The sequence below is a fragment of the Mirounga angustirostris genome, unplaced genomic scaffold (assembly GCF_029215605.1).
Source record: "Mirounga angustirostris isolate CCGP_5_RB_7025 unplaced genomic scaffold, mMirAng1.0.hap1 SCAF_12, whole genome shotgun sequence".
Classification (NCBI taxonomy): Eukaryota; Metazoa; Chordata; class Mammalia; order Carnivora; family Phocidae; genus Mirounga; species Mirounga angustirostris.
In genome coordinates, this window is record NW_026991720.1 from 46,800,140 (window position 1) to 47,376,855 (window position 576,716).

The 576,716-nt window shown below is 41.5% G+C and overlaps 1 protein-coding gene across 10 annotated transcripts; it reads right to left on the reverse strand.

The window, feature by feature from the left end:
• Nucleotides 1–56,702: 56,702 nt before the first annotated feature.
• CREB5 (cAMP responsive element binding protein 5) lies at nucleotides 56,703–463,279 on the reverse strand. 10 transcript variants are annotated; one of them, XR_010406449.1, is made up of 13 exons: nucleotides 463,151–463,279; nucleotides 459,628–462,673; nucleotides 391,257–391,328; nucleotides 386,540–386,633; nucleotides 374,429–374,550; nucleotides 312,012–312,184; nucleotides 166,437–166,563; nucleotides 161,154–161,264; nucleotides 85,225–85,548; nucleotides 80,864–81,091; nucleotides 72,564–72,672; nucleotides 70,636–71,645; nucleotides 56,703–57,945 (listed from the first exon to the last, which is right to left on the reverse strand). XR_010406449.1 is itself a non-coding variant. In XM_064575115.1 (13 exons), exons 2-12 carry the CDS (start codon nucleotides 459,628–459,630, stop codon nucleotides 71,984–71,986), a joined length of 1,368 nt encoding a protein of 455 aa, XP_064431185.1. In that variant the 5' UTR covers nucleotides 459,631–462,673; nucleotides 463,151–463,279; the 3' UTR covers nucleotides 64,907–71,645; nucleotides 71,960–71,983. The 10 variants fall into 10 exon arrangements, 9 of the variants coding, with proteins under 9 accessions (XP_064431184.1, XP_064431185.1, XP_064431182.1 ...); XM_064575115.1 differs by lacking the exon at nucleotides 56,703–57,945 and adding an exon at nucleotides 71,960–71,988 and having other exon boundaries at nucleotides 64,907–71,645; XM_064575112.1 differs by lacking the exon at nucleotides 56,703–57,945 and adding an exon at nucleotides 428,102–428,263 and having other exon boundaries at nucleotides 64,907–71,645.
• Nucleotides 463,280–576,716: the final 113,437 nt, after the last annotated feature.

Here is a 576,716-nt window from a genome sequence, read left to right on the forward strand (position 1 = left end):
ATCTTCCGCTAGATACAAGTTCTTGCATCAGTCACTCAACTGTTGATCGTCTTGGCTTCTGTAACCCAAACAATGAGGTGCCTGAATTACACTCTCTGATTTCTTACAGTTTGAAACCCCATGCTTCTGTGAAATGCCATACAGGGTCATTCCTTTTCTTTTCTTTTTTTTAAAATTACACTAACAATGATCACCAAACAAATCAGCTCACAGAAATCATAGTTCTTGGTGTTAATCACTTGTCCGTCCTAACAGCTTCTCTTAGTTGACTTTTGCCCAGAAACCACCGGCATTGTGACAGTTAAGTGCTTGTTCATGACCAAAATATCCCCAATATCCTACCTCTTTCCATTGGGTAGGATAGTAGTGTTAATGCGTCCACACTGGGTATGCTTACTTCTAAGAGTGTCAAAGTTGCCCCCTCACAAGGCTTCTGTGGAAACAGTGCGTGGCTGACATATTAACCCACGCTTTGAGGACAAGAAAGATCCCGCAGTGGAGGTAAGAGAAATCCTTTAAACTCTCTGAAAAGATAAAAGATAATAAGGAGATATCAATGACTCTAGAAAACATGAAGTTAGGACTTATCTTCTGTCACGTGAATAAATTTCAGTTTCCCCGACTATTCTATCCAAGGAGGGAGAGATCTCTAAGTCATGTCTTTCTTTGCTTATTTAAACCAAAATCAGTGCCTTTTGTAGAATGCCACTATAAAAATAATCTGATGGGTCAGGGGCTCATCACATAAAGCCAGAATATCCAAGATACAAACAAAAGAAAATAAACCCCACGTCTGAATCTTTGATCTCCCCTCTGCTGAACCGGGGCCCTTGGTGAGGCTTAAGAGAGTTTCTCCTATGAAAGACTTTGCAGGAGTACAGTATGACGGCTGCAGGCTGGGTGTTTCTCTCTCTGACTCTTCCGAGCTGTGCGCATGGAATGTGCACATGGATACATTCATGAGATGGCACTGGGTCGGCAGCCTATTTCTCTCACCATTTAAGTGACTACCTATAAAATGAAATGATTGTTTTAAATGTCAAAAGAAGTTTTGGTAAAGATTTTGAGAGGTTGCCTCCAAAACGTTTTTCAGAGTCCCCCATGGGAACGGTTTTAGCATCAAAGACATTGTTTCCAGCCTGTAAAACACCATTTTTATCCACAATGAAGCAAAGTTTAATCCTCAGGAAAGCAGGGTTAGCACAGACCGGTGGTAGTTTAGTACCAGAGAGTCTTGGTAATGACCTGTAAGATTTAAAAAAAAAAAAAAGTTCCACCGGTGAATTCAAGAGGGAGGTGAAATGAAATGTGTCCAACCCTCTGGCCAGGCTACAGTCGCCTTGAATCTTAAATGAGAGGCAGGTGTTACTCTGGAGCCAGGTGAGACAGCGATCATAAAATCCACACGGATCTACTTGAAAGTTGCAGGGCACATAAGCATTTACATCAAAGGCAGCACTGGGGTATGCAGTGAGCCTCAGCCAGCCTGCACAGACACCCATGGGTCAGAATATTTTTAAAACAAGAAAAGTTGGTGAGGAGAGTTTTCAAACAAGAGGCCTCTGTTTTGAGGCTCTTTTAAAAGCAAATTAAATTTTAAGGCAATTTAAAAATAACCAAAAAAAATGTAGCATCAAAGGAAAAGTAGCACAGGCAGCATTTAAAATCTGTCAGTAAGAGTTGTTGCTTTCTCAGCAAAATCTGATGGATTGTTTGCAGTCAGAGGAATCTTAGGGATTATCTAGTCCAACCTCAGTGTCCCATTCATTCAGGCCACAGGCATTTAGTCAGCCCTCCTATGCACCAGGCAGAGAAGAAAACTGAGGTGTAGAGGAGGTCAGGGGTTTTTCCCAGCGTCACACTGAATCTAATAGTGATCTACGTAGGTCACAATTTGCCCCCCAAATTTGGCAGCCTACATAACTTAATATCTCACAGTTTCTGTGCATCAGGATTCATCACAGCTTAGCTGGGTCCTCTGCTTCAGGGCCTCCTCACAAGGCTGTAGCCAAGGTGTCAGCCAGGGCTGGAGCCTCATCTGAAAGCTCACCTGGGGAAGAGTCCCCTTTCCAGGCTCATTTATGTAGTTGTTGGTAGAATTCAGATCTTAAGGTTGTTGGACTTTGGACTGTGGTTTCTTGTTAGTTGTGGCTGGAGGATCTCCTAGTTCCTTGCCCTTGCACCCCCCCCTTTTATTTTATTTATTTTATTTATTTTTATTTTTTATTTTTTTTAAAGATTTTATTTATTTATTTGAGACAGAGAGAATGAGAAACAGAGAGCATGAGAGGGAGGAGGGTCAGAGGGAGAAGCAGACTCCCTGCCGAGCAGGGAGCCTGATGCGGGACTCGATCCCGGGACTCCAGGATCATGACCTGAGCCGAAGGCAGTCGCTCAACCGACTGAGCCACCCAGGCGCCCGCACCCCCCCCTTTTAAAGATTTTATTTATTTGAGAGAGAGAGAGAGAGAAGAAGAAGCAAGGAGAGGGGCAGAGGGAGAGGGAGAAGCAGACTTCCCGCTTAGCAGGGAGTCCGACGTGGGACGCAGGGCTCGATCCCAGTACTCCAGCATCTTGACCTGAGCTGAAGGCAGATGTTTAACGAAGTGAGCCACCAGGTGCCCCTACTTGGGCCTCTTTGATGTGCAATTTGCTTCACCAAAACCAGGAAGATAGTAAGTCTGCTAGCAGAATGGAAGTCACGCTCTTCTGTAACCTAGTCACAAAGTGACCACGATCACCTTTCCCACATTCTATTGGTTAAAAGCAAGTCACTTGGTCCAGCCAAGGAGAGGCGGTTTTATGAGGGCAGTCAAGGGGAGGGGATTATCTAAGAGCATACATACCAAGAGGCGGGGTTTATTTAGAAGTTCACCTACTACACAGAGTAAATGGTAAGATATAAATACCTACAATGTGTTTTCCATGCTGCAGACAAAATATTTTGGGTAAATAACAAAGAAGAATGCATCGCCCTTTTCTGAGCTATATAGAGTGGTATCTGCAGAGAAATCCAGTTGATTTTTGTCAATAATTTTTTTTAATATCCCACCAATGACTTATTATTTAAAGGAGGTGATTTAAAAATGTTTTCAGCATAGCAGTCATAATCCAAGGGGCCCTGTCTCCTCACTCTCCACTTTAATCCACTTATATTAGGGAAACCATATACTTTATCATCCACATGAGGACACTTTGGGGCATGAAAGGGGATAGTATGACATTAAAAATTACAGGAGCAAACCAGGGCCTGCTCTGGCAAACCTGATCAGAGGGCCACCCTACTTATATCCAAATGGAAGAAACATCCTCATCCATCCTAAAGGAAGCTCGGGCTTGAGTAATGAAAAAGGAGAGAGACATAGACTCAACCCTGACCTTCAGTGGAGCCGCAGACCTGCAGCCAGATGAACTTCCTGTCCTGCATCTCAGTTGCCCCCTGGGAAACCTTTTCATGAAATCAAGGATCCAAAGAGCCTCTTAATGGTCCCATATTGCATCTCTTCGTGGTCACTTCTCATTCCTTTCTCTGTCAATTTAATGAACAAATATGAAATGTACCTTTCCTCTTTCATGGGTTTGTGATTATTCTGTTCTTCAGCTCTTTTATTTCATTTTTAATATTTCAAAATGCAGAATATGCAAGATAGATGGCCAAGTTGGCCAGTGATTGACATTTGGATGAATGGGTTATTTCTTGATATAACACTGACAACAGATTTTCAATGGAAAATGATAGTCCAGTATTTCATCCAATGCTTGCTTAAAAATGAAAACCTGTAACACCACTGTCTATTGGTTGTCTGTTCCCCTCCATTAAATATTCATGCCAAATACTTCCAAGTTAAACACATAGTAGGCATTCTTAGAACTTGATTAAGTTAATTATTTAAAGGCAGCAAACATTTGAAATGTTTATTGATGCTCATGGAAATACTGTCTGAAAAACAAGAATTTCTTTGGTAAAAAAAAAAATCTGTTGAATACTTTCACTGAGAAACAAAATCTGGTAAAACATTTACTTTGAATCAATATACCCACTACTTTAAACACAGTCTTAAACATGGAAATCATTTCTGTAGGCCCAGGACATCAATTAAAAGTGAGGTCAGACAAAGAAAGACAAATACTGTATGATTTCACTTGTATGGGGAATCTTAAAAAAAAAAACCTGGACTCAGAGAGACAGAACAGATTGGTGTCTGCCAGCGATGGGGGTTGGGCAGAGGGCAGAATGGGTGAAGGTGGCCAAATGTGCAAACTTACAGTTATAAGATAAATAAGTTCTGGGGGTGTGACATACAGCATGGTGACTATAGTTTAAAAGAAAAAAAAAATGAGGCTTAAGACAGTTTCTCCCATGAAAGACTTTGCAGGAGTACAGTGTATGTATGATTGAGCTTGTCCTCTGGTGGCCGCTTGAGGACCCCTCCATGTCTGAGCTGTCCATCAGGGGTCTCTTATTGTTTCTAGCCTCTCAAGCAAGAGCACCATGCTAATGATCACAATCCCACCTTCACACCCACCTGACCATCTCTGCACTTTTCCTTGCAGAGGAATATCTATATTCCTTGCATATCTATATTTCCTTGCATATATATAGATAGATAAGATATGATTTGATAAAACATTTCAAACTTTACAAAAAGGCATACAATCAAGCACACATTACAATCTCATTCCTTGGGGCAACCATTATTAATGATTTCTTATATATCCTCCCAGGATTTTCTATGACATTCAAGTGTATAAACATGGGCACATATGTTCATCTTTCTTTCTTTTTACACATAAATACACAAGTACTTTCACATTTGAAAACAAAAAACAATGCTATACGTTGAAGATCTTTCCAAGTCAGTACTTGTTTCGTTGATCTGCTTCATTATATCTAGCAAATGGATGCACCGTATTTAATGTAGCCAGTCCTAAGCATGTAGGTTGTTTTCTGTAGGTTGTTTTCTGTTATTAAAAACTTGCTGCTGTGAACATCCTTGTCTTTGTACGTGAGTGCAAGCAGATCTGTTTGTAAGCCCCTAGAGGTAGAATTGCTGGAGCAGAGGGTATATGCATCTTAAAATTCTGATAAATATTGCCAAACTAATTGGGTCTATTTATACTCACAATATCTCCAAATACAGCCATGTCAACTTCCATCCACAGAAAAGAAGTATGCCATTTCCCTACTTCGTTAACTTTGATGTCACCAAACTCATTCGTTATCACAAATCTCATAGATGAAAACATTCATTTTTTCTAAATTGCTTTTCTTTAGTTATGAGTGTGCTCAAGCATCTTTTCAAATATTTGCATCCCACTTATATTTCATTTCCAGCGAACCGAGTGCTTTCGGATTACTCGCCTATTTTTCTATCAGATTGTTGGTTCTCCTCACTCTGAAACTGGAAAAGTTCTACTAGCTTTGGGTGGAATTTTTACGTAGATATATTCCAAATCTATGTAGATATATACCAAATCTTGAATTAAGGGTTCTTGGGAACAATCTAACCACCATAATGTTCTTATATGTGATTTTTATTACCCTTCAGCTGCTATGGCTTTGGGCTTTAAAAAATACACAAGGCCTGTCTTTTACAGAATGGATTTCAATTTTTAATGTCAGCTCTTAAGAAGGCCTTATTCCTATCTTTCCCTTAATCATGTGCTGGCACTCAGAACCCACAGACAACATTTTGTTTCTATGAAAGCATTAACTCTCTCTGGTCCTGGTTTTCATTGACTTTCTCTGGATTGTGGTCAAATACTGTGGTAATAATAAAAGTAACTCTGTGCTTCACTTTGAAGTGTTAAAGTTGAGGGTCACTTGGAGAGGCTGATTTCATTTGGCCAACTCGAGAAGGCTTTATGAAATTGGGGCACGCGAGTTTGTCTTGATCTAGCGAATGCTCGTCTTCTGAGAGGCTATGCAAATAGAATATATTTATCCATTCTTTGGATTTACATGTTTTCTTAAAGGTCGTGATTTACATTCTGGTTCTCCATCTCTCCTCGTGCTGCTTTCTGAGAAACGCAAAACCTGTGAGGAGAAAACTGTATTCCAGGATCGGGCTTTTGAGAGATTTTCAAATGTAACTCCCATTATTATCACCAGAGGTGGGGCTCCCCAGTTTCTCCTACCCCAGCCAGATGCCTGGAGGGGAATAGATTATCTTCCTCTCAGGGACTTCATGGGAGATATTCTCAATGGTTTATGCATTCTGGCCGGCAAATGCTCCCGGCAGACGTGCAGGGAGATTTCTTCCTGTGTTCTCCAGCAGAGGTCCACTGGGATTGAATCTGGCTCACAAAATGTAAACCCCATGTACTGTAAAGAGGAGATCAAGGGCAGCATTGGCACTAAGTGCTTGTTCAAAAGTTTCCAACTGCTCTAACTTTTCAAAAACAGAGAGTGAGTTCTTGCTGCTTTAGCCTTAGGGAATACTTTTAGAAGGTGTCTTTAAACACCCACTTGGAGTGCCCAGATTTTCAGAGGAGGGAAAGAAAACCATCATAGGAACGAAGCTATTGGTTCCATGTTTAGAGAAGAACCCAGAAAGGCAATAAATAAATAAATAAAATGCAAAATCTTCCAGAGCAGACCTTTTTGTTTGTGCAGAAGGCATTTCAGATCGAAAGCCAAACAACGGGTAACCACAAAATTATTTGGTAGCTCACAACTATTCCCTTCCCGTATAATGGCATTGCGTTACGGTTTAGGTATCTATAACATGATAAAGCGAGAGGTAAGCTTGGTAAACGACCCATGTGCTTTTGGGAAATTAGCAAGAAAATCCTTGAGTGTGATCCAAAGAAACAAAAGAGCTTCCTTAAAAAAAAAAAAAAAAAAAATCTTCGGGGTGGAGTTGTTTCTGTGTCTCAAATCCTGAATCAGGAATATCTGAAGATTGATGCCATTACCCAGTGCACATTCAACCAGAGCAACTTCATCACGTAATGTTTTTCTGGTTGTCCCACAGAGCTTGAAGGACGAAAGGTTAGCAAACACTTAAATTACTGGTCACATTAAGCTTTTGTTTTGTGATTCTTAGGCTCCAGGGAGGCCTACAATTTTGGACTTGAGCTGATAAAAGGCAGATTCAGGGAATTATTTATTTTGCTCTTTTTCCATCTGGACTTCCCCATTAATTGAATGGATTCATTTGGTGCCATTTTTGTTCCCTTTAGAATTTTGGTCATGAAAATTAAGAATCATAACTCTAATATCTCACACAGTGTATGAGTAATGGCAGAATGCTTTATTGCTCTGACCTTTCCAGTTTTCTACATTTTGATTTGCTGAGTTCTTTCCTCTTCTCTCTTGCAGTTTACTTATTATAATTATTAATGAGGAAGCAGAAAAATGACCATTCAGTCAAACTTTAGGGAATGGAACATAATAAATGGTCTATGTCTAGGATCTAACATTTGCCCCTAAATACAGTAATTATTAGGTTGCTTGATGATATGCTGAATTTTATAAAGCTCTTATTAGGGGAAGAAAAAGAACATAATAAATCCACTAGTGTGGGTAATGACTGGTATGGAAATTGAAAATGGTTCAAAATTAACCCACTCCTTTTTTCCATCTTCTCAATGCCCTCTGGGTCCCAATATTATTCATCATGTAGTATACTTGCTTTTCTCTCATTTCAAGTAGTTCTGCACTGCCAAGAAGCTCTAGAATTATTTGCAATTAAGTGCTATCTGGGCTTACCCAAGCACTGCCAACAAATTGAGCAGAATCTGTGGGAAAATATAACCAACTTGCATTAGTAGATTGATTCAAACATTGGACTGTGAGCCCTTTGCGTCTTACCCATCTTTAGCTTGCTGGCGCTCTGAACAGCACAGGACCGAGAGGTTCCCAGTGAGTGGGAACTTTGAGCATTCTCACTAGGTACTCAGTCATGACCATTGGAGGGCTGAAGAGCATAGGTTTTTCTTTGGGCTTTTCCAATTTTGTGTGACAAGGTAGTCATATATCTTAAATGTAGGATTTTCAATGGGCCTTTTAGAGAAGCCAAAAGACAAAGGGTAAACAGGGGACATGGTGAAGATCGAGGCAGGGAGAATATAAAGAAATGTTTTCTACTTCATCATTTGAAGAATATTTGAGGTCTGGCTTTCACTATTTGCAGTGCTATTGTCTACCTTCCAGGTTGTAAAAAAAATTATAGAATAGTTCTATAATATGTAATAGATAAAGGATCAATATTAAAAATTTATAAAGCATGCCCACTAATCAATAAGAAATGGTCAAGAAGCTATCAGAATAAGGACATAGGAAACAAATGTTAATTCACACCAGATGTACTATAAGTGGCCAATAAACTTAAGAATTCACAGCCTCATTAATAATCGACTAAATGGAATATCGAAATTTATTCGTCATTGGTAAAAATTGGAGTTATAGGTCAAGGATTGGCAAATATGGAGAAAACAATACTGATGAAGACTTCTGGAAAGGCATTTTGACAGTGTTTGTCAAAATTAAAAATTCATCATATGCTTTACCTGGAGATTCTTCTAGTAATCCAGCCTAAAGAAACACTCACACATGTGCACAAATGTGCATGTACAAGGCTTTTCCCCAGAGTGGTCTGTGTAGCTACAAAAAGTTGGTGTACTATTTAAAGAGCTTGTTAGTTCTGCCATAACGAAGTACATAGACTTGGTGATTTATTTCTTCACAGGTCTGGAAGCTAGAAGTTTAAGATCAAGGTGTTAGCAGGGTTTGCTTTTCCTGGGGCCTCTCTTCTCATAGATGGCGATCTTCTCTGTGCATCATTACATGGTCTTTCTTCTGTGTCCTCATCTCTTCTTTTAAGGACATTGGTCATACCAGTTTAGGACTCTCTCCAATGACCTTATTTACCCTAATGACCTCTTTAAAATCTCTCTCTCCAAATAGAGTCACATTCTGAGGTATTGAGGGTTAGAACTTCAACATGTGAATTTTGAGGGGACACCATTCAGCTATAACAGTTGAGAACACTCTTAAATGCAAAATCGGAAAGTGGTCATGGTACATTCAGTCTGCAGAATAGTACACAGTCACTCATAAGAATGACGAATGGAGTAGACTTTGGGGGTAGAGAAGTGGGTCTGAGCCCTGGGGACTTCCCTAAAGTGCTCAGTATTCTTTAGAAAAAAAGAAAAGAAAAAAATTAAGCAGAACTATGAAAGATTTTCAAAATATTAAGTGAAAAAAGAGTCACAGTGTGTTAGTGTATAGTATGATTCCACTAATGTAAAATGAAGAAGAAAGAGAAATTGATCAAAATGTATTTTGAGAGAGAGAATTGCAAGGGTATACACCAAAATGTTGGGAATAGTTGCTTTGCTTGGGGGAGGAAGTGAAAATGTGGCCAGGATGGAGGGAAGCATAGCAGAAAAATGATGAATTTTGTTTTCCTCCATATATATATATATTTCTATTTGCTTGAATATTTTACAGTGGGAATGAATTCTTAAATCTCTTAAATAACTTAATTACTTTCTAAATCACTTAATAACTTAATAAAATGGCACATGCACACCAAAAAGGAAATTTGGGGTTTGGGGTTGAACAAAACAGAATTTATAACTATTTAACACCGTTGACACCCAAAACTCCACTCTCTGACAGAGTCCAGAGCTGCCCTAACTCAATGTCTTCCTTCTTTGCTGTTTTCTTCCATGAGGAGTGTGAATCAATGCTCTGGTCAATGAGCAAAGTGATGTCAAAATGTAAGATTCAAAGGAGGAGCTAGAGACAGCACCTCTCAGCTTTTTTTTTTAAGGAGGCATCCCTGAGGAAGCTGGTAAGGCGAGGCTCTGAGGAGAGAAAGGGAACTCTTTACCTCCCTCTGTCTTGGGATCCTAGGAGCGGTCAATGAAGAGCTTGTGGCAGGAGCTGACCCTGGAGCTAAATCCTCAGAACTGGCCTGGGATTAAACCCCACATGTCCAGAAGCTCTGCACTGGAGCTCAGCAGGAAATTAACTTAGTGGGCTGGAAAGCCTACCCTGGCAAAACTATAATCCCTATCCCCCACAGCCTGAAGGCAAGCTGCTGTCCTCAAAAAACTTAGATCCCAGTGTAACACTCAGCCATGATCAGACACGCCATAGTTTAAGAGCAGAAATAAATGACTGGTTGTTCGATCAAGTGTGGCTTTTAAGGCCACCACCTACTCAGCTAAGATTTATGTTTTTCTAGTTCCAGTTTTCTTCTCCTAGAAACTGCCACAGGGAGGAAGGAGTATAGTTGGGAAGAAATGCTATGAGTGTCGACATACATGAAAATTCTCACAAGATAAATAAATCCATTTGCAACCAACCTTTTAAGGAACATGCCATGGTGGATAAACAGGTTGTGATTGTGGAGTTGTCTAGAGAGGGTGGGATTTGAACTGTGATTTCTGGGGCATGGTGGGAGTGGCTAGGAGTTGTGAAAGAAGAGGGAGGTTGCTCCTGTTGTAAGGAAGATGAAACAAAGATACGGGGTTTGAGCGCGTGGCCAGTGAGGAGGATGTGCACATGGAGAGGCGTCATTGGGAAGGATGGAGGCTGCTGATAGAAAGTACTTTAGTCAGGACGCCTGGTGGCTCCGATGGTTAAACGTCTGCCTTCAGTTCAGGTCATGATCCCAGGGTCCTGGGATTGAGCCCCACATTGGGCTCCTGGCTCAGCGGGGAGCTTGCTTCTTCCCTCTCCCTCTGTCTCTCCTCCTGCTCATGCTCTCTCTCTCTCTCTCTCTCTCTGTATCTCTGGGTCTCAAATGAATAAATAAAATCTTTTAAAAAAAAGGTATTTTAGTCTCCTGTGTGGCTTAGGCTGGTCTTCTAGTATTGATGCCTCTTTTTTCCCATATGAAAGTATCATGTATAATATGGCCACCCACCTTAAAAGTATTAAGAAAATTAATGAATTCCATCTGTAATGCACTGTGAGATATCAATACCTTTATTTACAAATTTACACATTACTTCATATATTAGGGATATTAGCCCTTTGTCTGTGGTATATGTTGCAAACATTTTCTCCCAGTTTGTCAGGTGGCTTTTGGCTTTTTTTAAAAATTTATTTATTTTTTTTTAAGATTTTATTTATTTATTTGACAGAGAGAGACACAAGCAGGTGGAGTGGGAGAGGGAGAAGCAGGCTTCTGCTGAGCAAGGAGCCTGATGCGGGGCTCGATCCCAGGATGCTGGGATCATGACCTGAGCCGAAGGAAGATGCTTAATGACTGAGCCACCCAGGCGCCCCAGGCTTTTGGTTTTTTTAAAGTGGTATTTTGTTTGTTTTTGTCATACAAAACCTTTTGGTTTTTATTAGTCAAATTTATTTTCCATCTCTTCTCAGATTAGCTCTGGGGTTTGAGCCATTGTCAGGGAGACTTTCCTGTGTTAAGGCTACAGAAAAATTCATGCATATAAACTAGTACTTTATGGCTTTATTATTTTTTTAATTTTATGTCCCCAGATTATATGAAGTTTATTCTTCTGTGTAGTGTGAGATATTGGATTTATTTTATCTTTTTCTAAATAGATATTCAGTTGTCCAATATCATTTATTTTATTTTATTTTATTTATTTTTTATTTTTTTAAAAGATTTTATTTATTTATTTGACAGAGAGAGACACAGCGGGAGAGGGAACACAAGCAGGGGGAGTGGGAGAGGGAGAAGCAGGTTTCCCGTGAAGCAGGGAGCCCGATGTGGGGCTCGATCTCAGGACCCTGGGATCATGACCTGAGCCAAAGGCAGACGCTTAACAACTGAGCCACCCAGCGCCCAATATCATTTACTTTAAAGCTCTTTACTCTGGTAGTTTCAGATGACACCCTTATCATATACTAAATTTGTATATGTATTTGAGTTTATTTCTGGATTTTCTACTCTATCCTACTGGCCCTGTGCCAGTACCATACTGTTTTAATTATAGAGACTTTATAGTATGTTTTAGTATCTGCTAGTCCCCCTTCATAAATATTCTTTTTCAGTATTTCCTGGCTATTTCTTCATGTTTGTTCTTCCATATAAACATTGGTATCAACTTAACTCCATAAAAGAGCTTGTTGGTATTTTCTGGGGATTGCATTTACATGTATAAATTAACTTAGGGATAATTCACATCTTTATACTTTTTTTTTTTTAAAGATTTTATTTATTTGACAGAGAGAGACACAGCAAGAGAGGGAATACAAGCAGGGGGAGTGGGAGAGGGAGAAGCAGGCCTCCCGTGGAGCAGGGAGCCTGATGCGGGGCTCGATCCCAGGATCCTGAGATCATGACCTGAGCCAATGGCAGACGCTTAATGACTGAGCCACCCAGGGGCCCCACATCTTTATAATGTTGAGCTATCTTGTCCAAGAACAGAAGATGTCTCTCCATTTGTTCAAATCTACTTTTTAGTCTTTCAGTTTATTAGAATTTTCCCTGTATAGGTTTTACACCTTGACTATTAAATTTATTTTTTATTTAATTTTTGATGCTAGTGTAAATGAAGTTTTTTCTACTATTATATCTTCTAACTTTTCATTGTTTGTGTATATGAAAACTATTGATACTTAATGCTAATTTTATAACCTGCTACCTTCCTGAATTGTTTTATTGTTTGAGTTTGTTTCACCACTGATTCTCTGGGGATTTACTAGTATTATCATATTATTATTATTATCATATTATGTCCAAACAGAGATCATTATACTTCATTTTACTTCTTTTTTACCCATTCTTATACCTCAAATTGATTTCTCTTGTCTGATTGCATTGGCTAATGACTCTAGGACAATGTTGAATAGAAGACAGTGGTCATCCTTGCTTTGTCCCTTATCTTAGTAAGAATGCCTTAAAGACCTATTGATTTTACCTCTGTCAGTGACTCTTTTCTATTTTTCACTTTCCACTCTCAATGATAATGCCCAGATTCAAACCTTATCCTTCTTTTCCTGGACTGTTGCAAGTCACGTATCTAGATTCCCAGGTTCTCATTTCACCCATCTATCTCCCTTCTAATCTACAATGTATGCTGCTACCAGAGGTGGTCATTCTAATAGACAGCTCAGAGTATGAAAATCTTCTCCTCAGAAACCTCCCCACTGCTTCATGTATGAAGTTCTAATTTGAAAGTGTGGCATTCATGATCTGATCTCACATTACACTCTCTTCCACAACTTCTCCCCATTCTCATTTCATGAATCTCTGATCTAGACATTCTGTCTTTGTACACACCACACAATAGCTAGCTTCATACTTTAACTTACATTGTTTTCTGTGATAAAAACAAGCTTTTAAAATCTTTTCAAATTTTTGAAATCCAGGGCACCTGGGTGGCTCCGTCGGTTAAGCATCTACCTTCAGTTCAGGTCATGATCCCAGCGTCCTGGGATGAAGCCCCACATCGGATTCCTTGATCAGTAGAGAGTCTGCTTCTCCCTCTGTCCTTCCCCCTGCCGTGTTCTGTCTCCCTCTGTTTCTCAGAAAAATAAATAAAAATTTTTTTTTGAAATCCTACTCATTTTTAAGAACCCGGCTGAAGTATTATCACCTCCTCAAAACCTTGTCATTCCTCCAGGTCAGAATTGTTTTTTCTTTGCATTCCCATAGCATACTTGTAACAACATTTAGCATTTACCTTAAATATGTATGTTATATATAGAACATTTATATAATATATAATAAAGTGTTGAGTGCTTACTATATGCTAGAAAGGGAGTTAAGCTCTTAGAAAACACATCTCATTTATCCCTCCAAATTCAGTGAGAAAAGACATCACTACATCCATGTCATTCGAGGTGCAAAACTATCTGATAAATTAATAGCAACTGTCTCAGTGCCTTCTATGAAGTAGACTCTTACTAAATCATTTTTGCTGAAACAAAGGAGTTCTTTTTTGGATGACATCTCATTGGCCTGGAAGAAGTCTTATTATTAATAAGAGGTCAATTCCTCCTTTCAAGAAACTAAGTCAAGGAAACATGTATTGAACACTTACCATGTGAGCACCTGTAGATTTCATATGATCTTTAACACAAGCTTTCCTTAATTCTTTTCAAATTTTTACTTGATAACACAAGTTTTATTATGTTTTCCCACTTTACAGTTGAGGAAACTGAGGTTTTAAGGAAGTTAAGTAACCTGCTTATGGCCACACAACTAGTAAGTGGTAGAGCCCAAATTAGAATTCATGGCTTTCTGTTTCCAGAGCTAGAGCCTTTAACCATTATACTATCATGCCTTAAAGAGCTAATGATAATGGGAATTGATTTCAAATTTGGTATTTAGAGAACCTGACACGGACCACTCTTTGTCTCTTTAAGTTCATCCTCTTTTTCTTCTTGGAAACATGACTTCCCAGATGGAAACGAAATTTTCCAGCATCCTTTGCAGTTAGGAATAACTCTCTGGGTTGTTGCTGTTTTTTGTTTTTTTTTTGCCAGTGGAATGTAAGCTGCAGTGAGGTGAGCAATTTCCATCTCACTTTTGTGAAACAAAATCATTTGCTTTCTATTTTCTCTCTTTCCTTTTCCCAAGGCAGTGGTGGGGGGTTTTTTTGTTGTTGTTATGGCAGCTTAGCCTTTATTACCCTAACTAATACACCATCCATTTCAAATTGATGTTATCCATGCTTTTCTGAAGACAATTTGAAGTTTTTCACATCAGATTCTCAGAGTGGAGGACAGATATGGACCTATGAATGCATCAGTAACAAACCAGGCATCAATGAATAAATTACAATACTAATGACACAGCTAAAGTGTTTCTCATCATGCTTTATGACTCCCAATTAGAATCTCTTTCCATTGAACACTTCATTTCTGCAACCAATATGCTGTAATCTATACTAGCTTGCATTCCAGCCACAGAAGGTTAATATTTTTCTTCAGCTAATATGAAGCAAGCCCTGAGAATTTAATGAAATAACCAGCTGGGTGACACTGAACATATCCTTCTCCATTCTCTGGATACACAAAGTGGGAAGAAAACTGCCCCATCAGGGGAATAAAAATAGGAAGACACCTGGCCAGAAGATAATGAGAACCACATTAGCATAGAGAATGGAGAATAGGCTCCAGAGGGCTGTTCAAATACTGAAGTGTCAGAACAGGAAAACTGTCCAAAGGAAAAATCATGTTTATTCTATATGTGCCATGAGCCAAGGTGAGGCCTGGTTTGAAAGGCTAAAAGGATTTAGGTCAGCCAAGCACACACACATACTCCTACCACGTTAAGGATGAGAGAATGAAAGGGTAAGAACAAGGAAGAAAAGGTAGGAAAGGAGAAAAGAAGGAAGGAAGAAAGGAAGGAGGAAGGAAGGAAAGGGGATATATGGGGGAAAACAAAAAACAAGTTACACAAACTGTATAGATGGGTTAGTTCATATTCCTCCCTCAGAGGTCATAAAACTTTCCTGTGGGCCTCTCTCTGCAGATGTGTGACACACCCAAAGGAAGTCCGTGAGGGGGCCCAATGACACAAGAATCACACCTCATCTCAAGGCCCTTCCAGCTTCTGGCAAGGCTGTTGGTGAACTTGTATTACACTCAGGCAGAGTTTTGTTTCTTAGGCAGGCACTTCCCTCATACAAGTAGGGAAAAGAGCCAGAGGCAACAGAGAAGCATCTTTGCTCCAAACTCTGACTTCTTTGGGGGTTTTATATTTTCCAATGGTACACTTGCCATGTGACCATTGATACTCACAGGGAGCTAAGGATTCCCATGGAAAATTTGCTTCTTAGTCCATCAGGAACAACAGGAGATGCATGGGATCTGCACCGACCTCCCCAGGGGAAGAGCAGGCTGCAGTGGTCTCCAGAAGCACCTCAGTTTCCTAGTAAATTCCAACTTTACAATCTTCTCTCTTTCCTGGAAAACTCAGTCCTTTCACTTTTTATACATTGTGTTGTTGTTGTTCTCTAGAGGACTTCAGCTAGTGGTCCCTCATACTGGAATTTTTAGCTATAATAGATCTTTTTTTTTTTTTTTAAGATTTTATTTATTTATTTGAGACAGAGAGAATGAGAGAGAGAGAGCACATGAGGGGGGGGAGGGTCAGAGGGAGAAGCAGACTCCCTGCAGAGTAGGGAGCCCGATGCGGGACTCGATCCAGGGACTCCAGGATCATGACCTGAGCCGAAAGCAGTCGCTTAACCAACTGAGCCACCCAGGCGCCCTATAATAGATCTTTTTTTAAAAAACATTCTATTTATTCATTTGAAAGAGAGAGAGAGACAGAAGAGCACAAGCAGGGGGAGAGGTTGAGGGAGAGGGAGAAGCAGGCTCCCCTTTGAGCAGGGAGCCTGATGTGGGGCTGGATCCCAGGACCCGGGGATCATCATGACCTGAGCCGAAGGCAGATGCTTAACCAACTGAGCCACCCAGGCGTCCAGACACACTGTTTTCTTGCTCAAGCCTAAATTACTGAAAAATCATTTCCCTATCATTTAGAGCGCTTACATTTGTTAAAATAGAGGATTTTGATTATTGGTTACAACTTTATTCTTTTTATTTACATAATTTCTCTCCCTGAATATATATGCTGCCTGTATTTCCTTTTTCTTATTTCTATCCGTTTTCCAACTGATTCCTGCTCATGAACCATGAGTGTGTTCTCTCTGGCAGGTGATGTTTAAGGGTATATTGCCAATTTTTTGCACATTTAGTATTTCTTTGTAAACCAATTTTCAGATTTCTTTAAAATATACCTTTAAGTAAGCACACATTTAATAAGGTCAAGGCTACCTTTTCTGCGCTCTATCACGTACTAGACTGACCTGCGAGTCCTGTGTGTACTACCTTCTCTCTCTTTCTGCACCTTCATAGAGAATATAAAACTCCATTCATAAACATGACTTACAATACATCCTGGATACAACATTTAAAAGATTGTTCAATTTGTATAACTGTATCTCCAGCAAAGAAGCCCAAATAAACAGTCTAAGGAGTCAATGTCACCATTGAAAAGAATTTATTCAACATTCACTGGATGGAAACTGCTCAAAAGATTTGTGCTGTTTTTACAGAGTGAGTTATAAAATGTGTGGTCCATAGAGAGCAGAGAGTTTATATTTATAGCAGAGTGCCTAAGACCCCTGCCCCCACCCAGAAAACTTCAAGTTCATCCAGTCACCTTGTCTTAGCTTTATAAACATGAAACCCTGTATAAAAAAACACTGAAGAAATGCAAAGACATGTTGACATTAGAGCTACTTCAGAATAAACACAAAAGTAACATTTTAATGTGACTTTATTTTCTAAAGGGGCAGAAAGGGTCGATTGTTTTTGCAACATATCTCAGCTGATGCCTTGAAGCAAAAACAGAAAAGTAGAGTTAAATTTCACCAACTTTATTGGAATCACTTGGGAATCTGAATTATTTGTGTTTAAAACAATAGTTCACTTACCTGAAAAAGGAATGTATATGCCATCTAGAATAACTACCAGGCATTTCCAATAATAGTAATCCTAGCCTTAAGGAGCTGAAGCTAGATAACAGATAGTATTTTTAAATAAATAATGGCCTAAATCCTTAACATCTTTTCTCCTATTTTCTTACTTAGAATGTTTGAAACTCATTCTCTCTCTAAAATTCTAGTTGTAACCTACTTACTAGAAAGCCCTACCAGAGAGACCCTACCAGTTATCAAGACTTCTAAAGTCAGAGTAATAGAAATGATGCAATTTTGGTGCAGGGAAAGACATATTGATCAAGGGAACAGAGCAGAGGGCCCATCAGTGTCCCACATCCACGAGGCAACCTTGCCTCTTGGAAGAGGTCGTCTTGCAGATGACTAAGGAGGTGGATGGGGGGATCCTAACCTCATACTATAGGCCAAAAAAATATCCCTTGTAGGTTAAAAATTTAAGTGTTCAAAGCAAAACTTGAAGCCTCTTAGGAGACAAATGAAGAAAATATCTTTACAAAATTGGGCAGGGATGGATCCTTTAAAGAAGATGCAATGAAAAGTTCAATACATTTGACTACTCCAAAGCTGAGAATTTTTGTTTATTGAAAAAAACCATAGACGAAGTAAAAAGACAAGCCACACAGTTGGACAAGGTATTTGCACTTCAAGTGATTGGCAAGAGATGAGCATTCAGTATTTTTAATGAACTGTAATAAATCAATAAGAAACTAACAGAAATAAGAAAATAAGCAAATAAATAAAGAAGCATTTTGCTGAAGGGGACACATGCATGGTAAATTGAATTGTGAAGAAGTGTTCAACTTCAACATTAATCGGGGAAACACAAATTAAAACAAAATGTGATTTGTTTTCTATCTGCTAAATTGACAAAACTGTAGAAGTCTGACAGTGAGTGTTGGTGACAATGTGGTTCAGCAAGAATTCCCATACCCTGCTAGTGGCTTATAAATGGATACGAGCTTTTTGGAATTAAATTGAAAAAAAATTGAAAAACTTATAAACCAGAAATTCCACTCTGAATTACATATCCCAGAGAAACTTTTGGACACGTGTACCTGGGAGACAAATACGAATTCACTGGGAATGGAATGTGTACCTGGAGACACATATGAATTCACTGGGAATGGAATCGTTGATAATAGCAAAAATAGAACAGCCTAACATGTTTATGAACAAGAGAATGAATAAACAGGCTGTGATATATTTCTGATAAAGTTGATCATGGAGCAGTGAAAATGAATGAACCATAGTGACTCCAAAGCACAAAAGAATTTCAGGAACATGGTAGTGACAAGATGCCAGGAGATTACATGCAACGTGACACTGTTTTTATAAAACTCAAAAAGGAGAAAACCTCAGTAACGTATCCTGTTTGTTGGAGAACGCACACACAGCACGTAACAATCTCCTTTAAAAGCAAGAGAATGACGAACACAACTTTCTGATAGTGGAACAAACAGTAGTTGCTGGTTTTTCAGTTGCATGGTGAGGTCAGGGGTGGGGTTTTATGACTGGTTTCCAAGTTTATATATGTCATGTAGATTCTCGTTCATGTGTCACATATTTCAATATCAGCAGAAGCATCATCATCTTCAACAAAGAAGCTTACAGCTTTCAGAGACATGGTCTTCAGCTTCCCTCCCTTTTTTTTCTTTTTTAAGATTTTGTTTATTTATTTGGGGTAGGTGGGGGAGGTGCAGAGGGAGAGGGACAAGCAGACTCCCTGCTGAACATGGAGCCAGATGCGGGGCTCGATCCCAGCACCCCGAGATCATGACCTGAGCCAAAATCAAGAGCCGGGTGCTCAACTGACGGAGCCACCCAGGCGCCCGTTCCCTCCCTTTTTGAGAATTAGGCCACAGACCCTCACAAAAAGCTCACTCTCCTTCCCTGCATTTTCTCCGAAGCTCCACCTTTGGACCACCCTCTTTCTTCCCTTCCTTTTGCCAGTTTTCTCCTGTCCACTCTTCTCTCCAACCACCCTTTGGACTCTTGGCCTAGCTAGTCCTCATAGGCTCAGGGACACTCATAAATACGCAAGCCAGCCAGATGCAGTTCTCCCAAGACCCTAGCCTCGGATTGAGGCTCAAGCCCACTGGCCTGGGAGAGGATGTTGGACGGCAGGCCCCGAGAAGCATTAGCAGAGGGGCCAGGTGAACAGTTCTGATGCCTGGCAAAGGGAATACGAAAGGACTTCTAGACCATTTTGTAGTGTATTTAGTAAACCCTTAGCGCGATTCCAAGAGTGTATACCTTACTTAGCCCAGGCTTAGGCAGATTCTGAATAAGTAAGGATAAGATTAATAACAGTTTATGCTCACATAGTGCATTGCCTGAACTTGAATTCATGGTGCCAGGGTTCTGTGAATTATTTAAACAGACTAAATTTTTTATTATATGTTCCCAAGCTGAATTTTATACCTGGGTCATGGGAGATTGAATAATTGGTTCCATTTCTTCACTCTTCTCCATAGCCACAGCTTTTGCCATGTGACTTTGCAGTTCTTCCCACTAGAGATGGAGGGGAAATCTCTGTGCCTTGATTCGTGTGCAGGCAGGCATGTGACTTTGCAGTTCTTCCCACTAGAGATGGAGGGGAAATCTCCGTGCCTTGATTCGGGTGCAGGCAGGCATGTGATCTGGAGATGCAAACGGAGCTATTCTGTCTCTACCACCAGAGGCCTATGTCCATGGCAGCCTGCTCATCCCAGACAGATGAGAGCAGACCCGGTTGGAACCCGCAGGCTGGAGCCAAACCCAGATGAGATCAGCAGAGTTGCCCCAGCCAACCTACAGATGCGCGTGATAGAACAAATGTTTATGGTTGTATGCCACTGAGATTTGAGGGGTTGATGCAGTGTTGTATTGTCACCATCTGGCTGATACACTGGTCTAAGGATTACATAGCTTTCCAAGGGTTATCAAGTACCAAAGGGACCACTTGGCGGTAATGATGCTTCTCACCACCACCATCACCACCATCATCCCTTATCACCATCATCATTAGGAAGGTATGATTGCCACCAGCTCTGAAGCAGTTTCTGACTCTGATTCCTGGCTCTGCTTCTTAATAGCTCTGTACTCCTGGGCAAGTTTCTACTTTAAGTACAAATTTTCTTAGTTACTTACTGTGCTTCCCTCTCGGGGATTCCTGGTGCTTATTAACATATGAAAGACCCCGAGAAGTTTTAGAATAAAGAAAGCTTTAAATTCCTTTAATCTGGTTTTCTCCAAAGTTGTTTAACCGTGAAATCCTTTTATTTGCAGAAAAGCATTTACTATCTCACAGGACACACATCGCTTGGGACAGAAAACTGGTTTTCAAGTGTCGTTGAGTGGCCAGGAACGTGGTCGACTGTCTGCCATGCAGGGGAGTCTTTGCCTGCTTCTGAAATATTTCTTTTCTAGCAACAGTAAAAATTTACTGCCCTTTTCTCATTTTTCTGCTTAATAGAATAATGGTCAGCAAAGCCTTACTTTAACTCTCCAGTTCTAAGCATTAGGTCTTCTGGGTAACTCCTCAAATACAAGACGGCGCTTAACCCATTTAAAAGTAGAAGCTTAAAGTCAAAATTATACTGCCTACAGAATGACCAATTTTCCCTCATTTTTTCACGTCCATGCATGCTGTTCCAAAAGCCAAAATTTCATCTCTAAGCCCTTGCCAAATACCAGATTCATATTTTCTGTTCTCTGGCCGCACATTTTTGCCAGCACCTGAAACTCAGCATGCCCAGCGGTCAGCCAGCCATCAGGTGTAACAGTTCTTCCTGGGGTCCTCAGTGTAATAATAGTGCTGTTCTCACTAGGTCCTGGGCTAGAAACCCCCAGGTTCTGGGTCCTTCCTTTTGCTTGCTTTTCCTAAGACCAAGCAGTTACTGGGTCTTATAGATTTGACCCCGTCCTGTCCTTCACATCAGTCACTTCTTTTTTACTTCTGACACTCAGGGTGAGGGGTGGCAAACTTTGTATATAAAGGGCCAGATAGTAGATATTTTAGGTTTTGCAGGGTCAGACGGTCTCTGTTGCAACCACGCATCTCTGCCGTTGTAGCTTGAAAACAGCCATAGACAATAGCTAAATGACTGGACCCGGCTGTGTGCCGGTAACAGTTTATTTACAAAACCGTTCCGCCTGAGTAAAGTGGAGAGCTGTAGTTTCCTAGGTTCTGCTCTAGGCCAGCCTTCTGTATCTTCACAGTTAAAGCTTGGATTTGTTTAGGGATTTTTTTTTTTTTTTAAGATTTTGTATATTTATTTGACAGAGAAAGACACAGCAAGAGAGGGAACGCAAGCAAGGGGAGTGGGAGAGGGAGAAGCAGGCTTCCCGCGGAGCAGGGAGCCCGATGCGGGGCTCGATCCCAGGACCCTGGAATCATGACCTGAGCTGAAAACAGACGCTTAACGACTGAGCCACTCAGGCGCCCCTGTTTAGGGATTTAGAGGCTGGTTTTTGCATGCGTACGAGTGTGCTTCGCAAACTCCCAGCCATTCCCCACTCCAAATATTATCTTAGTTGGCCGAGGAAGAAATTGTGTTTGGAGGGATTAAGAAACTTCTACAAGTCTATCAGGTAATAAGTGACAGAGCCAGGATTCAAACCCAAGTTTTCTGCCAGAAATCTAACGTTCTGCTCATGGAAATGATCTACACCATTTTCTGCCTCCATCTGCAACATTTGTCCTTGTAAATGACCACGCCATTTTTCTAAGTTACAGCCTGCCTCTGCTCAAAGCCTTCCTGGCTCTCTCTTTCTCAGCTGGGTGCAGGCTCCTTATCTAGTCCTCGGGACCTTCCACAGCAGACTCACAATTGCCTTTTCAATAATCTCTACATGGTAGTCCTGTGGAAATCATACTTGTCACTGAAGACCTATTTCCTACACCAAGTTTCCTGCAAAGAACTGTCTGGTCTACCCAACTGTTAGGGATTGGATTCTCTGGGAAGCAATCTCTGAGCCGAGCTAAGCAGGCAGGATGTTTGTTAAGGAGTGTCTTTGGGGTTAACACCTTTGGAAGGGAAGGGATGCAGCAGGAGTCACCGTGAAGGCTCAGCGACAGGTCAAGCAACACATGGGGAGCTCTGGAGCCAGAATTGTCCTTAAGAGCTATCCCAAGTTGAACCAAGATGGCCAAGTTTTTACTTCCGTATTAATCAGTGAGAGGATGTGGGCTTCTCGGGGAGGGGCATGACTTTGGACAGGGTGACTGTCTGTAGATGGGATAATCTCTGAGAGCTGAAGGTTGTATTGTCATCAGTACTCCCAACAGCTGAGACAATGAGCACTTCATTGAAAGCCAATCATCAGTGTTGACCATATCACACATATATTGAATTTCTTTGGAACTCTTTGATTCAACATTTCTTACACAATTTAGTATAATTTACTCTGTACTACAGTTTCATGTACACTTGCGTTTCCATATTTCCATACTTCTATGATTCCCTTCTTTGGGACTTAAAGGAGACCGTGTGGAAAGAGCATGGACTTCAGAGTCAGGTATCCCTGGTTTGAATCTCAGCTTTGCTTCTTTTTTTTTTTTTTTTTTAAGATTTTATTTATTTATTTGAGAGAGAGAGTGAGAGAGAGAGAGCACAAGAGGGGGGAGCGGGAAAGGGAGAAGCAGACTCCCTGCTGAGCAGGTAGCCTGATGCGGGACTCGATCCTGGGACTCCAGGATCATGACCTGAGCCGAAGGCAGTCGCTTAACCAACTGAGCCACCCAGGCGCCCCTCAGCTTTGCTTCTTAATAGCTGTGCGACCGTGGGCAAACTCCTGAACCTGACAGGGCTCCTATTTCCTGATGCAGAAAATCATAGCACCATAGTATCACAGAGTCTCCATGAGAACAGCATGAAATGGCAAATGCAAAATGCTTGGCTCGGGGGGAATGCTGGATAAATATTAGTTTCCTCCCTTTTGAGGGAAGAGACTGATTCTGGTGCTTACCAAAGCAATTATCAATTATCATAGTGCCATAAACATGTAAATCACTGGATACATCTTTGTTAAATTAAGCTTCTTTAAATTCATTCCCACTACTGATATGAATTCCACATATGTAGATGGCCTGCCCATGTTGGGTCTAACCTAGAGACTTTGGGAAAAAAATTAAGTGAAACAGAGTGAGAGGTGGGGGGTAGGGAGAGGGAAGATAGAGGATCTTTTATTATTTCTTTGTATGGGTTTGAGTGTCTGTGTAAGCACGAGGCCATTGGGACCACTGGGTAAACACCTCATGAGTGTCTCTTGTTGGAAATCCATCATTTAAAAACCAGCCGTCTTAAGAACCAGAGGGCAGCAACAAAATCACAAAAAATTAACCAGGGCCTTTGTTCTCATAGTTGGCAGTGCTTAATGACACTTCTGGACCTCTCTTCGAGGCTACAATCTCTTTTGCAGCAAACAGCAGTAAATGTCAACTCTGAAAACCACCCAGTTTGACAACAAATGATTTAAGCACTAGGGGTGACAAGAAGACCATATTTTATGGAGCCATTGAGCTGGATTTGAGGACTTACTTTCTGGCATTTTATATCAGATTGGCAAAAATGCCTATAGTAGCAGATGGGAAATGTCAGCCTGGGAGTGTGTGTGTGTGTGTGTGTGTGTGTGTGTAAAATCAGCTTGTAGCAAAGGATAGAAACTAAAGCTGACTTTCCATATTTTTTTTAAAAAGAATTTTGGACATTCTTATGGTCCATATTCATCTAAATATAAAATTCCAGAGAGTGATACTATCCTAGTCCCAATTAGAAGCTGATCATGCACATTGGATGCTCTCACTCTTAACTTTCCAAGAAACCCTTGAGATTGGGAGATTGGAAGCGACTTCTTGATTTATCTGAAAATTCAGCATTTCAATGGAATATTAGAAATGGAATTTTGCAAAAAAAAAAAAATGAAGCTTACTAACACAGAATGCCTCTTTTAGCTGTTGTTGCCTTGAACACAGAGCCACAGCGTATATTTGTGAGAGGTGCCCCCGCACAAAGGTGCCTATCCAGGTAGGTGAGTGAGGAGCGAAACCCATGTTTAGAAATCAAGCTCTGGCTGCACCCATCACAAGGGGACACCTTTTTCTGAAGGCTCAGATGCTTTCACTGAAGGCAAATGATCTTCACTAACTTGGTTTCTCTTTATTGTGCATAAAAGTTCAAAAAGGCTCTGAGAAAAGTAAGACACCCTATTGGGAAGGGGAAAGGCAGGTGGGTGGGTGTGAGTATGAAAGAGTGACATGAAGGGTGCTTGCAGTGTTGGAACTGTTCTGTTCTAGACTGTGGTGGTGCATACACAAGTATGCACATATGGTAACATTGCATGCAACTCACACACACACATACGCACACAAATGAGTGCAAGTAAAACAGGAAATCTGAATAATATCCATGTCAATAATCTGGTTGAGATATTGTCCTATAGCTTTTGCAGGATGTTATCCTTGGGGACAACTGGGTACAGGGCATATGGGATCTCTAATAGTTCTTAAAACCGATGTCAATCTACAATTCTCTCTGAATAAAAAAAGTTTAATTAAAGAAGTAGATGCTCCAGGGACCCCTTAAAAAAAAAAAAAAGAAAAAAGAAAAAAACGTCTGCCTTCAGCTCAGGTCGTGATCTCGGGCTCCTAGGAATGAGCCCCACGGCGGGCCGGCTCCCTGTTCCCTGCTCAGTGAGAAGTCTGCTTCTTCCTCTCCCTCTGCCCCTCCCCCACCCCTGCTTGTGCACACACCCTCTCTCTGTCTCTGTCTCTCAAATAAATAAATAAGATCTTTAAAAAAATAAAATTTTTTTTTTAAAAAAGTAGTTGCTCCAGACTTCACAACACCCTTTTACAGGGTGGTCCTCTTCCTATTTATGATAGAGCTTTAACTTTCTCAGCTAGTGGGAAAAGATGAATGGCTTACCCTGTTTTATTAATAATAACATGACTTGGCCAGGACAGAAGGGAAATTATTCTTGATCACTGTCTGTGTGCATTACAATGACCTTATCTTGAAGATTTTTTCCATTGACATTTAAGAGAGAATATAAATATGGGTGTGCGTGTTTTAAGCAAGCCCCAAGAGACAGGAGCTTGAGATTACAAATCTTCAGAAGTGTTTTAATAGTCTGTCAAACTCAGTTGACAATGTTTTATCAATTATGGAAGCTATTTCCATAATGATAAAATTAATGGTTTAGAAGGAGATGGAGAATTTCTTTGACATCTAAGCACAAAAGTCATCCCAAGGGTTTTGCATATAAATCAAACCCAGCGCTCCCTCTCTTAATGAAGAGAACCCATTTCAAGAGCAGACTTCAGTTCCAGAAACATCATTAGTGGGGAAGGAAATAATAAAGAAGGTACAGGGAAATGTTCCAGGATGTCAGATAAAAGGCGGTCCAGATTAAGAAAATATTAAATTCTAACCAAAATGAAGTCCCAAGTTACAGAAAACCCACACCACTCTGGTGGTGGTTGGGGCTATGGTTTTCATGCTCTTTATATCTTCAATTTGCATAAAGGACTCCAGGGGGCAGAGAGCGACTCCCCCCAAAAGGAGAGTATGTATTATCTTATCTCCTTTTCGCCATGCTTCCATAAATCCACATTCAGCTTTTTTTTGTTTTATTTTGTTTGAGAAAAAAATTATGACCCCATCAACCATCAGCACATCTAAGATAGTACTAAGGAACCAATTTTTAAATGTTTTTAGTGTACCACGATACTTCCCTCTTTTCACTTTTCGTTCTGCCTCCTTGTCTTCCATCCTTATTGTCTGTTTCAGATTTATTTAATAATGCCCCATCATGCTGGAGGAAAATTAAGGATGAGCCCCTTTATCTCTTAAATAATTTTGAAGTCAAATAAACGAGTACACATTAAATGAGTATGACATAAAATAACATTTTTTATTTTCCCAAGCTATTTCACAGAGGGATAATATTCCTCACATAGCAGGCACTGAGTGCCCTTGTGCTTCTGTAGCAAAATTGATGGTTTCATTTATTATTGTTAATGCTAGCAATGAACTTGACCGGTGGGCTTGTCCAGATCAACCAAACCCAGAGCCTTTCATTACAAAACCTCAAGAGGCAGAAGCTGATGCCAAGAAGAGGCAGATGGCAGATGAGGTTTTTTTTCCTTCATCTGCCATGTTAAAATCACAGAAAACTTAAATTTTAATTTTTTAAAAAAGATTTTATTTATTTATTTATTTGAGAGAGGGAGAAAGAAAAAAAAGAGAGAGCACGCACAAGCAGGGGGAGAGGCAGAGGCAGAAGGAGAGGGAGAGGCAGACTCCCTGCTGAGTAGGGAGCTCGATGTGGATCTCTATCCCAGGATCCTGAGATCATGACCTGAGCCAGACGCTTAACCGACTGAGCCACCCAGGCGCCCCTTAAATTTAAATCTTTGAACATATTGGTGTTTTTTTAAAAGACTATTTATTTATTTTGACAGAGAGAGACAGCGAGAGAGGGAATACAAGCAGGGGGAGTGGGAGAGGGAGAAGCAGGCTTCCCGCCGAGCGGGGAGCCCGATGTGGGGCTCAATCCCAGGACCACGGGATCATGACCCGAGCCGAAGGCAGACGCTTAACCGGCTGAGCTACCCAGGCGCCCTCAAATGTATGTATGTTTTTTAAATCTTACTGCTTTCTCATGGGTGCTCTCCTTCTGCCTTCCCTGGGTAAGTTCTCTTGGGCCTGGAGGGGGAAGGCTCTACTCCTGTAAGCCCTGAGGAATCTCAGTTAGCCTATGTAAAAAGTACCCAGCAACCAGGAGTTTTGAGCAGTGTTACACCTGATTCTGTCTTAACCCTGACTTTCTTGGCCACCTACTTTTCTCTTTTGACTGTTCTCACCTCACCCTTTATGCCTGACTGCCAACAGTGTCTCTGTTATCTCTTGACTGTGACACTCAACCTAGGGCTGCCAGGTTCACTTGACCTGGGATCAGGTTCTCCATGGCGGTCACCCCTTCTCAGAGCTGCTCTCTCAGACTTCACCAGGTTCCTGGAGCGGAGCCCACATGGGTGAGCCATCAGCAATCCTTGCCAAGGTGTTATCTGATAGATTTTCAGTGTTAGCCCTCCAGAGGAAACTTCGATGTCAAAAATGCCAAGTAATTTCCCAAAGCACGCTTCTTAAAAGGACGTAGAAGATGCTGGAATGCAGGAGAGGTGGCTGTTTCGGCTTAGTATGTCCCTGATACAGTCTCTACGTTATCAGAACATGGAACTCGACTAGCAATGTCACGGGTGGTTTTGTTTCTCCTGGGGGAGGGAGTTCATACCATCGATGGCTCCCTGGGTCTGTTCTGGATGATACACCTGTAGAAAAGGATGTGGAAGACAAACTGCGCAACCCTTCCCTCAGAAACACATCTTAATGCTCAGTGACGATTCTGGAGTCTCATTGGCTGCTTTCTGTCATTCCTCTGAAATGTGACAAATGTTTGCATTTCTCTTAGGAAGACACTGTTAATCTAAAGATAGATAAAATAACATGCAGTTTCATGACAGTTTGGTTTTTAACAAATGCAACTAAAAATTTCTAAGGGGTGACGGAGACGATTGTTTAACAATGGTGTATATGGAGTAAGTAACGATATTGCCCTAACATGCTGTTAAAGTAAACTCAAATACTGTAACAAGGAGAAATAATATCACCCTCTTCAAAGCTAGGATAAGGACAGAAGGAATTCTTTTAAACTTTTAAAGTTTAAGATCCAGCTTATAAGCATCAGCTATGAAATTACAGGTGAGAAGTTGGATTCCAGAGACATAGAGGGTGCAAGAGTGCGTTCAAGAAGAACAGCAGAGTTCTCATGATCTTCCTGCTAGCAATAACATATATTCCATGGTTAGTGATCGTTAGTTATCAAGTTATTGATAGAAAGTGCCTCTTTAACATTTCTTCAACCTAATAGTTTGTGGTTTGAACAATAGTTTCTGTTACGGGACGTACTAACACATCAAACCCGTACTTATTAAGCAAATGATACATCATACTGATCTCTATTCCTTTGTTTGTATTTCTGTTTTGTCCCATTGAAAGTAAAGTGTTTGGAGATTAAGGGCCTTTACTTGAATCTTTATTTGCTGCTTCACTCAAGATAATGATGAATATCAATGACCGCACGTACCTTTTCTGATGAACACACACAAACACAGGTGGAGTGTGTATGCTGGTAATTTAAATAATCAAAGTTCCACACTTATGCATTCAGATTATACTTACCTTAGCTTATAAAAGTAACGAAATGTGCATAAAACATATAGATGGGTTGAACTTTGTGGTGGGCATTCCTTCCTTTCTGGCTGCTCTTTTCTATAGGCGTTCCAATTGCCTTTGGGGAAATTAAGGAATCCCAAGGCCAGTCTCCCAGGAGATGTGTGGTGTAAGAATCCCTTTGGCTTAAATTTGCCAGAAAATAAAAATCTTTTTTGCTTTTAGCCAAGAATCCTAACTGATGTACCCTTTATGAAGAACAAGGAAAATAAGTAAATAAATAGTGGTCAGAATTTAATCTGTTAATCTGACAAAAAACTGAAAATTAATTTTGGTCAGTATTCCTAGATGATCCAATATGAAAGGAACTTTGAATGCATGTACATTCTACTTAGGCACCAAATTATCTTCCTCTCAACCATGACATCTTTATAAATAGCAGATAGGAAAATACCATATCTTACTATCAAAGAACATGGTGAAGTAAATGGGTTAATAGTCATGCTTCATCTTAAATGTCTTTGGATGAAAAGTGCTTCGTTAGAACAGCAGATTATTATTACTGACCGCTCACTGGGGTATGAAGAGGAGAGAAATCAATAGTCACTAACTTCCCTGGTCAGTAGTGTTTTCTAAATCCCTATGCAGTCGGACCTGAGTTATTTCATTTTTTAAAACAGAGAGTGATGAGGAAAAAAAAAAATAAAGTAGGATGTTTCTAACATCAAAAAAGAATTACCTCCTATTTATTCTCCTCCATTGTCCCCTCATTAAAACGAGGCACCCGGGCAGATCCAGGGTGGCAGGGAAATTCTGCTCCCTTCCATCCCACATACTTCAATTTTGCCACAAGAGCACCTTCTCCATGGGCTACTGAGATAATGAGCCATTTCCTCCTCGTATTCTTTGTCTAGGATCCATAGAATGTTCGATGTAAAAGGCACTTTAGAGATCATTTGGTTGAACCCTGTCATCTCTTGGAGGAGAGAAAGAAGCTAGTCTAAAAAACACAGGTAATTTGAGTGTGGGAGAGCAGACAGGTCTTTCATTTCTAGATATGCCTTCAATCCTTTCACCAAATCCTTGAATTTCTCCCACAGAAATCATCTGAAGGCATGGTGCTGTGGTTAGTGCCTTGCCCAGTAAAATCATGTATTTGTTTAATGCTGTTGGCAAGACTGAGCAATACAACTTTCTGCCATGATGGAAATAATCCCTATTGGCACTGCTGATGGGACTAATGGGCGCTTGACTAGTGTGGCCTGTGTGACTGAGAAACTGAATTATCTTTCACTTTTTATGGTGCAAGCACAGAGAGTTCTCCTATATCTTCCTCCCAGCTTCCCTGGGAAGTTGACAGCTTACATAACCCCATTGCATTTGTCACAGTGAAGAAATCAACCTTGGTACAATACTGTGAACTAACCTACAGGCTTTATTCAGATTTCACCAGCCTTTCTACTACTGCTTTTTTTTCTGTTCTGGGATCCAATCCTGGATCCCACATGGTATTTACTCCTTATGTCTTCAAAGACCTGCATATTTAGTTTGATTTAATTTAGATTTAAACGGCCACGTGTGGCTAGTGGCCCCTGTAAGGGACAGGACAGCCATGGAGTGTGTAAAACACGTTCACCTCCATTACCTTCTTTAATTCTGACGCTACCCAACGAGGAGCCATTATTACTCTCGAGTTATGGCAGAGGAAATTGGGGCCCAGAGAACGTGTGACTTACTCTCATCACATCACTAGTGAGTAGCAAAGTGGTTGAAAGCTCCCAGGGTTTTCTGACCCCCGGCAGCACGCATTCTCCACTCCACCACAGCTGCCTCCCCGCAGCGACATGGGTGACTTAACACTCACAGGAGACTCTGATGTAACATTTACGACTAAGATATGTGGGAAAATCTATATGTCTTAGGACATCTTTTAAAAAGCAAACAGCCCTTTAGAGTGAAAAAGGTCTCCGTATTCTGGAAGAACGGCTCCTCCTCCCCTTGACCTCTAGATAGATGTTGGATCCCAGACCCCAGTCTTGGGACCTCTTCTGTATTTACACTCTCTCCCTAAGTGATCTCATCCTGTTCCATGGCTTTAAATAACATTTATAAACTGATGGGCCCCAAATTTATATCTCCAGGCCAAACCTTGCCCTGAAACTCCACCTGCTTCCCTCCTGTAGTCATGTGAATGGCTAATGGCATCTCTAACGGATAATTCTTAACATTACACCCTCCCTGAGGCCCCCAGTCCAGGCTTCTCCAAGCCTTCCCATCTCTGGAAATGGCACCACTACTATTCATTTTCAGTAACTCAAGCTGAAAACTTAGACATTGTTCTTTGTTCCTTTCTCTCTTATTCTCATTTGTACCATGCCAACCATCTGCAAGGGTTGTTTCTTTAATATGTACCCATTATCGACCACCTCCTTCGAGGCCACATCCTCTCTCGCTGAGGCTGCTGCTATAGGTCCCTGCAGTCAGTCTCCATCAAATCTTCTACCTTTTCTCTTTCAAATCATCGCATAGGTTCCTATTGCCCTTCAAATAAAATCCAGCCACCTTGTGGTGGCCTAAAAGGCCCTGGATGATCCCCTATCTATCTCTTGACTTCATTCTCTCTGTTCTCCATTCATGACATTCCAGCCAAACCAGACTCCTGTCGAACTGAAAACTCAAGTCCACCCAATAAGAACTCATCCACCTCAGAGTTTTGCAGCTACTGTTCACTCTGTCTGGAAGCCCCACCTCCAGATCTCTGCATGGTTGCTTCCTGTTATTGGCTTCACCACCACCTCCTGCTAGAGATCTTTCCTGACCGCCCACTCACTCTCTACCACCAGGCTCCGAGTATTTTCTCAGTAGCGGTTATCCATTCTGAAATGATCTTCTTGTCCTTCTTGTTCCCTTGGTTATCTTCAACTAGAATGTCACCTCCATAGGATGAGAGACCTTATGTCTCTCGGGCACCATCTCTCGAGTGCCTGTAAATGTTTGGTACATGGCAGAAGCTCAATAAATACTGTTGCTGTTGAGGGAAGGAGTGAGAAAATAACTGGAGCATGATGGCAGAGAGTGAGTGGGTGGTCAGGAAAGGTCTTTGCCTTGCCTTGCCTATCTAAAAAATAGCCAGAACTGTCCACAAGACTGAGTAATCGCAAGAGGGCTTGCCATTTGGAGGCATAAATGCCTACTTGGTGAGTGGAAAATGTCTCTGCAACAGTCCACCCTTGAACACGCATAAAACTACAAACCTGACTCCGAGGGGGCTTGTCTAAAGACCCATGTATGGTGCGTGGGTGGCTCAGTCGGTTAAGTGTCTGCCTTCGGCTCAGGTTATGATCTCAAGGTCCTGGGATGGAGCCCTGCTCAGTGGGGAGTCTGCTTTTCCTTCTCCCTCTGCCCCCTGCTTGTGCTCTCTCTCTCACACTCCCTCTCTCAAATAAATAAACAAAAATCTTTATATAAAAAAATAAAGTCCCATGTAGTCATTGCATCCAGCTCTTCATCCAGGATCTCAGGGGAAGTGCTAGATGTGGCATCTCCATCAGAGCAGGATGAAGCTCATCGTGGTCCAGAGACCCCTGAACTAAAGTGACGTTATCTGCCTTCTCCCACACCCAACACACAAGAGTGCCACAGGGACGGACGACCACAAAACATACTCCCTTTTGGAGAAGAGAAGACTGTGAGATACATAGCAGTCTCTGGTCAGTAACAGGGTCCAGAGTTCAACATGACCTTTGGTTCTATCTCTGGAAATTTCTTCCTTTTTCATTGTTTTCCTTGGTCAAATACGAAATGAGTGTTGGGGAACATGCTCTCCAGAGAGGTGTGTGCTTTTCTCAGCCCATTTCTTGCTTGCAAAATATTAAGTCTCAAATAGTCTCTTTCAAACCAACAGCAATTTTCTTTTCTTTCTGCTTCCAGTCAATTCCATGAGCCAGCAATGATACCCATCATTTCGTTGTTGCTGTTGTTGTTAAGTTGTTTCAGAGAAACAATTTAATCTTAATTTCCTTGCTTTCTTGCCTCCACTGCTCTCCGTGTCTCAGCCTCACGATGCTGTCCACTTTGGTGGTACAGTCATTCCTTTTGTAGGACTTTACCCTGAGTCTTTTTGTCCAACAGAAAGATTTTCTTGAGCACCACACCATTAGTCTGGTTCTTTTCCCTGTATTGCTTTAGGTCGAATGCTTTCTTAGTATCATTAGGAATCATAAAGTGGTCCCTTGACTAAATTTATCAGGTCTCAAATTTCTGCAATGTATCTCTTTTCTTTTCTTCTTGTAAAACAGTCAGTTCTTTCTTGAGCTCATCTCTTTCTTTTCTTTTTTTTTTAAGATTTTATTTATTTATTTTTCAGAGAGAGAGAGAGCACAAGCAGGGGGAGTGGCAGGCAGAGGGAGAAAGGAGACCAGTTCGGGACTCGATCCCAGGACTCTGGTCATGACCTGAGCCCAAGGCAGATGCTTAACCCCGACTGAGCCACCCAGGCATCATTGAGCTCATCTCTTTCTTCTGACACTTTGCCACACTGAGTCTATAGCAGCCTCTTCCATGGAGCTTTAGATTTCCAGTCTTGTGATCTCCTACATTATTGCAGGCAATAGACTTGCACAACATGAAGTACTATTTTCCCCAAATTGGACACTAGTTTCCTCACTATCCACTGCCTAACCACTGAGGCAGGGCTGTAGATTTCAATTCGTAGTACTTCTGTTATTGCAGTACCTCTGGACTAGGTGATCGCCCAGATCCCTTTAAACTGTAACGTTCTATGATTCTAAGATGATGCAATTTGTTTTCTCCCACAATAAAATCCCGTTGCCGGAACACTATTGTTAAGCATGTGCATTATGCTCATAAAGAAATCAGTATACGCGGTAAATGTTGATGTATATCTTCCTCCTGCACTTGCTTAAAAAAAGCAGAGGGAGAATAAAGAGGCAGTAGTGTGATCTGAGTTGTAAGTCTTCCATATTTTTGGTGGGATGGTACCATGTCGATCCAGGAAAAGGAGAGCAAGGGACAGGGAACAATGGAAAAGGCAGTCGAGTATGATAAGGAAGAGAGGAACAGAGTGCTAAAGAATGTAATTGAGAGGACTAATTCCTGTAGTCAAAGAGGGTGTGGCGGGCGAACGCAGGAAGGACTCCACCTTTTTGAGTCTCCAGCGGCTGCTCAGGCAAGGAGTTTATGGCAAGCTTCAGCAAGTGACTCAAGAAAGAAACAGGGTTCGCAGTTAAAGCTCAGGGTCTTAGAGAGCACTGGTAGTGTCAGGCTTCAGTGACTTTCTTTAGGGGTATTTGAAATTCTATTAATACTGGGCTTTGTAAGAGCCATAGCCAAATTAAGGGGTGGGACGATGGTTGTAGCAGAAATTGGTGGTTTGGTGAGAACAGCAGGGCCCCAGGGCTATCTGACTTTGGGCAAGTGACTTGACCCCTCCAAGTGTCACTTTCTTCATCTGTAAAATGGGGATAATGTAAATATTTAGATTGTGGTAAGGAATAAATAAGATAATGCACGTAAACATCATACAGTTAGTGTGAGCAATTGCTGAGGCTGGTGGTAATGATGAGGCTGGTGATAATGATGCCAGGAAGGAGGTGGGATCGGTTCTCAGCCTCATCTGTGCATTACAAGCACCTGGAAGCTTTTAACAATCCATGCCTAGGAGGCACCTCACCCATTAATCAGGATTGCTGGGGGCGGGATGTGGATATGAGTACTCTGATATCTCCCCTGTGGATTTCAGTGTGCAATGTCGAGAAGCCCTGGTTAAGAGTAACACTTCTGGAGAACAGGGATAACTTTTTAAAATCATTGCACGTTAATTGGGCAAATTTTCAGAGATTTGACAAAGAATGGTCCCCAGGAGTTGTAGATGTGGATCCATCCATTCATAGAGTTGTTCAATAAATCTTTCACTCAGTCCTTTTATTTACTTCCCTCTGGTTGAACAAGACAGAGAAGCTGTTCTTGGGGAGATAATAGTCAAGTGCAGAGCTAAGCAATAAAACCAATCCAAACTTGATGGGCAGTGGCTTCCACAAAGGGTGGGTCACAAAGGGATCTCAGCTATTTTTGTCGTGGCTAATTTCTTTTAAAAGGAAGCACTGAAATCAATACATCCAAGATTTGTTCAACTTGGATGGCGGGGATGTGGGGTTTTTTACATTCTTTTTTGCACATGTCTCTCTGTTTGGAATATTTCATCAAAGAAGAAAACGCTACGTGTGCTAAGTGCCATGACAGGGGTTAAGAAGAGGATGCAGTGGGAACAAAGAAGAGGAGAACCCCCCAGAGTGGGTGTGGGAGGGAAGGGGACAGTCAAGGAAAGCTTTCAAGAAACCACTGACACATAAAATAGGAAGGTGTCACAAGAGGATTTGCATTTTAGAAAGAACAATGGTAGAAAGCAGAGATATGGAGACAGAGGTACCATCAGAAGACCATTTGCCCCTGTGTGTAAGGCCTAGACTAAGGAAGGGGAGGAGGAGCAGAGACTGGAGACATTCTTCAGTGAGCTGGTAAATTCAGATACAGATACAATTGGATGTGCAAGGTAAACAAGAGGGAATCTGGAATGCCTCTTGAGTTCCTGCCGTGGGCTTTTGGGCAGACACAGTTCATGGCATCAAGTAGGGCTTTCATGGTCAGCAACAGATTAGAAGCAAGGGCAAGTTTGGAGAATGGTGCTGTGGTACACCGAGGCATCCACATCAACAGAATACACGGGCTCAGGAGAGAGGTCCAAGCCTGAGATGTCATTGTAGAATCTCAGTGTATGGCTCATCTCTTGAGACAGAATAGCTTCAGAAAATAGGGTGAGTCATACAGAGCCCTTGAACACACCTGCTTTACAATCATGAGGACTGGGATGAGAAGAAAATTCTTCCAAAGAGGGCTAAGAAGAAGCAGAGGTAAAACCAGGAAAGAGTTCTCACCAAGCCCAGAGGAAGGTATGAATATCAAGTAGAAAATAATCCAAAAGATAAAAAACCGTGTCAACAGGATACCCATGAAAGGTACCACTAAATATAGCAATTTATTTGCAGGCCAATGGTGATTAGAAAAACCATTTCAGGACACCAGGCTGTAGAAGGTGAACTTGTAGCATGGAAAGTACTCATTAAACGTTTGTTGGATTGCACTGCACTGGGTTATTGCCATCATGGAATAAGCCTTAAGCCTTGAGGCAGGGGTAGGAGATGTTGGAGAAGGAATGAGGTCTTTTATTGGGCTTCTCAGTCTGGCCCAGGAACAGTGGTTCTGCTGATGAATCTAGAGAGAAGACTCCCTTCTCCTAGCCTGGTTGAATTTGCTTTTGCCAACATTCTGCAGCTCTGACCCATTATCAGGAAGTGTCACCCCTTTGCCATATATAGAAACAGCAAGCACAGGGAAAATGCACTGTGCGGGTGGATGACTCAGGGTGTTTGGCAATGCAATAAATGAGCATTTTACCTTTCGTGGTGATAGACTGAGGGCCCTCAAGGCAAAGACTGTTGTCTGGTTCTCCTCATTGTTCCTCCTCCTCCTATACTTTTGTATAGCTCCAAGCATGCCACCCTAGTACCCACAACAAACCATTATTTAAGCTAGCTTCTGGTCCAGATTTGAGTAGTCCAAAGTTGCCACACGGAGCTGGGTGTATGTGAGAAAGCCTCACAAACTATTACAGCCATGGCCTCTCTCATTCACCCACCTCACTGAGGAGCAGACCCTGAAGCCCAGATTAGAGAAGAAGTCCTATCAGTTCTGTTCTTGGTTGCATCTCCAGAGCATACTGCCTTATGCCTACCACCAGTAGACATTCAGAAAGTATCTGTTGACTGACTGTTGGGAGGAATTTGGATGGAATCTTCCAGCACTCTGAATTTCCTTAATACATTCTTCAATTTAAGCCATGTGAGTTGTGTCAGCTATGGTTCTACCAGAGACACAGAACCAATTTATATATTAAAAGATTCATTACAAGGAATTGGCTTATACTATTGTGGGAGCTGGCTAAGCAAGTCCGACATTTGTAGGGCAGGCAATCAGGAAGAGAGGATCACAGGCAGAGGAGAGCTCGCTGGGCACAGCCGAAGCTGTTGTCCACAGGTGGACTTTCTTCTCTGTCTCTGTCTCTGTCTCTGTCTCTCTGGGAAGTCTCAGCCAGGCTCTTATGAGCTTCCAGCTGATTGAGTCAGGCCCACCCAGACTATCCAGTATAATCTCCCTTATTTATAGTCAACTCATTAATGACTTTAATGACATCTGCAACCTGCCCTCCCTCACCCCCACAGTAGCACATCTTGATTAGGGTCTAATCTAATACCTGCGGGCTTTAGCTTAGCCAAATTGACATCAAAAGTACCAACACGTGGTTTAAGAATAATGTGTTGGAGACCTTGTGGTATTTATTTATTTATTTATTTATTTATTTATTTATTTATTCAAGAAAATAGGTACGCATGCGTGTGAGTAGAGAGAGAGACACGAAGTTGGTTCTGAAAGTTGTGGGACCTCCTTGCTCTCCCTCTGGAATCTGGAGACTCAGAAAAGTGTGTTTGGGAAGGTCATTGGTGTCTAACATATTGCCCAGGGAAACCATGAGGTTCTATAGCTTTGACACACTGAGGAAGAGCCCAGTCCAATGTTCTAGGTAAATGATGGGCCACCAGAGTGGGCAGCCCACCTGGCTTCATTCACGGCCAAAGGCGCCCCGCTGAACAGTGCTGCAGTCTTTTCCTGCAGGGCTGCCCGCGCCGGGTGAATTTCTCCATAGCGGCGCCAGAGGGCGCCCGAGCTGAGGGAAACGCCGCGGGACTCCAGGAGGAGCCGAGCAGGTGCTAGGACCGGGCGAGCCCTTCCCAGGGACGCTTGCCACCCTTGTGTGCACGGTTCGGGGATAAGGAGACGGGAGCAAAGAGCAAGCAGATTCGCTTTCCTTCGTAAGGAGTGGGACGGAGCATTTGCTGGAGAAGGAGGGGGCGGCCCCAGGACAAGCGAGGAGAGACGGGGCTATCTCTTGCCTCACTTGTCAAACAGTGGGCCCCTACCTCCTACTTCTGAAACCCATAGGCAACTTGTCTCAGTGCTGGGAGTGTAGGAAGGTCCGCTGTCCTGGGAGGAAGGCACCTGGCGTCCGCTCCCACTCCCGAGATCGTCCGTGGGTGCGCACAGACCCGGCCAGGACGCCCTGCATCCCAGCTGCTGCAGTTTGCAGGCAGAGACCTGCATCCATCTCCCACTCAGGCGCCCCTCTCATCAGCAGCCCCACGCCCTAAAAATCAGGGGTTCAAGGCAAAGAGGCAGGTTAATATTATTTTTAATCTTGGGATTAAAAAACTGTTGTTGCCCCTGACTAATATCATCCATCTCTCCTTTTCTCTTCCCTCCTTAAAAATGCAGTCTTAATGAAATGCTTTTAAAGGCAATATAGATTTTGAGGGAAAGAAAAATCACTAGAGGACTTCCACCAAGGTTTAATGCAATGGCCTTATTAAAAATAATAATGGGCATGGTTTTTTGCAATTCTCAAAGGTGGGTGGTTACCAAGGACAAATAGAGTAGATCAGACAGAAATTATAAAGAATGGGAGCTGCACTCATAATTTGCACTCAAAGCACTCATAATTTGCACAATAGGGACATTTAAACACTCAGTGAGACTGAGCAATAAACACATTTCTCGCTCAAATATAACGGAGGTCATTGGAGGGAGAGATGAACCATGAGAGACTATGGACCTGAGAAACAAACAGGGTTTTAGAGGGGAGGGTGGAGGGGGGATTGGTTAGTGATGGGTATTAAGGAGGGCACGTACTGCATGGAGCACTGGGTGTTATACGAAAACAATGGATCGTGGATCACTACATCAAAAACTAATGATGTATTGTATGGTGACTAACATAACATAATAAAATTTAAAAATATATATATATAACGGAGGTCAGGGACGGAAGCCGTGTTCTTCTTTTCTTGTCTGATGTAGGCACCTCGTGGCCTCAGCTTATGTGTGGTTTTGGAAAACTCTGGCAGGAATGAGTGTCTGAGAGACTTCTCAGTTGTCAAGAAGTTCTTACATTTCCTAGAGAAACTCAACCTAGGTTCATTAAGCCATGTCACAGAGCAAAGAGAATTAAATATTTTTTTTAAGACTGCAACTAATCCTGAAACTTAAATGTGGGGGAAAGAATCTCACATACGAAAGGCCTGTGAAATTTTTAAAGGAAATGTGCAAAAATGTTGTGTTTAAATATCCTCAGATGAGGACAAATTGAGATTCACCCACCCCTCCCCTCCCCGCCCCAAATTCATGATTTTTAGCCATCTATTCCCAGACCTGTCCTCATGGACTTCAATTGAATGAAGTAACATCTTTTTAGGAAAGTATTTCTGTATCGGTGAAAGCAAGAAGATTCTTTGAAAGATGTTGCTAATGTATATTTGAGTAAGGCAAACCCTTTTATTTATGCTTTTTTCATTAAAATCTAGGCTCACATTAAGGATTTTCTCTCCCTTTATAAGCATCAGCAGAGTGCCATAACTTCCTTTATTTGCAATCAGAATATCCCATGGTTAACAAAGAACTTTTTAAAGAAAAAGTGTGCCCTAATGAATTCAGTGCTTCTTTATATGCATTTTTATATGCACTAAATATATAAGCATAGTGTGTACCTGGTAAAGCTGGCTTCTGCTGACGGGGTAACCCAGGTAAATCAACATAGAGTCCATAGCACATTATAGGGTACATTTTATTGGGCTTTACCTTCAGGTAAAGACTTCTATTAAGAATGTACAAGTGCTTGCATACCTAACCTGCCTTGTTTTACACAGTGCTGTATACATAATCTCTTTTAAAAAATTTTTAATCAAAGCACACTATATTGAATACATTTAATTGGAATCCAGTGGTTAAAAAATATAAAAATTTACAGCTGTAGCAAAGTTTTGATTAGTACTTTTCATTAGCAAGTGTTGTTGAGTAAACCCTCTAACAGTCTATTTGCATTCAGACAAGAACTGACTTAGCAAGACAGGTGATGCTTTCAACTGTACAAATATATTATTTCCCATAAATATTCCTAATGAAAGAGGTGGTCTGTTTCAGAGGAAGTTACTGCAATGAAGACTTTTAAATGACCAAAAAAAAAAAAATTGTTCCCAACCTTGATAAGTACAGGCAGGGAGGCTCGAAGGTTGAGTTATTAGGTGTGGAAAGGCAGAGTCTCGAAAATTTCTCCCACATACATTTTAAAGTAAACTGCCCTACAGCGTGGCAGAAAGCATCTTTCATTGCCATTCTCTTGCGTCAGAATCTACCCCTCTCTTCCTCCATCCAAAAAAGTGAACTCAGATACAAAGAAAGGGTGTTTTACTTTAATGAAACGTTTCAGAAGATGAGAATTTACGCTGGAATTTCTTCACTTGACTATGCTAAAAAAGTTTTAAAATAAATACAAGAAAGAAAGAAAAGAGAAAAATATTAAGACTTAGATAAAATTAAAAAATAAAAACTTTTCAATTCTCAGAATTTTGATTAATTTTCATCCAATGCTTAGCTATCAATTTGGCCTTTATTAGTTAATGAGAAAAGTAAAAATGAGATTCAGGTTTGAAAGGGAATTTTTGTTCCCCTTTTCCCATTTATGATTCTCCAAGTCGAGAAGGGCTCTGTTTCTCTTCAATTCTGTGTTTAAATCTGGAATCAAGATGGGAGCACATTAAACCACTGGCTATTTCTTAAGTAACAAGTCAGTGTTCTGTGTTTCATAGACGACAGACCTCTGACTTCACACAATGAAGCATGGAAAAGCCCCATGTACCAGAGCCAGAGGTCTGAATCCAGACTTTTCTAGCACATAGTTTCAGCCTATTCTTAGAGTTAAGTGCAGGAAATACCTTCATTTGTATTACTATTGTTATATTTGGGCAAATTCCTAGCTACTGTAATGCTTTGTGTCTGGGGTATGTGTGTGTGCGAGTGCGTGTGCGTGTGTGTGTGTGTGATGGGAATGGGGGGGCACAAGAAGACAGAGCAGCAGGGAGGAAAGGGAGAGGAAGAATCAGGGATGCAGAAAGCCTTTGCTTTGGGACGTTACATGTCTTCCTTTTCCACTGTCGTATTCATGCTGAATTCAAAGAAGAATAATATTATTTAGAGAAATAAGTTTCCCCTTCTTTCTTTCTCAAAATTGGTCAGTTATAGGAGATTACCTATTCTGTTTCACTACTGTTCAGATGTGATGTTTCTATCCGCTGTTATTCTTTGTGCATGATACACACACAACTCTTGCCCTTTGAACGGTCATCACTGTTGGCTGACAATGAAATCGGGAATAACATCTCATTCTTTGTTGCATCTCAATGTTCTTTCTTTGCAAAGTTGATACCTCTCTATAATGAATGTAATTTAATGATAGCAGCAAACAATACTAATCACAATGCTATGCATGGAAAGGATGTTATGCCATAAGAATACTTTGCGGGAAAATGGTATTTCGTGTTGGAGTTGTTTGATTTGATTATGGTGAAGAGAAAATGTTAATGTATTCAAATCAAATAGTAAGCAGGCAAAAGCAAATATGTAAAAGGATCTCAATTTTCAGATGAAATGTCCTGTATTTGATCACTACTCATTTAACATTCGGGCAGTTTACATTTTATTAATTAAATCCCAAATTATGTAACTTGTTAATCTTGTAGGTTAGTCAAGGAAAAAATTGAGCACAAAGCCTGAATAGAATGCGGTCGTATTACTTTTCAGTATAAAGAACACTTCTCAGTGTTAGTTCCAAGTGGGTTTAACTGAATGACTCTGGATAGCTTCCATTTGTAAGAAATAGTCCTGTTTGCATATAAGGAATGCACTATTACGTGCATTATTATAATATAATATAATGTAATATAATGTAATATAATATAATATAATATAATATAATATAATATAATATAATATAATATAATATAATATAATATAATATAATATAAAAAAACCTTTAGTTAAGCACTCTGCTGTGTCTGGCCCTGCACAGCGTGGGCTGACACAAGGAATAAGAAGGATGCAGTTGGTCCCCTAGAAGGCACAGTCCAGTGGCTTGTTTAGAAAAATCAACCAAGTCTTCATGTGATCCAGTTTACTTGTTTTAATAAGTCTTTCTTAATAAGTAACTCTCAAAAGATAACTTCCCCTCAGCGACAGAAGACTTTTTACAAGTTCTGAACTTGTGGGGTTTAAATTAATAAAATCTTTCTAAAACATTTCCAAAAACCGTTTAGGTTGAGAATTTTAAAACAGCCTGCATATGTGGGCTATTCACTCTTTCATGCCAGCTTTATATCTTGAACGTATCTTTACCACTTTTACCAATTGTTTTACACTGTCTTCCCCTTTGCAAGTATCTCTGAGGACAGACAGTTTTATAGCTGGCCCAGGATCTTCAGCATTGAATGATGGCATGAGCTAACACAGTTTAAAATTGTGCTAAAAATTCATGTTTTAGGGAAAAATATTTTAATTGAAAATACCATTTTAAAACAGAGTAATAGATATTCTGTATTAAAATAAAGTCATACCAGAAAGAAAAGTCTAAAGAAGAACATAAAAATCCATTCTAATTCTGCCCAACACTCAGGAATAAGAAGTTACCATTTTGGCATATATGCTATTTTAACATGTTTGTTCAGATATTTTTTATGATTATATATGCATATTTTATTTTATTTTTAAAGATTTTATTTATTTATTTGAGAGAGAGAGAGAGAGGAAGCATGAGTTGGGGGAGAGGGGCAGAAGGAGAGGGAGAGAGAGAAGCAGACTCCCTGCTGAGCAAGGAGCCCAATGTGGGGCTCCATCCCAGGACCTTGGGATCATGACCTGAGCTGAAGGCAGATGCTTAACTGAATGAGCCACCCAGGTGCCCTTATATGCACCTTTTAAAAACCAAAATATGCATTTATACTATATAATCTAACCTACTTTTTCACTTAACAATATATCATGAAGCATCTTTTGATATGGATAAATACAGAAGCCATCACTATTCTAAATGCCCTTTAGAGCATTACACCGTATTAACAAAACTAATTCAATTCACTTTCTGTCATTAACCATTTATGTTATTTTCAGGGTTTCATAGATTGTTGGTTGGTTGGTGTGAAACACAATTTAAAAACAGCGACTTTATGTTTTGTCTCTCCTCAGAAAGAACCAGTTTTTAAAACTCCATGCAGACAATCAAGAGGCCATTTGTGGTCACATCATTATTCTGCTTTTCTAGATTGTTCCAAGGATCTTCTCCCTAGGATGTATACTTGTAAGGTGAATTTGGTTTCTTTAACTAATGTTTGGAGTGTCAGGAAGAGAAATTATGGAACACATAGGTTCTGCTTGCGTTCCCTATAAGTCTGGGAATGAGACGTTTTGCTTGTATGGAAAGCAATAGCATTCAGCATGCTTCTGCCGAATCAGGAAATACTGTCAATTTAAGATTTCGTCAAAACCTCATATTTGTTATGAAAAAAAAATCTATTTCTAAAATCAATTACCTGTTACATAGGCAGCAAGGACCAAGTTTAAGAAAAGTTAAGGGAAAACCTACTCTCTATTGAGAAATAGTACCTAATTAATACAATGGATTTTGTTAAAGGATGAATGTTTTTTAGATGTCCAAATCACAAAATTATTGCTTAAGAAATCAGGAAAGCAAAAAGAAGAGTAAATGACTGACGTTTCACTAACTGCCTTTATTCTTTATTTCATCCCACAGGACCTTGAAGGAATAACAGAACTGCTTTTCTCAACTCTACCCTTTCTGCTCCTTCCTTGTCATCCAAGATGTGATTTTTCCGTGGTGGCCTCCAGTTTTATTCACATATGGCTTCTAGATCAAGAGCTTGACATTATCTAGAAATCTATAAAGTAAAAAGCATCCAAGACCCACTCGCTGGGGATTGTGTGCTAAGGAGCATTCAAAACAAGGTGGGGGCTGAGTGAGAATCTCTAATCAGAGCTCTCTATTCATTGTATATGGAAGGTTCTAGAATGAACAGGAGTGCTTCTGAGTGTTCCTGAGTGAACATAGTTCAAATGCTGCTATAGAATTTTCTTATTTCTTTGTCATCTCCATTTATAGACTGAATTAAAACCCTCAGTGACACCAAATCTGGCCTTTTGGGCAGGGCGGGGGGAGTGGGGGAGGAGGCAGGATTCTCTGCCTTGCTGCTTTCTATCTCCATCATCTCCTGCCAGAAGACCGCCTGGTATGTAAAGCCACATTTGGCTTACTATCATGAACACTATGACGACCACCCAGGTTTGCCTGAGTAACATCTTCCTCCATCATATTTTGATAGATACCTACTGTTTTTCTAACACCAATGAGGAAGGGTGAGCCTCTTAGGGGAAGTTACTGTTTCTTTCCTGAGATGCTCAGTAAGGACAATTAATGAGGGCCAGGGTGGGGCTAGGACCCGGCTGAAATCTTGGCGAGAGCCAGTGGGTGGACCCCACCTAAAAGCTGACAGAACATGAGGTCCTGGTCCAAGCTGTTCCACAGATGTAAGCCATTGCCTTCCAGTTCCAGCTGATCTGGCTTAGGGGATGAAATGGCATCTTTCCCTTAGGAACTTCCATTCCTGAAATTTCACTCAAGAGGTATGCTGCTTGTGATAACAGCGTGTCAAAGAAGACAGCCTTTTACACCCAGTCTTTGGGTGACCTCAGCTTCAGGAGACATACCCACCCAGCCATCTTTGTAGAGAAGAGGCTCCCGGAAGGGCAAGATCCTTTTCTTGTCTGTGGTGACCACTTCATGGTCGCCACAGAGCTCGATGACTGGGGTGGGGAGCCTGGCCACATGGCCTCAGGGGTGGGGGGGTCGTGGGGAAGAGCTAATACTGGGGGCCAAGGCTGTTGTTGCACTTATTTATTATTTCACTGAACTACTGCTGAGCGACATGGGCTCTTTGGGTTCTAGCAGGCTGGCATCCATGGAACATATTTTTAACATGAATCGCTGAAGAAATAACAAAAATATGAAATGGCTAATTAAAGAGCCATTTCACAAAGGTCCTGCCTGATGACAAGTTTTTTTGATCAGTTTAACCATTCGCTAATTTCCAAATGGAATGAAATCAGAGTCCATGAATCCAGGACTCAAAGCTGAAGCTGGGAATGAATGGGAGCAGGGAGAGAAGCAATAAGGCAGAACTCTTGATTATACCTTACTGCATTCATGTTTGAGTGAGTTCATTGTATTTTGGAAAGTTCTGGGTGGCACCTCAGTTTTTGGTGGGAGGTGTGGACCCATAGTCACATAGCGAGTGAGTCTAGCCTATTCTGGTATTTCTAAGAGTAAAATATTCCCTGCTTCATGTAAAACTCAACGCCCTTAGAAGATTTGTTTCTCCTCTTTCATATTAACCACACAGAAAAACTCTAGTGACTCTTTCCTGCAGTGCAGTGAAATGGTACATTGTTCTCTAGATTTTAAAAGCCTTCAAAGCAGGTAATCATATTCTGAGGTCCCATGAGTGATGGCCACCTAAATCTCTATTAATCTTTGTGTGAGTATACCCTTTGAAGTTTATAGCAAAGACGAAAAATGGGCAAATAGTGTTTTCTCCATTGTTTGGCAGGCCAATACTTAAACAGCTCCTTACTTAGAGTTGGTTTCCTTACGTAGGGAAGGCAACACCCTGGGAGCTTCCATAGCTTCCACAAAAGATCTTTTAAGCATTAGGAAGGAATATTATGAATTGTTGTATTGTCTGCCCTTGACCTACATAAAGGACCTACATAAAGGGAGAAGATCAGTCCCAGCACTGGAATGGAAGTATGGAAGCACGACACAGAAGGACTTAGGTTTCTCTTTTATCTCCATACTTACAGACCAACACAATGACATCCTAAGTCATATTAGGATTCTATTTCCCTTGGCATCATGTACCACTGTAGGACCTCTGTGTTTTGGTAAGTGCACTGCATAAAAAGATTATCCCCAAATTTAGCAGCTTAAACCAACCATTTTATTTTATTCACAATTTTGTGGGTCAGGCACGCAGGAAGGGATCGACTGGGCAGTTTGTCTCTGATCCACATGAAGTCAGCTGGGGCTGCTGGGGCTGGAGATGCTTTCCAAGGTGACTTCATATATGTATCTGGTAGCTTCCTGCTTCTTAGCATCTCCCCTCCTCTTCTCCCTCCTCCTCTTCCTCCTCTCCCTCTCCTTCCTCCTCCTCCTCCTTCTCTCTCTGTCTCTCTCAGTCTCTCTCTCTCTCTCCCTACCAGTGTGACATCTCTTCCCCTAAGACCTCTCCATGTGGCTTGGCCCTTCCCCAGCATGGTGGCCTCAGGGTAGGCACACTTCGTACACGGGGCCTGGCTCCCAACAGGCAAGAAGTGAAAGCAGCCAGGCCAGGGAAGGCCTGTGCCTCCAATGATCTCACTGCTACCTCCACAGAATTTGACTGGTGGCCCACCCACATTTAAGGGCTGAAGACAAAGAGTCCTCCTCTTCATGGGAGATGGCCAAGGTCACACTGCAGAAGGGTATGTGGGATACCGTTTTCGTTTCTAGAAACTATCATCTGTCACGGTAAGAAACAAAAGCCGACAGCTCTGCTTAAGAAGTTTTGTTGTGGGTGCCTGGGTGCCTCAGTTGGTTAAGCGACTGCCTTCGGCTCAGGTCATGATCCTGGAGTCCCGGGATCGAGTCCCGCATCGGGCTTCCTGCTCAGCGGGGAGTCTGCTTCTCCCTCTGACCCTCCTCCCTCTCATGCTCTCTGTCTCTCAAATAAAATCTTAAAAAAAAAAGAGAAAGTTTTGTTGTAAAGACATCACCTATGAAGTTTTCATTTTCTACTCTGATATCCAGGGCTACATTTCTGTGTTAAATTTTACTTCCTTGGAATCTGTGTCCGTTGGGAATCTCCATTCAGGTCACCTCCTCTGTGAAGCCCACCGGGCAATCTTCCATGCCCCGTTTAGGGCTCTAGTACTGGGCTCACCTCTGTTATATCAGCTGCCAGCCTGCCTGTCCATTCTCACTGATGGGCTGTGAATTGAGGCACAAGTTGTGTCCTATTTCTCACCATAATTTCTAACTGAATCTTAGCTCGCTTGAGTTTGTTGATTGACTTAATAAGTGAATCCATGTCATGCTGATTCCAGTAGCTTGGCCCATTAGGTTCATTCATGTTGGTTCAAGTGAGAGAGTATAGATTGGAAATGAAATGATGGCCTGCCTAATGGGAGTGTTTTATTCTGTTGGAACGGCACGGGGGACCTGTGTTTTCAGATGCAGAGGTGGGGATGCTGAAGCTAGAAGAGTAGGGACCACCAGCTCTAGCCTCTTTCTCCATCATTCTAATACTACAGTGGTGCCTGGTGACAGCTCATTCAGGAATATGGCTGCAGTCAGGATGGACCCAAACGGGTTCCTTCTATTATTCAGACCACTGGCATGTTTGGCTCCCCAAACCTCTTTTGAGTTGATTGAGACTAAAGATTCTCTGCTTCTGAAACCTCTAGGGGACTTAAATGTAATGATATATAAGTATGTGTGTGTATCTATATCCATCTATCTATTGAGAGAGAGCATGAGAAACAGAGACAGAGAGAGACAAACGAGAAGCTGCTTAAAATATGACTTTGATAATAATAATAAATATTACAGCACTGTTGCAGGAAAATTAATAGAACTACTCCAACACTTCTTAAGTCTAGCTCATATTATGGAGCATTTTATTTATAAAAATTTTTCCAAATACATTTTGCCAATGAGAGAAAAACCTAAGGATAATGCCAGGAAGACTTTCCTACTTGGAATGGGGGTGAACCAAATCCACATCTTTTCAAGTGATAATACCACTGATAAGAGAGAAGTGGATGAGAGGTGAATTGCAGCTAACTGGCCTATTTATTTCCAGAAAATAGAATTTATTTATTTATTTATTTATTTATTTATTTATTTATTTATTTATTTATTTATTTTAAGATTTTATTTATTTATTTGACAGAGAGAGACACAGCGAGAGAGGGAACACAAGCAGGGGGAGTGGGAGAGGGAGAAGCAGGCTTCCCGCAGAGCAGGGAGCCCGATGCGGGGCTCGATCCCAGGACCCTGGGATCATGACCTGAGCCGAAGGCAGACACTTAACGACTGAGCCACCCAGGTGCCCCCCAGAAAATAGGATTTAATTAAACATTCTCTTCAACAGTTCTTACCAATCAAAGGATTAGAACCACTCTGGCTGCCAAGTACAACCTCTCAGGAGGAAATGACCTGGAAGAGAAATAATTTTCTCCACCTCAAAATAGGAATAGGGAAAATGTGGAAACAAATATTTTTGGTCTTATATTTAGTAATTTTAAAATTCCATCCTCAGCTTTCCAGGGCCTTTTTCCCCCACTTTAGACTGAATGATATTTTTTTAAAAATTTTTATTTATTTGAGAGAGAGAGAGAGAGGGAGAGAGAGAGAGAGCTTGAGCAGGGGGAGGGGCAGAGGGAGAAGAGGACTCCCTGCTGAGCAGGACTCAATCCCAGCACTCTGAGATCATGACCCCAGCCGAAGGCAGATGCTTAACTGACTGAGCCAGGTGCCCCTAGACTGAATGATATTTTTTGCTCTGAGAATTTTAATGTAATTTTTTTGGTGTCTTAATCACATTTCTTTACCACCTTTGAGACTTGCCCACTATTTAGAATGAATCGTTTATTTGCTAAATTAAGAAAAATGTAGACAAAGTTTGTGCTGGCTGGTTGGGAAACAAATTGGAATGCCCAGATGCCAAGGGCGCATTGGCAATCCGCCCTGAGCAGGACGCCCAGCAGCCGGCACCTGTGGTCACTAGTGGGTCTAATCCAATAGGAGACTCAGGAAGCTCCTTTCAACGTCAGCTTATCTGAAGGCTTATCTGGCAAAGACTGTTAACTCCAGGGCCACCCACTGGGTGTGAGTCAGTAAATGTCAGATTTGGGAGAAAGCAGCCCCACCTGATCAAAGGGATGGTGGCACGGTTAGGGTTGAATGCAAACCAGGGAGCCCAGTTTGACTGCCTAAAGGAGCCCATCTATGTGGTTTGGCATAGAGAGCTCTGCTGGGCTGCTGGAGGGCTGGCTCTCCCAAGGCGATGTAGGTACAGTCATCAAGGAAAGGGCCCGGGCTGTGCTGTGTGCCCTCAACCACGTGTGCTTTACAGGGAGCTTGCATGTTACATGTTCACCACCTGACACTTTGACAAATTGTCTGAAGAAGTTATATGCCAAAAGTGAAGGCCATAGGCTGTGCATAGTCAGACAAAATATTCTTGCACATGGGCCTCAGAATCCTTAGGTAGGATTTTCATTTTGAGCTGGGGCCAATTTTGTGTGTGTGTGTGTGTGTGTGTGAGAGAGAGAGAGAGAGAGAGAGAGAGAGAGAGAGAGAGAAATATGTACACCTCCAACATTATAGAAATTAATGGCATATATCGAAAAGCATTTCTGAGCTCTGTCTCAGTGCCATGCTGATGCTAAGCTGTAAGGGATGACAGAGATGAGTGAGGTACAACGCCAATCCCACAGATGCCACGATCTGGTGGGAGAGCGACCAACACGTGGGAACAGTGATACGAAGCACACTGTGAAACATGCTACAATAGGGTATGATAAAGCACTGTGAAAGTAGAGTAGATGGGTAGATGCATTTTAGTTGGCAATATCTTGGAAAGGCTTTCGGGAAGAATGGGCAATGGGCCCAGGCTCAGAGGATGAGTGAGTTTAGCAGGCTCCCTTGGGGCAGAGGGGTCAGTGGAAGGATTCCTGGCAGAGGGAACTGTATGAACAGCCTTCCAGGGAGAAGGTGCAGGCCTTGTGTGGGGAGCAGCCTCACTGGGATGGTGTGGGGGCCGAGGGTGAGGGTGGGGAAGAGGAGATGGAGGATGTAGAGAGATGGAAGGAAAGGTAGTTCAGAGTGACACTGTGCAATCATCTCTGCAGGCACCAGGTTATGAACTCTGGCCTCTGCCGGGCACATGATGAAGAGTCACTGAAGGTATAGGAGTTGGGGCAGGCGTGCGTGTGTGTATGCACATGCGTGTGCATGACGGGAGGCTGGGCAAGGAGGGAAGACACGGAGGAGTTCCGTGCTTTGAAAAGGAGCTGGGTTGGCAGTGTGGAAGGTACAAGGACATGAATGGAAACAGGGGAGACCGGTGAGCAGGATATTGTAGTAACTCAGCTCAGAGATAATGAGTTTCTTTCTTTTTTTTTTTTTAATATTTTATTTATTTATTTGACAGAGAGAGAGACAGCGAGAGGGAACACATGCAGGGGGAGTGGGAGAGGGAGAAGCAGGCTTCCCGCTGAGCAGGCAGCTCGATGTGGGCCTCGATCCCAGGACCCTGGGATCATGACCTGAGCCGAAGGCAGACGCTTAACGACTGAGCCACCCAGGCGCCCCGAGATAATGAGTTTCTATGAAAAAGAAGTGGGCATGGTAAAGAGGAGGCAGATTCAAGTTTTATTATGAAGGCAGAATTGCCAGGGCATGCTAATTAGAGCTGGAGGCGAAGGCACAGAAAAAAAGGTACAGGGGCTCCACGGCCCCAAGCTGGCCTGAGATGGAGAATGAGAAGGAACGAGTGTGCATATCCATGCATCCCTTTATTAATGCACGCGGCAAATTGTTATTGAGGGGCGCAGGCACTGAGCTGGGGACTGGGATACAATCAAGGATGAAGACAGATACATGCAGCTCAAATGGCACTGGGAATTGGGGTCAGAAAATCATGAGACTGATTGGGTTCTACATTATGTAGACTTGGGAGTTGTCCTTCTAGAAGGGATTGGTGAATCTAGGTGGCTGAATGCCTCACCTGGAGGAAGTTCATTTGTGGGAAGAAGGTCTCATAAAATTATCGGATCCCCCAATCCTCAAAGCTTCCTTTAGCCTGACTTAGAGTTCTTTTGCTGAGAAAAAGAACTCTAAGAAAGAAAGAGTAATTGTTTCAGGGCTTCTCCCCAGTCAGGAGAAACACAAGACTAAGCACCTGCATTATATAAATTGCTATATATATGCACACACATATATATATTGTATTTTACAAAAAATATATAAATAAATAATATATTTATTTTTATTTATTTACATATATATGTGTATATATATATATATAATTGCCTTGGATTCAAGATCACCTGTTCTTTGCCTTTTCCTATGATTTTGATGCTATAGGATATTTAATCTTTCTTAAGTGAAGTCCCCTAGATTCAGTGACTCTTGAACCTAGTTAAAGTAATCAGAGACAATTAAGAATCACTTTTCAAGGAGTGTGGAGGATGCTTGGGCTCTGAGCTTTCCAGGGTCCACACCTTGGGAGGCTCTCCTTACCTATCAGCCGCTGTAGCCATGGCTGGATTGTTTGCCCAGTTCTTGGAGATTGGCCTGATCAGGTTCACTAATGACTGGATTTTTCTTGGTATTTGCTTACATAACACTATCAGGACACATGTCTTAAATATTTTATCAGGTTTAAAGGGTAGTTTCCATAACATGGCATTGTAGGGCCTGCAGAACAGACTTAGGAGGGAGGCAGAGGGTCTTGGCCTGCACTAAGTGACATAACTGTAATACACATTCTGATATTAAAAATTCGATTAAGTTGATAACAAGACTGTAGGTATTAAGACATTGGCTTTCCCTGTATCGTAAAGACAGCTATTAAAGCCTAGTGCACTTTCCTTAAGTGCATCTCCCTTAGCTGGTATAATCGACTCCTGAACATAAAAATCACACGGTCCTGACCTGTGTCTATGCAGCTCCCCGGTTCTGGAGAACCAGCCATGGGCTAATTGCATGATTTGGCTGTTTGTATACCAAAATGGAGTTCAAATGCTTCTTAGGATAAGTGAACACTTGGAAGCCGAGTGGAGATTTATCCATTAACTGAAAAGCTGAATGCACTATAGGATGAAGAAGAGCCGCTCTATTTGATTATTAAGTGTTTTGTAATCTGAAACTCTTAGGTTAACAAGAGTAAAATGAAATGACCCAGGAGGAGAATGTTTTTTTAAATCTTGAAAGGAGAGAAGCAACACCACCAGAGAAATTGCCAGGACCCTTTTAGGTCTTCTCTAGACTGCTAGCTGATTTAAAAACAGTGTCTGCTTTGAAAACATTTTCATATAAATGAAAATTTCAATGTTTCCAACCAACTATAATTATCCGAGGACCCGGTATTTCTACCTGACTCTTTAAACAGTGGGATCCTCAAGTTTTGCCTTCGACTAACTAGCTCTGAGTCTCGTGATCCTAGTTGGAAATACTTGCCATGAGTATGTTTTAGATTTTTCTATGGAAACTCCTTGGCTCTCTTGACCTAAACTGTCTTCTTGATGGGTCAGTCTGTTCTTAAATTAAATCAGTAATTTTTAAATTTGAGTGGGTGTCAGAGTCACTGGAGGGCTTAGACACACAGATCGCTTGGCCTTCCCCCCAGAGTGTCTAGTTTAAAAAGTCTAAGATGGGGCCTGAGATGTTTGCATTTCTTACAGGTTTCTAGGTGCTGCTGGTCCCAAGATCACACTTTTGAGAAGCACTGAATTTGGCAATTGCTAAGCTCCCTTAACAGTGGTAGAAAATCCAATAAGCTTTAATGGAAGCTCTTCTCTCATGATAGTGGATCAACTCAAAATAATAAAACCTCTTCTAATTTTCTATTCTTTAGAAAACTGATTTCTACTAGAAAGGAGACTTTTCACAAGTGCATTTATGTAGCGTAGTGGTAGAGTATTTGCAACAACATAGGGAAACCTTGAGGACATTATGGGAAGTGAGATAAGTTAGAGGGAAGAAGACAAATACTGTGTGATATGACTTATATGTGGAATCTAAACAAGCCAAGCTCCTAAAAACAGAGTAGAATGGTGGTTCCCAGGGGCTGGGTGGTGGGGGCATAGGAAAGATGCTGTTTAAAGGTACAAGCATGCAATTAGTGGATCTCTAAGTCCTGGAGATCTAATGCACAGTATAGTAAATATAGACAATGATCTTGACTATAATCCTCAAACTTGCTAAGAGACCAGATCTTAAAAGAAATGATAATTATGTGACCTGACAGAGGTGCTACCATGGAAATCATAATATGTAAATGTGTCAAATCCACATTAAATTTAGATGATGTTATGTCAAATATATCTCAATTAAAAATAAACAAATAGAAAAAAATGGTATAGTGATATAACCTTAAATGTTGGCTTCTGTTTCCAAGAAAAGGGCTAATTGACTGTTGAAATTTCTTTTTTTTTTCCCCAAAGATTTATTTATTTATTTTAGAGAGAGATGGGGAGGGGCAGAGGGAGAGAGTGAGTCTTACACAGACTCTGCACTGGGTGCAGAACCCAACGCGGGGCTCGATCCTATGACCCTGAGACCAGGATCTGAGCTGAAACCAGGAGTTAGACGCTTAGCCGACTGAGCCACTCAGGCACCTCTGACTGTTGAAATTTCTATTGGTGAGTTTTATTTATCAGCAGAATGAATTTGCTGCTTTACAAATTTAAAATAGGCATTCAGGTTGGGTAATACTTGCCGTTGATGTAGAGGGAAGGCCAAAGTTAGAACCAAGCATTGTTATTAGGATGAAAGGAAGGTCTGAGGCAAGTGTCGGGGTCGGGAGGAGAGAAGGAGCAGAGCAAAGCTGAATTAGAAATCAGCAGTGGAGGCTGTGTGCCTGTGAGTGGATGAAACCTGCGCCTGCACATGTGAATATATGGGCTCCTCTTAGCCCCTCTGGTTCCTTTCCTGTTACTTTCTTTTACGACCAAGGCCTCCACACAGAGGCCACCTGATGGACAAAATCTACCTCCAAGAGCACTTTTCAAACTTTAACCGCTCATCCATGACCTGGGTTTCTTACTAAAATGCAGATTCTAGTTCATTAGGTCTGGGGTGGGGCCTCAGATTCTGCATTTCTAGTCAGGTCCCAGGTGATGCTAGCGTGGCAAGTCCGTGTTCACCAGGGCCGGCCTCACGGGCACGCACCAGTGCCGTCCCGCAGGGCAAAGCCTTAAAGCATCACCTGGCTGTCTTCTGATTTTACAGCCGTGCCAGCAATGCTGGGTTGGCTTGCCTATCCACTGCCACATTCTAAGCCGGCGGAGTTCTGGTTCTCTCCCTTTGAGTGATCCTGGTAGGCCAAGGTCAGAGCTGGAGACTAGCAAACGCTCTCTCTCCTCTGTTATTTTTCAAATCTCTAAGACAGGCATCATTTTCCTTGCACTAAATCGTTAGTTTGACTTCACTTTTCAGATGAATCTTATTAGCTGGTTTCTGGACTGTGGAGTCACCTGTGGGTTTTTGGACATTCCCCTTGATTCTGGGTTACAAAGATGAAAGAGGACAAAGCAGGTGTTGGTCCCCATGACTGTCCTGGAATCACCAGTGGCTTCTAGCCTGGGGAAGGGCAGGCCAGCTCTCTTCATTTGCCTAAGTGCAGTGCCTTAATCCAACCCCAGTGAGCTGCTGGTCTGGATAGTTTAATACATTTTTATTGAGCGCCTTATGTATCTAGGCACCGATGAGGATGCCAGTCTAGGTTCTCAGGTTGGTGATAACCCAGGAGAAAAACTTGGATGGAAGGGGAATTTGTTTGGGTGAAACCTGAAAGAGAGTGTTCTATTGATTGGTGAAGGAGCAAGTAAAGATACATTGCTGGTGTAATGGCAATGGGGTGGCAGGAATTGGGGTTATCGGGTAAACTGTCTTCCTTCTGATCCCTTCAGAAGCCCCCCGTCCCTCAGGGCTTCAGCATCCATGTCAGGCAAAAATAGATCTGGCTGCTTTCATGGGATTTGCAACTTGCACCAACTTTTTCTCCAGTCACAACATTCAGTGATGATGTTTTGCAGTAGCATGGGCCAAGTTCAAGTCTCTTAGTCTGAAGGCTTTTCCTCACTTTGGGGGAAAACAAGTATTTCCTAAGCACTGTGCTGGCCTTCATGGAGTGTCTCATAAACACCTCCAGAGATATAAATCATTGTCCTGATTTTACAGATGCAGGAACTGAGGCCTTGTGAGGTTAATTTGTCAGGTTAAACAGCCAGTGAGAGAACCAGCATCCAGGCCTAGAAATGCTGACTTCAAGTCCATTGTACTGGCTCCTGGGATTTGTGCACTTAAAAAAAATGTTCCTTGAAGCTTTGTTCATTTGCAATTTTTATTTTTATTGTCCCTGATGAATGTGCTCTGTACTTTACTATTCGGAAGAGCTTTAAAATTGTTATAAAAATAAATAAAACTAAGTGACTTTGGGGGATTGGCTTTGGAACTCTCTAGCTTGAATCTAAATATTTTAATCTCTTATTAGTTAATGCTGTGATGATTTAGTCAAGAAGTGGCTCAGGCACAGTTAAGGATTGTCATGCCATCATTGATGTTTAATGAGCAGTGTTTGGATCTAGAGAGTATTATTATAGTAACTGGACCTCCTGGTCCAAAGTGCCTGGGATTTGAGAGGCAGGCGGCTTAGCCAGGCCCACAAATTAGGCCACTTAACTGGGACAATGTTGGAAGGTTTTCATTTGAATGAACCAAAAAAATCAATGTATAATCAGTTTTAATTTACCTTTGACTTCCAGTTAAATGTCACCTTCTCTCCCTTTCCTGTTTCATTTTAAAAGAGAATTTCCTTATTTTGTTATTCTTATGGGCTCAGTTTGGAGGACAAAAATATATTCAGTTCCTAGGAAAACTGACATAAGAAACCAATAGGGCCAACAGGACAAACAAAACACTGGCCTGGAAATCAGGAGTTCTGGTGTGCAGTTTCAGCTGTGTGACCTTGAATGAGTGGTCTAATTACCTCTGGCCACTGATTCTTTACTGCGGAGTGAGAAAGTTAACCTAGCTGCTCTGTGAAGGTTTCTTCTAGTTCTAAGTCCTACTTTGCTAGTATTGCTTATTCCATTAGACAAAAGCCTGAAAGTGACTGGGCCTCCCTCCCTTCCTTCCTTCCTTCCTTCCTTCCTTCCTTCCTTCCTTCCTTCCTTCCTTCCTTCCTCCTCCCTCCCTCCCTCCGTTCCTTCCTTCCTTCCTTCCTTTTGCATTAGTCAAACTAAGTTAACTGCTATTAGGAAAAAAACCTTAGTGGATTAACAAAATGGAAGTTTACTTCTTGCTTCTGCAAACTCCAACATGGCTATTTCTGCTGTGTCAGCTCCCCTGGGTACCTCTCCTACAGGCAGAGACTCAGGAATCCAAGTGAATTTCAGAGTGCCCCTGCATCCTCCAGGGGTTCAGAATCCTCAGCAAGAGTGTCTGCAGTGGGCCGGAGAGACAGTCTGGAGGATCTCGCAGAGGTTTTAGGGGCCAGAGTACCTTCCCTTGGTCATCACACGTCACATGGTTCCACCTAGATAAAGTAAGCCTGGGAAACATGATCCTCTGTAATTGCCCAGGACGGAGGAATATAAAGGTTTGATGAGTGCATAGCATTGTCTCACCCAAGTTCATTCATTTAACGAACATTAATTAAGAGGCTACTTACTCTAGGTCAAGTGCTATAATTGACACTGGAACATGACAGACCACTCCCTTCTTATGAATCTTAATTCTAGTGGGGCAGATTATATGTGTGTGTGCAAAATATGTATGTATGCAACATATGTGTAGAAAATTATTAATTCTGAGATTGAAAATAATATCACAAGGTAACAATAGATTTTTTAGAGCTTATACACAAAGCACCATTCTCAAGACTTTATGTGTGTAGTTATATATTTTGCCATTTAACCCTTACAGTAACTCAATGAAGTAGATGCTATTATTAGCCCCATTTTGCATTCTAGGACACTGAGGCATGGAGAGGTTAAAGACCTTGCCCAGGTTCAGACAGCTGGAAAGCAGCCGAGCCAAGCTGCAACCAGAGCCCAAACTCTTGCTACTCTGAAAGCATGTACCTGGCTGGTGGAAACGTTCCTCCAGCTGTGACTTCCTTCATACCCATTCATAATTAATTTGCTGAAAATTAAGGAACCCATCAAAGGGAATATGTGTGAAAGCACTTTGTAAACCAGGAAACATACCATAGCATGTTGCTTTCTCAAACCACACTTGGCCTTAAAATCTTTGAAGGCTTCCTGTTGTCTATTGCTTAAAGTTTAAATTCTTTAGACCTGCACCATCTTGCTTCGGTTTCCTTCTTCATTCCTCTTCTCGCCCTGCCACACTAGACAAATCACCTTCCCAGAATATGATCCAAATATTCTCGGCCTTTGGTCTATCCAGTTTCAGTACACCATCATCCGGCATCCTGGGCCAGCTCTAGGGTAAATCACCTTTGTGCCCTCCATACTAGTGGTGTAGTTTGGAGTGTTGGGGTCCAGAGCCAACAGCCAAGAAAGAATTCTTGAGCCGTCTTTGGTGCAAAAAGGTGATTTTATTAAAGCCGGGAGACAGGACCTGTGGGCAGAAAGGGCTGCATTATAAGTGGGAGGGGTGACTGATTAGAAACTTGGGAGTTGGGGGAGGTAAGGAAAAAGGGAGGTTTTCAAAAGGACTTTCATATGCTAAAGAGGACTTACAAGATACTGGAGGCCTTGCTACTGTCAAGCTAAGGTAGTTTTTCCTTCTAGCAAAGCCTTAACATTAAGACAGTTGGGAGTTTCCTGGAGGAATGTTATAGTCGGCTTGCCTCCAGATTTGTCAATGGGCTGCAGGTTAATAAGGAAATTTAATTTTATCTACACTTCCTTCTGCCTTTGTTTCCTACATCACTGTGGAGGGGAGGGTGATGTTAGGGCTCCGTGAAATTGAGTCTACGGTCTCTGGAAGTTAGGCTATTGATAAGAATGCTTTTTCCTTGTAAATCACTAAGACATTTGTAAACTGAGGGAGACTCCTATCCTGCAGGACTGTGATCTCCGTTAGCTAACCATTTGTTTTTCCCTTCCCTTAATTTTAGGGCAGCTGGGAGTGCCTGAGGAAGGTCACGCATCCCAGCTGGGAGTCCGGGGTGGGGCGGCTCGAGGTGTCAGCCTGTGCTTTGTCCTGAGCTGGCCTTCTGCTCCCTCATCACTAGCACAGGGTAAATGCTAAATAAATGCATGGCAAATTGAATCAAAGGTAGAAAAGTGAGGGGGAGGAGGAGCCACGGCTAATACAAAATTTAAGGAGATCAAGGCAGACACCGTTCCCCTGCATGAGATGCAGATAGAATGGTTTTGCACCAGGCATTTTCCTCTTGAAACTCTTTATTCTCAGAGGCTGGGAGATGGAAAGGAACAACAGCAAACAGTGTGGTCATCCCAATTCAGCTAGAACGCTCGGCTGGGCTTATGCCTGGCAAAAAAAAAAAAAAAATCTGTTCAAAATGGAGTTATTCCATAATGTTGTTATTAAGGTAATTGAACCATACTGCAAGACATCTGGAGAAAGGAGCTATGCATGGAGATGCCTCACTTAATTACTTTGTACTGGGGGCCAAGTCTTAGCATACCTTTAAATGAGAGCTAAGGAAATAAGCACACAATTACTCAATGTCCTGAAATGAATACAGTGGAAACAAACTTAGAACTCACTGTGGCAGATAGCTAATGCCTGCCCAGCTACCATTCATTCTCCGTGTCTTCTTTGTAAAAAAGGACCTCGATGCGTCAGGATGGTGGCATGTCCACCCCTGGGGATGGATGATAGGTCTCAGCCAGTGCTTCCAAACAGTTTTCATGACTTGACACATGGAAAATGATTAAATTTGTACAGTTCTCTGAGCTAACCTGGGGGGGGGGTTTGGAAGCATCAGTATGGGGCTTGGAGAAAACACATCTATTACATTCTCTTTGTATTAGATAATTATGATAAGAAAAATAAAAAAAATATTTAGAAAGATATGAATTATTAAATTTGGATAAAACTTCCAAATAAAATATTTTCTATTCTTTTTTAAACGAGAAACTTGAGCTTGCTTCCACAAACCTAAATTTTAATAATCAGATTTCAGGGTTGAAATGATTAAATATAATTTCTCTTCCAGTGGGTTTTTTTTTTTTTTTTTGGACAATCTCTTCAAATTCATGAAAGTCATCACAATTTTGCTCATACAAATTGGTGACTAAAAAAAACTAGAACCGTATTTATAACAATTCAAAATTTTTAATAGTTGAAATGACTTTTTTAACATTCTTTTGACAAATACAGTGTTAAAGTTTTATGTAATAATGTGAATGTATTATAAATCCAAACTTTTCATATTGAGGATCTAAAAATCATGATGAAGCTGTAATTTGCAGAACACATGAATGGGAATGTGTGAGAGCACTTTGTGAACTGGAAAACATTGTAATAGAACATGTTGCTTTCTCAAACCACACTGGGCCTCGGGTAGGTTGGTAAAATGGTACATCAACTGCACTTGGACAGAGGTTTCTGATATAGGGGAAGGCTGAAATTGGGGGTAGTCAATCAGAGTTGGTCCTACCAGGAGCAGCCCCTGTTTGACTTCCCTGATTCCCAACCCCTAATGGACACAGCTGAGACTGTGCAATCTCCTTGAACACCTGTTCTAGAAACCTCTCCAGCAGCCTCCAGACCACTTGTCCCTGTGCATCACTGCAGACTCTGCCCCAGTGCATGCTTCCATGGCCGGGCTCAGCATGCTGTCAGCAAGAGCTAGATGTTGCTCCCTATGCTCACCACCTGAAGGGACTACAGGGCACGTCATTGGACACCACTCTTCTCAGGCCACCCTGCAAGGTGTTCTGGAAGACCATGCTTGGTCCCAGAGACAACCAGCCAGAAGGGCTCTGCTACACCAGGATATGAGGAGATCCGTTTGATGTGGCTGAACTGTAACCCAAAGGCCTTATGCAACACAGCACACCAGTTGGGAAGCTTGGGTCTAAGCAAGCACGGGGATCCTGTTTCCCACTACTGCAGCCTCTTTTAAAGCTAAGCGTGGCCAGATGCCCTCATATTGGCCAGTGCAAACACAACTGGGTTGACCAGGGGAGGAGTAGCTCTGGGATAGTTTTCGTTTTCCAAATAAAAAAGGACAACAGGGAGTGTGCCTAGTATTGATCCTTCTGCCTTCTTTTTTCCTTGACTGGGGATGTGCTCTAGAGCATCAGCAGCCATCTTGTGACCAGGAGGTGAGAGGCATGAAGGAGAAGTCAAGGCTACTGTAGAGCTGCTGGAGCTGAGATCATTTCATTTCCAGATCAGTGCCAAGAGTCCTATCTCTAAATTTCCTATTACATAAGAAAAATAAACCCCTATTTGTTTCAGCCACTAGAAGTCAAGTTGTCCATTATTTTCAGTCAAAAGTATTACTTACACAAATATTTTATCCTGTACCTTAGGACATATAGGGAATGAAAGAAATTAGAGTTCTTTGTCCATTCATCAAAGTATTTAAAACAGTTCCATTTCTAGGCAAATATAATGCTAGTTTTACAAACGTTCCTTAAGCAGAAAAATAGTATGGCTATCCTTCATGCATGTAGCTTGTAGGTGTGGAGAGCCACCCCCGATGCATATTCAAATGTCAGAATGCCCTGGTGTGTGGAATGAGAATGAGCTGCATCTGCTTGCATTGGCTGGGGATGTGACATCTCCTTTCCTCCATCAGTATGACAGACACTCAAAAGGCTGAAGAAGTCCTTCTAGTGGTTTCTCATGGTAGCTTTAGGAATAGAGCATGAATTAGACCTTTATTGCTTCCAAGCAACCCTCCCGAACTAGCTCAAGCAAAATAAGAGATTTATCAGATGGACCTTGGGCTATCTCATGGTAAGACAATGCTGGGAGGAGGGTTGTGGTTGCAATGAACCATTAAGAACCATTTCAACAGGAAATGACCATTTCCAGAGCTCTCTTTCTGCCTCTTGCTTCTGCTTCTGCTGTTTGGGCTTTATCTCTCTCCCTCTCTCTCTCTATAGACAGAGTTCCCTTACCTGGCAGAAACCTGGATCCTGGTAGCTCCTAAGTTTTGCATCTTTTTGATTCCAAGCTACCAGACAGAGAGAGAGAGGAGAGACTGACTCTCTAGGTCCCCTACCTAAGTATCCAGTTGCTGTTCCATTGGGAGTTAGGGGCAGAGTATTGGACTAAGAAGCTATGGCCAGAGGGCTGGACCATGGAATCTCCTGGAGAAGTCAGATGATAGAGTGGGGGGAGAGCAATTTCCAGAGAAAGGTGTGGTGGCGGTACTAGGCTGAGTTCTGTAGATAGGCACCACAGAAATAATTCCCACTTCACTCCATGTGTGTTTATCCTGACAAAGGAGACAAGTAAGGTACAGAAATCTGTGTTTGTTTAAGGTCATATAAGAAATCAATGGGCAATTTGGTATTAAAATGAAGAACTATTAATTCTGACTCCAGATTGTTACATTCTTTTAAGCTCTTGTTCTAGTCTTCTTTCTCTTGCTTTCTTGGAGGCTTATTGATAAAAACTGACATGTTTCCTTGTCACAAAGGCTTCATTAGTTATTATAGTACCTGGAGGGAGTTTTAAGACAAGAGTGTTTCTTTTTTTTATTTTAAGATTTTATTTATTTATTTTGACAGAGAGAGACACAGCGAGAGAGGGAACACAAGCAGGGGGAGTGGGAGAGGGAGAAGCAGGCCTCCCATGGAGCAGGGAGCCCAATGCGGGGCTCGATCCCAGGGTCCTGGGTCCTCATGACCTGAGCCGAAGGCAGATGCTTAAGGACTGAGCCACCCAGGCACCCCAAAGACAAGAGTGTTTCTTAACCTCACCTTGGAGACATTATGCTGACATTCTTACAAACACAAACACACTGGAATCAGCTACGGAGATTATATATAAAAAAAAAAATATATATATATATATATAGCAAAGGTCTTTCTTGAAAAGTGTAAGTGTAATCATTCAATTCAAAGACAGAGAATGGGAAATCCTGGTAAACATGACAAACTAAAATCATTCTCACTCTTTTTGATGGTTAGTTTTTATATTTTGGATATTATGGCCTACCAACTGAGCCATAATATACAGAAAAATTCTTAGCTTGGTAAAAAAATTACTTTTAACTAATCTCTAATGAATATTCTATTTGTTTCAATTCCAAGCTTTCAATAAAAAGATAACTCATTAACCATTCATTCATTCGTTAATCTCCTCACTGTCCTTTTTTTTCTTGGTATGTTTTAAGGGTAAACGACTAAATTTCTGTAAGTTGTTTTAGACAGAACAATTTCTCTTTAGCAATCATTTTCTCCTCACTCCCTTTTTGGAAATCCAGTTCTGCCCCTCAAAGTAGGAGCTTTCAATGTATGTAGCCGCACTTCCCTAGACACAGTTGATTGTACTAGGGTTAAATGCCTGACCCAATCCCGTCAATGAGATTCTCTCTCCTGGGAAATCGGAGTAGAAAGACAGAGACTGAGCTGATGTTGGGTGTTTGAACTAGAAGATCAACGATATGCTGGAGGCTGAGGCTATCATTTTGGAGCAGAAATGATGGGCCCACACAGAAACAAGTAAGTGAGTATACACACCAGTTTGTAGAGACAGAGAGAAAGGGAGGGAGAGAAAGAGAGATAGGAGCAGACACAGAACAGAAAGAGGAATGATACAGCGGGAAGAGAGACAGACAAGCCAGAGAGATGAGCTATTTAATGACTTTCCAGAGTTGTTGGGATAGTTGCTGCAGTACCTGGTTGGGCTCCATGAGTGACCTCTTACATCCTTAGAAGAAATCCACCTTCACTCCAGCCGCAGGCAGGGTTTCTCTTTCTTGAAGCAAATTCACTCTATGATTGACCAATGTCAGCAAGCCAACTTAAATAGAAGAGTGCTCATTTAAGATAATGCAAATGTAGTAATAGTAGATCACAGACTTATCCTGTGTAAATACAATCATGCTTAGATACTCAGAACAATTTTCTTCCTGTAATATTAAGGAATTAGGAATGCGTTGTGAATGTAGGATCTTCCTTTTTCATTTTAAAAAACGTGTAGGCAGCTCTCTTTCTGGGAAAGTGCAAGCGATTTATAGGGGACCTTTTTTATAGCCTACTGGGTCTATGTTGATTTATGGAAGATTGCTGACAATGCTGTGATTCAGCCTCCAGTTGGTACAAGGAAATATGATAGAAGCAAAGACACAGTACCTGACAACATATAAGATGAAACTTAGTGGTTACTAAAAAATTCATGAATTTTCAGGTTTAAATACAACCATTTTCATTATTATTATTATTATTATTATTATTATTATTATTATTATTAGTTTTTCTAGGTCTACTAGCTACTACTTTTTTAGATGTGATAATTTATCCACCCTTTCAGCCATTTTGAAAAACCATCTATAGTTCCTAAAGAAGTAGCTTCTAAAGTGTGCAAGTCTAAACCCAGACTCTATATTTTAAAAATCAATATATTGTTTTTTTCTCTTTTAAGGCCTAATTTTCATGGCTGTTTTGATAAAATCAGCATTACTGCCATGAGAACAGATCTCACGAACTGTCTTGTTTTTAGTTACTTTGAAAAGGGGACTCATCGTGCTCTGGAGTCTTATGATCTCATAGTGAGGATACTTAAGGTTTCAAACCACAAGGCAGGTTGTGTTGATAAAACACTGTTTTTGTTGGATAAGAAAATATGTAATGCAAAATTAAAATGTGATCCAGCAACCAACCAATAACCGACCACAATAGAGAGTAAGATAAAAGGACGTTATGAAGCTCCAGGGACAAAGGGATGAAACATAGAATGGAGATTAGAGCTGCCTATCTTCCAAGTATAATTGTGGGATCATAACAATTTTTTTTTAACCAATAGTAATGGCTTTGAAATTGCAAATGACTGCGGGATGGGCATTAGAAAGACTCTCTTGGGAACCATGAGTGGAGTGAGTGGTCTACATGTAAAAGTAACAGATGGGATTTGCCATTAGAACAGCAGTCATCTTCTGCCCAAATTGTTGTTTCTGTCCCAATTTCAAATATCCTGTCAGGCTATGTGTCAGATGACACCTCCTGGTACTTGATTTTAAAATATGACTGTTGTGGCCACAGGACCAGGTGGTTGGGTTGGAGAGTTCTGAGATCAAGAAAGAAGACAGAAAGGAAACGGAAGCTTATCCGTTCCCCAAACGTTTATTGTGCTTATTGCATAGGACTATTCTAGATCTTGGGTCACAAGTGTGGACGAAATAGAAAATGCCTTTGCTCTTGTGGGGCTTACATTCCACTTAGAGGAGACAGAGAATAAAAATGACCATTAAATGAAAATTATGTTAGATGTTGGTAAATGCTATAGAAAATAAAGTCTGTGCCAGGCAGGTGAGAATGAAGAGTGATGGTGGCGTAATTTTATATAGGATGGTCAGGAAAGGCTTAACTAGTTGGGAGGCGGGTGAGGAAGTGATGCTGACATTTGGGAGAAGAATATTCTGGGTAGAGGGAATGTTTGAGGAATCTCAAGGATATCAGGGGAGCTGGAGAGGTGAGGGGGGAAGGAAAATGGTAAGGAGATGAGCTCAGGGAATTAATGAGGGTGCAGGTCATGGAGGGCCTTCACAGAATTCGGCAGTAAGGACTTTGGCTTTTGCTTTGAACGAGGGGAGAAGTCCTTTAGGGTTTTGAGCAGTGGAGGGACACGGTCTGATATCCCTTTCCAAAGGTTCCCTCTGGCCACCAGTAAGGAGAGTGTTGCAATAATCCAGGTGAGAGGTGCTGGTAATTTGGACAGAGCTGTAATAGTAAAGTCAGTGATCAATGGTGGTTGGATTCTGGCCACGCTGATGGATCAGACATTGAACGTAAGGGAAAGAGGAGAGTGACTAACACATTTAATGAAAGAAGTGGAGGGAAAGAAGGTAGCAGGGGAAGGAAGGAAGGGAGATATCTTGAAGAGTTCACACCTAAAGGGGCTAAGACTGACCTTAGGACTTTTCTGGAAGCCAAGCAGAGAATTCCAAGATTTGATTGCCTGAGTGGCCAGCATGTGCTTCTTGGCTCCTAGACATCTTGAACATGAACTTATGCTGGCTGTTCTTCTTGACTGCTAGAATCTGTGGACCCCAAAGCGAAGTTTTGCTGTGTAGCCAAGCCACTGTGAGTGTGTTAGATTGGTGGCCTCAGTTGGGAAGTTGGATGGAGGAGGCAGTGGGAGCACAGTGGTGGTCTAGGAAGGAGAAAATCTCACCTCCTTCCATCCCTAGAGAATCATAACCCTGAAAGACCAAGCCTTGATTTACAAGGCAGGAATGAGACCATATGCAGAATAGAAACCATTATCCCCAAACCCGAATTTCATCATACAAAAGTTACATGTATTATTTGCATTTGAGTGCTTTATTATATTGGAATTGCAGTGATATTATTAACATTTGTACAAATGCACAAAATCTTGTCTCCTCTTGCTCGAAAGAGATGGAAAAATCTGACCTAGTTGAACAGTCTTAATGAACTCATTGTCCATTGGTAACAATAAATGTGTTCACGATGCAACAAAAAGCTTAACATAAAATTGAACATATTAAATGCTGCAGCAAGTATTTACATGTATGTACCCCCAATTTTTTTTCTCCTTCCAGGAAGGAAGGTGGTTGCTTTACAAATAGACAGACAAACATAAATGCTTTGCTGTTTACAATTACAAACAACCCCCCAGTCCAGAACTTAAAGTGACAGCACCTTTTTTGGGGGGGGTGGGGGACTTCCTTAGTTAGCACTTACTTTGCACAAGGCTAAACTTTTTTTTTTTTAAGTTCTAGTTTTGGACAATATCTATATTCCAATTGTCCTAGAATGTTGTGTTTGAACGGAGCCATTTTTCTGGGCCTTTTCAGAAGATCCCAAACCGCATGTCCTCTCCAGGGAGAACATTTCAAGCTTATCATTTCTCTAAGACAAACCTCAAAGGCAAAACTCCTCTCTCTGAGGCAGGTGTGATTTAGCAGAACATAGAAGGAAAGAGGGTGAGTAGGTCTTCTCTTCCACTGGCTGGCTGGTTGGGAAGGGTCCCTTCTCTGAAACCCCCTCCACTGGCCCACTGCTGATACCTTTCATTATCTCCTGCCAATGCCATTGGCATTCTAAAGGAGCCAACTAGACTCTAATGAGCTTCTTGTGCATAAGATTTTAATGATATACTTAAAGCTAATTTATTCAGGTTCCACATTCTCAGTCCTGAGGCTAAAATGATTCTCTTTTTTTAAAAAATCCTAGAAAGTTCTATAATATGAAACTCAAGGTAGGAAATCCTAAATGGCTTATTGAAAAGCTTTCTAAATCCTGGTTTCTAATGAGCTACATATTAATAAGTTGGTCGAAATACAAGAGCTGATCGTTACTGATTCCCCTCTGATGATAAGCTTGGAAACGTATCAGAGCGCCACTTAAGAATATTAATCTTTTAACAAATGCTGGCAATTTGGCCTTACCCCCCTCTTCAACTTGTGGTAAATAGTTTCTTTTTTTTTTTTTTAAAAATAGACAATTTATAAGGAAAAAAATATATAAACACTCTTTAAGCAATTTGGCTATAAGCATTAACATCACTGAAAAACTCCACAAGAAATAGTAAAATATTTTGAGCGGATGTACACTTATTCATTTTCACAACATGATGAGTTAGGGTTTTTGTCTTTGTTTTCATTTCTTTGTTTTGGTATTGAATTTTATTGATAAGTTTATTGCTTCCGTGTCTTCTTGTCTTTCTCAGATTATCATTGTAAAATAGAGGTGCTGTCCCTAATTACGTCGCAAGGCAACACTGTATTTTTGAGACCTAGGAATGAAATAGACAGGGCCACTGTTAATTCAACAGCCTCAGAGAGACAACGGCTGGGGCCACAGTCCATATGCACCATGGTGCACAAAAGAGTTAAGTCTCCTGGCTCATTCAGGACACTTCGGTTTGGAGGATGAGATAGAAAATTCTTAAGTGTAGCTTAGCTGCTGCCTCATATCTGTTGCATAATATAACTTTAAAAAAAAAAAACATGCTATGAATAAAGGGTTAAAGAGTATAAACTGGCTCTTCTCCTTGGTTTTCTTGTAGCAGGCTTCATCCAGGCTGATGTGAGGAACCTGTCTTTGCTAGGATACTAAGGAACGCACGCACGTGTACCTGGTGCAAATATTCTGTAAAGTATTTTAAATGATGCAGCTCAGAGCCTGAGGGGAAGGGTGGGGAGTTGGAAAGGGGAGAGCAGAAGGCAAGTCTGAGGACAGGGAGGGGCTTTGAGAGAGAACAAGAGAAACAGAAAGGGATCGAAAAAGCTAAAGTGCAATTTTAAAATATAAATTATTTTAAAAGCAGGAGACTCTAAATAGCTACTGTTCGCATAGGCACAGTTTTATTCAAATTTAAATGGGCTGTTTCCTTTTCCTTCTCAGATATACTGCATAATGGAACTTGAATGGCTTAAAGCTACAGCACATTGTTTGGGAAGGGGAAAAAAGAGCACTAAGGAAGCTGAATAGTGCAAGGCATTCTAGGAAATTGGAGTGGGGTGGAGAGAAGCAGAGATGAAGTTGTTTCTACACTTTTAAAGAAAGCTGTTCCAGTTATAGTTACTGATTCCCTTTAGCTGAACTCTGCTTCCTAAAGGAAAGAGCTTACTTTAAAAATTAAAAAAAAAAGAAGAAATAAATGTTTAAAAAAACTGTTCAGAACATAGATTAAAAAATAACTCACAGAGCAATAAAAATCCTTGAAATTTCTATGCACAGAGATCTAAGCAAAACATTTCCACCAAATAATGGAGAATAGCCATTTGAAACCCTGAAAAATGAAGATATACACAACTAGAGTAGTTTATTATGAACTAATACTTTAAAAACAAGTAGATCCTACAGAAGAATACTGTTCAAATGGAATGTTTTAAAATAACATTTATTAATAAATATCTTATAAAATTCTAAATTAATAGATTCCTGTTCAAATTTTGCTTTGGTCCTTGAATTCCACTGTATACACACATACATACATATATATTTTCTTAGATGGTTTTTATTAACCAGAAAGAAGCACATTCTATCCTAACTGGATGGCTAGTTTGATAGCAGTTACTGATGCTTAAAACTCCCCAGCCAAGGGCTGGTCTTTCACCGCAGCTGGTTTCAGGTTTTAATGGCAAACTCAACTGACACACCAAAATGTACGTAACAGGCAACAAACCCACCTGAACATTCACCACTGATGCCCCTCTGTTCAGAACATGCACTGCATTTGAGTTCTTTGACCAGACAGGCTCCAAAGAGCATTTGCTCCAAGTAAGTCATCCTAATTATCACAGTTCAATCAGTGACACCGCACAAACTGCTGTCCCCCACAGGCCGCGTGAACACTGTGACTCGCACACACCGACGTGGACGTGGGGAGGGATGAGTGGGGGTGTGAAGGAAAAACATCAGCTTAACACAGGCTTTAAAATGAGTACGTTCATCCGTGGCTAGGATTTACTCTACCTGTCCTGGCATCATATGTTGGGAAATGTCTTTTAAGAAGAAATACGATTTGGGGCACCTGGGTGGCTCAGTTGGTTAAGCGACTGCCTTCGGCTCAGGTCATGATCCTGGAGTCCCGGGATCGAGTCCCGCATTGGGCTCCCTGCTCGGCGGGGGGTCTGCTTCTCCCTCTGACCCTCCCCCCTCTCATGTACTCTCTCTCATTCTCGCTCTCTCAAATGAATAAATGAATCTTTAAAAAAAAAAAAAGAAGAAATACTATTTGGATGCCTCAATTTAGGATCAGCTGGTAGAAATGCCATCAGGGGTACCTATCTAAGTCAAGTCCCATCACATAAGGCAGGGGAAGCACTGTAGAAACTTCCAGGTAGGCTGACAGTGACTTCAAAGGCAGATGCTGCCAATAAAAAAACCCACATATGAATGAGAGGCAGTGTTGCAGGGCCCGTCCCTCCTCAGGATGGGTGCTCTGAAGGTCATTACAATGGATCCGTGAAGATATAGGTGGATGACCCAGGAACTGAGTGGGAGAGGAGAATGGGGCAGAAAAAAGATGTTTTCCCAGATTGGCAAAAAATGGAGGGCACGGAGGGGTTTTCAGGGAGACTGATTGTTCCACGGTCTGGTGAAGGCTGAACCTTCCAGTGAAGTACTTAATATTGATAAGCCGAGTATTGGATTTGACCAACGAGCCTTTCTGTTCAGGGTTTCAAGACGCTCTGACAACGAGCTGGCGCCTTCCATTTTACTGTATTGCCACACTGAACATACCTAAAGGCTCTAAGTATAACAAGAAGACAGTTTATTCTAATTATATGTTGAGAGCCGTTTGCTAACGTGTGTGTGTGTGTGTGTGGTTGGTTTGCCTACTTAGCATAAAAAACAGACATAATTGACCACTATATAATGCACATCAGTCAAACTGTCAAGTTGCTGAATTAGGAAAACTCAGGCAAGTTCTTCACCACAGAGGCTTTCAGTTAAACAACTAAATATTCAATCAAGAGGTGGAACAGAAGTAAACCATAATTTTAGTGACAGCCCACTCCCTGGATATTCTGATATTACTAGTGGATTTTTTAAAAATCCATTTCATTAAGTGCTATGCATGCAGTAAAGAAAGAAAAGTTTTTGTTTACTTAAAGCAAAAAATAAGAAAAACATAAAAAAATTTAAAACCCAAGCAAACATTGCAACGAGCTCTTTCTCTTTTTTAGAGAGACACATACGTGGTCCTAGAAAGGAGTTTTGAAAAAATTAAATTTAATATCAGAATACAGATATATCTTAAATATTTCTTAGGAAGCCAGTTAGGTTCAACCATTCAGCTGTTACTGCTGGGATGCAAAACAAAACAACTATGAATTCAGTATTTAAAATACTTAAAAAAAGATATGTTTGTTTAAAATATAATAGAAAATGCTTTGCATTTTTCTTTTTTCTCTAAATTTTTTTGGTTTTTTTGTTTGTGTGTGTGTTTGTTTTTTTGTTTTGTTTTTGTTTTTGTTTTGATTTCTAGACCACAAAGCCAGTCATGAATTTCCCTGGAAACTCAAAACTTCCTTTTGAAAGCACTGCATAAATTTAAAAAAAAATTGTTGATAAATACTGATTTAAAAAGTAAATTTTTAGATAAAACTGAAACTAGTTATAAAAATCATGCTTCATGACCCTCATATTTTCTTTTTTCTCCAAAATAGATTCTTATGCTATAGTGAGAGATAAACACATAGACACACACCCATACATGTCTTTCCCTTTCTTGAACTCTTATAAAAGCTACACCTTTTGTAAAATACTATTATTTTAAATCCCATGAATGTGCGTGCATGCGCGTTCGCGCGCACACACACACACACACACTCATGTTAGGAGGTCAAGCATTCAAATGGAGATGAAACACCAGCACCTGTCTAGACTGCTAGAGGGAAACATTAGCCCCTGTTACTTGCGAGATGTGATATTAAAACATTAGCACAGTAGAATGGCTTGTTTCAAGGAGGCACAACTGTGGTTCGGGACTATATGCTTTCCATAATGGGCGAATCGATGAAAGTTGTTGGAAATATAAATCAGAATTATTCAGAAGAGTGGAGTAGCCATATCCATGGGATTCTTTCAGCAGCCAAAGAAGGCTTTGGCTGTTCTGGGAGGGCTGAAAGCACCCCTATGGAAACATTAGGTTTTCTTTCTCTCTTTGTTCCTCCAGTGGTGCGTCTACTTTTATCCACCAGAACAGCAAAGCCAGTTCCATAGGCTTAAGAAAAAAAAAATAATGAATCTTAGTCTATTAGCAGCTGATGATTGAACAATGTAATCTGTAGTGAATAGAGCCCTTCTGAATCATTATATAGCATATGGATTTTCAACCTTATAGACAGGCCATATAAAACCAGTTGTAATTCGAGGGTGTGATGTTATAGCCCGCATCATAATCTGGACCTTCACAATCGAGGCTTACAAGGCTCCCTTCCCTGGTATCTCCACAGCTGGCTTTCAACAGTGCCTTACCTACGGCTAAGCCACCTTTTATTTGCTCTGATTATTAAAAACCTTACATCAGGCACATTAAACATCTCCTGCTTACCATTTTGTAAAAAGCAAGAGGTGAATGAACTCCAGCTGTGGGTTACAGGCAAGAAAAGCAATGGCTAGATCCTTATTTTTGAGATTTGCTTTTTTTTTTTTTTCCTTTAAGCATTATTTTCTTCTTTACCTGCAATGCTAAAGGGGGAAAAATAAAACAGAAGAAAGTAAAAATGAAGAATACACAGGGAGCCCAGGGAAAAGTGGCAATGGAAAGGAAGACTGGAGGAAATTAGAGGACAAATCGAGGAAGTGGACCAAGAAGAGGAGGAGAGGGGGCAAAATGCTCGGTGGTTTTATTTGGACATCAGCAGATCTTATAATTTTTTTAGGAAGAGAAAAAAATATGGAAAAGGCTCTGTGTTTATCTGGAACTCTGGCGACATCACAGCGCAAACTCAACGTGTGTTACGATGTCATCAGACTCACCACCCAGTTACCTTGCATCTGTTTACGTGACATCTAGGTATGCCTCATTTTGGCTAAAAGCTGCGGTTTAACAAGATTCAATGTTTCAGGCAAAGGGCTGGACTGGTAAGAATGAAACCGTGTCTATATACAGAAAGAGTTCAGTTTATAAACAAGTTAACTGGTACCAGAAAATTGGAGAAAAGCACCAAAGCATTTCCCAAGCTGATAGATTAATTAATTGCATAACTCCCTTTTTTTCTTATATAACTAAGTATAAAAGACGACATTTCCATAATAACTATAAAAATGAAAGCCAGTCTCTGAAGGGCTGAGGAGTCTTCCAGGTCTGAGTTAATTCTAAAAATGCCCTTAAAAGAAAGGACGCATGATATGCGACAGCTCTTCTTGGAGGCAAGGTCTGACCCACTGGCAGATTTTAAAGGATGGGATTCAGGTCTGTTCTGTGAGTGGTAAGCTGACTGAGGGTGGAACTTCCCACCACCTCGCTCACTGCAGAGGAAGTGGTGATGGTATTATGTTGGATGACCTGCTGCTGAGAGCAAGCTGGGACGGGACTGGCAGGAGGGCTGCTCTCCGGACCTAGGAGAAAGCACACACACACACACACCAATATAGCTCTTCTCGGGTGGACCTGAGGGGCTACTCAGGGAAACATTACTACGTGTTTACTAGAAATAGAAGAGTTTCACACATTTGCTCCTGGACGTTAATTTCAAAACTTTATTTTAAACTGTAGTCAAAAGCTATGCCTTCCCACTTTATAGCTACAAGCAAAGCCATGCTTTCTATACCAGCAACATGATTGCATGTGTTCTCGAGTCTCGGTATGTGAACTTCCCCATGTTTGTATCTTCAAATAGCCATCCATATATCAAATGTGGAAAAATACTCACATGTGGTGGGAGAATCTGTGTTGCTCAATCTAAAAAATTATTTGAAAATAAATTGACCTTCAGCCATGAATCCCTGCTCCTCCCACCATCCCCCACTCAGCTAGCATTTAACTTATGGACATTCTAGATGCAGAAACTGGGGTCTAGAGAAAGGGATTCACTTTACTTATTGGAAAACTAAGCTGAGGTCACGAGCTTTTCAGCCCAGTGAATAATAGGCAGCATCCCTGAAGGCATTGGATGTGATTCACCCAATGCCTCTACCCCAGCCCACTAATTTCTCTGGAAGGCAGCTAGCCCACTGGTTGGGCTCCCACAAGCTATTTTCCTACTGGCTGTGGAATTGGAATTCGGTAGGATTTTACAATGTGAAATGCCAGGGTAAGTCTAGCCAGAAATTATCGGGAGGTGGTGGGCATGGGGATGGGGTCAGAAAAGAGGGATCCCTCTGATGCAATAGTCTGGCAGCCACTGAAGAATTCTACTATGATATCTGCTGGGGTGTGCAATCTATGCTTTACTTTTGCTCTTCCAGTAAAATCCAATGCAAAATTAGTGGCAAAAAAAACTGGACACTAAGAAAAGAAAAAAGTCAACGACTTACTTAGATATCCTTGTGATTCTTTCTGCATGGCTGTTATTGGACAGTCTTTATGCGTTAACAACAACTGTTTCAGCTGTGCCACCTCATTTTTCAACATGGACACTTCATTCTGGAAGGAGACATATCAAAGCCGTGTTGAAAAGACCAGAGAGTACAAGTCCCCATGCACTTTCAAAGGTGATATTGGCAAACTTTTCCGCTGTGTCTGAATGACAGTAAGGATAATATTTAATGGGATTCACCTGAAAATGTGTAGCTTGCCTTTAACTTGGTCCTCACATTTACCAGGGACTTTTTGAAAAGACCAAGTTTTTTTTTTTTTTTTTTAAAGATTTTATTTATTTATTTGACAGAGAGAGACACGCGAGAGAGGGAACACAAGTAGGGGGAGTGGGAGAGGGAGAAGCAGGCTTCCCGCGGAGCAGGGAACCCGATGCGGGGCTCGATCCCAGGACTCTGGGATCATGACCTGAGCCGAAGGCAGACGCTTAACCGACCGAGCCACCCAGGCGCCCCGAAAAGACCAAGTTTTTAACTCAAGAGCTGAATCCTATTAAAAGTCCAGAGCACACCCTTTAGGTAGTGGACTCTGGAGCCAGGTGACTTGGGTGGGAATCTCCACTTTACACTTACTGGGTTACTCTAGGCAGGAAACATAAGCCAGCTAAACTTCAGCGACCTTGTTTATAATTGGGGATCAAATCGGAATAAAGTTCTTTGAGTTGTTGCGAGGACTGAATGAGGCAGTGGATGTAAAACTCTGAGAATATTGCCTAACACACTGAGCAACTACTGAATTTAGCTATTCATAATAATCATCTTCACACTGACAAGCTCAGGTTCGTGTTCAATCTGTGAAGAGAGTGAATGTTGCACATGCATTGAGAAGAACTGAATGGCAGAATTAGTGCTTCAAACTGAAATGTCCTCAGAATAAGCCAACTGATCTACCATCAGATTTCCCGAAAGAATTTCCAAATGGGGGCGCCTGGGTGGCTCAGTCGGTTAGGCGACTGCCTTCGGCTCAGGTCATGATCCTGGAGTCCCTGGATCGAGTCCCGCATCGGGCTCCCTGCTCGGCAGGGAGTCTGCTTCTCCCTCTCCCACTCCCCCTGTTTGTGTTCCCTCTCTTGCTGTGTCTTTCTCTGTCAAATAAATAAATAAAATCTTAAAAAAAAAAAAAAAAAAAGAATTTCCAAATGGGCTATAGTTCAACAGAGTGCATCCCTGCCTGATGTCTGCTTAGCAGAAGGCATGGAAGCACATGGGACAAATGTTGATTCTCTAATGGAAGGATGAGGTCCGCCCAGGAACAGAGGGAGGGGCTATGAAGTTTTGGCAACGATTAAATTAATTTGATTGGTTCACTAACTAGCTTGGCTAATTTCAGTCTATAAACTCTTCCTGCCATCAACAATCAGGGTGTTGTGGATTGCATGTGTGTGTGTTTCTTATTTACTTAGATAAGTGCCTCGAATCTCCACTTTATGTAGTGATTCACAAAGACCAATTCATAGCTTTGTAGAATAATGTACTTGGCACCACGGTCTACAAATATAAATGTAGGATAGATTGGTTGGTTCTAAGGTGCTTCCACTTGATAAAAGTAAACTGTAAACATAGCACTATCTCAAACAAGCCATTTTATAGTTGTGATAACTAATACCCTCTCTCTGGCCAATGTTCATTCGTGGCTGCCAGGCATTGTACTCCACATGTGGGAGCCTTTAAAAAAAACATGCACACAGAAAAGGGTGTTTTAACATTGCTGTCATTAAGTTGTATCTACACTTTCATTATGAACTTGGCTTTTCAGGCATGTATTTATCACCTAAAAAACCAAGTTTGGGATTCTAAAAGTTAATTTAAAAACATTTTTTTTGAAGCTTGTTTTAAAGACTACCTCGCATTTCCAAATTCATTTGCAATCAAATGGTGAGTAACATAAATAACAAAATAGTGAGAATCTCACCTACAAAAGCCTTTCTCTTCTCCAAATTTTACAAAATAAAAATGCCCATCTGAGAAATTAGCATTAATAGGACAAATAAATCACTTAATTGCTCTTAATCTGAAAACATTCAGGAGGGTGAATTGCATCTCCCACCTCCAAAGGAATGTAATTGGTAAGGGGCCCTATCACAACCAAAATTGACCCCTGTCAATTCTGGGGTCAGTGGGACAACTGTATTTTTAGAACAACTTATTGTAGCCTTAAATACTAATTCTTTCCTCTTTGATTTTATGCCCATTTAAATTCAGACAGCCTTCCTTGCTTTTCCCAGATGCCCTTTGCTTAAAATGGCATGTGTAAAAGAAAGTTACTTTTAGTCTGTTAAATAGAAGGCAACTCCTGGTTAAAAAACAAAACAGGGATGTCTGGGTGGCTCAGTCGGTTAAGCGTCTGCCTTTGGCTCAGGTCACGATCCCGGGGTCCTGGGATTGAGTCCTGCATCAGGCTCTCTGCTCGGCAGGGAGCCTGCTTCTCCCGCTGCCTGCCGCTCCCCCCTGCTTGTTCTCTCTCTCTCTTTCTTTTTCTCTCTGGCAAATAAATAAATCTTTAAAACAAAACAAACAAAAACAAAATGAAAATGGAGAAAAAGAAAACTAATATATAAAACTAATGATATATATAATATAGAAACTAGTATATAAAACTAGTATATAAAACTAATATATATATATATATATATATATATATATATATATTTGGCCTCAAAATGAAATGTCATATTATTTGCATTTGGATTATAGATACAGCACTTTTCTAAAATCACAACCGCCAAGACACCTGCACCCTAAGTTTAGCTGCAGATAATGCAGACACTCTTTCTTAGAAAATGGAGTCAAGCTCCTATTTTTACTAAATCCTCCCACACTTTTCTTCTGTGACCTAGGAAACAACAAATAAGGAAAATAAAACAAAACAAGACATAAAACAAGATTCTCTTGCTTTCTTACACTTCTAGAAGAAAAAAGAAAAAAAATCCCACCTGGTGGCCATCTTGGAGAGATTGATTTTAGTCTCCGTTTTTTCCCCAAGTATGTCCTGCTCCATCCCACCTTTTCTAGGCAGTGTTCAATCTCCCAGGCACAAAGTGTTCATGGCCCCTTCCTTAAAAAAACACTTTGAATTCCGTTCTTTGGGCTTCTACAATCACAAGGAACTAACTGCCTACAATCCTTGGCACACCCCAAATTGTTTCACAATAAACCTTTTGCTTCCATGAGAGGTCACAATAAAACAGCGCCAATCACCGCTATGAACAGCATATGTGTCAAAGCCCTGTATAAAATAGATGACTTGAGTGGCACTTTTTGTCTATGGATAGCAAAGCACTTTATACGTTGTAAGTATAGGAACTGAGGACCTAGGATTTCGAGGGTCTGTAAAAGTGTAGGAACCTGAAAGATATATGTGAATAAGGATATATTTCTTAAAGTAATGTGTTAGTAATTATGTTAGTTATCTTACAGTTGGAAAATGAATGCTGATAAATATTCTCCGTAAAGAAGAACAGCCTCTTGTTTAGATCGTACACACGTAATCACGATGCTGATAAGGATGAAATCAAAGTCTAATGGCCACAGAAGCAACAGAAATTCATGGAGCAGCTTCCAGCAGGAAAAAGAGCTCTCAACAGGGGTTTCAGAATAATATGGTTGCGCCTCCCCACTTGCCACATCAAACTAACGTAAAACAAGATCGTGGGACTAGTTGTCTAGTTCCCGCCGGCAACATAGTTGTTTATTCTTTGAGTGTTTCTGTTTTGCCTTCTATGGAGAAAGCTAACTACCTAATAATCGAACGAAGGACTCGATCTTTACTTTCTATTCATTAGTTAACTGCTTTTGGTATTCTCAGATAGGCTTATATTTAGAGTCTCGCATTTCCTGAGGGAGCACAGTTTGTGTACTTCCAAATCTTATCAGGGCAGATTGCAAAGCTCTATCTACAGTTTTGGTTTAGCACACAACCTCGCATCCTCGTATAGGTCCACACTGTTGACAGAGCCTGTCAAGCCTTCATCAGATTCCACAGGGGAGGCTTTGGATTAAGAAAGGTTGAGAATCACTGCCCTAGAGAAGGCAGGGTGGACCGTGGGCCGTGCGCACGCATAATCATCTTCCAGTCTCCACGCTGACTGCCAAAGGAGATGCCAGACTAGATTTTAAATAAAAACCCTTCTGAAGGGAACACAAGTAGAACCACCTTGAATTCATTTTGGAAGAGAATCACCAGACAGCAAATGTTTCAAAATGCATGAAAGAAATAAAATGCTGCCTGCAGCTCTAGTAGGGAAATAAAAACCAGGCCTTCCGGAGGCACCTTCTTACTCTGAATTACCTTGCTTTAAGAATTGAGGCAAATCACCAATATTTTTTTCACCCCCCTGCGTGGGTTATAGTAATTGTTCTAGGTCTTTGTGTAAAAGTACTTTACAAAAGCCAAGTATTAATAATCAGGTGTGACTTATCCTGTTGAAACAGCCCTTCATTTTTTCATTTTTTGAACCTCGTTTGGGTTTGCTACCCTAAAGCAGTTAGCCATTGCGATAGGGACTGTCGGAGGCTAGATGCCTTCGGATTAATCTGTTCTTTCACCCATAAGGTTGTCTGGGGGATGAAGCAGTGCCCCTCTAGAGACATTCAGCCCCATAATAACATACTTTAAACAAGTACTCCAAGAAGTCCCTAATAGCTACATTTGCAGTTTTTCGCTTTGGGGATGTCATTTTGTTAATATGATAAACCCAGGATGCTTTTTGATGCAAGCAGTCGTCTGTGCCAAAAAAATAATTATCAAAATGGGCCCTACAAGATAGCCCCTCCCCGCTTATTTTTTTCTTTTTTGTAGATTAGTTGAGGCCAGGTTTGGTTCACGCTAAAACAAAGGACTTTCAATTTGTAAGGCAACAGTTCCCATCTGGCCTATTCCCTTGCCAAGTCCCAAACCTGGGCTCATGTGTCTAAAATTTCAGCAGCGACTTAGGCCATGTGTCTTTGCACTAAAAAAAAAAAGCAATTATTTCCATGGGCGACCAGATGATTTCCATATCGTCTGCTGCACACAAACAATCCACTGAGCACCCCATCAGTTGCTGATGAATTCAGAACTGATCTTAGCTACTCTGTCAGAGAAAAGCACATGGGTTCCTTTAGTTTAAGAATTCTCTACAATGAAAGATCCTAGAGCAATGGGTTGGGTCAAGAGAAGACTTGCCTGGGTCCTCCTCCTACTACGTGCTGTTAGTGTGACTTTCAGGAAGACCCTCATGTCCCCCTGGCCTCAGTTTCTCCCTATACAAAAACGTCAGATCGTGTGATTTCTAGTATTTCCCTCAATTCCTATACCTGTGTTGACCTCTTGGGTACAGATTTGTTGTGAGACAAGGAAATGAAGTCTGGGAGTTTGATTTTGTTTTCTTAGGTCTGATTTTTTCCAATCTGAAACTCTGCAGCCCAGCTAAAAGGTTCTAAGCTGAAAAACAACTCAAAAGTGGCAGCTGGCCATCCAGACCTTGGATATTCCATTTGGCTAGAGTTTGTTTGCTTAGCACCTTCCATTTCTGTTTACTTAAAATTTGGCTCACTGGACCAGCCTCAAGAGAGACACCTTTTTCTTTTGACAAAGGTCCAGTAGGAGGGAAAGGGTCATTCAAAGGTAGCAGAATCTGCATATCCGCTCCAGCATCACAAGGCATGATGCAGAGCACTCAGCATCACTGAAAACACGGAACGGCTGTGGTTTCTGTCCCTCTGAAGCAAAGCAGTGGTTGGAAAACACAAAGAATTTAGTCTTTTCAGAGACTGTCCCTTCCTTCCCTGGGCACTCCTTTAGCAACCAAAAATACTGGTGCCTGTTGATAGACCAAATAGAACTTTTTTCCCCCTCGTTTTCGGGGGCTAGAATTCTAATATCTTTTTTCCTTAGCCATGTATGGTTCTAAAGAGTGGTGGAAATTAATGGATTAGGGTCTCGTAAAGGGTAAATTTACCTTACGTGTTTTGTAAGAGCAATAACATGGAGGCATATGCCAAGTCATGAACATATCTGACCACAAGGTAGACCAGCATCTCCACTTTTCCTGGATCTCTGCTATGATCTCTTTCTGTTTTCAAGCTCCAGCACCATAGTCAATACGCTGAAATATTTCTGCAAGGACTCATTTTAGTTAAAACTGATTTAAACATTTGTTGGCATCTGATATGTGCCAGCTGGCTATTCATGGCTCCTTCATCTAAGGCAGTGGTTTTCAATCACTAGGGCTGATTTTGCCACCACAGGGGATATCTGACAATGTGTGGAGACTTTTTGGTTGTCACAACTTGGGAGTGGGGTAGAGGGTGCTACTCATATTTAGTGGGTAGAGGTCAAGGATACTACTAAATATCTACTATGAACAGGATACAATGGAGAATTATCAAGCCCCAAATTTAATAGTGCCAAGATTGAGAAATCCTGCCCATTTTCACGGTCCTCTTGCAAACCTCAGAACTGGTAGCAAATTCCAGGGATTTCCGCACTTCGGTCACTGCAGAGCCAGTGTCTGTAATATTTGCTAGATCCACATGCACCAGAGTTTTTATTGACTTAACATGTTTGTACAAATTAACTCATTATTTAATATTTTAGCCTCATCCTTACCAAGAGTATCTATGAAACTGAAGTCCTGATGTTCTAATTACATTTTTCAATACACATAAACATAAAAACATGATTACTCTGAATGTTAAAAGTGCTTACCATCTTCTACCTAAAAGCTTCTCACATACCACTGTGGCTGTGGGGATTCTAGAACTACAGATTTTCAAGTTGCAACGACTTTCATGGTGTTAGAGTCCAGCCATCCCACTGTGGCTTGACTCCCTGCCAAGTGGTCAGGCAGTCAGTGCTTGGACACTCCAGAGATAGGGAACTCATTCATTTATTCAACAAGCAGATATTGAGTGTAGACACTCAGGGACTCAGCAGGTTAGCTCGACACTATACTAGAAACAGGGGGTAGAGAGTAGGGGGAGAAGGCAATAAGATAAAACACAGCTCCCACCTTCATGCACGTAGAAGCCACTGGGAGGACTGCTTACTGTATTTCCCCCATATCTGCTATATATGTTTCCCATTTTCTTTCTCATGTCTATCACAAAAAGGATGATAAATTTAGGGGAAAATGAGACCATCCACATGCAGTTCATGCATAACCCAAAATTTCTTTATATATTTGCAATTTATACATTGGCTGCCCCAAGGCCATTTCCATTGAATGCATTGAATATGCAAAAGTTTTGGGGGTTTGGCACCCCTACTGTTCCTTTCTAAGGATGCACAGAGAACCAGGTGGGGGAAGGGAGCCTACAAACTACTAAGGTACAGATCCTCCCTATTTGGGGCAATCTTTTCCCCCTTCCCTCCACTCTTCAGCCTTTCTCTGTGCTCTTAGAAGTGCTGGGCTACAATCCCTAACTCTTACTGCTCTCTCTGCATACTTGTCATGTAATCTATTTAGTTGCTCTTTCTTTGCTGGTGGACAGGGCATTCCTTTTCATGGGAGAACAGATTCCCTGAACGCATCATTTGTATAGCATGAAGTCTGCTGGAGAGGCCCTGGTACTAGACTCTTCTCCCCTTCTCTCAAATGCACCCAGAAGGGGCCTTGTTAGAAAAATGTCCCCTGTTGAGCCACCCACGAAAGGGAAAAATCCCACAAGATTCAAATCTTGTTGAGTTTGCAAATGAGATGGGAATAATGTCTTTTCTTCTAGAGCAAAATAATAACCATAAACGTTCCTTTCCTCCATTAAACCAAACCAGAGGTAATCTGGTGGAAGGCAAAGCAACCCCCTCCCTGGTGAATATAAAGAACTACCGTTGGGCTGAAGATTTATTATGTGCTAGGTACCGGGGAACTGCTTTGTAGACATTAGTTCACTTATGACTCCCAGCGACTCTATGAGGTTATTATTCCCATTTTATAGATGAGGAAACTGAGGGCCAGGTTAAACACAACTAATTGCTGAACAAGAGTGTGAACCTCCATCTGACCAAAGCCTGTGCTCACGGCCCTATAACTCAGTTGGGCAGGTTCTCCCTGATCAGAGCTTTGTAGGCAGGCTGATTTAAAACTGAATGCTTATTTTGTTTTGTGCAGTGTCCCGGCGCGAATAAAGCTTGGGGAGTAAGCCTGCATGCAGTTGCTCTGTGGTATTACTGTTTAGGTGAACAAGCGCCTGCCGGGGGCAGGAAATGCCAACCGTACACAGGGCCTTTGAGTCCCAAGGAAAGAGACAGCGGCCTGCACCTGAAGCTGCATGTTTGTCTGGGTGAGTTCTTCTGCTTTCTTTTCCAGTGACATCACCCAGACCTTCCTCTTCTGTCTGCAGCGGGTGGCAGCCGCCCTGTTCCGTTCCAGAAATTTCCGCCGCCTCTCGTCGGGATCCTCGTCCACCACCCTTCGCCGGCGCCCCCCTGTGGGCTGGGGCGGTTGTACTGTCTGGGTTGGCTGCATCTGTTGTGTCGCTGGTGAGACCTGTGGGCACGAGACGGAGTGGGGGGATGGGGACAGAGAAGGAACGTGCTGGGTGAGAAAGGAAACCCAAGCTGGTGTTGGAACACAAAGCACAGAGAGCTGATTGCTTTAGTAAGCAGATCGAACTTGTTTTCTAAGAACGAAGTCAACAGTGAAATCATGCTCATGAAAAGAAAAAGCACTGCCAAACTATCTTCTGTGATATTTTGGCAAGACACAGAAATGACTTGTGAAACAGAGTCAAACAGATTTTTCCCTGACAGGCATTTGGCTGAATCATGGCAGAGGAAATATATTTTTTTTTCTCCTTCAGATGTTAAACATGTTTTATTTCAGGTGCGTTTTATAAAGGTTTAACGTGCCAATGCAGGGCTACAGGTGACAACAGAGAGATCAGGGCTCTTGTCACAATATTGACGAGTCTTCTGTCATCTGTAGAAAACTCCTTCTGGGCAGGTTTTGAACTTTCGTTTTACTGGTGTTAAAACCGTGTTGCTAGAACACACCTCCGGGACATCATTAACCACTGTGACTCCTACCAAAAGAACCCTTTGAAGCCCAGAAAGCAGCTTGAAATCCTATTTTTGCCATTTCAGAGTTCTTAATGCAAAGGGCCTAGCGGGACCGGCAAATTCCAGATGGGTGCATCTGCTCCTTGGAGATCTGCCCGAGACAGGCCTTTTATGCAATGGATGCCCGGCGCAACCCTGAGCCCCGTAATACACCTGTCTGTGCTACAGGGAGGGGTGGCTGGGAATCACCAGATACTTACATTGTAAGGAAACCCTAGGAGTGGCAAAGCACTTCATCAAAAAGTGTTACTATACTTACAGATTCCTTCTAAGAGCTGCAAGGGGCTCGGCAGTGCCTAAAGTTTTGGAGAGTCCTGCCCATATAGCTTTATTTCCCTCCACAGCAGACACACAGCACTGAGTGAAATTTCCAAGACTGACTCTTTATGTGTCTGGACACCTAATGCTTTCCCTAATGCACCGCACTCCTTCCCCCTTTCTTCACTCTCCATAAAGGGTGTTTTTTTTTTCCCCTTCTCATTTCTCAGTCACTCAGGCTTATGGCTATAATATCTATAAAGCTGTTTTACAAGAGACATTTAACCCACAGAAATAACAGGCAGAAAAAGTGTTTAAAAGAAAGTGCAGCTACCTTTCCTACCACATTCCAGTTCTATGATTGAAATCAATCAGAATGACTGTAATTGCACTAATAATGGCTACTGGTTGATGTTGGCTGACTGAAAGTGATATATTTTAATCCTAAACTCTATCAAAGCTAATATGACTCACTGTAGAAGAATCAGGCTCAGGACTGAAGTTGGACTGCATCTTGGTAATTTTATTTAAACCAGAGACATTTTCTAAAACTGCTTATTGGTGATTCCTTTCCTCCCAATCACAGAGAAATAACAAAATGAATTAATTACTGGCAAAGGTTTAGTACTTGTCATCTCAGATGCTAGCTGCTGAGCTAACTGCCTCAAAGCAAAGCATTAGGAAGGAACCTGCGAACCTGGCCACTTTTGCCTGTGCCATTTCTTTTTGAGAATTTGTGATGTCTGGACAAGATTCTCAAGTAGGCAAAACGGTTTGAATCTCCATTGCCAAGACCTTGCATTTGATACTGTATTCTCCCACCCCAACTTCAACCAACCTTTATCTCTGACACTTCTGTGCCTTTTCCCAAGGGGGTACGTTATGTGGTAGTTTGAGGCTCAGTCCAGGTTCAGGGTTCAAAGTGTAGTTTGGATAAGAGAAATTCCTAGTGACTGAGGAGTGACACCAGGACTCCGAAATCACATCCTTATGTGCAAGAGAACCCTAAGACCAGAATTTATGTCCCTGGTAATTATTGTTACTTATTTTATTTTATTTTTTTTTTTAAAGATTTTATTTATTTATTTGACAGAGAGAGCACAAGTAGGCAGAGAGGCAGGCAGAGGGAGAGGGAGAAGCAGGCTCTCCGCTGAGCAGGGAGCCAGACGTGGGGCTCGATCCCAGGACCCCGGGATCATGACCTGAGCCGAAGGCAGCCGCTTAACCGACTGAGCCACCCAGGCACCCTGCTACTTATTTTATTTTTAAAATAGAATTCTGTTGGCATAGATGCTCTGAAGCTTTTGATAAAAAAATAATGAATTGTTATTTCATAAAGACAAATTTATTCCAAGTCATATTAGAATCTCCCAGTTGGGAGGGTCTTAATAAACTTCTGTTCCTAATGCTCTAATCATCGTATGCTTAAGCAATATGACAAGATCTCAGTAATCAGCCAGGTTCACATAATTTAAGAGTGGCATTTTGAGCATTGTCTGAATGATCTTGTTCAAACTTTAACAAGACCAACCTATACTCTTGCCCTATGGGATTAAAAAGCAACTGTTTGTGTAGCTAATTATAATGCAATTAGCTAATTGCATATACAATTGGCCACTTACTGACTTGAAATGGAGGGCAACTGGCTAATTGGTAATTAGCTAATGAATGGCTTTTATATTCAACTAACGGTTAAACTTGTCTGTGAAGTAACTAAGCCGACAAGGCAACCAAAACTTGATGCTATCCTTTTCCTTAAAAAAGTAAGTACACATGTGAATTTATTTGCCTATCTTTGCACTTCTAGTTTTCTTTGTCCCTTCTAACTGTCTCCATGTCCTACTATGGCGTTTGACTAAAAAGATGCTTTGGACGGCATTTTATTGCTGAACTATTTGCTAAACGTCTATCATATTACTTCAGTTTGGAATTAATCATGGCTAACATGTACTGATTCCTGTGCCAAGGGCTTTACAGACATTCTCTTAATACTCCTAAAAGTCGATGAGTTTTGTCTATTATTACCCCATTTTGCAGATGGGACGACTGAGGCTTAGGGAGTTTAGCTAACTGACCACAGTCACACAGCAAGTAAGGTGGGAAAATAATTTACAGATTTCTCACTCCAAAGCCTGCACTCTTACTTGCTATATAGAATTCCTCTAACTACCTTTGCAAAAGTAAGCTGACCTAATGAATAAGCTTATCTATTGAACAGATCAGAGAGTTGCTTGTGAATGACCCATTTTGTCGATGGCCGTCCAAGTTTGGTGTGTTTTAGAGGAGAGGGTTCTAAAGCTCCCAAACTGCCTTGGGTGAGGTCTGGAGGCAGATGATGGAGGAGATGGTGAATAAGTGTTATTTGGCAATTCCAAGCTCCCAATACCATTCTGACCCAACTGGTTGGAACCTGGCAGTGTGGAATGGGTGGAGGGGACTGACAAAGGTCATCCTGCTTGAAGATCCAAAGTGTCTAGGGCTAGCCATGCTCCTAGACATGCCCTTCATCCACTTACTAAAACTTACTCAGGTACACGGACCCGCCTCTCTTCTTGGGCTGGGTGACATAACGTCTGCCTGGTCCCCCAACCCTCCTTCAGTTGTGTCTAAATGCTGGCTTTCTTTCTAGCCACTTCTGGTGACTCTCCACCCCTGGGATTTGGCCTTTCTCTAGAACCAACCATCTACAGAGCTTGGCTCTCTGCTCCCTCCAACACATTTCACACTAGGTGGCATGAGTCACCTCTCTTCCTCATTTACACAGCACCTTATGGCCTATCATCCATTACCGAGCTCCTTTGTCTGCCTGGAACTGTTATTCTTTAGCTTTTTAGCATTTAGTGTTATTCAGAAGACTGCCCATCGTATTTAACTTTCATTTTACAGGTGCCAAAATTGAGTCTCTATGTTGTAAAGCACTGCAGTTAAAACCATGGCTAGAATTAACTTATTTTTCTCATTCTTTATTCACATCTTTCTTCAGATGCTTCAATTCTTCCTAATCTTCCCATCAGTATTACTTTTTTAGAGTTACCTTTGTAACACACTGCAAAAAAACAGATTTTGGAGAACTGAAGTTTACATTTGCCCCCGGAGACTAGACCTGATATCGATCATATTATTTCTAGAAACTAGGATCTGGGAGGGTCTTATAGGATGCCATTATTTCCTAAGAAAGAACAGAGCTCCCCCAAGAGTGAGACAGAACACCCAAGCTCATCAAACCAGTTTGCTGCCAATGAACCCTGCATTAGAGCTCGCCCTGATAACAACAAGGGGGAAAGAGATCATAAAAGGGTCTACCTGTGCTTGGTTGCCGGAGTGCAGGGGTGGGTGTGGCGAGGTCTGGTGATGTGCAGGGTGTGCGTGAAGGTGGGAGTGGGAGTGATGATGTGGGTGGTTCTGCTGGTGATGGGGTTGAGGGTGAGGATGGTGTGCTGGGTGCTGGTGCTGGTGTGGGTATGGGTGATGGGCTGGCAGTGTCTGGTGCTGATGCGGGTGTGAGTGCATGTGGTGGTGTGGCGTCTGGTCCTGCCGGGAGCCCATCATTTCCATCATGTGTCCCATGGTGTTCATATTCCCATTTGACATGGCAGCTGGGTGGTGAGTCAACGCGGCCTTCAACCTCTGAAACAGAACAAAACAAGAGGGGACAACTGAGGTCAGTCGTGTACAGAAGAGGGATTTTGAATCAAAAGGACTCATATTTCAAATCTATGTTATGGTAGTACTGCTAGTAATTGTTTATTGGTTGGTGGTATGACTTTTATATTAATTTCAAATTTCCATATATATCTTAGTAGGCAGGAGGGTCAATGTCAGTTGGAAATGTTAATTCAACTGTCACAGCAGATGAGCAGGATACCCTGTCAAGATTTAGACAGTCTCCTAAAAGGTATTTCCTACTAGCTTCCTACTATCGATTATTCATCGTATCCTATTGGCAGCTGAATGTAAATATAAACCAAATAAAACCAATATGATAATGTCACTGAACAAAGGGCTCATCTGATACAGCACTGTGTTTTGTAAGGCTCACAAGAATAAAAGATTTCTTCCTCTCAAAAGACTTCTCGAACACAAAGAGGAAATAACTTCAAATTTCAGGGTACAGGAATAGTATTGATGTTATTTTAGGACTTCAAATTGGATTTATGATCTATAACTTTCAGAGGCAGTAGGTAGGTCTTCTCGATTTGTTACCATGATATTTCTCATAGTCCCTCCTGATAACCTAATTTTTCTCACACAATAACTTTCTTCTGATTTTGGGAAGGAAGTGAGGGACGTGGAAAGATTTGGATTGCATTCTACAGCTTTTTTGACGGCCGTATCACCGGGCACATTTCTAACACAAAAGCATTATCCATTAACAAGCATACAGATGTGCACACAAATAACTTCTACCTGAATCTAAAGCAGGGATCAGCAAACTTGTCTATAAAAAGTCAGATAGTAAATATTTTTACTACTGCACGCCTTATGCTCTCTGTCACAACTACTGAATTCTGCTCTTTTGGGGCAAATCAGCTGTAGACAGTGTGTAAATTAATGAGCATGCTATGTTCTAACACAACTTTATTCAGGAACAGGAAGTTTGAATTCCATATAATTTTCACATGACATGAAATGCTATTCTACTTTAGATTTTTCATCATTTAAAAATGTAAAAACCATTTTTAGCTCGTGCGCTGTGCAAAATTAGGCAGGGGGCCAAATTTGGCCCATGGGCCATGGTTTGCTGGCCCCGATTTAAAGAATCAGTTGGTAATCAACTTAGTCACAATTTCTTGAAAATTGCCTTTTCTTGTACACAGGCAATTATCATCATATCCTGAGGGGCACAATGTGCTAAGTACTATATAATACAGTTATTCCTTGGAAACGTATCTTCTGCAGTGATGATAGTCTGGTTGGCAAGCTCACACAGGCTCCATGAAGTATTTGCTAGGGGACTCAAAGCTCTCTCCTGATTTGTATTCTTATCTGATTATTATCTAATTCTTATCTGTATTCTTATCTAATTAATTAGTGATTGATGTGCAATCACTGCAAAAAGGAAGAGTTGTATTTAAATGAGGGTCAAAGCAACCATGCTCCAGCCCTGTACAATATTAATGACTCTCGACTGGGTGGAGTAAGCTATTGATAAATACCAACTGAATTCATCAAAATCTTTAGTTAAATACAAAGAACCTCCACTTGTTTTTTTTTTTTTTTTAAGATTTTATTTATTTACTTGAGAGAGAGAGGTAGAGATAGCAACAGAGAAAGCACAAGCGGGGAGTAGAGGGAGAAGCAGGCTCCCCGCTGAGCAGGGAGCCCAAAGCGGGACTCGATCCCAGGACCCTGGGATCACGACCTGAGCCGAAGGCAGATGCGTAATGGACTGAGCCACACAGGCGCCCAAGAACCTCCACTTGTAAAAGAAAAATAAAATAAGAGGGAGGGGGATATGTGACAGACTCTATCCTAAGATTAGATAATCATTGAAAACCTTTCCTACATCCAGATTCAGTGACCATTAAGCCTACTTGCTTCCTCTTTCATGAGTATCAGCTACTGACCTTCATCATAGTAATCCCGAAGAAGTTAAGCTTCCTGAATCCCTGGGAAAGAGGTGGAGGAACAAGTAGAATAATTTCATCACAGTGGGATAATAATAGCATGGAACTTAAAGATTCTTATTTGAATATAACCTAAGCAAAAGAAGTAAAAAATAAAATAAAATGAACTGCTGGACTTCAGATACATGTTTCTTTATCCCAAGAAAAGTTTCCAAATGACATCTCCAAACTTAAGGGTGAAGAAAATTATGAAAAAGATTATATTGAAATCACTGTTTCTTGGCTGTTTTTTGAAATCGGGTAGTGTTGATAAACTTCCTCAACTATTCTTTGTAGTTTCATTATTATGAAAACATACAGCTATGTAGTAAAAAAAACCAACTCCTACAAGAATATGGGGTGAAAGACTAAAAGCCACCTGCCTACCCTTTTCCCGCGAAGCTCCACTTCCCCAAGTAACTTGCCTTTGTCCTCCTTAACAGTATATCTTCGACACCTTTCTCTATGAGTGAATCTAGCTAATAACAATGGCTGGCATTACTTGAGCACTCACTGCACACCACTCCTCAGTCTCACTTAATCCTTAGAACAATCCTGCGAGGCTAAAAGAGAGGCTAAGCCCCCTGCTCAAGCTCACATACCACTGGAGAGGTGTAGAGGCATGCTACCTCCACAGCCTGTTCTCTAAACCAAGAAAGAAGGTGCCGGAAGGCATACCATACACATTTGCCAAAAACAGTTATAAACTATGTTATGCCACCTCCTTATCATCAAAAGAAAGGCAGAAAGAAGAGACAGGTCTACGATAAAATGACAAGATGCCATTGGTGCATGGTCCAGCGCATGGTTACTTAGCACACAGTGAAGATCCAGATAAACTCTTTCTGAAACTTGGCAGACAGAAGCGTGAATGTAAGAATTTCCAGGAAGCTCCAGTGCAGCAAAGGATCCTGGGCTTACAATGATCACCTCCTTTGTTACATTTGTAAAGAATGGATACTTGTATTGCCCCCTCCCGCCTTCCCCCACCAATCTGATAAAGTACATGTGTCCCTTCTTCCTGTTCCCACTTCCTCCTTATCCTTGGGTTTATGACCCTTCGGTCTTTCTAATGTTCAGAGGACGTTATGGCTTATGCATAGACACTGAGGGGTGTGGCCCTACCTTCCCATCAGCCCTTGCTCTTCCCACGCAGGCTCCACAGGCCTTTGCATTTGATAGTCTTCTTGCCTGGAACGCTCTTTCCCTTTCTTCATTTTATTTTTATTTTTAAAAAGATTTATTTATTTATTTTAGAGAGGGAGAAAGTGAGAGAGTGCCCATGAGTGGGGGGAGGGGCAGAGGGAGAGAATCTTCAAGAAGACTCCCCACCTGCCCAGCCCAGAGCCTCATGCGGGGCTCCGTCCCCCAACCCATGAGAACATGACCTGAGCCAGAACCAAGAGTGGGACGCTCAACCGACTGTGTCACTCAGACGCCCCTCTTCAGACGTTTTATAGCTCTTAGCTCTTGGCTCCTCCTTAGTAAAATTCTCCCTGGTCTCCTGGTCAAAATCAATTCCTGCTATTGCCTGGTCCCAGTAGGGCCATATTCCTCTTTTTAATTCAGTTTGTAGTTAAGATTTTTAATATGATTATTCAATTCATATCCATCAACGATTCCAGACCGTAAGCTTCCAGAGAGCAGGAACCACGTTGGATTTTGCTCAGTTGTTAAAGTCACAGCTTTAGCACAGAGCCTGGTACATGGTAGGCACTAAATTCATATTTTTGGAATGACTGTACAGATGAATGAATGAATGAATGAGTGAATGAATGAAAGAAACTTCTGAGGCTCATGAGGATGCAGCGTTTTCATCTTGGATCGCTGCAGGTGCTATCTGTCTGGGAGGATGATTTCATCGGTCAACCAAAGTCAGCAGAAAAGAGTAGAGAAGTCATGGAAGCAGACAGGCAGTAGAAGTACTATCAAAAGAGCTTCAGGCTCCATACCCGGCCTGCCCTCCCAAAAGTGATAACAGAAAAAATAAAACGTAAAGAAACAAAAGGAATGTTCCTTCACTTTCTCTTGATACCTTTTCCCTGGAAAAGCGGTACGGAAAATTGAAAAGCGGCTTAGTAGTGGGTCACTATGTCACCCCTCCAATGCTACAAACAAGTTTTCCATCTTTAATTAGGAGCAAATGGAGCCTGACAAATAAATACCATGCACCAGATCTTCATCTTAAATAATTAGCTTGTCCTGTTAAGGGAAATTACTTGATTGCCTCAAGTCTATTCTTGCATATTTCACGCCAAGACAATAACACTAGCAAGGCTCATAACATTCCATTTACCTATTTATTCCTTCAACAAATATTGATGGAGCTTCTACTATGTGCCAGGCACTGCGTTAGGCACATCATTATTTGCCACTACCTGAAGGAAATGCATAAAACCAAAGCTTTTTCAGCACGGGGGAGAAAACACACACTTCAGCGAGGAAATGAAGACTTTCAAGCATCCCTTAGAGAACCTCAGGCCTTGGGGTTGAGTCCACCGTCCAAGCACCAGCCTGTGTCCTCTTTGAAGGAAAGCAGTGCCAATAAATGATTGGGGCACTTCTGAGAGTCCTAAAGAGCCTACTGCTTCCCTGTATCCTCGTGCCAACACGGATCATTGCAGTCTGAATCATTAAAGTACACCAAATATAGATATTTGTGCCCCACTCTTTCAGGGATGATGAATAACCATTAAATGAGTCCAAGCTGTATTTTGCAGAATGATTTTTCTTCTTGAAGCTGAACTGTGTCTTGTTTTAAATAACATTCTACTCAATGCCAAGAAAAGGCAAGGGAGAGAGGGGAAAATTAATGAGCAAATAAACATATATTTTTCGGCTATAAAAACCAGGGCTCTTACTGAGGTGTGGCTACAAGAGAGAAAAAATGACTCTGTTTACTTTCTCTCATCCTCTACCACATCCATTTATGTAGAGAGCAAATCAGGAGAGACAGCGAGAAGCTTGACACAGCTGGTTTCAGTCACTAAGGGTCATTTTCCTTCGGTCTGTGTATTTTACAAGATCCTTGTTCACTGTTCCTGATGGGAGAGTGGTGGGCCCGCTGCCCAGGATCTGAGTCCCGGTCGGAAACCAGCTATCGACCTCGTCCCATCCTCTGCTCTGCAACCGGGGCTCCCCCCCCACCCCCCTCTTGAATCTTCAGCTCTGGACAGTTCGCAGCGCGGGGCACTTGGTGAAGCCCAGGTACAGGCGCCCGTCATTACCGCCACCTGGGTGCCTGCATGTGGGCCTGCGTGAGCACACACGCACGTGACACACCCACCCACACCCACCGCAGGCAATTTATCTCCCATTAACAACACGCTCTTGCCAATTAGAAACATTTGTGGGACTGTAAAAACATTTCTTCTCCATCTTCAGCACAGCCGATTGCTTATGTTCTACAGACTCTGAAAGCCAAGCCGAATTAAACATTATTTGAAATTCAGCTGGGTGGGAGTGGGGAAGGTTGGAGCATTCTTTGGAGAAAGGTTTTCATTAAAAACGGCTGTTGGGTTTTGTTCCAGAAAAGAATGTGATAACATCAAAATGTAGTGTTGCGGAGTTGACCACAAGTAAGAGGCTGTCTATATAAAAGCAGGGCAAAATCCGTATTCATATTTCGTTTCGAATACAGGATAATTGCCATCGGCGGCCTCCCCAAGGTATTGCTCGAAATGTAATTTCTTCTTTCTTTCTCTTCCCCAAACATAATTGATCAGGTGAGATGGTCAACACAGGCTTCTGAATGGTCCCTCTGGTCCCTGGTGCCTTCACCAGAGGCGTGCTTGCAGGGTCAATGCCTACTGACTTGCTCTGGGTGTCAAGGATTTCCGATTTTAAGTCTCTGAATTAGGAAAAAACTAAAACAAACAAACAGAAAATCAAAAAACAAAACCTGATATTTATCAACTGAATTTTATGACTATTAAATGGCCGGTTGGGATCCCCAATACTTCCCAAACTTGAGGAGAGATAGGGACGGGCAGAAAGAGACCTGTCACATAGTGCCACGAGTCAGTAACATAAACTTAGAGCTTTATTTTGCCAAGATAGAAATAATTTTTTTATAAAGATTTGTTTATTTCACAGAGAGAGAGAGAACAATAGCAGGGGGAGGGGCAATGGAAGACAGGGAGAGAGAGAGAATCCCCAAGCAGAGTGTCCCAGCTGAGCACAGAGCCCGATGCAAGGCTCAATCCCAGGACCCTGTGATCACCATCCGAGCTGAAATCAAGAGTTGGCCACTCAACTGAATGAGCCACCCAGGTGGCCCTAGAAATAGTTTTAATGCCCAGACTCACATCTGAGCTTCAGGATATCCATTGAAAATGATCCTATATCTGATAGTGTCGTGGATCTTAAAATCCACCTTTAGTTCAGGATCATTGTTGAGATAATTAACTAAAATTATACCTAGCTTAATCGCTTAGAATAAAATATGCTTCTTTCAAAACTTTCATAATATAACTCAGTGGTTTATTTAGCTCTGATGGTTTCATAATTTAAGTATTCATCTGCTTTAGGTTTGGTTTGGTGAATAAATTTCAAATAAGGTTACCAAGTTGGAAGGAGAGATTATCCAGGAAGGGTAAGATGCTATAAAGTCGAGAAGGAAAAAATAGTCATACTCTTTGTCATGTTGTCACTAAAAAGTATTAACTCTGAAGATGTTAGAGATAATGTAATTAGTAAAAAAAAAACAACACAAAGAAATTGTATTATAAATCAATAGTACACTGGAAAACGATGCAAGGACATCTCACAAATAAGAATGATACCTCAGAAAAGTAGAACTTCATCAGTTTTAATAAAAGCAAGGAAAAGATTTGGTGTTCGATTTCACTCTCCCATTTTCCACTTGTGGATATAACTTCTAAAATGAGGAAAAGCAGATCTAACTGTTAGGTGATACGTTAAACTGTGGTGGTTAAAAAGCCAAACAAGCCCCAGAGAGAAATCTTAGAAACTTCCCTGCCAGCCTTTTTCCTATTAGTATCTAAATCATATATTAATTACAGTTCTGCAAGAGCAAGTCTTTGAAAATTCTTACTGAATGAAGAAGTTAATGAATGCACATTTATAGAATTATTTTATTTCAGATACCACTTCCCTGCATCTCTTTGACTCAGTGGCTGCCTTTTATAAATCAGCAGGATGGTGAGCATTTTAAGAGGCTATACGTTTTAGTGAATTTCAGAACAAACTGATGTTCTGAGAGCAGGAGCTAATTGTAATTCTGCTATAAGACAGCTTTCAGTCCTTTAGGTAAGTAAACCGCTTTGCCTCTGCGTGCCTTAATCTACCTAACAAATGAGGGCAGAATCCGGAGCTCCCTATTCCATCAGAGAAAGTCTCTAAGAGGTAGGAATCTACAGGAGAAGTGAGTTGTATGATTGTATAGAATAAAGTCATTGTTTCAGAGGATTTCAAAAGAAGAACAGAAGCCTTGGAGTGAGAAGTCTTGGTTTAGAAGCATGGCTCCATCACCTTGGGCAGTCACTTTGAGTTTCAAATGCCTCCTCCAGGGAATGGGGATACATAATGGGATAAGAAAACGTATAAACCGGGCGCCTGGATGGCTCAGTCGGTTAAGTGTCTGCCTTTGGCTCAGGTCATGATCCCAGGGCCCTGGGATTGAGCACCGTGTGGGGCTCCCTGCTCAGCGGGGAGTCTGCTTCTCCCTCTCCTTCTGCCCCTCCTCTCTGTTCATGCTCTCTCGCGTGGGTGTGCACACACTCCCTCTCTCAAATAAATAGGGGTGCCTGGGTGGCTCAGTTGTTAAGCATCTGCCTTCGGCTCAGGTCATGATCCCAGGGTCCTGGGATCGAGCCCTGCTCGTCGAGCTCCCTGCTCCTAGGGATGCCTGCTTCTCCCTCTCCCACTCCCCTTGCATTCCCTCTTTGTGTTCCCTCTTTCGCTCTCTCTCTGTCAAATAAATAAATAAAATCTTAAAAAAAAAAAGAAAATGTATAAACCATAAGGACATAGGGAATAATTAGTGGAGCAGAGTGGAGTAGTTTTCTGGGTGGTAAAACCAGCTTCTGATGAAAAATAACAAAATGAGATATTAAAAAATATTTTTTCTTAGCGTTAAAATGTTTTACTTTCAACTTTTAAAATTCATAGTAAAGCACAATAGAATATTAATCACTGATGAAAAGGAATGAAATACTGATACATGCTACATCATGGATGAATCTCAGAAACGTTATGTTTAATAAAAGAAGCCAGACATAAAGGGTCATACTCATATGATTCGATTTAAACAAAATACCTAGAATAGGTAAATCCACAGAGACAGAAAACAGATTAGTGGTCCCAGGGCCTGGGAGGAGGGGAGAATGAGGAGTGACTGCATAATGGGTACAGGGTTTTCTTTTGGGGCCAAGAAAATATTCTGGAACTAGGTAAAGGTGGTGATTGCACAACATTTTGAATGTACTAGATGCCCCTGAAATGTACACTTTACAATTACATAGTTATATGATCTTATATGACCTGGATGTCAATTAAAACTATTTTAAAAATAAAGCAGAATAAGAATCTCCTCTTTTAACAGGGTGCCAATAGAATCTCTTGACTTCGTCTGAGAATTACTAATACCCACTTTGATGTCACCTTAAGTAAAACACTGTATTGTAAATAATAAAAGCCAAAAAGATATTTTGCCCTAGAATGGCTACAGTCAATGCCAGATTTTTAGTCTATGTCTCAGGGAATTTGACTCCTCTGCAAGACATTGGCACCCTCTTTTCACTACAACTCTGTCATCTTCTAGCTGGCTTAAAACTAAAGAGAAAATGCAGAAGCCTTAGCCACCAACTGTGTGAGATTCAAAGCTGGTAGAGAGTATTAAATACAGAAAGAAAGATTTTGGCAGAATGGCATCAAGGAGTCTAAAAAGAGAAATTTAACAGGGATCAGGGTAACATCTTATGCTTGGTTAACAAAAACAAAACAAAACACACAAAACCCCAGTACTGTCCAAAGGAAACTTAGTGGAATAACAGAGGATGCAGGAATTTCATGTGAATTTGTAAAGCACCATTATGTAATGCACATGTCAAAACAGCTGATGTGACTTTCAGTTGCATCAATGGAACTAGATTGCAGAACATAATGCAAGAGAGTGAGAGTCTTGTCTGTTCACCTCTGCACGGGCCATGATGTGCACCATACAAGTCCATGTCCCCGTATCCCTGCCCCCTCTTCCAAAGACCTCAACATCATGTCTAATAGGTGTTGGATTTTCTCTATATCCCAATTCTCAACCGGTGGACATACATGTGGTTACCTTCCTCCCCTCTGTAGTAACACTGTGATGAACATCCTTGTATCCACACATCTTGGCATGTTTAGCTATTTTGAAAAAGTGTTCATTAAAAAAATAATCCAATGAATTGATCAATCCAGTTGGGTTTAGCTTCCGGGCAGAGGTGATGGTGATGATGGTGGTAGTAGTGAGTGTGTGCGCGTGCATGCACTGAGGCAAGGAATGGGGGCTGGATGTCTGTTAAGGGGGAGCTAAGAGAAAACCGGGCGGGGACACCTGTCAAGTATCAGCTTTAGTTAAAGAGCCTTTTCATGGGTCTCATTTTCTTATTCTGTCAATATCCCCATACCTAGGTGAGATATTGCCTTATTATAGTTTTAGGGTTCCTTGCTCCTATCAGGTCACTGAGCTCCTTAAGCTTACCATGGGATGACCTTGGGTACTAACTTGGCTCTAGCAGATATTACAGCCTCCTGGCTGGTTTCCCTGGCAATTTTAAAGGTGCTGAATACACAGTGGGCTTAGAATAAATATTTGTTGATTGCCTGCCTGCCTGCTGCCGGCAAGTCTCCAGGAGTGGTGCCTAACCATGGAATGTCTTTGAAGCGCTGGCCTATAATTTTCTCCACAGAAAGAACACCTTCTGGTGGTGGTTGTGGGGAGAATAATGCCCTTTGTCTTGCTAGCAAACACTGCTCACCCCCAAAAACCCAGCACCTGCAAGCCTGGGTAATTTTAGGTGAGGGCTTATTTCTAGCTTTTATGGAAGAAGAAAGTTCTATTGGAAAAAAGTAATCCTTTGTTATTTTATTTCGGACGAGCTTTTAATCAGAAACATAGGCAGTAACATATGTTAGAAAAATATATATGAAACATAGAACTTTGCATCTGTAACTTGCTATGGAAAATCCACGCTAATGCAACATTAAGTTCGGGGTTTTAATTGCACAGAAGTCAGAGAATTCAGAGTTCAAGTTCCCAAGCTTCGCTCCACATGTGCATCCCAGGACCCTTCCTGAGCGGAGTGACCTAATTATTTGGCAAAACATGGTGCAATGAAGAGTGATAGAAAGGATTTCTCCTCTCTGTGATACTTCCTATCATCCCAAGCAAGATGGACAGTGGCCAACTTTAGCTACGTAAACTATACCCTTTTTAATGTACAGCAGTCCTTGGTGACCCTCATGATGAACGATGTCCCTGTAATGCCCGAGGTGGGAGGTCCAGGTCTTGCTGAAGTGCTACACAGATGAAGCAGCCACTCACCACCACATCCCTGGGTCCTCCGCTGGATCCTGCCCCGCGCCCTGCTGAGGATAGCTGTGTTGAGTGGGCACCGTCCCTACCAGCAGAGGACATCTCTCAGTAATTCAGATACTCAAGCTTCTGAGTCTGAAAGTCTGACTAAAAGGCCTCCAGGGGATTCATAGGGCTTCGTGGACACACCTCTGCCTGGTCCTGAGGAGACTTGTCCAAGAGAGGTGTTCCGCATTGTTGTCCTCCAGTTTCATTCTAGTTGTGGGAAGATGGCAAGATGTGTATTGCTGTCTCTGTTAGAGACATAAGATGTCTGGCCAAGGGGACCACAAACTTATTATAGTAAGAAGTCTCCAGGGGTTTCTCTCTAATTATGGGTAGTAGATTGTGTGAAGTAAAAGGTGTCCTGCCCCTTGGTATCTATATTCAAGTCCATCTAGCATGTTCTATGTGTGTCCAATGCTGTCTTTCTCCTTGGTAAAATGGTAATGGTACCTTCTGGTTCTCCACGTCTCCTTTGCCCCTAGATCTGACCCCTGCCTGAGTTCCCTAAAGTGTGTTAACACTGGTATGGGACGAGGGGAGGAGGGAGAGGAATTGCGGACAGTGGAGGGGGGAAAGAGGGAGACTGTAATAAACTCTGATTCTTAAAGTGTCGCTTAACATCCTTTTCTGGACTTTGCAGGTGTTAGTGGTCCAGAGTCACGGGACCAACAGCCAAATCAACTTGTGGTGGTTCTACTACACTGTTCAAGGAGAGTTCCGATCTGCCTGTGAATGATCTGGATCATACAGCGCTCAACTCAGCAGCCCTTGGACAATACAACAGCACATCTATAAATAGCCCCCAGGCTCTGAGCACATCAAGAATCCCTGATGCCACCTAAGAGCTGCCTGGTCCTGCTGAGCAGAGAGGATCAGGAGATACCTGTCAGACTCAAAATGAAGACACATCATTGCTAACAAAAGCTCTCACAGCACAATCTTTGGTGTTTTAGGCAAATCACACCAGGGAGAATAAAGCTGGGCTTGGGGAAGCCACAACAAAACATCAACACCCATCCCACGCCACCCTGTGTGTCTACGTTTAAGGCATTTCCAAGAGGAGCCATTTATAATTCATGGAGAACCTGGCCGCTGGTGTGTGTACAGAAAGTTAAGCTTAAGGAGAGTGGGTGAATTTTGCCCGAGAAGATGACGGTGCACAGCATTGCCAACCAAAAAGTGAGTAACAACTTCTTTCTGAGCTGATGTGCATCCAAATCATGTTCGTTCCCACATGTATTTTTAAAATTCCATTACTAATAGGTATTGAAAAATTTCCAATATTCCATGCTCTTCTCTAGTTTTAGAGTTTTCTCTGAAGTTTTTCTTTTTTGTTTCAGGAGGCCTGACCAACAGAATACATGAACTGTTTGGCACATTTTTGAGAGTGGAATCCCAGGCCCTTGCGAAGCTGCCTTTTTATCTCTTTGTTTCTATTGTCTCCCTGGTGTACAATTCAATGAGCCAGAGATTTAAATCTACCATTTTACTGCCTAAACACAAATAATGGGGGTGCTGGGCTTGGGAATGTGGAACCATCTCTTTAAATCACATTGTCACAACTGAACACCAGTCTAAAAATGCCAGATAGAAAGCTTTCTGGTGGATTTATTAATTGAAAATGGCCTAAGAATTTATCTTCTAACAAGTTTAAAATATCATTTTCATGATCTGTCTTCTTTTCTGCTCAAGCAATTTCATTTCTGTCTCTAAATTTCTCTTAAGCACCTGCTCACCAGGGGCTGACAATACTATATAGCTCACCCTAAGTCAGTACCTTCCTTCTCGGGAGAGCAAAGCGCTTTGAAGATAGTAAGTAAGCCTCTGCGGTAGGTAACAAACATCACTCCCCAAGTTCTGGAGATACAGGAAATTCCTGTGACAAAACATTAAGTCATCTGCTTGGAAGCCACTGCAGAAAAAAGGATTTTTGTTTTAAGATTATGTTTTTGTTTTTGTTTTGTTTTTTTTTGTAGATGTTAGAAGCTCTTTTTAAAAAAATTTTAATTCCTTTTTAAAAAAATTTAATTCCTAGTATAGTTAACATACAGTGTTGTATTAGTTTCAAGTGTACAATATAGTGATTCAACAATTCCATACATCACCCAGTGCTCATCATGACAAGTGCATTCCTTAATCCCCATCACCTATTAACCCATCCCCCCACCCACCTCCCCTCTGGTAATCAGTTTGTTCTCTATAGTTAAGAGTCTGTTTCTGTGGTGCCTGAGTGGCTTAGTTGGTTAAACGTCTGCCTTCAGCTCAGGTCATGATCCCAGGGTCCTGGGATCAAGCCCCACATTGGGCTCCCTGCTCAGCGGGGAGCCTGCTTCTCCCTCCCTTGCTCCCCCTACTTGTGCTCTCTCTCTCTGTCAAATAAATAAATAAAATCTTTAAAAAAAGAGTCTGTTTCTTGGCTTATCTCTCTCTCTTTTTTCCCCTTTGCTCATTTGTTTTGTTTCTTAAATTCCACATACGAGTGAAATCATATGGTATTTGTCTTTCTCTGACTGACTTATTTCACTTAGCACTATATTCTCTAATTCCATCCATGTCATTGCAAATGGCAAGATTTCATTCTTTTTTATGGCTGAATAATATTCCATTATATATATATACACACACACACCCACAACTTCTTTATCCATTCATCTATTGATGGACATTTGGGCTGCTTCCATAATTTGGCTATTGTAAATAATGCTGCTATAAACACCAGGGTGCATGTATCCCTTTGAATTAGTGTTTTTGTATTTTTTTGGTAAATAGAGAAGCGATTTGAGCCTGATGTTCTTTGTGGTGCAACCTGACAGCTTGTCTGGTTAGAAGAAAGCTCATGGACAATAAGGAGCATGGTGGAGAAGTCAAGAAGGAAGGAAAGAAGCAGAAGGACAGATGGAAGGGAAGAAGACAGACAGAAGAGCAGAAAGAGGGGAAGGAAGTCAGCTCTAGCTGGAGCTGGAAAATATGCGCTACCCAAAGGCTCCAAAATTGGTACTTGTTAATTTATAATGATAAGGCAGAAAAATTGTAAAAGAGAAGTGAATATGAGACTGAGTCAAAGTGTTTCAAACCCAAAACAAGCTCAATTCCCCTTTTTTAGAGAATTGTCCATTCCACCCTCATTTCCAGATAAATTCTTCACCAAAGGGTATTATCAAGTGGTTTCTTCTTTTCACCATATGCTAGCAAGAGAGAGTCTGGATTTGATGTGGCAGATAAGGAAGAAACTGCCATCTTGTAGGGTTGTTTTTTATATGGGTAACATCGTATATAGACACTTTCCCACTTCTGTAAGATTTTCAAACCATGCGTGGTTAACCAGAGGCTAACAAAATGGTTAACCAAATGTGTCAACTGCTAAGCCAAGTGGAAATAGTGATGGCAGTTCAAGCACTGGGGAGTTGTTCTCCCATTTTTGGGACACATCCCACCCAGCATTCAGCCTGACTTTCAGAATGGTGTCATGTTTGAGGAGCATGTTTGGGGCTGCTCCCTTCACACGATTGTGAAGCCCAGCTGACCAGGAGAGGGGCCGTCTGCATTTATAGACTGCTTCTCCTTCAAAGCAGATGTTGCAGCTCTGGGTATGAATTGAGACATTTTCTCCAACGTGTCCACAGTAAGTGAGCTCACCGCTCAGTTCTGGTCTGACTAACTGATGGGACCAAGCCCATCAAGTGGGAATCTTTTTAAAGTAGGAGGTAGATTGTTTTTCTTGGTACCATTTCAGTGCCTGCTACTTTTTCCTCTTTCTCTCTTTCCTTCTGCTCCAAAGTATTCTTTGATTTCCTTCCAAAACCCATTCCCTACAGGAAGTATATCATTATTAAGCTTCCTTGGTGGGACACCAAATATTGTATGCTTTGCCAAAGAGGACAACTGTCAATAGTCAAGCACTAAACTTCTTACAGTTGGGTAACATGTGCTATTTAGAGGAGGGCTATTTTTTTAAATGCACTGCATTAATTTGTATTGTTTAGCATTTCAAAATTCTGTCTGGAAATAGGAGGAATATGTACTAAAATCCAATGTAAACAAAGAAATAAATACTATACTCTTCTGCGACCGACCCCAACTATTTTTCCTAAGGACAAAACAAAGCTTTAAATCAGAATCCAATAAGAGTAAATATATCTAATTGGTTTTGTTCATTCTTTCAAAATCTGAAATTCGATCTGGGCACACAACATTGCTCCGCATGGTGTTTTTGGATGGAAGAGTGGGGAGACACAGACAGAGGGAAACTGGTTGGAAAAGGAGCACGTCTTCATTCTTTTCAATCTTTCTTTTTTCATCCCAGATTAAAAATTTTTCACTAGTCTTAGTTTTTCATTTAAAGACAGGGTGTGGGGTGCCTGGGTGGCTCAGTTGTTAAGCAGCTGCCTTCGGCTCAGGTCATGATCCCAGGGTCCTGGGATCGAGCCCTGCATTGGGCTCCCTGCTCTGCGGGGAGCCTGCTTCTTCTCCCCCTCCCACTCCCCCTGCTTGTGTTCCCTCTCTTGCTATGTATCTCTCTGTCAAATAAATAAATAAATAAATAAAATTAAAAAAAAATAAAAAATAAAAAATAAAGACAGGGTGTGTATCACAGGACAAAAATCAGGAACCCTAGGAGTACGTATGCATGATCCATGCTGATGACACCAGTATTTATTATTATTTTAATCTATCTTTTGAAGTAACAGTTAGACTTCTCTCTGAATCCTAATTTTGGGCCTTGTTTCAGGTGCAGAGATAGAAGTACTCTCTTTCCATTCTACTGTTCTTGCCTTGGTTTTGATCTCAGAATTCAGATCTTTGTAACATCAGTTGGCAATTAATTAAGAACATTATCAAAAGGATATAACAACAGAGAACCTTTCACCTGGTCCTAATAAGGTGTGGTGCTTCCAAAGCACTCACCATTCAAACTCAATAAATGGATTTCTTGGTAAGATTGACCTATTTTAGAATGGAGACACACCCAGTGAAGTGTTGGCAATGGGACTAGATGACAGGGTTGTAGCATCAGCCTTCTTGATTTCCTTCTAAGTGACAATAACTACCCAGGTAAGAGGCAAACATCTCACGTTAAGCAAACTGTGATCATTTCAGAACTTAATGGTTACAGATATCATGAATCAGACATAATTTAGATTTAGATTTAACACTGTCCTGAGTTTCAAGGCTAGTTCAAAGAATACCTATAAAACATCAAGCATGCATGCAAACAAACTCAGTGTAGTACTCATGTCTCCAGCAACAGATATAGGTGGATTCTGTTTATTTTGAGAAAATACAGTTGTCAGGACAACTGAATGAGACATTTCAAATGCAATTTAAAGTCATACTCTTTAAGTACACTAGAAAAACAGTGAGGCTACCATTTTAGGGAGATTAACAAGTCAGATGCACATCTGAGGTTTCCACATCCCGTGCTGCCAAAATAGATGCCAATTTAGGAATATGGAAGACTTTAAGTAATTGAATCTCTCACTCTTATATGCTCTTGGGGGGCATGGGTGATGTACACAGCCTGGGCTCTGATGCGCTATGGCTGGTCATTAAATGTTCCATGACATTTTTTTTTTTAAACCAGAAGAGGTTTAACCTGGCTCCACTTCAGCCAGGGTAATGGCAGCCTCCCTCCCAAAGATTCCTTCTACCCTTCCAACTGGCAAACACTTGCTTCATTTCCTCCTGTAGAATAAGGATCATGCAGAATGGCTGGCTGAGCATGGCAGCTCCTCATTCTACACTCTGCTGGCATTTGGGGGGAACCACTCATTCTTTCAACAAACATTTACTGTGCATTTCTTATGTGCACAGTAAGAAATACAAAGACAAAGATGAAACTGTTCATCCCCCCCCCCAAAGCTTGAAATCTAGTAGTTTCCATTGCCTGTGAAGTGTTATGACATTAGAGATTAAATGGGCCATTTCTAGTGAGATTTTTAGATCAGGGTTGGCGTGTTCTCACCTGAATTAAATAGATATTACTGGTGCTCTGGGGCTAACTAACATTCTTAAATTGCAGCATATCAAATATATATAGTTTAGCCTGGCCTAAACTGGGACTTTTAGTTATGGTTTAGGCCAGTGGTTCTCAACCAAGGGCGATTTTGCCCCCGCCCCTGGTAATATATGGCAATATCTGGAGACATTTTTGATTGTCGCAACTTAGCGGGGAGGTGCTATGATGTCTAGTGGGTAGAGCCTAGAGAGGCTGCTAAACATTCTATAATTCATAGGACACTCCTTCACAACAAGGAACTATCTAGCCCGAAATGTCACTAATGCCAAGTCTTAACCTGACTGCCAGGTTAACCAAACCATGACTAAATGACATTTATCAATCAGTTATTTGTTTTATTACTTTGAAGGGGACACCACAAGACCACTGTGATATGTGTATTAAAATAGGCTTGCATCAGAATCCAAGTGAATAACAAAATATCTTCTGTGGGACATTTCCTCTCTGTCCTTAATGAAATTCGTCACCTCACTTTGGCTCATGAATAGCAGGGATAATCACAACATTGAGAATTTAGTTTTCTCAACCATAGGCTCTAATGACTGGAAGAGTTTTGGAGACCACCTGGACCAAAACATTAAAATTTATTTAACTATGAAGATAGATTTCACAGATTAAAAAGCTGAGGATCCGAGAGATTAAAGGCCATTGTGATCAGGTGACAGGTTCAAGGTTGAGGGCGAGCAAATTAGAGCCCATGCCTCCTGACCTGCAGTCCAGGTCTCCTCTGCTACCCTGGAGACTAATGTGGGGCTCAGCTGCATCCTGAACATTAATAAGAAACAGAAATGACATCTGAAAATGTGAACTAGCCCATGTGCTGTGTATTTTCCATGGCATTCAGTCAATGTGTTCTGAGGCTGGGCTACTTCTTGTCGGGAGCCACAGCGACAGAGTCAGCCACTGTACCATGAAGGAACCTGGGGGGTCAGACTCTGTGAAACCCACAGGCAACTGCATCTCCTCAGCTGGAAACGAGTGCTATCCTGGTAGGATCTGCCAACCTAGAAGGCAAGGGCAGATCCTAAGACCTTTTGGGGAGTGTTATCAAGGGCATAACCAAATTCTCCTTTACCAGTGGTGGCTGGGGTACGTCTCTCAATCTTCTTCCCCTGGCTTCCTAAAATGATTATTGGATTGTATTTTTACCTCTCAAATAATTCCAGCCCTGTGAAGGTCCTTAAAGGGAATTACATAAAGCTTCAAGCCTGATAGTCTCTTCTTACATAATGTATTAGTTTTGCATATGGATAGGGCCTATACAGTGGGAAAAGAGGTATCTACGCCATTTGTCTGCCAAAAAGCAGTAAGAGTGGGATCTGTACTGGGTAGTGAATTTAACAATTCTACTTTCAAATAATCAACCCCAATCCAGAGACTCCAATGCACACTCTCATAAACCTTTTTAGTAGATAAACTCAACATTTATTTAGTCAACAAAGGTGGGGAGGGAGACTTCCCTCTGACCCCCATCCTACCTACTATCTATAAAGAATTTCAAGAGGGGCCTAGAAATATGGAAATCAAAGTATCTACAGTGCTTTTCCTTACTTCCTTTCTGCTCTCAGATCTTCTGTAAAATAAATACAGAAGCAACATTTAAGTTTGAATTTTCTGTTTTGTGTTGCTCATTCTGGGGGGGAAAGGCATGTAAAATGGGTGGTCATGGAGTGTCAGACAAGTTGGCTGTCTCCTCTGCCAGCCTCTTGCCACTATCACTAATATTCTCCTTGAAACGACCACCATCTATCTCCTTACACTATTGGATCTGCCTCATGACCAAGGGAATGAACAAAGCATGGGGCCAGAGTGTGAGTGTGTACATGTGTATGAGGGTATGTGTGTGTGTGTGTGTGTGTGTGTGTAGGATGGAGAAGGAGGGCAGGGGAGGGGGAAAGTACAATGGCACATAACCAGGCCCCAGAAATAATGCAGAAGTCTGCTCTGAGAATTTCCTATGGGTCTTTAAACAGGATCCTTGTTGGAATTTTTGGATTCTGTCCCATGGAGTTTCAAGTGCATTCTTCAGGGCAGCCAGTTACTGTTCCACAGAGGTGTGAATGTCCTGGAGTTCTACAAGCACAATACTTCACATTGTTGGTTCAGAATTACTTTAATTCCTCTTTCCACCACTCCACCCCCCTCCCCATTAAGAAACTGCTAGATCCACAGAGAGGCTGAGCTTAGCCGGTACTGAAAAGGACTATGAAAGCAGCAAAAGGACCTGAACTAAGCATTCCAGTATAAGAATATAACCAAATACTAACAAGAAGTATGGTCCTGATTTCTGCTTGGTAATGGTCAAAGTCTGACTTAAGCAATTACATGAAGTTTACTCAGAGAGCTCTATTTTCCTAAAAGATTTCAAAAAAATAGCCATCCCTTTTATCTCATCTCCAAGCCCCAGCTAAGTGTAGTGGATAAAGGTTCTGCTCTATCTGGACAATAAAGCACATATGCCCTGGAAAAAGCTCCTCGGAAGTGGAAGTGTTTGCAAGTCCATGAACCAAAGAGATCAAGAACCCCTGCATTCAGCCAGCCCACATCTGCTGTCAGTTCCAGATCGTCCTCCACAGATGATTTGTATATGATTATACAAGGCAACGTCCTAAAATGAAAGCCCCTCGAAGAATTATGGTGTTAAACTGGGACATACAATCCAGATGCTTCCCATTGCACGAGGGTAAACCCCAGGAGGTCCCCGCACAGAATGAGATGACACAGAAAAGCCTAATGATGTCTACACGCGCATCTAGCCTGACGGTGACTGTTTATTTTTCTGACTTTGAGACACGGTACTGGGACTGGCAGAAAAACGAAGGAGGAAAAGTCTCCTTAAATTATACGGAACCTTTGACAGGTTTCGTGATTCTGGTGGACAGTCGTGAAGAACAGCTTGTAAACATCACTACCTTTAACAACAGTGACGTGAGATAAGGAGAAAAGAGTGGAAGGAGACACCAAAGAAAGAGGGTAAGGTGCAGATATGGGCAGAGAGGGGGTAGAGTGAAGCAGGCTACCGCTTATATTCCCGAAGACACTGGTGAGCCTTCACTCCAGAAAGGCCCCAAAGCTGTTTGGCATTAGAGGTGGGGTGTAGGAAAAGCAGACATCACAACATTTTGCTCCTGAACCACATCACACTCCCCTCCCTTACCGAAAATCTTGTGGGCTTAAACCACAGACTCCTAGCCCAACATTCCCTGCCAGGGCAGCAGACCACGCGCGCTTTCCCACAGGCTGGCGCGGACTTCTCCGCATCCCACCGCAGAGCCAGGCTTACGGATCCATCATTGGGGCCCCGCCGCCTTAAGTTTCTCCACCCACAGCGACTCGGTCCTGGACCTTGGCCAATGTGACAAGACCGGGGAGGGAGAAAATCCTATAACCAAGCAAACTGAGCAGGAGGGCTCAGTGAGAAAGGCTTCGAGTGGCTAACTTTTCCACTTCCCCCCGCTGCGGTTAAAGCAGTGACAGATAATTTATCACACGTTTTGGTTGCATGCCAGCTGGCCGTTAAAAAAAAAAATAAGAAAGAGTTGTTTATTAATTCAATTAGCTGGCTTATTTATCAGGGCTGGGTTAGCAGGGGCGGTGAGAAGGCCAAAGGATGCCCGTGTCAAGCTGTCGCTGGCGGCCCCACAGGCAAGTGGAGACACGCATTCTTACCCCCCAAGATTTGGAGAACCGCGCTAGCTGTGTTTACCCTGAACGCTTGGTGCCCGACAAGAAAGCCCATCAATTGTAATGAAATACCAGGGTGGGAAGATGCTCAGAACAGGACAGAGTCATCCAAGTGATGACAGTCATTAGTGTTTGCCACCCACTTTCAGAGAAAAGGCAGCGTCCTTTCCGGACTCACTTTGGTTCTTGCTCTTGTTTTCCCCCTCATTCAATGGTGGTTATTTATACACAAGACTTGCAGTGTAGCAGCAGTTTGCCCAGACCAGCGTGGCTCGGGATCAGAGAAATCATTCATTCAGTAAGTGGCTTGTCACATACAGAAAATCCACAAAGGTTTACTAACTGCTGCTTTGTGCTGAGCTCTGCTTACAGTGCTTTTACTGATGGTACTGGTTCTACTGGGTCCTCGTGTAGTGGGTAAGATGTGCCTGTCTTCCCAGGACTCAGCTAAGGCAGCAATTTCCATAGATTCAACCAAGGTTTCCCCGAGGGTCTGAAACGAGATGTCCCTGATGGCCCCCACTTATTTCACTACAGCTGTCCCTCTGACCCGGCTCTTGGCTGGTCTAAGCCAACTGCCTCCTTGGTGACCCAGACTAGATACTTTCTGCTGATCTTCTGATGGCGAGTAGGAAAGAAGGGAGAAAAAGGAGGACGTGTCTAGAATTTTATTGTTTCGTTTCAAAATAACCTCATCATGAGAAATGGTTCTAATGTGTACCTTTGATTTTTTTTAATTCATAATATAGCAATGTCTCTCATTAGCCTTACGGCCAAAATATTCTATAAACTTGAAGGAGGACAACTTTTGGACTAATACAGAAGTATACTAATTTTCACATGGAATTTGGAACAAGTGATATTTTGTCTAAAAAATAGGGGAGAGGAATCATAATACAAGAAATATAAATATTCTGGTGAATCCGCTCGTTAATCAAGCAGCAAATGTGACATGAAGATGGTGCCAATGATAAGACCAAAATGGCCACTCTAGTGGGGACATTGCATATTAAGGGGAAATCTGTGAGGCTACACCAGGGCTAGATCTAGGGAGAGATGAGCAAGACACCCACCTGAGTGTTCTACTGAATGTTAGGATTCTGGGAGTATATTATGCTAGCTTCTCTACATCATGCTAAGAGTTAAACCTCTTCATTGTTCCATATCCACCACTAACTATAGGGGGGCAAGGGTCTTTCCATAACTTCTGGAAATGTCACCACATCTTTCTCTCTGTTCCCTTCCTTCCCCTTCTTTCCTTCTTCCATTCATGCAATACCAAGTTTGAGAGTGAAAAAAACATCAGGTGCACAGGCGAATGTGTGTGGAAGAGCTCATGATGGTGCCACCTCACTGCAACTCCTTTGGCCTGTCTGCTCCCTACAACCTGTGAACAAGCCTGTATCGTCCCTCTTTCCTCCACCATTGGCTAATTCAGTCTTTGGCTCCTTGAACTCAGCTCCTTGACAGTTTGCTGATTTCTACAATGCCCCAAGAAATATGAGCTTTTCTTGATAATATTTTCAACACTTGCCTTAGAGTATCTAAAAAAAAAAAAAAAAAAAAAAAAGCCTATTGAGTTGAACACAATCCAGGGGGGGAATTAAATCCCCTCTTCCTATTAACATCTTTTGCCTCATCAGCTGTGACTGGTTGGGAGTTTCTGCTTTCAAAAATGGGAAGGAAGTTTTAGGTGGCGGTGTACTAGTATTTCTTTCATTTCTTCTTTTTATTTTCAGATCAACTTAAGTTAAAAAAATTAATTTTAAACTGATACATCTTACCTAACTTGGGGTATTCTCCTATTTTCCATATGTGTTCAAATTTCCCAGTTGAGCTTGCTGTCTCAATTTCAGTTGCTGATGATGTATCAACATGGGACTTCACAAAATTTGTGTGACAATTATAACTGGAGATGGCAGAGCCAACAGAATGATCATCCTTGCCTTTCTTTAACTTCTTATATCTTAAAGGATTCTGGATAAACCTTTAAAAAATTTACTCAGCAGTCTTGGGTAAAAAGCATTCTTACTGTTTTCCCCCCAAAATGACAGGCAGATACATGGGTATGCATATACACCTATTTTTGGTTGAGAAGTTAATTCCTACGTCGGAAAAACTGCTCAGTTTAAAACTTCACATTGTTGAAACCTAATGTATTTTTAGATTCAGCAATATCTCTACTAAATTTCAGTTTCTAAAGTTTATTTTCAAGTTTTAAGAGGTATCATAGCCCAAACCCTGTGCTTCAGCACAGTCTAAACTCTAGATATAATATTTCCAGGAAAAAAAATAAGTAGACTATTGTACACAACAATATACTACTTGGTTGACAGGAAATTTCACAAAAGAATTCATAGCTTTTCTTTGTAACTCTCTTGTCTGGCCTCTCACTTTATTTCAAATGGTAAGGTGCACATTTACAAGCGAGAGAAATATATAAAACTGAGGGAAATACCTTTGTATTGTATGGAAACCTCCTAGACACTGAAGGTCTGGCTTCTCAGTTTGGTAGGAAAGGCTGTGGATGATTTCCCCAGAGCTTTGTTTAACCCAAAGGTATTTCTCAGATTGACTTCTGGTGTTTGCTTCCAGAAGGTTCTTATCCCTGAACACAAATTTTACACTTCGAATCCAATTCCTTTGGAAATGGAAACACTGCCAGATAATTTCACTCATGTAGATTCGTTAAGACCACATATCAACATGTTAGCAATTCTTAACTTTCCCATTATAGCCGATTGAACAGATCTGTGCAAATAAGACTTATAATTTCCATATAAATCAGGCAAATTAAGGATTTTTCAGGATTTCTCTTCGTGTTTCCCCCAGAGAATGGGTATCCCATCTGCTTTGCTGAATGCAGCATAATCGAAGGGCACTGATCTCTCCAAATGGCTTCATTCATTACTGTCTCTGGATCCTCCAGGGCATCTGCCCCTAGGAAGGTCACCTCAGCTACACTCTGGCCTCCCATACGTTATAACACAGCCGATCCGCACCTCCTTTAGGATGTACAATGTTTGGAGAAGCATTGATAGGAATGAATATTTCTCCCCTCAACGTTCAATATTACAGAAATAACATAATTCTGTTTCTCAAGTTTCAATTTAAAATGCATTCAGAATCTGGCACTATTTTGGCTAAGACAGTTTGAACATGTTTTACTACTCTGCCATCATAAATATAAACTACAGTGCAAAAGGGGGGGAAATGGGTTGTAGCTACTGAATGCTGAAAGAAGAAAAGCATTGTGCTGTACGCTGGGTATATACTTCAGCATATTTCAAGGAACAACAGTTGAAAGGACCACTAGAATCAAAGTACAGGTGATCTAAACAGGTTTGATTTTGAATCATTTTAATACAGCATTAATTATGCTTCGAATTGTGAAATGTCTTTTTCTGTTACTTGGGTAAAGGCCATTTCCTCCATTTAGAATGGGAGAGTGGGGTTTTCTGTGGTGCAGAGCACACCGATTTCATCAGGGGATTGTCCATTCGGACACTGCAGTTGACATCCAGCTTCTTTACCTCCTAAGTATAAAGGCATAAGCGTTTCAGCTCAGACTGCAACTTCCTTGCCCAAGACACAGAGGCCAATCAAATAGGCTTGTGGGAGATGGCAGAAGACTTGGCCCCTACCCTCAAGACACTTACTGTCTAGTTGGAGGAATAAAAAATGTACACACCACAGCCAAACAGGCAAATCAGTAGAAGGGACAGAAAATGAGCATCAGAAGAATAGAGCCTGACAGCACCTGGGGTGGCCAGGAAGGTGAGTCACAGCCAGGCGTCTTACAGGACGATTCCAGGGGGACAAATTTCAGGTTTCTTTTTTTTTTTTAATTTTTTAAATTTAATTTTATTATGTTATATTGTATGGTAACTAAAATTCCAGGTTTCTAACAAAGCTTAGGGACCTCCAAGCTTTAACCTCTAACAAGCTTGGAGATCTAGATAACAGTATGCACTTCTTGAAAGAAGTCCCCTCCTTCTCTTCCTCTCTTCCCTGCCAAGACTCACTATTTACTTAAAGTGACCTCAGATGTTTATTACGTACCTTCTCTTTCACTATGCCTTTGTTCCACCAATGTCACCTATAAACAGAAAAACATGCTCAATTGCCACCAATTGAGGGGAGTTGGGGTGAGCAGGCCTGGATGAGGGAGAGAGCGTAATTTAGAAAAATGCATTATTTGTGCTGTAAGAATACTCCTTTCCCTCCCTTCTCCTTTACCTACTGTGGGCTATGCAGAAACAGATCATTCCAGTTAATAAATATCCCAGGTAATAAGTCCAGTGAGCCCATTTCTTTAATTTTTAAATGGTGGACTTTCTTTGTGTCTACCCCCCCCCTTTCTTTTCCTCTGAAGCAGCGCTGGATATGCCAGGCTATGTTCCAAAACAGTACCCTTTACTCTTCTTCCAGGAAAGAACTTTTCAAATAAGGTCCTAAATGCTCATACAGTATTAGTGAGTACACAGACACCTACACATAGTTGACCCTTGCCAACTCCTGACATGGGAATTCTCAGAAGCACACCAAAGGCTCTGTTTGATTTAAATTTATTTTTAATCACATAAAATCCAATTTGGAAAATTGATGCATGGGATTTTCTGAGTCACCAGAAGCTCTTTATAAGATTGCAAATGCACTGAGAAGGAAGAAATCTGTCTTGGCACGGCTGGTATTTCACAACAGTAAAAATGATTGGTTTCCTTGGTTTAGAATGAATGAGATGAGTTTTAAAATCTATAAAAATATGCTATTAAATCCTAACATAAAGTCAAAATACATTTGATATGTCTGAGTCATGAGGAAGAATTGGCGGAAAAAAGTAGTCAGTATTTTGACATAAGTTTATTTTGTTAACTTTCTTTTTCGGTCTTACTTAATTACCCAAGTAATATTTATTATTCTGGATCATATTAATTAATTTTAATAGTGATCTTTACTCTCTACTCCCAGTCACATTTTGTTGTTTTTGGCAATATACTAGGATATTTTCCATTTCCTCAAGGAGTTTCCAAAAATGATAATGATAAATGTAATTTGAATTCATTTTATACTCATACTCCTTACTATTTATATGCCCATGGAAACAGTCCATGTATCTGTAAGTGGATCTCATAAGGGAAGGCATGAAGATATTTATTAAATCTAACTAGTTTTGCATCTCCAACATGATCGGGAAGCACAGATTTATAATAATAATCAGTCATAATGGGCAACTGATAGTCAAATCTTCAAGGAGGGGTAAGGGTAATTTCCTATCCCTACATATTTAATGTGCCAAAAGTCCTTAAAGTTTATTTGACCTCCTTCTATGCAGAGTTACTATAATCCTCTACTTTTAAGTCAAAACTTATTGCCTTGTCACTACTAGAATTAAATATTGCACAACTTTTTATTAATTGCACATTAAGTTATAAAGTGCAACTAGAAAACCATTTACCTGAGGATGTTTTTCTGGTTCCTACAAGTTCCCAGTACTTTCTTATGAAATTTTCTTGTTTGCTATTCTTTCCATGGGAAGAGTAGGTAGGTTCTTTATGTCTGGGCCATCTTTCCCACCATAATGTGAAAACAAGTAAAAGGTATTCACAATTCCATATGGAAACATCAACAAACAATACAGAAAAGACCAATAAACTGTTCTCCATCAGGGGGATGGCCCCATAAATCACAGTACATTCATATGAAGACATGTCGTTCAACCAGAGAAACCATGTTTTCAAAGAATTATTTATGCATAGACAAAAGAACAAAAGAAAATATTCTGTCGACAGTAGTCATCTCTGAGTAACTGGGTTACAGGTTATTTTCCTTTATTTATTTTTATTTTCCTCTATCTTTTTCTGGCATTTCCCCAAAATGGTTTTTGCAATTAACACAGAGCTTTCGGTCAGAAAAAAATAAGTATACATTTTACAATTCACCAAGCATCAAAAAATTTAAAAGAAACAGTGTGAAGACTTATATTTGTGCAATAAAGAAAGCCTCCAAAACAGAGATGATTCACAAGTCCCAGAACTTTCAGCGGGCAAACATCTGGACAGCAGATTACTTTGTTCTTGTTTGGATTGTTTTGCAGTGGGGCTCGCAGGACTTCACACTTCCCACTGTCTTATTTTTTTTTTTTTCTTTTCATTCACATATGAATCACCTACATTGTTACTTCAAGGAGTTACATGAAAAGTTCTAGATTTTTAAAGTCTGTGTGTGGGGGGGTATTTTTCTGCTAATCTTTTTATACCAGAGCCATTTCAGTTTGGAAGATAAAAGGAATTAAGGGGGAAATGATTCTAATGGATTTTTCATTACAATGAAACTGTATCCAATTGAGGTTAAGTATAAATGCAACCTGGAATAAGACTATTTCATTCACAAATGGAAGGGCAAATATGAAATTGTTAGAGAAACAACATAGTGATGTGTAATGACACAGAATAATACAGTGAGTTCAGACATTGTTTTAAATTCAGACCGCTAAACTGGGGACCAATGATAACAATTAAGCTAGGAATGTCTTTGGAGGAGTGTTGAGCTCCTTATAAGAATCTACTGGGTAAAATGGTGCAGCAACTTTGGAAAACTGTCAGCTCTTCAAAAAATTACACATAGAATTACCATATGACCTGGCAATCCTACTCATAGGTATATATGCAAGAGAACTGAAAACCTACATCTACACAGAAACTCGTACACTAGTTGTTCAATGCCACATTATTCATAATGGCCAAAAAGTGGAAACAAGCTAAATGTCCACCAGTTGATAAGTGGATGGATGAAAAAAACGTGGTAGAGCCATACAATGGAATATTATTTGACAATAAAAAGGAATGAAGTGCTGACCCATGCTATAACTTGGATGACCCTTGGAAACATTATGTAAGTGAAAGAAGCCAGGCACAAAAGGCCACATACTGTATAATTCCACTGACAGGAGAAATCCAAAAGAGGCAAGGCTATAGAGACCGAAAGTAAATTAGTGATTGTCAGGGGCTGGAGAGGGGGAAGGAGTGACTGCAATGGGTAAGGGATTTCTTTTGGGGTTAATGAAAATGTTTGAGATTAGCATTGATACATATACAACTCTGTAAATATACTAAAAACCACTGAATTGTGCATTTTTAAAAGGTACATTTTATGGTATATTTTAAAAATTGTTTTTAACTCTATCATTGGCCTTCTTATCATGAGCTGTAGTTCCTCCAAACAAAAAGCAGAGATAGAATGGTTTTTAAATTTTTTCACAGAATTTTCAAGTTCTGGACTAAAAAAAATCAGACTTTTGTGACTATATTGAGATAGAAACACAGAGATGAAAAAATTTCCTGGTCTTCTCTAGTAAACTCTGATGGCTTTTAAGCGAGCCCCGCTTAACTTTCCAGCCCAGGGAATCACAAGATCTAGCTTCTAAACTGTGCTCACGGGCCACTAACATAGTGCCAGTTTTCTCATTTGTGAAAAGGTGGTAATACTGCTGGCTCTTTGTAGGGATTTAATCCAAAAGAGCAAATATGTATGAATCACTTATTGGGTTCACAGGACTGTAATGGGCATTGTGGCAAATACGAAAATGAGCAAAATGTGATCTCTGACCTCAGGAAACATTTAATCTCATAGAGGGTAAGATTTAGATCTTAGGATACAATAATAACATCATAATAGTAATTCAAAAAATTTTATGTGCTCAGATGAAAACACCTTGTGTATCAACAGAATGATAAATAGGTTTGGATGATAGAATACCATATAACAGTGGAAATGAATGAGCTATGAGAATCCACATGATAAATCTGATAAGCATAAATGTGAGCCCCCCCAAATAATCAAGTTTTAGAAAAATACATACAGCATAAAAACATTTATATAAAGCTTAAAATATACTAAAATACTATATATTATTGATACTATAAAATCCCTTAATATTTTATATATACATGAAATTATATTTATATATAATATGTAAATGTATTTATGCATGGGAATGATAAATGCCAAAGTCAGTGGTTTTTCCAGCACTCAGCGGCTTCTGCACCATAAATGGTGGGCAAATCGGTGATTGTTAGATTATTTCTTATACAGTTTTGTATATCTTAAACATTGCATGATAATTTTAAAATACTGGATTAGAGAAAAAGTCAGAGGTCAGTTTCTACTGGGTTTCTAGGGGGATAAGGGAAGACTTCTAGAAGGAGGTGCCTGAGCTGGACCTAAAAGGATGCATGATTTCCACGGGCAGAGAAAAAGGGAAGGCATTGTGGGTGAAGGGAATAGTACAAGCAAATTAAAATCACAAGGTTTTAGCATTAGCAACCATGAGGTTTCTTAAAGCCACATGAAGCATTTTAGATCTCAGGTTCTTACAGATTTTTGAACTGCAGAAGACAAAGGACAAGGAGATTTTTATGAATCATGGTGCCGAAAAGCCTGATACATTAAAAACCAAACATAACCAGAATTTCAAACTGTGTTTGGAGACTTGCAAACTTGTTCTTTCTTTTTAACAGTGAGAACAAATTGGGATCCCTGGAATATACCACTTGGGAGATGGTGGGAGAATAATTTTATCCACAAGTATTAAGTTGTTGCCTGAGGACAGCTGAGTAAACAGTTTGCTGAAGTCTGTTTGAGGACTGCCAGCTAGTTACACCCATAATTTCATCTCTATTAACAAAAACAACTCATACTGTCGCGCTGCCCTGCTTTGGCTACCCCGGGGTTCTCAGTATTTGAATTATGGAGTGTCACTTGAGTAACATTCTATAGCAGTGGGGGCTGTGTTTTGATGTCCTTTCGTTACCCACCCCCACTCTGCTGATTTATGGCATACCGCGCAGAGACTTAAATCACAACTAGAAAATACGTGTGAAATAACGCAAAACAGAGTCGCAGGGTTGGCAATTCCGTAATTATACCTAAAGGGAAAATAATTATGTAATACCGTATGGCAGGAGTAAGTCTCAGAATAACAAATATCCATACTGTAAATGTAGAATTCTGGGAAGAACATGCAGGGGCTTTGAAGAGAAGCTGAGGGAAAGGTTGCCTTTTAAAAGGGCCCAGACACACCTTTGTGAATGATGTTTGGTCTCTGATAATACTGTTTGTCATCCAGGAACTGAAGACCTGGATGAATGAGGTGACATGGTCGTAACAAAAGGAATGCCAAAAAATGGGAACAAACTCAAGTTATTTATTGTCTGAACTCACTCTCAACTACTACCTGCAGTAGCCACGGGTTATATCTGTTGGTTACAATTCTGAAAGTGTGAAAGCTACTTATAGATAGTAATCAGACAACTCCCCAAATCCTGACAGCAACTATGAAATGGAAACTAAGTCAAGGTTTAGAAACCACCACCATCAAAAACCCCGTCTTACTGGAGACCTTTCAGTTAAAAAAAGGAACGATGAAAGAATTCCTCAGGAGTCAAGAATATGAAACTCTCCCCTCGAAGTCTATCAGTTAATGAACAACCTCTGAGTAGAGGGAAATATGAGAGAAATGACCTGGGCAATACTCCAGCCTAAAGCTTCATGTTGGAAAACAACTCCTCATCCACCTCTGTATTGTAAAGCGCTGGCATGGGAACAGAAATAAAAGATGCTAGGAAAAGATTAGGAGACTAAGGCTCTTACAGGCTGACTTCCTCATTAAAAATTAGCTCTGAATTTAAATGTTCCCTAAGTTCCTCAAACCACTCACCTGGTCGGAGACATACTAGGTGAAATTGTGTGAACTCGGGACAGGGGTGTCAATTAAAACCATTCCAAACAGGAAAATCAGGGAAACGTATGGCTTTGAGACAGGGCTTGGCCCTTGGGCCAAATCCGGCCAGCTGTGTGATTTTGTAAATAAAGTTTTATTGGAACACAGCCATGCCCATTCATTCATGTATTGTCTATAGCTGCTTTTGAGGTATAATGGTAGTCTTGGGTGGGTGCAAGCATCATACAGCCCACAAAGCAAAAATATCATCTGGCCCTGTTCAGAAACAACTTGCCCACCTTTGCTTTAGTTTACCAGTTATCTGGAATAGCTTTTGTGGTTAAAAACTTTTTAGAGTAATAATTTATAAGAATAGCTATCCAATTGGGCACAACTGTTAGGAGTTCATGCCTAAGCTTTAGCGTAAAAAGCTACTTCTCTGTGTCCCTTTTGTTTGCTTGTTTGTTTCCCTAATTAAGATTAAATATATATTATGTATTCAATTAAGCTATAACATTTGAAATGAGGTCGTAAGTTGTTTTTTTTTTTTTAATTTTTGCTCTGCACAAAAGAATGACAGTAGAGGTAGGTCGAATTCAGCATAGTCTTAAAATGATTCCTTTTTGAAAACCAAGCTATTTAAGAGAGTATTAATGAAAAAATTAGAAAGGAAATGCTGGAATAAGGGCTTAAAGGAGGAATTTACATGCTTGGAAATAATAGTAACAATTTCTAAAGCTCCTTAATACCTTGCCTTGTAATAACTCATTTAATCCTTACAATAACCCAGACATTAGGTATTATTCAGTTGATTTTATAATGGTGACATTGAGATCAATGAGGTTAAGAGAGCTGCCTATAATCACTTCGCTAGCAAAGTGGTAGACCAGAGCCAGACCACAAGGGTCGCCTTCAAAGCTAAATGCTCCCATTCTCCACTGTGCCCTGCAATGTAGGGAACCACAGAAAGAGGACTTTGCTTAGGAAAGCCGAGTTCTCTTATCTTAAACCTGAGTGAGCTTAGACAAGTCTTTTAGTTTCTTTAGTGATTAGTTCATTTATCAAACAATGAGTGATATGTTCTACAAAAGCAGTATTACTGTGAAATCGATACTTGGAAATTTTACTATATTTAGTATGAAAAGATCTTTAAAAAAGAATTTACTTTCCTGTGTTTCCTTTGTTCATAACAATTCTTACTTCTTTCTTTTCAAGCATTTGGCAAGGAGAATTGGTAGTTTTAGGTATGGGTTAAGTTCTGCCTCTACCCCCCCCTCCTCACCTTCTGCTGCCCCCAGGAGTCAGTGTTCAGGTGATCCTGAACTCACAGCCTCTTTTGGTAGGTTTGGCTTCACACCTCCCTGGGCCCTCTTAGGTGCCCTGCCCCCCATTTTGATTTTGCCCCAAGCAGTCGCCCCCTTCAGCCTGCCCAGGTCACCCTGCTGCCCCATTGCTCTTTTGCCCCAGCATCCAACACTTTCTCTGTGTTAACCTGAGCATTTTCTTTCTTTCTTTTTAAAGATTTATTTATTTAACTGAGAGAGAAAGAGAGAGCGCATGCGCACACACACAGGGGGAGAGGGGCAGAGGGAAAGGGAGAGAATCTCAAGCAGACTCCCTGTTCAGCCCAGCATGGAGCTTGACCTAAGGCTCAATCCCATGACCATGAGATCATGACCTGAGCCGAAATCAAGAGTAGAATGTTTAACTGACTAAGCCACCCAGGCACCCCAACTCGAGCATTTTCTAAATCTGAGCCCACAGGTTCCAATGTCTGGCAGTCTGAAGTGGAATCTCTCTAAAGAGAGATTCTGCCAAATTCAGGGAACATCTACCAGTGTCTTCTGTCTGAGGAAGCAGATTTTATAAGTGAAACTACCCCGTGTTCCTTAAAGTCTAGGCTGAGCCACCAAGGTAGGTGGCTGCCCAAGAAAGTGGGTGAGTTTCAGATTGAAAACTGCCCTTTGCTGTCTAGTTTTTAACCAGGCCAGAAAGTGGTGGCTTGCCCCTCGTGAAAAATTTACTGCCAGGGGAAATAGAGACTCACACATGAGCCATGCAAAGGAGGGTTGGGATGTTCTCTGACTCTGTGGAGTATGGTCATCCAACCTTCTTTTAAATTACCAAAGAAAAAAGTTACAAGCAAGGAGAATGTCTTCTCCTGAGAGACTGGACCCCACCCATCCACCCACCCACCCACAGGGAACTGTAAATCAGATATTACCGGCACAGCAAATTGGCAGCCAATGTTTTAAACATTATGAAGTGCCAGGTCTGGGCCTCAATACAGATACGTTTTTGTTTTAGGCCCTTGCCATTTAAAAATACACTTGGAAGTTTCTGGAAAGGGTATGGCTATATATGAAATGCCCACATAGAGAGAGCACGATATGAGAAGGGATGTCCTGTTTCTAACACGTGCTAGGAGCCTGGTAAGAATCATTTCATGTATTCACACAACAACTCTCTGAGGTGGGTGTTGTTATCTTCCTATTAAAGATTAAGAGGGGCCCTAACGTGCCCAGGCTCACTTGTGAGTAAAATCCCCCTATTCTAAGATGGCTTCCTTGAAAAAGCAACATTAACTGACTGAATGTTTCCCTTGAAAAAATCCTGGGAATGCTGACCATGGAATTTCAAGCCTTGTCTTTCTCCCCTAAAGGAAAACCCATGTTTTTGTTTTCTGTTTACAGAACCACTGGGGCCTTAGAGATCAGTTCATTCAAACCCTGTCACAGAGCAAAGAAGGAAATGGAGGTGTGAAAATGTAGGATGATTTACTCCAAGACAAAAACTCATTAGTAACAAAGCCCTTCTTTTTGGCCCTGCTACTATTTCATATATTTTTTTTAACATAAGAGAGAATGCCCCAGTTAGTGGGAGAAAGAAAAAAGTACTGCTGGTGTTGTGACTCAAAATTTAAGTCTCCCCACATTCTATTTGTAAGACCATCAGTAGATCATCAGCTCATCGTATCATCATTGGTGTGACTGTCTTTACCATAACTAGGTTTTTTCCCCTCATTCTTCTGAGTTATTTTTCTGGTTATGAAAACCAAAATAGTAAGTGGACTAATGAATGAAAAAAAAAAAAGGATCATGACAAAAGGTCTGAAGCATACCCTCTCACATCCAACCAAAAGCGTTCCATTCTTTCTTCTTCTTGTCTTTTATTCAGGAAGGTTGGCTAATGAAAAAAGGTATCTCGGCAGGACTGCAAGAGAATGTGTGAATGCCCTGGGTTTTGTTGTGTTTCTCTTTCCCTACTCCCAACTTTGGTGCTGGGACTAAGCTTACTAGCAACTAAAAGCAGACAAAGGGCTTCCACAGAAGCCTAAGAAAGCTTGGAACCAGCTTGTGGTAGCCACAATTCTGCTCTCAGAGGCAGGACAACAGACCCAGGTGGCTAAAGCCCTATCGTGCGCAATCCTTCTTCCTCATAGCTCAGTTTTCACAACTCACCTCCTAGAGAGAACTTTCTATCAGAGGTAAGAATGCGGCTGTGGGGAGAAGTTGCTGTGGAGGCCCTGCCCCAGTCTGAGATTGGGTTCCACATCTGTCACTGGCCAGTAGTAGCTCACTCTGGGCGTGCTTATATAGAACTTCGGCGCCTACTGCCAATAACTGGCCTCATTTCTTCATTGGCATAGCCTCCCCCACTTTTGTTGTAATGGAAATGCCTGACTTCAAAGCTGGAAGAATGCTCCTAAAATCCTATTCATCTCCAACTCTGATCCCAATTTTCAACTTCCTGGATCATCCTATTGAACCCAATAATGAATCTCTTAATTTTGGCCATGGTGATATTCCAATTGACCCTATGGGGTCCAAGGAATTACATTTCAGTCAGGTACCCAAGGGGCTTTCCCCAGTTCTCCTTAATAAGGAGTTAACTTTGAAACCTAACTGCACCCACTTGAGTGTACAGTTAATTACTCCATAGCTGCAACAGGACATATACTTTGAGGCTCTAGGACATGTCCTTTACATGTATGGGAGGTTCATAAGCGAACCAGGCCCCCCCTGAGTGCGGTTATAGCTATAGGCCTGGTCAAAACAGAAGTGATTTACCTGTTTGAGTTTCAGTAAAGAAAAAAAAAAAAAGATAAATGTCATTTTTTAGCTACATCCCTAACTCTGCCTGTTAATGCTTCATCAGTGAGACCAAAGATAGATCAGTTTTCTTTAGAGTATCAGAGGACTGATAGCTCATGGCTAGAGGTCAACACTTGGTCATTTATAGGACAGAGCTTGAATGGTCTAGAAGAATGAGAAAGCTCTTGCTTTGCCCATGAGGCAGCCTGAGAAGGAGATGGGGTGAGACAGAGCTACCCACAGTGAATGCTTCTTAACTCAGATCCTATCGGCTGGCTGAAACTGTCTCCTTGTGGGAAGATGGCCAACATGGTCAATTCATTTGGGTGGGAAGGTTTCTCTACATGGTGTCAAAAATGGAGGGATTAGATTGGAGCTCATGATCACATTTCAGTGGCTGTAGGACTCTCTTGATACTTGTCCAGAAATGAATACTTGAAACCTTAACTCATTCATAGAAGAATTAGAGCTAGAAGAGACTTTATGCAGGCATCCCTTTTCCCCAAACACATACACGGTATCCTCAGAAGGCTGCCATTTTATTCTCTGATCCAGAAAGGAAAAGCTCACTGATTATAGAGCAACTTATTCCACCCTGTCTTTTTGGACCTCTAACTCCTTTACCACACTGCAGATTTTCAAATATAAGAGGATAATTATTACATTTTAGATTGGATATTGGGATTCCTTCACTCTTTCTTCATGCAACAAGGTTTTCAGATTCTTTACCAATTTTGGTTAGGTAAAAGTTCCCCCAAGGACTTTACCTCATCTCTACATTCATGAAAAGACTAAAACATGGGATGTGAGTGCTTTTACTTGCCACCAGTCAGCTCCTTGAATCTTCTCCATTTCCACACACTCTTAACTTCCCTCAAGAGTCTTTCTCTTCATTAACCTTTCCTCTTCTATTTCTGAGGAAAGGGAGGGTGTGTCTTCATGCCCTCAACACACTGCAGAACCTGACCCCTCAGACTCTTCCTCCCCCAACCCCCTCCTCCATTTCATGATACATGCAACTCAGACTCAGTTCTGCATTTTTACCAAGTAAGTCCCATATGTGCAAAATCCTATGATTTTATAAATGACAGTATTGTTTTCTATCCTTATGGGGATCTTTTTCAATTGCCAAACCTTCAAATATTTTAAGGACATTTGGATGGTTTTTCTAAGGGGGCTTTCATCAAATTTTAATTTTTTTCACAATAAAACTGAACTTTAATGTATTGTAGGCCACCTTAAAGGACACAAAATCCCTTACACAGGAATTACATTTTAGATGGGTCATGAAAGGACTAATCTTTAAGGAAGTGCTTTAAGTAGAGGAGGCTTTAGGCAAAATGGGCTGCTTCTGTCCCCTAGTTGGGAGCTTTGGAGCAGCGGCTGGATGGATACAGACGCTTTGCAACTTCATAATTTTGAAAGTTACTTTCTTTTACATGGAAAAAGCCACAGAAATAAAATTGAGGGCAGTAGAAAGGGTGTTTGCCAATTCACAGTATGCCTCTCGCCCCCACCCCCTCAGGTTAAAGGTTAAAAATGCTCATCAGTCTATGCCATGTCTGTCCTGATTCATTTTGGAAACTCTGAGTCTTTAGGGCCATGTTGGGCTGAATGGTTATTTTGCAACATCTCTAATCGGAACCACTGCCAAGCAAAATGAACCCAGGTTTGTTAAGATATTTACTAATAGGAAGATTCCTGAAAGGACAGAGAAAACAATGTTGTGAATATAGCAACTAGAGAGCCTCCCTGAGCCATCTTAGACTTTCCATTCATCTTCTCTCTTTCTTTCTCTCTACCCCCACTTCCTCTTTCCCTCCCTCCCTCCCTCCCTCCCTCCTTCCCTCTCATGCTTTCTGACTTGACAGTGACATACTGCCTATAGCCAAGACTGGTACACATAATCACAATTTTAAAATATATATTCATACATGGGGGTGGGTTGGGGTGGGCAGTGAGAATTTTAAAATGGGCTAAGTTATTTGGGTACGTAAATCCTGAATGAAGTCATTTTGAGTTTTCAAAATTAAGTCATGATGTGAAGACAAAACATAGGGTCCTGAGCAATTCTCCTTCCAAAACTTTTCTCCTAGCATGCAGTTTAAAACCAAATGTGTATTACTCTTGGTTAAAACAAACACAAACAAAAGAAGCAGAACTAGATCTTAGTATAGAAATACTATTCAGGCTCTGGGTTTGAACTGGTGCACAAATAACTTGTACTTCATACTTTATTGAGGTTCAAAGCATGATATCACCCTGACCCCAAGAGTTATCTTATAAATGAAACCTTGCTGAGGAGGCAAGGTGGCTCCTATATTTTACAGTGAAGATTAACAGGCAAGGGGACCCAAAAATCTAGATTTACCAAGTCTTGCTGATCTAGAGCCTGAGGGAAGATCTTCCTCATCATTCTGCATAAGGCTTAGTTACCAATAAAATCTTTCCTAAGGTCTCCATCTCAACCAATAGCCACAGTCTGATGGACATTCTCCATTCTAATGGCTGAAACTTGATATTCCCACTCCTGGATTCTTAAATGTTTGCTGTACACTAACTGATTCAGCTTCTCCTGCACTTTCTAGAAGAAGCTAGACAGCAATGAGACAGAGTTCAAGAGATCTGTTTAAATCCTTTACAGAGAACCAAACAGGGAATTAAACAAAAATCTTGGAGCATAAAGCATCACATTTTCTTCTTTTCATAGACTGTGTTTTATTTCTCATTTATTTAGCCAAATGATTTTTAAGTAACTTTAAAGAGATGGTGTACAACATAAAGAAAATAAGTCTAGTGGCTAAACCAATAAATAATATTTAATGAGCTCTTACTATGCACTAGGCATAGGCTAAGGAACATAACAAATATTATCTCATGTATTTTCTTATTTCGTGTGTATTAAGAGTTACCGTTTACACTCTGGAAAACTTAGCTCCAAGTCTAAGTAACTTGTCCAAGGTGTCAAACTCACATTAGTCTGACTTCAAAGAACCTTGCTTTTTCCCGCTATACCACCCAAAGAAAACTTCTGAGATTAGAGTCAGTGATGATTGGTGGTTAATTCCCAAACTGACCTGCACATAAACTTCAGCAATCCGCCACCACTGGGTAGACAGAGGGGGCCTGAAGCAGGGTGGTGGCCATATTTGGAAACATGCTCTATGCGTTACTCCATTTACTCTCTGAGGACATATTACTGTGCGCCCATCATAAATACTGCTGGGTTTGAGATCTGGTGCAATGTATGAGAAACAGATTTTCTGCTGTAAATATCAACAGGCAAAGAAGAGATTCCTTCTTTTCAGCCATTCATGTCTTAACCAATATTTTCCTCTCTTTTTATTGCTAATGCTGACCCTCGTTTTCAGTTGTTTTTGTTTTGCTCTTTCTTTCTTTTTTCTTTTTCTTTCTTTCTTCTTTCTTTTCTTTTCTTTTCTTTTTTCTCCTTTCCTGTCTACTTATGTCATGGCTCTATGAGAAAGATAAAAATAGATGTATATGCAAAGATACAGGTAAGGCAAATGCGATTTTGTGGCATTTGCTTTCCTTGAGAGAGGAATGCCAAAAGAACAACAGCTAAGTATCAAATTGCACACCTAAGATGCATCTGTGTTTCCTTGAATGAAATGTTGACAAAGAATCTTGGATAAATATTTTCACATTTTAAAGTGCTGGATTTGTACAATAGTAAAACAGCTGGAGACGTAGTGTCCTATGTCACTTTAAGACTTTAAGTGTCGCTTTAAGAAAAAAAACAGGTTGTGTTGAAGAAAATCAGACCAGACTGTGGGCAATGTAAATATGCCCACTATTGTCTATGCTCTTTATGGTTCCCATCACGACACAAATGACAACCAAAGGTAAAATATCCAAAGGCTAATTTGTAATAAAGTCCACTTTGGGACCCTATCTAATACTCTATGATTCAAAATAACAAAAGCGTCATTCAAGTAAATACCAGGGAGATAGTCAGCTCATCCTTGTCACCATTTTGATGACCAACATTTTAGATTATATTTCATGCCTGTATGAGCAGAGAATCTGACTATAAATGCAAAATTGTGTTTGGTCAGATAAGACACTGAAGTGACTAAAGATGATTTACGTGACATCAACATAATGTAAGTGGCCCTCCTAAATCTCATTATCCTCAGAAATAGATTCTTCACAACCAGAGAAAGAGAAATTACCATCAACATTTATATTTAGGCACTAAGGAAGAGAAGGAGAGAAATTCTCACTTCTTAAAATATGTAAAACTTAAAAAAAATCTAATAGTTAATCTACGAAGAAGGATTGTATTTCTCACAGGAAGATAGCAGCTTTATAAATCAGTAATATTTGCAAAGAGTTTTAAAAAGTGGAAAAGCATACTATAAAAATAGAAATCAAATAAATTATAGCTCGGACTTTCTTTTAACCTACCGGAATCAAATGGTCTAAGACCATCCAACAGGAATATTTGTGCTAAGCAAATATTTGTACATATAAAACCTCTCGTTTTAGTTTTGATCTTTCTCTTAAACATCATGAATTTTACAGCTTGGCAAAGTGTTGTGTTTGCCATCCAAAACCCAGATGGCTAATGGTAGATTGAAAGGGTAAACTTCTAGGTCAGTCTTCTTAAAAGAAAATCAGGGCCTTCCCTGAATTTCAGCTCTGGCTTGTGTGTTACATGTGTAAGTTTTATAATGTTAACATTGTATCGTTTATTGTTCCTGGAAATTTTTAAAAATAGTAAGTGACATAAGAAAATGATAGAGAACTTAGGGACTAATTCAGGTTAATAGAAAAATGATTTTTATATCCGACTGAGTGGTCACTGAAGGACACCTCTCCAGCGCCACGAAATGTATTTCTATACTACCCTCACCAAGTAAAATAATCCCACACTCCTGATTATATCATGTTTTCAAATCTCATGAATAGTAATAATAAAAAAAAATGTCAAGAAACCTTTCTAATGGAAATATGTCTGTGATCAATCACCAAACCCCAGAATAAGAGCAGGATGGTTTATAGGAATATGGAGAATCTACTGAAAATATCAAAGGCCCTTCTTTTGGTCAGGTCTATGCTACTACAAAGGGTCTAGGCACAGGAAAATTGCCTTGCAGCAGGACCAGCTTTTAAAGGCTAAAGTGTGGTAGGATAATGGGGGTTTTGGGGTAGAGGGTATTTAATTGCATGGGGGAATTTCACAATTTCTTGGCAATATTAAAGCAACAAGCCCAGGATTTTCATATTCCTGGAAACTAAAATTTTCTCCTCATCCCCAAACTCCTAAGAAATAGTGTCCTGTCCTGAAAAGCAAATTATAGAAAGAAAAGAGGACTCCCTTTGAAATAGCACTTTTAGCACCACTGAAGAGATTGATACGTTTATACAATGCATACACACCGCAGAACTTGAGTACCTGTTAATAAGTACTAAGAATGCAGAAGTCTACGTAAGGAATTTTCATGGTTGTGATAGCAAGCATGTTTTTATACTAAAGAGCAAAACAGATCATTGGGAAAGGCTCACAGAACAAACAAGAGAATTTCTGATCTGATCGGCCTTGAGAAGCTCCGAGGGGGATGAACACAGAAGAGTCCTCCTCTTTCTGTTATGATTTCTCCCTTCCTCTTTAAGCTCCTGACAATCTCTATTGTCCCTGGATAAAGTCAGGGAATGTAAGAAACAAATCCCACATTTAAGTTGAATGTTTTCATAAATAAAATCCTCTGGGACTCTGTATTTATACTAATTCATGATTAAAATCAAGAATCTCTAACAGATTTACTGTGCCTCTCAGCTCTCAAGCAAAATGAAACACTAAAGATGTATAAGAAAATAATGGATGAAAAGAAATGTACTGTCTCTCCATCTCATACTGTCTAGAGTGACCTCTACTTGTACTGAGGGTCTCACAAAGAAAAAAAAAAAAAACAATGCCAAGAGTGTAGGGCAGATAACTATTTTGCTGAGGGAAAGAAAAATATACTTAGATTTACCAGGTTTTGTTGTATTTGTTTTTGTGTTGTGTAGGAGGGAGGGTTCCAGGCACAAGAGGTTCTCAGTTCTGGGGGCATAGTGATATGGAAATACAAACAATTATAAGACGGTCATTAAAATTATATCAAAGCATTATTTTGCTTTAAGTTCCACAGCATGACTTGTGTTTTAGCAGGAGACCTGCATTTTAACTGTGAGTGTATACTTTCAAATCTTTGTCAACATCAGTAAGAACAACAAAAAAAGTTGCTTAATAAATATCTGCCCAAAAATTCAAACCACCAAACACAATGTATTAAAAATTCTTTTAAGATCAAAGCTAACTTAATCTACGGGACTTGAACATTTGAGCACATCATTTTGACACCTAAACCTGTAAAGTTCTATTCATACAAAATTTGTTTTTGTAAACTAATTTTTATCTTGGGGTTTTCTGTGAAATGTGGGGTATTTCAGTTAACTGACCCAAATTGACAATCAAAATAATAGTTTATGCCAAATGTGGTCACCATGTTTAAAACACAAATACGGTTGCATCATTACAAAGCTGCACGGATTTTTGGGGAAACCTATAAAGGGTTAATTAAATGACTTGGCTGGCAAGTTTACCTTTCTCCTCACTGCAAACTCTCTTCTTCAAGAAGTTTGAGAATGAAGTCAGTTTCATCCTCAACTAGTTACATGACAGTTTAGATTCACACTATTTTATCTTTATGTCACAAATTCATTTCTAAAAATTATTCTGCTTCCAAAAACAACCAGAATCATTTTATTACAAAAAAATTATTTAAATATTTAAAGAATCATCAAAACCTTCTGAAGTCTTGGCATATATAAGTGGTTTATTTTCTTGAATTATCACTTTTACCCCCCATGCAAATATTTCCATAAGACAGATGATAAACACCCATCCACCCATCCCCCACACATTTAAAGTGACTATACAGATAGAAAAAAAAAATTGAAGTCTCTTCCAGTCATACAAAATATTAACTATTTGACTTTCCCCAGCTGAAGAAGACCCTACCCTATTTGCATTTGTGATATTGGTCTAGCACCATGAGAGAGAAATCTTTAATTAAGGCTTGAGTCTAAATTTAATTAAATAAATGTACTGTGTGGAGATTTATACCATGTCTCTGCTCAACAACTAAAGAGGTACCCACTCAGAAAACATTCTGTTGAGACCTCTTTGAGGAATGGAGACATGCCTGTTGACTCACCATTTGCCTTGAGCAGACACCAGTGAATCTGAGAACAAAAGGGACCTTAAAAATCTTGTCTGACACCCACAATTTTATAGAAGAGGAAACTGAATTTCAGAGCAGTTACTAACCTGCCCCAGGGCCCACCACTGGTTAGCAGTGAATGTGATCTTCCCAGCTCAAAGGAACATATTTCACACCTAAGTGAACAGTTATATATAAAAATATATTTCTTTCTCTCTTAATTTGTCTTTTGTCTTGAATTTGAAATCAGTCAAATTATGCTTACGCTAACTTAATAATAAATCATTTGAATTATGCTAATTTATTTAGAATTTCTGGATATTAGAATCCACTTCCTTTGGCTCTCTTTCTAACCCAGTCAATCTTGCCATGCACCACAGTTCCCCCTAACAATATTCACTTTGGTTTAATGTGTGGGAAGCAGGAGGAAGTATATGTAGACAGAGTCCTCGAGGGTCTTCCTGTGAGGTGAGCACCCTCTACATGCTACTCTCGGTACAAGAAGAAGAATATACATCCGTACCACTTGGGAATATTACGGGCGATTAATTAGTTAGCATTTGTAAAGTGCTTTGAAAATGAAAAGTGCTATTATTATGCCTAATTAATGTTCTCTCATATATTCAGCAACAATTTCATTTGTATTTGTTTCTCTGCCAAAAACATAGCTGTGTAGGTTCTAGAGGCATTAATATGAAAGCTAGCTGCAGGTAGGTTTTGCTTCTTCTTCTTCTTTTAAAAAAATTATTTATCACTTCTTCTTGACACTAGACACAGATCTGCCCTAAATGGGCACATATTCATAAGTCAATGCTGTATTTTAGAGTGAAATGCTTTTTAATAAATAGTTTTGTCGTGTATGGCAAAACAGTATACCAGCAAAGTAACCGCTGATTCACAAAGAGACAGCCGCAAATGGTAATATATGCCTTACCTAAGTTATGGCAAGACTGCCCATCAGATGAATGCAAACATGCAGAGGCAGCATTGGTTGAAGCAAAAACTTTGGCAGGTCTGAATCATTCCCTCGGATCTTCAAGGTGCTATCATCAGTAGGACCTTGTAAACATCTTTCTCCACTGGTTAGGCTACTGTCTTAACCTGCCGTGATGCATCAGGAGTGTGGAATAATTTGGTTGGTCTGGTTTTGCTGCCACATGTAGATACCCAATGGAGTCTCCAGGGAGAGGAGAGAGAGGTGTGTGTGGAAACTCAGTCTGATTTAGAAATCAACTCTCCTGTAGGTAATGTTGTGTTCTAATAAAGACCTGGAAATACAGACTCAGGGTGTAATTAACAGAGTTGGGAAATCAACAAGCCAGAAAACTGTTGATAGAGAAGTATTTCTATTGTTCAAAACATGTTTGGTGCATTAGGAAAACAAAACCAAATTCTTTCTCTTGGCATCTACCTGGAAAAGCACATCAGCTAATGAAGGGGCATCAGGGTTGACATCATAGCATCATCAGCAGCCTGAGACCTATTTGTATGTGGTTAGAAGCTAAGTTCTAGTTTACTGCTGATGTCATTAGTCAAACTTGCATTAGTGAGTGGGCTGGCAAGCTTTCCATTTCCTCCACATAATAAACAACCGTGGTATACCATAGACAAACATAAACCTGAGCGTGTCATGCGTTCTGAAAAGATGCATGGTATATACGTGCCAAATAGGTCTCATTGCCAGAGCTGCAGAAGCTGGAGTGATAACACATGACCCTCCTGTTCTGCATCCTCTCTACAAAGGCAAGTGACCCTCCATCCTGGCCTGAGCACAAATGAATGGAAATGGTTTTACAGCAAACTTCTTAGCTAGAAATGCTGGCAGCCAATTCTCCACTTGGTAAAATCAGCAGGAAATAAAGAAAACTAAGCCCTCATTTAAGGAACACGGCTTGAACTGCATGAATGTGTACATTGTAAAAATCTAATTGTGCATCTATAATTTCCGGTAGATTGCACATACCTACTGTAAAAACCACAGAAGTCCACTGCACATCTGCTCTAGCTATTGAAATTCTGAGACAGCATTCTTCAAATACATTATTCTAAGAAATCCCACGTAAGTATAAATAACCAAAGTCAGACTTCACATATCTGGCAAAAGTAAATGTCAGAATTGGGTAAATTTATATTTTATTGCTCCTTCTCTTTATTTTGGAGCTATTTCCTTTCTACTTGGCAAGCTATACAGCACCTTAGCCCAAACTCAGTTGCATTTCCAATATAATCTCTGTGGCATATATGTTAGCAGAAGTACACTGCATAGGTATTCCAAAAGCTCAATTAATCCTTATTTACTGGTTTTAAGAAAAAGAATGTCCACATGGGCATGAGCGTGCCTGCGCGCGCGCGCACACACACCCCCCCCCCCCACATCCATTGCCTGAACAATCTCTAGAGGTTTCTACTGAAGTGTTTTCTAACAAGGGCAACAGTTGAGTTAATCGCCCCAGTACAAATTAGGGGTGCTCAGGACCAAACCATTTGCTCTTCCATTGGCCTCCTGACAGTGTGTGCTTTTCATTAATGCTACTCTCTCAGTGGAATTACTGACGTCTCACTTTAAATACACTTTTCTGCAAGTCAACTAACAAAACTAATTAGGAACTGTGAAAGGCTATATTGATAGAGTAAAAATATATAAAACAGCTCTGACAATTCTCCTAGAGGACTCCATACATCATGGGACTTTGGGCTTTTATTTTTATTTTTTTTGGCTAGAATGTAAATAAACTAAAGTAAAATCTCAGGTTTTAAAATGACTTTAAAGAACCACACATTTCCTGAAAGAACCATTTTCAAATTACATATAAACATGTTTAATCAGTCTTTACTGCTCTAGGTGGCAGGGGGATTTCACAGGGGCCCGAGTCAGTGACCTACAGACTGGTGGCTCAGACCCCAGGAGTGTCTACATGAGGCTACTGGGTTGATCCGTCTCACTGCACTGACAAGTTAGTTCAGTCACAACTAATCTGCCTAGCTTTTTCCAGTGGATTTCCTTTCCTTCACATACCAGCCCTCACACTTCCCTGCTGCATCCCCAACAAACTGGTCCCTGAATATGACACTTATGCAACCAAGGACAATCAGCACAACAAAACCATCCAACCACCACTTAGGATACGGCACCATCGTGAAACCAACAGTCATGCTGTCATTGGCATTCACGCATCTGAGCAGTGATTTCTACAGGCTGCTGCTTCTTCTGTATTCATCTCGAGAGATAACAGAGGACACAGAGACACGTGGGCACAAACCCTCTTCCAACCCTTGCCAGTTATTAGTCCTTTCGAAGACTCAGTAGCCTCGTCTCTGAAAGGAAATACTATGACAAGGACAAGAGACACAATGATGGCTGCTACCATGCTACTACCACCACTAATACACAGTACCACCCTGCTGCTGCTTCACCTACTGGCAGTACCGCTACTACTATACCACCACCACCATCCCCGCTACTACTGTACCGCCACCGCTACTACTACAACTACGAGTACGACGATTATGACTACCACCACCACCACTACTACTACATTATTACTACCACTAATACTGCAGTACTACAGTGTTGTTGCTTCTACTCCTGCTACCTCAATACTACCACCGCCATCGCCACCACTACAAGCAACGCTGCTACTACCACACTATTACTACCACTAATACTCCAGTACTACAGTGCTGTTGCGTCTACTCCTGCTACCTCAATACTACCACCGCCATCGCCACCACTACAAGCAATGCTACTACTACCACACTATTACTACCGCTAATACTCCAGTACTACAGTGCTGTTGCGTCTACTCCTGCTACCTCAATACTACCACCGCCATCGCCACCACTACAAGCAACGCTGCTACTACCACACTATTACTACCGCTAATACTCCAGTACTACAGTGCTGTTGCGTCTACTCCTGCTACCTCAATACTACCACCGCCATCGCCACCACTACAAGCAATGCTACTACTACTACACTATTACTACCACTAATGCTCCAGTACTACAGTGCTGCTGCTTCTACTCCTGCTACCTCAATACTACCACCGCCATCGCCACCACTACAAGCAATGCTACTACTACTACACTATTACTACCACTAATGCTCCAGTACTACAGTGCTGCTGCTTCTACTCCTGCTACCTCAATACTACCACCGCCATCGCCACCACTACAAGCAATGCTACTACTACTACACTATTACTACCACTAATACTCCAGTACTACAGTGCTGCTGCTTCTACTCCTGCTACCTCAATACTACCACCGCCATCACCACCACTACAAGCAACACTGCTACTACCACACTATTACTACCCCTAATGCTCCAGTACTACAGTGCTGTTGCGTCTACTCCTGCTACCTCAATACTACCACCGCCATCGCCACCACTACAAGCAATGCTACTACTACTACACTATTACTACCACTAATGCTCCAGTACTACAGTGCTGTTGCTTCTACTCCTGCTACCTCAATACTACCACCGCCATCGCCACCACTACAAGCAACACTGCTACTACCACACTATTACTACCACTAATGCTCCAGTACTACAGTGCTGCTGCTTCTACTCCTGCTACCTCAATACTACCACCGCCATCGCCACCACTACAAGCAATGCTACTACTACTACACTATTACTACCACTAATACTCCAGTACTACAGTGCTGCTGCTTCTACTCCTGCTACCTCAATACTACCACCGCCATCACCACCACTACAAGCAACACTGCTACTACCACACTATTACTACCACTAATGCTCCAGTACTACAGTGCTGTTGCGTCTACTCCTGCTACTACAATACTACCACCGCCATCGCCACCACTACAAGCAATGCTACTACTACCACACTATTACTACCGCTAATACTCCAGTACTACAGTGCTGTTGCGTCTACTCCTGCTACCTCAATACTACCACCGCCATCGCCACCACTACAAGCAATGCTACTACTACACTACTACTACGACAGTACGGTACCACCACTTGCAATGCTGCTACAGTACTAGCACTACTAGTGTTGCTGCTGCCATAGCACCACTATAATTCCACTACAATACCTCTGCCACTGCTACAACATTACTCCCACTAGTACCATCACCACCACTTACTGCCACTATTAATACTATTACTCTCTATATTCCTATCCTCAGTTTGCTGCCTAGTGTTATGCTGGCATCATAGTTCGAGGCAAGAACTAGAGCAGCGAGACTCCTGGATTTGAATGTCTCATTCTGCTTCCTTACTACCTGTGTAACTTTGAATAGGTAAATCTCTCTGTGCCTCAGTTTCCTCCTCTATAAAATAAGGGTGGTATTAGTAAAGATCTCACAAGACTGTTATTAAGGACTCAGTGTGCTAATATCTAGTCTTCAGAGCAGTGCCTGGCTCAGAGAAAACACTACACAATAGTATGCTAGAAGAAAAAGCCAGCATGGGTGGTTGATAACTGGCAAAAACACGACGTGATGGACATTAACCGTGTTTGACTTGGTGCCTGTGAACAACACATTGCAGACTGCCAAAATGCGCTTACTAATGGTTGGTCATACCATCTTAAAAAGGTGAGTGCCTGAACCGATGATCCATAAAACCACTGGAATTGTCATAACCTGCAATTTAAACAGGATGCAAGAACAGTCAATTGACCTCTCTCTCTCTGAAAACTACTGTCAACTCCCAAGAAACGTCTCGGGGCCTTAGTTACAGAGTTCGAAGTCTGTGGTTGTGGCTGATACGAATAATCAATGTGGTGGGTGAGGAAGGACCTTTTTGGGGAACACCGGTGGTAGTCACGTCGGTCAGGTAAGTTTGGGGGTCTCAGTTAAAGTTTCTGGAAAAGTTCCTTTCTAAGTACAAAATAAACAGGTCTCCAACCCACTGAAGTGCAAGGGCTCCTTAGATACAATTTACGTTTTACAGAGAAAGGGAGCCGGCCAGCCCTTCCCGTGACTGTGGCTGGCCTTCCACTATGTTGCTCTCGTATATGCCAGGCCACCGGGTCGCCGGCCCTCAGCAAGGCTGCTGTGTGCTTGCCAACAAGGCAGGTAAACTGCTTAAGGTATACTTAAGGTTCTTCCACACCTGGCTGTACCAGAAGCAATGAAATTCTGAAGGAGACACAGTTAAAGATGTCACAGGTGTCCCAGCCTGTCAGTACACCATTTTATCGTTTTCATTAACAAAGTGTGTTACAATGGAGTCCTACCTTGTATACAGTGGTATCCTCTATGCTGTAAATTCTGGGCTTCTGCACCTTCCTATGATCTGTGGGGAAAAATCTATCGCGATTAAATATACGCTTTTTGAGAAGATAGAATGTGTTCTGATTTGCCTCATACCTCCAGAGGCTGTCATGGTGCCCAGCACACAGCAGGTCTGAACAAATGCTTGCTACAGGAATGAATGGATGGAAGGACTCGAAGATCTTTGAGATCCTCTGACATCACACGTCAGCCTCCGAGACACAGAGGTTGGAGAGGCTCCCCGCCTCACGGTAGGGTCTTTGGTGGCAGCATTCACTGCATCCTTGCCACTGTGCACTGCTGTCAGGGTCACTGTTCCGCAGCTTTCCGCAGAAAACAGCTGAGCTCACGGGTTACTCACTGTGTAACGCTGCCCAAAGGGGAACTTGTGATATTCCTGACTTGGTGAGGCTTTCCCCTTCTTGTTATTGGCTGCTATGTGCTTCTTGCCCATCACTGCCAGATTCACCTCCCAGAAAACCTGATTTCACTGTGTCCCTCCTTTACTCATGATCCTCAGTGACTCATTATTGCCTAAAAGATAATGACCTTTTCCTTAACCAGTGTGGTACCCAGTGTGCCTTGCCAACTGGACCTCCCATCTCTCTCTCATGGAGGGGGTCTCTCAGGTCAACACGTCTGTCACTGAGAGCCAGACCCAGGGTGGGTCAGCTGTCAGGAGATTCGTCTACTTGATAATCTGTATCTTGAAGGGCTGTTGTGAATAAGGCATCACCACCTCTCTCTTCATACTGTTTTTCTCAACTGAAGAAGCCAAGCTTGTTCTTCCTTCAGTGACCTGTTCGTGTCCTGCCTCCTTTACTGGGTCTTCTCTCCAAGTCCACCAAGTCCAGAAGCACATTTTCCTCCCCTGAATTTCTAGAGCTCTTCCTCTTTATAGCATGCCCATGGCACATTGCTCAGAAACTGCTTTGCCTTAATTAATGTCCTGCTCCCCCCTTATAGCAGAGCTATAAGCTTCTTCAGGGCACGGATCAGGAGCCCCATAATGCCTAACCTTAACCTAATCAAACTTAAGCTCTCATTTATCCCCAGTACTGATTCCTGAAATGCAGTATATAAGATATGATACTTCTAAAGAACCGGGCTTACCTATCCTTACAGTTTAGGTTCAGGGAGGACTTTTTCTGTAATGGGGGTTTATAAGCTAAGCCCTCAGGTGAGACAGCTTTCATGGAGAGCTTTTAAAAGCTATTGTTATTCTTATGGCATCTATACCGAGGCAGATAGAAGCAAAGGCATGGTGTCCGCTATCCTTAAAGTATCTTATTATTTAGATTGGATGCTGCTCGATGCCAAGTGGAGAGTGAAGAATCCCTCTCCACTATAAAGCAGGTGGTTAAAAGCTTGGAGAACTTGTTGGGGCGGGGGGGTGGGGGGGAGGAGAGTTTTTTCCAGTTCTCAGAGCTCAGTAAAGATGGTGTTGTTAGTGCTAGTTGCCAGCATGCTCTTGGTAACTGACTTATTCCTCTAAGTTAGTAGGAACTGTAGCTAAAATATGAACTGACAGGCCTCTTAACCCATCTTCTGGTGACTTAGCTCTGAGATGTCGGCCTGCCACTGCGTGGGAGGGAGATGCCCTGCAGCGGGATCCCATACCTACAGCAGAGAGCCCTCCCGTCTTTCCCTTTGAGAGCAGGTGACCAAGGTGTATGTGCTAAGAAGACGCTGTAGGCTGCTGTGGTTCTGGCTACATGTTACTCCTTGCACCTCTGGCTCTGTCTTGGAACACTTGAATTATTCATGACACACAGTGCATCACTACACACAGGCAAGGGGTGCTGCGGCCCCGGCGTAAACACACTGAGGGCCTTTGGTGTGAGAATGGCCGTTCTGTGGCTTTAAGAAAGAGCTGGTGCACCCTGTAGCAGAAAAGCCTGTAGATTCAGCTGTGTTCTTACCTCACTTTCCCTTCTGCAGTGACCTCACCCTGCCACAATGCTACTATTCATGCAGATGGAATGGACCACGGCATACAAAAGTTTCATTTAGTCACATAAACACGAATATTTAGCCTGTTTGATTAAAAATGAAAGCTAGATATTTGGCTTTCTGCAATTTGATGGGGTTGAGTAAGTTTTCTTTAAAAAATAAGTTTAATTTTAAAGACTAACCTTGAAAAGAATAGTAGAAAAAAAAAATCCCTCCCACTTTTTTTTTTCTGGAAAACTATTCCCTGGTAGGGTTACCCTCCTTTTATCCTTTCTTGTATCACAGTCCTTAGATCCCATAGAATTTTCTATTTACTGATAGAAAGTCAACCATAGAAAATATAGACACTGAATCTTTTTCTCGAAATACAGATCTAATTTTTAAAATTCCATTTATTTTCTTTAACCAAGCAATCCATTATGACTCTCTGAATGTGTATGCATGCATATGTATACACATAAATATTTCTGAGAACAAACTCAGGAAGTGCATGCCATTTGGTTGCTTTCAAGGCTATAATCTACTCGGGGTTGAAAAGAGGACTTGGAAAGAGGTTCCAAAGAATCCACCCCCCCCAAAAAACCCGTGAAATTATTGCTAATTTTAATTTCTCAAAAATATCTTCTTGTTGTTAATAAAAGAAGCCTAGAATGGAAGAATTAGGAAACAAATAAGTATAAAGAAGAAAATGAGTATTGCTCATGATTCTAACACCTAAAGATAACTTTCTGATATATTCCCTCCAATTGCGGTCTGTGTATGTGTGTGTGTGAGAGAGAGAGAGAGAGAGAGAGAGAAAGAAGGGACACATTGTGTCGACAGTATTATTCCTATTTTTTCCACATAGTATATCATTGTGATCTCCCGAGCATTTTCTTCTGACATTATTTGTGTTTTGAAAAGACGATTTTAATTGCTGTACACCCCTTGCACTCTTCCCTTATTATTGGGTATTTACATTATTTTCAATTTTCCAAACCACTTCCCCAGTACTTGAGAATAGCATTGCAGTGAATATCCTTGATCATAAATCTCTGAGTAGGCCTGAAATTATTTTCTTAGGACTAAGTCTTTTAGGTAGAACAAATATCCTCAAGGTTAACACCTTCAAAGGGCTTGGTACATCCTGCCAGATTGTTTTCCAGAAAGTGAAATCATATGTATGGCATATAATTGACATCCTCTTAGCCTATCTACTTTGGTATTAAGCATGTTCTAGAACAGCATCTCTTAAAATATTTTCTATATATATATATATATATATATATATATATATATATATATATTTCCTAACCTCTAATCATTTCTGACAACAAAAAAGCATTTTCCTTTAAAAAAAAGAGAACAGCATCTTAGTTAATAAATATACATGGACAAGAAGTGTTTGTCCTTTCCACTCCATCCCCACTGGCCCATGCTCAGTCCGCTTGTGCTATCTGATACTCCCCAGGCTTGTGGGCAACCAAATTGCTTCCCGTGTTAGCTAATGAGGAAGGCACCAAATCGCCTTGATATTTGGAAGAAACCTAGAGAACTGAATCCAAAATCTTTCATCCAAGAATATGCCATTTAATTCTCGATGAGACTATCAAATATTCCATTTCTACCCTTAAAAATTTCAGAATCTGCACTCAAACAGATGGATAATTGAAAAACTCTATAGGGATAATTGGGCCTATGCTTAGCACAGTCCTGAAAGCTGATGGAAACCTGAAATTTCATTACCTAATAAATTCGTTCCATAAAAATTAGATTTCAACTCATGACCATCAATTACATATTTAAAATGAGTATTTAATTTGATAATTATTATATGCTAATTAAGTGTAAGTGTAGCATGGAAAATATATCTTCTCTGTGTTTAATTGCCACATTGTAGAAACATTGAAATAAGATTTAATTCATATGTTTTAATCATTTACTAATTAAAATATAAATATGGGAACTACAAGCATCCCTAAACCCAATAAGAAAGAATTATATATCTTACATTAAGGCTCAAAATATATTTTTTATATTTCTTATGTATCAGACACCTATGGTATAGACTTAAAATGATCAACTTATAGCCATCCTCTTCTTTAAATGAAATTCATGAGTTTCCTTGTCAAAAATTCGCAGAGTGAAAAAGCAAGTCCAGACCATTCCATTCAAGATACCATTTCATAGAAAGCTTTAAAAAAAGCGAATTTAAACTATATTATTTTAAGAAACTCATTTATGCATGTTAAACAATTTTTTAGATATTAAGGAATGACGAGCTCAGATTTCATGACAGTGGTGACCTCCAAGGTGAGGTAGGAGGATGGAGTGTGGTCTAGAGCACATACATAGTTAGAAATGGCAGGTGATCTAGTTCTGGGTCTTTGTGGTGGGTTCATAGATATTTGTTATATCATTGTGCTTTACAACATACATGTGCATGACATATATTCTCATTTTAAAAATAAAAAGTTTATTTTCATTTGAAATGCTGTCTATTGCTATGACCAACAGTTAGGAAATATACTTGATCATCTGCATACATTGATTTATTATTATGTTTTGGGTCTAATATATCTAGAAAAGATACAGGATACTTTTTTATATCATGCACTTAAAAAAAAAGTGATTTGTTGCCAAGAATGACGTCAAATTTCAGCTTTTAGCCAACTTGTTGGCCCATTGGATTCTACTTCTGAGACATATAAAACTATTTATCTTGCACAAAAATCTGGCAACTGCATTAAACACTTCTTCTACTCATACTGATGTATTAGGTACCCTTAGCAACTTAATAAACACAAAATAACCTTAAAGATTGCCTTGAAAAACCAACTGATTCCATCATCACAGACACTTGTAATGAGATCTATAAAATGCAGATGACATTTGATAGAAATCAAAATGATAATTTAAAGTCTATTTAATACTGGCATCTATGGTCTTCTGTTTTAACAAAGGCAGCATGCAATAAACATATGAAAACTGATCAGATTTGACCAATGTACAAACTGCCTCCCAATTTGCAGTATCTAATGATTTCTTGTCCAAGAATAATTTCCTCCAAGTTAGTTCTGTTTAACCCACTTCTTCCTACTGTCCCTTTAAGCAGGTAGACCCTCTAAAGACTGGGTACCACCCAGTAGGGCTTGAAGCAGAGGAGGCAAGAGTGAGTCAGGTCAGAGGAGCGCCTTGTAAATCAGCCACATGCAGCACTGAGACATCCATCAGGGCGGTGTGCCCTTTCTCCACTGCTACAGTCATGAAGTCATGGGCCTGCCATGGGGCTAACATATTATTAAAATAAATCACTGGCCTGGAGACTTGAGTTTAAATGCCAATTAACTCATAAGTAAATGGGAAGAGCTGACTTGTCTCATCCAGATCACTGTTTGGGGAAGTTGCTGAAATTACCACTCTGTTGAGGCCTTGGTTTTCATAGAGGCTGAAATACCCAGAGAATAAGGGGCTAGCACATGCACCTTATAAAGCCAGATTTAGATTCTGTTTACAAATTCCCCCTCCCAATTTTCCTCCTCAAGGATGGTTGCAACTGGCTCAAGATAGCTTCAGTAGAAGCATGAAATTTCAAGAGCATTAAATCCTCATTGACTTTCAGAAAATATCATAGCCACCTGCTCTTTGATTGCTTTCTTTGTCCCTGCAGAGAAGCAGCTGTGACACTGGAAGGAAAACGGCACTGCGATTTTCTTCCCCTCTTTCATTGTGTTGCTTTTCAGGCAGCATCTCTCAGAGACACACAAGCTCATGATGTCTGGAGGGCCGAGAACTACAAAGCACTCTGAAATCCTAATTGCATGCTGGGGCATGGGCAGGCTTCTTTTCCTCACTGGCACGCTGTAGTAAGTCAAGTCTGTTTGAGTAGAGACTTCCTTGCTCAGCAGTATGTTCCAATGCCAAGTTCACTTGTTCCATGGATAATGAAGTCTCACCTCTCAAAAGCGAAGTTGACTCCAAAGCCTGCTCCAGGCATTTAGAAGAGTCTTCTCCAGAACTCTGAGATCCTTCTTGTTTCACAACAGTTAGCTTTAGCACCTTGTCTTCCTTGGCTAGGACACATTTTCTCCAGTTTCAAAGGGTCATGCTCAGAAGGCAGGCTCTGCCCTCAAAATCACCAGCTCTGGCTTTGAGGAAAGAAATTTCCCCTATCCACACATGTTCTGTCTCCTGATGACAAGAAGAGTTATAACTCGGATTTCAAAGGAGTCTTACACATCTATTTGCTTGTCTCATTCATAAAAATCCAAGATGCCCACAGATCTAGGGATTTACCACTACTTTTGGCTTATATAGATCTGGACTTGCAGAGACTACCATGAAAGCACCACAGGCCTTGCCTGTAGAAAAACAAAACAAAACACTACACTTCATCTCTTCACTGTCCCTGTTCCAAGTGACCTACAGACATGTTATTAAAACACGACCTATTAAGTCATTATTTTGTATTCTGCTTATCCAATGCAATCAGGTAACAAAGGATAATCTGAAGCCAGGCACATGGCCATAGGCCTAACTGGAATACATTCACTGACGCTGTCATATTTTTCTGGCTTTTCTCCTACAGGGACAGACATCATACACCTCTGTGAGCAGTGATTCTAAAGGGGTTTTCCTGATACCTTCCAGGATCTTCTCCATCTCCTCCATCCAGCTGAGATAGCTTATTCCTTCAGGGAGGGATGCTATTAACAAATTAAAGGGCAAAACTGGTAAACGAAGGCTGTTTTTCATGATCCATTACATGCTGGGAGGCTTTGATCTTCGTGTCATGCAAAGCAGGATCAAGCCATGCCTCACCATCATTTATAGCACAGGCCACAGGCAAAGTGTTAGCTGCCTGGCCCAGTGTCTTGCTCCTTGCCCAGAGGGAGAAACTGGGGGAAAAAATGCCTGGTCCTCCTTGCCTGGGTGTCTGGCTTCAAGTTAGGGTTTAAGAATGTGTGTGTGTCTTCTCTCTGCTCAGCCGTGGAAGCAGAAAGGTGAGTCCCTCCACCATGACATGTTCTAGACAGCTGCCTCCCAGCCCATAGGACATTGTTTCCTCCCTCACTTAAAGGGAATTGGCTCTAACTCCCTTGGGACAGAATTCTGCCATGCTGCAGATAATCGTCAAGTTGCTCAATTACTTTGCAGTTCTAAATGCTTCTTTCTTATTATGGGATTCTTTTTGACTTTACTCTTAATGAGGAGTGATTAATGCATTCATCATCTATTATAGAAATGATACTGCTGAAAATAAAATACAGACAATGAAAGACCACTGAACCTGCAGGCGCTGCTGTGTGCGCACTTGCGTGTGTGTGTGTGTGTGTGTGTGTGTCCCTTTTCCTCTTCCTCTCCATCTGACCTTCTTGTTCATATAAGATCATACACATTGGCAGTTCTCAGATTATTTACTTACAGCAGAAGTAAGAAGTTCCAGAACTGCCTCGGGAAAGAAAGTCTTATTTCTAACATGAAAAATGATAGAGAAGATAGAAGTTTAGAAAATAAGGTATTTAAAACAAACAAACAAACAAACAAACCCCTTATTTGATTTTTTTTTGAGAAAAAAAAAATCGGACTCCTTTTGAACTAGAACTGTTTTCTACACTGGAGCCTAAGGCTTCCAGCCCTATCAGCCCCACTGCGGCAGAATCCTAAGGAAGGTCTGTGGACCAGTAATGTGTTTTCTCGGGAGATTTCATTACTGAAAGAGCTCATTAGTAAAGACATTAAAATACGAATTACCTCATAAACTATTTAGTTGTGTACCCAGTGGGAGTGTATACTTACTAGGGCCTGAGCTTTTCACAAACAGAGCTCATCAATTAAGCTTCATTAGAAACTGAAGGGGTCTTAAAAAGATTGGAAAAGTCAGCGACCAATCGCAAAAGGAGTGGACAGGAAAAAACGTCTTCTGTAACATAACTGCTAACGGTCATTAGCAGTTTTTGGGGAGAGTGGGTGATTCAAATATTCCTGCCTTGGGCCGGAATCTCCTCAGGTTCAATGGTTTCTACACCAGCGTTCCTCACAACTTAATGTGCCTCTGAACCACCTGAGGATTTTAGGAACATGGCGGTTTGCATTTAGTAAGTCTGAGGTGGGGCCTAAGCTCCTGCATCTCCAGCAAGCTCTCAGGTGATACCAATGCTGCAGGTTGAGGGATCCCACTTTGAACAGCAAGGTCTCAGATTGTGTATATATAAGACAATTCAAGTAGCCTTCATGGTGTTAAAATGGGCTGCTCCAGATGGATGCCATGTTGAACATAATTTTCCTTGTTGCTCTATGTGGCGTGATAGAAGGAGAAAGTTACAGGCCGACTTTCCCTATAAGTGAAATTTCTTTTTCCTCATGTCACTAGTGAACTTATTTTTGCCAATATTCATGGTGAAACTTTCCCGTAACACTAAAAAAAGGTGGGCCCATTGTGAAAGCAGCTTTGACTCTCCTTAGAGACCAACTTCTAAAGGGAATTTTACAATGACATTTTTTTTTTTTTTTAAGATTTTATTTTTTTTTATTTTTTATTTTATTCATGAGAGACAGAGAGAGACAGAGACAGAGACAGAGAGGCAGAGAGAGAAGCAGGCTCCCTGCAGGGAGCCTGATGTGGGACTCGATCCCAAGACCCTGGGATCATGACCTGAGCCGAAGGCAGAAGCTTAACCATCTGAACCACCCAGGCGCCCTACAATGACATTTTTAATAGTCAGATGGAAGGGTAGAGATAGCTTTATATTCCCACTGAGCTAGCAAGGAGCCGAACTTCCTAAAGGAGCGCTCGTGCAGGCTCTCAGAAGATGTACGTGTTCTTAGGCAAAAGGGGAGAGCCGCAGTGTCCTGTGAGCATGAAAGTGGGAATCCTGAAAGCGTTGGACTGAGCTGTCCTCTCCGGCCTCTTAGAAAACAGCAGCATTTGCTGCCCCATTAAATTATGCCACTTCTGAAGAAAACCATCATCATTGTTTCAGTGGTCAGATCAAAGGCTGCAGGGGTAAGAGGGAAGTCTTTCTCTTGTCTAGACAGCTCCGAGCCAATGCTAGAGCAGTGATGTGCTCTGGCAGTGGGCACACATCTGCTCTGGGCCATGGGCTCTGCTTTGCCACAGTAGAAACGGGATTCTCAACAGCAGAGGCAACAGCCAGAGGCAGCGGTAAGGGGACGCCTGTTCCTTCTCAGCTCTCAGAATACAGCTGGGCACTTTGGGGAGGATCATGGCACTGCTAAAATAGGGACGACCGAAGCAGATTCTGAGCCTGAGCAGAGACTCACGCGGAGGGGCGCTGACCCGCTTCCCAAATTCCATGCTTTTCTCTAGACCACTGAGCACCTGGCTGAGAATACGGCCAAAGAAGAGCAAGTATCCCATCGGGTTATGGATGTAGACATAAGGCACATGAACCCCCTGGTTCCGTGGCTGTTGCTAACAACAAGGGAGGGACTCAGGACCCAGACTGCTTCCCTCCACCCCTGTTAACTGTCACACTTTCATTCCACCTCTGAAATACTAGTTAATGCGACTTAAATACTAGGTGTCTGCCAGAACTTGGTTGAAAGAGCTGTGTGGATGACACAATGACAGCTTTCGCCTTCCTCTGAAGAAGTGTGGGGACTAGGGTGAGGCAGGAGAGATGCAGAGGTTTAAGGGGATACTCATTCTCTGAGTCACACAAATGTGTTGGTGCAAGGTCACGGCACAGCCCTGACGGGGAGTGCTTTCTTTTTTTTTTTTTTTAAGATTTTATTTATTTATTTGACAGAGAGATAGAGAGAGAGCTCAAGTAGGCAGAGAGGCAGGCAGAGGGAGAGAGAGAAGCAGACTCCCCACTGAGCAGGGAGCCCGACGCGGGGCTCAATCCCAGGACCCTGGGATCACGACCTGAGCTGAAGGCAGCTGTTTAACCGACTGAGCCACCCAGGCGCCCCGGGGAGTGCTTTCTTATATTGCACCCTGGGTCTCTGGTCTCTTGTCCTAGCCCTGCTTTTAAGCTTCAGAAATGGGCCAATCTGCAAGCTGTGTTTATTAAGGGAGAGCTCTTTATCAAAAAGGCCAATACAGCGCTGTTAAGCTTTACTATTCCCACAGAGCTTCCACTGGAATTCGAGATCTGATTTTGCAAAGGGGCGAATCATGGGGTCTTGGTCAAGGTTTTGTTTAAGATTTCAAGATTTAAGTAAGCTTAAGATTACTTCTGGAAACTGTTATGGGCTGAATTTGTGTGTCCCTCCTCTGCCCCTCAATTCATATACTTAAGTCCTAACCTACAGTACTTCTGAATGTAACCATATTTGGAGATAGGACCTTTAAAGAGGTAATTAAGGTAATATGAAATCATATGGGTGGGCTCTAATCCAATATGACTGGTGTCCTTATAAGAAGAGGAGATTAGGACACAGACATACAGAGGAAGATCACATGAAGAGACAAGGAGAAGGTGGCGACCTACAAGCCAAGGTGAGTGACCAGGTACAGAGCCTTCCCCCAATCAGAGGAGCCAACCCAGCTGACACCTTGATCTTGAACTTTTAGTCCCCAGAGTTGCGAGACAGTAAATTTCTGTTGTTTAAGCCACCCAGTCTGCGGTGCTCTGTTATGGCGGCTCTAACAAACCAATACAGAAACAAATTAGTTTCCTAAGTGTTCTAATGTCCACTTCTCTGTTCTTTCTTTTTTCAAAAATATCCTTGATTACTATGGACAACTAGCCGTAGTACCTTAGGGTCTATTTTGTCATCCCAAACTCAACTCTCATATAGTGAAAGCCAAGCAAGAAAAAGCAATAGTCTGTGAGACTGGCTGAAAATTTCCCAAGTATATCATGATAGGTGAATGAAGGTTGCAGGAGTAGTACCTCATGTTTTAGGAATCAGATATACTTCCTAGGTGGGCAAAAATGTTAGAGAATGTTAGTGCCATTGATAATGAGGAGGAGTGAAGGGCTCGTTCTCTAAGAAGAAGTAAACACATAGGATTGCTTCAATTAGTCTAGTCCTCATAGGGGAGAGATTTAACCTTTCTCTAGGTCATCTCCATCACTCTGGTCTTTGGTTCCGATGTTAAAAAGAATCAATCAATCAAATGCTCAGACATAAAAAGGCACAATATATCAATCGAATGTGAGAATGGCACACTTCGGCGATTTTTAAGAGTTATGAAAATGTCAATATCTAAGTCGGTGGGAGATGCGTGCCTTTGCTAACGATGAATCCTGGGGACATTGATTTCCATGGTCACATGATCATCATTCCCCTGGTTTCTAAAACTAGTAATGGTGTGGAATGGTGGCTACCATCGAGCTCACAGTAATAAAAGAGAAAGTTCAAAACATACTTAATTCCAGAGGCATCGTGCTGTCATTTTAAAAAATTAATACAAATTGACGGATAAAGGTTCACTCTACAAAAGGCTGTACCAGGAATAAATCAGGGATAGGCTCCCCTCAGAGAGAAACATGTTTCCTTTCCTTCTCACTGAAGCCCGGTGGCTGCCTTCACAGCAAATAACAAACCCTATCCTTGGTAGGGGGTGGGAAGGGAGGCCTGTCCCATACCACTCCATTCTTTTCTCACCACACAGAGATAGACTCTTTCAGATACATTATAGAATAAAAGGCTTTTGTGGGCAGCCCTGGGAAAGTAACCATCTCTGACATTTCTCGTGAAGAAAACTGTGTTTTGAGTTCTGAATGACTGACTTTTAAACACACTTTGGGAACACCACTCCTGTGTGAGAGTGAGGCCTGCCTTTAATAGAATTATTTGCAGAAGATCCACCTTGGAGTTCCAAAGGCAGCACTGTAAACCTTTTGAAATCTGCTCAACCCTGTAGCGCTTTCGGTAACTCAACAACCTTTAGTCAAACAGAAATCAGTTAATTTAACAAGTGTGGAGCCAAGTAATGCGTTCATAATGTCTTCTCGGTCTTGAGAAGCTCAAAGCATAAAATCCACTTAGAATATTGTCCTTTTGAATTATTTTTCCGGCATAAATACCAAACTACATTTAAATAAATTTCAGAAATTACATACCAAATGATAATGGAAAAAAAAAATTTCTCCTTTTCTCCCAAACCATTCATGCCAACTTTCCAATTGTCTTTCTGTTTTCTAAAGCATTAGACCTTCTGGAAGGGTTTTCTACTGGTGAAGGATGAAGAAGAGAGTTTGGATTAACCCATTTTAAAGGAGATTCTGAATAGTCATCTGCAAAACTAGTTTTCCCTTTATTTCACCCACCATTTTACACAATTTCTAAAGACCTGATCTCAACCTGAGTCTCAGCACACATCAGAATAGTTTTTATTAAGAAGACCTTTCTCTGTCAGCCTGTCGAATCCTTCTCTTCCTGGATGGCTGGAAGATTTCCCTCACACAGAGTCCTATGACTGGCGTTTCCCAAACAACAAAGTACATCATAATCCTAGAAATGGAAGGACAAGTGGCTTTTGTGATAAGCAAAACCTCAATTGCACTTTTTGTAGATGCTTCCAGCAGAGGAAAAATAATAAACACAAAAGGGAAGTGGTCATTGTTTATAACTTCAGGGAATAAATGGCCAGGGATGAGTTTCATGAGATTTGATTGTACAATTCAGAGACTTGAATTTATATATGTACATAAGCATTTGCTGATATTTTCATTGGATCTGCCTAAGTCATCTGCCCCATAATACGCCTACAACTGCTTCCAAATTCTCTCACCTATTGGCACATAAAAGCCGCTTTTATAGAAGTCTCCAGTTTCCAGCCTACATATTGGCCGGTGATTTGCATAATCCTTAATACCCACGCCCCCACACACACCCCCCAATCCTTTTTTCAACCACCTAATGCAAACAAGATCTGGCTCAAGCTTTCCTAAACTAATCCATGCTAACACCATTTAGAAGGGAGACTATTCCGTGTAAGTTGGCACAGCCAAATAAGCTCCTCATTGTATAAACGGCAGTCTTAGTAGAAAGACATTAATGAATATGCCAGTGGGGAGAGCCCTCAGCTTCTCAGTTGCTTGCTGGACCCTAACGCTGGAATAACTGTGCGAAACTTGAATGTTTTTTTAACCAAGGTAGGAATTTAACTCCACCTCCCTGTCTGAATCCTAACAGCTCTTCAAGACCCAGATCAAAAGCAACAACTTCATGAAGGTTTGAAGATGGGCCTGACCTTCAAATTCTCCTTCCTAGCACCCAGTAATCAATGAGTCTCTCCTCTAAACTCAAGATACAGTTTTTTTGGTAATTTTTTATGTTTCCTACCTTGCCCATATATATGTTATTTAGAAGCTGACACTTTGTCATACCTCTTTGCAAAGTCCACAGCTGTAGCATAGTAAATGCTCCTTGAATCAATACATACGTCCATATATAAATTTTTTAAAAATGTTTTTTAACAGCTCATTTTTTAATGCCATTGCTTCCCCAACATCTCCAGGTTTTGGCTCACTCTGTTTAGTCTCCCTGGAAAACCCTCCCACTCCCATCAGTCCAATCTGCTTAGACCAGTGCCCTAAGTAGAAATTTCTGTGATGATGGAAATGTTCCTTATCTGTGTAGTACACCATGGTAGACACCGGCTAAATGTGGCTATTGAACACTCAAAATGTGGCTATTGCAACTCAAAACTGTATTTTAAATTTTATTTTATTTTGATAAAGTTAAAATATAAATGGCCACATGTGGGTAGTGGCTACTTTACTGGAGAGTGCAGGAGCTTCATCCATCTAAGAAGTCTTCCCTGTGGGCCTCTTTGGAAGCCTTGCCACCATCACCCTGCAGGCAAATTAGGCACATGCTTTGTACGTGTCTTTATCCTAACGTTTATCACAATACACTCAGTTGCCTATTTATTTACCTGAGTCTTGCATTGGACTGTAAGTTCCTAAGGGCTTGAGTTATGTCTTATTCACAGTTTGATCCCCCAAAACCAAGTACAATATTGGCATTTTGGAGGTGCTCCATAAAGATTTTTGAATGAAAGGATGAACAGATGAATGGAACGCTCAGTGGACTGGTAAAGACATTGCTTTATATGTAATAAATCTACAAAACAGATCTCTTATAACCAAGTGAGCTGAGAACGAAGAGATTAATGGTGGTGATGTGACAAATTATCTTTGTCTGAGGAACATGCACAGCTTTTTAGCTTATCTTTCCTTAAAAACACAGGCGCTGTCTTTGCATAACTGGAACTTAGGAACAACCGTCTTGTAGAGCCCCTGGTCATTAAGCCATGACTCTGCCCAGACTTGCTCTTTAAGAAAATTCCCAGGAGATAAAGTTCACTGCAATGATGGAGTGAGATAAACATGCTTTTGCTGTGATCCCATGTTCTCACATACCCCATACTGGCCTGCAGAACAGCTGGACTCATTCATCAGATTTGAAAATAATCAGGTCTTCACACTCTGTTATCACGGGTATGGTTGTTCCAAAGGGTATGCTGGCAAAGAGCCTTCTTAACCATGTCCTGGAGACTCAACTACCTTCACCCAAGGGACTGAGGGACTCTTTCTCTCCTTCACTAGCGCTTCTTCCAAATGCACTCGCAGAGCATAAGGGATGCTCTCATTCAAACCAATAATGATTCTAGGTGTTTTGGAAAAAATTAAATGCCAGAAGTTGGCATGGCACAGCTCGTGTCATTTTAGGGTACACAGCTGAGTCTCATGGCTAGACAAATTCCAAATATTTGTATAATTTAAAGTAATTTGTACAGACATAGTAAAAGTCTATTTTAGGCAATGGAATTTAATATATATTTCTTGGTGAGCCTTTGGTCTTTTGTGTAATTTTAGCTCTGATATTTTCATGTTATAAAATGTTTTCATATTCATATGTTTGTGAACTAACAAACCATAAAACAATAACATGTGTTTGAAATATGAAAATATGCCACGCTGAACTGTTTTCTAAAATAATTTTTTAACTATTTTAAAACAGTTTTTAAAGTCATCTTCATTTTTACATCTTTCAATTAATTGGTGAATTCGAAGCAACAGCTGTATAATTCCCATGGGTTTCTATATCCAAGTATCTATTAAGAGCACAGTAACTTAGTGCATTATTCAAAACTAGGAGTTAAATTCTAGAACTGAGTTTACCACAACTTTGCTGAATGATCAAAGGTAAGGTACTTAATCTCTCTTAGTTTCAGTTTTCTATGAGACTATGGACTTTGTACAAGTATGTTTTAAACATCATGAATTAAACCAATAAAAGAAAAAGAAGTACCCTTTGAAGCAGGAAAAAAAAAGGGGGGGGGAATAGTGAGAGCGAGAATACTATGTGCCAGGTACTGTGCCAAATGATTGCCCTGTATTACCTCATTTAATCCTCAAAATAACTCTCTAAGAGAGGCCCTACCATTGTCCCCATTTTAAAGGTAAATAAATGAAGAACAGAAAGGTCAGGCAACCAGGTCATGCGTCTAGGATTTGAAGTCAGACAGTCTGATTCTCGGGTCTTTGCTCTTAACCAGTGCTCCATTCTGCTACTCAAAGAGAAAAAAAAAAAAAAAATTAAAAACCACCTTAGTCTTAATTCCAGTTGGGAGCTATGGCTCCCAGGAGGGACTAGCTTGATAGTCTGTGTGAAAGGTGTGAAAATGTTCTGCAGATCTTAAAATATGGGCTAGAAGTCATTATTCACATTATTGCTAACGACAGAGATCTGATTTTTTCCAGTTTAACATTCAAGGTTTCAAATATCAAAAAATAACCCTCAAATTCCATAACTGATAGCAATTTGAACTTCTGCCCAGGCACAGATTGGACCTGCATTTGCTACAGCTCTGGGTGGGGCTACAGCAGTCAGTCTGGCCCTCCATTCAGGGTCAGGATTACAATTTGGTTCTGTTCTCAGCTTTTTGCCCTGGGTGCAGGAAACGATGTCGCACAAGCAGGGGTTTGGAGATTCACAACAACAACAAAGCTAGGCAAAACCCCTCAGGAACGTCAAAGGCCTACCGTTAAAAAAAAAAAAAAAAAAAGAGGCCTAGTGCATACATTGACGCTGATAATAAATATTTGCCAATTGATTCTCTGGGCTTCCATGTTTCCACCCCTACTAGAATCCAGTCACCACCTTGTTTTTAGGTTGCCAAAGCATGGAAGGGTCAGACCCCAAAGCTAGGTTTAAATCCTTGGTCTGTCATTTGCTGGTTGAATGATCTTGGGTACTATCCATCAGTTCATTTGCCTGTAAAAACAGGGATATGATTTTTATAGGATAGGTGTGAGAATTAAGTCAGATAATACATGGAAATGCCAAGTGTAAGTGCTTTATGTACAGTGCCTTGTTAAGTCCTCACTACATGGAAATCACACAGTTAATATGGCCCATTATCAGCACTCAATGCATGTTTGATATTATATAATTAATTACTCATATTCATTCATCTGACACAGGGATATTTTGTGCCAACTATGTGCTAGGTGTTCAGAGCCCTCCCTTTGGGGAGACTAGGCACTAGCGAGGAGGTCACAGTCTGGTTACCAGAAGACTCACTCAACCTTAAAATAATACTCCATTAATGTCACCCCATGGGACTTAAGCTCTTTTATATTCTCTGTTTAACTTTCTTGCTTGAGAATGGAACCAGCGACATTTAACCATCCAGTCATGATGATAAAGTTTAATCAATATAAATCCATCTACTTACATAGTGACTGGTGAAATAAAATGGTCAGAGGCTGATTTCTCATAAATGGGATAAGAGCAGGAGGCATAATATAATCCTACCTCAGGTAATTGTGAAAGACACAAACATATCTTCAGTTTATTTAAGATACTCAGGTATATATTTAAATAGACAAAGGCTTGGCTAGATAAACACAGAAAATGTGGAAGAGCCACAGTTATACTCCTAGGGAAGCCAATATTTTTATAATAAATAAGCTGAATAACTATAAAAACCAGAAAACTTAAGAAAAAATTTTAAAAACCCTCAAAACACTGTGCTTCCAAGCAAAAGAGTCGTGTAAACAAAACGAAACAAACCCCAAAAAACTACTGAATATATTTTAAAGTATGCATTTTAAGGTCTTAGAAACAAATGTATAATGAGTAAAGTAAGGTAGGAAAGCCAGCGAATTAATAAGAATTTGAAAAATGCAGTAGAGGGAGGACAACCTGCTCTATCATTTTCCCCCTGGATTCCAATACTAACCGTAATTAAGAAAAATTGCTGTAAAGTACAGAAATGTATCAAAGACAAAATTCAACTAGCCAACAAATATAGAAAAAGACTTGCAACATGACCCATAATGTAAAAAATGCAAACAAAAACTGGCAAAGATTTTGTTAAAAGGTGATAATGCTCGGGGTGCCTGGGTGGCTCAGTCGGTTAAGTGTCTGACTCTTGATTTCGGCTCAGATCATGAGATTGAGCCCCATGTTGCGCTCCATGCTCAGTGGGGAGTCTACTTGAGATTCTCTCTTTCCCTCTCCCTCTGCCTCTCCCAACCCCCCCAGCACGTTCTCTGTGTCTGTCTCTCTCTAAAATAAATAAATAAATCTTTTTAAAAAATTAATAATGCTGAACACTTCTGAAAATGCTGTTAGATATCCTCTTGTATTAAAGATAGAAATGAAAATTAGTATAAATTTTAAGAAATTTGGCAGTATATATATAAAGACGTTAAAATGTTTAATTCTCTTTGACCTGATAATCCTAATTCTGGGAATCTATCCTAAAGAAATAATCAAAGATATAATTAAATAATTTCAGATCAGGTTTTTAAAATTTATTTTTATAATCAAAGGGTTTTTTTCTAGTAGAGAAAATCTAAATATCTAGAAATAGAAATAAGGGAACAGTTAAAATTTTTATGTGACACCCATAGGATAAATCATACAATTATTAAAATGTTTTCAAAAGACACTTGATATGGGAAAATGCTTATAATATGTGAAACTTTTTAAAAATGGGATATAAGGTGTATATTCAGTATGAACCTAATTTTTGATATATTACATATATGAACAGGGAAACAAGCAAAGAATATTTTCATTTTAACATATCTCTAAAAGTTTGCCACTACATATTAATTTTTGACCAAAAGTACATTGGAATTCGTGAATTTATTTATTTATTAAAAGATTTTATTTATTTGTTTGACAGAGAAAGAGAGAGCACAAGCAGGAGGAGAGGCAGAGGGAGAATCAGACTCCCTGCTGAGCAAAGAGCCCCACGTGGGGCTCGATCATGACCTGAGCCGAAGGCAGACGCTTAACCATCTGAGCCACCCAGGCGCCCCTGGAATTTGTGAATTTATGTATTAAATAAAGTACGATAGTCTTGGGCCTACACCAAGGGGATTTCAATACTGAAGTATCAAAACACCTTAATATAATGAGGCTCTCAGAGAGTGGCCCTGGTGTGCAGAGCCGAGTGGGGCAGAAGAGCCTAGAAGCCACAGGACCAGACTGAGACCTCAAGTACCATGGAAACACGGGTGCGTTCCTGTGCCAAGTGCCACCTCACCTTGTGGAGGTGCCACACTGGGCCTAGAGGGCTTGTGCTGGGCTCTCTGCAGAGCTGCACTTCGCTGTGGCTGGCAGATTCCCAGGTACCAACCAATGCAGGGATTTGGGGAGTTGTGGGAAAGATTCTAACCTGCTCAAATCTCTCTCCCACCCATTTGTCATGGGTCCTGAAATTCTATCACTGTGAACCAATCATCTAAGTTAAGTCCTACCTTATCCCTGGAACTTAAAAAAAAACAACAACACAAAAGCCCACAGTGTGGGGTAATATATTAATTCACAGTAACATTCCCACCTAAATTAGTTGATCAGACTTCCCCCTGTTCATTCTATCAACAAACATTTCCTGGGCACCTAGAACATTTGGGAGAGATGCCAACCTGGGGACAAGGAGCTGAATCCATTTGGCCTCTGTTCTCTAAGGAATCACAGGCTGTTTGTGAGGCCAGAACGCAGACAACGACACATAATGAAGCTCCACAAGGCAGAGATAAACAAGGTACAAATGGAGTCTACCCTTGCAACAGGCGTGCTGAAGAACTGTGCCTTACCTGAGGAAGTTGAGAAGACTTCATAGGAAAGGTGCATTTGAGCTGAGTCTTGAAAAAAAGAAGAAAAAAAAGGAGCAGTGGAGTTTGTAGAGGCGAAGGAACTAGAACAGGAGAAGCAAGGCAGCCAGAGAGAACAAGAAGCCTCCAGGAAGGTGCCAGCCTCCTGGGAGGGGCTCTCAGAGAGTGGCCCTGGTGTGCAGAGCCGAGCGGGGCAGAAGAGCCTAGAAGTCACAGGACCAGACTGAGACCTCAAGTACCATGGAAACACGGGTGCGTTCCTGTGCCAAGTGCCAACAGGGAGAAGGATGTTCCAGGAAAGGGTGCAAGTGAAACACCTGCCAGGTCTGAAATTCTAGCCCAGGGAGCTGCTCCTGCTTCCTCTTACACTTCAGCTCCTGGCCGTCTACTGGAATCAGGTTACGGCCTTGCTTCTCTGGTTGCGCTTTCAAGCTCCACAATCCAAGGCCACAGTTGGGTGAAAATCTCGTCCTCCTTAAACACCTCTTCTGTTCTGGTGACTGCGAATACCATTTCAAAATACAAATACTTGATGTTTAGTTTTATTGTGTGGGACTTAACTACTCTGAGAACCTGGCAATTCATCTTATTCCTACCAAGGCAAACACAACAGTCATATAGTACTACAGTTATCGTAGTACAGCTGGCTTTTCAAACGAACAGGGGACAAAAAAGACAATTTTAAAAGGATACAAGTAGGGAAAATAGACTCTTCATTAGTTTTTCACTCGAAGATTAAATTCTCCCTTTTATTTTTTAAGAAAAGAAAAATCCCCAAACTTTAGGAAAACATTACTTCTTCCATCCACCCCCATGTCCCACCTTCCATCACCCTCAAGGCACAAATTTTCTGACAGATTTTCTGTACTTGCCACATAAAATGCCAAATCGAGGCAGAGCCATCAGCCTAAAGTGCAAAGCAAACTTTCGTTATTAGTCGTGCTGGCAAAAATCTTGGAAAGATACACAAATTCCAAGAAAAAGACCATTGCCAAAAGCAGAACTTCCCTGTACCAAGATTTGTAAAATTTCCTTTTTTTCCCCCCTTGGCTATTCTGACACAAGCTGAACTTATTTGCACAATGTTCCAAAGCAGACAGGGACACACGCACACGCACACGTACACAGATACACAAAGAAGACATGCCTGAAAACTGTCTGAGGGGGGGTATTCCGAACCGGACCATGTGCGGTGTCCTTGCCCAGATGCATCTGACTTCAGGCTTGGGAACATTAAACAAACACAAAAACAAGACCCGGCAATGCGCGTGCTGGGCTGGATGACAGAGGCGGCGAGCAAATATTGGGATTGTGTTTCACCTATTGCCATGGTTACCAAAACAGGGTGGATACTGACAGAAAGAGAAAGAAATCAAACTGGGAAGACAATGCGTCCCAGGAGAATGTCTGAATGTGTGTATGAAGAGCTTGCTGGGGAGTGTGGGGGGGGAGCCAAGAGAAGAGATCGGATGGAAAGGGGTGTTTCAATACCCCTTTGTGTTGTGTAAGCAGCAATCTCAGCCAACGCTCTGCACTGGCACAATACAGACCTCCGAAGGCCCGTGGAAGATCCACACGGCCCAAGGAACACACAGAGGAGACATGGGAAGTTTAGTTTTGCTTGGTGGCAGACAAGATCGAGGCAGTTTGTCCTCAGCACCAAGAGATGAAATACTCGGTGTGCATCCACACTCTGGATGATGATTAAGAATAGCTTAGTGGTATCAGAGAGGGAGACCACCAGAAGAGACTCTTAAGGACAGGAAACAAACTGAGGGCTGCCAGAGGGGGGCTGGGTGGGGGTTGGGGGGTTGGGGTACTGGGTGATGGGCCTTAAGGAGGGCACGGGATGGAATGAGCACTGGGTGTTATATGCAACTGATGAATGACTAAATTCTCCCCCTGAAACTAATAATACACTATATGTTAACTAACTTGAATTAAAAAAAAAAAAAGAATTGCTTAGTGGTATCATGTCAAGACCCCCCCACCCTGCCCCAGTCTCAAAAAGAATTATAGAGAATTGGGCCCATTCCTTTGGGCAGTCTGATGGTTAGCTTCAATTCCCAGTTGACATGATATAAAAGGGAAAAGCTGAATGAACCTCTTCTCCCAGGTACTTTGCCTCGCTAACCAAACTCAGAAAACACTTCAGGACATACTCCTCTTAGAAAGTTCGCTATCACAGCAGCTAGCAGATGGCTTTCCCTTTCAGCTCCTGAATGACACGTGGGGAGTGCAATTCCATAAACTTGAAAATCCCGAAACTGAGTTTTCATTCCTCTTCTTTCTGCTAATTAGCTATGTGACCTGGGACAAGCTATTAACTTGAACTTCAGGCCTTTTTTCTCAAAGGGAATGAATTTTGCTAAAATAATTCCCAAGCACCTTTCCTTCTTTGGAATCTAGTGATTCATAGGCAAATGATAATCTCTCAAATTCTTATTTTCAAAACAAATATAATCAAATGTATAATCCCATGTATTTGAGGTTCCGATCAGCACATGGAATGTAATTCTGTAGGAATTTATTCTGTTCTATAGAAATAAAAACAAATGGTTGCTAGCTCTTATCAAGGATCTCATAACTGAATTATTTACATTGCCAAAAAAGTGGCATGATATATCCCTAAATTTTAAACTTTCTATAGTTTAAATGGGCAAAGTGGCAATGGCATATGGGAGGGTATACTTTCAGTCAACAGAAAGGAGTTGAGACTTCTATTTGCTGTTAGAGAAACGCTGCTACTTTTAATTCTTTAATAACCATAACTAAGCTCAAATTCACCATTTGTCCTGGCCAGACAGAAATATGAATCAGGCTTCTCTCCTGTGTTTAGCCGATGAGAACTACAGAATCTAATAGGCATAAGTGAATAGGTAGCTGGGCCTGAGCTATTAATTTGAGCCTCATCTTACTTTTACTGCTGAGTTTTGTTTATGTAAGAACTTGCTTCTACTCAGGGCAAGTTACCATAGGGATACCAGGGATGGCATGATAAAGAGGAAACGGGACAAAACCCACAGAAGACTTGGGTGCAGGGCCTGGTTATGCCACTGGACGACGCCAGAAAAGCCACTTAACTTTTCTGTGTCTATGAAATGCAGATAGTAATATTTCCCTGTTGACCTTACAGGGTTGCTACGAGGCTCCAATGATACCTGAATACAGAAGGCTTTGTAATTTGGGAAGGGCTCTATTAATAGAAACCCATAGGGTGATCATCCCCCTCCCTGCCCCCCACTGGCAAATCATCATGGTTTAGAGCCAAGACCAAGAGCCCAATGCCTGCGTTCCCATCCCAACACATTTTACCAGCTTGTATGTTCTTCACTGGTTACCTAACTTCTCAGGTTATTCATTTGCAAAATGAGATTAAGAGTATCTCCCTCATGAGATTGATGCGAGGATTAAATGAGAAAACATAAGATGCTTAACATAGCTTCTGTCACATATACAAGTGCTTAATTAATGTTAACAGTTATTATTTTCTACCAGGGTGTTTTAAGAAAGCAAAGTGCCTTTAGAACGAGACCCATCACTCATGTTAGTGAGGGCGTAGATTTTTGTTGCTGTTTTTGTTGTCATGGAATCTTACATCAGTCCTACTCATCTGCCTATGGGACAGTGGTTTTTCGTAGCAACAAGGGAGGAGGATTCTGAGAACAGTGGCCACCTTGGCTAAGGCCATCCTCCTGTTGTGATCACTGGTTACAGGGACACATGGCTGCTGGCACGGTTCAAAAATTAATGAGAGTTTCTTTAAAGTCAACAGTATTTCCTGCCTCACCACAAAGCTTCTGAGAAGCAGACAGCTTATTCATTCACTGTTTTTTTTTTTTTTTTTTTTAATTCCTGGACTTTTAGGAAGTGAAACCGGGGGTGATTAAAGCAAATAGGCAAATCGCAGAGCAGCATTTCTCAAGAGTGCCCGGGAGATGTTACCTGGAGACTGTCTTTTCATGTGTATAAACTTTCCAGGCAGCTCCATATGGAGCCAGGCTTCTCTGTGATTTATCTGTTGGACAGTGGGTGGCCAAGGGGCACCGTAGGCAAACAGTTATCCAGCTCGATAATTAGGGAGGGGAAAGGCAAACACAAACACACCCAGGTTGACATTCAAAACAAAGTGGAGATTTAACCACGGATTGTGCACTATACCACCCTAGTTCTTGTCTGCCCATCTGCCAGCAGAAAACCAGGGGCCAAGAAAAGAAGCACTGTTAGTAATTTATCAGTACAGCTGATGAAAAAAGCATCATGCTGGGTAGAAACGTGACGGTCTGAACTGGGGGCCCAGCTTTGGGTTGAAATGATGGCTTGATTTCCCTAAGTGTTTATTTGCCTCTGGTGTCCTTACTTGTGAAATGAGGAATTTGGGCAAGGTCTTCACTAAGTACCTTCTACCTCTAAAAGCCTTTGACTTTCCAATTTTTTTTGTTTCACTCATTAATGCACATATTTATGTATCTATTCAATAAATTGTAAACCTAACTATAAATGAGATATTGACAAGTCAACAAGTGAAATACAGCACAGTTAGCCTATCACAGTGGAAGAAATAGCATTTAGTATTGACCCTTCTCAGTTCCTAGGAGGTCAATGTTATTCCAACTTCTATTTTCTAAGTAAGAGATATATTGCTTTTCTCTCAAGGAAGAAAACAAAACAAAACATGCCAGATGTTTTTTCCAGATATGCTTCGAAGAAATCAAATGTAGTCAAATACTCTTTCTTAGTTGATTACTTAGCTTAGCATTTATCTCGTTTAATCCTCTCCTTCTGAGCCCCACCCTTGCCCCTTACTCACTCCATCCCACCCCCACTTCCACTGCTACTGTTTGGTTCCTTCTCCTTATTTTAATTCAACTCAACTCAACTAATTAAATTCAGCTCTCATTCATGGGGCCTTTCTTAGTACAAGGAACTTCCATGATGCAAGGATTATCTTCAAGGAGCTCCCAATCAATCGAGTAAGGGGGGAGACACACATGTAAAATAAGAAACATCGAGATAAAAATGTGTTTGGAGAGAGAGGCAGTGAAGCTCAATCAGTCAGGGAGGCCACAGAGCTCTGGTTAAACCAAGGGGGGCATTTGGTACTAGCAACCACCCCTCGTCTTTTCCAGGTTATCTGGAGGTCTAAACCCCTAAACGGAAGGTCCTTGCCATCCTTAGCTCCCATTTCTTTGTAAATATAAACGAACCCTGAAGAATTTGATATATTGCTGTTACTTGGAAGCTGTGTGATATTTTTATCTAAAGGATCAATATTGTGATGAAAAAGATTTGTCGGTGGAGTCTGAGATGTTAGCCTTCACTATGTGATGTATCGTCGGGCCAGTTTTTTAACCTCTAGGAGCTTCAGTTGTCTCAACTATAAAATGGGGACAACAGCCCTGTCATGGCGCTGTCCTGAGGGCAAAATCAGGTCTCGGGTGTATGTACCTTCTTCTTAGTATTAATCAACACTCTCTTCGCTTCCCTAACTCTGTCTAAACTGAAGGTGAATCCTGGGCAGAGCCGCCTCAGCCCTCTCTGGAAAGTTGTTCATATGCCATCCTTCATTTTAGTTGGTTTCAGTATGATAATCATCTCAACATTACTGAGACACAAGACAGGCGTATGGACAATTCCCCCTCCCCGCCCCCCCCCCCGCCCCCCCATTTAGCTTCCAACCCTATTACTGGCCTGAAAAAAAAAAAAAAAGAAAGAAAAAGGAAAACCTCTTTTAAAGCTAGATAGAAATGAACACAAATCTATGTAACTCTGAAGATACCATATCCACACCAATACAGAATCGCTCATGCCCACGAGAGGCTAGAAATGTGTCGCAGTCTGATTTAAATTCCCTTACCCTCTCTGTCTCCTTCTTCCTCCCCTTTTCCATTTTTGTCTGCTTATCCCCCTCATTTTCTCCCTTTCCCCTTCGCATGTCAAAAATGTCCATCAGTATCCAGGGAACTTCCTTTCTAGCAGACCCCATTTTCATGGAAGATGCCCACCAATCCCAGGAATCTGGGAGGAAGAACCCATTGTTTTGGGTGGTTAGAAGGATGGAAAGCTCTCACAGCTCTGAGTCTGCTTTGACCTCCAAAACGAAATCCAGTATGCATATATTCACTCGTATAATCATGAAGCCATATGTTTGTCGGCTAAATTCTTCAGAAAAAGAATCCATAAAACTCAATTATAATCTGCCAGAATTATGACAGAACCGGCTCAGACAGACGTGACTTGAGTACACTGAAGTCCAGTGCTTGATGTCCATATACATTAAATCATAAGAAGAGCACTGTGCTACTTGATTTGGATATCCCGGATTAATACACTGTACAGCTTATTGGGGACAGCTATTTTGCTCTCTTCCACAATAGAAATGACCAATTTGTGGCAAGAAAGATGGATGCATCCTACTGAGCAATCACTAGTCGAACGGCTTCTAACAAAGCTGTACAGTTAAAGCAATACTGGCTTAAGATTTGTCCACCTCCAGGACCTCCAAGTTTCACCAGAGATGCAGGATGATGGCGTTTGTCAGTGGTCAATAGAGAGTGTGAAACAGACACTCTGACACCAATGTCCCCAGGAGAATAGGTCTGCAGTGTTGTGGTGTGGGCGACACCCTCCCTGGCAGCTCTCTGGTTTCTCCTGTGCTCTGAGAACACACCCCGCAGAGTGCATTCATCACAATAGCCCATGTGTGACCTTTGGAAAAGTCCTTGAAAACAGTGAAACAGGAGTCTTAGTTGAAATCTGGAATCCATTCCAGTCTTACACAGGAAGAAAATTAGGCATAGAACAACAAAGCCCACAGTTCAGAGAAACCTGGGGAGGCTCTGGCTGACATTAAAATCACGGAAGATTTTTTTTTTCTCCATCACTTTGTATTTCCTAAAAGCTTTTCATCTGAGCAGTCCAAAGCTGCTAGAAAATACTGTACAGTTAGTAGATGGCAATAACTGGTTTCTCCAGTGAATAAAGCAAGTGGAATGAGAATAGAAATGCTGAGTAATGTATTAAAAGCCGATTACTAAACACTTTTCCAGGCTATTAAGTAAATGCTATTTCTCCAAAATGTAAGTGGCCAATACCCCCATTTTCCCCCTTGGAATAACGGATTGACAATAATGGTGTCAGGGGTGGGAGCCTGGGACAGAGAGAATAACTATGCTCCCTAAGCCCTAATTCCAAGATAGAGTTCATTAGCCCAGACATCATGGATCTGGAAATATTCATCCATCGACCCAGAGCATGAATCAGCAGAGTCGTGTGCTTGCTCAGTAAATTTAACTCGACAAACGTTTGTGGGGTCACATGATTTTATAGGTACAGACCAATTTCCTTTTGCCTCTAGCTGATATTATTCACAACAGTTGGCCATATCATATGTTTTTCTTTCATATATATAAATAATTATAAACCTGTACTCCCTTTGGAAACGTTCTCCTTCTTTGCCAGTAAGAAGAGGAGAGGTAGGACATTTCTGAATCAAGTGGTGGCATATAATCCCGTGAAAATCAATTGGCAGGGAAATTTGGTTTGGAACTGTGTGTAAGAATCCACCTAAAGTTTGTCTGGGAGGTCCCTCAAAAGGGATACAGACCCCAAACCAAACAAGATGATTCAGAAATAATCCAGCTGAGCATCTGATGCTCAGACCCAGAACACTTATTCATAAACATGAATAACTTAATTTTGTTTTTTTCTTAAGTACCTTAACAGTTAATTTTTTATTTTCCTTAAAAAAAAAAAAAAGTAAATGGCATTACTCTGGTCTCCAAAACAGATGCCAATTTGAACTTCACTCTGCCAGCAAGTATTTGGTTTGGCTCTGCAGGGCTTGAGTTGAAAAAATATTTGCCAATTCCAAAAAGATTTAACGAGCTTTGCTGAAGATGCCAGTGCCATCTGGCATGTCACAGGGACTGTGGCACGGCAAAGAGAACTCTCTTAACCACAGATTTTATTTGCCCAAGGTAGCCAACACTGGGAATTCAGGCGCTTCCTTGAATCAAGGAGCTGAAAGACAAATGAGTAAAATTTCCAAGAGAAAGTGACCAAAGCAGGCGTCAAAAAAACTTGCTGCCATTGAAAATGAAGTCAACTGGTTTTGGTGGCTGATTTTCAGAAGCGTCAATAACATCCTCATACCAGCCACCAGACACAGTCCCCAACGCTGTCAGTCAGGAAACCAAATAAATCCCCGAACTGTGGCAAAGCCACCCTCATCCAATATCAGATACTAACAACTTTGCTACAGTGTATTTTGTTGCCATCTGATACCTTACTAATTGTGGTGCCAGAATTTAAATACATGAAAACCCAACGACCTACTTCAAGTAACTCTACTAAATACAACCAGCAAATTTATTTTATATTGCAAAGATGGACATGCATTGCTTTTATTAATATTTAATAGGATATAATGCATAAATCTTTCACTGTGATGGGAAAGACTGAACTGACTGCACATAAATCTCAAATGTTAAAAGTCACTGAAGGTTGTCACCTGAAATCACGTATTTCAGTAAGAGGTGCAATTACCCTGCATGAAAACAAGGCTGTGATCCTTTGAATTAGTGTCACATCTGACAACTATAACAAAAAATGAAAAATATTTCCATGCTAGTGTGTGCTTAAAAATCACATGTCTGTTTTCACGGATATGGGGACAGGAAGAGTGACACTGACACTGTGACCACCTTGAAGAAGAGAAACTCTGGATTGTTTTTGTTAATTTCACATTATGAGAAAATGTACACCTACTTGGGTGTATCCCACCTGAACGCCTATGGATCTCCCCAAACTCCTAAATGTCCCTTTCACCGAAGCTGATCCAATGCTTATTACATGGTCATCTGATGCCAAGATTCAATAACAAATATCCTCAAAGATAGAGCCAAGTTCTGTACTGCCTTTCCACAGAAAAGACCTATTCACCGAAACGACGATGGAGCCGTCTACCTGACTCAACTGAAATTTGGAAGTCAGAGTAGAAATCAAAAGAAAAAGTCACAAAATAACAAAAGGATGATTATAATTGCTATTTACCATTTTGGCTTCTGAATGCATTGGCTGGACCTGGGGAGAAGCACAGGGGTTGCTGAGATTTGGACCTTGCATTCCCAGGAGGCTGGAGTTCACGGACATCTGTCTCTCCATCTAAGAGAAAGGAAAGCAACAGAATCAGAAGTCTACGAAAAGCAGTCTAGGTCACAGACAAAGCTGCATTTCTCTTTCAAGTGGGTCATTTAGAATTTCTTTGAATAACTCTGGAGAAAGACTGTGGTTTGGGGAAGGGTAAGTAACACACTTCTGAGCCTTGAACTCCAGGACATCAAAGAATTAATCCAAAGCCATGCATTCTATGGGAGATGCCCTGTGCCAACGAGAACCATGTTGTCATGGTACATTTGCAAACAAAAGTATGGAATATTTCCACTTTTGCAAACGCTCCAAACTGCCACGAGTCATGCTTCTTTTTATAACTGTAAAGAATAATGTATGCTTAAAAAATGCTGGAAGGATATATACCAAATGGTTCTCTCAGGTTATCCATGGCTTTTTTTCCCCCCTAAGTTTTATACAAAAACATGAATCATTTTAGCAATAAGGAAAACATTAAATTAACTTAAAAAAGTAATGCTCTCAAATATGCTGGGTCTTCTTGCCACTGTAACTTATAAACACAATCAAGATGACCAAGAGCGGGGCGCTGGGTGGCTCAGTCGGTTTCACGTCTGCCTTCGGCTCAGGTCATGATCCCAGGGTCCTGGGATCGAGCCCCGCATCGGGCTCCCTACTCGCCTGGAAGCCTGCTTCTCCCTCTCCCACTCCCCCTGCTTGTGTCTCCTGCTATCTCTCTCTGTCAAATAAATAAAATCTTAAAAAAAAAAAAAAGATGACCAAGAGGTATTTGAGCTGCCGCCCCTGGTAGAGCTCCCCTTCCCAGTTAACCTAGTCAGGATACTACACAGCAGCAGGTTTTGGCCTCACGGCAGGGCTAGACCTTTGGCGGGGTGAAGAAAGCAGGTGGGGGTACCGTACCACACCTGATGGACACTGTCCTGCTGGCCTGCCACTGTGTCTAGAATTAACATCATTTCAAATAGCTGCATGAGTTCTGGCATTTTTGTCTCTAGGGTGTCCCTGTTAAAAAGGAAATACAGAAAAACCTCTCTTTCAATCAAGGAAGGGTATGTGTGATTGATATTTTCTGTTGAGTAGAAATTTAGCACGTTCCAAAGAACTAGAATAAAGCAAGTACACTTAATAGTAAATCACACAGAAGACTTTCGTCAAGAGGAAAAAATAAATTCTTCAATGCAAAAGTTGATCCCCTTGATGAAGGATGGAAATGAAAACGGGTCAGAAACTTGAGGGAATCTGCTTTCCGCTCAAAGTTAGCCTGGGGAGTCTGAGGAGAAAAATACAGAGTTCTTTATCACTGGAGCTCTTCCCAGAGCGGAGGACAGAAACCTCACTGGCAAAAATGGAGAGGGAAAGCCGAGGTAAATGTCCCTTTAGGGTCCCTGCCATGGTCGGGTTCCATCCCTGCACCCCTGCTGGGTCCACCCCAGGTGCGGGGCTGCAATTATGACATTAATGTGTGGGTTAGCAGCGGTGCTCATGAAATGACACGAATGACGGGTGGACGGTCCCTGTCATAGCAAAGCACCCTCGGCCGTCCCTTAGCCTAAAAGAGTATGTTTGTGTGAAACTGCTTCAAAAGGAGCCGTTTGATGAAGAATCTTCTATACAGTCTAGAGCCTGCTGGCAACGACTTTTGGGGCCTTATCAATTCAGGAAAATAAAATGCTCACTCCCATATACCCCCTGAGTCTCCAGGTAGCCTAGGTATTTTATTTTTTATTATTGTTTTGTAATTCTGGTAAAATACGCATGTCATAAAATTTACCACTGTAACTAGGTTTCCGTGTACAGTTCAGCATTATTAAGTACGTCCATGTACTCTAATTGTTAAGTCATGAAGCCTGCGCCACAAAATGCTTATTGCTTGTAATTCCCCCTTCCAGAGGCTGGGAGATGGAAGAGTTGGAAAGGCATTTGGCCCTTTATTCCAACTGGTAGGTAACCTTCTCCTAGAGGGAAATCAAGTCCAAATGAGCTTTTGCTTTCAGTTTCCTGAAGGAAGGTCATTGAGAAGTACAAATGATTATCTGAAAGTTTCCACGCTGTTATCCATCATGAGCTACAAAGAAGGGCGAGCGGCTTACTTGCAGCCTCGGGATCCAAAATCAGCCATGCTGCCCACTCTGTGGAAAAGTTACAGTCTGTGACTACTCCTACTCCATGACTCACAAATTCAACAGAATGTTGAAAACAGGCTGATTTCTCTACTTTAAAAAAATTACATTTTTTCCATCTTAGTGATTGTAAGGGGTCAGCAAGCGCCTCAGCAAGGCAACGATTTGGTGCTTATACTAATAAGGTTCTGCCCGAGTGTGCTTTGGTGAGGTGCCTAGAATTAAGAAGTCAGATGATTGAAGTGGTTTTGCTGAATACTAAGCAACATTTAGCACGGCAGGTGAAACATCCAGGTAAAGGATTTCACCTTTTTTTGAGCTTCTCCTTTCCTTCTGAAACAAATCAGGAAACGGGAGTTAAAATCTCTACAGCTCACTGGGTTTTTGAATTATAAATGAGTGTTCATATTCCCAAATTTTGTGAACATTTGACTTTCAAGATAGGAAATCACACCACCATGAAATCCTTCCTTGTTGTTCACCACATCCCCAACATCCAGCGCAGTGCTTGGCTCATAGCAGGTGCTCAACAAAAGCTTGTGGAATGAACAAATACATCATTTTGCTTCAGACCTAGGACCTTGTGAAATGTGTGGCCAGGCAGCATGCACTGCAAATCAGTTAAGGATATTACCTACACCTACAGACAGACTGATCTTTTATACCAAGGGAATCATGGTTCCCTAGGGCGGGAACTCTATGGGACAACTATGCTTAAAATGCCAGAATCTGAGCATAGGAGCAGGAGACTTGATAACAAGGATGAAAAGGCCTAGATTTCTGGGACCAGGAACTCTTAGGGTATCTTTTTTTTTTTTTTTTTTTTGGAGATTTTACGATAGTTTTCATGAGTTACATTCGTGGCACTTTAAACCAAGGTTTCTCAACCTCAGCACTGCTGACATCTAGGGCCCAAATGATTCGTTTCTGGTGGGGGCTATCCTGCACATTATAGAATGCTGAACAGCTTCCTTGGCCTCTACCCACCGAGGCCAGCAGCAGCCTTCCCTCAGCTTTGACAACCAACAGCAGTATCTCCAGATAGTGCCAAACAATCGCCCCGAGTTGGAATCAGTGCTCTTAGACTGACACTTGTCACGGCAGCTGTGCATATCAGTGACATGGGTTGGGGAACTCCTGTGGGGGTGGCATCCCTGACTTTCTGTCTACACTGGCTCTTGATCATGTACCTGATCCTTTACTTCTATTCTGAAGCATCAACAGGAGGCCAAGTTGTACAATGAGATGAGATGGTGGAAACCAGCACCAGATACTTTTTTGCCAGGCCGTCTCAGCCCGTGTCCCAACTTTGTCCCTGGAAATGGTACAATTAGATGGGAAAAAAAAAAAGGCACTGAAATGGTATTTTTCTGGCTAGTGGATAGAATTTATGAAAGGACACTCATTTTGGACCAGAGGGATGTAGCGTCTAAAGGAAGACAGCTTATGGTGGGAGTCTTCGTGCGCCTGGCTGGGTTGAATAAAACCTGGGCAAGGGGCGTTGGTGACAGCACTGTCATAGCTCGTCTGAAGATGTTTAAGGTGAGCAAGGCAGGGAAAGTGTGTCAACTCATCTGTTCCTTCTGGCCCGATTTTGCAAACACTGTTTCCAGCCAGGACTGTTTCTGCCACTATTTATAGCAGGTGGGTCCATTTCTCTGAACTTGGGCCTCCCAGCCCTCATCCACCCCTGCCTCCACTCAGAAAAATCGGCAAACTGCTCAAACTTCGAGAATCTGAGCTGCTCAGTGTGAGTTGAGGTGGGGTTTGTCACAGCTGTGGGCCATTAGACAGCTGCCTTCAACTTCTTACTCTTCAGCTTTTCATCTGTAAAATGAGCGTGTCAATAATTACCGGGATTCCATTCGCACAGGATCCCGATGAGAGCGACACGAAGTGACAAATGTAGACAATCCCTTAAAAAGCGAAAATGCTCCGCCAGGCATTGTTGATACTGTTGTGGGAGGGTTTTCATTGAATTGTCATATCATCTCTTAGGACTTCTGAGAACAACTGTGGCCCCAAGAATAAGGTCACCAGCCAGGCTCCCGAAAGCACAGGCCAGGGAGGATGAAGAAGCACAGGGAGGGGATCCTGTGGAAGAAGAGCAAAGTTTGCTCTGGAATACTCTGTATGTCCCTTCTAGGCTAATGTGTTGTTTTCAGAGAGGGGGGCTGTATTACATAATGATTAGAATGTAGACTCTTGAGTCCTGCCACCTGGATATAAATCCTTACGCTCCATCACCTACTAACTGTGACCTTAGCTAAGTTACTCGGCCTCCTGTGCCTCAGCTTCCTCGTCTGTAAAATGGGGGTAAAAACAGTGTATCCCTCACAGGTTTGTTGTGGCAGTGAAAGCAGAGAATACAGTGGTATCACACAGTGGCTGACCAAGTGGGCTCTGGAGCCAGAATTCCTGGGTTCAGAACTCAGCTATGCTGCTTCTCAGCCAAGCAAGCTACCTGCCGTACTTCTCCCATTCAAACCAGGGGGAAGAAATAGCACGTGCCTGACAGGATTGTTTCACATGTTGAGGAAGTGCTTACAGAGGGACTAGCACATGGTAAGCACTCAATAAACGTTGTGAGCCTAGCACATGGTAAGCACTCAATAAACGTTGTGAGCATGATTAACAGACTCTGATACGCAGGGACACATATTAGCAGATATTCTGTACCATTGTTATTATTTTTGTTGTTATATTTGTCACCCTGAGTCCTGGCAAGACCACTCCCTGGTGAGTTAAGGACACTCGGTATATAGCCCACGCTATACAGACTTTGGGCTAGTCGAAAAACACTGTGTCCTTGAACAAATTCCATTCCCTGGGTGTGGCAAGCTCACTTGTCACCGGCAGGAAGATGGGGTCAGGCCTCACTAAGGGAGCACTGAAGGCCGGGAAAGCCAGCCAGACGCCTAGGGACAGACAACCGAGTGCTCTCTGCAAAGTAGCACACAGCTCAGCTTTTCATCCAGAAGAAGGTGCTTTCTTTCCAGCTTAGATCTCAGCTTTTCTTTTACTGTTTTCAAAAGAGCAAGGCTCAGTGGAAGGGAGAAGCACTTACTGGCATCAAGACGGCAGAAGATCCCGGCATCGTCGGGTTGGGCAGGGTCCCAGGCATGGAGGCTGGCATGGGCTGTCTCTGTCTGTTGTGGAGATGTAGCAGAGAAGATAGAGAGCCTGGGACAGGCCTGGCAACACACAGAGAAAGCAAACATTATTCCTGATGCCCGGGGGCAGGGGGTTCACTGCCTGCTTCCCCACGTCCGGAACCAGCGGGGACAACACCGTTACAGAGCACAGATCAGATCCTCTGATGGGAATCACATAATTGAGGATATTAGGGAAATAATAACAAATCAAACACAAGCCTGGCTTCCTCTGCTGCTTCCTAGTTAATATATCAAATTCCACTTCATTTCCTGACCTCTGTTATCTAACTCATGTTCAATAGTCAACAAGCCGGTAAATCTCCTATGACCCCTACATCTTAGGGAAGGGACTTGGGGGTGAAATCCTGTGTTTACTCAGAATTCTCTGCCCTGTGGAGGATCTTAGACCCAGAGATCTGTGTACGTTTGTTTCATCCGCACTCTCCTATGCCTCTGCCTGGAAGCCCTCCTGGCTTTATTCTGGATACACGTTCACCGTCTGGATTCGTAAAGCCAACTTTATTCATGAATTCCCAATAGAAATCTGTTTTGACTTTTTCATAGTTCTCCACTATGGGTGGAAACAAACAAACAAACAAACAAACAAACAACAAAACACAAAGCCAGGACACAGACCACAGCAGCAGGAATGAGGCTCATGCCACGGCAGCCAGCCTTTCTCAAGCAAGTCCAGAGCCCAGCCCCCAATTACCAGTCCCTCATTTTATAATAACTAGAGGTGTTAGGCTGTTTGACAGAAACTGATTTTGGCCTGACCTGCAGAACTTGGGTAAGCATTCCTCCGGGGAGTGCATAGTTTGAGCTTTTGCTTAAATTTGCCAGAGGAAAAAAAAATTTTTTAGGACTTTAAATTGATTTAATGAGCCAGGGAATGTGTGGCTGAGGGAAAAAGGAAATTATTTGTGTTTATGAAAAATGGCAAATAAGCGACCTCCTCAGCTAAATTCTCAATCTCCTGATGCTTTTGCTCTGGGGAGCTGTATAAATGTCAAACCATTAAATTAAAGATTTAACAAATAAAACAAAACAAATAAATAAACACATCCCCTCCCCCCCAGCAGGGACCTCTGAGTCTTCCATGTTAAACTACCTTATCCTGAATGCCATAAATGAAGTTACTGCTTCCAGAATTAATGCATTTTCTTTAAAAAAAAAAAAAAAGAGAGAGAGAGATTCCTTCATGCTAAGTGCTGGGTAATGATTGCAGACAGAAATGTCCTGTGTGGTCCAATGCTTTTCTATGCTTCGGGGAAGGATAGTCCCATCCAGAGTAGCATGAGAAGCCTCTTCTTTGGAGCTGTGTGCCTCCCGTGACTGACTTGAGGAGAAAGTGGGGATTGAAACAGGGAGAACAATGCCAACATGCTCTCTTGCATTGTTGTTGAAATCTCAAAGATTAGGTTTTCTACCCTTTTTGCCTAACAGCTCCTTTGGGCAGAGCTAGCTATCGCAGGCATATGAATATTAGGAGGATTAATCATAAATTAGTCAATATTTATATGTTCAGGAAGTTATATAAATGAAAATATAAAAGAATATAAAACTTTTACCCAGACTCCATGTAGATGCCCACAAATGACATCCAGCTTTATGAATAGAATGTGTGTATGAATAGTTACATGGAGAGGCCAACAGAAGTAGCCTGTAACAATAAAAAGTGTTTTCAGAAAAGCAAATGCGTGTTATGGGTATTTCTTGACATGTGCCCTGGGGCCCTCTGGAGTATAGATTAACAATAGGATTAGTAGGGTCTTTGAAGGTCCTTCACCTTTTACAGTTCTAGGAAACTGCTAGTTTCCGTTTGCTCCAAAATTCTAGAGTAGGTTGTACTTCACTGGGTCTTAAAGCCTACCTCATTCAGAGGTGGATGGCTCCAGTCAGATAGGTATAAATGTGGTTCTGTCAACAGACAAGGTTTGCTTTATATTCTCCAGTCTTAATGTTTTGTTTGTGACCTTTGCTGGGAAGAAAATAGCTGTATGTCATCTTTAATAATGGTCAGTTCCTCCAAGTGCAAGGTTAGTAATCTGAACTGCCCTGTTTTATAAGGAGAAAGATTCACTGAGACCATCACCACAGAAAGCTGTTAGTCATCTATCCATCCACTCATCTACAGATATCCAGACAGAGACATGTACACACATACATCCATACATCCATGCATTCATATAGATACATCTAAACATACATACATACAACCTTCTACCATATGCCTTTTCCCCTAGTCACCAGGAGGAATGCTTTGGGTATAGATAGGGACAAGTGAAAAAAGACAACTGAAAACATTTTATAACGATGACTGGCCATATCATCCTCCTAAAGAAAGGGCAGCATGTTATCATCATTTACATTTTGTTTCCAACATGACATATTAATGATAATCTTGGTGATCAGTTTCTATTGATGAGTCATTTTTAGAAAGGAAATCAATTAAACAATGCTTATGTGAATGGAGATGCAAAAGTAATCAAATTTAAAATGAGTTTTCATTCTTCATACAACTAGGGAAAATTCCCAGCTGGATAGAGTAGCTAGGGAATGGTATGCTTCATTTAATCAATGTTCTTATTAGGTCAGTTACTTCCACACCATGCATAGATGTACCGGATTTTTAAATATAAAGCATTCCTTCATTAATTAAGAAAGCTTTTCAGGGTACTGAGTTCCCTTGGAATTATAATAATTGCCTAATGATAGCAATCAAACCAATTAACAATATATACTTGAAAGAGAGATGGCTATTTGAGAACTATGCATGTTTGGATTCTGAATAACTTTGAATTATTGTTTTACACAGAATCTACATTTATTTCTTTGAGAGAGAGAGAGTGCACGCACACACATGCACACATGTGCACATGCAGGAGGGAGGGGCAGAGGGAGAGGGAGAGAGAATCTTAAGCAGGCCCCACACCCAGTGTGGAGCCTGACACAGGGCTTAATCTAAGAACCCTGAGATCATGACCTGAGCCAAAATCAAGAGTTGGACACTTAACTGACAGAGCCACCCAGGCACCCCTATACAGATTCTATAAATAATTTTCCCGACCCATGCTGGGAACAAAACTGCGGCATTTTCTATGCTTCTTGTTTGGGCTTTTAAAACTACAAAAACTGAAAGAAAAAAAAATCTACTCCTACTCATCGCAGGGTATACAAAGGGTTAGATTGAGGTAATTATGTAGCTTGGCCCAATAAATAATCATTTGTCCAGAATATTCTGATCATTGAAGCAAGAGTGGTATCGGAATAATTACATTAATTATCTAATTCCCTTTGTGTATATAGAAATAATTATTAACACATTGCACTTGCTTGAAACTTTTTATATTACAATTATACAGTTTCATATTTTTCAAAATATTTCACCTTCATGTGACTTGAAGCAATGCCATGTGTTGGGTAGGTCAGATTACCCCCATTTTACTCAGAGTAAGCTGAATTCAGAAACATTTAAATGTGCCCAAGATCATATGGGTCATGAAAAGAAGCACGGCTCATATTCAACTTGCAACACAGGGCTTCCCCCATCATTCCTTGATGGCTCCCATAACTAAGTTATTATTGATTTTTTATACCAAAATAAATTCACGGTCTATTTCCTTTGATATCCACACTGCTCCCTGGACTTGGCAATGAAGCAGTAAAATTCTGCAGTACTGCTAACACGAGAAGTCTCTCATCCATGTGAAATTATGTTTTCTTCCTTTAAAAAAAAAAAACACCAAAAACTTCCCAAACAACACATCAGTTAGACTCTGAAAATAAGATGGCAAATCACAGCAAAGTTGTGAAAACAAAGACCCAACAGTCTTTCTCCAGTGCAGGCTTGTTGCCATGAGCTAATAATTCCAGACTTTGAGCAAGCCGAGCCTCCTTTTTAATAACCATATGCCTCTAGGTAAAGTATTTCTACTAAAAATTATTGAGGCATGGAACAAGGTAAGATGTGTGAGCTCATGTTGGATTGTTCAATTACTAAACTGAGTCCCGTAGCATTAAGAGTTTCCCAACTTGACAGATTATTCCTCTTTATACACTTGTATAAACATACTGCTTACGGCTGAAATCTATGTAAGCTTTTCTTTCAATTAAAATGTCAAGGATGACAGACTGTGTTTTCAGTGTCCTTAACAGAATGAAAGGTACCACAGCGAGCGATTTTATGTCCTCATTTTTACCCCCAAAGGATGTTTTCCAGTCTAGGGGTGTCTGAAAAGCAAGCTCTGTGTCTGCCACTCTTTGCCCTTGGACAAGCCCAACTATCTTTTAAGGAGTGAGGGGCCAGTGATTTTGTTTGGAAGTCTCAGGAGGGTCACTGCAGACTGCTCTCCTTTCCCAGGTCTTCAAAAGATCCATGGCACCCCGGATTGCCTATTTAACTCAAGACAGATACATCTGCCAGGTACGTGGTCAGGTAAAGAGAAGAAGCAAGCAGTGAAAAAAAATTAGGTTAAAGAATTGGAAGATCAATGTTAGCATCAAAATCCAACCACAGACATCTAAGAAATCGTGAGCAGGTAATAAATAACAAAAAGGACTCGGAAGGACTTGGTGTGTGCAGAATAATATGAAAAGCTTCAAAGCAATAAAATGGAAAGAAGAGTGGGCAGGGAGCAGAGGATCCAGATACCACTGCGATTAGAGTTTCTGACTCTGGGGGAGAGACTTTCTTCACTTTGGGGCTCTCCATTTCATCATCTGTTTAATGAATGGATCAGACTATAGGCCATCTGGAAATGCCCTGAAGCTCTAAAATTCAGATTCTAGAACTTGAAAATGAGATGTTTGTAACCTCATGAGACTGTATGTTCTATTATGATTGGGGTATTCTTCATGGCTCATTGATGAATCCACAGTGCTTCACCCAGCACCTGCAACATGGTAGGAGGTCAGTGTCTGTACTGAATGGAACGGAGTCAGTACAGTACTTAGTTCTTAATGTCAAAAATACACTTGAAATATGAATAAACCACAAATAGAAAGTGTCTCTAAAAAGCAAGAGAAGTTGCTAAAAAGGACTTGATACATCCCAGTGGGTCCACACCTTTTCCTCATTTACATGTAACATAATTTCACACACAGACTAGAGAAAGAGTATTGCCCACTATCATTGTATTTGCTTATAAAGAGAAGTGTGCTTTCTTTTCACCTTCTTAAATGAACTATTGTGGCCTAACCTGGCACACTAGTTTCTGTCTAGGATGGGGAGACTGAAGAACTAAAGAGGGGAATACAGACTCTTAAATGTTAAGAGAAGACTGTTTGTAATGAGAAATGCTTATTCTATCATTCTTCTCCAAAGTGGAATTCAAAAATTCCTATTTTTGTAAAGAAAGAAAACTGCAGGGGCGCCTGGGTGGCTCAGTCATTAAGCGTCTGCCTTCGGCTCAGGTCATGATCTCAGGGTCCTGGGATCGAGCCCTGCATCAGGCTCCCTGCTCGGCGGGAAGCCTGCTTCTCCCTCTCCCACTCCCCCTGCTTGTGTTCCTTCTCTCGCTTTGTCTCTCTCTCTCAAATAAATAAATAAAATCTTTAAAAAAAAAAAAAAGAAAGAAAGAAAGCAAACTGCAGGATAATCAAGTAGAATGTGAAATGGAAAGATAGTATAGTTAATTTCTTCCATGGGTGATAATTACATTGTAAAATGGGGTAGTAAAGGACATGGGCTCAGAAGATGGTCTGCCTAGGTTGGAATCCCAACTCTGCCACTTAATAGCTGTGTGACCCTGGGCAGATTACTTGGCCTCTCTGTGCCTCAGTTTTCTATAAAATGGGATGATAGAGATATTTATCTCATGGCCTTAAATGAGTTACTACGTATTAAATACAGTTGACCCTTGAACAACGCGGGCATTAGGAACCCAGACTCCCTGTGTAGTCAAAAATCTATGTGTAACTTGAGTCTCCCCAAAATTAACTACTAGTAGCCTACTATTGACCGGCAGCCTTGCTGATAATATGAACAATCTATTTACACATATTTTGTATGTTATATATATTATAGACTATGTTCTTTCAGTAAAGTAAGCTAGAGAAAAGAAAATGTTAGGAAAATCATAAGGAAGAGATATACATTTACAGCACTATACTGTATTTATTGAAAAACATCTGCATATAAATGGACTTGTGTAGTTCAAACCCATGCTGTTCAAGGGTCAACTACATACTGAATATGTTCAATAAAATTAGTTGTTTTTGTTATTATTCTTCTGAAACCCAGACCAAACAAGAGATTAATCACTACAATCAAGGAACTGGGGCTTAAGGCTGGGATCTTAAAGTTAACACCAATCCTTCGCTTTAACTAAAGAACCACAGCCTAACGGAATGCCTATAAAAATGTCCCAAACTTCCTGCATCTATGAGATATTTCTTTAAAAACCCATCAACTTTAGGGGCGCCTGGGTGGCTCAGCCGTTAAGCGTCTGCCTTCGGCTCTGGTCATGATCCCAGGGTCCTGGGATCGAGCCCCACATCAGGGTCCCTGCTCGGCGGAAAGCCTGCTTCTCCCTCTCCCACTCCCCCCTGCTTGTGTTCCTTCTCTGGTTGTGTCTCTCTCTGTCAAATAAATAAATAAAATATTAAAAAAACAAAAACAAAAACCCATCAACTTTAGATTCCCAAACCCTTCTGCAGAGGCAAATGGACTCCTCTCACCCACAATTTTACAGAATTTCAAAATGATTCACACTATTTCTCAGAAAGGATCTTTGAAAATATTTCCTCAAAATGGAACCAAACTAGTTCCCCAGAGATCGGTTCTCAGTATCTTGTTTTCCCTGAAAACAATGACAAAAATCCAACAGAAGCAATAATTGGGAAAACAAGACAGCTATCTGGCCCATATTTTAAAAGACATCATATTACCCGTATCTTTTTTTGAATGAGCTCATGCTCTGCACCAAGTCTCACTGCCAAGCTCCTAAATTTGGATGGCAAATACAATATTTCCCCTTTTAACAAAAGAGGAATTTGAGACAAAGGAGTAGAAATATTTAGCCTGAGAAAAGGCACCAAAATATCAGCAGAATTCAATTAAAATATGTATTTTTCATTTCAGAGCTTTCTTAGGCTCAAGGGAGGACCTCTGGTAAAGATCTGGGACCTTCCTGCATGATTTGTATCCCTCCCCCTTCCCTCCCCTCTGCCACCACCTTTCCTTTGATGACACAGACAATTGGGTGTCTGGGGAGAGAATTTTGCCTTTGTATCTGTATCCTCGCCCCATCCTTCCTAAAAAGCTAGTAAAACAGCCTAATGAAAAAGAGCAAATTCTCTAGCTCATCAGAGATACCAGAAAGCTTGGCTCCTTGTGACAGAACTTGACATGACTCCAAGGCCATCACACCATGTGGCCCCTCACTGCTGCCTTGCTCATGGCCCTGGGCCCCACACCAGTGCCATCGCGGACTTCCTTCAAGCTTCATAGCATCGCCACCTTCCTTTCTGCCACAGCCTTGAATGGAAGTAATCCTTACCACCTTCTCTGGGCAGCCACACCAGGTCAGGGCCTTTTCTGGAGCAGCTCTCACCCTGCATTCTTCCTAGTAACACTTTCTCACCATTTATTCAATCAATGAATAAATCAAAAATCAAATTAAGCATCTAATACAAGTCAGGCTCTGTACACACTCATTTCAGAGGGGAAAAGCAGTTTGGCAAGTCAGGTCATTTGCCTAACAATTCATTTACAAATTCACAATTTGTGACAATATGATGAAAAACAAAATAGATGTGTTTCATGATCTCTTGGAGGTTACTACCTCAGCTCCCCAGTTATAATTCTTCAACGATTTTGAGTGATTTTTTAAAATGCCTCTGCTCCCAACTAGACAATAAACTGTGTAAGTGAGAGATTGTGTCTGCTCTGTTTTTAGTAATGCAGATACTTTAGAAATGTAAGGAAGTGCATGGTACCTAGCAGGTGTCAATAAATACTCTTGAATTCATAAGAACAGAGATATCGAGGATCTCTTCAATTGGCAAAAGACATTGCAAGAACAGGGTTCAATAAATTATCTTTGCTAACTAATGAGAAGAACTTAATTGATCTACAAGTCATAAGTGAAACTCCAATTTACCTTAACAGCCTAATATAACCATTTCTGTTCTTGAAAAGCATAAATGCTTACCCCCAAGATAATCTGTATTTTTAGCAGTGCCCCTTAGATTAAACACAAGCTTTCTGATGAGTTCTAGACCCACTTGTTTTTGCATCGATTAAATTAATTTCCATTTGAAATTATATTCTAGGCATTTCATAAGAAAAGGCCAAGAACAATTCAGGAACACTCATCTGTCTCCAATCTATATAATGTTTTAAAAATTGGATGCCTGCCCTGCAATAAGGCTGTACTTTATAACGTTCAGAGCTCTGGGCTCGGAGGTACCAGTTACACCCACAGCACGGCCAACTAAACATCTCGTTTCTGCTTTGCACTGACTTATCGATATTGACAAGAACACTTTTGTAATCATTATCACCAGGGGTGCTGGAAATTAAATTTAGCACGCAAGATAAATTTAGGCCTCCTTTTTTATCAATTCTATACTACTGCTGCTTTTATTTTACAGATGTAGTATCTGATATCTTGGAAATGTAACTTCTTTTTCTTTAAATAAAAGCCTGGCTGCGAGAGAGCCAATGGTAGTCATAAAATGTAGCACAGCTAACAGAGCTGCATCCTGCTGGAGCCTGTGCTGGGTTTTATAGCATATACACTGTATCTACTCAGGCACAGGAGATGTTTACTAGCGCTTTCAAGTGTTTTAAACAGAGAGAGCAGGAATAGAAAGGGAGATGTAAATTTATGGCCATTCTGTTAAGACTATTAAATCAATCTCTTTTTCTCCCCCTCTTTAATGACTGATTTCTGCACCATTAATCTGAATTAGTCATGCAGTCAGCCTGATTCATTTAAGTTAACCAAAAACACGGTTGGATTGGTTTCTGATGTACTGTTGTCACCAAAAAAAAAAAAAAAAAAAAAAAATCCGTTTTCAAAATCTGATATTTTTCCCTTGTAAAGAGCTAACGGCTCTTTTAAAAGACCCTTTATAAAAGACCCTAAATGCCTGAACAGTTTGGCTTTCGCCATGGGTCAGGCTCAAAGACATGACGAGATGGCTTTTCAATTAGCCAATAACTTCTCAGTTGCGTCAATTATTCATAAACTGACACTTAGAAAAGGCAAGTAAATGCAGATCAAAAGACATGAAATAAGTGACGATTTTGAATGCAGTCTCAAATAAAGGATATACATCCGATTGGCTGGGGAAAATTTTTTCTTTATAGAGACGTATCTCTAAGTAAAATTTCTTCCTGTTTCTAAGTCGTTAATAAGCTTCCTCCTTGCTTCATAAGGACAAATAAGGAGCCCTCTGATTATGAGCCTTGTCATTTGCATGTGATTGCTGCTTGCATTCATTCACCATCAATGAATAATTCATGGAAACATTCACTAACACACTTGTCTGGATGTTCTGTAGGGGCAGAGCTCCCTGAGCTTACAAACACCCGCCCCCACCCCAACTCTTAAGTCAGCAATTCTGTTTTGCTTTCTTCTGGACTCGCGGCTTGTCAGTTATCATCTTTTAATGAGTAAGTCATGGTGGACTCCACACCCTGTACAGTCGCCCCATACCTATGATCCAAATATATGGCATCATTTTGCAGCTGAAGGACAAAAGCTCCAATTGCAAAAGACTTCAGCAAAAACAGAAGGGCTCTAGAAAAGATCATCTGGACAACCTCTATTCATCCTTGCACTTTGCAAGTTCTCCCTCCTGGGTCACCCCCACTAATGCCTTTACCTAACCTCTTCCTGAAGCTCAAGGCAGGGTCTCTTAGACAGTCTTCAAGTACCTGTCCCGGGAGACCCAATTTATAACACTCTCCACCCAGCCACTTGCCAGGATTATTTCAGCTCCTTAGGAGGAGGCGCTAGAAACTATTAGCTCCACTGGCAGGAGAGGGGATGTGTTGGTGATGCAGGAGGAGGGGCTTAGGCCCGCTGTGACCACAGGCAGGGACACAGGCTGCTAAAAGCCCGATTCCTCGGGTTCTGTTCTTAATGATAAAGTGACGCCCAGTGCTGAGACGGTAACTTGTCCTCCAAGGAAACACAACAAGGAAAGAGGCATTGCTTCAAGGCTCAGCAAACTCCTCACGGGGTTACATCCTGACAGACAGCCGCCAACTCTAAACCGTGGCTGTAATCAAATAACCAGAAACTGTAGGAGAGGGTGTGAGAGCCTAAAGAAAGCCTTGTCAGGCAGGGCTGAACACGATGTGGGCAGGGGGGAGGGAAGGGGCCGGGGGAGGGGTAGAGAACTTGGAGAAGGCTCCGAAGACGCACGGAGAAATACTGAAAGGCCAGAAGGGAAAACCTAAATGGAAAAGCAAAAGCAACAAGACCGGGAGATGACGAGGGCAGGCTTCAAGTTTCCAAATTACTATATTCAGAGAATGGTGACCAGTTACTCTCAAAGCCAACCAAAGCAGAATAATAACTGTAGTAAAACAGCAACACGTGGGATTTACGTTAGAAGAAAGAGTATCTCCCAAGAACGAATAGTGTAAAACAATTAAATGGCTTACTGAAGTTTTGGAATTTCCTCTTATTGGGCTCTTAAAAAATAGATTCGTCCCCGTCTGGCAGGGTTTCTAGGGAGGAGGACGAGGAACTGGCAGACTTCTCCTCGTCCTAAATTAGGTCTATTATTTTCACTTATTCCAGTCAGAGTGGCTGACAGAAATGATAGAGATAAGGCTGGCTGCCATCATTAACCAGTAAATCGAATAAAGCAGCCTTGTGTGGCTGACAAGGCGCAGGCTTTGGGCCGCCTGCTGGCCCCATCACGGCCCCTGAGTGTGTGATCTGTACAAGTCCTTTAACTTCTCTGTTTTCTCATCAGCAAAGACAGGGTTATACTGCCCACTTCCTAAGTATGGTGTGAGGGTGCTCTGATAATCATATAGGAGATAATATCTTGTATGTGTTTGGCCCCTGGAAGATGATCGATGTATATTCTATTCGAGAGAGGATTAATCTATTTTAGAAGATAAAATTATTGCTAGTGTCATTTTACAGTACAAAGTGAAATGATATGGTTCTCAATTTTAGGGTGAAGTAGTTTGGAAAAAAGACCCAGAAATGTCCAGCCTCTCTGAGGGATCTGAGTGTCTTTACTATCACTGTGAGACCTGGTATCTTGTGGTGCATCATCTTCTCAGGAAAACCTGCTCTGATTTCTCCAGGCCAAGCTGATCCCTGCTCTGTGTTCTCACAGCCATGTACTAATATCTCCACCAGACTGGAGAGAGAGTATCACAAAACACAAAGCTTAGCACATAATAGGAGCCTTGTAGAGGTTTGTTGAATGACTTAATGAGGTTACCTCACTGTACATGGTCTCTCATTTCCCAGCAGTAGTACCCCAATGACACATCCCTGACAGGCTTCTTATTAAGGGTCATGATAACTTGAAACACTATCCTGAAGGGACAGTTGACTTGAGCAAGGGGGTGGGGGGAGGGGCAGAGTTTCTAGGAAACTTGTATCCTCCTTGAGCAACATTTCCTGAGCTACCTTTCAAGTTCTCCTACTTTGCAGCAGCACTTATCATGAGCTAAATTGATATTAATCTCAAACACTTAATAAAATAATAGCAATAAAGTTCATAATAATGATACTTGGCATTTACTTTGCACTTTGCATCCAAGGATCTCTCAAAGGGCTTTGCAATTTTCAAAGCTACTCGTGGGCTGGACACACAAGCAAAGAAGCCATTGCATATAGCTTCCCTGTGGACAGAGTCGGTTCTATTATTACGTTCTGAGGTTGAGACAGTGGCCGTGCTATGTGTATAAACATACCCACTATCCACAAACACCCCCAGATATCTACATGCTAAGAGGCAAAAGTGATAAACAGACGTTAGGTTCCAAACACATTTTTATCTGTACCAGCCTGGTCAAACCTTGGAGTGCAGATTTGTGTTTTGATAGACTTGTTTTATTATGGTAATTCTTTCAACCCCCTCTTGGTGTATTTATAGGTATAATTGGAAATTCCATGTCTGTTCTTTAAATGCATAAAGTTTTAAAGGGCTTATTTTCCTTTTTAGTTCATTTAGTTCAAAAAAGGAAATTTTGCTTAGGCTTAAACATACAGGAGTTTATACATAAAGCATCTCTTCTAAGGCACTTTTCCCTTCCTTGGTGGCCTTGCATTTGCCAAAAAGAGTGACTTGCTCAGTTTCCCGTATTATTCCCCAGACAGCCCTATTCCTACTTCCAAACAAATGTGGTATTTGGGGTTTCAAGTTTAAAATGTAACTTGGTATCATTTCAGATGTCTTCCTACAGCTTAATAAACATCTTCCCCAGAGGGACTTGGGATCTGATTTTAATTTGTGGTAGGGTTATGGTCACAGTAAATGTCAATTTTAGCTATCGACAATAAGCCTGACTAGAAATAGAAATTGTATGTGAATGACAGTACATTTATAGGATATGTGGCATATTATGTTTGCTCATAGTTGAGTGTTCCCCAAGAAATCCCTTCACTGGTCTGTGACGAAAGTCTGGTTTCTCTTCAGGCCTCTGAATATCAGCCACTCATCAGAAGAGAATGTGTCGATCTGAAGATCATAAAAAGATTCAGTGAAGTAACCGAGCCCTTCATGGTATGGCTTTGAATCCTAATACCCCAGCAAACATGGCCCTGCCTCAGCCACTGGTGTGCATGATGATCCTGGGCTGTGTTCTCAAGACCTCCTCAGAGTTTCTGTTCCTTCATGTATAAAATAAGGTGGCTCAGCCAATGATCTTCAAGGACCTTTCCCACTCTAAAGTTTATATAATTGGGTATGATCAAGAGTGGGTAAGCTGACTTATGGAGAGGCCCAAACTTCAGTAGGGGGTAAGTTTTCCTCAAAGGTGGGGACAAATGGGTAATTTGTCACTGGCCTCTCTTGGACATTCCCTTTCCTTGAACAAAAGGCAGGTTCCAAAGATCACTGAGTACCTGTAACATTTAGCCAAGTAGGGCATGAACCAGGCGTGCTGAAGGGTAAGAGAGGGGGGTAGTTTATTCTCACACATGAACAATGATCCTTTTAATAGCATAAAATAAAGGTTTCACTCCTTTGTGCACCAGAGTTAGTCACTTATTATTAAACAGAATCACATTCTTTAGGAGAGGTAGGTCAGGTCCTCAAATAAGCAGTTCTGTCTGTTCAGTGGGGTGCCATCAGGCCCATTGGGATCGGGAAAAAATTGGGCATTCTGAGAATGACAAAAGTCCTCCAAGTCTGAGAGCTGCCAGGAAAAACATTTTCACTATTGAGTAGTAAATGCTACCTTGCCCTACCTACTAAAGAGCTACGATAACATTCCCTATAAGCCCTATGGCTGATCGTGTCCATGGTGCCTGGGATGGTTAATTTTATGGGTCTGCTTGACTGGGCCATGGCATACACAGATAGCTGGTTAAACATCATTTCTAGGTGAAGGTATTTCTGGAAGAGATCAGCATTTGAATGGGTGAACTGAGTAAAGCAGATTACCACCGCCCCTGCCAGAGGGGTGAGTGGGCATCATCCAAAGTGATGTAGGCATCACCCAACCTATTGAGGTTCTAAATAGAATTTTTTTAAAAAGGAGAAAGGTTGAATTCTCCCTCTTTCTCATTCTCTCTGTCTGATTGAGCTGGAACATCAGCCTTCTCCTGCCCCTGGACTGGAATTTATACCATCAGTACTCTTGGTTCTCAGGCTTTTGGACTTGGCCTGAAATTTGTTTCACTCACTGGCTTTCCTAGGACTCCAGCTATCAGACAGCAGATAGTAGGACATTTCAGCCTCCATAATTGGCATGAGCCAATTCCTTATAATAGATCATATATGATTATATATTATAATATAATAAATTTTATATATTTTTAACATTATATATATATTTTCCATATCCTATTGGTTCTTTTTCTCTGGAGAACCCTGAGTAATACAGTGCCTCCTTTTATTTTGCCTCCTTTTCTTTAGAAAGTGTCCTATATTTCTTTAAATACATTTGATAGCAGTGAATTAGTGGAATCTAGGCATTAACTTTGACATCCCTCATCTACTTCCAATCATTCACTAAGTTCTATCTACTCCACCCCCAAAATAGACCTGGAATCCATCCACTTGGCTCCATCCCCACTACCAAGATCCTAGTCCAAAACATTATGTTCTCTCACTTGGTTTTTCCAGCAATTTCTACCTTCAGTTTCACTCCTCTCCAATCCAGCCTCTGCATTATAGCCAGAACGATCTCCATAAACCAATGATCTAATCATGACGTTTCCCTACTCAACATTTTTCCATGGCTTTCCTCAGCATTTGGAATTTAATAAAATCATCTCTTAAATGTTCTACCTCTTGATATCTACAGTACTACTTTCTAAGCTGACTTGATGTGCTTCACCCACCCTGGCATTCATTCACTCCCTAGGATGTGCAAAGCTCTTTCCTACCCCAGGGCCTTAATACCTCCTATTGCCTTTGCCTGGAAAGGTTAGCCATCTGCCCTTCTGTTGACCAGCTCTTATTCATCCTTAGGTTTCAGTTTAAACATCACTCTCTTAAAATGTTCTCTGACCCCAAATCAGAGGTGCCTCTAATTTAGAGGGTCTTGTAGCTCTGTGTGCTTTTCCTTCATGCAATGTCTAAAAATATGTTTATAGATATGATTATTATTTAGTGTCAATCTTTTTTTAAAAAAAATATTTATTTATTTATTTGAGAGAGAGAAAGAGAACGGGGAGAGGGGCAGAGGGAGAGGGAGGGAAGCCGACTCCCCACTGAGCACAGAACCCAATGCAGGGCTCTCAATCTCAGGACCCTGAGATCATGATCTCAGCCAAAATCAAGAGTTGGACACTTAACCACCCAGGCACCCCTATTTAGAGTTAATCATTATCATTATGCTCCTACCTCCCTGATGGCAGGGACTATATATCTTTTAATTGCCAGAGGTAAAGTCGTTCTGATTTCTTTTCCCATTGGGAAAATCTGGAGAAGAAAGGAGAATACCATAATATAGCTGAAAAGAGTTCTAAAAGTTAAGAGGATTGATCTAACATAAGTTAGTACCATGGTATTTGCCTACATGCTATTAGTAAATAGATCTTTCTGCCTTTCTGAAGCTGGGGGCTATTTCTTTTGAAAAGCACAAAAACAAAAATGCCAAATGGAAATGTCCATTCCAGGGCTTATAATTTTTGCTTTAGGTCAATGTTGAAGCATTCAACTGTTCTTATGACAGTTAAGTGTTTTCCATTTTTGCCAATGGTTTCAATTGTTGAGGCTCTCCAGAAGGGTCAAAACCCATAACTTTTATGTAAGGTTCCCAAGCATCGAATACATATGCCAAGAAAACCTCTTTAGTTAAAACAGGGCATGAAGAACTATAGTTATAAGTGCCTTGGACTGCTTTCCTTATAAGGCAGAACACTGAAAAAAGATCTTCTGTTTTTTTACTCAAAAACAAAGTAAACAAAATCAATGATTTCAAAGTCCAGTGTGGCTGAAGAGAATTCATTTTCTTAATATGGTGTGGGCTCAGGAGTGATGGGGAGAGAGCGGACATACAGGAATGACTGTCTACTGCAGGCTTCTGGCAAACTTTTTGGCCTATTGGTTCACAGCCAGTGTTTTTCTTCATAAATGAATTCCACATCTTTATTAAGTTAAGTATTTCTTTTTTTATTATTATTTGAAACATACTTTAAATATTTTGTTTTATGACGTCCTGGAAATTGATACAATTCCTTCCAGATCAAGGAAGATGGAAAAATCAATTACTTTTTTTTTACACTGACAGTGATTACACAAAAATTATGCCCCAATTTATCCATTACTATGAATATCATTTGACATCATGTGTGAATGACACAAGACCGCCAGAATGAAAGGTGTCTTTCCGATTAGATGAATCAGTTATTTTCACAGAAAAGCCCTAATGATTACTAAATAGAAATACACCCCTAGTGTGACTTGATTTGTAGAATATTGTCTAGTAAGAATTATAGCTTTTAAATTACAATTGATCTTTTATAAGAAAAATCCTTGCAAGAACAAATCAAAAGACATCAAAAGCCTGAAGTGAGCATCTGATGTCAGATCCTTTACACAAAAAAGTTACAGTTTGCAATCCAGAAACTGAATTTTATTAAAATGAATTTTATCTGACATGGATGGAATTTCAAAGTTGGCCCATTTACAGATGAGTTAATTGGCTTTATCCAAAAATGGAGGAATTTTTAGGATCCTTTAAATCATGAGAATTGTTGGTTCAGAATGGAGAGGAGGACTGGAGAAAAAAATGAAGCCCAGCCCTTAGCAGAAACTAGAGTTGCTTTCCCCACTCTTCAAAACCAAGTTCTCAAAACCTCCTAATGGGTTTCACTGTTTTCTTTCCCGTGCTTATCATAATCAGGGAACCACACATTTGCATCCCTAATGGACCCTTTTCAAAAGTGTGTTGACATTTCAGTAGGTTTTGAATAGCTCTTAATGCTTCTCTCAATTTGGTCAGGTGCCCACAGATCTCCTTATATGGGTCTCAACATATAGACTGTCTGCTTTACTCATGGGTTGTTGTTTTTTTTTTTTTTTCTAATCCCTGGGAACCTATCTTAATTATACTCTTAAAAAAGTGAAAACTCAGAAGTCAGATGACTCAGAAAATGAGCATCTAGCTGGATATCCACACGCAGGGCAGCATCTTAACTACATCTGTGAACTCACACACAAGTCAGAGGTATCATCCCTTGTGCGGTAAATTCACTTTTTTGAGCTTCTATTTTTGTCGGAAGGAAATAGATATAAATAAGACCATCAAAATAAACATAGGTTAGGGGAGAAATTTAAAATCAGGCAGGGAGCTCTTCTGGGCAAGAACTACACTGCACTTTACTCCTTGCATTTTCTACAAGAACTAAGAACCCAGAGGGCTTGCAGAAAGGCAATTTCAGTCCCACCTACTTTCTCTGGCTTCAATAAAACATAGGATCCAACAGAAACACAACTAAAATTATTTTTTTAAGTTTTTTTTTTAAACATTTACTCAGCTCCTGCTATGTTTCGGGAATGGGGGCTGCGAGTGAACAAAAGATCATCCCTGCCCTTAAGAAATTCATCATCTATTAAGAGAGACAAGGCATGGAAGTCAGGGCAGGGGTGTAATGGGAGAACCCCTCCCCCAATGATATCTAATACCATGGGGGCTTGGTGGGGGGAGAGGTCCTGGAAGAGGAAACGCAAGAACTGCTTCAGGAAAGATGAGATGTTAGCTCTGCACTGCATGTACCCACACGTGTGTGTGTTGCGGTGGCGGGGGGGGGGGGTGGGGAATTGGTGGTAGGGGCCCCGGCCTGAGTTAACCATCTGTGCAACGCAGGTTGTTAAAGTACATCAACACAGGCCGAAAAGATAGTAAATAATTACTGTGGCTCATAGCTTAACATGAGATGAAAATAATCTCTTTGGAAGGTAACAATCCCTACGTAGAAATACATGCTATCTGATGTGTGTTCACTCAGCCTGATCGCCCTGTAAAGGCCAGATTGGGAACTACATATATTTAGAATTTTTTACACTGACTTTCCAGTATTTTCTGTAGGTGGCTGAGTTACAAACTATGAGAACCATTTGATAGGCTATACTGCACAATTTGATCCTTTTTGAATTAAGGAGCAGGGGAATAAGGGGAGAAAGAGGTTTGGGTAAGTGGGAGGGAGGTACTGGGAGCTCTGGGCAGGGGCTCAGCATTTTTCAGAATCAAAGGAGTCCTTCTTGGCCCTATTATCTTACATTAAATTGCGTTGGAAAAGGTAAAAATGCGGCTAGAATTTGGCCCTAGTTTTTCTGATTCTGAAGCCTTTTCCAAGACAGAAATTTGGTATCATGTGAGCTTTCTCTCCCAGATTTCTAGTTTTCATTTCTTACCTTGAGCTCAATAAACATAGATGGGCACGAAATGGATGTATATTTTAACCATCACTTTTACGTAGCATTTTCATCAGAGGTGCTGAAAGTAGTTTTCTGTGTTTTTTGTGACTTTCACTCTCCCGTTTGGGTACTCTTCTTTCAACAAATTAATTTTGGCTCCTAGGGAGGAAGGTCCTACCTCAAAGCACTGTGTCAGATGCTGCACTAACAAAATAATAGATCTGCCCATTACTTCCAGCATAGAGTTAAAACATATAGATTTAAAGATAGGGTTTGTTTGGTTTTGGTTTTGGTTTTTGGTTTTGGTTTTTTTGGTGGGTTTTTTTGGTCTACATAACTTGAAACCTTTTGAAAAGTACATTGTTGTCCCTTCGTTTCTAAATCGATATTGGCAGTCACTGAATGCACCCTTTCTTTCAAAGGAAAGAAAGGAAGGAAGGAAGCAGGCAAGCAAACCTTGGTGATCCTGCCTAACTATGAAGAGGAAATAAGGGCATGAGACAAGGTAGCTTCAGAGAGTGGGTGGCCCGGCCCACGCCTTCCCATCCAGATTCTTGCTCTCACTTTCTTGCAGCTCCTTCAAAACCCACTCCTTCTGAGCTTTTGCATATGAAAAATGAGGCTGTAAAAGTGTCAGCGGGCTTTTGACTAGCTAGTAGTAAGAGCTAGTAAAAGATAATTGGAGGCCATTGCATCTGTAAGATGCACAACTCTCCCCAGATCAATCCCTGGGTCCTTAATCTGTTGCTCCTGAGTTTCCTCATGCCAGCAAGGATTCTGAAGTTGTGGAGAAGCTCTAAAACAGCTTATCAAATAAAGAAGCTGTAACAGAATTCAAGTTTCCAAGACAATTCCCTGCAACTTGAAAACCTCAACCAATGCCCTGCCTCTATAATATACAGCATTTCCACACTGCGGCTCTTTTAATAAACCAATGGCTATTTCCCTTCAATCTGTTTGCTTTTAGTGGGCTTTCTCCCCTCTCCAAAGAAGCTGGAATTATACTGTCAGACAAATGACTAGAATAACTGTGCACTGCTCTAGACACCAATGAATAAAATATATCAAATACTGCATATCCCTAGAGTGTATTATTCCATTTAGAAAATGGTATAATTGACTTTCGGTAGTATAGGGGGAAAAAATCCAAGTATTTTTTAGTTGTAGGGCTATTTTCTGGTAATTGCCTGACTTGAAACTTTAGTTTGTCAATCAGACAGTTCTCTGAGCCCCATAAATGCCTTTTTTTTTCTTTTGGTGGGGGTGGGGTGGGAGGTTATTGAAGGAGAACTAAGAAAATGGCTAAGCCCCACGGGCCCTTTTTCTTGTCATAAAGTTGTTGTCAAAAAGATTCGCTATTATGTCTGGGATGGGTGAACTCTGTGGCATTTTGCGTTCAGTAAAAATGTCTCAAACCATTTTTCAAACATTTTGAGGTTTGGCAAAAACCTGAAATCCATCTTGCCAAGCACTTTCCCCCCTTAATTCTTAAACCCATGTGTCTTTCAAGGGAAATTTAATCCGTATGTTTCTGATTCATTTACACTTAACTCATCAAAATGGTGTTTTGTAAGAGCTATTTGATGTTCAAGAAGTCTTATGAGCTTCTCTTTTTATAAGTCTGAAAAGCCTTTCTTTCTGAGAACCAGAAAATTGCATTTTACCAGCTGTAAACCAAATGATTTGAGCTGTGTTAAAAATCAGGAACCTGCTGAATTTAGGAGGCAAGGAAAAAGCAGACACAATGACATAAATAAATGCCTCACATGTCTGCCTGCTCACACATCTCCTGAAGACCTTTCAAAAACTCCCTCTTTCCCCGAAGAAGCCCAGCCCATGGGGCCCAAGAACAAGCTATAAAGCTGAAACAGGAAAGAACAATGGTCCGAGAGCAAAACTTCCCATTGATTCTGAAGATTTCCAATAGAGAATCCTAGCTCAGAATCAACAGAAGTGAAACCTGGTGTGTTCCATTAGATAAATCTATTACCTAGGAGATAAAATGATCATTGAATTCCAGGACTAGAGGGACTTACGAAATTTCTAGCCTAGTATTGTTCAGATTGTGTCCCAAGGGCTCCTGGGAGGAGGTGCGAGGGTGACTTAAGGGAGCAGCTGTGGGCCAGTCGGGGCTCTGTTTTCTATACTTAGCTTCCACATTAAGACATTTTTACAGAAAGTACTCTGAGAGTAAATTCAATTTAAAAACAAATACCTTAATTTTATATGGGGAAGGAATCTCGGAGTTGGGACAGGCCTGGCCATATGACCCAGGTCTCCTGACCTTTGTCCTGCATTCTTGCTATGTATCTGCTATACCAGTGCTTTTCTAACTCTGGAGGTAGTTCCTTGGTGGGTCAATTGGTGAGAAATTGGTGAAATCAGTTTAATCTGACATGACTAGTATCTTTGAAAAATGAATAGAATATAAGATACCTAAGAATGTATACCCAGTAAAAATTAAGTATGATTTCATCAAACTAGATACACACCCCCCCACATGTATGTAAGCACACACATGCGAGTATACAGGGCTACAAGATAAAATAATATTTCTTACTGTTGTTCATATCAAAAAAGTTTCAAAACTGCTTTACCGTACAGAAAAACAGGTTTCTTTCAGCCAGTAGTAGTTTTCAGTTTGCCTCATTAAAGACCACATGGCTAAACAGACCCCAAACGATACTTCTCACTCCAAGAAGGAAATCCTATGAATCACTGGCCTATTGCACCACAGATGGCTTAATCCACAGATTGGGAGAAATGGACAAGGAACAAATGTGTGGTGGAGGAGGGCCAGATACCTAGGTGAGAAAAGAAAGGGTCATCTCCATCCTCATATGATTTACGAACGGCAGGAATGATTTCCAGCTTGCATCCAATGCACAGTGGACGATTCAGACATATTAGCACCAGCATATTTCCAAAGTGCGTTTTCCAAGCACTTAACAATCATTAATTAGATAGAAACATCCTTTCAAGGTCGGGAGGCACAATAGTTCATCTACACACAGCAGAGCTTTGGAGACTTCAGGGAAGCCGAATCGTACAGCACCTGGATAATTACTGTGGGAAGATTAATGGGGCTAACTGGCTGTGAAGAATCTTGTGATAAAGCATTAGGAAAAGCGCTGCCCCTGCACTGTGAGATGTCAGAGTTGGCATCCTTTGTGCCTGACAGCTGAACGCTGCCTCCATGGCAAAGGATGCAAAGTCATTAAAACAACTATGAATTACCCTTTGCTCTCTTTTTTCAGAATCTAATGAAGTGACAAGTTTTCTGTGGTCACAAAGTGCCTGAGTCTCTTTGGGATTAAAGTGTGAAGTGGATTGTGTTGGGAACTGTGGTCTAAAACCGGTCCCTAGGTGGGGAGGAAGAGGGAGGAAGCAGCGAGTTTCAGAGCCCAGAGGTCACATCCTGCAGGTGGGTGGGTGCTGGTTCTGGGGTGGATTCCAAACTCTGTCTCACCCGACACGCACTCAGCACTCAGCACAGTGAGGGCTGGTGCAGGGAGAGGGAGGAAGGCGAGAGTGGTGGGAAGCAGAGAGTGCCAGACTCCTGGACGTTGACCCCACCTCATTTATGGCCCAGGGACAGCACGCCCCACCCACTAAGTAGACACCAGGGAGCTTTTGGCTGGCGGTGGAAAGCAAGCTATCTTGTCCATCTCCCCATCCCTCCCTCCAGACCAGAGGGTGGAGTCTTTCAACTGTGAGGTGCCTGAAAGACTCCCAGCTTCTCCAAGCCAGCAGGTCGGGCCCCCCTGTCCCCCTGCTCATCTAAGTCTTTCTTTGCACTCTCCTCACCATGCCATCCCCAGGAGCCAGAACTCAAAAGAGGACAGGAAAGCATACACTTGAGCGAGAAGATGGAGTTCCTGGCACCTGGAAGCCCAAGAGCCTGGCAGGGCAGAAATGTGCTCCTCACTGCATCAGAGCCTGGTCCTGTCCCCGCCACCAAATAGCTTTACGCTAATTAACCTCTCTGCTGTGTGGATACTGGATAATTCATCACATCTCTGGGTGGCCTCAATTTCTGAGTCTGTAAGATGCGTGGTTGGGCTGAAGGATCTCTAAGGTTCCTGCCTTATCGATGCATTTAGAATTATGGGATTATTATTCTATGGCTACAGAAGCTCTGGAAGGTGAGAGGGAAGCCTAATGAAATGGCATCCCTTGTGACCTGCACACTGAAGCTTCCTCTTTGCCTTGGATGGAAGGAAAAGGCCAAAGAGCAGCCATGTTCTAAGCTAGGTCAAGATCCGAATTAAAAATAGTGTGAGGCCAGTGTGCAATCATCTGAGGGTGGATACTGCCTGAGAGCAGACTGAAGGCGAACACGCAACGCAAGAGTAATTTACATCTACATTTACACTAAATGGGTTTATCATAATTGCTGTTATTATGATTAATTCCCGAGGAATTAAAGGAGATCAGCCCTTTACTGCATGGCTGCTGAGCTGACTGAAGTATTAAAACAAATAAGAAGGTCAAGAAGACACAGATGCAAAAGAAAAACTGCTTTATGCCATCTAAAAAAGAAACCTACTACTTAACTAAAAGCGGTGGAAAAAAAAAAAAAAAAAGACCTGCCTCTTCTTGGCGCTGAAATAAATTGCTTTATGGTGAGATCCTAGACCTCGTTTTCTGGCTAGTGCAGAGATCTGGTCACACAGAATAGGGTGCATGACAGGATTCACTCCTCACCTCACCTACCGGTCACAGTCTCACCTGCATTATGTGACTCAGTTTACCTGTCCAGGAAGGAACTACTGAATGACAGCATTTCTCGCTCTCTTATGGATGCCCAAAATATATCATTATCCAGACTTCCAAAAAAGTCAACTGGTCCCATCTGGTCCCATTATTAAATAACTAACATTTACTGAACATTTACTATGCTGAGGGCTTTATAGTTATCATTTCATGGATTCCGTCTCAGAGATGAAATAAATGCAGCTCAGAAACTTTCAGCAGACTGTCAAAAATCACACAGCTAGCAAGTGGCAAAGCCAGAGTTGGAACACAGATCTAACCCCCACATGATTCACGGGGCACAATCACATGAGCTATATTGGACTTTGAATAAACAGGTTCCACCTTTGCAAAGGAGCTTGCTTTTTTCAGACCTTCCTTTCCCAGTGACGTGAACCCCACTGAGGGCAGAAGGGCAGAGACAAGGGGGGAGCCAGGTCCACAGGCTAGAAGAGGCCCACCTGGTGTCTCTGCCATATCAGCATGTGCACAGCTCAACATGACCTCAATTCTTTAAAGATCTTTGATTTACAGGGGTAAAAAAAGAGTTCATGGGCTCCTAAAACACAGCAACTCATGACAGGTATTCCAGCTTATATAACACAGCCTCTTGGCCCCATTTCCACCTCCCATTAAGATGAGTGATTGAGTCTGTGCATTAATAGATACCTTGGCATTCATTTGGAGCCTTATTATTATTTTTTCCAGGCTTGGCATTTTTGGACACATCCAGTTCTATTTCAGTCATTCAGACGGCAAAGAAAGAAATTATAAGGTAGAATTCAACTTTTGGTAATCTGTGGAGAAAAGGAAGACTCTGCTGATAGCTAGATGGGCTTCGGCTATTGTACAACTACTCTCGCGCTCTCCATAATGATTGCGGACTATTGATTAATTCTTCTTGGGTACAGTGTTGCTTCATCAATCATTAAGTAAGCTCTCCTGCCAGGGTAGGTGCAGGAAGAAAAGATGTATGGACTTGTTATAAAGTGTATATGTACTATGTTGTGGACTTGGGAGTTCTAAGGCAAGTCAATTTCAGTTTTCAAGGATGTAAGTAGCCAAGGACCTGCGCTTGTCGCAACAGAGACTCATCAGATACACACCTCTGAAAGCATTAGCGAACTATTTAATAAGCCTAGGGAAGTTGGCTTAAAAATCACAAATGTGGGCCACGGAATTTTGATTGGCCTTGCCCACCCTTACCAGTGCCACTCATTTTCTTTCCTCCTCTTGGCTATTCCCCACATCCCTGAGCTATGACCACTCACTCAGCTACTTGCACACACATCTTTCTGCAAACCAATGCAAAAGGAGTCCCCTTCAAGGTCAAAGGCCCATGTAAGCCAAACAAGAAGGGAGCAGAAAGAAGAAGCCAGTGTTCAAACCACTCCTTCTTTTTTTTTTTTTAAGTGCAGTTCCAGATTTGCCCATCCCACTTTTTTTTTCATTTAACGTATAATATATTATTGGTTTCAGAAGTACAGGTCTGTGATTCATCAGTCTTATATAAGACTCAGTGCTCATTACATCACATGCCCTCCTTAATGCCCATCACCCACCCATCCCACTTCCTATCAGGCACATGTTAGTGCTCATTCTCGCTCTCATCAGTCCACACTAATTTCTGCCTCTTAATGTTGACCTGGCCTTCCTGGCCTTCCTGGCCATCGCTTACTAAGTAAAATCTGAGACAACTTTTGTATTACTGGACTTGAGACAGCCTGGGGCCCATTTCCAGCATAGACTCGGGGATCCTAGAATGGAGCCCTTGATGTACGTTTTGGGCCCCACTGCTGTTACATGATTCCACAAAACTCTCCATCATCACACTTTTCCACTTGCCACACCTTGGAAATCCCTTTCTCTTCAGTCTCTAAAACACCAGTTTTCCCACCAGAGAAGATAGAGGGGAGGTAGCAAGCTTAAAAGGCAGCCTCACCCAACTCAAGATACACGTTATCCACATATGCTATTGCAAATATAACCTTCTCTTGTTCAAGCCAGGAATGGAATCCGGTTCTCAGGAGCAAATTCACTCATCTCCATTTCACTTCATTTCCCATTCACAAAGCCACAGCTGAGCATGAATGCGGATGCAAGAGTCTTCTTCCCAACCGGCCCTGTTTTCATCTCTCCCTCCACTCAGGGCACTGGAAATGTGGCAAGTCCTCACTTACTTTAATCAGAACGGTACTTTCACAGCTCTCATACCTGACGTGATGTCAGACCTTGATTTTCTGGATAAAAAGCAGCATAAGAGAAGACAGACTGGGGAGGGTAGAAGCCTGAGTGATGTGTAAACCAGCTGCTCAGGGACAGTCTGAGGCGGGCTACCTGCAGAGGCTTCTCCTGGCGGATCCTTGACTGCCTCAACTGTAGCAGCAACTACGACTCACTTCCTGTGATCTCACTGCAGGCCGGGGGTGGGCTGGGGGCGGGGGGGGGGCACTTAAAACAGACCCCCACACCTCATAACCCACGTGGTAGGTATGGTTATCCTCATGTTACATAGAAGATAGAAATGACGGCACGGTGAGGTGCAGTGGCTTGCCCAAGACACACAACTAGCAAGTGGAAGAGTGATGGGAACATGGGCCTTTGGACCCCAAAGGCCATGCTCTTTTCAGGAAACCCTACAATACTTCTCCGATCAAGAGATGCTTGACCACTGGTGCCACAGGTGTATCCACCAGGGCAAAACTGAGGGGACAAGAGGAAGAATGCTGAGCTCAGCACTGGCTATGGTTAAGCTTAGGCATGGACAGTTGGCATGCCTCAGCCCTGGGCCTGGCATACAGAGGCAATATGTGTGTGCCTCTTCTTTCATGCCATCAAAGCCTTGCCTCCCCCTTCACCTGCTAACATGGGAGGCATGGCCCCGGGGGCCCCTATGGAGGGCAAAGCTGCCATTCAGGCCACACCCCCAAAGAATGCAAAAAATGGACAACGCCACCAAGATTGCCCATTGACAAGCACAGCCTTTAGGCCCCTGACCACCAGCATGGTGGTGGAAAGTCTGTCAGTGACGGCGAGGTAGACCTAGCGTGGAGTGAACTCAAGGGGTTAGAGCTTGTGTGACCCTCAGTTTTCACATGGATGAAAACAACACACACACACACACACAAATAAACAAATGAGTACAAATAAAACCAGAAAACGCTGAATAAGGGCAGTGGTCTCAGCAATGTCAATATTCGGGTTGTGATATTTACTACAGTTTTGTAAGCTGTTACCATTAGGGGAAACTGGGTGAACGGCACACAGGAACACGATTACTTCTTACAAATGCACGTTAAGTCTACAATCATCTCAGTAAAAATGTCAGTTACAAAACAAGAATCAAAACAAAAACTTCAAACACAACAAAACAATCTCCAAACAGTGGAGCTGATGATTCTTACCCTTCCAGGCTACCACGGGAATGAAGTGAGATAATATTAGTCTGACCTAAGAGCTCGGCTGAGCTCATGCTCCTTGCCCTGCCTCCCCGTTAGTTGTAAGCAGGACATTTCTGATTATGGGTGAACAACTCAGAGCCAAGTCAACATAAATTGTAATGCTCTAAAAAAAGAAATCATGCCCTCTTTATTCCTGAAGAGTCTCAAGCACACATTTGGCACTCATCAGACTGTGCACAATGACTAATAACCTTCACCAGTGGTTTCGTTTCAGCTCTGGGTAATTTTTCCCCCCAGATAGGCATAGTTGTGGTCCTTCTCCCTATGCACAATTAAGCTGGGTCCATAAATACACACTTTACAGTAAGGCCACTCCCCTGGAATTTGGCTGAAGAATAGGGATATTGTTTGGGAAAATTATCTTTCTAAGAAGCACATATAGTTCTGGCTTTCAAGTTCTTTGAAGTTTTAAAATGTAGCCTTCAACCTCAACTAAAAACTTGAGTTTGTGTTAAAATTCCTGAAACATATCAAGGAGTCATGTGATCTTTTGGGGGAACAAATTCATTACAAATACTGTTCTATATCATTATGAGTGAATGAAAACTCATGTCTCCTGCATTTTTTAGCACCATTTTAGGCATCTGGGAAACTTGCAGGGTCTTTTAGAAAAATGTGCTGGATCAGTAAATTCTCCCTTGCTCTTCTGCCACTCTTTCTGACAGACTCGCCCACGTAATTATCTCTCTTCGAGGACTCCTTGCAGGTAGCATTTGAAAACTAAAAATTTCACTCGGGGACTCTTCTGTGCCAAAAAAGCAAAAACAGAAAACAGCCTTCAAAGTGGAGAAAGACCTGTTTCTCCTCACCCTCCTCCCTTTATTTAAGGCACTAATGCATCTTGAATTCAAATGTACTTTTCTCTGAAAAGTATGCCAAATACCTTTTAGCAAAACTTTTACAGACCATGGACACAGACACAGACACGGAACTTTCCAGCTGGAAGGGACTTCAGAGACCATCTCAGATTGGTTCCACACATGGGGGAAGGGCCTACAGCCCACCTTGTCTGCTCCCTCATTTTAAAATGAAGTCCAGATGCTTTAAGTGATTTGCTCAAGGTCATCAGGATTTGCACTCAGGCCTCTTGACCTCCACCACACCACACTGTTTCTTCCAGAAATTACCTCTGCCTTCCCTGCCCCTTCCATCTCTGCCCCAAAAAGGAGAGCAGGGGGTGGAGGGAGGGGGGGAAAGACCCATAAAAAGTCATAATTAATCATAACCAAGGCATGCATTAAGTAAATAAACATAAACACCTTCCTGGTATGTGCCCCATGCCTCATGATGCTTCTCACTGTATGGTAATCATGACTAGAAGAGCAAGAGAAGTTTTGGAGTAGCCAGGAATCAGGATTGCTCTCATGGGGCCAGGTCTCTAGCTGCAGAGAGCTGCAGTCTGTAACTATCTAATGATGCTGGATGGTTTCAGCAAGTTCACAGCCTGAGCAGTGCATCAGAGCACTAAATATCTTTTATGAAACACACAGAAATGTGGTGTAATTTTCAAAATATCAGTCTCTCTCTCTCTCTCTCTCTCTGGGGACACTAGATCCTTAAAGCATAAAGAACATCATCCTTTGCTCCCCCTCTCCATTTATTTAGTGTTGATTCCTGACTTGCCAACATTAACTAGCTGTTTCTAGACAAATCAATCAGGACGTTTTCATCATCTCCCCCACCACCCCAGCATATCATCTTAAAATTAATTCAAGAACACAGAAGTCCCAAAGATGGCACTGGATTAAGTTGTCACACGAAACAACAGAAAGTTAAAATTCTCAAGCAAATGCACAGTCGCCATTAACATTGGCCGAAATAAGAGGCAAAGGACTGTGGCTACTTTGGAGGCTCATCATATACGGACTGTAAAAGCCCACAGTCTAGTCTCAATAATAAACGCAATCGCACACCTCTTCATACTCAGCACACCACACCAAATCATTCTTCAGGCATTCACAATTCACCAGTTACACTCAGAAAGCCACTCCCCACTCCCACCTTCACTTCACTTCAATCTTTTATGAAAAGACAACCGTTTTGAGCCATTTAAGAAAGAAAGAGAGAGAGAGAGAGAATCCTGGTGGAAAATAATACACAGCTGTGATAATATCATGTTTTTTTAAAATACCATAATATAGTTTTACTTTTAATAATAAAAGATAAAAAAAGGGGCGTCTGTGAATAATTAGAGATTGCAGTCTGAAGCCAGTTACAGTCACTGCAATTGATAATAAACTGAAAACCCCTTGAGAGCAGGTAAATGCTTTGCAACCCTGACCCCCTTGCTCTCACATTACTTAACTACCCTGCGGTTCTTGCATTACATCACCATTCAAGCGATTGGTTCCTGCATTTTAACTCTCTCCCTGTCTCCTCCGATTAGGAGCGACACCGCAGCAAAGAAACTTCGCCCGAGTTTGCTCTTTCTCACTTCGCTTTTTATTTGTGGCCTCTTTGCTCCTGTCGCGCTCTCGCTTGCTCTGTGGTTTTTTTTTGTTTTTTTTTTTTTTGCCCAACCCCGGCCTCGGTTCAACTCATTCAGGTCACTGTGCTAGCACAAAAACTCTTATCAAAGTGAAAAGAAATGCCTCCTCGGGACCAGAAGAGGAGCGGAGGGGCTGGGGAAAGAGGAGAAGGAAGAAGAGGAGAAACAAAGACGGGCAGAAAGGGGAGAAGGGGAAGAAAAAGAAGAGGAGGAGGAGGACGAAGACTGGAGAGAAGGCGGTAGGGGCAAAAAAAAAAATTCTATAAAATCGGGAAAAAAGAAAATAAAATTAAAAACAAACCTCATGGACATCACTGAGGCTGAATTCCCTCCTGAGGTGCAGAACATGAGAGCTCTGGAATGAGTGTGTGTAGAATTTGAGCCAAAGCTTAACTAGCCTGAGTGAGTCATATCCTTCCCACTTGATTCCAGGCCAAGCGATGATGTAATGCGCTGGCCCTTCTCTTGCGCCTAGCTCTGGCTCTCTCCCTCCGGCTCGCTCACTTGCTCGCTCTTTCTCCTGGGCTCGCCCTCCTCCCCCTTCTCCTTTTTAGCTCAGTGCTGGTGAAGTCACCATTTAAATCTGGCAGAACTGAAGCAAAAACTTCAATGTAACCAAAACAGCCCCAGGCTGAGTTCCAGACTCGGGGAGCCATAGTGGTGCAATTGCCCTTAGAAACGAGTAAACAGAGGGGAAACAGTGCCGCCTGGGGATGGCCCATCAGCTGCCTTGGACCCAGAGAGGGACCAGGGGTTCTGTGGGCTGGGATCCACTGGTTCCGATTTTTTTTTTTTAATATGCTGGTTAAAAAAAAAAAAAAAAAGAGCCCCTGCATTCGGAAATAGGAGGGGAGACACAAGTGGAGGTGAAGTCCCGGTGGGGTGACCGGTCAGGTTGGGACGATGGGGCTTGAACAACCAAGACAGGTCCCCAGTCCAGGCTTTCCTTTAGAACCTGGTGACACAGTTTCCATCGCTCAAGGCTCTTTTTTTTTCCTGGAGCTGGATGGGATTTTTGTTGCTGGATGCCAACCACCGGCCCTCCAGAGATTTCTCACATCTGACCTCCCTGTCAGCAAGGGCAAATCCACTTTGGGGCCAAACACACGCCTGCGTCTGAAGCCATCAAGAACTGGGCAATCACAGTGGCTTCTGCCCTCCTCCGCCCCCCCCCCGACCCCCTGTTGGTCACTCCTTTATGGACGGAAGGGAAAAAGCCCCTAGTCTCAAAACACGAAGCTTGACTTTCTGAGATTAGCACTCCACTCTCAGGTGAGCTGTCCAAAGAAGAGGGAATTAAAATATGTCCGTCCTCAAAACGAATGACAAGCTATCCGTTCCTCTACCTGCTGGGGGTGGGGTTGGGGGTACCAGTGCAGGTGGGGCTGTCTGTGAGTTTAAAAGGATACAGGGAGAACAAACAGTATGTGTGTCTCTCCTTTAATTACAGAGTGAGGAAAACCAGCCTGGGGTGGTGGTGGTGGGGAGTCAAACATCATCCTTCACCAACAGCAGTGAAACCCTTTTAACTGCAGATTCCACCCCTCACTTCACACTTCTGCTCAGGACTTCACCTAGAACAGTCCAGACACTTACTGCGCTCTTAGCCCGGCTTTTTAACCCTACCTTCTCTCCCTTTAATCTTCCCCTCATTGTTAAATGCCTCCTTAAAAAAGGAAAAAAAAAAGTAATTTTCAAAAAATGGGAAGTTCACTAAAATTTTTTTTTTAATACCACAAAAGCAGAAGAAAGGCGTGGAGTTGCAAGGTTTTGTTTCGTTTTCAAAAATAATCATAGCTTTTGCCAAAATCTATTGCCCCTCGCTGCTTTTGTGCCCCGTGAATTGAATAGGTGCTACACACGTCTGTCTCCTCACCTCCTGGGGCCGAGCAGAGAGGATCCCCAGTCCTCCACTCTGCTTTCAGAGAAATCTCTTAGCTTATTAAAGATCTCTGCTGCTGGGGACAGGGCTGTTAATCTGAGTCCCTTGGAATTTGAGTCAGAGCTTCAGGGAATACCGAGCTAAAAAGCAAGGTCTGCCCCAGCGCCTGCCTGACCCTGGGGGCTGGGGTGGGGAAGAGCTTTCTCCAGCAGTCGGCCTGGAGCATGACATCCCCAATTGATGCTGATGCCACAGTTTCTGCAGTCACACCTTTATCAAGGCAGGCAGCTCCGAATTAAAGGTGATCAGCCGTAATTACAGCTGGCGCCACTGAAGCCCGTGGCCTGACAGCGGCAAATGTGGTTGTTATAAAGTTTGGTCCACCATGTCAGTGGCCTGTATAACTCATTTACGTCGGACTCGCCAAGCAGCTATTGATTTTTCTTCTGATGCAGGGAATAAATAAAACAAACTCTTCAATCACTCCTACAAGCCTTTCCACTTCGAGGTAGGTTGACAAGATTTTATGTAAACTGCTTTCTCCCTTTTCTAAGAGCCACTGACCGTGTTGGTTAATATAAAGCTAAGGACTTTCCCTTTGCCTTCTCTGCTCCCTACAACACCCCATCCCCGCCCCCCTCCTTGCCTTAGCTTTCAGAGTTAACTGTTTTCTTTACATTATTATTTTAGGCATCTCAAAATGGATATGTGGTAGAAGGTTTCCAAATTGACATCGTCCTGTAACCTCAACAGGAAAATGACCTATGATTTTTCTTATACTAAGTCACAGGGGCAGGGTTCAGCTGCTAGAAAGTGGGTCCTTGCCTTTTTTTTTTCCCCCAGTAAATTAGTTAAAAGGGACCCTGTGCTAGAGGTAAAGATGATGTAAAAGGAGCTGTCCTGTCTATGTAACAAAGGGGATGGCAGCTTTGGCCAAAGCCAGGCACAGACTTCTCATGAGGCACAACAGCATCTTTGCTCCTGCCAAGAAGAGGAAGGGGCCAAGAGGTTCCAAGATGGTGAGTGTGGCTCTGATCGGTGAGTGGTGTGGCCACTGGGTTCAGAGCTTCTAGAACCCAGCCCGGCTCCGAGAGTCCTGTACCCGATGAGGATGCAACTACAGCAACAATGCACAGGACACACTGACATTCCAATAAAACTTCTTTGGAGTACTGGCCTGAGTTGGAAACAATTTCAGAGTTCAAAGGGGTCTGAGTATTTACATTTGCACTTGCCGGTCTAAACATAAGTACCCTTCCCTGCCATTCCAAATCAGGCGTTTTCACTGGCTGCTGGGTTTCTCCCCACTTGAAAAGAAACCCTGCTTTCCCATTTTCCTTCCTGTGAGCAGCTAATGATAGAGAATATCCTGTTCCCAAAAGGAAACTCCCCCCGCCCCCCACCCCCCAGACTCCAGAGCTTCCTTTTTCACCCATCTGGCCCTCTCGTGGACTCCCCACACACCAGCCCCCACCCCCACCCCCGGAGCCCCCTCCATGTCCTAGCTGCTCTTCTGAAGAATGGGGGCTTTACAGATAGGACTTGTGAGATGCTGTAATTCCAGCGGGAGCCTTCTTAAAAGTAGCTGCCGGCCAGCAGGCTAGGCCTCCAGATTAGCTGGCTTGCTCAGGAATGCTTGCAACACCCTCCTTTCAGAACGTGTCATCCTTAGGGAGAGGGTGGTGGGTACCGCGCAGCTGTTGCGTGTAACTCACTCTCATACTCCCAGCTCCTGATGAAATGTTCGGCTCCGGAGAAGTGGAAGCCTCCGAGATTTGAGCTCAGAGTTCAGAATGCCTTTGGACCATCTCCAAAACAACCCACTAGAAAAGGCACAACTTGGATGGAGGACTGAAGGGCGCAAGGGCCAACTGAAGTAAACTCTGTGTGCCTGGGTGCATTTCTGAGCTTAGACACATGAAAACCCACACAGCAAAGAGAAGAAATGATAGTAATCCTTCCTAGAGAGAGCGGACTTTTTTTTTTTTTTCCCTCTTACAAGGGTTTGAATTTATTCTCCTGAAGGAAAGGCATATCATCTTCTTTCAGACGTTGTTTTTAAAATTTGACCCATGATTCCTTCAGTCCCAGTGGAGTTTGAAGGGCCAGATAATTTCAGCGTTAAATAAGCTGTAATCACTATCATATGTACCCAGCCATAAACCTAGTATTAAAAATTATTCAGAAAAGAAGTGGCATCTCTTCCTTTTTTAATTTACAATAACCATCCAGGTGGTTTTCTAAGGCCTCCTTTGCAAATTGCTTCCAGCGAACCTTCCGGTCACAGACCACCGCACAACCACGTGGTGTCATTCAGCATTCCCTTCAACTTGGGTGTCCTGTGTTTTCACAGTGGACAGAGGTTGAGGGGCTGTCTGGGTGAACCTGTGCAGCATGCATCCTAACTGTGTACTAGTGGGATTAGCTGGTTTCGATGGCTGAGCCTGCTAGAGCCAGATCCCAGCACTCCCAGGGAGAAAATGAGACTGGTCAGCCCTTGGTTACTTCCGTCTTGTACCTGCTGCAACTCTTACATCCCAGCCCTAGCACCAAGTGCCCTCAGGCAACTTGCTGACTTTCCTGTGGCCAAACCCACTTGTAAAGTTCTGAAGTGGCAACATTAAAAGGGTCTCAAACAAAGGAATGACTTTCTAATGGTGGAGGCCCCAGGGCCTCCTTACTTACTTACTGACATATGTACGTATACATGGATACGAGCCTTAGGGTAGGTATTGGGAGGTTATGAGAGCCCTTTGATCAGCCCTAAAATATTATCATTGATTCTACCTCCTCATAGCAGTTTTGCCCCAACTTCTCCATCTTTAAAAAAATATATGTCATTAAAAAAAAAAAAACCCAAAGTACATGTCATTGTATCGTTCGAACTTATCACAGTATCTGAAAGGCAGCTGACACCCAAAAAATATTTGTTGAATAAATGAATGAGTGAATGAATGAATATACTCCTCAGCTCAGACATTACTTTTTCCATGAACACTTTGCAAGACTACTATGCTGGGATACGACTGTCCATTCCTCTAGCTTCCCATGGCCTCCTGGACCAGATCTGATTCCAGCAACAAGCCAGTTCTGGAAGGTACCTATTTCCATGCCTATCTTCCTCATGAGCCACTAGCTTCTTCAGGGCAGAAATGGGGTTTACCCATCCATCCATCAGCACCCTGGCACCTAGCAAGCACCTGACACACACACACAGTAGGTCCTCAAGTGAAGTGGAGTGTCGGCAGCAAAGGCTGCTGCATCTTCCTTGAATATTTTCCCTCCTAAAAGCCTTCTTTCCCTTTTGTATCCTTAGACTTTTTCTGTGGCTTCCCTGAGATCTGGAAACCAGAAAACCTGGAATAATGAGAAAAACCTAGGAGATCTTCTGGTTGGCCTTCTCCATCCCTGCACTACGCCATTTCTCCTTGAAGGGCCTGAGATTCTTTTTGCTTCCCGTTTCCTGGATCCAGGTGACGGCAATGCCTGAATGAGCACACTGAAGTTTTTATCAGGGCAGCTGACACGAGACTGTTTTCTCCAGTGTCCTATATGAAGCATCCAGGGGAGCTGAGACTTGAGGTAAGGGGAATGCATATTTTCCTATTGGTCAGAGTGTTGAGGTACCCTAAGGAAAGGGACACTGCCACCAGGACTCATTCCTCCCCAAAGCAATGGTGGTGTCGGGGCTCACCGGCAGTCCCTACAACTCAGGGTTGGAACTCTGCGAAGAACGCTCCAACAAATGGTGGAGGAGGCTCAAACATTTGTAGGCAAAAGTACAGAGAGGATCAGAGCCTACTGGTGTTGCCAGACTATAGTGAATTCATGTTCTGGTGTTGAGTGGAGCCAGGACATGGCACAGTAGACCAGTAGGACTGGTTGAGGTGCAATCCTGCTCAGGAGATGGGGACCACGAAATGAAGTGAGAGAAATGGGCCTCTACCACAGGCTCTGTGGATAACCCTGGTAATCTACCAAATTCCCCTGGTCCCTTTGACAAAGTGTGGTGACTAGGCCAGTCTAGGGTGAAGCAGGTCGGGTGCACAGGGTTCAGAATTTAAGGAGGTGCTCGTTCCTGGGGCTGTGCAAATGCAGGTCAGCAATTTTGCAATCCTGAGAGTGAGCCCCTCCTTAGATGGGGAAGTTGCAGGGGCCCCACTTGTCTCTCCCAGCCCGGGCCCCAGTTGGTGAGATTTACTCCTCTCTGTGTCCTTCATGAGCACCAGGAGGACTAGTGCAATGATATGGGAGAAGCTCTAGGTCTACTTGGCTGGCTGTGGGGAAGAGAGGCGGTGCCTACAATGGATTGAGCTTTTTCTTGGAAGTGTCACCTGTCTTCAGTCTGTCCTCCTTCTCAATTTCATGTCCCTTAGCTTGCTGTTCTATTTTTCCCCCACTCTAATTGCTGTCTGTGTGAAACATTAAGATTATGGCTTTCTCTATCCTCTCTGTTAGAAGTTATAGAAATTGATAATTTTTCCTAGTTCTGTAGCTTCATACATGTCTTACTGACATATGTACGTATACATAGATACGAGTTTACACAAGTCTGTATATGCTGACTTTGCATACATAGAAACTTACATATATATGAATACATGCATACATATATAGTCATCATTAGCCAACATTTATTGAGCACAGATTCTGTGCCATGCATTGTGTTAGATGTCCCCTAGACATTAATTTTTTTTAAGCCTCCCAGGACCCAACAACACTATGAAGTAGGCACTCCCGTCATCCCCATATTATGAAGAGACTGACTCAGGATTGAATAACCTGCCTAAATGTCACAGTGGGGCTGAGAATTGAACTAAAAGTTGTCTAATACCCAGGTCAGAGATGTGACTATGCCACCTCCTTGTTTTGTATCAGTGCCTTAACACCTTCCAGAACCCAGCTGCTCCTGGTGAACTGGCTAATCTGTGCGAGCAGAAGGAAGCAGTGTTCTGGGGCCCGGCGATCAGGAGGGGAAATGTGGGTCTTTTTAGCGTCAGGCTTCTGATCAGAGAGATTCACCAAAGGAGGAGGCCTGGAGTAGAAGCAGAGAAGAAGGAAGCCATATAGCACAACATGGAGAAGTTAGAAATGCAGGAGGTCACCCGTTCAGGTGATGAGATGCCGCTGCCCGCCTCTCGCCACTCACCTGGCCTCGGCCACCTCCCTGAAATCTCAGCAGGGGCCACAATCTGGACCCGCACTGCGAAGTTAATACCCATGGGTCCCCAAGTGACCCTACGCCGCTGGTTTCCAAGCTCCTTGCTTCTTAGTGGGGCTCTGCATTTCACGTGGAGGAAAATGTATGCCTGCCAGAACCTGAGCATCATGTTGCTGAGTATTCACATCTGGAAAAGCAGTCCGTGGGGACGTTCGCACTCAGGGAACAAGTTATTCCTTTGCATATTATAAATTCAAAGTATTGGAGTATCTTCGTTCTGAATGTTTCCTCTCCCCCCCCCCCCCCCAATCTTTGCAGTTGCACAAAAGGGCTTTCTTGAAACAACCTACTTACTTGTTTGGATGATGGCCCTGAAAATACACTCTACTGGTTGTTTTCACGATTAAGCATCTTTAAATAATTTTTTTAAAAACTACAAAAGTAAGAATGAATTTGAAGAGGTTTTAAGGGTATTAAAAATAAAAAAGGAAGGCTTAAAGTCAGGAATTGTATTTGTGGTTTCGTTTTGTTTCCCAGAGAGTCCCGCTGCATGGTTCTGTGTGTATTTAGTAACTGACCTCCCCATCCTCTGAGCAGAGAGGTTCACCAGCACTGATTTATTCAGAGGGTCTGCAAGGAGAGCAAGCCCTCCAACACTTGTGCCTGGAGGGGACAAGAGGAATTTTTTTTAACCCCAAACACGAAGCTCTTGGGCCTTCCAAATGAAATTATCTATGTTTTTATTAACAGAGCCCCTGAGTTAAAAAGTTGGTTTTGATAAGAGAGAATAAATGAAAGAGAAAACTGCTGACATAATATTTTGGTTTCCAAGCCCACTTCCACATTCTACTGTCCCTCTCAGGCCCGGACACGACTGTGGTGTCTGTACCGACACCAGAATCCCAAATAGAAAAGGTGCAGTTAATCCTGCCTTACGTTGAAATTTAGCTTTAAACTTTCAGAAAAGGATCACAGGCTATGCACTGGCAGATGTTTCTGTCTTTCTAGAAGTATAGTACTGTAGGACTGATAAATAACGTGGTCTTGTCCTCCCCATTCCCATGAGAGGAAAACTGAGTATTAGGATGTCCAAAGGGTCTTTAAGTTTGGGGGTGAGAGATCTGAACCTTCTTATGCTTCATAAACTTCAGAATTCCTCTGACATTAACAGAAATGGGAAGGAAAGTGAGATCCAGGCACCATCTGGGAGAGTCTGAGTGCCCGATTCCTTTTCCTTAGCCCTCATCCAGACTGGAAAGCACACTTTTCAGCTGGTGTTGGAACATACCTTTCTCGAGCAACAAGCCTCCTTGACATTCTTTTTTTTTTTTATTTCTTTTTTTTATTTTATTTATTTATTTATTTTTATTTTTTTTATTTGAGAGAGAGAGAATGTATTTATTTGTATTTTATATAATTATATAATATAATGTATTTTATTTGAGAGAGAGAGAATGTATTATTTATTTATTTATTTTTTTATTTTTATTTTTATTTTTATTTGAGAGAGAGAGAATGAGAGAGAGGGAGTACATGAGAGGGGGGAGGGTCAGAGGGAGAAGCAGACTCCCCGCCGAGCAGGGAGCCCGATGCGGGACTCGATCCAGGGACTCCAGGATCATGACCTGAGCCGAAGGCAGTCGCTTAACCAACTGAGCCACCCAGGCGCCCAGCCTCCTTGAGATTCTAATGAAAACCGTGCACCCTCCTTTTAGCCATGGACCCCAGGTTTAAAATCACCAGGAAAACAAAGCATGCTGTCTTTGTATGAACATCAAGCCATGCCCTTTTACAGGTAAAGCAAAACAGCCACATCAGCCCAATCTTGGTGCTTTGAAGGCTGACCCAGATCCTGGCACGATAACCTGCAAACCGAGGTCTTTTTCTAGCTCAGTGGTTCTCAGATTTGCTGTACCTGAGAATCTCTGGAGAACAGATTAAAATGCAGATTTCCAGGGGCTATCTCAAAGACTGTAACAGCAAGGAGGAGCCAAAGCATAATATTTTTAAGCAAAACTCCCTAGAAATTTTGATGCTAGTGATTCACAGACCACTCTCCAGGGCTGAATTCTACCTGGTCATCCTGTGGTCACAGAAATTTTAGAAAACAAATATATTAATAAGTAAAAGAAAACCCATATAAATATGTGTATGTTTCGCCAGCAATTCAGGGTCTAGAGGAGCTGTGATCTTGTTTACGTCTTATTTTTTAAGGTAAAAAGGATAGTAATCTGCCCTAAAATTATCAAACCTATAAAAAATTGGCTATAGTGGCTTTTCCAAAACAGGATGCCAACGATGGATGGAAATAAAACACATATTCACAGTAACATGACACCATTTAAATGGTCTATGGAATTATGGTCCCAGGACCCCTGATAAGATTAGAGTTTCCTGACCTGTGGCTGGTTTAGCAAGGCATTTCTCTCCTATGTTTACTATCAATGCTTCCAGATGTTTACTTTGCAATATTCCCAGTCTCCTCATGTGACAATCACAGGGAGGGTGCTTTGGGGAAGGGAAAGAAATAATAGTGGTAGCTGAAGAGTGCAATTGCATGGGGTAAGCCCACCACACCTTTGGCATAACTTGCTTATCTTCTAGAACTTCAGTTGAACAACAAACAGTGGTGTTGGTTCCGTGTACTACAGAATGCTACAGAATTCTGCACGGGGTCGCCTTCTCCAGAGTTATTAAAAAAAAAATTTTTATTTATTTATTTGAGAGAAGGGGGGGGTATTGCAGGGAGGGGCAGGGCCGAGGGAGAGGGAGAAGCAGGCTCCCTGCTGAGAGAAAATCCCAGGGCCTGATCCCAGGACTCTGGGATCATGACCTGTCTACTTAACCAACTGAGCCACCCAGGCGCCCCTTTTCCAGAGTTCTTTACCCATCCATTTCTCCAAAGGATGTTTTGAAGTTTTTCAGAAATCTTCTATTTTTATACTCATAAAGTGCCATGAGCACTTGAGAAGAGAAAATGCCAGTCCCTCCACAGACCCAAAAATGTGAGTGACAGATGAAGGGGAATGAGGATCACGACCTGTGAGTCATCCAGGGCTGCATCCACTGCTGAGGAGGAATTAAGTGTCTGAATTACAATGATAGTCCTTGTATAATTCCTGTTTGACCAATTCTCTGTCATATTAATACTGTCACAAGAGCCCTGGAACAATGATTAAAACAGACACCACACACAAGTCCAGGGGACAGACAGAAGGGAAAACCTTGGTAGGCACTAAATGTCTGGGAAAATAACGCTTCGACAGGAGGTACCAAGGTTGTCGGACAAAAAGGGCAGCGAACATGGAAAATAATGATGGAGGTGACAGAAGGAAAGAGGACTCTTCAGCATTTCTTTGGTCACGTACTACCCTTTAAGCCAGGGGCCAGCATGCCCCTTTCATTCTCATACTCACTGAAATTTTATATCCATTTTACTCAGAGAAGCTTTGTGCCGACAGAAGAGGCAAGCCTCCAAGATTTGGAGCATAAAGAGACACTGATCAGTACTAATGAGTCTCGTCTTTGAATGAAAGAGTTTGGGGATACTAATCCTCTTTAAAGCTCTGGATACTTGCAGAAATAAGTAATCTGTAATTGCCCGCAAACTGCCTTTTCCATTTGGTTAAAAAACAAAAAAAGTGCTTCTTGTTGACTTCTCGTAGTCAAAGCCAGAGTCTCCCCTGTCTCAGCCCTGAGATGCCGCTGCATGTGGGAGCGCGTGCCCATACCCTATCCCAAACGATGCACGGGGCAGGGGAGCACAATTTAGCAAGGTGAGATGGTCTTGAGCCTAGAAGGCCCCGTGACTTAGTCTGCGGCAGCTCCGTTTTGTCAACGTTTCTGTTATTTTAACAGAGGCTATTTGGCGTCACCTGATATCTCTTGACCCGACCAAACCGCAGCAAAATGGAGATCCTTTTGTTTCCATCTTGTCTCCCCTTTCAGTATCTCTCTCTGCGTTTCCTGACACCCTTTTGTTTTTAACTAGTTTCAAGTCATCTTACAAAAGATTTTAGCTGATAAAGGCAAATTTGCTCCACTGTATATGCTGGTAACTCTAGGAAACACAACGTCATAAGGTGTTATGGGGGCACAGGAGACACCGGGACAGAAGGGGGGAGGGGAGCGTCTTGGTAAAAGGATGCTGCTCAATCTCTGGATCTAGATGTCAGAGAAAGAGCAGAAAACAAAACAGCCCGCTACTGACCTATAAAAGGCAATGGAGGGAAAGCATGGGGTGGGTGCTGGGATACAGGCGACCAAGGTAGTCCGGGAGGCCAAGTGCTACAATAGTTATTTTAAATGTGGAGGGATGAGCAGAAGAATATTCTATCATTCTCAAGGTATGTTGTTAACATAACCTCATAGAGTTCTAGACCATGAAGATTTTAAAGTCCAACTTTCTTCCTTTTGCAGAAAAGAAAACTGACGTACTGGTAAGTGTCACTAACTCAAAATCACCCCGGGACCCTTGTGCCCATTTCAGAGCTCTTTCTTTTGCAGTCCTGGGAGGCCTGGTATCTCCAGCTTGTGGGGAGGGTCTCGCGCTAGACCATGAAGGAATGGTGGGTATGGTGAAGCCTTTCAGATAAGGTATTCAGGGAAGTCCTCTCCAAAGAGATGACATTTTACCTGAGAACTGAATAATGAAATATGGAGGTGTGGGTGTAGACACATTGGGAGACTTGTGCAGACAGAACCATCTAGACCAATGCCCTGAGGCCGGAAAGGACTTGGTGTGCTTCCTGTATGGAAAGAAGGCCAGGAAGGGAAGAGAAGGAGAGGGGAAGAGATAACTAGGAAGAAGTAGGGAGAGGTCTGGCTGGCCACAACAGCATTTCTATTTTATTTTAAGGCAGAGGGAAGCCATGGGAAAGTCTAAAGAAAGGACTGACATAATCTGATTTTTATTTTGAAGAAATTGCATTAACTCCTGTATGGAAAATGGATTGTCCGAGAGTAAGGATTCAAGTTTGGGGAACAGTGAAGAGATTTTGCAATAGCCTGGGTGAGTAGTGATGACAGCAAGCACAGGGCTGGCAGCAGAAGACATGGCAGAGGAGGGGAGAGCTGGGATCCACCGAGGGAGACCCAGCCGCACTCCCGGAGTCGGCCACGGGAGCACGGAAGATGAGGAAGCCAGGACCACTGGATTTTTGATCCGATCAAATGAGTAAATGCTGTTGCTGTTCACTGTGATGAAGAAGACTGGTATTGCAGATGACTCAAGAAGGGTCAAGAGTTCTGCTTTGGACGAGTTACAAGTGAGATGCCTAGTGACACAGACAGAGAAATCAGGAAGGCCAAGGGGTAGGAACGGCTGAGCTCAGTGGGCAGTCAGGGCCGAAGACATCCCTTTGGAATCAATTCTGACTGACTGTCTTTAAAGCCACAGACTGGGTGAGTCTCAGAACTGAGTCATGTGGTACACTCTTACAGTAAGTGCGGGGCAGGGGAGGGGTAGCTGGTGAGGTGGGAGAAAAACCAGGAAGGAGGCAGGGGAGATTCCTGGAAGTCAATGTAAGGACAAGAGTCGCTTCAGATGATCAAGAAGTACACATTTAAAAAAAATCACCTATGTGGTCGCTCTTCTGGCTGTGTTCTGCCTAGAAAAAGATGAAAAGACAACACGGAGAGTCAGCTGAATGAGAGAATAGTTTCTCTTTCACCCTACCACCTTCCTGCAAACACTCCATCTCTTTGGGACCTTTCCCTTTTACAATCGCTATTCGTGGGGGACTGAAAACATGGCTCTAACACCCAGATAAATCTTTGTAGTTTTTGTTAGCAAGAGATAAACTTCTGATCAATAAGGGCTGCTGCTTTATTCATTATCATTTTTGAGATTTAGAAGAAAGGATAAAATTGAAATTATCCATGGGCATATTTTAAAATGGAGACCTTTTGTCTCAAAGGCTAGGGAGAAGACAAAAAAGAAAATTCTAAAACATGTTTTTAAACAATAAACTTGACTAATGTATGTGATTTTAATAGCTCTAGGACTTTTCTCACTTTCAGATGGTCCCAGGGTGGTTTGGGAATGTGGGCTGCTCCAGAGGTTGTAAGAGCTGCTTTCCAATAGACACTTTCGAGAGAATACAGATATCCTGGGACAGGTTTTAAAATGGGAGGTCCTTTTGGAATGTGTGATACCCATTATATTAAGCCCAGGAGGCTCTGGATTTAGAGAGAGAGAGAGAGAGAGAGAGAGAGAGAAACTTTAGAAATTCACCACCCAAATTTCCAAAAACTAAATAATGTATTTTAAGATGTAAAAGCCAAATTGTGGATGTTTTTATGAGGACCCTTATATTCCAGGTAAATCCAAATTTCCTAAACAGCAATTGATGGAGTCTCCATGAATCTGTCCCTCCCCTGAAGATGACCTCTACTGATCCATAAAGGGCAATGGAGGGAAAAGCATGGGGGTGGGTGCTGGGATACAGGCGACCAAGGTAGTCCGTGAAGCCAAGTCCTATAATAGTTATTTTTTAAATGTGGAGGGATGAGCAGAAAAATATTCTACAATTTTCAAGGTACTTTGTTAACCTCATAGAGCGCTAGACCATGAAGATTTTAAAGTCTAACTTTCTTCCTTTTGCAGAAAAGAAAACTGACGTACTGGTAAGTGTCACTAACTCAAAATCACCCCGGGACCCTTGTGCCCATTTCAGAGCTCTTTCTTTTGCAGCCCTGGGAGGCCTGGTATTCCAGATTGTGCGGAGGGTCTCATTCATTTAATTCCCTGAATTTGTTCTTGGTTTTGGGCTCTTGGGAATGGAAGTTGTGCCCTGCACAAGGTCAGTCGAGGGGCACTGGAAATGGCCCATGGAAACAACAGCTGGGGCCCAGGGCATTTCCCCCTAACTGAGTCAAGACGGCCAGACTCTGTCAATCAGAATTTGTCAGAGCCTATTTCATAGTACATTATTAAATGCCCTGATGTTTTTGTAACCAAATAAATGCATTATGAACAAGACACTTTTCCTGCAGTTCTCTACAATATCCTGGATCTGTTCTTAGGAGTGGATAAAAAGCAGTAGGGACTCTGGCCACAATCATGCCAATTTATACATGTTGCAAAGCAATCTGTTACCTCATTTAATCCTCCTAGAACTTTTCCCAGGGAGGAAGCTGAGGTCAGAAAGGTGTAATGACTTGGTCAAGAACACAGAGTTGTTAACTAGATCCCAGGTCTTTTGATATCTCAGTCCAGTGTTTTTGCCATAATATAGCTTTTCTCCTTGTTGTGTCTCCTGGATGTGTATTGTTTTATTTTGGAAAGTGATTTTTGTATTTGGTTGGCTGGGGTGGTTGGAATTCTTTTTTTTTTTTTTTTTAACTGTGGTAAATTATACATAACATAAAATTTACAATTTTAACCTTTTTTAAATGTACAGTTCAGTGGCATGGTTGAACTTTTGAGGTAGGAAAGAACAAAGAAAGTGTAATAATAAGTATCATAAAAATAAAAGTTAATAAGTCCTTATTATATGCCAAGCAATGTGCTAAGAGCTAATCTTCAATATCCCATTAAATTCTAAAAGCAAATCTGGCTGCAATTCTAATTCTTTTTTCTACAAATGAAGAAACACAAGTTCAGAGAGGTTAAGTAACTTGCCCAAGGTCACACAGCTGGCAGTAAGTCACAAACCCAGGCAGCTGATTGATGCATTCACCGCTCTAATCCACCACACCTTGCTGCTTTTCCTTCAGGGCTGCTGTTAAAACAAAGAACTGAAAGGCCCAATTCTTCTTTCTTGGCTTTTCTGCCTGGTTTGAACCCTCACATGTTGACTGGCAACTGAGTAACCCAAGTGCTACCAGAATTTGAGAAGTACTTGAGACAGGGAAAAAGGCTTGCTCCTCCCCTGACAATCTGAACAATTAGGATCACTCTCTTTCAGCTGAAGCTAGCTAGCAACATCTAAGACTGGCCCAGGGTATCCAAATTATGCTTATGCTAAAGCAAATTGTAAGAAGACCTCATGTTTTTGAGAAGAGATGATGGAAAGCAGGAAACACGTTTCTAAATAGGAAGCGTCTGAATTCGTTTCGCAATAAATGTCACTAAATAACTCAAGCGATCTAGTACACACTTCTGGATAACAGGTCGTTAAAGGAAATGTAATTATAACTTCATCAAAAAAAAAAAGCAGGCCCCCTAGAGACTGATGGAAAAATACACACACACACACCCCATATAAATATGTACACACTATATATTTCTATACCAGTGAACTTCTGCTGTTTGACTCCTACTGGTGTGTACCCTCAGGTTTTTAGATGGCACATGGGAGATACGGAGATTTAAAAACAAACTTTGAACAGTTACCTCACATAAGCTTCATACTTCCTCATGCCCTACTCTTTGTATACAAGTAAGCATTCATGGGTGAAACACATTGATATTATTTTTGGATAAACTGTCAGCTTCTCTTGGTCTGCACTAATGACTACAGAAAACACTTCCAATGACAGACACACAGTAGCCCCTAGAATCCCAAACTCAGGCAGATAGTCTTAATGGAGAGATACACTTAAAAATCACCCATTAAAAGGCAATGAACTCAAACAAGCACTTCAGATTCTATGACGACTGGTTTTAAAAACATTTTACTTTCTATCACGTGTGGCAGGGAACACTCAGAATGACATCAAGGGGACAGGGGATGGGGGGAGAACTGGAAGAGAAAGCAAGAAAAGAAGAACCAGGGAGCTGGGACTCTACAATGTGCCCAGTGCATGGGGCCCTGGGCGCAGCCCTTGGCTTTCAGCAGAGAGGTGCACCCTTACAGTAGGGCACAGGAAGAAGCAGACCCAAGGAGCAGGTGAAACCACAGAAAAAAAGATTCCCGACACAGGAAACAGACTTCCAGAGCTTACAGCAAAACAACGAATGCTTTTATTCGGTTCCAGGAGTTTGGCTTGTGGCCACAGCCAAGCCGTCGTCCCCTGATGCCCCTAATGTGAGGATCCTGTGTTGGCGATAAAGTCCCATAGTGGTGTTTCGTTGTTGCTGCTTTTTATTTTGAAAATATTTCTGATGTTCAGAAGAGTTGCAAGATAGTACAGGGACTTCCTATATGCCCCTCACTGAACTTTCCCTAATGTTCGCTTCTTAACTAACCCTGGCACATTTATAAAAACTGAGAAACCAACACTGGTGTGATACTATTAACTAAGCTACAGGATTTACTAGTTTTTTTCACTAATTTCTCTCTCTCGCTCTCTTTTTTTTCCAGGATACCACTGTAACAGGGCTTTCATAATCTTATTCCCTTGTTCAAAAACAAGCTCTCCGTGGCGAATCCAAGTAAATGATCTTTATTTGGTTGCATCCTATATTTTTAGACTCCTCTGCACTATTCACCGAAATATATCCTAGAAGATTTGGCTTGAGCCAAACTGAACATGTATGCTTCTTCTCAGTATATCCTGATCTTTCCTACATCCACCACTTGGCTCATGCTGGTCCCTCTACTGGAAACATTTTCCAGGGCTCATGGTTCTATACTTTCTTTAAGGCTTAATCAAGTGCTTTCTACCTCAAGAAGATGTTACTAGTGCCTCAAGTCAGGTGTGTTTGTTATTGCCCAAAACTCTCTGAGGTGCGGTATTGGTGCATTTCTTGGGTTGCGTATTGGTGACGGACTACCAAATGAGACATCAGAGCAGGGCCGGGTGGAGGGGTGAGGCCTGAGCAGCTGAGGGTCAGCAAGAAAGAAGGCCCTGACACCTGAAACAAGGAGGGAACAGCAGTCCCTGGGCGTAGGCATTGCAGTGAATTTGAGAAGAAACTTCACACTCTCACCCACCGGTAGAATCCAACTTCTTAGAACGCTTAAGGCATAACAGTATAATTTGATTCTGCTATAGAGTGAAATCATATCATAAAACAAAAGGAGCAGGATATTTCCTGCTTATAACATTCCCTTACTTCAACTAGAATAAAGCCTGTCTTCACCCAAACTCTGTGTAGAGGAAAACCTAATGCTTTATAAACTTTTTTGTTTAGATTTTTGTATTTTGTCCTCCTTTCTTTACCATGTTAAAGATGACTTAACAAGTGCATTCTTTTCTTTCATAGCCCACGTCAGGGGAAAACATGAATGTATCACTGACTATTGCAATTGTTTTGTATTTTTATGGTTCTACCTTCTATTTGCATAATTACAATAGAATTTTGTATAGTTACAGATATATAATAAAAATGATTACTAAAAAAGAAATAAAGTTTGACAGATCCAGAGATGTTTTCAAAATGCAGAACGTGGAAAGGAATGTATGATGTGACCTCTCCTATCAGAATGCAGAACACTGATTTATTTTCTACAAATGAAAAGATGTGTTATGCTTTTTATTAGTTTTCTTATATATCTCTTAGCATTAAGTTAGCAAATAAATTTAACCAAAGCCTAACAGTGTAAAGTGAGATCATGCATTAGACCTAGGAAGGGAAATCTCATGAATGTGATAAAATGTGATATAACCTGAGTGTAGGGCATTTTATGGAAAAGTTTGATTTTTGTATATGACTAAGCAGTACATAAGGCTGGGGAGATCATGCAAGAAGACATATGATTAGCTTAATGTGACTACAAGACAGACATGCAGTTTTTAAACCTTTAATTATCTTACACACTGTAACTGTTTTTCTTTCTAAAAGCAAAGCAAATGCTTAGAAAATTCTATTAATAAGAACTGAATATTTGCCACTTGCAGTTTTTTAAAAGTCTAACACATCCCTCAAATAAAAACATAAATGTGGACTAATTTCAAGTCTATTGAAGAGATATTTGTTTTTCTTTCCTGGGCTTTGTCATTTTAGGCAGACAGGCTGGATGTGACTTCAGAAACAATTGTATGGAAAAATGTTTATTTTATTTGCAAACTTAGAAAAATCTTGCAAGTTTACAAATAAACAGAACAAATTTTTCTCTTTTGTAATACTGGAAAGGTTTTTTTTTTTTTTTAACTGTTTCATCTTTTTTCTTTTCTTTCTTTCTTGTTTTTTTTACATCATCTAATGGGATTTACTTAGAAAATGATCCCGATCCCAAAGAAAATATTTAGGCAGATTTATTCATATCCTTGGGTTTAATACGGATAGAAGCAGCCTAACCATATTTAATTGAAGAAAGGAAATATATTCACAGTCCCTCTTGCATATTAACAAGCGCTTTTTACTCCAGAAACCTCAAAACATTTGATAAGAGTTTAAACACCCTCAAAACAGCTCCTAGAGAGAGTACGGTAGCATTTTAATTGCCAACAACAAAACTTGGTGGCAGTTTCAGGCAATGAGGAGGGCAGGGTAGTGCGTACAAGAAGACACACTGAGGACTGCGTATCTTTGATGGCTCTGGATGACATTTCGATGCTTGCCCTGGGACTGAGTGTGTCCACCCAGCGACAGCATGCATCTGAGAACTCTTAATGAGGCTGTGCAAATCTGCTGAATTTGAGCTGAGTGGGTTCATTCACGGGCAAGTCTGAACTTTCTACAGGATCCCAAGAGCATCCATTCTTGTTTCACTCCCCATGTCAAAGCAGATCCCCAAATCTTGTCATGGATGACCTGCTCTGTTGAAGCAAAAATCTGTGGCAACCTATGCCCCAATATAGTCCAATAACTTAGGGGCGTCGTGAGTTTCTTGAAATGCAATGTGGCCTGCAATGTATCACTTCTCTCTAGTTTCTGCTTTTCCCTTCCTTTTTCTTCTCCCTTTCTTTGGGCCACTTCCCACCCCTCCACCCTGACTTTTATTTTATATTTTTAAATCTTTTTTTTTTTTTTAAACCAAATAGGTTTTGGACTGATTCTCAAAAAATGTTGCACCTGCGTATATAAAGGACCCGTTAACACCAGGAAAGAAAAGTGATTTGGGACTGACTCAAGACAGGGAACTACCCACTGAATCATCGCTGACACCTCCAGGGTTTCTTTGGAGGTCTCCCATAAGAACACCGACCCAGCCCAGCCTGGTTCAGCTTATGAGAGCTTAGCTGAAGGTGGTATGGCCTCCAGCCATATTACTCATTGGGGATATTGAATCATATACATTTATAAGGAGTGGGCACAGAACATTAAATATCCCTAAGGTGTTTTGTAGCTTGAATGATGCTGCTGTGAGCCCCAGAGTGATGGAACGCAATTTCTAATTCTGAGGGAACATGCAAGTTTCATCTCCACAACATGCGTTTCTTGTTTATTTCCTAAACTTTTGGCAATCGCTCCTTGTAACAATGCTCATGCATTTCCAAATAAGAATGTTTATTATTTTTTGAGAGACAGAAACGAAAAAGACAGCAAAAAATACGTTTCCTTAGACAGTTTAGGCCATTCAATCTATCATGGGTGGAATGGCCTTTTTATATGGGATTTTGTATTTGCTTAAGGTGTAAGAAACACTCTGTTCTTCTTTGTGCTTTAGACTTGCCCCTTAATTCCACTTGGGTAAGTTAACCTCAGAAGTTAGATCACACTCACAGTAACATGTGTGAGATTCTATCAGACACCATTCAGGCTGAACGCAATTTGAATAATGGCTTTGCAACGAGAAGAATAAATCTTCTATCTTTTATCTCGACCACTAGTTGCTGAGACTTATCAGTTCAAGCCATTCCCCCACCCCATATCCTTCCCAATTCCTCTTTCTTACCAAAAGGAAAAAAAATTGATAGAGCTAGCTTGCCTGTCTGTTTTTCCTTCTACCTTCTTTATAAAGTTCCTAAATACATTCTTTTTAAGTTTCGTTTAAACTGGGGCATTTGGTAAGTTGATAGTTATAGCATGCTCACAGCTGTGGGAAAACTGACATGAAAAATAACCAGCTCAGAAAAATGGCCCATGCACAACATCTTTGAGTTTTTATGTTTTATTAGCAATTTGGACTCATTACTGTTTGGGGGAGGAAAGAAGGGAGGTAGATGTTTCTGCAAGTTGTTTCTTTAATGTATTAAGCAGAGTTTCCCAGTCAGGTTTAATGCAACTCTGCCCAGTCCTTTTAGCTGGGCTGCAGGAGATCCAGGAAATGTTGATCACTGGCCCCCACTTTCCTCCACCCCCCCCATACCTCTGCACTCCCCCATTTTCCTTCACTGAAATTCATTATCCCAACCGCAGAGGTCAAGCTGAGTATTTCATGAGGCTTCATAGAAAAATGAGATAACCTCTTTAGCTCAACCCAATATGCTCTCTGATCTTTCCCAGCTTTTGTCTTCCTCTTAGACTTTTCCCCAAAGGCAGGATTACCACTTGCAGCTACCACGGTGTCACTGTAGTTCTGAATTATGACAGTCAGAAAGAGCTGGGTAATATTTAATAGCCTGAGATCACAGACTTTCCTTGACACAATCCTTAGCCAGGTCTGTCCCTCTCTCAGAACTCTCATTATTTGTACACGTCCTAGGACTTCTGGAGAGAATATACTATCTCTAAAACTCTTTTCCTTTCCTTTTTGCTCTCCATGGTATTAATCGTCCCCACACCTCACCCACCCAGCTGAAAAAGCTGTCCATTTTGTCATGGAAGAGCATTAATGCAGACTATAAGAGTTCTGTTCCTAATCTTCGTGCCTCTTGGTGAATCTTTGGAATATAAAAACAAACTGCATGCTGAAATAACTTTCTGTGGCTAGACTCAGAAAAATCACCAATTATCACATTGGAGAAGAATTAATATACAGGCATCAAGTCTTCCAATTGACAGTCTCACTTGTCACTCTTTCCCTAAGAACACAGGAATGAGAATAATGGAAAAATGACAGGCACAACAGTGATGCATGAAGAATGAAATAGGAAAATTCACTTACTTAAAACCCTTACCCTAAGAGGGAGGAAGAAAGGAAGGAAGGAAGGAAGGAAGGAAGGAAGGAAGGAAGGAAGGAAGGAAGGAAGGGGGGATGGAAGGAAAGAAGAAAGTAAAAGAAAAAGAGGGAAGGAAGGAGGGAGGGAGGAAGGAAGGGAGAGAGAAAGGAAAAAAACAACTGGTAATATTTTTCATCTTTCCATAGACAAAAACTTATATTAAAAGTCCTATCAGGAATTGAAACTAGAAAAGATTTGGCATTTGAAATATCAAATCATACTTGAAGGGTTGAATTAGCTCGATACTCCTTGATTTGATACATCGCTGAGAGACAAGAATGTTAATTCCCCCTCTATCAACAAGATGACTGGTTCAGCTTGTTTTTCATGACTAGTTTGGGAGCTCTCGGGAGGAAAAAGAGTAGAAGCTAAGTAAGCAGAAAAGTCCTGTATGATGGGTTTCTAGAGCAGTACAGCTCTTAATTGAGATCCTGGGACCAGCAGCATCAGCATCACCTGGGAACTTGTTAGAAATGCAAATTCTTGGGCCCCACTCCAGACCCACAAATCAGAATCTCTGAGGGTGGGGACCAGGAATCTGTGTAATTGCCTTCCAGGTAATTCTTCTGCAAGCTAAATTGGAGAAGCACTGTGAACATTCTTCCCCCAAAAGATCTGAGCCTGCCCTTGGAACAGTAATTACCAAGCCCTCATTCAATGAAATAGCAGTACTATTAAAGTACATGAAAGAATATAAGACAAGGTGTAGAAGAACACATTTATTATGAGCAAATGAGAGAAGAGAATAGAATAAATGAATGCACATACAAACACATACATCTGCACACATCAACAGAGAAGATTCAAATCATTAAGTTCCTAGAAGACAAATAAATACTAGAACTATGTGGGGAGAGAAATCAAATCAGCATATGAGAACAGGCTTTCAGTCTCTGATACCTCAGCCTAGAAACTAGAGATAGTTTCAATTGGAAAATACAAAAATGGAATTTTAAACCACAGATTTATGGTCCCATCTTGCCTTAGAGACTCCTTTGGGCTTCACACACAAGGGGAGAGACAGTCCTCCAGGTAGTGTCATATCCCCCATATACTGACACACATAAGAAGTGGATTTTAGTAATAGAGGAAACCATGATCTTTCAAGTATACCGATGCCCTCACCTCCACGTTCCTCCGCATCCGTCAATGAGGATTAAATAGTAAACCTGATAGTTACACAAAAGAGGCAAACAGTGGCTGCATCATAAACCAAAGGCTCTCTTGTCCCTTCATTATCCTCCATGAGAGAAACAGAGACGGAGCTGGCCCTGGGCAGAAGGTTCCAGAGAAGCTTCTTCACACACCTCACAGCATCTTCACTGGTCAGTTCCTCGGGGCCGCTGTGCCGTGTGTGTGTGTGCTTGTGTGTGAGCGTGTGTTGTGCACGTGTGTGAGGGCGGAGGGTCATCGTTTGCAGGTAAGTGCTTAAATCAAACTCCAGAGCGAGATGACAAGTCAGCTCTATGGTTTGGCCCCCAAAGACTGACTGTGGGGAGCAAAAATCAACAACCCTGCGCAGGACAGGTTTCGGCGGGCCAAGTTTAACCACCGCCATTTCCTGCTGAGGCAAGCACGAGAGCGCACTAACCCACATTGTGTATGGAACTCCTCTCGGTGGCATAAAAAACTGAGCTGCGGGAAGCCACCTGGTGAAGTCACTCACCATTAGAGCTTTTTAGGCACTCGGGAGGTCTCTGCTTCATAAAAGGCCAGGCTCCTCCAATATCTTGTCCAAACCACCTTAGGTTTCTTTTCTCCCCTTTTCAGTCAAGGTTGGCAGCTGACCCACAGCAGTACGGCACTCACTAGCCCACCATCAGAGGATGGACCCGGCTTTTCTTCTGCTCGCACCCTTTTCTTTCCTCGCAGTGATCTGAATATGTGCTCTTGATGATCAGGAGATGTGGGCAGCTGGAAGAGCGGCATATTTTCCTGCTGTTCACTAAGGGGCAAGCACATCGTCTCCGGGGGCTGACATGCACAGACCTAATATGAAATGCACTCATAGGAAATGGATCCAAACAAAGAACTGTGTTTCCCTATTACACAATGTTTCTGCCCAAGTACAGCATGTCAGTTTCCTTCACAGCCGGTGTGTGTGCCTATTGTTACAGGAGAAGCAGTGGCCATTTATAACGTTTACAATTTGTCTGCAACTCTCATATTAAATCCACATTATCTTCCCCTTAAAAGTAATGTATTGGATTTCCAACACTGTGTAAATGCAAGGGAATGGTAGTGACCCAAACAGGATCCTCTCTACAAGGACAGGTGAATGAGTATGCTTTGAAGCTAGGAAGAATCAGGATGAACTTGAAAAACCCATCAACTGTTGCTTACTTAAGAGAAAAACAAAATTCAGAAGAAACCAAAGCTTTAATGAATTCTGTGTCTCTGTTTCAATAAAGACGAGGAGTTTTATTTATGAAGCTAAAGTCTCTCTAAACCTAGCAAGTAATTTATGCTGGCAGATATGCAAACAGCCAAGAGAAAATAGATAACGACTTGAGAAAATTTTGCTTCCATGCAGAAAGAGGGAGAAGCAATTCCAATGATATGGAGACCGGGTTCCATGGAAGCTGGAGGGCTGGGTGGAAAAGAAAAAGAGAATAGGTATGGGAAAATCTTTATCCCCAGTCAGTATATTAATTAAAAAAAAAAAACTGAGCATCCAGCAAAAATGATACAAATAAGTCATAAACAATCACGGTCTAATATAATGCTCTGGGCACACAGTAGGATGTGTCAGGACACTGGCCACTGGGAATGGAGGATGAGGAGGAATGAAGCAATTCAAGAAGGCTTTACTGACCAGCCAACATTTGAATTGGGGTTTGGAAGCCACAGAGAGACATAGCAAAAGCAGGAGATATCAGACCCTTGAAGGAAGGGCCATATTTTCATCTTTCCCACCCCAGCGGCACCCTCTCCCACACACATGGTTCAGCCTATAGCAAAAACTCAATTGGTGCTCAATGAATGAGTGTTGAAAAACATTCAGACAGAGAAAACAGCACTGAAGAAGGCAAGGAGCTGCCAGAGTCATTGGCATGTTCAAGGCCTGGCAAGTAATGGAGAATGGCTAAGGGCAAGGTTTGTGGAGAGAGAGAAAAGGGGGAAAGTAAGCTGAGGTCAGGTTGTGAAAAAGCTTTGTAGGCAGTTCCAAGAAAAATGGCTTTTTCCTCTGGAATCCAGCATTTCCCAGGATGTGTGTAGGGAACATGAGTTCCATAGAATATTAATTTAACAATACAAATGGGAAGAAAGAGGAGTCGGGAGGAGAAAAGGAGCAGGAGACATAATTCCACATGTAAAAAAGTTTAGGAAACATTTAGTTAAAGTTATCCAGGCATTTTATGGGAAGATTTCTCAGTTTTTAATAAAATAATATTTTATCTCCAAGTCAGTGTGGGCAGTACTAGATGGTGGAACTTATGCCTGTTTATTATTATGCATCTGTTTGAGTAATTATTTATCTCTACTTCCCCAATTAGATGATCAATTCCGACAGGACAAAGACTAAGTCTGTTTTTGCTCACCATTATATCTCTTGTGAATAACAGAACGTCTAACACATAGTAGATGCTCAAGAAAACTGTTGGATGAATAAAGGATAGTTTGGCTGGGTATAGAATTCTAGGTTCAAAGTAAATTTCTCTGTTTCTTTTCTTTTCTTTTTCTTTTTCTTTTTTTTTTTTTGGACAATTATACTTTGCTGCTGCTGAGAGGTTTGGGGCCATTCACTCTGGATCCTATTCTTTTATTGGTAATCAGGGACTTTTTCCTTCCTTTAAAAATTTACAAAATTTTCTCTATTTTTATAGGTAAGCTATAAGCCCTAATGGCTATGTTACTCTACATAGCATCATTTTGACATTATCAATAAGGTTAAGAAATACTATTGACAGGGGAGAAGGAAGAGCTCCAATAATCTCAATTCATGTGAATGCAGTTCTTTTGTCCTAATGCCATTCCTGTTCTTTGGAATTACTGACTTTAAGTTTTTTTTTTTTTTTTTAAGATTTTTATTTATTTATTCATGAGAGACAGAGAGAGAGAGAGAGGCAGAGGGAGAAGCACGCTCCCAAGGAGCAGAGAGCCCGATGTGGGACTCGATCCCAGGACTCTGGGATCATGACCTGAGCCGAAGGCAGACGCTCAACCATCTGAGCCACCCAGGTGCCCTGACTTTAAGTTTTGAGCATGGCTGAGGGACCTGGGGAAAAACCCATTTGCTCCTGGTGTCTTGGACAGCAGTTTTCTCTACTTTTTCTCTTCTGTTCTGATCATATCTTCTAGAAAATCCTCAAAATTTTGGATCCAATAATGGTACCATTTGTCATTTCCCAGTGCTGTTATAATTTTATTCATTTATGTGTATATACATACATATATATATATGAGTTTTATTTTATTCATATATATGGATTATTTCAAGGGGAGGCAGGTATATGCACTTGGTTTGCCATCTTGAACCACTGCATTTGTATTTCATTTTTTTTCATTTTAAACTCATTTATTAGAGACACCAAAATTGTAATGAAATTTAATTCAATTTGATCTAATCCATATTGAAATAGATTTCTTATGTGTATAAATTAGGAGGCAGCCTAAACACTAAAAAAAAAAAAAATGCAGAATTTGCTGTCACAAAATGATGTGTATTTATAACTCAGTAGCTCTTACTGCCAAAGGATACCATGAGGATCAACAATAGAATGTTGGTCCAAGGCTTTAGGCTCTTTGCATGCAAGTCATATCTGGCGACAGGACAGTGTCACAGCATACTGAAAGAAGAATAAAACAGCTTCGGAAATGGGTTTAGGAAAAGCATTCTGCAGCTGACACCTTAAACTTCCTCCTTAGTGGAAAAAGTGCCTTGTTGCCTCATTTGGAGCCCGGTTTACCCTCTTTGGCTTAAAATATCCAACATCCTATCAAGCATTTAACTGTGAACACCATTTCCATCTTCTGAAGCGCCACAGGAACCGACTCCAGCTGCTAAGGGGACTTTCCAGATACTAAATAATTGCCTGCAAAGGCTTTCCTCATGCGTGTCTAATAAACAGGAAAAATCCCGTCCGCCCAGTACACTTATTGAGGAGATTGTTTAAAACATTGACTCTCTTGCACATTTGTGAAAGGAATGAGTCAGTAGGTCAGTGTTCTGAGGCAGATGACCAAATAAAATGTTCATTCTCATTTTGGAGGTCCCTCGACCTGAAGATTCATTATAAATTATGACATATATATTATATTTAGTGCAATAATTTAAGCTGTGAGAGTTAGCCAATAGAGGGTCTATTGAGAAAGTATTCATTTACTGCAAATAGTCTATAGCATATCTTGGTGCTATGGGTTTTTTTTTTTTTTTTTTTCCCTACAACAGGAGGCTGTTATCTCTACCCATGTTTGTTTCCAGTTGTGCAGCAGCTGTCGGCCCTTTTCTTATCCCCCTCCCCAAACTAGAGACTCAACATAGCCTTCCCATCACCCCTTACTTTAATCAGCTCGGAGTCTGAGAAAGCCAGGCTGCATCCTCCTGGGAACTCTATGAACTGCTGGTGGGCTACTTGGCCAGACCTCAGCGAGCTGTCTATTTGATAGTGTCTCTCACGTTTCTGTGTGCATGAGTGCAGACGTGCTTTGTTCAAGGATGCCTGAGCTCCCCAGTGCAGCTGCAAGGGCTAACTTCTCTTGCAATGAAGATAATTGCTGTATGCCCAGAACAGAAATTCTTGCCTCCTCCGCCAACGTTAAGCATCTCTAACCTGTACAAAATTGCAAACAGAAGTCAATCTAACAAAAGAAGTCTTCAAAACAAAGCAAACACCCAAATCAGTTCATGGGCAGAGGTAGATAGGAGCCATTGTTTTGACCAATAATTCTGTTTCTTTCTGGATTCACACAACCAGAGAGTTGGTCATGAAATTTTATTCCTTGACTTTGGATATTTTACTCTTATTCTTCAGAAAACAAAAGTCTGGGGCATGCACGGGAAAAATGACTCCAAAAGGCAATTAAAAATTCATCCTATCATTTGTCTGGACCCATAATTATCCCTGGTGTGCAAGCCATGCTCCACCCTCATCAGTGCATTTATTTATATTGCGTGCCTTGCATTAAGGAGGACAAAGGTGTGGAGTAAATGATGCTCACAGTCACTAATATACTGTTTATGCAAGAGTAACATAAGATAGACCATAATGTGCCTGCTCAGTGAGCAGACAAGAAATGGAACCAGCAGTTCATCATTTTGTTCAATCAGCATTCTCTGTGTGCAAACAAGGAGATTTATACACACAATACAGCAATAAAAACATCCTTCAGAATATTTCTGTGAATGAGTTTATGACCGCACTCTAATGAGCCATGCCGGCATATATCTAAGCAGCTGGCTTAGGATAGCTGATTGGTTCCACTACTTTATAAAGGAGACACAATGACTAGAATAGAGCTTTGGAACAATTTTTTTTTTTTTAAATTGTAGGCCAAGGGGTGGGGAGGGGGTTGGTGAGGAGTAAAATTGCAGAGACAAAGGGGATTGAACTCAGCACTAGTGCCAATAGACAGAGTTGTCAAAGCAGGCTCTGGCTTGGTCCCTGAATTCCTCCTGACCTGACAGGTTATATTTAGAAACCAATTGTCCAGAGATATCCCCTTGGAACTTTGAATTGGTTACCTACTTCTCTAATGCATGGCATGAAAAACTTTTTTTACAAAACATCCACCATATGCTTAAGACTCATTTTATGAGTATGGCAGGTGTGGGTAATGGGGTTGGTGCCTTACAGATGGGACAGGTGTGTTTTCAGAAGGGGTTACGTGTGCTTGGGATCGTATCTGCATAGAAACAAATTCCATGCATCCCATCATTTGAAATTCTTCTGAAAAACTCCTTTTTCCCTATTCTCTTCCCTCCACAATAAATAGTCTCATGTGTTGTCCTATGATTTGGCTGTCTTGCAATACTTTTCAAAAAAAGAAGATACTGAAAGAGGAGTTAAAATCTTCTTGGATGCAAATATAAAGGTGAGAAAACTGGCTTCTTATAATTAAGAAGGAACACATTACAAACAAACCGCACTGGAATAAAATGACATTTTCCTCTCTAAGCCTCCAGCATGAGTGGAAGTGTGACTGAGCAGAGATGTACTTTCTTAGGAAAGGACATCTTACACGATTTGGACTGTTCATATACCATGCTGCTGTGAAAATCATCTGAACTCAGAATATTGCCTTTTTCATAGCAAAGGAAATAATTATTAGGTGCAAATAAATGAGAGTGATTTCTTTTTGGTTGTTCACAAGAAGGTTGCCTGCAGTGGTAACACTCAAGAGCCTAAACCATATCACCATATTGACTCTGGGACTGAGGGGTTCTGTGTCAATGTGGGTACATGTAATTGTTTTAAGCACAGTATCTCAGTAGGAGTCTCTCCAACCTTTACCTCCGTATTTTTTTTTTTTTTATTTCAGTTGAACTATTTTAAAAAGATAAACTTAGGTCCAATTAGAGTCTAGTTTTTGTCCATAATGCCTTACTGGTTATTGTTATAATTGTCATGATATTTTTATATGACCAACCTGCAGAGGGGCACAGCTGGGCTGAAATTTAGACAAGTAGCTAAACATACCCTCATTTCTTTTTTTTTTTTTTAAGATTTTTTTATTTTATTTATTTGACAGCAGGAGACCCAGTGAGAGAGGGAACACAAGCAGGGGGAGGGGGAGAATGAGAAGCAGGGAGCCCGATGCAGGGCTCGATCCCAGGACGCTGGGATCACGACCTGAGCTGAAGGCAGACGCTTAACGACGGAGCCACCCAGGCGCCCCCATACCCTCATTTCTTTTCTCTTTTAATCAGTAGAAATATTATTCAATTGGCTCAATTTCCTAGATTTAAAAAATGTTTTAGAATATGTTAACTGTTGGCCTTGATGAGGATTAATTAAACCCTGGCTGTTATTCCTGTTACAGTCTTTACACACAGCTCAGTTGACTGAGGACACTGAGAGCTCCCCAAACTGCACTGTTGGGTAAAACAAGGACACAAGCAACAAGTCCCATTCATTCATTTGTAAATATGACACCATTATGAAAGCTAAACTCACATATATCATGACTAACAGAAACATTAAATTTCATTTTATTTAAAGACTTTTTGGTGTAACTTTATAGACAGGTAAAAATTTAAGGAGTAATACAATAAAAAGCTAAGTATCCACCACTCAAACTAAGAAATAAAATATTACAAATAGAATTGGATGAGTTAGATGTTCACCTGTAATCCCCCCCACCCTCCCCGGGTCCCTAGTCACTCCCCTCCACCAGCTAGAGAGGTCATGGTGTCTTGAATTTGGTGATTATCATTCCTATGTCTGTCTTTATACTTTCACTACATATATATACTTTTGAACCTCTCACTTTTTAGCCAGGATGCCTAGTTGGTATCCACTGTGATGTGTGGTTATGTGAGAGATAGAAAAATAAAGTAACACTTTAAAAAAAGATTTATTTATTTTAGAGAGAGAGGGGGAGAGAGAGAGAGAGAGAGAACATGAGCAGGGGGAAAGGCAGAGGGAGAGAGAGAATCCCAAGCAGACTCCCTGCTGAGTGTGGAGCCCTATGGGAGGCTTGATCCCAGGACCCTGAGATCATGACCTGAGCTGAAACCAAGAGTCGGATGCTCAATAGACTGAGCCACCCAAGTGCCCCAGTAATTCCTTAGTTTGTAAAAATATTGCCCATTGGGCATCCCATGTCTCTAAACCATTTGCAATCTCATCCCTGGGTGACCCCATTCTCCAAACATACAAAATGGAGTACAGCAAAGGCGAATGAATTATCCAGGGTCACACATCATCTCAGTAGCAGAAAACACCACATGGAGGGCGCCCACCTCTGCCTCCCACTAGCCCATCATGCTGTTGTGCTCTAGGGCTTCATAATATATTTATAAGTGTTCCACAATATGTAATAAATCATTATGTATTGATTTAAACAGTGCCATTTGCAAGCCTCAAAGCGCTTTACTGTATTACATACATAAAGGAATCAAATCACTCCACCAGCCATTGACAGGCAGCAGTTAGAAGCCCTGGCTGTTACAGTGGTGTCAGCAAAACTGCACAGCAAGCTGAGAACCAGAAGTGAATGAGTCACATTGACTCCTGGAAGCAGCAAGCCTTGGCTAATGGCTGAGGGAATATGCACAATAGTATATCTTAGAATTTTAACTGTTTGCATAGAGAGAGAATCTTTTATTTGTATACATCGATGTGTTCACTAGAGGTCCACTGTGTTGGAAACTTCACAGGTATGATGTGTATCAGCTACTGGAAATGAAAGCTTTAAATGATGCAGTAAAGACAAGTAAATGGGAAAAATCCACATGCTCCTATATGACAGGCACCTGTCAGTCTCACAAAGATGCCTTCAGAGCCAAAAGAAATCAAATGGTCAGGGCTTGAGATTTAAAAATTCACTCTAAAGGCTGAGGTGTGTTAAAGCCAGTTGCACCAGCTTTGTGAGAGCCAATTGTTAAATATTCAGGAATCCTGTAAGCCATTCTTCAACTGTTGGGAGGTTGAAATGGACTGTGGTAGGAGCACGGAAATTGGTACACCCTACAAATCAAGACTTCGCCCGGCAGAAAGCAGTTTGCCAACACACCACAGCTTCTACACACCTTCTGGATGGTGGGGTTTGCCTCTCCACCTAATTTTTACTGGATTCTGAAAAGAGTCTTTTGAATAGCTTACAGATTCATTCACAGATAGTTGTTATGGAAAAACATCTTCCTATCTAGCTGGCAAATAATGTAAGGTGATGCCTATTGTGTTCTCCTGGATGAATGGAAAACTCGTATTTCCCCAAAGTGTAAATTAGGAAATGGCTATCATGGAAATAGCTACTTCTAAAGAAATAAACATATAATGAATGTTTTCACCCACATTCAGTCAGCCTCAATAAAACACTACACTTGCCTTCATGCTGGAAATCTGAAAGGGCATGCCATGTCAACACATTGACAAGTTACAGAATTACTTCTGTTCCCGAGAAAATCACCCGCACCTCAAAAATCCCATCAACCCAAAGTGCCTCCAAGGGGAAAACAGCACATGTTCATAGAAGTTTAGTGAAAATGCCCACTTGTACTTTTCATATGGTAACTCTAATTTAATTATTTATGGGTGGCTCTTCCAGAATAAAATTTGCTGTTAAAGTGGTAACTTCACATCTTTTGATTACAAGAAACATTTTCTAGTCCATGTTAACATTTTGCATGGAAATTATCCAAGGTAATTACTCCAGCTCCCTGCCAAATGAAACACATTGGATTACTTACTTTCCTGATCTTAGTTTCTTCCTAATTTTAGTTGTTTCCTAATTTTTGTTTCACTCCTATCTGGGGGTACAGGGCTCAATGCCATGCCAAGTCTCATTGAAAAGGATTTTCATAGATAGAAGAAGCAAGATTGAATTTGGAATATCCATCACCATGTTTTTCACTTCTTGGGCATGTGTGCAAAGGCAGCTGGACACCAATCATCTTTCATTAAATCAGATTTTCCCTGTATTTACATGACAGCCTGCAATGAAACTACATATTAGCAAGGGGCACCTAAGCGTAAGAGAGTTCATTGCCAGGTGGATGTGTGTGGGGAGATGTTTATGTAATAATAGTTTACTGAGCATCTAAACTGTGTACAAAGTTCCTTGCATGTATTCTCTCTAACCCTTACAACATTACTACAAGATATTATTATTCCCATTTTATACATGGGGACATTCAGGCTCAAAGAAAGTAGAGGGACCACACAAAAAGTATAGGAGACAGAATTCAGGCTAGCCTCTTTTCACTATGCCACCTGTCTCAATACAGTGCTATCTTAACAAGACCACAGACTGATGCTCTCCCTTCCCTATCTGCTTTCCATAAGTAGTCATGTTTCTGACATTTATAAAATTAGAACCATAAAGAGTTTTGGTTACTAGAATAAATTTCTTTAAAACCATAATGTGAAAACATTTCCATTATAGCTTTAAAGCAATTTGAAAATGGGAGCTTTCAAGGAGCAAAATTATGAATTATGAAATGCTATCCAGTTGTTTTAACTGTAATAATACATGTGATATTAGCAAAGTTATTTAATATATTAGATATGAGAAATTAATATAAAACTTGTTATATGTTTACCTTTAAGATAAAATTGTTTATTAATGATTTTGGGAGTGAGAGATTACTTCACAGCCAAAAACACACTTTGGTTATTTTACCAATTTGCCTAATAATAATGTCAATATCTTTCACTTCAACCACAAAAAGCAAGTAGGTCAAATATTATTTATTTTATTTTACAAATGAGGCGTTGAAACTCAGATGAATATAGGCATACCTCATTTTATCACCTTTCTTTTTATTGCTCTCCACAGACACAGCCTTTTTTTTTTTTTTTTTTAGAAATTAAAGGTTTGTGGCAACCTTGTATCAAGCAAATCATTGGGCGCTATTTTCCAAAAGCATTTGTCCACTTCATGTCTCTGTGTCACATTTTGGTAATTCTTGCAATATTTCAAACTTTTTCATTATTATTATATTTGTTATGGAGATCTGTGATCAGTGATCTTTGATAATGTTACTACTGTAATTGTTTTGGGGTACCATGAACTGCTCCCATATAAGAAAGGGGAGCTTAATTGACAAGTACGTGTGTTCTGACCACTCCACTGACTGGCTGTCCCATGTCTCTCTCCCTCTACTTGGGCCTCCCTATTCCCTGAGACACAACAATATTGAAATTAGGCCAATTAATAACCTTACAATGGCCTCTAAGTGTTCAAATGAAAGGCAGAATCTCAGGTCTCTCACTTTAAATCAAAAGCTAGATAGAAGTGATTAAGCTTAGTGAGGAAGGCATGTCGAAAGCCAAGATAGGTTAGAAGCTAGATCTCTTACACTAAACAAATCAGCCAAATTGTGAATGAAAATGAAAAGTTCTTGAAGGAAATTAAAAGTGCTACTCCAGTGAACGCACAAATGGTAAGAAAGTGAAACAGTCTTACTGGTGGTCTGGATAGAAGATCAAATCAGCCACAATATTCCCTTATGCCAAAGCCTAACCCAGAGCAAGGCCCTACTCTCTTCAATTCTACAAAGGCTGAAAGAGGTGAGGGAGCTGCACAAGAAAAGTCTGAAGCTAGCAGAGGTTGGTTCATAAGGCTTAAGGAGAGAAGTCATCTCCATAACATAAAAGTGCAAGGTGAAGCAGAGGTGCTGATAAGAAGCAGCAAAGTTACCCAGAAGATCTGGCTGAGATCATTAATGAAGGTGGCTGCACTAAACAAAAGATTTTCAAAGTAGATGAGGGACGCTTGGGTGGCTTAGTTGGTTAAACGGCTGCCTTTGGCTCAGGTCATGGTCTTGGGGTCCTGGAATCGAGCCCTGTGTCAGGCTCCCTGCTCAGCAGGGCGTCTGCTTCTCCCTCTCCCTCTGTGCTCTCTCTCTCTTGTTCTCACTCTCGCTCTCTCACTCTCTCTTTTGCTCTCACTATCACTCTCACTTTCTCTCTCTCACTCTCTCAAGTAAATAAATAAAATCTGAAAAAAAAAAAAAAGTAGATGAAACAGCCTTATATTGGAAGAAGATGCCACCAGGACTTTCATAGCTAGAGAGAAGTCAGTGCTTGGCTCCAAAGCTCTGATTCTCTGGTTAGGGGCTAATGCAGTTGGTGACTTTAAGTTGAAGCCAATGCTCAGTTCCCATTCCAAACATCCTAGGGCCCTTAAGAATTATGTTAAATCTACTCTGCTGTGCTCTATAAATGGAACAGCAAAGACTGGCTAACAGCACATCTATTTACAACATGGTTAACTGAGTATTTTAAGCTCACTGTTGAGAACTACTGCTCAGAAAAAAAGCTTCCTTTCAAAATATGACTGCTCATTAATGGTGCACCTGGTCACCCAAGAGCTCGGATGGAGATGGACAACAAGATTAATATTGTTTTCATTCCTGATAACACAACATCCATTCTGTAGCCCATGGATCAAGGAGTCATTTCAACTTTTAAGTCTCATTACTTAAGAAATTCATTTTGTAAGGCTACAGCTGCCATAGAGAGTGATTCCTCTGATGGATCTAGGCAAAGTAAATGGAAAACCTCTAGAAAGGATTCATCCTTCTAGATGCCATTAAGAACATTCATGATTCATGGGAAGAGGTCAAAATTTCAACATCAACAGGAGTTTGGAAGGAGTTGATTCTAGCCCTCATGGATGCTTGGGAGTTCAAGACTTCAGTGGAGGAAGTAGCTGCAGATGTGGTGGAAACAGCAAGAGAACTAGAACTAGAAGTGGAGCCTGAAGATGGGACTGAATGGTTGCCATCTCATGATCAAACCTGAACAGATGAGGAGTGGTTTCCTATGGATAAGCAAAGAAAGTGGTTTCTTGAGATGGAATCTACTCCTGGTGAAGATGCTGTGAAGCTGTTGAAATGACAACAAAAGATTTAGAATATGACATAAGCTTTGTTGATAAAGCAGTGGGAGGGTTTGAGAGGATCGACTCCAATTCTGAAAGAAGTTCTTCTGTGGGTAAAACACTATCAAACAGCACCACATGCTACAGAGAAATTGCTCGTGAAAGGAAGAGTCAATTGATGTGTCAAACTCCATTGTTGTCTTATTTTAAGAAGTTGCCACGGCCACCCCAACTTCCAGCAACCACCTCCCATCAGTCAGCAGCCATCAACACTGAGGCGAGAAACTCCTCCAGCAAAATGACGACAATTTGCTAAAAGCTCAGACGATTGTTAGCATTTTTTATTATAAAGTATTTTTTAATTAAGGCATGTACGCTGGGGTTTTTTTTAAACATAATGCTATTATTGCACACTTAACAGACCACAGTATAGTGTAGACATAACTTTTATATGCACTGGGCAGCCAAAAAATTCATTTGATTCACTTCATTTCAATATTCACTTCATTGTGGTGGTCTGGACCCAAACCCGCAGTATCTCTGACGTATGCCTCTCTAAAGTAGCGGAGTGAGAACTGCAGTTCAGCTCTTACGACTCCCATCTAGTGCATTCTCTGCCATAGGACACAGAACAGCAAGCTTATAAGGTAATAGTGAAAGCCCAAGAGACAGGTGGAGCACTTCTGACAAAGGAATAACAGAATTCTGGCTCAAAATGTGACTGGCACAGTTCACAATGCAAACAGCACCTTCCAACAGCTTGGATGGCAGGAAAAAAGTTAAGCAAAATGTTAGGTCTGGCACAGGTTGGTCCCCAGTACCTAGTGGATGAAACAGGACCAGAAAAAGTTGAAACAGAAACAGAAAGGGCCAGAAGACTTCCTAGGCCTGTGTTACAAGTTCATTTAGGGCTTGTTCTCTATGTTGTTACATGTATACTACTACGACCTTAATAAAGCATCTCGTGAGGCTACTTTTTGAATGTATGCACTGAGAAACATTCTTTTGCTCCATTTGCCCCTCCCCCCAAGAATGCAGTTAGAGCCCTTTGTGTTATTTTTAGCATAGCCTCCACCACATTCAAAAAAGACAGCAACAGTAGTATTCTTCCAAATCAGCCTCTCGTCACTACTGTGATTTTCAATAAAATTTACCTGGCCCATGCTAAAGTATATTTGTTAAAATATAAATTTGCTTTACAGGTTAATTTGCCAGGAGGTGCAAACCTGCTTTTCCTACTAATTAAAATTAAAAAAAAAAAAAACAACAAAAAACAGTAAAAGCTAAATCATGTCCTCCAGGAATGAGCTGTCTTTATATTCCCATTCTCCCTTTTACCACCACTGCCAGCTCTGGATTACTGCCACTACTGAAAATAACCTGCAAAAGGGGTTTTGTTCCCATTCAGCATGGTACTTTGTTTTCCAGGCCCCAGACCCTTGCCATCTTTATGTGAGTCCAGTAAACACATCAGAAAACTTCAGTCCAATATGCCAACATCCAATAATCAAAGGTGATTTAAATCACCATTTGTTTTATCTGTTTCAAAAAAGATAATTGAATTTGAGATCTAAAGAGCCATCTGCTACCAAAGGTGTTTTCCAATCTAGGTGAATGCAAACTTAGCTTGGATATTCTTTTTCTTCGTTACTAAGGAATATGTGCTCCAGAAATTTCTGATTTACTTTGGATTATTGAACAATATAACCTTCTGATGATTTGTTTCCTCCGAATCTTAACATTAATTTCCTATGGAAAAATATGCTCGGCTAATTCTCCAGAGCCTGGTGTTTTGATGTTTCAGCGTTCCACTTGGAGGATTTGAGACAACCTGGATCTACATGATTGAAACAACATAACTGTGGCCTGGCAGAAGCAATCAGTTCAGGCAGCTAAATGATGTGTATATGGAAATGGCCACACAATTGATTTGACCAAGTCAATCAATACTCCTTATGAAGACAGCAAAAACCGAGCAGATCAGCTAGGCTATGGTCCCACTCAATGGCTGCAAGTAGATATAATTTACAAAGAATGTGTACAACAGAAAATCTTGCTCCAGAGAATCTGGGTTTCTAGGTATATGTGAAGTGCCCGTCAGCACTTGGCCAAAAGAAGGTATTTAACAAATGTTACTTTTCTTCCACTTTATTTTGGTCATGGAAGGTTCCTAGTATTTCATTGGATTATGCATTTTTAGTAAAAAGTACAACCACCATAAACAAATATTGGGGACAATTAGTATGTACACAGCTCAAGTGGTGGTGTAGGTATAAATGGGAGCAAGAGAAAGTTACATACTGGCTTTGCACGTTTTGTGGGACATAGCCATTAATCAGCATGTTTTAAAAGGGAATGGTTTTCAATTAATAGAACTTCTGTCACACTTTACTGCTCTTGATATTGTCCTGTTTTCTAGTAATTAGCTGGCTAATTAGCTCATTACATAGAGACTATAATAATTTTGAAATTCATAGACAGCAATAATTCAAAGGTAAGTAATTTGTTTCAAAACTCTATCTATCTATCTATCTATCTATCTATCTATCTATCTATCTACCTATCTATCTATCTATTCATTCAACAAATAACTGTTAATTACCTTCTATTTGTAAGGCACTATAAGAAGACATAAGAGAAAATAACCCATGGTCCATGGGTTATAGTTTATTGGGAGGATGGTGGGAAAAGGTCTCAAATGAAAAGGCAAAACTATCCTTCTCAGTCTAGAGTCAAATACATTCTAAGTGGGCTGAATACTCTCTGCTGGCTTAAAGGATGATCCACACATTGAGCCATGTGTCAGAGGATGGCAAACTTTTTCTGTAAAGTGCAACCTTTGCCATCGATATGGCCATATGGTCTCTACTGCAATTCCTCTATGTTGTAGCAATAGACAATATGTCGATGACTGGGCATGGGGGTATTCCAAAAAAACCTTACTTGTCGACACTGAAGTTTGAATTTCCTATAAGTTTTACATGTTATGAAATGTCATTCTTCTTTTAATTTTTCCAATCACTTAAAAGTGTAAAAACTATTTTTAGCTCATGAGCCATATAAACACAGGTGGCAGGCTGAATTTGGCCTAAGGGCTGTAGTTTACCAACCCCTGTCTTAGCTTGAAGGAAGGCGCTTTAGGGACTTCCTTTTTCTGGTAAATCTTGCTGGTAGCCAAGAATCACAGGAATTTCAATCACCTGCTTTGTGTATAGTTCACCTTTGGCCACATATGTGAAGTCACCCTTATAATCCATGCCTTCCAGGGAAAGCACTGTGGGCTCTCTGCACACCTACGGAAAACCAGTCCCTCTTCCTCTGGTGGTTGGAACTGCCAGTAGTGTTCTGTTTAGATTCCCAAAGCACAAATACTTTACTGGTACATCAAAAGTACTCAAGGCATAGCTTTAATTAGAAAGAGCAAAAGAAGAGAAACTTCAGAAAAGCACAGGCTTCCTGTTTTGTTTCTTTTTCAATAAAAGGATTCTCAAGTATATTATGGAAATTCACAAAACTATTTTAGTAACTCTTGATAGCCAAATATTTGATAACACTTTTTCAAAGCTATCATCTGATTATTCCTCTTATACTTCACGAGGTCCAGCTTTCAGAGCAATGTGGCTTGTTCTTTGTCCCCATACTAGTGTTCTTGCTTGTGAATGGAATTGGACACTCCTTTTCTAAGGTCATAGCCCATTGTCCTTCTAGCTCCTCTTCAAATGAAATACGACCAAGAGAAACCACACATTCTGGTGCTAATGTGTGGTCCCTTCCCAACATAAATTCTTTATGATCCTGATTATCTTTTATCTAACCACTGAGAATGACAGTCTCTATCTTCTCCCATCCCCTCTCACCAGGTGTAAACCCAACCATCTTTTTCATACTTTACATTAAAAATTCCACATACTTTACATTAAAAGTAACAAACATCCAACGTGCTATAGGAATCTCAAATAGCCCTTCCAGTTCTATACTATGAAACTGTGATTTTCATAAGACACAGTATCTGCCAGCGTTAGGTGGCTATTTGTTTTTAATTTAAACTAAATAAAATTAAGCAACATTAAAAATTCAGTTTCTCAGTTGCAGTAGCCAGATGTCAAGTGCTCAACAGCCACGCTTCCATCATTCCAAAAGTGCTACTGGACCATGCTGATCTAGATGAAAAAGTAGGAAGACAGCAGTTATGGCAGTCAATCTTCTTTTTTTTTTTTTCCTAAAGATTTTATTTATTTATTTGAGACAGAGAGAATGAGAGAGAGAGAGCACATGAGAGGGGGGAGGGTCAGAGGCAGAAGCAGGCTCCCTGCCAAGCAGGGAGCCCGATGCGGGACTCGATCCCGGGAATCCAGGATCATGACCTGAGCTGAAGGCAGTCGCTTAACCAACTGAGCCACCCAGGCGCCCGGCAGTCAATCTTCTTGATTTATTTATATCAGCTAAGATTCCTGACTGACCTAGTTCTTTATTTCTTCAGAATAAAATTAGTCTTTTAAATTACAAGCATGAACAATGTGTTAGTATTAGCAAGTCCTGCCCTCTAATAATAGGCTAGGAAGCTTTTCTTTTTAAGCCTTCTACCTCCCATGTTCAGTGACAGGAATTAGCAAAGTACTTTTTATCATACATCTATGGTCAACAAATGCCATTTCAGAGAGTTGTCCAGCATCCAATCTACCGTCTTCTTTTTTGGGGAATTCCTGTTGAATAAGGTCTTGGTGGAGCACAGGATATAAAGGCTTGGTCAATCAAATGAACCACCTTAGCCTACAAATCTGGGGTAAATGAGGTCAAGAAAGAGCAGATGGATCATTTGTGCCATGTTTGTGATGGTGTCCAGTAGTGGTGGTGGGGAGTGCCCAGTGGCCGCCGCAGTGATATCCTGGCCAGGCTGTTTGTGTTGCAAGTTTTCAAGGCCATCTGGAGCTCCTCTGATCTCTGCTTCCCTTATAATGTTGATCCCCTCCAGCCTCTGGTTAATTCTGGGAAAACAAATATCCTTTGAATATGTTCCCTTTTTCTGCTTCAGGTAACAAATGAATTTTTTCTTTTTACCACCAAGAACCTCTACCGATACACCACCCGTGTTACCTCCCATGTTATTTCCAATTCTGTTAGCAACCATGTCATGTTAATCTAGTTTTCATCCAAAGAAACTCAAATGCAAAGGACTCTGATGTTGTACCAGGGGCTACTTTTTAGAAAATTTGCAATCACAATTAATTGCAAAATAAATAATATGGAAGCCCAATTGAAAAAAAAAAATCTCACTTTCAACAGGGTTATTTCAGCCTACAAACAAAGATGAGGGAACATAAAGAAGACACATTTCACATTCTTCGTGGTACTTCCAACATGCCCTTTGGGTTTCTGTGTCAAAAACATTCTTCCCTCTCTGAAAGATTTCTTTCTTCTAAGTTTAAAAGCTTTGTTCTCTGTTATCCTTGGTTAATGCTATCATGGTAACTGGCACTATCTCTCTTCAAAACATATGAAATAATCCTGGTCTGAAGGCACTCAGAGGATAGCCTTTTGCACTGTTAATGCAGTCATACCCAAGCCCGTGCAAGTGGGGATGGCTTTGAAAGATAAAGTATGTATCATCTCAAAGGGTTACTTCAAAAAACTTCAGGAGATGACAGCACTGGGCCTCCATTGAAAGGTGTGACTGATATTTCTCTTTTCCACTTCCTCTCCATTTTCTTGGGATCTCTGGACTGAAATATTGCTCATGGAAAACAAGGTTGGGAAGGTTTCTCCTTGAAGAGGGAGTTTGGAGTTTTTCTAACTCCCTGGCAGCAGAAGCAGCCTCATCTGCACATCTTATTTCCTGGTTCATATCACCAACTGATCGTGGGCCACTTCAGTTCTCCCTCTGACCATTAAAAAAACAAAAATCTCAAAACAACCATAAGAGTAAATATTCTCCCCTCTTCCTCCTCTTCTCTCAGGAAGAAGGTAAAATCACCATCAACAGAACAATCGTAGTTTTATGTAGCATCCAGAGAGATCACATTTTCAGCCATTTGTTCTCCCTTATGAAGATTCAAAAGTAATTATCAAGGTAGCAATTATAATATCAACAGATCCACAGTTTTCAAGATAAGATGAAATTATTCTTAAAGCCACCCACCTCTCCATGGCTTCAACTCCTTCTAGGCTTACTCTTTATTACCCATCTAAAGGCTGAACCAATATCTAGTTAGAGGACTTAAAAGGGTACTGACTGGCATAGAAGCAGAATTTGACCTGGATATTCCCATCATGAAAATGGCACCAGAGATCTTCCATCTGAAAACAAAGAGTTGACTATGCACTTCTGGGAGAGTTTCTCCCATGTCTCTTCATGTGTCTGTGTTCTAATAAGCATAAACATTCCCTGGATTTTGCATGCTACACACAATGGTCATCATTCACTGGAAGAGGAATCTAGAAAAACTGGTACAAAGTGGTACTGGTGGGACCGCAAAACTAACCAGGTTTTTGAAAAAAAATCTAATATTAAGGGTCAGTAGGCACTTTTAATCAGAGGTAAACAATTTAAATGCAGATAGATGCACTAGAATCCTTCTGGCTTTTCTTTTTCTTTTCTTTTTAACCGTCAGTGATATCTGCCAATAGAATCTGAAATTGGATCCTAATTTTGAATCTCTTGGCACACCCCCGTCCCTCTTTTCAGGTTCATTTGCATATAATATCTTGTGTTCCTTAGTTTGCAGCAGGGTGGAATGTTGCAGGCGAGAAGAAAGGCTCACGTTTCTAGATAGAGTTGGATTTTTGCCATAATGGAAATCAATTTCATTGATAGTCTAGCCACCCCCGCCCCACCCGCAAAATGGGTTTACATCTGAATAATCTGGAATTCCCACTGGTAAACTGTCAATACTTTTTCTGATGCTATTCTGGAAAGCCTGAGGGAAAGGCATTCATGAAGAAAGACGATCAGCCATCCGTCAGCCCAAGGCCAGTGTATGCAGCGTATCTCCCACCAATACACTCATCCCAAGATGATGCGTTGTATTATATGGGCTTTTCTCTTATAGGCATTTGCCTCTAGCTCAACATAGTGATGATTATGATGATGATGGTAAAAGCTGATCCCTCTTGAATCTTACCGTGTGCTAGGCCCTTTTCAGCCTCCTTACTTGTATTATTTCATATAGTGTCCCAACACCTATGGAAACAGATACTTTTTTAAAATCCTCATTATCAATCAACAAACACAGAAAGGACTGAACTTTTCTAAGGTCATTATAGTTTCATTCAAGTTAGAGAGGATGTGTGTCTGAAAGTGTGTAAGTGTGTGTGTGTGTGTGTGTAGGGGTGGCTGAAGGTCACTATGGGGACAGGGTGGGCACTCAGAGAATGAAAGGTTCCACTCCAGTCACTTCAGAATGGAACAGGAGATGTGGTATATATATATATATGTATGTATACACACACACACACAAACACACACACACAGAGGAATATTATGCAGCCATCAAAAGGAATGGAATCTTGCCATTTGCAACAACGTGGATGGAACTGGAGGGTATTATGCTGAGCGAAATAAGTCAATCAGAGAAAGACATGTATCATATGATCTCATTGATATGAGGAATTCTTAATCTCGGGAAACAAACTGAGGATTGCTGGAATGGTGGGGGGTGAGAGGGATGGGTGGCTGGGTGATAGACATTGGGGAGGGTATGTGCTATGGTGAGTGCTGTGAATTGTGTAAGACTGATGAATCACAGACCTGTACCTCTGAAACAAATAATACATTATATGTCAAAAAAGAAGAAGAAGAAGAAGATAGTAGGAAGGGAAAAATGAAGGGGGGGAAATCGGAGGGGGAGATGAACCATGAGAGACTGTGGACTCTGAGAAACAAACTGAGGGTTCTAGAGGGGAGGGGGGTGGGGGGATGGGTTAGCCTGCTGATGGGTATTAAAGACGGCACGTACTGAATGGAGCACTGGGTGTTATACCCAAACAATGAATCATGAATCACTACATCAAAAAAAAAAAAAAAAAGAATGGAACAGGAGCACCAAATACACAAAACACCTAGAAGCTCAACCCAAGCACTCCAGTCCTTTTAGTGACCTTGGACAAATATGCCCTAAAATTAGCTGGAAGATTCCTTTGGGGATTAGCAAGTGTTTTTAGAAATTCCTAGGAAAGCTGGTTCCAAGGGCAGATCTGTAACTATCTGATTCATAGATATACTTGCTTTATTACATAAATTGAGACAAAAAGTTCAGAAAGTCTAAAAGTTCAAAGCAGTTGCTACTGCAGACCTCCAGAACCTGACCATTCAGAGTTGAATCTTGAGAAAACAGGCTTCCTCATAAGGTGTCTAGAACTTTGGGGGCCAGTCAGGCCAGGATGTGTGTGTGTGTGTGTGTGTGTGTGTGTGTGTAAGAAGGAGAAAACCAATCCCTCAAAAGTAGTGCACCAACATGAAAAATAAGGGTTAAAATCTATTCTATTTTCTTTCTGGCAAATGTTGAATAAGATCTGTGTATACTCTGGGCCAAGGTTAAGGCATGACTGTTTTCATCCACTTCAACAAAAATGCTAGTTATTATATACACACACTTCCATCTGCTCCTACCTCTACTCTGGTTACACACAAAAACTCACAAAGGACAGTTTAGTCGGCTAGAGCTACAAATCCCTTTCTTAACAGAATTGGGATGAGGCTAATATATGAGCCACCACTGAGAACATTTTCAGCGGAAGGAGTGAAGTTCACCTCTGAAGTGTACATAGTGGCCCTAATAAGTATTGTCCCCTCGTTGACCAACATGTCTACCCTTTGACAAATATTAACAAGCTGATTGGCAGATCATATTAAAGCACTCACACGGAGAAAAGGCCTTTGTATGTGAAATAGCAAAATAAAATTCAGCTTGAACTATTTAAAAAAATGAAGTTAGTAAATGCATGATTCTGTTGCACTAAATAGTTATGTTAGTATTAGTAACAGCTTCTCACTTTCTGCGGTTTTAATTATGTCTCTTGGGACTGGGAGAAGGGTGAGGGCGGGGGATACAGATTTTAACAGCTTATTTGGTTGCTGTCCCTACCTTTACTGCTGCTGAACTGAAAAATCTCCACAGGCTAAAATTCTTTACATTGCAAATAAAATAGTTTTTCCCTGGTTTTTATCAGCCTAGGTCCCACAAGGAACCGACAGCCGGTTTATGTCAATGAACGAGACTTATTGTTTTCAGATTTATTTTTTTATAGCCAAAAAAAAAAAAAAAAGTTGGTGTTAAGCTTAAAACAAAGGCAACAAAGAACAATGAAGACTCTAATTTGGGGTTCCAACACAATTGCTGGGTTGAATAAAGGCCATCTTGCACCCAGCTATTTGTGGGAGAACTCATTAATTTTGGTTCTGCTCTTGAACTTGCTCCCCATTATGGCATGCACACGCACGAATACATACACACACATGTACACACATGCCTTTCTTTTTACCCAATGGGCAGATGTGTTTGCTGTGTGTGCATTTCTGGTTTCCATGATCCATCCATAAAAACTAATGAGATAGGGAGTGGAGATCAGAGAAGAGAAAACTAAGAAAAAAAAAGAGAAATCCTGATGGACTTAGGATATTTTATCTGGGACAAGAACAAGGACATGACAATACTCCTCGCTAAGCTGGATTTATAAAATCTTTTCTTATTTTAGTATAACTCACCATTTCCTTTCTTCTAGAGGAAACGATGTAACTAGAAATGTGGGAGACCCAAAGTACATTTTTTTTTTTCCAGAAGAAGATGCTGCTACTCCTCTACCCTTGCCATGTGTGAGGATAAAATTCCCTCTGGCAGAATGGAAAGAGATGGGTTGGAAGTCAAGAGACCCATGGGCTAGTCTGGGCCACCACAAACTTACTAGGTGGATTTTGTCAAATCACTAAACTCCTTCAGTCCCAGTTTCTTTATCTGAACAAAGGGACTTTCCAAGAGGACTGTCTGGGTCCAATATTCTTGATTCCATGCTTTTGTCTTTGAAATTTTAGACCCATCTTCCATAACCCAAAGATGGTCCCTCTAGCCATCACCCCATGGACGATTTGTCATGGTCCTTCACACCCAACTTCTGGATTGTTCCCCTAGAACTTATTAACTGTCCGGTGCTGGGTTCTATGGAAATCACCTGGGACAGACAATCTCCTCCAAGGTATTAACTAACATTAACCGGAGGTTGTCAGCTCCCAGGGAACACTGCATTTCCACTAGGATTCTTACAGGCCAAAATGAGCCTTCTCTAATGATGAAATTTCAGCCCCAGACTTGAGGTGGAAGTGAAAGAGATCCCTTTCAGGATGACACTCATCAACCATTTGGAGAAAGCCAACATTCTGAAAGGAACCCCAACTATGCCAAAGATTTAGAACTGGGACAAACAGCAAAATGTGTTTGAGAATAAGACTTGATTTTAAAGCATTGTCAATGAGGCTCCGAGGGAAAACAGAACAAGATATTAAAACTACTTCTCAGGGCTACACTGCTACAGTAACCAATGAACTAAAGATGAGGAAATAATTTTCTCTCAGTACCGTGTGAAAGGGGGTCTTGCTCTGGGGAGGAGGCAAAAATTATCAGCTTGATGAAGGGGAGACATGAATTTCATGCATTTATAGGAGGTATATCATTCTGAAATGTTGTCCTGTCACTTTCCCAATTTCAAGGCTCATTTTCTTCCAGAATGTGGCCAGCTCATATTTATTTTGTAATCTCTTTTAATTATGGAGCTTACCATATGAAAGTTATTTCCATGGTTCTTCCTTACAATCACCATAAAATTAAAGAATGCTCCTAATCTAATTTTTCTTAATCCAATTTTGTTACAAATAGTCATTTGATAGAAATAACATAAAAGGAGCATTTCTCTTTTTCCCAAATGGTGAAATGAAGAGCCACGTATCTGTAGTTTTAAGTAGTTGTTGAAATTGCTATTTCTGCCTTGTTGCTGTTGTTTTGAAAGATGTCTGGTAAGCTTCTCACCAACATCACAGTGTTTTTGGCATTCTTTCAGTCCAGGTGTGACCAAAGCCAAAATGCCCCGCAGGTGTTGTCACTGAATTCATGTGGCAAAAATGGAAATTTCTGAGTAGTGTTGGCTAAGTGAAAGTTGCCCATCGCATTTGTTTGGTGTGAGCAGCCTGGGTGGAGAGTTAGGCTCTGTGGCTCAGGCTGTTGGTTTACTGCCTGAAACCTCACCACGTGGGGCTGCGGTGACACAACAGAGCCTCGCGCTCACTTGCCTACGAGGTTCTAGTGCAGGGAATCGCTGAGGTTAAATTAACATTTTCAAACAAGCTCTTCCCAGACCTGAGACTGTGGGGGCCCAAGTTTTATACAGAGTGGAAAGGAGTGTGAAATAACAGGGGATTATATTTCTCTTTTATATCCACCTGATTCATGCGTGTGTGCGCGCACGCCCGCTCTCAAGTTTCTGCAGCAGTGAGTGCATGGAAGACCACAAACATGACTAGTTGTGAGTCCCTGTGGTCTCTGTCAGGATTGAGAGGCGCCTATTTTGACACCAGAGCACTGCTGCTGGCCTCAGGGTTGAAATGCTTTCAAATGTCAAAGGAACCTCATCCATAACAACTCTTGCCTGTTGCAGTTCAAACACAGGGGAGGACTGGGTTCTCCTACACAGCAGATTAAGACAAGACATCGAGAGTCCTTGTTTGCTTTTGAAGAGCCTCAAATAAGGCTTTGTGCAGACTTCGGTCCATGTTTAATGACCAGCTTGCATTATTCAACTTCCAGGGAGAACCAGCAGCAAGGAATGATGGATGCTTTGTTTTCAATTCACTCGCACACTATGAAAAATTGAAATATGGATCCCTTTTATTGAATTTGGATATATGTTCATTTCTCACTTTTAGAAATAAAAAATGTATAGTTGAGGTAGAACATAATAAATGCCAGAAAAATCCATATTTCTGTTTCCTAGTTCACATCTCTTGAGACACAAAAGTGAAACCTACCGAAATGCTTACTCTCCTCTGGAGCTAAGTGTCTGTTGACATTTTAATACAGCACATTTCTTTTTAGGAATTTTGTTTGGTTGTATTCTGATTTATTTTAAGAAGAGACCCATGCTTGCATCAGAATATTGGACATATTCTAGAAAATGCTAAAGGCCAAACAGAAACAAGACTAAGGCAACGAAACTTACTAGATCCCTCATTGAGTATCAGGGGAAATTGGAATCGTTATACTGAGTCATTATTATTCAGTTGGTCTGGAGGAACAAATGCTATGTAGCGTTCATGAAGCATAGCAGGAAGGCTACTGGGTTGGGTGTGGGCATTACACGTTCCCAACTCAATATATTCCATTCAAGAATTTTCACAAAATGTATTTCAAATAAGTAGATGTGCAAATTTCCCTCTGATACAATACATAATCAGAGGAAAAAATCGATATAGATATTTCACTTCTTTGGAATTTAGGAAGGAGTATGCAAAATATTTTCTACTTAATGATCTAACCTCCTTTTCAGAGGAGACAAAATGTCCGGGGTTTGTTCTCTGATGTGCTATGTGAGTTGAAAATTATTGGTAGATTATCAGTCTTAGGTTATTCATATATAAAATGAACTAATATATAACGTGAGTGGAATATACTGTTAATACAAGCTGTAATAATATCAAATGCATTGGTGTATTGTCTCTTATTTAAGATTGAGAAAGAATAGGTACACTCTAGTAGCAACCAGCTCCGTATGACACATGCAGGCAGACCTCATTTTATCACATTTCACTTTACTGCATTTCGCACATGGTGTGTTTTTACAAATCAAAGGTTTGTCGCAACCCTGCGTCAGGCAAGTCTATGGGCGTCATTTTTCTAAAAGCATTTGCTCACTTCAAGTCTGTGTCACATTTTGGTAATTCTTGCAGTATATCTAGCTTTTTCATCATTATTATATTTGTGATGGTGACCTGCAATCACTGAAAGCTCAGGTAATGGTTAGCTTCTTTTAGCAGTATATTTATTTATTTTTGTTATTTATTTATTTTGATGTAGTGCTCCATGATTCATTGTTTGCATATAACATCCAGTGCTCCATGCAATATGTGCCCTCCTTAATACCCAACACCAGGCTAACCCATCCCCCACCCCCCTCCCCTTTAAAACCCTCAGTTTGTTTCTCAGAGTCCACAGTCTCTCATGGTTCGTCTCCCCCTCCGATTCCCTCCCTTCATTTTTCCCTTCCTACTATCTTCTATTTTTTTAACATATAATGTATTATTTGTTTCAGAGGTACAGGTCTGTGATTCGTCTTACACAATTCACAGCACTCACCATAGCACATACCCTCCCCAATGTCTATCACCCAGCCGTCCCATCCCTCCTACCCTGCTCCACTCCAGCAACCCTCAAGTTTATTTCCTGAGATTAAGAATTCCTCATATCAGTGAGATCATATGACACTTGTCTTTCTCTGAATGACTTATTTCGCTTAGCATAATACCCTCTAGTTCTATCCACGTCGTTGCAAATGGCAAGATTTTGTGGGGGTTTTTTGATGGCTGCATAATATTCCATTGTATATATATACCACATCTTCTTTGTCCATTCATCTGTTGATGGACTTCTTGGCTCTTTCCATAGTTTGTCTATTGTGGACATTGCTTTTTAGCAGTATTTTTAAATCAAGGTATGCACATTGGTTTCTTTAGACATAATAACATTGCATACTAATACCTAAATATAACTTTTATATGCACTGGGAAACCAAAACATTCATTTGACTCACTTCATTGCAGTGGTCTGGAACTGAGCCTGCAGTATATCTGAGGTGAGCCTGTATATGGCTGATCTCTTTCTTTTAGACAGTAAGTTGAATGAAGACTGGACCAAGATTTTCTTGACCAACACTATATTGATTGCTACAATATTATAGGTTCTTAGTCCATGTCTTAGCTGACAGACCTCACAAGAACCCCTGCATCCAGCATTCACAAGCCCAGAAATTTGATAAACATTGGGAAAATCTGGGAAAGACTATTCATTAAATGTTGTAAATCAATGTTTACAATGTTCTTCCAGGGAAAGAGATCCTGTGGCTAATGAGGCTAATAATGAAGATTCCAAGAGACACATATTAAGTAGTAAAAAAGATGTACCAATCTATAATTTGATAAAACCATGCAGTTTCAAACACTGAACTGCCTGAAATCCTTTTCATTTCCAAAACTGGTATCTGTTAATCTTATCAGGTCAAACTATTCACCAAGCGTTATTGGAAAACTACAGTGACACAGTAAAAATAAAAATTAAAATTGTAAATCACCCAATGCTTTATGTTTAAATGTTAAGTTCTTAATTGATTGACTTGTGTAACCAGGAGGACTCAGATATCATCTTTAGCAACACCTTTAATTCAGACTGAACAACGCAAATTCTTCCCCAACAAAGGGCCTTCATCCCATTGTTATTTCTGTGCAAATGCTTTCCCTCTGCATCTTCACATGGACAGCTCTTTCTGATCCCTGGGGTCTCATGTGTAATGTCATGTTTCAGATGCACACACGTTTCCTATGAACCCATCAAAAACATCTCTTTCTCCCTCCTCCCTTCCCTTGTTCCATTAGTCTCTATTATAGCATTCTACCTGTTTCCTTCACACTGACAATCAACACATTTTAATTTTGTGTGTGTGTGTGTGTGTGTGTGTATGCACTTTATACTTGTTTATTATCAACCTTCCTCACTTGTCTGTAAGTTCCTTGAGAGCAAACTAACCTCTACATAGGAAGTCCCTCATACAGTACCTAGCAAATGCAAGCCTCTCAAGAACTATTTCTGGAGTGGAAGCATGAATGAATGAAAGTTATAGGGCACCACTGAAGCTCGAGATACTCTAAGCTAGGAAGCATCGTTTGATCCAATGTGCATTTGAGAAAAGTAACTCTAGCTGCAGGATTGTGGAGGCTAGGTAAGAGAGACAAAGTAGGAGACTAGAGAACTAGAGAAGGAGGAATAAGGGGCTGAACTCAAGCAGTTATGATAGCAATCAAGACAAAAGGACGAATACGAGACTTTCACAGTAGAGAAATGATACATAGAACACAAACTTTCTGGGTGTATGTTACAGTTGAAAGGGAAGAGTTTAGGATGATTATGGTGACTTATTCATTCAACAAATAACTGGAGATATAAAAGGCATCGTGGAGTTTATAGTATAAGAGAGACAACAATAAACAAATAATTATATATAAGCTAATTAGTTTCTCATAGCAGAAGTAAATGCTATCCAGAAAAAAAGGTGACCAGGTGTATGTGAATACAGAAGGAAGGAGCAAATCTGGAGGAAGAGGAAAATAATAAAGTCATCGGTAATGTGGCATTAATAATCCTTGTCAATCCTTCCATACGTGACAATGATCATATCTGAAAATTAAAGTAATTACTATTACTCCTTTGTGTCCCTCATCCTTCCCAGCCGAGAACCTCAGACATGGTTCCTCAAAGGAACCTAGGGCATGAGCTAGAAACACAAACATGGCTTCTGGCCACTAGCTGTATAATCCTGCCCTTCATTTGTTCCCTTTTGTCAAATGAAGGGTATTGTGAGAATTTATTTGCTTATTAGAAAAGAAGATTAAAATATGAAAATAAAGGGATGCCTGGGTGGCTCAGTTGGTTAAGCATCTGCCTTTGGCTCAGGTCATGATCCCAGGGCTCTGGGATCAAGTCCCGCATTGGGTTCCCTGCTCAGCGGGGAGGCTGCTTCTCCCTCTGCCTGCCACTTCCCCTGCTTGTGCTCTCTCTCTCTCTCTGACAAATAAATAAAATCTTTAAAAAAATATGAAAATAAAAACTCAGTCCATTAAACTTAAAAAAAAAGGAGGAAATTGGAACAGATGATCTCTAAGGTTTCATCCGGTTCTGTAAGCCTATGTTTTTGTTGCTCAGTAATTATTTGTTGATTTTATTTGATTCCTTGGGCATGTTCAGTTTACAAGTTGCTGGACATGCTTTGTCCATCTCTTCAGAAAGCTTGGCTAACAGGTCCAAGCTACATGCATCAATAGCATGGTTTGAGCACAATTCAGAATCCTCAGGTACACTGCAAAGAGTTTGGGAGGCACCATGTCTACTGACACAGACCATTCTGGAGTGTGAGTGGTCCCAGAGAAGAATATGAATGAATGAATTTTAAAAAATCAAGAGGTTGGGGCACCTGGATGACACCCTAAACCAAAATAAATATAGATTGATGCTAGCTAGCTAGCTAGCTAGCTAAAGAAGCACTGAAGAAGTACAAAGATAAAATATTGTTGATTAATTTGGGCAGTTTATGGTTTCAAAATGTCTAACATTTTTTGTTTCTGCAGCTTGAGAGCTGAGCCAAACCTTCTAGTAATCTTTCCATGATGATAAGAAAAGACCAAAAGATCCGTCAAGATTGGTCTATGGATTTGAGTACTTTTTAAGTGTTTCTTGTTCCATGAGACCAACAACCTGTTTTTGTGTTTTCTTACTTGCAGGCAAATGCATTCCCAACTGACATAGTACTCTACCCTTAAGCTACTTATATCTCTTTGAAAAGGCAGTAGTAATATGCATAAAACATGAGAAAATAAATGAAAATATATAAAATTAAAGGAGGATATTAGAGATACAGACTAAATACCTCTGAGAGTTCAGAGAAGTAGGTGGACCAGAGCTAAAAAGTCAGAGAAGAAGGCAGAGCTTGAAGATGAGTAGTAGGATTTTGGTTTACAGAAAAATGAGAGAAGAACCCAATAACTGAAGTGCTAGGCATTAGTCGCTGAGGAGAACCAGTCTGAGGCAACAAGGCAAGACACATACGGGAGGGCTTGCAAGGTCCCTAGAAGTCAGGCCATTTAAGATTTTCGAGCAGTGGATGAAAATGGACTTTCCCAATGCTTAGCTCATAATAATTTTTAAAGAAAAATTGTCAAAGCAATGTAACAATATAAACTTTAAAATATTTTTCCTTAAGGAAAGAGGGAAGCATGAGGAGATTTGAGCATCCGTTTGCCCTTCCCATTATAAAATATCAGTTTACTTTAATTCATGAGTATGTGTTTATCTGTCCCACTGGTCTGAAAGGGAAATGACATGATTAAAGCTTTGGGTGAAAACAGTTTTTTTAAAAGAAACTCCTTCTGGAGCCAAGAGCTGCCAGTCACTGTTCAGAGACAGCCGGGATGGGTAGATTAAAGCTCAAATGAAATTCGTGTGAAAATGCATCTGCCATGTTTTATTGCTATAATGGGAAACACCAAGATCACACATAGAACTCTGAGAAAAAGATGAGGCTCAAAATTGTTATCAATTACCTCCATTTTACTTTTTATTCTGGGAATCTTGACTGATCAGATAGCCAAGAAGGCAGGTAAGATTTCAGACTCATCGATTTTTTTTTTTCACTCTTTTGTTTAAGAGCCAGACTCCTGGCTTCAGATAACAGTGATTTAGAGATTTGGTCTCATTTTATAGGCAGCACAGAATTTGTGCTGTCCAATAACTGGAGACAGGCTAGATTATTATCTTTTAGATTTGAAGTTGCAGGACCAAGGGGACCCAAAGTGGGACCCAGGGCCACTGCCTCTGTATTTATTTCTTTGGACAAGCTCATAAAGCCCATACATTCATAATCCTCCTTCCCCACTCCCTCTACCACAAATCCCCACCATCACTGTCCTCGCTGTTAAATCCATATCAAAAAGTGGCCAGCAAATCAAAAGCATGCCAGTAAGTTTCCGACTCATCATTCTCAGCCTGGCCTGACCACCGTGTGAGCACCTCACATAGGGTAGAAATAGTATTTGTTGATAGAAGGGACGTGTTCCTTACCCTCTCTCCAAGTGTTCTCAAAAGTATTTTCTAGATGTGAGACGTGAGATGTAGACAGAAGCAAAAGTAACTTCTGATAACCTAAGAGTTCAGGCTAAAAGAATATTTACAGTGCCAAATTTTCTACATTTCTTTTCTTTCCACATGCACACATGCACACACACAACTGAATCCTCCTCTTAGACCAAGATTCTCATTTGTGGGAAATAATTTTGTTTGTAAATGCGTTTTGTTTGTTTTGATATCAAAACATGTTGGATGTTTTGGAGTAGCAACATGTTCAATAGAATATCAGTGTGATGGGGCACCTGGGTAGCTCAGTTAAGTGTCTGATTCTTGATCTCAGCTCAGGACTTGATTTCAGGGTGGTGAGTTTGAGCCCTATGTTGGGCTCTACGCTGGGCATGGAGCCTAATAAAAAAAAAGACGAGGAAGAAGAAGAGACAAAGCTGAAGGAGGAGGAGGAGGAGGAGGAGGAAGGAGGAGGAGGAGAAGATCAGTGTGGTGGGTAAAAGTGCAGATTCTAGAGACAGACAGTGGGAGTCTGAATCCTAGTTGTACCACTTAGTTGTGTGACCTTGAACGAATTACTTCATTTCTCTGTGCCTCAGTTTACTCATCTGCAAACAGGAATAATACTAATGCCTACCTCATGTGTTTATCATAAAGATTAAATGAATTAATATCTTTAAAGTGCTTGGAGAAGTGTCTAGAATTTGATGAGAGCCACAGAAGTATTAGCTCTCATTATTAAAATTTGATCTATTGCCACATTCATCATTCAGTCCTAGGGCACCCATGATAGATACTAGTCTGAAAACTGGGAACATGGGGTGAACCGGACAGATGAGCACCTTGTGCTTACACTGTAGTGGGGGAGGTAGATAATAAACAAAATAAATAAATACACATTATTTCAGAGAATGATGAACACTATGAAGAAAATGCCAGTGGGTGATGTCATAGAGAGTGGCTGGGGTCAGGAGCTGGCTAAGCTTCAAGTGGGTGGGCAGAATATCCGCTCTTTGTGACACTATTGCTGAGACCTCAGTTACATCTCCTGTGCAAGAAACACTAACCAGAAGCAAGTCGTGGTATTCTCCATTCCCCAAGGATCCGTTACAGTAGGTCCTTCTGCTACAGTGGGTCCTTCCTTTAAATATATATATTTAAAGATATACTTATTTATTTGAAAGAGAGAGAGACAGAATGGGGAGGGGGAGAGGGAGAGAGAGAATCTCAAGCAGACTCCCCGCTGAGCATGGAGCCTGACATGGGGTTCTATCCCACGACCCTGAGATCATGACCTGAGCCAAAACCAAGAGTCGGGCGCTCAACCCACTGAGCCACCCAGGTACCCCTACCACAGATATATTTAAGGGCAATGAACAGAACATTTAAAGACCAACAAATCTGAAAAGAAAAGTAGGGGTTCAGTCCTTCTGACAGTCACCCTAAATCAAGGCACCAACAGGAAACAGAGAGCAAAGAATAGCGAGGGACCCTCACTGCTCCTTTTCCTCCATCTCATCCTGCTCTACTTGGGCAGTTCAGACTCCAGACACCCATGTCCTGTCATCAGTCAACTGCAGGAAATTTTTAGAAATCGTTGCCCAATCTGCAAGGACAGGAGGTGGAGGAAATGGAAAAGTGAGAGAGGGAGGAAGTTCTGCTCCTTGGTAGATGATGGAAATCAAGGAAAACATTACTGCTTGTGTTTGTTCAGTCCAGGCACCTAAAATTTTGGTGTGGGGGAATAAAGGCTGTTATCTTGTGGAAATGGAACAAACTTCACTAGTTTGGAATGTTAATCTTGACTCTTATGGGAAGAACATGGTTGGAGCTGTACTTTGCAAGTGGCCATTGCTATTTTTCATTTGCAATAGAAGTTACTTTCATGTGTTTAGTCTATTTTCATTTACCAAGTGCCCTTATACACATATAGGATAAATTTTATTTTCATCCTATTTTCCAGCTCAGAGCCCTTAAAAATGCCAGTCCTAGACCTGCAATTCACCCTGCTCTTCCCTTGGCAGATGCCTCCTCATATTTTGGACACATCCTCCTCAGAGAGACCATCCCCAGCCACCTCATCTCAAAGGTGCTCCCACCCACTCAATTTCCCAATGCTGGAATTTTAATTTTCTTTGGAACTCTTACCCAAAGGTGTAATTATGCATGTGTGTGCTTACTTCTTTTTGGCTAGCTTCCTCACTTGACTGCAGGCTCTACAAAAGGCAGCACTTATGTCTACTTTATCTACCAACACATACCCAAAGCTTTACCAAATGCTCGGCACATACAAGATGCTCAATATTTGTTGAATAAAAGAATCTATACCACAAACTTGAGAAGTGGATGTTTTAACAAATGAAGAAACTGAATCCCCAAGGATTGATTCCTTTCCCCAGGGACACACGACTCATATCTGGTAAAGCTGCGACTCTAACTCAGGGCCTCTGAATTTTGTTTTTGGGGCTCTTTCTGCCACATACCATAGAGAAAGCAACTCACAAATGACTATCAAGGGCACTAAAAAAAGAAAAAAACGTGGAGTTTCCAGGTATCCCAGTAGGAGGCTGTGATATTGAGACTTATAATGAACAATATATATTTGGTCTTCCTCCTTGTTTCTGGCACAGAACTCCTAAAACCCTTGGAATTTCCTAAAATGGCTTTCGTTATGTCAATTAGATGGCCTTTGGACCCCACCTATAGATGGGCCTGGCTGCCCAGAGAACCAACATTGTCATTAGAATGGAACTTTCAGTCCCAGCCCCTGACCTCCAGGGAGGGGAAGAGCAGCTGGAGGCTAAATCAATCACTAAGTGGCTAATGACTTAATCAATCGTGCTTATGTAATGAAGCCTCCATAAAAATCCAAAGGGATGAGTTTCAGAGAGCTTCCAAGTTGAAGACGAAGATCTGGGAATAGAGGCATAGCTGGAGAGGGCATGGAAGCTCCATGATCTTTCCCTACACTTCGCCCTAGGCCTCTTCCATCTGGTGGTTCCTGAGTTACATCCTTTTATAATAAACTGGTGATCTAGAAAGTAAAATGTATCTCTGAGTTCTGTGAGCTGCTCTAGCAAATTAATCAAATCCAAGGAGGGGGTCATTAGAACCTCCAATTCATAGATGGTCTGTCAGAACTGAGTTGAATTGTAGGACACCCCACTGGTGTTGGAGAACAGCTTTGGATGTGCAGGGAAAAGCCCAACACATTGCAACTGGGGTGCAGAATGTTTTAATTGGGGTGCAGATGCAGATTAAAGCAGATAATACCTTGGAATCAGAATGCAAATATCCTTACCGCAGAGAGGAGCAAGAGTCTTGCCCAAGATACACTCAGCAGCTCAGGGTAAAAAGGTTTCCATATGTCTTCAAGTCCCACTGCTGGTTTCAGGTGGCATTTGAGACCATGCACTTTGGGGTCAGATCTCTGGTTCTAACCCCAGGGAGACCACTTACTAGCTATGTAAATTTGGATAAGTTATTCATGTTTGTGCCTAGTTTCTTCTTCTGTAAAACGGAAAAGATAGTCATACACACCCCACAGTGTTGACACCACATAGACTCTGCTTAGGATACAAGGGAAGCACTTAATAAATGTTGAATCAATACTGAAGGAACCTACAGACATATTTCTTGCGTGTGTAAAAAGTCACTCTCTTAAGTAGCAGGGTGGTGATCAAGGTGAAAATAGTTGAAAATGTATGGGTAATTTTTTAAGATTCCTAACCATGCTCTTGTCTTTTTATATGGTAATCCATTTAATCAGAATGATTACAGTCCCCAAGCTATAAAGCAAATTGCTTTATGCATTGACCATTGTGCTTTACCATGTGTCCCTGTATCACTATAGTTTCAAGCAGCTACATTTTTAAAAACTTTTTCAGCTGCTGCACACCCAGCATGATGCCTTAAGATGCAATATGTCAGGTGAAAATGAAAAACACATGTTTTTTCAGCACTTGGTTTCAAGTATTCTTGGTTTTCCAAAAAACACAGATTTGAGAATAAGATTTTCAAACAGAATAGACCAAAATGTAGACTTCCCATTGTTCCTGAAGTTGCTGTTAGGAATGAGTAATTAATCAGCTGGTATTAGAAGTGAACAATATTTGAGACTTTCACAGATCAGGTGATATTAGAGAAGCCTGATGAATTCTAAAAACTATCAAACTGGGTTGTTTAGTCTGAAAAAAAAAGTTCAAGGGAAATAAGACAGCTATCATTTGGGAGAAGGGATAAATGGGCTTAGTGTTAGGTCAGATGGGTAGAACTCAGTTCTATGGGTAGAAATCCCAGAAAGAAAAAAAAAAAACATACAGCATACCTCATTTTATTGTGTTTCATATTGCACTTCACAGATACTGTGTTTTTTACAAATTGAAGGTTTGTAGTAGCCTTGTATCAAACAAGTCTATTATTGCCATTTTTCCAACAGCATTTGCTCACTTCATGTCTCTGTGTCACATTTTGGTAATTCTCACAATATTTCAAACTTTTTCATTATTATTATACTTGTTATGGTGATCTGTGATCAGTGATGATGACTTGCTGAAGGCTTAGATGATGGTTAGCATTTTTTAACAATAAAGTATTTTTTAATTAAGATATATACTTTTTTAAACATAATGCTATTGCACACTTAAAAGACTACAGTATACTGTAAACATAACTTTTATATGTACTGGGAAACCAAAAAATTCACTTGACTCACTTTAGTGTGATACTCGTTTTATTGGGGTGGTCTGGAACCAAACCTACAATATCTCTGAAGTATGCCTATAACTGGCTCCACAGAAGCTATCCAAGTGGCCATCACAGACCCAAGGTGCTGTAGGGGCCAATGACCACAGAGTGTCACAGAATGGCTTGGCCAGAAACTGGACAGCCACATGTCAGGACTGTTTGGAAGTTATCTATTGGATAAGAAGGTTGGCCTGGGAGACCTCTGAGGGTTCTTCCAACCTTGGGAGTCCATGTTTTCTAAACGTGTCATAGAAGTCCATCCTTCCAAATCTATGCTCCTTTGTCCATCACTGGTCAAAAGTTCTATGTCTACAGACGCATAATCAATACTGAAGCCTCTCTGACTAATGGTGGAAACTCAACATAGCAAAGAGCCTTTACATGTTAATGATATCTCTGGTAAACAACAACTAACTTTTGCAGTTAATAGACACCATCCCTTATATAAAGCTGAGACAACTCTTCAGAACATCTGAATCAAGGAGGGTCAAAGCTTTGAGAAGACCTGTGATTCTTTTTTTTTTTTTTTTAAATTTTATTTATTTATTTGACAGAGAGAGAGATAGCAAGAGCAGGAACACAAGCAGGGGGAGTGGGAGAGGGAGAAGCAGGCTTCCTGCCGAGCAGGGAGCCCGATGTGGGACTCGATCCCGGGACCCTGGGATCATGACCTGAGCCGAAGGCAAACGCTTAACGACTAAGCCACCCAGGCGCCCCGAGAAGACCTGTGATTCTTAAGCAAACATTATCTGAGAAGGAGGATGTTGTGGCTCTACATTTAAGGGGACCTTTCTAACTCTAGAAGGCCAACGAGTTTTCTGAAAGCAGCACAGACCCTTCAGCCACTGGCTGTCCTGTTATCCTTTGGAGCAAAGAAACTCCCTGCTTGCTAGCTGCCTGTTCACTGTAATATAGAGCTGTTTGTGGGCCGCCCCAGAGCCTCTCTGGCTGGGCCTACAGAAGTCAGAAAAAAGAGTGTAGGAACCAGCAGCTGCTGAAGAGGTTGGCTGACCTGTACACTGAGTCCACGATTCCAGAACAACTCTCCAAGGAAAGGGCGGAGGTGAAAGGAAGATGGGGCAATAAATTAGTCATTTGGACTTCCCTACACGGACTTCCTCTGCGTGTCCATCCTCACCTCTTTCTTAACATACTTCAGTGGATTTATACCAGTAATCTAACTCTTGTTGAGTGCTTACCATGTGCTAAACACTTCTCTAAGGATTTTTCACGTATTATCTCATTTAACCCCCTTTATCAATTCACTAATCTCTATTTAATTCAACAACTTGTGAATGAGTATTTTTATTATGTCAATTTTCAGAGAAGTAAACTGAGGTATCATTTAGCCCAAGATCATGCAGTTGTAACTGGTGAACCCACTGTTTAAACAGATAGCCTGATGTAGAAGTCTGGGCTCTTAACCACTATCCACTTGCTGGGTAGGAAAAGAGGGACATGAGGGAGAAGAAGTATTAGAAGTCTGGCTTCTGGTTGTTGTTGTTGTTGTTGTTTTAAATTTATTGTTTGTTTTTAATGTAGTTGAATCTGTCAATGTTCGATGCCTGTTTAATGGTCTGGTGTTTCCCACCAGACTGTACTTCATGAGTCAGGGCTGTCCTTCCTGCTTCTCAACTATTAGTAGAGCATCTGGCCAATAATAGGTACTCGGTCAATGTTTGCTGAATGGATGAACACAGCAGAGGAAATGTCTAAAAGGATTTTACTAGAAAAGTCAGAGAAATAGTATATTGAAAGCACTAGCATGCAGCAGATCATCTCCAATTTCTCAGGTGCTACTTTCTGACTCATCAGTCTATCACTTGACCGCCAAGTTGCCTGATTTCCATGCTACCCGGCCATCTTCCTGCAGGACACAATGTTCTCTGAATTCGCATTTCCCTCTGTCCAGTTCTGACTCTACCGTCATCTCCTCCTTCTCTTACCCCTTGATTTCCTGGCCATGTCCCCTGGGTACCGGAGGAGCCTGTTTATTTCCCATAGTTGCTGAAACATCTTCTGGAAGGTTTTGAGGGCAAAGTAGATTGACAGATGCTAAGCCTGCTGGAGCAAATCAGAACTATGAGAGGTGATCAGACAGGAGATGGATGATAAGCAGGCATGGTGGGTTGCTGTGGCAGCCCTGGCAGTAACAGGTTTCAGTAAATAAATAGAAGTAAGTTCAGGAAACCTACATGGTCTTTTCATATGTGCTGTAAGTACAGACCACAAAAGTCCCTGGTGGCTCTCTGTCTTTGAGGTCTTAGAGATGAGAGATATCAGAATCACTCCTCACTGGCATGCCTGAAAGATGAGTTGATAAAGTTGGCCAAGATCATAGTAGTGATAGTTAGAATGAGAGAAATTCCCTCCTCTGAACTGGGAACTTTCTTGAACATTGCAGAAGAGAAGAAAGAAAGGAATTAGTGCTGCAGGGTAGCAGGTAGATCAGGTTTCTTTTATGTCATTTAATTGGTAAAACAATCCTGGAAGGTAAGCATTAGTATATCTATTTTACAGATAAGAAACTAGACTCATCTCCAAACTCAACACAGTAATAGTAGCCCCTGCATTTTATACTAAGCCACATACAAATTTTGATTTCTTAAACAGCCAGTATGCACCAGGCACTGTTGTGAAAATGATTTCTAGTGATTGCCCTAGTTTGTCTCGGGCTGAAGATAAGCCAGAATGCCTTAGCCACAAAGCATGGACCTCTTGCAAAGGTTGTGGTCAGAGGAGGTCTGGGGAGAACTTCAAAGGTGCCATGAACTTCATCCTTTCCCTTTAATCTGGGGATGACCATAACTGTATAGAAAAAAAACCCTTTTCACATTTCAAGAGACAGGTCATGGGAATTACAATTGGCCATTTACATGAATTTTATATATTTCTGAGCCAAGACCTTTCAGGGTCTTGGTATTCAGATTTAAGCCAAAAGATTAATTTAGCCCAGTGTTTCTTAACCATGACCTCACATTAAAAAAAAAGAAAGAAAGAAAGAAAGAAAGAAAGAAAAAAGAAAAAAAAACAAGCAGATGCCTGGGCTCCACCCCAGAAGAAATGATTGAAATTTTCTAGGGGTGGGGCCCAAGCACTTGTATTCTTTTCAAGCCCCTCAGGTAGCCAGGGCTGAGCCACTCTTTAAACTAATGGCCTGCGTGCCATCTTATCTGATACAAAGATTGAAGCTCAAGTTGACTTGAAAATTCCGGATGATCTTCCATTTTGAAGGCTGGCTATCAGGAACTCCGAGCTGACAATAACAAGGTAACTACAATGGAGATTTTGGAAAGAGTGGCCAGCAGCCGGGGCAAAAGACAGGGAAAGAAAGATTATATGAACCACCATGCTAATTATGGAAAACCAGACACTCTGGCAGAAGGCCAAGGGCGTGGCTGAATGGAGAGGGATGGGGAACAGGAAAAATTTTAAGAAATTAGAAATCTTAATAACTTTGACCATCAAGGGTTGCAACTGGATGCTGAATTGTTTCTAACTTATTGCAAGCCTTGAGAGAAAAAACAGATGAGGAAAGAAACTCTTGTATCACATTCTGGCTGCTTTTCATTTCTCAAGCTTAGGAACAGAAAGGAAATGAAGCCTTCCTGGGGCTCCTTTCCCCAAATCTAATTAAGGGCCCCCACAGGCTCCCATTCTGAACACCAGGGGGAGTAAGACACATTCAGCCTCCTTCACCAGGCCTTATAACAGAACGTAAGAACCTAATTCTTGCTTATTGTTTAGATCCCTTCTTGAATAAGCTCTTCCTTCTCTCTCAGGCTAAAGATGACAGTCTACTTGTACTCATTTAAAAGAGCAAGTAAACGTCCTTTAAAAGTAATAAAATCAATTCTATTCTATCACCCCACAGTTTAAAGTGGTACAGAAGGAGAGGGGTTGTGAGAGCAGATGCTGAGCCCCATTCCTCAGGTTTAAATCCCAGAAACAGCACTTAGGAGCCATGTCACCATGGGCAGGTTACTTAACCTCTCATAACTCAGTGTTCCTGTTTGTAAAATGGGCATAATTATCATAATGCAGCTCATAGGATGGTTGAACAGATTGATGGATTGACACACATAATGCTTAGAACAAGCCTGGCATATAGTAAGCAGTAAATGAGGGTTAGCTAATGCAATTATCAAAGAGAATACCAGGAAATTTCTATTGGAATTCAAACCCTTCCACACTTCAATCTTTCCAAGGATTTTATATTAAAAACCATACAACTCAAATAATAAAGCCAGTGGAGTCTTTGACAAGAAATGATATTTTAAGGCAGAAACAAGTGTCATTTTTTATACACAACAAATGTTACTTATCCTAGTGATCTATAATAAGAATATACAGGAAATAATGAACTACATTATCATACAACAGCTACTATATATTTTAAATATAAGACAGCAAGCACACCCCCAAAGAATGAACTACTAAAACGAGCACACCATAAGGAAGAAAGACAATAATCTGTTAGGATCTCATTATCATAAACTTTCCCCAGAGGATGTAAGAAATTAGGTGAAGAAAAGGAACATATGGTAATGACAACTTATATACATTTTTACTCTGGCAACAGCCAAGAAGACTCTAACAGTAGTTATTTCGCTAAAAAGCATGTACTTTTATGATTCCACAAAATTGTTTTGATTGGAATAGATTATCCTCCATGATGCTACAACATTTTAACAAAATGAGAGGCCAATAAGGAAGCCCAGGGTCGATTTTCCCCACATGAAGACTGATGGCACATTTTCCATGGACGGAGGCCACGGAATAAACATTGCTGTATCAAGCATTCCTGACGATGAGCGAGAACTCCACTTGCGTGTTTTTTTGTACTAGAGCACATAACTTTTTTCCCCTGTGGATCTTCAGCGAGGCAAGGCAGTTGCCTTGGCTGTATGGAATTCAGCAAACAGAAATGCATGACCAGTGACCACACACTTGCATCTGGATGAGGTTTTGGCTGATTGCGCTTTGGGATTTTAACTCCAGCCACTAACAAGGATCCCCTTCTTTTTGACTATATAAGTCAACTCTGAGAACCACAGGGTAGCGTGAATGTTTTTGTAGTCTTTCCATGTCTACCAAGCACTGAGAGTGTAGGTAGCAGAGATTGACTCTCTGGTCCTCTGTACCTCTTGTAGTTGGAGATACCAATTTTTCTGGCAAGAAATCAGAACGATGGGGGAGGGGGCATCTTAAAAAGTAGAGTGAAGCTCATCCTTTTCGCTGCTCCATCCACATATGTGGGGAAAATGAATAAAGATACACAGTGGTCGAAGCATGGTCTGAGTCTGGGCTTGGATCCAGGTCCACACCTACTAACCCTGGAACTTGGGATCAGTTGTTGAATCTCCCCAAGCCTCATTTCCTCATCTGTAAAATGGGGGTAACAGCAGTCTCTCCTTTACAAGGTAGTCATGGGAATTAAACAAGATGGTTTATAAAATGCTCTATCCTATACTACACTGTATCTTTAAATCTTCCCTAAACACCTATGATGTAGACACTGTTATACTCATTTTGCTGATGGGAAACCAAGGCTCAGAAACATTATGGACTGGCCCACAGTCACCCAGCAGGTAAGTGGAGGAAGCTAGGGATGGGCCCAGGATTGCTCCGAAGTTAGCGCTCATCACCACTACCCTACGCACTCACTGGACCACATATCACAAAATCCCAGAAAGGACTAATGGGCTTCCCATCTGAATCAGCCCTTCCTTTAACAGGAGAGGAATAAAATTAAGAGCTATTCAGTCATCAGGCCAAACTAATCTAAACTAAATTTGAGGGTAGAAGGTGTATAAGAAACCAATTCTTCAGACTCTTTGCCCACCGATTTTTCCTCTGTTGGCTCATATCCACACAAAGGAAGAGCAAAGAATAAATTGATTAAAATGTTCAACTTACACACTAAACTTACAAGAGTACTAACTGGGATAAGGCAGAGGTAGAGGGGTAGAGAAGGAGCCAGACAGAGCCTCTTTTTGTACAAAGCCTGTTAGTTCAGTATTTTAAAATGTTGGTAAAATGCAGTATAAAATCCAACCGTTTTGACCTGCAAAAAAGTTGAGATTTCCAAACCTGTTATTATTAATTAACTGTTCATTTAAATATGTCAGCAAAAAAACAATAGGGCTTAGTCAAACCAAACAACAATTAGCTTTTTCAAGTGTAAACAAAAAACTAGCTCACGAATTCCCACTTGTTCTTCCCTAATTCTGACATCAAATACACATACTCAAAAAGTCAAAAGAGTAAATTAAAATAAGTGAGTTACTAAATGCCTGCTTCTTTTCTGGCTTCAGAATTTGCACAAATTGGACCTGTAGAGCAGAAAGGATCTGCTTATTTAACTGGCCTCAATATCCAATTTGCATTTCTGCATTGGTCTGTGTATTTGAGAATGCTTTCTCTGTTTGTATGAATTTAATACTATCCATTTAGATTGAATACCTGTAGAGGGCAGTATGCCATATTTATTTAATAGATGGATCCATGGAATTCCTTACTAACAGTGGTGGTAGTCACCACCACCATCATCATCATCATCACCATCATCACCATTGTTCTTATCTGATTCCTGGGTTTCAATCTTAGAGAAAATTTCTATTGCAAAGTTGCAAAGTAGGAAATAGGCATATAACTTTTTTCTGAATATTAATTGTGTTCAATTTTTTCTGACATTATTTTCCTTAAAACTCAAAAGGCTTTCCCACTTACACACCACAAAACTCCTTTACTATATGTAAAATGTTGGCACCAAATTTTGCCATTCTGCTATTTAAATAATTCAAAACATTTTAACACAAAATGCAAAGGCCTATCACTAACAGGGAGCCATGGGTGGAGGAATTGAACGGAAAGAAAGTTCCTCACTGAGATATGTTTTCATTCACACTAGCCTGTGGTCAGAAACAAACACTCCCTGTAGAATCTGTTTCTTTAAGATTCTAAAAATAAATTGATCTGTAAGTGACTTTGCTGTAATACATACAGTGAGTCAGATCAAGGAATAAGAGCCATTTATAGAATGTGAACTAAGCACTGGCCTGAGACACCCATTTAACCCTCACCAAACAGAGAAGAGGCATTTCAGATCGGGCAGAGTTTAATCTGTAAAGCTATTCTGAAATATAAAGATTCTTTGATTATATTAGAATATGACCAGAGACTACCTTAAGGTCAAAACATTTGGTAGCAGGACGAGCCATATGCGTGGGTGCCAGTGGCCATCTATGGGCGTACACTTGGATCCACACTTCCTATAGATCTGTCCATCTTCATAGGCATGTAGGGAGACACTGTATTAGGTGCAGAGTAATAAGATGTCATCCCATACGTGCTCCTATAAAGAAGTAGGTGGGAGTGTTTTGACTTGCATTGTACAACGGTTTAGAGTCAATCTGTATAACCATAAATAAGTCATTTAATATCTCTGAGCCTCATTTTCATTTGTAAGATGTAAATATAGTCCTGACCTCAAGAGGTTGATGTGAGGCTTAAATAAGGTAATGCATATAAAGCACTCAGTACACATAACAAAATTTTAAGAAATGTCAGCTACAGTTCTGCTCCCTTCAGCCCTGGCAGTGATAGGATGGTATGGTTTCCCACTTCTTTGGGTGTTCCTTGATTGCTAGAGCATGTCTTCGAAATCCCGAGCTGCCTCAGGAGGCATGTCTGATGGCTACAAGTTAGTAAGCATTTTCTTACCCCTCCTGCACGGCCGACGTAATGAACATCACTAAGGGATGTACGATGGGAGGGAAGAAGGGGGTGTGTGTGTGTGTGTGTGTGAGAGAGAGAGAGAGAGAGCGTGCATGAGAGGGAGGGGAAATGGGAGGAGAGGAGAGAGGAAGGAAGAGAGAATATCTATGTGTGTAAGAATTCATGTCGGGACAAGAGGAATTTGCCACCCTCTTCACCTGACTTTCACTCACAGGCAAACATGTCAACGTTGCCTGCACACAGATCTCAAACCTGGCACAGTGTAAAGAGCTGCACTGCAAGGACTATGACTTCACATCACAATGTTAATCACTGACCTCTGCCTTAGCAATAAGATCTGTTTTGGCCCTTGTACAATTAGAATCCACCTGAGGCTTCCTAACCATCTACTTGATAGCAAATTGGCAGTGAGTATTAGGAAATTGCACGCTGGTGTTTGGATGAGTCATCTCTATTGATATAGTTTATTTGGATTATAGGGTCTTCCTCAATTAAGACAATAAATCAGACATTTTCATTTTCTTTTCACCTCTGGATACATGTTGCCCTTAATACATTAAGTTGCAGTCAGAATTCACACTGGTATGACGACACCATCCTGTCTTTCAGGTGTGGTTTCAGGGTCACAAGGACACTTGTGTCTGGAAGGTTGACTTCACAGCACACCACAGACACACTCTGCCACTCGGGGGTGAGATCATGGTGCTGGCATGAATTTATCGCTCTTTTAAACGAATGGGGTTGAATTCAATCTACTGACCTTGATTGGGAGGCTAGTGATACAGGCTGTGTTAAACAAAACAAGACAAAATAAACAAGGGAAAACCACAGTGCATGCAGCTACTTTGTTCAGAAGGTGACACTACTGAATTTGGTGTGTGAAGGTCTTGTCACATGGAAGTCTAGAAATAACTATGACCTAAGCATGGGAGTAGGAGACAACCCATTTAGAAATGAATGGACACATTCCATTGTAGCTTTATAGTGGTTAAAATCTATTTTGGGGCAAAAGGGATATTGTAAATACTTTCCTTTGTTTGTATCTATCATAACACAAACTTTCTGGCTCTCAGCATTTTTCAGTAACCCTGCCTTCTAATAATAGTTTATACACCACCTGACCAGGCAAACATTCTACCAAAAAGGCAGGATTCCCTGTGACTCCTCTGAATTCCCGGGGCTAGCCAAGCCTAGATTGCACCTCATGAATGGTCTTAGTTGGGACATCCCTACGGGCTTCCCCAGTCTCACTACACAATTCCAAGGCCACTCAGTTCTGGGGGCCCTCGGAAGATGCTGCCATATCAGCCAGGGGGAAATGTTCATGTCATTCTGAAATTATTTTGGAAGTAAAGATTTAACATAATTTTTTCAATTAGCATTCAATTCCAAATTTGGGACTAAGTTTTGGTGGAATTCATTTTAGGGGTTTCTTGTAATGCCAGCAAGCACTTCTTCATGTCCAATATCACCTGGATCACAGACTGTGTTCCTTTTTTCATTTGGTTCTCCCTTGGTAACAGCATTTCTGTGGCAGAGGGCACGGCAATCTATACAGACACTTCCAAACTCTAAAGTGGTCAATCTGGCCTCCTTTCCCTTGATCACGATGGCTCTGGATGCCAATAAGAGGGTCAAAATGGGAGGAGCCTAGGGCCAGATATGGAAAAGTGAAGAGAATAGGGATTCTCCGAATATTTGATTCCTAGTGTCTCTCTAAGGCCAAATAGAAATTTTATCTAGAAATGTTACATACTATGAACAACTTTATCACTTAAGAAGATTCTTTCCAGAGACAATGATGATCTTTCATTAGTCACCAAGCCTGTGTGAAGACCTGGAGATACCAAGACATGGCCCTGGAAGGGTATGGTTTCACAGAAAAAGTGGACTCTGTAACATTCCCTTTAAAAACAGAGTTCTCTTGTAGCACTGCTTGCTGAGATATTCGTTATAAATGGGACCACCTCTTCCAAGTGGATTCAGTTATTGAAGAAATGAAAGGAATTCCTTACAATGCAGCTTCTCTCATCAGATGGCTCCCAAACAAAGACTTCAACAATATCAACATAGAGTGCTCTGGAATAGTTATTTTTGGCATTTCCAAACAGCAGTTTCCTTCTATTTCTGCTACCTCAATAACAGAGAATAAATCAGAGACTTGGCTTGACTACTCCACCGAGCTATTAATTTTTAAGGCTTTCGCTGATTGGGTTCCAACTGTATGTTTGATGGAGACAACTCTTATTTATTGTTTAAATCAAACAATAATTTAAGCCAACTCATCAGTTTATTATATCAAAATCTATTTGCTATTGAGTAGAATTTAGTTTAAGATGGAGGCTTCCTGGAGATCCAAGTCTGAGGTTTAATGAGAACATCCTATCCTACAAATGATATCAGAGTACCCAACTATTTGGGTACTCACCTGGTAAAGTACCAGGGTCCAGTTATTGTCTTCCTATCTAATTATTTCTTGTGTTTAACATCTTATTTAAATATTATCAAAATGTCACTAGTCAATTCTGTATCTAATGTAAAAATGTACTACTAGGTTTGCATCCTGTCAGACTTAAGAACTGGCCAGTTCTGTGAGGATGATATGAATAGCCATACTGGAACATATTTTTTCCCTATATTTAGAATCAGGGTCAGACCTTCCCAATTTTCAGAACCATTTAAAATTTTTTTATTTTATTGTTGTAAGAACACTTCACATGAAATCTACCCTCTTAATACACTTTTAAGTGTACTATTATACTTTATTACACATTATTATATATTATTATTGCTCCTTATTACACATTATTGTTGATTATAGGTACAATGTATAGCAGTTCTCTAGAGCTTATTCATCTTGCTTAACTGACAGTTTACACTCTTTGATTAATAACTCCCCATTTCCCCTTTCCCCGAGCCCCTAGAAACCACCATTCCACTCTTTAATTTTATGAATTTGACCATTTTAAATACCTTGTATAAGCAGAATCAGCAGTATTTGTCCTCCTGTGACTGGCTTGTTTCACTTAGCATAATGTTTTCATGGCCAACAAGTATATGAAAAAGAATGCTCAATGTCATTACCCATCAGGGAAATGCAAATCAGAACCACAATGAGATGTCACCTCACACCTGTCATGATGGTTATTGTCAAAACAAAACAAAACAAAACAAAACAAAACCAGACAACAAGTGTTGGCAAAGCTAGGGAGAAATAGGAAAGCTTGCACCTTGTTAGTGGGAATGCAAAATGGTGCAGCTACTATAGGAAATAGTATGAAGGGGGTGCCTGGGTGGCTCAGTCGGTTAAGCATCTGACTCTTGATTTAGGCTCAGGTCATCATGATCTCAGGGTCATGAGGTGGAGCACCAGCGTCGGGGTCAGGCTCCATGCTCTCAGCGTGGAGTCTGTTTGAGTTTCTTTCTCCATCTCCCTCTGCCCCTCCCTGCCCCTCCCCCCAACCTCTCTCTCTCTCTCTCTGTCTCTCTCTCACCTCTCTCAAAACAACAAATAAGTAAATAAATCTTTTTTTAAAAAATAAAATAGTATGAAGTTTCCTCAAAAAAAAATAGAAATGCCATATGATTCAGGAATCCCACTTCTGGGTATTTATTCAAAAGAATGGAAATCAGTATCTCAAAGAGATATTAGGACTCCTATGTTCATTGTAGCACTATTCACAGTGCAAGAATGTGGAAACAACCTAAATGCCCATCGACAGATGAATGGATAAAGAAAATGTGGTTTACAGTGGAATACTATTCAACCTTTAAAAAGAAGTTAATTCTGCAATATGCAACAGAGCCATGTTCTTTTCAGAAAAAAAATAATATTTGAGCATTGACCACGCTAAGTGCTTCAAATGCCTATTTCATGTAAGCCTTGTAAACACCTATAAAGTTTATTATAATTATGTACCCATTTTCCAGGTGAGAAAACAAGGCTAAGAGCAACTCAATCACTTGCTTAAGGTCTAGAGCAGTTAAGTGGTAGAGAAGCACTCAAGCCTACCTCTATTGACTGTAGGGAAGTTCTGTTTGTCTCTGAAGATGTAATCTCCTCAAACGCAAATCTTTTCAAATCTAAAAACATCGAAAACGTAACTTATTCTGAATTTTCTAGAAAAATCTATGAGAAGATTGCAAAAATTATTTCTCTTAGCTATACAGATTAAATATATCCCTACATCAAACTTTAATGGATGAATTATCATGTCATCTTAAAAGTTATTGTTTTGAGTATTTTCATTAAATCAAGTCCATTTTATTATAATGAGGGCTAACTTAAGTAGAAATTTAGAAATTTAATGTTTTCATGGCCAACAAGTATATGAAAAAGAATGCTCAATGTCATTACCCATCAGGGAAATGCAAATCAGAACCACAATGAGATATCACCTCACACCTGTCATGATGGTTATTGTCAAAACAAAACAAAACAAAACAAAACAAAACAAAACCAGACAACAAGTGTTGGCAAAGCTAGGGAGAAATAGGAAAGCTTGCACCTTGTTAGTGGGAATGCAAAATACAAGTTGTTGTCAAATCTCATTTTTTAAAAAAGTCTCTTGCATTGAGGCATGAGGATGAGCTCTGAGAAAAGTAACTACTTGCTAGAAACTGTAAAGGACAAGAATAACTCATTACATTTGTACAATGTTCTAGAGATAACACTAATTTTTATAGTTTTTTTTACACGAGATAGGCAGAAGAGTCGCTATTTAATATAGTGGAGGCTCAGAGGGGTAACAACTAGCCCAATATCACACTTTTAGCACATGACCACTGTGCTCAGTGCTGTCTTCCCATGAGTCTCTGCTCCCCACAAAACTTGGAAAAGCCCTCTGCCCCCAAGGTTTTCTCCACTGCCGTTCTGGAGGAACAGAGGCAGATTTAGATGTGTGGTTTTCTCACTGAAGAGGATGGTATCTGTCTCATTGTAGAATGACAAGGGAAAATAAACAGGCACCAAACAATTTTCTCCTTAAGAGCTTTTTTGAAATCTACCCTGTTATAGTAGGCCAATGAGTGAGAAGGTATTCGTACAGCAGAAACATTTGCCATTGGGGAACATTCCCTGTGATATCCAGGCATCCTGTTGGCTGGGTGAATGGTAGATTTTTTTTTTTTTTAAAGATTTTATTTATTTATTTGAGACAGAGAGAATGAGAAAGAGAGAGAGCACATGAGAGGGGGGAGGGTCAGATGCAGAAGCAGGCTCCCTGCCAAGCAGGGAGCCCGATGCGGGACTCGATCCCAGGACTCCAGGATCATGACCTGAGCCGAAGGCAGTCGCTCAACCAACTGAGCCACCCAGGCGCCCTGAATGGTAGATTTGAATAACCTTTCTCTTCCAGACCTAAATTATGGGTCATCCAGTGCAATCTTGGAGCCATGCTGGCTGAATTCAAATCCTACCTCTACAATTTACTAGCTGTGGGCCTTTAAACAAGTTCTGTAACTTCGCTGTGCCTGTTTTCTAAGGGGATCAACAATGATCTACCCCACAGGACAATTTAGGGGCTTCAATGAGATAAATGTAAAGTGCTTAGGACAGGACTTGGCAACGGGCTCAATGAGAGCAGTTATTTTTATTATCTTAACAAAAAAGCCCCTCAATGTCTTTATCTATAAAGTGAGAATGAAAAGCCATGTAACAAGAATCAAAATAGATCCTGTCTTTGTAAATCATAAAATGCTCTGTGCATCTAGAGAATGAATGCCATCATTTTGAAGAGGAAGTTGCAATGTTTCAGCTGTACCTGCCTTCCGACTCCATCAAATCGAGAAAATCATTATTTTCTATTTTGAGAAAATAGATTATATTCTAATCTCTAGACTGACCCCACTGGGAGCTTGTGAGGCAGGAATCAAGGAGTTGGAGGTGTTGTCTAGCCCATCAAATCAAGAAAATCATTATATTTCTATTTCGAGAAAATAGATTATATTCTAATCTCTAGACTGGCCCCACTGGGAGCTTGTGAGGCAGGAAAAAAGGAGTTGGAGGTGTTGTCTAGCCCATCAAATCAAGAAAATCATTATATTTCTATTTCGAGAAAATAGATTATATTCTAATCTCTAGACTGACCCCACTGGGAGCTTGTGAGGCAGGAATCAAGGAGTTGGAGGTGTTGTCTAGCCAGGGGTGGGTGCTCATCCAAGACTTGATGGGCCTTCACCTCCCAAGGGAAGGCTCACGATGACAGTAGTTTAAGATGATGATATGCTAATTTGGGGCAAGTTCAGTAGGAGTGCAGCTGATACAAATGAGGGGATACTTTTAAAATAGCTCCTCCTTTTTCTTCAGCATCATGGTCTCACCCAGTGACACACACATGGACTCCAAGCTCTAATGTCTTCAAGGATGACCAGAGGCCAAGTGAGGAGAGCTGTTCTCCGCATCTTTCCCGGTTTATTGCATGTGCCCTGACTGCCCCCCCTCTGGTCTTCCAAGTTCAGCTTCAGTGCCCATCTCCTTTACTAAGTTGCCTCTCAATCCTCCCTCTAGAACTAATCTCTTCCTACTGTGTCCTCATAAAACTTTCATTTGTGCACCTTTAATGCAGGGCTGTCAAAGTTCGCCTTGTTTCATCATGAGTTGTGCAAACCTTCTCTGCCCTACTGGTTTGTAAGGAACTGCTTCTTGTCATCTCGGTGTCATGGTGACACCTACACCACTCGCTGCTCAAACGAGCCATTCAATAAATATTCATCAAGTGAAGAAATAAATATTTGTTGGTGATAATTAAACTGAATGAGAACTTCATGGCCTCTAAGAAAGGCTCTGAATTTTTTATATGGAGCATTGCTCTTTTCTCCTATCACTGTTAAGGTTGTTTCATAACATTTTCTGCCAGGAACAGCTCCTATTAGGAAATTATTAAGTGCCAGGGGAGCAGCAGCACCTTCTATGATTAAGTACTGGGTGAAACTGTGGTGAAGGGAGGCCCCCATTCGCTCCTAGTTTCAGAGGCAAGGACTGTTGACTTTTATTTCGTGCTGCTCCTGCCACAAGCCAAGTGTGATTCAAGTGGTGGGATTTTGGAATTGTGTTTTCTGCTTTCCTTTCCCTGAGCATCCCCTCCACATGGGCCACTTCTACTGCCCATGTCCCGGATGGACTATAAGGCGCATCAATGAGAAAGCAGAGTCCACATTTCTTATTTGGAACCTGGGACTGTGTGGTCACTAGACGTCATGCATGCTTCTAATCTGTATGCAATCAGTAACTGGGTGAAAGCAAAAGATGGAGGAAAAGTTTAGAAGGGGGAGCACTGATTGGATTTTTCCTTTACAATCTGAGATTAACTTTATCATGTAAACAACTAATGAGAGTTCTCCAGATGTTCTTCTAAATTGCTTTTCCCTCTCAGGGATGTTATTAAATATCCCTTATGTTGGCTCTGCATAGCAAAGACACTTTCCATGGGGAAAATTCCAAATTTAGCTCTCAAGTACATGGAATCATTCTTTCCATGGGGGGAAAATTCCAAATTTGGCTCTCAAGTACATGGAATCATTCTTATGGATGGTTTTAGTAGATTTTCAAGAATTCCAGCATCATTTCCTCAACTTCCTGAAATTCAGGCTAAAGCCTGAGGAATGGTACCTCAGGAGATCCCAAAAAGGTAAATGTCCACAATGCTCACTCCCAAGCTTTAGACTTTATAGAGACTTGGATAGTATATACACTTGTTTAAAGAATAAATAAATAAGTAAATAAATAAATAAACTAGCGAATTAATGAATGGATACATCAGATAGTGCATTGTTAGAGATAACATTTTAGCCCTTCTTCGTCATTTGATTCCTAAATATCCTGACATGGATTTAAATTTTGTTTATCCTAAATGAAAATCACAGAATGTTTCAGCTGAAAGGGACCTTAGTGGTAGGCTCTTAATACATAATTTTTATTTATTTTTTATTTTTTTAAAGATTTATTTATGAGAGAGAGCGAGCATATGAAAGGCAGGAGGAGGGGCAGAGGGAGAGGGGCTCGATTCCTAGGACCCTGAGATCATGACCTGAGCCAAAATCAAGAGTTGGAGACTTAACTAACTGAGCCACCCAGGTGCCCCTACACAATTTTTAAAAGTCATGGCCTGATTTGTTCAAATGCCACTAGAAAAAAACTGTTTCTCTGATCGACACGTAGGTAAGGGCCTGGAGACCACCAGCTCTGAGGAATCAATTACAAAGACTGCCAAGACACTGGCCTGGTGTTTCCTCCTACACGATACTTCCCTTTATGAGTGAAGAGTTGTTTCTGGGTACTTATTAGGTAAAAGCACATCTCTCTGACATGAAAGTTAATGGGACACAGGCTTTAAGAAGTTTTGAACCAGACTTCAGGGTAGCCACAGAGTTGTGGGTAGGCTCTCTTTATAGAAATATTCCAGCCAATAAATGAAGAAGGAATGATAGAATGAGACTTCACCAGTTTGCAATCCCTAAAGAAATAATGGGTCCAGGCAAGGGCTATTAATTACTGCCAACACCCCAAAGAGAGACAGAATTGGTACCTCCTGACAGAAGTACCACTTCACATCACCCATGAATTACTCTTGCCAAAAAAACCCTGAACTGGACTCTAAAGCAAGTCTAGATAGCCAGTAATTACAAACTTACGGGAAATACAAGAAACAGAGGACCTTGTCAAATTGATACCATGAAAATGGAATCAACAATATTCAGATTATACAAGGTCTGTCTATAGGCTCTTCAACAAATCAATTGCAAGGAAAATCAAGACGAGGGGGACGTGGATCTGGGATTTAAAAGTGACATGTCAACTAGTTCCAATGTATGGACCGAATAGTTCTGATTAAAATAAAAGTCACTTTTCCTCTGAGAAGACACAGAATGATGGAGGTACACCAGTGCTCCTGGGGCCTTGGAGTAGGAGGAAGTGGCAGTCTGGCCTAGATCATGGAGCTGGAAGAAGCAAGACCAAGCTGGGTCACCTAGACAAGGGTATGAACACATGGGTATTTATCCCAGAGGATATCTCTCTTTTCTTCTTGCCCATCAAAGAGTCCTAAATCACTGACTTTTTCCTGGAGATCTGCCTCAAGGATAAGGCTTTGAAGATTATGCCCATGTCAGAGCAGAGGTGTGCTGCCCAGTGGACCAAACTCAAGGCATTTGTTACCATCTGGGACTACTACATAGCCATGTTGGTCTGGGTGTTAAGTGCGCCAAGGGGGTAGCCACTGCTCTGCTTGGGGCCATCACCCTGGCCACACTCTCAATTTCCCCCATGTGATGAGACTACTGGGGAAACGAGACAGGCAAGTCCCACACTGTCCCTGCAAGGTGCCCACCTCCACACTGAGCACCTCATCCCACCCCCAGAGGCACCAGCATCATCTCTGCTTCTGTGCCCAGGAAGCTGCTACTATGGCCAGCATGGATGACTGTCACACCTCAACCAGGGGCTGCACTGTCACCCCAGACAACTATGCCAAGGCCACCTTTGATGCCATATCCAAGACCTGCAGCTACTTCACCCCTGACTTCGGGAAAGACTGTATTCACCAAATCTCCCTATCAGGAATTCAATTGACCTCCTCCTACAGAATCACACTAGAGTCTCCCTGCAGAGGCCCCAGACCGCAGCTGTGGCTACCACTGTAGTGTTTTTATACAAAAGACATAAAGTGAATTAATTAAAAAAAAAAAAGTAAAGGGCAAAAGTCCTATGAAACAATCAAGGAAATCTGAAAGGTATTTTAAAATATTAAGAAACCATGGGTAACTTTTAAGGTGGAAAATGGTATTGTGTTTACTTTTCTTTAAAGAATACTCACTTTTTATACTTACATGCTGAAATACTTAGGGAAGAAATGCTACGATATCTGAGATGCTTCCAGCAACCTTGGGGCAGGCTGGAAGTGGGCAGAGACACCAACGAAACATGACTGGTGATGAGTCGAGAACTCCTTTAGTCGGGTGACAGGTCTATGAAGTCATTATCCTCATTTCTGTACTTAGGACATGTTTGACATTTTCCATCATAAAACGATTTTAAAGGTGTTTTGTTCAGAATTATTAAAAAAAAAAAAGGTTTTGCTCAATTGTTAAAAGATAAACAAGCCTGAAAGGCAGGAAGGGATTTCACAGGAAGTTCAGAAGCTTTTGGAAATGCAGGGGACCCTCATTAGGAGTGGGGCATGAGGAATCTCTCAGAAGTGATAACAAGAATATCCAATCTGTTTTGACTGAAGCTAGACTAGGCCAGGACACGGGACCTGCTGGTGGTGAGGGTGATATCTCAAGGGAAAAGTGTGGTTTCACAGTCTTAGTCTCGGTTTCACTACATTATGGGTAATAACAGCAGCCTAGCCTCTCTATGTTTTAACTAACTCAAAACAGGACATTGTGAAACTATGTCTTTGGCAATGTAATGAAAAGATCATTCCATAACCACAAGATCAAAACCTAAATGGAGGGCACCAGTGCTTGCCATCTGAATGAGCTTTAAAATACTATTGTCCTTACCCCCAAGATAGAGCATTCCTAAAGCAGATCTGAATGCTTCAGACTGGCAAGAAGCCTCTCCAGATTGCAAGTTGCCCCTGAAAGGATGTACTGGCTTGTGCTTTAAAATGGTTATCTATGACACTAAGCTGCCCCCAAGACCATTTGTCAATTACTTCTGGGGTCACTTACTAAAATGGATATTTAACAACCTAAAGAAATAAATATTCCCACAAATGCCCAAGGCACTTAAGCAGACACCCTCTGGCAAGATTTTGTCCGAATGTCATGAAATCATATATGTCATCAAATATGACAATTTCCTAAAGGGACCCTAGGGCAGGTAACAACCAGTAATCAACGGGTCAAATGAAAGCACATGGAGGGATCCCAAAGCTTACCTCTGACTTTGTCCTTCAAAAACCCAATCCAATGCAGCCATCATTTTTCATTCAGTTCACATAAAGTCAAAACGATCTTTTATTCTGGGAGTAGGGATGATGATTTGACACCTATGAGTCATAAGTGGCCCTTTGTGAAGGGCCCTGTGACAATGCATTAGCTCACTTTGAAGCCTCAGTGCGTCTGACACTGTTCCCAGTAGTCCCTCATCCTCGTTGCATCTAGGGCGGGGTTCTAGGCCCTGGCTTAGTGAGTGTCCTCATTTTCAGACCCAATATCTTGCAACAAACCTTAAAAATTCTTAGGCACTTGCACATTTGCAATGAGATTTTTTTTTTCAAGGGGAAACATGTATTTTTAGTTACTTGGCCAAAACGAGCAAAATGCTCAAACTGTTGAAATAGTGGGGCTCCCACTATTTCATGACTACTTTGCTAAGGCATAGGAGTGAAGAGAGTTTCCTTGGTCACTCCAGGGAGCAGGCACACATTTACCAATCAGGACACTCTGCAACGGATGTCTTATAAGATCCACTGGTCGTCAGGGGTAATCCCAAATTCCTGCAGAGCAAAAGTGGCTTCTTTTCCTATAATGATTGCATTTGGGGAATGAACGAAAATGGCCAAAATTTTCAATACATCTTTAAGAAGGGTTAAGCACAAAAATCCCGTCAAACAATAATGGGATTTGTGTATGAAACATTACACTCTTTGAACATTTTTGAGAAGGCGACTCTCCTCTTTCCCCTCCGACTAATAAGAATTCAACATTATTTAACACAATCCTACTGACAGGTAATTTCTGACACGAAATTTATTACTGGCTTGCCCTTTGAGGGCATGTTTCACTATTAATGTTTCCTTTTAAAAGCTATAGCATACATTAGATTCACATACAGAGTTTCCCCATGTTTTCCTTGGAAACCCCTACTTTCTGTGGCATTTTACATTGCCCAAGTCTGCTTTAACTCTGTATCCTTACGCGCGCACACACACACACACACACTCCCCCAATGTCCAGGTATACACTTAACATTGGAGCACTTTGTTCTACCATTATTAGGTTTACCTATAACTGAATAAGCAACATTAGTAGAGCATAAATTTAAACAAGTTTTTCCTGTACCTGAGTATGCAATTGAGTGAGTTAGAGTTTAATGTGATCACACCTGGAAGTAAGAGCTGCCGGTTGTGGATATTATCCATATACGGCCAGAAAGACCCTGCAAGCAGGTACCCTGATTGGTGCTTTGAGCCCTAGACGTTGCAGGACATATGAGACTTTTTGGAACACGCTGTGATTCTGACTCATTCAGAGAAATGATTTTTTATCTGGTGAGTCAGCATGAAGCAGGTATTTCCCTACCTGTGCTAACCATACAAGGGCATTGCTACCTGGAGGGTTAGGTCATCTGCCCCAGGAGGAAACACACACCATCTCTGCTTCTTCTGGAACTGCTTTACTGGCATCATGAGCTCACAGTCTGGAGTTGACTATGTGGTGTCCTTCCTTTGAAAGGGAGGCATTATCTAAATGGCTCACCGGCTGGCAAAGCAGCCAGGGACAAGTGAAAGGAATATTCATTTCTTCATTCACAAATTATTTACTTATTCATTTGTTATTTCAGGGAGGTCAGGTTTAATTTCCAGATAGTAAAGCTATAATTTCCAGATAGTAAAATTCGCTCTTTTTAATATGCAATTCTATGAGCTTTGACAAATGCAGACAATCATGTAATACCACCACAATCAATATAGAACAGTGCCATCACCTGAAAAAGTTCTCTTGCCCCCTTTGTAGTTAACCCCTCTCCCACCCACCATATTTATTTTTAAATGATACTCAGATACAACAGAGACATGAATTCACCTGCAGGTCGATTCATGGACATCCTTGTAACTTATTCTTAACCTAGTGTCAGGATTTATGGGTGACAATCTTCAGAGACCCTCAATAGCACCAGAAGATCGAGAACCTTTCAGGGAGAACTGTTGACTCATATGCACCCTAGTGGATAGCCTATTTCTGTAGAGAAACACACACAGGATCATGCCACTAGGTAAATTCTTAGCCCTCTAGCTCTTTCCCTAAGTTTAAGAGGAAAGACCAAGTTCCCCTTGGCTTCTCCCCTCCACCAAATGCTAACTGGGAAAAGCTGGGGCACATGTACTCTTTCCTGACCTTGGCCCCCACCACTCTCCCCTCCCCCCCACACACATTTGATTCTCTCTCTCTTTACACACACGCGCACACACACACGAGAAACAGAGGCAACACAAAACTGCCAAGATAGTCTGTCCTCCAAGGTTGTCATTAAATCTCAGAGGCTAAGACTGGACCTTCCAGACTCAGGAGCCTGGGATGAAAATCCCCCAGCCCAAGAAGCTGGAACTGATCCGAGGTCCTTGCACATTAGGGAAGAGTTAATTCCCTAGGTCGCTGGGCCATTAGCAGCTCAGCCATCCATTTTTCATTTGAAGGAACCTTTTTAAAGGTTGAATTCTTATCTTCGGGAGGCCCGTAAATGCAGTTCTTGTGTTTTCATTGGGTTTATTTAGCCTGGGGGATTTAGGTCCCTCTGTTGAGGCAGTAAATTTTCCCCTTTGTGTGAATGTATGTGGTTAATATACTTAAAAATCCATCAGGCAAGGCTAACAAAAATGCAGCCGCCTTTACACAGCAGTTTTTGGCAAGGATATAGTCACTCAGGATGGCTGTGCGGTGCTTATAATTGAATTGTGGTCACTAAGCCGAATGCTATCAACTTCTGTAAAAACCCAAAGCCAGATACCTCTGAGTACGCCTTTCAGCACCTTCCCTCTGGCCTGGCCCTTTGCTGCCGGCTCCCCACCTCTACCCAGCTGGCAGAGTGGGACACAGAAAGAAACCCAAGACGAACCACCAGCAGACATGGCTATAGCCTTTAAACACACGTGCCATGAGAGACTGAATGCGGGACCTGAAGGCAACTGAAGACCAAGAACGCAAGTTCCATGCTCTCGAGGCCAGTTAGCATTTGGTGGAGGGGAGAAGCCAAGGGGAACTTGATCTTATTTCTGTCAATACTGTCTGACACTAGGGGCACAGATCCCAGGCCTCCCAAAGTCCCCCTCACCATAGTAACCTCAATCTATAGGCAGTTAGCTGACCTTTCCCCCTTCCTCTTCTGACCTCACATACGTGCCTCTCTGTCATCTGCCTTCCTGGCACAGTCGACCACAGGCTGGTGTGCATGACAGCTGTGGGCTTCAGCCAACACGCACGCAGACTTCACAACTCAGCCACCGTGGCTGCCGGCAAGAGACCAAATGACCTCCACACACCCCAGCGGACCAAACTCAACAAGCTGGCCTTGGTTCCTGACACACTGGAACCAAAAGAAGAAAGCCAACTCATTGAAAGAAGTCATGGCAGGAGGAAAGGAAAAAAATCTGCCATACGACTCTCCCTAACCTAAAGACAAAAGCAAACAAAGTAAAAATACCTGTAAGAGGATTGTTCTAAAAACTACCTTTGGGTGCCTGGGTGGCTCAGTAGGTTAAGCGACTGCCTTCGGCTCAGGTCATGATCCTGGAGTCCCGGGATCAAGTCCCACATCAGGTTCCCCATTCAGCGGGAAGTCTGCTTCTCCCTCTGCCATTCACCCTACTTGTGCTCTCTCTCACTCGCTCTCTCTCTCAAATAAAATCTTAAAAAAAAACCACATGAAAATCCAGGCTTCTTTTTTAAAAAAAAAAAAAAAACTACTTTTTCACTAGGCTAAGGAATAGTGAAATGTTCTAATCCCTCCTAGGCATTGCATTAATTTAACAAATATTATTCTAAATGGGCACGTGCTAAATGTAACAATAGTCCCTGGGCCTGTTGCGTGCATACGCCATCCCATATGCCCTGAAAAGGACAGAGAAAGCACTTCAGGCTCAACCACCATCCAAAGCAAATTCTGCTGAAAATGAGCTCCTGGAGCTAAGGAGCCTTTAGCAGGTGAGGTCAGGGCTTAAAAATTCAACAAGACAGAAACTGTAAGCAGCCCAGCACAACAGCTTCAAAGCAAAAGACAGACTGTCCCACAGACCTAGAACCTAAAAAGAAGAAAACTAAGCCATGTCTAAAATGCATGAGTCAAAAGAGCACGCATTTCTCAAAAATTAAACATACGACTTACTACTCAAGAACTACCGTGTTAATTTACATTATTGCTGCTTACCACTGATAGTGGGTGCATAATTACCTCAGGTCTATGTTTTTTGAAAAATGTATCTGCAAGGCTATTTAAAGTCATACCTCTGACATCCCGCTTTAGATGGTAAGCTCCAAGAGGAGTTATTTGACTCTCTTATTATAACCACAGATACAGCATGACATACAAGTAGGTCACAGATTAGGAATGAACAGTGATGACTATTGCTATCGATTAATATTTATGCCAAAAATTACAAAATCTCCCCTTTTTAAATTAAACTAATTTAAGAGGAAACGTAGAGATCCCATTCATCTCATATATGAGCCAGGCCATACTGAAGCTTACCTATAACGAACAGTCCCTATCATTAACCTTTACTGACTGACCTATGGATTACTCATATATCAACATATGTCAAATCATCAGGTTGGCCCATGTCCTGAGAGATTTCAGAGCCCTCGTTTTAGGAAAAGTCGTAATGGCTTCTGAAGGAGTGATTTCTCACTCCTTCAGAAATGAAATATGATTTCCTAAAATCGTTTTAGGGTCATCTATATAAGTCCTGACACCCAGGATTGTAGCATGTTCAATGTACCGTGCTGTAGGGAGGAAGAAAGGACAGGGACCAAGAAGGCCGTGAGACTGGGGTTGCCGTATGAAGTTTTAGAGCAGCACCCTTACATTCTAACCTGGCTCTGACCACAGGCTAGTTAGCAGTTTCAATTATATCCTATTTCCCCTTTAACATTCTCCCCCCACCTCTGTTTTAAAAAATAATATAAAACATAATATTTATGTTATTGCCATTCTGGCATTTTACTGATGAAGTCCTATCTTCCCATCTATGCTCTTCTACCCCCACCACTATCAAAAAATCACAACCAAAAGAAAAGAGAAAAAAAAAGCCAGGAGAGTATGAAACAGGTAAACATACCTAAGGGGAAAAAACATTCCTTGCCTGCCTTCTCTTAAAGAGTGAGGAAAGACACAAAGCAAAATGAAGGCCAAAGGAGTTTGAGCGTCTGCGTGTGTGTGTGTGCGCGTGTGTGTGCATTTGTGTGAAGTCTGTATGGTACAAGAGGAAGCCATATAAGATCTCTCAATGCCCTAATGTCATGATTAATAAACAAAGCTCACAGCCAATGACATTACCCAGGAAATACCATGTCCTGTGCTGTTCAGTGTTTGTTTCAAAGGGCAAAGTCTGGAGAAAAACAAAGGAAGCCGGAGGGAGGAAGAGAAATTCAGTTTAACTGTATTGCTGTGAGCTCTAAAAGCAAGCCAAATCCCAAGTCTGGCTTTTTTATTTTGTGAACAAGGAGATTATCTTTTCAAGTATGCATATCATAAAGAAAAACCTATGGGCACTGGTCTTCCTTTGGGTAAGTCAGGGGTTTTTATCATTTCATGACTTTGCAAATAAAAAGGCATTAAGCCACTTCCCTTCCGATGCATCAGACTTCCAGAGTTTCATCCTGCAAGTAATTCCGAGTTGTGTGCTTCATTAAAACTCTGAGATCCACCTGGTTTAAGGTTTCCAGATCCATAAGGCAACAGTTGAAATGGGTATAATCTTCTCAAAAAGTAAATCCAGTCTATTATGGACTGGATCTTCCTGGCATTTATACTATCTCTGGAAGTCTCTAGAAGGCCTCGTATGCCCCCAGTACGTGTAGGTACACACTACTTTGCTCCCACTCGAAGGACACACTGTACAACTTCTTCCTATTTCCCCTTATATTCAGTCTTGTGTCCCCACATTTTACATGTCTAGATTAGTTTTATCCTCAAACTACAATTTTTTTGGTGTCTTTTGACCACTTTTCATCTATTTTGGCCCTCTTACTCCCCAACCCCGGCCCCTGCCTCTGGCCATTACCAATTTGTTCTCTGTATCTCTAGGTTTGGTTTTTCTTTTTAGTTTCCACATTGAAGTGAGAGCACACAGTATTTGTCCTTCTCTGTCCGGCTTACTTCACTTACTTAACTTGCCCTCAAGATCCATTCATGTTGTCACAAATGGCAAGATTTCCTTCTTTGTTATGGCTGAAAAATATTCCAGTGTGTGTGTCTCTTTATCCATTCATCCATCGATGGGCACTCATGTTGTTTCCATGTCTTGGCTATTATAAATAATGCCGCAGTGAACATGAGGGTGCATATACCTTTTTGAAGCTCAGGTATTTTTAAATACTAGTCAAAGGGTTGTCATTTAGCTAGAATGTCCCTGAAATGGGTCCAGCAAGATAATCAGAAAATCACTTTTATATTTTCCTCTAAAGTCTAACTAGAGAAATCATAATCTAGTTTTTCAAAAGGATATTAAGTGTGTTTCACAATAAATCGCTATTTCTGACTACCGGGTATGAGTAATGTAAGATGGTATTCTTAAGACAAAAGAAAAGAGTAAAACGGGCATACAGACCATGAAAAGCCACACTCCATCTAACAACTGTTTGCAAAGGCTTACAAAGAACCAGTTCTGATTAGGAACATTTTGTAATGGAGAGGCCGGGGGCAAATGAATACGAGCCAAGTCTGCTTGTTGAGAATCCTTTTCCAGGGATGAGTAGTTCTTCTCACACCAAAGCTGAGCAGGTACACCAAATGTGTCTTCCAGGAAGGTCATAAAAAGGTGTGCAATTTGAATGAGAAGACATGGGCATAACTTGTTAGGTAACTGTTCACCCTTAGCAAGACAACAATGAAATTAAGATGTTAACATTTTTAAGTCAAAATAATATTTCTACCCACAGGCAAGGGATATCTTGAAAAATAAAATGTAAACATCTCTAAGTAGAACAATACTGTTTTGTGAGATAAATTATCTTTTGGTGGTATTGCATGGACATCTTAACCTTATAAAACCTGGAAAGTGGTTGTTACTATCAAAATACTGTCCCCAAATGTTGTCATGTCCTCTGTACTGAAGACAAAATTAAAGGACAAGCAGGGAATCGGTAGTAATGCTTTTCAAATTGCATTCTAATTGCAATTTTTTTTCAAAATCAACTTTATTGAGATATAAATTACATATAATCAAGTTTATTTCATTTTGAAAATTTATTTCAAATTTATTTAATTTTTATTAAATTGATTTACTTTTATTAAATTTAAATTTATTTGACGTTTACTTCAAGTGTACAACTATTGAATTTCAGCAGGTGTCTACACTTATGTTACGACCAACACAATCAAGATATGACATTTTTGTCACCCCAAACATTCTCTCCTGCACCTTTCCTGCCAGCTTCCTCCCAGGCCACCTGTCTCTACAGCGTATCTTGCCTGTTCTAGAATTTCATGGAAGTAGAATCATACCGAATGCATTCTTCTGTGTCTGGCATTTCTAATCTCCATTTGCCAAACCCACCATTTGGCTCAAAGCCCTGTGCCCCTCACTCCTGCATTTCATGGTCAGGAAATCAGCTTTGACTCTGATAACAAGACCAGAGATGGATGGATGCCACTTTTGAGAAAGTCGCCAAAATAGCAGGAAATGAGGAGCAGGAAGCAGCAAAGGTCAATTCCAGTTCATTTCTTTTTGGGGTATTAATTTTAGCACATTGTTTGGGTTTCCCCAAAAAGATATTTTTGGAGTAAGGGAATTCCAAACATGAAGGCCAAAAATAGAAAAGAAGAAGACCCGGGGCGCCTGGGTGGCTCAGTCATTAAGCGTCTGCCTTCGGCTCAGGTCATGATCCCACAGTCCTGGGATTGAGCCCTGCATTGGGCTCCCTGCTCGGCGGGAAGCCTGCTTCTCTCTCTCCCACTCCCTCTGCTTGTGTTCCCTCGTTCGCTGTGTCTCTCTCTGTCAAATAAATAAAATCTTTAAAAAAAAAAAAAAAAAGAAAAGAAAAGAAGAAGACCCTTTGGATATTCTTTCCCACACATGCCTTGAAGTATTGTATCTTTGACCAAACAGATGCAAGATTAATGCTTGATGATAAAATCAGGGGGAGAGACGGGTTTTCTCACAATATCTAGAAGAATTTGGCCAAAATACAGAAGTACAAAGCAATTATGGATTACTTATCTACCAATAGTCTTCTCACTTAAAGTAGAATTTTCCTGGGTTTACAAATCCGAAATTTTCACTTGCCAACATTTAACATCAAACATGAATAATTCCTTTTTCTTATTAGGACCATGCAAGGATATTTTTGGTTGTGTGTGATATCCAGTTCTCTCTGGACCTGATACTCTTCTATATAAACCATCCCAGCATTAGAAGGATCCAAATTATCAAAATCATTAGGCTAGTCTTTTTCCTGATGTCCTTCAAGACGTTCCTGTATGACTTTTTTTTTTTTTAAATGAGAAAAGGCATAAATTCTTCTGTGTCCTAAGTCTGTCTATAAACATCAGCTCCTGGGTTCTATGTTCCCTTGAGCTGCTGTCACATAATGATTGGAAGAGAATATATCAATTCTACCAGGGTCCTGGGATATAATGCAAGTAATACAAGAATTTGCATCGTTCTTTTAAAATAAAGCAAGGGGATAGTTTAAGTTTATTGAAGAGTAATGTTTGTCATTAAGAAGCCCTCCACTTCAAATAAAATAATTTTGATCCCAATGATAGGATTATTTTAATCTATGGTGGGGTAATAGATGAAAAAAACTAAGACACAAAACTTAAAACAAGCAACATGATATATCTTGAGAAGAACTGCAGAGAAGGCTATATTCATGACTTTTATTATCTTCCTATTTATTTTATTATTTATTTACTCATTTAAGACTTATTATGTATCATTTAGTGCCAAATTACCTGTTGAATTCATGACCTAGACAAAGCAATATTTTCTTAATTGGACAGATTATCTGACCAATGAAAGAGCCAAGGAGTAGGTTAATCAAACCACTGAAATAGAATGAATATTCAAAAGAAGAAAGTTTTGATTTCTCTGAACGGTAAAGTTGGCACCAAGCACTACTTAGTAGGCAGTCTTGTTTTCTATTATCTAGTTCTATAGGGAACCATATATTCAAAAGATCAATGGCCATAAAAATGATCTCTTCACTGATACTTCTCAAGTCCAATTTCTCACCCACATAAGCATCTGATGGCAGAAAATAAACCCAGACCTCACCATAAACAGATTCTTTCAAATATCTAAAGCCAAAAAATAGAAGAAACAGAATTTATCATTTTTCTTTGGTATCAGGATGTGTGCAGAGGCAGAAGGTTCTGGTGAAAAGAGCGCCAAAATAAAAAATTTGTAACTAGTCCTTGATTCCTCACTTCCCGAGCTGGGGACCTTGAATAAGTCATGATCCTTCCAGTCTTTTGTTCTGTGTCAATTTAAGAAAAATGTAGGTGGAGGGTGTCATACCTGCCCTACCTGGATTTAGATAACAAAAAGATTCACATGAAATGGTTTCAAAACTTTCGAAGCGTCACACAAATGCAGAGGATTAGCACCCTTTTATGCACACCTCTCTATAAATGCTGTACACTACACAAATTCTGACATAAGCACTGCCCTTAAACTTGTGAAACAATCCAGCTCTCAGCCACAGATCTCCTGAGGACACATTCCTCTTTACATCAACAATGGTTAGACCTCTGTGAATACATTTACAAATTACCTAAAGACCCCTAAATCGACAGCAAAACCTTCCACACTCTATTTTCTAAACTAAAAGCACATCTGGCTGTAATTTACCAGCTAACTAACAGACTAACCAACTAACTAAAACGTAGGGGCATAAATCAGCATGTTCAGTAAGCTTCCCAGGTCTTGAACCAGAATGGAAAAAAAAAATCCAAAATCTAAATCCAAACTATGGGCAGAAAAGGGCCCCAGACAAATCAGTTATTATTCCTCAAAAACATCACACTCCTTGGAAGATCTACAAGCTAAATACAAACTCCCACACCAGGATGTCACACACATTCAGACTGCAGTCACTGCTCATTAGTGGCACTGCCAACAAAGACCTTCTTTGAGACAACTTCCACCTGGTTGGGGAGCCCAAATTCTGAAGAGTCCACTGCATGCCAAATGCATCTCCTCCCTGTTTTGCCATCTGGTTGAGATAGGAAGCTTACAGGAATAGTGATAAGGAAACTCGTACTACATGGAGCAATGACTCTGTTGAGTGACTGCCTGATTCCTCTTTAAATGTGATCAAAAAGCCTCCATGGATAGGATGTGATCAAAACAAAACATACTGGGTCATATTGGCTAAGTTCTCAAAGGCTGTGGAAAAATTATTCTGCATGTTTTTTAGACTCTGCCTAATTACACATAAAGGTTTCTGTCACTGAATCTTCATCTGCTAGCAATGGAAAACAGTGAATTTATGAATTTTGGAGTAGTATGCAGTTCCTGAGCCCAAAGATGCTCACATTCAAAGAGCTGTTTGTCAGTTGGGTCTTTTAAGTGATTATCATCGGTGCCTGCAAGGGAATTATCTTGTCATGGTAGTGTTGTGGAAATCAACAAAGTTAAAATCAAATTAGAAAGAAATATACCTTTGATTTCTGAACTTTTTATTTTGAAATGATTATAGATTCACAGAAAGTTGCATGAAATGTACAGGGAGGTCCTGTGTATCCCTATCTTTACCCAGTGTCTTCCAACTGTGACATCTTGCACAATTATAGAACAATATCAAAACCAGGAAATTGATATTAGTATAATCCACAGAATTAACTTCATCAGTTTTATCTGCACTCATTGTGTGTGTGAATGTATATGAGTGCGTGTGTGTGTGTTTAGTTCTGTGAAATTTAACACATGTATAGTTGCCACTATCAAGATACAGAGCTGATCTATTACCCTAAGGATTATTCATAATACCTCTTGATAGCCACTCCAGCCCTTCCACCAACCCTAACTCCTGGCGACCACTAATTGGCTCTCCATCTTTATAACTGTGTCATTTCAACAATGTTATATTAATGGAATCAAACAGTATGCAATCTTTTGAGGTTAGCTTTTTTCATTAATTATACTTCTGAGATCCATCCAAATTATCGTATGTGTTAATAGCTTTATTACCTTTTTTTTTGCTGAATAATATTCCATGGTATGGATGTACCACAGTTTGGTTAACCCTTCACCCATTGAAGGACATTTAGAAACACACCCTTATTTTAAAATAGTCCAAATTTGTAAATTCTGACACAAACCAGATTAGTAGTATAAAGAAAAGATTTTTCTTTAATGGAGGAAAATACATCATACCATAATCTATTCACAAATCTATCCCAGATTATACAAGAATACTATGCATTCATCTTATGTTTTTTACCTTTTGGTGACCATATGAAGTTCTCAATAACATGTCCTAATTCTATTGTACTTAAAACAAAATAAAACAAAACAAAACAAAAACACCTCTATTAAAAACTTTCTGCCCAAACAAACCTTTTTATCCCAGACTTTTATTTGTTCATTTAACTACAGTAATGTTTCCATGACCTCCACAGAGTCCAGAATTTGAAGAGATATCTGTTTTTTTCCAGACAGAAGAACTGAATTAACAATCTCCAAGAGTACTGAGTAGTTTTGATCTGCCTTGCTTAACTTGTTAGCCATTTTATACACTGAAGTATTCCCACTGTAACTAGTAGTTCCAAGTGTAGAGCTATCTTCCTTTTTCTGTCATTTTAAGCCCTTAAGAAACCATGCATATGAGCACCTGCTGCATGCCCAGTGTTTGTGGACTAACTCCTCTATTCATTACAAATAATCCTTTCAAACTGCTTCTATCATCATTTCCATTTCACAGATGAAGAAACCGAGCCCTAGGGGGGTTGAGGCACCTTTCTCCTGGTCACATATTTAGCAAATGTTGGACTCAGGATTCAAACCCAAGGGGACTGGTTCTAGTACCTGCACCTTTGACACAGTGCTCCCATTATTTGCCACTTTTGAAGAGTGCATCCCTGTTTGTCCAGTTTGCCAAATGCCCTTTTTTGTTTCCAACCATTCCTCCCATTTTGTTTCATATTGCTCCTACTCTCATGGTTTTTCTTTTCTTATTGTTATCTTATATGTCTCTAGAAAAATTCCTATATTACACTCCCCCATACACTAAAATAGAAAAGTCTATTAAAGTTTACCATGTAGATCCAGGCATCACCTCCTCTCCCCCCGAATAAAGAGAGATGAATGAAGAAGGTCTTAAGGATCCTCCAAAATGAAGACCAACATGGTGATTATTTGAAGGGAGATAACCCAGTCTTGGAGATTTAATATGTTCCCTTCCTTTGGCTGTTAAAACTCTTAGCTAAAATGTGTTAATTTGAGTTGAGCTATTTATTTATGTGTTATTGAGTCCCACAACTGCTCTAGAGGGGACACATACTTAAAGACCCTAAGATATATATTGAAAGTATTTTTTCGATAGCTCCCATGCCTGTCCCTCACACCTTTAGCTTTCATACAATTGTATGAAATTGTACTGTCAGCAAAGCTATGAGTCTCATTTGCCTTTTCTAAGTCACTTAAGATACACATAGTAATGATAATGATAATGTGACATATCCCTCACTTATAAAAAAAAAATGAAGACACTTCTTTCCATTAAAATATACCATACAACATAAAAATAATCCTGCCCTACTTTACATCAAGACCCTCTTTATTGATTGATTGATTATCTGGGGGGGAGATGCAGAGGGAGAGAGAGAATCTTAAGCAGGCTCCATGCCCAGTACAGAGCCCAACATGGGGCTCGACTCACAACCCTAAGATCATGACCTGAGTCAAAATCAAGAGTCAGACCCTCAACCTACTGAGCCACTTAGGTGCCCCAAGACCTCCTTTAAACTCTGTAGGGAAAACTCACCAGTTGTACCTATGTTGCCCTTCTTAACACTCTCAAGTCACTGCACGGAATGCAAACTAGGCAAGGTCAACTCAACAGAGGGAGCAGTATTCAGATAAGGTCATGATGGACAGTGAGATGGAGAAGGAGTTTGGCTCACAAGGTGTTCAACTGCTAGTTCTGTGTTAGGGCTGAGTGATATTACACTAGCTTAATGGACTCACCAGTGCTAATTAACCTGGGACAAGGAGGGGCCAAATGCATCATGATAAGTTGTGATAATTCTTAATTGAATGACCACAGAAATAATTCACAGGCCAAGTGCCCCATGATGCCCCAAGGGTAGCTTTAAAAACATTTTGCCACACACAAAAGGTTCTGCTAAACCCCAGAATGATTACCCATCCTTTTTACACATTTTCTCTTAAATGACATGACTCATAAAGTGGAAGTTCATAAATAAATAAATCTTAGTTCTATCTCTCTGTCCTGCCTTTTCCTTCAGAGGGAAGTCAACATCAGTTTGCCCAAGAAGTATAATTCTAGGTTCATTTTCCTACCTTCTTAGAATTCAAATGTAGTGACCAAGTATTGTCTACTTTCCCACCAGTGGAAGGCAGTCCCATGAGGCATGTTGTTTCTCTCCTTGCTGTTTTGCTCTCCCATGCCTTGGAGTCCACCCTTACTCCCACACAGGCTGGGAATCCTCCCTAAGCAGAGCCAAAAAGGCTCAGCTAAGCTGTGGCTCATCAGGATCCCAAAGTCAGGGGACTGAGGAGGCTCCAGAGTTGAGGTAGGGGTTGATGTGGTCCTCAGATGGGACTAAGGACAGGCCATTCACTCCCCACCAATCTGGTCAGACACCAAATTAAAAGAAACATCCAAATCTAAGTTAGATTCTTCCAAAAATTATTTGCATGGAATATGACTTGCATATAGGCCAGATCCTCCAGGTACTCTTTATCTTTCTGGATCTGGCATCAAGTCTCTCTAAACACTCCCAAGGGTATTGTTATCACATTTTATTAGTAGAGAATGCACTGGAAATGACATATCATTCAGAGTCCCCAGAGGACATCTAAAAACTATTGTGATAGAATAAGCAGGACCAAGAGATCAGCTTTCCATCTGCAAAGAGGTGTGCTCCTCCCTTGTATTGCTCCTGAGAGAACGCCTGTTCCTGGTGGCCTAATGTCTACACTTCATCAGAATGCAGTAACAGAGGGTCAAAAGGAAGGCTTCATGCAACTCATACTCATCCAACCCTTGGGTTCCAGGATTGTCCCTTCAACATGCATTTTTGTAACTGGGAAAGGAAAAGGGTTGCACTGCTTACCCTGCCAAGGAGATAATGGATCCAGTAATTTCTGAGTTTGACTCAGGAAGGTTCAGCTATCCATTAACCACATTCTTGAATTCAGGCTAGAACATCATGCATTTCAGGTTTCATACTAAATCATGGGCTTGGTCCCAGTGCAAATTTCACCAGTGAGCATGCAGGGATCAGCATCATAGAGTGATATCTTGGCTCCAAGACTTACAGGTCATTAGGCAAACTGGGATCCTTTTCACTATTGAAAGTCACCATTATGTGCTAATAACAGTAGCAATAATAATAATAATAGTAGTGAATACTGTTGAGACCTTATAATGGACATAATGCTATATACTTTACATATGCATTATCTCATTTATTTCTGATGACAGCTATGTGAGCTGATTGCTATTATCCACACGTTAGGGATGATGTAACTGAGGCATGGAGAAGGTAAGCATGTTCAAGGTCACATAGTAGTTATTTGGCCAGGCCAGGGCTTAGACCCAGGTCCGCACTGCTACAAGTTCATGCTCTTAACCCATTCAAAAGACTACATGTGTGGCAAAAGGAACTTATTTTAGCTGGAGAGGGAGATAAGAAGAAATAATTCTAGTGCATCCTCCTTTCAATAATTTAATATGAACTGTTCAAAGTGAGCAATTGAGATGCTTCTAAGCATCTGTGACTCACTTCTTTTGGATCTGAGAGTGCTGTTATGGAAATAAGTTGCAGGGTAGATCATATTTTCTTGTAATATATGCAATGCAAGAAATTCAGTGCTGAAATATTCAGGGTGGTTGGCTCCTCTCTTTGCCCTTTGGAAAGAGTAAAATTTCCGTTTGTTTTATTTAGAACATCTCTGACTTTGAAGTGATCACCTTTAACCTGCTCCCACTGGCCTGGCTGTCCGAATATGTAGCATAAGCGATTTTGGGGGAGTACGCACTCATCGTTTGATTTGTGGGAATATTCACTCATCATATTCCATGGAGCTGCTGCACACCCCAAAATCTCATAAAAATTGCACCATATCATCTCTGAGAAGAATCCTCCAGTTAGAAAGCTGGCCCCTTTGGGAGGGGTCATTGAAATCCCAACGCTTAGGTCCACTGGGTAGAGGGAGCTGCATGACGTTGTGATTTAGGAGGTCTTGGCCTAAACGCTGTGGTAGGCATGATGAAAGTGAGGCCAAGGATCATATTTCCCAAGGAACCCAGAACACCATACCAGAGGTAAGCGTATGATATCCGTCTGCTGAACTTGTGACGCCAGAGAACTTCAACGGAGTAACATGAAAACTGGCCTGCCCCTCCAATTTCAAAAGCATCAGTTCCTATCCCCTTTGCTTTGATGGTGTGCAAAATAGGTCTGAAATGCGATATCTAAATTATTCCCAAGGTTGCTGCTGCCAAAAGAAAGAGCCATAAGCCAGACCTTTTTCCATGTTCAATCTTCATCACCAGCTTTGAAATTAAGACCACGCTGGTGGGAAGGGTTGAGAAGTAGAAAGAGGAGGCCTCTTTTTGTTCAGAGTTTGGCTAAATTTAACAATGATTTATCATTTTTGCACAGCTGGGTGCTTGCTATCTAAAGTGGTTCTGCTATCATAAGCAGAACCCACCAAGGAAAGGAGGCATATATACCATGGGACTTGAGGTAGAAGCAGAAAGAACTGTGGAACTATTTAAAACCTTATTTCAAATTAGACCACTGATTGGCCACTCATCCATTTAGATAGAAAGATAGTCTCCAACACCACCCTTAAAGTTTGAGTGAGCTTATTACTATGGGATGGTGATAGCCCCAACTTTCAAAAATTTTCAGAAAAATTTTCCTGATCTTCCTAGCAAAGTCAAGCTCCCCTACTAGATGGTTCCATAACAACAGGCCTTTGTACTTTAGAGGCTTACAATTTTAAGGTATTTGTATAAATATTCAATTAATGCCCATCACCCCCTCACAGGACTGTGTATTCTGTGATCATGTCGATTTATTTTTCTCTCCATTATTTTTCACAGAGCCCGGCACAGTGCCTGGCACATAATATGAAATAAATATATAGATAATATACTTTTATTATTTATTTACATCTATAAAACTATATAAAATAGATATGTATAATATATAAAATATTTTTTCATAGAAAGCATAGACATTGGATGGAGGTTTGGAGGGTGGGGTGCTCAGGAAATATTTATTGAATGATAGTTAAAAAAAAAAAGAAGGATGTTCAAGGACTGGAGCAGGGTGTAAGGAGATCTTTGGCAACTCATGTTCCTGAACCGTAAGAAGTTCAGAGAATGTTGTGTCCTTATGTAACTAGAGTGGCTTAGAGACGCTGAGCAGAAACTTTAAATTCTAGCAGAGAAAACAGAATAAGGAGGAAGACGTAATTTAAAACTCTTTGTACGTCAAGGATTTGGTTAGCTGGGCCTCATATGTATGAAGGATCCTGTCACAGGTTGGGTTGACTGACAGCAGATGCTGAGATAGAGTCTGAGATGAAAAATTTTTATTAGACAGAAAATTTATTTTTATCCTTAATGTTAATCAGGGTTCTATTCTGCCTTGCTCTATTCACCAGGTACTCTTCAATAATTATTTACTTATTATCTATGGAGCTCCAGGTACACGATGTGCCCCATCTAGCTGGGTAAGTGACATGTTAAACGCCACACAGGCATGCTACAGAAAGAGGGCAGAGGGGGCCTGGGGAAATCAGGAGAACTTGAAAACTTTTCTAGAAAGTTCATTGTAACTGGACCAATAACCTGAGGAATGTTTCAGAGACTAGGCAGTGTATGTTTATCCAGGCCTTAAAGAGAGTTAAGTGGGCTGTAATCCTTGTAACCAGAGTTGTAGAGGGAGGTAACTAGATTTTCCCTTACCTTCAAGTCAAACAGGCATCACATTCACTGAGTGTCTGAATCCACTTCTCCCCTCTAATAACAGAAGAGGGCTATGAAAATAATTACCTAGTCTAAGATACTTTAACCATTTGATCTTATCTATGAGGTTAAGAAAAAGAAACCACTGATAAGCTTTACCTTTTTATTTATACTTTATAATTTTAGGTATTGTTCAGGGTTTCAAGCAGGCAACACTGATACCAGTTTTCACTGTATAAGGGGAAAGGCGGCAGACTTCTCATCCTCCAGAGAGGAGTGTCTGTGAGAGTCAGACAGATGAACTTGGCATTGCCTGCAGAAGAGACTGACTGGCTTCCCACTGCTCGGGAGGGAACCTGCATTCAGGGGCTCAGTGGAGCCCCTTCACCCACCGGTGGTTACTCAGCTCCCTGCTGTTGGTGATAACCTCTCAGGAGTCTGCAAATAAAGTTTCTTCCTGTAGCTTTACTCCTTTCCACTTGGCAGGCTTTCTGTCGCTAACGGATCCAAAATTAATGGGTCCTTCCTCCCTTATTTCTTTGGATCTCTGACAAAGCACATTCTGGGAAATAGGGCAGGTGGTTAGTTGTCACCTGTGGCACATCTCACAGGGTTGGGACCAAGCTACATCTGTCATACTCCAGGGCTCTCCCATCAAGTGCCTGGAATTACATGGAAGTAAATCCCAGGCACATTCATCATCACTTTTAGATTTTATTCACAGAAATGTCTCCATCCAAAGATGGACCACACAATCACTCTTCTGGAGGGATCTTCCATGTGTGTACAAATTGCAATTCAACCAACAGGAATGGAGCAACAACTGTAAGCATAGGCTGCACATGGTGGTAAGTCTGGGTGTGTTACCATCGAGGTCAACCTCTCCTGGTGAGAGGCTAAGAGCTCAGGTTGAGGCTCATGCCATTTGTTCTCATTGTCAGCAACTGGATTTGTCTCGGAAGTGTGTAACTTGCTAGAGTGGTATATGCAGTTGTGCTGATGTTCTTCATACTGGACTACTCAGGTCTGAAAACTGGCCCTACCATTTTATTATCTATGGTGACCTTGAGGCAGGAATTTAATTTCCCTGTGCCTCAGTCTCCTCAACTATAAAGGAGGGATTGTAACTGTATTCCCATGTTAAGGTTAAGAAAACTGAGGCACAGAGGGACTCAGCAGCTAGGTTAGGTATGTGGCACTGAGTACACCTGGAACAGTGCCTGGGGCGTAGGACACAGTACTGTTGTCTCAGTTTCTCATTCCTGGGTCACCCTTTGTAGACATGTGGGAGGTACGGGCTGTAGTACCCAAACAGGTTTGCTGCTCCATCTCCTCCAGTAGGAGGCTAAGTGACCTGTGCAGGGTTGAACTCTTGACCTCTGTAGGTTTAGCACTGTGCCCTTGCCCACCGAGCTAACTGTTTAGACAGGGCTACTAACTACCAAGCTATCAGTTCTAAAGGATGTCAACCCTCTTTGCTCCTTCATCCAAAATCCCTTCAAGATTTAAGTACACCTTCTAAGTTAATCTGTTTCAAACATTTGCTAAGAAATAAAAGAAGTCAAAGTGCCCACTGCTTTACTCAAAGTTGAAAGTGGGGGTACTGGTCTCTTCCCCCACTGGTCTCACATTCTATTCCACCCCCCAAGTTCTTTGCAAGAAAAAAAATTATGTTGGCCACAGTTGCAATCAGCTTTAATTCATTCTTTATTGCTGCTCTGGTTTTGTGTTATTTGAGCTGGTTTAACTGTTGAAAGCGTTTCAAATGTTCACATGGTCTGCATTAGGTTACCGAATTAAAACAGGAACAGCCCACCAAATGTAGCTTTCTGAAATGCAAACCACATGAGTTTGATTTCTTTGTGGTATAACTTTAATTGGGTTCAGAGGTCCCCAAGACTTACCTGTCTATCTGCTCCGTGAAGGCCTGATCTGATAAGACTAAGCTGAAGGGGCTGAGGGACACGAATGGCTCCAACTCTAGTTTCAGAACCAGTGCTGCCCACACTATTCCATACTCCATCCCATGTGTGACCATCTGAACTCAACTCAGTGGAAACTGAAGCATACTGTCTCAGGGCTTCTTCCACATGCTGACCTAGCTAGTGTCTGTCGCGCACAGAACACGCAGGTCCCATGCACAGAGTGCTGGGAAATGGCTAATATAGTATCAGTGACATGTCAGAGTTGCCACTTTCCTCCCTTCCCTACACCCCACAATCCATTATGCCTAATATCTGTCCTTTTCAACAGAAGAGGGCTTGAGGCTCAGATTTTCCCTCTTTGGGTCCCTCTTGATCGTACTTCGTGGCCAGTCTTCCTTGGACCCTGTCCACCTTCTGGAAGAGCTTCCATGGCTTCTAACTTGTCCCCTTATCATTTCTGAAGGCAAAGTAGAAGCAAGAATGGCTGTCGTTTAGTTCCTAGGAAGAGCTGAACTTCCCCCACATAGGTTTCTAAGAAATTATCACATGACTTACGCAAATCTACAAATGTTATCTGAGTATTACAAGCAAGGTACCACACAAGCCACTATGAAAGGGGAGGCTTGGGAGGGAAGGAGAGAGAAAAATCCGTCGAACATGTGGCTGGTCTAAGGTGGAAGCAATGGAGAGGAGAAGCCAAGAAGACTCCTGAGTTTTAAGCCTGGCTGCTTGAAGGGATGGTATTAAGCTGGAGCAAAAAAGAAACCGCCTTGTGACTTCAAGCTTCAAAGGAAGCCCTGGGAACATGTAGAGGAAACATGACGTCCTCTGGCCATTGTTTTTCCCTTGACTAAAGCATGACTGTGGGGACACAGGTCAGAGACATTGTGAGGAAAATCCAGTGGTTATCCCGTCTGAAGTAAAAGTAGACTTCTCAGTGGAAGCTACACAGTGCTCATTTCCATTAAAACAGTGGGGGGAAAAATACACTGTTCAGTATTTCCTCAGAAATTCATTGATCATACAAAAGATTCTCTTTGGTAATCTGAAAAGTATCAAAGCCTTTCTAAATTAACTACACACAAATACACACTTACCTCTAACTCCTCACTGAGCTGGTATTTGGGGGGTAGCAGTAACAGTTAATGTCACTGAGGCCATACTACGTGCCAGGTAATTTTCATCCATTATCTTACTGAATCATCACAACCTTGGATGACAATATCATTGCCATTTTAACAGATGAGGGAACAGAAGCACTGAGGGATTAAGTGTAACTTGCCCAAGGTCAAGGTAACTTGAGTTTGAATTTAGGTTCTATGGTGCCAAAACTCATATCCTTTACCACCACATACACTGCCTCTCCTCTTGTTGCAGGAACAAGGGACTTAAGACAAGACAAAGGAGGTGACTACAGAGATGGCAGAAGGAGCTGAGGTAGTCTGTCTGCAAAGTGAGGCCTTTAACATGCAAGCCTCACACTCCTGTTCTCTTTCTGCTCCTCCCTGACTCAAATAAACATGGCCAGGCAGAGGAAACAAGTTACGTGAATACTCACTACCTAAATGTGCTAACTTTAGATATCACAGAATATTTTTCATCTTTACGATTAGTTATTGATAATGAGAAAAGCCAAGAAAGAAAATGACATCATACATTAAAAGTGGCCATAAGTATACTTGGGATTTGTGCATTCACTCTTTGTAAATTTCAATAACAACAAAAAGAACCATAAACATATAATGAGCCTTTTAGTGATACAGACACTGAAGTGGTTAAGGGTGAAGTGTCTGCAAGCTACTTTGAAATGCTTCAAAAGATAAGATGGATTGATGTATGAATGGAGGACAGGTAAATGTATAAACATATGACAAAGCACGTATAGGGAAGTAGAATAGCAGAATCTAGGTGGTGATTCTTTAAGCTTCTTATATTTGAAAACGTTCACAACAGAATGTCAGGGGGTAAGGTACCATAGAGTGAGGCTCATATTTCTGGGCTGCTGGTTTCCCGACACCACACTTAGGTTTTAGAAAGTGGGCAGGCAGGGGAGAAGTGAGAAACTCCATTCGGGGTCAGAAAGCCAGCACAAGCCAATAATGACATGCCCCTTCCAGGGAAAACAGCAGCTTGGAGAACAACTCCTAGACTACCTTGAGCCCAGATCCACAATCTTGAGAAAGACTCTCAGGCCAAGAGGAAACAAACTACATAGCAGAGGCAAGGAGAGGATGCAGGATTTCAACATCACTGCACATTGTGGCATAGGCAGAACTGGAAATGAGAGCTAGAACTGTCAATGGGCCTTTTTGGTTGTGCAACCTAGACTTGGAAGGCTCGTGTGTCCTCAGAAAAAATAGGTCCTTGATCAACGTTTGCCAAATGAAAAAAATGACTGACTGAATGAAAATACTTTGTTGAATGGTAGTAAAGAAAATGAAAACACTTATTTATTTATTTTAGAGAGAGAAAGCACGCATGTGCAAGAGGGGACAGGGTCAGGGGGAGGGCAGGGAGCAGAGGGAGAATCTTAATCTTAAGCAATATCAGCATGCTCAGTGCAGAGCCTGATGTGGGGCTTGATCCCACAACACTGAGATCATGACCTGAGCCAAAACCAAGAGTCCGGCGCTTAACCGAATGAACCACCCAGGCACCCCAAAGATAAAAACACTTATGGAGCTCATTATCTTTCCTATTGCTGCTCTCTTACTGTTTATTTATTTTTTTTTAAGATTTTTTAAAATTTATTTATTTGACACAGAGAGAGACACAGAGAGAGCACAAGCAGAGGGAGCAGCAGAGGGAGAGAGAGAAGCAGGCTCCCCTCTGAGCAGAGAGCCTGATGCGGGGCTTGATCCCAGGACCCTGAGATCATGACCTGAGCTGAAGGCAGACACTTAACCAACTGAGCCACCCAGGTGCCCTTTTCTTTTTTCTTTTTTTTTTTTTTTTAAGATTTTATTTATTTATTCATGAGAGACAGAGAGAGAGAGAGAAGCAGAGGGAGAAGCAGGCTCCCAAGGAGCAGGGAGCCCGATGCGGGACTCGATCCCAGGACCCCGGGATCATGACCTGAGCCGAAGGCAGACGCTTAACCGTCTGAGCCACCCAGGTGCCCCCCAGGTGCCCTTTTCTTACTGTTTAAATGAGGGAACTCTGCATATACATGATGTCTCTTTTCAACCCTTCTATACCCACATGTATAAGCACACTTTCACTCATACAGTCCTGCGTATTATGTAAAGTGCTAGATGTTGTGTGAGATATAAAAATGAATACAACATGATCTTTGTTTTAAGGACTTAAAGCCTAGAGAAACAGACGAACACCAGGTAGCTATAATTCAAGGTCTGATACAGTTAAGTGCCATGGACAACAGAGATCCCATCTAGTTTTGTTAAGGTCCAACTTTACAATATGGGTCCTACGTACTATATTCAAGTCCCCAGAAACAATACTGCTCTAGAGGTAATGGCCCCATCCTAGAGGAGGTATGATCTAGGACATCAGAGGCCAAAACTTGAACTCTGTACTGCAAATCAGAGCCCTCGGGAGAGCCTAAGGCAGTTTCTCTATTTTTATCAGAAGGGTGGAATTATCCTTTTGTGTCAAGAATTTGGGATTTCACAGAGGGGTGAGGAGGTCTGCCCTAAATAGCCCTGGAGTTCTGATCTGGATTGAAGGGGCCCTGCAGCATCCTTAGGTGCACTAACTAACGAAACCAGATATGTGCTGGTGAAACCAGGTGACAGAAAACCAGTCGGGGAGCTGGATGGGGAAAAGACGAACTCAGTGCCTGTGAAGAAATTTTAGGTATTGAAAAGGAGGTAATGTTTTCCACCAAAGGGTATCCAGTTGGAGACTGGTCTGAGCTGGCTCTTGTTTTATAACCTCTCAACACATGTGTGTAGTCAAGGCTGAATTTAAAACCTATACCGTGAACCTTAGGAAAATAAACCACATTAAACAAGCACAAATTGAAAATATTACACAAGAGATTTCACAGGAAATTGGTCCAAATTTAGCCTCGCTCTTTATGTATTTAAGCCTCTTATTCGTCACTTAGAACTTTATATCAGGATTTTAATATGAGTCTGCCCTCCTCTCCCACCCCCCCCCCGATCCACCTCCACAATGGCCTGCTTAGTTTTACAAAACTGATTTTTTTTAACTCCCCAAGAATCCTGCTACCTTTGGCCTGCTCTTTCAGTGCTCATTAACACATGGTCCAAAACAGTATGCTGATGACACACAGCACCCACGGTTAGGCGAGGCTGAGCATATACCTAAACAATCCACTACGGGACCAAGGCAAGCTTCATCGCTTCCCTCAAAACTTGTGACTCGTGCAAGAAGCGCTCTGTGCAGACAGACTCAGACACGAATTTTACTTAAAAGATGGCCGCAATCATGACAAAGGTCATGAGCAGCAAACCGTCTCGTTCAGTCTAAGAATTCTCTCACACCGCTTTTCTTTCTTCCATAGATTTTCGTGTTTTGAAATTTGTTGTATTTTCTTCAAGTCTCCTCAAATACCTTTTTTGGGAATAAAGCCCAATATAGATAAATAGCTGAATATTTAGAAACCTATGAATTTAACAATCCACCTCTTACAATAACATTTGAGGTGATCCTGTAATGGGGTTGATGACGCGCCAAGAGGCTCACTGCCGGAAGCAATGGCTGGACCACTCTGTCCACGCCAGCTCTGGTCTTTTACTATCAGGAATGCCCTGTGGGGATGCCGCCAGGCACTCTAAATGGAAGCCCTTGTGAGCCAGGCAGTTGCCCGGTGGGAAAAGTGATGCCAAACCAGAAGGCAGTTTTGTGGGCTGGACAAACACGCCCAGAGGCCATGCTGGGGTGTCCCATGCTTTCCCACTCGTTGCTACCAGCCAGAACGTGATTCTCACTGAAGTTTGCTTACAAGCCACTTTTTAGAAGCCTTAGGAAATTAAAACGTATTTTGTATTTAGGTTGGATTTTTTAAAGCATTTCCAAGTCTGAGATTCATGATGACTCCCTACTTCTCTTTATCATGCCAAAGGAAAACACTCGCTGGTGAGTGTGATTCAATTATCCTGACCCTCTTTCTTCACCCTTACTCTTCTCTACTTATGAAACTGAGAAAGCTACGAAAGGACAGAATAAGCCCCGGGAAGGGTTCAATGTTAGATCTCAGCTGGGGAGAAGTGGGGGTTGTCAGAGGGCTGGCAGGGACAATTACCCTGTTGCTTTTACTGGGCTGAACTGCAGCAAGTTCCTTTGCGGTTATTATTCTTCTACAAAAATTGTAAGAACATCCTGGATCCCTCCCAGAGTTCTGAGCTGCTCTGGGGAACTCTGCGTCTTCCCCTTCTCTGCCTGCCCTAGCCGCCACCATCCTCACCTACGGGGCTTTCATCGGGACTCGGCACTCCGGGACACATGTGTGTGGAAAATGCCCAACCGGAGTTCTAACCAATAAGGATGGAGACCGCAAACAGCATGAGTTTTGGGAGGTGTCACTTCACATCAACTCAGTGGTTTGGCCGGGGGCATTGCCTTCGGTTTTCTGGTTTATTAAAAACACTGAAGAATCAAGGTGGCATCGTGATTTGGGATGAGACCATTAGGAAAATAAAACCCAGAATCACTCTGGATCCAAAAACACAAAGTTCCTAGGAGGTGAGAATTCCAACAAAAAGCTACTAAGGGCGGGGTGGGGGGTGGGCAAGAAGAGCGTTTTGTATCTATTATACTGAGGGGTGAACAGACTTCCCTGACAGAAAACATGGAATTTTCTAACATTCAAAGTTAGTGTTAGTCTAGTCCCACTTTTACAGGTGTCTGCAGCCCGCAGACCCCTACTCCATGGCAGCCTCACACAGGTATGTGTCTACTTGCTTTTAACACCCTCCCACTCGGGCTCTCGCTCTGGGTGGTCATCTCATACCCCCGCACCCCCCAACACAGTTCTGGCGGTGGGCTTTATTGGATTTCTCGGAGCATTAGGTTTCTCGAAGCATATAAACTCCAGGATTTTTCCTTTAAATCACTCAGAGCCAGAGAAGGAAGCAGAAGGATGCTTCAAAAAGAATTAAGAAAAGTGAACAGATCAAAAGAGCAGTGCTGCCACATAAGCTACTTCCTTTTTCAAAAACATGTATTAGGAGAACAGCAGCTAAAACCCTGATCAGTCATGAAAATGAGCATCAGCCTGCTGGCTGAGGGGCTAAAAGGAATTAGTCTGAAGACACACACACACACACACACACACACAACCCATCACCCTGGGCTGTCCTTCCTCTGACCAGTCGCTGGTACCCTGGCCATCAATGTGCAGAGAATGTCATCAGCTGCTAAAAACTCCTGGAAGGCTGAGTTTAGAAGCCCTCAAACCCATGTGCAATGCTGATCTCTCATTCATTGCAAATGATGGGGGCAGACAGCTTAATCGACAAAAAGCACATCCTTCAGAATCCAGCAGAGACCACTGAGCAGAGTAAGCAAGGCTAAAGAAAACCCCCACTCTCCTCCATTTACCTCAAAGTGGATTTTTATGGCTGTGTAGGTTTGCAGCCCAGGTAACATGTATCTCTAATGACATCTTTCATCAAAAGATATTAATGGTGGATCTGTCTGATTTAGAGCAGGCTTCTTCATTCCCTTTCCACATAAACAGAGAATTGGGGGGTATCCCACCAAACAGGTCCCAACTCCAAGACACCAGTTCTCCAGAGTAGTAGTATTTTTATTCTTAGTTAGCATTTTTTTCTTTTAATGTTTGTATCTGCACATCTGGTACAGCTGAATAAAAGGAAAATAAAGTGATAGATTTTTTTTTTTTTTAACCACAATTCTGCTGGCAAAGCAAATAGATCCATAATTCCATGAAGACACATGTATGGGTTTCCCAGGACTGTTGTAACAAACTGTCACAGACTGGGTGGTTTAAAAACAACAGAAATTTGTTCCCTCAGAGTTCTGGAGGGTATTCGTCTGAAACTGAGGTGTCAGCAGGGTTGGTTCCTTCTAGAGGCTCGGAGGGAGAATCTATTCCATGGCTCTCACCTAGCTTCCGGCTATTGTTGGCAAACCTTGTCTCTCCCTGGCTTGCAACTGCATCACTCCAATCTTTGCCTCTGCTGTCATACGGCCCTTTCCCTGTGTCTTCACATGACCTTCTCCTAAGGACACGAATCACTGGGTCTAAGGCCTACCCTAATCCAGTATAACCTCATCTTAACTTGATGACATCTGCAAAGATCCTATTTTCCAAATAAGGTCACATTCAGAGGTACCAGGGGGTTAAGACTTCAAAAGATCTTTTGGGGGACACGTATGGATAGAAATCACTGAATCTTGCCCAGGACACAGGACCTGCCAAGCCTGTGAAGGGGGAAGAAATCATGGACTGTCCTTCTAGGGATGCCAAGAGGCAGAGTTCAGGCCAGACTGTGGGAAAGGTGAGGTTGTGAAGAGAGAAAAAAAATAATGGTGAAATCCTGGAGAGCTCAACTGCAGTGGGGCAAGAGTGAAGGTCTACAGATGGAAGACGGAGGGTGAGGCCCAGGCGTCTGAGGCCCTCCATCCATGATGCTGCCTCTCGGGGCCGCTGGGCCTTGGCGCCTCAGACCTTGGGATCCCACGTGTTAATGTATCCTGCTGGAACAGTGAATTGAAACAATACGACTTCCTTTGTTGTTGTTGTTCTACCTTTTCCTGAGAGATTAAAATGTACAAATTCCCATGAAGGCTTTATGTTTTCCTTTTGACAATTTTCTTCCTTCCCGTTAACTGGTTGCTGAAAGTTCTTTCATGTTTTACTTTTCCCCCGTCACTCTGGAAACCATGGCTGGTTTTCCCAATCCCCTTTCTTTTCCACAGTGGTGATGGTATCACTTCTTCTCTAGGAAGCTGGTCTTCAATGTGGTACCTATGTAAGCATGCCCCCAAATCCACTTTTTTTCTTATGGTACATAAAGAGAAAAGGATCTCCTAATTCTGTACTGTTCAAACATTTTTCTTTCTGCAGGAGTCTTTATTCAAAGAAATGATTAGGTAGAAATTTGACTAGGTGAAAAAATGTGGAGCTGCTCTGGGTAAAGGGGTACCTGGGAGATGGGGTGACTGCTTACCTGGCCTCAATCTCCACCTCCCTAAACTTGGGCAGTCCAGAGCAGGTTCTGCAGGGCCCAGTATAGTGGATTCTAGCTGCTTCTATTCTAATAACTCATCTTCGTAACATGCATGTAGACATCACATTATAATGTACTGGGGTCTACTGCTCATCTTTTAGAGTAGGCAGTTTATTTTTTTTTTAAGGAAAAAATCTCTTTGCAGCTGAGAAAACAACTATTTCCCTGGTGTCATCTTATGCCAGACTGTGATGTCACCTCTTCTCCCTTGGGGTCAGCCATTTAATATGACGACTGTCATTTCTGACAGTGCCTAGTTCTGTTTGGAAGCTTCCTGACAACTTACCACACGCCCCATTCTGGAACAATTAACAAAACTTGCAAACTCTTTTCATTGCTTGACTGTAGAAAAGGACCTAAAATTAAGTCAATGAATGGAGAGACAGCATTCAATAGAAGAAACATCGGACCCATCACTATAAAAACCAATTAAAAAAACGAGAATTTAGAAAACTCCCACCTTTCCAGAGAAACCCATTATTAAAACACAAGGGATCAAATGCTTTCCACAGAAATACCCTTAAAATAAGCACTTCCTATGGTAAGACTTGGTACAACAGGATCTTTGAATAAAAAAGATAACAATGGGACTTTATTAAGGACTGATAGAAACAATACACTCCACACAGCTTTGTAAAGACATGGTTCCTTCAGTGGTTCCACTGAAAATGAACAAATTAAGGTTCCCCCTTCATTAAACTCCATGCCAATGAAGACCATTTCTCTGGTCTTTCTCCCCCCTAAATCCCTAAAACAAATGACAAATGAAAAAGCAGCAACTCTACCCTAGCAGGACACCTTACCTGAAGACAAGCTTTACTACTATGAAGAAAGTGCTGGATTTCTTTTTCTTTACAGTACTATTTTGCCATCTCTTATGAAAACCCAGACAGGAATGCTCCCTTGTAAAATTTTCCCTCTAAATAGTTTTCCTACATACAATGTCCAGGATCACAAATCCCTGGAAACCACCGCAGTGAAACTTACTTGCTTCTCATTCACACAGGGGTGTTCACCCAAGGAACCCATTTAATGATGTGTTATAATCGAAGTCACTTTTCAGTGCCAAGGACAGGGGAGAGGATTCCTGTTCCTCACCCCATTGGGCCACAACATCTGGGAGAAGGTGTGTACCCAGGTGCTTCCATTCCTGACCTACCGAGGGGTACTTATTACACAGACACGGCATCTCCCGCATGCCCAGCAAGCTCGCCCTGGTCTTCCCTGACACTGCCTGGGAATCTTGGTTGGCTTTGGGATAGAGGGCAGACTGTTTGGGTGTCTGGAGAAACAAAGCTGACATTCACTCAGTTGTGCTGGGTCTGACGTGTCAGATGGAACTGCTGGGGATTTTTTTTCTTCTTCTGAGTCAGCAGTTTTTAGGAGGCTCTTGAGGGGTCTGAGTCAGCAGGTTTTGCTATAAACAGCCACTATACGAAGAAGAGGTTAGGGGAGGGGACAGACACCCCACACTTGAGGCTGTGTGCTGTTCTCTTTAAGTGCCCACAGGCCTGTGACTGGTAAGGACGTTGGCAAGGAACCAATGGAGTCTTATGGGAAAAATAATGTCTGGAAGAACATCTTGTCGTGCTCTTCTTACTTTAATGACTTGGTGGGCCTTTTGCTTGGCACAGATTCTGTTGGGAGCACTCCACTCGTTCAAAATACCCGGCCACATTCTACCTGCGATCCCTCAGGAGGGTGTGCAGGATGCCCACGGCACAGGTGATTCGGAAGGATACGGCAAAGGGAAAAGGAAACCATACAGAATCTGGAATCTGGAGGGTTTGTGCGCAAAGAGTGGAAACAAATCAGGAAAAAACGATGTTACGGTTGTGAAGATTCTGCCTCTGAAATAAGCTTGCTGCTTTTCCATTGGGTGTTCCTCCTGTTCTTCCTCATTTTCCTCTCATACCACTTCCAACCCAGCCTCTAACTGAAGACTCAACTTATTATTTATTTTTCTATTTTTAATTAAAGGAACACAGCAGCGTGAAGGGAACTCTCATCTGCAGACTTGAGAAAAACCAAGAATTCCTCATCCAAAAAAAAAAAAAAAAAAGCTTTCTGAGTGCTGGCGCTCATTCCTGCTGAAGGAATCTGATGAACTTTTCATTCAATCGGAAGCTCAATGTGTGCGAAACCCAATGAAGTGAACCAAGAGAAGGACGTCGTCCAAACATGTTGAAGCACTTGTGGGTGATTGCTTGGTCCTTTGTGTGCCACAGCTCCTGTGAAAAGCCTCTGTCTCAGGCAGGCTCCAAACTGCCAACTCAATGAAGCAAATAATAATTATTCCTAATGGCAGGAATAATTATGGAACAGGGTGGACCCAATATAAGGTTGGTTGTCTGTGGCTTCAGTGGGGCAGCCAAAGTTTCACACACTCTTTTTATAAAAATCTCTCTCTCTCTGTCACTCTTCTCTCTCTCTCTCTCTCCTTCTCTGTCTTTCTCTCTCCCCCTCCCTCCCTCTGTCTCTCTGTCTCTCTTTCTCTTTCTTTCCCACACACAAACACAGACACACACATATTTGCCAAAAGAGATCTGGACAAACTCACTCCTCTAGTTTCCTGCAAAGTGCTTGACTACAGAATTAAATTAAATAAATAGCAGCTATCCACACAATGAGGGTGGATTGGGACACGTCTAGTAATTGACACCTCTCTTTCTCTTTCTCTCATTTTTCTTTTTGTTAAAAGTTTTAAACTTTCTCCAATTCCAGACTTTTAGCCAGAGCCATGGTCAAATGGCAGACATGAATAATTTGATGTATCCTCCTTTCTTTCTAGGGGAGATGGGGAGAAAAGAGGAAGGGAAGGAGGGGCAGAGAAAGGAGAAAAAGTCGGGGTTCTAGATGAGTGCCCTCCCACCCCCACTCTACTGTGACTATAAATTGGAATCTCCAGGTAAATCAAAGCCTTCTTGGTGAAACCCCAAACCCATGGTTAGTATCACAGCCAATTTTCTATGAAATATTCACCCTCCTCCTCACAAGGAGGGAATCACCACCTGAGTTGATTCTCCCTCCCCTGCTCTCAGATTCGGCTGTCACCACCCTCCAGGGATGTCAGCATTAGCACCTAAGTATCTCATCCCACATGCCAATGATGTCAAGGTGTCAGAGAAACAAAAAGTGGCTCCTCCTGAAAACATAATCCATCAACCAAATGGTCATTTTCTAGATAATGAGGAAATTGTTTCAATTTTCTGAAAATCAGGTAAAGGGGCTAATATGAATCTATGTGAGTTTGTTGTTGTTTTTTTTAATCTTATACTTATCAGTCACTGGGGCTATTCTTTAAAAGTGGTTCCAAGGTGCTGGTATAGTTTATTGTCATGTAAGGGGGAGATGATAGGGACATTCAGGGCATCATGAAAAACCATGCTATGTAGAATATACAGAATACACCCAGAAAAATTCTTCAAGGGTTTTGAATAAGATAATATATATGTCAACTGGCCTAAATTATGTTCCAGTAAAGCAAAATATTATGAAGTAGATGTACACACACACACACATACACACACACTTTTCATTTGGATATAACTGGATGTTAAAACTCCCCCCTCTCCTTTAACAGTGTACAGTTTAGTTGGGATTATTTTTATTTTTTTAAAGATTGTATCTTTAAGTAATCTCTACACCCAACATGGGGCTCGAACTCATAACCCCGAGATCAAGAGTCGCATGCTCCCCGCAACTGAGTCAGCCACATGCCCCTATTCTTTAATTCATTCTTCCAATGTTTTTGAGAGGCTATAATTTGGAATATGCATTTATAAAGCTGCATTTTTGTTTAGTTTTGCCATTAAAAATATACCTTGGCTCAGCATAGGGTTATAGAAAGACGTTAGAGGTAGACTTTGACACTGAATTTACAGGTTCATCAAAATGGCTCCATTCAAACTATCCAAACAATACTGAAGTAGAAGCAGCCTCTACTTCTCTTTAATCTAACAACTTACACTTTATCTCTTCAGATATTCAGTTTAAGCAAGACGTTGGGAAAAGTGAGAGGAAACGTCATGCTACGCAGTGATCCCTGAGAGTCTGCCAAATACTTGGGCCCCCCACCCCTACAGATTCTGAGAACAACAAATTGTTTAACAAATGTTCAGTGGCTTGATGACTTGGTGATGGGTGTCTCTTGTTGCACTTGTCATTATGATTATTTTGTCAAAAATGTTCCTGGGTTTTCTGGACTGAAAATAATAGATTTGAGGTCAGCTGTGAAGTGCTGTGCATTTGGTTTGTGAATTACCATATCTGAACCAATATACGATGGGTCTATGATTATTGGGGAAGTAATTTCGGGCATTTCAAAGATGTTTGGGGGCCATCTGTTCTCTGCAAAGTTCTGCAACCCTGCAAAGGCAACCCAAGCACATGCCAGCGTGTCTCTACCCCACACTCACAAGGGTCCTATCATTTTACAGACTTTACCGGCTTATTCACCAGCCCAAATGCACTTTGCCAAAGGGGGTGAAACTATAAAACTCCAAACTCTTTTAAATGTGTCTGGTACCATTAAGAATGTTTATTACTCTACAGGAATTTCACATTAATATTTACCAAAAGCAAAACATACAAGGCAAATAGATTACTAGATTGCCTACTAAATTTGAACATATCTGTTTTATGGAATTTCTTCTTCCACAATCCGCATCAGCCAAGCAGTGTCGTAGTAGAGTGTTAGTCATGATAAAGAAACAAACTTGTTCCTAAGAGCTAGAAGAGGGCACTTACTATACAATCTAGTTTCATTCTTTCTTTATATAAAATGGAAAAGTAGGGCCCAGAGAGGTCATGGGGTCTTTTCAAAGAACTTGTGAGTGGTAGAGTCAGAACCACCAGCCATGGCTTTCAGCCTCTAGCAATGGCTTTGCCCTGTGCCTCATTGAAATAGAATTCCATCTGGATGTAACTGAAACCTAATATCAAGGATTCCCTTTATACCCAAAATCCAAGACCAAATTAGATGTTTGTTTATGTGTTATTCTCATCCCACCAAAGGCAAAATATCCACAGAATTTATGTAATCTTTAACTCAATCCTCATTAGAAAGGATATAAAAAATGATGATAGAGAAAATCCATTTGATCTAATATTATTGAAAAATATATGTGAGAGAACCTATTGAATCATTTATCTTTTGAATCCCAAGATGTCCAATTACATAAATACATGGTATACGAAATGGGCACCATGGGCTATCTGCAAGTTCCTAGAACAGTCCTCTCTTAACTCGGAAAATACTTGTCAATCAGTTCAGATGAGAGTTATTCACACTTTAGGAGACATACAATGCTTGAGAATATGAAAACTACAAATGATCAGAAATGTCCACTGAGACACTGCCATATTACTTGGACATGCTCAGTCTTCAAAAGAGCAAAGGGTCCTCCCCAGTTACAGAGGATAAGACCTGCTTTATCAGATTCATTTCTCCTAGCATGCTTACCTTGCAGAGCACTGCAAAGACTAATCATTTCTCCATGTTAATACCCCTTTTGGCATTCACCAAGGAATGAAGTCCCTACACTTAGTAGGGACTCTCTTTGAACACCACCCCAGGAGCCATGTAAACTGACAGTGGTGAGCCAGGTAGGCATCCATGTTTCTGGTCCTGAAAACAGTAAACACTGAGCCAATCCCCATTAGAAACTATGACAAGTACAGAGAGATACAGTTAATTACTGCCTTTTGTATTATGGGAAACATATATCCTCAACCCCCACTGTCTAGTTATTTGGTGCCTTATCCAAGGTTTACCTCTAGGAAGACACTAAATATCGATATGAGCTAAAGCCTTATGTTTCAAGTCTTCCACAAAGTAACCCCCCAAATGATAATAATGTTGGAAAAGAAGATAGTGAATTGCATTTTCCCACAGAGCTGCTTCTGGCAAGATCATTGTCAAGGTTTCTTGCATTGGACTTGTTTTATATCTTTCACTATCATGCTGTTGTTTAGATGTTTTTCTTGTTAGATCTCCAACACTAAGATACTTTTAGCAAAGTGACAATAAAAGAACAATTTATTGATAAGATTAGTGCAAAGGAGGAAACTACACATAGCCATGCGTGTAGCACTATGCCCCCAAAGAACTTGCCTTAACAAGTAATTTTCAAAATTAAATGTGTTATGAAAATTCCGGGTTTTTTAGTGCTGAATAGGACTTCGAGGATTTTCTAGTGATACCTCCCCATTTTACAGGTGAAGAAACCAAACCTTGGGGAAGCCAAGTTCATTTAGACCCGTGGAACAGTACAGTGTAGGTGGCCTGGCTTCTAGTTCTGGTTCTTGCTATTCATTATTAGTATGACTTGGGGCAAGTCACGTAATTTCTGAACCTCACTTTACTCAAATGTAAAATGGGTATGTTCACGCCCATGGAACAGAATTATAAAATTATTGTTATTCACCCAGGAGTTGAGCCTAGAAATCAGATCTCTCTGGTTACATATGCTGGGACCCCTCTGTTTGACTGCACTGGCCTCCTCTTCCCAAGTATTCCCAAGCCCGATTCTGTTCTCATCCACAGCGGGACGTGAACACATCCGTGAACACATAACCTAGAGCTCTTACCAAACTCAGCTCCTGGAAGAAAACAAACCAAAAGAGAAAATACATTTGAGACAGAAAAGTAGCACTGCATGAGAAGTTTGCCACTGGGAATGACTTGCAATCAGCTGGTTAACCTTTTCATATATAGATGAAGGAACTGAGTGAGGCCCAGGGAAGTGGAGCACTTGGCCAAGGCTAAAAACCTTTTAAATGGCAGAGCCTGGACTATCCCAAACCTGTGACCTCTGACCTCATGGCCAATACTTTTCCAAGACTCTCCTCTGATCTAACATAGTTTAGCTCTGAGCAAGCTCTTGCTCTCCAGGCATATCTTTCCAATATGCTGCAAAAAAGAACAATTGTCTAGATTTGCGATGGACACAAACCGAATGATCCTGGGCTATTTGCTCTAGAAGCAGATCCTCATCAGTGCCTGTTTCTAAAAATGGGATAGGGGGAGATACACATAGAGAGACTTAGATGGAAGCTTCTGGAACTTTGTGAGCAGGGCTTCTGTTTGTAAGATCCAGAAATGAAATCCTCCTCCAAGAGGAGGTCACAGGCAAAGTCACCTATCCGCAGTAGGAATCAGAATAAGTCTGGAAGTCAGACTTCATCTAGGCAAGGACTAGGGGTCTTCCTTCAGACCAAGAAGCCAAATGTGGAGCAACCAAATGGTTGAAAAAAGAGCGGTCACTCTCTGTGGTGACTTTGGTTTTCTTATAAATGAGGGTATTTGGCCTCCTAGGAGAAACCAACTCTCTGCCTCCATGTGCTCAAGACAGTCTCTGATCTCCCTTCTTTGGGGGCCAGGGACCTCCTATATCTTTCTCCTAGAGGACTGAAGCAGCTGCTGGCAACTCAAGGTGTCTCCCTCTGCCCTTGACCACCCTGCAGGTGTGTGTAAGCACAGAGGCACTTCACACTGGAACCAGACAGACTGAGCATTAGCCAACTCCTGTGCGTAGATGATTCTCCCAAATGGTCAGATAAGCTCATGTGTCTTCCACAGCACTGGGATAGCTATGCATAGGAGTAGAGGGAAAGCATGTGCTTTGGAGTCCAACAGACCTACACTCAAAACTCTGCTCATCTCACTGGCTGAATGATGCTGGACAAGTTACTTCTCTTCTTTGAGCAATAAAACTGGAGTAAATAATACCTGCCTCTCTGGGCTCTTGGACAACGATAGGAAACAAAATGCAATGCTAGATCAGTGCCTGGCACATAGTAGATGTTGGATAAATGTCAGCTTCCTTGTCTTCATTATCAGCCTGATAACCAAGGGCTTTTCTAACAAAAAGTTTGAGCCATTGAGAAGTGACCTCCAAGTTTCTCTTCCAACTACACTAGCTGTTTATGGACTGAATGCTTGTGTACTCCCCAAATTCATATGTTGAAAACCTAACCCCCCATGTGATGTTATTAGGAGGTGGGGACTTGGGAAGTAATTGGGTTTAGATGAGGTCATGAGGGTAGAGTCCCCATAATGGGATTAGTGTCCTTATAAGAGTAAGAAATACCAGAATTTGCTAACTCTCTCACCTCATCCACACTCCCACCAAGCACAAAGAAGAGGTCAGGCAAGCACACAGCAAGATGGCAGTTGTCTGCAAGACAGGGAAAGGGTCCTCACCAAGAACCACATCTGCTGACCAAGGTCCTTGACCTTGTACTTTCAAGCCTCCAGAACTGCAAGAAATAAATGTCTGTTGTTTAAGCCACCGGGTGTGTGATATTTTGCTTTATCCCTCTAAAGTGACTGAGGTACCAGCCTAGCTGTGTTCCAGGTGACTAGCTGTAGCACCAAGACACACAAAGCTTGCCTGAGGAATCCGAGGCAAGAGCCAGATTCAGAGACAAGAGCAAGGGTATTTTTCTGCTTCTCAGAATATGCAGCCATGTGCTCTGGTGTTCTGGCTCTGCCCCCTTCATCTGGCCACAATACCATGTGGTATTACAACTTCTGAATGTTGAGAAACCTTATATTTCCTCAAGTATCAGTACTTAATTTTTCGTTCCACACATAAAGCTCTGTGAGTGGAAGGCTGCTGGCCCCCTTGTCAGAGGTAATTTCTCAAGGCTCTGCATGGGATTTAACGGGAGCCATATGGTTAAATCCATCAACCGTCCCAGAAAGCATCCCCCTGAAGGGCCCTCGTAAATGTTCTCAGGGCTGTGAAAGATCCAGCAACTTTCTAACAATAAAGCAATGTTCATAGCCATGATACTCAGCAAAACACAAAGCAGGAAGTAATGGCTTCTCTTCTGAATTCCTCAAGGGGGTCTTCAAGCTATCCTGGCAAAGGGCTGTGAGTCAGTGACAACCTGGGACCTGCTGGTCTGCTGCCTCCAGCAGAAAGAAGGCTGGCCTGGATGTCACTGGCATCAGCCTGTGGTGGGCAGTGACAGTCTTAATCATGCTCAGCTCAAGAAAACTCTTAATAGTGATTTTACACACCTACGCATTTACAGAGCAAGCACATTCCTAAGCTGTCCTACTGAAGTCTTCTTTAAATGTTGCTTTTCTGTGACAGCATCATTTATGGACCTCCCATCCCCCCCACCCCCACCGAGCAACAGTGACACAAAAATCCTCAAATCAATTACCATTCCCATCTCAATGGACACCTCAAACAGCAACACCAACTCCTACAACAAAGCCATATGACTCTGGTAGAAAAGGTAGCGCTGCTTTTGACAACAACACGTCTGAGATGTAACAAGCTTTTATTATTATTACTATTATTATTATTTTCCTTGGTCATGTCCACTGAGCTACACCTGATATTCTGTGTGATACATAGTGTCAGGAATTGCAAAGAGAAAAGAGAGAAAGAAGTGCAGAAAGGGTGAGAGAAGGCACAATTTATGATGAGTATTGGCTTCTCTTTATTTTACATAAAACAAGATTTGCTTCTATGGCATTTTATATAAATTTCTGGCTAAGTATTAGGTGTATACTGCCTGGCTACAACCCCATGCAAATAGGGTTTATGACATCACATGGACATGGACATGGACATGTATGTGCCGGGAATATAAGCGATGTAAAATCAGGGAGGAATTTCATACATACATGGCTTCACAGATACATGCTGGTGACCATATTTTCAAGTTTCCTGATATTTTAATTAGAATATTCCACAATGAGCCAGATATCTTCTGTCCAAATATGAGCCTTGGTAGGAACACTTGTATATTTTGATGTTAGGCATAGAACATTTCTGTATTGTAAACTATTATGATCAAATAATTTTCACCAATCACCTCGCAAGCTTGCTTATTTGCCCAAATCCCTACAGAGAATTGAATTTGTAGAACATTTTGAATACAAAAAGAATACAGGAAGAAAACGTGTGGAATACAGTGGCAGTGCCTCCCACAACCTATCAGAATTCTGTACTCATGTCCATTCTTGCCGATCTCCACATTCCATACTATCTTCATTGCTCTCCTGAAGAATTACTGAGCATGAATTACCTGCTCACACTTACTCCATAAAGAGAAATAGGCTTCTTTAGGTAAGCCGGAATCTATTAAGATTATAGCCACCTCCTCAACTGCTCATTGGCTCCTACAAAAACATCTCATGTGAAGAGAGACAGAGAGAGACAAAGAGAGAGTAAGAGACAGAGAAAGGGATGTACGTGACCACTTACATGCTCATCTACCATTTTTCCCAGGTTCTGCTGACTTAATCCTGAATTAATGAGCCTGTTACATGATATCTAATAAAAATGACTGCAATAGAGATACTGCTTGGAATCTGCCACATATTTGGTCCAAGGCTGAATCAATTTCATCTATATTTAACACATGCTTGTTTTCTGTCTCACTTGTCTCCCCCACAGCCCATGGCTCAACCCTTTTTTTTTTTCCATCTGGAAAACTTATCTCCTAAAATGCTACCATCAATCAGCCAAAGACACTCTTCCCGACAGAGCGTCTGCCAGTCTGACTAAGCACAAGTAGTCTCTAGTTTGGGGATGCCTCCCACACTCTCTAGCACTGTGTGTTTTTCTAGCCTGCCTAACCACATGAGTGCAATTTGGGATATTTATACTTACCTCCAGTTTCTATTGGGATAACAGCATTACTTTGACAGAACTGGGCATAGGGCATGGTGGGGGGTGATATGGGATGGCACGGACGTTGCCTATGTTGCTTATCTACCTACTTTCACATTTATTTCTTTGGATTTTTGCATTTCCACCTATTTTGGTCTACATTGGCTCAGCGCCTGCTCAAAAAACATGAAAATCAAATGCTTACAGAAATGCATACATTTAGTCCCCCAAAATCTTCCCCAGACACCAGTGCTATTCCCATTTCCAAGCCCTTCCTTGTCCACACCATTCCCAATACATTCAAGCCTCTAAGCTTAAATACAGCATGAAAGAAGGGGCAGAAAAGAAAGCAAAAGTAAGGTTGGCAGCAGAAGCCAAGCACTGGGAGAAGAGAAGGAAAAAAGAGGGAGCAGGAGACAGGCGGCCCCCTCCCTCTCCCACAAAGTTCCAGCCGTGAACACACCCACTGGCCACAGCAAAAAGCACTGTGCGTGGGCACAGGTGGGTCCCAGTCTCCCTGCTTGGATGCAGCTTAAGCGCTGAGCCTGAATGAAGACTTTCATTGCTGTTTGCTGTTTTTGTTGGCCAGTAGCCATGGCAAACATTTGCAGGTGGCTTGGCCAGATTTTGACACTTAAATATTTGAGGTTGTGATAAAAATCAGAATATTACTACAATATGGTTCTGTGCAGTCTCAAAAAAAAAAAAAAAAAAACTATCTGCAATTTCAAATGCTCATTTAAAGACACAGTCTCCAGAGGGAACTCATGTTTTAAAATAAGTACTCATTTCCTCTTTGCTGGGAGAAATAAAAGAGTCAACCATCCCCAAATGTTACCACCTAGAGTTTCATTCTGAATCCACTGGTGAGATGGGTTGGGTTGTTCCTTGCTGAGCCCTCATGGCCATCCGGGCAAGGTTTTGGATGGGTCACATGGAGAAAATGGAAATGACAGGATGTGTGGGTTGGAATCAACATGGTAAGCACGACAGGGAAGGATCTGAAGAAAAGAAGCAGCCTCCCTCAAGCTTGGCAATGAGACAGAGTCCCAAAAGTGACAATTATCTCCTAGAACACACCAGGAGAGACACACAACACCCCAGGATTGGGAGTAAATGAGAAGATGGAGTGGGTTGGGAGGTCACATGTACCAGAGAAACACTCCCACTCATCCAGGCACAGTGACACAGCCTAGAAATGTCACCCAACTGTACAGCCCTGGGCCAGCTGGGTAAATTATTGACAGAGTCAACACCCATCTTAGAATTGAGTGCTAACCCTTAAAAGATTGTTTCACAAAAACCAGCATTGTACTAACAATACTAAGGATGTCCAAGAGGGTAGCTGGGGTGGGGAGAGGGGGAGGCAGGAGAACTCCAGGGGGGGAGGAATGTTATAAAACTGCTAGTAAACTCCAACACATTTTATGTTTTTTCCCCTTGAAAGAAAAATAAAATAATTATAATTAGCTGGCCTAACTGTGGATTGTCTGCCCAAAGCCAAACCACTAGAGTGAAAGAGTCCCTTGAAATTTAGATGCTGTCTTTAAAGAACCCACCCCACTCTCTTAGTGTATTATAGGTTCTTGCTTTGGATGGTGGCAATATCTGCCCCCATAGTCATTTGAAAAGGAAAGAAATATTTAACAGGGATACTATCTAATTTAGTATTGGCTTCTTCTAACAAAGTAAAGCATTCAAATGGCCAGAGTAATATTCTGTTTCTTAAATGGGAAACCAAATGTACCCATGACAGACTCACAAAACAGTCACTGCCCACAGCTCTCTTTTGTTAAGATGGGTCTTCGCAAATCACAACCCATCTGGTAAGTTGAGAAATGTGAGAGACAAGGTACCCCCCCCCCCCTTCTAGGGCATTCTAAGGAGGAATAAGCCAACATTGTTCCTGGTGCTCACTCTTATCTGAAATCCTTACAAGCATTAAAAAAAGGGGGGGGGGCGGGGATAGCACGTGCCTGGCTTAATTGGTAAAGCATGCAACTCTTAATCTTGGGGTTGTCAGTTCAAGCCCCACGTTGGGTGTAGAGGTTACTTAAAAATAAAATCTTAAAAAAAAAAAAAAAAAAAAAAACAAAGGGGGAAAGACACAGTGGCAAATTGTCAGGCAGCTTCTAATGGGTTTTTTTTAAATCACCATATCCAATATTCAACTGAATATTCACACTAAATTCTGCTGCACATACTAAACACCGCAAGCTCCCTTTCCTATTTTAAAGAGAGAATTCTGGGAACATACAGCAAGCAGTTCTCAGCTTCCAGCAATATAAATTTATCAGAGCACTTTGGCTTAAGTTACTACCTTTTCTTCCTAAGAACCTGACTGCTCTTAAATCTTTTATTTCGTCTTCACTCTGCTCTTGTAAGGGTGGAAAGAAGACACACCACCATCATCCTGAAGGTAAGGAAGCAGGCCAGAGATTCTGCATTTCTGAGAAGCTAGCGGGTCATGCCCAGGCTTCGGGTCCTCAGACCACACTCGAGTAGCCAAGGGCTAGAGTTGTCACCTGAGACTCAGAAGTGAAAATTCAGAGTGTCTGGGATTCTGACAGGAGCTTTCTACCAATTTTGCTCAATACCACACTATTGTCTTTTTTACATAAATGAGGGGGAAACGGCTTACTTTTTTTTTGTTTTGTCTACACCAGGAATGAGCCTGGACCAATACAGAGGAAGGGGAGAGCTAATAAAGAGGTATTAACAAGGAAAAGAAGCAAGGAAGAATCATCGGAGGAAGGAAGACTGGAAATACATGAAAGACCCAGGGGATGTGCTTAGCAGATCTTAGGAAAAAAGGGACACACTCTGTTGGGGAGGAAAGTGGGCTGGTGAAACTTCCCTCTACCATCCTTAAGCATTTGTCCTGGAAACTATGCTCTGCTCTCCATAACACCCAAGGCGTTTTCCACAGTCACAAATCTTGTCTGAAGAAATGATGACACAGAATGACTTGCTTTGTCTCCCAAAGTCCAGGATCAAATAGTCTCCACCAAATGGGGGCTCCCCTCCCTTCTCCCATTAAAAGCATCACTCTAAGTGCCAGGTGATTTCATGCCAACCAGGAACACCAACTTCTGTCTCATCCAGTCTGAGCACCAGAAACAAGGAGAAAGTCCAGAACATTCTCCGAGCTCCAGCCAGGCCCCAGAGACAGCCGAGGAAGTCTCCTTACCCGATCTGGCGGTTGGTAGAAGGTGCCTGGGTGATGACAGAGCTGGACTGGGGTGACGGCATGGCTTGCTGAATCACAACGCTGGTGTCATGGTTGGGCATCCGGGTGCTGCCAAGCTGGTGAGCTCCGGGCCCTGCCATGGCCCCACCAACTGTGTTATGCATCGAGATATTCTGCCCAGAGAAGACAGAGGGGAAGGTCAGAAGAAGTCAATGTTTTATTGTACTCTCAAGCTCTCAGAGGACGAAATTAGGAATCTGGTCATGTCAACTAAATAAAGAGTTATGGCTTCTGGCAAGCCATGGATCCATCCATCTTGTGATAACTTACAACTATGAGCAGATGAAAAATAACTATTTACCCTAACAGTAAAGCACATAAGAAAATACCATGAAGTTCACTAATCACTCTGTCGCCATCCTGATGTGAGGTTTATATCAGAGACATTTGGTGCATATCTTCTCTGAATTGGTGTGATATATACTGCATTTGAAAATGATTTCCATGGTAAGTGCACAATACTATGATTTAGTGAAGAACTGCTCAACATCCTGCTTTGAATGACACGCACACTGGGTCATTGTTTCTTTTTCAGTCCTATGAGAGTGGCCAACGACCTACTTTTTTTTCCCCAGGAAACTACCACTTTTCCAAATCATAATCTGGGTACTCATGACCCAAGTTCAACTACCTGGAGAGTGAGGATGGATAACTGGAACAGACGACCAGGTGTCTGGAATCCAATGCCAAGAGCAAAAGTTGCAACTTTCTGCTGCATGTCCATAAAATCAATCTCTAACAATTTTTATGGAATAACAGAATACAGAACAATGACTGCTTGTTCATTTACTTGTTCACTGTCTTACTCTAGAACGTAGAATGTTTATGTTCGTAACTCTCTCTCGTGGTGCTTGGAACACAGTAGGCACTCAGTAAACATACATTGTATGAATAAACTAGTGAAGGTCTAAATGAGACATCCCAGTCACTGAAGGGAACTAATATCATGTGCTTATTTCTGATAACTTGAATCAAGGTTTCTTTGTTTAAAATGCAAAAGTAAGGTAAAACATGCAAGGTAAAGCTGTCTTAAAAGACAGCTCTTTCTAGAAAAAAAAGTTACTGGGACAAAAGAAGAGGATTCACACAGGGGCAGAGGAGGTCTCATCAACATGGCAGAGCTAAAAGGTGAGAAATTCAGAGCCTAGAAAAGAAAGGGAAAGTACAGGGTAAAGCCAAGTAAGTAAGTGGGCCTCTGTAAATAGCTAAGCACAGCTCCTCAGCCTAGAAGGGTAGTGAAATTCGAGAGGTCAGTTGGACAATGGGGTTGAGGATGGCAGGAAAGAAATGGAGTGTCACTAGCAATTTACTAGAGGGAAAATATATATCTGTCTGCGCTTTGGGGTTAGCAAAGAAAAAAATAAATGTTACCCAGGAGAACCAGAAGTGGTTCTTTGAAGTTCTTCTGCAAAGAACAGGATTTCCTGCACTATGTGTTAAATGATGGTGATAACATATATGGTATTTGGGGTGGTTGTGTCCATCATATTGCACCTTTCCCAGATTTCTGATTTCTAAATCCTGACCACACAGTTTGTCAGGAGTCCAGATGGAAACTGGGCACCTGGTTTAGACTGCGAGCTGACTGTGTTATCGTGGGATCCCAGAGGCATGAACAGGCTTTTATACACACACGCAGTCCAAAGGCTCCTCTTATACACTGGAAGGTCTTTCTGACGTGGGAAAATATTGTGGTTGGTTAAAGCGAGATGAAAGGAAATGGTGATTTGTGTTGGAGTGACAGTGTAGGGATATGCTTAAGTTCTTTTTATAGGGCCTGGAGACATAGAGAATTGAACTAAAATAATAATGAAAATAAAGATAATTGTGTTACTTCTTTTGAAAGTGAGCCTCAACAAACATATTTCCCTGGGCCTTAATGAGGCCTTGATGAAGTCAACAATTACAAATATTTTTTTTTTCCTCCGTTGTTTGGATCCTCGGAGATACTCAACCATTTTTCATCTTTCATCTTTCATCAAGTCATTTTTCATCACTTTTCATCAAAGTCACCTACTTTGCCAATAATAGATCTGAGGCACAGAAGGATTTCAGACTTTCTTTCTAGAATTATTTCTGTTGTGCTGTGCTATCAAGGATTATGAGTAGAGCTACATAATCTAAAATTTAAAATAATAATCTTTAAATTGCCAAAGAAGGATATAAAATGTATGAACCCTCCTTGAGTTACCCTTGATACCTCTTCCATCACCCCCATATGCAGTCCCCTAGTATTGCAAATTCAACCTACACATCCTTCATCTCTTTCTATCTTTCCATTTCACCTTCTGCCAACCTACACCCAACCAGCATCATCTCCTTTCCTGGACTTGATAGTGGTATCCTAACGGACCTGTCACTCACTATGGCTTCCCTTTCTCCTTTTGCCTATATACAGCCACAGTGATCTTTTCGAAAGACAAAACTAATCATATCATACAATTCTCCTTACCCAACCACACTCTCCTACCCCCACCCGACAAGCTTCTTAGATGGCTTTCATGGTTCAGAAGACATTGAGAGGACTCTTTGTGTGACCTACAAGGCCTATAGGGGACCCTTCCTACCTCCCAGCTCATCTCACGCTATTCTCACTCTTGCTCTCTGCTCTTCACTCCACCTTTCTAGCATGTTCTTGCCCTCATACTGCCCGTGCTCCATTTCAGCACAGGGGCTTGGGATATGCTGTTTTCTGCTACCTGGGCCCTCCCCTGACTCAACCTTCAAATCTCAGATTAAGCATCATGTGAGGAAGACTTCCCTGACCTCTGTAGTGATGGGGACCCTCCCCTTCGCAACACTTTTTACAAGTTCACAATAGTTTTGGTTTGATTAACATGTTTCTTCCTAGAGAACGTAAGCACAATATGAGAAGAGACTAAATCTGACTTTACTTCCCATTGCCTCTGTTGCCTAGATCAGTGCCTGGAATATAATAAGTGCTCAATAAATACTGAGTGAGTGAGTAAACTATAAAATGGACATTCCTAAAATATTCAGTATGAGGGGGTCTTTTATTCCCTGGTCAATTTTTGAGAGTGCTAACTTTTTGTTTATTTACCTTGAGATCTCAAAGTATGCTCACAGTAATAGAGTTTTAGATATTAAGGTGCTTGTTTGATTATGGGCTAGAGAAATAGAAAGGACCAGAGTTAAGAAGAAATCCACAAACATGGGATGTAAACTGGAAGTAAAGCCTTTGAGAAAATATTAAATGAGCCCTTGGAGGAAGATGCCAAGAAGTGAGCTCTGAATCTTTGAGCACTTTGGCTCAAAGGTTGGCAACAACAATTCCTTATCTCCACCATGAAAACTAGGAAAAACCGATCTGTGCTATGGCACAAAGAAGTTGGTTTGATTTCTTCAGAGGGAAGTGTGTTAAATCAAAGAAAGAACGGCCTCTTTAATGAGAATCATTAAAAAGAATTTGAAAAACTATGCAGGACTATACCTCACATCCTCTCCCACCAACATTTAAGACATCTCTTTGACTCTGTGATTTCCACCTGAGATGGAAAAGGCTCCTAAAAGTTGTATTCTAATTCTTCAATAATCTCTTTTTTCTACCACACATGAAATCCACAAATTCTCCACACTCCCTCCCCCAGACCCAGAGAGTAATTTCAAAATGTTTTGGAAAAATAAACAATTAGGCAAGCATTATCATTTCACATTAAGAGGAGATGATTTTTTTTTCCCTTTAAGCATTACATAGTAACTCAAACATGAAATTATTTTCTGAGTTCACATTTTCCCAATTATGGGTTCAAAACCTGTCTTCATTGATAAAAGAATGGCACTTTACCTCCAGATAAATTAAATATCCAGTTTCAAAAACACAACGAGTGACCACATCTTGCGGAGTTATTTTTGCTAGTATAGGTGCAGAGATTTGGAGCTGATGAAACAGTGTCACCAAACCAGCGGATGGGGGTCAATATACAGGGAAGGATCGGAGGTGTTCCTCGAGGCTCAGACTCTGGCCTTCTCTTGTTCAACATTTTTATCAACAGCTTGGATGAAGATGTAAAAATCATGCTTATCAAATCTGCAGTTGACACAATGTTGGGAGGCATAGCTTATGTTCTGGGTAGTAGAGTCAGGTTTTACTTGAGCCAAATTTATGATCTGGCCTCCAAAAATGCTAACATAAATCTAGGTTGCTGTAGGAGAAGTGCAATGTCCAGATCAAGGGAAGTAATTATTCCCCTGTAGAGCACGTTGAACTGACCAGATTTGGCCACCACATTTTAAGGGGGAAATTGACAAACAGGAGGGAATGAAAGCAATGAAGGCATCCAAAATGCTTTACAGGAAGAACCGTAAAAGAATCAGGGAATATTTAGTCTGAAGAAGAAAAGACTTAGAGGGTCATGCTAACTGCTTTTAAATATTTGTGGGATTAGATGTAGTCTATGCTACTCCAGAGGGCATAATTTCAAAAAAATGGGATCATGATGATAAAAGCCAATGATGACTATAATTTGAGTTCTTATTTTGAAGCAACCACTATGGTAGATGCTTTATAAACTGCACCTCTAATCCTCACAATGACACTACACGGTCAGCATTATTATCCTCATTTTAAGATGATAAAGAGAGTAAAGTTCCTCACCATCACTAAAAATATGTCATTCACCTCTGGCCACCCTCACTCCTTCTGGACTGATCTTTTAAAAATACAAGTTTGACCTTTTGTCCAAAGACAAAACAAGCTGCCTTGTAAAGCACTGAGCTTTCTGGCATCAGAGTTAAGCCAGTAGAGAATAGTGGCCATCTTTCAAGGATGTCACCAAGAGGATTTCTGCATCAGGAGGGAGATGGCGCTACCTGACCTCCAAGGTCTCTTCTATTGCTAAGATTCTCTCACTTATGATCCATGGTTCATACTTTGGCTCAGTGCTTTAGATGATTAGCAATATGTGATAATGTTGGAAATATACTGGCTTAGGTCTGTTCTAGTCCTGGCTCTCTACCCCTCCTTGCAGCCATGTAACCTGGATAAATCACTCGACCTTCCTCAGCTCTGTAGCCTCATCGCTAAAAGCAGGGGGCTGGACTACCTGGTTTTCATGATTGTTTCCGGCTCTGATACTCCACAAGTCTCTCTCGATGTTACATTTTATGAGACCTTAAATATCCAAACAGACTTTTTTAGACTCTGATTCATGGGCCTACAAACATTGATTTTTCTCCATAACCATAAGCTTTTGCAGAAATGAGCCTTCTGAAAATTATAGCTTTATGCCAGACCCAAGGGATCATGATTCAAGAAATGGATCCAACATAAAGTAAAATTTCTCAGACTTCAAAGATGAAAATTCCACAAACTATTTTCACCTAAATTGTTCACTCTTTGGTTCCAATTTCTCTGCATGTTCCTTTGACTTCCTCCCTTCATATCCTGCAATATACCTTGCTCCCCATTCACTGTTGTTCTGAGACATAAAGGGTGTAAATGGGATGAGAACCGGGGGCATAATGAACCTTGATTGCATACTCAGTGAGCTTGGGGTAGAGTGGTAATTGTCTTTCTGCATGCATGGGCTTGGAATACAATATGCAAAAAAACAACCCAATGTATATGAATATACGTTCTTACAAATACCTCTAATTTCAGGGTGTGGTAATGAGGGATGAAGGGCAGTGGACCACAAATGAAAGTAAAAGTTGGAGCATACAAGGAAAAGGTTGTTGATTCCCATAAGGTCCCAAAATGTTATCTTCAAATCTATATTCTGTCCAACTGCCAAGGTGTGGACACTTTATGGGTTTCTCTATAAAGAGCCAGGGTCATCCCGACACGCGTTTACAAGTCGAGTTGTGCAATCTTGGAATTGTCTGCATCTTAATGATGCCCGGGCAGTTATGAAGACTTTCAGAACTTCCCAGATGTAAACATCCATGAATTGCATCCAAAAGATGTCTGAGACACTCACAGGATAACAAAAGTTCTAACCTTCCAGAAGAGACGAAGTTTTCTGGAGGTCTAGGAAGGATTCTAGAAGGATTCTGACTTCTCCTCTCTGGTGCTCTCAGGAGCTGGAGTACCAGTGTGAATATTTTGAATCCTATTAAGAGGATAAGCTGCTCCATGACAGAGGAGACAGAGAAGTATTAGAGGGGACATGGTGGGGTTGGGAAGGAGACCAAGGGCCATGCCAGTTGCCTCTCTCTCCATAATATTCTCCTTAGTGTAGCCGCACAGTGAAAGAGGAACAACATAAGACAAGAAACCATCTCAGGCAACCTTTGCAAGTGGGGAAAGAGCACTGTGAAAACCCCAGCTGTGACATGCACATTTAAATTCTGCTTTTTTAGAGTTTGCTACTTATCCCAGAAGAATTCTAAGGGGAACCATGGTACAGAATGAAAACATGAGCACCAGAATAGGGCTCAAGTTCAGATTAGCTCCATATCATCTGGAGCATGTTAAGTTCTCTGAGCCATAGCTTCCTCATCTTTAAAACAGAGATAATCCTCTAATGGACAGAGTTGTAATGAGTATTGTATGAGATGACAGTTGCCCCAGCACAGTGCCAACTACATACATGTACTTTTTCTCCTCTTACTATAGTGTATAGTTCCAAATGTGAAGCTCAGAGAGTCGTGTTCATTTTGGGTGGCTACTCCCCATGATTGATTTTAATAGAAATATTACTAATAATGGCTGGCACTTATACAGCATTGCCATATGTCAGAAAACTCATTTAATCCTTATCAGTCTAGGAGGTAGATACGATTATTAATCCTCATTTTATAGATGAGGAAACCGAAGCACAGAGAGGTTAAGTAACTTGCTCAAGGCGCTACTGAGGCCATCTGGCTTCTGAGTCCAGGCTCTTACCTACTAAGCCAAACCTGCCTCTACAGTCTTGCTGTAAAAATATTTTCTAGTGGAAAATGACATGGCAAAAAATAAAATGTACCTAATATCCTTTCTAGGGCCATTAAAAGAAGTTATTAATTCTGGTATGTGATCCTGAGAATTACAGTCATACCACTAACTTGGGTCTATGTCATCACCACCATCTTCATACCTACAAAAGCCTGGGAATACACCATTAATTCATTTCAAAGTTATCGATTAGCAATCCTTGTCTTAATGTCATGTTGTCTGCCTAGGTCTTTTTAGACTGGTTTACACTGAACAGGGCAGATTAAGATTAGGAAAGAAAGCTGTAGTTCAAAAACTTCTGAACGATACTTTTATCAAACTATCAAAACAACCAACTCTCACTCACTCATTCTTTGATGTTAGTTCACCTTCTTCAACAGTTCCCAGAGTTAAGAAAAAGGTTGAGAAAGAGATAATTTCTCTGATGTTTGGATCAAGTTCAACTTCCGAGGCAACTTCCCTTACAGTGAGTAGAAAGGCAGCTTGCACACTGATGTGACCCTCAGTGGCCTTTTGCAACTCACCCGTTTCCAGGCAGTAGGCAGCCCCACCTCCCAGTGGGGTTCTAGACTCGAGTCTGCAGGATACAGAGCAGCAAGATCCGTCTGACCAGCCTGTGCTCTCCTCCAACTCCAGACCTCTGTCATCCTTTCTAATACTGGGTTTAGACAACAGAGCCCTGAACCATCCCTGTAAGAATTTTATAGCTATTCATTTAATATTGTAGTAAAATGCTCAAGACAATAAATGTCTTCTCAGGTGCCACCCTTGACTGTGAGAAACAGTTTTTGGGTGTCTCTCAAAGATCCTGCTCCTTCCTGTTCAGATTCTCGGTGCCGTGGACTGTCGGTGTCTCTCCTCTCACCTACCACTTTATTGTCTTGGTTAATTCTGCTAAGTATAATCATATGGGTTAAAAGGAAGGAAATGATGCCACTTCATTCAGGTTATTAGAATTACAGTTGAGCACATATCTGTGGTTGATGCATCTACAGATATCTTGGAAGTTAGAAATTAGTCTAATGCCACTGAAAATATTGTACTCACTGCTCACTGGTAAAGTTCCTCCTTTCTCAAGAGTCTTCCTCAAGAAAGCTGTGGCATCAGCCTACTTAGACAATTCCGCTGGCCCTACCTCTGATGTATGACTCGAACCTTTTACAATCTTTCCCATATCACCTCCTGGTGACCCATCCTCTCTGTCCTCTCCCCTCTCACTCACACACACAGACCTCAATGCTTCTTGACTATTCCACACCACTTCATGTTTCTTTTTTACTTTTGCACATAATATTTCCTCTTTGCAGTCATCCAAGATCCAGTGCCAATGTCCCCTCCTCTGTGGAGCCTTCTCCCACTCCTGGCCCTATCGGCTGTTCCCTGTTTGTGCTCCCACGGTACCTTTCCCACACCACCATTAAAGAGCCTGACTTATTTCCACAAGTGTTTCCTCTGTCAAACTTGGACTAGGGAATACACCACGTTCATCTGAGGACAGCCAGTGTCTGCTCCTTGGCGTGCACCTTGTAGATGTGCAATAAATTCAATTATTCAGTGAATAAATGAATGACATGTGCTTTTGAGCAAGTTTATTGCTTCTCTTTGCTTCAGTTTTCTCATTTGTTAAAGAGGAACAACTGTACCTTGTAAGATTTTTATAAATATTAAGTTAGGTAATACAAATGCAGAACTTAGTACAATGCTGGATACATTAAATGTCCAATAAATGTTAGTAGCCATTACTATAATTATCATTACCATTATCATGATCGCAACCAATGCTAACACTACCTCTACACTAGGTAGAATCAAGTAACCATTCCTTTGTCCTCCATTGTACCCCATAAATGCTTCTTTCAAAGTTCTGATTACACATTGATATATTTACTTATTTTTAAGGTCAGTCCTCCCCTTTTAGCTGTGAAGACTTTGACAACAGGAACCATGTCCAATTTCACATAGCTCTTCTCAGGGCCTAAAAAAATACCTGTCGCATAGAAGCTTATCACCAAATGAATGTGTAGGGAATGTAACTAGGGCTGTGGAAAGAGAAAAAAGAAAAAGTATGAATTCTCCCAGAAGGCCTACAGTTTAGAGGGAATATGGAAATTTAGGGACAGAGGGGAATGAAAAACAAATGAATCTCAAAACTACCTTTATTTACACAGGCAATAGAGACAAAGAGAGACACATCATCTACAGCTGATGAAGCCATGGCCTAAATGGTGCAGGGCCTGTCAATGGGTCTGTGTTTTCCTGTGAGCTCCACCATTAAGCACATGATCTTGCTCAATTTCTTAGTCTCTTGATTTGGCCTTCATAATGATTCCCACATCTGTCTTTTCATTGCTATCCCATGAGCTCCAGAGTTTCACTACCCCCTATCTTGATCACGCTATAGCTTCCTACTGTCCTCCTGGCTTCCAAACCTTCTGGTCCCTCCCAGACCACTCCAGACCTCATGGTCCAATTAATTGGTATGAATCAGCACTTTCCCAATGCCACACCTTAACTCTAAAACCTCCCAGAGCTCCCCATTGCTTACAACGCTAAAGCCCACTCTTAGCCTTGCCTTCAAAGGCGCTATATATCCAGCCTCATCTCTCACCCGTCCCCTATGCCAACCCTCCACTCCAGCCACACTTCTCTACTCACTACACAACTCAGGAGTTCAAATTACCCGCTTCACACCTTTACAAGTACTTTCTCCAGGCCCAGAGTTTGCTCTCTGCGTACCTAAGTCCCATCCTCCAAGCAAAATAAAATTGGTTGATAGTGTTTTTCTCAAGTACAAATGAGGATAGTATGCCCCTGCTTCCTTTTAACTATAAAGCGAAGATACAATAATGGTTTGAAAAGAGCTTTAATAACATATGGATTATCCTACCTCCCCTGCTCTTCTCTCCTCTGACATCCCCTCATTCTTGGAAAAACTGCTTTCCTCTCTTCATTTCAGGTTCACCTTAAATATTGCCTTCTCAGTGTTACCTCCCTAACTAAAGAAACCCCCTGTTATTTTCTACCTCAGCACCCCAAACCTTTCCTTTATAGCATGTGTCATAAGGCACAATGTTTATCATGATTATTTCCAGTGAGATTATATATATATAATCATTATAATTCCAGATAAATTCCTGGAAGGAAGGGAAAGTGTCTGTCTCATTTTCTATCACTAGTGCCCAGCTCAGGGCCAACAATGAACTAGGCAACCAATGACCGAATGGAGAAATGAATCATGATTTCTGAGGTGATGATACAGGAATAAAGAGCAATCAAATTACAATTTCCTCTCGTCTAAGTTGGGCACACGGTCATCTTAAGCCTGAGATACAAAGAGATAACATTCGCTGATCTGAATACTCGTAAGTCCTACCAATAGAGAGAGGCCAGAAACAGCACAACAGTCTCCTCAAATTGCCCTGTGTTTGGTCAATTCAAATCACTGGTTGAAGTGAGGCAAGACAGGCCTCCCTAAGTAACTGGAAAATAGACAGGGAAACGCCAGAGTGAAATGGTGACAAACAAGGAAGGAACTGGTGTCCTGAGGCAGGGATGGGGGAGGCACGTGAATGGCACCAATGGCATTATCAGGCTCACATCTCTGCATGGCACAGGGAAGGAAAGTTTCTTGAATATTGTGAAAGGGGCACTGAGCATACAGGGAAATGCTGAGGAGGCACACTAAGAACGTGGCATAGCCACGCAAGAGGCAAATGGCCCGTTCTAGAATTGCTAAACACACCTTTCTTCCTTTCTCCCCAGAAAATGTAAAATTACTAAAATTAAGAGTGCATCTAAAACTACCACAAGGATGCTGAGGGTCTGTTTCCTCGGCATTTCAAAGAGAACCAAATACTTACTTAATGACCAGAAATATAAATGTAGCTGCTAATGGTATACTGCAGATCTAAGAGATTTTGCCTTTCCCTCCCCTAAGCCCCCCCTCCTCAGCTCTTCTCTCCAGGCCAAAAGAGCTGGAGGGTAGGGCTGTCCGCTAAGATGAATTTGCGTGAAAACTCCCCTGCCTGGAGCATTGGTTGGGTACCTGCGTTCCTGAATATTTGGCAACAGCACGTTCTTAACATAAAATAGAAATGTGATCTTCAGTGGGAAGGAAAATGTGCTACAAGATAGACTTCCTCCTCTGAAACAATAGAGAATAAGAGTACTTGCCCTTCATTTCACTTCTGTGGAACCCGTCAGGTGGCTTGCCGTGAATGGCCTTGCTTTGTAAATTGTTCGATACTTTACAAACAAAAGTTACTGCTATGCTGTGCTAATGATCGATATTAATTAAGCAGCATATTTCTATCCTGGGAAGTGGATGTTTTATTGGAAGACAAGTTCACTTCAATTGCCACTGCGTCCAAGCAAACTGAATCATAGCTACTGGTGTTTGTTAAGTCTGAGACCAAAAACCAAATTACATAATGCAACACAGGAAATCAATGATTTAGTCTGTCTTATTTGATGAAATCCTAATAGAAAAGAGATTTTTATCCTGACCATACCAAGCTAAACAGCCTTACTGTGTAGCATAGGGGCACTGGACACCACTGGATGCAATGGTCATCCAGTGATGTCCACTGTCACAGCTCTATGGTCTCCATACCATAGAGCTGTGACAGTCCTCAAAGAAACTTCTGGAAAGAGTGATTTTTAAAATAAGAATTCCTACCAGTAATTTGGGTTCTCTGGATCCTTAGGAATCCAGAAAAGTGCAGTGGGGGTCAATGAGATGGTTTCCATGTTTACAAGGCATACAAGGTACATCGCCAAACCTACATGACACCACTCCGATTTCATTTCCTACTAATCCTTCCTTACCTTATTCATTCTGTTCTAGACATGTGCTGACCTCCCTAATGTTGTGCTAACATACAGTAGCCTCTGGCACTGGCTGCACCCCTGCAATGGGAAGGTTTCTTCTCATTATCCTCACAGCTCCTTCTGTCACCTCTTCCAAATGTTTGCTCAAATGTTCCCTCCCAATGAGCCCTGCGTCTAAGGCTGGGCCCTCCAAAATTACAACTCTGCTTCCCTGAATCCACATTTCCCTTACTTCATCCTTTACCATTTATGACATCCATTCCTTCCTCACCTACTCCAAAAGCACCAAACCACTTCTGATCCCTATGCTTAAAACAATATATAAGAACAGAAAAAACACAGAAAATCCAATGACTCCATTTTTTTTTTTTAACCACCAGAAATCTCTTTTATCTCTTTCTCCCTGGGATGGCATGTTTTGCAAATACTTCTTTAAAAGTCATGAATTCCTTTTCCCATACCAGTGTTTTGAAGCTTTCACATTCCTTAATTTCTAAAATCTCATTTCACTCAATTGTACCATCAGACACTACTATCTCACAGTGTTGATAAAATTCTAGTCAAACAGAAAGAAACTGATGCTTTAGTTAGTCTGGGCAGACTTGCTGCAGATACATGCACAATTTCAATGGGAGAGTTTGACTACTGTATCACTCCGGTTGCCAGGAGGAAACAGACAGCACACTCAAATTGCATAATTAGAAGCGTGATTAATAAAGGAACTATTTGCAAAGGTGTGGGCAGAATGTAGGGAAGCCACAAGCCATAGTGCGGTACGCTGGGGCCAATTTCAGTGGGGAGCTGTTAGCGTCCCTAGGCCTACAGAAGTGAGAGAAGGGAAAGGCTACCAGACCTCAGGGGAGAGAAAGAGAGAGAGAGAAGTTAGCAGGAGACCAGGGAGGACAGAGCTGTGTGGACAGGGCACCTGACAGGACCTGTGACCCTTGGTCAAAGAAGACAACTAACTGAAGCAGCTGGGAGAACAGACACCCAGGCTCCCTTTTCTCCCTCTGGAACCTGCGATGGTTCTGTGGCCAATGGCCCAAATCCAACAGGAAAACACAGGTTAAAAGTCAGCCTTTCAGAGCAGAGAGCAAAGCAGAAAAGGGGAAGAATGGCCCTAGATGGAAAATATCTAGTACAAGTATGTTATGATTAAACTTGCATTATTTTATTTCATAAGCAATATACTTGCTCATTAGAGAAAATTTAGGAGGAAAAAAAATAAGTGGGAAGAAACAAAATCACCCACCATCCCAACATGCAGAAAAAAACTAATATTTTACTCTCTCTCTCTCCAGATATTTTCTCTATACATATGCACATACACACACATTATAGTATACAGACACACATTATACAATATATATACATACATTATGATTTACAAGAGATCCAGAAGATCAGAAACCCCACTGGGACACAGTGACACAGTTTGCACTGCACCCCCCCTCCACCATGACTTTAAAAAAAAAATGTTATCTGTATGTTTATTTCCTTTCTCTCTAATTTAAACCATGTAAGGGCAGGACCATCACTAACTGAACTTGCTCTGCATTTATCCGTGTGCTTAACAAATCATGATGAGCCTGATGAAAAGAATACAAGGCAGAGCGAAGCCTGTCCCACAGTGTGCCCAAGTAACCCGGCTCCACCCCACAAAGATGAGCTGGGGCAAGCACGACTCCTCTGAACCCAGTTACACACCATCAAAACAAGGTCTCACTTTTAGGACACAGCTTCCAATGTGTCTACATTCCTCCTGGTGAAACAATCAAGGTTGGAATAAGAATAGCTTTCTATGTGGGAGTCACAGAGGGAAGAATTTGGCACCTGGCATCTCCATACCATAGAGCTGTGACAGTGCTGAGTTCAATGCTCCTTTCCATCGAAGTTGTCAAATGGCAGGAAAGTGAGAGAATGTGGAAGGTGCATTTTTCTACTCTAGACAGTCAGGATTTATGGGTTGGCTTGCTAAACAGAAGCACTAATGCCAAGGAAATGTCTCTGTCTAAATAATCTCTCCCAGCAACCTCTCACTCTTATATTAGAACACCAAGTCTACAGGTCCTTGGTCTTTGGCAACTTGAACATCCTATATTTTTCCCTCTTGACTTCATTTTCATCCTCTTGTGCCACTGCTTTACTGACAGCTTCAAAGAGGAACGAGTCACTGATTATTTGATAGACTAAGAAATAATATTTCTAAATCTAAAATACAGATAAGATGAGATCTTAGGGGAGTCAGGGACCCACACAAGAACCACACCCATATTGTTGGAGCTTTCAGTGAGTCCTTGGACAAAAGGCTTCACATCCTTCCCTACGTGTTGATACTCACGTCCATAAGCTAATGATAATACATATGTGTGTGTGTGTTTGTTTATTTTTGCTCCACAGATAAGTTTTTGTTTTTTAAATATCTGAATGTTGTCTGGTTACTTTTAAAGAAGTCCAGTGGCAGGCCTCTGTATAAAGAAATGTTTTTCAGATGTCTTTCCACACCTATATAGTTTATTAATTATTTTATGAAATAGGCTTCAAACTCCTACAGATGAATTTAAAAATTTAAGTCTGCTCTTAAACGTCACATAGAATCTGAGTATGAAAAGCCATTTTAAAGGTTAATAAACCATTGGTAAAAGGCTTGTTCAGAACAAAAGATGAAGCACAAAATATCTGAATTTCTTGTATTATCTTTACCTTGGATAAACATCTTTGCCTACATGTTAGTTCTGCAATTACACATAATACTGACTTCTCTGGAAGGCACCTGGGGGGTACAGTCCATTAAGTGGCTGACTCTTGGTTTCAGCTCAGGCCATGATCTCAGGGTCATAAGATCCAGCCCCATGTTGGGCTCCGTGATTACTGTGGGGTCTGCTTGGGATTCTCTCTCCTTCTCCCTGCCCCTCCCACTTGTGTTGTCCTGTGTGCTCTCTCTCTAAAATAAATAAATAAGTCTTTAAAAAAAATACTGACTTCTCTGGGTAGCTAATTCACTCTCCATTCTCTCTTTAAGAAACAAGGACAACAGTTAGGCACAAAGTCTGATCTCACTTCTGCTGGCATAGGAGAACCAGTCCCTAAAGCCTCGGGGCCCTCATAGATGCCTTGTCTTGTATGTGACCCCATTTATTCTAACAGCCTGTCATACCTCCACTTTTGATAAAGGTTTAGGCTCCATGTCTGAAGAAGTGCTGTCAAGGTTAAAACACACCTGCTTCCCCTTCCTCTCTTCCCTTCCATTTACTGGGGTTAAAATCATCAAGAACTCTTCTTGTGGGATGCCCAACTGACTGGAAAAGATTTTTTTAAGCAAACTTCTGAGTACCTGCTCTCAGAACTTTAAATTTGAAAGATGCCATAGGGAACCTTTAATCTCAACTCCTTGACTTGACAGAAAACAGAGGCCAGGGGAGAGCAGCCCACATCTAAGTGGAGGTAGAAACAGGACAAGAGTCTTGATCTCTTGACTCCTCATTCAGTGCTGTTTTGGCTATGATGAATGATTTTAGAGTTTTATTTCCGTGAAGTGGAGGGAGTGGCTTTATTTCATGTTTAAATCAGACCCTCGATATGTTGGACTAATAAGGTAATTATTTCATCTTGGGGATGCAAAAAGCTGGCAGGCCCCTAAAGAGGCAAGAGTTAGGGTCAAATCCAGAGACGCCCATCTCCTCAGAATGACTGGTAAGGGTTTAGAGGGAAGGGAAAGAGATTCTCTTTGACAATGGACACACTGGTCCTCAGGTCCCACCGGTCTCCCTGCAGCCTCTCAGGATCTCTGACAGCAGAAATTCTGAGGACAGGGCGCCTGGGTGGCTCAGTTGGTTAAGCAACTGCCTTCGGCTCAGGTCATGATCCTGGAGTCCCGGGATCGAGTCCCACATCGGGCTCCCTGCTCGGCAGGGAGTCTGCTTCTCCCTCTGATCCTCCCCCTCTCATGCTCTCTGTCTCCCATTCTCTTTCTCAGATAAATAAATAAAAAAAAAATCTTTAAAAAAAAGAAATTCTGAGGACACTCTTAATTGCACTGGAGGAACACGTCAAGCCTCCCCAAAGCACAGCACAGTTATAAGTCGGACTCTCAGCCAGTCGCTCCAAGTATTTGCTCAACAAAAGCAAAAACCAGCAAAGAGCTCCTTTTGTCCTGACAATTCTTCCTCAAACTGCACGTGCCCAGCATGCTTAGGACCATTTATTCTGTGCACACTTGGATAATACTCTGATAAAAAGCTGAGACTGCAGAGCATGGCTGCAGGGACAGGAAAACACTATTGCTTCTATGGTTTCATATACAGATTGTGTCATACTTAATGCTGAAATCATAAACTATATATTTTTGCCCCCTCCAAGCTGCCTATTGTGTGCTTATAACAGGAACCTGGCAGCATGTCAGGGGTGCAAATTGATTTCCTTTCCCAAATAAAATTTTAAAAAGCAAATAAACAAGGTTATGTTGGCTAATGAAACATTACATGCCAGGCTGGGGAGAATTCTTTTAAAATGTATTTTCTTGAGCAACACAAAGGCAACACAAGGCATCCATAAAAGGTTCTTTCATAAACAACATGTTTACACAAAAATGCATTACTTGAAAGAAAGGAAAGTTATGGTGCATCTCCCATGATATATTTGGATTGTGTTTTAAGAAATAAATTAGGGATGGGTGAGAAGGGGGGTGTCCTACACCACTACGGATTTTGGAAATTAACTAAAGCCACTCAGAAGTAAGATGAAGTTGTTCTCATTTAGACAATTGTTTGATCTTAGTGTTTTTATAATTTGTCATCAAGATGTAAGTAGTTCACTTTGAGTGTATCCTATAGGTATGAGGAAAGCCGGGAAAGAAAACTGAATTACGCCCGCCATGCTTGGGGATACATGACTAGTAAGCCTGGATGACTGGCATCAGTGGAAACTTCTGGCCGGTGACCTGTTTCCCAGCTGGAAACAATTTTAGTAATCTATGTGTAAGAAGTATCTCCTGGATCTTGTCCACCTCATACTTCACCACAGAGAATGAATTCCCAAAGTCCCAGGACCAAAGCCATCCCTAGTGGACTATGAAGCCCAGATCAAATATTCCTGCATCATCTCCCTCCTTCCACCATCTTCCTAACCTTCATGCTGATGAGCCCAGGCAGCAGGAACCCTGATGCGCCCCAATGAACAGACGAAGTCCCAGACAACATGGTATGGGGCTGAAGGATGGGGCTGAAAAGGGAGAAGGGGCAAGCTCAAGACTGCCCAGCTGAGAGCTGAGTTTCTACCTGGCCATGGTAGTGTATGGACAGAGGGCCTTCTGTGTGTTGTTCTGAACCCCAGTGATGCAACCCTCCCTCACAGTTACTGCCTGTCATCAGGGTATTAGTATCTCATACTAGAGCCCAAGGGCACAAGATAGAAAGTCCCCATAATCTTGGGATAGCCCTGATGATAAAGAAAGAAAAGGAACTTTTTAATCCTACTCAGGGGCTTGTGTTCAAGCTTAAGATACAACTCAGCTAGCTAGTCAAAGATAAAGAACAGAACAGTTAGAAATCACAGAGGTGACCCTGAGATCGCACAGACCTGAATGCCCTACCCCAGAGACTGTGTTGGGCAGTGACAGGGTGTGGGGGCTAGGGGATGGGATAGTCTGAGATGGTCAGTTCTCTCCCTCTCTCCCCCAACTCACCATGCAACCTTGGTCAGGTCTCTGGGCCACTCGGAGCTTTCTTTTTTCCACCACTTTTAATATAAGGCAAACACTGTCAGTCTGATGGCTGTGTGATTAATGAGGTAACATTTGTAAAATGCTAGGAGCTTTCCAGAACTCAAATGCAAATACTTTAGACCAAATACTCTGGATAACAGTAAAAACACAAAAAGGGTTAGTCACCAGTTGGCTGAGGATATGAACCTGAGAAGAAACTGCAGAAGGAGTGTGTTCTGTGAAAGGATTTGACTATGGTGGGTGCACATCTGGGGAAGGAAAAGGAAGGGGCAAGAAGTTTTAGGGCTTGCAAAATCTAAAATAGGAATCATCTCGCTTCCAACAGAGGCCATTTAACTTTTAAAACTCGGCACCCTTTCAACAACACCAAAGATAATTTAATTACACAAAATATTTTTCTACACACATAATCCTATAGGGTAAAACCCAAGGTGTGACAGTAGATTATATTGAAACTCTTGCTCTTATCCCAAGAAAATGACACAGCATGAGCCTATAGGGGCCACATACCAACTGCCTTGGCACTTAGGAGCAGCCGCTTGACTTCCCCACTTTCTGGGGAAATGGAAGAATCCTATTAATCACTGGCAAATTCGATAACAGATGTGTTTCCCAGCAAATCCACATCAAGCACTCAAAAAGTAATTACCCCCTAAAGCTTGTTGTGTTCCTGCATACATTTGGCATCAGCTAAAGACTTCAGCCGCTTTGTTTTTATCTGACGTGAAGCTAAAGCCTCGGGGTGATACTCCAAGTGCTGCTTTAGATTATAAAGTCTTAACAGCCCCTCGCTTTAGGGCACTGTGTTTATTGATGCTTTGTAAGCAATTTACAGTCCCTTAATAGCACATTCACCACAATGTTACAGTGTTTAACTTGTTAAATTATATTTAGAGCTTCAGGGAAAATTACCTCATTGGCTTCACTAGCGTGGGTTATTGATATCACACAGGAGTTATGGCAGCATCCACCTGACTGGGGACGGCGACAAGAACATTTTACAGGCTGGAGTCAAAAGTGGAATGCAAAATTCAAGCGGAGAAGTTGAGGTGGTACGGGACTGGTGGGAGAGAGGGAATGGGGTGGCGCTCCAGGAAAGGAGTTAGGGAAGGCAGAAGGGACAGAGGCAAGTGAGCAGGGTCAGCATCTGACAGTTCTTTATTAAATTGGGAAGCAAAAAAATGCCCATGATGGCCATCTTGGGCACTGATTTAAGCTACCTCTGCGACTGGGTAGTGCTCCTATTCTTAACCTCCCTGTCCTTTGGAAAAGTGTTCTAGATCCAGGGACCTGGGAGACAGCGCTGACCTCCAGCTGCAGTAGCCACTCATCCAACAGTTTGGTGTTCACTCCTCTGGGGCTAAGATATTGCCAGGGAAAGAGTGGACATGTTACTAAGTTAAGCCAGGGGAAGGAGGAGGAGATGGCCAAGAAAGGGGAAGAGGAGGGGCAGGAGGAAGAGGAAGAAAGAAGAAGGGGGACAAGAAGAAGGAGAAACAATGGCAGGAGCAACAACAGTAGAAGCGGCAGGAGCAAAAACTTTTTGAGAAAATAGAGACATAAAGTGAGGCTAAAATATCATCAATCCTGAAGCTTAGTGATGTCATGAGACTTCTTCAGAAAAGCTGCCAAAGGCCAAGGTATTAAAATCCACGGCAGAGGCCGGAGCACAGGCACGAGAAACCAACCAAGTAGCTGAGGCACTCTGGGGTCTGAGCTCATGCGACCTTTGCTGGCTCACGGATGGTTGAAGGCTAGAAGCAAACCATCAGAAATGACAAGTATCGCAGTGTGTAACCTCTGTGAGAGAACAGTATTTTCTCTTTCCCATTTGGAGGTGCTGCACTAAGTTTCTCATGCTCAGGGAGACTTAATACTAATTAATAACCAAAATAAAACAGGCGGTTGACATTGCAAAAATAAAAGGCATCCAATGAAATAAACAACATTGCTCACCAGGCTGTTTTGGCAAATATGACTGTTGACAAGGAACCAAAGAGAAACATGGCAAGTTGTGTGTATTTCAAAAGACAGAGAATGAAAAGAGGGGAGAAATGCTATCCTGAACACAGGCATATGGTTTTCTATGGAAGCAAAGAGCAGCTAGGTGCACAGGTATATATCTTAGAATGTGATCCCTTGAACAAAAATTTCAGTCTTAAGTGCAAATCAGAAATTCCCATTGCTCCTAGATTTCACAGATTTTAACGTTTGATCTAATAGTTCACATTTAATGTCTAGAGTTGCAGTTCCCAAACTGTGTGCGTCGTTGCCCCTGGGTGCTGCACAGAGCTTTTCAAGTATGAGGGAAACATGGCAATATTTGACATCTATTGGACACCACAGAAACTCAGAGGCTGTAAGTGTTTCAACATTAGATCATACTGCATTCCTTTGGATTATATCACAACTTTGCAAAGCTGGATTTTTGGTGGTTGCTGTGATAAAAAGTAAATACCATGCAAAAATAAATGTGGGACAGAAAACAAGGGTGGTGCTGTCCATTGTGATTCAACGGTTTGGGAAGTTGTGGAGAGCCCAACAGGTACACACACCCTATTAGCAAGTAATTATGGTTATTTTAAAATGCAACAAAAGTATTCTTTTTTTATTTCAATACCTGTTGTTATTTACTTCAAACAGCTACTGAGATGTTTATATACTTTTTAAGTTGCTTGGACCTAACTACTTACTAAGCAGAATGATTTATCTCTTTTGGCCAAGGCGTGGTGTGAAAAAAATATTGAAACACAGAGAGTGCCTAATTTCTGAGAAAGCTTAGGAGCCTCTGGCCTGAGGAAAACTGATAGAGAAAATAATGTGTCATAATATTTAACAAATAAGTAATTAAGAAAAAAAAAACAATTTGGGTTAACTAGCCCTCAGGACAGCTGACCATGTGAGTAAAAGAAGAATCTGCTTGTTTTCCAAAGGGCAGCAGAAATTCAGATGATTTGGAAGCTTTATCTCTTGAGCTAGCTAGCATCATGGGGATTTCTGTGCTCTGAATTTCGGCAAGTTCCCAGCACAAATAAAACTGTACGTTTAACTCTCTATATATCCATTTGGCCCTACTAATGTCGTGGCACTCAATTATCTTACTGTAATTATTCTTTGTTTTTAGGGTGGTACCATGAATGTCATCTGTCACTGATAACAGTCATTTTATTGTGTAAGTCTGAGATATACAGCCTTAACACTTAGGAGACATTTCACCAATGGCTAAGAAAACCACAGAACTCGGGTCCATTGCATTTCACCGAAGTTGGGATCTAATGCCCCAAAATACACTGGAGCAGCATGCATTTAATTGTCCAGGGTCTGAAAGAGGAAGCTAAAAAAGACCAGAAAAGGTGGAAACGCATGAACCAAAAGGAACTTTCAAGACACAGAACGTCACACCAATGACCAGGTGTTTCAGGTATGAAAAAGACCAAGAGAACAGCATTGAATTCATAGGCCAGTTTCAGAGTTTAAACTCAAGTTGATTCCCAGAGAAGGGAATTGAAATGCTTGTCTAGCCGAAAAAGTTGACCCTACTAAAATTCTAATCAAAAATTGTCTGGAGACTTTGTTGAGGTCTTTTGGCTTGTAACTAGGGAGTAAAAAGAACAGGACACAAAACACTAAAGATCAATTCTTAACTCTAAATATTTACTTTGACGTTATTTTCAAAAAGCCACTTTTGTGCACTCATTTTTTTCTGAACAAAAATTAAGTGCAACATGTGTACCATCCTACTAGGTACTTTGGGAAACCCATAAAAAGTATAAGATATGATCCCTGTCTTCAAGAAGTTGGCAAGACAAACCTTATACACTTACAAAAAGTTAAATGTCAAAAGAAGACAATGCTAAAGATGTCATTAGCCTGCATATGATTACAGGCCAAATTAGTGGTTCAAGAGTCCTGAGGTATTATGGTAAAATTTATGGTCAACTTGGCTAGACAATGGTGACCAGTTGTCTGGTCAAACACCAATCTAGAAGTTGCTACGGAGGCATTTTTTTAAATCTTATTAACATTAAAACCAAAGACTTTGAATAAAGCATATCACCCTCCATAATGTGGGTGGGTTTCATTCAATCAGTTGAAGGCCTTAAGAACAAAGACTGAGGTTTCCCAAAGAAGAAGCAATTCTGCTCAAGACTGCAATATAGAAACTCTATCTGCATGTTCTGCCTACAAATCTTGGACTCAAAACTACAACATCTTGGACTCAAAACATACAACTACAACTGAGCACCTGGGTGGCTCAGTCAGGTAAGCATCCGACTCTTAATTTCAGCTCAGGTATGATCTTGGCGTCCTGGGATCAGGCCCCACATCAGGCTCTGTGCTCAGTGTGGAGTCTGTTGGAACTTCTCTCCTTCTCCCTCTCCCTATGCCCCTCTCCTCCCCATGCGCACTCTCATTCTCGCTCAAATAAATAAATAAAATCTTAAAAAAAAAAAAACAACTACAACATCAACTCTTGCCTGGATTTCCAGTCTGCCAGCCTGCTCTATAAGCTTCAGACTTCCTAGTCCCTCCCCTCTACCATTTCTCTCTCTCCTCTCTCTGTACAGACAAAGAGATAGAGAGGTAGATATATCTCTCCTGCTGGTTCTGTTTCTTTGGAAGACCCTTGACGACTGTCGATTGGTGCAGTCAGGGAGCTCTTCAACAAGGAACTAAAGATGGGTCTTGAAGATCAAGTAGCATTTCCATTGGGGTGAGATTAATTGCTGCTGTACTCCCTGTTAAGGGCTGAAGCAATATAAACTAAAGCAAGATGTGGCCCACTGACTTACAGAGAAAGATAAAATGAGAGAGAGAAACACTACAAGTAGATATTATTCCAAAAGGGGAAACTGAGGAAGTCATGTTGGCCAAACGCAGAACTTCAAGATGTCAAAAGAATTATTGTGACTACTAAGAAGGGCTCTGTCTGAATCCTTCCTCCAGCTCTGGCCAGGGTGACACAGCCACTGCAAACAGCTTCCTTGGCCTTCACTTCCCTTCCACCAATTCAAGCAAAGCAGTGCCCCACAATATCCAATAGCATCTGTGCCACCCCATGCAAATATTGTTTCCTAAGAGCAGGGACCAAAAAGGGAGTGAAGGCGAGATTTCCTCTACACTCACATGGGTTTCAGGCAAGACTGGTCTCAAACCTGTTCCTAAGGAAAAAGGACATAATCTTAACTGAAAGGCAGCAATCCAGAAAGATACATTCTGAATCTTTGTAATTATAAAGAATAGACTGCTTGGAATCTATGTTGGAGACAATTTGCCATACACTTCTCATATAGATATAGATAGATAGATATAGATACAGGGTTTTTTTTTTTAAAGTAATGCTGACTTTCTTTAGGAAGCTACGGCTTTTTTCTGACTCCCTTACAATTTAAAAGTCATTGGCTTTTTTCTTTCTCTCTCTCTCTCTATATATAACGTGCATATATCCTGAGAATAAACAAAAAAGAGGTAGTACACCCAGTAGAAAATGGACATAAAATATGAATGGGAATTCAAAAAAGAGAAAGCCCAAATGCCTAAAACACATATGGAGAGATCTTCAAACTTATTCGTAATCAGAGAAATGGAAACTAAAATGAGAACAGCAAAAAACAGAAACATGGATTATCATTAGTGTTGGAGCTGATATGGGGATTTAGGAACCCTATACTATTGTTGTGTACATTTCTGTGGTCATTCTGGGAAACACCCAGGGTCAATTTAGGGAAATTAAATATGCATAGGCTGTATGTCCCTATATTCTCATGCAGGGTCATACAAAGATCATGCTCATGACCTAGCCCCCTTCTATTTGTAGGGTACAGGGCAAGTATACAAATGGAGGTCTACATCCTACATGACTAAATTGTTTATAGTCACAAATCAACTTATGAATATGTTCATCTCCTACCTTGACAAATGTACAATCATAATGGCCTGGAAGGCCAGATTTGAACTCACGATTCTCCACTCCTTGGGGTTCTACCTTTAACCTCTAGCTCTGGCCCCCAACCTGCTCCTCTTTTCTTCCCAACCACTGACTATCTGCACTAAGGGTGGTGCCATATGCATGCATGTAATTTATAAACGAAGAAGCCAAGACCCAGACAATTTACTGAGAAGACAGAATAAGTGGCAATATCAGAGCTTGAATTCAGGTTTTCTGATTCCCAATCCTGCGCAGCTCAGTTATTTTCAGTTGACAAAACTGATCAGACAACTACCTGTAAAATAACCCTAAAATTGAGCTATTGAGATGGGAAAAGGTGACCCTAGATGAGAATCACTGGCACATAAAGACTGAAGCCCACATACAAGCTCCATGGAGATCCCCTACCCCTCAAATAACCAGGTCTTGACCACTGACACCATAGAAGGTCAGGGATATAGTCTGTCCTTGCAATAATGGACCCTACTTGGGAGCCCCAAACTGTTAGGACTGTAAAACGGTGCAGCCACTTTGGAAAACAGTCTGGCAGTTCTTCAAAACCTTAAACACAGAGTTACCATAGGACCCAGCAATCCTACTCCAAGGTATATTCCCAAGACAAATAAGGACTATGTCCATACAAAAATGTGTACCCAAATGTTCACAACGGCATTATTCATAATAGCTGAAAAGTGGAAACAACCCAAATGTCTATCAACTGATAAACAGATAAACAAAATGTGGTATATCCATACAATAAAACATTATTTGGCCATAAAAAGTACTGATACATGCTACAAAATAGATGACCCTTGAAAACATCATACCGGGAGAAGTCAGTCACAAAAGAGCACATATTATATGATTCCATTTATATGAAATGTCCAGAATAGACAAATCCATAGAGACAGAAAGCAGACTATGGCTGCCCAGGACTAAGGAGGATGGTGAACGATGGCTAATGGACATGAGGTTTCTTTCTGAGGTGATAAAAATGTTTGAAAATTGATTGTGGTAATGAATAAATAAAACGAGAGGGTTCATACTATGAAATGTTATATAGCAGTTAGAAGCAATGAAAAAGTGCACAAGGATAGGTCTTTAAAACAGCATTGCATGAAAAAAGTAATAGCAGAAGATATATAGCACATTACCATTCAACAACACACATACACACAACCATATTTTTATAAGCATACATCAGATTGAAGGACATACAATGATGGGGCACCTGGGTCGCTCAGTTGGTTGAGTGTCTGACTCTTTGATTTAGGCTCAGGTAATGATCTTAGGGTCATGAGATGGGAGTCCCACCTAGGCTATGCACTCAGTGGGGAGTCTGCTTGAGATTCTATCCCTCCCTCTCCCCTCTGCCCCTCTCCCCCACACATGTGCGTGTGCTCTTGCTCTCCCTCTCTCTCTCTCTAAAATAAATAAATAAGGGGCACCTGGGTGGTTCAGTCAGTTGAGTGTCCAACTCTTGGTTTCGGCTCAGGTAGTGATCTCCGGGTTGTGGGATTGAGCCCCGCACTGGGCTCCACACTCAGCCCGGAGTCTGCTTGTCTCTTTCCCTCCCCCCATGCTTATGCATGTGCTCTCTCTCTCAAATAAATAAATAAATAAAATTGTTTTAAAAAAAATAAATAAAATCTTTAAAAGACAAAAAAAGAACATATGATGAATATTTTGGAGTGGGTGGCTATGGAAGGAGAGGTGAATGGTGTGGGAACTGAAGACAGAGGAGAGAAAGTAGAGCAGAAGTGGAGATTTTCCCAAACCCATGATGACAAAGAAATTGTGACTGACCTGAAAAATTACTGAATAATGTTGATTAACTCAACTCAGCACCGGAAATTGGAAAGAAAACTTTAAGATAAAGAAAGCAAATGAAAATTTTAAAAATATATGGCAATAGCAGTGAATGATCTTCTACATTTCTGTTTCTGAAAATCATATGAGCAGTCGAATGGCCCAGGTATAAACTGCCATGGGAGCAAGGAAGTGTTTCTGCCTCCTTTTCTGCATAGGCTGGTGTGATGCTTAGGTCAGAAGAAAATAAATAGATCTTCATTTCCCTCGGAAAGGATAAGGTAGTGCTTGCACAACAATCAGGCAATGAATGAAGTAATTTCAACAAATTAATCACCCAGAGACATATCAGTCATAAGATAACACGTAGTCCTCAAAGTTCCAGAAAGTCAGTGGAGTAAATAGGTTAGTAAAGAAAAAAGAAAATCTTCCTTCTATTTCTTTCTTTTTTTTTTTTTTTTTTTTACTTACATTGCTTGATTTTGTTTGGTTTGGGTTTTGGCTTCAGCAGGGGGTAGTGAATGGACTTGTTAGATTTTGTTTTGAAGGAAGGAATTTTTCAAAACTGGGAACTTTACTAACTTGCAGGGTCCGGCTGTCTCTGCGATGGCAATTGATCTATGCAGTGCTGAAATGAAAGCTTCTTCTTCACCGTTGACAGACAAAACGCTGCCCCCCAATCTTTTATCTGCTTCTGCCTACCATCCCCATGGCTAATGCTCACAGAGAGGGGCTGACCCTGCCAACCAATTACATTATGCTAATTTGTCTGTTACTCTAACTCCTGCAGGGGCATTCACCACGCTGAGCAGCTTCTAGATTTATATTGTGTCTTGCTGCCTCTGCATACCAGCTAGGTTAATGGATCTTTCTGCCCTGCCCCCACACTCCCTTCCTTGCTTCTAGCTCGGGCAGTATCTTCATGAAGCAACAGTGTACTTCCCAAATGACAGCTCTGCAGGCTCGGGGCTGTGCAGAGACGGGGCTGGGTATTATCCTATACGTCTCCCCAGAGTGCACGGTTTATCTTAGGAGACCTGTCCTCTGGAGAAACTTGTTTTCCTAGGAAAATATATTGCCACTTTTTTTTTTTTTTTAACATACTGCAAAGTAGTAGGCAAGTGTATCAGTCTGCTGAAGTCTCTGTGTTTTATGGAGTATGCATCACCTCGCAGGAAGTCTATTAGGGCAAAAGTTAAATTAAAAAGTCATGCATGCTAGGAAATCTGCAATGGACTGCTCTTCTGTTAAAAAGAGAAAGTGCTAGAGTTTTGGAAGGTGAGTTGGAACACACATCAGAGAGTATAGACCGCTCTCCCAAAGTCAGGAATGCATTGATAGCTTCCTATAACTAAGCATTCCCACACAACATCCAAAGCTCACAGATTTCTAGATCGACCAGGATTACAAAACACCTACCCTGTGCCAGCCTGTGTGAGAGAAAATAACAAACAATATGCAACTATAAGACAATGAGACCAGCTTCTGTAAGTCACCTTTCAAAGTCAATTCCATTACATTAGAAGTTTGAAATCTATGGGACAACAATAAATGCTAAGTCCTGGAAGGATAATAGCCATTAAAAATCTAGCTACCTCCAAAGAAAGTTACTTCATCAGCTAAAGATGGTGAAGCAGCCTCAGAATACTCATAAAACTCACCATTTATCAAGGCAAAAATAATCACCCTATTTAATGACCACAGCACCCATATGAGGTAGATATGACTAATCCCACTTTACAGGTGAGAAAACTGAGCTCTGATCTGTTAAGTAACTTGCCCAACATGGAGAATCACTGATGGAGCTGGAATTCAAAATACACCCATTCTCCTAACCTCCATTCACTCTCTATTAGATCTACCAAACTGTCCGATTTTGCAGATGGAAAAACTGAGGCCTAGATAAATGACCCCTCCCACACCCAAAAAAACCAAAATGGAGGCCAGAAAGGCTCCAAGTTACATGACTGGTCTCCAGGCACCTGGTCCAGAGTGCCTCCCTGAACACCTTGCACACTCCTTGTCTCAACTTCTGGCCACACAGGAATGTGGCATATTGCATGGCAGTTTCAGAATGATCCACTTTTGTAATAAATACAAAATACGGGAAGTCATTTCAGTATAAAGAAATCCATTTCCTTTTCCTCCGACAGACTGGATTGAGATCTGTCCTGACAAGATGGGGCCAATGAAAGCCCACCTCTTCAAACTTAGGTATCCTTTACCCACACATTTTATGACCTAAAATAGTATCTGAAAAACAGACTTTTGGATGACTGACACTGTTATATGGTTGCTACAAAGAGTGATGGAAAGCTACTTGTAATGATATGGAAAAGATGCCTCAGGTATGTAATTAAGTATTTTTAAATGACACGGGGCAAACAGTCTCCTTTGGATAAAGAAAAAAGGGAGAGATAGATAAATGAATAGACAGCCAAACAAATGCATACTGTTTTTTCTGGGAGGCTATGAATTATGGTACACGAATAAATTTTTTTGAATGATACAAAAGGAAACTATTAACAGGGATCACCTGTGGGGAGAGGTATTCGAGAAAGGCAGAAGGAAACTTTACTTTTCATTTTATGCCTTCCTGCACTGTCTGAAAGTTTCAATGTGCACACATTGCTTTTATTCTTTAAAAATGGCCAACAGACATTTGTTTCATATAACACAAATAACTAAATTTCAGCTGTTCCAGTGGAAAGAAGAAAGCAAGTATTGAGGTTCTTACGAGGCTAACAGGAGCGTGTCTGAGAAACTGGTCTGTAAACGAAGAAGAAAGCTGTATGGACACAAGATACTCATCATGATGCTGATCAGGGTAATTAACAGGATGAAGAAGATAATAATCCGAAGGAGCAGGCTGAAGAAGAACAAAGATCCAAAATCGTGGGGAGGCTGGGATGCCGCTATGAGGTGGAAACAGCCAGATGGCATCAGCTGATTTGTTTTTAACAGGATTAAACATTAAGTAATGTACCCCCCAAAATGTACACCCAGTAAATTAAGGCTGTAATTCCATCTTGGTGTTATGGTGACATGAAAATCCACTCAAGCTTTTCTGTCAGGGTTTATGAAGTTATCAAAGCCTCTTGATGGAATTACAACACTATTATGTACAGCTGGAGGGACATTACTCCTTATCTTAACAGCAGTTAAAAGCACAGTGGCACAAAAGGGCACTAAAATGCCAGTTCCTCATTAGCAGCAGGGAAAGGGGACACATATACACACATGTGCTTACACACACACACACACACACACGAGCATGCACTCATGACTGCATTAATGATTATTGGTCTAAGTGCATAATGCTGCATATTCCACAGTGTCTCTTTGGCAAGATTTAACAGAATTGTTCACAGAAAATGCAGTGTTTGAAACAACCAGTGTTCTCTCACCTTCTGGACATAAAGGAACATTGGCTGGTGGTCCGTTTTGCTCCCCAACACCCTTGCCTCCCAAAAGGAACCATAAACATAATAAGCAGCAACAATGACTTAAGATACTTAAAAGTAAAGAGTGCAATAGTTATGATATGGATTCGGTCTGCGTTAGAGTCTGGCCCCACCATCTACTAATTGTGTTACTTTGGGCCACCTACTTTCCCTTTCTGTGCTCAACTGCCTGTTCAATGGAAATGCTAATGGAACCTAGTCTTTTGGTTGTTGTGAGGATCAAGTGAGATAATATTAGTTAAGTGCTCAGTACAGAGTCTAGATACAAATGGAGCCCTTGTCAAATGTTGCTCCTATTATAATGCCAGCAGCATTATCACCTTTATTTAGCAGCAAATAAGCATATTTGATAATATAGGCGAAAACTACAAATAGCCTTAAGAGAGACTCTAAGAATTTAAGAATCATGGTTGTATCATAGGATTCTCAGGAGAAACTAGAAAGAAGGATCAAGATAATGCCAACTTTTGAGTTCAACATAAAGAGAACAGCAAGGAGTTTTTTAACTACAGTAGAAGCCATTGAGAGTAGTAGTTGATTAATTAAAAAAGTTGAATAAAGGGGGAAGAACCTTAAAAATGATAGGTATATACTTTAAGCATCTTGTTAACTTAAAATGTATAAACACACATGCACTGCCAATCTTCTGATGTAGGGCCAATGCCTTTTCTGAGTGTGGGTCTATGGGCGGGGGTGGGGAGTGGGGGGGATTCGCATATTCTTTCTCGCATAAACCACACCCTGAATGTATAGTCTATGATTTCTAGCTTTAGACTTTTAACAGTACAGCGAGAACTCAAAGGCCACTGGGAAACATTCTGAGTGCAGAACCTCTCTATATTTCCACAAATACATTCACAAGCTCTTATAGTTTTTGCCCATACTCAATTTGATAGTATTTCTAAGAGATTATCCTGTATTCTTTGCAAGCATTCCAATTAGGTCTTTCCTTTCGTGCTCATATTTTTTATGTATACATTATTTAATTAAGTTATGGCATTACAAAACTAGGTACAACCAGCAACGACAGTTTGAAAATAAATACAACTGATGTCTGGTACACACACTAAAGAGCTGGTGGTTGCAAGCATTCGAGGTGTCATGGGCATCAGCAGGTTTGTTTTAAAGAGAGAATGAAGAGTGTCAGTTAATCTGCCAGGTGGGCTCAGTTTGAGTCCACCAAGAGAAGTTCCACCATGTGCTCCTGAGTATCATGGCAGAGGGAGAAAGAGCCGTAGATTCCTCCATTATAACAGTTCTTACTGACATTCTTAAAATCCCGCCTTACTTTCCCGTTCTCAAGTCTTCTTTGCCATTAACACCAGATACAACCCTAAGAGCTGTCTAAAACCAGGAAGGAATACCTGTGTGCAACCAGTCGAAGAACCAGAAAAAGAGCAGTCTGTTATATAAACACAGAATTTAGTGACATGGCAATGACGGTGGTACTGCTGAAGGCTTAGAGCAATTATCTAACTAAATGGCATTTGGATATGCGGTAGGATGTGGACAGTGGCAGCTGCAGGCAAAACATGAAGCCTCCTCTGCTATCCCATGCCCAGCCTCAGGACTACAGGACCCTGTCACCCAGCCCCTTCTCAATCTAAACCAAAACATGCTCTTAGGAGCCAATCAAAAACTCATTCACCCACTGTATGAACAATTAATGAAATTTAATGTTACCTTTCCCAAGGGATTGTGCATTAGAACCAATAAACAAAGTATCAAGGTGACATGCTAAAGGAATAAAATTATGCAATTAAAAGGCATCCAGGGAGATTTAGGATACTCAGAAGAATGATACCAGCCCCTTTGAAATCATGCTAGGTAAGAGACTAGGTACTCCATAATTATAAAATAGGTTGCAAAACTAGCACCAATAGGGTTTTGGAAATGCCCTTTATAAAATATGTTAAAGTCTTCAGTGTTCCTTGAAAATACAAACTGGTCTCTCAAGACTTGGCTTGATGTCAAATTTCCCTTGAAAGACCCCCACATTACACATGTACCATGCATCCTTGGAAACAGCCATAACAATTTATGCCCAATGAATGGGAAAGAATGTTGATTTCACTTGCTTTACGACTTGGTGACGGTGGGCTGGTAACCAAAACTGTCTGTGCTTATTTTCAGACCGATACCATGACGGTCCATCAACCACCATTTGTTGAGTTCCCACAAGCTGATGACGGTGGGTTTTGCCTTTGGAGGATGTTAAAGGCTGGGAACCCGGACATAGTTTCAGCTCACTGGGACTCTGCCTTTTCTCAGACTAAAAGTGAGCAGCTGAGGTGAGGCTAACCTGCCAATTAGGGAAGAGACCTCCCTCTGGCCTGAAGGATATAGACATCCATGGGGAACACCTCACAAAGATGTCAATCACAAAAATACTTGATTGCAAAATTATTACTTCTTTTATTGGTTTGGAATAAAATATGAGCTAAGAATATAGATGTGAATTAGAGGACAGGTTGCTGCTAATATCTTGAGAAACAGAGACTCCCATTCAAGTCTCTTACCTAGTTTGCACTCAGTCCTCTTATTTGTAAAACACAGATAATAATAGTACCTACCTCTTCGGAATGCTGCAAGACTTAAACAATATTCAAAACACATGCCTTACAGTTTAACAGCAAATGAGAGCAGACAGGCTCAGTGTACTACAGACAGGCAGGGGATATTTATATTAAATCCAACATAATAACCAGTAATAATATTAATTAATTAATAATCCCTAACATTTACTAAGTACCTACTATGGGCCAGGTACCATCCTAAAAACTTTTAATATGTTACCAAATCTAATGTAAACCTCTTTGAGGAAGACACTACTATTATCTCCATTTTAGAAACAAAAAACTGAGGCACAGAGAGGTTAAGCAACTTGCCGGTGGTATACACAATAACTTTTCCAGTAGGGGTACTAAAAGATAGCCGAGGAAAACTGTTCAAGTAAAATGCAATAGCAGGTTATTAGCTTCAAGCCATAAAGCAAGTGTCTGCAAATTTCAGAAAATTAAAATTATACTGAATGTGCGCTTTGATCACAATGAAATTAAACTAGAACCAATAACAGAAAGAGGAGTAGAGAATTCCCAAGCATTTGGACCCGCAATAATATGCTTCTAAAATAACTCAAGGGTTAAAGATAAAATCACAGTAAAAATTAGAAAATATTTTTAACTGAATGATAATAAAAGTTACAATATATCAAGACTCATGAGATATAGTTAAACCTGTGCTTAGAAGGGAATTCATAGTCTTAACTGTATAATTAGAAAGGAAGAATGGCTAAAAACTCAATGATCTAAGTATCCATCTCAAGAAGTTACCAAAAATGGGGTGCCTGGGTGGCTCAGTCAATTGAGCATCCGACTCTTGGCTCACTCTCTCTCTCTCAAACAAACAAATAAATAAATAAATAAAATCTTAAAAAAAAAAAGTTACCAAAAAAAGGCAAATTACACTCAAAGGAAGTAAAAGAAAATTAATGAAAATAAAAGTAGAACTCAGTGAAATACCCAAATATACAACTAAGAAAACTGACAAAGCCAAAGCTTGATTCTTGGAAAACAATGATAAAATTGATCAACCCCTAGCAAGACTTTTTAAGGAAAAAAAAAAGAAGGCATAAATTATATCAAAAATAAAAAGGGGGACACTGCGGGCGCCTGGGTGGCTCAGTTGGTTAAGCGACTGCCTTCGGCTCAGGTCATGATCCTGGAATCCTGGGATCGAGTCCCGCATCGGGCTCCCTGCTCGGCAGGGAGTCTGCTTCTCCCTCTGACCCTCCTCTCTCTCATGCTCTCTGTCTCTCATTCTCTCTCTCTCAAATAAATAAATAAAATCTTTAAAAAAAAAAAGGGGGGGGACACTGCTTACATATGCCACAGACAACAAAAAGATAAAAAGAGGATATTTTCTAAAACTTTATGCCAATAAGTTTGAAATTTTATTTATTTATTTATTATTTATTTATTTATTTATTATTTTTTAAAGATTTTATTTATTTATTTGAGAGAGAGAGAATGAGAGAGAGAGCACATGAGAGGGGGGAGGGTCAGAGGGAGAAGCAGACTCCCCGCCGACCAGGGAGCCCAATGCGGGACTCGATCCAGGGACTCCAGGATCATGACCTGAGCTGAAGGCAGTCGCCCAACCAACTGAGCCACCCAGGCACCCCAGTTTGAAATTTTATTTAAACGGATGAGTTCCTAGATAATCAGAATTTATAAAATTGACACCAAAAAAAACAGAAAATCTTGACAGATGGAGACAGAAGATACATTCTTCCCCCAGCGTTTGGAGATGTTGTTTTGCAAAGGAGGGGTATAAATATACCTGGCCACTGCTAAAATATGATTATGGAATCATTATTTGAAGTAGCCACAAGCATTTTCAGGCAGACAGGAACACTTATGATGCCATTGTCTGTGGCAAAATCTACCTTTGAATACTTGGATTTTACTTAAAAGGAAATTAAAATCCAAAGCCAAGTTTTCTCCTTAGATCCAATGAGTGTAAATTAGTTTTAAGTTTTCTCCCCAAATATCAAGGAAAGACATGACATCTAGATCCCTTTAAAGTTTATAAGGTCTGAGAACTGTGATGATATTGGACTTCACTCTTTTCCCTCAATCTCTGTAGACTATAGGAGAGTTTTTAGAGACAGAGAAGAGTTCTCATTTCATCTCAGGGCGACTCTGTGAAGTAGACAGAAATATTACTGTTGCCCATGTTATTGATACTTAACAATTTAGGTGATTTGTCCATGGTTCCAGTAGACAGTGATGGATGGAGTGAGAATTTGAATACAAGCCCTCAGGTTCCAGATTCAGTGCTCTTTCCAAATGCTAGAGGGGCCAAAGGCTAGATTATTCTATGAATTTGTAACCTATTTATAGTCAGCACGAAGTCTTTTAAAAAACTGATGCAGGCATCACCACAGGTCAGCTGAGGCTGGGGCACTGCTGTTTCCTATGGGTTTCTTGCAAAATAAAACTTTCTTCAGTAAGGGGTGGCCCAGAACGATACAGGGGTCTTCTTTCCTTCACGGTAAAGACAGTGTCCGGTCTAGAGTGAGGCTCACCTGAGTTCAAATCCCAGCTCTACCACTGAGCAGCTACGTGACTCTGAGCATGCTGCTTAATCTGTCTCTTCCTCTGTTTCCTCATCTGTAAAATGGGGGTGACAGTAGCATCTGTCTTATAGGTATGCTCTGTTGCTTGCTTTCTGTTTTTCGTTTATGAGAAGTAACACAAACGCGCTCAGAACAGTAACTGTCACATAGTTGAGCTCTCGAGAAAAACAAGATTTACCTGTTAGGCGCCTTTCTTTTTCCAGTCCATCATCACCTCTAACTTTATCTTGGCTTTAAATTTTAAAAACCAAAGTCTATTTTTGCTCACTGTTCTTTAAAGCAAAACACTGGCATTTGAACCAAAATGTCCCTCTGAATACTTACATAGCGCCCAGAATAGAGGATTTACAGCTGAGCAAATGACGTTAGCTCCATTACAAATACTTTCAGGAAACAGCAATGTGAGAGACTGCGGCAAGGACAGGGTCCATGGGCCTAGTTGAAATGAGTTAAAGAACCATGGAGGCGACATATAGATTTTTTTTTCCCCAGTATTTTTTAAGCGACATTTAAAAATGTTTTACTTGAACTTGGCCACATTCATTTACAGGGATTTATTAGTGAAAGGTCTAAACCTTCCTGTACATCAAGCTAAGGGATGCATGGTTAGAAACCCAAACTTCACCCCAAACTGCTTACCTGAAACAAAGATTGAATGAGAAACAGAAGGATGTGAATATATTGAGTGTGATGTAGGAGGCTTGACATTGAGATTCAGGTCTCCTTTCTCATGACAGACTACTGTCTACTTTTTGCGTCCAACAGATGAGTTGTGAAGTCTCAAGATTTGTAAACAGAACCTTTTTGCTGTGAGTTCATGTTTCTCTCACTAATCTTTCCCACTTCTTCACTGACAGGAACATCAAGCAGATCCCCAGTTCTGCCTCCGTTGCCCCTCCCATCTTTAAATTGTGTTTCAACCCCCTCCAAGTAACCCCAGCAGTCTGCATCTTCTCCATGTCCATTCTGAGGCATCCACATCAGGTTAGCTGTCTCAGGGTATAATTTTCAACAACTATGTGCTCAAAATAAATGCAGACACTCTGCTATGCTGAAAAACAGAAAGTCTTTAAATGCATGTTATAGAAACCCCTTTTGCGGTTTGGTGGTGAAATTCAGGGCTGTTCTAAACATTTAGTGGACTTCAGTGACTATCCCAGAGTGGTCATTTTCCACCTCTCTACATCTCAGCTTCCTCGCCTGAAAAATGGAGCTAATCCTCCCAACTTGCAAGATGATTCTGAGGACTAAATCAAAGTGTACCTGTTAAGCGTCCAGCACAGTCATGATACACACAGCTAGTGTTTGGGAGGTACAGTGATATAGGTAAAGCGGTACTGGCTTCAGAGAAAAACGAGCCAGGCTTAGTAGTCAGACTTCGCATTTCTCAACTTCCTGGTGGACTGACCTTAAGCAAGTTACTCAACTGCCCTGCGCTTCAGTCTCATCTGTAAAATGGGCATGGAGTAGCTACTTTTTAGGACCCTACGAGGATTAAGTGAAACTAAACAAGACTTTGTGTATAAATACTACTACATGGGCAACAAGTAACACTCTCAAGCAATTCATACATACTCCGCACCTGGTAAATGTTAAGAAACCAGTGGTAGATACTCTTCATAATGGTACTAATACTATTAATAACATTGAAATTTAAGACGGATGACTGTCTCTGAACGGGAATGCCGGAAGTGAACCTTACTCATGAAGTGATTCCACAAACCTCAGGCTGCTCAGACCAGCACACTGTGGCCTCATGAAGCTGTCAAATCCCGTTGCAAGGAACTTGAGGTCTGAGCTGGATCGGGCCTGGAAACGGCAGAGACAGAGTTCCCACCACTAGAATTACGGAGTTTCAGAGCTGGAAGGGAACTCAGGACTTGGCAGGCAGGCAGCAAAGACAACAAGCCAGAGAGAGACGCACCTCACGATGGAGTGGAAGAGAAGCCAAGGAAGGTGCAGCAGACCCTGAGAGGGAATGGAGAAATACGGACGCCATGTTGGAGAGCCTCTGCAAAGTCTACAGGCACACATTCCCCACTCTTCTCTTGAAACTATTCTGTGTCTTTGACATAGAAAGAGGGAAGCTACAAAGAGTGCCCTCTGGGAGCCCTAAGCCCCAGGTGCTTTCTGAGCGCTGGCCTGCTGGTTTCTCCAGCAGGCTGCCTGTTAACACGGATGGGAATCAAGACATTCTCTGAGCAATAAATCGCGACAATAAACACTTTGGCTCTCCAAAGAAAGACTCAGGATGTTGGAGGGACCCATTCACAGTTCCGGGCTTGGGATCTTGATTAGGTCTGATGTGTTTCAACATTTTTTTTCCTCATTCCTTCTTTTTAGATAGGAAACCTAAAGAACATGACCAGGCTTCCAAATGTAAAATCTCGGTGGGACAGAGTTAGTATGGCCCAACCCAGGAGAAAAAGAAGCATGCTGCAGAAATGACCATGCATAGGAGGGCAGAAAGAAGATCCTTCCTAAGAAACTCATGGTCACCATGTCACTGAGTATTCTTTTATTCCTTTCTTCCTTCTCTCTTCCTTTCTCTTTCCTCTTCCTCCCTTACTGTTTACCTTCCTCCCTGTCTCTCTTCTTTCCATCCTCCATCCTTCCTCCCTTCCTCTCTTTTCCTAAAGAAAACAGCTGAACTACAGAGGACTTGGATATTTACAGGCAGCAGGGGACAAAGCCTACACAGTTAGCCCAAGAGTATAAGTATTCCTGCAGAGAGATGTGAGTTTGTTAACAAATCAGAGTGACCCAGTGCTCCTGGCATGGCTGCCCCTGCGTGACTGTGAAGAGGGGATGGACGGGGGATCCCACTGCTGCCAGAGGCTTCGCCGTATCTCAGTCATTCACCCAGGACTGGAGGAACCTCAAATGGGAGCTGCAGCACAGAAGCCCTCTGGTAAGAAACAAACTGTTAGGGAAGAATTAATTTCTAAAAAGAAAGAAGTAATAAAATGGAAGTGACGTGGGACATTAGGGGCTTGAGAACTCGGACTCTAGCATCAGACCAGTTGAGTTCAAAAGTGGACTTGGCCACTTAGGAGCTGTGTGGCCCTGGGAAAAGGACTTGGTCTCTCTGTTGCTCAGTTTTCTGATCTCCAAATTGGGAAAAACAGTAGCACCTGCCTCTTAGGGTTGTTGTGAGGAGGAAATGAATTCATACGGAAGCACTATGTAAATGGTGGTTGTGATGATAATGAAGATGGTGTTGGAAAATCCAGGCCTTTCAGTTAAACGTTAAGTGAAGAAAAGCAAGAGAAGTGAAAGAGGAAGTGGACGTGAAGAGAAGAAAGTATTATCTGAGAGTTCTACTCTTGTTTGAAAATTCTCAAAGTTGGAGAAAAGTGGGTAAAGAAGGAGTACCGTATCTTATACTGTAATGCGCGACTGTAAATGTTATCTTGCTGCAGTAATAGTTCAGTGAGAGGTGTCCCAATTAGGGGAGGGATTGCCTTAATTGCTAGTTAGCTTACAACAGTGCTTTCGCTTCCCCTAAGTAAAGGGGTCCACACTGTTCTTCCCCCTCCACTGGGAGAGGGAAGGGCCTAGAGAGGGCTCTGGAGGGAGGAGCAGGGTGGGGCTATGACATGGAGGCCAGAGCATCCTTCTGCCCTTCCTAGAAGCCAGGACCTCCCCATTCTGTTTAATAAAGAGTTCCTTGTCTTTTAGCATACAGAGTAATCTCTGAAAGACTGCACTCCAATTTGAGAACAAGCCAAAAGCCGGTGGGAAATTCTCTAGCAAATTGGACAGGGAGACAATAATATGAAGGGCAACTGGATCAAAATGCCTTTTTCTTCTTCTTTTTTCCTTTTTTTTTTCTTCTAGAAATTCCTATCCCTGAGGCCCGAGGCACTGTTGGTCTAGGATTCTTTTCACCAGAGGTTGTCAGGATAATACTGTTCACAAAGCAGATACAGATTTGCTTTTCCAGGGTTGAGTGACAGGATCTGGGTCGCCAGAACGTAACTGAAAAACCTTGTGTTGAAAGCAAATGTTAGAGTCCCAAATGGGACCTGTCATTGTGACTCATAAATGTTTACACTTGTTTTTTAATTTTTAAAAGAGATATTGACCCAGTCTATATAGTAGCAACATTTAGGAGAAGGAAGAAGATGAAGGGGAGAGGAGGATAAGGAGGAGAGAGAGAAGAGAGGGAGTTGAAGGAGAAAAGGGGAAGAAGGAGGAGGGGGAGGGGAGGGAGGAGCAAGAAGATGAAGATGAACCTCTTGGGGCTTTGGCTCAGGATGGGCACCACACAACATACTCAGCTTTGGTTATTGTACCAAGAAGTAAAAATAGGAGTAGGAATTTCAAGGTCTTTTAGAACAGAAGAGGAGGGTGTCTCTGCCCAGTACATGACTAAGCCCATTGAAGGCTTCTTAGAAAATGCCTTGTAAAATGCAGAGCTCAAATCCTATAAAAATATCCTTTAGGGATATCCATTTAGGGAATGGGAAACTTCTTTATCAAGTAGAGTTTAAAACACATTGTCCTTTAGGAAATCCTTGTGGCACATTCTGATAGGAATTCTTGACAGTATGACTTGGGTCACCATCTCCACATAAAGTGTAGGTACAAATGAAAGGAAAGAAGGATAGACACTTTTTTGGGACTGATGTGGCAATTACTGTTTTCTCGTGTGTTATGGCCTTGAACAAGCTATCTAGTCTCAGTATCTCCTCTGTAACAAGGGACAGTTACTTTCCCTCCTAATGTTTATTATGTTCACATATTTACCAAGGTTGAAGAAGGTAGGTTATGAAAGCCCAGTCTTACCTTCATTATGCAAGTTCTGAAAGGTTGCCCCTTTCAACATGCACCCTAATTCAACTATAAGACAGTTCATGTCCTAAGTGTTATCTTCCCACCCCAGGATCACACATCTGGTAGAAGCTGGGATTTGAACACAGATAGCTTGGCTCAGAACTCTGTGCTCTTACCATTATACAATCCTGCTGCTCAAGTTACTGTTCACCACGGAAATACAGTTTTGTTTCTCCAGGATTGGGGTAGTGGGTGCTATATTAAATCTCTACTGCTGCATAACAAATTGCCCCCAAACTTAGTTTCTTAAAACAATAAATATTTGTAACCTCACAGTTTCTCTTTCCAGGAATTCAATAATGATGTAATTGAGTGGTCTGGCTCACGATCTTTCATGAGATTACAGTCAAGACATTGGCTGGGGCTGCACTCATCTGAAGGCTTGACTGGAGCTGGAAGATGTTTCCAAGATGGGTCATTTATACAGCTGTATTGGCAGAAAGCCTCAGTTCCTGACCACATGGATCTCTCCTTAGGACCATCTGACTGTCTCACAACATGGCACTGCCTTCCCCCAAACCCTACAATGTCCTGCTTCACAAGCAAATACTGGAGTCTCAAATTAAACCAGTAATTTTCCACCAATAAAGTTTTTTGGGTTTTTATTTGTTTATTTAAGTAATCTCTACACCCAACATGGGGCTCAAAATCACAACCCCAAGATCAAGAGTTGCCCACTCCCCCAACTGAGCCAGCCAGGCACCCCTCTATCAATAGAGTTTTAACCTCAGTTTTTAGTTAGTGTGTACACACCCCTCTTTATTAGCTTACTTTCAGAATTCCTATGTAAAAGAGAACTTGGATAAGTCTGTCAGATGGTGTTACAAGCTGAATCGTTTCTCTCTCCAAATTAATTTGTTGAAGTCCCAGACCCCAGTCTCTTAGAAGGTGGCTTTATTTGGAAATAGAGTCACTGCAGATGTAACTAGTTAAGATAGAATAGGGTGGGCCCCTAATTCAATATGATTAGTGTCCCTATAAAAAGAGGATATTTGGACAGAGACATACCCACATGGAGAACCCAGATGACAATGAAAGCAGAAATCAGGGTGATAAATTTACAGGCCAAGGAACATCACATGAGTGGAGCAAACCACCAGAAGCTAGGAGAAAGGCATGCAGGAGATTCTCCTTCACAGCCCTCAGAAGGAATCCAACCCTGCTGACACCTTGATCTTGGCCCTTCAGCCTTCAGAACTGTGAGACAGTAAATTTCTATTGTTCTAAGCCACCCAGTTTGTGGTACTTTGTTATAGTAGCAATAGCAAACTAATATAGATGGTAAGAGAAAAACAAAACAGCCCCAAGAGATCTCTGAAAGACGGGAGGTGTGGTTATCTTGCATCCATGGATGGATCATGGGGCTTTCCTCAAAATATTATATTGTTCTTCTTTCCTGCCACGCATTAAAAAAAAAAAAAAAATCTGACCGTCCAAAAGTACATTCCCAAGTGAAACTGGCAAACACTGAGTGGACAGTCAAGGTTTCCTGATCTTGCCCAAGAAAGCGGAAATTTTATTACTCTTTCATGACCACAAGGTATTTCCTAAGCTCATTAAGCACATTTTTCCTGCAGAAGATCTTGTCTTAATAAGGCCACCGCCACCCTGTTCCTCCAGCCTCTGTCATCAGACAAGATAAAAGGCAGAAATGCGGGTGGAGATGAGAGGGGGCTCTGGAGAGTTCCCACTCTGCTTGTTTATTTTGAGACACACTTGTGCTCTGACACAACTGTGGTCAAAGCATTCAGAATCTGAGGAACACAAACAAAGCTAACGTGGCCAAGGGCCAGGGTAAAGTTTTCTTCAGCATTATACAGGGAGGGCAATTTTGCATAGCCTTTTATATGATAATCACAGTTCCTCCGTCTGTATTGAACTTTGCAGCAAGAAGGAAAAATAAATAAATAAGGCTGACTAATGGCTTGTTTCCCCAGAGGCAGCTTTTTATGGGATCATATGTTTTTTCAGCTTTTCAGTCACAGTTTCCTGCTTGGACGTTAGGAGCCCTTGACATTGGCTATGGCTTCGTGCCCTCTGGAGAGCAGCCCAAGCCACCCTGGAGCGGCCAGAGAGGGGTCCAGCTGGACCACAGCACCTTCCCAGGTCACAGCAATGGTGAACCTTGTCCCCTTCAATGAGCTGCACGCAGTGGCAGGTCTTTCAACACCTTCCAGGTCAAGCATGACCCTTCTTATCCGGTGTAGTGAGGAAAACAGGGTTGAGGGGATTGTGAGCCCGTGACAAACAGTCTGTAGGGCATTAACGAGCCGTAACAGCAAATCTGAACAGCTTTTGTTCCTGTTACCTTCACCACTGCTCCTTCCAGCGTCAGAGGGGCCTCTGGGAATTTGACCGTCTTGATTTTAAATCCCTGCTCTGCCCCTGGGTGACTAAGAACAAGTAACTGAATTTTGGAGCTTCATTTCTTATCCGTAAAGCTTGAGGGCCTCTTATTGGGATAAGAGATAATGTCTGTAAGGCACCTGGCAGATAATAGGTGCTCAGTGAGCAGTAGTTACTATCAAGTTGTTATCAAGTGTTCCAAATATCCTCAGCATCAAGGAAACCTGCCTAGCAGATCAACATATGGAAAGGTAATGCAAAGTGTGCTGAAGCCAAACATAGCTTGAAGTTGGGTTAACAAACAAGCAGAAAACCTCAGTCCTCCAGCTCCCTCTACGTGGCTCTCACTTTATTTCACTACTTTGGAGAGGGAGGAAATTATTCTGGAATGTTTTCTGTTTTGCCCCCCCCCCCCCCCCCAGAGGGCCATGGAGCAGGGAGAGTCAGGATGGAAGAAGGAAAAGAGACAATTTTTGTTCAGTATTTTTCCCCACCTTGGATTGGGTGGTTAAGGGAATGAAGACGTTGATTAAAATGCACCACCCTCTTACTCTTGGGTAATTACAGCTTAATTATACTTAGAGTCGTGGTTTTATCATATTAAATTTGGGGAAAAGTCACAAGATGAGTCATGGAAAATTTTTTTGATAAAATTGTGGAACTTGAATTGTGGAAACTTGGGACATCTGTGATTTTTTTTTTTCCCCTTGCCTCACTTCTTTCCTACTTTCCTGATCCACCCTTTTCTTCCTGCCAATAGGGATCCCTGCAGGGAGCTGTGCTGAGAAGTCTACTCCCTGGGCCTCCGGCTTCACTGAGCCTTGCAGTCTGTTCATGCCTTCCCTGCATTCTGGGGTGGAGATCTCCTTCCAGGAGGCTAGCTGGTCACACAACTCAATCATAGAAACCAGTTGCATGCTCCAGACCATAGCTTTAGAGTCACTCCCATATGTCCACGTTCTTCACCAGGAATCTGTTGCCTTTCCAGAGAACTCGCACCCGCCCACCACCCCCCACCCAGGTCTGTTGCCTCAGAATGACTGGACTGTTTCCTTGATTATGGGGACTTACTGCAAAGTCGTTTGATGCTCTATCCTCTCATTGTCTCCCTGGGGTCCAACCTTGAAGTAAGAGGCCCAGAATAGCCCTAAAGTTATGGAGGCCCCTCCCAAAGAGATTCTCAGAAGGATAATGGTCAGAGGATGATCAAAGAAGGGAAAGAAATACCATATTCTTCCTTGGAACGTGAGAAACACCCTATTCTGCAATGGCAAGCCTCTTTTTTTAAATCTAAAGCGTTTTTAAGGTATAATAATTATAATCAGTCACTCATTTTTATAGCACATTGAGGCTTATAAACGACTTTCACATAATTTAGAATTGAAATGCTAAACACTCTTGATGTCACAGCATCCTCAAAAACTATCCTGCTGGTCATTTTTCTTCATCATGAAAACATTCCCCTTGATAATTACAGAACAATGAATGCTAACTCAATTATATCCATATTAAGAAGATCTGCTCACTTGAAGACAGAAACTATGGGCCTCAAGTTTCAAAAAATCTTTGGACACATCCAAAATGTCCAAAAGAGAGTGTGAGTGGGGCAAATGTCAACATAACTCTGACTTGAACTAAACAAAGCATACTTTCCATTTATTAAATATATTCATTTTTTTAAGGGTAGAGGAGAGAGAGAGAGGAGAGGGAAGGGGCAGAGGGAAAGAGAGAATCTTAAGCAGACTCCACACTGAGCGCAGAGCCCGACGCAAGGCTGGATCCCACGACCATGAGATCATGACCTGAGCCACAATCAAGAGTCAGACGCCCAACCGACTGAGACACCCAGGCGCCCCTAAATATATTCTAAGTGCGAGACCCTTTACATGTAATTATGTCTAAACCCCGCCATAACTTCGCAAGGTGGATAGAAATGGAGGCTTAGAAAAGTAACCTGGCAAGGATACATGTCCAATAAGTCTAGAAATCTCAAGTGCTTTCCACTACGATCGTGCAAAGTGGGTTCCAATGGGTCATGGTTTCGTGGGATGTTAACAGCTGTTCCACACAAAGAAAAGTGTTCTGTGTTCAAATAATAAGTTAGAAAAATAATGGGTTGGACGAAGTTTCTTTCTTGCAAAATTTTTTCAGGCCTTTAAAATGTCCATGTATTGGGGCACCTGGGTGGCTCAGTTGGTTAAGCGTCTGCCTTCGGCTCAGGTCATGATCCCAGGGTCCTGGGATCGAGCCCCACATCAGGCTCTCTGCTCAGCAGGGAGCCTGCTTTTCTCCTGCCGGCCCTTCCCCCTGCTTGTGCTTGCTCTGTCTGTCTGTCTGTCTCTCTCCCTCTGTCTCTCTCTCTCATGTGTGTGTGCAGGCACTCTCTGTGTCAAAAAAATAAATAAAATCTTCAAAAAAATAAAAAAAAATTTTTTAAATGTCCATGTATGTTGTGAGTCCCCAGGAGAAGAACAGGATGAAACAAACAGTGAGCATACTTGACAATGGGAATTCTTAGAACAGTGGTTTTCACAATGCGGTCCCCAGCCCAGCAGCATCAGCCTCACTTTTGAACTTGCTATACCCAGACTTAGTGAACCGGTCTAAGGTGGGGCCCCAGAATTTGTATTTTGAGCCAGGCCCAAGGTGATGCTGGTGATGCTGGTGATCCCGATGCAGCATATTTCCCAGGAGAAATTTTCCAAGGAAGTCATTTTGGTAAACACTGAAATAGAAGTATTCGTATGGCACTGACCTTTGGATACTTGGTTCCAGTAGCAAAAGGAAAGACAAGAGGACAGGCTTTTACTGGGGCAGAAAGTTGGTCTTTCAGCTCTTACTTAGGAAGGGATAATAGCAATCGTGGTTGTGGTGGTCCCAAACTCATTCTTGAAAACTGGAAAGACCCATGTAGGCATGCCTCACTGCAACTAATCAGATTTTCACAAAAGGGCAGGGTGTATGACATATCTCAGCTCTAACTTCCCGATGAGTTGCCTTCGTCTGATACAAAGTGAAAAAGTCAGTATTCTGCCACTATCACAGATTTAATATTTCACAATTTTCCCATTTTTGGTAAGGGGTGCAGAGTAGGTGTCCAAATGTCAAGCACCTGTTGTCACAGGTGTACTAAGGATGTACCTGTGCACAGGTGTACACAGGATGACTTAGACACCACAAGTACCTCCTGGAGAAGAAGAAAGGGCCTCCTGGAGTCTGTAATATTTGCAATGAAAGAGAAAACAAGAATTAATGAACTGTATGGTGCAGGGCCTGTGTTCCAGCTAGTGTAGACCTGTGCGTGGACCAGTGTTCTCGCCTGGATCCCTACCCCCAGAAGGACCAGGACTAACAGGCAGGCAGAACCTCTTCTGTGCATACCTGGCCTTGAAACTCCCCGTGTGGCCAGCCCACGTAGCTGCAGAGATTCTCTTCTCCAATCAGGCCAAACATACCTAAAAGGTGAACTCAGCCTTGACGGTGGATGTGCCCAAAGAGAGAGTTTATTTTTCTTTCCCAACGGTGTTCTGTAGTCACCAAAACTCTGGTAGTCCTAAACACCCCAGATGCCGGAAGAAGCATCTTTCCCGGAAGTGACTCAAATGCCAAAGGAGGCAAAAGGAGATGGTCTCAGCGGGAGAGTAACTGAGGAAGAGGCAAGTGTGCTCTGAAGATGTTAAGGTTTAATTTCGATTTGTCCCATAGGAATTTCTATTCTATTGCTCTCAAGAACTCATTCTTGGACGTTTTTTCTGACCTGGAAGTCAGCCTAGCCAACATCTGCCAAATCTTGCTAAATAAATAGCGGGTATCCTGCATTACCTGGGCTGTGAAAAGAAATGCTGGAGAAGGCCTGAGACTTTTGATTTATATAAGACTCACCTGTAACAACAGAAAGACTATCTCCTGCTGGGTATGGATTGCAGACCCTAAACTCACCTCTGAGCTGTGACTAAAACTTTTGGAAGGCTTCAGTCTCTTTGGCCCACTGCAGTGGTGAAAGGGACTTCTGAGTCACAACTGCCACCCAAAATCCAGGAAAATTATGGGCGTAGAATATTTGCTTAAATTCCCATTCCAGTTAGGCATCAAAGTCTCAGCAGCCTCTGATCCTTTGGTGCAGGCATAGCAAGGGGGAGAGGACAAGCATCATCAAGCACCACTGCTTATACATTACAGCAATTTATATAGGAGGTTTGCTTTATCATCACCAACACCCCACGAGTTGGGTTTTATCACCATTTTACAGATGGGAAGACCAAGGCTCATAATGTTAGGTTACTTAACCAAGACCTACCACTGATACCTACTATTCTCTACACACACACACACACACACATACACACAACACACACATACACACACACTCTAATGGGTTTGGAAATCCTTCGTTTATGCCATAATAGCATAATACGGATATATATTGATTATAAGTGCTGGCATTTTGAGTAATATCTTATTGTATCCCAATGACTGACACATATACAACTTTGTTGAATGAATAGATGAATTTGTCATTCAAAGCCTTCTTGCTTTCAATTCAAGATTCTCTGCACAGGATGGCTATTAGCCGATAACCATGTTATTGGATACTTTGTATCTTCAGTTATCATGAATGAACAAATTTCTTAAAAAGAAAGTAGGTAATGGAACTCTAAGAGACATCTCTCCTTGGAGGTAGAAGGTACTTCCATTCTCCTTGCTTCAGAGAAACCAGGCAATGTGATCTTATGTGCAGGGGCATCCACTCACTCATTCATTCACCCACTCCAACAAGTCTTCATGAAGTTCCTTCTGTGTGTAAGGTGATGGTGCTGGGAGTCATACAAGGGGGCAGGGAGAGCCTTGCAAGAGCATGGCTTACAGTCCAGGGGGAGACAGGAAAACACAGCCAACACCAGAGCACAAGATAGGCAGCTGGGAGTGCCACAAGCAGCACTTGAAAAGCAATGTGGAGATTCAGGGGAGGCCAAGGTTGCATCAGGTAAGGGGAAACCAGACAGTGCTTCAGAGGTGGTGGCATTTGACACAGGCTTTTATGGATGGGTTAGATTTGGTCAAAGAAGAGGGGAAGGGGAAAACCTTCCTGGTGGAGATAACTATATGGGCAAGCACACTGAGGTGGGGAAGCCACAGATAGGTTTAGGGAAGGGAGACTTAGTCCATTTTCCTGGAGCAGAAAAGACACAAGAGAAAAAAAATGACACAAAAGTGAAAACTGATAAATTAAGTCAGGGTCAAATCATGAAGAATGTGCAGCTAAACTGAGGAGCCACAGTCACTGCTATTTCTACAGGACACACAGTCCCAGATGAGCTTAGAACTCATCAAGAAAGGCAGACATTCCTCCAGACCCCAAAACTAGCAGCTCCCCCACCAGAATGTAGCCTTGGCGCCTGGCCCACCTAGCACAGCGCCTGGGCGATATTAAGCCCTCAATTAAAGTTTGTTGGATTGAATTGGGAGGACAAAATAGAAACATTTCCACTGGTGGAAGTTCGGGGTGAAGAGAAGGTGCACAGCAATGCTGTGCTTTAAAATCCAATGTTTAAATATGATATATTGACCACAGCCTATATCCCAGCAATTACTCTTTATCCTACTGCCAAAACTCCTATGACATCAGAAATACTGGCATAGCAACCCCCTGAATCTCAAGGCATGCCCTGGGAGACCACAGCAGCATTTTAAGTGTGCTCTCAGAGGTGGTAGCTCAAGCACATATTACTTTACTAAAATCTAACGTACGTTCCAAGTCCATCTCCACATGACAAATGTTCATTTTACTCCAGGAAAGCAGTGGTCACTTGGACCAGGCATGGAAGGAAATGTCCCACAGCAAGAGGACGTTGCTCACAAAATGCTAGAGATGAGAGGATTGGCCCATGCCTGGTTTAGAACTGGAATGATGTATTTTGGTGAGTAGGGCATTCACAGTGGACTGGGCGCCTTTGAAGTTTCAGGATCAGCCTGCTGTCTGCAGCCACAGAACATGGAAGAATCTGGACCTGAGACTGGAAGTCTAAATTCGAATATTCAAAGACCAGGATATCATGGCTCCAGTCCAGATTTGTTCATGTATTTGTGAAGGCCAAGCACAGCTTGATGTTTTGCGAAGCTTCCACTGAACAGTTTTCAACAGTAAATTAGCATGTATATTAAAACATACATGTATCATAAGGAAATAAAGATGGGAAGAGGCAATCTGAAGTAGCGGGAGGCATGTGAAACTTCCCAGCAGACAGTCCTATATACAAATACTGGATCTGTAACTTCTAGCTTTGTGGCTTTCTGCAAATTATTTAAACTCTTAAGCTTTAATTTCTTATTATGTAAAATGAAGGTAAAAACATCTATCTTGCAGGATTTTTGTGATGATCAGGAAATAATATAAACAAAACTTATACCACCATGGGGCGCCTGGGTGGCTCAGTCGGTTAAGCATTCAACTCTTGATTTGGGCTCAGGTCATGATCTCAACGGAGCCCTGCATGGGGCTCACGCTTAGTACGGAGTCTGCTTGTCCCTCTCCCTCTGTTTCTGCCCCTCTCACTCTCTCTCTCTTTCTCAATAAATAAATAGATAAATCTTAAAAAAAAAATCTCCTAGCACTGTGCCCAACAAACAGCAGGAACCCAATGAATGGTGGCGATTTTTACTATTACTAGTTTCTAATCACCACCTCCAATAATTTGGTGTTATATTTCCCCACTATTTCTAAATTTGTATAAAACGGGATTTTCAACTTTCTCTATCTCTAAACTCTGTTTTCATAGAATCATGGAAACTCTGAGTTGGAAAGAAACTTAGGAGTCATATAACCCAAACTGGATGTAATCCTAAAGGATAAATTAACATCCTTTCCTAAAACATCTTCCTGGCGCACAAGCTCTCTCTGTGCACCAAAAAACAGCCCTTACTTAGACGGTCAGAAACAGGATTCTGGAGGAGTACCGTGGACGCGCTTTGAAGAACGCCAAGTGAGATGCACAAATACATGACTTCTCCGTGGAAAGTAAAAGAGATTCAGTCATTTGGTAAAAGCTATTGCTGTTTTAAAATCTATTAAATAATACAGCGATTGATGCAGTAGAAGGGATTATAAATAAACAATAAATCATGCAATTATGACTGTTTGAATTTTGGCAAGATAATAAAAAGAGCAGGGGTATAATCAGGAAATAATAGAAAAGATCTGCAAGGCACCCCTGCAATTAGTGATAAACAGAACTTGGCTCGGAGCTGGAGCCCCAATATGGCTCTCATTAAAGAGCCTTGGGACCTATTCCTGGGGCAGACCTCTGCTAGCCTGGGGAGAAGTGAGGTAACCAAAATGTCCGTGTGCGCGTACGCACACACGCACACACACACCCATGTTCAGATAATCTTTTACTATAGTATTATAACCACCTGGGCTGAAATGACTACCTTATGCCAAGTGAAGACCAGTCCATGGTCTTCCAAAACTCTAATTGAGATGTTTCCTGTTCTCAGCTTTTTGACTCCTTCCTTTGTAATGCCATACACACACACGCACGCACGCACATGCACATGGGTGCGCGTGCGCGCACACACATACACACACACACAGGCACTGTGTGAAGGGCGCCTTCACTCATTTTTCCTTCCCCCTTTCCTTTCACCTTCTTTTATTAATGGTACCTCTTACAGAGATAAATGCTCCCACACAAGTGATACCACTTAAACAGATAAATAGTCCACACTGGAGAGAGACAGCGAGCATGCGAGAAAACCCTGTCTTATTAGACTAGAAACAGACACACTATATTAATGCAAAAAATCAGCATATGGTTCTAATAGGCTTTCTTAAAATGATTTATCAGCTGTGATTAAGCCCTCAACCAGCATGTCTATCTTCATAAATAAAGCAAAAGTGCACCTTGCTCTCAAATGTATCTGCAGTATCTTATTACCCAGCCCTGTGCAGTGCACTCCATTTACAACATGGCTCTGGGGAGCCAAGAATTTGTGTGCAATCACAAAGTGTGTGCTCTAAAGAGACTGCCAAGATTTAGGACTCTTATCTCAGAGATAGTCTTACTAAAAATCCATTACAATGAAGGCTTATCCTCTCTCTCTGTGCCATGGAGCTCGGCATGGCTGAAATATGAACAGGTAATTAAAAGGATATGCCTGATTTTACAGTGAGCCCAGTGACACAGAATCACCAAACAGCTGTTGGGAAAGGCATCTGGGACTCGGTGCAGGTCACCTCTGCCAGGGGACTGTAGAAAATGAGGACCACTTTAAAAATCAGACTTGGTCTCTTTCTTCTCTTGTACGGAAAGGAAAGGCAAATACAAATATTAGTCATCTCAGTTCCAACCTCATTCTCCGGCTGGCTAATATGTCAAATGGTCTCAGTGGCAGACTTGAAAGAAAAAGTCTCTACAGACACCCTGAGCGGGGGTGGGGGGGGTGGGGGGGGGATGAGGAAGTAAGTGCCGTGACTTCGAAACGAAGGAGGAGGAAGTAGGACAAAGCATGTGAGCTCCCTAAGTCAGAAACGGGTGTTTGAAAACTGCACCGCGTCAACCATTTTACACTCACACTCACAGGGCATGGCTCTGTTGGAGTGGTATTTACTCTTTGATAAAAAGCCAGTAAGTTCAGGAGGATGAGCTGAATAAATCCCACAAAGCATCCAAGCAAAGTGTTTTAGTGGCTAAGTCCCTTTCAAGCCATTCCCCCCAGGCACACAAAGCGCCATTCACACCCTCCCTGCTCACACAGACCGGTACACAGAGATCACAGACACCTCTGCGCCCTGCCCCCCGCCCCCGTTCCCTCTGAGCTTCCCAGGCACCACTGCTTGGCATGTCCATGTGCAGGGTGACTGAGGCACAGATGTGCGATCTCAATACTCTTTACCACAACAAACTGCTGCCACAAGATTGAGGCCGGTCTGCTGCAGCGTCGTGAGACTGTGTCACACGGCAATAGACTTCAGGAGGGGCAAAATATAGAATCTCAGGAAAGAGAAGGGTGTTTGGACAGTCCCATTGGTGTGGTAAGCAGATTGTTTTTCTGTAAAATGCACCAGCCCGTTGTATCAAGAGTGAGACCTTGGGAGCCTGAGTCTGTGCCTGTAAGCACTCCATTAGAAGAACGGCGCTAATGAGGTCAGAGCGGCTCCTCTCCCCTGCGATCACAGCCTGCACCCCTGGCCCCAGCCAGCTGTCTGGCAATATGCGCCTCTGCTTACAAGGGGGTCCAAAGGAGGGCATGTGTGTGTGGATCTGTGCAAATCCATCACCACGAATGGTCGATCAACTCTTATGTTCACACTAGGTGGGCAAATCCGTGGCACCATCTTAACAATTGGAGGGCAGCAGGCAGCTCTACTTGGACGTTAAATGTCTATAAAAGCTGGTGTTGGACCCTGTAGGCAATTCTAGCTACTGGTCAGAATAATGAGGCATTATTCACAAAGCCTGGGTTGCCCACTTTGTCTAAAACACGCATGCACGTATGTGTGATTATGATACAAATGAAGACAAAAAAGTCTAGCAGAGATCAGGAACAAAAAACTATGCTCCTACCCCACTGTGCAGGAAAGAGATGCTCCTTCAGGAAGCAATGTCACTGCTGCGATGCTGTCTCTGTAGATGTGCAGTTTGAGTATCTGTCCCCAGGACCCTTTTGTGACCACTTATTTTAATCAACATCAGAAAGAATGTTCAAGGTGTGATTAGATGCTCTAGTGACGTGTGCATCTAATACCACCTACCTAGAATGAGCTTTCATTTTAATTTTTAATTTTTTGTTCTCCAGATCTTTATATGCAAACTGTGTGTGTGTGTGTGTATAATTCCAAAGTTTTCAAAAGGCCCAGTTTAGCCCTGAGAAAATGAAGTCATGCATGACTTTTAGAGAGTGATGGAATGGAGTCGGGATTTCTTGTCCCCGTCCTGAATTCATTACTTCTCCACCACCCACGCCTGGGCTGTTACGAACAGCACTGGAAATGCTGGGAGGCCATTTTCAGGTGGACCAGCAGCACATGGGCACCACACTACACAGCACACTTTGGCAGACCACACCACAATACTACATTCTAGAGCTCTGCAGATGCCAGGCTTACCCTGGAAAGGACAGGAAGCCCGGGCCCACTGTGCCAACAAATCCAACAAAAGCCTCACATTCGTAAATCCTCTGGGAAAGTTCGTAAGCTCTGTGCATCACAAATCTTAGCAGGAGAAGCCAGGCAGGGGATGGGTTCTCTGAGAGCGGCTTTGATTCACAACGCCCAGTGCTGCATCATCTGTAGTCAATCAACCTGACATCGATTTTTCTTTTCTTCTTTGGGGATCTGACTGCTTACAGAGCCCAAATAAGCCCCCCACCCAAACATAAAACCATGGAAAAGGTGGGGTTCGGACAGCACCGTGATCAACTTTCAAAGTTTTCATATAACAGATAGTGTGCTCTGCACATCACTCAGATCCCAGGGATGGCTGTGCCTGCAGCCACACTAAATTCAAAATGTGAGGTTCACCCCGACTCCACGGAGAGAACTCCCCAATGAAGGGAGAGCTTGCAGGTGGGACTATCTCTTCTTCTAGCTCCAACACTGTCAAATGAAACAGCTCACATTCGCCTTCAGGGCAAAGGTCAAAATATCACCGACATACGCAACAGTCTGATTTTGCCAATGCGAGTGCATCTTGTTAGAAGAATTCGTGCCCAGAGGAGATGCTGAGGGTAAAGTCTCTCAGCATTCCATTTCACTCTAGAGCCAAATGAGACAATTGGGCTCATCACACAGAAGAGTCATAGGTTCAAACAGGCTAAAAATAGCTTCTAATATCCCAGAAACCAAAGAACAAAGTGAAGCCCGGCAATGGTCCGGAAGAGACGGCGGCTGATATCCCGTCATATTTGGGGTGTGAGGATCACCCAGCCCAATATCAAGGAGCAAGCAGGTGACATTGTGCGTGGCTACCCAAGAGAACGGGCTGATTGCATCTCCAGTCCAAACAGCTGGTGAGCCCCTCCAGGTCATCAAAACAGCCAGTTCCCAAAAATGTAAGAACGTGGTACAAGTCATTCAAGGGGGGGAAAGAACCCCACTATTTCCTAGGCCTTTGGGCTTTGGTGATAGTTGGGTAAAGAACAAAGAAAATGTCCTTTTAGGGGGTTCTGAGTCTAAAATCAGTAATTGCACCACAGGCTTGAGTTGACAGCCAACATGCTGGAAATATGGACAGGAGGAATGCTCGGAATGCCACTTCCTGGCCTCAGCCTTATCAATATGGAAATAACAGCACACAAATGCTGAAGCAGGGTTCCCAGAATAAATCATTCCCATACCTGCTCTGGACCATACTTAACGTTCACCTGGATTTATGAGACAATGGAGACAGCGACTCTTGCAACTATTATATTATTTTCCTATTCTCTTTTTACAATGTCAATTTTTTTTTCCCTCACATCTCTGCGAGGGGCCCAGGTAGGTAATTCTTAGCTACAGATGTGCATGGAGTCTATCTAACATTTGGGCCAATTTTCCAAATGTGAGTGCTGTTTTCTGCCTAGAACAGAAGCTTCATCTTTAAGTCATTTTGGTTCAGTCCAGCCCTGAAAACAGCTCTGTTTTCCTGCCTGCCTTTGGGAGCATTAATGCAGGGCCTCCCAGAGGACAGTATGAGTTTCCTCTGCACATGCAGAGGCCCCTTGTGCCCAGGTACACACCCGCCTCCCTGGGGCCTGTGTGGTGGGTGGCTGGGCCTGAATTACTCAGAGCTGGAAATGGATGCCTTCAGAGGAGAGCATCTATTCCCGTTGTGATTCCACTGGGTTCCTGCCCTGAAATCCCAGCCTGGCTTGCCTGCCTCGGGACTGGTAAGGAGTGATTTTTAACTAGCTGAGAACCCAACCCAACTCAACCTGGAACAGAAAAATCAGCCTGTTGAGAAAGTCTCCTGCTGGGAAAAGCTGTCCTTTTCTGGGCCCTTAAAGCTGAGCTTCGTAATCACTTTATCGAGGAGCCTCCCAGCCAAATAATTCAATTGGACTAATTTTCAGCTACAGGAAGGCCGCCTGATGGGAAGACAGGCCAAACAAGTGGTCCTCACAGGCCGAGCCTGGGCTGATGGTAGTGCCTGGGGAGCTTTGGGGCCCCGCTGTGTTTTGGGCTATTTTTGGTGTCCTTTCATCATCCCTTCAGAGCTTCCCCATCCCTGCTTTCGTCCTTTTAGATGCATTCCATGCATAGAATGTCATAGAATCAAGACTATGTTTAATAGCTCCCAACGCACTCCTTTCTACACCTCTGACATCCCACACCAACCCCTCTCCCTCTTAACAATGACAATATCTGGAGGGACTTTGGACTTAACTACAAGTCAGAAGTGGAAGAGCTGCAAGAACAATTTTTTTGACTTGTAAACACCTTGGGTACTTTTTATGTATTAAAAAAATGCATTCAATGTTGCAAGACTTAATGCTAGGTATTTCATTAAAGTTAGATTAGCATTCCAAACCTTTCTTGGAATTCGCAGCAATAACCCAGGAGGAAGAGATGATAGTCTAGACTTGAGGGAACAGAAAGGGAAAATAAAAGGAAGGTAGGAAGTCTCTTTCCTTAGAAAGTTGCTGGGACCCAGTGAAGGGGGCAAAGGAGGGTGGGAAGGCAGAGCTGACTCCTGCGGTAGGTGAAACATGCCTCTAACTAGACTGGGCAGCGACTTGTCACAGGGAAGCTCTCAGCACAGTTTGGGGGCAGTTGGGAGTAGCAGAGGTGTATTAGATGGGAATGTGGATAGCAGCTGGAGATTAGAGGCTAATATTCAAGTCTGACGAATAGAATATAGTTGAAGGAATCGTCCAGTGGAGGTGGCTGATACGTAGTCAGAATTTATGAGTTTTCTGAAGAAAAGATGTAAACAGAAACTACCTGGGAGTGGATAAAGCCAACAGACAAGGAGGCAGAGACAAAACAGGGAGCTAGGAGAAAAGCCCTACCGTTGGCCCTCCGTAGTGAGGGCCTAGCAACACTCTGTCTCTCTTGATAGTTTATCCCTCTGCACTTCAGTGGAGAACATAGTACCAGTATAATCACCTATAATTATTCCCTGTGACTAAAGGGACCGAAATCAAATGATCATTAATAACATGTTCAAAACGTCATGTGTGGGCCTGAATATACTTCATGAATATATAAGTACTTAGATCATTGCTATACCCTGTCACAACTGAACAGGAAATACTGGTGCAAGAAAATACTATTTTATTCCGCAATATTCCCAACACAATAGCGGTTCTCAAAATCAATGCCCAGTTCTCTCTAGTGCCCTTCCTGTTATATCTTAAACAGGGTCTGAGCCTCCCAATATCTTCCACTCTGTAGCTTCAAGTGGAAACATAAGTACCTTATATGAGACCACCCGTCACAGCACGGAATGAGTGCAAACCCTCTCTCATTCAAACTTAAGCCTCTGGAAGCCTTGTGATCGGTTCTCCAAAAGACATCAGGCAAAGACCTCTATCTTGCCGGGACACATGTCATGGGATAGCAGATACCAGTAAGACCTATGACAAAAAAACTTAAACACTTAATACTGAACTCAGAGAACAATACAACCTGCCACTCACAGGCTGAGACATTTATCTGCAATTCCCACCAATGCCACAACCCCCTTTCAATTCTGATTAGAACACTGGTTGGAGGCAGAGCCATGAACTGCCAAATAATTTAGCTTTAGGGATCAGATCCTCAGCTTTAAGAGATAACATATTTTTTTCCTCAGTGTGAAAGGTTCTGAGGACTCATCCATTTGAGTCCAAATTATCCAAACATACAAATTCTCCAAGGGAGGAGATGACCAAACCCCTGGTACCCCTCTTGGTCAGTATTCCTCCAAACCACAGGCCTTCCCCTCATCATCCACATCAAAAGACTTGATAAAAGGTGCTCATTCTTTGCAAGGCAATAGACCATGCATTTTGCCACTTAGAGGATGCCCTGACTTTCCACCAAAAAATTTTTTAAATAAAGCAAAAAACCCCTATGAGTTTTTTTAAAAAGATTTATTTATTTACTATTAGAGAGAGAGAGAAAGAAAGAAGGTGAGCAGGGGGAGGGGCAGAGGGAGAGAGAGAGAGAGAGAGAATCCTCAAGCAAACTCCCCGCTGAGCACGAAGCCTGATGCAGGGCTTGATCCCAGGACCCTGAGATCATGACCTGAGCCAAAACCAAGAGCCAGCTGCTTAACCAACTGAGCCACCCAGGTGCCCCGCCCCCAAAAAACCCTATGAGTTTTTATTTCCCACTCCATTTTAAAATTGAGGCAGAGCCTCAGATCACATCTTGATTCACTGACATATGGCAGTGGATACCAACTCTTAATAATCTCTGGTAAGATTGTACACATTAGGGGCGCCTGGGTGGCTCAGTCGTTGAGCGTCTGCCTTTGGCTCGGGTCATGATCCCAGGGTCCTGGGATCGAGCCCGGCGTCGGGCTCCCTGCTCCGCAGGAAGCCTGCTTCTCCCTCTCCCACTCCCCCTGCTTGTGTTCCCTCTCTCTCTGTGTCTCTCTCTGTCAAATAAATAAATAAAATCTTAAAAAAAAAAAAAAAGATTGTACACATTGACCCTAAATTCCAGAAACTAAAACACATGAAATAGCTTCTGATCTTTTCCACTGGTTTAGTCATTCCCATAAGTGGGATGCAAAGACCAAGTTAACTTCTCTTCCAGTGTCAAAGTCCACTCAAGCTGAGGGCATAATGTAAACCTAGGAGAAAGCTGAAAAAAAAAAAAAAAAAGCTTACATTTGTCGTGTCCTGAGATGGGAGGACAAAAATAATCCTTGTAAGATAAAGGTTAGGTTTTCCAGTCATTGGGATGGGGGAAGAAATAGATTGTTATCTCTTCTAGCATTGCTAGTGGGTGTTTCCTTTCAGTCATGCTGATCAAAAACAAAACAAAACAAAACACGCAAAGATCAAAACCAGTTTCATCTTTTCATCTCCCAGGATTTAGCAAACATGATGACATTTTCAAAACCAGAATAAAATCAAGTTTTCAAGTTTCAGAGAGTCTTTTTCTCCAGACTTCTGCAAGAGGGAGGAACTGTTTTATGCAAATGTTGTAGAGGCCACACGCTAACAGAGCAGCTGTTGCGAGTTTGCTCCACTCCCTATCTTTTGTATCTTTTCTTTCCCATTCAGCGGTTGCTCATGCCTTCCCCAGAGGACGGCCATGCCAGCTAGGGGCTGATAGAGCTAGACTGTGTATGAAGGCAGAGGGCCTCCCTCTCTGCACCCTCTCTCCCCGAGTCACTGGTGGTGTCGAGTAACATGATTTCCAGGTACAGAGTTTAATCAGATTGAGCAGCCCCCGTTTCTGAGCTGAGGCTGACCTGGCCATGCCCTGTTCCGTGACTCCTATTGAGCTGGGATCCGAGATCTTAAGATTGTAGCTTGTCCCTTGTTTCCATGTGTTCAACAGTCAGTACCCTCTGGGAATAGACTGCACTTTTCATCATTTGGGTAGGAATTCTAGAGCATGGAAATGTCCTCATTTGCTATTGCTCCATCAGCATAATGAGTCAAATTTAGGTCCTATGGGAGAAGAGCAACACTCAGCACTTACATACAGGGCTTTTCATCCTCAAGGTCCTTAACCACGTTAGGCTGTAATGTTATATTTCTCTCAGCAAGACAAAGGAGTTCATTTCTAGTCCTCTCAACTGCCCTTCCTTTCTTACACACAGACACACACACACACACACACACACACACACACACAACTGCTATCATATGATGAAGCTATATCCCACTTCCTGGATAAGCATTATTCCTTCTATTTTTAAAAAATCAAATGTAAAAGATCAATTCACCTTCCTCTTTCTTTTTCTCTTTTTAAAAATCTTTTTGTCTTTGTTTCTACTTTTTTTCCACTGACGTAGAACATGAAATCGGCATGCTGACTGCTGGTTATTGAGGTCCGCTGAGCATTACTACTAATGTCCCTACACTTGACTTGATTCTTCATGCCTCAGGGTCTTCTGTGTCATCTCTGGCCACTGAGGAGAGTTGAACACTCTTGTCTTGAAGGTTCTGGAGGAGTCTGCCAAGTTCCATGCTTAGACCTCTTTCCAACTTCATCTCCATTCATTCCAGGCCCAGATGATTCCATCAAGTCTCATGTATTTAAACACCACCTATATGCCAGTGACTCCCAAATTTATATCTCCAGACGGGTCACCTCTTCCTGATTTACAGACCATTATATCCATGTGCCCACTCAATATCTCCATATAAGTAGAAAAACCGTCTCCACAGTTTTCCCCTCAAACCTGCTCCTCCCACAGGCAGCTCCAACCTTCTAGTTGCTTAGGCCAAATACCTGGTTCACTCTTGATTCCATCCTTTCTATTACTCCCCAGATCTAATTCATCAGTAAATCCTGTTGGCTCTATCTTCAAAAGAGACCCAGAATGTAATCACCATGTCCATCTCCACCTTGGACCAATCTGCCATCATCATCTATCCTAATTCTTCCATTAGCCTCTGGAACTGGTCTCTCTCTCTCTCTCTCTGCTACCGTCCCCCAACAATTTACTTTCAACTCAGCAGCCAAAGTGAACTTTCTAATATATTTAAATCAGATTCTATCACTCCTCTGCTTGAAACTGTTTATGGTTCCCCATCTCACTCAGAGGAAAATCTGAAGGCTGCAGGCCTTCCGGACTCTGCCCTCCCAGGCCCACTCTTTAGCATTATTACAAACCCTCCTCTTTGTGATTCCTCCGACCCACAGAGCATCCTCCAGCCCTAGGGCTTTGCACTTATTACTCTCTGCACTTGGAACACTCTTCTTCCCGAGGTACACCTGCTCTGACACAGAGCTCTGTTCTCTTCCTTCCGGTCTCTGCTGCATGTCCACTTACTACCAATGTCCTCCCTGACCACCCCTCCCCCCAGCACTGCCTCTGCCCCTTCCCTGCTAGAACACACACCACCTTCTGACATGTTATATGTTTCATGGTTTTTACTTGCTTATTGTTTGTCTTGCCCACGAGAAGTAAGCTACCTAAAGGCAGGGTTTTGTTTTCAATGAGTTTTAGCCCACAGTATAGTCATCAATGCCTCGGACAATGCCTGGCACATGACGAGCACTCAAAAATATTTACTGAATGAATAAAGGGTGAACACAAGTTTCCCACCTGTTTCAGGACATGGACTAGCCTGACTTCTAAGCCATAGGCAAACAGATTTGTGAGACCTGCTGGTGATGGAAGGGAAAAACATCTCTTATTAAAGAGTTTTGAAACCACGAGCTTATATTTCTGTGGAAGATTGAGATATTCGGGCTTTTTCCATTGTCATGACCTGCCTCTAGCCTGTTCTCATTCTATACATACATTGGGATATACTGAATAAAGAGCTTGTATTCCTACTTTTGAAGCAGGAGCTGGGGGTGTCAGGATTAGAGATAGTCTATAGAACAGAATTTTCCCCAATGGACAGCCGAACGAGCTAAGTGAGGATCAATTCTCTATTTGCTCCTGAATAGAATTTTCTAGACCAAACTGCAGCTAGAAAGTTAAAGGTGGAGGGAAGGACCGGCCCAATTTTTCCAATATTTTTTTTGTATAAAGTACTTAGACTCAGAGGAAAAGAAATTAGAAGAAAGTTGGAGATGTAGAATTAAAAAGAAATAATTATCTGAATGCAGAGCAAAAGGAAGGAAGGAAGAAGATAACATTCAATAATAATAAGGTATGCATTGAATAGAAAGCTTATATCCTACTTTTCAAGTAGGGGATGAATAAACGAAGCAGGAGCAGGGGGTGGCAGTGTGCCAGGGATGTTGGTAGCTTGGAGAAATGTGGTCAAAAGTTTGGAAAAAAGTATGCTGGTAGATTGGAGAGTATCTCCCACCTTTAATTTACCCATTTGTGGCTTCCAAAGAAATGCTAGGCAGAAGCCACCAACACAGCCCATCTGGCCTCTGGAGAAGTCATCGTGCATTAGGTCTCAAGAAGCTATGGCCACCCAAGGCTGGATTTGGCTGCTCTGGTTTAAAAGAGGCAAGGGAGGAGGTGCCTGGGTAGCTCAGTCGTTAAGTGTCTGCCTTCAGTTCAGGTCATGATCCCAGGGTCCTGGGATCAAGCCCCACATCGGGCTCCCTGCTCCGCGGGAAGCCTGCTTCTCCCTCTCCCACTCCCCCTGCTTGTGTTCCCTCTCTCGCTGTGTCTCTCTCTGTCAAATAAATAAATAAAATCTTTAAAAAAAAAGAGGCAAGGGAAGAGGATACCTCAACAGCCTGAATGCTGTCCAGCTTTCAGTGCGTGCAAGTAAAGTTGGAGTTTGAGAAGGTGATCTCCTGAGACGCCAAACCCAAAACCACGAGGGAAGCTGGCTATAGGATTCCCCACCCGAATACCCATCACAAAACTAGCACATGGCTAAAAGCAGCATTCAGGCTAAAATTAACAACAACACAAGAAACAACGTGTTGGCGAGGATGTGGAGAAAGGGGAACCCTCTTGCACAGTTGGTGGGAATGCAAGCTGGTACAGCCACTCTGGAGAACAGTATGGAGGTTCCTAAAAAGTTAAAAATAGAACTACCCTACAATCCAGCAATTGCACTACTAGGTATTTACCCACAGGATACAAAAATATAGATTCGAAGGGGTACGTGTACCCTAATGTTTATAGCAGCATTATCAACAATAGCCAAACTATGGAGAGAGCCCAAATGTCCATCAACTGATGAATGGATAAAGATGTGGTATGTGTGTCTATATATATATATATAAATATATTTATATAAAATTTATATATTACATAAATGTATTTTATGTATCTTATGGAGTATCACTCAGCCATCAAAAAGAATGAAATTTTGCCATTGGCAACAACATGGATGGAACTAGAGTATTATGCTAAGTGAAATAAATCAGTCAGAGAGAGACAAATACAATATGACCTCACTTATATGTGGAATTTAAGAAAGAAAAGAGATGAATATATGGAAAGGGGGAAAAGAAAAAAGGGAGAGAGGGAAACAAACCGTAAGAGACTCTCAATGATGGAGAACAGGCTGAGGGTTGATGGAGGGAGGAGGGTGGGGGATGGGCTAGATGGGTGATGGGTATTAAGGAGGGAACTTGTAATGAGCACTGGGTGTTGTATGTAAGTTATAAATCACTGAATTCTACTTCAGAAACCAATATTGCACTGTATATTAACTAAAATTTAAATTAAAAAAATAAATTAAAAAACAAAAGCAAGATTCAAAGACACTTTTTAAAAATATTTTAAATATGTATTTAAAATATGCATTTCTATAACTGCAATTGTCCTTTTTTTCAAAGTTGCTTGCCTGATTATTTTAATTTATAAAGTTTATTTGTACTCTTTCTCAACCCACAAGGACTCAAAAGTAATTCAGAAAAAAAAATGTATAGCATAAAAATGTTTTTTAAATTAAAAAAATCAGGACCAGAGGAAATATAAACTAGAACTGAAAGTCTAGTCTGGAGGGAAGTAAAATATGTTCATCACAGTGTTCTAAAAAGTTCTCAAAGTTAAGCAGTAAACTTGGCTTTCTGTTAACCGAGCAGTCAAAGCGAAAAGAGAAACAGAACCAGTTACATGATTCTCCTGTCCACACGGAGAAAATATTTCAGTTCCTTAGGGGAAGCAAACAATTTCCTGGAATTCAGATCTGCAAGAATTTCCTCCCATGGGGCTTCATATAGGAGTCATGAGTACTACGTAAAGGAGAACATCTAAAACCACACCCTTACCATAGGGCTTCCTAAAGCTGTCCTCGGTAAATGTCTGTAGGAAAATTAAGGACACATACTTCAGTTAAAACCATCTCTCAGAAATGAAGATAATATAAACCAATAGGAACTAGCATACACCTTTCTTACAGTTCAGTTTAATCTAAGAAACCAACCTTGACTATCTTGAGGAATGAACGAACTTATAATCCTTCAGTTTTTTCACAAATGCCACATTTACCAAGAGAGCTAAATGTAGAATTCAAACAGAGGAAATTTACTAGACGTTTTGGTTCTTCTTCACCCTTGTAATTCTCATTTTTGAAAAAATATGTTTCTATTGCAGTGAAATATAGAATGTACGCCTTCTTTTTTTTTTTTTTTTTTTGAGTTAAATTTTTAAGTGCTCAGAACAGTGCCTGGCAAATAAGTGCTAAAAAAGTATTCATTTTAAAAGTGGGGGGCAGAAAGCCTTTCATGTCACTTGAGGGGTGGGGAAAGTGGTTGTGTAAATTAATTATACATAAATAAAATGAGCTGATTGAGATTTTATACCTCTCTTGTATCCTCCACCAATTATGATGATTTTTCCAAAAGCAGCACAGACTCAGTGCAAGCCCTTGACTGTTTTAATGTGAGAATGTGACATGAAAAATCTGGTGGAGGGGGATTATTATAATTTCACGTAGAGGAGAATTCGAAGGTTTTGAAATATCAGAGCCTTTACAATATCTTCTCCGGATGGAACAGCTGGACCTTCAGAATCCATTACAACCTAGCCAGCCCTTCCTTTCAACCCATTTCCACATTTTAAGTCTCTGATCATGGAATGTGTCTAATTTGTTGTTTGGTACATTGTGAGCATTCAATAATGCTCTATCGTAACAATGGAAAAAATGTTAAAGAGCTTCATTATCACATTTACTTGTGACCCGGTTTCCTTTCCTTAATCTTGCAAAGTGATTTTTAAAATGCAAGCATAACATTACGAGAAACTGAATATATTCTGGAGGCATGCATAAAGTGGATTTTCTACATTTGTAAGAACAAATAATCCACACGTATATTTAAACCATTTGTCTCAACAATAACAGATGTTCAATAATACGAATGGGAAGTAACTGAAACTGGCGGAGGTCTACCGGGAAGATTATGGAAATAGGACAGTGAGAACCTGGGACAAAATCAGATGAAACCCCCTCTCCTACTGCTACAATTATTCTTTGACTCTTGTCTTCTGCATGCAACACCCATGTAAGGCTTCCTACTAAATATTTAGCAAAGTAAAACAACTAGTTTTGAATACAAAGAGTCTGTGAGTTATCCAACTCAAGGTTCAAGAATCAGGTGTTTTGTTTTGGGTTGTTTTTTTTTTTTTGCTTGAATTTCCTATTTCAGATGTCTGTTTCTGCCACGATGGATTCTACCACAATCAGGGATTCATCCTTTTTAAAAAAAAAAAAAAAAAAATAGACAAATACTTGCAAATGGATAAAATGCTGTTTTAGGGCCACATCCGCACAATCTGTAGTGCCAACAAAGTTCCCATACAGAAGATTCTCACGGGGCTTAGGGGAGGAACCTGCCAAGGAGTCCATTCAAGCAAACCTACCCGCTTGCTGCTCTCCTCCTCCTGAGCCTTCCTGAACTCATGCTCGAGGGAGCAGTCCAGCTCATTGAAGAGCCCCACTTCCTCACAGTTCTTCAGGAATCTCGTTGGGGTCGGAGTCTGATCTGAAAACAGAGACCGAGTGATCATACATGGGTTCTTTTCCTCAAAAGCCAGGGGCAAGCATGAGCTCAATTCACGAATACTCTCCCCTCACCTTGATTAAGATGCCAACTGGTCATCCATAATCTTCCACCCTTTTAAATAAGATGACAATATGGAAGAAAATAAAACCACAAATCTCACAGGAGGAATACAATGTGTAGCGGGCTGCATATGTGAGGGTTTTCTAAACTTCCCCCTGTCAACTTTCTGGGGTCCCCATCACTTGAATATATATCGCAATGTGTGGAATGACTTTTTTTTCTCTCTTAAACAGGAAAAAAGAATGATTTAGCTAAAATCAGGCCAAATAAAATCTGCTGAGCCAATGTTCAGCTTGATTTCAGGGGGCTGGGAGGAAAAAAAAGGTTTTATAAATGTTTATATCAAACAAAAAGAAACAAACAAGCACATTAATTCCTTTCTCTTAATGGAAAAGGAAAATACAGCAATTCTCTCTCTCATTTTGAGAGTCACAGAGGATGATGAAAGTTTCCAAGTCAAACACATTCAGCTTCCATCCATTAAAAATATAATTATTAATTTTATTTTCCTTTGCTATAGCCAAAGGAATGTTCTGAGAAAACTCTTTAAAAGGAATAGAATTTCTTTCATATTGTTGACTGTCTAGCAAGCATACTACTTAGGAAACTTGAGGATCTGAAGCCACTATTTGTGGCTTAATATTTATGTAGCCTTTGCAGTTTACACAACGGTTTCACACGCATTCTCTATAATCTAGATCTCACAAGAGCCTAAAAGGTAAACAGGGTAGAATTATACCTTTGTAACCACTAAGGACAGTCATCTTCCCTGGTAAAGATGTCCTGGAGTTGACATGAATAAAACCGTACACTGTCCCTTTCTCAGAAACAGAAGATGGCCATGCTAATTATTTTGTAAATGAGGAAAATGAAAGTCCTGGGTGATTCAGAGTCTTGTTCAAGGTCTCCCAGGTAGATGTGATGACACCAGGATTATAACTAAGGCCCTGCTACCATTTTCAATATGCACATGTATTGTTCCCACCTAAGCCGACAGCACACACACTACTAGAATGATGATGGCACTTGGCTATCTTGACCCACACTCAGTCCCCAAATCTCTTTCTGCTTAGTTCTCGAACAGCTCACCACCAAGCAACTGAAGAGTGCCCTCAAGTTGAAATGAATGTGCCATTCCTGCATGCTCTTTATAAATTCCTGTATGACAAGAAATTAGAATTGTATTTACTTTCCTAATTCATACAGAGAGCAGTTAATCCCAGTAAATCATCCATTGAGATTCAAAGAAATAGCTTAATATTCATGAAGCTGAAAACAGCTTGATATCCCCATATATTCAGCCCTTCTAGGGCAAGGTCTCCTGATGCCCTATGGCAAGGGGCTTTTCTACCTGTTAAGCACCCAGCTGGTTGACCTGGATTTCAAGGCAGCAAAAATCCCCTTCTGCATTCTTTCCCATTTTTAGCCCAACCTCCAAGATACTGAGCTCTCTTTTGAAGCATACAGAGAGCCTACCGCAGATGGTCATAAATGGACATTACAGATAAAAGCCATGCAAAAGTTGGGTTTGATTGAAAATGGTTTTATTAGCACATTAATTTATTAAGATTCACACATATACACCTATGTCCCGATACACATATAACACGTATATGTATATATACATATATACGTATATGTAGTGTGTCATATGCTTATAAAAGAAAAAATTAGTATTTACAAGCATTTTGCAGCTTACAAATATTTTCACCTACACTGTCTAGAATCTAGATCTCACAAGATCCTACGAGGCAAGTAGGTGCACATTATTTTAGAAATGGAGAGATAAGCACCTTGCATAAGGTCACAATTTGCAAATATTTTATCACTATTAAGTCCTCTTTTATGTTCAAATATAACCCCTTCTCAATCTAAATCCTGTGCTTTGCCCAGACTCTCCTCTGGGTCTGAAGGACTCTTACGTACGTAAAAGACAATGCTGACAACCCAGAAATCTAGACTTGAGAACTGTGTGATTTGGGGGAAATTACCTACATTCTCTGGACCTCATATTCCTCATCTTTCAAATAAAGTTCTAAAGTTATATGGTTCTGTGAATCCTAAAATCACCATCGTAATGGGTTCTCTTCAAAAGTCACTGTCAGTAGGTCAAAGAAACATGACCATTTAAAGGACAGCTTAATAGCAACATCTGGAACAGCTGGCTAGACACCAGAAATTAGGCCAGAAGTAAAGGCCAGATAGACAGATAAAGAAGTTTCCTGAACAGAAGCTGTAAATAGACAAGACCTGACAGTGGAAATAAAGATGTGTGTGTGTGTGTGTGTGTGTACATATTCTTCCATTTATTGGGTGCTTATTGTCAGGGATAGTGCTAAGTGCTTTGTATGATGCGCTATCTCATTAATTTTTACACTAACATTTGGTAAAAAAATCATTTCCCCCTTCTACTTACGAGGAAACTAAAACTCACCCCAGGCCCCATTTAGAAACTGAGTCACATAACTGTATCGGTAATTGACAATCCTAACCATCCCTGGTTCTTTTAAAGTATCTTGGAATCACTTAGATCCCTCCTATAATAGAACCATGTTACAATCCTACAGACCTTCTACTATCTTGCAGGCCATTTTGTGAGCAAAAAACCTGAGAAAACAGGGGTGCCTGGGTGGCTCAGTTGTTAAGCGTCTGCCTTCGGCTCAGGTCATGATCCCAGGGTCCTGGGATCAAGCCCCACATCTGGCTCCCTGCTCAGCAGGAAGCCTGCCTGCTTCTCCCTCTCCCACTCCCCCTACTTGTGTTCCTGCTCTCACTATCTCTGTCTCTGTCAAATAAATAAATAAAATCTTTAAAAAAAAAAAAAAAACCTGAGAAAACAACACAGGACAGAACTTAAGTATTAGATCATTCGTCATCAATAGGAATTTAGTTTGCCAGGTTTTAATTTTTCTTCTGTTCCTCTGTATTTCTCTATTGGAGATTTACAAGTTGAGGGCCATGATTCCAGGTAGAGAGAACAGTCATCCTAGCGGGATCCATATGACTCCTGAACTCTGAGATGAGGTCATGAGATGGGCCATCAAACTGAATTCAGACTGGCATTTGGAGGCCAAGCCCCAAGAAAGTTGAGAAATGTCTTCTGTCTTCCCTCAGCAAAATCATCCCTGGATTCCAGCATGCACACATATACACACGTACATCAGCAAAGGAGGTGGAAGGGACACGGCATAGGGATAGTACAGGCAAACCTCCACCACCATGAGCCTCTCTGCAGCAACAGGGAAACAAAAGGTATGAAGCAAGGGGAGCCATGGGCCCTAAAGAGAGTTGGTTCCTTCCTATCTCTAGAGCAGAAGACCCGGATGGAGGAGGTCACAGCGTTGTTATGAAATGTGACTTTCTTTGCTGTGTGATATAATGAGGGAAAAGCAAAACCGATATCTATATCCACATTTGGAAGAGATAAGGCATGCTGTTCCTAATTTTTAATTCATTTTCTTCTTGTGAATGAGCTATTCTTTCCAGTTACAACAGGAACCAGAAAATGGAGCTTAACTTTTATTTTAACATTTATAGAATTAATACAAGGTCTCTAGCTGTCTTTGATCCCACATGGTACCAGTTCCAAGTAAGCCAGGAAATGTGCAAATCTTCAAAAAGGGGACAGCTAAATCTATCAGCAGCTTAAATAAAAGAGTCAGTTTCTCAGCCACACGAATGCTTTGTCAAGTAAGTATTCCAGCTGAAATTAGACCTGAAGTAGGTGAGTAATATCCATGGCCATAAATTAAAGTTCTGATAAACCACACCTTCTTTAGAACCAAGGGCATGCACCAGCTACGGCAGCAGCAATTTCTATGTCGTGAATAACAGTGGCTGGTGCTCCGTTGGTGGATAATATCTAAGGTGTGTTCAGGAGTAACAGGCCGCACTCCAAGGACTTCCAGGAACTGGCTCCAATGGGAACTCAGAGTGGAGATGCTCGTTGGAGGACTTCTCCTCACCTTTCTTTCAGTGTTTCCACTTGAGTGAGGACCATCTGAATGCAAGAAAGAAATAACCCCAAATCTCAACTAAACTCAAAGTTAGTAACTTTTGAGTTTGGGCTTTACTTGAGTTGAAAGTACTTTGTTGTTATTACCTTTGCAAATCTGAATTGTCCCTACATAAACTCCCGCGGGCTGCTTTCTCCCAGGGAGTTTCCAAGAGCACAACAGCTTCTCAGGACACCCAGGCAGCTGGGCCCCGTGCACGAAAGGCATCCTAGCCACTTTTACCTGTCTATATTATATGTCCTTAGGATTTCTTTACCACTTGGACAAGACTGGCACCAAAAGGGATTTAAAAAAATCCCTTGTAAAATTTGTCGTATTTCAATATCTGGCTCCCTTCCTGGAATGGTGAGTCTGTGCCTTGAAAAAAGGAGTACCTTTTCATGGAATTGCTGCTTCTGTAAATAGCTAGGTAGACGACTCTTGCCATGCAGAGACCCTATTTGTATATCTACCCGAAAGAGTGCCACAAGCTTGACATTATGATTTAGAAATTCACCCCTCAGCTATGTGATCAGAAATCCTGCACCCCACTACATCTGGGAAGGACCACAAGCATAGGGCTACAACTGTTAGAGGAAAAAAAAAGAAACTCACTAGAGTCCATAGTCTGCCTAGCATCAAGTGCTTCAGCCCCAGCAAGTATGATTATTCCAAAGTCTAAATGACAAGCACAAAGCTAAAGCCTGAAACCTGATTCTTCTTTTAAAAAGTGTTTAGTCTGCTCTACATTTAATAATAGGTTGCTACCTTATTCGGTTTCAGAGCTGCATTTGAGCTACATGTTTGTCTATGTTTCATTTTCCTCGATGATAAAAAGGCAAGGCAACAAGTCATCAATTAAAAAAAAAAAGTAAAAGCAGAGTTCCCATAATATACCAGAGAAGAAGAATGCAAACTTCCGAAGTAAAATCTTCTTTCCAGTTGGTCTAATGTTGTCAATGGTATCACTAAAGGACTATGAGAAGTAATTTTACATTATTTTGTATTAAACTGACAGTGACTGAGAATAGTATAAAAGCCCCACTAATTCAATACCAGTTATAAGACAGATCAGTTTGAATTGGTGACCATTCTAATTATAGGGTATTTTTTTTAAAGGTAATGCATTTTTATTATTTGCATGACTCAGATGCAACCAACAAAATGCAGCTTAATGGAATCCCTCAAGAATGCTGCTCAAATCTATAGAGAAAAGTATTGGGATTAGCATATCTATTTTAGTAAGAGTTGGGGTTCTCAGAAAAGGCATTTTTCTCAGACATTTTAATATTCCTTTTATAGTTACATTTATCCTGTGAATTTTTCAGCAAATGCTTTCTTGAAAATACTCTTACTTAGTTCCTATCCCTGTGTGAATTTTAATAAAGTCTTAATCAGGAGAGTCTACATTAAGCAAATTTTAAAATATATAATCCTTTATAAGAGCCACAATCAGTAACAACTGACAGAATTCCATGGAATTTTAGACAGGCTCCTTTACAATAAATGTGTCTTTTATTGAATGTGAATACACAAAGGAGCCATAGGGTCCTCTCCATAACACTGACGTTACTATTTCCCTGCATCTGTCCCAAGAGGCAGTGCTGCCATCGGACAAACCAAGGCAACTCCAGGTTTTTAAACAATAGTTGTGGAATGCTTAAGAGTTGCCCATGGCATGGGTAATCGAGGTCCCTGAGAGATGAGACACACTGGCAGAACTCTGGAATCCACTTACTGTCAAGATGGAGAGCTGGCAGACTAGATGCCCTTAGGAGGGCCTTGAGTCAACTAGAAAATGCTCTGACAAGGGCATCTCCTATGACACATGGCTCCAGAAGACACAGATCCAGATTTAAATTAACCAAGTAAATAATCCACCCATAGTCACTGTCAGCCATGGCCTAGCCAGAGTGTTCCAACAGCAATCAAGCCACAATTTTAATTCACATTAGAGGAGCTGAGCTGGTGGAAAGGGTTATGAACACTGAGATCATGTCTCTGCAGGCTAGGTGAACAGAAGGGATCCAAGGTGAGTCTCTTATCAAGCCCTGCCCTGGACTGTGGAAGCTAAAGCTTCACATTTCCACTTAGTCACTAATTGCCTGAGGTCTACACTCTTCGTCAAAAAGGATTGGCCTCCAGATGAAAGAGACTGAAAGCCAGCTTTTCCTATACAAAAAGTACTGCAGATCAAGGCCTCTGAGGTGTTCAGGTAAATTATTCAAAATTCAATTTTGCTTGACCAGCTAGAAACCTGAATGAATGAGAAGTCGACAATTCCTATAAATGTCGATTGCCACTTGTCACAAGGGAGGGAAAAATCTGATTTAAAAACATTCTTTGGGGCACCTGGGTCGCTCAGTCCGTTAAGTGGCTCAGGTCATGATCCCAGCGTCCCACATCGGGCTCCCTCCTCAGCAGAGAGCCTGCTTCTGCTTCTGCCTGCCGCTCCCCCTGCTTGTGCACGCTCTTGCTCTCTCTCTTTCTCTCTGACAAATAAAATCTTTTAAAATAAATAAATAGGGGCACCTGGGTGGCTCAGTCGTTAAGCGTCTGCCTTCAGCTCAGTCATGATCCCAGGGTCCTGGGATCGAGCCCCACATGGGGCTCCCTGCTCAGTGGGAAGCCTGCTTCTCCCTCTCCCACTCCCCCTGTTTGTGTCCCCTCTCACTGTGTCTCTCTCTGTCAAATAAATAAATATAATCTTTAAAATAAATAAATAAATAAATAAATAAATAATAAATAAATAAATAAACAAACACACTCTTTGTTCCTCTATATGCTAATGTGTCAGTATAATCTCCTTCTGAAAACTTTTGACTATTTTCTCCATTTGATGACTATTGAAGAAATAAGCCAGTAACAGAAGAAAAAACAGTTCACAGATGTATATCCAAACATAAATCTAACACCAAGACATGTTCTCAGTACATGGAGCTGACCAAATCTCAGTACATGGAGCTGAAAATTATAGACAGACAGGAGCTTTGGACAAACTGTTTATCCTCACGATCTTGTTTCCTCATATGAAAAGAGTGGCCAGGATTAAATGACATAATGTATATAAAACAGGAGGCACAATTATAGGCATAAGATAAGGCAATAAATGGTAGCTACTGTTATTATCATGCTGCACCCTGGTGCATGCCATTTCCACCACCCTCTGTTCCATAAAGACCTGACTAATTTCAATAGTGAGAAGTTACTGTATACTTTCGCCATCAATGGAAGAGGAGGTAAATATGGTCCCTGTATATGTGTGTGTGTGTGTGTGTGTGTGTGTGTGAGTGTGAGTGAGAGAGAGAGAGAGAGATTTACTTATTCAGTCAGAATATATATATATATATATATATATATATATATATATATATATTCCAAAAATAATGTGGAGTGAGATATGTCACCTTTTCTCTGACTTCCCCTTTAAAATGCCCACAGATTAGGGGCATCTGGGTGGTTCAGTTGGTTAAGTATCCAATTCAGTTTCAGCTCAGGTCATGATCTCAGGTTGTGAGATCAAGCCTTATGTCAGGGGCTCTCTCCTTCTCCCTCTGCTCCTCCCTGCCCTCTCTCTCTAAAAAAATAAAAAATGATAAAACAATCAAAAAATAGAATGTCCATGGATTATTAAGTAGGTTTGTAGCAAATAGCCATGAGCTAATGGCTCTGGGTTCTGAGATTATCTGATTAATCATGATCAATCTCTTGAAAAAAAAGGTTCTACTCCATCGAACAACATTCTTGCTCTCTCCATGGCGAGAATTAGGTTTAGAGCCTGGAACTAGAGAAAATCCCTAATTCTAGACTTAATCCAGGGACACAGTTGGGTTCTGAGGGACTATGTTGTCAAGAGGGGCAACTGCAGCCCCTCTTCCCACACCTCGGCTGGTGCCTGTCCTCATTTCCCTCCAAGCACACACCAGTTGCCTTCAGCATTAATCGGGCTGTGATGTCTGGTGTGAATTATTAGGCATCTGAAGGCATGGTTTCATGCATCTCCTTCTCAGGCTTCCCACCTGAGGTGATGATTGGGTTTTACCTTTTGAGGAAAGGTGCGCAACACTCTTGAACCTCACTTCCTTTTCATGAAGCAAAATTCATCATCTTCTAGGTCAATATTTCCACCATACACCCCCAACACACATACACGCACACACATTTTTCTCATTTGGATTATTTGCTTGTCTGGCTATAAATAAAACTGCACTTTGATTCCCATTCTGTTTTTTTCCTGTACAGAAACTGGGAAGTGTGTCAATAAGTGGGGGTGGGGATTTCTCACAGGGCAAGATGTGGGAATCCCTGAATACCTAGCCATAATACCATTAAAATAGACCCAAACACCACACGCTTTAACTCTAATACTAAAATTTGATCATACTTTTCAAACCAAACAGATCTTTTGTCATATAATAGCTGATAATTTTGCAATCTGTGTGTGAAAGTATATTGTCCTCAATGGGTTCCCATTTCAAACTTGGCACCTAAAACCTCTGATATCACAACTTCCCTCACCATGAAATTATCTTCAATCACAACAAGAACAGCTGAAGGGAAAGACTCAAGTCCATCACCATATTGGGACTCTGGAAATGTACCACCAGGACCAAATAAGAATGGAAGGACCAAGGTGGGAGGGGCTAGAAGTCTTTGCCCTCAGAATCCACCATCACCACCTCATTCATGTCCCAATTAGTACTGTCCCTTTGGAATGAGGTTTTATTTTACTGTCTATCCATAAGAGCAGACTCATCTTAAAACATCATGACTGTCACTTTTACTACTCTGCCTTATGGCATGTCAAAGATCATTTACGATCATTTTGAGTTATAAATTGTACCTGGTCTAAATAAAATGGACTTTATGGCAAAGCTAGGAAATTATTTCAGATCTTACAACTCTTTGGACACTTACCTTCGAAAAGTCTATCTCTGGCATCTTAATAATTTCCCTGACTGTAATATTTGCAATTAATGTAGGACGAAGTAATTTTCCAAAATACAAGTTAACCAGATATCCTGAAATTAGTAATGAACACACCTACCGTATTTCCTCTTCACAATATGTGTCAAACTCCAGTGCGTCTGGAATTAAATTTTGTGTAATTGAATATTGCTTGAAAAAAAAAAAAAAGTGGCCCAAGAGGGGCTTGAAGATTTTTGCCCTGCTGATGAGTGCTGATTTCAGATTTAATTCATGCAATTTTTATTATTTCTGTTACTATCTCTCAAGCTGTAGGAAATCATTCATCCTAAAGATAGGCCACAAAATAAGCTTAAGGTACATTCAGAAATAAAATTCTAACAGATATTTTAGTAGACTTTGGAGTCTTTGATAAATTCAAATCTAAATAAATCAAGATATAAGACAAGTAAAACTTCAGTCACATTTGCAATCACAATCTAATATGTTAAAACTAACATGAGGTTTGAGATAAATACATCTAAGTCTTTCTTGGGGAAAAAAAAAAACAACAACAACAAAGCAAAAATACCCAACAGACAGCCTATTAGAATGCAGTGCGGACAACACTGGCCTATGACATATAGTGGACCTCAGTCCCCTAAATGCAAAGTAATGAGCTAAACTGGATAGCTCAGTTTCTGTTCCAACAAGAAAATTCTGTGACACGGCAAGCATGTGAAGTGGATAGTAAGTTTAAAACATAGCACCTAATCTCACTTGGAGTAAGAAATGGCCTCATACTAGCTTCAACACAAACCCTGAGAAAGCAGAAGAAAATACGCCAATATTTTATTCATGCTATTTTCCCTCATATTTATTTCTCCCTTCATTTTCTTATTCCAAGTTTGACATAATAAAAATTAGAGAGCCTTTCCTCTCAGTAACTTTCCACCTGGCACTGCCAATTATTGGCAGCAGGGGCCTCAAGCTAACAACAATCTGGTGAGAACAACTGAAAAGCTGCAAGAGCTTAATCAAAAGCCTGTTTATAGGCAACATATAGAAGTGTTCACGCATCCTGAATTCCTTTTTTTCAGACCTTTGAATGGGGCTCCCTGTAGGGCCATCCCAGCCGTGTCCCTGAAAGATACTACCTGGTATTTACCACTAAGCAGTAATATCTCCACATCATTTAACACCCACCTCCCACTCTCCTACCACCAAGGAGCCTATTTTCGGAATTTGATTTGGGAAAAATAAAAGGCGAACTTATAAATCGAAATACTGGGAACCCTGCTACTTGCATACATATCTGCTCATTGTTTAACTATGAAGTTACAGCGTATAATAAATGACAGAACAAACTAAATGATAAAACCAAAAGAACAGACCATCCTTCCTAACCCTTCTGGGCTTTTATAATTCTTACAGATTGAAGTTTCTGCATCTCTCTTTCTCGACTTAAGGGAAGATAAAACTACTTCTGAAGAGCCAACTAGTTCAATCAAAACGAACAGGCTGAGAGAGAGGTGCTGGGTGGCGGGGGAGGCAAGGAAAGAGGCTGCCTTTGAACTAGAGATTCTTCCAAGCCACAACACATCTGCACCATTAACAAGTCACGGGCGGGTTTGTGAAGACGTGTGGATGGCTCGGTCCCCAGGAGTATGAGATCGTGCCTGTCAACTGCTGAAGCCTGACAATGCAGCTGCCGTGCAAGTCGGGGGGCTAGCACTCAGCATCAAGGACCCTCATCTTTGCCCTATGTGGTCAGCCTGGGAAAGCTGCTCCGTCTCCTTTGGCCCCTTCTTCTCTATCAGTAAAATATGAGTTGTAATAATAACCTGCCTGACAACACTCTTACAGGATTTACTAATAATAGGAATAATGAAATACTTGTAAAATTTAAGTGCCATAGAAATGCTAAATTATATGAGCCGGGCCTGCCAGGGCAGTCCATTTCTCTTCTGATATCATTTAAAGCATGTTTATGGGAGTATTATCTCTCTCGTGATGCCAAGGAGACAGTGGCTTCAGTGAAATATTTCTAGCCTAAGAAGGGTAACAGGACAGGCTTCAGTTACCCTGCCAGGGATTAGGAAACACTTTCACTTACATTCTTTCACTGGATCCTTACAATGAGCCCATGGAATAAACTGGGCAGACAAAATCATTCCCATTTTACAGAAAAAGGAACTGAGGCCCAAAAGGGTTCACTAACATGGCTCAAGGTCATCTGGCAGAGAGCCCACACTAGAGTTCAAGTTTCCCCACTCCTGGCCCTGCCCTCTGTTTTAATTCACTGCACCACCTATCAAAATGGGAAGGAATGGCAATTACTTGATGGATTAATTGTGATGTTTATTTATTTCTGCTCACATCTGCTGAGCAAGGGCTATGGTTCCATGCATTATCATCTCATTTAATCTCTCACTTAGGAGGAAGGTGCTGTTTCTTTAAAAAAATTTCACTAATCACCTCCATGAGAGAGAGGGAGAGAGAGAGAGAGAGAGAGAGAGCTCCTTCTACTAAAGCCATCTAGCATTTTCCTTACAATACTCATGTGAAACATATCTTAGACAGTCCTCTAGTTTAGCTACATTTTCACATGTACACTATAGTGTGGTGTCCTCAAGAACAGGAATCATACCAATCTTAGCATCTCCTGTGGTACTCAGAACAGCATAGTAGGTACTGAATGAAGATGTTTTGCTTGAGCGATTACAGGCATGTGATTTTTAAAAATACTTATATGGAGCCAACTTCCATAGTAATAAATATTTTACATTCCTGAAAATGAGAAATCACAGCTCTTTGGTTATTTGAGTGAACACCACATTAGCTGATTACATTTCTGCCTACCATTATTTTAAGTCTCTGCTGTACCTTAGAAATATACGTCTTCAAGTCACAGAATATGCCAATGGAAATCATCCTATCGTAAGAACAAGTATCTCCCATGCGGCTGATCCGTTCACCCAAAGCCTTTTTGCCTGATGGCTCCTTACCTGATAACATATTGTCTGTTTTTATTGAGGGAAACTTCAAAGTCATTTCATGCTTGTGCCTATGAATCATCAGATGGTCCTCTGTTGGGAAGCGCTGTCAGACAAATAGAAAAAAAAGGGGGGGGAGAGGGGAGAGGAGCCATTCAGTTTTATAATATATATTTGCCATCACAGAGAAAAAGATGTATTCAGCATTGTACATGTGACAGGCAAAACAAAAAATCAGTTCTGAAAAAGTGTGAAAGCATACTAAGTTAAATGCCAAATTATTTTTTGCAAGCAAATGTGCTGAGATAGTCCTTTGAACTGCACCCAAATATATGCATCATTATTTCCTTTATAGTTTACCAGGGGTTTAATAGGTTGCAGTAAAATCTGGCTGAACAGTAATAAGAAATAGGAGACCTTTGCCTGCCATCATCTCTGACTCCCTACACCTTCCCTGGGAATTCCTTTAAAGGCCTCTACTTCCTAAATAGTCTTTGAATATAATCAACTGTGAAGACCCATCAGTCAATTAGATATTTCCTTAGGAACTAGAGGTTTGCATCTGAGGGAAGACCTTAAATTTGTGTTTGGTTAAAGAATAAATGAGAAAGAGGTAAAGGAACAATGCTGAAAGTATTCAAGTAATCTATATAATAGAAATATGCTATACCTTCAAAGATTAAGAGTGATTGAATGAATGCTCATGTATGTTCACAAAGAAACTAACAGTGACAGCATAACAAAGTAAATTCTCTTATTTCTACCTATATATGAGAGGAAAACATGTCCAAAATAGAAAAATGAACTTAGACCTAAGTAGCACTGGAGTTTTGCAAAACTATTTGGAACTTTTATCTAACAGTTACCGTTCTACATAATAGTAGAAAATAGTATACTACAAAATAGTAGAAAATAGTCTAAGGCATAATAAGTATGCTAGACGTTATCTAGAGATTAACCAAAAGTAGGAAAAATGCATGAAGCAGGAAAAGAATTTTGATTCATGTCAGACACTGGGAAAGAATTACATGTCATGCTTAACTGTTTGACATAAACACCTACAAATGTGCATGTGACATTTGTATAGTATGTTTCTGTTTATGAAGACCTTGCACACTGTGCTCATTATGTGATCTTTTATAAGTGTATAGATGATTTATAGTGACATGACAAGTCATTTTTAGTATTCTATACTCTGTACAATGTAGTAAACCAACACTTTATTTTTCATTTTCAAAGAGTGATATTACAGTTGTTAAAAATGCAGCTCTCGAATGTTTTCAGCTGTCTCGCTTCTGGTCACACAATGGGATTGGATTTCCTGGCCCTTTTGTGGTTGGGTGGGGCCATGAGACCAGTTCTACCCTAGGAGTCATGAATGGAAGTGACAGGTCACTCACATGCCAGCAACTAATTCCTGGTATAAGACCCTCTTCCTTTTAACACGGCAATTCACAGTATTAGAAATAGTGACCCCTCAATTATCCTAAATCTTTGAAGGATTTTCGAATTCTAGAGGATTATGAAGAAGGTCCTGCCAAGCTACAACAGAAATGTAGAAATGTATGCTTAGGCGATTGAAATAAGCCTTTTGTTGTTTTAAGCCCTTGAAGCTTTGGGGTGATTTGTTATTGCAGTAGATCCTAGCCTCTCCTGACTCAGGCTGGTATGTTTTAATAACTGAACTTAACAGAGCATCTGCTTTATCAAGGTCAAATGAAAACATAACAAAAGACAATAAACTCTGCTGAACATTTCTGAATCTTTGACAATTTAGATAGTCTCTCAGAGCTTCCCAGTTCCTCAAGATAGTCATTATAAGTTTCAATTACCATTGTATACTGTGGTAGAAATCTTCTCTGCAAATGGTACAGATTTGTGTTCATGTGAATGAGGGAATTCACTGGGCTAAACCCTTTGGAATATTCTGAAAGTAGTTTTGGGAATAAATATCGCCTAGTTATTTGTCATTTGTATCATATAAATTGGAGCATATAGAATCTGCAAAGCACAGCAATTATGTCAGAGTACTAACTACACAGAAGTCTGATTTATAAAGACTTTTTGCTGCAGCTTCATCTATTCTCTTGAACCTTTATCATACCTTATAATGACTATATCAAATACGGGACCCTACCATATGTGGTTTAGAGATAGGTTAAACTTCTTAGTCTTTCCATTAAAATCCATATTATAATTTTTAGTGGGATATATATATAATCAAAAAACAACATGGTAGTATCCTACATTTCGTATTTGTAAGCCATTTTTTGGTTCCATAAAATAATAGCCTAAAATAGAATATTATCCAGATTACTCATTAAATAACAATAATTTCCATAATATGTCATGTTAACTATAAATACCTCCCCAAAGAGACAATATGGGACATCATGGGGCCTTTTTAATTTAGCAGGAAAAGAGCAGCAAATTGTAAATAACCAAAATGTACAGTCTATGACAGATACCCAGCTGAGAGAGGCCCCTGGAACTCAAAGCATGTTCATGTCGAGGGCAAAGGAGCTGTGAAATTAACAATGGACTCTGAGCTCAGAAAGAGCAAGGGAGGCTTGTTTCTCTTCACTTCTGGGACAAAGCTAATGTATAAGGATCTGTAACACAAAAAAACCTCCCAGGTATTATAGACCATTCCTAATAGAGCAGAGCTTGTTTCCATGAGGGAAAAGGGGGAAACATCCTTCCATCACTGCCAATGTAGCACAAGCACTGATAACTCACATTTACTCCCCTTTCCAATCCCCAGCCATCCTTTCTTCTGGATGCAGGTCTCCAGGCTCATTACTACGGTAAATGCCATGATCACAACAACAGATTCGACTGTGATTTGCTAACACCCACCAGGAAACCCTTGGAATCACTAGGCAACTGCTACATTTCCTCATTTCTAATACCTCTTCAATTGAAAGATGCACATATTTTTAAAACAACTTGTCAAGAAAAAGAAACACTTTCACCTTAAATAAAAACATCAAGTTTTACATGCAGCTTTGTAAGGGGTTGAGGGGAAAGGCTTGGAGTTTTACCTTAAAACCAAGAAACTACAGAAATCCTCAATTCTCATTTTGTCCAACCAGTCCACTCAGCCTTCTCAAGGAAATGACCTGCTCCTTCCCTGAATTCAAGGTCATTAGAAATGCGTCCCCCAGCCTTCACTACCGTCTCTACCTTAGAATTTGCGTGTAACTTCATAGTGTTACTTCCATTCCTTCCTGCCTCAGAGGAATAGCACCCCCTTCTCCCTCATGGGACCTTCCACACCCTTGTCTTCTGGGGGTTGGCGCTTCAGTTGTGGTTCTTCAATCCAACATGCTCACTTCTCCTTGCCCTTGACTAAATCCCACCCAGCTAGCCTTTCACTTAAAAGAAGCTCTCTCGGGCTGCTTCCTTCTCAGGCTACCATTATATCACTCTGTTTCCAGTCATTCCCTAGCGCTCTTGAAAGAGTCCTCTATGCTGGCCACCTCCACTTCCTCACCACCCACTCACTCATTAATTCCTTCCAACCTGGCCCCCACCCGGACTCCTCTCTCATAGGTCACCCGCCAGAACCCAACTGCCAAACCCAACAGCCTCTGCTCAGCCTCTCACTGTCCCAGCTCTAGCAGCGTCTGACACCAGTGACCACACGTCTGTGGCATTATTTATTTATACCCTGCCTGATTCCAAAAAGGAGAAAAGACAGCTTACAGCAACACATAAAATGGAGTGGGAGAGCATCAGCTAGAATTAGGGGACCCCCAAAAGGGAAGGGATTAAAAAACAACAACAACAACAAAGCTAAAGCCAAAACGCAAACCATCAGGCAGTCATTCTCAACTGGGGGCCATTTTGGCCCCCAAGGGGACATTTAGCAATGCCTGGAGACATTTTTGGTTTTCACAACTGGGGAGTGACCACTGGGACCTAGTAGGTAGAGGTCAGGGATGCTGCCAAACATTCTGTAATGCACAGGACAGCCCTTCACAACAAAGAATTATTCAGTCCCAAGTGTTAACAGTGCTGAGCTTGGGAAATTCTGCCACACGGTCCATAATTACAGCAGCAGTAATAGTAACAATGGTGAACATTAACTGAGCATTTATTATGTGCAGGCCTTATACTAAACACATGTAGTATCTCATCTAATCCTCACAATGATTCCACTTGATGGGAGCCATTGGAGGCAAAGAGGTTTAATCTAGCACAGCATGCCAACTTCCCCTCTTAAAGTTTAGATAAATGAAAAAACTGTGGGTTCTAGAAAAGCTACAGGGGGCTTATTGTACTCAAAAAGGAAAACAAAAGAAAACAGAATTCAGCTCTGATGGTGAGCTATTTCACCAGTAATTCAAAGGCCCCGTATCAAGTGACTATTGTAAAAGCAGCATCCTCCCTCCCCTTTCTGAAATAACAGTCCTGAACATCTGGTGGGCAGGATGCATCTGGCTTACCTCCAGGGGGAAAGTTAAGGATGGAAATGGCTAATGCTGATGTATTTCAGGGGCTGTGAGGGAAGTAGTTCAAACTATTCAAAGTAGAAAATAGCAATAATGAGGAGGAAGATGTTGATGATGGTGGTGGTGGTGGTGGTGGTGGTGAAGGGGGCTTTGACAATATCTTAGTGAAGAAAGAAAGCCTACAGCAGGCATGATGGCCAAGTGAGAGCTGTTTCCCTGTCAAAAGGCAGCTACATCCCCATCAGAACAGACCAAAGGATCCCCACACTCACCTGAGAGCAGCCCGGGGCACTGCAGACAAACGGCCTCTCCTGCTCCAAATTCATCTTGGATTCCTCATAAATCTGTAGGGACAGGGGGAGAGGGAGGAAGGAAAACAGAAATCCATGAATATCTCCTGCTTCTACCTAAGAAACATGAGAAAGGCAATTGCTGGGAGCCCCTTTCTATGCCAATCCCCAAATTAGACAAGATAAACATTAACACAAACACAGGTCCCGCCTTGCTGAAGTTCACTAAGCTTTCTGCAGTCTGCGCTCCTATTGTTTGCTTGAGTGCATATTTATTGTACTTTGAAGAAAAATGCCATGGGGCTGTTGCAGCAGAAATTCTGTCTCTGGAAAACCACCTGGACTGTGTTATTACCCGGTAAGACTGCACCTGCACAAGAAAATGCCAAAGCAAAGTTCACACCTGTCCTTTGGAGTTGGCTACTTAGAAAAGTGAGAGAGAGGGCAGTAAACAGGGTTATCACCAGTGCGGTGACCAACCCTGAGCAGCGGTCAAGTAATTCAGCCATGATCACCCTGCCAAGCTTCAGGATGACCACAGGATGCAGAGTAGCCCTGCAGCCAGCTTAGCAAATGCCCCCAGTGGTGAGCCATGGTCTTCAATTCCTTTTCATTTCATGCAGTCACAGATGCCGCAACAAAAAGTATCATCCGAGTTATGCAGGGATAAACAGAAATAAGAAAATGCAGAAAACATCACCTTGGATATTTTGTGAATTTAGTTTGACAGGCTAATTTGAAATTAATACTAGATTAAGGCCATTGCCCATCTGATCGACAGAAGTTATCTGGAGTAAGGTAGCTTTGTGGGGAGAAAGCTTATGTTATGGTCTCAGTCACATGTTACATTCTAGTGTGTTCTTATGTAGGGATTAGGTTCTAAGGTAAGTTTATTAGGCAAAAATTGAGCGTAATCAAAATTACCTTTATAAATCCTCCCTAAAACGGATATAAATACATACGCATAGTTTCATGGTTACTAACCTACACAGTAACATAAAACAATTTTTTTTTGACAAAACAAAGGCGTTTATTACATTCTCAAACTACACCAGAGATGTTCACACTTTTTACATAAAAATTTTTTAAAACATCATAAAATACTATGCAAATTTAAGTTTCACAATTTAAGCCATTTTCTAAATCATACTTTTTGCCAATTTTAGAGTTGAGTTTAAATAAGCTACATGTGCTGCTGGTGGGACATGGCTCTATCAAGGGACTAAAACCGATTGCTTTATCTCTGAAGCACAGGAAGGAATTTGCTTCCTTAAAATGATGCCTGTAGGTGATACCAAAGGAATCCCAAGTCACCTTCACCCTTGAAAGAGGGAACTCTGCTTCTACTCAAGAAATAGGTACCCTAAAAAAAGAAAGAAAGAAATAGGTACCCTTCCTCCAAGGAAGCTTTATATCTTGCAAAAAACCCCAACGGTATTCTGTCTGTCACTATACCCTTCCCCAAACACTAACTAACCGACCTTCTTTGGGGAATAGGTGCATGCTTTCGCTTTCCTGAAATGCAAAGCAAAAAGACTTGCCTTAGATAACACTCCTAGTCAGATTTTAAAGAACAAAACAAATTTACACACGCAAACTCTTCTTCATGCTGCCTCCTCATTATACAATTTTCACTAAGTACTACCCTTTCCCCTCCATGTCTGGAATGACTTCCCACTCACTGGTCACCTACCAACACAGTAACTTAGCATAATTTTACAGCTTTCCTGGATCAGGCATATTGTGTAAATTACTTTATTATATTTAGAATAAGCAAAAAACACAAGTAGCTTTAGAAGCTTTCCACTTGTCCTTGTCTGAGGGAAGTCATGAGCAATTAAAATAACTTCTCAAATCTCATTATGCATTTGATTTTGCCATCACTTATCACAGAGCATCTCTCCTCTCCCCTGTGAAGGCTGACTTACATCTAAGCCTCAAAATAAAGGGTGAGAAACTGGTTTTGATCCAAGATAGAAAAACAACAGAGTAATTGGGTTATCCATTAATTAAATATGCCTTGTTTTTCTAGTAAATTTTTAAAAGCTTTCCTGGAACTTCTCTGTCTCTGTGACCATGATCAGCTTAACTACTGCCAGGTCACTTAACTGCTTTGGGCCTCAATTTCCCCTCCTTTACAACAAGCCTATAAATATAATCTTCAGTTCCTTCATTTCTATATCACACTGATCGGTTAGGAGGCCTGTAAGACATGCCTGAATTATGGAGAAAGGTCTTTGTATTTAAGTGTGTGGTGTTTGGAGGTGGGGTGGGGGAGGTTCTGTGAGCAAGTGTTACTAGAACCACACTCTAACGTTAACTATTCCCTATTATAAAAGAGAATTTGCTAGAAGGTGAGTCTTTCTCGGATGCTACATAAGAGCTTTAGTTGCTAAGGTAACAAAAGAATGCCAGCATTAGTAACATGACTAACCAATATTAAGATGACCTGACAGTAAAATGCAAAAGCTCCATATAAATCCATTTATGGTGTACATCTAAAAGTAATAATTAGTGATAATAATTAGATTAATGTCTAATTAATAGAAGTGGTCAAGATTGGAAGTGCCACGACTGAAGGTTAAAAGGGATTCATTAAAAAGCCGAAGTGAGGCGAGAGATCGGCCAAGCCCTGCCAGGTAAGTGTGGGAAGAAAGTATTTTTCTACCATAATCACAACTCTACCCCAAACCCTACTTCACTAAAATGCTGACTTTCCCCATAAATTCAAGTCTATAATGGTAATAGTTCAGCAATTCTGCTTGATATCAACATTAGCTGCTTTATCTTAATTATTGGTTACCATGTGCTGTAACCAACGTGTAATGTGCATATGAGCTGTAGCAAATACCACCGAATTATACTATGGTGTTGATGCTTGAGGAAAGAATAAGCTCCAGCCATAAAGATTTACTCTGTCTTATTGAGCCCTCACAGTATGGATATTACATTTAGAGGAATAGGACTAATCAGAGAAACACAGTCTGCTTTCAATTAGATTTCAGTCATCAATATATTCAGCCAAGTGACCACTGTCATTTTGCTATTATATTTTTTAAACACGAACGAATCGGTATCAATTTACTATATGCTATGGATGCCACGGGCCAAATGCTTTGGCAACATAGTGGTGGAATAAAAGTCCTAAGGTAAAATGGCAGTTGCTAAAATAAAATAGGCTTAAGTGATTAATAAAGCCTGAGGCGAGTGGGTGTGTATATATGTGTGTGTGAACCTCAACCGCTTTATTTTGATGCACTGCGGTTCCCACATTTAGCCCTCTGCAAAGAGCACACCCTTACTCATTCCTTGCTGTGTGGGTGTTTGTGATAGTTTTTCTAAATGGTACCACTCTACCACACAGGTTTCATTACTTTTATCAACTAGTACAATCTGGTCTGATGTATTAGTGAAGGACCATTGGCCTCTTTTTATGGCCTATTATTATAGTTCTTTCCTAGCAAAGAGTGTAATAACTATTCTCTCAACAGACTCCTACTAAAGCCCTGTAAATATTCTTGTATCATCCATCAAGTGGGGCAAATCACTCAGACACGATTTTAGCCACAGAAGTCAGGCCTCATCCTCTTCTTTCCCCTTCTGTTGTTTTACCAGCTGGGACATTCTAATGAACCAAGTTTTGTTTGGCAATTGCCATACCCCAGGCTCCACTGCATCGAGCTAACATGGTAGGCGTTCAATAAATATTTGTGGAATGGATAATGAAGCCTGAATCATCATAATAAACCACCCCAAACAGCGTGCCTTTTCTCCACTCCTAAGGCAGTGGTTCTCAAACTTTTTGGCCCAGAACCAAGTTTTCAGCAAGGCAGGAGGTTGTGCAGACCACTTATTCCCCCCATTCTCGGTTATGACCAGAGAAGAAATTTCACCAGAGTCCGTGAAAGAAAAAAAAAAAAAAAAGTCAAAATGGCTTTAGGTGAAAACGACGAGACGAGGTTAGTTTTCATTAAATTTCACGTGTAAATGTATTCATTCATTATAAATTCAGTCTGTTAATATTGCCATAGACAGTGAAGCCACTGAAGTCCAGTCTATTAGCCATGTGCTGGCTCCTTGTGATCCCCACAGAGCACCCATTGAGAAACACTGAGTGACCCCATAAATTTGGTTAGATACAGTCATAATTATGGCAGACACTGTCTAATCATTTAAGGGTTTCTAAATAGTTCTGTTTTTTGTTCCTCTTCTCCAAAGTTCAGATTCAGTGCTCACTTAGAACAAATGCCTTATGAGTCTAATTTCCCTTCAAATTTTTGGAAAACAACAAAAACCCTAATAACAAACCCTAATAGTGCATAAAGGGAGTAGAGGTTTTTCCTAGTTGACAAGGAGATGACAGGCTTGATTTACAATTCAAACCCTCAACTGCCACTGGATTCCTCAGCCTTGAAATGAGCAAGAATCTCTTTCATTGTTCAGCGTTTGACCCCACAAATTCCTCCTGGTCTAAAATGGGAAATCTTCCACAATGGCTGATGCAATCCATTCAAATGCTTTGCCAGGCCTTTAGAGATATACTTGGAATTACCATTTCATGAAAGGCAAATATTGCAAAAAATAAATGTTACTAAAAACTTGGAGAGTCTGCACAAGATACTGTAAATATGTATTTTAAATAAGGGCAACAACGGAGCTCAAAAGGAAAAAACCTCCATCATCTTGGTTTGCTGAAATGAGCCAAGAGCACTGCTTCCCTGTCTACATCATAGGAGGCCGTTACTGATCCTTAGTTAACAACAAACTCCAATCTTTGATCTCCAACCTTAGAATGGCACAAATTTCTTCCAATAACAGCAGACAGATTCATACAGTGATACGGGATTTGGAATATTAAGACACTAACAATGTTGTTTTCAACTAAAAATCCTCGTGCACTTTTATCAACACGGAAAGTTAGGGGAACTTCAAAGCTACAAACTGAAGTTGTACATATAAATGAGGACTAATAATATTATTGATACATCCCCATCAGCTATGCCATTGTTAATCTGGACCACGAATACATGATAGATCTGAAGGGGGGGAGGCCTCAAATTTTAAGACTGATGTTAACAACATCTGTCAGCATTTATTGCCCTACCATGAGTGTGGAAAGAGCCTTCTTGTCGGGACTCATGTTAAAGAGAACTCATTACCTTGCTGAGGTTACGAGACTGCAGAAAGGGTTTTAGAGGGGGAAACACATCCTTCCTAAAGTGCCAAGGACAGCTAACAAACAGGAGCATCTTGAGTTAGTCACACTGTGTGAGAGTCCAGATCAGTCTTTGTTTCTGGAAACAAAAGTTGCTTATTAACTAAATTAGTTAACTGCACAGCAAATTTGTACTTCGTGTTTCTGGTGCGGGGGTGGGGGGAAGCAAACATTTCTCTCAATGTATTGGTCAGAAAGGCAAATGGCCTCACATGATAATAACAAATGCACCAGAAACACACTCTAAATTATTTTATTCTAAGATGTCTGATTCTACTTTAACAGCACGGAGGCAGGATGGTTCTGTTTTTTGTTCCTCTTCTCCAAAGTTCTAACACATGGCTAGCTCCTGGAAGGGAATTATATATTCAGTTTGGGGCCAGGACTTTCTTTCTTTGTGAGGGATATTGTATCTTTCACTACCTTATTCACTCATCTGTAAAACAGGACCATTTTAGTAAAACACTGTAAAATCAGACCATTCAAAGACATATCATTTGAAAAAGTAATCCATGGATGCTAACTGCAAAATGACAGGAAAGGAAATACTTTTATTTCAAATATACCTCTAGTTTTCTAACCTTAATATCATAACTTCAAATAGAAAAAATAAACACCCTTGAATTTAAGTCCAAGAAAATCAATTATTTTGAGTGTGTCTTTGCATCGCTCTCTGCATCTCTATGTGTATCTCTCTTTTTTTCTGTGTGTATCTTTGCTCTTGAAAATTCTTTTTGTGTGCCTATTGCTCTGTGTCTCTATTTGTCTTGTTATGTATGTCTGTCTCTGTCTCTCTTTGTGTATCTGTCTCACATACACATGAACATGCGCGCACACACACATTTTATCAGATCTGTTCTTACATAGACTTACTGGTAAAAAGATCTAGTAGGCTTGTTTCCTGTCTCAGTGTTATTCTTGAAGTGGGCTGCAGCTAGAATCTGAATTTCATTGGGCTATTATTATTTGCAGCTGTGTGACCTTTTTAACCCCCCCCCCCCCACTTTTAAAGTGACATTTCAGCCCTCAAGCTTGAAACGCCTTGAATGTTGCAAAGTTTTCAAACCAGAGATTTACACTGGGAACAAGACTGACAGTGGGATCATACCTTCTACGTGAAGATTTCAACAGAACTTGGCGAGACTGGGGTGTGTTGCTGGGCAGTTTACAGCCAGAACTCTTCCCTGGAAGTCCTAAACTTTACACATACCGCCTCAGTTACATACCAGAAAATCACCGTCCTTAAAAGATGTTCACCATCCACTGGTCCCCCCAAAGTTCGGAATCCTAACAACCTGAATCAGAGACTTCATTAGGATTATTTCACACAACAGCATCACGCAGTGCTAAGGGACTGTCCAAAGTCCCCTTCAAACTAGGTCCGCTGTTCCCGGGAGGAAGGATTTCCAAACAGCTTTTGTCTCTGGAAACTCACCCAGGCTTTACTTCCCAAAGGAGGCCCTACCAGGAGAGTGCTGGGGGCTCACGTCCTCTCATGTACTTCTGCAGAGGTTTGTGGTTTTATTTATGTGGCCTTTATACTGTGTATGAAAAAACATTCCAGTGGGATTGGGTTTTCATATGTTAGATTCCTCTTTCTTTTTTCTTTTTTTTTTTCAAGTTTTCCATATGTTTCTTTGGATATGAGGCCTCTTTTCAAAGTTGCTGGCTAATTTCTACTTATGTTTTGCACAATCCTGTCTTACAGCTTTCCTATCTATGGGTTCAATAGTTCAGAACGTATTTGCTAAGCATCAGTGTTGGGCATTAAACGTGCAGAGCTGAATAAGCTGCTGCAGGGTCTGTGTCTTTGCCTGCGAATGGGTATTTAGGTCCTACTCCTCTTCTTGCTCCCATGGAGCCCTGTGTGCGTGCGTGTGTGTGTGTGTGTGTGTTTGGTTTTTGGAGGGGGGGTTGGGGTTTTTTGTTTTGTTTTTTGTTTATTTGTTTGTTTTTGCAGGACATACTCCATCTCCAAAAAAAAAAGTTTATTTGGCATGCATGTGGTTAACAAAACACTAGGATAGAGATTCTCAGGAAATATTAAATGTAACTTGACTTGTTTCTGAGGACAACCTCAGGAGACAAGCTGAAGGCAGCAAACTCGTCCTTTTTACCTGCTTCCAATATGAACACACTAAAAGCAACGAAAAGGAAAAAAAAAGGAAAGGAAAAAAATTAAATTGGAATAAGAGGTGATCGGGGGTTTAGTTGACATTGTCACTTTTACCTTTCCAGAAAGTCTCCCACTGCAATTTAAAACAGTTGCCCCCTGAAATCCTGAAAGAAAAAACTCTAACAGCAAAGAGATTAAATGCAAAACTGGATCTATTTTTTCTATGAGTCAAAATTGGCTTGCCTGTAGAAAATCAGGAAAAAGTCAGCAGTGTAGTTTTTTTCTACTCCTTTCTTGCTCTACTATAGTAAAATCTGCCTTTTTGGAATTACAACACATCCCAAATAATTCTGCTCTGCCTCGGGATAATTTTTAAGACATTTTGGGTACATTGGTTTTTAAACTTTTTATAAACTGAATATTTTTAAATAGTCTGGAAAATCACAAATTTCTAGTTGGTTTTCTTTGCACACATTCAAATGATTTTTATGGGGTAGAACTCTTTCCTTTGTATCTCTGTTCTATATAAGTATCCTTGCATCTCCAAGCAACACTATGTTTAGTCCATCTGAGGTATGAGCTGCAGTAATACCTGAAACCTTGAGCTTCCTTCTTGTGCATGAATCTGAACTACAAAACGTGAGACTGTATATAAACACAGTGGTGGTCATGCCAGACCTCTCTACTTTCTGCAGGGCCTGGCAAGAGGCGATTTCATCCTAAGATTATGATTACTTACTTACTATTAAAAGACATTTGCGAATGATCGGTTGGAACGAGGTACTTTTGCCCTTGATGCCAACAGAAAGCTGGGTGTTCCCCAGGTCGGCAGTTGTGCTCGAAGCCGGCTACATCTCATGGTGTCAGTTGAATACAAGGTCAAACTCCACTCAGAGACTTGCTTCAGATTCCTAACACACTATGTTTCAAATGTCAAGCCTGTGAACATTTGACAGTACTAGCAGGTCACTTAAAGGCCATGTGAAGGCAAAACCCTTATGTCATCTGAAGATGCTGCCATCACTCTAATAAGGGTCCTTTTCTGAATACTAGCAAAAGGCATGTTTTCATCTGCATTCCCAGAGAAGGCATAATTTCTCTGCCTGGTCTGGTAAGGGGATGCAGAAATACATGAGGCCCAGGGCGCCTGGGTGGCTCAGTTGGTTGGGCGACTGCCTTCGGCTCAGGTCATGGTCCTGGAGTCCCGGGATCGAGTCCCGCATCGGGCTCCCTGCTCGGCGGGGAGTCTGCTTCTCCTTCTGACCCTCCCCCCTCTCATGTGCTCTCTCTCTCTCATTCTCTCTCTCAAATAAATAAAATCTTTAAAAAAAAAAAAAAAGAAATACATGAGGCCCATTGTTGGTTGCCACTGTCCCTGGGGATCCCCACTGTCCCTGGGGGTCCCCACTGTCCCTGGGAGTCCCCACTGGCATTTAACAGGTGGAGGGCAGGGCTGTGAGATATTCTGCAATGTGCAGGACAGATAGCACAGTGCAGTACTCAAGTCTCCTGACCCTACACCGATAGTGCGGCCTCTGTAAGAGTAATAATAGCATGAGCAGCACGGCCCCCTGGCCCATGCCACCTGGTTCACAGATAAAAAGCAGGTAAGAGAATAGTTAAGAGTGAACGATAAAAACAAAGCCAGCACACACTAGAGGAAATGAGTACAAGGGACTAAATGCATATCCACCTCTCTATACTTTCCAAAGAGCTCTAAAAATCTCGAACACAGTTATGCTTAGGATGGGGCTAAATTCAATGCCAAGGAAAACGTTATGAATATTCAAAAAAGTGTGTGAAATTCTCATTCCCTCTCCAAGTGAAGCAGGGGTGGGGACTGTTGCCGAAATTTTAACGAAGCATAAGCATACCCTTTCAGGTTCAATCCACAGAGGAGACAGATGAGTAAGCTAGTAGAAGCTACCTAGATTTTTTTTTTAAATAAATTACCTGGTTTGGCTCCCTAGAGTCCCCACTCTCCAGTTACCTTACCACACCGTTTTAAGCAGTGTTGACTCAACAGAAGCAAAATAAAGCATTGGCCCAAGGTGGAAATAGGGCTTTTGCTCAGATGCCTTCTCACTCCTGATAATTGCCTGTTGGTTTTATATTATTGCTGAGGACAGTCACCAAAAAGAGCATGTTTTTCTTTTAAAAAAATTTTTTTTAAAGATTTTATTTATTTATTTGACAGAGAGAGAGCACAAGTAGGCAGAGTGGTAGGCAGAGGGAGAGGGAGAAGCAGGCTCTCCGCCGAGCAGGAGCCCGATGTGGGGCTCGATCCTGGGACTCCGGGACCATGACCTGAGCCGAAGGCAGACGCTTAACGACTGAGCCACCCAGGCGCCCCCAGAACACCACAGGCTTCTAAATTCTGTTTTCACATTGCTGGTACCATCAGCATCAACTCACAGCACACTTATTAGGGAACACTGGCCTCCTAAACAACTTCCCAATAAGAAAACGTATTAATAAGCCTAATACACACACACACAATAAGAAAACATATTAATAAGCCTAATACACACACACACACAATAAGAAAACATATTAATAAGCCTAATACACACACACACAATAAGAAAACGTATTAATAAGCCTAATACACACACACACAATAAGAAAACGTATTAATAAGCCTAACACACACACACTTAATTTTTTTTTTCTCTTGGCCTGTTTTCTTACTGAGAAGTTGGGGTGTGTGTGTTTATATGTATGAATATAAGATGAGATGATTTCATCCCCATAAACTAGTTCAACCCTCAAAACTGATGCCTAGTCCCTAATATCCAGAGGAGAATACTGAGCTCGCTAGGGGGCAGAATGTCTGCCTCTCAGCACAAGGCCACCACAGTTAAGGATCATTAAACTTGTATTTTAGAAGTACAAAAATAAGTTGTATTTTTGAGGATCACTAAATCGTTTCCATGGGCTAGAAAAGTCCTTAATGCCTTTCTCAACTTCCTATTAAACAAAAGAGTCACTCACTAAAGCCGACAAATCCACTAAAACTCCCTCGAAAAAGGACACGGAAAGAAAAGGCCTTTTCCTTGAACCACCACCCACGAGAGGTTACACTGTACCAGACTCCCAATTCATCAAAAGGTCCCAGCCATTCACAAACAAACGCAGGGGCCAGCTCCTTCTATCCCCCAGGGCTCGGCCCCCAGACAACAGCACCATTTTTCAGTCAACACTCCAAATCAGCACAGAAAGGGAAAGAGGATTTTTTTAATGCCCCTGCTCTCTAAAACTGAGGACCCCTCCTGAAGCATGAATGTGGTCTCTTTGCTCAGGGGGTGTAGGTCAGGCCCTGGGAAATACCCTGAACCTGACTCTTCCAAGAGAAAAAGCCTTTAAAAGGGGGAAAGGGTGCAGGGGATTTGAAGGGAGGCCTATCAGACATTTCCACTGAAAGCCGGGTAAAGGGGAAGGGAAGGGGCAAGTCCCCAAATCCACGCGTGTAAACTGCAGTGGCTCGGGAGGGAATCCGGGGATCTTCACAGAGGATTGTTCACAGGCTGCTTCAGGGAAAGTGGCCTGTGGACAGTGATTGATTACCTGTCACGGAGAACTTGTTCAAAAGGGAGTCAACCTTGGCATGCACTGGGGTAGGATCAGAATCTGAGGACACTGGTCTCATTCATTCATTCATTCTTTCCTCACACAGCCTCTGAGCACCTACCATGCATTAAGCCCCAAGCTAGGAGCACCAGGACTCCACCAAAATAACCCCTGCTCACTAAGCTCTGATCACCCAATAGGGAGGTGAGGCCTGCATGGACATCTACAGGAGAAGGCAGAATTAGAGGCCAAAAAGTCGTTTTACCAAAGTTCTCTGAGAGTCCTGAGGCCGTGAGAAAGCAAGGCTATTTCATTATTTACATCAAACACCATATCATCTCCTTTCACAACTAAGTATTTCTCATAACAGAACGCCAATTAAAGGTGCATGTGGGGGCGCCTGGGTGGCTCAGATGGTTAAGCATCTGCCTTCAGCTCAGGTCATGATCCCAGGGTCCTGGGATCGAGCCCCACATTGGGCTCCTGGCTCAGCGGGGAGCCTGCTTCTCCCTCTCCCTCTGCCTCTCCCCTGCTCATGCTCTCTCTCTGTATCTCTGTGTCTCAAATGAATAAATAAAATCTTTAAAAAAAAAAAAAGGTGCATGTGCATTCACACACACACACACACACACACACACACCTTGGAGCAATCTCTTAACTGTACTAGAAATAAGGTTTTTGGTTGTTTTTTTAAACTTAGGCTTTCTTTTGCTTTTAATCTTGATAAGTAAGATTGTATTATTTGTGGTGAACCCAACAATGTGGCCAGGGGACCAGATTTCACATTAAAAAGTTGATCATGAAATCTCAGTTCTGTTGCTCACTAGCTGTGCCATCTTGGGCAACTTAGTTCATGGTTCAAGATCAGCACTCTAACCCCTGAGCTATGGAGCCAACCAAGTTATTTAACATTATTCTGAATATCTGACTAACATCTGAACGTTATTTTCTCACTAGAAAAAGAGACTATAGACAATATCGGCATTAGCTGCCTCACAGGGACATTGGGAGGATCAAATGGATGATATTTGGGGAAGCAGTTGATAAACTGTTAAGTGCTGTGCCATGTCAGTTACTGTTTTTATTATACAGGCACCTGTAGGAAGCACATGGAACTGCTGGGGTACTGGTTGGTGCAGAGTTACATTGACACTTGACAGCATGTGTAAAGAGATTAAAGATTCTGAAGGGTGTTGAAGGTGATGATTAAAGAGAGACTGACCTTCTATGATTTTCTGATAATCTACCAATTATCAAGCAAAACATTATCTACTAGCCTTTTACTTGAAGGCTCCCAGGTAGAATTATATTCTTTATCTTCTAATGGAGACATGATACTGAGAAATGCCTTGGAGTCTGGTCTGTTTTCAAACCCTAGCTCTGTGACATACCAGCTGACCTCTAAGTTTGGGCAATGGGTCACTTGACCCTGGGATAAATTTGGCTATTGCTGGCTGAGCAAACCATCGGACACCTTGCCCTGGGCTTGGAGGAGCCACAGCCAGACTGCATATGAATTTGTTTATCTTCCCATAACATTGCTCCGGACCGCAGAAATGCAGGTAAAGGCCTTTGCTGGGAAGGTCCACCCCTTCACCTGTGCCTGGCTATGCTCTTCTTGCAATCCAGACTCCATTCACACTGAAGGTAGGAAAGAGTAGAGTTTGGAAGGTGCCCAGGGTAAGCCAGGAAACTCAGCACGTTCTTGTCAATAGGTGCTTATAGGCTTACCCAGAGTCATTAGAAACAAGACCAGGAGAGATTATGACATCATCTCCTCTCCACTTGGGCTATCAAAGAAGAAATTGAATCTTCCTTTTGTTATTAAATTTTCTTTAGCAAATTATATACTTTTTATCATCTTACTCCTTATTCTTAGTCCCTCTCTTCCTTCCTTTTTTTCTTTTCTCACCTTTTCAGTCCCCAAATACTCCATTAATAGAAATATTTTGACTAACGCATGAAGCTGTGCAAGTTAGCTGTGGAAAAAAGGGAAGTCAGAGCACAATCAAATATCTAGTCATTTCATCTGGTTGGAAACATGGAGACTTGATATCTCCATAACAGCAACATTTCCTATCCTTAGGACACTGGGGAGTTCAATATGAATAGCCTGAGACTTCTGTCCCTGAAAGCAGGTGGTCACCTCCCAATGTGAAAAGGTCTGTATATGTAGAAAACCTAACAAATTTTGTGTTGTTTAATGCTTGGGAATAGTCAAAATTTTATTTAATGGAAATCTCTCTTCCATGTACCACTGCATACGATGGGTCGGGCATTTTTAATCTCAAAAAAGCATTTTCCATCAAGGTTGAAAGAAAGCCTTGATTAGATACAGCTTTGATTTGTCTTCTCCGCTGAGTACCTCTGTAGGAAACACAGCCGGGTAAAGCAGTGCAAATATGAGTCAGGGTGGCAAAATTCCCAGTTATTTCCCACACCCTCAGTTTTCCCATACACCTTTGTGATACCTACATCAAAGGACTGCTGGTCTTCTCGAAGTGAGGGCATTATTTAAACAGTGACATCAAGCTGATGTGTAAGATGCCTCAAAGACCATGAACACAAGTTGAAAGTAATAGTATCATCATTTCTTTTTTTTTAAATTTTACTTTATTTTATTATGTTACGTTAGTCACCACACAGTATTCTTTATCAGTCCTCTACTGTTTCCAAAGAAACAGAAACAGCCACTTACACAAACACACACACACACACACACACACACACAATCCCCCGAACACCCAAGTTAACCAACGGTTCCCAAACCGCCAATCAGCCAGTCACCAGGCAAACAGCTCAAGCACCAGGCAAGGAAAACATGTTATTTTTCTGGGCAAGCCTTAACTTCACTGCCTACAAAACACAGCCCCATGGGGCACATCCCACACATCGTGAGATTAAGGCTCTCCTCTTTCATTGGAAACCAACAGTTACCCATCAACGCCCATGGACACTGAGGTCAGGATTTGCCAGCATGCACCCCCAAGTCCAAGCTCATTGATTCTCGAGCTTTCCTACCCAAACCGGTACTCACAGCCAAGCCATCTCTGCAATGTATGCAAAGAAAGCTCAGAGAGGAGTAGCGTAAGAGAGGAAGCTCGTCAGAGAGGCTCCAACCGGCCACGAACAGCCAGTCGGACTTTGCAGAACAAGAGAATTTGCTCAATGTCAGTGCGAGGCAGTGAGTCAACCTGGATGTCTACATGTCCCTGAAACAAGTGATTCAGTGAGCTAAGGCAGGAAAAGGAAAGCAAAAACAAAGCAAAAGCAGGTTTCAGACAGTCCCTTAAAAATGAGGCTCTTGGGAGCCAAATCCCACAGTACACACAAGCACACCCAAGCACCTGTCAGGAATCCTCAAAGTGCAAGGGAGGCTCCCCTGCCACGAGCCAGGGTCATGGACCCAAAGGTGACAATGAGACACTCCCAAGAACATCTGGCCTAATAAACCAGCGCTGGGCCCTTCCAGACAATGGACAGCGGCCTCTGTCTTCCCTCATCAGCTGACCCCAGATTCCTGTCCCAACCACGGACCATGGAGCACAAACCTCATTCTCCTAAGCCCAGGGCAGGGTTAGGGTTTTAAGGCTGCTGGAAGAGCCACCCTCTTTCCTTATTTCCCCTGTCTTCCTGCAGGAGACTTGTCAGTCTTTCAGCAAATGTCTCTGAAGGACCTCGTTAGGTGTGTGGGTGGGGGAGCAGTGGGAACGGAGCCAGATGAGGTCCCTCTGCTCACAGAGCAAAAGTAAGCAAAAACCACAAGCACACAAATTAAGTAAGTGAACAAGGAAAACAGCTGTACGTTTTGGGAAGTCCACTGAACGAGACAGAGACAGTGATCTGATAGAGAAAGGTGGACAGAGGGAGCTTTCCAGGGGGTAGAATCAGGCCCATCTCTCAGAGCAGGCCACCTGGGGGCTGAAGAATGTCATAGAATAGCCTGAAGAGAGAAGCAGAGGGGAGTTCCGGGTAGAGGGGACTGCAAAAGCAAAGAGCTTGGTGAGTCTGAGGGACTGGAAGAAGGCCTGTGACACCGCAGGGTGGAGGGTGAGGGACAGAGGGGCCCACAGTCACTGACAAGCAGACAGGCCTCAAATCATCCAAGGGTCGGATTTATAGGATTTATTCTAAGAGTGAAAGAAAAGCACTGAAGAATTCCAGGCTGTAGAGAGAGGGACTCTAAACAGTTAACTTTTCTGCTCCTTGATCTTCCTGTGAAACATGAGGATCCTGACAACTTACTTTGGGGTTGTGGCAGGGGTTAAAGGTATCCCAGGACAATACCCAGGCTGAAATAGACAGTGTAGATGCTCAGCTTCTCATAAACTAAACATAGCCTTGCTCATACATAAAGATGTAGACTCCCCCCCTCCCCCATAAGAATGTTGTCCTAGGAGTGAGAGGTAGAGAGAACACAAGAAAAAATAAAGAGCCCCACCTTGGGATTAATTCTTTCAGTCACCACTTTAGTTGCAGCCTGAGGTCACACTGCCTGGTTTCAAACCATGGCTCTGTGACCTTAGAGAAGTAATTTAACTTCTCTGCGCATGTTTCCTCACCTATAAATGGAGATATTACCTACTTCATAGGCTTGTTTTAAAGATTTATATATAGATATAACATAAATATATAATAGTTTATTATCCTATATGGAATACAGAATATAATTTCTGGTATGTACTGAATATACATTATTAGCTGTAATTATAATAATAATTACATTTTTTCTATTAGAAGGGACTCTCATTTGTCTTTCCTTTTTTTTATTTTTTAATTTTTATTTATTTATTTTGACTTGTCTTTCAAACAAGACATTGAGGACTTTTCAGTGCCATATAGCTAAATTTAGGACAATCTCAACTACTTTATTTTTTTGCTTTGACTACTAAATACCATACTTTAGATTTAGTGGTTAAAAGAACATTTTCACTGGGGTGGAAAAGTACATCAAATGTAATTTTTATCTCTCAGTAAGTGAGATTTGTTTTGGTCGGGTTCGGTTTTTACAGAACTGAGTAATCATTTTAAATGTAAAGACTAGGTTTATCCATTGAAAGTTGGGCAAGAAAACTATGGCAATTGACAAATCATGTTTTATCTCAAGCTGTGATTTTATATATAAAGGATATCTTAAAGGATATATGCTAAAACATTAACAGATCAACAGTGGTTGCAGCTGGCAATGAGGTTATGCATTTTTTGTATTTTCTTAAAAGATTTATTTATTTATTTTAGAGAGAGAGCGTGTGAGCGTGGGGGCGGGGGGAGAGGGAGAGAGAGAATCCTAAGCAGACTCTGTACTGAGCACAGAGCCCAACACAGGGCTCCATCTCACCACCCTGAGATCATGACCTGAGCAGAAATCAAGAGTCGGCCACTTAACCAACTGAGCCACCCAGGTGCCCCCATGTGTTGTATTTCTTTTTTTTAAAGATTTTATCTATTTATTTGACAGAGAGAGACATAGCGAGAGCAGGAACACAAGCAGGGGGAGTGGGAGAGGGAGAAGCAGGCTTCCCACAGAGCAGAGAGCCCGATGCGGGGCTCGATCCCAGGACCCTGGGATCATGACCCGAGCCGAAGGCAGACGCTTAACGACTGAGCCACCCAGGCGCCCCATGTATTTCTATATATATTTTCTATCATGAACATTGGTTATATACAAAATAAATCAAAAACTCAGTGTAAGGGGTACCTGGGTGGCTCAGTCGGTTAAGCATCTGCTTTTGCCTCAAGTCAGGCTCCCTGCTCAGCAGGGAGTCTGCTTCTCCCTCTGCTCCTCCTCCTGCTCGTGTTCCTTCTCCCTCTCTCAAATAAATAAAATCCTTAAAAAACAAAAACAAAAAGTCAATGTAAGATAATATATCTGGAAGCCTGTGATGACGGCAAAGATACTGTAAGAGTCCACGAGCCTGCCTTGCCCTTTGCAGCTACCTGTTCCATCATGGGCAAATTTCTATGCCTCTCTGGATTTTAGTTTCCTCATTTGTGAAATGGACAAAGGGGTCCTTTTTACTCAGGGTTGTGGTAAAGACTGAATGAGGCATATAGTGAAGATTCAGTAAATCACAACTCATTGCATGATGTAGTCTTTAAGAGTATCTGGGTTCACATGAGAGACGATGGACTCTGAAAAACAAACTGAGGGTTCTGGGGGGGAGAGGGGTGGGAGGATGGGTTGGCCTGGTGGTGGGTATTGAGGAGGGCACGTTCTGCATGGAGCACTGGGTGTTATGCACAAACAATGAATCATGGAACACTACACCTAAAACTAATGATGTAATGTATGGGGATTAACATAAGAATTAAAAAAAAAAGAGTATCTGGGTTCAGATCTTGGTTCTTTCATTAATTAGCTGTGTGGCCTTGGGTAAGTCACTTAACCTCTCCATGCCTCAGTTTCCTCACATCGTACAATAATGGCACTTATCTCATAGGGTGTAAGAGTCTGTGAGGATTAAAAGAGTTAACATATGCAAACAATTGAGAACAGTGCCTGGCACATGGTAAGTGCTATGTAACTGCCAGTTCTTATTACTATTATGAAATCTGAATCTAAAACTTCTGAAAAGCATATGGTTACACAATCATGTAAATATGGTTTATTTTATGGTGACAAAAATAACAAGCAAGAATAGCATGGCATTTTAGTATCATTCATTGGCAGAGACACTAATTTTTATTCATGTATAAACTTGTTATGTTTATGTGTCAAAAAAAATCAAGGTCCTAATTTTTTATTTGTTTCCATATATTTATACACAAGCTATAATTTCAGGACTACTCAGCACACTCTTAATTGCCTGAGCTAATTTCTCCAATGAGCATTTTCTTTGCCATCATTCTGTCTTTATATTGCTCCTCCAGTGTAGAAAAGGATTCAGTAAGTCTGCATGCATACTTGTTAGAGTGTATAATCACACAGTGTGGCAAGCATACAAGGGGGGGCTCATGTCGTCCTCTGATTTATCAAACACGATTTTTATTGGAAGCCTATCTTGCCTGGAACCACGCTTAGTACTGGAGAGACCTAGATGAAAAAAAGCAGTCCCCAAGCAATAACCTAGTGGTCAAGGTTCAGAGTAACACAGCACTGAGTCTGATCCTCTCCCTGTCCTTCTACTCTTTACCACTAATAGCTCTATGTCCTTGGACACATTGGTAATTTCTCTGAACTTCAGTTCCTTCACCTGGAAAATAAGGAATAAATAATAATAACTACCTTATATGTTTGTTGTGAAGATTAAATGAGAACTGCCTATAAATCATTTAGCCCCTGGTAAGTTCTCAACAAAGTTAACTATTGCTGTATGGTCTCAAAGGAGACAGACACAAGCTGATAACTACATGTCTATATAAAAGTGAGATCAAGTTTCAAGGTCTGAGAGCACAGAACAGGCAGCGATTCAATCTACCTGTAGGAGTCAGAGTTTAGGAAAATAGAATTAAGCTAGTATTCTTAGCACCTTCTGTTCCCCACTCTGGTGTCTGTCCAACCCACTGCCCATGATCCTCAGTTGAGCGGACATGCTCCTGTCTCAGGCTCCTGACTCCATGTCTCTAGACCCAGACCTGATCACAGCTTACTCGAATCTTCATTGAATGAGATGGTCATGGTTATCTTGTCTGACCATACATCTGATGTTTGAGTCTATTCAGTAACACCCCAAAGACCTCATCATCCAGATATGGCTGGAGGACCTGCAGTAATGGTGAACTTGCCCTCTGAGGGACTGGGCACCGCCTTTAAGATGCCTGGCAGCATTAGCAGACAGGCACTGGCCCACACCTCTGGAGCAGAAATGAGCCCAGAAATGGGCTTCCAATCCCAGAAATGAGGCCAGCACCTCAAGCCTCTCATTTGCCTGCCATCGCAGTTTGGGAGCCTCATTTCTATTTTGCAAGTAAGCTGTCCTGATCAGCAGCTCATGACTTCTGTTCAGGGCACTGGGCGCTGCCTCCCACTCTGTTCCCAGGCTCTGGATCTGGATCTACTCTCTGCCACAGCTTCTTGAATTCTGACCCTTGAATTAAACTGCCCCTCGCGCAAGTACCCAATGACCTTCTAAGGCCACTGGCCCTTCTTCATTTGCCTTCATTGCTTAAAAACTTCCTCTTCACAGGGAGCTAATCTGTCTGCCTGTAACTTGTAGCCACTGGGTTCACCCCCATCCCCAGGGGCCATCCGGACAAAGTGGCAGAGTTTCATGTTTCTGCAGGCAACCCAAAGCTGCTCACCACGCCCCACTCCTCTTGAACAGACCAGCATCTCCAGGTCATTTCTGCTGCTTCTCTTGGGATGCTCTCTTTCCTAGGGTGCCAACTTGATATGGGCATCAGGCTGACCATGACTTTTCCCTGCCACCCATCCTAGGGGACGCATGCATTTGCACAACAGCTTCAACAGAGTAGCCCCAAGAAGAAAGCCATGTGGAGAAACTCTGACAGATGGGCAGGCTGATGTGAGCTGCAGTGACTTCTGCACACCTCGTATCACCCCCACAAGAGCAACTCGTCGTCATGTCTACAGAAGGAAAGTAAAGAATTGCAAGCATCACCAGGAGCAGTAACTCCTCCATTTTCATAAATCCTCAGTGGGATCTTGTGAACAGGTGCTGTCTCCTGACATGTGTACTGCTAGAGTTGTGCCCAAGAATGCACAGCGAACAGTAAATACAACTTCTCAGAACCAAATCCAGGACATATTATATCTTTTTCCTTTCTAGATGAGCAAAAGGACAGGGAAAAAAGTGAAAGGGTGAAATCAAAAGTTGTGTTTATTGTAGTGTAGTGCCCTTGTCCTGTGGTTCCAAGGACTAGAGTTAGTCTGTATAATGCCACAGCCTGTCCTAATGACCCTCCCTCACTGAGAGGACAATTCTGCTGGATGGTCTTCCTCTGCCCCTCCAAATCTATTCTCTGCTCCCCTGTATGTTCTAGGAGGCTTCCTCCAGATTCCCTTGACTGGAGGGTGGAAGAGGGGAGAAGTCAGGTGTCCACTGCCTGTACCACCTCTCTGTTGGGGTTTGGGTGGCAATGGCTATGTGTCTCCACATAGGGCGGGCAGCCCCCCTCCCATATTAAGTCCTCTCCAGTGGGTTCTTCCCCTTGGCCCCCTGGGAATGGTCCCTGCTATGGCTACACCCTAGTTGGCCTGCCCACAGCTCTGAAGTAACTCCTTCATTACATTTTCTTTCCTTATCCCTTGGAGGGTGCCATCTGCACGGACCCAGGCTGATACAGCAGTCTCAGTTTGAGAAAACCTTTCATTATGTTCATATGCCTAGATTTTCAAGGCTTTCACCTAGGACCTCAGAATTCTCTAGGGGAGTCAATGGGCCAGAGAGATGTCATTCGGAATCTGGATGTTCCTGGACAAAGAAAAGTCAGACCATTCAGGATATTTGGAATGAGGTGGAAGGACTTGTTTGCAAATGTTTCCTAATTAAGAGATGTTGAGATGTTGGCCTTATGATATGGGAAAGTTAAACCCAGAAGAAGCCAGGGAAGGCAACAGAGATTTACTGCTGTTTATTTAGTCCTCATCACAACCCTATCGAAAAGGTATTTTATAACCCCTAGTTTATAGATAAGAAAACCTGAGGTAAACAACTTTCCCAAGGACCCAGCTAGAAAAAGGGGAGCCAGGAACCAAACACACATCTGCCAACCCCAATGCCTGCAGTCTTCCGCAGCCTGACCGCTTTTCTCTTTCTGATTGAAAGGGTCCCAAAATAATCAGTGAAAATTCCCTAAGAGTCCACGATAGATCTGACTTCATCTTGAGAAACATGATCATTCTCAATTTTCATGAGGTACCAAGATAAAAACTTCATGTGTTTCTTTTTTTTTCTTCAGTCATCTATTTAAGATAAAACTGATCAGGGAATCACTAGGTGGAATTTATTAGGAAGACCACAAAAGAAACATAAGAACCTATTTATTTTACTAACACTTTTTATAAATGAAGGTGCTATTATGCCCTTCAGGTCTGTTTTTATTTCATTTCTTCAACTTGCCCGAGTCTGGTTTCTTGGTTGTCCTTATTTTGCCTGTTTCTGCCCCAGCGAGGTGCTGCGGGTTCTGTGAAATCATTGCCTTTATAGCTGTGCTTGCTCCATTGCAGGGGGAAGAGAAATACAGTCTCTCTGCTTCCTTTTTAAAACCTGACAGTCACACTTTCTTCACTTCAAAGCCACACCATATGACCTCAGCAGGCTGACATAAATGGACACTCATGCAAGAGATTATTCATTCAGTGGCTTTTTCCAAGTGAGGAAAAAAAGAGCTATTTGTTAACCTTTGTAGAGTTTAACAGTTTACAAAACCATTTTCCATACATTAATTTAATTTTGGTTATTAGAATGATTTATGAGATGGAGATATTTTTTTTTCTCATTTCTGCAGATGATGAATCTGAGATTTAGAGAGGGAAAGTAATATGCCTGAGGTCACACCACTTGTGAAAAGCAGAGCTAGGACTTGAATTCAGGCCCCCTTCCCCTAAACACTAGGATATTCTTAGAACAGAGCAGAGTGACCAATCTGCCAGTGCTTTGGGATGTTTGTACACCTGGGGGAATCAATCTAAGTGCCAGTGAATTCTAAAAATACACTGATGACACAATACTCAAGTGTTGCTCTAGAAGGCCCTAGGCCCTGGGTGTTTCCAAAGATGGGGAGCAAGTTGTCCCCTCACCGTGGAGCCTGAAGAAACTGCATCAAGTACCCTCCAGAACCTTCTGCCCTGGATCAAGCTGCAAAACCCTCTGTGCAATATCCCCAGTCCAATTAAAGAATTAAAAGAATACCTAAAAATATGGAAAGACATCCCAAGTTCATGAATTGCAAGGATTAATGTTATTAAAAGACTACACTACCCGAGTTGATCTTTAGATTCAATACAATCCCAACCATAATCCCGGATGCCTTTTTTGCAGAAACTGACAAGCTGATCCTAAAATTCATATGGATGCAAGGCATCCAGAATAGCCAAAACAATCTTTTAGAAAAAGAACAGAGTTGGAAGAATCACATGTCCTGCTTTCAAAACTTACCACAGGCAGTAGTAATTAAGACACATAGATCAATGTAATAAGAATCAGAAATAAACCCTTACATCTATGGTCAATTGATTTTCAAGAAAAATTCCAGAACTTTCCAATGGACAAAAAATAGTCTTTTCAACTAAGAGTGCTGGGACAACTGGACATCCACATGCAAAAGACAGAAGTTGAACCTCTACCTCACACCATATATAAAAATTAACTCAAAATGGATCATAGAACTAAATATAAGAGTTAAAACAAAAAGTTAAGACTATAAAACTCTTGGAAGAAAACATAGGTATAAATCTTTGTGACACTGGATTTGGCAATAGATTTTTAGATATGAAACCAAAAGTAGAGCAACAAAAGAGAAATAAATTGGACTCATCAAAATTTAAAACTTTTGTCCTTCTAGGGACACCATCAAGAAAGTGAAAAGATGACACAATGGGAGAAAACATTTGCAAATCATATCTTCGACAAAAATCTAGTATCCAGAATAAAGAACACTTACAACTCAACAATGAAAAAAAAGTAACCTGATCAGAAAGACAACAAATGATCTGAATATACATAAAAGAAGATATCCAGATGGCCAAAAAACACATGAAAAGATGTTCAATATTATTTGTTACTAGGGATATCTCAATCAAAAGCACAGTGAGATATCACATCACACCAACTAGAATGGCTAAAATCAAAAAGACACACAAAGTGTTGGTAAGGTAGAGAAATTACAGCCTCTCATACATTGCTGGTGGGAATTTAAAATGAAGCAGCCACTCTCAATAACAGTTTGGAAGTTCCTCAAACTGTTAAACATGGAGTTACCAAATGATCCAGCAATTCCATTCCTAGGTCTACACCCAAGAGAAACGAAAATATGAGTCCACACAAAAACTCGTACACCCATACATGAATGTTCACAGCAGCATTATTCATAGTTGCCAAAAAGTGGAAACAATCTAAATGTCTACCAACTGATTAATAGATAAGCCACATGTGGTATATCCTTATGTTGAAATATTATCTGGCAATGAAAAAGAATGAAATACTGATACATGCTATACAGTGTGGTTGAACCTTAAAAACATTATACTAAGTAAGAGAATGCAGACCCAAAAGCCCATGTATCATATGATTCCATTTACATGAAATATGCAGAATAGGCAAATCCATGGAGACAGAAAGTAGAGAATCATGGTGGCCAGGGGCTGGGGCAAAGGAAGAATGTAGTGACGGCTAACGGATATGGGGTCTCTTCTGGAGGTGATGAAAATGTTTTAAAACTAGATAGTGGTAATGGTTACACAATTCTGTGAATATACTAAAAAAAATTCTGAATGGTACACTTTAAAAATTTTACACTAAATGTATGTGAATTATATCACAATAAAGTTATTATATATTTTTAAAGTCTACAAGTGGGTTCACTACATTTTACCCCAGTTTTTCAGCTTGAAAAATGGCAATGGATTTACTAGTTAAGCTTTCTAAGATCTGTGCCTTCTAAAACAAAATCAGGACACATTCAAACACGAGAGGTTTCTGCCTTTATATTTACTTAAATGAAAAGGTCTACATATTCAAGCACAGTGAGTTGTTTTACAAATCTGTTGGGAATATGTCACAACGACACAAAATTGGAGCTGTCACAGAAAATCCTAGACGTAGGGGCTCATATAGGTCAACCATCAGTCCACATGAAATATACATTTTCACCACTCAAAAAACACACTAATTTCTAGACTGTAGCCATGATGAGTTAATGGAAAACTGTGACTACCAAAAGGAGTTTATGCAGGAAAATAAATATCACTGTTTTCTACACTAAGCTCAGAGTATGCACATCTAACAGGCACCAAGTCTCGAGCAAATACCCACCCAAAACACACAGTAACCAGAACATCTTGTTTTGTTGACTGGTGTCTAATGTAATAGGTGCTCCATAAGCAATGGCTGAATGAATACGTGGCTTTTTCCCTCATCAAACGCTAAGTCTTCCTTCTTGGTTTTGTCTTTCCTTTGTACTTCTTTTCCTGTGATTACACCTCGGCTAACACCGGGTACTTTTATAGGACCTGCATCTCCCTGATACTCCTCCCTCCACTCCTTTCATGCTTTCTCCTTTCTCTGACACTCTCCTCCCTCTCCAGCTCTCTCTTTCTCTCCTCTCCCCAACCCCATCTGATTCATGGTCAAATCCTCTCAATTCCACTTCTCTTAAATCTATCCATTTTTCTCCACTCCCACTGCCACCATCTCAGACAAAACCATCATCGGCTTAACTGTTTTTTTTGGAACAGCTCACAGTATGAATAGCTGACCTTTATGAGGTGTCTACTGTGCCAAACAGCTCTCATTTCATCCCCAGGGTAACTCTACTGGGTAAGTGTTATCGCTAGTCTCCATTTTAAAATCAAGACTCACACAGTCTAAGTCGCCTGTCCACCCCCAAACTGATCACTGAGTCTGTCAGACTCCATGGCCTTCAATCCCGCCCATCTCACCATCCTGCCCCTGCCCTGCTGCACGCCCAACATGGCTGCCAGAGCCATGCTTCTAATACTCAAAGCTGAAAGCAGCACTCCTCTGCATACAACTCTTCATTGCGCTCTAGGGTAAAGTATGAGCCCTTTAATAAGGTTCTACCTGATGATGTTCTTCCTTAACCCTCCCATCTTGTTTATTACCAAATCCTATGAGTCCTTTGGAAATCAGCATAGCTGTCACCACCTCCATGGTAGACACTCCACCTGAAAGAAGGAGTTAAGAAATCCTCTCATGGGTTCCCTAACCTCTTACCCTTACCCCCGTGAAAACCCTTAGAAGGCAGAACATCGAATAGTCAGAGTTAAAACCACAGGCTCCCACTGCTGGTCTTCAATTCCAGTTCTGCCACTTACCAGTGAGGTGACTTTGTGCAATATTCTTAACCTCTTTGTGCCTCAGTTTCCTCATCTGTAAATTAGAGGTAATAACAGCACAAGCATGCACCTTACTGAGTTGTTATAAAGTTTACATGTGAAGCAATTAGACATGGTAAGCACACATGTTAATAAGGAAAACTTTTCCTTACTACCCTCTCTTACCTTTTTTTTTTGTTTCTGTCTCCATGACAGCCTGCAAACTTTCATTTTCTATGAATAAATTTCATATTAGTGTGATTTCCTTACATTTGTAAAATGTTTAACCCTTTTCAAAATTCTTCATCCTCAAAGCAATTCCTTGAAATAGGCAGAACAGATCATTTTACAGAGAGTTTAAATGTCTTTATAGGTCACAAGAATGTGGTGGGACCATTGTAATTAGCAGGTAGTGAGGGTTCGTCAGTGCAACAGCAGTAGAAGACACAGTATCAGTGACAGAGACTACAGCTATAGAAAAATCATTATCTTCAAAGTGCTATCTGAGCCACCTAATTTGCTTCTCTGAGCCTCATCTTCCTTACCTATGAAATGGGGATAATGACACATACTTTACAAGACTGCAATGAGGTTTAAACAAAATAACATACATAAAGTATCTGTTCAGTGCCAAGAAGCTAGTGAACACCCAGTAAATATTAGTTCATGACAACAGGACATGGTCACTGAGCTGGTCACAGGGGAGGCCAAACACAAACCCAAGTTGGACCATATACTTCCCACCATGACAGCCCGGCCTCCCACCTGAACATAGCCCAGCCCTGTTTTCAGCAGAACACATCAGTCATCTCATCCATAAATGTGTACCCTGCCTGCCCTCTTCTTTGCCTGGAAAGAGAAGGGGTGTATGGAGGGACAGGAGCATCGAAGAGGGGATTTAATACAACCCATGATGATAAGATTTCAGAACCTAAAATTGCCCATGGGCCTTGCCTTTATGGGTGACCTAATGAGAAACACCAGTGCTAAGTGACTCTGACCCAACAATGCATCTCACTTCTTGAGGCCCCTGGCAAGAGGAAACAAAGGCCCCTTTTCCTCATTCTTACTTTCAGTGCTTTCTCCCTCTTCTGAACAGATGGAAGTATCATCAAGATACAAGCTCAGATTCTGACTGATGAGACAGGAAACCTGGAAGCCTGGACAAGGGATGAGAAGGGTGAGATTTGCAGAGGCAGCTGAATGCCAGCTCCGAAGAGGGACCCCCCTCTCTAGAAATGTGACCACGGCAAGACACCCATGCTCATTTTTCCAGGACGCCAATAAAGCCCAGTTCCACTGGGGTGTTCACATGGGGCAGTCAGCAAGGGAGTGGAGGCTCAAATGAGCACAGCCCATCTTGGCAGGGAGGGTGACAGGGTGTGGGTGTCCTGTCATCAGATCTGCATGACATCGACCCAACCCATTACCTCAGCAAGAATCGCATCACTCAGGGAGCGTAAGGACCAGGCCCACCAGGGTCATCAAATCCCACAGCAAGGCATTAAAAGCCTCTTGCCTCTCTCCTTCGTGGTTCCTGTAGGCCTTTCTATGGGAATTGCTATTCCCACGGCCACTAGGTCTCAGGCACCACCTAAGTATTTAACGTATGTTAACTCACTGAATTCCCACAACATCCCTTCCAGGAATGCAACAGCATCCATATTTTACTGGTGACTGAGTTGAGCTCAGAGAGGTGAAGTCATTGTCCATGATCACACAGTTAGTCCTTGCAAAGTTGATATTCAAACCCAGGTCACCCTGAGACCACAGCCCATGTGTTTTTTTCCACCAAGCTACCCAGCCTCCAGAATAAATTCAGGACCCCTCTCTCTCTTTTTTTTTTAAAGATTTTATTTATTTATTTGACAGAGAGAGAGCGCGCACAAGCAGGGTAAGTGGCAGGCAGAGGCAGAGGGAGAAGCAGGCTCCCCGCAGAGCAGGGGGAGCCTGATATGGGACTCGATCCCAGGACCCCGGGATCATGACCTGAGCAGAAGGCAGTCACTTAACCAACTGAGCCACCCAGGCGCCCCAGGACCCCTCTCTTAATACTACCCTTTCCTGTCTGCCTAGTTTGGAATTATACAATCAAAACAGGAGTGAAAGGCTTTTTTTTTTTATAAGGTTCCTGTACATTTGAATCCAGCTTTACATTACTTTTCATTGCTTTTTTTTTTTTTAATTTTCAAAACCACCCATGCCATCCACATTGCAATGCTCACTTAGTGAATACTATATGATCAGGCATCTTGCTAGATGCTAGAGGATACAAAATAAATAAGACACAGTCTCAGGCCTTCCCCCAGGACCCAAAGCTAAGCCTGATCTGATGCAAGGGTTCTTTAAGGAGCTATCCCCTGCACTAAGCATGGCTCATTCATCTCACTGCTAATGTGTCCTAATCTTCCACCCCAGTTTAAATACCTGGGCTTCTACGTGTCCAGAAAGCAAGACTTCCAACTCTAGACTTCTCTAGGTCTTGTCTCCCTGTTCTAGTGATTAGTCTCCCTGATTAGTAACACCACTTCCTCTTAAGGCGAGGGTCCTGCTGTGCTCTCCCATGCCTCCTTTCCAGGCCTGGAGTCCTGTCCAATGGCACAAAATCTGATGCAATAGCCACCATCCATTCCGTAGTCTTAGTTTGCCTGTTTGTTGGGAAACCCTGCCCCCCGCAGGTTGGGTCCCCATTGCAAATCTCCCATGAGGACAGCAATCATGCTTTCCACAGGTGCCAGGCTTCCCATTCACTCCATCGGGCTGGCCAGAGATTCTGTTCTGAGGCAGGGGGCAACCCCAGTTCTAAGCCCACAGGCCACCAATCCCACCTTTGTAGGTGACTAGGTTGTACCCCACTGAGTCCCAGGGCAAGAAGAAATGGTCCCTTTGTTTCTCTGGCTGAAAGCCAGTCTTCTACAAACAAGTTTTTCTGCATGTATCTAACAGACCCAGACATATCCACATAAAATCCAGTCCCTAGCATGATCTATTACAGGAATTTTTTTCATTCATTTTGTTTACTTTTTGTGTAGCACCTTCTCAAATTTAAAAACAAATTCTGGGGGGTCACAAGACATGTAGAAACTACTTTCAGGTCAACTACTCCCCAATTCCACAAAGGTGTATGGACTGCCTGCCAAATGCAGGACACAGAGGAGGACCCTGTGCCTTGCACGCTGAGCAATCTGCTAGTCAGCAGATATAGATTTACGTTCCTAAGATTAGTAGAACAGTCCAAAATCTAGCGCTCATAAAATTTAGAAAGCTTTACTCAGCAGCGACTGTTCTGACTGTAGCCAAACAAGAAGAGAGCGTGTTCCAGGCACAGTTCTGTAAAGAGAGGCTGAGAATAAAATAGGTGAGTTTTTGACCATGTGGAAGAGAGCAGATGCAACACCCATATTTTAAAAAGACCTGCTAACCTGCCTTTCTGCTAAAGGGACATGATCTTTAGAGTTTTCTCCCTTTCCCTAAGAACCCCACAAAGACTTTGCAACTATACCATCATCTAGGGCTCTCTGCTGGGGAGAATTATTGTGTTAGCAAAAAGGTCTTTAAAAGCAGCCTCGTGGCTCAGGGAGTAGTGCCCCCATTAGCAGGCAGTCCATCACAGTGAAGTTCCCTCAGCCAAGGACCATTGTCACATGGCTGTCAGTGACCAATCCATAACCATAAGTGAGAGCATTAAAATAGCACAGGAGAGATTTGTTTTCCGAGAGCGAAGGAAACAAACTAGGAGACAATTCTCCAAAGACTGAACATTCACAACCAGCAAATGCCTGCTGGAAATTTATATGCTGTGGGTGTAAAAGCAGTGAAATTCAATAATCTCAAAGCCACAGATTTGTAACTTGCACTTATGTAAATATTTATGGATTCTTTGGAAAAAAATCAATCCTCTCAGCCTTTCTCTTTAGTACATGCTTCAGAGGGAACTTTTTTTCCCCCAAGATGGGGATGTAAACTCTAGCTATTGCTGAAGAACATTAAGTCAGCAGACTGCCCAAGAACAACCTGAATTCCACTTATGATTTTACTCTGCAGATTATATCCCAGTCTCCTCCCCAACACCAGTGAGAGTGCAGAGGAAATGGGGTCCCCTCTGTGGCCTGGCCTCGCTGAGACTGGGAAGGTTCAGAGTTGGCCAAGTCAGTAACACCCCTTACAGAGGGATCAGCCACCCCTCCACTGTTACTGAGAAATCAAATGCACACAGTTCTCCACTGGTATCTGACACAAGCCCAGAGCCTCCTGGCCAGAGCTATTACAACAGCCTGTTAACCATCTTCCTGACTGCTGACCTCCCGAGGGCGGTCATCCTAGAACCCTGGCTTTACTGTGTTTTGCCCCCTCCTCAATGCCCACCTGAAGCATCAAAGCCCCAAAGCTAGTCTGAGCTTTTTAGCAGGACAGTTAAGGCACTCTGCTGTCCAGCCCCGACCTTTATCCCCTGAAGGCTCATAGCTGCATAAATCCTACATCTCGGCAATCCTGAATCTCTTGCCACACACTTTTAGCAATTAATTTACAAATAGCATTTTTCTCATGCTTGTAAACGACACCATTTCTCACTTCTACATTGATTACAATCCTGTTCTACCTTCAAGGCTTGGTTCAAATGTTACCATAAGAAAACCTCTACTCCCTGCACCCCACCATGTCCACTCGCAAATAATGAAATGCTCCATCTGCCCGCCTGATTCCCCCACCAGATAGGAGGCACTTTCATCCTTGTCTGCCTCTGTGGCTCCATGGAGTTTAGCCCACATAATAGGCACTTCCAAATACATCTGAGGATTGACATATGCCTCCTAGTAAGTGAACAATTTTAATGTCTCAACACACATAACTGATGACTTGAAGTTTACCTCCCACATGCTTCCTCTATCAAATGCTATGCTTAAAGCTGCTGTTCATTATCTGATTAAAAGAACTAAAGCTGGGGGGCACCTGGGTGGCTCAGTTCATTGGGCATCTGGCTCTTGGTTTTGGCTCAGGTCATGATCTTGGGGTCCTGGGATCAAGCCCCGCATCAGGCTCCACACTCAGCGGGGAGTCTGCTTGCAGATTCCCTCCTTCTTCCTCTGCCCCTCCCCCTGTTCATGCACACACTCTCTCACTCTCTCTAAAATAAATAATCTTTAAAAAAATAAAAGAACTAAAGGTGGTAGAAGTACTATCTAAATGCATGTTAGTGGGGTGGTCAGGTGCCCCACACAACTACAGGGGACCCCCATTTGAGGACCAGTGAGGTGGAGTGTTGAAGCTACTATAAGGGCATCTCTTCAGCACCCATGAAGAAAGGGGTGTGGAAGTGGGGACCAGTATGCTCGGTCCTCCATGGCCGACCCACCCTATGTCCAAACACATTTCACTATAATAGGCCAGATCCTCCCAAGTGATGAAGATACTGTTGAGGTGGCATTCCAGCTCTTTCAAACTATAAAACAGCATTGGCATATTGGCATCTCAGTCCTCTAGAAAGGAACTTTATGTGCTTAACAGCATACCTCAGGAATAATATTCACTCCAGTGGGATTGGGGGCCTGGAGACACCAACACTGACAAGTGAGTGTCATAGTAATAAGAGGAGGGTGGAGCCCCAGGTAGACTGGTCACGACGCACGACCAATCGTGACATAGACTGGCCCATCTGATTAGGCTCAGGTGGAGGTGTGGTAGCCACAGATGTCGTGAGGTGGCATCGGGGGGCAACGCAGCCAACACAGATGAGGAGGGAGAATGGCAGAGAGCAGTTGTGGGAGAAGCCTGAGAAATGCTAATAATGACAAAGCAGCGGGGACCCCAGCGCTGGCACCTTTCATCACAAGTGTCAGGAGCCTACCTTCAGGCTGATCTAATGCCCCAGAAGCAGCGGTGGGCCACTTCAGCTACAACCACAGGGGGAGAGCGTGTGGGACAGGAACACGTTAGGAGAGAGATGATCCGGAAGCTTCTACACAAACAGGAACTGGAGGAGAGTCTCAGCCACTAGCCTGACCCATATCCTCTCCCAGCAAGAAGGATTTCAAACCCCACTAACCCCAGCAAGGTGAAGAAGGCAGCATTTTCATTTACAGAGATTTTTCTTTTGTTTTACTCCGACTGCACTGAAGAAAACCTGCACCTCTAGCGGTTTCATGGGTGATGACATAGTAAATGGCAACAGACATTGCTAGAGTGGTGGCTCATAGCAGGATAGGCCCTAATCCGAGAGTGTTTTGAAAATTGCTGGGTGCTTCATTTTGTCTTTTACCATGATTGGAAGAAAACTGAGGGCATTTACTGGGTGGGGTTCAGGGATGCCAACTGTCCTATAATAGACAAGACACTCCTCGCCTGCACCCGCACACCCCTCAAATGCCATTCATGTAGGAAAAAAGACACTTAAAATTATATGAGAAACTAACTCAATTTTATATGTGTAAACGAAATGCATTTTTGCATGATTTTATTTTTTAATTTTTTTAAGATTTTATTTATTTGGGAGAGAGAGAGACAAATAGAGAGCAACCACAAGCAGGGGGAGCGGCAGGCAGAGGGAGACGCATGCTCCCCGTTGAGCAGGGAGCCCGGTGCCGGACTTGATTCCAGAACCCTGGGATCACGACCTGAGCCAAAGGCAGACGCTTAACCAACTGAGCCACCCAGGTGTCCCTTGCATGATTTTAATATATGCTGAAATTTTTAGAAATGCAACCTGGAAAGAGAAGATTGTATTTGTTTTCATCTGGAATTTTACCGTAAGTTGTTCACCACCGGGGAACATCAGAATTGTCAACACAAGGCAATACATTTGTCACATTCCCCTAATTCATGGGGAAATCCAACACCAAGGTGCAAGGACTTGACCCTTCATTAATTAAGTCTTCCAGAGTAGTAGCAACTACCATGTGCATACTGAAATGCTGTGCTGCTTTCTGCATTTGCTCCAGCCCTCCATGATCCACTGTCCGCCTTTCACTGTTCTGTTTTCTGCATCAGGAGGCTGAGCTCTATGGACTGCATCCCCCAGGCTCCCTTGCCCTCTGGCTTCAGCATTCAGCCAATGAGAGGCAGTGGCAGGAGATCAGAGGGTGAGAGGAGAGAGTATACATTCCCCACTCCCCTTCCTCCTAACCTGAAGGTCTGGATGTTGTTTCCTCCCATCTTCCAGCTCCAACTCACAGGATTTCTGCAGGCTTAGGGGTGACAACGGTTTCTAGCTGTCCCTAGTCTCTGGTCCCTCACTCTCTTTGGCTTGTTCCCATAACCCTGCCCTCACTTTCATTCAAGTCTTTTCAGTTAAACTCTTTACTGTGGCATCTCCTTCCCGTTAGGAGTCTGAATGCTATAAATACATATTATTTTATTAAAATTACATTTATTTCATGACTTTATTATATATTATATTTAGGGCATTTTTTAATCATGTGTCTAGGGTTTTTTAAATTTTTAATTTTTTTTTTTTTTAATTAAATGGAGGGGCAGAGGGAAAGGGAGAAAGGGAATCTTAAGCAGGCTCCACACCCAGCGTGAAGCCCAATGTGGGGCTGGATCTCACAACCCTGAGGTCATAACCTGAGCCAAAATCAAGAGTGGGATGCTTAACCAACTGAGCCACCCAGGCCTCCTTAAGGTAGGTTTTTTATTTATAAGATTCACTGTAAGATTGCAACAATTTATTTTAAATATTTTTCTAAAGAGAAAATGTAGCAATGACATGTAGCAATCACACTAACATATAACTTGGATGTAAATGTATGTATTTACATACGTGTATACCTCAAAATACACGTTCTGTTTGGGAAACCCTATGGAGGTTAGTCAAGAATGTCAACTCAGGGATCCTCCCAAAACCATCAGCTCTTTTTAAAGTAAGGCAACTGAATAGTATCTAAACTCAATCCTTATTTACATTCAAGTTCTCAGGATCCAGGACGGAAAGACCAAGTTAGCAACACTCTCTAGAGAGTGGTACCCGAATAGGGATGCTCCTGTAGGAATGTCATACTTCTGTGCACACACAACCTTGACCTCCCTTGGCCCCCCTCAGGGTACAGCCACAGTATATGCATGCACACACACACCATGCAACCTCTGGGTAAATTCAATCCCACTATTTTTAAGCTGCAGCCCCACAACCAGCTTCACCTAATACTCATTTTTCACACACACACACACACACACATATTTTGGCAAAAGAACAGAATGGCATCCCAGGAAAGTGGCTGGAATCCAGGTCAATTGTAAAAGACCAGAACAGCCTGGGTCCTACTTGTTTATGCCCAAACCATAGAAAGGCTTACAGAAAGCCTAGTATAGCTGGTATAACTTTAAGTCTGAGGAATGTTAGATGCCAGCCACAATACAGACTAGTTACTTTCTAATAAATATATATTTAATAAATGCACAAATTAAGGAGAAGTTCCCTCAGGAGAGAGATTCCTAGTCAAGGGCCCTCCCAACTGTATTTTCTTCCCTCTATTCCCTTTGTACACCACACACCCATGCCACAGACCCTTATAAAGTTCTCCAGATCACAGCTAGTACTAGCACTTGTGAAGCATAATAGGAGTATCAACTACTGTTTTTGTCCAAATCATCTTGATTGGAGGCACAAAGAAAAATCTTGGTTCTCCCTTACAGACCTGGCCTTCCCTATAGACCTACAAATGGTGGATACTCACCATACAGCAGGGGCTCCCCCAGTCCCAGGTTTATAATACCTTAGGGATCTGCATCTGCCTCATCATCCATGACTCCAAATACCCCACCATTCCAACAGAAAATTACTGTTTCAAAAGGACTGATTAATTGCAGAGAATAGATGTTCTAACCCATTTTCAACACTTTGCTAAGGCTTGAGACAAAGTGAGAGTGCCAGTTTTCATCTCCTGCTCCCCATGTTTCTCTCCCCTCACCCAAGGTCCACAGACAGACAGGGGGAAGGGCAAGGAAAGCTACGATGAGGTGGAGCATCTGGCTAAGCAGATTCCACTCCCGAGGCAATCCATTATCTGGGGGAAATTATGGTTTAACATCAACCATTTGAGTTGTTGCAAATACCCTTTTCTAATCGATGTTAGGCATTTCCTAATTGCGTATTTTCTTCAGCATGAGAAACTGTAAGCTTGGTAAATTATCTACTTTAATATCTCACGTAATATACAATTCGAGCATCAGAACAGCAGTTTAGAACAGCAAGCATCACACTTTTGAACTAGGATAATTTTTGAGATTTTCCAGGCTCTTCCTTAAGTAGCTGTTTCTGGTGACGTATTATATAAAGCCCTCAGATACCCACTAATTGATTTAAAACCCAGTTAGGCACATTACAAATACCCTTGGGCTTTTTATTATCTTGGTCTAACAGAAAGCATCAGAATCATTATTATCAATCGCAACAGGATCCATCAAACAAACAGCGTGTATTATACTGGCATCCTCCTTTGGGAAGAGAAGACCAAAAATAAATAAATAGACAAACAAAATTAAGCTCATCAGCAATATCAACTGATTCTCCAAAATAACAGCTTCTTTTATTATTGTGGGGCACATATGATTTCATTCCCATGGTCCAAAGGAAGACCAAAGATGCACTCTCATCACTGGCTGAGCTTACCTCATGCACTAGATCTTTCAATTCTGACAGTTCCAAAGTCTAAGAAAACTCAGCAGTATTTCGCTCTATTTTACTGTGAAGTGTTAGAAGGAGATAGGAGAAAGCAGTGGGGTGGGGGGGAACAGAGGAAAGGCTGACAGGGACTTTCTGAGGAGAAACTGACAGAGTTACTAGCCTTAGTCGAACAATTTTAAGCAACTGATGAAACATTTAAAAAAATGCAATCATGACCTTGATGTTAGGAATATTCCTGTGAGACAGGCCCTTGAGTAATGACATTAACTCCCCTCAGGAAGGAACCTTATAACATGACCAAGCAATAAACAAAAACTGCAGTCATTATATAAATATGTGTTATTCATTGGTTTTCAACTTTTAACATTAAACAAAAACACAGAAGACAGAGCAGTGGTTGCAAGACAGAACGAAAAGGTAAATCACGTGAACAATGTGAAAGTAAATATGGCACTGAAAAGGTGCAATGTGGAAAGGAGTAGGATAAGAAAGGGGTCCACACTCTAGAGCTTCAACTTAAGAAATTGACTGAGGGGCGCCTGAGTGGCTCAGTCAGTTAAGAGTCCAACTTCCGATTTTAGCTCAGGTCATGGTCTCAGGGTCATGGAATTGAGCCCCAGCTCAGGCTCCACGCTCAGTGCAGAGTCTGCTTCTCCCTCTCCCTCTGCTCCTCCTCCTCCCTACCCCCCCCCACCTGTTCATACTCTCTCTCTCTCTCTCTCAAATAAATAAATAAATAAAATCTTTAACAAAAACAAAATTGATTGAAAGTTGATGGGACAGGGCGCCTGGGTGGCTCAGTTGGTTGGGCAACTGCCTTCGGCTCAGGTCATGATCCTGGAGTCCCGGGATCGAGTCCCACATCAGGCTCCCTGCTCAGCAGGGAGTCTGCTTCTCCCTCTGACCCTCCACCCTCTCATGCTGTCTCTCTGTCATTCTCTCTCTCTCAATAAATAAATAAAAATCTTTAATAAAAAAAAAAAAGAAAGAAAGTTGATGGGACACAAAGTGAACATGCAAGTTACAGGGTTTGGTTTTTTTTTTCCAAGTTTTCATTTAAATTCCAGTTAGTTAACATACAGTGTGATATTAGTTCAGGTGTAGGAAGCAGTGACTCATCACTTACATACAACACCCAGTGCTCATCACAACGCAAGTTATAACTTAAAGGCAGGGGCAACCAACAGACGGAGTAAATGTAATAATGGAACATTGAGAGAAGACAGGGGATAGAGAAGAATCAGGGCAACTGAGCTAAAGCCCCATTTTCAAAGCAGAGACTCAACAGATGTTGCAAAAAGATGATAAAGAAAGAAACATGGATATAATCATATTATTTAGAGTCTGGCAGTCACTTCCAAAAAAAACAAAAAACAAAAACAAAACCAGTTAGAAAAGATTACCTCTGGTGAATGGCCAGAAATAATCATTTTTAACTTAAGTTCTTCTACTTTGCTTCCAAATACACATATTACAAGGAAGAGGAGAAGGAGGGAAGAAGAAGAAGCTCAGCCAAGATGGAGAGCAGGAAAATGCCATTTTAAAGAAAATAAGAGGGGTTGGGGAATGGTTAAGAACTGGTTAAGAAGCCAGAGTTTCATGTCTGCCTCCTCCAATGATAGGTGTATGATCAGAGGATAGCAGAAAGAAGCCCAAAGAAGGGATCACAAGGCCTGTGTCCCAGCCATGGCTCTGCTCCTAGCAGTGTGACCAGAAGCATGTTATTTAACCCCTCTGGGCCTCAGTTTCCACATCTGTAAAATGAAAAGGTTAGCCTAGATCATATCTAATGCCACAGGGTCCCAGGGCCCATGTTCCTGGGTTCCCACTCAAATCCTGAAAACAGAACCAAGTAATTTTGAAAGTAATACTTCACAGGTTGTTAGCTGGGTTTTTGTTTTTGTGTTCAGGATTTGAATGCAAATCCAGTGATAAACCCTACTGGTTCATCAATCCCCCGGGGCCCCCTCTGGCTCAATCAACCCTCCCAGAAACGAAAAGATTCAGGCCTCTCATGTTGTCGAAGTCATAACTGGCAACCAGTCAAGCCTTCCAAAGAATTTACAAGGTGACGGGCCCGCTTCAATATCTGAAAAGTCCTCCAGAAGACACATGAAGGAGGTGGCAAAATCCCACAGCTAACCCCACCAGGATCCATATCATTAACAAAGGTTCGCAGGCCCAGATGGGAAGTGTAGTCTGGAGAATGAAGTGCCTGGGGGCCAGGGAGCTTGTCAGAGCCAAACGAATTCTGAGGTATCCAACAATAAATTAAGCAGATCTGAAAAACAGTTGGAAGCAATAAAAATGAAACCACACATACACCGCCCCCCCAAAAAAGTTCACTCACTGAAGTGGCTTCTTGCTGCTTCTTGTCTCTTTCTTTAGTAGATTCCAATCTTTATAAATATCTTCTCCAAGTCAAAGGAAGGAGCCAATGGGAAGAAGAGAAGGCCTGGGGTGTACCTGAGGTCGGCTAGGAATGTGAGCTAGTTGTGTAATCAGAAGCCACCTTTTGGAAATGCCAGAGAAAATAAAAGACCCTTGAGTCATCAACTTCTTTATCTTGCTCTCCCAGCTGTGACACCCCCCTCCTGCAAACACACACAAACATACACCTCCCACTCCCCACCCCCAGCAGGAACATGTGCGGGGTCCATGTTCCAGGGACATGCTGAGTGAACATTCCAGGGCACTGCTTTCTCTCCACCACAAACATGGTGTAGGATCACTGAGGTTGGGTTCAACTGAAGCAAATGGCTACATTAAGGGGATGAATGCCCTAAGGCACTCAGTTGGTTGGTCCACATTTCTCCCTTTGTAGGTTTATAGCAATGAAAAGAACAAACACATATGACAGGACCATTCAGAGTTGAACTCCCTCTGGAAGAACATTATCTTCCTTTCTTAGGATCAGTCCCAATGGAACATGCCATCATAACTTGTCATATGTGAATGGGAAGATTTGTCAAAGAAGGGTTATAGAAAGAGGAACTAGCATTTGTTGAGCATTTACTGTGTACTGTATTTCAAAAAACAGATATGTGCCAGGCACCGAGCTTACACGTACAGAGATAACCACTGCTGACGTTCAAGGAGGGCTTTCCAAGCCCCGGGCTACATGTATTTCCTTATTTGCTTCTCAAAAGAACTCCATGAGGTAGGTAGTGTTGTGATCTCCACTTCCCAGCTGAAAGGTTAGTCACTTGCCCAAGGTCACAGAGCTGGCAAGGAACAGAATCAATATGCAAGCCCAGCCAGTCAGACTCTCCTGTGTCGCCCATGTGGGAACAAGGAACGGCCTTGCCTTTGAGGTGCTCAGAAGAGGAGCTATTACAGCTCACACTATCCGGCACATGGCAGGCACTCCATGAATGATTTTGTTTAACTCCAGCAGCACCCTTATGAAGCAGGGAAAACGATTGCTATTTTATCAAGAATTGCGCTCAGAGATGCCACCCAGCTATTAAGAGGCAGAGCAAAAACCAAGACCCAAAACTGTCTGGTTCTTTCATGCTCTCAGCTCTCAGAGAGAGGCGCGATGAAGACTTTACACCCTAGCATACAAGGAACATTTGGTTCGTATTTTCACTGGTGTCATATTTTGGAAGCTGCCGGCAGCCACATCATCCTGCCAAGTCAGCCCCAAATGCTCCAGTGTGTGTACAGCTTCCTTGGGCTGGGGGGAGGGGAACCCAAAACAAACAGATCAACCAAAAACAACAACAAGGAAACTGTGGGCAGAAACCGTCAGAAGGGACAAAGTAGGAGGGGAAGATGGTCTGTACTGAAGGTTCCTTCGGAACCACAAGTGTTTGTGGGCATCTTTCATCGTTCCCTCAAGGAAAGGCGCCCAGGCTGCTCTAAGGGCTCCAATCAGGGGAAAGCAGCAGAACCAAGGAATTATGAAAGTAACGCTTAGTGTATTTTTGGTGAGTTTTTGTTCGGTCTTGTTTGTTGAGGTGGTTTTACTGCTGCCATGTGGAAGCCCCGGATATCAGGGCAAAGCAGCAACCATTCCCTCACCCTAGAAGTACACTGAGAGAACACCAGCTTCTGAAGCCTACTTTCATTCTTAAATAAAACCCTTTACCCAAAGATTCTTATTTTCTTCTTCTACTTGACTTGGCTGTTAAGGTCCACAAAGTAATTTCCTCTTTCTGCAGCCTAGTCTAGAATCAGATTGAGCCTGTCTGAAGAGAGAATTATTCTGCAAGATAAATGGCTCTAGAATCATCTGTTGTGAAAGAGGCCTGGCTCCATCACAGAGAGTTTATGTATCACCTTTTCTTCTTGTTTAACATTTAAGATTCAGGGGAAAAAAAAAAAAAAACCTTGATAGTGATAGCCTCACAGGGAAGAATCATGTCCCCACTCTACTGTGGGTTTGGGGTGGCAGAGTTCTCTCAAAAATTCTTTCTCTCAAATTCTTCACTAATTAGATTTTCTCTGGCATCAAAGGGAGTTGAAATAAGCTCAGGAAACAGGGCCAACTGCTTCAGGGGCTGAGGAATAGGCCAACAGGAGAGAATTTCTCACCGTGCTATGTTAATCCATGAACAAGGTGGCAGGGCTAAATGAGCTGAAGTCAGGCTTCTTTCCTTCTTCTTCTTCTTTTTTTTTAAGGTACAGCTTCTCCTCTGACAGAGATGTCAGTGGAAGAATGTTTCCCCTGAAGATACTTGGTTGAAAGGGACAATGGTTAACCAGCTAAGGTTCACTGTTTCCTCACCATAGTTCAAAGCTAGCTACCAACCCTCTTCATTCCATGTCCACCTTTACTATTTTCCTCAGAAAACTGGCACACTCGTTCCCTCAGGGGCCCCTGCTGAGAGAGAAGAGAATCTGCAGCCTGGGAGGCCTTTCTCTAGGGTGGAGAAGACCTCTTTGTTTTGAAAAGATACTTCTAGTCATATTGTTGCCAAGACTTTTTCTTCTCCCCAGATTCCAACTTCTTAATCACTGAATATTTCCTGATACAGAGATTCAGGCACATGTCAAGAAGAATCTCATAAGCTGGCATAGGCGCTGCAAAAACCTTCCACAAGTCATTTAATGGTATCGTTAAACATAAAAGAATGCTGACTGACTGGTGGAGGGGGAAACCAGGAAAAAGAACCTTCTGGATTTTGTACAGAAACCAAACTATTTCCAAGTTTCAAAACTGAATTTTCCAGAACAAAATCATTCACACTGAATCTAACTTCCAACGACCCAGCACCCTTGTCTTCTGTGTGCTGCTAAATATGATCTCAAAATGCCATTCTGACTTTTTGGGGGATCTACCAATACCATTCCCACACCGCACACAACCCTGCTGCCTTTGGGTATCTAGGGCTGGGTCAAAGCTGCAGAGGGAGAACCTGACGGCTGGAGAAGCAGTTGTCCCAAAGGGTCATTATCATCTTAAGTTCATTTCCATCTGATAACATTGGTCACTAGGTGGGGAAGCAAGATGGACCGTGGCTGAGGAGGTGAGGGTAGAAGAGGCGAAGGGTCCAAGTTAACAGCTTGGAGCCTGTGTTGACTTGCCTCTCCTCGTCCTCTTAGCTATGTGACCTTAACATACACACATGCTCAATAAACATTTCTGGAGTGAATGAACGACTTAACTTCTCTAAGCCCAGATTCCTTGTCCACAAAACAGAAATAATAACTGTTGGGAGAGAATTCTTCATGGATCTCTTGCTATTCTATATGTCTGAGAAGCAGAAACCTTCATTCCAGAATCTTTCAAACATGTTTGTACAGCAAACAGTCTCAGAAGACAGACTTAGTGTGTCCCTCTGAGGCAGAAGGCAGGTTTGCTTACTGTCCAGTATATTAAAATAATCTCTCCTGAAGGGGCAAAGGTCAGGCAAGGCTGCTTACCACAACAGAGATTGGGATTTCTAAACTCATAGTGCCTCAGCCGTCCCACAAACCCATGGCATGCTCAGCATCCACCTGGGCCAGACTCCATGTCACCTCTGCAGGACCTGGGGCCAGGTAAACTGATGGGAAGATGAACCCACCGCTGCTTGCCTGCCTTAAGTAATAAAGAACTTTGTTTGTGTCCCAGAGATCTCGTATCTTCTACCAGCCTCCAGGAAACTCCAGGCTAATTGATTAGTTTTCGTGTCGAGTAAAACCCCAGGTCTTCATAATTCTTGACAATAGCAATCTCTACCTCACAGAGTTGTGTACCTTAAATGAGACAAGCTCTGCAGGGTCTGGTCCAAAGTAAATATTCAATTAAAATTAGCTTCTATTACTAACCTATGTAATGAATGATCTTTATATGTGTGTGTGTGTGTGTGTGTATTCAAACAGCATATCATCATACACGCACTCACTCTAATTATTCAATAAGAGAATATAATCTAAAGTATGAGTAAGTGGTCATAACAATATGAGGAGACTTGGTTATAATTCAAGATAAACTTTGATACTGGGTCCCAACAGTACAGTGATTAATATGGCTTCAACCACATACTATGCAACTTCGTGGTTAAAATCCATAAAGAGCTGGATTCATATTCTCATTCTTCCACTCACAAACTATAAGACCTGGGGTAAATTATGCAGAGGAGTTTTATCTTCCCAAATGTAGAAATTAAAAGTACCTACCCTTCACCAGGTACTACGAGGACTAAACAAGATAGCGGCTTGTAAAATGTTTAACACAGTGCTTGGCACATAACAAACATCCACCTGTTATTTTATTCAAAGAACACCAACATCAAGACATGAGATGTGATTCTATTTGTAGAACTATTTATATTTTCCAAAGTACTTTTATGTTAGCTCTCTTAACCCTCTCCGTAATTCTGGGAGGTAGGCAAGACAAGTATGAGCCCAATTTTACAGATGGGAAAACTGAAGCTAAGGGAGGTTAAGTGGCTTTCCCGAGATCAAAGATCTAGCAAATAGCAGACATTTTATTTTTTAGTTTCTTTCCATGTGCACAGCCACTAGAGATTATCAAAAGGTAAAGATCTCTCTGTGCTTTTGAGTAACGGAGCTCACATATTACCAGGAGCTGGCGAATGCATTTGGCTCAGCATGACAGCCTTACGGGCTTGAAGCTCTCAACCAAATGCAAACTTTTGGTGTGTTTGCACTTAGGTTTTGCCAAGAGTAGATGGCTTTCTATTTTTAAAAAGGAAGGGGAAAAGAACATTGGAAGGTATTTAAACCAAGCTCTAAAGTCTTCTTGGACACCAAATGACTCTTAGAAAACAACATTTTGATGAGTTAAGTATAAATGAATCAAAGACATATGGACTAAATTTCCCTTGAAATACACAAGGGTCTAAAAATTAAGGGGAAAAAATGCATTGATAAAATACATTTGGGATTTTATTGAAACCAAAACATTTACAAAACCATTACACATCCAGATTCACCCAACCTTGGTATGTTCTCTTCTGAAGGCCATGGCCAGCCTCCTCAGACCTTCCCAATAGGCTGCCAAACATATCCTTTATGCCAAAAAAAATCATTGGACTCCAAGCCACCCCACAGCAAGGTTTGGATCCTGTCTTATGTGTAGTTGATAGACCACCTTCAGCCCAAAAGGTACTAACTCAGTACCTTTGATTCTCAGTATTTTGAAGAATCAGCCTCAATCAAATGGTTCAATACACCCCATCATATTGAAGGCCTAATAACCAATTTTTGCCTAAATGGTTTTATAAGTGGCTATTAAATTAAGCCTCCAACTTGCAATCCCAAAGCTAGTAAACCATCAGATTACTTCCCAGGCTTGTAAAATTAGCTAAAGATGAATTTAGAAGCCCAGACAGGGGCTGGCATAGAACAGGACTACAATATGTTATGAAACTGTGGGCCCCACTGCAGCAGCTTCCTGCAAACTGGAATAATAAGCATGTGATATTAACTGAAGCCCTTAATTTAAGGAAACAGAATCAACCAACTAGTAATTAACAAATTATTCTTAAACAGACTTCACTTAAAAATTAAGTTCAACTACCATTTTTCTATAACTTGTCAGGAAAATGCTGACTGGTACTTAAAGTAAACACAACTTACGCAGATGGTGAGATCTCACAGAGCACCAAACCTATACTTAAATAAATCAGCATTGTCAGACTGGAGTACTACATGGATACTCAGCACAATTCATGGGCATCTCTGCAAGATTTGGAAATGATTTACTGTCACATGAAGATGACAAGTGAGAGCTCTAAGTTTTCCTTTTGGAATGTTCTGCACCCATGAGACAGGTAAAGTCTACCTACTGGAAGGAAAAGTTTTTCAAGATATCCCAGAAGTATGTCATAGAAGGAAAGATGATCCCAATCCATCTGAGTACAGACAAGTGCTCTGTGTTAGTTCATTCACTCATTCCTTCACTCATCCAAGAAATATTTACTAAAAAAAAAAAAAAGAAAGAAAAAGAAAAAAATATTTACTAAATATTTACCCAGTGACAGGCATTTTGCAAGGTCCTGGGTATATGAAGCTGAATGATGCTCAAAATTACTCACACAGGCACAGAAAGACAGAAGTAATAATGCAAGTTACTAAATGCTATTACAAGGATGCTTTAAGAAGCACTTTAAGAATCCTAAGGAAGGAAGAGCTAACACCACTTGAAGGATTCAGGAAAGCCTTTGCCTGTGGAGGTGCCATTGTAAGAGAGAGGCAGTCTAGGGGGTTAAGAGTACAGATCCTGAAGTAACAGGCCGCATAGGTTCAAATTCTGACTCCATTATTTACTGGCTGTGACTCTGAGAAGTTTACTTAACCTCTCTGGGGTAGGTTCCTCCTCTGCGAAATGCGACTGATAACGGCAACCACCTCCACTGTAAAGATTAAATGAGTGCCTAGTACATATTAAGTACTACTATCTTAGCCAGATATTATAGGAACTTACCCAACAGAGACTGTGCAGAGAAGAGTATTCCAGTTAGCAGAACAGCATGTGTAAAGAGTGGGATTCGTGAAAGGTCCAGTAGTTGCAATTATGATGAAAAAGTTGGTATAGTAGGTTCATAATGTATATATGGAAAGGTATCAGGTATAGATTAGTGTCATATTGTCAGAGACCCTGTACATCAAGCCAAGGAAGTCAGATTTTAGCCAAGGAACAGCTGAGACCCAACAAAATTTTGATACAGTCAGCTTTGGTTTTCCAGAACATTCTGCCGCTAATGTGGGGCCTATGCTGGAGGGTGGGGTAAGGTCCATGCCAGATGTGGAGACAAAGCATCATATAAAGGGTCTGGTTTTTGTTTTTGTTTTTATCACAAGTAGAACTGTCCATGGTCAAGGATGACAAAGTAGACATTGCTACTTTTAGTTGCTTACCAAGAAAAATTGTGGGCACACCCAAAGGATAACTATTTCTACTTGCTCTCCAAGTTCGGGGGGTAGCTAAGTTTGCCTCTTCCCCTATCCCCACAAAATGTTGGACCTGGATTTCAAAACTCACTGTTGGAAGTACATTTGTAACCAGTCAATTTTATTAGCTTTAATGGTGTTCACAAATCACAGAATGTTAGAAGTCGAAGGGAATTTATGGCAATTGCTAAGTTCAGTTGCTCCCCACTTGGGGGTCTCTGGATTCCTAGGCAGTCTGTGAAAGTAATAACAGATCAGTTCTATTTTCAGTATTTCTAAAAGCTTACCATATATTTAAACATTTAGTCATTCACAAAAATGCTTTCACATGCCAAGTAAAATGTCAACTTTCTTTACTTCTGCTAGAACTTTTGATTCAGGATGGTAACATCAGTCACCTCATGTTTATCACAAGTTTTGACTGACAATTATGAATGCCTTTAATTTAAAAAGAAAATGAATTAAGTAATATTTATCTAGTGGAAAAAAATTTTCAAATGTAAAAAGGAAAACAAAGAGGTCCTTTACAGTGTAAGGGTGGGAATCAGTGGTCTCTAGTCCATCCTCACCAGCCTCTCCCAAAATCCTCCCTTAGCAATAACTTGCTGGTAGGGTCTATATCCTCATTCCCGTCCCACCTCCTGCCTATTTTTAAAATGTAAAACCTATGCTTTACTGGGAATGTCTATTGGAAGTGAAAAGACAATTCAGCATGTTTGGGGTTATCTAAACGTCAAAGGAAAGCCTGAACATCAGCTCTCAAGAAATGGATGAGTTAAGCAATATCTACTCTTCGGTGAAATTCTATTACATAACAGTCAAAGTGTCTCTAGATGGTAAGGCCTTTAGGAAGGATTCTTGTGCTCTGTCTCTTGTACACTCTACCCAGTAAACACTTAAAGCACTGCATAAATGATGCATCACAATGCATCCCAACCACAAATGGATCCTGAATAAAAGCCTTTTTGGATAACTGGAAAACATCACACAGGGATGAATGCCAGTGTTTGTAAATGCACCCTGAGTTTGAAAGTTATCAGATTCTAATCTTGCAAATGTCTATTCTCTTTTCTGTTGCAGAACAGATTTAGGGACTAGAATTCCAAAAACAATCATACAAAGGATACAGAACATGTTAATCCTTGAGTGACTACACTGAAGAAGGAGGGTGAAGTGACATTGTTTACAGTTGACAGGCCTGTGTCTCTAAATACAACTATTAATAACATGACCACTAATAACAACAGCAGTTACAATTCCATTTAGTTAGACGATATTACCAACTACACCTTCAATGTCCTATTGCTAGGTGAAATGACATATGCTTTTATTGTACTTTTTGAAATTCATGGCCACTAAAATTGGGATTTGAGGTGACAGATAAAACTAAAAAAAAAAAAAAATCTTGTATTGGTAAAAGGTGATGGACATAAGATCTATATGGAGCCAAGAGTTGGATGGTATTTTCTCCATACAGATAGCTTTACTGAAGAAGATGGCATGGTGTTTCTCTTGGCAAGTTTTTCAAATTATGTGTACAGTACAATAACTAGGAACACAAGGAAGGGAGGCACCCATGACAGAAAGGCTGGCTCTGCCACTTAATAGCTACATGATCTTGGGTAAAATCTCCAGCCTCTCTGAATTTCAGTTTCCCCATCAGACTAAAGACAATACCACCTATTAAGTAAAACAATGTAAGTAAAGTATTTAACATAGTGTCTGGCATATAGTAGGCATTAATTAAATTGATCTATTAATCTATTTCCTCTGAACAGGCAGTAGTATGAAGTCTTTAGCCACGCCCCTTAACAGGTGCTCATCTATGTCATTCAGGCTGGGAGAATCCTTTCTGCTAATCATGTAACCTGTGAATAATATCTGAGTTCTCCGAGGGAAACTATCCTACTGACTCAGTGACATCAGGCCAAAGGGAAGACAAAATCATGACTGGATCGCACCAACCTGAAGAACTTCTGATGCTTACTATTCTTCTAAAACTGGGGCAAGGACAATTAGGAATAGTTCATCATTTGCTCTAACACAACCTTGAGTTGCCTCAAGAGCACAGTACACAATTCCATTTTTGGAATTTTATGTCACAGGATAGATGCAACCTGCTCCCACAAACCCCATCATCTTGGTTACACATTTTTAAATCTCATAAACATCTGCTGTGAAAGGCTGGACTGGTCCCATTTATCGGAAGCCATGATTAGTTCAAGTAGAATCTTAGAGAATCTCAGAGTCTTTCCTCTACTTTGGAACCTAATCCTAAAATTCAACATTTGATTATTTCCTAGAAGAAAACTGTGATGGAAACTCCACTTGGTTAGGAAAAATCATTGCCTCTAAGCTCAGGCAAATACTTGGCCATCAAGAGTCAGACTCCTGGGTGCCTGGGTGGCTCAGTCGGTTAAGCGTCTGCCTTCGGCTCAGGTCACGATCCTGTGGTCCTGGGATCAAGCCTGGCATCAGGCTCTCCGCTCAGTGGGGAACCTGCTTCTCCCTCTCCCTCTGCCTGCCTGCCTCTCTCTATCTGTCTCTCTCTCTCAAATAAATAAACAAAACCTTTTAAAAAAAAAAAAAGGAGTCAGACTCTTTGTACTTGGCATATTTAAGACAGTATAATTCAAGTCTGAAAGAACTCAATGGTTTAACATTTTGCTACCCCTCGAGAAGCCCATCCTCTTCAGAAATTCTTGTTACCACCAACCAAAGGAATAATATATAGATAAGTAATAAACTGGCCACGTTCTGTGCCCACTCCTTGAGGCAAACACTGGGGGGAGAAAAACACACCCTCTCCTGTTCTCTATCAAGCACACAGAGAGACTAGTCATGAGCCAACAGATTGTTTGTAGTGGCTCTGAGGTCTCAGATACGTTTCAGAAACATCCGAAAACATGGGTGACGAAAGGCCATATTCGCAAATGCACACAACACACACAGCCTACAGAGTAAGACCTCTGCAGCTCGCACAGCAAGGGCAAGAAGCATTGATTTTCACTGGAGAGGACAGATCAGGTTACAGGAATGCACACATTTAATTTTTATGAGACTAAGAGCTCACAGAAACAACAACAACAAAAAATCCCACTCTGTGACACATTAATGTAGCCGGTAAGGGCAACTTTCAGATAAAACAAAGAGAAAAGCTTAATTGTATTATCAAAAGGCCTTTGAAAATAAACTGTAATGCCACAAGCCATTCTGACATGTTCTGTGACGCTTCTAGTCTCCAGACTGGAGAGATGCTGGACCCAGGTCACATCCCCCAAATCCTCCTTTTTATATAAATACATCAAGATGCTATTACTCACCCCTTTCTGGTTTCTCTAAAGAACGCTTTTCATTTTCTAGGTAAATCCAAGAGTCACCAATCCTCCAGCTCCCAGCCCCAACCCAAGAAGAGCAAGTAAGCAAGGCAGAAATGTGGTTTCATACCAGAGCATCTTCCTCCAGCCAAATGTAATTTACAGTGGAGTGTTTGGTTCATCTGTCACATGAGAATTATACAACCTCACCACTTACCCTGAAAATAAATATGCGTGCCTCATTCAGGTAAATGAGATCGTTTCAGAAGTACATTGACTCCACCACTAAAACTTGCCTTTTGCAAAGAAAATAAATGTTTGAAATTTTTCTCCTGATGAAGGTGATGCAGCTGACATTAAGTTGAAGAGGCTGGTGCTATGGCCCTCATTCATAGTAAGGCCAGGCCAGGAGAAGCTAGAAGCCACAGGAATTGGAAACAGCTGATACTAACTCCTTCTACATCAACTCTCAGCTCTTATCAGCATGCAAAATCTCCCTGGCAAAAGTGGAGGGGAAAGGGGTCAAAATGCACATCTCCACTGACAATTATACATCTGGAAATAAAACCACCTTACAGAATGACGCTGAATTTTTACAGCCCACACAAAGCTTTTAACCATCCATTTCACGACAGCCTTGTAAATTTGAGAAAAGAGCATTTTTCCTATTTATAGGTTGGGAAACTGAGGCAGCATGCAGTTACCCAAGTAACCAGAGACCCTCAGTTGGTTATAGGTTGAGTCAGGGTAAAGCAGCCAGGTGATCTAGGTGATAATGCCAGCACTCATTGAATCTCTCTGTTTTTAGAGGAATTACAACACACACTTTCTACTTTTAAGGTGTTTATGACCTAATTATAAAAATAAGATGCTCACACGCTAAATTAAACAATGCCATTGAGGAAAAATCACCAATGCTCACTGTCCATTCTTTCCACTATTTTCAGCTCAGAGCCACATTAATTTTATGAATTTAAAAACTGACAAAAAGATTCCTAATAAGTTAACACACAGTTGCAAACCGAAGACTGCATGCTGAAAGCGAGGGCCGCTGTTCAGAACACATCATTTGTTAAATTATTTGTGCCCACATGACCTTCCTGCTGAATATCTAGGTAAACTGTAATGCCTAGTCTTCGGTATAATCATTTACCAGTGACCAGATGATATGGCTCACACTGAAGGAAAAAGAAGTTAACGTGATCTTAAAACCAACAGTCTCAAATTTTTAGCTATTTTACTACTGAGTTACAATGATCTAGGGGGATCTAAAATCTTCTAACTATTTTTTTGGCATTCCTGCTTCTTGGAACTCCAGAATTTCTAAATACTTTCAACAAGTTTTCAGATTTCTAGATTTTAAGGCATTCACTTAGCATGGGCTAAAATAACCATCAAGAGGCTATGAAAAATAATAGGCAACAAAGTCTCCACAAATCCCTGGATCGACACCGGGTGCCGAATTTGGGCAGATGATTACAATTCTATAAAAAGGAGTGAAGAATTAATGATCTAACAGTTACAATAATTAGCAATTATAGTTTCAGAGTATCTAAGAGTAATTAATTAGAGCATACCTTTGAGGTATGATTACCTCCATTATAAAATGAGGCAGCAGAGACGGAGCTGAGATGAGCGAGTTGCCTCCCGCCACAGGCAGGAAAAGCAAGCGGGCTGTCAGATACCTGGAATTCCTGCGCCCCGCGGCCCCGCTCGCTAAGCCCCAGCTGGCATCAGGAAGCTCATTCTTCACAGGGCATCAACAAGAAGCTGTCTTTTTTCTCTGTCAACTACTCCTCTCCACTAGAGCTACTGACCCCTTCAGTTCTCACATGAGATTCTTTTGCAGACTGTGGTTTCCTTAGTTGGCAGGCTGCCCCCTCAAAGTGCAGTTGAATAAAATGAGATAAGTAGAAGTCTGGATCTTTTAGGATTTTTATTACGGTAGACGAAAGGGAGAGATGCGCAGAAAAACATAGGGAAGATTGCTCTACTGAACCTATAACGAGCAGGGGTGATCTGGCTCCAAACGGAATGTGTTCACACATTTGCAGTCTCATATATAAACCACTGCGTCAGGATTTAAGAACCACACCCACATAAAAAATGTTTTTTGGCCTTCTATACTAAAAGTATATGGCTGTATTTGTGCCTCTAAGTTTTAAGGATAAAGGGTGCATAATTTTCCCACATTAAAAAGTGTAAATTTCAATATCCAAAATATTAATACTCTGAAAGAAAAATGGCCAAAAGGCACAGACAGACGTGAACAGACAATTGACAAACTGCCAGCAAATAAATGGAAATAATGTTCAATGTTCCTTTTAATCAAATAAAAGCAAATTAAAATCATTTTTGACTAATAAATTGGCAAATATTTCCTGTTTAAGGACTATCTAAATCCTGGCTAAAGGTCAAGTTTAATGGGTACTCTGCATAGCCTTGACGATGATGAGGCAACTGGTATAAGATGTTTGAAAGCAATTTAATAGAATGTATCAAAATCCACTTGTTGGAATAATTCCTTTGGAAAAATGAGAGATGCAGATGAAGGGTTATGTGTGGGAAGGTTTACCACAATATTCTTTATTATCAGGGAAAAATTCAAAATAGACTATGTGTCCAATAATAAGCAGAATGGCTTAAGGACATTATGACAAACAGAAGATTATACCACCATTAAAACTATATTTTCAAAAACTAAATCATGACCTCCGGGAGATGTTCACAAAATAATGTTAAGTAGAAAAAAATCCAAACGCGAATCTGCAAATACCCTATGAATTATAACTAGATGATACAGATGGATAAAGACATAGATTATATGAGACTATGCAACAAAATCACCAACAGTGATTACCTTTGGTTAGAGTTTCTTTCTTTATTTGTTTCTGTATTTTCTAAGAGTTTTTAAAATCAGGAAACAGTAAATTTCTCTTTAAAATTTTTAAAAAGTAAGGGAATCCTTAAACTTGAGATATAGTTAACATTTTTTTACCATGTTTGTGCAAGCCAGCTAAAATTCATCTTGATTCAGAAAGGAACACACCAGCAAGTAGATTTGAGCATTAGGATTGGTTGATTTCCCATGTTAAAACTCTGGAACCTTCCCTGCCTAGCTACTCTTTCAGGAAAAATAGATTCCCATTTGTTCCTCTTTGGGGTATTTTTTTCACAAGGTCAGCTTCAGGGGGAATTTAGAGGAAAGAGAAGTTACCAAGACCACTATTTTAAATGGTATGTTCTAATTTTAAAATCCTAGAAGACACTGCCAAATTGCCCGGGTGCCTGTGGGCTTAGAAAAGAGCCCCAGGACTACATAGAGGCAACAGCCATAAAGAACACAACAGAAAAATGATGGCTGCTTGTTTGAGAAAATATGCACAGAATATGCCAAAAAGACTCCTACACTGGATGTTTTTCTGAATGAATTTCTTGTAAGTTCTGTCACGTGAAACTAATGTAATACTAGGACTCCCTATGCTGTAAGGACCTCATTCCAAATGCACCCACCCCACTGCCTTTGCCATTGGCTGGGAGAAACACACAACTCTTCAACTCTATTAAACACATTGCATAATTATAACATCCTATTACAAAGCTTCCATGTTCATTTTATCTTTGCCCAAGCATAGCTTTTAGTTAAAAGATTTCAGAGTATTAATCAAAAAAAAAAAAAAGATGCAATAACTAATGCAATCAGAACCACTAAAAAAATAACAATAACTCATAGCTGTCTACAGTCATCCAAACCCTGCAATGGCTCTCCACTGCATTTAGACTGAAATCGAAACCCCTAACCTGGTTCAGTGCACCTCACCCCCAATGTCATCCCATAGCACTTGCCCCCTTGCCCACTACACTTAGGCTACAGTAGGCTTTTTCCTTCTTCTCATCCATGGCAAGCTTATTCCCATAGCACTAGGTCTCCTCTATACCTGGAATGTTATCCCCCTTAATCTCCAAATGATTGAAGCAGCTTTGTTTTCAAGTATAGGTTAAAAGTAATCAAGTGAACGGATGAGATCTCAATCCCGTGAAATGACAAATTTAAATTAACATTTTTCATTTGGTACTCTTCTTAGGAGAGACTGCCCTTGGTTTACCACCAATATTTAGAAAGTGCCTTCCAAATGCTTTCTTGAAAAACAGAGAGGTTGTAAATATCCAAGCATGAGCCAGTGCCAAAAGTAAAAGAATGAACCAGCATTCTATGCTGGTTACAACTCAAAATCTAGAAGGCTCTAACACCAACTTCCCTTGTCTTCCCTAACTATGGTGTCTTAGGGGAAGAGTGGTGCTTATTTCCCTTATGTCTTTCATTTCAAATAGTGTCCTTTATTAATGCCATAGATACAGCATTAACTCAAAGTATCATTTACAAGTACTGTGTAGCAGGAAGTCTCTGAGATGTTCCCCCAGTGATCCCAGTCTTCTAATATACATGTGTGTAATCTCCTCTCCTGAGTACAAGCTGGACTTAGTGATTTACTTCTAATGAACAGAATATGGAAAATGTGATGGGATGTCATTTCTGAGATTAGATTAGAAAAAAAGACTGATTTCTATTTCTCACTTTCTACCTCTTATAACCCTTGTTTTATTCTCAGTCTGCCAACAGCCATATAAATGAGCTTGGGTGTGCATCTTCTGAGACCTGCAATAGCCATGTGAGTTTAGAAGTAGATCCTCCCCTAGATGATGCTCAAGAGGACTATAGCTCCGGCCAACATCTTGATTACAGCCTTGAGAGAAACCCTGAGCCAGGGGGCCCAGCTAAGCCATAACCAGATTCCTGACCCACAACAATTCTGAGTTAATAAATACATGTTGGAGAAGGGCACCTGGGTGGCTCAGTCGGTTAAGCATTCAACTCTTGATTTCTGCTCAGGTCATGATCTCAGGGTCGTGAGATCAAGCCCCACTTCAGGTTCTGTGCTGGGCATGGAGCCTGCTTAAGAGTATCCCTCTCCTTCTCGCTGCCCCTCCAACCCCACCCCACTCACGTGCACATTCTCTCCCTCCCTCTAAAAAAAAAAATAAATAAAAAGTAAAAAAAAAATTTAAATAAATTTATGTTGGGGGGGGCCTCATTTGTTACACAGCAATAGCTAACTAACACAACTGTTTATAACCCAAGCTACATACCTCACATTTTCTTTCTTTTGTTAGGACTATAGTGAAAGAAATTTTAGCCCCTTAAATTGTCAAGAATAAAATCTTAGGTTGTATAGGGATGAAGGATATTCAAAACTAGAAATAATGAATCAGGATTTATTCCCAAAGGAAACAATAACTATATTTGGTACATCAACCATAATAGCCACTCATAATTTACATACCATTTTTCAGTCTAATTGGCGTTTTTACATAAATGGCCATTTACTCCTCTTGCAAAGGCTATTAAAGTAGGTATTATTGCAATCTCCATCTTATAGACAAGGAGACTGAGACTCATCAGACTTTATGAGCTCCAGGAAGGCAAAGACCTCTCTCTTGTTCCCCATGCTTCCCCAGTGTCTCACTCCATGTCTAGCACTGTAAATGCTCAACACATATTTGCTGGGTGGATGCCTCACACTGCAACATTATCTATAAAGTTGGTGACCTTGTTTCATGAAGTTCCCCAACTGACATATGCATCAGTCAATCTCTATATAGACCTGTGTAACAAACACAGATGTATTCATGAAACAAGTGTATGTGTTTCTCAAACAACATAGGCACCTCCAAAACCTCATTCTAGCTTTAAACACCATAAAAAGATCATTCTCTAATTTAATCCTGTTTTTCATACAGTTCTACACTGCCAAAGACAGAGACCTAGAGCTCTTTTATGAGCTAACAACCCTTTCTCAGTAAATCAAATCTCTTCCTTCACATATCATTTCCTATACTCTCCCTGGTGAGGCTGGAGACAACAGACCTTTCTAAGAGTCACCAAAGAAAGTCATTATCCTGCTCAGACCTCCTCATCCCCCACCACACTCCCACCACCCCACCCCACCCCCCACCAGCCTGGCTTCTTTCCCCGATAAACATGGCGATAAATATGGCAAACATGGCAAGGAGGAAGTAATAGGTCTTCTCAAAGGTCACTATAAAATAACCTCAGGCAATGTTAGATAGAGGTGTCCATAGAAATGCAACAAAGCTGCTGACAAGGAAACAGGAGGTGGGGGGATTTTGATTAGGAAGTTTATATAAGCCTAAATTCCTCTTCTTTTCAAAGTTTCACAGTCCAGTGATCATTCACTCTAACCACAGCCCACTCCCTTCTGTTACCTAATAAGAAAGTGTTTGTTCATGAAAAAACACATGGAGCCATTAAGTAATCAATTAGTCTATGTTTTAAGAAGATAAGAAAATCATTAGGTATGATTACTCATGAAATCGTATGCTTACAAATAGAGGAACTGCAATATATCATGTGTAAAGTAATAAATTAATAACAGGCATCCATTCATTCAGCAAGTATTGAAGAACTGTCTGCTATGTGCCAGCACTAGATGTTGGGAAAATGATGATAAACTAAATATGCATGATCAGAATTCAGATTCTAGTGAGACATATGGATTTCAATTTTTAAAAAATTAAAAATCACTGCATATATATTCATATAAATCTAAAAATTGATAAATGCTAAGAAGGAAAAGTTCAGGGTAGCAGGAGTATTTAACAGGGAAACCTAATTTAGATTAGAAAAGCAGGCATCGTCTCAGCAGGAATGGTCAAGGCAAAAGGACAGCATATACAAAGGCCCTGTAGCTGAGAAGGGTTTCGTGCTTTCAAGGACCTATAACTCCAGTGTGGTTGGGCCCCCTGCATGAGGAACTATGTGTTGTGAGATGAGGCTGGCCTATCTGATGCCAAGACTGTGATCCTGACTCTATACCTGTAGCCCAAATCCCCTCCCTGAACACCAGACTCAGCATTCCCCATCTACTGGACATCTCACACATAACATGCCCACAGTTGAGTTTCATTTCTCACCCACCAAACCTGTTGCACAGGCTATCTTCCCCATCTCAGCTGATGGAACTCCATCCTCCCAGTGTCTCAGGTCAATAACCATAGCATCCTCCCTGAGGTCTCACTGACCCCTACACCCAACCTGTCAGCAAGTCTTTTCAGCTTTACCTTCCAAATAAGCCAAATGCCTTCTCACCACCTCTCCCACGATCACCCAGTCCAAGCTGCCATGGTCTCTTGCCTCCTAACACATCTCTCTGCTGCCACCCTAGCCTATACAAGTCCACTCTTTGACCACAAAGAAGGTCCTTAGAAGTGATGGATTCTCTTCTCAAAACTCCCCAGTGGTTTCCTTTGCTGCTAAAATTAACATCCAACGTTCACAGCATGGTCTGTGAGCCCACCCATCACCTCCCACTCCTTCCTCACCATCTTCATGTCTGCCTTCTTGCAGCCCCTTGAACATACCAGGCCCTTTGCACTAGCAGATCCTCTGTCTGCAAGCTCGTTCTTCACACCCCTGCAGGGAGGGCCCCTCCCTCCAGCCTATCTACTCACGTCACCTTCTCAGAAAGGCCTTCCCTAACTGTCCAGCTGAAGGAGGAAAGAGCACCCGGTATCTACTTACATAGTCTCATCTTTCTTTTTAGCACTTACTGCTATATGATGCATTATATATTTACTGTTTGTATAGAGATTTTGTTTGTTGGTTCACTGACACATCCTTAGAACCTGGAAGAGTTCTAGCTAAAGAGAGCAAAGGCACACCTTTAATGATGCACTTTGTTGGGTTACCACAAGGCCATCTCCAGAAGTCCTTTTGTAATAAAATTACAGACTCCCAGGAAATAGGTTGTTTAATATCTTACCAAGATTTGAGAAGCAAAAGAAGAGAGAATCTGGCTAGGAGGAGGGGCACGAGGGGCAGGGTTTGTGGAAGACAGATCAGTGTCGGGGGGAGGAGGGCAGCCCTGAGCTCCTGTGACAGGCACTGAAGTGTAACAGAATGTGTCCAGAAGAAGAGGGGCAGAAATAAAAGGGATACAAGTGTGAGGGTGCCCAAGACAAACTGGAGCTCTCTCACATTTTTACCCAAGCTCAACCCTAAAGGAAGGTACTTTCAGCAGCATAAGAAGGAAATTAAGGTCTTCAGAGTATATATTTTTCTTGCCAAAAGATTGGTCATGTGTTTTTTTATAATCATAAAGAATCCACAACAAACTTAAATGTCAAACAATAGGGGATGGTTAAGAAATTATGGCATAGCGACTCCATGGAATATGATGCATAATCATAGTTTTGAAAAATATGTAGCAACATGAAAGAATGTCTGTGGCATAGTTTTAAGTGAAGGAAGCAGCCTTTAAAAATGTGTCTATGGTCTGATTAAAACCATTTAAAAATTATTTCTGGACCAGGTACGGAAGAGAATGTAAAAATGAAAAATCAGTGACTCCTTGGGGTTGTGAAATGCTCTGTGATTTCCTCATCTCACTCCATTTTTGAAGTTCTGAAATATTATTACCATAGCTTTTTATGCTGTAGGGACATCCATCAATAAACCTAAAGAATCACCCTGGGCTGGTCTTCCCAGGAACCCTCACCAAACATCAAACATCTCCCTCTGCTAATAGGAAATTCATGACAAAGAACAATGTCTGAGTATCCCTATCATCAGTTCACTCAAGATTAATTCTCTACTCCATATAAAGAACTATATGCTAGGTTTCTATGAGGGAAATCAACTCCAAGCAGAAGTCAATTCTTGCTGTTACAGAGCTTATAATCCAAGAGAAGGAATTCATGACAAATATAAAAATAACTATAATAGAAGATATTTTTTAATCATAAGAAAAAATATTAAGGGCGCCTGGGTGGCTCAGTTGGTTAAGCGACTGCCTTCGGCTCAGGTCATGATCCTGGAGTCCCTGGATCGAGTCCCGCATCGGGCTCCCTGCTTGGCGGGGAGTCTGCTTCTCCCTCTGACCCTCCCGACCCTGCCCCCTCTCATGTGCTCTCTCTCTCAGTCTCTCTCTCTCAAATAAATAAATAAAATCTTTAAAAAAAAAAAAAAAAGAAAAAAAGAAAAAATATTAAGAAAATACTAAGGAATTAATTCTGCATTTAGTTTTTACTTTGGGAGATCAGGAGATGAGTGTTTTCACAGGCACAAGGTGAGGCGGTAGGAGGAAGGGGTGTGCTGGACAAGGACAGATAATTCCAGGGAAGAGGAGAGTCTCAACATGGCAGAGAGGCAGCCAACACAAACAAGAGTTTATTATGGACGTGGCTTGAATATGGGCTATACCTACAGGGATGCTGGCTGGGGTTGCCCTAGGGGGCTTAAAACAGATGTTGGTGAAGGTTCTTGAGTGGAGAAATAAGACATTCAGAGCCGTAGAGTAGAAAGATTTATTTCATAGTCACAGTGGAAAGAGTCTGAGCTCAGGGACCAGACAAAACAGTTCTAAACCCCAATTCCTCCAATTATTGGTCACATTTCCTTTGTCCCATTAACTGGTTTGTCCCTTACCCTCTGAGCCTCATTTTCCTTATCTATAAAAAGGATAAGTCCAACTCCTGGGTAGGTTGGTCACGAAGGTTGACATAGTAGATTGAGAGAGTAGGTTCAATAAAGACTCGATAAATAATTCTGTTCCCCTTAATTCTCGGTTCACAGAAGGAAGTGGTTGAGAAGGAGACAGGGCAGAAGGACAAAAAATCACAAGACTTTGCTCATGGGGCCTAGAAGACTTGGCAATGACCTGTTCGTAATGGCCAAGGGGAAAGGCAAAGTCAGCAACTGAAGTTCAAGCAGTGGACCCAGAGGATGATGGTGGCCCCTACTGAAATGGGTGTGTCAGAAGGAGAAATGGTATGAAGATTAGTTCCTGTTGGGACAATTTGAAAATTAAGGAACAGCAGCAGTCCATCTAGGAGGAAATGTCCAGAGTGAACCTAGAAATCAGGGCTCCTGAAGAGAGGTACAGGCTGGAGACATATGGCATATGCTCTAAGATTTTTAGTAGTTGACTATTCCTATTTCCAAGATCTGTAATGCTCCTATCAACCTTTCTCCACTGCTCATCTTGATATATTCATCCCAAACATCCTTGTTATTGGATCAAAATACCCTATTTGGCATATAACCTAACTACATTTAGCATCCTGTATTTTTCTCCATGATGTATTATCTTTTTTTAACAGCTTTCTTGAGATGTAATTCACATACCATACAATTCATCCACTTAAAGTGTACAATTCAATGGCCTAGGAATATTCACAGATTTGTGCAAATAGCAACACAATCAATTCTGGAATATTTTCATCATCTCAAGGAGAAACCACATAGGGCTTAGTGGTCACTCCCAAGTCCCCAGCCCTACCCTCAGTCGTAGCAACCACTAATCCACCTTCTCTCTCCATGGATTTGCCTATTCTGGACCTTTTACTTAAATGGAATCATACAATATGCAGTCCTTTGTATCTGACACTTTTTCTTAGCATAATGTTTTCAAATTTCATGCATGTTGTAGCACGTGTAAGTACTTCATTTCTTTTTCTGACCAAAGAATATTCCAATATATGGACAGACCCCCTTTTGTTTATTCATGCATCAGTTGATGGGCTTTGGGCTATTTCCACATTTTGGCTATTGTGAATAACATTGTTATGAACGTTTATGTACAAGTAGACATATATTTTAATCTCTCTTAGGTGTATACCTAGGAGTGGAATTGCTGGGTCACGAGGTTTATGTCTAACTTTTTAAGGAGCTACCGAACTATTTTCCAAAGTGGCTGTGCCATTAGGCAATCCCACAAGCAATGTCTACGGGTTCCAATTTCTCTATAACCTCATCAAAACTTGTTATTGTCTGTCTTTTTTATTATAGTCATCCTACAGGGTACAAAGTGGTAACTCACTATGGTTTTGATTTTCATTCCCCGATAACTAATGACATTGAACATCTTTTCATGTGCCTATTGGTCATCTGCATATCTTCTTTGTAGAACTGCTTATTCAGATGTTTTGCCCATTTTTAACTGGGTTATTTGTTATTTATTAGGATATGTTTTTAAAACACAGAATTTTGTACTCTGTGCTTTCATTGTGTAAAACAGAGGTAGCACATAGGCATAAATTATTCACAACTAGAAAAGCTGAATTTTTTTTCCCTGCATTGAAACATCTATGTTCAACTGTGTGTGTGTGTGTGTGTCTGTCTGTCTGTCTGTGTGTATGTTGTGTATGGAAACTGGTGGCTATTGTCCTTTTGAGTAAATATTATCACATCAAAACAATGATTGTTAAGCCTGGCAGGGTGACAAACTAATTGTATTTAATTCTTTGTTCTTGAGGTTAAAAGTTGGTGTTGCCCTTTCAGCACTGCTCATTCATAAACTCTGAAGACAAATTCAAGGCCAAACCAAGGACAATGTCCATATTAGCAAATTCATTAATCAGTGCAATATGTATAAATCTATTTTAAGGCATAGCCTTGTTTTGCTGGCTTTGTCCATACCTGGTAATGTGTGTACCCCCATCTCTGAAGACTTGTTCCAAGTTTCACTGGGGGTCCATCATAAGTTTATTTTTAACACCTGCTAAAAAATGTCTGGTTATGAGCCGCTTCACTCCCAATCTTCCAGCTCCTGTGAGATCCCACTACTATGTGCCCTGGGTGCTATCTTCTTGAAAGCTTACCTACTGCTATGGGTTGAATCATGTCCCTCCCCCCAAATCTCCAGTACCCTAAAATGTGACCTTATTTGGAGATAAAATCTTTACAGATAGTCAAGTTAAAATGAGGTCCTTAGAGTGGGTCCTAATCCAATATGACTGGTGTCCTTATAAAAAGGGGAAATATGCACACAGAGGCACACACAGAAGGAAGACAATGCGAAGAGACACAAAAAGAAGACATCCACCTACGAGCCAAACAGAGAGACTCAGAACGATTTCCCCTCTCAGCCCTCAAAAGGAACCATTCCACCTCGACTTTGGAATTCTAGCCTCCAAAACCATGAGAAAATAAATTTCTGCCAGCCACGCAGTCCATGGCGCTTTGTTAACAGCGGCCGGAGGAAGCGAACGCACTTAGCCGTGCACTAGACCCTGCTGAGAGCCTCAGCTGTGCTTGCTTTGGGAGGCGGGGGCCTCTCCCTCTGGGGGTTACTTTCTGACAGAAATTACCAAAACTGCACTGCCTGTAACCCAGAGGCTGCACCCCAGTTTTTAGTTACAGTTGCTCTCTGAGTTTCTGTTTACACTTCTCTGTTCTCATTCAAGGATTCAGACACATGCCCATGGGCACTAGGCCAGAAACCCTCCATTCCTCTACCACCACAAAGGACAATCTGGCCTTCCGTACTGGGTCAAACTTTTCCTGCCAGGCTCCCTCTCCCTTTAGAATGAGTAAGGCCCTCTTCCTTTCCCTCATCTTCCAGGAATCAATAACCTAGTCATATTGATCCGTTTTTATTTTTTAATCTGGCACCATTGTAGCCAAGCCACCATGACATCTTGCCTGGACAAACCACACTAGCCCCCTGATGGGGCTTGCTGCCTCCAGACTTGCACCCCAACAATATTCTGTGGCACTGACCTATTTGGTGTCTCTCCTACTGGTAAGTTCTGGGAGGCAAGGGACTGTGTCTGGCTTTGATCATGTGTCCCTAGTACCTGGCACATAATAGGTGCTCAGTAAATATCCAATAAAGGAAGGGAGAAAGGGAAAGAGAGAGGGAGGGAAGAAGGAAGTAAGGGAGGGAGGGAGGGAAGTGTGGACTTATATTCCCTTTTATAAACTACAGGTCTATCTTTTCTCATTTGAACATATCAGTTGAGCATATCCTTGCACTAAGGCAATCAAGTCAATACAAATAGACATGTTCAAATAATGCCAAATGGTGTGTTTTTCAAATTAAGTGATACAGCTTTCTATACACAGGGCCCATCAAGATCCAAGCCAGTCTCCAGAAAAAGAAGGCATTCAGTGCTGTGTGCCTAGCTGTTGTCCTCCCTGGATTATCCTATGGGTCAGAATCACCTTACACACCTGTCACCTCTCCTCATTGACCAGAAATGCACAAGTCCTCTTTAGATTTTTGCTCTTGCCATTAAGATACTAAAGCTGTTATACCTAAGTTTGAATAAGTTGTCTATGCATTCTATTGCTCCACCTGGGGAATGGGTACATGCAAACCTTATATCCCTCCTTTTTTAAAAATTATGTTAAAATACACATAACATGAATTTAACTATGTTAACCATTTTTAAATGTATGGTTTAGTAGTGTGAAGTATATTCACACTGTTGTGCAACCAATCTCCAGAATCCCCTATTTTTTAAACAAACATTAAAAAACTAAAACCATATAAAGGAATATAAGACTTCTAAGGAGAATTACTAAAATATCTGCTAGATGTTAAATAAAAATAAAGCATCCCATTGACAACCTTCCTTTTAAAGATACTATAGTTTTTGTGCTTTAGGGAAAAAAAAGAAGCACATTTCCTGGAAAGCATAAAAATGACTCGGGTTAAAGGGTTAACCTCTCTGGTTTTTTTTTTTTTTAATTTTACTTATTTATTTGACACAGAGAGAGACAGCGAGAGAGGGAACACAAGCAGGGGGAGTGGGAGAGGGAGAAGCAGGCTTCCCACGGAGCAGGGAGCCCGATGCGGGGCTTGATCCCAGGACCCTGAGATCATGACCTGAGCCGAAGGCAGACGCTTAACGACTGAGCCACCCAGGCGCCCCACCTCTCTGTCTTAAGAATGTCCCCACCAAAAGGCATGCCAAATAATTACATGTAATTTTTTTTTATCCCTGATTTTTGCAAGTGCTCCTAAGGCACATAAAAAAAAAAAAAAAGTGTATCTTTGCCAGTGCTGCCTCCATCCAATGAGCAGACATCACTGTTTTGTTTTGTTTTTTAATGTTTTGAATGATTTGGAGATTAGCATGGGTACTTAACAAAAAGTACAACTTCAAATACATGTTGCTTCATGGTGCCAAAACTGTGCACCATCATCTTTGATGACGTCCACCAGCACGGCACTGAGAATGGTGGTTGTTAGTTATCTGGCTTTGCAAAGCTGGAAGATGAAATTGTAAACAATGTGTGCTTAAACAGGCCATATTAGAAAAGAAGAGTGTCTTAAATATGGTTTCAACTTTTTTTAAATCTAGCAATATCTTTTAATCAACAATGTGTGTATCTAAATCAATGTGACAAATAGAAACTTGCTCAAAAGAAGGACAATTCATCCATCGGCATCTAAAAAAGATAATAATCACATTTGCAAATATATATGCTAGTCACATCCAGGCCCTCACTGGCCGAGGTTTTTATTTATATACAAGCTTAACCACCATAACCACATATATGCGTGGATACTAAAATTACTTTAACTTTAGTATAGTGCTTAGAAAAAGAGCCAAACTAATCCGTCCCTGGCACTGGTCACAGATTGCATTATTAATCATGGCTTGTAGCTCACACAAGGAAGACCCAGAGGTGCAGACAGAAACTGCACATAACTAAATCCAACCCTAGTCATGATTAGGAGAAAACAAAATACTCAAAAGCAGATGACTCCAAGCCAAGTATGAAGAGAGTACATCGGTAAAACAAGACCTAAAATGTTTTCCTGAAGATAATTCAGGAGCTCTCTATCTTGCTCCATGAATGAATACCCCAAACCCTTTACTTTCAATCCCTAAAAGAGTTGAACAACTTACATCTTTAATCTCATTTTCTTTCCACCAAGTCCTCAACAGTCAATCACAAAGTAGCCTTAGAGAAAGTTTCCCTAGATACCACTAAAAACACAGGTTTGTCTCCATGCAACTTTCAGAATAGATCCCATGTGAAGAGGCTGATGGACCCAGATGTATTTGTTCATCAATCCAGGTACATGTAGCCTGGAGCTGGGAAGCAAGAGATATTAGCAGAGAAATCATTTAAGTGCAAATAATGCATGCAAAAGCAACAGAAAAAATGTTATTTGTAGGTTCAAAGACAAAACACAATCGTACACACAATTGTAAAATCCCCACCTGGAAACCACCCAGAGTAGTGCTTATCTTTAGGCACTGATAAATGGTAAACACCCTTCTAATTAGTGAACACGATGCTTTGACTTGTCAATCCCTGTTTCTTCTAATAAATGGAGGTTAAAATTTTTTCCAAGGAATAACATGACAGAAAACACAAATGTATTCACCACAAAATGTAGAGAAATGTGCCATTCTGTACCTAAAAATGGTTGTAAGTCATCTTTAGAAAGCACATGGCCACATGTACTTGGAAACAGACCGCTATGCAGGGGATGAGAGAGGTTCAGGGTGAAATGACTCACAAATTCGGGAATGCAGAGGCTTTCAGCAGCACGAAGTCACAAGAGACCATCCTCGAGGTCTCTCCTCCCCTCCACAAACAACACTGTTTGTTGACTTGGAAAGAAGATGGTGAGGAGTTTGGAAATCATTGTTTTTAATTTTTGGTTCTTTGCATCCTTGTAGTGAAGGCACAAACTGGCATATTGTTGAAAATGTATTAAAGGAGCACATTCTGGTGTGCGTTGAGAAATACTGATTCTTCTAATATTTTACAGGATGACAAGGAGAATAAACACTTTAAGTCGAGGAGCTATAACTAACATCCTGATGTGAGCAAAGGGCAAGTCTGTTCTCTGCAATGACACAAAGCTTGTTAAAAGCTTAGAGAGAAACACAAGGGGATCCAGCTGTCTTAAATGCAGTAAGATCTCTCCCTCCAAAAAGAGCTAAAGGTAAGTAGTACCTAGGGCAAAGATAAGTAAACTGGCAAAATAACCGAAATGTGGCGCTCTTGACCTTTTCCAAAATGGAGGGTTTCTAAGAGGCTGCATTCAAACCAAATCGAATGTTAAGATTTGGGGGGAAGCAAACCATTTAAAATATTTGAAACTCATACAAAGCAGGGTTCATCTGTGGCACAAAGAGCTGTCTTCTAAATCATTCAATCTGTGCATTTTAATGTTTATTGATTATATTTCCGTAAATATGTTTTGTAGTGTGCCGCATGCCTATGACAACCACTTGCTGCTCTTGAACTCTGAATGCCTTCCTGCAATCCCTTTCCGTTAATAGATCATAGAATGTTAGACCAGGGGCGCCTGGGTGGCTCAGTCAGTTAAGCGTCTGCCTTCGGCTCAGGTCGTGATCCCAGGGTCCTGGGATGGAGCCCCGCATCGGGCTCCCTGCTCAGCGGGAAGTCTGCTTCTCCCTCTCCCTCTGCCTGCTGCTCTGCCTACTTGTGCTCGCTCTCTCTCTGTCAAGTAAATAAATAAAATCTTTAAAAAAAAAAAAAAAAGAAGACTGCTAGAGCAGAAGATACCATAGAGATCAGTTAGAAATGCAGTTCTCAAACCTGGCTATATTTTATAGACACTTTTGGAGCTTTTAAAAATACAAAGACCAAAAAATAAAAATAAAAAATAAAAATAAATAAAAAAAATAAATACAAAGACCCAGGTCCCCACCCCAAACCAATCAAATCGGAATTGGGTGTGGGGAGGAGGTATCCGTACTTTTTACAAACTCCACAGGTGGTTCCACTGGGCTGTCAGGATTAAGAACCACTGAAACAGAGTGTAGATTTGCATTGCCTGACACCACTGTCACTTGGCCGACATGTGGCTACAGAGCACTTGAAATGTGACTGGCCTGAACCGAGACCTGTAACTCAGGTTAACTGTAAACTACACACCAGCTTTCAAAGATTTAGGACCACCAACAAAAAAAAATCACAAAGTACCTCCTCAACATTTTTATATTGATTATATGTTGAAATGATACTATTGCAAATACACTGGGTTAAATAACATATGTTATTAAAATTAACTGTTTCTTTTTACCTCCTTATAGTGTGGCTACTAGAACATTTATAATTACATAGGGGGCTTGCATTTATGGCTCCCACTGTCGGACAGTGCTGGTCAAGACGAACACTCTTTTACCACACACAAAGAAACTGAGGCAAAGAAGCATAATGAGTTGAAGGCAGCGCTTTGGGGATTCCCTCTTCCAGTCTTAGTCTTTTCCCACGGCCATGAACCACATGGTTTTGCAGAGCTACGGCAGAGCTTGGGGATGCCATCAGTTGGATTTCAAACTTTTCTCTCTTTTGTCTTGCTAATTATTTCTTCTACGATTGGATATTAAAATCTATTTTCCCTTATGGAAAAATGTCCCCTCTCTTGTTAAGCACACACTTGTGATTTGTTATTGTAGGGTTACTCGTGAAAGCAGAGTAACCAGAATGGATGCTTAAAAATAAATCTAGAAAAACATCAGTATAAGGGAAATGCAGAGAATGGATAAAGAAAACCATTAAGACTTTTAAGTTCTAGCTTGTGTTTTACCATGTTGTAGTTTAGTAAATAACCTCAGAGACTCTCCGCATCCTGAGAGCCATCTTCAGCACAGTCCCTGCTCAGAATTTAGAAGTTCGAGAATTGAGAATGCTGTCCTTCCTCCCAGAAGGCAGTGTTTTTCTGGACAATGCTGTCATTTCAGGAAGGCAGATCAAGCTCTTCATGATGGCCTGCCACATCACGCCTCGCCACCCTGGTGGAAACAGATTTTATCCTCAATGCCTTCTACCCTCCGGCGCAAGGATTAGTACCTGGTCATTCAGAGGCCAAAGAGCATCATTGCTTACTTAGAGAAGGAGATCTTGTTTTGATAAAAATAAAAGGGTCCTACCAAATCTGGCAAATGGAGATAAAATGTATTTCTTCTTATAATCAGCTAATTCAAACAAAAACAAAGATGTTTTTTGTTGCATGTGGTTTTCCCCCTTGGGAAGCCAGCAGGGAGAGATGTGCATAAAATTGGCTGAAATGTGTTGTAGTTGAGGAATCATGCAACACAGGGGCTCCTCAGTGTAATAAGAGAATAAAAGAGACCTGAATTCTGATATAAAGTGTTCACGCAAAGAGCTGGAAAGGAAACCTATGGATCAAGCCAAATAAAAAATACAGTAGATGCATTCAAGATTTCTACTGAGATATTCTTGTTCCCCATCCTAAATACAGCATAACCAAAATGTCATCTTAAATCAAATGTGTGGTGCTCTGGAGCCCCCTATGTGCATGCATGATTTCTATTAGCTATGATTAGTCAACTTTTGCCAGCCAAACCTCAAAGACCATACTTCTAGACTCAACTCACTTCTGATGTAGTAACATTCACCTCCAAACACTCTCGTATACACCGACCTAGATAGATAATATACCAGAGACAGATTCTGGGCTTTAAAAGTACATCTGCCAGAATGAAAATAGCACTTGTTGCTCTATTCGACACAAAGAAAGATGATTTACTTTAACTTTAAATAATTTTTCAGATCCCTTCTTCAAAGGTGATTAAGAAAACAAAAGTAACAAAAGTTACTGCCTTATCCTACGGGGTTTTTTAGAACATCTTTAAGTTCTGCCTGGTTTTTAGTCTCAAATGAAATCTGGAGGGTGCTGTTTTACAGGGCATGTCTAATAATAATGGTGAAGAATAAGAAGAATGGCTTTCCAATAAGGAGGTCAACATGAAAAAAATTAGCATTATGAATATATCAGAATATACAGAATAGAAACTACAGTTTTATGGTCAGGGGATTCATTCAAAAGATCTGATAAAAATGGTCTTTGAAAGGTTAGTGATCAAAAGGCTTGAAAAGAGCAAAGCATCCAAAGCCATGGGTTATGTTTCATTCACGACCATTTATGGCAGCCTGGCTCATGGAAAGAGAACCTGACCTGGAGGCCGGGACCTGGCTTTTCGGCTCCATTTGGCACTCTAGCTGTGGGCCTTGGTGAGCCAGGGGACACAACCAGGCCTTGGGTTCTCCTCTGCAAAGTGACAAGGTTGGTCTATCAATGAGAAGACCTCCCCAGCTCCAGCTCTGCATACGCTATAGCAAGCCTTTCTATCTCACCATCAGAATCCCTGGTCCAAAAGGAATTCTTCCTCTCCAAAATTAGTTCAAGCCAAATGCCAATATGGTAGTTTTCAATCCTTGTTAATTTTAGGGTAGAGATTAAAAATGTAAACCTTGAGGAAACAGAAGGAAGCAACTAAAATATGTGTTTTTAAAGTGTTAAATTGATTCTGATCTATTTCTCAGAAAATATAAATGAGCAATAGAGTGAGCTTGACAGAAAGAAATACAGAAATGCCAACGTAACATCTTATACATTCCAAAATTTATCCAAACTCTGTAAGTTTGATTTTCAAAGATCCAGAGTCTCAATATGAGCTTCAAAAATTTCACTCTTGTTTCTGGCATACTGTTATCAATACCTGAAAATTTGTAAAAGCCTTCTCATTCTTTGTTCTCTTATGTTAAATCCATGATTTGCGATTCCCAACAATGGAATACTAATGGATCCTCAAAATCACTAATTGCCCATTTTTCCCTAATTACAAAATATAAGAACTTTTTAGTGAAAACATTAAACATGATGTCATTTTTAAAGTGTAAGAGTTTCTATTTAAAGCAATGCCACAAAACAGATAGCTTATTTAGTTTACAAATAGCAATACAAAAAGGTTCTTTAAGTCTGTTTAGCATATCTGAAAGTGATTCTTTCTCACATTTAAATGTTTGAGGCTACTGCCCCCCAGTTCATTACCTTATCTCAGTTGCATAATTTTCGTAAAGAGCATTCAGAGAGATAGTACTAGATATATATTTTTAAACACTAATTTATAAAAAGCATTGGTAGATTCCCATAACACAGCTGGTAGTGAAACTGGACAAGATAATGAATTGACTGAGATCATTGCTCCATCTTCATCCAAGAAAGCTGCCTCTAAAAAAAGATCTTAAATTGCTGTAGAAATCCAATTTGTAAGAAGCAAAAGAAGCGTATAGATGGGAAACACCAGCCATGATCACATTAATTTTGTGACTAACAGCACTGCTTTGAAGTGAAGAAGAAGGGAAAAAAAAAAAGATGACAAACATAATAAGTCCACTCAAATCCCCAATTTTAATCTAACAACACAATCAGAAGAAAACCAGCTACAAACACAAAGTTCACGTCTTGAGGATACAGCAAACATCACCTTCCCACAAAACAATTTTCAGCTTAATAAGAAACAAACTCCAAGGCTAAGGAAATACTATGGAAAGTGATGCGTCATTGCTAAAAGGCAAATTATAGTAAGAAATCAGGAGACCAGGAACTTGACATTGGTACCAACAGCCATGGAAAGTCCACGATCGATTGGTTTTGAATCCGCAGGTGTGGGAAACTGACAAATAGTTGCATGAAAATCTTCAACCTACGGTAATTGAAAAGCTATACAGGAAAAGTCTCTCTGGCAAACAACCATTCAATTAACCTCCTATTCAAATCAAAGCTGCAATGTCAGAGATGGGTCCATGTTTTTGTGGGAATGTTCTAATAAACTATCTACTTATGTAGAAACTATATAAGGTCACAACTGACTTCTTATTGACAGGCAGTTTATGGATATCAGCAATTTACATTCAAAAACAGCTTGAAGATATTATCAATTGAGCAAACATGTTTACCCTCAGTAAAGTTGAAAAATACAAGTTGTTACAAATCAGTCAGGATTTTAAAATAACAGATCTGTATAAAACGACGCAAAGGAAAATGAGGACATTTATAGGGAGGCACCAGTGAGTTCTATTATTGTTTTCTTTTTAAGTTTTAAAACTAAAGTAATAGCTGATATTCAATCAACAGCATCCTACTTCAGGGGAATACATATAGAGGTCTGGATGTGGAGAATTTTTTTTGTTTGTTTTATTTTCATTTTTAGCTTTCTTTTTAAAAAATGCCTTCCTTATTAAAACTTAAGTACTTATTAAAGTGATTCATGAAGGCCTGTGGAAAAAGGAATTCTTACCTGACACATTATTTAACATGCCTCATAGCTCCCCCCCTGCAGTTCACACGCCCATGAACATTATTTTACCCAGGAAATAATGGTCTTATTCACACACACACACACACACACACACACACACACACACACATACACCTTCCACACAAAATGCTACCAAGTCCCAGGAAACTGACAAAGGCAACATTAAAATTCGGTATGCAATAAGAATTCCATTTCTGAATTCTATCTATGAAAACATGAGATCAGCCTCATTTAACCAACTGCAAAGTTCCTTTCTGCTTCATAAGCATAAGAAACATTATCTTACCATTATTTGTAGAATAAAATCAGCAATGTGTTGCTTCCTGCAGTCACCAAATCAAGTTTTTTTCTTCCTTTCTTTCTAGTAACTTCTTTTTCACCAGCAAGATTAGGAAGAAAATAAATCTTTGAGTATCTGCTTCAGAATTTCAGACCACAAGATTGTGAAACTAGCTCTTAGTTTAAAAAAAAAAAAAGAACAGGTCTGGTAATTTACAATCACTTCTGCAACCCAGAGGTACCTCTCCTGGACTCCGGTACCTCCTTTCCTCCCTCATTCACTAAGTTTCTTTTACTAATGAGACTAATTTTTCCAGTAGCCTTGAACTCCCCAGATTTAACTGACATGGAAAATGTGACTAAAAACTTGTAGAACTGTCTAGCCTCCAACCCTACACAGAATCAACTTTGTTGGAAGTGTGGAAGAACACCTCGCAAGCAGCTACTTGCTCGTTGAGACTCCTGCACCAAAACAGCACAGAACACCAAAGAACAGTGCGCCATCTAGCTAGCAAGTTGCACTCTCCGTTGTAGAAGGGGGGACACCTTCAAACCCTGGGAGTTAAGAACTTGTCAGGGTTCAGTTGCTCTGAAGGTCCAATTGTTTATTTAAATAAAAAAAAATATCGCTACTGAGATAATCCACATCGAGTGGATATGGGAAAATTTAGGTTATAATGGCACTACAAACTTTTACATCTAACTTTGATTTACAAGATAAAAGCAAGTTTTAAATTAAAAGGGCTTTCTGTTAATAGAGCTTATTATTCTGAAGACGGGGAATGATTTTCTTCGAAAGTTGTCCCTGGGTGCATGCCTATTATCTTTGCTTTCCCCCTTCCACTAATGAGCATTTATCTAAAGAGCCTGTTAATCCTCTGATGTGTGCTTCTGGTCAGAGGTAACAGTTTGAATAAAACCACTAATCACTGATCACTAAATCACTGATCATTAATCACACTCTCCAGTGCTGGTGACCCGGGCCATTTTTTCCTTTAGGTCTATGCATCACAAACAAGAAGTTTAACATTTTAGATGCACATGCATTCTGCAGGGGTTATACTATTTCATCTCTAGATGTGAATAAATAATAAATACTGCCACAAACTTGGGGAAGGATGTCAATTAGACCCCAGACAGAAGTTTCACAAATGCCTACTCGACAGTATGGCTGTCTCACTTGGAAGAAAGTGGATCTGATTATAACAAAACATGTGTTCTTCACGAAATTCCCACATACTCAGAATATAAATGTTCCTTAATTTAGCTTCCGCCAACTTCAAATCAGAGAGCACCCAAATCCTCTGCCCCACTCAATCCAAAACTCTGTCAATAGATTTTTTATTTGATTTCTGCTGCACACACACACCCTCCTCCCACTAAGAGCTCTTCTTACTTTTATCCCTTAAACACATCACACACAGTGTTTTTACTGCAACTGTCAGATAGGCAGATTCTGACTCAATTCTAGGACTTAAGTATTCAACTTTCTCTTTAAATATAGAAACTTAAGATTAAGAGAAAGAAATACATACACCAATTTATTGTAATGTGTTTGGGTTCAACGACTCACATTCCCTCACTTTGCAAATGAAACGTTGAGTCTTGATTCTTTTGGCTATATTTGATTTAATCAGCATCCTCACTTCTTCCCTCTTCCGCTAAACGGTTGGAGAAGGCGCTAGGTAAAATTCAGTACTTTGTTTGCAGTGGGTGTGTTGCTTTCCTAAGTCACCACAGGGACACAGTATTATCATAAGGACTCTAAACGTGTCCTGCGATGCCTTTTCTATCAGGACTGAGCATTTTCGCCCTGGAGTAGAGGGCTCGCTGGTGCCTCTCTTAAATAATAGAAAAGGGCAGATTGTGTGTGCCTTGATCAGGTACCATGCTCCGCTCAGACACCAGAAGCTCATACGCACACCCTGGGGACAGTGACCGCCCTAGGGAAAGCAATAAAAGGCGGAGGCGGGGCCAGAGTGATAACGGTGTGGGCGGGAGAGGGGGTAGAGAAGAGGGGTACGGGGAGGAGAGGGCAATAAAGATGCCCAGGGATCGGGTGATTGTACGAGTATGTTAGGGGTGGGATGGAAAGCAGAGTTGCTTTGTCAGCATTTCTAAACCCCGAACTCTTGAGTATCTGAAGCTGTTAATCAAACACTTACTGGCCTGCAGAATGACGTAATGGACCTGTATCCAGCCTTTATTCCTTGACACATGTCAGAGAAGGAGGGAAAAATAAAAATCAAACACACCCTGAGGACTCTGACAACGCAAAATACAAGCAATCCACTCCAGTTCCTGGCCTTGAACAAGCATCAAGTGGGGGCGGCACCCGTTCAGGCAAAGTTGGGGAGGGGGTGGGCGAGGTCTGAGGCTTTCTCTACCGGATACTCCCTCCCCCCGGAAATAATTCTATGGCAAAGAAGAAGTGGGATGCAGTTGCCGGGAGAAAACGTGTCTTTGGTTCCTTCGCGCGTCTTGCCCCTCTACGAACTTCGTGAAAAGTTTAAGCGGTTGCGTGGTCAATCTGCCGGAGAGGAAGGCTCCGCCGCCGGGTCCTGGGAACTGCCACCGCGCTGCCGCGGCAAAAGCGGGAGCTGTCATTTGGGGCAGCGGCGGGGAAGAGGTAATGATGCCAGTGAGAACCGGACGGAGGCAGGAGACGGCTGCAGGAGTGAAAGCGAACAGAGCCGCGCCACTCTCGAGCTTTCTGCGCCTGGAGCGAAAGCCAAGTGCCCTTCAAGGGCCACGTCCCCTCCCCGGGCGCGCGCGCCCACCAGCTGCGGCGGGCAGCGCTGCGGGAGAGGTGGCAGCGGCAGGCTCGGCACCGGGAGGGAGCGAGCCCCCCGCGCGCGCCCGCCCGCCCGCCCCTAGGTGACCCGGCGTCCTCGCCGCGCCCGCTGGAAGTTTGCAAACTTTCTCCGGGGGTTCCGCCACATCACGGGGAAGTTGGGGACGCGGGGGGAGGTTCCTGGCTCGCCGTCTCCGCTGCCACCGCCGCTGCCGCCGCTTGACCGCACTTCTGGAGGGTTCCGCACCTTGCCAGGTCTCTGGAGGCAAACACACACCCCCGATTCATAACTGTTCCCCGTATCAGGGAAACACACGCGCGCTCCCACACACGCACCACGCCGGGGAGGACACGGCGCTCGCTCCACGTTAGCATCCCTCCAGTCGCACGGCGCGGCGGCCACCGAGACGCGCTCCGGAACGGACACGGCGTGGGGTCTCTGGAGTGGCCTCAGGACACAGCAGAATTCCACAGTCCACCAGCATTTGGGGCCGGACTTCCCTCTGGTCCGCCAAAGTGTTTACAAACACAGATCACCCTCCAAAAAAATGCATCGCATCTTCCCTACTCCTTGTCCTGTGACCTGCCCACTGGACCAAGTAATCTCGCGGCTGCTGCCGAGAACCAACCCCTGCAAACCAAGTACGCTCCCGAGATGGCTCCCGCGGCAAGTGCAACAAAAGTAGCTAAATGCAAAGGCCCCAGAAGTGGCCGAGCCGTATTTTTAGGAACTTACCAAACAAGTGTGGAGAAGGCAAGAGCCGAGCCCGGGTGAAGGGACCACGTTGGACTGAGCAAAGATTACAATACATTCTATTTAGAGTGCATTACATCACCCCCCCGGTGACGTCACGTGGGATTCCTGAACTTCTAAATCATTGCGGTCCGCCAGGGAGGGAGAGGAGGGGCGGGGCCGCCGCGCGGAGGGGGCGGACCCCGCCCCGGCCCCGCCCCGGCCCCGCCCCAAGAGCGGACCCTGATGCACCCGCCGGGGAGCGGCGGCCGCGGCGGCGACCGCGCAAGCAACAGCTTGTAGAGCCCAGCGCCGTGTGACACGGCTCCCTGACATTAGTGGTGTGAGTCAGCTTGGAAACAATCCTCCCGGTTCAGACAGGACCACGGAGGAGGTACGGACACCGGCTCTCCTCCGAGCAAGGCCTGGTAGCGTTTGAAAGGTGTGGGGATGGAGACATGGGGTAGGGGGCTAAGGGGGTGCTAAAGGGTGCGGGATGAGACTTACTGCAAACAGAAATGCAAGACGCTCCCCCCTTCCCCCACCAGCAGATGTCCAGCTCCAATTCGCCTGCGACAGTCGTGACCTCATTAGAGTGTTCCCTGAATCTTGCCTTCCCAGAATACTCACTCATACCCCTTTTCACCATCCCCTACCCCACCTCACCTCCACGGGAATAACTTCTTTACTGTGCACTCTCACATGGAATACACAGCCCCCACCTTTTCCAAGACCCCTGCTTCATGCGTCTGAGAAGCTGGAGGGGAGTTTCTCCAGGACGCGAAAGGTGAATCACAGCTAGAGCCAAGTGATGAGCCTGATTTAGACTCAGCGTCAGAGCCGGAAGGGCCCTTGGCGATCACTTCCAGAGCCTCCTCTGTGACTCGCCCAAGCTCACAGGCTGGCAAGTGGCAGAGCCAGAGCCAAAATGCAGGATCCGGGAGCCTGGTCTGCAGTATCTTCCTGACAGCTCTGTGAGAGAAGGAGCCTGGGGTTTTCAGCTTCCGCCAGTCACCATCCCCGTCCCCGGTTTAATTTCCATTCGGATTTCTCCTTGTGAGCAGGACTCAAAGGGAAGGCATAGGCTAAATTCCCGCCCATCCAAGATGACCACTGTCATCCTTGCAGCGTCTCACCCTTCACAAAGCACTCGCACCCATGTGAATGCCCTTGATTCTCAGAACCACGGAGCACAGGAAGGAGAAGTAGGGGAGGTGTTATTATTATCCCCATTTTACAGGTGAGCAGACTCCAGAAGATTAGGGAGCTGGCCTGAAGTCACTTGGGCAAGTGGTGGCACTGGGACCACCCCAACCCCTGTTTTCCAACCCCAGATCCCAACTGGGCTCCTTTCTAGAACCAGGGGTGAGCACTCCATTCTCATGGATTATTTGGTGGTTAGAATCTCTGCTACCGCTGTGTTGGCATGGAGTCAGAGTTTTGCTTAGGAACAGTTTAGCCCCCATTAACAAACAATAATCATTCCTGACATTTATGTAATATCTAACATTTATATAGCACCTCTTATCCCAGTGCATCATAACCATGACTGTGCAGTTTGCCAGAGAATCATGACTGGGCTGGCTAGGAATTGTAATGCTTTGCCCAGATCATCACATACTACTTCTGAGCTGGTTTTGACCTACTAAATAGAATTTTGTATTTCCTTTCTGTTTTTAAGTGTTTAAACAACTCCCTGTCTGTCAATGTTCCTTGAGACCATAGGGCCTTCTTACAGCCTTATTCAGAGCTCATCACTGAGTTTTCCATTTGTTCTTTTCCACATGTAGCCCTGAAGGAACTGCAAAAGAAGGGCTCCAGTCCTAACTTGAAATCTTAACCAATAAAACTTTAAATACGACAGCTCAATTAGCTGGGTTTAGAGAAGGAAGCAATAGCCTACTGAGGAACAGTCTTCTTGCCTGCATTCCCACTCAATAATAAGGAGAGCCTTTTCCACCTAAAGCACATAATCTACCTCCTTCTCTAGCAAAGAAATGTGAGCCAAACAGGGAACAAATTTGAGACAGAAAAGGGTTACGGCTTAACATATCAGAGCTCAGTCAAAGAGCTAATCTTTTTTCCCAGTTGACAAGTGTGGACCAAAGGAATAAAATGAAGAATTGAATAAGCAAAGATGAAGTGATAAAATATTTAAAACCCTGTAAGTAGTTAATCAACATATAAATTTAAAACACTTAATTCCCAGTATTCTCTAAACAGAAGCATACATATATATATATGTATGTATATATATGAGCTTAAATGCAAGTAGCTCATCAATTTCTAATACTATCCAAATCATTTGTTGATCTTTAAAAATGATTGCTGAACTTTTGTTTGACATGCTGCCACTAGGTAAACAATAGCCCTGTCTGAGCCATGACTGACATAGGAATACACAGGGGAACTTTTCCAATGACTTCCCCAATATCTTGATAATCATTAGGCTATATGGAGTCTCAGTAGGTAGAGAATTTCTCTTAATATCAGCAATATTGTTCATGGTGCGGACTCCTCTCTCAGCATCTGCTGATCTGACACCAATTTCATTCAAAATGTTTCCATCCATTGTCTTACAGGGTGTGTGTGTGTGTGTGTGTGTGTGTGTGTATCTGTTACCAACTAAGTCACACACAAAAACTTTCTGAATGTAACTGAAGAAGAGAAGTGGTGTTTATGAGTTTGACTCTAATGTCAGACTGCCGGAGTTCGAATCATGGCTTTGCTACTTGAGTTTTAACTAACCTCTGGGTCTCAATTTCTTCATCTATATAATATGGTGATAATCATAGTAACTCAAACAAATAAAGAATTGTGCTTGGCACAGGACAAATGCTATGTAAGTACCTGCCCTCATTTTTATTAATGAAAGCAATGTGGCTAATGCCATGATGATAGGGCATTCAGTGATTTTAGCAAACTTGACCAAATAAATGAAAAGAGAAACTGTTTCCCCGTACTTCTCCCAGCCCCCACACTAACCCCTACATGCACCATCTGTACCAAACAGGCTCTCATCTGTCAAATCATGCCCACAGAACCCTCATGTATGCAGACTAAAATTCTTGCATGGCTCGTGCTCACCCAGTCTCTTCCAGGATCCCTCAGAGTTGAAGTCCCGTGGAGGCTGCAGTTCCCAGAAGCAGTCATGGAAGAGCATCTCTAGGGGTAGGTACTTCAGCTGGTGGTGGCCATAACCTGGGGCATTTGCCTGCTGGGGTGCCAGTATCACCTCAAGGAATGTCATCTCACCCACTAGGACTCCATCCGTTATGGCCTCATGGAAATGTGGAGAGGGGCATCCTGATAACAGAGTCAAGGTAAACTGGATGGGGTACCACCCACCCAAGGTCCTCCTTCCCAATCCCACCTCCCTCTCCAGGTAGGGGCACAGGCACAAGCCCACGAGTAAGGCACCACATTGGATGGACCTATAAAGGGGCTGACTGGCACCCATACTGGCTAGTGAGAATAGATGAAACCCCATGCTAGACAAAGGGTTAATCCTTTAGTTGATGGATCAGAGGACAGTCCAAGGGAGAAGCCTGAGCAGCTGGGCCAGTGGGCTAGCACAGAGCCCAGAGCAGTGGTTATTTACTAACCCCTATGGAGGAATTTTAATATTTTAATAAATTTACAGCCTTACCAGTGCTTACCTCCTGATTATCAGATCTGAATCGAACCATCCCAAGAGTCCTCAGATGGAGAAAAAAAAAAATCCTTTAGCTTTGTGCTTTAGATTCAGTCATTTCTCCAACATTCAACAAAGGGTGGCAGGTCTTCCCAGTGCTAGGGATTAAAAAAAGAAAAAGGTCTCCTTCTTCCGAGTTTCTAGGCTCCTGCAGAAGTCATCAAACTTAGTAGTGTAAGAAGCACTTGGACAATTTGTTTTTTGGGTGAGATTTCCCCAGGAGTTTCAGTTCAAAGCTCTGGCCTTGGGCTCAGGATTCGGCATTTGTGATTCTGATGCAAGCACCTGGGGACCCCACTTTGAGTGATTCTGGTTTAGAGAATTCATAGATGGGCAGTGACCCAGGAGAAAACTGGGGAGGGAACAGAAGAGTCTGCCGCCTGCAACACTAAAAAATAGGTATATGACCCCGGGATCATATACTTGAGATCAATCCTGTAGCTGCTTCCCATAAAGATACACATACTCCTTGAGAACACTTCACCTCATCCCTTCTATAAACACCCACTCAGAGGGAACTTTCCTATTTATTTTTTCATTCAAGGTTTTTTGGGGGGGGGGGGTTGTTTGTTTTTTTAACTGAGTTAACACTGGGAGTGGAAAGGATGCTAGGTTTGTGGTGAAACCCCTAGCTGTGCTCCACTGGAAAGTTTCTGTCTCTTCTAAGATGAATCTGCACCAGGTTTCTTCATTATCTTTTCTTTTTTAAAGTAGGCTCCACACCTAGCATGGAGCCCAATGTGGGGTTTGAATTCATAACCCTGAGATCAAGACTTGAGCTGAGATCAAGAGCTTAACCAACTGAGCCACCCAGGTGTGTCTTCATTATCTTATTTGAAGGGGTAAAGATTTTCAGACAAATGGAACTGCAAAATGTATCCAGAGGTAGCAACAACCACAACATGGCTAGCTAACACTTACCAAGCATTTACTATGTGCCATGCCTTGGACTAAGACCTTTATGTGTATTCTTTCAGTTATTCTTCACAATAACCCTATGAGGTGGTTGGAACCATTCTCATTTTGTGATGAGAAGATAGTTTTATTTATTTTTCTAATTTAAAGTTTACTTAGTTAACATACGGTACAATATTGGTTTCTGGAGTAGAATTCAGTGATTCATCACTTACACACAACACCCAGTGCTCATCACAACAAGTGCCCTCCTATATACCCATCACCCATCTATCCCATCCCCCACCCACCTCCCTCCGTCAACCACCCTCCGTCAACCATCAGTTTGTTCTCTGTCGTTAAGAGTCTCATGGTTAGTTTCCCTCTCCTTTTCCCCCCCTTCCCATATGTTCATCTGTTTTCTTTCTTAAATTCCACATACGAGTGAGATCATATAGTATGTCTTTCTCTGACTTGTTTCACTTAGCATAATATACTCTAGCTCCATCCACGTCATTGCAAATGGCAAGATTTCATTTTCTGATGGCTGAGTAATATTCCATTGGAGGTATATATATATATATATACACACACACCACAGAGAAAACAGTTTTAGAGCAGTGAGTAACTTGCCCAGGATTGCACATCTGGGGTGTGGCCAACCTGGGAAAGGGACCCAGAACACTGGTACCAGTACCAGCACCTGCTAAAGCCTGATGGGACATGGAGCATGTGTGGAAACAGAGATGCAGCAGTGTGCCCACTGTTCCCTCCCACCTCATTTGCATGCAGTACTACTGATGCTGCATGGTCGTTCAATGAGACCCAAAGTGGGTGTGAAGTAAGCCTATTTCATCTATGGGTGAGCGGCCTGGAGAGAGGTGGGCACTGACAGCCCCGAGAAGCCATGCTTTCCTTTCAAACCAGGACTTTCTTGGAACACAGAAAGAAAAGGCCACAGCATTCAAAGAAACACAAATGAATAAGGAGTCCTATGTTACTCATGTTACATTGCTCTGCTGGCCAACCAATCACATACACTGAAAGTGATGACATAAAAGAAAAGGGAAGGATGGGGCAGCCCTCACTTACTTTTCCTTTCAGTCTTCCCTTACTTATGAGGAAACTGAAGACAGAGTTTTGGCAGAATGTGTGCACATCAAGAACTGAAATAAAGACAGCTGAGTTCATTTTGTGCAGTGTTTCCACTGCTTTGGTAAGAACAAAATACATGCCCACATAGGAGCCATGAAATACAAATTGTGTGAGTTCCATGATTCCCCATACAAGTTAACTTATATTTACATTTATAACTGACACTGTACAATATAAAGATTAATGGTAAAATGAGTGCTAATAATTTAATATTTAAATTTTGTGTTACTTAGAATGACACATTAAATAGCAAATTAAAAACACCATGACAAGTCGAGAGATTAGCTCTTAAAGTGAGGAAAACCTTTTCTATTTAATGTCTTTTTTTTTTGAGAGAGAGAGTGTAAGTGTGAGCAGGGAGAGGGGTTCAGGGAGAGGGAGAGAGAATCTCAAGCAGACTCCACACTCAGTGCAGAGCCCAACATGGGGCTCTATCTCAGGACCCCGAGATCATGACCTGAGCTGAAATCAAGAGTCAGACGCTTAACTGATTGAGCCACCCAGGCGCCCGTCTATTTAATATTTTTAATGACACTTTCCTCCTGTCTTTTGAACAAGGGGCCTTGCATTTTTCGTTAGCACTGGGTCCAAGAATTATATAGCCAGCTCCAAACAGACAAATAATTGATGATATCCATCATGCCCCCAGATCCGTGCTCAGTATGCTGAGCGTATGGGCGAGCAGAGCAGGAAGTCTAACAGCCTCAGTTTTGTCACTTACTGAGTGTTGTGACCATGGCCAGTCTTTTAACCTCTCTGAAATTCAGATTCTTTATCTGTAAAATGGAACTAATACACCTGCCAGGATATTGCAAGGATTGAATGAATTAATATATGTAAAGTGCTTAGAACAATGCCTGGTACATAATAATCACTGAAAACGAAGTTAGACACTGTTATGCCTTATAAGGTTTGGGGGAGAATTTAATAAAATAATCTATGTCAAGTGCTGAGCACTATTTAGCATTTAGAATGTGTTCAGTAAATGTTACATAACATTGCATGGAAGCTATAAAACTGAGGTTATATGGATGAGAATGGAGGAAGCAATCCAATTAGTCCTCAAATTAAGGGCCTTAGCATAAGCCACTTGTATTCAAAGGAGAAGGTACAGTTACATTAACAAATCTGCCCTGAGCTTGTGGGCAATAGAGCAATTTTATACAAGCTGATGTTCTAGTTGAAGCGATCACAATTTTCCCTTCTAATCTTGACCTACACATACATTTTATACCAATAGTTGTATAATTATATTAATTCTTATGTGGTTTAGATTTTCTAGAATAATTCCTTAAAATCCCAAAGTTATACCTTGAAAATGCCATGGTTTTGCATTAGAGGTGAGGGTACATATCAACTCTGAAATGTTTAACAAGGGAAAGCCTGGTCACTTGACTCAAGCTTGGGGAACCTCATCTGGAAAGTCATCGCTTGCTGACAGCTTGACCTATTCCTATAGGGAATTACTGTATCCACCACCTTATAAAACTTAATGTTCTTTTGAACCTGGCTGAAAATCAAAAGCTTCACCTATCCCAAAGAGTATTAGAATGTTAACATCCCTATAAAAGTTACTTATCTTAACGTGTTCCTTTCTCTTTTTTTGAGACTTGATTAAATGAAAAACTACTCTTTTTTTTTCTGTCTTGAGATTAAGGGAAAGAGATGGACACCTGCTCTGAATAATGACCCAGAATAATAGTGCTGTGTCAGCACACTCCAAAAATTTTAGTCATTTCCTTAAGATCAATGGTAAGTGGAAAGTAACGGTTGTACAATAATTAGGAGTGTTTTATATATAGGGAAGGTTCATTTAGACTAAAACATTATTGATATCACATAAATTAGTATTGAACGTCACCTCACATGAACTGATATTTCACATACCACCTCTTTTTATATCATCGTTAACCACATGTTTAACTCATGTAATGCTGACGTGGAAGGTTATTCTCATCTCTTTAGGGGCATTCATAAGTACCTTATTTAAATGATTCTTGAGAATTTCAGTAGCTTTTAAACCTAATTGATCAGCGATTCCTACTCATTCTTACATGATACAGAATATTTAAAACGTGGAAAGTTACTCTCATCCTCATTTGAATCATGAAAATTAACCACTGAAGAAGTCAGAAAATATAAAGCTTCCCTATCCCCCCGTTCTCTTCCCCCACCCTGATTTTAAAATATTCTGTCTATAGCTTTCACAACAGTGCCCTTACTTGACACTTAAAGAGAATGCAGTACAAAGAGTACACTGGGACATTGTGCTGTTTAGAAAAACCATCTATTTTCAGGACTCCCGTGGCTACTTAATGTTATGCCAAAGTCTGAGAAGAAGGAAAGAACCCCATTATTTGTGTGTACCACCTCCAGTGCAAGCCCATTATATATTTTATCTCATTAAATCCTGACAACTCTGGGTGGAAGAGGTTATTGCTCCTATTTTATTGATGGGACTACTGAAGCTCAGAGAGGCTAAGTAATCTGACCAAGGTCACACAGCTAATAAATAAGGCAGCTGGGTTTCAAACCTAGTTCTGACTCCAGAATCCCCACCGTCCATCACATCCTGCAGCAGCAGACTTTATTTCAAGACACTCCATCTCTCCTTTCAACCCGCCTGCATAATAACATTTTACCATTCTGTTGAGCAACCCATCGACGTGTGTGTGTGTGTGTGTGTGTGTGTACATACATATAAGCAAAGGCTGGAAACTGCTTTGCCTCTCAGCCATCATTTTGTTGGGAGTTGTATTCCTTCATAGACTGAGTCCTGTGTTTGTGGAGGGGAGCAGTAGACCTATTTGGTGATGGGCAGGGGGCCCTGCGTAGCAAGATCTTGGCTAGGATAAGTAATCCAGGTATATCATGACCCTGCTTGTGTTTGGGGCACTATGGTCTTCCCATAGCACTTATCATGAGAGTATTATGAACATAGTTTTGACCTTAGCCCCACTGACAAGACAAATCAGTGAAGGCAGACAAGGCAGGGGTTGCTGGTATGGAGGCTAGAGGAATACTCAAAACACTGACTGAATTTGCCAGAAGAAGACAGATGCTAAAATACTTAAGGTTCCTGGAATCCTATTTATTTATTTCATTGCAATAGTGGCTCATTCATTTTCCTTTTATGGACTCAGATCTGGAGGATACTATATAAAAATAAAAGGTTTAAATTAGGATAACACCTTGAGAAATACAAGAGTTTCCTCTTCCTCTTCATAGCCAGAGAGACCCCTTATGGTCTCTCTCATTTTTTTAAAGATTTTATCTATCTATCTATGTATTTATTTAGAGAAAGAGAAAGTGAGAGAGCACGTGCGAGAGTGGGGGGATGGGCAGAGGGAGAGGGAGAATCTCAAGCAGACTCCATGCACTGAGCATGGAGCCCAACTCAGAATTCAATCTCATGACCCTGAGATCATGACCTGAGCCGAAATCAAGAGTCAGACGCTTAACTGACTGAGCCACCCAGGTGCCCCTCTCTTTTCATTTTTTTAATGGAAATATTTTTATTGTTCTGCAGATTAGAAAAGTAATACATGCTTGTAAAAACCTCAAGTAACACAGGAGTGTTTAACATAGAAGATAAATTTCTCTTTATAATCCCATCCAGAGATAACCACTATTAATCTGATGAATATCCTTTCAGAAATTATACATATAAACATAAAATGCATGCATGTGATCAAGCTATATATTCTGTTCCCAGACTGCCTTTTCCCACTGCACAATCTATTGTGGACATCTGTCCATGGGAATACTCTAATTTGGCATCATCCTTTTTTATAGCTATATAAGATTCCATTGTTTGGGTCTAATCAATTCACTAGAATGGATATTCATGTAGTTTCCAATTTGTTGCTATTATAATCAGTACTACAATGGACACCTGTCCATGTACTTGTACATACATATGTGACTACTTTTCATAGAGGTGGCATTGCAGGGTCCCAGGCTACATATGTCTTAAATGTTGTTACATACTGCTTGATAGCCCATCAACTGGCTGTCCAAACTGCAATGAGCAAGAGTGCCTCCGGTCCCCACATCCTTGTCAATAGGGTGCATGTCTTAAGAGTTAAAAGTCTTACATGAGATATCAAAAAGATGACAGTCTATCTGATAAGCAAAACTGAAATTGGTGGTTTCTACAGAGAATTCTACAAAGGAAGGACTACACAACAAATGTATGAGATTTTAACCACAGAATTCACCCATAAATCATCGGAACAACAGATAACCTTGATTATTTTGAATTAGTGTAAGTCTGTCCCACACGTCTCATTCAATTAGGATAACCCTATGAAGCAAGTATCATCATAATCATCCTCTTACATTTTACAGCTGAAGGAACGTAATTAGAGAGAGAGACAGTAATTTGCCTGTATGGCTAGTAAGAGGTGGAACTGGAATTTTTATCTTCATTTTTTTATTGTGGTAAATATATATAACATGAAATTTAACTTTTTAGCCAGGTTTAAGTAACAATTCAGAGGCATGAGGTACATTCATACTGTTGTGTAATGATCACACTATGTATTTCCAGAATGCTTTCATTATCCCAAACAGAAACCCTGTACCCACTGAACAGTAACTCCTCGTTTCCTCTCCCCGCCCTGGGCACTGAGATTTGAGCTCATGAAACCTGAGGTTAAAGCCCAAGACTTAAATACTAGGATCTATTGCTTTGAACAGTTCCACCATTTTCTCCTTCATTGTCCACCTGACTTAAACTCAGGTTTCAATGTTTTCTTTTCATGAGTAGGGCCTTGCGTGGTAAAGTAACAGTAGCCACGGAATACTTCCAGAATAATGGGAGGCTTTGTGACAAAGGTGGGATCGTCGGGCACAAGTCAAGCCTTAGCACTGCTGATTTACCATTCCTGAACTTGCCTGTGGTAGTTCTAACAGCTCAACATGAAGGCCAAGGTTTTATGTTAAGCTGATGAATCAGTTTTTTAATAAAAGGAAGAACAATTTCTATCCTGATTCACTAATCCAAAAAGACTGACCAAGGGGCAGCTGTGGCCTGTATGGATCTCCTCAGTGCAAATCCTCAGTATCCACAGTCTGGAAGAAGAGGGAGAAGCTGTGTCCCCCAGGGGCTGGCTCCAACCCAAGAGACCCAGACAGATGAGATCCTTACGGCTCCTTATCTTTTTATGTTGATCCCACCCTAGCCTAAATTTTGCTTTCCCAAATAGAGCCTTCTGGAATACAGCTGCCATCACTCATTCAGTTGTCAAGGAGTGAATGGCTGCCTTTTTGGAGGAATACCACTCTGTAAATCAGCCACCAGGTGCTGTTTATCCCACTGATGGATGTCACACATCCACACATATGGGACCTAAAGTAGAGCTATGGATTTTTTTTTTCCAATCCACATACTGGATTTTTTTCTCTGTATTTTAAACTTTTTTTAGTTTTAGAACAAATTCTTCTTGAGAAATCGGTTTCCACATATCATTTAACACCCCAATCCAAGGCACTACAAGAAAACACCTCAGGAAAATGTCTGTATATTTTCAGGGTGTTTTAAAACATATTGTAAAGTAACTGTCTTCATAGAAAGAGACCCAGATTTCTTCTTCGTTTCATACTCACAGCCCAGTGAAATGAATAAAGGCTAAATAATCCAGAATATAAAGAGGACAAGGGGAAAGGAGTCAAAGGAGACAGGTATAGACCGAGACAGGGACAATGCAGAAGAATACAGAAGTTACAGCTTCATTCTTACAGTTACCTGGTATTCCTCAACTTGCCAAAAAGAAAAAGAAATAATAGCATCCAAGAGTTATGGTCCTGTCTTAAAATAAAAAGAAATTGCAATTAAAATGATTAAACTAAGTAAAACAGACACAGGAAACATATAGAAAAAAATATATTTCCTGTGCACTAAGCCTCTGATCCCATTAAATACTTAAATAATATCTTCCTGACATCATGACTGTAGAAATAACATGTTACTTTCATATTTATGACATCAAGAGATTACTAGTCTATGAAAAAAGATGTTTAATTTGCAATTTTTAAATGGCACTGATACAGATTAGTATATGTTACAGAATTAGATACATATGCTCTATCAGCTAGTTTTATATTTTGTTATAAACATCCCCAACAGGTACAAAAATACCACATAAAATAAAAATTTAAAATGTATCTTATGACAATAAAAGCATATCTGCTTCACATTCAAAAAGAAGGGAAAGAGTGTGTGTGTGTGTGTGTATTCCCATTATCCCACATTCTTCTTTCTGGAGCTTTATCTAACTCTTTCTTGGGCACAGTGCCATATATCTATAAGCCTTTGTATCTTCTGATTAAAAGAAAATAAGTGTAGAATCATGTTTGCTACAGTTTGCTGCCAAAAGCCCATGTCTATAATCCATCATTAAAATGTGACAGTGTATGGCTACGAAGAAAGAAAAATCTCAGTTGTCATGCTCATTTGCAAATGTTTCAGGGGCTGGAGAATGTTTGGCAATCCTGCTGTTTCTAGGTTATTTGTGGAATAACCAGTTTAATTGAGCTGATGATTGCCTTGTGCCTGCACTGCGCTTCTGACTTAGATCTTTATTTTCCACAGTTGGCACTGGTTTGTGCTACGTGGCAAGGGAATGGCATGCATTCAGCAAGCCCAAATTCCAGAGCTTCAGCCCACCCCTTCTTTGCCCTTGCCAATCTGATTTCTGAGGAATTTGCCTAGCGTTGTTACAGGGGAAAAAAAGATGGAAAAGGTACTCCTTGCCCTCCTTTCAGACCATTTCATAGAATACCTCCTTTGGCTGAAGATTCTCAGCCCCATTAGGGAAAAGGCATTTTATGCCTTTACTGAAATGAAGACCTGCTTAGAATGTCCTCGGTAATTGGAGCACACACCCCCAAGCATGTAAAACACAATGTGGACCAGCCCGTTGCAACCTGGAGAAGAGTGCAAGTCAGATGCTGCCCAACGGAGCCAGTTGGAAAAAGAAGAGGGTGGGGGGAATCCGGGTTAACATCCACCTTGTCCTGACACGCACCAAGGCTATAGCATGAAGGAAAATTGAAAACAGAAACATCAGGAAGGTCAGTGAAAAGGCAGGCCCTTCTTTCTTCCTTTACTTTGTTCCTAAAAATGTCCACCTTCATCCACTCTAAATCATGTCATATGAACGAAGCCTGTGTAAAAGGGAAGTTCATATTGCAAAGCCAGTGTGGAGAGAAACGGCCCTTGACCACTAATGAAAATGACTATACCCTGTGTTGAAATGGGCTTGTTCGCCTTGAGAGTAGGTGAGTCCCCCGAGCTAGTTGAATCTTAGAATCTAAGATTATGATGGAATTAGCAGATATCATTTAAAAGTGCTTTCAGGGGGCGCCTGGGTGGCTCAGTAGGTTAAGTGTCTGACTCTTGGTTTCAGCTCAGGTCATGATCTCAGGGTCCTGAGATCCAGCCCCACATCAAGCTCTGCACTCAGCAGGGAGCCTGCTTAAGATTTTCTCTCTCTCTCTCCTTCTGCCCCTTCCCACCCCACTGGCACACATGCATGCAATCTCTCTCCCTTTCTCTCTCTAAAATAAAATAAAAATATAAAAGAGCTCTCATCTTCCATGAAAAGAGCCTAACACAGGCCCTTTTCCAACAAAAATTTAGACAACATTTTCAGGTACATCGTGAATTTCATCTAAAAACCTCCAAATACTTTCCTCCTATATCCCCTAAGGGAAGTAACTACAGTTCCTTTCTTCCTTCAGAGAAGAGAAATAAGCTGTATTCTTTCAAAGTAGGATGGAAGATAATTTTGATGAACATTTCCAAATACATAAAAGTCACTCAAATTCAAAGAAGGCATAAGACCAACAGGTGTGCTAAAGCAAAATAGAGAAGTACAGTAATTCCTTTACAAAAACAAGTAAAAATGCAAGGGTTAGAAGATGAATTTGCAAACAGGCTTCTTTTCATGACAGAGTTTTCAGCAACATTGTTCCATGCTAGGTGAAACCAAATCAGATCCAACACTCAACAGGCAAGGCATATCACTGAATTATGGTGGGCACAGAGTCAAATGTGGGTGAAGTTTCTGCTGAATTTTGAAACATGGGGGATCCTCTCTTAATATGAGTTATATGAGAAGAAAGCAAAGTAACCTACTCTCCACGGGAGTAGGTTACTTGTGTTAAGGACTAATGTATCTGAAATTAATAGAGCTATTCAGCTTTCTTTCGATTTATGTTAGCATGGTATATCTTTCCCTGTCTCTTTACTCTTAGTCTGTATGCGTTTTTGCATTTAAGGTACATTTCTCATAGACAACATATAGTTCGGTCTTGTTTCTTTTATCCACCCTGACAGTCTCCCTCTTTTAATTGGTGTATTTAGACCATTCACATTTAGAGTGATTGTTGACATAGCTGGAATTATATCTACCATATTGGTAAATATTTCATATTTGTTGCCCCTGTTCTTTTGGGGTTTTTTCTTTTGTCTTCTACATTTTTTCTGACTTCCCTCTTTCTAAATTGATATTTTATATGACTTCATTTCTTTTCTCTTAAGATATCAATTATATTTCTTTTTAAAAATATTTCGGTGGACTCCCTTGAATTTGCGATATACATTTACATCCTAATCCAAGTCCACTTCAACACTGTCCCCCCTCAGAGGTAATCCAGGTACCTTATGACAGAAAATTCCCAAGTCCTCCCTCCCATCCCTTAAAACTTTGCTTTCCTTTCTCTTATTCATAAACTATAATCTCCCAATACATTGTTGCTATTATTAATTTGAACAAACTGTTTTCTGTTAGATAGTTGTTGATTTTCAGCTGTGAGAATGGGATTGATGACTTCCAAGCTCTTTACATATTGGACTGGAACCCAGAAGTCAACCTTAATTTATATCACAGTGAGACCAGGGGAGATCAGAGAAAGGCTAATTAAGATGTAGCAGAAACAGTAACGAAATCAGAATCCATAATCAATCATCAGAATATCAAAGTAACCAAGAAAAGCTGAAATAAGTTGGGAGATGGGTGGAAATACAGCAGAGAGAAGGAATAGGAAGAAATATGTTTGAAAAATCTAAAGCTTTAAGCTTGTTACTTTATGAAATGCAGTCTGAGGAAACAAAGTTTCTAAGAGGAGAGTCAGACCCAACAGAGAAATACTTAGTGTTTCTTTGCTAAAAAGCATTACTATCTTAAGGACTGAAAAAGATTGCTATACTTAAAAAGGATACATGAGCAAACAAAGAGGCAGCATTAAGCCTGAACTCATGAATGATGAAATTTGGTCACAAGACAGACAAGGCCTCAGTTATGGGACTGAGGTATCACCCGTACCTAGAAAATCTCTTCATTCTCCCAGCCTCCTCTCCACACCTTTGAAAACAAGGCTTTGATGATAAACTACAAGATCACTCTGTTCTGAACTTCTAAGACCCTATGTCAGGTATATTTGCAATAGAAATATTGATCTATCATTGGTCAAGAGCAAGGGTGAATTGGAAAGACCCCAGGGTGAAAGCCTACAAGAGAAATACTGTATAACCTATAAGGTATAGTCCCACATAATCCTGGGCTGCTAGAAGCAAAGCCATGGGATGTAGAATAAAGCTTCCACTTGAGGAGAATCAAAGAAGAGGCAACCACAGCAAGAGTCCCAGAGGCCAGGATCTTCTGAAGTATAGTGCAGCCCCTCTGATAGACAATGGGGAGAACAAGAGGGCTCTTTACTTTTTTCCTTTCTTTTTTATTTAAATTAAATTAATAACATATAATATATTATTGGTTTCAGACATAGTAGAGGTCAGTGATTCATCAGTCTTATATAATACCTAGTGCTCATTACATCACGTGTCCTCCTTAGTGTTCATCATCCAATTACCCATCCCCTTACCCCCCTCCCCTCCAGCAACCCTCAGTTTGTTTCCCATAGTTAAGAGTCTCTTATGGTTTGTCTCCCTCTCTGATTTCCTACTGTTTTATTTTTTCCTCTCTTCCCCTATGATCCTCTGTTTTGTTTCTTAAATTCCACATATGAGTGAGATCATGTGGTAATTGTCTTTTTCTGATTGACTTAATATCGCTTACCATAACACCCTCTAGTTCCAGCCATGTCATTGCAAATGGCAAGATTTTGGGGGTTTTTTGATGGCTGAGTAGTATTCCATTGTGTATATATACCACATCTTCTTTATCCATTCATCTGTCGACGGACATCTGGGCTCTTTCCATAATTTGGCTATTGTGGACATTGCTGCTATAAACATTGGGGTGCAGGTGCCCCTGTGGATCACTACATTTGTATCTCTGGGGTAAATACCCAGTAGTACAATTGCTGGGTTGTAGGGTAGCTCTATTTTCAACTTTTTGAGGAACCTCCATACTGTTTTCCAGAGTGGCTGCACCAGCTTGCATTCCCACCAACAGTGTAGGAGGGTTCCCCTTTCTCCGCATCCTCACCAACATCTGTCATTTCCTGACTTGTTAATTTTAGCCATTCTGACCGGTATGAGATGGTATCTCATTGTGGTTTTGATTTGTATTTCCCTGATGCCGAGTAATGTTGAGCATTTTTATAGGTGTCTGTTGGCCATTTGCAGATCTTCTTTGGAGAAATGTCTGTTCATGTCTTCTGCCCATTTCTTGATTGGATTATTTGTTCTTTGGGTGTTGAGTTTGATAAGTTCTTTATAGATTTTTGGATACTAGCCCTTTATTTGATAAGACATTTGTAAATATCTTCTCCCATTCTGTCGGTTGTCGTTTGGTTTCGTCGACTAAGAGGGCTATTTAGACATTCCTAAAACAGCTGCATTTGGAAAAGAAGGATGTCCTCTGGATGGACCCTGGCTAGAAATGCAAAGGTTGCTGGGGCACTGCGTAGCACAGTCGGTTGGGCGTCCGACTCTTGGTTTCAGCCCAGGTCATGATCACAGGGTCGTGGGATAGAGTCTGGCAGCTTGAAGATTCTCTCCCTCTGCCCCTCTCCCCTACTCATGCACTCTCTCTTTCTCTCTCTCTCTCTCTAAAATAAATAAATCTTTAAAAAAATGCAAAGGTTACTGAGAAACAGACCCCCAAACATAGAAAATAAAATTTCTTCTTAGAACAGAGCAGGTGAAGGACAAAGGACACCAGGGTAAAGAAACAGAAGTGAAAACAAGGAGACAGGGATGGAAGCCTCATTTGTTGTTCTGATATTTAATGAGAAGAACCACAGCCAATCTCTCCTGGAGGCCACAGAGATACTTAGCGTGAGCTGAAAGAGGGTCTTATAGGTAGCTGTCACCAAAGGGGGCACTGAGGGCCGCTGACTGCCCGGGAGAATTGGAGATCTCATACCTCTGCAAAACTTATGGTAGCACAGAGTCTTCACGGAGCAATTCTTTAATAGCCAGTTAGTTGATCTGATTTTATTTATTTCATGTTATAGTTTTATTAGAAAGCATGAAAGTATTTTAAACACAAGCTTTTTTTGCTCATATAATTGTTTTCTAAAAAGATTCATTCTACAGCATGTAATAGCCTATTAGTAATGACAAATGAAATCCAATTAAGATCAGGGAAAGAAGAGGGAGAAAAATGAAAAACACCTGTTAAGTGCTTATGTGCCAGGCACGGTGCTAGGTAATTCAGATGGGCTCATTTAGTTCTTATATCACCATTTAAGAGAAGTATGATTACACACTTCTTACACATGAGGACAATTCCTAATTCCCAAGAATACACATAAATTACTGAAATCTGTGCAAGGGCTGAAGACCATACCAACACATACGGGGGAAAATGTTTTTGGTAAAATTATGATACAGTACTAAATCTGAAATAGAACAGATAACCAAGTGATGATACAAACAAATATAATTACCCTACGAGTAACTTTTAACTGAAAAAAATTAACAGCTAATGCCGTAAGGTGATAGATGAGACTCTGAATGGATTGCTTTCTGTCCTCTATTTTAAAAACAAAATCTAAAAAAGTTATTAACAAAGACTTCCAAAAATTCAGTCAACAATAAAACACACATAACAGGAGGCATGTAATACATGTTCTATTCAACCCTTCTTTCAAAGAGTTAAAAATGTGTAAGGAAAGTCTAAATTTAAGTCCAAATCATAAACTTGACTTGAACTCTGTTGTCAACTGCCAGGGAAAGCATTCCAGACTCTAAGAAACTGTTTGATTTTTTTTTTCTTCATAGCATCAAGAAAAACCTGGAAGGCTTATAGGGCCCGTGGCATGTAAATTGTAGCCATCAGGAGAAAAACCCACTGTACTAACAAGTGATGCTTTCAAAGTCATTTTCTTACCATCCTTTATAATGCTGCCACACCAACAGGGTAAACGATGGGACAGAGAACTCTTCTACTTTAAAATCAACCAAATGATGCAGAGGAAAAAGAAGCACTTTGCCAAAACCCCAAGATTAAAAGCAATAAGGAGAGAGGTATCTGTCAGCATCCAGAAGAGTTTTGCAAACAATAGATGCAAAACATCGAGCCTCCAAAAGGAAAATTTTCTTTTTAGTGCCACTTTTGGAGAGTGATCAGTGATGTATTTCATTTCTGGTTTAATAAGGTTATTAACAGTTGCTTTTTTTAAAGAAAAGAGCAAAGGAATATCTTCTGTGAAGGTTTGTTGATAAGCATTAGTGTGGTAAAAAATTGTGTGCCTTTTTATGAACAGTCTACACAGTAAAATAAAACACTATCTACATGAGCTTTCACACAGCACAGCAATTAATTAACTTATCTCCGTGAACACTGTTCTCACTGAAACTTATTAAAAGTCTGATTCATCCCCAAAGCCCCAGGCAATCATCAATTGCTTCATAATAATACAAAAGAAAAATAAGCTTTGGTTATGTTCTCATTTAATATACTAAGAAGATCCTCTTTGCCCTCTGTCTTTGTTTGAAAATATCTCTATTAAGAGGGTTTGTTTTTTTTTTTAAACCCTCCCACTTGACATGAAATATGTTATGGTAGGGAACTGTGGGAGTAAATTACAGAGCCTCCAGGATACCAGATTAAGAAGGAGAAGCTGGACTTTCTCAAAGACACACAAATCATTCAACATGCAGCACAACAGGGCATACAGTGTGTTATCGATGCCGAGTTCCAAGCACCATTGTTAATACAGACCAGAAGAGGAATTGTTCATTAAGTAATAAAAGGGGGGAGGGGAGGGAACGCTCAGACTTCAGCGTTCAAGAAGCCAGCAGCGGAGGGACGCTGGTTTCACAAGTATTAAACAGCTTAAGAGTTATTAGTCTGCTTAGGATTTTGGTTTCATTCAACTCTCCCAAATAGCAACCTAATGACTTCTCAGCAGAGACTACAGTTTATGAACCATGTATTTTTTTTTTTTTTAATGTTTGGTCTACTTGACAATATCAATAGCGCCCTCTACAGGAAGTTTCAAACCCACAACTTTAGTTTCCTTGAATTTTAAGAAAAGCTAAGTAGGGGGAACACCATCTGACACAAGATGAAAAATTAAATAGAATTGATAAAATTTAAGAAAAATCTGCAATGTTGATGATGTCTTCATTTCATGTGCAAATTTAGGAATTTGGAACAAAGCAAAACAAAACCACAGCTGGTAAGCCCTAGGTTATTCTGTTTGTGTTGTGCACATACATATTTTTGGTGGTGGTGGTGGTAGTTGTTTGTTAACACTCAGTCATTTAAGAGAAGGACATTAAAATCCACAATGTGTCTTTTTTTTCTTTATATTGGAATCTCAAAAACATATTAGCTTTCCCTTCTCTAAGATTTGCTAGTTGCAATATTGTACAGTGTTACTCATCAGATTCCCTTTAAGATGCAAACAGTTCACTTTTTTGAGAATACATTAATAACTAATGTATGTACCTTTCAAATTATATTTATTTTTCTAATAAGCAGTAAAGATTCTTAACTGGCGGCTTCTGCATGTGAGAAAGTCCTGATGCGGTTAAGATATGTCTATATGAATCCTTAAAAATGTGGCTGTTCAATAACTACAGAGAGTTCCTCTCAGTGATCAGTGGTTTCAGATCCAGATTCAGAAGGCAGAATCTGCCTGAAGAAATTGTTAGGACTAAATTTTCTACTCATGTCACTACAGCCTTGGAAGTCAGAGGCAGACTTCTTATCTCAACTATAACACATCGCATGACCTTGTGACAATGATTTAATCTCACCTTATTTTAGCAAGTTATCACAATTTGGGGGAAATTGACTTCTGATTTCAGAGTGATCTCCAGAGTTACTAGAAGTGACACAATAAATGCCAACTCTAAGAGCTGAAGCCGTACTATTTTGTGTGATCTCCGCAGGTAGTGAACAAGTAATTCAGAGGCTGTTTTACTTTCCACTTTGCTGTGCCTTTGTACAGTCAATGAACTTTTCTGGGCCTTAGTTTCTTCATCAAAAAAAAAAAAAAAGTAATAATAATGAAAAAGTTCTGTTTGGAGAAATATTTAGAACCAGATATCTAAAAATGCTGGATTCAATATATAACCATCTTTTCTTTTTTTAATAGTTGAGCTATGTAAGAAAGGAAGGATAAACAAATCATTGAGCTCATAAGAGCTAGAAAGCACATGTTAGCTGAATCTGTGCCTATCCTATAAGCATTTGCCAATCTTTGTAACCAAGAGGCTTGAATTTTAATGGCCACACTGGGTCCTAAGCAAGATGAGGACTTGGAACTGAGACTTCATATAAAGCCCAAATAATGAAGGGGCGTGTCTTCCACATAAACCATGTAAAGGGAAATAACAAGAAAGTCTCAGCAGAGGTTCTGGGTTGGAATATTACATCTTCCCTGAAAATTTATAACCACAGGCCTGTCCTATGAAGGTTTGTGGTTAAATTGATACTACTGTGCAATCTAGGAAACCTCAAGCCAAGAAATTAACCCAGTGTGGACCCAGATGGGTAGTGACCTGCAGGGCCTGCCAGAGGTAAATCCAGATTCTCTCTGAGGGACTGACTCTCAACTCAGGTCTTATAGGATTCCTACAGATACAGCTGAATAGTAACTCAAAATCCAAAATTATGAAGTACATGAGGAAACAGGTCCCATGAGTGAGAGCCAGCAGAAACAATAAGAGCTGAATTAGACTGCCAAGAATTTTGAATATTGGAATGGATCATACAGAATATAAAATAACCATACATAAAATGCTAATAAAACAAATATGGAACAAAAAAAAAAAAAACAGAGAAAGTAATAAAATACTTTCAAAACACCAGGCAGATTTGAAAAGGAACCAAGCATCTAGAAAACTAAAAATGTAATTTAAAAGCACAATGGATACTTAATAAATTAGTCACAGTCAAAGAAAGAATTGGTAAAATGGAAGGTAACACTCAAGAAATTAATGAAAACACAGGAGAGAGAAACAAGGAAGTGGTAACTGTGAAAGAATATTTATGAGACAAAAAATGAGACATTTAATACATGTCTAACTGGAGTTCAGGAAGATGATTTTAGTGAAAATACCAGTAACACTGGCATACAACTTTTGAGAAGAGATGAAAGATACGAATGTTCAGATTCAGAAAGCCAAGTCTCAAGGAGGATAATAAAATCACACCAAGACCCATCACAGTAAAGTTGCAAAATACCAAAGACATTAAGACAATACTGAAAGCATCTAAAGACAGATTATCCATAAAAGGATAGCTAAACTAGCAGCAGACCTCTCAAAAGCAGCAACAAATTCCAGACTATAGTGGAATAAAAGCTACAAATTGTTCAGAGAAATTATCAACCTAGAATTTCACATATAGCGAAAGCATAAAGGTGATGGGGGTGCCTGAGTGGCTCAGTCGGGAAAGCGTCAGACTCTTGATTTCTGCTCAGGTCATGATCTCAGAGTTTTGAGATTGAGACCCATGTTGGGCTTTGCGCTGGGTGTGGAGCTGCTTAAGATTCTTTCTCTCCCTCTCCCTCTGCCCCTCCCCACTTTGAAAAAAAAAAAAGCATAAGTTTTATATAAATATATATTTATATAAGTTTATATACATACAAATAAATTTCACACAAACTAAAAGTGATATAATTTACTGCCAGAAGACCTTCAAAATTTGAAGAATATACTTCGGAAAGAATAGTAACAGAGAGGGAAGATGAGATGCCAGAAAGGAAGACAAAGTAAATGCAAATAAGTGGGTGAATCTAAAGACTGACAGCATAAAACAACAACATTAATGTTTATATCAAGACAGTAGAAAAGGTGGCCCCAAAGCAGTGGACAACAATATTATGTACGATGCAAGGGGAGTAATCAGAGTAAGCATATATACGGATATATAAATGTACTCATCAAAGCAGATAAATCAGATAAAATGGAGCTATTCTGGTGGAAGCAAGGGCAGCAGATCCCTACCAGCTATGTTTCATCCAGGAGCTATGACCATGAAGTCACAGGACTCCAAGGAATGAGCTGGAAACTCACTAGACTGCAGTTTATCTAGGGAAATTCACAACACTAACATTCTGCATCTATTATTTGTTTTTATAACATTCATATTTTTATTTTAAACGATGATTATAAAAAGCCGTATCCTCCCTTTTTAACAGTTCTCGGCAATAGCTTACTAATTTGCCTTCTTTTTTTAAGTATAGTGGACACACAATGTTACACCAGTTTCAGTGATTCAACAAGTCTGTACTTTCCGCCAAGCTCACAGGTGCAGCTGCTGCCTATCACCATACAACGCAACTACAGTATCACTGACCTATTGTAATTCCATTGTTTTTGAAAGACAGAAATCTTAATTATATAAGCCCTGATTTTGCATTTTTCAGTGAGTTTGAAATATCAAAGATCTCTAAGATAAGGAGAGGAACGATTTGAATCTTTCATATGTAATTAGTTTAGCTTTAGCAACAAGGAAACTTTTACCAATTCAAGTTTAAGTTGATTATAACAATTAATGGCAAAGGGTTTCACGGGAACTCAGATTAACTCTCCTTTTGATTTGCTTCAGTAGGAAAAATATAAACTGGAGAACACTGCCTCCGTGACCTGGTTTTGATGTCCTGCTTTTCTATGTGCACCAAGTATGCCGTCGGCACTCTGATTATTACTATGCCAAATGTACTTCCTTGTCCGACTGCAGCTAGTAAACTGAACGTACGGTCATTTGTAGGTTCCCAAGACATTCAGTAAATGAATAATCTAGCTTTTGTTTTTTAGGTTAAGGGAGGTAACTACTTAAACAGTTAAGGTTCTTTTTAAAATGAAATTACCTGTTTTCAACTATGGAGATCCTAATGCTTGTTCATGCCTGGTTATCTGAGGGGTAAGAATGGGAACTCTCCTTGGAAGTGTAACGCTGCAGTCCTGGGATAGCAGAATAATTTGAACCCACTAAATTTGTGGTAGTCTGTTACAGTCACAATAGGAAACCAATACAGATACCATTCAAAAGACAATTGTAGGGGCGCTGGGGTGGCTCAGTCCATTGAGCATCTGACTCTTGGTTTCAGCTCAGGTCATGATCTCAGGGTCCTGGGATCGAGCCCTGCATCAGGCTCCGCACTCAGCACAGAGTCCGCTTGTCCCTCTCCCTCTGCTCCTCCCCGCCACCCCCTTATCTCTAAAATAAATAAATAAAATCAAAAAGACAATTGTAAAGCTGTCACACTGTGGGCTTTGAAAGCAAATCTGCTGCCTTTTCGTCCTCTGTTATGATAACATATGCTTGTTTCCACTAGCAGTAATGCACACTGGGGTTGCCACTGTTAATCTTGCAATTGTACTTTTCCAGTTAAAGACACTAGACCTTTGGCCTCTTTTTCATTCCCAGGGTGTCCAGTGGGTGGCCTGTGATGTCTCGCTGCTAACCTTAAACGATATTTCATCCGATCTAATAAGCACTCAGCTCAGATGGTCATCTGTGCAAATGCCACAAGGAACAGCCCCCAGGGGACCCAGAAAAGTATTCATTCTCCAAAGAGAATTAAAGCCTATATTGATAGCATATAAAATAAGGGCCCTTTAAAATGTAAAGAGTGATGAGGTGATTTTACCCTTTTGTTATGCTTTTAGGAAAAAGCAGAAGTTAAATCTTAGAGATCTATATGCCCACCTGACACTTCAAAAGAAAAAAAAAGAAGAAGAAAGAAATCCAACTCATGAAATTTACCCTAACTTCCTTCCCCAGCTTCTGTACTTCCAAAATTAGCTGCCCTTTTCCAACTAACTTTTCCATTCTCCTAAGTTTCTGATCTAGAAAGCTTTGGAATAATATTCTTTTTTTTTTTTTTTTCCCTCTGATTCAGTCCTTTGAAAGGTTCTCACCTTGTCCTCTTTCTCTGGGTCCCCTCTTTCTCCCCACTAAGCATACGTCTAACACAACCCTGAGTGTCCCATATCTCTATCCACTGGCATGCTCGCTGGTCTCTGCCTCTTGGGTTCATTCTATACAACTGATGCCTCTTTCTGCCTTCATTTCCGCACCATTCACTCCACACTCCATAGGGGCTCCCTGCTGTATTTCAACCATAAGTATAAATCCTTCTGCTTGGTTTTCAAGCCCTACCCATCTTCTCAGTCTTGTTCTCCACTCCTCTCAACATGCCTTCCCTCTTTCAGACAGCCAGGCAATTTCCTCTGCTCGTGAAATTTACTTTTCTCTCTCCTGGTAACTCAGGAGAAAGAGACAAAGCTGAATAATACACTGGCCCGTCTCTTTGACAAGTACGTAGTTTGATGGGGTGGGGGAAGACCACCAAATAAGGTAATGAGTGTTTTTTTCGGGCACTGTTGTAAATTAGTGTGGTGACAGCAACAACAAGGACTGAAGAGCTAATTCTTCAGGTGAGGACAGGGTCCGAAAGGCTTTGGAGAGGAGGGGTGATGGAATGAGGAGTTATCCTTTTGAGCAGTGACTGTTTCCAGAACATTCTGCAGTGAACAGTAGATTCTATTAACGCTCGTCAGATAATGTAAAAAGAGATAAGCAAAACTCAGCCACTACCAATTTCCTCCCTGGGAGAAAATATCACCTTTAATACAGTTCTATTTTATAGTAGGAGTAATTATTACCTTGAATGGGTTAAGAAAATGTCAAATTTTTTTAGGAATTGACCCATCAGCAGACCCATTTGACCCATTCTGCTGGAGTGTACTTGGTTTTATTCAACTGTGAGAGTAGGGGAATGTTCCCAATAGTTTTGTAGTGCCCTGCAACGAGGCAAAAAGCATGGATTTGAAAACAAACTTTTTTTCCTGTTTGTTTCTACCTATAACATATGTTAACTCTATGGAGAATCAGAGTTTTGAATCTATGTGATATTTTGAGGGGCTCTGGGAAAAATATTCCATTTTGCAAACAGTCTGAATGGGTTTCTTAAACTCCACTATCATTGGTATCCTTGCCTTCAAAATGGAGATAAGAGTAGCACCTCTCCTGAGGATTATGTGACCATTAAGACAAAAGCAAATGGGGCGCCTGGGTGGCTCAGTTGGTTGGGCGACTGCCTTCGGCTCAGGTCATGGTCCCGGGGTCCTGGGATCGAGTCCCGCATCGGGCTCCCTGCTCTGCGGGGAGCCTGCTTCTCCCTCTCCCACTCCCCCTGCTTGTGTTCCCTCTCTCGCTGTGTCTCTCTCTGTCAAATAAATAAATAAAATCTTTAAAAAAAAAAAAAAAAAAAGACAAAAGCAAATGGCACATTCTGAGAAAGGTACTTCCCTCCTTAGGGCTAAAAGATGTTTAAATACCATTCACCTGCATCTAACTCTGCAAACCCAGACACATTCAGTAGTTCCGAGTCATGTACACTCTACATGATTAGCACATTAGCTCTCTTCCTACTGATTGCTATGTGAAAGTGAATGTTAGAAGGGTAAAAAGAGACCAAGGTCTTAGCTTGAGGAGGAAGAAGGATGCCAAGAGGAGAAAAGGAAGTTTCTAGCATCTGATGAGGTTCTACGGATATTCTAATCCATGGTTTTACTGAGCCCTAGTTCTGAAAAACGAGCTAAAGACAACATTATAATTTGATGACTAGTGCACAAGAGGCTTCTTATGTAACCACCATGTACTAGTCCTGTGCTGGGCATTTTTGCAAGTATCATCTCAATTAATCCCCATAACAACCCCACAAGCTAGGTATCATCATTCCTTGTTTTTACACATAAGGTAACTGGGGTTCAAAGAAATTAAGTGAGCCACTCAAGGACATGTTACCAGAAAGAAAACCAGCCAAAAATGGCTACAGGTTCCTCCATGGCCAGCCCCTACTAAGCCAAGTGGCTCTGCAGTCACAGACAGTACAAGTCTGGCCAAAGCTTCTTCCAAGCCTTCTATCCCTTAGGCATGATACCAAAGATCTTCCACCAATTTCTGATTGCCTGTTTACATTCTGTTTCTTCACATTGCTGGAAATAGCTGTAAAATCTGTGTTTTAACATCCAGGTGGTATTCTTCCTCTTTTCTTTGTAGCAACCTAGCACAGTCACAAGTTGACTTGTATCAGCCATTATGGCTCAAAAGCATTCACTATAAATAGAAATCAAAGGCAGTAAGGAAAGACACAGCAGAGTGATCAGCAGATTCTGTTGGGCACCCTCAACTGAGGATGGGACAGTTATGAGCAAACACTAGATGAAAGCATTCATTGTACACTGCAGGCCAGCTCACAGGCTGAAAGGGAAATAGAGCCCTCAAAGCTTTCTGCTTAGCTTACCTGCCAACTCCTGTAGTCTTAGAGAGCTTTAACTGGCCTCAGACCACACATCTTCAGGGTCAGCAGCATTTAACAAGGCAACATTTTTTTTTCCAGGAGAGAAAGCCTAGAGCAGTGGCTTTCAAAACCTTGGTATGTATCAAAATCACCTGGAGGGCTTGTTAAAACACAGATTCTTGGGGCGCCTGGGTGGCTCAGTTGGTTAAGTATCCAACTCTTGATCTCAGCTCAGGTCTTGATCTCCGGGTCATGAGTTCAAGGCCCATGTTGGGCTCCATCCTGGGCGTGGAGCCTATTTAAAAAAAAAAAAAAAAAAGCTCACATAGATACCTGGGCTCCTCCTCTAGAGTTTCTGATTCACTAGATCAGAAGTGGAGACTTGAAAATCTGCATTTCTAACAAGCTCCTGGTGATGTTGCTGCTGCTGAAGATCTGAAACTCCACCTTGGGAACTAATCACCTAGATCAGTGTTCTTGACATTGGCCATATAGTAGAATCCCTCAGAGAGCTTTAAAAAAGAAAGCTGGCACCCACACCCACGCCAATACTCCAAACTCCTGGGGATATAATGTGGACATCAAGATTTTATAACTGGTGAGTCCAGTGTGGAAACCAATGGCCCCGGATCTTTGAGAACCAAGCCTTGTCCTTGATAACTCCTAAGACTGCATCCTCACATCTACTTTTTCTGACACAGGAGAAAGTGTTTATGACTCTTAGTGGAAAAACATTTAGCTGTTCTAGACTTTAAAACAAAATAAACTATAGATATCTCAAAGATAATAGCTTCCAGAACCCTAAAAAACATTAAAAGTCAACAGAGAACAAACTGTGACAAAAAAAATGTAATAGCCTTAGGGGAGCAAATGGCTTAAATTGGTGGACAAAACATGTTAGAGTGGTAGACAGTGTCTTTATCCAGGGCCCTGGCATCACATAACTTTATCCTTTAGCTTAATGCATCGTTATTCATCATCACGTTTTATCCCTGTTGCTTAGCTAACTTAAAAACCTATTTCCCACTTTCAATCCAATGTAAATTTCATTTTTGACCAAGCCTTTGTCAAGACATCTGTGCCAATTTTTAGAAAGATCTTAGAGAAGGGAGAAGTAGATTCTAAAAGTTAACAGCCCCATGGGTTCGATGTCAAACCTCTAGTAACACTCTAAAACAAACCATTTAAAAATCAGTGAGCAGTGATTGCTGAGAGCCAGTATAGGTTCCCAAAATCAGTCTCTCACCAAACCAGTCGCATTTCCCTTCTTGACAGGCTTACAGGTCAGGGAGACCAGGGGGACATCACAGACAAAAATATATCTTGATTTCAGCAAAGAATCTGACATCCTGTGGACAAGAATGACATAAATGACAGTAGAGCTGAATAGAGTTGTAGCTGTTTGAACAACTTTACCCAAGGAATGTCGACGGCTTGATGAATCACTGCCTACCCGAAGGGCAGTCACAATGGCAGACTCCCAAGTGCTATCTATGGTTCATCCAGTCCAAAATTTCAATTAATGATGGATGAGGACACAAAAGACATGCTTATCAAAACTGTAGGTGTGACAAAGCTGGGAGAGAAGCCTAATTCATTACATGTCAAATGAACCAAGAGAGGCAAACAGTCTTGATAAACTAAAGAACAGGCTCACATGAATAAGAACAAACTTAATAGGGATAAATGTAAAATCATCCATTTTGAAGAATCAAATGCAAAAGTAGGGGAGTATGGAAGGTTGAGATTAAAAATAATTTCGTGAGAAAAAAAAATCCCAGGAGTCTTGAGTATCGTCTCAGTACAATCTAGTGGGTCTCAGATTTCTTTGAAAATCTGTGAAAGCTAAAGATTATCTCATAGACAAATGTCCATAATCATAAAATTGTTTTACAGTTTCAGCTGGAGCCCAACTATGACCACCAGAGGTCACGGATCCCAAGTTAAGAACCCTTGAGCAGTGTATTTGAGCCACCATAAAGACTACAGAAGCTATGTGCTTTAACCAAAGTGTAATATCAAAACAATGGAGATAATAGTCCCAAAGGGCAAGATACATCTTAATTATAGTCTTCAGTTTACAGTATTCAGCTAAGACTGAAAAACTGAACTACATTTAATGCCGAAGGGTCTAGAAGTTATGTTAAATAAAAAGCATCTGAAGGAATCTGAGACATTTACTCTAAAAAATAATTAGGGGAAACACAATAGCAGGGTTCTAAAATCTGAAGGCTACCATTTGTAAAAGCATGGAGACTTATAATACTCTATAGTAGCACTATCCAGTAGAAATATAATGCTAGTCACACATGTCACTTAAAACTTTCTAACCACCATATTTAAGGGTAATATGAAACAGGTGAAATTAAATGTAATAATATGTTGTATTTAAGCCAATAGACCAAAACCAGTATCATTTCAACATGTAATCAATGTAAAACTTTTTCATATTGAGTTTTTGAAATCCGATATAGATTTTACATTTACAACATTCCATTTAGGACTAGCTGCATTTTAAGTCCTCCATAGCCACAAGAAGCTAGTGGCTACCATATTGGACAGCACAGCTCTATAGCTTCCCAGGGAGAAGTAAGCCAATTAAGAGATGTTAGAACTTTCTAACAGAACTGTCCAAAAATGGAACAAGTCCCTTTTCAGAGTGATAAGGTCTCCGTCATCAGATATGTTTCTAATTTAGCCTGGGTGACCACATGTCAAGGATTATTTAAGCATTTCCCCATAGGGTTGGGACTGGGATGGATAATCCTCAAGTCCATTCTCATTCTGCGGTTATAATTCTATGACTGTCAGGTTTGGGAATCAAGGTTGTTTGAACTACCAACTTCATGATATTCTGGGACAAGTGGCCAGCCAGTCTTTCCTTAGAAGATCTTGCCAATCTAGTTATGCAAATGCATGGCAGGTGCCCTTGCTGTGGTGGAGCCCAGCCTAAGTTATCCATGAAGACAATCCATATGCTTGGCCCAAGCTCTGACACAAGACTGAAGATGGACTATTATCACATCACTGAGCTAAGCCCAATCTGGAAATAACCCACCTAAAACATGAGTCTAACATATACATTTAATTCTTGCACTCAGCCAACCAGCTCACTCTTGGTTCTAGTTTTGCATTAAGCTCATTAACAGAAAATTAAGTGTTTAGCTATGTTAAGAACATAAAGGTACTTCTCTGGAGGGAATCCCAAAAAGGAAAGCCATCCATAAAGAAGACCATTTGCTTGTGTTTAACTGGCCACAGTCCCAGCCATCGTGGTCTGCAACAGCTGATGACTGGCGTGAGCTTACACAGGGTCTGAACCAAATTGGGTAAGCAACCAGTGTTTGAGGAACTAGCCCCAGGGTTTTTGTAATCCACAGACAACTACAGTCTGGAGAAGTTGGAAAAGGCTTGGTGGGAAAGAAGATGTGCTCTGGAGGCAAACTCCCTGAGTTAAAGCCCTACCCGTGCCTCTCACCAGCTCTGTGACTTGGACAAGTGACCAGCAGTATCTCTAATTCATGCTTTTCACCTGAGATACTGATCTGTCCCTGCCAGTTATTTCAGTGTTTATAAAACCAAAAAGCCATACATGAGTAAGATACAAGTGTTGGGTGGAGTGTGGTTCGTTGATGACTACTCTATAAATGTTACCGATATTTATTTTTCTAAATGTGCTTTTATTTTTTTCCTGAATATACATTCACTTTCCTGCATATGTTCAATATACTGTCACTTCTGCACCTTTTTAATATAATGTGCATCATTTTTTAGAAACATCAATTTCTAATACACTTCTAAGTTCCAAGATAACAAAGTGCAACTTTCATATTGACCTCTGAAGTCATGCCTTTTTTCCTAATGTCCTGAGACTATTATAGGAGGGACATATTCCTGCTATCATGATGTCCCCTTCTAGAGGGTTCTAGATGAGGACTTAGTAGCAGATAAAAGATTATAAGGGTCAAAATGTGGCATTTAACAAGTGAGGAAACTCAAGCTCAGAGAACTAAAGTGACTTTCCTATGATCACTCAGCAGGCTCAACGCTGGTGTGGCTTACCCCACATAAGCACCCTCCCACCTCACCACACGCAGGTGTACAGCATGATTCAACCTCACATATGCTAGCTAATTTAGAGTCCACTTTCAGGTGGGCATCTCTGTATTTTAAGATCAAAAGTAAATGCTTAAATACAAGTTTTTAAATAGTTGCATGGTAGTTTGATAATAGAGAAGTCAATTTATTCCACAAATGGCACTTCATAAGACTGTCTTTCCAAAGAAAAAGCTCAAAAGAATTCTCTTTGCCATGTGCAAAATATCCACTTAATTAACATAAACACATTACCAGGGAATTAAAATGGTTTATTCAAAGAGCTTTAAAGTCATTCCTTAATACCAATCTATAATAAACAGGAGAAATAAGAGTAATAATACCTACTATCGTCCCAGTTAAATACAAGCATCATAAATAATATTCACACCTATAAGCAACTCATATATCCTTTCCAAATAATAAGACTGTAACATGGGGCTTTTGCTTTTCAATGGGATAAAATATATTGCTGAGCTTTGTTTGGTCTTTTGCAAGTCTAACACTCAAGGAAGGACTTTTCCTGGTGTTTTTGGACTATTTGTCTCCTTGGGAAATAAATAGCTTTGAAATTACAGGGTTACCTCCATTACTACCTGGTCACTCCTCACCAAATGCAGGGAAGCAAAGTTAATCACCCCCAGTCCCTAGTTCCCATGCTTTTACATGACCTGCTGTGTTGAATTATAAATTACTTCCTCTTTATTAGTAATGTATTTATCCACCTCTCTCATTAAATAACTGATCTGCCTTCCTCGAGGACAGATAATTGCTGTAAGAATTAACTAGTAGTATGTATTATATACTATTATATATACTATTAACTAGTAATATATATAAGGCATTTAGCCACAGCTTCTGGCAGAGAGCAAGAGTGACTCGATGTTACCCATTGTTATCAATCATCTTTAAATGCATGCCACGGCCCACAACAGAGTCTAGCACACTCCAAAACAGGTGGAAACATGGGCCCTTGGAATATACGGTGTCTAAACCATGTAAGTACTGAGTACAGTTTCAAAAGTAGATTCTCCCTATCTTCTTAAGCAGGTTTAACTCACCCGTTTGGGGAGAATGGTGTGTGCCAGACCAAGTCAAAAGCACTGAGGTTGCAAAGATGGACTGCGAGTGCAGAGATGAATCCTGGAGGAGCACATATCAGGTCGTGTCTTAGGACAAGTGTAAGGAGAGAGGTGCAGAAGCGGAGAACAGGGACTCATGATTTTCTCTAGAGAACCAAAACATGCACTTGAAATAGCCTTTGTCCTGAATGTTGGAGATGGGGTGCCTGGGGAGGGTGCACCAAGTCCCCGAAGACAAGGAATAACAATAAACCTATTGTTTTCTCTAGTGAAAACTGAGAAACAAGGTCATTTCCAGGTGTGGCACCTGGAGGAGGTGGGTGCTGAGGGACCCTTTACCAGGCTGGGTCCTGCCTGCAGGGGGCGGGGCTAGGGAGGGCGTGGCTCCAGCTTCAGGCATGGCCTCCCAGCACCACTGTGTTCTGCGTGAATGGTTTGTGGCTGCGGGGGGGCCCTGTGGCTCTTCTGGCCTCCCCAGCTAGCGGTCTGCCACTTTCTCAACCTTTCTGCTCCTGCGTTCCTCCGCTCTGTCTCGTCTTTTCTGTATCCTGTCATTTATGTTTTGCTTTGGGGCTTTGTCCCAATCCCTTTGAATCAGCGTCTTTCCTTCCCTCTAGGAAATAACTCATTTCCAGGCCTCTCAGCCACCTTGGGGTTGTGGGTTCCTCAAACTTTGGGGTTCCCATTTTCATTGCTGCTGCCTGCACAGAATGTCTCTCTTTGCCACCAGCAAAGTGTTCGTTTTTCCTATTTCTGGGTTTGGCAATGTTTGAGGTGCCAAAGTACAATCTGAATAATTAAAACCTTATGTAGGCAACTCTGGGGGACTTTTTATGGCTAATAAATCCTATGAAATACTGTTAATTTAACTTCCATATATATATATATATATTTTATTATTTATGAAGTACTTCCTTACTCTGTTTTCATTTAAGTATGAAAAATATGTTTTCCACAAAAGCAATTTCTTTAAAACACAATGCATATGACTCTAAAACAATTTTCCCTATCTCTGCATAAAGAGGCTCACACCTGTGGGCAATATCTTAAGGTCTTCACGTCCAATTCCTGAACTAACCAGAATTTCACTTTCTACCTCAAACACCTCACCTTTGTGAGGTGTTTTATAATTACCAAGCTCTTTCACATACAAGATTTCATTGACTTCTCTCAACAGCTCTGTATTATTTGTTCTTATTTAAAACTTGACAACAATGAGGCAGAGATGTTGGGTATTTCTTCCCAAGCCTCCTGACTCAGCTGTGAGTGGCAGTGGCCTCTTGAACGCAGGATCATGGAGGCACGTCCCACCTCTACTTCATATGTCATGACAAGATAGAAAGGCCTTCGCGTTTCAGCTCTAGGGCCTCATCTCATATTCCTCAAATGAGAAATGTAATCCCTCCTTTCCATTCTTCTTTAGTAATAGGTGGTCCTCCAATCATCATTAAACTAATGCCAAGACATCGTGGTAATTCTCACTTCTAAATACAGCTCTTCCTATGAGCAAATAAATACAACTAAGGACGTGACATTACCAGAAAAAAAAATAGCTGCCAGGGTTATAAACCCCATAAAGATTTTCTAGTGGAAAAAAAGGTGATTACTACTGCCCGAGTCAGGTTCTGCAGATGCAGAGCTGGAAATGGGGATTCACTCACACCTCATTTATTGAGGAATCGTCACAAAAGAAACTGATAAGGAGTGAAGGAATCAGGACAGGGAAGGGGAAGAAGGTGGTATCTGGTGGTATCAACTTGCAGTTAGATTTGCAGATACAGAAGTCCTGCACCACTGTCCCGGGGCTCCCCAGAGTGCCCTGGCTTGAGGCAAGGGAGCAGGATTTTGTAACCCCCACCCCGGTATGTCACTGGCCATGGGACAGGCCGGTGAAAGACACTCTGCAGGAATTGGATTGGGCAATAACAATAATGATTTAATAATATTAACAATAAGTCCACAACTACCATTAGTTGAAAGCCTACTATGTGATAGTCACTTAACCTATCTTACTTCCAGTTCTTAGAGCAATTCTGCAAGTTATTAATGAAGAAACTGACATATAAAGAGTGATGTGATTTGTTTGAGGTCATAGTGCTGGACATTGGCAGTTCTGGGGTTAATTCCTTGCAAATCCTTATTTGACTCCAAAGCCCATGACTGTTTGTTATTCTGTGACACCAGCTCCAGTTCTTGGTCAATGCTCAACAGCAGGATGAAATGGCAGGCATTATCTAGGCCTGCGTTACTAACTTATTCTTACCTGAAAATGCCACTAGGACATGCTCCTGTACTAGGAGAAAAAAAAAAAAAAGCAAACACAATGAAAATTTCTGCATCCATTCAATAAATATATATTGAGCACCTACTATGTGTTTAACACTCTTTTGACATAGGAAATAGATAAATAAGACAGGAAAGATCTCTGCTTTCAGGGAGCTTACATACATAACTACAGAAATAATCCATCTAATAGGATATGTGCGATTTTAAAACATGAGATAATGGGATAGAGAGGAAATTAGTCAGGGAAGGCCTCTAAAAGGAGACGGATAGAATCTGAGGGAAAAAAATTAGATAGCAATGAGATGGTCTGAGGGAAGAGAATCCTAGGCTAAGAACATAGTAAGTACAAGGCCCTGAAGAAGGTAGGGTTTGGGGGGAAGGACGCTTGTTGTGTTTAGGAATAAGAAAGTCTATGTGGCTGGAAGAAACACAGACATGAACCTGAGATCAGGAAGGTTGGCAGGGTCTAGACCACTTAGCCTTTGTAGACGCAAATAAGGAATTGGGATTATTTTTCATCTTAGTGTTATAAACAATGGGCTGACATGCTCTGGTTGACATTTCTGAATGACACTTTGGAGGGCATTGTGAAGCATGGGCCATTTGGATGGAGGGTGACAGAGGGAAAGCAGGGAGACCAGCAAAGACGCATGACAGTCCTCCAGGTAAGCCCTGATGAGGGTGTCTCTGCTTAGGGAGAGAGCAGTGAAGATGACAAAGAGATGTGGCTGGATTTGAAATAAATATGTTTTATAGTTAGCACTGACAGAGTTTGCTGTAGGGAGTGATGGACAAGAGAAATCAAACACAACTCCTAAGTGTTTGGATTTAGCAACTAAAATTGCCATTTTCTCATTTGGCTGCACAGGAACAGGTGAGCTAAAAGTGGTCCCAGAGTATCACACTTTCTTCTTGAGACATGGCCGTGTGGCATACCACTGAGGCAATCACAGGGAAATCAAGTCAGAAGCTGCATGTATGAATCTGAGCTTTGAAGGAGAGGTCATGGGGGAAGACTGAAGTTTGGGAGCCTCAGCTCATTGACAGGATTTGAAGCAATGGGACTAAGATCACCTAGGGAAGAGATGACCCAAAAAGGGAATGAAGGGGGCCCAGGAATTCTGCCCAGGGCACTCAACATCTAGAGGTAAGCGAAGAAGGAATAGCTAGCTAGCTAAGGCACTGAGAAGGAAAGGCTGAAGCAGAGGTCGTCAGAGCATGCCTAGATTTTCCAAGGGGAATGCTGGCGCAGATTGTTCTGGAAGTCATTTCCAGATCCTCAACTTGACATTCCCTCTGTCCGAAAACTTAACTCTGCCTGACAATGTGCCTAGTGAACGTAAGAGGTTCTCCATCCCAACTGCCTCTCACAGACATGGGTCTCCCACCTTCCTCTGTCCCAGATCTTACTCTACTGCAGTGCCCAGTTAGTGTGAACATGTCCCGGGCACAAAAAGAAACAATTAGAAAGTTAGTTTGATGAAGGTCATAACTGCAATGTCTACCTGACAAAGCCTTGTTTAAGCCAGGTGATGTGCAATTTTTTGCTTCCCACAAAACTGGAGGAGAGCCAAATTTGAGTTGAGAGGTGGTGGATAATTAACATTTTTTTGTGATAAATTACTCTCTGATTTTTGGCATATAACTCCAGAGTTCAAAGAACTGAACAGCACTTCCAAAACTAAATTTCTATCTTATTTATATAAACAGGCTTTCTCAGAGCTTACATGTTTTATTTTTTTATTTTTTTATAGATTTATTTATTTGAGAGAGAGAGAGAGCAAGCATGAGCAGAGGGAGGGACAGAAGGAGAGAATCTCAAGCAGACTCCACGCTCAACTCAGGGCTCGATCCCACGACCCTGAGATCATGACCTGAGCGGAAACCAAGAGTTGGACGCTTAACCATCTGAGCCACCCAGGCGCCCCAGAGCTTACGCCTTTTAAAAAGAAGACAATAGGCAGAGAAGTGATGCTGAATTCTGTCTTATTATAACAATAAGTAGTAGGATCCATGGATACAGGAACAAAATTGGCAAAAAAATATAAGCCCTAGCCAACTGAGAGGAATTTGTTTATAATAAAATTTTCTTTTTAGGTTCATACTTTTTCATCAAAATTTGTAATGTACAGTATCTATGTTATACTTTCATCAAGTATATAAATAATTAATGTAGTAATAACTGAATCTGAAAGATGCAGAGAAGTCGGCAGAGCACTAAAATATACTACACTGGGAAGAAAATTTTGTGCAGAAAGTTGAATGAAAATATAAATTCAGGGGGGGAAAGAAACAATGTAAAATTTCAAACTGTTAAAGGAGTCTGTGTATTTTCTAAATGGTTGACGGTAAGTATCACATTGCTATGGTGTTTAGATTTCACTGGGAATATTAAAAAAGAGTGATATAACAGTTTTAAGATGTCAATATTTATAACATACTAAAAGTTATAACCCTTGCAACTATTTAAATGTACAATGAAAAATATAGATGTCATCTCTAAAAATGTGCAAGGGTCTACAAAATTTTACAAAATTCTTGTAGGAGCTATATGAGCAAAACTGTTTGAAAACAACATGTGTAAGCCAAGAGAAAAAAGGTTTCAAACAGAAAGTGGTCAGCTCGTCTAATGCAGCTGATAGGTAAAATAGGAACCCAACTGTACTGGCAACAGGCAGGTCATTGACAATCTTGATCCGAGCAATTTCAGTGAAGGCTCTGGAAACCTGGTTGAAATAAGCTGAAGAGAGAATGAGAGGTGAAGATGTAGAGGCCCCCAAGTAAGACAACCATCAATAAATTCTGCAGTGAAGGTGAGCAAAGAAAGGGGGTAGTAACTGGAGGGACAGGGGGGATCAAGAGAAGGTAAATACAGAAGATACTAGAACATGTTTGTATGCTGATGTGAAAAGTCAAGGGGACACCAGTGATGCATGAGAGAAGGGGGGCGGAATTCAGGAAGGTGAGAGGTGGAATCCAAAGTACAAGTGAAGCATGGACTTATCTTCCATTGTCACAGGAAAGGCCTAGGTGGGGGTAGGGAAGCCAGTATTACAATACTATGCTTATAGACAATGCAGGTGATGGGTGGTGAAAAATATAGGGTCAAGGGACTGGAGGTCTTGATAAGGTCACACAGGTATTAGAGTAAAGATAATAGAATAAATGAGATAGAAGAAGAGAAAGTACCAGAGAAAAGGATGTTCAAACTAATATTTTAGAGAAGAAGCAATTATTAGCTTGATCAAGGGAATTGGTAGTGAGGTGGAACAAAGGAAAACATAATTGGAGGTGATGAAGTTAAGGAGTTGAGGGCCCAGGGTATTGGATGGATCACCCACATGGATGTTGAAGTCACCGAGAACAATAAGAGGAGTAGAATGAAGAAGACAGTGAACCAGGTACCAATCTTATCAATAAAGGGACATAATGGAGGCCTAGTGGAAGAAGACTGTGAGAGAAGGCTGGGTGGAACAGTAGGATGTTGTGAGCTTTAAAGGACTGGGGTTTCTGAAAGATGAGGAAGACAAATAGTTTCTAGTGGGTAATGGGTAGCCAGGAGGACATTGATCCCATGTTCATGCCTTGAGGTATATGGAGCATGAGACAAAAACCAGCGATCACGTAAGACAACTGTCAGAGAGGGAGGTGCAGGTGGGAACAAGAGGCACAAGAGCAATTCAGAGAAAAGCTTGAGGCTTCAAGGGAGTTTGCTGATGACAGACTGAGTGTGGGCGTGCAAGATGGAAAGACATGGAAGGGAGTCTAGATGATGATGGGTGGCCCAGGGGCTTCTGCTTCTGCTGGTGATGTCTGTTATGAGGGAATGTGTCCTGTGGGCAAGATGCACCATTGATGCATTCTAAAATCCAGAAGATTTAGCTAGAAGACTTGTGGGCAAGTATACATTCAGTCTCTTCATGTTTCACTAACAGGAAAAGCAACAGACATGGGAGAATTGGTCAAAGAGAAACTATACTTGTGAACTGTCTCTCTAGAACTCATCCTCAAAGGGTTGGGTTTGTTTCTTACTGTTCCTGCAATTTGGGCATCCCACCACCAGTGAGCAGAGGTGTCACAGTCATGGGATCTTAAGGCTAGCATTTTTTCTTTTATTCCAGGATCTTCCTGCTTCAAGCTTCTGCATTTTCCAACAAAAGTTTTAACATCCAGTTGAGGACACATAAATTCATTATGATAAGACTGAGAGCAAATTTTAGAGAAATAAACAATTAGATAGATTTTTACTTTTCTATTTCAACTAACTTCAACTTCAGTTCTAAGCCTAATTTGGTTCAAGGTTGTTCACTAGAATATGCCTTTACTATAAACCCTGTTCCTCTAAATATGGAGTCAAAACCTTTTTGTGCATGCTAATTCAATTAAGTGAGAAATAATGGGAATAGGGGTGCCTGGGTGGCTCAGTCAGTTGAGTGTCTGCCTTTGGCTCTGGTCATGATCTCAGGGTCCTGGGATCAAGCTCCACATCAGGCTCTTGGCTCAGCAGGGAGTCTGCTTCTCTCTCTTACTCTCCTTCTGTGCTCTCCCTCTCTCAAATAAATAAAATCTTTAAATTAAAAAAGAGAAAGAATGAGAATATAAAAGAAAAAACTAATACCTGAGACCCACAATAATTCTGACCTCAAATCCTGCTAGATCAGCATTATTCCCTCCATTTCACAGATGAGAAAAGGGGTTTCAGAGAGATTAAGTAGCATTCTGGGGTTACATGGTCAGGTAGTGGGAAGTCAGAATCAAACCCAACTCTGTGGGCCTCCAAAGGCTGTGCTCCTTCTTTGAGGCCACAGGGCTATTCTAGGGGACCCATCATATGGAGAATGGAGGGATACAAAAATAAGTATGACCCTCAAGGTGTTTATAACTTCATGGGGGGTTCAGACCTACCATAAATTCCGTAAGAGAAGCCCAAACTCATTTTCTTATAGATGAGATCAAAGCTAGTTGGAGGATCAGAAAAGAAGACATTGGAAGAGAGGCTACTTGGGTTGGGCTTGGAAGAATGAACAGGAGTTCAGCAGGGGAGAACACTTTCACAGTCATGGGGCTCAGTCCCCAGACATCTCACACACTTTCCGGGTCAGAACACCAAACTTAGTTCACTAGCCAATTTCCTTTGACTGAATCCAAGCTGATCAAAGGAAAATTATGTGTTTGCCTTCTTCATGTCCCAAGACCAAAACATCTGCTTTGTTGCCATATTGGGGAGAGGGAGGGAGAGAGAAATAGAGTTAGATGTCTTCATGATGTTATAGTAATGGAAAAGATCATGTTTCTTCAGTCCTAGAATTTCCCCTGAAATATGTGACTACTCCAGAGATGTCATTCATGACACATTTCCTCTTTTATTTTTATTTTTTTAAGATTTTATATTTTTTTAGGGGGGATTGGTTAGCCCAGTGATGGGTATTAAGGAGGGCATGTACTGCATGGAGCACTGGGTGTTATACAAAAACAATGGATCGTGGATCACCACATCAAAAACTAATGATGTATTGTATGGTGACTAACATAATAAAATTAAAAAAAAAAAGATTTTATATTTTTTTAAGTAATTGCTACACCAAACATGGGACTCAAACTTACAACCCGGAGATCAAGAGTCACACGCTCCACTGACTGAGCCAGCCAGGTGCCCCAGACACCTGCAGTGTATACACAGTGGGTGTTCTAGTGCTTAGCTGAGTTTATCCTTAGCAAAGAGTCTTAACTGACAAAATGTTTTCTCCTCCCAGCATTAAAAATTATAAAATCTTTGTATATAATTAAAACCAAAAATATTTTAATCTTTGTACACACGTCTCAATCATCCAGACAACTAGCTGAAATAATTACTCTAATTATCCTCATCTTAGAGATGAGAAAACTGAGCCTCAGAGGTGTTGAACTTTTAACTGGCTACATCAGAGACTTAATGATTTTATTTTTAAAAAATATTTGCAAAGCCTGTTTACTCAGTTTTCTTTTTTATGCCTTTACTCAATGGTCAAGCAGATGATAGCTACCACCATGGGCGTGTATAAATACAAAATTTGACTTTACAAATCCATATTAATTATAGCTCATGCTAACCAGCCTAAGCTGGGAATAACTCTTACAAGTGCTGTCTGTTGAGGATAATTGAAAAATTCAAGAATTGCCACTCTGAATTTCTGTTTCAAATATTGTCCTTTTGCACTCTTAGAAAACAAAAGTTGCTGAAATTTCCCATACATTTGAATTTCATAGGTTACATTTATAAGGAGAAAATATTATGCACAATGTTCTTTGTAAACTTAAAAATGCTTGGCAAAGTTTAAACCACCAAACAAATGTGATTTGTTATTAAGCTATGATTTCAAAACAGAAAGTGAAGTTTTTCAGATTTTTTTTTCCAGTCACACTTCTGGTCCAGAGAAACGACTGAAAACTAAAAACTAAAAACAACAATTAATGAATGTGTCATTTGCTCTTCCTTGTGCTTATCACTGGCCAGTGTCATTGCCTGGCTGGACTCTTCCCAAATGGACACAAAATGTAAGTTTCTATTCTATACAGATATTAAAATAGGGCCTGGCAAACACAAAAGATGAAGTAGGGAAAAAAGGATAGCTTCAAACATGTATCTTACAACAAATATACCATGTACTTCTGAGAATTTGCTTAAATCAATATTTTAAGTCATACTGTTGCCCAATCCTATTAACCAAATGTAAAGGGTTCACTGCAGGATAGAGCTAAAACACTTTGCTAATTTATGTTTATTGATGAGGACTTGGCCAGAGGAGGAAGATTCAGCTTTTACTTTGATAAAGAATGTGAGCTCTAAAAAGAAAAAGAATGTAAGCTCTAGAACTTGGAACTGAACATTCCTGCAGTGCTACTGGGAAAGCTCTTCCCTGGTTTTGCTACCATCTACGCTACAAATCCAAGCCTCTATCCCCATCTCCTCCACTAGCAGACATGGTAGATACAGTCCTATGGTTCTATTCATTGGGTCATTGATAGGTAAGTGATCAGTCAAGAGTTTGGGTTGCCAAAGGCAATGGGAACCTACTGGCTCCACCAGAGGCTGCAGAACAGGCACTGGAAAAGACAGGAACCAAAGGGCTCCATGGAGTGGGAAAGCAGACACAATCACAGCAGAAGGAACCCTAAGATCAAAATGCCGCTGCATGTTTTCATCACTTCTTCTTAGGCTCCTGAGTCAATGTCCTGGAAGAGATTGTTTGATTGGCCAAGGTCAGGTGCCATGACCACTCCCCAGCTATGCAGGGACAGGGAAAGGAAGGACATAACCCCTTTCACTTTCTTAAAGAGAGATGTGTGGATTTATGTCCCCACTAAGGCATCACATAACTGGAGAAAAGAAGTTCTCAAAAAGGAAACTGGTGTACTCTTGAAGAGGGGCAATGAAGAATAGGCAGCCAAAACTATATGAATATTTACTCACATAAGTGTAGGAAGAGTTGATAATTAAGGATTGCAAACAAGTACTTAGGATTCTGGGGAAAGCAGCTACAGGAGCACTGAGCATGGAAAAAGCTTCCATGAATACTTAAGATATGCCAGACACTGGGCTATCATTTAGTTGCATTACTTGATTCTACTTACATGACAACTCCATGCAATCAATACTATTGCTAGTATTTGTCTTACCTTAAGATGAAAAAAAAACTGAGGCTGATTAAGATAAAGCAGGATGTTTTTTTAACCTCAACACTGACACTGGAGCCAGTGTCATTATTCATTGGGGGGTGGGGATGTCCTGTGCATTGCAGGATGTCCAACAGCTTTCCTGGCCTCTACACACTCCATGCTCACAGCACCCCACCTCCCAGTTGTGACCATCAAAAATGTCTCCAAACACTGCCAAATATCCCCAGGGCAGGGACAAAACTGTCCCCAGCTGAGAACCACTGTAATAAAGTCACACCGCATAAGGATTGCTCCCAGACCTCTCTGAAACCAGAACCCAAACCACTAGCCATGTTTGCGACATACACTCCAGGCTACAAAGCACTTTCACATGGATGATTTCACTAGCGTCTGGTAACACTCTTGTGGGGAAGGTAAGGCAAGTTTGGTTGCCTTCATATTTCCTTTGAGGAAATGGAGCTTCACAGATTATGTGACTTACCTAAGATCGCTCAATTCTCAATGTGTCAAGGCAGCACACAAAAACCTCTTTTTGGTTTGTTTAGCTTTTCGTTTGTTTGGGTTTGGGTTTTTTGGTTTTATTTCATTTTGTTTTTGTTTTGCGTCCAACCCCCCTTTTTTTTCCACTCTGCCAGTTTTACTTAAACAATAGAATGAGAGATAGGAATAAGTTTCTTGATCAAAGTGTTAAGGAGAAATAGAAAGTCTCTTTGAATGATCAGGTTTTACTAGTTATACTATTTTAAAAAAGTAAAAAGTCGAAAAGAATAAAGGAAGGAAAGAAAGGATAGGGGAGGGAGGACAGAAAAAAGGAAAAATGAACTAATCTGGCTGCCCTGAAGTTTATCCTCACTCTCACCAAATCAGTCCCCTCCCCTCATATACCTCGCAAGTCGCCAGTCGCTCTGCATCTGAGAACTAAGAGCCCTTTGCGTTTCACCACAGAATGGCCCCATCCTCCCCCTAACATGCTGAGGCATTGTTTTATTTCTGACTCAGAGGGAGGACTGACTCACAAATACCACTTTACCACTTAGCCTTTCATTGAAGGTCTCTTGGCCAGGACCAGGTCAAATGTGAGGCAGTTGAAGGAAGAGATCAGATGAATTCATGGCCCAAGGCAGAATGGCTGCAGATGTTTGGGAAAGAAAGACTTTCACAGCTGGGATGTTCGTGACTTAAAAGCAAAACAAAACTCCCGGCTAATTAGAAACCAAGACAATGCCTAAAAAGAAAACAACATGCCTTGGTTAACCACTAGAGCTCCCAGGCCTTGTCCCAACTGCTGGAAGTGGTGACCAGCAGTGAGATCCAAGAACCACTAACAATCCTCCTCACTGGCCAACCGGCCACCAGGGGCCATGGCAAGACCTGGAGACCCAGCAGCTGCCCTCTTCCCTGCTGAAGTGCGAGCATTGGGGTGGGAGTGGGGAATGGGAGATGTGAGGGTTGTGAGAGCAGGAGCCCCAGGGGAAACCAGCTTACCAACTCCTCCTTCCTGCCTTCCTCATGTCCTCACCCAGTGTGGTGGAGTGGACAGTCTGTGAAGTCCACAGACGGTACTCAAGCCCCAGCTCTGACTTCCAGGCTTTCATTTCCTCAGGTCTCAGTGTCTTCATCTCTAAGACTGGACAACTGTGCTTGTTGCCCAGGGCTATTGTGAGGACTAAATGTATACAAGACATCTACGAGAATGCATGACATACACAGGTGCTCAATAAAGGCTATGCGCTCCTTCACTATCAAACCCAAACACCCTGGCTCTTCCCTCTGCCCTGTCTTTGCCCTCTGCTATCAATTAGCACATAGGGAATGCAGTGACGGGAGCGTAAATTCTGCTCCCCCACCCTGCTCAGTTCACAACTCCCCCAGGTGCCCTCGCCTTTACCTTTAGGGATCTTTCCTTCCTTCCAGAAGCCACAACCACTTCCAAGAATTCTTCAGTGGAAGCTCTGATTCGGAGAGAGTGGCACTAAATGCTATTCCAAGCAATTGCGTCCACAATGAGCTCCTGGCACAAAGCTCTAATTTACTTAGTTCTTTTCCTACACAGAATAATTCCAGTACAGACACCCCATGCCCTCCAAGAGCATTTTCTAACTGATATACATTTGTGCACATGAAGTCATGACATCTCTGAACTAGAGAGGTAAAGACTTATTAGCAGTTAATGAGAAGAAGTATATGGGGTAATATTTTTTTCTTTATTTTTTTAATGGCTTAGATTGAAAAAAAAGACCCCAAGGAGGTGGGGGACAGCAGTTTTTTTTAAATCCAGGTTAAGAGAATTCTTAGCCAATGGCTACAAACAGCAAAATCCTAAGTAATTCCCTACAAATACTGAAATGCCTAATTTACTATACTTTCTTTCATCTCCAACAAATTAGATGGGCAGTCCCAACCTCACTGTAAAGATTTCTGCTCTCAAGAAAAGCTGGAAACTCAGAAACACATTCAAATTAAAGTGGAAAAAAAAGAAAACAGAGAGACATTTGAAAGTGATTTCTAGAAGAAGTCGCTTTCGAACAAGAATCTAGACTCATGCTGAAGAAAGATGTGCTGTGGAATTTGGACATCAGCAGCGAGATTTGAGAAGAAGGAACCCTCCCTGGAGAGTAAGAAATATTCTTCCATTTAGGATTTGCTTCTTGGCCTACATCAAGTATCTCTTTCTGTGGTTTTAGTGAGGGATTTAGGGAAAGAAGAATGAGGAATGGGAATGGTCCAGGGCCAGAGGGGGATTTTGTCTTATTACATGCTGCAAAACAGTTCTCTTCCTCAACAGGAACCGTATGAAGAGCTTTGTAGTAGTCCCCTCAGGATCCATGCTCCCTCTCTCTGCAGGAACGATATTCTTTACCTCCAGGAATAGAGAGACCCATCATCAACCCCCTTGCAGCGAGCTAGGGCCACGTGACTTAGCTCTGGCCAACGAGAAGTGTCATGTGTCAGCTTGCAGGAACCTGCAGCAGTGCAGGTGGGCCCTTGTCATGTCTGCCCCATCCTATCACTGAAACACGGCACTCACTGTGGTGAGCCTGGGGTGTGGACTGTCCAAGGTGAAGAGCACAATAGAGAGAGCCTGGCTCCTGACCCTGTGAGCATCAGAGCTTCCCTGAACCAACTATTTGTACTGTTGTCGAAGCTGTTATTTTGGGTGTTCCCTCACTTACAGCTGAATGCAAGCCTTACCAGTACAACAGGTGAGAGTAGGTTCTTAGGTTAACCTTGAGAGCCTGTTGATTGCCCATGCGTCTATCTGTGCTCTAGTTCAGCTCACACTTGGTGGGCCAGCCTGGGTAAGAAGTCAACATGTTTAACTTCTTCTCTAGTTAAATGCCAGAGTGCCAAACTACTGCCTAAAATGATGTCGTAAAATAAAACCTCTAAGTTGAGAGTGCCTTGCACACAAACCCATGTGTGCCCACACATGTGTGTGTTAGAATATATACACACTTTTCATTGAGATAGCAACCGTATAGGTGGAAAGCTTTCTTTCTAGCTTGCCACATCTGGGTAAACTCCAACAGCCAATTGCCTTTTCACTTTGTCAAGGAGTAGAAAATGACTCATTGTATCTGAAACAGGTTTAAGTGCCCCCTGATTTATTTACCTATCTGCATTCAATTAGAAAAGTGCCGTTATTTTCTATTTATTTATAGACGTCACTTTGGTTATGCTGGTGCTTTACTGTATGTTGTTCACTTCCCTCGAACAGAGAGGCGTGTTTACAAAGCCCTTACCTATAATTAGTGTCACTCAGTGGAACAAGGCACCTCTGTTTTGTACCTGCCATAGCTGTCATGCTCTCTTCAGAACGAATTGCACTGATGGACGACTTGAGTCACTGGTTTCTTCAGAAAGTGGCATAAAAAGTGTTACTGCAGTTGGCCTGGTGCTCGGGGAAGCCATATCAGGTGTTATACTCTGTGACAGCCCAACCTCAGAAAGAGCTTCCTCTATTACATTTCCAGTTAATTATTCCTGTACTTTTCAATAGCTCCGTGTCATAAAAACGTGGCATGCAGTCGATTCAGATTAGCTTTATCCCGTCAGGTGACGGCAGACCTCAGACGACACGTTAATCAGTGGATGTTGGCTTGAATAGTCTATACATGTGACTACCGTCGGCCATGTTGAAGTGGTGGGGGCAGGAGGCGGGGAGAGCATTTCTATGGGTATATCTTTCATTAGAATTCCAATAAAAATGCCGTGTCTGTTTGAGAAAAATATAACATGCCCCACTGCTGCATTTAATTTTTCTTTAGGACACTTTTCTATTAACACAAATTGCTTTAAGGAAAACCATGTTGTAAATAGTATTCTTCTTCAAACGTGAAGCCTTATCACAACTTCAAGGTCCTTTTTAAAAACATTGTCCTGATGCTCCCTACTACTACTTTTGGTGCCTCAGATCCAGTCACAGGCCAAATGGACTTCATTCCCATGTCATGTCAAGAGTGGACAGGGAGAAAAGGAGCGGCTGAAGGAACTCACCAGGCCTTCTCTGCTGGACAGAGTAGGTACTGCACTGCACATGCGCATTTTATCCTAAATGGAGTAGAAGCTCCACAGAGCTCTGCCCTCCAACCTGCCGGTATGATAAGCGCACTACAGGAACTTCTTCTCTTGCTTGAAGGATTCAGTCAAAATGAATTGAGAATTGAACATTTCTTGTATTGGATGAATGCATGCCACTTTCGTAGGGACGCTTTCTATTGTGAGTAACAGAAGAGGTCACCAACACTAAACCCATTCCAACTTAAACCATAAGAGGCACATTTACTGCTTGCTGAACAAAACATCTGAAGGTAGCTAGTTACCACTGGTTTGGAGAATTTGGGATGTCACCCGGGATGCAGACCCCTTCCATCCTCCAGCCAATTGCCTTTTCACTTTGTCAAGGAGTAGAAAATGACTCATTGTATCTGAAACAGGTTTAAGTATGTATGTCACTTCAGGGTCAAAGATGGCTCACTACATCTCTCCTATTATCAAAAAGTTAAGTGGTACCTGGCTGGCTCAGTCGGTAGAACGTGCAACTCTTGATCTTGGGGTCATGAGTTCAAGACTCACCTGGGGTGTAGAGATTACTTAAATAAATAAAACTAAAAAAAAAGTTAAATTCTTTCCCAGAAACCCAGAGCCAAACTGGTTTACATGACCATCCTGAGGTGAACAGTTGAGAAAGCAACTACCTGGATTTTTCAGTCTGAGAAGTGGGAGATGGACAAAGGAGAAAAGAACTGGAAATGGCTGATGAATCAGCAAAGTCAGCCAAAGGGAGGCCCCAGGTAAGGCCCTGAGGGGAACTCCTGAACACCCAGATAGTGGCCTTTCTTCTCCACTTCATTTGAACTTATAAGCACAACCTTAAATACTATAGGTATCCACTCTCTACCCTACAGTCAAAAAGATCTTGCTAAAATTTTATTCTGGGGGCACTTGGGTGGCTCAGTCTGTTAAGGGTCTCCCTTGGGCTTAGTCATGATCTCGGGGTCCTGGGATCGAGTCCCGTGTCGGGCTCCCTGCTCAGCGGGGAGCCTGGTCCTCCCTCTGACCCTCCCCCCTCTCCTGCTTTCTCTCTCTCTCTCTCAAATAAATAAAGAAAATATTTAAAAAATAAATAAATAAAAATAAAATTTTATTCTGATCAAGTCCTTTTTCTCCCAAAATGTCTTAATCACTCCCCACTGATTGAAGGATATAGTTCAAACTCCTTAATGTGCTTAATTGTCTTTAATGGTTCACTTCTTCTTACCTCTAGAACCTTCTCTCTCAACTACACCACCCTTTGTACTTGATCCAGATTATTCTGAACTACTTTCAGTTTTCCAATTGCACCCCATTCTCCCATTTTTTATGGTCCTTCCTCTACTTGAAACACTTTATCCTACACACACACATACACACACACACATATACACACTTTTCCACCTGGCTAATCTTTTTCTTTTCAACTGAGATATAATAATTTTTCTTTTTCTTTTCAATTGAGATATAATTGACATTTAACATTATATTAGTTTCAGGTGCACAACATAACGGTTTGATATGTGTATAGATTGTGAAATGATCTCCACATTAAGCCTAGCAAACATCCACCACCACACATTTACACAGTTTTTTGTCTTGTGATGAGAACTTTTAAAATCTACTCTCTTGGGACGCCTGGGTGGCTCAGTCGGTTAAGCGTCTGCCTTCGGCTCAGGTCATGATCCCAGGGTCCTGGGATCAAGTCTCGCATCGGGCTCCCTGCTCTGCGGGGAGCCTGCTTCTCCCTCTGCCTCTGTCTCTCTGTCTCTCATGAATAAATAAATAAAATCTTTAAAAAAAAAATCTACTCTTAGCAACTTTTAAATATACAATACAGTATTATTAACTATAGTCACCATGCTGTGCATTGCATCCCCATGACTTATTTATTTTATATAACTAATCTTTCTTGTTCTTCAGATCTCAGTAGAGGTAATATAACTCACTTCCTCTGGGAAGCTACCCCTCATTCGCAGGCCAAGTTCACTGCCTCTCCCATGGACTCTCCTGGAATTCTGTACTTCCCTATCAGCGTGTGGGATCCAGGACAGGACCCTGGGGAGGAAAAAAAAAAGCACTTCTAAAGGAAAGAATAAAGATGAGAAAAATAAAAAACAATTTTTATGTATTTCTTTCATCTAAACTGACTCCAAGTCCCTGTTCAGAGTTAGTCCCTAACTAATTAAATGGCCAAGCAGTTTAGTGCAGTAGATAAGAACATCTACTATAAAGACAAACTGTCTCAGTTCAAACCCTAGCCTCACCACTTATTAGCAGAGAGATGCTGGGGTATATTATTCAACCCTTCTTAGTTTCAGTTTCCTTATCTCTAAAATCTGTAAAATGGGGATAAAGATAGCATCTACCTATAGTAGATGTGATTGGTTCCCTACTCAACATCTATTCCCCACCTACCGATAGTCTTCTACAAAAGACAGAAGAAGCTGGCTCTAAATAAAATGAGAAGCAAGGAAAAATGAGTTCCCTCTACTTCTTCAGGGGGCTGACACAGAGAATGCAACCCCTGAAATTGTGGCAGTCATCTTGGGACCCCGAAGGGAGCCAACCCAAAGACAAAGTCCAACAGCCAAGCAAAAAGACAGAATCCAAGTTCCTAACAGTGCCAAGTGACAAATTTACCCATCTTGAAGCTGTCTTGCCTTCAGATCTTTTATTCCTAGAGACAATTCATTTATTGCTTAAGTCATTTCTAGTTGGTATTTTCTATACATACAACTGAAAAAAATCTTCGGTAATACATTCCCCCTTAAGACTGCGAGGATGAAAAGCAATAATAAATACAAAGAGCTCAGTGCTGGACCTGGCCCAGAGAAAGCCTTTGGAACACAATGTCAATCATCAGTATCAACCAGGAGACTCTTCTGGTCAATGAAGAGCAATTGTTCCCAGTGCAGCTCAGGCCAATGGAGATAGCTGTAGAGGGCAAATTCCTCGAAGGAATGGACCCTTTAGTGAGTTTAAACTCACTAATTTCCATCATCATCCAGACCCATGCCAAAGACTCTACGAAGAATAATTTGAATGATCTCTGATTATAATCTGGCAGTCTCAGCAGCTCTTAGGACTATCAAATGATACCAGAATATTAAGCTTCACATCATGCCTATTTGGGTTTTTTTTTTTTTTTTAAAGAAACTAAAATCAGACACATTAAAATGTAATCGTAACTAATTGCATGTGGTTGCCATAAATGGCCCAGTTTTCTAAACTTTGATTTATTTGGGGGATGTTAATTTACATTTGTCCTTTTCACTCATCACTATCCTTTTATTACCAAACTTTATTACTGTGGACTATAAATTCCTCCATAGCATATGGACCACATAACTTTCCTGGATACCCAATTAACAAGGATTTTTTTTTCTAAACTGCAATTATAACAAAATATGGTACGTTTAGCTTAATTTTCAACTTAATGCTTGAAGGTGCATAGGAAATTTAGCTCCGTGGCTTAGAGATGGGGAGAGCTGCCATGTATACACTCCATTCTAAAGAGTGGGTCTGGGAAGCAGATGTTCAGAGGAGCAAAAGAGAGATGAGGATAATGAAAAAGTGTATATGAAATGGTATCAATGATTAAAGGCCAGGATGTAGTTCATGTTCATTAATAGATGAGGAGAAAGGAATAGGAAAGGGAACTCTCACAGTTATCAAAGAACATAAAAGACACTCCACTTTGGCGCAGGCAACCTGCCTTCTTCCTGGCTCCTTCACAAACATCTTTCTTGCTCTTTCATGCACTCCAGCAGTGTGGCCCTGCAACCACTGGATGTGTGTCCTGAATAGGAAACAACCCTTCTGAGTGGAAAAAAAAAACACGGAGCACGCTGGAAAACCTAACATTAGTAACTGTATGGTCCTAGGAGTGTTCTTCTCAGAGACGTGTTTTGTGAAAATATTCAGGAGAGTGGAAGCTGTCCCAGGAAATCATCTATTATTCCAAAAAATCTCAAATGCCTTTTGCATTCATGCCTAGATTCAGTTCCCACATCTCCCTGCTACTCCAACCACTTATCACAGTTAGCTCTTAATTTGTTTGAGCAGGGATGTATATAATCCACCATTGGATTACATTTATGAGTGCCTTTGGAATGAATGTAACTTCTCTCCGTACATAAAGTTACCTGATGGAAATGCAGGAAGAGCTCAAAATCCATGGTACCCACTGGGATTCTTTATGTCATAAATGACACAAAACCCAACTCAAATTGATTCAAGCGAAAAAAGAGGAATGTACTGGTTCACATGATTGGAAAGTCCAGATACATGGCTGACTTCAGGTAAGGTTTGATCTAGCAGCCCAAACAGTATCCCCAATGACCTGGCTTCTCTCCATACCTCTGCTCTTCCTTCTGTAGTTTGGCTTTATCCTCAAGCTCCACCACCATGCCCTCTTCTCCCCATCTCAACCCTGAAGCTGAGAATTTTCTCTGGGATCACAAAATAAATGTCTGCCTCCACTCTTAGGTCTTCACCCCATGCAATCTAGTAAATTCCATGGAAGACAGAGAAACACACACACAAACCCTCTCTTTTCCAGAAACCCTAGCAAAGGTTTTCTTCTATCTCAGTAAATATTACTGGATTAATGGCCTCTCCCTGAACCAAAATGTAGCCAAAGGAAACAGATAATAGTATTGGCTTAAGCCAATTATGACTCTCCCATGAAATTTTAAGGGAGTTAAATTGCACCCACACCACATGATAAAAATGGAGGAAGGGAGCTGTCTCAAAGGAAATCTGAAGGACTGTAAACAAGAGAAGCTACATGTGCTCAGCAGCAAGTAATAACACTGCCCCTGGGGCACCTGGGTGGCTCAGTAGTTGAGCCTCTGCCTTTGGCTCAGGTCATGATCCCAGGGTCCTGGGATCGAGCGCTGCATCGGGCTCCCTGCTCCGCGGGAAGCCTGCTTCTCCCTCTCCCGCTCCCCCTGCTTGTGTTCCCCCTCTCGCTGTGTCTCTCTCTGTCAAATAAATAAATAAAATCTTTAAAAAAAAAAAAAAACAACTGCCACTACCCACACAGGTTACCCTCCACAAGTGGCCACTCTCCCCCATCTCAGAGATACCATGAAATGGAACAGTCTGGAGGGGGGTCAGATGAGAAACAATGAACTACCTTTAAATAGATATAGATATACATATGAATATAGATATATTTCCTTAAGACACTCCTTAACTTTTCCCTTTGTGACTCTGAAAGTCAGCACCTGGTCCTGTGTCTCACTATCAATGGTTGAATGCCTGTATCCATAGTGGAAATTTAACGTGTTAACTCTCCTTTCTAACTGCCTCTGTATGACACCCAGTCTATTACTTAAAAGACCTTGAACAGAAGAGACATCAGTAATCTCATTAATTCACCTACAAATAAAATAAGAATTGATGAGTTTTTGGTGGACATCATAGTACCCTTTCCCCAATAAAATAAAATTCAAAGCTATTTCTCTAGTGTTTGGCACAGTATAAATCACATAGTGGAAAGGAATAAATATTCCCTTGATTGAATGAATGACTGAAGAGGGTACAAACACAGGTATCAAAATAAAAAGGGACATGGTCACAACCCCAAGTCATACCTCATCTCCTGGCATCCCTCCATCACTGGAACTAAGGTCCCTGATTAAGCAGAGGACCATTCACACGGACATGGCTTAAAAAAAAATATTTAAGTCCCACTGGGCCCATTGTGGACCTCCTTTCTCAGTTGGTTCATAGAGTATAAGAACTTGGAGCAAAAGCAAAATTATAAAAGTTCACACCTCTCCTACTGGCCCTTTCTCCTAAAGTAAATGCCAAAGCTTACACCCCTCTTCCCTTTTCCTACCACAAAAGGACACTGGATTGACTAGGGATGGGGAGAATTTGGATCAGAAAAAAATCTGCAAAACCCATTACATTTTAATGTGGTTCCAGTATGCTGTTATTTGACTTGAAAATTAGGGAAAGCTAAGAATAAAAGCCCGTTCCCTCTATTTAAGCTCCTTCAGATGAAGGGCAAAGAAGCAAAAATTGGAAACTCTTTTATATGCCTTTTCTTTTAACTTTACCTGTAAGGTTATAACCATTGTCAGAATATTCTGCTGAGAGCTTTCACAAATTGAAAATTACTGAAAAATCAAACTGCTGTTCTCTGTGGACTGTCTTCACTTAGGGCAGCTATTGCCACCCAGAGCCTGGAATTATGAGGCTGACAATAAACTGACAAGGTCCCGGGCGCCTGGGTGGCTCAGTTGGTTAAGCGACTGCCTTCGGCTCAGGTCATGATCCTGGAGTCCCTGGATCGAGTTCCGCATCAGGCTCCCTGCTCAGCGGGGAGTCTGCTTCTCCCTCTGACCCTCTTCCCTCTCATGATCTCTCTCATTCTCTCTCTCAAATAAATAAATAAAATCTTTAAAAATAAAAATAAAAATAAATAAATAAATAAACTGACAAGGTCCCATGCCACTGCGTTGGTAAGCCTGCACCTGGCAACGTTTGTCTGTGGAATTCAGTTTCCTACATCACATGTCTCTCTCCAGCACTAATACTATCATTGAAGAAACAAGAGCAAGAGCTAGGCCAAAATCAAGATTGGTTATGCCATAAATAACCTCATGTTCGAAGCAATTTATGCAGCCGCCTGGTCAGCCAGGCCCGGGAGGCTGGCACACACAGCCACCACATGTATGGCCCAGTTGGAGAGTGTTCTGCGCATGGAATGTGGCTATTGGCACAACTTTGTTCTGTACCTGGACCAGCCTGAATTGCTGTCTCGTTGCCAGGAAACCCAGCAGACCTTTGGGAACCCATTACGAAAAAGGCCATATATTTCCTGTGACTTGTGAATGGAAAGATGGATGCTGTCAGCAAGCCATTTTTGCTGCCAGATTGGGCATAAGATAAGCATATGGGGATTTGGATTCTACAGAAAAACCCTTTCTGTAGCCTTTATTAAGTAATAGCTAACAATAATAATAACTTCCATGTATTGAGTGTCTACTGTGGACCAGGTCGTATGCTGAGCATTTTAGATGCATTGGCTCTAATTCTGCCCACAACCATGCAGGACGAGAGTGTGTGCATGTGCTTGCATATGCTCGTGCATGATCATGCTATAAACAAGGAAGCTGATGTTCAGAGAGGTTAAGTGACTGGCTTAAGGCTAGCAATGTGCCAGGAGTGAGTTGCAGATCTAGTTCTCTTGGGCTCCGAAGCCCTCACTTTCCTCCCTGAGTCACACTGTCTCCTGCCATGCCCTGCTTCTACCCGTGTGCACTAAGAAGCCAAGCAAATAAGCGGTGATCCGAGGCACCCCAAGCCTCTGGAGTGACCAGTGGGAGTGTCCGGATGAATAACACAGGAATCTGAGCACGCGGACACAGCCCGTGCCCAGCCCAGGGCAGCATCTCATCGCCCCCCGCCCTCCACCTGAAAAGGCTCTCTACCTACATTCCCCACGCAGAGCACCAAGGCGAGAATGAGATGCTCAAACCAGGTGAACGTGGCAGGTCTGGAACACAAGAATATCTCAAGGACACTGGTCCTCCCCAAGCTCAGGATGCAGGGTTCCTCGAACAAATGATTTGAATTACAGGGAATGGGAATGTGCTCTCTCTTCTTGGACAGAGTCAGTGCAATTATGAAATAACCCTGTTTTGAAAGTCTGTTGTCCATATGCTGCTACAGCCGAGCCTGTTCGTGAAGAGCAGACTCCTGACGAATTGCATGTGGATCACACCCCCTCCCCCGCCATGAGAAGTGGACATCCACAGTCAGTGAAAGGAATCTCGGACGAAATGGATGCCACTGCATCAAAAAGTCAAACGATCGAAACCGAGAGAGACGGTCCGGGCTGGGGACAGGGCCAGAGTTAATGTTATTTAGAAAAGAAACAACAGCTGTTTAACAATACTTCAGGAATTGGAAAAATCTCACAATTTACCAAGATGAGCCAAATGTGACACATTAAATGCTGACATCGAAACATGCTCTAATATGATGAGTTCCCCACTGCTTACTCACTTCATTTTATAAGGGGAAAGGTTTTTTTGGTATAAGAGTTTTCTATTCTTGGACTCAGGCAAAACAATTTTTCCCTCCTTCCTGTCCTCCAAGTGGGATTAAATCAAAGACCACTTTGAGCTGTGTGGAGAGGAGACAACTCTCTCTCAAAATAAATTAATGAATTAAAAAAAAAAAAAACCTCCTGCCCTGGTCTTAAAACACAACATGGCTGGAACAGCACCCTGGAAATCTCACAATAAAAGATTAATTTAGGCCTAAGGAACAAAATTGCATCAACGTCTTGACAAATACTTCTTAAAATTAATATTGCATGTTTGCACATGATGAGTAGATCTGACTGAGCATTTTTAAGGCATTATAAGCTTTAGGGTCAGGATGTATAGGATTTGCTAGAATGAACAGGGAGAAAGGTCCCACAGGTAACCATAGAGGTCTTCTTATTTCCTTATCTCTGTTTTCCTCAGCTTCTCATAGCCAGATTCACTGATGCCCTAACCTAGACTTAGCCACCATTGGGCCCCCCACAACCCCTTCCCACCCAGGGTCCAAAGCAATTGGGTTCAGAGAGAAGTATGCAAAATAGTCTTTCCTACTCTCTCCCTCACTCTGGCCTCCCCTCCCATCAAGGTCAATCCAGTGGGATTTAATATATCATGTCTCGCCTTTTATTTTGATCAAAGTTCTAATGTCCCAGCCCTATCATTTATGGCCATGGGCACTCATGTTCCCCAGGTCATAACACTGTGGTGAATGTTGTGATGTGCTCCCCAGATCCCCTTTCAGGAAGAAAGGACTTATTCCCCCAGCAGCTGTGAGCACAGCCAGAAAATGGCCCTCAGCTGTTAGCCATCTTTGAGAATTGCTTCCCTTAAAGAAAAATGTCTGACCCAAAGTCACGCCTTCTTTCAATGCAGCCTGATCCAATGACTACTTACTGCGGGGGAGTGGGTATAAAGGCCTGACCCCTCCCAACATACACACACACACATGCCTTCCCCTCCAACTCAGCACAATTTTGAAGGGTTCTCTCAAGTTCCCAGTGGGGTGAGATAAGTCCTTTGCTGGGGTGGCACCTCAGCAAACTTCTCTCTCTGCTCAATCCCACTTGCCATCTCTTCCTTCTGCAGATGTCAATCCCAAGAGCATTCCCATATAAATCTCCTATTTGCATCTCGGAACCTACTTGCTGGGGAGCCCAACCTGTGACTTCTACCCATTGTTACACTGTCCCTTTTCTGGTAATGTGGTATCTGGATCTGGATGCTGAGCTTGAACAAAGACCCCACCTTACTCCATGCCCTCCTGTTCCATCCCCAGCCCTGAAGTTGTGGCACCATGCTGAGATGGTCTGTCTCCTGCTGACCACTGCTGCACAAGACCCTGGCTGACAGCTGAGGGTCAGCACTTCCCAGCAGGCTGTCGCTTCACATCCCTGCTGGCCCCATACTAAGCATCTGCCAGGCCAAGACCAGATATTGCTACTTCATGCCCTCCTGAACAGTGCATCTGGTTTACCCACCAGGCCGAGCCTCTGCAACAAACAGGATGCCCCCCAGCACCTCCCTGCACAAAGGGCTCACCCTGCCCTAGGGGTACACTGGGACCAAGCCTACCTCCACCCACTGTCCCTTGGCCCCCATCCCAGCAAACTCTCTTATGCAGTAAGTGAAACAGGTAGCTCAGTGGGATCTCAACAGTGACAACTGAAATTCAGATCTTGTTTTGTTCCTCCTATAACCTCTGACTTTCCAGGCCTCAGAGGCCAGAGGGAGGAATTGCAGATCCAGATGAGGTGACACTGACAGTAATAAAAAGCTCTTTTTTGGCCCTTATAACTTTATAGAACTTTCAAACTCAATAAACCTCAAATTTTGTGATGCTTGCCATTTTAACTCAGCAACCACAATGCTGTGGTCAAAGGAACACTGGGAGATGCAAAGCCCTTGTTAACTGAGTTCCTGAAGACCTACAAATCTCCTTTCTTTTCCTAAGTATTTGGGAATTCAGACTGTACATTTCTACTTACATCACTACTAATTAGTCTGCATCAATGAGGTTTGTAGCTTACATAGTTACTTTCTTAGCCATGACAAAAAGGGGTTTCTGCACCACTCTGGCCTTCCTACTCACCCCCACCCATCTTCCCACACTGAGGCTGGGTACCACAGCCACATCTAAGCAGAAAATAGAAGACCAGAGTGGTGATAATAAATCTATTTTTACACACTTGAGGTTTTACTTTTAAAGACTGTGGAATTTGTGAAATCTCAGTGAAGCAAACACCAGGACAACCTGGAAAGAAGAATGTGGTGTAGGAAGCAAGAATGGTCTTCCTCTGCCATTCTCCACCTATATGCCCCTGGGGCACAGGTCATTTCTCTGCTTCCGACACCGTATTCCTTTTTCAAGGCTGTCCCGGTGCTCCTTTAACCAAGATTCACCAACACAAAACTATTGTCTGTGTCTGTGAACAATTCTGTCTTCCAACCACATTTACTCTGAAGAGACTCTGGTTTCCAAATGTCCTCTCCTTCCCTTCCCTCAACTCAAATCATACCTGTCCATCAACACCAATGTGAAGCCCCACCCCCAGCATACAGCTTTCCCAACTCCTGACTTTCAAGAAGCGGGTAAAGGTGGATATAATCCAGTGAACTTGGCACCAATCCCTTGTGAATTCCAGAATGGATTGTTGAACAGATGATTAATGAGCAAGGGCACGAAAAAGTGCTGGTGGCTAAGAGGTTATGAGGATCCACCATATACAAGTTATTATATTCTTGGGGATAGCTCAATTTAAAACAAACCCTTCTTGGGTACCTCTTATGGTGCACATCAGGCACTGTACCAAGTGTGACGGGGAATTCCACACAAAGTAAGGTGTAACTCCTGTCCTGAATGCGCCAAGACAAAAACCAGTAAAATCTGATAAAGACGTGGTATTGGAGGTAATAATGGAAGACAAGTTATCCATTAGGAGTTTAATATCACCCGGGAGGGAAGCATTTTGAGGTGAGAGAGTTTCATTTCTCACCTTGCACTAGTCAACACTGCAATCCTTAACATAGAAGAAAAAATAAAATACCTACTTATTTGGTGTAAATGACTGGTATGATAAAGCACAAAGCAGAGTTCCAAAATTATCTTGGTGCATTGAAAAGAGAGGACAAAATCCATTTTCCCCAAGATTAAACAGGGGTAAATGTAAAATCTTAAAGCTTTAACCAGAAAAAAATCAATAGTGTAAGAAAAAAACGTTTATAATATAGAGTTCCATTTAAAAGCAAAAACAAGACTGTACCTAAGCTATGACTATGGTTGTGTAAAAATCCCACATGAATTATTTTAAAACGTATGTCATCAGTTGCTCAGACACAAGTCTGAAGAAGCACCCCACTTAATAACTATCCAGGTTAAAAGAACAAGTTTCAGTTATCGCAGGGTCAAAAGAAGATAGCTGTCTGCCATCAAAAGAAGGTAGCAACAATTTCACAAAGCTAATGAAGTCATGTGCCACATTAACATACGTGGGGTGTTCAAGTCAGAAGCAATAATAGCTCCACTAGATTGGTGTGGCTGGATTTACAGGACCTTATGTTGAAATGGCCATTCCGTTTTAAAAGGGACATCAGCATCCATCAATAGATCAGTTAAATGATAATCCACACAATGGAAACCAGGTAGCTATTAAAACAATGATGCACAGCTACTTTTATTGACAAGGAGAGATGCCCATGGCATGTTTTTTAATTGGGGGGGGGGGGAGAAAGCAAGTCACAGAAGAGCCTATGTAATATTTACCAGTTTATATAAAGGTACGTTTGTCTCTATTTTCTAACGCTTTTACACTTCTAGGATGAATGTTTCTAAACATGAAAATAGAAGCTATGGACTGTTTCTCCGGCACAGGAGAAGGCTGCTGGGAGAGCCGAGAGAAGGGGAAGTGTACAAGGTCACAGCCGTCGGGTGAGTCCGTCTAGCAGAGGAGGCCGGAAACAGGGACACTTCTCACTCACGGCTCCTCCAGTGCGGACGTAAACTGAGCACCTGCTGTATGTCACTCACCAGGCTTCACACTAGGAATACACAGATGAGCAAGACACCGTGCCTTTAGGAGACCATAGGAGGGTAGAGAAGAGATGGGGTATTAGTTTCCCGTGGCTGTCATAGCATATTGGGGGTCTTCAAATAACAGAAATTTACTCCCTCACAGTTCTCAAGGCCAGAAGCCTGAACACGAGATTTCATCCAGACCACACTCCTTCCGGACGCTCTCGGGGAGGATCCTATCCAGCTTCTGGTGGCTGCTGTTATTCCTTGGCTTCCGGCCACATTACAGAAATCTCTGTCTCTGTCTCTGTCTCACATGGCCTTCTCCTCTGTGTCGGTATCAATTCCCCCTGACCTTTCCCATAGAAGGACACCTGTCATCTGATTTAGGGCCCATCTGAATAATCCAGGATGATCTTTTAACTTCTTTACATCTGCAGAGATCCTTTTTTCCAAACAAGGTTACATTTATAGGTTCCTGGTAGACATAACTTGGGGAGTGGGGACATCATTCAATCCACTACAAATGGCTGGAAACTAAAGAAGACAGAGCATAAGGGTAGAGGAGAGGGTACTGCGGTGTATATGTCAGGATTTAGCCATTTGCTCATGTGTCTGTCATTCCCACTTGACCAAATTCTCCGTAGGGGTGCTATCCCCTCAAGGAGCAGAAATTGGTTCTTGAAAAGAAAAAAAATGAAACAACACCACCTTACTTTTTATTGTAAAAGCACAGATATACATATAGTATATAAACAGCATATCTGTGGTATTAAAATTTCGTGAAGCGGGGGCATTTAGGAAAAAAAAAAAAATCTTAAAAGGCCCCTTAAGGGAATAATAATGAAAATAAGGTCGAAGATGGCTGTACTAGGCCAGAGCCTCCACAAAACCAAAAACCATCTCATAGTCATCCATGTGTAAGCAAAGTGCTCAGTAACTGTTAATTCATTGGTTGAATAAATGGATGAAGCTTCAGGGAGACAAATTTGGCCTCACTAATGAGGAGTTCTACAAATAGAGCTAAGAGTGATGCCCCACAGGTAGAAAGCACCCCATCCTTGGAAGTTTTCAAGCGGAGACTAAATGAGTATTTCCATTTCACAAATGTCAGGACTAGTATAGAAATATTTGTCAAGCTTCATCGGTCCATGACACACAAATGTCACAACACCATGAACCCCGTTGGGTATTTGTTCAGCTGCTTTGGCTTTTAGACAAACCAAGTCCAATTACTGCAGGCCTGAATGTCTAGGACCATACGTAAGGCCTAACCATGACTTCAGAATTTCTACCAAGAAGGAAAAACAACACCCTAATGCGAACTGGTACTGTCACTTTCAACCTGCCCTTCAACCAGGAGACCTAGCTCATCATCTGTGGCTGTTTCTCTTCTTTTGCTACTTCACTTCTGCTATGCTGTTTTGCAAAGACCCTAAGGATACTACAAATTAAATGAATTAGCAAGGAGTGAGAATGGGAGATAAGGCACACTATTACTTTCAATCTGTCACTGACAGTATTTCCCCTCTGGCTTCGCTGCAAAGCACCAGATGATTCAATGACATTAAGGGAAAAAGGACCCCACTGCTAACGCAAATTAAGTGTGGAAAACAAAGGGGAGGCTCTATCGATAGCACTTGCTAAAAGACTGGAATTTTGAAAAATTAAGGCTCCTATTTACATAAGGGGATGGTTTAACCCTCTTCTCAATTATCCAGAAATTGGGTAAGCTAATTGATCAAAGAGTCGATAAATCTGAGTCGCTTCGAGCAGCTGGTGTTTCACAGCCGATGTGTGGGATACCAAGGAAACCTTCAAAACAGGAAATATCAGACTCAACTCCGGAGAGTGGAGCTGTGGTGAATTTGTACTTTTCGGGTTTGCACAATGATTTGCAGATGTCTCCTGAAACCTGTGGCCAAGTGAGGGCGGCCTGGGCCACGCTTGCCCTTCGTTGGACCTAACCTTGCAGACACCGAGCAGGAGGGGCCCCGTGGAGCTGCTTAGCTGCCGCCCGAGCCAATGAACTGGTGGGCAAGGTGTTTCAAATTATTCCTTCCTTAAGCGAAAACAGCTCCACAAAGCCATCGGTTTAAAAAGTACTTAAGCATCTGCTCTTACTGAATGTGTTTGGTTTGGTTTTGCTTCTCCGACCAGAGCCACATGGGATGGCACAGCCAAAGTTGTGAGGTCTACTCCTGTCTCAACATGAAGAGAATTTATGCCCCTCAGCCCTGTTAACCCCGTAAGATGCCAAGAGCATAAATCGTCTCATTATGTGAGGAGCATTGCAGTTTTATCATTGACAAAGAGCTGTACCCTTTCAGGGCTAAAAGCTGACACAAAATTTCTCACTCTGGGGGACTTCTTTCCAACCGGGGGCTGAGGGTGGGGGTGGGGAGCCAAGGCGGGGTGGATGTTGGCTTTAAAATCTCACACACCATATTCTAGCAATTTGATTTAAAAAAAAGAAAGAAAGAAAGGAGGTTAAATAAGTTGGCAGCAGGTCAAAAATATCACCATTCTGATTTTTATGAATGTTTAAAATTTGAATCTGGGTTTGTTTTCTGAGTGCAGGAGCCTTGGGCCCAGAGCCAGCCTGAGAAGCAACGGCCCCAATTCAAAGACTCTTCTCCACAGAGTCACCCCATTCTGTAGCTGAAAGGCCAGTGTAAGGGTGAACTCCCTGTAGACTGAGGCTTCTGGAAACACAATTATAAACACAGCCTCGGGGCGCCTGGGTGGCTCAGTTGGTTAAGCGACTGCCTTCGGCTCAGGTCATGATCCTGGAGTCCCTGGATCGAGTCCCGCATCGGGCTCCCTGCTCGGCGGGGAGCCTGCTTCTGCCTCTGACCCTCCCCCCTCTCATGTGCTCGCTCTCTCTCATTCTCTCTGTCTCAAATAAATAAATAAAATCTTAAAAAATAAAAAAATAAAAATAAATTTAAAAAAAAATAAACACAGCCTCAACTCCGGCCTATGACCCGTGAGCAGCACAACCATAATGAAGAAGAGAAAATAATGCAGAAGGGGATATAAATGATTTCAGCTAGTAAACTCAACAATTGTCATTGTTCTGTGATATAAGAATGGTTGCTCCCTTTCTACAAGAAATCTTCCTATATATTAACCCATATTAATCTATTAGAAGATTATTCACGTAAGAAATGAATTCTTGACAGAATGAACCGCTAAGATATTCCTTTGAATGGAGAGCTTCCCTGGTTACATTCAAGTGCTATTTACAGACACCACATCAGAAATATCTCTCAGAAAGGACAGTGTCAATCACAGACAAAATTCAACTGGCTTCACCAAAAATATATTTGCATATGGCTTTCCAGGAATGTTATCTGCCCCTTAAAGATGGATATGGTGATGGCCAAGAGTCCCGTCAATACTCTAAACAATTTTTCAAAGTACAATCCATTACAGCTGAATTATACCAGGAACTTGTGAAAAATCCAAATTCCTGGGCCCCATCCTAAACATGCAAATTGAATCTCTGAAAGTGGCCTGTATCTGCATTATTATTATTTTTTTTTTTTTAAATATTCTATTTATTTGAGAGAGAGAGAGAACATGAGAGGGGGTAGGGTCAGAGGGAGAAGCAGACTCCCTGTTGAGCAGGGAACCTGATACGGGACTCGACCCTGGGACTCCAGGATCATGACCTGAGCCGAAGGCAGTGGCTTCACCAACTGAGCCACCCGGGCGCCCTGGATCTGCATTTTTAAACACTCTCTTCCAAGTGATTAATTTTGATAAAGTTTGAGAACCGCTTCCCAAAAGTAGAGTACCTACCAGCAGTACACAGCAATACACTCAGATGGACTCCATCTCAACTTGGAAAAAAATCTGTGCAGGCAGTAAGTGCTCAGCAAATCTGATTCTTACTGTTGCCATCATTCAGAATGAGCATTTTAGAGCCTTGTGGCAGGGGCATCTGGCTGGCTCAGTCAGTGGAGCATACAACCCTTGACCTCGAAGTCATGAGTTGGAGCCCCATGTTGGGTGTAGAAATTACTTAAAAAAAAAAATTAAAAGCAATTTAAAAAAAAAAAGAGCCTTTTGGCAATTAGGGCATCTTAATGGGAAAGAAGAAAAGCCAGGTAGAAACCTGATGACGTTTCAAAAATACACAGCACTTAGGCACTCATACCCCTTGTTTGAAGGCTTTTTCTCTTGCCAAAAATATTCAAAATTATTTGAAAGTAAGGTCTGTACCTCACCAAAATGACAATGTAGACACAGTCATAAACTTTTGCCTGTCTCAATTGCTCTGTGTTTTTTTAGTTCCTTTCTTGTGGCCAACCATAGGCATGACATATAATGAAAATAAAGTTTATAAAATGAATTTTACTAAAAAGGGACGCTGAAACCAAATGAGGATCCAGGCTTAGATTGAATACAGTTACAGAAAGTTGCCATCCAGAAAGAGTGGCATGTCCTCATCCATTCTTCAGAGTTCAGAGTGGAGCAGACAACTGGATCTGGTTTACAGGAAATCCTAGAAGCAAATAGGAGATAGGCCCACATGCTTGAGGGGTGTTGCACTCACTTAAACAGTATGCTTCAAAACAGGAATGCTTATTTTTATTTTTTGATCTTTCAGCTAGTAATTTTGATGGATTATGAGAACAGAAGCTAAATGTAATAAGAAGCCTGAACAAAACCAGACTTGTTTTTTCGAAAAAGGAAATGGAATATAAAGTAACTCATTTATCCTCAAATCAAGTCTCTAGGAAGCCATCTTATCTGCCACAAATCAAGCCTCATAAACAATTGCTAATATCTGTGATTAGCATTTTCTCTCTTGGGGGGCGGGGGAGGTGTAAAATCTATTCCAGAGAAGTTCTAAAAACTCGTATTTACAGATGTTAAGAATTGGAAGGGGGGAATCTGGGTGGCTCAGTCAGCTGAACACCTGACTCTTGGTTTTGGCTCAGGTCATGATCTCAGGGTCAGGCGATCAAGCCCACATCAGGCTCTGCACTCAGCAGGGACTCTGCTCCAGATTCTCTCCCTCTCCATCTGCCCCACCCCAGGCTCACAATCACGCTCTCTGCCTCTAAAAGAAAATAAATAAATAAAATCTTAAAAAAAAAAATTGGAAGAAAGTTTTGGCCAAGACTCTTCAGCAGGACATGTGGCTACAGTAAACAGAAAAACGAAAAAAAAAAAAATTAAAGCTCTCAAAGGCTTAGATTACAAAGGCAACAGAAATGCCTAACTGTGGAAGAAGTGGGGAAGGCAGAGACAAAGGAGAAATACTGCTAATAAATGTCTTCACGCATATTACAGAAGCATCTAAGTTATATATACATAAATTTTAATTCAAATCACCAATTTTTATCAGACACCTACTATGTACAAGGAATACTGCTGACTTGTAGATGAGTATTAGGGCTATGTACTTAAATTTCATTCCCTTTATAGAGCCCATTGTGTTTTATTACAACGTATGAATCAGGCCATTAATTCACTCTAAGATACATGGCAAAATGCAGAGTCACAGATTTGAAGCATTTCTTGGAACCAAAATTTATAACTCTTGGGTATGGTTAACACATACCAGAGAGAAATAAGCATTGCTTACTCAGTTGTGTCTACTCTGTGTTCCAGAGACAGAGTCAGATAAAGTCTACCAAGTAAGATGTCTATATGTTTATCCACCTCTGCCTACCTAGCACATTCTTTAACTTAGGACTGCATGTAGATGGCAAAGGGGCATGTGAAAAATGACTGAGCCCTAATTCTATAATAAGCATTATACATAACATAGATATGTAGGTATACTTACACCTAAACAAATTTTAAAGTTTAATAAGACAAATGTGTTCAGAGCAGAGACACATGAAACAGGGTAATAGCCATGAGGGCAGATGTTCTGGCTGCCATGGCCACTGATGTATGTATCCACAGCATTCCGCATTGTGCCTGACATGGCCTACATATTCAGTAAACACCTGCTGGATGAACAAATGAAAGAATGAATGAATACCTACCAGAAAATTACAAGTAGTTAATTTGGAACAACACTAGGGCTAGGAGCATGGATTTTCAACTGGCACGGTCTTGTGTGAATCAGTAGTGCAACAGCCAAGGAAATAGTCCATGTGACCAGAAGACTGGCTACCAATGGAGGGATTGAGCAAATAAATACATCAAGGATAATGGGAGCCAGGCTTCTCACTGTCGGAAGAAAGAATTACAAATATAGAACTGGCTAGAATAAAGTGTGTAGTTGTTAGATGGGAACTGTGGGAATCAGTGTGAACTCATGGCTTTTTAGATAGATGGATAGATAGATGTGTGTCTGTGTGTGCGCGTGCATGTGCACATGTCCTCATTCTGTCTGCTAAGAAGGCCTTAAAAAAAATGACACTCCAGTAACAATGAGCACATCCAGAGCCCATATCTTGGTTACTAAATACCATTCTCCACTAATAAGAATCAAAGTTCCCGAAGAAATGGCTGGTTCCAAAGAAATTATAAAATGAGCCTAAAACATCTTTGTGTGCCAGAACATAACAAAGTACTCAAAGAATGACAGAGACAGCTCAAAAGGACACAAGAGCCAGCACAAAGGGACTCCTGGTAGCCAAGTCAGGAACAGTTTGAGCAGTAAAATGAATTATGCTAGTACTTGGTTATAACACAATGAATGAAATAGGAATTCATGATTCCACAGTGGTATAAATAACAAGGGTGACATTTAAGCCAATGTATGAGTAAGAAGAAGAAGCCACTGAATGAGAAGAATCATGAGAGGTCCAGGCAGTGTGGACAACTAGTGCAAGGAGTCCTTGGTTAAGATGATGTTGGCCTGTCTGAAGAATAGAGAAGGCCAGTGTGGCTGAAGCATGCATAACAGGCACAGAGAGTCATAGAAGAAAACTGGAGAAGTTGACAGGGTCTAGATCAGATAGAGTTTACAACCAGCACAGGAAGCTGGATTCTATTCTGTGTCATAGGAAGCCTTTGGAATGTTATAAGCATGCTCTGATTCACATGTTTTAAACATTTCTCTGGCTGCTGTATAGAGAAAATATCAAAATAGTGCAAGAGTGTAGGCAAAGACATTAATGGGGAAGTTATTGCAGTTGTTCAGGCTAGAGAGAGTGATGGAATACAGCAGAGCATGGTATTGGAGGTTACAAAAGTGGGCAGATTAGGGATGTATTCTGAAGGAAGCACTGACAGGTCCTGATGATAGATATGACACAGAACAGTAAAGAGAAAATCCAAATAATTCCTAGGTTTTTGGCTTCAGCAGTTAAGTGGATGCTGGAGCTGCCTACTGAGGAGAGATGATAGGGAGAGAAGCAGATTTGGAGGGTAAGAAAATATCAACAGCTCTGCTCCAACAGCCATGATAAATTTGAGCTTCCTATCAAACATCCATGTGATGATGTAGATAAACAGTTGAGTATAGAAAATCTGAAGTTTTCCAAGTAAAGGCCAGAGCTAGAGACACAGATCTGGGAGTCACTGGTGTGTAGGTTATACTGAAGACCTTAAAGTTAGATGAGATCACCCATAGGAAAAAAACACTGCTTGGGATTAGGAGAGAGCTCAGGAATGTTCTCCAAAAACGTCTGGCATTTAGAGATCTAGCAGGCAGGAGGAGTCAACAAAGAACAGAGGAGAAGTAATAGCTAGTGAGGTAGGGGCAAGACATGTGGCATCGTGAAAGTTAAGATTTTTTCTAAAGGATTTCAAAAATAAGAAGTGTCATATCACGTGAGACTACTAGGTTTAGTAACATGGAGGAAATGGTGCCCTTGACAAGTGCCTGTCTCAGTAGTAGAGGGGACCAAAACCCAACCAGAATGAGTTAAGAAGAGGACATGAGACAAGGAAGTGGATTCAGCAGTTGCGTGCAAGTCTTTCAGGTCTGCAGAAAAGGGGAGTGGAAGCTAGAAGGATAAACAGAGTCAAGGAAGGTTTGTTTTTTATTTTGTCTTTTAGGCAGGAGAAATTAGAACACATCTTTTGCTCTAGATGTGTATCCCTCTAGACAGAGTAGGGACATTTGTGAAGCAGTGATGCAGGAGAGGTGTTAGTTGCAAAAGTTAATGAACTGAAAAATAAGGGGATAGAGACAGAGTACAAATATGTCTGATAGGTTGGAGCAAGGACATTTTATTATCAAGTAAGGGGGGAAGTGAAGGAGTATGGGTAGATTAACTGATGAAAAAACAATAAGAGAATTACTACCCAGCTGCTTCTATTTTCCTAATGAAGACTGAGACAGGGTCCCAAGACAAGAGCAAGGAAGGGATGAGGAGAAAAAGGCACAGTGCAGTAATTCTGAAGAGCAGGAAAGTGAAGGAAATATGGTTGCTGCTATTTGAATGTCCATTTTGAGACCTGAGACCAAGAGTTTAAAGTGAGAACAGGCAGCACAGATTTTTTCTCCAGTCAAGTGCCAGCACAGAATAGGTAGTTGTGGTTTTAACCAGGATTGGGCCTCGGCCAGCCACGTTCAGTGGGGATGAGTGTGCAAGAATTAAGAATTAAGAGACAACTTAAAATACCCACAATGATGAAACATGGCAGTTAAGCTAGAGATGGAGGGAAGTGAGGGCACCAGAGAGGGTGACTGAAAGTGATGGTCAATGGTTGGGAGAACTGAACAAGGTCAACAAACTTCTAATGAGTAGTAGAATACGTGAGGTAAAGGACAGAAGGAAGGCGTCAAGAATGTGGTCCTGGGAGATGACAGCCATAGAAGGAAAAGAACAGACCATGGTGGGGGGGGGCCGCGTGTGGGGTGAGACAGTTGAAGAACTATGAGGCCAACTTTAGTTATAAGATAAATTCATTTTGAAATTTGGTAATATTTCAGTTTGCTGAATGGACTCTCTTTTTCCATGTTTCCCCACTCCTTCCAAAGTCTAAAATGAATAATTAGAAAAGAGTAAGACATACAGTAAATAACCAGAAAATAATTTAGTCCTATTAAGTAAGTAGTCCTGAATTTTTAAAATCTGTTCATTTTGTTTTACCCAGTAACCCAATGTTTCCCTACAGGACCCTCTTCTCAAATAACACTTTGGAAAATGCTGATCTAATGCTTTGGGTTAGGAAAGCACAAAGACCTTTGTAGAAGTTATTTTATATCTCTTGGATTGTCTAGTTGGTTAAAACAGACCTGTTATTTTTTGTCCCCTGAGCTTCACAAATAGTTAAAATGATTTATCCAGTTTGTGTTGGCCTCACCAAAACTGAGAACAAAATCCATTTTCTACATCTGAAACCAGAGTCACTTGATAATGAAAACAGGGTTTTGGGGCATCTGGGTGGCTCAGTCAGTTAAGTGTCCAACTCTTGGTTTCTCCTCAGGTCATGTTCTCCCAGTCAAGAGAAGAGCCCTGCATGGGGCTCCACACTCAGCGGGGAGTCGGCTTCCCCTCTTCCTCTTCCTCTGTCCCTCCCCCTGCTTGCACTGTCTTTCTCTTTCTCTCTCTCTCTGAAACAAACAAATCTTTCAAAACAACAACAACAGGGTTTTAATCGACTGCTAAGGAACTGTCACATCTATTCAGCACTTTTCAGGACTGGCTTCACAAACATGTGACACAGGAGCCCATGCTCAGAAAGGGACCCACACTTGGGGCTTTAACGCTCTGTGATCTACATCTTGAAAATTCTCAGTAATTTTATCTTTGAATGTATAAGTGAAGTCCAGTGAAACAATGAAGCACTGCCAGGGTTTGGAGCCTCTGCTCATGTTCCCTCCTCCCACTACCTCCCTATCTCACCATCCGGCTCCTCCACCCCTGCCCAGAGATCTCTGCCAACCCCCACCCCCAGCAGGAGGCTAGACACAAACACAGGGAGGGTCAAAGTCAGAGGAGCACTTACAGTGCAACAAGTTACAGGGGGGATGCCCAAGCAATTGTGAGGGTCTGCACTGGCCACAGGAATATCCTTGTGTTTGAAGAAGGTGTGTCATGAGATAGCAAATAGAGAACATCATGATAGGTTGAGAGAAAGACCACAAATGAAAGAAAAGAGTTTTACTCCTGATTTTTGGACTAGAGGCCCTGCAATTTCACTGTGCCTGCAAATGGTAGGTAGCCAGCCCCAGCCATTTAGTATGGAGGAAGAGGAGGAGGAGGATGATGATAGTGAACAGGGAGAGGAAAAAGAGAAGAAAAAAGAGAAGGAAGACAAAAAGAATGCTTTTATCAAAAAGTTAATACTTTTATACCACTTATTAAATTCAGGTAGTGTTGCAAGCGTTTTATACATTTTAACTTATTTAATCCCCTCAACAATCCTTTGCGATAAGTACTAGGATTGCTCCATTTTACAGCTGAGGTGAGCGCGAGACCCAGAAATTAAGCAACTGGCCTGGGGTCACCCAGGTGGTGAGTGGCCGTGCCAGGATTCAAACCCAGGTCATCTCGCTTCAGAGACTCTAATTCTCCACAACTCTCCCATTCCACCTCTCTGCACCATACAGCAATGATACATACTTGTACCTGCCTTGTTACTAATTCTGAAAGGTGTTATTTTTATAAAGAACTTGCAGAATATGAATTCAGCTTACTTATGTTTGCCCTCCCACTCATAAAACTTCATTTCTTTAATTATTTATTGCTTAATTTAAGGATTGTCTTTTGCTTTAATAACCCACCCCTAATGGAAGTGTTGAATAATCTTGACTTGATGGTGTGAAGTGAGAGTTCTGATATTCAGACTGTTACCTTTGCTTAAGTAGACAACAAGCGCAGGCAAGCATAATTTATTCACTCACCAATAATTACCTTGTCTGAGGATATGGGCCTGCACTTGGCCTGAAACCTTAATACAGAACAATCTTCACCGTATTTCCTGAATTCTGGAACTAGGTATTTATGCAAGACATAGTCTTTATGCAAAAGAGGCCATGAGGACTCAGGCAGGACCCGGAGCTGTAATTCAGCAGAGGGGAAGGGAAGGCTGACAAGGACGTCCAACATTCTTGCATAAGTTTCACTCCAAACTTCTGGCTTTTATCTCTGCAATCACCAGCTTCCCTGGACAGGCTCTCCTGCTGTTTAAGTCCCTGGATTCCCTGTTACGGAATTTTCTCCCCTTTGAGAAGAGAATCTTTTCCTCATCAGACATCTACACCATTTATCATCCATGCTGGATACATGAGGTTGGTGTTACATTGAGATTATATTAAAGAAGAAAACCAATTTGCAGTAAAAAGACTTATAAAGGGAAATTATCTCCATTAGAATAAATATTAAAAAGTGCAGCTACGTTGCCAGACCCCTGCCACCCAACAACGGTTATCAATTAACACTGTCTCTAAACACATGGGATAATGCTTGAAACAGACTATGTAAACAATAAATGAAGAAGCAAACACCAGAGGTGATCATTCCTACCTTTACAGTGCAAATCCTGCAGTTGATGGGGAAATCATGAAGCATCCCTGAGTAAGGTGGGTCGGGCAATAGTGAAGGGTGGGGTGAAGTGGAGAGTTCAACTGCTAACATCTGCATTATTCAAAAATGTACATCCAGGGGGCACCTGGCTGGCTCAGTCGGCAGAGCATGTGACTCTTGATCTCAGAGTTGTGAGTTCAAGACCCACATTGGGTGTGCAGATTACTTAGAATAAAATCTTTAAAAAAAATGTATGCCCAGGAGATTCCACGCAGACTGACAGCTAGAAGTGGCATTTTCATGAAGGCCTGAAGGTCCAGCTTCTTCCTTATCCTTTGTTCAGAGAGTGACAAAGAAAATGCTATTTACCTTCCACTAGGATTCTTGAGAATCACAGAATAACATACCTTTACTCTTCTACCCAACACTGTCCTACAACTTACCAACACTGAGGGGTGAAAATACTCCAAGTTAGGGGTAAAGGTATCCTATGTAAATGAGTGGCACAAGTGAAGAATAAATAAGGCATGCAGGGATGAATCTGTAAGACACACAGCCTTTTCTGGCCTCACCAATGGGTTGTCCAGTTGCCCTTTGATCCACAGGCATTCCATGGAGCAGGTAATATACAAGACCTAATAGGGATTGCCATTTTCTTCCTTCTCCTCCCCTGAGGTTTTATCCTATGGCTCCTCCTTGCCCTTCCCAAGCTAGAGCCCAGGTCTTAGGGTAAGTTCTAGCCCCCAGCCTCAAAGAAACTAGAAAAGAGGAAAGGAATGACCTCATGTGCCAATCCACCAATTGAATTAGCACATTTTACATACAGATAAGCTAGCTTCCTTTAGTTGAATTGATTGAAATGCCACAGATAAGAATATCAGTCCAGATTTGGAATCTGTTGAATAATGATATTTGGGAGGACTCATATGACACCTTTTATTTTTCTTCCCCACATAATCATTTCAAGGTATTATATTATCAATCTGCAAAAGCCTAAGCAATTAGATTTTCATGAACCATGAAATTTTTCCCTCTCCAATATAGCAGCTTAGAATTTAGAATGGTATCATGTGCCTCTTCTAAGAGTTCAGTATTTAACTCCGTACAATTAAATACAGGGCATTTTGGCACAATCCCTGGACTAGGAACTGGTCCTGCCTCTCAGTTCTCCCAGCCTGAACCTGCCCCCTGGGTCAAGCCAAGCAGTCCAGGTCTTCCCCCGGGCAAGTCTGAGAAGGAGGCATTGTGGGGGGGAAGTGAGGCCCTATGGAGAATCAGTGAAGTTGAAAATATTTGTATTGTTAATTATGCATTTTTTAAAAGATTTTATTTATTTATTTGACAGAAAGAGCACAAGCAGGGGGAGTGGCAGGCAGAGGAAGAGGGAGAAGCAGGCTCCCCACTGAGCAGAGAGCCTGAGGCGGGACCCGATCCCAGGACCCCGGGATCATGACCTGAGGGAAGACAGACGCTTAACCAACTGAGCCACTCAGGCACGCTTTAATCATTTTTTGAAGAAAAAAAAATAATAATACATTTTCGATTTAATCCACTAATACCTCAAGGTGTGCAGTAAACATATTTTGAAACTTAGAAAAGGGGCGCCTGGGTGGCTCAGTTGGTTAAGCGACTGCCTTCGGCTCAGGTCGTGATCCTGGAGTCCCGGGATCGAGTCCCACATCGGGCTCCCTGCTCGGCAGGGGGTCTGCTTCTCCCTCTGACCCTCCTCCCTCTCATGCTCTCTGTCTCTCATTCTCTCTCTCGCAAATAAATAAATAAAATCTTTAAAAAAAAAAAAAAGAAAGAAACTTAGAAAAGAACTTCACATACTCTTACAAATAGCATCTATTCGTTTTTGCAACACACTTTTTACTGGAATGGATAATTCCAGAACATCTGCATATTGTTTGCTAAGGCATCATTACTGCCACCTGTTCTTGAAACCAATACATTGCAGATTGAGTATATCAATAATACAACATTCATGTATCATATTGAATCTCTCTGCGGTAATCTCAACTGAGGGAAGGAGCTTAATATCAGAGAATTTATAGAAAAGAAACATAGACTGTGGTGGATTGGAACCATTCCAAACTCTAAAAAAAAAAAAAAAAATCCTAGGGATAAATACTAGGAATGTTTGGCAGGTTTTAAAACTAGATAACTTCATTTACCTGGAAACAGTTATCTAGAAATAGTAAGAATTTGTTAGAGAATGCCACCATTATGGTATAACTGGCAAATTCCAGAAATGCATTTGAAACGTTTAGAAAATGGCTTACAGAGTCTTAAGCAGATTCTGGGACCCACCTTCCTCTGCTAACGGTTGGCTTGGCCTCATCATCAGAGACCAATGTTTCAAGTGTTGAATGACCATCCATGTTGTGTGTTCAGTCAATGCCATGGTGACCGCATGTGGGACTCAAGAAATAGGAGCCCCAGTCCTCCCTACAGTACTTAAAACTGAAATAAAGAGATCAGTGTGACATATATGGAACAATAATCTAAAACATACTATACGTTATTATTAATAAACATATACAGAAGACTTACCAATGTGCAGTGCACTGTGCAAAATACTTGACATACATCATCTAGGGTAATCCCTGCAATAAGACAATGAAGGAGGAGGAGAGGAAAGTCAACCAATGTGTCCCATATCACGTGACCATGGATTGTGCCGAGGGCCTTCAAACCCTGTCTGTCTAAGTTCAAGGCTGTTGCTTTTCGTGGCCTCTCCTGCCTTCGAGTGCACACAGCAGAGCGTCAGCTATCGGCGCTCCAGGAATTTAGAGATGCAGGAAGTCAAAGGTCTTAGGAAGATGCCTCTTCCCCTTACCCACCAAAGTGGTTTGAAGTTTTGTGTTTTGAAATTTGAAGTTTATGGGATGCCCCAGATGGAATAAGAGAGAAACCAGCTGTTTGCTCTTTGACACACAGGAAACAGCAGCTACAAGTTCGTCTCGGATTCAAAGGCTGCCATGGCCGGGCTGACTCTGGTTTCACGCTGGCAGGGATTTCTCCGTGTTACACTCCCACACACAGGGTGATGGGAGCCCTGTACTCAGCATTTCTCAACCTCTTCCTGCAAGATGCCAGGTTAGCAGTGTGCAACAGGAAGAAACTGAAGCAGAGACACAGGCAACAGAAAGCAGATAATCAGCAGAAAAATACTGTCCAGGGAAGAAACGGAATGGATCTTACAAAATGCGGGGTCTCCTTTTGTTCCTGCCAGATTCCTACGTGGATGTCGTTTCCTTAAGTACACCAGGCTCTTAAATCATGACATCTTCAGAGTGAAAAGCTGGCATTTTGTGAAAGGCAAAGTCATATCACTTGTTGGCCCAACTGAAGGCCAGCTCTTCTAACAGCTTTGCAAGACAAGTACTATCATCCCCATTTTAAAGATTTAGGATATTGAGGCTTGGAGAAGCCCCAGGGCCCAGCTGCCTTCAACCACATGCATTCTACCCTGCAAATCAAGAATTTTTTTAAGTATTTTTAAATGTAACCACAGGAACAGCTGCTGAATCCACCGTACTGTACCAAGCAGCAGAAACGTCTACTATAAAACAGTAAGTAGCTCTGCCAGTCACGTACTAAGAAAGCTGAAATAACCTGGTTGAGCACATCTCTGAAACCACAACCTGGGGACTCCCCAGACCTTGTCACTAAACTAAAACCAGCCTGGTGGCAGTCCGTGACTCAAGATGCCCAATGCACACAGACACTGCCAGGATCAGTGCGTTTCTATAGCATTCACTGACTCCTAATAAAAACACCTAATACCCAAGCTCCCAATCCGGATGGATTCTTCTCTTTTTTTTTTTTTTTTTCCTGTCCTTTGAGATCCAAAGTTAAATGATAAACTATTTATTACTGACACAACCTTTTCCCCTGGCCCAGCGGTCTCCCAGGAGATCCTCTGGCTCCGTTTTCCCAGGCGTTGTCAGGCGTATCTGTAGCTCCAATAACTCCTGTGTTTGTCTGCAATTGCTGCAGGCAGATGTCTGAAAATCACCCACTGACAGATTTATGTCCGTCAATCTCTGAAACACTCTCCGCCCCCACTCCCAAATCATATCATACGTGTGGGTGAAAGCACTCGGAGGCCAAGTGCACCAGGCCCTCTCAAGTACATGCAAAGCTAAGACACAGAATTGCAATGGCATCCGGCCTGCCTGCCCTCCCTCCACTGCATTTCCTTATAAACCCCGGGCTCCTCCGCAGCGCATGTTTCCCTGCCCTGCTTTCTTCCCGAGATCTGGAAAGACGCAGGCCTCCAGGCTTTTGAAACAAGATTAAAAGGTCTCTTTTACAGCTCTTGCAGAAAAACTCCGCAGAGGAAATGTGGTTGGCAGGTAGAAAAACCGGGACCTGTCTCCTTGAAAATCACAGCTGTGTTATCTTTTTCCTCCACTGATCGCTTCCAGATTATCACTCAGGGCAGCCGGCCAATTAGCCAGTCCTCCGTGTCACAGAGCCCGTCTCCGCCAACAGCTCGTTTCTGCACCGAAGGGAAGGCATTTGAAGATGTGTAGCCAGTGTGGGCCAAGTGCGGAGCCCGGGGAGGGAGACATGTGAGGGTGCCCTCACCACAGCAAGTCGGCACACGAAGGGGAATCAGGAGCTGGTGCAGGCAGGAAGTTTACCAAAGCCCGGGGACAAGGCCAAACACAAAAGATTCCTTTCTGAGGGGAAAGAGGGTTGAAACTGCAGGGAGAAACAAAACAGAAACACAGTCTGTGGGAATCTCGCAATGATGAAATCTGTTGCTGGAGAACAGAACCCTTTATTCCGTGTGTCCTGCCTGTCTTTGGCGAACAAGTTCTCTGCAGAGCCCCACTGGCAGCATCTTCCTCAGGGTTCTCTGGCACCTGGCCATGGCTCAGGTCTGACCTCGGGGAGTGATTCACAGAACGCAGCCACCTCGGCTTTGGATGGCTGCAGGAAGCAGTCCTCACTGTGACTTCTCCAGAAGGACTGGTCAGACCAAGACCTTGGCTGCGTTCATTGAAGTTCTTTAACCTGGTGGCCTAGTAGGAACGGAGGCTTATGGGAGGAAGATCGGGGCCAGATTCCCCGCTTGTGATGACAATGCAAACAAATCGTGCCCCCAGGAAGTCACTGTTTCGGCAGGAATCATCAGGACACTGACTTACATACCTACAATGGCTGGGACTACACTAAGCACCAAGGACAAAGTCTCTCCCACTGATTTCAAGGCCTTCGCTCAGCAGCTCTCAAACTGCCCTGAGGGGTCTCCAGTGTCTCACAGAGTGTTAATAGTCTTGTTATGAAAATAAGTTCTTATCACTGGAATAAGCTTAGAAAATGCTTCCTCAAACAAAGCTGAACAAGATTCACTGCTGTTGGGCTCTTCACAGCCCTAAGCAAGATTTGCCAAATGTATTGACCATAAGCCCTTTTAACAAACACAACAGACTTCTTTTTTTTTTTTTTCAAAAATTTTTCTTTAAATTCTAGTTAGTTAACATGCAGTGCAATATCGGTTTCAGGAGTAGAATTTAGTGACCCATCACTTACATGTAATACCCAGTGCTCATCCCAAGTGCCCTCCTTAATGCCCATCCCCCATCTAGCCCATCCCCCACCCACCTCCCTCCAACAACCCTCAGTTAACACAACAGACTTCTTAAGATCTAACTGGACACCAGTGATCCAGGGCACACAGTTTGGGAAGAACTGTTATCACTCTCAATCAAGAGACGATGGGGCGCCAGGGTAATATTCCTCTTTGGGAAGTGACCTCCTAGTATTCTTTTCCTTGGGGTGGGTGTATTACTCACTGATCCTTACCTCAAAGTGTATGAACTATTACAGAGGCATTTGTTGGTCACCAGGCTGAGCATGCTGAGAGTGTTAGAGATAACATCCCATTATATCTCACAACAATCAATGGGACAGGGATTACTCTCCCATTTTTGATGGGCAATGAAAATCAGAGAGAGAGGTTAAGGTCACAAAAGAGTGGTGCTTTAAAACTCCATACCTAGGGATGGGTTAAATGGGTGATGGGGATTAAGGAGGGCATTTGTTGTGATGAGCACTGAGTGTTGTATGGAAGTGATGAATCACTAAATTCAACACCTGAAACTAATATTACACTGTATGTTAACTAACTTGAATTTAAATAAAAACTGAAAAAAGAAAGCTCCATACCTAGAAGAACCAAGATTCGCACCCTACAATCAACAGTATAGAAATCAACCTTACTCCCTTGGGCAAAGTGGGGAAGACAGGTAACGAGGACAGTGCCATCTCTAAAGGAAAAACACCCAGTTGCCTAATACTTAAATCTCCATCTTTTGAATGCAAAAGAGCACTGTAGTACCACCTTAAAGTGTTTTTCTTAAAACATGTCTGACTTAATAAGGCTGTTGTATCTCTAATTATTAATTAGGATTTTTCACCAAATATGCATAAAACAATGTGTGTGATCTTTCCTTACATAGCTACAAGATCAGCAGGATAACCTCTCTTCAAAGGCAGCAAGTATCTACTCTTTCCTTGGAAACATAGATGTTTCCTTAAAAATGAGGCCCTAGCTGAAGCTCCACTAAAAATCAGCCCTTACTAATTCTTTTCTGAAACATTCTGCAAACTTTTATGGGGGTTGCTTTGGCATAGCCGGTATTTTTTCAGTGGTGTCAAGGTTTTGTGCTTACCTATTCCTATTAAAATTATATATTTTTGCAGCTCCCAATAAAACTCATTGTATGGTATGCTAGAATAAATCTCAAAATCTCCCTGAAGTGCTAGAAACTTTCAGATATATGTCTATTAAATTTTATTTCTTGAGCAAGTTGCGTGTGTGCCAAAATATGCATTTCATTGCTAGAATGGTCGTAAGTCCAACAAAGCTGTGGTAGAACCACAGAGGAGCACTGAGTTGTCCATCGCTAAAAATCTATACCCAGGGGTGCCTGGGTGGCTCAGTTGGTGAAGCGACTGCCTTCGGCTCAGGTCATGATCCTGGGGTCCTGGGATCAAGCCCTGCATCGGGCTCCCTGCTCAGCCGGGAGCCTGCTTCTCCCTCTCCCACTCCCCCTACTCGTGATCCCCCTCACGCAGTCTCTCTCTCTCTCTGTCAATTAAATAAATAAATAAAATCTTTAAAAAAATTAAAAAATAATAATAATAAATAAATAAATAAAAATCTATATCCATTGAGCTGGAAGTGGCCATTCCAGCCTTCCAAAGCAACTCCAGAAGTGGCTGTTCACCTGGGTATCTCCCACTCCTCAAACATGTTGGGCACTCAAAATACATTTGTTCAACTGAAGTTGTTATCCCAGGAACAGAAGATCAGATTTGTTTCCCCTTAGAATGGTTTAAGGTTTTTACCATATGTCCAGAGTACCAATAGAGTCAGGTTCTCTTTTACCCTTAGAACAGTGAATCACAAGCCAAAGCTAATAAAAATACTTTCTGTTAGGGCTAGGATGAATAATTTTTAACTCTACCGTCAAAGAGGCAAGACAAAGAACCAAAGAACCTATGGGTCAAAGGGGTAGGAAGACAGATTTCAGATTAACATCAGAAAGATCTTTCCAGCAGATTGTGTCGGTGCTACAAACTATCAAAAGATGGGTGAGTAAGCTCATGAGGTAGGAAGCTCTCAGCTTCTGGAAGTATCCGAGAATGCCCAGATCAGTGGTTCTCAAAGTGTGGTCCCCAGACCAGGAGCATCACCATCACCTGGGGACTTGTTAGAACTGAAAATTCTCAGGCCCCACCCTAGATCCACAGATTCAGAAACCCCAGGGCTAAGGCTCAACACTCTGGGTTTTAACAAGCCCTCCAGGTGATTCTGATGCCTGCTAAAATTGGAGAAACACTGGCAAAAACACCACGTGGCAAGAAAAATGCAAAGAGTAATTGGACTGGATGACCATTCAACCCTGCAGTTCCACGAATCTAATAAGGTTCTTTGGTCTTGAAATGAGGAACCAACGGCCTACCAACACTTAGGCTTGACCCCAGGGCAACACTCCGAATTATGTAAAAGAACTAAAATACATTATCACAGCTGTTATAAATCCTGACATTCAAATCTCCTGAGGAGCTTTTAAAAAATGCCAATACCTGGCCACCCAGAATCTCTGGAGACTGGGTCCCAGGCCTACTTTTTACCAGGTACTTTCATGTCAACTAACTCATTTGGTCTCCAGAATAATCCTATCTCCACAGTAATCTTAGGAGACAGGTGTTACTGCCATCTCCATTTTTACATGGAAACTGAGGCTTATAGGGGTTGAGTAACTTGTCCAAGTTCACAGAGCCAGGAAATGCCTGAAGTGGGATTCAAGCCCAAGTCTCTAGATCCGTGTTCTTTCTCCTCCACCCACTTTCCTTCTCCTTTCCATGTCAGAGACTTTCTGGGTACATGTGGTCCTCCAAGCCACCGTCTTCCCACCCCTGGTGGCAGGTCTGGTCACAGCAGCCTTCCAGCTCACTGTACCCTCCCCTCTGTGGAATCTTGGTGGTGGGTGTTTTATTCTCTCACAAAGATGCTTTCCGTTGACTGCCCTCAAATCCACCCTCCCTGGGCAAACTAAGAAGCTACCTTTGAGTTGTGATATGAGGGCAACCAGAAGCCAGCTGGGAACTGGCCACTAAAATTCTACTTCTCTACCAATTAGCTGAATATAGTCATTCACCAAAATGAAAATAACCTTAAAGGAGGAGCACCTTAAGTTAGTAACAGCCAATTACATCTGAGAGTCTGAATTCACCAAGTAGATCTTTTCCAGCTCTAAAGAGGGTCTCTCTGTGAGGCAGAGGAACAAAGGGGTACAGAGCACAGGACCTTTCCAAGGAGGACTGTGAAGGAGGTGGAAGGAGAGAGGTAACAGCCAAGAGCACCATGGGAAGTACAAAGGGCCTGAGAGACGGAGCCACAGAGCGGGAAAACTGTCACTGAAGGGGGTAGGATGAGACAGCAGAGACGGTGTCTGCCACCTGAGGATTTTGCTAAGGGGTTCCTGATCAATTATTCCATGCTCTGGTTGTTTGAATCAGAGCCTTTAATTACAAGCAACAGAAGTCCAGAGAGGTGATGTAGCTTGCCCAAGATCACACTGGCCAGGCACGGGCAGAGCCAGAACCAGCTCCCAGGGCTCTTGACTTCCTTTTTTCTAAAGGAATGGGCCTTAATGGGGGACCAAAGCAAAGTCAGTCAGTAGGAAACTGAGGAGAATTAAAGAAAGAGACCAACTACATTAGTGACTACACTAACTTGCTGGAGTAGAATATAGAGTACATTCAATGTGACTAAGGTTTTTTTAAATATAAAAGGAAGACAGCTCTAAGGGCCTGTTTCAGATCACTGTTCCACAAAACAGGTGACCAGGGTACTATGGGGATGTGTTTTCAAAGCACTGCACAAGATTTTAACTGCTCAGCTCCCTTTGGTTTTAATGATGTGGCCACAGCTAAAACTGCATATTGCTTTGAAAATAGATCCTAATGGCCCAAGAGTCCATAAAAAAGGACCTGAGAGAGAGAAAGAGTACCTGCCTGCCTTAGGTGGGCAGCCAACTGAGGGGTGCCTGGTCACAATACTATTTGCACTGTCTTCCTAAATGTTGCCTAGGCCCATCCTGTCTGGTCTCAAAAGAATACTTTTTGCTCGCATTTAAAATATCTGTTCTTGGGCACCTGGGTGGCACAGTCAGCTAAGCATCTTACTCTTGGTTTCGGCTCGGGTCGTGATCTCAGGGTCGTGGGATCGAGTCCCAAGCTGGGCTCCATGCTCAGCGGGGAGTCTGCTTCTCCCTCTCTCTCTGCCCCTCCCCCCCATGCTTACTCACACTCTCTCTCTCAAATAAATAAATCTTAAAATATCTGTTCTTGGGGTGCCTGGCTGGCTCAGTTGGAAGCACATTCAACTCTTGATCTCAGGGTCATGAGTTTGAGCCCCACGCTGGGTAGACAAATTACTTAAATAAATAAAACTTTAAAAATAAATACAGGGGCACCTGGGTGGCTCAATCAGTTAAGCGTCCACTTGATTTCGGCTCAGGTCATGATCTCAAGGTCCTGGGATTGAGCCCCGGGTTAGGCTCCCTGCTCATCGGGAGTCTTCTTGTCTGCCTCCCCCTCTGTCCCTCCGCCTGCGGGCACATGTGCTCTCTCTCTTAAATAAATAATTTTTTAAGAAAATAAAGAAATAAAAATAAAATAAATACATTAATTAATTTAATTTAATATCTATTCTTTAAAAGAGATTAAAGAGACAACAACCAAATATCACATGTGGATCCTGATTGAAACAAAATGACAGTGAATAGATATTTTTGAGATGACTGGAAAAATTGTATTATGGTCTGAATTTTAAAGATTTATTTGACAGAGATAGAGCGAGAGAGAGTGCATGTGCACACAGGGGGAGGGGCAGAGGGAAATGATCTCAAGCAGACTCCAAGCTGAGCACAGAGCCCAATGTAGGGCTCTATCCCAGGACCCTAAGATCATGACCTGAGCAGAAATCAAGAGTAAGACATTTACTTGACTGAGCCACCCAGGGCCCCCCTATGATTTGAATTTTAGATGACATAAAGCTCTTTTTGTTTAATGTATTAATGGCATTGTAATTCTTTTTTTTAACTGTTCATATATTTTAGAACACTGAAGTATGCACAAGTAAAACGCCATGATGTCAGTATTTTTAAAATAATTCAACCAAAAAGAGAGGGGAGGGAGAGGAGTAGATGAAGAAAATGTGGTAAGATTTTAACAACTGGGTAAACATACTTTTGTGTATGTTTGAAATTTTATAATTAAAAAATCCTTATACAAACATATATATATACATATTTACTTAGGTGCGTGTGTATATATAAATATATGTATGTATGTATATCTGCTCTTGCAATTACTCCTGAGAGCAAAATTTATGTCAAACTTTTAAAGTTTTGTATCTGAAAAGAATGTTAGATCTTCTCCAGTTCATTCCATAATCCCTCTTTCCCAGATGAGGGATCTGAGACCTCCCCGCCAAAGCTCTTCCAACTCTTTAGTGGTTCAGCCAAGATGAGACTCTGGTTCTCCAGATTCTCAGGCCAGAACTCCTACACCCAACAGCCATCAAAAAGTGTAAACACAGGGCGCCTGGATGGCTCAGTCGTTAAGCATCTGCCTTTGGCTCAGGTCATGATCCCAGGGTCCTGGGATCGAGCCCCACGTCGGGCTCTCTGCTTAGCGGGAAACCTGTTTCTCGCCCTCCCATTCCCCCTGTTTGTGTTCCCTCTCTCGCTGTCTCTCTCTGTCAAAATAAATAAATAAAATCTTTAAAAAAAAAAGTGTAAACACATTGCTTTCTAATCCTTGTGTTATAAACTCTCAGACAAGGTACCTCACTGTGATTATTTTGCAAAAGTGAAAATGGTCAAAGGACAAAGGAACACCTCCTTTGCTCATTCTGAGTATATTTCTGCATAAAATGATTCTCCTCCATTCTCTCCAGCTTACCCGCCACCACTCTCCCTTCCATTCTTTCCCCATCCCCCTGCCACCCCCTTCATCGTCCAGCCTTTTTGCATCCTTCACTGCTTTTGAGTTCAGGCCGCACATTGAGACATCTGTGTCCATCCTCCAATGTTAGCTCCTCCTGCTGAAATCTGGCTTAGTTTCAAAGCCCAGAGCAATTCAGCTGTCTCCATGATCTCTCTCCCATCTCCGGACAACCCCAGCCCTTGGTCTCAGCCTCTGTTATAGTCCTTGTCGCCTTCCTTCTTTATGATTAGGCATACATATGTTCTGCTCTTTCAGTGGTCTGCATACTGTGATGCAGTGGCAGAAATTAGAAGGGAAAATAGGGAGCCAGGACCAAAGAGGCCCCACATAGAGCCAGAAGCTACCTGGGGACATGGCTGGCTTTGAAAATGATGACAGAAGGAGGTAAAGCTTTAAGCCAAAATCCCAATGTGATTTCCAGTGGGTTAAAAGGAAGCCTATACTTTTCCTAGCTGGGAGAAGCAGGATCTAAGAGGAGCCAACCTCAGGGAAAAGGCTGGTGGGCTCTCTTGATATTGGCAAAATCAATTAGCTTAGTAACTGGGTAGCCAGGCAACACCAACCAGGCCCTCAGACTGGGAGGCTGGTGAAGGGTACGCAAGATGTCAGCCAAGGCCCTGAGTGGAGGTCAAGGCTGTCCCCCAGCAAAGGAAAGTAGGCATGACCCAGGGGCACAAGCCAAAAAACCAGGCAAACCAGCTAGACATGTGTGGTGAGACCAGGAGAAAAGAGGATGCCTGGAGGCTAAGGCTCTACTGGCAGGTGCCCCAGGCTTGTTAATGCTGCTTTTATTTATTGAGCACATACTCTGAGCCAAATCTTAATACACAGGGGTGTATTAGTCAGTGTTCTTCAGAGAAACAGAACCTACAGGATGTGTATGTATATATAGAGAGAGAGGGAGAGAGAAAGATTTGTTATAAGGAATTGGTTCACACAATTATGAAGGCTGACAAATCCAAAATCTCCAGGGTGGGGCCAGGAGGCTGAAGACCCAGGAGAAGTGATATTCCAATTTGAGTGTAAAGGCAGTCTGCTGTGGAACTCTCTCCTGCTCAGAGTTCTATTTTGTTGTTGTTGTTGTTGTTGTTGTTGTAGGATACAGGCCTTCAACTGATTGGATGAGGCCCACCCATTCAACTATGGAGGGCAATTTGTTTTACTCAAAGTCCACCGATTTAAATGTTAATCTCACCTAAAAATACCCTCAAAGAAACACCCAGAGTAATGTTTGACCGAGTATCTGGTGGCCCACCCAAGCTGACACATAAAATTAACCATCACAAGTGATGAACAGAAAGTCTCAACGCACTGCAGGAACTAGAAGACTAATAAGGCCTCATACCTGGATGATGATGTAGGTCCTGATATTCCCACCATGGTCAGGAGAGAACTGGCCCAGAAGCTGGTAGGGCCAGACTGAAGGGGCCATGCTGGTACCTGGCAAGGAAGAGACTGTAAGCTCTTTGAGGGGAGGGATCAAGCCCTTCCCCAGTAGAGCATGAACAGTGGTGCCACCTGCCAGCTCCCCTACTAACTGCCTTAGACAAGTTACTTCACCTCTCTGTACCTCAGTCTTCTCTGTAAAGTGGGGATAGCAGAACTTTCTAAATCAAATGAGATAATACTTAAATTCAATGAGTTAAATATTTGTAAAGCACAAAAACAGGTGTAAAGCCTGGCACTGTATAAGTACTATAGAGCTGGTTAATAGTAGTATTCACAAGCACTACCACAGCTTATATGCTGTGCTCTACCTAATAGGTACTTAGGAAATTTCAAATTGAAATTTTTTTCTTCAAATAGTGCAAACTAAGAAGGAACTAGTTGCACCCGGCTGGCTCCATCAGTAAAGCATATGGCTGTTGATCTCAGGGTCATGAGTTCAAGCTCCATGTTGGGCATCGAGAGCTCACTTAAAAATAAAATAAAATAATAAAATAAAAAGATTTTAGGAGCACTTTGGTGGTTCAGTCTGTTAAGCGTTTGACTCTTGATTTTGGCTCAGGTCATGATCTCGGGATCGTGGGATGGAGCCTCACGTTGGGCTCTATCTTAAGCAGGGAGTCTGCTAGAGATTCTCTCTCTCCCTCTCCCAATGCCCCTCCTCCCCCCCCCCCCCCGCTCGCCCATGCTCTCTTTCTCTAAAATATTAAATAAATCTTTTTTTAAAATGTCAAGATTTTAAAAAGAAGGAACTAAACCATGTAAAGATTCTGTCTTACACTTCAGTCCCATGTTTTCAAAAAGACAAATCTAGGGGCGCCTGGGTGGCTCAGTCAGTTAGGTGTCTGCCTTCTGCTCAGGTCATGATCCCAGAGCCCTGGAATCGAGCCCCGCATTAGGCTCCCTGCTCAGTGGAGAGTCTGCTTCTCCCTCTGTCCCTCCCCCTGCTTGTACTCTCTTTTTCTCTCTCTTAAATAATAAAATCTTAAGGAAAAAAAAAGACAAATTTATTTAAGTTACCTAATTAGAACCCTTCTATGATTTCCTGTTGCCTTAGGAAACAAACCCAAAACCCTTCTGAGGCCACTAAGGCCTGCCTGATTTGCGCTGGTTATGTCTCCATATACTCACCTCCTACCTCTGTCTTCCAGGATTCCCAGTCTCCAGTCATACCAGCTTTCTCTATGTTTCCTGGATTGCCTTCAGCACCACTGCAGGGCTCTTCCCTATGCCTGGAGCAGCCACCCTTGGGCCCCATCCAGCTTACCTGCCAACCCCCAGCCATCATTTGGGACTCAGTTTAAGGAAAAGTACCCCCAAGACCAAGCTAACTGCCTCCACCATGTGCTTCTGTAGTCCCTGCTTTTTTTTCTGTATTAGTATCATTTGGAATCAGATGCTCAGTCACTCTCTTCCTCCATAAGATCAGAGACCAAGTTTGTATCATTCACAGCTGAACCCTTGGAACCCAGCAGAGTTCCAGGCATACAGTGCTCAACAAATATACTGAGAGATTTTAATAAATCTGGAGATGACAGATTTCAGCTTTCAGCTAAGTCCACCTGATTTGTGGTAGCCCTGAAATGCCAGGTGGAGAAGGACCCTAAGTTATGTCATGTCATGGCTATGAAACCTCTTCCAGGGCTGAGAGGCCCTGGGGGAGGAACAAGGGCATCTGACATCCATCTCTTTATCTGCAGAGTTAATATCTCATGTAACACTGCTCTAAGTTTAATAGCAAACAATAAAGTGTAAAGAAAAAGTACAGGAGCCCTGTAATCTGAACAGGCAGGACTTCAGAGCTACACGTATACTATAAGAGCAAGGAAGCCAAAATACGGCCATCTGTCAGATGCCAATTTCATTCGTCATTCTCACATCTCGTAGTATTCATAAATCCCTTCTTAGGACTATAAAAATTGTATCTGTATGTACTGATACATACAGATTGTTTTTCACCTCCTTTTTAGAATCATGTGCCGTTGTGAACAAGAAAGACTTTTGATTTGGGTGTTTGCCCTGGGGGACACCAACTCACCTAGGAATAAGCTGTAGCCTCAGAAGGGAGCCAAGGTTGTGGAGTAGAAAGCTGGCAGGGTTGTCAGAAACTTCAGAGTCCTACGATGGCCCATATGACAGCTACGTGGGGTGGCCCGTATCCCTTCCGAGCCTCAGTGTCCTCAGCAAAATGGGGACCTATGAGAGAGTAACCCAGCAGGCACATGAAGAGCACTCAGTGGTAACTATTATAGCTCATATTCAATTTGACAGTTAGGTTTCTGCTGACTGTGAACCTAAATAGTAACTATTACAATTAATGACACTTTGGCGGGCAGCAGCTAGACCCAGGAGAGAGGCTGGCTTTCTAACACAGATGGCGCAAAGATATCACACAGGGATACTCACTGCAGCGCCCATTGCAATAATGAAAAACTGCAATTATCTAAACTGCTATGAGCACCAGAATGGCTACATAAAACCAAGCCTGCAGAAAAGAATGATCCCATTTTTTGAAAAATAAAATCTGCACATGTCACGTCCATTCACACACACATGTGCACACACACACAACATTCTGGATGTACAGAAAAACACCGAGATGGATTGCCATATACCATAACAATAGTTGTGACTTCTGGGGGAGCATCATATACCTCTGTATCATTTGAATTAGTTGACAAGGCCATGTATTATCTCATCAACCAATCACCCGATAAGTACATAAATGAATGCATGAATAACGGTTCTGTCCCCAGTTCCAATGTGTGGGGGTGGTTTTCCCACACCACCAAGCAATTCTCTGACACCAACTGGGTGTCCCACAGTTCAACTCAAGTCCACCACTATCTACTGGAGATGGTATCAGATCCCACAGGTGTAGGGCTCAGTTCCGCAAGACTGCCCCTCCCCTTTCATGTGCCAATTGCAAGTCCAGGTTGTTACAGGTACTTCTGACCCACTGGCTACAGATTGAAGGTTCCAACAATCCCTCTCTTTGAGCTTCATTAATGTCCTCAAGAGGCCCACAAAACTTAAAGAAACATTTTACTTACTAGATTACCAGTTTATTATAAGAGGATACAACTCAGGAAGAGCCAGGTAAAAGAGATGCATAGGGCAAGATATGGGGAAAGGGCACAAAGCTTCCATGCTCTCTCTGAGCATGCCACCCTCCCCAAATTTCCACGAGCTCATCAACCCAGAACCTCCCTGAACCCCATCCTTTTGGGTTGTATGGAGGCTTTATTACTTAGATAGGCATTGATTAAATCATTGCCCACTGGCGCTTGAACTCAATCTAAACCTTTAACTACAAGGTTGGCCCCCACCTTGGGACAACCAGACCCCATCCTTAGGTGACCGTAGGACTTTCCCAAACTCACCTAATTAACATAACAAAAGACATGTGTATCACTTTCACATTTAGGAAAGTCCAAAAGTTTTAGGAGCTCTATGCCAGAAACAGGATGGAGACCAAATATGTATTATTATAAATCACAATAGCACATGAAAAAGTCAGTTAAAATAATAAAGTTTTAAAATAAGTCAAGCAGATAGGTGATATTCACCATAAAGGCTAATGCGAAGGAAGCCAAGAGAGGCTGGGAAAGCATTGCTACCGGGAGATATAAACAGATGAGTCACCATCCATTCAATTCAATGAAGTCACCTCAGGAGTCCTCAAAGTGTCAGCAAATTCCTTCTCATGGGCACACTCCTCACTGTGTCACACTAGGAAAGCCCAGAGGGAAGACGACAGCTGTAGGTTAAGTACCCACTCCTCACAACTGCTGGGACTGAGCTTCGGAGAAAGTCCCCAGGGAGAAGTGGGTAACTCTGACATCTCCCTGATGTTGAAGGAAAGAAGAGGTTGTCCTCCAGACCTTGTTCAGTAGTGGACAGCAGGTTTTCCTGGGATGTTGTCTGAGGAGACTCAGAGAAGAAAGAGCAGAAGTCTGGAGAAGAGATGCCAAAAAGCCTGGAGATAAGAAAGCCAAGGTGTGGATTCAGAACTGTGTTCCAACCTGAAGAACAGGAGAGGCTATGAAAGTGAATTGTAAAAGAAGTCGACCTGAACTTCACTGCAAGAGGAATGCTAAATATTCCAGGTTTGAGGAGAGACTGGCAACTCATAGCTCTGTAACTTAGGACAGGAGACTGGCAAAGATAAACTTTTTAAAAAGCTGTATTTTTTTTCTAATTAGGTAATTTGACAAGCGTGTTGCAAGTTTGGGAAATATGAAAAAGTCTCAATGAAGAAAATCATGCATAAATATACTGCTCAGAGATAATCACTATAAACATTTGGGTGCATATACTTCCAGCTTTTTATTTCTACAAATGTTATGTGTTTTTATCAAAAACAGAATCACATAGTATTTACTGTCTTACAGCCTGTTTTTTTCTGCACATAGTAGTGTATCATGAAAATGTTTCCATTCAAATGAAGCTTCCACAATGTGAGTTTTAATAGCTCTGCAGTATTTCATGGTATAGGTATATTATAACTTATTTACTAGCCCCCCAGTTATTGGATATTTATGTTCTTTTTTTACTTACTAATAACATTAATATTTGCACATGCCTCTCATTCTCTTAGAGATTCCCAATGTGAAAGAGATGTGAACAAATGTGCAGTTTTCCATAACCACTGCGAGACTGTACTTCAGAAAAGAACGAACAGACAGCTCCACCAGCAAGGCAGGAAAGCGGCTTTCCTTCCATCTTTCCACGCTCATCAAAATTGGGTATTAGCATTTGTTGCAGAGAGAGGGGGGCGGTGGGAGGGAGATGAGGAGCAACTTAATAGGGAGAAAAGACAACTTGTTTAAATGGTCATTTCTTCGCTTACTTGTGAAGTTGAGCATTTTCCACATGCTGGTCATTAGATGGATTCTCACAAATCCTCTAGTCCTACGAGTCTATGATTGGGACAGAGAGTTTGACGCCTGGAGCGAAAGAGCTTCGGGCTAAAACGCAACCAGAGTAGAAGCAGCCACGAATCCCGCGCATGCGTCCTCCAGTGGAACGAACTCCACTGAGAGAAGGCTTTCCTCCAACCACGTGGTTTACCGAAGACCGGGACTTATCTCCTGACCCAATGAACATCCGCCAAGAATCTCTCCGGGTCCTTAAGCCAATGAACTTCCTGCTCGGTCCCTGGCTGGACTGGCCCCTCCCTCTTTGTGCTCCTTGCGCATAAATAGGGCCACCGCAAAGCCTCGGGGCAGGTCACGAGCTTGCTACAGCGTGCGTTTCCCCAATGGCAGTTCCTATGCTATTCCTGAATAAACGTAATTTCTGGTTATTCAGGCTTGTCTCACTATCGATTTATGTTGACAATGGCTAAGTGATGATCTTCTGTGCTCTGGTCACAAAAGAAAATTTTTAGACCCCCTCGCCTTTTTTTCTTTCCCTAAGACTGGTCTGAAAGAATTTCAATCTAAAATGGTACCGGGGGATATGAACTCGAGAATCCCACGCATGTACCCTTGGGAACACACCACTTAAGAATTGAAGAGACTGATTTTTCCATAAATGTCTAAATTACAGAAAACCAGAATTTACCTCCACACCAAGGAACATCTACCAAGAATCTCTCCCAGTCCTCAAGCCAATGAACTTACTGCTTGGGGTCTGCCTGAACATCCGCGCCCTGTTTGCAACTCCCTGTTCAATAAATATAGCCACCCCAGTCCCTCAGCACAGTCGCCTGTAGCTTGCTCCAGTTTGAATTTTCTGAATTGCAAGTCCTCTGCTATTCAAGAATAAACTCATTTTCTGATAATTCAAACTTTCCTCAGTTTACCTCTTCATTTAGGTTGACACTGGGATCATTTTTTTTTTTAAAGATTTTATTTATTTATTTGAGAGGGAGAGAATGAGAGACAGAGAGCACGAGAGGGAAGAGGGCAGAGGGAGAAGCAGACCCCCTGCCGAGCAGGGAGCCCGATGCGGGACTCGATCCCGGGACTCCAGGATCATGACCTGAGCCGAAGGCAGTCGCTTAACCAACTGAGCCACCCAGGCGCCCTGGGAGCATATCTTTAAGAGAAGACTTTTAGATAAAACAGGATGAAGCTCTAGGTTTATTCTTGCTATCACTAGGTACTCTAATAACAGTGTTTAATTTGTACGGTTGAGCTGAATTATAACATTTTGAATGCCAGTATTGGACTCATAAAAAAGCAGCTGTTCTTTTGAGCTATTTATTCTCTTATTAACAAGATTGCCTGATTTCATATTAAAACTATATTTATTTTATTTCACTTTTATTGCCAATGTAAATTAAATGGGTACTTTTCTTTGCATTTATTTAAACTTTATTTTTGAACACTTGTGCATAAAATATTATAAAATCCAGTTACCATTAATCAGGTCCACATTTCTCAAATTCTTATTTGCAATAGCATTAACTTAAATATGTATGTATATGTGTATATTTTGGATTGTTTCCATAAGGTTTTAGAAAGCGAGAAATTGGCCACAGGGAGGCAAAACTGGTTATTTATATCAATCCTATTCTTTTACTGACTCATAGAAGTTCCAACACAATATACAGTTCCTATTCATCTTCAACAATGATGCAAATATTTGTGTTAAACAGCCTAATCAGAAGGCACGTATACATTTATTAGGTGTTTGTATATTTTTACATACGGCAAAGTTAGGCAACCAAAGAGAACAGTCCCTCTACATTAAAATGCTTGCATGTTAACTAGATAAAGGCTGAATCATTCCTCCTCCTGATTTATTGTTATAGTATTTTTAAAGAATGTTTTATTGCTTCTTACTTGTAGTAAAATGAAACTGTAATCGTATGTTACTTTGTTTTTCTATTGGGTTTTAGTTAACTGTGCCAAGCTGTAAGTGAGGGCCCAAATTTTCAACTGACCTCAAAACTTATGCCTATGAATTGGACAGATCAACCATTACATTTTCAAGGGTCAACAGCATTTACCCAAAGAAATAAGGTTCATATAGGCCTGCTTACTAAACGTATGTTGTACAAACATTTGGAATCAGGCTCCAAATAATGCAACATTAGGACTCGCAAATGAGATCTCTGCTCTGATTTTTTTTTTTTAAGATTTTATTTATTTATTTGAGAGAGAGCGAGAGAGCACAAGTGGGGAGGAGAGGGAGAAGCAGACTCCCCCCTGAGCAGGGAGCCCGATGCAGGGCTTGATCCCAGGACCCTGGGATCATGATCTGAGCCGAAGGCAGACACTTAACTACTGAGCCACCCAGGTGCCCCTCTGCTCTGGTTTTTTTTTTTTTAATTGGTGAGGGAAGGTGGAGAGCAGCTCTATATTCTGCCATCATCCTATGAAACAGCAGAACATTCCCTCTCTTTCAAGTTTGATTTTTCATAGTAATTTAATCACCATAATTGGTGGGCAAAGAAAAGGTGATTTCTATAATTCTTGTGGGTCCAAAGCCAAACAGATGTGGCTTTCTGTTCTCTTAAGGTGATTTTCCACATTGGTCTTTAAAGGTGATGCTTTAGAGTCTGATTTCTGTGCTGGAGAGAAGGCTGGCTCTCCATGCAAGTGAGAGGTCATGCCCTAGGGGCCCAACAGATTGCTTAGCAGGACATTCAAGGCCCTTTCTGCTTCTCTTGGCCTCAGCCCACTCAACTCAAATCCCAGTTCTCTGGGACTTTGGAAGATGCACAAAAACTTTCTGGCTCTCAGTTTCTTCATCTATAAAATGAGGGGATTGGATTCAACATCGAAGATCTCCGCCAGCTCTAAATGCTGTGAAGGTGTTACATTAAAATCCCATGGTTTCAATAATTATAGTTGGATTTCTTAAGTAAACATAACAAAAATGCATTAAGTCCATTGTACATTTTAGCCTTAATATGTATGAATCACTCAAAGTAAGACAGATTTTTAACCTGTTATATTCACTAAAGAGAACCATATACAATATATTTGTTTCTAAAATAATTTGACATTAATATTTCTTCTCAGTAGAAGCTAGTAGAAATCAATCCAAAAAAAAAAACCTCAAATTATTAATGAAAGGCTTAATGTAATGTGAAATAAGCAACTTTTTGTATTTGTTGCTTCAAAACTGGAGTATTACCATTTTAATGTGGTCTATAGGAATACTAAAATTTCTCACTTCATAGCTTAAATAATTTTCATCTTAATATGCCACATTTTTAGCTTAAATAATACACATTTGTTATAAAAGAAATTAAATTTTCTAATTCATTCAAATATCCTCTGAATTTATCTATTTAATAAAATTTTCTACCTAATCACATTATTTTCTGAAACAATTTCAAAAAAAGTTAGATCAAGGATCTAACTTGATTTAGTCCTTTTTCCTATTTAGCAAGCCTCCAAGGGATTTTTGTCTCAAGGTGAAATTTTTTAAGAATAAACAAATCCAAAAAATATTTTTTAACTTTATTGAGGAGTGACTGACAAATATAACTATATATATTTAAAGGGTAAACACGATGATTTGTTTTGTTTTGTTTTTTCTTTTCAAATTTTTATTTAAATTCTAGTTAATACACAGTGCAATATTGGTTTCAGGAGTAGAATTCAGTGATTCATCACTTACATACAACACCCATTGCTCATCACAACAAGTGCCCTCCTTAATATCCATCACTCATCTATCCCATCCCGCACCCACCTCCCTCCATCAACCTTCAGTTTGTTTTCTATAGTTAAAAGTCTCTTATGGTTTGTTTCCCTCTCCCTCTCTCTTTTTCTCTTTTGTCTTTTTCCTTTTCTCATATGTTAATCTGCTTTGTTTCTTAACGTCCACATATGAGTGAAATCATATGGTATTTGTCTTTCTCTGACTGACTTATTTCATTCAGCATAATACATTCTAGCTCCATCCATGTGTTGCAAATGGCAAGATTTCATTCTTTTTGATGGCTGAGTAATATTCCTGTGTGTGTGTGTGTGTGTGTGTGTGTGTGTGTGTGTACCCACCGTATCTTCTTTATCCATTCATCAGTGGATGGACACTTGGGCTTTTTCCATGGTTTGGCTACTGTTGATAATGCTGCTATAAACATCAGAGTACATGTACCCCTTCAAATCTGTATTTTTGTATCCTTTGGGTAAATACCTAGTAATGCAATTGCTGGGTCATAGGGATGATTTGATATACAAACACATTATAGAATGATTATCAAGATCAAGATAATTAGCACACTTATCACCTCCCATAGTTAACATACTTAACTCATTTTTTTTAAGAAATTGTTTCTTGGGACACCTGGGTGGCTCAGTTGGTTAAGCATCTGCCTTTGGCTCAGGTCATGATCTCAGGGTGCTGGGCTCTCTGCTCAGAGGGGAGCCTGCTTCTCCCTCTCCTTCTGCCCCTCTCCTGCTTGTGCTCTCTCTCTCTCAAATAAATAAATAAAACCTTGCAAAAAAATTGTTTCTTAACAATTATTTCTGTCGGGGCACCTGGGTGGCTCAGTCGTTAAGTGTCTGCCTTCGGCTCAGGTCATGATCCTGGGGTCCTGGGATCGAATCCCACATAGGGCTCCCTGCTCGGTGGGAAGCCTGCTTCTCCCTCTCCCACTCCCCCTGCTTGTGTTCCCTCTCTCGCTGTCTCTCTCTGTCAAATAAATAAAATCTTTTAAAAAAAGAAAAAAAAATTCTTTCTGTCGCATTAAGCAACAACTCCAAGACCCCAATCTCTCACTATACCTCATGCTTCCTCCTTTTCTAAGGAATACAAAACAAATCCAAGCACAACAAAATTCATCTCAAGGCTGTATCTTTCAGAGATTGGAATGCTTTCCTTTTTCTTTTTTTTTTCCTTCGAGTACGGAGTACCTTTGGACAATAAGGATCTTATTAAATGTAGATCTTGGTTCAATAGATCTCGGGTTGGACCTCAGTCTTAATTTCTAACTTATAACTGCAAACCACCAAGCCAGCAGCATCAGCATCACCTGGGAGTTTGATGGGAATGCAGAATCTCAGGCCCTGCTCCAGACCTACTGACTCAGTCTCTATATTACATAAGATCCCCAGATGATCTGTGTGAACATTCAAGTAGCACTGGTCTGACTCGGCTTAGGGATGATTTCCCAATGGATAAATTTTGCATTTTGCTCCCACAATTCTAAATGTTGCTCTAGACCCTAGCCTAAAGTGAGTGCATTCTTCCCCTCACACACTTTAAAAGCATGAAAATCCCTTTCTGACAGTTTGACCACAATCCAAGGACAGCTGAAACAACTGGTTCTCTGTGGCCATGCCAACCTGAACAGTTCCAAATCAAAAGGGAAGCTGGAGCAGCTTTTCTCTTAGAGCAGTGGTTCTCAACTCGGTCCACACCTGAAAACCACCTGGAGAGCCTTTTAAAAAGACCAAAACTTAGACCAGACCCCAGACCAATTAATTCAGAATCTCTAGAGCGGTTGGCTCTAGAGTTGGCTCTAGCCAATCTCTAGAGTGGTTCTGAAATTTCACAAGCATCTGAATCACTGAAAGGCTTGTTAAAACACAGATTGCTGGGCGCCTGGGTGGCTCAGTTGGTTAAGCGACTGCTTTCGGCTCAGGTCATGATCCTGGAGTCCTGGGATCGAGTCCCGCATTGGGCTCCCTGCTGAGCAGGGGGTCTGCTTCTCCCTCTGCCCTCTTCCCTCTTGTGCTCTCTGTCTCTCATTCTCTCTCTCTCAAATAAATAAATAAAATCTTTAAAAAACAAAAAAACACGGATTGCTAGGCCCCAAACCCAGTTTCTGATTCAGTAGGTCTGGGGTAGGGCATGAGAATCTGCATTTATAATAAGTTCCCAAGTTCTGCTGATGCTGTTTGTCTTCCGACCACACTTAGAACCACTGCTCAAGGAGTTAGCCCTGCGTAACATTTTTTAAAAGCTCTTCAAGGGACGCCTGGGTGGCTTAGTCAGTTAGGAGTATGTCTTCAGGGACGCCTGGGTGGCTCAGTCGGTTAAGCGGCTGCCTTCAGCTCAGGTCATGATCCCAGTGTCCTGGGATGGAGTCCCACATCGGGCTACTTGCTCGGCGGGGAGGCTGCTTCTCCCTCTGCCTGCCTCTCCCCCTGCTTGTGTTCTGTCTCTCTCTCTGACACATAAATAAATAAAATCTTTAAAAAAAAGAAAAAAGAGTATGTCTTCAGCTCAGGTCATGATCCCAGGGTTCCAGGATCAAGTCCTGCATCGGGATCCCTGCTCAGCGGGAAGCCTGCTTCTCCCTCTGCCTGCCACTCCCCCTGATTGTGCTCTCTCTGACAAATAAATAAATAAAAGCTTTTAAAAAATAAATAAAAGCTCTTCAAGAGATTCTACTGTGCAGCCAAGTTTAATAACCCCTGTCCTAGAGAAAGATGACATGAGCATTAAAAAATAAGATCGGTTTCCCATACACTTGTGAAACCTGTTTCATCAAATCACATACAGGAACACCCAACCAATTTCAGCACAGACTATCCAGAGTTTCAAAACTTCTTGGCAATATGAAATGTCCAGTGGTTTGTTGTTGTTTTTTTTTAATGTGGGTTTGTCTGTTCACTACTAGTATGTGACCCCCTCATAAGCAAGGACTATACCTTTAACACATCTTTTGACCCCTTGAGACCAAGCACAGTGCCCAGCACAAAACAAAACAAAACAAAACAGGTTCAGTAACTGCTTATAGAATTAAATCTATCTACCATCCACCCAGCATCAGCCACCTGGAGACAAGCACACACTCTAAGAAAAGGATACAATGGCCTAAAATTTTCGTTTTCCACCAAGCTGCCTTGACAGCATATAAATGTAATCAAAACTTCTGAACGTTGCCACAAATATTCGAGAAGCAAATTATCCATTCGGCCAGCGTGCACATGTGATATCCTCGGTGGGATCCAGAGCTTGAGGACCAGTGTCATGTGGGGAAGGTGGGAGCATCGTTCAAGCAGCTCTCTTAGAAGTAATGGAGAGTCACAGGTTGCGGAGGGTGAGCAGCAGTCCCTGTATGACTGAAATGAAACACCTAAGGTTAAAAAAGAAGAGAAGCAGCAGCAGCATTAGCAGCAGGATGGACAGCAGACATGACAGAAATAAAGACAACACAAAAAAACAACAACACATTACATAAAAATGGATGCGGAAAGATTAGGAATCACTGAATAATGACATTTAACTATTAAGATCTTAGTGATATAGATTCTGAACTGATTCTTACTTTTTTTTAAGATTTTATTTACTTAGGGGCGCCTGGGTGGCTCAGTCGGTTAAGCGACTGCCTTCGGCTCAGGTCATGATCCTGGAGTCCCGGGATCGAGTCCCGCATCGGGCTCCCTGCTCGGCGGGGAGTCTGCTTCTCCCTCTCCTGCTCCCCCCTCTTGTGCTCTCTCTCTCTCTCATTCTCTCTCTCAAATAAATAAATAAAATCTTTAAAAAAAAAAGATTTTATTTACTTATTTGAGAGAGAGGGACAGAGATAGTGAGAGAGAGCATGAGTGGGTAGGAGAGGGAGAAGCAGGCTCCCCACTGAGCAGGGAGCCTGAGGCAGGGCTCGATCCCAGGACCCTGGGATCATGACCTGAGCCAAAGGCAGATGCTTAACGGACTGAGCCACCCAGGCACCCCTGAACTGATTCTTATAATATACACTATGCAAATTCAATTTTAAGATAACTTTGGAGGGCGTCTGGCTGGCTCGGTTAGTAGAGCATGTGACTCTTGATCTAAGGGTCATGAGTTCAAGCCCCACCTTGGGGGTAGAGCTTAAAAAAAAAAAAAAAAGATAACTTGAAGTCAATCAAACATATCATCCAATGCATATATTAATCTCCCCTAGCTCCTAAACTTTGGTAGCACAAAGTTGCACGATTACAAAATATATCTATCTATTTAAGAGTGAGTAAACATTAAGCAAATGTGTATTGGTTCAAATCGCACAGTCAATGCTAGTGAATAACACTTCCCAAGGATTTGGGATAGCATGAGCAGAAAACATCCATTATTTCTGTATTCTTTTAAGGACAGTAAGAGAAGGATATTAGCAGGAAATAGAACTTTCTGGGGATGATAGAAATGTAGAAAATGTTCACTATTAGTCACATGAGGCTATTGAGTGATTGAAATGTGGCCAATGTGACTCAGGGCCTGGATTTTTAATTTATTCTATTTAATGAATTTGAATTTAAATTTATTTTTTTTCCCTTCCTGCTATCATCTTCTTTTTTTTTTTTTTAAAGATTTTATTTATTTATTTGACAGAGACACACAGCGAGAGAGGGAACACAAGCAAGGGGAGTGGGAGAGGGAGAAGCAGGCTCCCCGCAGAGCAGGGAGCCCGATGGGGGCTCGATCCCAGGACCCTGGGATCATGACCTGAGCCGAAGGCAGTCGCTTAACCGACTGAGCCACCCAGGCGCCCTTCTTTTTTTTTTTTTTTAACATATAATGTATTATTTGTTTCAGAGATACAGGTCTGTGATTCAACAGTCTTACACAATTCACAGCTCATCATAGCACATACCCTCCCCAAAGTCTATCACCCATAGTTACCCACAATAGGAACCTACCACACTAGACATCTAGGTATAGAGAATAATGCCGGGGCATAAAAGCAATAGCCACTTTTCTCTGCAAACAAGCCTGTAAACTTGTCCAAAATCTGCCTCTTGTTCCACTCATTGCATCCACCAGATCAAAAAGAAGACAAACCTAAAAAATACCCCAGTTAATTTCATAGAGAATAAAAACACCAAGACTTTCAACATGAAATCCACACTCTTTGAAAGGCCACAGACTTCCTCACTTTTATAAACAGTCCCCAAGAAAAAGCAATCATAGGGGGCAACAGCTTTTGTGTTTATAAATCGCAGTCCTTAGGAGGGAGGGAAAGGGCTTTTGTAAAGCCCAGATCTTTCTACAGACTTCCAATTGTGCCACCCAGTGGCAATATGCTTGGTTGAATTTCTGACTCCAGCAGAATCCTCTCCAGCGTGGGGAAGAATCCTACCTAGTCAAGATGCTAGCTAAGCAGTGCTTCTGAGATGGGGGGATGATGATGGCATGGGTAATCTACCCTATCCATTTGCACCATGATTTTGTCATGTTTATTTCCACCTTAAGTCAATCAATGCTTTGTTTTGTAGCCCTTCTTAAGAAGAAATGCAAAATAGCAATAATCATTGTGTTAAACATTCAAGATTTTCTTGAATTCCTTCAGCCCAAAGTATTTACATTATGAGAAATTTATTTCCCACTCATCAAATATTATATGAAGGCATTGGATGGGTTTTTGCCTTTAATTAAGAATTTTTAAAAATAGAAAACTCAGTGAGCCAGAAACATTTGGTAACATCTTTTTCTGAGGGTTTAAAAACACTTCAACATAAAATTAAACGCAGATGTATAATTTGAGAGTTCATGAATCATCAGCTTATGTACATTTATAATTACACTAAACTTAAGTATTCCAAAAGCCACATTAGTCTCTGGCTATTGTAGCTAATCCTCTGGTAAAGAATTTGAACAGTATTCTAGTATTGCATTTTACTTAGAATACACTGTTACAGAATTGTGTGCGGGATTAGTTGGGCTTTTTCCAATTCAGAATTCCTCTGAATGTGAAAAAATGCGCAGTATGAAATACAGGTAAATTCCTTTGAGATGTAGATTCCAAGAAGCAAACATCTAAGGAGCAAAAAGTTAGAGTAACTGAAAATAATCAGCACCATACAGCAGTATTGTCATTGTAAGGTAGGCAGATGGTGCACCACCGGTTTCCATGACTCAAGAGGGCTCAAGTCTGTACCAAGTTTGGCAGAGAACCATGCTGGAGCCCAAGATCTCACAAAATGTAACTCCAGAAGACATTTTAAAGTGACAGAAGCTTGCAAATCATCCCTGGAACAAATGCAAAGCAAAAGTGAGCATAAACATGAAAATAACATGCATTTAACATTGACCCAGTTGGCATGAATTGACACTCTTGTTGGCATTTTTTAGCAGAAAGATAAAGACGGGCTGAATACAGGAAATCTTAAAAGACTTCCAGTGTGGAGAGGAAAGAGCCACATTATGTACTCAGATTTGCTCTACATAATTAAGGCAAAGGCATTTGTTTTCTCCTGAGAATTTCTGAGTCCTCCTCAGGAGGGCTCTGCTTCAGATTCTCCAGAATCCCCCAGTACCTGTTCTCACACAGTGGGTCCTCAGCAAATTTGTTTCTTGACACTAGGAATCCATCCTTAGATGCCTCCATCACTTACCGTCTGTGTGGCTTTGGGCAGGCCACTTATGGTCTAAGCAGATCTGAAGTTTTCACCAGATTATCTAAGTAGTTCATGATTCCAAAGAAGGTGCAAACTATCACATGAGGTTCTTTGGATCCTGGGACAACCCTTAAGCCAAAAAGGGAGATTTTGCCAAATGTGAGGCTACATGCCAATTTTGAGTTTAGGTAGAGAGGCATATATTACAATAAACAAGAATTGATGAGGGAAGTCAGCAGTGAAGTCTTCCCTGAGACCCACCCTAGGTGTCCCTCACTCAGCACACTGGGCAAATTTTTTTCAAAACACTATCTTACAGTCTAGTGATTACTGACTTACTCCCCGATCTCCACCAAACAAAAGTCTTATCTCGATAATATTTTTATTCCCCGGGTCTAAGATAGTCTCTGATGCATAGGTGATGAACAAATGTTTGTTAAATGCATTAATATTACATAAAGCCCAGTCATCTGGACTCTCAAATGGCAAGATCATTTGAAAACCTCACTATCTTCCCCTAGGATGTATGTTTTATTCAGAATACATTAAGAGTAATTTGCAAACAGTATAAAATATTCAGAATTTTGTGAATAAGTGGAAATACAGCTGGAATATTTTGGTAATGTTGATGTACCTAAGTTAGAGAAAAACAATGCAGCTATTTAAGGAGAATTCATGAGAAAAACATACAAGACCTAGCACAAAAGGAAAGAAGGAAGAAAAGAAAAGAAAGGGGAAGGGAGGAAGGAAAAGAGGGAGGAGGAAGGGGAGAAAAGCAGAACAGTCTCATTTATGGATTTCAACTTCTTAAGATCCTGAATATAATATTAATAAATAGAATCCAGCAGCGCTTTTAAGAACAAAGCTGGAGGACTCACACTACCTGACTTCAAAATTTACGACAAAGCTACAATAATCAAAACAGTGTGGTATTGGTATAAAGACAGACATATAAATCAATGGAGTAGGGGGTCTGTGGCTGGCTCAGTTGGTACAGCATGTGACCCTTGATCTTGGGGCCATGAGTTTAAGCTCCATGTTTGGGCTAGAGATTACTTTAAAAAATAAAATAAATAAGTAAATAAGTAAATGGAGTAGAATACAGAACCCAGAAATAAGCCTTCACATATATGGTCAAATGGTTTTTGACAAGGTGCCAAGACCATTCATTGAGGAAATTATAGTCTTTCTGACAAATAGTGCTGGGCAAACTGGATACCCACTTGCAAAAGAATGAAGTTGAACCTTACCTAACACCATATACAAAAATTAACTCAAAATGGATCCAAGGGGCGCCTGGGTGGCTCAGTTGGTTAAGTGACTGCCTTCAGCTTAGGTCATGATCCTGGAGTCCCGGGATCGAGTCCCACATCGGGTTCCCTGCTCGGCGGGGAGTCTGCTTCTCCCTCTGACCCTCCTCCCTCTCATGCTCTCTGTCTCTCATTCTCTCTGTCTCAAATAAATAAATAAAATCTTAAAAAAATAAAAATAAAAAATAAAAAACAAAATGGATCCAAGACCTAAATGCAAGACCTAACACCATAAAATTCTTAGAAGAAAACAGAGCAAAGACTTCATGACATTGAATTTGGCAATGATTTCTTGGATATGACACCAAAGACACAGATAATAAAAGGAAAAATAGACAAACTGAACTTCATGAAAACTTAAACATTTTGTGCATCAAAAGACACTATCAACAGAGTACAAAGGCAACCTGCAGAATGTGAGAAAATATTTGCAAATTATATATATCTGATAAAAGATTAAATCCAAAATTCATAGAGAAGCCCTAAAACAAACAACAACAACAAACTTGTTTAAAAGTTGAAAAATGGGCAAAGGACCAGAATAGACATTTCTCCAAAAAAGATTACAAATGACCAATAAGCACAACATCACCAAACATCAGGGAAAAGCAAATCAAAACTGCAATGAGATATTATCTCATACCCGTTAAGATGGCTACTGTCCAAAAAATAGAAATAACAGTGTTGTCTAGGATGCAGGGTAATTGGAACCCTCGTGCACTGTTGATGGGAAATGTAAAATGGTACAACCACTATGGAAAACAGTATGGCAATTCCTCAAAAAATTAAAATTAGAATTGCCATATGATCCAGCAATTCCACTTCTGGGCATATACTCAAAAGCACTGAAATCGGGGTCTCAAAAAGATATTTGTGCAACCATGTTCATAGCATCATTATTCACAATAGCCAAAAGGTGGAAACAACCCAAATGTCCATCGGCAGATGAATGGATAAACAAAATGCTATTCTGTCTTAAAAAGGAAGGAAATTCTGACACATGCTACAACATGGGTGAATTTTGAAGACATTATCACACTAAGTAAAATAAGCCAGTCACAAGAAGACAAATACGGCCTGATTCCATTTACATGAGACATTTAGAGTAGGCGAAATCATGGAGACAAAAAGCAGAACGGTGGTTCCCAGGGGCTGAGGTGGTAGGCGGGGCGTGGGGACTTACTGTTTAATGGGTATAGAGTTTCAGTTTTACAAGATGAAAAGAGTTCTGGAGCTGGATGGTGGTGATGGTTACACAACATTACAAAGGTATCTGAGACCACTGAACATGGTTAAGATGGTAATTTTTATGTTATGTGAAATTTACTACAATAAATAGACTCAAAAAAGAATCAACAGCATTTTAAAAGAATTACACTATAATCTAGGATGGGTTAATTTGAGAAATGCAAAAATGAGTCAATATTAGGTGATCTATTAACCTAAATCATCATACTTTTAGACCATAAGGGAAAATGCATAGGATCCTTTTTATAGATGCTGACAATGTGTTGGATAAATCTCAATATCCACTCTTCGTCACTGTGGTAAAATATACATTACATAAAATCTACCATCTTCACCATTTCTCAATGTACAGCTCAGTAGCATAAGTACATTCACTTAGTTGTGCAACCATCACCACCGTCCATCTCCAGAACTTTTACATCTTCCCAACGTGAAACTCTGTGCCAATTAAATAACAATTCGCCATTTCCCCCTCCTCCCAGCCCCTGGGAACCACCCTTCTACCTTCTATCTCCATGAGTTTAACTACTCTAGGTATCTCCTATAAATGGAGTACTACGGCATTTGTCTTTTTGTGACTGGCTTATTTCACTTAGCATACTGTCTTCAAGGTTCCTCCCTGTTGTAGCTTGCGTCAGTATTCCCTTCCTTTGTAAGACTGAATAAAAGACATATATATAGCACATTTTGCTTATCCATTCATCTGTCAGTGAACACTTGGGTTGCTTCTACCTTTTAGCTGTTGTAAATAATGCTGCTCTGAACATGGTTTGCAAGTATCTGTCCGACTTCTTGCTTTCAATTCTTTTCAGTATATACCCTGAAGTCGACTTGCTAGATTATGTGGTAATTCTATGTTTAATTTTTTGAAGAATCAATATTCACTGTTCATCTTTTTTTTTAAGATTTTATTTATTTATTTATTTGAGAGAGAGAGCTAAAGAGAGCAAGAGAAAGAGCACACAGAGGGAGAAAGAGAAGCAGACTCCCCACCAAGCAGAGAGCCCCATGGGGGGCTTGATCCCAGGACCCTGAGATCAGGACCTGAGCCGGGAGGCAGACACTTAACCGACTAAGCCACCCAGGTGCCCCCACTTGTTCATCTTATTTTAAAAACTCTCTTAATTTAAGGGAAATAGAATAGATGAATACTTTCTTAATATGACAAAATATTCCATCTCAATTCAGAAGCCAGTATTATGCTTAATGAGGAAAGTAAAACTATTTTTTTTTAAGATTTTATTTATTTATTCATGAGAGACAGAAAGAGAGAGAGAAGCAGTCTCCCAAGGAGCAGGGAGCCCGATGCAGGACTCTATCCCGGGACCCTGGGATCATGACCTGAGCCGAAGGCAGACGCTTAACCATCTGAGCCACCCAGGCACCCGAGGAAAGTAAAACTATTAACATCCACCCCAGGGCCAAGACAAAGTTATCCACTATCACTATTGTCATGCGGTATAGTTTTAGAGCTGCTAGCCAACACAATTCAACAAAACAAAAGAATAAGACATGTGAACATTGAAAAGAAGGGGGTCAGATTATCATTATTTGCAGATGATATGAAATGTGTGCCTGGAAAACCCAAGAGAATCAACTAAAGAACTATCATAAACAATAAGAGAATTCAGTAAGTTAGCTGGGGATAGCTGTCAATAGCTTTCACATACACAAACAATCACCAATTGGAAAATATAATTGCACATTATATAAAAGGAAAGAAATACATGATGAAAGATGATGAAATTAAGCACAAAATAATGTTCAAGCACAATCATAATAAGACGGATGTAAATTAAAACAAGACTAACCATTCTATCCACATCAAGTTGCCCCGACCTCTCCATCACTCCATATACGCAATAAACATACGTTTGTAGCCTACTATGTGTTCTTTGTGCACCCTGTGGGAAGCTCTGGAAGAAAGAGCTCTGGATGGGAAGACAGACCTAGATTCTATCTAGATCCAGCTCTTCATCTGCTGCCTGCCCCCACCCCCACCTCAAAGAAATCACTAGGATGCAATTTTCCCCTCTTGGGTTGGCAAAAATCAAAAAGGCTGATATGATAGGGGCACGAGGCTGGCTCTGTTGGTGGAGCATGCGACTCTTGATCTAGGGTCGTGAGTTCAAGCCCCACATTGTGGGTAGAGTTTACTTAAAAAAAATAAATAAAATGAAAAAATTTAAAAAACCTGATATTAATAATATACTATGCCAGAGTGGATGTGGTGAAATAGGCATTCTCAAACATTACTGGTGGAAAACTACATTAATACAGCCCCTGTGGGAGGCAACTTGACAATGTTTATCAAAATTTAAAAACTACCCTGATTTTGGACTCAGTGATTCCAATTCCAATAATTTATCAGTATACTACACCATAAGAAAGGTGACATTTATGCGAAGTTATCCATTACACATTGTTTGTAGTAATATAGACAGGAAATAAATCTATCAATAGAAAACTGGTTAACTAAATTACCATATACCTACACAATGGAATACAAGGGAGTCATCAGAAAAAAGTGGAGATGGTCTTGGGGTGCCTGGGTGGCTCAGTCGTTAAGCGTCTGCCTTTGGCTCAGGTCATGATCCCAGGGTCCTGGGATCAAGCCCCGCATTGGGCTCCCTGCTCTGCGGGAAGCCTACTTCTCCCTCTCCCACTCCCCCTGCTTGTGTTCCCTCTCTCACTGTCTCCCTCTCTGTCAAATAAATAAATAAAATCTTTTTTAAAAAATGGGGATGGTCTCATTTATACGTGGAATCTTTTAAAATCTGAACTCATAGATACAGAGAACAGACTGGTGGTCACCAGAGGCAGGGGAGAAGGGGGAAGTGGGTGAAGGGGCGTCAAAAGGTACAAACTTCTAATTACAATCATTTTACTATACATACATATATCAAATCCTATGTTGTATACCTTGGACTACTATATTGTTATATCTCACTTAAAAAAAAAAAGAAAGAATAAGAGGAAGCATCTCTCTTTGTGCTGATATGCAAGAATCTTCCCAGAAACATTATTAGTCGAAAAACACATTCAGAACAAGAAATATGCCACCATTTATGTTTAAAAAGAGAGAGAGAAAATAAATGATACATATGTTTTTGCTTTTTTATGCATTTATTATCTCTGGAAGGACATAAGAAACAAGACCATGGAGACCCCTGGGGCTGGAAGTGGTACCCAATAAACCAAAGTGTGAGGGAGACACTTTACTGTGTATCCTTCGTACCTTTGTAGCTTTTGCAATATATGACTGCATTATCTATTTTTATCTACTTATCTATTATCTATTTTTTTAAAGATTTTATTTTAAGTAATCTCCACACCCAACATGGGGCTCGAACTCCCAACCCCGAGATCATGAGTCGCAAGCTCCGCCAACTGAGCCAGCCAGGAGCCCCGTGTATTATCTGTTTTTTTAATTAAAATTTTTAAAGAAGTGTCTACTGAGATACTGACTTAAATTACAAACAGAATTTGTATCCACATTCTATTAAATTGCAAAGACAGCAGTTTTAGGTTAAATAAATTCTTCTAGTTGACTTTTTCCAAACTGTTGTCAAGACAACCTTCTCTTTCTCCACAACATTGAGAGAATTAGGTGTTAACCTGGCATCTGGACAGAAATAGCTGCTTAATTCCAAGCATGGATGGGTTAAGAAGGCTGCAAAGTTATTGTTCTTATAGATTCATATAACACCTTGTAAATACTCCTTGCCCAGTGGGGGCTCGGTAAATGTTGCTGATTCATCTGTCACGGAGAAGCATTATTAAGTCAGAAGGACTAACTGAAGTCATTTAATCAGAATATCAATTTCATTTTCCCTGCCACAGGGAAAATATTTCTGCTAAGTCGAGAAATATGCAGAGGTGATTATTTTGTGTCAGGGATTCAAATGGGAAGCCAGGAGTTAAAATGGTGTGAACAAAACAGATGCAAATCAATTTGCTTTGCATTACAGTTGGCGGCGTTGAGCACACTTGGCCACATATGGAAGTCATGTTTACTGTTTCAAGAATATAGTATCACTTTACAGTACTTAATATTCAAAAGCCCACATTATATTGCTTTTTTGCAATTTTTGAGCAATTTCTGAGCCAAGGTTTGGCATTGGGGTTACTAAAACCCTACAATAGTTGCAAACTTGCTGTCCTTCCCCACCTCCCCCCACACTTTACTTCTTGTGGTCCTAAGACCATGATTGTATCAGATATTAATCTATGACTCAACCACCAAGTGGATTTTATTGAAGCTGCTGTAATTCCACCACCAGGAAACATGACAAATAGCCAACATGTCACTGAAGATTTATGTTTGGTTTTGAAACCCATTATCTTTTAGGAAATATTGCATAGTATGATTCACTGAGTGGTAACAGTCTCATATAACCCAAGGTTCCTCTGTATTGATTTCATAGAGTCGTTATTACAAACCTGAGTGTCTATGCTTTACTAGTCTCACACGATTAAAACCAAAATCACCTTCAGGGATCATTAGCAAGAAATAAATGTACCTTGCAATACTAAGAATCTCAGACTGAGCTTCCACATGCTGAGAATAATGCAGCCTACATTTTCCCCTCTGTTTAAGGAAAATTCAAGTAGAAGAAATGTGTTGCTCTGACTATGTCGACGAAACAACTGGTTGGCAGTCTGCTTTTCACCACCGGTAAATGAAATGGAACCGCTCCAGATCTATATGACACTGGAGTCTGAAGATGCCTTCAAGACCCTCCAGTCCAAATTTTTCACTCAACATAAACTGAGGCTCAAAGATGTGAAATGACTCCACGTCAATGCTCTGTCCCTCTGCCATTCTAGCAGCTCTGCTCATGAGGGCATGATGCAGAAAAGAGGTATCTCAAGGGACCATGAACACAGGCAGATCAAGGCCATGGTCCTATCAACTTGGGGAAATGTTGAACAGTGATGCAGTTCCAACAAAGATGTCAATAGATCCCTTGGGGAGCTCTGGAGCCCTTCAGGGTCGTCCCAAATCCAGGAGAAGCGCTGAGTCCTCCCTTGCATTGCATAGGGCATGACCTTGTCAAGGCTCCCTTCCCCAGAGGGTGGTGCACCAAGAGAACGCAGTCGTAAGCTCTGCCCATGGCATCATGAGCAGGGGCTCCCAAGTCCTGAAGGGGACTATCACAGTACCAGTCATCAGAAGAGAAGAACGTCAACAGCTTCAAGGCCATGGTCATGAAGACTGAGCTTGGCTGTCTTTAGAATAAACTGCTTGGGGCACCTGGGTGGTTCAGTTGGTTTAAGTGTCCAACTCTTGGTCTCAGCTCAGATCTTGATCTCAGAGTCATGAGTTCAAGCCCCATGTTGGGCTCCACACTGGGTGTGGAGCCTACTTTAAAAAATTAAAATTAAAAAAAAAATAGAATAGGGGCACCTGAGTGGCTCAGTTGGCTAAGGGTCCAACTCTTGGTTTCGGATCAGGTCATGATCTCCAGGTCCTGAGATGGAGCCCCATGTCAGGCTCTGCGCTCAGCATGGAGTCTGCTTTTCCCTCTCCCTCTGTTTCTACTCCCACTCTCTGTCTCTCATAAATAAATGAAATCTTAAAAAAAAAAAAATAGAGTAAACTGCTTGATGTCTCTGGTTTCAGAGCCACAATGTCCTTTCACAATCCAGTGCTATAGTTATGGTCTAAAAAAATTAGAAGAGCTACTTCTGACTCCAATCATTTTTAAAAGATTTTATTTATTCATTTATTTGAGAGAGAGAGAGAGAGTGGGGGGGGTGGGAGAGGAGCAGAAGGAGAGGGACAAGTAGACTCCTCGCTAAGTGTGGAGCCCAAGGCTGGGCTTGATCCCAGGACCCTGAGATCATGACCTGAACCGAAATCAAGAGTTGGACACTCAACAGAGTGAGCCACCTAGGCATCCCTCCAATCATTTTTGAAATGTATCTAATTTGAATGCAGTTTTCATAGATTCCTAAGTGGGTTTTTATAGGTTATAGTGCAGATAGAACTTGCATAAAGCTGCCTAAACCCATGCCAACCAGAGCACTTTTTCAGAAAGTGTTTAAAGACCCCCTTGGAAATGATCAGTGGCTATTTTGATTTTGATTTTTAGGGGGAGGGAATAAAGTTGGAGAATTCTCTCTGATTCTTTGAGCCAATGCAAGTGTTCACAAGGCGACAGGATCCTTCCTAATTATTCCTGACAAAGTGCCTACTGGGCAGGTTGTGAAGGATGGAACTTGCCTCTGCCACTGTAAATTGGTCCCTTCTACTTAAAATGTGATCTTTAAACAGCAACAGTGTACCACCAAGTGCCTTGCTTTGCATTATCTCATTTAATTGTAAAATAACAACCCTAGGACCATCTGATGCATTGCCTTTAGTCCCATTTTACAGGGGAGAAAACTAAGGCTCAGAGGTTTTGTGCAATTTACACAAAGTCACCCAGTAGGTGAGTGGCCAGGATGGGACCAGCTTTTGTTTCTTTGTATAAATATTCTGCGTCATGGAACAGTCCTTTTCTTCATATGCAAATTTTTAGACTCTGGAACTACTGAAAGAAGAAGTAGCATGATAAGCACTGGCTTCTGGGCACCATCCAGATGTGTATCCGTCAGCTCTTCTCTTGAATTTTGGCAAAGAGGAGGAGATAAAAAGACATTTACAAAACATCTTCCCATATGTCTTCTCAATCCCTACAACAACCCTCTGAGGTAGAGAAGAGGGTCCCGACATCTTAAGTGACAAGAAAAAGCCCATGGACGGGACTTGGTCAATGAGCTGCTAAGTGGTGCAGGTTCTACTCCAGCTCAGGCTTCTCTCCAAGCTCTGGTCCCGGCACCATCAGCTGATGCTCCAGGCAGTAGGTTCTGTGCTCACTTCCGGTGTGCAGGGGAACTTTCTTCAGGAAAATGCTTCCCAAGAGGAGTTCAATTTGGGTGTTGACCAGACTTCCTCTTGTATCACTGGCCCAGTGTTTGGAGACATGGTTACTGCTGTCATCTGGCTGTTGTTTCTATAGCACCTATAACTAAATAAATAGAATATCAAACTGGAGCACAGTGTAGAAATGTTTACTTTTGGCTTTACTCTCCACTAATAGCATCGATTGTGCAGTGGAAAGAAAGCATAGAGAAGTACTTTCTCTGAGGCCACATGGACCGGTAATGGAACAAGAAATAGAAGCCTGGCTGACCCCATTCCGTTGTTGTTAGCATGTGCTGTGTTCTACTTGCAGGACGCAAGCAAATTAAAGCTTTTGACTTTTACTCGAGGTTGCAAATTAAGAAGACTTTATTCAGCATTTAAAATTCTTTGGGGGGCGCCTGGGTGGCTCAGTTGGTTAAGCGACTGCCTTCGGCTCAGGTCATGATTCTGGAGTCCCAGAATCGAGTCCCACATCGGACTCCCTGCTCAGCAGGGAGTCTGCTTCTCCCTCTGATCCTCCCCCCTCTCATGCTCTCTCTCTCTCTCTGTCTCATTCTCTCTCTCAAATAAATAAATAAATAAAAATCTTTAAAAAAATTTAAAAAAAAATAAAATTCTTTGGATTGGGGTGCCTGGGTGGCTCAGTTGTTAAACCTCTGCCTTCAGCTCAGAGCATGATCCCAGGGTCCTGGGATGGAGCCCCGCATCGGGGTCCCTGCTCCTCGGGAAGCCTGCTTCTCCCTCTCCCCCTCCCCCTGCTTGTGTTCCCTCTCTCACTGTGTCTCTCACTGTCAAATAAATAAATAAAATCTTAAAATTCTTTGGATTAAAAAAGGAGCAGAAAAACTCAACCGAACTCTGACGGACACATAGACATCATTTCAATATATGGAAGGGAGAAGAAAAAAATGGTGTGGTCTTGAACTTCAAAGATGTGATGCTATCCCTCTAGGCAAGAGGACACTATAGGACAATACTGTGTGTCTGCGTAGGGGTGTGTTCAGAGCTAACATTTTGAGCACATACTAATGCCAGGCATTGTTCACAGCACTTTTTTTTTAAATTTTATTTATTTATTTGACAGACAGAGACAGAGATATCGAGAGAGAGAGCATGAGTGGGGAGGAGAGGGAGAAGCAGGCTCCCCACCAAGCAGGTAGCCCGATGCGGGGCTCGATCCCTGGACCCTGGGATCATGACCTGAGCTGAAGGCAGACACTTAACTGATTGAGCCACCCAGGTCCCCTATTTGGGAGTTTTTAAAAACTGAATGCTTTTGCCTTTGTATCTGTCATCAGTACTCTTTGGATGTGCTTGGATTTCTCCAAGAGTGTGAGAAAAAATTAAGCTTATGAAGTTTTGCCTTTTCCAAAAATCTGAATTCTAATTCACTAATTTGATAATGGCTTTCCCTTCCCAGACGCTAATCTCTTCAGCCCTGGGCAAGGGCACATAATAGTCCAGAAGACAGGAACCAGACAACCTCTCTAGGTTAAAATTAGAGTCTTGCTAAGGACTGAAGAGGAAGGAATAGAATGGCCTTCAAAGAACATTTTGTCCAGACTTTCAAATGTCGGAACAATTTAGCAGTGGGGAGGGCTTTTTAAAAACTGGCCAGTCACTGGGGGCCAAGGAAGTAAACAATGTTTTCCTTCCCAAAGCCATTGCACAGTGTTGTGTGTGTGTGTGTTTGAAGGTGCCCTGTTATGATTGGACGTGAAAAAGTTATATATTTGACTAAAGGTGAAAGCTACTCTCATAGAAAGCAATCATGGACTGAGACCAGCGTTTCAAGAAAAAGATCAGAGGAAGCTAGTCATTTGTTTAAAAGGAATTTTTAGAAGGTATTTATTGACTGACTAAGGAAACTAGGTACAAATTCTTGTAAAAATGAGTAGATGCTAAAAAGTCCAAATAAACTAGCTGTTTCTTTTTTTTTTTTAATCTTATTTATTTATTTGAGAGAGAGAGAAAGCAAGCACGAGGAGGTGGAGAGGCAGAGGGAGAGAGAAAAGAGGAAGCAGACTCTCTCCACTGAGCAGGGAGCCCATAATGGGGCTCGATCCCAGGACCCTAAAATCATGATCTTAGCCAATGCAGACTCTTAACCAACTGAGCCACCCAGGCACCCCCAACTCGCTGTTTCTTTACTGTTATATTTGAACAGTTATACGCACATATTGTACAAACTTCAAAAGACACAAAGGGGTATACAGAGAAAGGTACATCTCCTTCCCACCCTGTTCCTTACCCCCCAATCTGGGTCCCTTCCCTAGGTATAATCCCAGTTACCTTTCTCTTGTGAATCCTTCCAGGAACATCCAGGGATAGCTGTGTCTTTATTAAAAAAAGAAAAGTGAAGTAGATGGAAAGGAACTAAATATTTAAACCAGAAAACCTGAGACATAAGTGGTATTATCAAAATAAGTGGAATGTGGGGCTCATAGCTAAGGAAATACATGAATAGTGAAGGATTGAAATCAAAATGCACAAAAATTAAAATGCTCTCCTTTATTTAAATGGAAAGAAAATGATGAAAGGAATCCCATCAAAAAGATAGGAGGTATTGGGTTTTGTTTTGTTTTGTTTTGTTTTGTTTTTTACATTCACCCACATCCTGAAAAATGTTAAGTGGTAATTAAGAAATGGTTGAACTTCCTATAGAGTTAGCCTGAATTAGAATACATCTTAGTGAAAAGAGAGCTTGATGCATTTCTTTTCAATGGTACATTCATTGAGCATCTTCAATGATCGGATCACTTTTCTAGGTATCCAAGAGGATGCAAAAGAAGAGAAAAAACCCTGATGAAAATGGACATAGAGCACAAATAGTATCAGTTATTAATATCTATTAGCCACCATGCCAACTTATGCCTTATCTCATTTAACTCTCACCAAAACTTCAGTGAGGCTATCGAGGCTTATAAGCCACATACATAGTAGGTATTGGAGGTGGAGTTCATCACAGCAACAAGGCAAGTGATGGTAACTACCAGTAGGAGTAAGTGTTCTGGGAATACAGAGAAGGGACCATTCCAGTTGGGGGAGGGGTAATTATTTTATTAATTTGGTTGGTTCATTTTGAACTTAGGAGTATATATAAAAATTTTCTCCTCAGGGGACCTGGATGGCTCAGTGGGGTAAGCATCTGCCTTCAGCTCAGGTCATGATCTCAGGGTCCTGGGATGGAGTCCCACATCGGGCTCCCTGCTCAGTGGGGAGTCTGCTTCTCCCTCTCCCTCTACCTGCCATTCCCCCTGCTTGTGCTCTCTCCTTCTCTATCAAATAAACAAATGAAATCTTTAAAAAAAAATTTGTTTTTCTCCTCGTGCACTCACTCTCATGCCCTTCATTTCTCCTAAATTACCCCCCCCCCACTTCCTTCTCCTTCCAAAACAATAACTTTCTAGATTTTGAGATTTGTGTATCTGGGACAAAACAGGTCTAGGTTTGATTTCTAAACACCTTTTATTTGTTATTTTCTTTACAGCTTCCCTATCTTCAGGACATTGATTAAAAATTATCCCAATTTTATATTATTATTGGTTCGTTATTAATATGCAAATTTGTGTTATATATATATATCTGTATACACACACACACACATATGCAAAGTAACATGTTTCTTTAACCTGTTCTTTCTGGGGAAAACAGTGTTATGCAGGAAAATCTAGAGACTTTGAGTTACATAATACTGAAAACAAACCAATATTGTGCTTATACATGAATATGAAAGAAGCTCCTTCTGAATCTAACCCATGAGCCATGTCAACAGGAAAAATAGAGAAGTAACACACCTCACCTCTGCTGGGTTAGAACAAGAGCCTCCAGAGGATCTAAGGAGGTCATTGAGTTCCTGATGGAAAGATAGTTCAGGAAATAAAGTTCTAAGATTCCACATAATTTTATCTGTGAAAATTTTCAAATGATAAAACTCATTCATATGTTTTTATGAATTTGATCCAGACCACATTTTTTCTACACAATATTTGGTCTACACAGTAGAATTTGGTTTTGGATCCAACCAAAGTATTAGGAATCCTTTGATGGGAGAAATTGCAGATTTCTGCATTCAATTCTTACCTAAAATCAAAGACAGAAGGAAACTCCCATATAGAAAGGAGGAGTTCAGCCAACAAAAGCTACAGAGTAACCTTTCAGCCATGAAAAACAGTGGATGGTCTGGGACTGAACCACAGATGGGACATCTTCCCTTCACAGTACAAGCTTGTGTGGAAGTGGGCAACCATGTCTGCAATCTAAATGGAATCCTAGAATACTAACTGTTTCTGTTTATACAAATTACTTCATTTTTTGTAGAAACAAATGTTCCAATTCAAAGTAGGTAAGTCTCACTCCAAAGGGCTGGAGGACAGTGGCAGGCTGGGAGGGAGTTCAGGCAGAGCCACATTAATTGCAATGAAAGCTGTCATCAAAGGGTTTTAAGCAGAAGAGTCACATGGTCTGATTTACGTGTTTTTTTAAAGATTCCCTCACTCAATGAAAATTTTAATTACTTTAATTTTAGTTTTATACGAAATATGATTATAATACAATGTTTAAACATACATATAAAAATTTTAAAAATAAGTCAAAAAGGAAACTGCGATTAACATTTTAGTATGTAGCTTTCCAAATGTTCTTCTGTGCATTAGAGAATAATATAAAAATACACATACAGGGGCACCTGGCTGGCTCAATCGGAAGAGCATGTGACTATTGATCTTGGAGTCGTGAGTTCGAGCCCCATCTTAGGTGTAGAGATTACTTAAATAAATAAAAACTTAAAATATATATATATATCAGGGACGCCTGGGTGGCTTGGTTGGTTAAGCGTCTGTCTTCAGCTCAGGTCATGATCCCAGGGTCCTGGGATGGAGCCCTGCATCGGGCTCCCTGCTCTGCAAGGAGTCTGCTTCTCCCTCTGCCTGCCCCTCCCCCTACTTGTGCTCTCTCTCTCTCTCTCTCTCTCTCTGACAAATAAATAAAATCTTTAAAAATATACATATATCACATCCATTTTATTTTTACAAAAACATGTGGTCACAGAAATTATGTCAGTTCATACATTTCTGCAATAGCAAGTTGAGTACCTGCATAATATTATTTTAATGTACAAACCATAATTTATGAAACTGGTCATTTTGACATGTATTTTTTCTCACTTTAGTGCTATTATTTAAGTTACAATGCAACAAGTCTTAGAACAGATCCCTAATTATTTTCTTAAAATATATTCCTGTCATGGAAGGTACAGCATAGAGAATATAGTCAATGATATTGTAAGGTGACAGATGGAAACTACACTTGTGATAAGCATAGCATAATATACAGTTGTCCAATCACTGCATTGTACACCTGAAACTAATATAACACTGTGTGTCAACTAGACTTCAATTATATATATATATTCAGTTATATATGTTTTATTATGTATGACATATTCAATTATATTTATTATATATTATACATTCGATTATATATATCATTTATATTCAATTATACATATTTCTGTCAATGGTATCGCTGATGGAAAGGATCTACATATTTCTAAGAACTTTGGCCTTATTTTCCCAAATTTATCTCCATTTATTCAGTCAGCAAATATACATTGCCTGCTCTGTGTTCCATACCAAAGTCTGGGTTATAGTGAGAAGTAAAATAGATACAGTACTTACCTTTACAGAATTTATAATTTAGACACAGAGACATTAAACAAACATCCACCTATAATAAATCACACAGGATAAGAATAGCACCATGGGAATATATATATAATGGAGTATTACTCAGCCATCAAAAAAAAATGAAATCCTGCCATCTGCAATGATGTGGATGGAACTAGAGGGTATTATGCTAAGCGAAACAAGTCCATCAAAGAAAGACAATTATCGTATGATTTCATTCATATGTGGAATTTAAGAAACAAAACAGAGGATCATAGGGCAAAGAAGGGAAAATAAAATAAGATGAAATCAGAGAGGGAGACAAACCATAAGATACTCTTAACTATGGGAAACAAACTGAGGGTTGCTGGAGGGGAGTGGGTAGGGGATGGGGTAAATGGGTGATGGACATTAAGGAGGACACATGATGTAAAGAACACTGGGTGTTATATACAACTGATGAATCACTGACCTCTACCTCTGAAACTAATAATACACTATATGTTAATTTATAGAATTTAAATTAAAAAAAAAAAAAAGAATAGCACCATGAGACCTAACCTAGGTGGAGGCACACCAAGGAAGTAACTCTGAGACATTGCAGCTGAGACCAGAAAGTAAAGAGTGGAGGGACAAGCATTCGAGAGACGGACTA

What these genes read in the sequence shown, in the direction of transcription:
- CREB5 (XM_064575111.1), bottom strand. An exon ending in AACAGACAATATGTTATCAG is followed by an intron (nt 374,551 to 386,539) that starts GTAAGGAGCCAT and finishes CTCTGTTTTCAG; the next exon opens with ATCAGACTCCGACCCCAACG. An exon ending in AGACAAACATGCAGCTTCAG is followed by an intron (nt 72,673 to 80,863) that starts GTGCAGGCCGCT and finishes GTCTCCTTCCAG; the next exon opens with AATGAAGTGTCCATGTTGAA.